The sequence below is a fragment of the Lissotriton helveticus genome, chromosome 4_1 (genome assembly GCF_964261635.1).
Source record: "Lissotriton helveticus chromosome 4_1, aLisHel1.1, whole genome shotgun sequence".
Taxonomy (NCBI): Eukaryota; Metazoa; Chordata; class Amphibia; order Caudata; family Salamandridae; genus Lissotriton; species Lissotriton helveticus.
The window spans coordinates 1,713,754,504-1,714,321,350 of NC_136063.1; the positions used below are offsets into that span (position 1 = coordinate 1,713,754,504).

Sequence of the window (566,847 nt, forward strand, 5' to 3'; positions counted from 1 at the left end):
ATAAAGTGCCCCTTTCGAGGGAGCCTGTTGGGTATTGCACCGCCGACCCAACGAGGAGCAGCCCATATGATGAAGCATGACACCTGAAAGGGTGTGTGAGGGCATTACAATCCAACAAATGGATTTCCCACTATAAACCCAAAAGGGCGTAGTGGGACGCAGCCTCTTGCTGAACTTGTGACTCCAACACGAGAGGAACGGCATAAACAACCTTTTCGGACATCGTTAATGTACAGGGCCTGTAAGGTTGTTAAAATAGATGCTGCAAACCTTAGAGGTCTTCCCTGGTCACAGTGCCCATGGTACCTTTTACAAGGAGCTTACCTGTGGCCAGGGATATGCCAATTGTGGGTACAAATGCACAGCTTTGGGAAAAACACAATTCCTTGTAACCTGATTGCCAGAGACAAAGGGTACACATATACAAGTGCATCAAGTGTCAGGCAAAAAGTGCGGGGTAACCATGCAAAAAGGGTCACTTCCCTACACCAGGCACTATACACCGAGCATGTGTAGCACACACTGTGCAGCACTAACCCAAACTGATGTAGGCCAAAGGTGAGTTAAGCAGACAGCAGCAGAAATGCAAATGAGTAAGCCTGTAGGCCTCACTCCAGTGACATGAGTAAAAGGGACCTGTTCACTCCTGCTGATCATTCACAGTATGCTATTACCATCAAGCTTGTGTTGCTTAACTCCTGATAAAGGCAGTAGCCTTTCACCATTAGGAGCGTAGCACTTTGGGTGCTCCTCCCAGTCTAAACAGACTGCTAATTGTGAGAGAGGCTTATGTGATGGCACCCACGCATGTTCTGTCTTAACCAATACCAAAAAACATCATTAGGGACCCATACATCCTTACAGTCCTGGGACACTCGGGTAGTCCAATGTGAGGAATTTTTATGGACCAGCAGTAATGTGTAGTAAATGACTCTTTTATGAGACTATTTAAATTGAATTTTAATGCAAGTCCAACAGAAATCAAGTAAGCTAAGACACTCTTAGTTCGGCCCATTATAGATTTTTTTGCATCTACGCAATAAGCGGTCTAACCATTCATATGTATTTCTTCTAGAGTCTACACATGTTTTAATGTAGAAGTTTCAGTCCTTATCATCAGTTTCGCCCGCAAAATTCTGGCTTAGCAGATAAGTTAGTATCCCCATACTATCACACTTCTGTATCTTAGTTGAGTTTTCTGGCTGGATTCCCATAGCACTTAAGGCCACACATACCTAGGTGTTCTTTTGCGATTTACTACAAGTGAATTTTTGCAATTCACTATTAAGCAATCACAAACACCTATGTACTAGTGTCTTTGACACATTTAGCGATTCCTAATAGGGTCGCAATTGACCCACCTCACTAATATTCATGAGGTAGGCCACAATTTGCGACCCATTGGGTATCGCTGAAATCAAAGGGATGGTGGCCTGCTGGGGACAGTAGGCCACCATGTCTGTGTTTGCTTTTCAATAAAGCAACATTTCTTATTTAATGTAGGCTATTTTCCTTAAAGGAAAACAGGATTTATTTCCAAAAGAAAAATCAAACTTTCAGTTAAAAATTTTTAAGTGTAGTCAGTGGTCCGTGGGACAACTGCCTGCACATTAAAAATATTTCCGCAATCATTCACGAAGGGGAAGGGGTCCCTTAAGGACCCTTTCCTGATTGCGAATGGATTAGCACCTACTTGGAGTAGGCGGTAAAATGCAAATTTTTTGCAACCGCATTCCTGTTGAAAAACGTTTGTACATAGCACTGCAAGTCGCTATTAAGAAGGGACACCCTTAGCATGCACCTTCCTAATACTGAATCGCTAACCCATTTTGCGATTCAGCAATAGGTTACCGAATCACAAAATGGGTTTGCTACATAGGAAAATACATTTTTCCGGTTGCAAAAAACGTACATACATGTAGCCCTCAGTTCCTATGCTTGGAAAGCCTCAGCATTGGATAAGGCTGTTACAAGCCATTACAAAGACTATGGCTTGTCCTTATGCTAGATAAGGATTAAGGGGATACATTTGTCATTTGATTGTACAGAAAATCTCTTCTCCCTATTCTGTCGGCTCATGTTGACCCTCAAATTTGGCCAGAAATCCCTGCATACTTTGTACTAGTTCCCCAAATAGACCTAAATGCAACGTAGCAGTTAGCAATTTCAAGTTTGGGTTCCTCACCACATGATGGTTCCAAAAGTACGGGGTAATGTTCTTCGAGAGTCTCTGTAGCTTTAATGCCCCATTTTTAAAGCAGCATTTCGCCAGGAGGGAATACGTCTTTTGACAAACTTGATGAGGAACAGAGTTTCTGTGATTTCTTCTCCAGACCTAACATTTTGTTTCAAGAATTTTATAGATAAAATATCTTGTGAAGAGATATTTTACAAACATATTAAGGATTTGATTATTTTCAAAAGGTTTCCCATTTAGAATATCATGAGGACCTTTTCAGATATGAAGGGGAGTGCAGAGAATAATCTGTTTTTTAATCGGTTGGTCAAAAGCTCCTTTCGTCCAAACAGTGGGCAAGCTGGCTCTTTGGGAGATGCTTTTGATCACTTCTAAACCAGGGCCTTATCGTTTGAAGTGCCCATAACCATATCAGATTAAAACATTCTACTGCGATTTGCCTCATCTTTATCCATCTTGTGTCCCTTGCTTTATTAGTACTTTTTGCATCACAGAGTATAGAACCACCTTTCATGGAAGATAATATGACCCCCCCCCCCCCTCCACCCAAATTGCAACTGATTTAAACTAATAGGTTCAAATCCCTCTGCATCCAAGTTTGGATAAGGTAGGGCCCAGTTCTTTATTTGAACAGGTTTGTGTGAGGCCTGTAGTCGTTTTAAGGAGAGCCTCTCATGGTTACAAGTGGTCTAAGAGGTTTTGCCATTCTCTTGTTTTACAAGAAATCTTAACTTGTACGAGTTGATTAATAAGTTCCTCAGACGTTATTTTAGTAATCAATAATTTAGAAATAGAACCATTTTTTGGTCAGAATCCGTATGAGTATGGAACTGACAGTTCTGGTCACAAAGTAAGCTAGCATAGTCAATCTCTGCGGGGCTTGACAGTTAATTCTGCATGAAATGTTATGGTAGTAGATAGTACAGGATACTCATCTTTTTGTATCCTCTGTGGTAAACATCCCATATTTAATAAATTTTTATAAGAGCACCTTTTTTCTTGATATTATTTCATATGCAATTAAGAAACGGGGGCTGCCCATTTAACCACCTGGAACAAGCGGGCATCAAGAGAACAGAGGAGTTATACAATCAACAAATATCTCAAAGTAGAAACACTAAATGAATGTAGCTTGTCAATTATACCATTTCCAGCCATAATACTGACAAAATGAACAGCCACAAATTCAACTGACGTAATGTCAGACAAATTATATAATTGATTGAGAAGTTACAAAATAGATTTTATGGGCTTGATTTCCTATTGCATTTGCAACCAATTCCTCAATTAAGCTCATTTTATATCCATTGTCTTCAATTAAAACACCATATCCTTTAAGGCCACTGCTGTTTGAGAATTAATTTTTGATACCGGGTGTTGAGAGCCTCGGGGAACGCGTCTAGAGTTCTACACATTGTTCTTGGATTCTCGTAAGTAAGAGCACCGGCTCGCGGGGGGGGTGTTGCTGCTATTCCATCTGCCTGAACTGTAGATTTCAGAGTGTCTTCCTTATTAGAGGTGTTAATAGTGAAATCCATATAATTTGGCATAAGATGGAAAAGGGAGCACAAGTATACATAAACTCCACATTCTCCGCATCGAGGTTAAGCAAATCATCCACTGAATTTTCTCCTTAACAGTGGTCACCAAAATAATCCTTCAAACAGTAAAGACCTGCAAACTGGAGAATTGATTTCAAACCACGAGTTCCAGAATGAGAAGAACAAGTTACTTAATTTATGTAACAATGTTTCTGGTGGATCCTCTAACCCCAAAATCCTAACTTGGAGAATATCCCCAGGCGCCAGATTGGATCCGGAAGATTTAACAGCCCTGCTCCACTGTGCCAGTAGTTGGCCTTCTGTGGCTCCATCCTGACTTTGTTATGCACCCGAGGTAACAAACAGAACTCTATATATGCGCCACATGAAGCTCGGTGACAACAGTTTTTTTCTTGGCTCTGTCCATGTTCTCTGTTTTTTTTTGTTAACTGGACAGAAGACCATTCTGCAAACCGAGGAAGAAGCAGTGTGTCTGTTCTCTGTCCATGCTGTCGGATGTGGAGCCTTTTAAATTACAGAATGGCAGTTTTCTGACCAGATTTGGAATCTTTTTAATCGGCTGAATGAGGCCATTCCACAGAAAGGGGAGGGTTAGTGACTAATCTGCGGTTAGAGTCTCTAACAGAAAAGGCATACCGAAGACAAGTAAGTAACTTGTTCTTCTGATTCAGATTCATCCCCTTCAGAATAGATACCAAAGCAATACCTCCCCAAGTTGGTGGTTGTGTGAAATGGCTCCGATCAAAAAGCTCTGCAGGATCAAGCGAGCGAAATGCTCCCCAACTGAACCTGGCTGTCAAGGCAGTAGTGCTTCATGAACGTGTTTACTGATACTCATGTTGTGGCCTGCCAGATGTGAAGGACAGGCAGTCCGCATGCTAGCATATTGGTAGCAGCCCTGGCTTTGATGGGATGGGCCCTAAACCCACCCAGAGGTTTCTTCTTGGTAGGTGCATAGCAGATCTTAATGCAACAGACTATGCATGTTGGCAAAGTCCTTGTCTGCACTGCCTTGCCTTTCTTCACCCCAGAGAACATCACAAAGAGCTGATCATCCACTAGATATTCTTTGGTGCGATCAATGTAAAAGCTTAAATCTCTTTTAGAGTGCAGCAGATGTAGTCTCCCCTCAAAGAGGTGAGGTGGTAAGAGAGGGTTAAGGTTGGAAGAGTGATGATTTGTCAATGTGACAGACAGAACAACTTTGGGCAAAAAATCTGCCTTGGTCTGCAGCACCACTGTTTCTGCAAAAAAGAGGGTGTAAAATGGTTGCACTGAAAGACTTTTGAGGTTGCATACACAAACTGAGGTCCCGGAGACCAGGAACATAGACTTCAAAGTCAGGAGATGTAATGAAATACTGTGCATAGGTTTAAATGGCGGGTGGATAAGGAAAATGAGAACCAGATTAGATCCCACTGTGGCACCACAAAGGGTTCGAAGAAAAAATCATGCAAACCTTCCAAATATCTCATGACAAAGGGTGATTCGAATAGGGTAGGATGGTCCGGCAAATGTGAAAAGGCTGAAAGGGCCACATTTAACCTTTAACAATTCAATTTCTGGAGCATTCTGCACAGTTGGAGCTACAAGCCCACAACAATCTGAAATGTTGTAATGGCCCCCATTGGCTAGTTTACAGGCTTTCATTCTCGATGTCCCTATGATGACTAGATGTAAGAATATGAGAATAGAATAAGTTACTTAACTGTGGTAATTATGTATCTGTTAGAGACCTATATTAGTTGCAGATTCCTTACCTTAGAATTTCCCTCAGTCGCAGTCTGGATCCGGAACATTTTCAACAGCAGTACCCCTGCGCATTGGTAGGTGGTGTCGGTCAGCTTCGCGTCTGTCGTAGACGCCGCCCATGTACGCTGCCATCAGTTCTGAACACGACTTTCCACACCAGAAGCGCAGAGTCATGAAAGACACTGACCACTGGTGCGTCATTACTAGGGCCCTTTAGGGGAGTCCTTATCGCTAGAAATCAGAGCGGGGAGGACGGGTGGGATGGAAAGGAATATACAACTAATATATGTCTCTACCAGCCACAACATAACCCAAGGTAAGCAACTTGTTCCCCGAAGGAGGGTCTGCGAACCAACATCACACTAGGAAGTCCTGGAGGACCGAACGGGCAAAGTACCCATCCCTCCGGACTTGCCTGTTCAGGCAGCAGTGTCTTGTAAATGTGTGCAGGGATGCCCACGTTGCCGCCTGACAGATATCAAGGACTGGGACTCCGCGTGGTAAAGCAGTGGTTTCTACTGTTGCTCTAGTGGAGTGAGCACACAACTCCACAAGAGGTTCCTTCTTCGCCAATGCATAGCATATTTTAATGAAGAAGACAACCCATTGTGGAGTGGTGTGGCTCACTGGTTAGAGGCGGCAGACCCGAGAGCAGAGAACGGCTGGGACCAGGGTTCGATCCCCGACGTGGCTGGGTCTTGGACCAGGATCAGCGGACTCAATAATTCTCGCCTCGGTGCCTACTCTATCCAGGGACCACACTCGGTAACTCTGGGCATTAAGCTTGCCTCATCTCCACAACGGCCCCTCACAAACGTCAGGGATGCCTGGCTTCACCTTGGAGACTCCCAGGAGGAACTATCTCACAGGGAAAGCCAGGACGGGTTCCCCAGCGGTCTATAGCGCTATGAGGCCTGCGGTGCGGGTAGCAGTGCTCTTTACAAGACACACTTTCTTTCATTGAGAGATGGTCCGTTTTAGCACATCCCGACCTTTTTTGGCATCCCCATAGCCAATGAAGAGTTAATCATCCACGAGGAAGTCTTTGGTGTAATAAAGATAAAAAGACAATGCACGTTTTGGGTCCAGACAGTGGAGTCTCTCCTCTTCCTTGGAGGGATGCGGGGGTGGGTAAAAAGTTGACAGAGTGATGGATTGTCCAACATGAAAGGGCATGACCACTTTAAGGAAGGAACAAAGCTTTCATTTGGAGTGACACTTTATCCAGCTGGACCAACAGAAAAGGAGCCTTGGAAGATAGAAGCTGAAGCTCGCTAACTCTGCTAGCAGAGGTTTTGGCAATAAGGAAAGCAGTTTTAAGGTTGAGAAATCTGAGAGGGCAATTATGAAGAGGCTCGAAGAGAGCATACATAAGAAACATCAAGGCTAAACTCAAATCCCACTGGGGAACTATGAAAGGGGGCAAAGGAAAAAAAGTGAGTAAGACCCTTAAAGAATCTATTTACAATGGGAGACTTGAACAAGGAAGGCTGAGCTGGAAGTCTCAGAAAGGCAGAGATAGCTGTAATATAAACCTTAAGGTTGCCCAAAGCAACTAGGCCAAAGAAATGATGTACAAGAGAACCTCTGAAATAGGGGCAGAAATGGGATCAACAGCCTTTGCTATGCACCATGCCACAAACGTTTTCCTTCCACAGGCGTATACCGATTTAGTAGAGGGATGCCTGGCTGCCAAGATGACATCACAGTCTTCGAGCGGAAGGTCGAAAGCTGTCAACCGCCGCCACTGAATCTACACGCAAGGAGGTGGAGGCTGAACAGGTTTGGGTGAAGGAACGTCTCCTGCTGTTGAAGATCCTCCAGAAGGGGCAGTCAGATAGGCGGATCGATGGCCATGCTCAGAAGGTCAAAATACTAGACTCTTCGTGCCCCGTACAGAGCCACAAGAATTACTCGTGCCCGGTTGTGCTTGATCTTCTTGAGCACTCAGGGAAGAAGTGGTATAGGCGGAAAGGAGTCCGTAGCTCCACTCGCTACGAAGTGTTGCAGAGCAACCGCCACCTTAGAAACTCCAACACAATTATGCTGACATTGTGCATTCTCTTTGGAGGCAAACAGTTCTAACCACGCCTCTCCCCAATGCTGAAAAAGACCTTGAGCCACCGCAGGATCGAGACGTCATTCGTGATCGACAAGGCACCGACAGCTTTAGTTAGTTCTCTCTGGCGTTCAGAGAATCTGCCAGGTGTTCAACCACCAGTTATGCCCTGATGTTCCAGTCATGTCAAGAGGTGGAGAGCCTCTTGACAAAAGGTGCACGACCCCACCCACCCTGTTTGTTGCAGTACCACATGGCAGTGGTGTTGTCCGTGAACACCTGCACCACTTTCCCTTTGAGAGAGGGAAGGAATGCCTTCAGTGCCAGTCTGTTCTCCCAGAGCTCCAGAAGGTTGATATGGAGACAGGACACTGCTGGAGACCAGACGCCTCTGATCGCCTCTCCCAGGTGGTCAACCCATTCGAGGAGCAACGGATCAGTCACCACCATTAGATCTGGTTGGGGAAGGGAGAAGGATCTGCCTCAGACCCAATCTTGGATCGCTAGCCACCACTGCAGTTGTTGTGCAGTTCCCTACAAGATCTGGATGTAGACGGAAAGATTCCCTGGATGCTGCACTCACTGGAACTTCAAATCCCACTACAGAGCCTGCATACGCCACCTGGCCTGCTCCACCAGCAGGATGCAGGAGGCCATGAGGCCCAGCAGCCTCAGAGTCATTATCGCCGAAACAAGGGATAGAGGCTGAAACATTGGTATCATAGCTCAAATATCCCAGACTCGCTGTTCAGGGGGATAGGCCTAAAACTAGAGGGTCTAGAATCGCCTATATGAATGGGAGCATCTGAGAGGGAGTCAGGTATGACTTCGGCATGTTGATAATGAACCCCAGCGAGTGCAGGAGGTCCCTTGTAGTCTGGAGGTCGGAGATGACAGCCAGGGGCAAGATTGCATTTAACAACCAATAATCGAGATACGGGAATACTGGTACCCCTGAACTGCGCAGATGAGCTGTGATCACCGCCATCACGTCTGTGAACACCTGTGGGGAACTGGTAAGGCCAAAGGGTAGCACGGTAAACTGAAAGTACTCATGGCCCTCCATGAACCGTAAATAACATCTGTGGGCAGGCAGGACGGGGATATGGAAATAAGCATTCTGCAAGTCCAACGCTACCATCCAGTCCCCTGGGTCGAGGGCTGAAAGGACCTGGGCCAAAGTGTGCAGCTTGAACTTCTCCTTCCCGAGGAAGATGTTGAGGTTCCTGAGGTCTAAGATACGACACAGGCCTTTGTCCTTCTTGGGCAACAGAAAGTAGTGGGAATAACAGCCACGTCCTACTTCTGGCACAGGAACCCTCTCTGTAGCCCCTTGGCCAAGAGAGCCGAAACTTCCTCACGGAGAAGCGCCAAATGATACTCCGACATTCGGTCACAGGAGGGTGGCATGGTGGGAGTAGTTTTGAAGGGGAGTAGCCCCTTCTGACGATCTGCTAACCCACCTGTCCGATGTGATGGATGGCCAGCGGAGGAAGTGATGGCGAATCTTGCCTCCGACTGGCCTTTAAAGGGCCTGAAATGTCAGACTAGGAAGGTTTGGAGGCAATGGTAGGGGGAGGGTGGACAGGCCCGCCTGCTGGCTCCCTGACCCACGAGAACACTGGGTCCCATGCCTGCGCCACAGTGAGGCTGGGCAGCTTGCATGACTCGGTGGCTGGGCTGGACAAGACGTGGTTGGGCGTCCCTTCCATAGCCACCGAAAGGTAGACTGAGATGGACTGGAGGAAGCCATTAGGCCCAAGGATCTGGCCGCAGCTCAAGAATCCTTGAAGCGCTCAATCGCGGAGTCTGCATTGTCACCGAAAAGGCGAGCTCCATTAAAGGGCATGTCCTTTAAAGTAGATTGGACATCCCCTGCAAAGCCTAAAGTCCTCAACCAGGCATGGCATAGCGTTTGAGTACTACCGACGAGGCAACCTTTGTCCTGCGAGTCAGTTTTGTCCAGACCACAATGTATGGTGAATTTGGCTGCATCTTTCCCATCCACAACTGCCTGGGTCGACTCCGGGCACAGAGGCAGTGTAGGAATCTGGCCTTGTATATACTACACTAAAGTAAGTTATGGTGTACACAGAGTCCAGAGATGTATAGCAGAGGTTAAATTAGGTAAGTACTAACAGCTCTCTTTGTGGTAGTGTGGGCGTGCAGTTAGGCTTATCCAGAGGGTGTGATAAGCATGTATTGTATTCACTCACTCAAGAACTGATTACACACACTCAAAGACAGAACCAAGACCAATTGGGTAAGTATAAAAAAAATACTTTTATTTTATTTCTAGAACAAAGCAGGACTCGGTACAGGTAGGCAAAATGTACTTTCAATTGTAAACCTTAATATAGAAATGCAATTGGGAATGGTTTTGCAATTGTTACAGGTTGGTATGGTTTCAAACAGCAATTTAAATTACACTAATTACTTTTGGAATACTTTTTGATTACTTTCAGATTACATCGACTAATTGGGGTGGTATGCCTAGATACCACACATGGGGATCTCAATACAATGTAAGCAAGACTTTTCTTGGTTTAAGATATAGTGACTTTTTCCTCCATACAAAACAGCAGTTCAACACTAAGAACATTTAAGTCACAAAAACTAATAAAAAGGGTTTGTAGGGGAGACAAATCGTTATCGGTTTCATAGGTAAGTAAAAGTTTTCCGAGTGGGAGTTTTAGGGGTTAGGACCAAGATTTCTTAAGGTCTAGGTAGGCCCAATGTAAGCAAATGGGGCTAAGGGTGCCACCAGTTAGGGACTGTTTCCAAGCAGGCCACTCAAGCGTGGGAGCAAAGGTCCTGGGGATAAGGTCAACACTGCAGGGGCCAACGATAAGCATAAAAGCTGCACTACCAGCGGCGTCCGGGCGTAGGGTGCCAAGACGACAACGGGGGCCCTGTGATTTCCAATGTAGACCTTTGGTTTAGCAAAGTTGCTGCAGGCTCGGGCAGGGAGACATACTGAAGGCGAACACCGGCTTGAGAGGTAAGTTGGGTTCTTGGCGGATTCCTGGACACTGTCGGTTGGGCCACTCAAGGCCGTGGGCGTTGGGTGCAGGGGTGTCTTCTGGCGTCTGGTTTCTTCACCAGCTGTGGTCGGGGACGGGTTGAGACGGTAGGCATTTTCTGGAGGCTCGAGGGAGGTCTGAGATCACCAGATCCCAGGTCAGGATCGCTGGAAGACCTACTCGTGGTGTTGGGCCACTTGAACTCAGTCCGTGGGCATCGGTGCAGAATTGCGGAGATGCCTGAATCTGGATTCTGTGTGAGAGTCTTGGCTTGAGCAAATCTGGTGGTCAAGGGAGACAGAGTTGGTTAGATGTGTACAGGCATGTCCTTTGGGCTCCGGGGGGCTGTTGGACACAACTGTTTCCTTGCTGTAGGCAGGTCGCAGTCATTACAGGCAGGTAGGGCTGGGGCCAAAGCAGTGGGTGTCCTCTTCTTCCTGGGTCAGAATGGCCCTTTGGTCCTTCTTTCTTCCTCAAATCTGAGGAGGCAAGGTTCAGGGTAGCCACTAAATACTATATTTAGGGGCGCTAAAGGGGTGTGTAGGTCTGGACATATGTTTCCCTTTCTTTAGGTGGGTACACCCCCTATCATGCCACTCTCCAGTGGGAGGGGGCATGAGCCTCTTAGTTACTCCATCTTTAAGACGGAAGATGGAGTGGACTAAGATGTGTGCTTCACCTCGCCTCCCCCACCTGAGGGATGGGGTTGGCAAAGGTGGGCACACCTCTCCTAGCTTGGTTTTCCAGCTGAGTCTCCAAAGTGGGGCAGAACCGTTGGGATCCAGTTGCTGGAGGCAGCAAAAGGCTGGGACAGGTTACAAAGGCGACATGTCTTTATAGCTTCCTCTTTGTGGAACCAGCCAATCCTGAGGGAGGATGCATGACACCTCTGCACAGGATGAGCTTTATTACTGGACCCAGAGTGGAGGCTCTCTACCCAGGGGTCCAGAGACCTGTCTGGTGGTGGCAAATGGCAGGCAGCCATTCAGGAACCACACCACGGCTGGTTGCTTTTTCAGGGGGCATCTCTAAGATGCCCTCTGAGTTTATTTTACATTAAGTCCCACACTAGCATCAGTGTGGGTTTAATGTGCTGAGAGGTTTGCTACCAAACTTCCCAGGTTTTAGTAAAGCGGCTATGGAGCTGTGGAGTTCGTAATGACCAACTCCCAGACCATATACTCGTTATGGCTTAACTAAACTTACAATGTCTAAGAATGTACTTAAGAAACTGTAGGGTTAGACGGCTCATGCTGCTGTACACTCACCTGAGGGCTGGTGCAGAGGGTTGTGGGCATGGCACACAGGGATGTGTGCCATGTCGACTCTTCACTTTTCTCAGTACCAAAACATGCAGCCTGCAATGGCAGTGTGTGGGTGTTAAGGGACAGGGCTCTACAGGTGGCACAATAGGTGCTGCAGCACTTAGAGGCATTCCCTGGTCACAGTGCTCTTGGTACCTTTTACAAGGGGCTTAACTGTGGGCAGAGATGTGCCAATTGTGGATACAGAAGTACAGCTTTGGTACAGAACACACGGCCTGGGAACCTGATTGGCAGGGACCCAAGGCAGACCGAGTCAAAAGTGCATCATGTGGCAGGCAACAAGTGGAGGGGCCTGGGGGGGGGGGGGGGGGGTAACCATGCAAAAAGTGGCACTTACCTACAGCCAGCACCTGCGCAACAGTGTCCCAGATGGTATGGGAATATCGGCCAAAGTAGAGACCTGAATGACAAACTGGAGGAAGGACCTTGGCCGCCCTTCTCACCACCACAGAGTAGGAAGCTCCCTCCACAGTCGGGGGAAGAAAGCAAGCCAGTGTCAGAGGAAGTGTCCAAACACTGTCCTCACCCTGGTCCATCCGCCAGTCCATAGGTCCTTCAAGCTGGTCAGTTAAAGGGTCCAGCTGCCCCTCCTATTCCTCTTCCCCACGTTCTGGCACAAAAACCACACCAGTGATGGACACTGGGACAAAATTCCCTTCCGGTGTGTGCATCAATATCAGTCCGGCTCCGTTTCCACGTCAGGGACGCGGATGGGGTCGATACCTACAAGGGACACGGTCGACGTTGGGGAAGGTAGAATAAGATCGACTGGCACCGGTCTGGATCAGAGAAGGGATCCACAGGGGCCCTCCGGTTGGGTTTGAAGCCGCCAGCGTGAAGGTCTAGGGTCCCTTACAGGCACCGCGGGCCCCAAAGGCGCACCAGTGAAGCTGGGCTGCCCAAAAATGAGTTACAAGGCCTCATAAAACTTCTGGGTCGGGGCAGGAGACACTCCTGTTGCCAGAAAAGCAGGGAGGCACGGCACCGCCCCGGACGGATGCTCCGGGAAAGGAGCTTTCGACCAACAATGCTCAGTCACTCGTTGTGTTGGTCGACTGGGTGAAATTTAAGAACGCCTGTGCTTCTTCGACTTCTTCTTGTGCTTACCTGACCCCCCCAACAACTTGGAATGCGATGAGGAATGACGGATCTACAACCGTTTTCGGGACCTTCCTCTTGAACAGGAGCGACGCAAAGCAGAGTGCTGTGCCTCCAACAGCTTTCGGAACCGCTCCAGGTAAGTCTTTGGATTCATAGCCCGGCACTCGGAGCATGACTTTGGGTCATGGTCGCGCTCCAGGCGTCAGAAGCTCATGAGGGGCGGATGCATCATGGACATTATTCGGTGGCAGGCACCGCAGCGCTTGAGCCAAGTCCTACGCTGGGACATCATCAACTCACCAGGAGTCTAAGACTCGAAAAAGAAGTTGATGAAAAAGTCTAGCCAAAAAATGGCTAAGGGGTAGCTCTCTGGATTTGCGCTTAGGCTGGCATGAAAAAAGGAAGAATGGACGTCAGCGCGCATTGGCAGCGTCTAGATAGGTCTGCGACGTCATTCCAGCCCCCGCGACGACGGATGCAGAGCCGACTGACACCAACTACTGACACGCAGGGGTACTACTGTTGAAAAATATCTGGATCCAGACTGACGCCTGGGGGGAATTCTAAGGTAAGGTATCTGCAACTAATAGTCTCCATCGGATTAAATTGTTTAAATTGAAGGAAATAGATCAAAATCGGACCATCAAAGATAAATCAGGCTATGCCTAATATCAGTAGCAGTCGAGAACAGACCCCCACCCCCTTGGACAGCGATAGATGCTCAACAGTTTGGGCAAGAAAGCTATTTCTTTCTCATGAGGCACAAACGGCACTCCTGCGGCTTTACGTTGGAGAGACTTTCCACACCCCCATTTTCCACTTACAGTGGTTTAAAGCACACTAGGCTGGGTAATAAATTATTATTATTGGTATTAATATGCCACCACTGTTGGGCTGCCTCTACCTCAGCCATTCCTCAAATCTTAAACACTACCACCACCACCACCACCACTCTCAGTCCAGAATCTCCTCATTATAACATCAGACCACTGGTATATAGAAAGATTTAGAAGGTAATGTCTTGAGCTGGAGGAAGCTTAGAGTCTTGGTGGTATCATATGAATGTCTCTGACTCCAGTGCTCATGTGTCCAGCTCGTACATGTCAATCATTGTCAGGGGCAATAAGCAGCACTGGCCTTTGTCTCTAGGTCTTTTCCCGCACCTGCACCAGTTCACTGCCTACATATCAGTTTCAAAACGCCTTTCAAAGGCTCTCCAACAGGAGCCAGCAGGGTAGTAGGTAGGCTCAAGATCCGAAGAAAGGCGGACAACCACGATTCAATGCCTGGGATTCAGAACCCAGAGGGTACAAGCAATTTGGCCGCTTCTGGGATCATCGTGGATGCTGGTGTTGACATACAGGCATTAATCTCCAATGGCCAGAACAGTGAGTGCCCCGCAGACATGTCATGCTAATGCACACACATACACAGTTGACCTGCAGGGCCTTATAGGACCACCTATCTCTACTAGGACACTTGCAAAGTCACACAGGACCCCACTCTGTCAGTAACACTATGTGTGAACACTGTGCCACGAAACAAGAGGGCTAGCAGCAGCCTGAGTGAAGTCACACAAGATTTTCGGAATACAGGCAGTAGAGTGAAAGTCTGTAAGCTTGGTGCATGAGTAGCTGAGGAGAGCAGGGCTTGTGTCCAGAGAGAAGACAGAGAAGAGTTTCATTTTGTATGGAAAAGGGTGTGCATGTAGGTATGTGTATGTCGTTCTCTCGCACTGTGTCCTTTCCTTGAAACCATGACTGGTGTCAGGTACTAAAAGGTGTCACAAAATGTATCTGATACCCCCTATCCTAAAGGATTTATCAAATCAAATGCTACTCGTACTTGACATGTATCTGTCCTTCTAGATGTAAGCATGGAATAATAGCAGTCACTCTTGACATCACTGACCTAATTAATTGTGGCCTTCCTTGCCACAATGTTGACTACTAGTGTCATAATAATGTTCATGATGGACACTGTGGGAAACCTTGGCTTTATAGTGTCCAGCCCTGGCACCATGGTGGCCCAGGCATAATGTTGGAAGTTACTGGCATATTATAGGCATTGTTGGGAATAGGGTGGTGATTCCAGACATGTGATCGCAATACATGGACAAATGACACAGAATAGCAGTGGCGGCTGGTGACATTTGAAAGTGGTGAGGCGCAAAAGTTGCGTTAAGTGCACTGTGGTGAGTGAGCGTAGCGAGTGAGCCTGATCGGCATAAGAGAGGTTCTGGTTGGTGCAGTGGAGAATAGTGACTTGTAAATGTTCAGTAGTACAAGGTTCCAGTCTGCGACAGGATGCACTGTGAACATGTAAGTTGTTATTTTAAACTTGCATTACACACAGTATAAAATAGACAGCTACAGAACGCACAAAAATGTTTAAGATAAAAAGTGTTACTAAAATATAGAATTTCTTTGCAGACTATGTAGTGCCGTTTTTTTTAATAACTGTCTTTTAGCACACACTTCACAGTTTAGCGGGTAGCGCCTTACAATACCCCTCAAAAAGAATGAAGGTGTATTAGCAAGCTTTAACTTATTCCATCAATTGAAGTCAATACCTTCCAGGCACCTTTTACATTTGCAGACAGACCAGTTGGGCACATTTACAATTCTTTCTGGGAAGAAGGCAAATTGGCAAGAAGACTTGCTTTATTTGTCTGCCTTCCCTCGGTTTCACAGCAGAGGGAGACTCCCTGCCTTACACTGCAGCTAAAGCATTTCAAATGGGACTGACGTGCCCTTCAGATTCCGCCTGCCTTCCGCAGTTTGCACCGTTGTGCAAACAACGCTTGGCGGCCATTATGCGCACAAAGAAGGGAGTGGGAAGACGAGACTGCTGTGATATATTGCTCCCACTGTCCCTCACTCGGTCTGCGCAAAATATAATGCTATGAAGCAAAATTACTAATGTGGATATCTGTGCGCAAATTACAGCTGAATTTTCACTTCTCTCATTAACATATAGTTTTGAACATGCTTTCAACACTGCATAACAACCAATCCGGGCATGACATTGATATTAATTTACATCACATGGGTGCCGAAATCTAATAAAATACACTATTGTCTAATTAACAATAAAATGGCACCGCAGTATAAATACCGTTTTGAAAATGATTGTATTGTTGCAAGACAACCATAAGATGTTACTTTTACCTTGCAGTCTTGCTTTGTTTTTGGCTACTCAACTGTTTCTGCACGGTGACGTGTTAAATGGTGGAGCTGAAACCCTGCACCTGTGACCCACAGAAACCTGCACATCGAATAAACTCAAATGTATATGCACCGTGATGGCCTTAAACTCACATAAAAAGACACACTTAACCTGATAGCAAATCCCACTACATATATATATATATATATATATATATATATATAAACATGAAGCTTTTTTTGCACTCATTAAAAACACATTGCATACTCGCATACCAAGTTCAAAATACTTGTGAGTAAGCTGCAAATCTGTACTGGACAGGTCGTACACACCTAAATCGCGACACTACCTCACAGACTAGTTGTAGTAGATGGACTCCAGTTCAGTGACCATGGACACGACGAGTTTTGAACCTCAGCCACTTACTTATGCTTCTTATTATACAATACACACACCAAGTGCTTGCATATGTTTATTTAAATATGGGGTTCCTATTTCCTTTGATTTTAAAATAATTATGCATTTCTTTTTCGCGCTGACCAGGCCGATTTATTTATTTTAATTAGCCCATTTTACTTCTCTTTATTATGCTTTGACCTCTGCTGGAGGAAGCAGCGGCCATAGCAGAGACTAAACACCTGGGAAAAGGCTGGCAAGACAGGAGAGGCGACTTACCCTTGAAAGGAAGCTTGGCGTCCACCAGGCTTCTCGAACTTAGGTTCTCCGAAAAAGGAGCAAGTGAAAGTAAACAGACACAATGTGACGCAACTCACAACGCCCGAGGATACCTTAAAAAGTGACGCTTGCAGTGCGTCATAATGGGTGTTCACAGGAGACCCTGAAGATCGGCAAACCAGAGCTGGAACACGGCAGGGCTGGAACACGGTAGGCCCTAGTTTAATCGAACATTAGAGGTTGGGACATGCGTACTTAGTGCATATGTCAGTGAAAAGTGCCTGGCTTTCGGACCCACACTGGCAAGTGCGTCACATAAAGAAAGCAAGCCAGGCAGAACTAATTTTTTAATTACTACTGTAATCATTACAATAGTAATTATAAAATCTACATGTTAATTCTGAAGCAAATTAGGTGGGCACAGCCTCTTTGCCCAAAGCAAGAAACGGTCACTGCAGAATAGGCCCGATTCACATAGGTAACTTCCACTTTTCATTAAATGTACTACTTTTTTGGTATTCATTAACTCCAAATATAAGTTAGTACTACTAAAAAAACAACAGTAGGAAGTCCAGCACTAGACATGGCCAATCATTGGTACTGCAACATCTAAACATCACTTTTAATAATTATTAATGCACATTGACAACTTGTTTTTTTAGGTTGGATTTATTTTTCAATTTAAACTTCAGAAATTCTTTTTTTAGTAGTAACTTACTCTGTGCCCTCTGAATTTGTGAATACCGAAAAGTAGTAAACTAACACACCAGTGTTAACTTACTCAAAAGTCTAAGTTACCTTTCGCCCAATATGTCCATGAGAGATGTTTTGTACAAATAAGCATTTGATGAAAAATACAAGCTGATTCTTCAACCACTTATTTACTAAAATTTATAACTGGTATTTGAGGGTAAAATTCGTTTATTTATCAGAAAGACAAGTTTTTATTGGGGAGATGTGTTTACCCAAATGGAAAGTAGTAAACACAGAAGTGTGTTTTTAGAATCTGATTCACCGACGTTTAAAGACAAAATAGTTGCATGTCCAAAATATATTTGAAGCTGATATTTGAATGCTAATTCAAGCTGAGTTGAGCAGTGTTTTGCTGTAGTTATGCCCTTTTTGCAAGTATGCACTTGTTGCTAGGGCTGTTATATCATTAGTTAGAAGAGTTTTCATATTATTAAAGCTTTTATGGCATTATTATTGGAGTAGTTACTACTGGTAAAATACATGGGGCAGTCACTATAGTAACGAATGCATAACGGACTATTTTAATAGTGTTAAATTTAATAACATTTTTAGTAGCTCAGGATGATTTTCCTTGACCAGAAGAAGTAGCTGTCATCATGTAAACGGTAAGAGGTTCCTGATTCAAAGTATTTAGAGTATAATTTAAAAGCGGCTTAGCTGACAAGATGATCATTTCTAGAAAACGTGAAAACTGCTTAACACGCTTCTCCAGACGAGTGACTATTTTAAAAGTATACTTCAAATGGGGCATGCAAGGCAATAAAACGGTGTAAAATGGGTTCTCTAGATTCCTCTTCGTGTTATACTTTTTGCTTTTAATTCTTCATATACTGTGTTAGCAAATTAACAGAGTACAAAAGCAAGAAGCCCTGAATTGTGGGGGACGTATAAAAACATCAATGTGCATAGTACAGTTTTTCATGTGAAATGCAAGCAAAAAGAAACATATTGAATGCAAAAAAACACTTTATTATTGAAAAGAAAAAAAAGTGGCTACACTTAAACTGAATGCCCCTGTTTCGAATTTTCCCAAAAATGTCTTGACGTGAATTATTAAACATAACTTCAAAAGAAAGGTAATAAGAACTAATCAAATGCAATTCGAAAGCTGCGCTCCTGGTCTTTGCGCCTGTTGTCGCAGACTTTTGTTACTTCCTCCACCTTTCTTTGCAACAGTGCTGTAGGGTAGAAAAAAACAGTTTATAGAGGGACCATAAATAACCTAAAATCTTAGTTTCATTTTATCTTTTTGTTTACTAGTCAAAAAGACAAAAAAGAATAACAGCAATCTGGCAATCGATGCAAATCTTACAAATAGATTTTAAAGGGAGGACTGAGAAAATATATTCCCAAGCATTTTGCACCTTAACAAATTTGCAAACATAATCTTAACTGTGCTCTATTTGTGTGAGTAAACTATATTGTGAGCACACATCTTCCTTCGACACAATTTGCAGACAAATTGCATCGAGTTCCTTATTCTGAGAGGGATGCATGGAAATCAGTGACAGGCACACCTCCTGTCCCCACTAACAGCAGTTCAGATCTACTGCAGTGATGCAGCTTGGGGAGCTGCATCTCAGGTGGGACAGAAATATCTACTTTTATTCCATACTCCGCCAAGGACAGAAATCACAACGGAAGTAAATCGCATTTCTATGCCTAACCTTTTAGGTTGAAACATGAGTATTTCTATTGAGAAATATGGCCCTTTTGTACCGTACATGTTAAAGAAATCCAGTGTGTGATCTATTTAAAGAGAAAGTCGTCTGCACACATCAGCAAAACCCATCAGTACGACACCTGCCTACATACTAGGGCATAGGTTGTTTGACAGAGGTGCATGACTAAGCCATGAGTACCTCTACAACGCTGCCCAAACTACTAATGCGTCTTAACAACACAGCCCCCCCACTCTGAGCTCTAAAACCATCTACCTCCACCTGAGCCTTAAACACAATCCAAATTCTTCCCAAGCCTACAAACAACCCCAACCCCACCTGAGCCCTAAAAACAACCTCAACCCCCCGAGCCTTAGAAACAACCCCGACATCCCCCCAGCCTTAAAAACAACCCCGACTCCCCTGAGCCCTGAAAATAACACAGACCATCCTAAGCCCTAAAAACTACCTCCACCCCTAAAAACGTCCCCAGCCCCACTTAGCAGCTCCTTCCATCTCCAGATCCATCCTCTTCCTATGCCCGCCCATCCGCGCTTCTAGACAGTGCACTGCCTTAACCACGCATATGTGTGGTTCTGCTTACAGGGAAATGGCCCGCGTGGCTCAGCCCGCGTTGCAAAGGCCGTTTCCCAGGGCAGATACTAGTAAGGATGTCATAGTTGACAGTATCGAATGCGGAGCTCAGGTCGAGGAGGATAATAGCAACTGTTCCTCCTTGGTCGAGGATTTTCTTAGACTCTTTGACTACCGCAGGAAGTGCAGTTTCCATACCATGTTGTGGCCGGAATCCTGTTTGGGAACAGTGCAATAAATTATGAGTTTCTAAAAACTCGGGAGAGAATCCTATTGACATATTTTTCTAAAGTCTTACTTATCCCAGGGAGAAGAGAAATGGGACGGTAATTACCCAGAACTTCAGGATTTAAGTTTGGCTTTCTAAGCAGTGCCCTCACCATAGCATGTTCCCAGGATGGAGGGACTTGGCCGATGGAAATGGATAGATGATCACTTCCAGTATGACTGGGAGTACTACTTTCTCGGCCTTACGTAGAAAATGGGGAGATGCCGGGTCAAGAGGGGAGCCATATTTTACTTGGGAGAAGATTTCTGATAAAGTGTCCCGGTTCATGATTGGAAGTTCCTCTAGTAGGTGTTCAATGTGGGGAGGGGAATTGTCTCTTGCAAGAAGGTCACTGGGGCAGGAGGACCGAGGAAATATATTGTAAACACCTTGGATCTTTTTGTGTAAGAATTCTGCGAGTTCATCTTAACGGGCTGGGGAGACATGGGGTGATATATCTGGAAGGGGGAGCTCCAGAAGATTCTTCGCAATGCAAAAGATTTCCTGAGGAGCATTAGCTGCTAGATTAATTTTTTCGGCGTAATAGAGTGCTTGTACTCTTTTACTTCAGTTTGGTAGAGTTTTATAGACTCTCTATATTTCTGTTTACTTGATTCATTGTTGTCTTTCCTCCATTTCCTTTCCAGTCTTTTGCAGGTTTGTTTATATTCCCAAAGCTTAGGTGAGCCATTTTATAGCTAGGTTTAATACGGATGACTGCATCCAAGGAAGACTATCCACTGAGGGAATTTTTCTGTGGCTGAGATAGGGTTGGAGTCTAACGTAGGTCTGGTATCTTTAAGGGCCGAGATCCAAGGTTCTAGAGGTAATTCGGCCATGGACGTTCCTAGCTACAGATGGATTTAACAGCAGCAGATTGTGTCATTGTGTTCCAGGAGATAGGGATCAAAAAGTGATCCGACCAGGGCACTGGGATAGGGTCACCCACAAAGTGCTTATTTTCATTGTAAAAAAACAGGGTCTAGAATGTGGCTTTTACTATGAGTAGGGCCATTGACTCTTTGTATTAGGTGAATAGCTAGCAGGTCTTGGGCAATTTCGTAAGCTTCGGATTTTGAGGGGTCATCAAAATGCAGGTTGAGATCCCCTCAGAGAGTGAAGTTAGGGGAGGTCTGCAAGCTAACTGTTTAGGACAGGCAAGAAGGGCAGAACGGCCACACACAGTTGTAATGAAGGAGCAGTGCCACGGACTAGGACAATGCATGGCAAGCAGGAGGGGGGTCAGGAGCAGGAAGCTTGGGTGGGGCAGCACAATGAAAGGGCCAGCCCTGCGATCAACCACCCCTCACTGTGTATTGCGATGGGCATCTTACTTAATGGTTAAAAATGCCTTAGAGATTCACTGAAAAAAAACAAAGGCTACAGGGATGTTCTAGTTAGGCTCAGATTTCATTCATACAAACCAGTGAAATTCTGCAGTCATAGTTATGTGAGATAACTATAACTTCAGCCCCTGCAATGCACTGCTAAGGACCTCATATTACATCACTCATGACATGGTCAGATACATCACTGATGACATCATCCAGTGATTGGGTTTTCTAAAAGTTTATGAGTGTTAAACATATATATTAAACTCCTACAGAAATTAGATTAGTATACTAGTTGTACTACTGAGTGATACTATTTCGAACATATGCTATATGTCTGGCTGTATCAGTGTGTGAGTGCGTGCATGAGTGGCTGTATGGGTGAGTGGGTATCTGACTAGCTCTGTGGGTGCGTGAGTGGGCATCTCGGTGGTTGTAGGAGTGGTTTTGTGGATGTATGAGTGGCTATATGGATGTGTGAGTGGCTGTATGGGTGTATATGTAGGTGTGTGAGTAGCTATGTGGGTAAATGAGTGGCTGCGTGAATAGCGGTGTGGGAGTGGTAGGATGGGTGTTTCAGTGGCTGTATGGGTGAGTGGCTGTTTAGATGGGTGAGTGGGTGTGTGCGTGCCTGTAGGGGTGAGTGGGTGTCTGAATGGCTGTATGAGTGAGTTACTGGATGTGTAAGTGGGTGTATGGGTAAGTGAGTGGCCGAGTGATTAAGTGAGTTGGTGTGTGAGTGGCTGTATTGGAGAGTGAGTGTGTGTGAATGGCTGTATGGGTGAGTGAATGGATATGGGAGTACTTGTATGAATGTGGGAATGGGTAAGTAAGTGGTTATGTGGGTGTGTGAGTGAGTGCTTGTATGGTTGAGTGAGTGGCTGTAAGGGTGGGTGTATAGGTGGATATGTGGGTGTGTGAGTAGCTGTATGGGTGAGTGACTGGTTTAATGAGTAGCTGAGTGAGTGGGTGTGTGAATGGCTCTATTGATTAATGAGTGCTCATGTGAGTACTTGTATGGGTCTGTGAATGGGTATGTGAGTGGTTGTGTGGGTGTATAAGAGGTTGCATAGGGGTGTGAGTGGTTCTGTGGATGATGTCATCAGTGGGTAAGTGAGTAATTCTGTGGATGATGTCATCAGTGATGTCATTTGAGAGGTCACCAATGATGTCATTTGAGATGTCATCAGTTATGTCATTTGAGATGTATTCAGTGATGCCACTGGCCATGTCATTAGTGATGTAATATGTGAGATTATAAGCAGTGTATTGTGGAGGCTTACAATTTAGTTAGCTCAGGTAACTAGAACTGCTGAATTTCACCGGGCTGTACAACTGAAATCTGAGCCCAGCTATTCAGTGAATTTGTAAGTTTCTTCAAAAATTATATTTGCCAACTATAATGTCCCTGTAGCCTTTTTTTTCAGTGAATTTGTACCGGTATTTAAATATTTCCTAACTAACAGTAGATCTGAAGAAATAAATAGGAGGGTGCACATTCTCACAGACATATTCATGTGTTTATAAGGCATAAGAAATATACAACATTTCCATAGGCATTCTAATTTCTTTCTCTGGGTCTATTCAATGCAGGACTACATGGCAAGCAATAATGCACTCATGGGTTCAGGGTGAATCCAGCCCTGATTTTGCAGCACTCAGTGTGTAGAATCCCACCACCTGTTTAACAACAAAGCTGTCAACAAAAGCAACAAAATCTACCCTTTTGCCAATTCATTCCCCCGATGATATGGGTTAGAGGTAAAGTGAGAGAAGGAGGCACATCAAGCGAATCAGAAAGAGGGACGAGATTGAAAAATATAGCATCTTTGGGCATGGGTAGTTTGCAGATGAGTGTATGTGTATATTGGAAAGGATGGTTACCAGTGGGAATCGCGTTACAACTTTTTGAGTTGAAGAGTAGATACTGTGCATTCTACTGCCATTTAGTATTGAGTTCGGAACATTACAGGTTGTTTTTCTTTGAAGGAGTAATTTCGTTGTCAGGATGACTCATGATACCTTCATTGAAACCCATAGTGCACTTGAACTAAGACTTTACCTCATATTGCATTTACCCATCCCCCCTTAACCCCAATACTGCTGGCCCCTCCGTCCAATTTCCCTGAGGCAAAGCATTACATGGCCTGGGAAAAATTATTAAAGTGATCTAAATGGTTTCCTGTCACCCCAGGGAGGTGGGCATGGTGCATGTGAATCAACTGTACTAAAGGCTGAAAGAAAAAAGGTACTAACCTTTGGTAATGATATTTCTGGTGGAACAATCTTCCTGGAAATCCCTCACCTTATGAATACTCCTATCAAGCCTAAGGCTAGTCTGGAAAACTTTCCCCAGTATTGACTTTCCAATACCGCTATTCAGGACATCACCGAAGTGTATAAGATGACAGCATCCTGGTATCAATTTAGATATTCATTCTGCTCTCCTTGAAGGCATACGAAGAGGAACAGAGAGTGTGACAGTGACAAATACTGCTCATTACATGGTTGTATACCATGGGAGCTTATTACACCTTGCACTAGCTCACTAGGGAGGAAAGAGAGATCGGAGCAAATATGTGGGATGATCATGTATCAACCATCAGAAATATGGTTACAAAAGTAATTGTTTTTTCTAATGGATACATCTTCCCGTAGATTCCTCAACTTATGAATAAGTCCCAAAGCACTTACTCTCTGGGAGGTGGGACTGCGTAGTGGTGTTTAACCAATAAAATCATGCAGCACTGCTTGGGCAATGTACCCTTCAATGCTTGCTTGAGATATGAAGTAGAGCTTGACAAATTTATACGAAGATGGCCAAGTAGCCGCCTAACAGATGTCAGAAACAGGGGTGCTCCAGGAGAGATAGGTGCACAGAGCTATGGCTCAAGTGCATTGGGAGAGTCTTTCTTGGTTAGGACATAGCAAATTTTGAAACCGAGGATGATGCAACGTAAAATTGTGCACTTGATCACCGTCAAGCCCTTTAAAGCTCCAGCGGAGCCCATAAGAGGTGATCATCCATCCTGTTCTGACAAGTGCGGTCGATATCACAAAACTCCATATGTCCAGCAGATTCCAAACATCATGAATGAAGCCAAATGCAGTACCAATTAGTAAGGTAAGAGGGAAGAAAGATGGAAACGTAATAGAGTGTGCCATTTGGAATGCAGAGACCAAGATGGGTAAAAATCATGAAGAACACATTTATGCAGGCAGAAACTGTTAAGGGTGAGTGAAATGTAAGGGACAGCGCAAATCAGAAAATGTTGCAATGGCAAAATTTGTAAGAGTTGATGCCCTCAAACTCACACAAATAACGAAACTTAGTGCAATGTCCTGATTTTGTAGCAGGCTTCCTCGATGCCAAGCCAATGTCTGCAAAGACACTGGGAAAACTAAAGGACCCTAACTGGAACCGATTAATCTCCATGCATGCAGCATCTGGAGACTGGGTTGGACGACCTGACCAAGGTTAAAACTTTCACCTCCAGGGTTGAGGTATGAGATGATGAGCACTCTCTGAAGGGAAGAGGGCGTGTCTGGAGTGAGGATAGGATGGGAAAGGCATAGCCTGGGTGGATTAGCTGAAAAAGCCAGACATCTGTCATGATCAGCTCCCACAGAATGATATAATGGTAGACCAGCCCCCACTCTACCCCATCAGAAAATAATGCAGAGGGTTGGGGGCAAATTAGAGTAGTTTTGGTGGTGGCCTGGCCCGCAAAGGATAGTGGGGACTGGATCTGTTGCTGCTAATGCCTCCTAGATCCACACCTGCCTAGAAAGGAATGTACATTTGAGGTGGCATTTGGATGGGTTGCGACGGTTACTATTGATGGGTAGGCACAGCCCTAGAATAACCAAAGAAAGTCTGAAAGAATTTGTGGAATTGCTACGTTGGGGAGGCCTTGCTTGGGGAATGGGCTAAAGCCAAGCTGTTCATGGAATGTTCCACGGAGTGAGTTGCCTTCTTCGTAAAGAGCTGAAAACCATCAAAGGGGATGTTCATGAGTGTAGCCAAGAAACCACCTGAACAGCCGGTGAAATGCATCCAAGGATATCAACAGCCATATCCATAAATTAAGCAACAGTTCATGGCCTATTTTGATGCACCTAGACCATCATTCACTTTGTCAGAAATTAGTAAATTACTTCTACATATATTCTGGCATATTGTAGTATGGTTTAGGGCCTATTTTTGCGTGCATGTTATGTTAGCATGGCTTATTAGAAGTTTAAACACCATTTTACCTTTTGCTTCTTTTGCACACAACACTGCATAGCTGTTTTTGTACGTTAACCTTCACAAAGGTCTACACATGAGAAAAGGTTTGTTTTTCGACATCTCTAGACATACAATTGTGCCCCTAGTCTGCACAGTGAGTGCTGAGCCATCAGGGTTATCATAACATGTGAGCCTGTTTATCGGCATGTCCGTGTAACACATTCTAGACACAACATTTTGGCAGCTGCAAGCCAAGTAGGATTCTGGCGCCTTTATCATAGCACACTTGCCATGATTTCACACACTTGGAAGATTCCAGGGATGCAGAGAGCCTTGCTGATCCAGATGTAATTTACTCTTACTGAGCGGAAAGGTAATGGGGTCCCCCAAAACAAGCCCAAGAGACCTTCTTTAGTTTATAATACATAGTTCCTATATAGGGAGGGTGTTAAAACTAGGCGCTATATAACCTGTTTGCACTATCACTGTAATATGATTCCTCCTTTTGTATTTTATGGCATTGTAACCATGCTGACCATATTATTCTTAATCATATGTCTGCTTATGTTACCTAAAATACTGCGCATGAGATCACGTCGTTAAAATAAATATTTTAACCTTACAGTGTCTCTTTTTACTCCTGTTGTGGACTGGTATGAGAGTATAACAAAAGAATGTTCTCACTTCCCACCATTCCTGAGATGGTCGTAAGTCGCATGTTCTAGGTTTTCTAATCATTTGTTATTTTGCTATAGGATGAAGAGCTAATGTGACACTGATGCTAGCTGGTTGGGGTTCTTCTAGGTACTGAGGTGAGTTTCTGGTACACCAAAATTCACTAATGTCCTAGGTCTCTGTGCACAGTTCTGTGTATGAGCAGAAATCCTTGCAACAATATAAGCTGTACATTTTGTCTCTTCTGATAATTCATGTATATATATCGGCCCAAATGGCAAGTGGCATTAGCCATACAGAGAGCCAAAGTGGCTGAGGGAAAAAACAGGTTAAGACTACCAGTGTAGCGGGAGAAGCTAAAACGCAAAGACACAGCCCGATGAAAGTAAATGGAAGGAAAGACAATACAGGACTATGTGCCATTTCACAGGTTAAGTCTGGAGAAAAAATACAAGTGCTTCCCATCAACACCTAACTGCCACAGTGTGGATAGAGATTCTCTAAATGTTTTTGCATTATCTATCCAAAACATCTAACAAGGTTTTAAAACAGCTCATACCTGAATTTTGATCAATCCACTGCAGCGAGTCCATATGTGCATTTAAAATCTTGCAGATCTGTTGAAGCTTAAAAAAGAAAAACAACTGTTTATCTTTTGACAGAATGGATGTCTGAAACCATCAATTCCATACGCATGTATTCAATTACAATCACATTTTCCTAATTTACAGAATCATTCTCAAAAAAGACAAACTGGAGGAAAACTTACCTAATGCCAAAATTTGTCTAAATTCAAATAACAATTAAATAAATATATATTTTACTTGCAAGCGTGATTCATTATTTATCAACACTGGATAGTACAACGTATGTTTGGGATCCTAAAACATTTTGTAATAGAAAACTCTTTTCTAACATATGCCTAACAAAAAACACATTTTGCTAAATATTTTAAGTTAAACATTGGTCAAGCCAATAATTGAACCCAATAAATCTATCAGCTTTACTAATACTTAATTGTTTTTAAATGTTCTGTGGTGCCTGTCTGCTATCTCAGAACTGTAAAGTGAGAATAGACAAAAAAAGTGTTAACAAAAAAAACCTAACATATGTGTGCACTCAACAGCTACTATGGAATGTTTTATTTTTGAAGCAAATCAGTTCATTCCAATATATACACCGTGTTCCAATATATATGCTATGCCTGCACATTAGCAGTTTCCCTCTTGGAATGGTTATTCTAATGTTTTTAGAAAAATCATTCAAAGATTGTTGTAGTATCTGTGCACAAAAAACGCAGATGCTAGCGTGTAACTTGTTTTTTGTTTATTCTTAAATTACCGTTTAAGATGGTGATCTACCATCTTTGAATGGTAAATAAAAAATAAAAAAAACATGCGAGCATGTTGCCACAAGGTGGAAATTTGAGGCCAAGTAGCAGAGAACATCTGCGAAAAGCAGGGCAAGGGCAGGGTGGGGGAAATGAAGAAAAGCTGACATGCACATGGGCGCAAACGAGAGTAGCAGTGTAAGGCTGCCAGGCCCTCTGAAAAATATATTTTTGAAAACAAACGAAATCAAATGAAAAAAAATGTGGGTCTGGGAGGCGGGTGAAGATGTGATAAAGGGGGGGCCAAAGAGAGATGCCAGTAGCAGTATGTACAACTGCAGCACCCTAGCATAAGCATTAAAAAACACAATTCATTAATAGGTAAAATTGAGCGAGGGACAAGGAATAGAGAGCGGAAAGTGATGCCCTATGAAGAAGAACAGCAAACAACATAAAAAAATTAGTCCTGTTTTGGTCATCAATGGAAGTCTAATCATCCAATCAAAATAATGATAAAGAAGCTATAAAAAAACAAAAGAATATGGAGGAAATCTTTGAATAAGATGCAGGGAACTGAGGCGAACAAGAAAACTATCCAAATATGAGCAGTGGTCTGGCTCAAAGCGGACTATGTGGATCGTGATCTAAAAAGGGTGACTAAAGTCCCTCTTTAGAGACAGTAGCCAAAAACTAATTTGAGGCGGTCTATAAAAAAAACAAAAAAAACAACAAAATTAACGCAAACAAGCAACATCGCTTTGCTAAGTGAACATCTGCTCTCTCTCTTTAAGTCAACGAGGCTGACCTCTCCGGGCACTACCGATTTGGTTACAGAAAAGTAATTTAGTGTATAGCTTGAAATAGGAATTTAAATCTAAAACCTAGAGACGCAAGGCCAACTTGCACGTTGGACACCTGCAATTCCAATTATACACCTCTGTGCAAAGCCTTATAAAAAATACCTTTAATTGAACATGACAAATCGTATTTTACAACCTCTCAATAAATAGTATGCATATTCCGATCCACGGTCTAGTCTTTAAAACTCTTGTCATTATTTTTATGAGATCTCTGCTAAACTTCATGACTTTTTGACAATCCAGCAAAAATGGAAAGGAGTGTGCATTCCTGAAGAGGAGCAAATCAGACTGAAACAAGGCATGAAATCTGAGTAAATCAAAAAATATGCTGAAATATCACACCTGTGGATTATTTCACATACACATGTAGTGTAATTCCTATATTCCCAATAGGCTCTGCGCATTGGAATAATATACCCTGTAGACATGACATAGGACTGAGGTCAGTATGTCTATCGAATATAGTAAACTAAATAGTGAGTGCCAGCTAGCTCAGAGATCACTAGAAACTTCCTCGAATACACAAGAAGGGATTCGTTTCTGACAACTGCATAAACATGACAACTTTGTTTCCCAAGAATAAAACGTATCTTCAGAGTCGTCGAAACAATAGATAACTATTTTACTCAGTCAATCGTGCATGCTTCGTTTCTACAGAGTTGCAGAGAAAATAGAGAAACGGGCGTTTCAATAAAAAGGGTTTATTGAACAGTGTTCTTTCTCATTTAAGAGAGGTGAACTGCTACAATCATTAGACAGAATGCAAAGTATAATGGGCGCAGAGTAAACAGTAATATAAAATAATACTGTAATAGCATTGTAAGGTGCTATGACATATAAAAATACATACATAAATAACACAGGCTAAAATGCTGAACCGGTGCTTCTAAAATACGCCTACCCCAATGTGCCTAACCTAGGTCTAGTACGAGGGAAGAAGTGTGGTCTTTAGCATGGGTTTAGTTTTGCTAAGAGTTGCCTAAGATTTCTCTAGGTTCTAATCAGCTCCATAGCTTAGAATGAGAGAGGTTGGTATCTCTTTCACTGACTCGATTTCCCAAGGCCCCGCAAGGGGAGTCAGAAACACTGGAGCTGGATTCTCGGCAGAGGAGGACAGCTTCAGATCAGTGCGTCACCTGGAGAGTTTGCTTCCTTCGGCATTTGCTGTAGCTAGCTGCGTTGTGCAAGTAGTAGTCGAACTGCACCGAACCACACTGTGCTTTGCCATAGCAAGTGGAGGTATATTTATACCTTGAAGGTGTTTTAGGAATGCCAGCTTTAACATAAAGTCAGGCATATGAACGTCATGAATGAACCCCTAAGGAATAGATGTTCATTGTATAATAACTGAGTTCTTGAAGAAATCAATATTCAAGCAAGGGGAAGTCCCTATCGGCTTAAGAGTCTGGTTTTCCAAGAAATCACTGTGACGTAGATGACGGATGGAAGTAGCCATGCCTGTATTTGGGCTGCATGGGCTATGCCCAAATAAGGACTGGATTTCTATGCCTATATAAGGGCAACGCGAATTGTACCTATATTAGGGCATGAATCGGGAAATTCAATAGGAATCTAAAATCGCACACAACACAGGTATGACATGATGTGTGTGAAATATGCTTATTTTTTAATTAAAGAAGCTCTTCTTGTACAATGAAAGAAGCCGAAATTCAATATGCAGAATATATGCTGATGGGTTAAGTGTAATATGCTATTTATTACTGTTATTGATTGTAGGTAGGGAACAAAAATTCTCAAAGGCAAAGCACTGAGTGTGCCATTATGCCGTTCCATCCCTAAACAATGGTAATACCACATGTATTACTCTCAGCTGATCTACAGATATTGTTCATACTATGATATCTTTGCATGTGTATAAGTCATAAACAAACATTTCTAACTAGAGCACAGGGTATACATACCATGCAAAGTCTAATAGCAACAACAGCACAATCCCTGAAGGACTGTTAAGCAACCACTGTAAGTGAATGTGATTTGCCCTATGCTGTACAGTTAAGTATCATGTGCGAGGTGAGAAATTGAAGTGCATTAAAGATTGCAACCTCCCACACATCACAACATTTTAAGGGCCCAAATGTCACCAACTCCTACTGGTTTGAAAGGGATAATTACCCTAAGTCCCACTCATACTCCCAACGGCTCTCAATGGCGCATGCCCTAGTCCATTCAGTAATATGAATTACAGGATACGTGTATTTTTCACTTGCTGGGAAGATATATGCATCTATATTACAGCGCTGTAGATAGTGGTCTAAATTATGATATTTCATAATACTCATCTCTCTGTAAGCTTTGTGGAGGAAGGTGTGTTGCATTTCCTCTTTAATAGCTCCCTACTAAGACACAGGGCGGGGAAGGGAACCACTGTATTTCATATCTTTCCTATCTTGCCAAAGGGGCAGGGGCATTGTCCATGCCCACCCCTTTGCATGGCAAGGGGGGGGGGACACGACGACTCTGCCTTACCAATAATTATACTAATACTACTAATAATATTAAATACTAAGGCAGCTAGTAGTCACCCTGGTTCCCTGTTCGGAATTTCGAGGCAACACATCAAGGATCAGCCAAGAATTTAAGAATAAAATTAAACAGTGACAGATTTATGTGGCGATATCCAACAAGGGAATAAGGACCTTCCCAACAGATCCACTTTTGGCCAAGTGTCCAAAAACACAGATAGGTCATAGCTTGTTGTTTAACAGTGTTTTGATACTAAGGAACAATGCAAGATTCTCTTCTCCCATACCCTTTTGAATAATTATCAGAAAGAGGATGGAGGCGATGCCTAAGAGAAATACTTTTCCTACGATTTTAATGAGCCCCTCTCCCCTTCTGTATAAAAAAAGGAACACTCTAAACTGCATGTTCAGTGAAATCAGGCTCTTCTGAAATAGTGAGAAATATAGGAGAACTTTTGAATTAACAATTATCTCTATCAGACCAAATTAAAGGTATCACATAAGCTTGGGTTTTCATTTGAAAAACTGGCACAATTTTCAAAGGTTAATTGAAGGGAACGCTCTTGTCCACTCACATTTAGACATCTAGCGGTCTGGTTTGGCTTACCAGACAATGCTATAACCAAGCTGAGTTATAATCAAAATGAGTCCTCTTCCATCTTAAAAAAGTTTTATTATGTCTCATCAGTATGCAGAATTACTATTACCACTAGCCTATATCCACACAACTCACATACCTCGTCACTCTACCTTCTCCTTCCTGAGGCATCAATTACAGAAATCATCCTAGCCTCAAATCATCCAACCTCCTTAGATCTATGTCAAACACTACAACAAACCTCCCTTAATCTAAGGAACATTCACTCAATATGCAATAAATCTAATTAGATTACTGAACACATTAATACTCATATTAACCCCTATGCACATTACAGCAAATACTAAAACCGTGAATGATTAAATACCATACCAGAGACTCTTCATACTGAATGTTATACTTTTTCAGATCTGCATAAGCAACTCAAAATGTGAAAAGGATAGTACTTCCACTTTAACAGTACTCACACTTAACAATTCATTCACAACCATACTAAACCCTTCCAACTATTCTATCTCTAACACCCTCTTTTTAAATACCATTTCATCACAATTATCCCTCAGTTGTAATACTCTGCTAGTCACCATTTATCACCTACCTGGAGACATTGGGGTATTCCTTGACAACCTTGTGTATACAAGAGTCACTATCGCTCAGCAAACTCTCTCATCACTGTTGTAACGAACTATAATCTTAAAAAGCCAAGAAAATCCAGTTGTCTTACAATCATAGAAATGAGGATAACTTAACATAGACGTGTAGTAAGATCCCACATGTAAGGTTTATCTTACCACAAATATGTTTAAAGCATCACAACCAATGCCTTAATGAATAACTTACTTACCTTCGGCAACAACTTATATGGTAAAGACTCTATCTAGCCCCAGATTAGTTATCTCACAATATTGCTCAGGAATCAGACTGGATGTGGAAAATCTAGAGCAGTACCTCTGTAAGGCGGTAGGTGCCGTTGATCGGCTCCGAATCATTGTCGTCCGTGTAAGATGTGACATGCACAGTTTTCGCCCTGGTGGAATGAGCCTCTAAACCTTCAGGGAGTTGCTTCTAGGCCAATGTGTAGCAGATCGTAATACAGAGCACAATCCGACTGGAGATTGGACGTTTCTGGACAGCTTTTCCTTTTCTTGCTCCGGCGAACCTAACGAAGAGTTGATCGGCTACCGGATGTTCTTTGATGTGATCAATGTAGAACGAGAACACTCTTTTTGGAGCCTGTCGATGGAGTCTCTCCTATTCTTTAGATGGGTGAGGCGGAGCAAAGAAGGTCAGCAGTGTGATGTTGTAGCCGATGTGGAGAGGTGTCACCACCTATAGTAGGGCAAAGGCATAGGTGCGAAGAACCAGTTGGGGAAGGAGCTGGTATATGGAGGGTGCACAGAGAGCCTGAAGCTCACCAACCTTCTTAGCCTATGTAATGGGAACTAAGAAGACTTTTCTTAACGGAAATCTATGGGATCTTAAGTTAAGGTACTTAATATTTATTCATCAGAAAGGAGGGAAGAGGAGTTGAAGTCCATTCAGTTCCCCATACTAGATACTACGGTAATCAAAAATGGAATGGACACTGGTATCTACTATAACCATTGGTTATATTTGAAAACCCTCATAGACGCTCAGGTCTTTTTGATGCGGTGTATATTTTTTTATCCGCCCCTTATCTAGCGTCATGGCATAGTCATTGGGTTTATCAAAAAGTGCTGTATGCCTGCCTCACCCGAGGCAACCTCTGGTAAAAGTAGAAGTGTCCAGAAATATCCGGAACATCAGAGGGATGATGTGTAGAGCAAACAGAAAAATAGTTAAAAAGCAGTGTCACACCAAAATCAGAAACAATAAACAATAAGTGGTACTTACACAACTTGTGTAGTTTCCATTGTTAAGTATGAGAAATTCCTTAGTTAAGGGTTAGTTCTTCCTCGTCAGGGTGCAGACGGTCGCTTTTAAGTGGTCCGTGCCGCGTGTAGGGGATCCTTTTCTCCTTGTGCTGACTCTGCCCCTGGTTGAAACTACACAAGTTGTGTAAGTACCACTTATTGTTTGTATTGTCCTGACGAAAGCTCCACAGACCCTGTTGGGCCAAAGGGAGCTGAAACATGTCGACCTTCTTCTAGATAGATCAGGTAATCCAGTAACTCGGTTACCATACATATCGTAGTATTTTTTAACTAGCAGTGCCCACCTCTTTAAATAAATTCAGATTTTGGTGTGACACTGCTTTTTAACTATTTTTCTGTTTGCTCTACACATCATCCCTCTGTTGATGTTCCGGATATTTCTGGACACTTCTACTTTTACCAGAGGTTGCCTCGGGTGAGGCAGGCATACAGGACTTTTTGATAAACCCGATGACTATGCCATGACGCTAGATAAGGGGCGGATAAAAAAATATACACCGCATCAAAAAGACCTGAGCGTCTATGAGGGTTTTCAAATATAACCAATGGTTATAGTAGATACCAGTGTCCATTCCATTTTTGATTACCGTACTTAATATTTAGGCTAAGATAATATTGGCTTTTTAGGCGTCAAAATCAAAGTTGTCAATCAGCGTCTTTTGGTACTCTTTTATCAGAAGGAAACTGCAGTACTGTGGGCTTAAAAGTCATCATGCACATAGCACTCTCAATGCAATTTCTTATGGTAAGTTTATCAGAGCAAAAACCAAAATGCAATGATGAGCCTAAATATAAGTAATAGGCTGAGAAGATGACAGCAAGGTTTTCAAACCAATGATATTCTAGCAATAAACTGGCAAAAGCTAGATGTCTGGTAACTAAACAAGTAAAGTCAGATATGGAGATCCGATTGTTTACAAGATATTTGCATCAAAGTGGGAAATTGTGCGATATTATAAATATGCACTGGTATCTCTTACAAGCTGACAATACATAAACAACCCTGTACCATAGAGCCTGGTATCATATTTTTGAGCAGAACATATTAGAGATATAGTGACTAGTAGCCAATTAATAACAATTGATTTAGAGAAAATGCATTGATTGATTAATTTATGTTTTTATTGTTGTGGAGATTGCAGTTTTTGTGAGTTGTCTATGAAGAAATGTAAGCAGGTTAAGAGTAACAATAGGAAGGAATTTAGTATAAGATCATTATTCAAGTGAAGGAACAATTATGTTGAGGATATGATTAGTTGCCCGGTCACATGTAATATATAGGTAGCACAATCAGACTGGTGAAACAATGGAAAATGGAAGATGTTTGGGCCTGCTGTGTAGTTCCTATAAATCTATATAGAATCTGCACGTTTAGACAACATAAACTAAGGGATTGGTGTCCAGACACCCCCAGGGACTATGTTAGTCTGTAAACCAGCTAGCTCACAGTGCCACTAAGAGCTCCCCAACCATTTCCAAGGAGTTAATAGTTTCTGGCAACTATTGAACATGACAACCCTGATGCCTCAGGGACTGTGGAAACAGAACAGTACTTTTTGCTAAGTCACTCGTGCTTACTCGCTGTCAGAGAGATACACAGAATAAACGGTGGGGACGTTTTCAATAGGCATTTATTGAACCAGCGTCATTCGACTATAAAATAAGTGCGCTGCAACAACCATTAGGCAGAAACAGATATATACGATTACAAGCATCAACAGAGTAAATGAAAGGTAGAATTCTACCTTAGTGCTAAAACAGTTAATATATGCAGGCATATAGATACATGGCAGTAATCATGAGTACTCCTACGATGCAAACCCTAACTAGATGTACCTAGGTGTACCTAACATGTTTGTTGGTGTATATCCAAGAATCCTCCTAGAAAATAACCAACCCTATTAGCTGATATGAGAGAACATAGGATCCCGTCTTGGTCTCGATGTGGACACCCTGTGAGGGATGTCAGACCACTGCGTGCTGGAGTGTCTGCGTGCAGCGACTTTAGCGTCTTGCATCAGCATGGAAGCTTTTTCTCCTTTGATTTTCCCAGCAAAGATGTGGAAGTTACATACCCAAAAGGTACCTCCAGGGGTTCTACCTAGATGTGTCATGGTACTGTGGGCATGTCGGCCAAGGATGACGATTGTGGTGACCCTTATACAGAGTTATTATGCAGAAGATGGTAATCCTGCTGTGATACTAAGAATCCTAATGCATAATAAATGAAGCTAGTTTTCTGAGAAAACTACACAACATTTATTCGGCACCTTACTGGGTAAAAGGTCAGCACCAGTACCGTTATGTAGAGCAAGGTCGGACAAATGTAGATAAAAGTTTGTGCATCTACCTAGGCCTATATTGGGGTACATTAGGGTTCATAACAGGCCATTAGGAAAGGTGATAAAAATACTCTTTATCTACACACAATTTGAATTCAAAGTGCCACCAGAAGGTGTAGGAATCAAGAGTTAAACCCACGTCAAATGGAACCAAGAGTGTTACTTTATGCACTTTAATGCCTGGTGGCTTAAATTAAGATGAAAGGTGGTGCTGCTTGCCTATTCCACGATTACCGCTTAAAAAATACCTGACTTTTCTTCATGAATATATGTATTTATTTATTTTTAACTGTAATTTCTTTTATGATTGATTAGGTCCATGGGTTTTTTACTCTTTTTTTTTATATGTACCCTCATTTCAGTCTTGTAGCTTTGTAAATATTGTTTATTTATTAGTATTTTAATTGTAATCATATAAGCCACAATATACATCTTTGCAGTGCTCTTTACCATTGACACACAGACACACACACATTTTCACAAAAACTAAAAACAAAAGTTAAAGTGGTGTTATAGTTGGGTAGCCAAATTACACCGGAATGTATGTTAAAAAAAAAACAAAAAACAAAAATAAAACACTGAACTATGCCAGTTACCGGTTTGGAACCAACTATAACTTCCGTGCACCTGATGCACTGCTTATGACCTTGCATCACTGAAGCGATGTTAAGTGATATTACTTCAAGTTATAGCTACTTCACTAAACTAGAACTGGTGAATTTCAATGTTTTTTTTGTTTTTATATATAGGTTCTGGTGTCATTTCAACACCGAACTATAACTTTAGTTTTTTTCAGTGAATTGTGGTTTTGTTACGATATACCAAGTTATGCACATGAAATACAATGATCCAGCACTCCACCCAAAAAAGTCAACAATAATCAAATTTAGCAGAAATCTGAATCCATTCAGCAGGTCTGTATATAAATGTTCCTTTTTAGGTTTCAACTGCAAAAAGCTGCACAAGCAGCTTTTGCGCAGGAGAAATCTAATGAGAACTGTAGTGTGGGTTTGGGTCGGCCCTCGTCATTCATTGGCTGGCTCCATAAATGGAGCATAGCCATTGGACGAGGGGCCTGTCCGTCAATGCCGGACCAGATTCGGGGGCGTTCCCGAGATTCTTTGGCTTTTGCCGACGTCAGCCGAAAGCCGGGAACGCCCCCGAATCTGGTCCGGCATTGCCGGCACCTGATTTTCGAGTATTTTGTCCGCTGGCAGGTGCCCACCCTGCCAGGGACCTTGCCGCTGTTGTGGTACCCCGAGCGAGTGCCCACCTCGCTTAATATTTAGATTTAAGGCCGGTGCCCACCCGGCATTGCTCCGTGTATTCACCGCCGCGGCCCAGAGTGAGAGGAGGAAGCAGCGCCCGCCTTCAAGCCCGGGCCGCGCTGGGATTGGCCCAGCCGGTCGAGCCCCCTTCTGCGTCATCGCAGGAGGAGGAGGAGAGAGCCGGAAGGAGGAAGCAGCCTGCATCGACCGTCCCGAGGCTCCCGAGCACAGGAGGAGCCCCGGGGAAAGAGAACGTCCCTCCGCGGCCCCGGAGAGTCCCGAGGAGCGGGAGCTCTCCTCCAGCAGCCGCCGGACCCGGTGAGTGCCTGCAAGGGGAGAGGGGCGTCGGGACACATTGTCGGTGTCCGCCCCTCCCCCCGTAGTGCGATCTCGCACCCAGAGAGCAGAGAGCTCAAACCAGAGACCCGGATGTACGCGTCGCTTCGCTTTTAATGCACCACTTCACTTCTGATGCACCGAGTCGCTTCTCCTGCACCACTGCCTCCCCGAGCACCACTTAATTTCTCATGCTCCCCTTCCGGGCACCCTTTCGCTTGTTTAAATAGCAGCCTAATAATGCTCCTTGAACAATTAACACCCGTCTGCCACGTTTCATGATATTCAAATGTGTGGTCCGCTCTTACCACCTCTGTGCCCAGCGTGTGTCATCGTCAGCACATACACACGCGTGTTAGACACCTGCTAGTGACACGGATCCTCAGAGGCACGTGAACGCCTATGAGACCTATAACTCCCCCCCCCCCCCCCCCCACACTTCGGCCATAGTTTCTTACAGATCTGTCGAGGTAAATACGTAAATCCTCAAGAACAACAAATCGCCGACACTAGGGACATGTTTGGGAGGAAGGCACACTCTAAACACGTCAGCTGCGGTCACTGTCAGTTAATTCATGTGACATTCCTACGTGTGACTGCATTCGGGGATCTCCTTTCCCAAAGCCAGCCTCTGGGTAATTGGTTAATTAGAGGTCATAACGGTGAGGAAATGGCCTCCAGAGGGCATCTGATTGAATCTACGAGTTAATGAGCAGCTAATAACCCAGGAACAGCGAAGCAAAGAAAAGAAGGAAAACGGCCACCACAGTGGTGACGCGAGGCGTTTAAAGAGAGAGTGCACTGGCAGCCGGGACAGGAACTTGGGGAGTAGCTTGGCTTAGTAACGGCATCTCAAGTTGGTGATGGTGGGCTGGGGGTGGGCTGGGGGCGGGTTGGGGGGGGCAGGGGGGGTTAGCCCATTCTGCTGCCTCACCGCAGTCATTCCGCTGTGAAATAAAATGCCTGCAACCCGTGGGCATACTCCTGACTAGCTACACAGGTGCCTAGATCGTGCAGGGCAGGTGGGGTACACATTGCCATGCGCATCACTATTCCATGGTAAACGCTTCTTGCAAACTTTTTGTACCTCAATACAAAAAAGCATTTACAATGCAACGGTTTCGACTTTGGAAAAGTTAGAGCTATTGGCAATGTAAAGGACAATGCCATTTATTTATCTGTTTTCAAAACCAACACATAAATACAAATGTTGTCATTTACCATGCCAATAGCTCAAACTTTTCCAAAGGCGAAACCGTTGCATTGTAAATGCTTGTTCTGCCTGCATTCAGGGAGGACAATATTGGAGATTAATGAGGTGGCTGCCTAAAAAGAAAATTATATACGATCAGAAGTGGTTGAAGAACCAGCTAGAAAAACGTCACACTATTATTATTGCCCTGAAGAAGTCCTTAGGGACGAAAAGAGTTGGCTACGGTCGTGTGATTCTCAAGAATAATATGAATAAAGAACATTTATATAAAGACCTGCTGAATGGATTCTGATTTCTGCTAAATTTGATTATTGTTGACTTTTTTGAGTGCAGTGTTGGATCATTGTATTTCATTGTAAATTGTGGGAATTTCCCTTGGAAGCTTAGGAGTATTGAGCTTCAGGCCCTTAGCACCCTGAGTTTAGGATTACTCAAACCGGACTATTGATAGGTGCAGTCATTATTGCCTTACACCCTGTGCTCCTCTTTGCTGTTTAAGTACCAAGTTATGCATATGCTCAACTCCCTTGGACAGCATGAGGCCAACCAGGCCCTGCACCTATACCCTAACCGGCCTCCAAACCCTGTGCAAGACACTTGGCCCTGCATAAGGAGGGTTGGCAAACCGAAGCCCTGCAGGTGCCCAACTGTCCTGCTGCACACGGCTGGACAGGCCCTGAATCAACCCCCAGCAGATGGCCTTCAGCTGTGTGTATGGATTGATCCTGCACCCAGACCTGACCAGACCCTTTTATTTAAAAAATATATATTTTCGCCTGCTGTAGCACAAAGAAGGGGAAAACTCTTGCAACCCATCAGAATTGACTATTTTTTTTGATACTGCAGAAGTAACCCGTTCATACCCATTCCAAGCCCCTCTTTAAATACTAGTGTCCGATTTAGAGTTTGGTGGACAGATTATTCCATTACAAACATGATGGATATCCTATATGACAAATACATGTGCCAAAGAATATAATACACTTGAAATAAGTCAGATGGGATAACAATCACGTTTGAGATGAAGTAACCTGCTGCCACACTTTAAAGGACTTGTTACGACTTTGGCGGTCCTACTGCGGATGGTGCCACGTGCTGTCCGCTGTAGGACCGCCAAAGCCGTGGTGGTGCCGCCCTCCAAAGTAGGACTTTGATTTTGGTCTGGCGGGCGATCTGTTAGGCTCATAGAAGAGCCTAACATGCAGACCGCCGCTCTCAGAGCGCAGACTGCACCTTCCTGCATGGTGTGACATACATGCCACACCGTGCAGGAACTGGGGGTCCAAATCCAGGGATACATGTGCACGTAAACACTCATGTATCCCTAGGACCAGAGGCAGCAGGGGGCCCTTTAAAGTTCCCTTTGTTGCCTCTCCGCCATCCTTTTCATGGGAGGCTCACCGCCATTAAAAGGGCAGTGTGGAGAGGCAATTCGACTATGCTCGGCGGTGCCACTGCGGCACTACCATCATATTTCAGCCTGGATCTCTAGCAATTGCAGCAGTCTTGTGGCGGTCCGACCACCCTAGTCGAGGGCGGGCCGGCAGTGTGGCTGTGTTTCTCAAAAATGGCAAACATATTTACAACAAATTACAAAAAGAACTTGGTGTAATTCCATACAGCCAATCAGTCATTTTTCAGTATCAGAGAGAAAGCTTGTGAAATCAAACTTTGGGAATCCCCGCCCCCTCTTTTTATGGACCATAACGGACAGATCAGCTATAAACATTTCATGAAGGAGCCAATGTGTATTAACATTTTATTTTGGAAAGTTTCATGCAGATTCATCAAATGATGCCAAAGCTATTAAAGAAATAAAAAATGTATTTCCTATGGAACGTTTGACCCAACTATAACTACACTGGCTCTAAGACTATTAAGTGTAATATACATGTCACCATTTGTGGATGATATATTTATTATGAATTGTTATTTTATTAGGTATGGTTCCATGTCTAATGTGTTTTGTTTAGAGTACACTCAATTTCTTTTATTAATGACTTTGCAATATATACATTAACTGGTGAAGGTCAGTGTTTTGTTTAAAATGTATTAATGACTATATACATATATTTGTTTAAAGAGCAACATTCATCCAGTAGCTTGATGCTCCCATTGCACTACAAACGTTTCCCAATATACAAAGTGATGCAAAAAAAAAAAAGGATAACTTTAGGGGTAGAAGAGAGCCACGTTTTGAAAGACTTGGGCAATGATCATGAAGTGATTTAGGGACCAAAGAGACAACTTGAACTTTATTCTTTTTTTTTTAACTTGAAGCCAGTAGAGTTTTGCTAGTGCTGGAGATATTGAGTCACATTTTCTGTGCCTAAACACATGCAACATTTTGGACAAGCTATAATTCATTCAATAATTTCTTAGGAAGATATCGATCTACTGCATGACCATAGTCCACTATGGCAGAGATGAAGGCATTCATAATTTGGATTTTATAAAAAATTGAAAATAGAAGAATGATCCTTAATTGAAAAGACACCGGTCTTTGCTGTGGACTTGGTTGCTCTTTCAACTTAAAACCTCTGCCAAATTTGACACCTACATTTCTCACAATTTCAACTGCTACTCGTTTTGTAGCCAGCAATGATGACCAAAATGAACAGTTCCATATTGTGGTGGAATAGAAAGGAGTTAAGTTTTACTCCATTATATTTTAGTTGATTTTGAGTCATTGATAAATAAACACTAATCAAACAGCTGCATAGACTTTCATCTTGGCACTGATGTCTTAATCAGTTGTAACGAGGATCGCAATATCATTGACATACATGAATAGTGAGACTCCGTTTGACTGAATTAACTGAGACAATGGGACCACGTATAAAGTGAAAATCAGGGGGCATAATACTAACCCCCATTGGCACCCCACAGATCAAAACTTTTGCTTCAGATAAATAGGCGTGTACTGCAACTTGGATTATATAACAACACCATCCAAGTCATCTAAAATCACTTGGTTAACGGTGTTAATAGCCGCTGATAGATCCAGTAGGATCAAAGCTGCTTGAATGTCTTGGTAAACACAATGCTGTAGATTATCCATAAATGCCGTCACAACCCATCAGTGGTACAACCCACTCAGAATCCAGTTTGGAGAAAATTATGTGACTCCACAAACTAATGGCTGCTGGAAGAGCGGTCTAAAATTCTCTACACGGTCAGGGTTTAATGTATGGAATAATCCATACTCTTTAATTTATCTGGAGCACGGTCTGAGATCAAGGGTTAATTAAATTCAATGTGGACAGGGGCATAGGATTTTAAGAGAAAATCTTGATGAAGTCTGGTGGGTAGAATGTCTGAACCTTATTCTGAATGCCTGCTTTTTTTTAGGTCATGTGTTAACCAAGACCTTTTGATTAAATTATATATCTGTCACTTGGTTGTTTTAGCATTTTGGAGTAAAATTATTCTTGAAATAAATCATACATTTAGCTTTTTTCACTAGGAGCACATCTGCACAATACAAAGTAGGTCCCTTCTATTATGAGAGCAAAACTAGAGAGGTGCTCTAGCTCCACCCACATGTAGTGTGCCAGGAGAACATGTTTTAATTGGGTAGACGTGTGCTTCCACAAAAAAAGTGCTTGACCTCCATGCAGCTATGATCATTTTGTTTATTCATCCAGCTACCTAATTTTTACTTTCAGGGGCACGCAAAACATTGAATTGCTATTTAAGTGTCTTGGATAACTAGATCATTTATTCTGTTTTTCCCTGACAGCAGCACAGATGGGTGGCGGGCCGTCATTGACCTACATGGATTGTTAGGTCTGCCTTGACAGTGCAAATGTCACCTGATATTTTAAACTACACTATTATCATTCTACAGTTCTTTGCCACCAAACAAACAAATATCGATTCCCATGCTATTTAGTTGTAATGCTTCACATTACCATAAAACAATCCCTTAACACCAGACACATTGGCATTGCCAAAGCTCGTTGTTTTTACTTTATTATTACTTTAGTGTTGCCTATGTGTGTAGAGCCTAATGTGAAAGAAGAAACTTTCTACTAAATGTGAGCACAGTGTACATTTCAGGTTTATCAATTCCTGCCAAAGCTGTTGTAAATTCCTTTTGGAGTGGGCTTTGTTTGTCTGACTGGTGTTAATTTACAAAAGGGGGTGGTGGTGGACGGACCACCCCCTTTTGTACCGCTTTGGCCGCCCTAAGTGTGGCAGGGTATGCTCAGACGTGAGTCCCTTGCTCACTTTGCCACTGGATTCAAGCAAGCCGGGCTGAAGACGGCTGTAATGTCAGAAACCGGTCCTCGGAAGCTTGTTTCCGGTCCAGGGAAGGCATGGCTTGGCAGTTCGGGCTGGACTGTTCCCATGAGGCACAGGGTCAGACTGATTTGCATATAGCCATGTCTGAACTGGGGTGGCAGAGTGGGCTAAAGAACGGTGATAGATCAAACCCAGATATTTTGACTGGGTGTGAGTGTTTGATTGGTTCAGATGCTCCGTCCATCACCACCCCCTTTTGTACCGGTGTTAATTTACAGCATAACAGATTTAATTCTTTTTTCCCTTCTTTCTCTCTATTCTTAGCCTCATTTTTCTTTCCTTCTTTTTTTCATTCGTTCATGCTTTCTTTCATTTTTTTCTATCTTTCTTGTCATATTTCTGTCTTGCATTGTTTCTTTCCTTCTTTCCCTTTTGTTGTTTCAGTACTCCTTTCTTGCCTATTTCTTTTGTTCTTTCTTTACAGCCTTCTTCCTTTCATTCTTTCTTGAATTTTCACCATTACATGCTTTCTTTCCTTTCTTTCATGCTCTCGTTCTGTCCTCCTTTAATTAATTTTCTTTTAGTTCTTTCTATTTGTTTCTTTACTCTATATTTCTGGCTTTCTATCTTTCCTCCTTTTACTGTTTCTTTCCTTTTTCTCCTGCCTTCTAGTCTTCTTTTACCTTTAGTTCCTTATTTTTCTTTCTGCCTTCTTTGTGTTCATCCATCTCTTTCCTTTCTTGTCGCTTTCCTTCTTTTTCAAAGGCAAGAGGCTGGCAGCTGAAGTCAGAGCGATTGGCTTTTTCTTTAGGTCTGTGTTACCCAAGACCTATTGATTTTGATTTAACTAAACATACGTGTACAACATGGTTACAGTTACTCATAGGAGTTTTCAGCCAGACTTCATCCATTAGTCTGTGGTTGTCATTCAATTGTTTCTTCCACCCAGAACAGCATACATCAAGGGGCAAAGCAAAAGCCAACTTCTAGCCATTGGCTGATTTCCCAACGAATTACAGCATGCTGCCCTTTCACAAAGAGACCATCCACACACAAAGTAACTCCCATCACTGCCAGGGAGTACTGTGGTAATGTGCGATTTCTGAGCCCAAACAACATTTTTGCCTTTAAGTAAGTTTTTATTTTTTGGGGAATGATGAGGGTTCTTTTTTAGAATGATAAGGGCCTGGCAACTTTTCAAATAAAGTTCTACAAAAACTATGACAAAACAAAAATTGCCAAAAGGCTGATGGCCAACACCAGACCTACTGGCTTTCCCAATACTTATGATATAATGGAATGCGTAGAGTCCAAATGAGATTTTATTGCGACTGTCAAAAAATTGATAATTGATTGGATTTTAAAGCTGAACTCATTAATAACTGTGAACACTTCTTTTGAAGCATTTGATGCGGTCGAAACTTCTCTGGGTGTTATATGCCTGGGTTAGGCCCATGTAGCAACGTTGCACATTTTCTTATATTGCCCTCTTTCTTCACAATACCATTTTACAATAACCTTTTGCACATATTCGCATGATTGACAACGTTGGATTAGCTTCTCTGAAACAGCTTTGCTTACACATTTCTCTTTGTGCAACATTATCATGATGAGTTGAACAAAGAGACAGTCAAACTCTAGTAAGTAGAGCAAACTAACAAACACTTGCGCGGTCAAAAAGAGATCACTGTAGCTACAGATTATGTCATGCATGTGCCCTTGTTTGTGAATTGGAAAAGCATTAGTGTCATTAAAATCAAACAAGACTAATGGTTCTAAACTTCAGCTGAGTGGCATTCAGGGGAACATCAAATGTAAGTTAAAATCCCCGAATAGCAATTTATCAATGATTAAGGTGGAAAATGTTCTAAGGTGGGAAATCAGTCATAGACCCGACCGCCCACGCAACTACCAGTTGGTGTGTTAAATAAAAACAGATGCCAGTTCTGTTTTTTGTTTTTAGTCTTCAATTTTAATTTGGAGCATTTCAAGAGCAGGGTGAAAATCTTCTACAATTTTCTCACATTTTATTGATTGGTTAAAAATCATAGCTTGACCTCCACCTTGTTTCTCCTCCCGGAACCAGACGTTATACGATTCCTCCAGCATGCAAAGCCGGTCATCCTTTCCTTCATCTAAGCCTCAGTTAAGCATCAAAAGTCCAACCCTTTCTCTAAAATCAGGTCAGTGATATTAGAACGCTTTTTAACTGCTGAAAGGCATCAACTTGGATGCCATACATAACTGTTTGGCAGGAGGGCAATAGGTGGTTGAAGTATGCCGTTGGTGTACAATTACCCCTTCTTGCATACAAGTCACCAACAGAAGCTAATTTACATAGTTCTCTGGATAAGTACTGTATTAGGGACTTATTCAATGATGTCATCTGCGAGTGGCAGCATTCTGGGAAGAGAAACCCGAAATGATATTCAGCAGGAGTTCCACATTTATATATATATTAGAAATATAAATGTTGGACTGGGAGTGCCTTCACCATCTTTTCACCTTTTTATACAGGAACTCTAGCACTTTTATTAATGCAGTTTGAAACAAAGTCTTTTTTTGAAAGCAAATATGACGCTTCGGACTGCTCATTCTTGATCTAGTGAGACATGATTTAAGGAGTTACTTCACAAAAAGGCAGCAACGCGCTTTGTGGTTATTTAATGATAGTTTTTCTAGGCCCTCAGTCTGTTTTATGGCCTTTAGAACTCCACACCTACAATTAACCATTGTCCATTCTATCGCACATGCCAAAGATTCCTTACTTCCTTCACTTGAAGCCATAAAAACACTGTACTGATAAAAGTAAACCAATCTTACTAGCATCCTTTGGCCAAATCTATAATTTGCTTTTGCCACTCCATCATTGCAATGATGCACTGCGATTTGTTGGAATGAGCAGGAAGGAGAACTAGAGTAGGAGTTGAGCCCTTTTATTTATTCCAATTCCAATGAACACAACACCCCTGCCACTACTGAGCTCCATAAGCCTCAGGGCTTAACTGTCACCACCGTGTACTGTAGCAACACCAGGAGCGGCTGGGGGAAACCGTTAGAGGAAACAAGGACATAGAGGGGAGCCAAGGTGAGGGGAAAGGTACAACCTAAGAATCTGAATGTAACAAACTACATGTGTAATAATTCAATCAAGTTGAAAATGGAAACCGATTACAACACATCCCCATCCCATAAATTGTAGGACAATATAGTGTGTGGGCCAGGAGGGCACTCCCCATCAAAACACAACATGCATTCTCTTCACATAAGCGACGGAAAGATGCAGTCTTTATTCCACGAGAGCACATCTGCATTCCTCGACGAGTGAAAGGTACCTCTGGAATCAGCTTCTAATGTAGAAACATTTTGTGAACCTGGTACTCCCACTAGAGATTTATTGCAGTTAGGTATTCTGTCCATGCTCCATACTCTTCCATCTTCCAAGATCACAATATTTGTACTGACTTTAATTACTATCAATCATTTGGAAATACTGACATTTTCCTTCTGTTGGAATCGAGTAGTTTAACCACTACCCAGTCACCTACTTCCCATTTACCGCTTTTAGTACTGTGCTTCAAGTCATACCTCCATTTATATTTATTTTGACGATGACCAACTTGCTCACACACCCCTTCTTTATGTACCCATCTCAGTTTCCTCCCACTCAACCAACTAGAGGTTAACTTTGTTCATGGGTGTCTATCTTTAAGTGAACAGAACGGAGATATGCCTGTGATTGAGTTGGGAAGAGTGAGATCGGACAACATTTTTGGGAGGGCCTTTTCTGCAGGTTCACATAAACATGAGCAAGCTGAACATGTTCCTTTATCATTCTATTTACTCACTCCACTAACCCATTTGACCTGGGGTATGCCTTCCTCTATATATGCGTCAATCAGGAATTCAATAAGATCACGTGTGGTGATGTGACTCACCACTTTGGTAACAATTTAATGGGAGTGATGATACCCAAGTACTAGCATAACATTTTTCTGCCCACATGAAGTGTTTGAATGGACGAATAATATCTACGCCAAATCTGTCCAAAGGTTTAAGAGGTACTTCGACTTAGTGCAATGGTGCCCTTACGGTACTGTCAATTTTATCACTCATAGTACACTTAAGACACTCCTTGACATTGTTTTCCACAACATTGTCCATACCTGGGAACCAGTAAGTAGCTCTGACCTTTGACTTGCAGATGCCGCTATCCTGGGCTAACTCTGCTGTGTTAAACTATAAACCCTTGGGCGGTATTCTTCTATCACTTCTCATGAATGTCACTGTGTAAGCTCAATCCATGCCATAACCTCCCAGTTTTTGATTTCTCCTTCCATATTGTTCGGACTCGTAGGCCAACCGTTGACACATTTTTCTATCACCAGATTCAGTGTTTGATCCTTTTCTTTGCTTTCTTCCCACACTTCCTTCAGGACGCCTGAAATGCAGAGTTATAAAAAGGGATGCTTTGTACTGCCTCTTCCCCCTCTTCAGGGGAGTCTGGACAAGCAGTCCTCAGCTATGTTTTTGCTTCCTGGTACATATTAAATTTAAAAATGATATTTTTCTAAAGCTAGGATTTGGTTACGCAAGGGGTGGTCCTATCCCTATACTTGGAGATAAACATGAATGTGAGAAGTTTGTTGTGGTGCGTTATGTGAAAGGGAGAGGAATATCTATAATATGATATGGCCCAGTAACAGGCAAATGCCTCTCTTTCAATGGTGGAATAGTTATACTCCAAATCTTTCAGAGTCCTGGAAGCAAAAGCCACAATCTTTTCCTTACCATCAACCACCTGCGCTAATATGACCTCAAATCCTTTTCCACAGGCATTGACCAGATATGTCTTTGCCTGGCACCAAAGTTTCCTAAAGATGGTGCACTTATGATGGCTTGCTTAACAGTCATAAGATTTTTGACAAGTTTGACCCAGTCAAAAGGAGCTTCCTTCTTAGCATATTTCTCACAGGTGCAGAATGGTCTGAAAAATGTTTACAAACTTTGCCATGCACTCTAACAAGCACATGAAGGACTTCAATTATTACTTGGTCGCGGGTGGTGGTACTTCCTTGACAGCTATCACTAGGTCAATCTTGGGTATGACGCCATTGTCATGGAAAATGTTAAATGAGAAAATAAGGTGCAACAACAGTGGAAAGCGCTACACCGCTATACATGGTGAAAGAACAGTACTGGCCAAAACTTTGTGCTGATTAGAGAGAGGTAAAGAGTTCACTTGAAGACAGAACAGAATGAATACCTTGAAAGGTTACAGTTAAAGGCTAACTCGTGTTTAGCAACTTTGAAGGAATTTATGGCTTTAGCACATGGGCTTACTGGTACGTATTTTATGTCTCCAAATAAATTGAAACTTGATTAGACAATGCAAGCTTGAGATTGAATTAGTCAATAAAACACGAAATCTGATAAGAGGTCTTTGAAGCACAATGATAAAGCCCACATGTAAATAAAAATGCATTTACCATAAATACACATGCATTCATGAATGAAGAATAGTTAGTTTGTTAATTATTGTAAAACTGCAATAAAGGATGTGCAGAGGATTAGGCCAAAGTTTGGGGTTAAGGGGTCAAAGGCATTTTAGTGTTCTACTTTCAATCTGTCAATTATTATTTGCTGTTTTGTAATAAAGTATCGTCTAGTTTTGCATATAAGAAGCTGCAGATTGAGACAGGCTGCTTACTTGTGTGGACTTGCCCTCCACCTGTCGTGACAATAAAGAGCTGTTTTCGCATTGCCGAAGGGGAGTCTGTCTTCTTTTTTATTTTAAAGTCACCCTCCAACAATTGGCGAGCCAGATAGGAGTGCCTCATGCCCCCAGCTGACTGTGCACACTGGAATACCACTCAGTCCACGCTGCATAGATTATCTGCGCATCTTTGATGAGATAAGCAGACACAGTGTTTTTCAAAGTTCTGCCTATTCACAGAGACGGGCAGGATCCGCGGACTGTTGTATTTTAAAGGTGAGGACAATGCGGCCTACGTTCCGTATTTTTTTTGTATATATCATTTGACTTGTCTCTTTTGGCAATGGTAAACACAGATGTACATAAGAGATATAAGGTTATATAAGACATAAGGGTATCACATGCAAGATTGTGTACATGCGTTGCACAATATCAGGAAAGGCGCTGCATAACCAATTAACTTGTTTTTCACAAGAAATGGACAATGTGGGTAATTTGAAGTTGGAAGGTGTCAATATGTGTTTCAATGTTTGACATAGAGGGACAGCTCAAAGACACTAAACTTTACCTAAAAATACAATCTGAACACTCAAATTACTATTTTGGATCTAATGTCAAAAGTCATTCCATGATCTGAGAGACGTATGGTTTGAAAAATGGTGAATAACATTTAGAAGAAGTTGAAGTGTTCATATTTTTAATGCTGACTGTGAATGAGTGTGTGCATGTAAGTCGTTGGAAATGTGGCCATAGTGTGATATTGATTTGTAATGTTGTTGCATAGTGTTATTGTAATGTAAAATCTTTAATTTATGATTGACAAGATACAACTGTTGAATTGTTTTGTCAATAAGAACAAATATAACGTTTTAAAGGAGTATTATTTGACCAGATAGATAAAAATTAAATTGTAGAAGTTGGTTTAAACATGAGTGATCATGGAGACTTCCTTAGAGCATATGCAAAAGACCTTTCCACAAGATCAGAGAACATTTCATTTCGTAAATACTGTCTAGAGTGGTTTAAAGCCACTCAGAAACACATGTAACCCTGGCCAAAGAAAGGGACATTTGACAATAAAATAGTAGAGCATTGATTAAGTATCTTAAGAGTAAATATGCAGGAGGCAAACTGCAGATGTGAGAAGCCACTTTAGCTTTCTGGCGAGTTTTCTGTGAGAAGTCTAAGGACTCTCCAAAGGCTGATAGCCCTAGTACCCCATCTGCCTCCCCCTTCCATATGATCCTATGAGTACTTCCCCCAAGGTACCTGGCATTTATCAACGGACACAGCTACAGGAAGCCGCAATAAGATTTGAGAACCATGAAGTTGAGACTCCTTCAAAATCCTCCAAAGTAATCCCTAATATTGCTCCACAGATGTCTAAACCAAAGCACACAAGTGCTCCTAGACAGCAAGTTAGGATGGGAGATTCCCAGTTTTCAGGACAACTAGAAGTGCAGTTTACAATGCATGTAGATCCAGCCTCGCCCCAAGAGGGTAGAGATGAAGAGCAAAGTTAAGGAGATAGTGATGACCAGTCCCACATCTCATCAACAACACTGCATGTGCTGCAGAGAACAGACATGACAGGAAGGGTAGGTAGGGAGCGAATGTCTACCCCACAGCGGAGAGATGTAGAAGATGTTAGATGCAGTGACTATATGGCTAGGGCTGATAATATGACACAATGGCCAGTATCCCAAGAGAATGGACTGAAGGTAGTCTATCACCTTGGCAGAAGGAGAAAGGGAACCTAATGGTTTCACCAGAAAGTGTTCAAGAATGAAGGTTGGAGAGATGCAAGAGACGGAAGGAGAGAAGGCTATTGTGATAACCTTTCAGGACAGATTCAGGAAAGTTTGGGGAGAGTGGCAAATAGAATAGAATCTATACATAGGCGTGTAGATAACATGGGTGAAATACTTCAAACCCCAAAGGCTAGGCACTCCACTCATGAAATGAGCAACCAAGAAAGACCCCTTATTGATTTCGACTACACAAAGGGTGCAAAGGGTTTGCCTAGGTGTACTAATACTAGCGAAAGAGAGCAGGATATGTTCTCTAGAGATAGGAAACCCCGAGCGACACAGCTTGAGCGGTTGCGGATTCAGGGAACTCATGGCCAGCCATACCCCAGGATGGGATCTTGTGAGGCTAGGGGAGGATTGACACTACATTATAGACCGGTGCAGCAGATGACTGTACCCTAGTGAGAAAGTTGCTGAAGGAGAAAATTGTTGGTGCAGTGTTGTACCTTAAGTGGATAATTTGGAAGAATGGACTGAAAGGGTAACTCCGGATAGGAGTCCATCTATTATGTGCACGTTAAACATTGGTGTATATACACGTAGTTCCAATGCAGCAGCAGAATGCAGTACTCGACTCGAAAGAGTTACCCAATCATTGATAGTAAACGTGACGAGGCCAGTCAATCACGTTTCACACGCGCGCATAGACAACAGGCACAGGTCAAATAGCACGACCGAACTCTTGTTAGCATTCACGATGAAGAATCTGAAGGAGACGGTCGCTCCTTTTTTTACGCTCGAGTAAGTTGGAATCCTCGATATTTCTAGAGGCTTAGGTGCTGCGCATTCACTGTTTTTAACTCGCATTGAGGATCGGCACCACACTTGATGCACTCACATCGTTTTAGTTTCAATGAAGATTTTCTTCCCCTTTGTTTTAAAAAAAAAATAGGCACGCCGCTCGAGAAAATACATCCTGTTTCCTTTAAGTATCACTGTGTTATATATTCACGCTCGTAAACCCATAATCGGTGGGTTCACAAGTTCACCCTGCTCCTCTCGCTTTTTTTTTTATAATACTCATGCCCACGGATAGATATTTGGCTCTTTACGGAACTCGGCCCTGTTTTGTAATTTCACTTAGTCAACCCGCTATCAGTGCTTCCACATTGAGCTTATCACGAGTTCAATCACCACCCTAATTTTTGTTTTTAGGAGCCGGCACTGTCACTAGTATAGATACACACTCTGGCCTTTGAATACCACGTAATTGGTGCATTCACATTGAGCCATATAAGTAGTTTAATCGCCACGTTAATTTTCACATTAGGAGACGGTATAGTAACAAAGTGTAGATACACAGTCTGGTCCTCAAAACCAGGTTAATCCCCGAAATTTGTTTTCAATAAAACGGATTTCCTCATGTAAAATTTCGCACGGGTTCACCGTTATTAACAGCGCCACTGTACATCATGCACACTCGAGTTATGATCCCAGATAATCTTTAAATATGTCGAGCCTATGACCCAGCCTATTATTATTTCAGGCAGCAGCCGAGGCGTCCGTTGACCAGTAATTTTCAAAACGGTTGGTTTTGAAGAAACTCTCAAGGTATGTGGATAATGTAAACTATGATAGCACTACCACATTACCACCGACCGGATAGATACTAAGGTTCACTGTACATCATTTCTTAGAAGCAGTGACCCAACCGCATCCAGCGTGCCTAGTCCGCTGACAGACACCTGAAGAAACTTAGAATACATATTATCAAGGTGAGCACACCTTAAGGTGCCCCATACACTAACCAGATTCCTCACTGACCCTTGGAAAGCCCTGAAACTCTGTTATTCTTATCCATAGGCTGTCCAACCCTTGTCCCAGTCCTGATGAAGACCCGCCTCCGATGCACGTAGTCAGCGCATCACCACTAGGGTCAAAACGTCGACTCACCATGTTATAGATCTAACTGTACAAAGTCGGATAGGAACAAAAGAAATCATTTTGCCTAATGACTATTGTGTTTACAGTTGATAACCTTGAATAATTGCAACCTTCATGTATTTATGTTTTGTAACCTGTATTAGTCCTTCACAAATCACGTTGTTTTGCACAGTATATGTCTTCTTGTATTTTGGACAGCACAACTAATGCGTGATATAAGTCAAAAATATTGAGAAAGCTGAATACTAAAGATTTACTTTCTCAGCCATTAGGGTCAGTGTTTACTGATTTGAGCTACTACGTCTGTACCCCACCAGGGACACACTATTGAGATTACAGGTTGAAATGCCTTGTTGAATGGTATTTTCCACCCGACAGAACCATTATTGTTTGTTCAATTACCCGCCCAGGTTCTGAGGGTTACAGGGTCACCCCATTATACTTAATGGTCTTCTAGCGCAGGTGCACACCTATGAGGGACTTTCCCCTCATTTATAGCCACATCTGACCGAGAGGTAACATGTCAGAAAAAGAAACACTATCCTACACAGAGGATTATATTAGAAAATTGATTCAAGAACAAACTGAATTCGATTATCTAGGCACAGGACTAACACCCATTGATACTACACTCAACGACAAACAAACTCACCTAGAACGATTGGAGAAGAAATTAATACGCACACGCCTCCCTGGTCATATCTTAACTAAACACTTACAGGAGAACATCATACCCAAGGGCTTGCAAGTATGTAAGAGCCTGGAATATTTAGAACTACCGAAATTCCGTGCAGGATTCAGCTTCATGGCGAACAATTGCAGTAGGCATTGGATGGTGCTAGGTGTTTAGACTGCCCTTGAATATGTGAAGAAGCTAACACAGGAAATCGCCGACCTAAAAAAAGAGATCTTGGATGACAAATCTCTAAGAAACACTAGAGAAGCATTGGATAAAGCAGAAAAAGACACTGCAGAATTCAACACCGTCACCCTACAAAAAAAATTGGCAAAAGACATCAAGACATATGACAAAAAACTGACTTACCCAAACATCAGTGAAGAGTACTATATCCAAGACTCCCAGGGATACTATACACATCCCAACAAACAGTCAAATAGAAGATTTGCTACATTCTCAAACTCTTCATTTGGTAGTGGGCAAGAAAGTGATTCCGAAGGGGCAAGCACCAGCTCAGACACCAGGGGGCACCAACCAGGTTCAATCTACCAACAGCCAAGAGGCTACCTCACTGGGGCACCACCGCGTGGTGGTCAATAATACCAGGATTCATTTGGACCTCAACAGAATTCCACGTCTTTTTTAGGGGATCCTACATGGAACAACCAAGACCCCAATTGGAGCAGCCCACAGAGATGGAACAGAGGAACTGGCAACCGCCAAGGCAACACCAGAGTCAGATTCCAAGCACAACCACCACAGAACCACGGGGAAATCAGCACCAGGCAACAGACTTACCGCTGGTAACTCTGTACACGACAGAGAGGAAACCCAATCACGACAGAACCACTACAAAATCCGTGCCAGACTCGAGACCCGCTGCCAATATTCTCGGACACCATCCCACACGCAAACAATATGGACGGAACTAACACCACTACAGACAAGGATCCTATATTAAACATTTCAGACCACATCTTCAGGCAAGCAGAACAGGACTTCCTAGCTAAAGGGTTATCATTTGTCCCCACGGTTCCCCCCCAATTCCATTAACATCAAACTAGAGCTCCAAAAGTTCATCAGGAAGATAAGGTTGAAATATTTCTTTACTAAAAAAGATGAATATACAAGAAAAGCTGCAGCCACTCAATTTCGTCCCCCATCTACCTTTAACCCGGGTAGCTATTTAATTAATGAAAGGATACTAGCCTATGAAAAAGTGGTGATGAGAGAAGTCATGAACAACCTACAAAAAACAAAATACATCAATCACAACATCACGAAAGAAGAGAGAGAGGCGTTACTTTCACTAAATAAACAATAAAGCAATCGTTATAAAGAACGCGGACAAGGGAGGAGCAGTGGTCATCCAGAATAGAGAAGATTATATCTCAGAAATCACACAGCAACTTACGTGTGAGAATAGCTATGTCCGCATACCAGGGGACCCCACGAAGGAAATTGCCAAACTCATAAAAGATCTAACAAGGCAAGGATTGGAAGAAGGATTCCTCTCAGAGCTGGAATCTAAATTCCTGAACAACGAAACACCAAGGATTCCCACAATATATACGATCCCAAAGGTACATAAGAATCTGCAAAGACCACCCGGGAGACCCATAGCTTCGGGGTGCGGTTCTGTCCTAGAACCGGTCAATCAATTCCTAGACAACTTCCTACAACCGTTTGTATGGGAAACTATATCATTTTTACGGGACACAATGCACACAATTAACATCTTAGAAAATCAACCTTTTGATAAAACCAATCAACTATTTGTGACGTTGGATGTGTGTTCATTGTACACAAGCATACCTCAAGAAGAGGCTAGCACAGTGATAAAGGAAGTCTTGGATACCCGCCCGACACCACAGTGGATCCCTACTGAATTCCTAATTCAATTACTCAGGATAGCCATGACGAAAAATTACTTTATATTTCAAAATGTCTTCTACTACCAGTGCAAGGGAGTGGCCATGGGGGCGGGCTTTGCTCGTAGCCTGGCAAACTTATACATGAACAACTTTGAACACCGATACATGTACCCTGACCACAACCCGTACAAAGAGAATGTCACATCTTGGAACCGATATATAGATGACGTCATAATCATTCTGGACAGGAACGGAAGAAAAACTCCAACAATTCCTTACATGGCTGAACACTCGCTCTACTGACATTCAGTAAACCATGGCACATAGCAATGAGTCCATCCCTTTCCTAGATCTCACATTGGAAACAGAAGATGGAAAAATCATAATGAATCTATTAAAAAAAACAACGGATCGAAATACACTTTTAAAATACAACTCACACCACCCCAGAAACCTGAAAGACAACTTGCCATATGGGCAATTTTTGCAAGTGCGAAGAAACTGCACAAGAAGAAAGGATTATTTCAATGAGAGTGACTGGCTTATCATCAAGTTAAGAGACAGGGGATATCCCAAAGGACTCCTCAACAGAGCCAGAAAAAGAGCCTGGTACAGACCAAGAGAAACGCTACTGGAAATACAACCAAGAGACAACAAAACAGACAGGTTGATATGTGTGACCACGTTTAATACCAAAAGCCATGAAATCTACAATATCATGAAGAAATACTGGGATCTGGTAGGCCCAGAGATTGGAATAACAGAGGCACCTATGTCTGCTTTTAAAAGGGCAAAAAACGTCAAGGATTACGTTGTCTCCTCATTTCTGGACATGCTGCCTGCTCCAGACACACGGTCACAGCTGGGTCTCCCACCGATTACAGGACATCAAAGATGTGGCAATTGCAAAGCCTGTAAATATGCAATCACGGGAAACAAAATCACCCACCGAGGAAAGACCTACACCTTGAATCATTTAACAAATTGCAACAGCCAAAACGTTATTTATGCAATAAGGTGCCCATGTCAACTCATCTATATAGGCTAAACTACCCAGAAGGTAAAAAGTAGAGTCCTGCAGCACCAAAGCAGAATCAAGTGTAAAGTGCAAGGTGCGCCACTGGTGGAAGATTATACCACACTTGGGCACACGCCAGATGAAATTGAATGGACAGTGTTGGAAAAGGTTATCCTTCACCAAAGAGGAGGAAACATCCTGAGCCAGCTGAATTTCAAAGAATGCCGGTGGATACATACTACGGAAGCCACAACTCATGGTCTCAATGAGCAGTAAGAGACATATGTTCAAATGAGCAGATTATAACACAGATAATATCAAACACCACAATACATCTACAGACCTGGGGGACACATTCCATGAGCCATGACAGTAGAGGCCATACTCATTTACATCACCCAGTTGTCATACGCAGAAGCGCTCAATATGGTGTCTACTCCAGTTAGTCTCTGAGTGATGACACCGTGTTACACTCAGATGCACTTAAATATAAAGATGCAGGAATGAAATTCCTTCACAAACTCGTGACAATATGTATAAATAAAGAGTTATCAAAAGAAATACCTAATAGGCACAGAATTAAACCAACTATGTATGTGAGTGAAAATACCAGGTGCATGCCAATGTACTTGTAACTAGAATTTGGGACAGTGAATTGAAACTGTAAGGGATCCAGTCCTCAACTGTTTTTGTGAAGAATTATAAACCAGACTCATTCCTCCACAACTGTTCACGTTAGGAATTATAAATAACACATCCTTTCAACTGTATAAATTACTTTGATATGGAAGCACATGGCTTCAATGTTACAGCTGAATTCTATGTTCCATGCTCTCAATATTATCATAGTCGTCTTGATGAGTGAGTGGGAACACCATGTACATGCTAATGTATTTAACACAAGGACAATTTGTGATAGCTTAACATTAACGCACCAATGTAATTAATCTGTTGAAACTAAAATGGATCCCTTCCACATCCTCTTTTCGTCAATAAGTGGAACAGAGATTTTATAACACTTTTTAGCTAGGCGGATCTATTATGTGCACGTTAAACCATACATGCCAACATTTTAGGTCAGGGGCGTGGGAGATTTGAAATAAGAAATCGGGAGAATGAAAATTCCCCATTGACTTCTACTGTAGAAAATGCAATTTCAGGCGGGAGACAGCTAAAATAAAGCCATTTTTGGCTTGAAAAATCGGTAGTCTCCCGCCTGAATCGGGTCTATTGGCATGTATGCGCTAAACATTGGTGTATATACACGTAGTTCCAATGCAGCAGCAGAATGCAGTACTCACTCGAAAGAGTTACCCAATCATTGATAGTAAACGTGATGAGGCCCGTCAATCACGTTTCACACGCGCGCATAGACAACCGGCGCAGGTCAAATAGCACGACCGGAGACACTCTTGTTGGCATTCACGATGAAGAATCTGAAGGAGACGGTCGCTCCTTTTTTCACGCTCGAGTAAGTTGGAATCCTCCATATTTCTAGAGGCTTAGGTGCTGCGCATTCACTGTTTTTAACTCCCATTGAGGATCGGCACCACACTTGATGTACTCACATCGTTTTAGTTTCAATGAAGATTTTCTTCCACTTTGTTTTTTTTTAAAAAAGGCACGCCACTCGAAAAAATACATTCTGTTTCCTTTAAGTATCACTGTGTTATATATTCACGCTCGTAAATCCATTTAATCGGTGGGTTCACAAGTTCACCCTGCTCCTCTCTTTTTTTTTATAATACTCACGCCACCCGCGGAGAGATATTTGGCTCTTTAAGGAACTAGGCCCTGTTTTGTAATTTCACTTAGTCAACCCGCTATCAGTGCTTCCACATTGAGCTTATCACGAGTTCAATCGCCACCCTAATTTTTGTTGTAAGGAGCCTGCACTGTCACAAGTATAGATACACACTCTGGCCTTTGAATACCATGTAATCGGTGCATTCACATTGAGCCATATAAGTAGTTTAATCGCCACGTTAATTTTCACATTAGGAGACGGTATAGTAACAAAGCGTAGATGCACACTCTGGTCCTCAAAACCAGGTTAATCCCCGAAATTTGTTTTTAATAAAACGGATTTCCTCATGTCAAATTTTGCACAGGTTCACCGTTATTAACAGCGCCACTGTACATCATGCACACTCGAGTTATGATCCCAGATAATCTTTAAATATGTCGAGCCTATGACCCAGCCTATTATTATTTCAGGCAGCAGCCGAGGCGTCCGTTGACCAGTAATTTTCGAAACAGTTGGTTATGAAGAAACTCGCAAGGTATGTGGATAATGTTAACCATGATAGCACTACCACATTACCACCGACCGGATTGATACTAAGGTTCACTGTACATCATTTCTTAGGAGCAGTGACCCAACCGCATCCAGCGTGCCTGGTCGGCTGACAGACACCTGAAGAAACTTAGAAGAAGAAATATTATCAAGGTGAGCACATCTTAAGGTGCCCCATACACTAACCAAAATCCTCACTGACCCTTGGAAAGCCCTGAAACTCTGTTATTCTTATCCATAGGCTGTCCAACCCTTGTCCCAGTCCTGATGAAGACCCGCCCCAGATGCACGTAGTCAGCGCATCACCACTAGGGTCGAAACGTCGACACACCATGTTATAGATCTAACTGTACAAAGTCGGATAGGAACAAAAGAAATCATTTTGCCTAATGACTATTGTGTTTACAATTGATAACCTTGAATAATTGCAACCTTCATGTATTTATGTGTTGTAACCTGTATTAGTCCTTCACAAATCACGTTGTATTGCACAGTATATGTCTTCTTGTATTTTGGACAGCACGACTAATGCGTGATATAAGTAAAAAATATTGAGACAGCTGAATACTAAAGATTTACTTTCTCAGCCACTTGGGTCAGTGTTTATTGATTTGTGCTACTACGTCTGTACCCCACCAGGGACACACTATTGAGATTACAGGTTGAAATGCCTTGTTGAATGGTATTTTCCACCCGACAGAACCATTACTGTTTGTTCAAAATATGCCAGGCAGCACAGTTCCCAGCATTCTGCCATTCCAGTGTTTCAGATACCCCTGATACGCAAGGGACCTGGGCCACAGAAGGACAAGGAGCATCTTAAGAAATTGTTACTGCCGCTCAAAGAGGGGGCAGGGAAATGAATCAGAGCTTTTGAAAAGCCAACTGCAGGCATCACTTTGGCAGTAGGAGACAAAGTATTCGCTTAGCTGTCTTATAGGAGACGATACAGATACTGTTTTCCAGAAAGCTGGAGTGAGAATTGTTACCCCCACTTAGACTAAATATAATGGATCTCCATTTATCTTGGTCAGGACAGTAGTTTGGGATCAGCGGAGGAAACTGTTCTCTGACAGGGTGGACATTGAGTCCCTCATGGCTCAATCAATGTAGCCAAATGAGGACCCCGCTCAGCTTCTTAGCAGGATGAAGGAAAAATGGGCCCAAGAAGTAGGTCAGGGTTGGGAAGTGACAGGAGGAAGTCCCATATATATTTAATAATGTAGTGAAGAAAGGGTTACCCTCTGATGTGCTGGATAATCTAGTGGCATTGGAGGCCAACACCTGGACAGAGATACATGCACACATAATACATTTTTGTAAGGAAAAACAGGAGAAATAACGACACAAGCAGGAAGTGACAGAAAAAGCAGCAGCTAAGCTAGTGCAGCAAAAGCTAGCAAAGAAAGGAGCAATGTAAAGAGCTATAGTAGCACCACCTCTTCGATGACTGCAATGTCTGTGGGATCGCTCTCAGGGACCGAACAACATCAGTACCCACAATAACAAGATAATGTAAGGGCACAGGTATGTAGCAGAGGAGGACGAGGAGAAATGAGAAGAGGTTGGACAAGTCTCCTAAGGATGGACTTGGTATGTCATTATTGCAAAAGATATAGACATTTTATTAGATACGGTAGAACTAAGAAATGGGATGAGCAAAACAGAAGAATAGGAGTTTATAATCCGCCAGGAAACACAGCAGTACAGCTACAGTCAAACCCACTAATATATGTGCTTTAGATTCCACCACAAAATGTGCAGCAATTGGTAATACCTCAAGCAAAAGTGCCGCCACAGCAAAACTATCAAGCACCCCCAATAGCGAATCCGCCCCAAAGTAGACAGGGAGGTGTAGTTGTGAGAGGAGGAAATCCTTTCCAGATGAATTCTGTGGGTGAATATATGCAATGAGTGTGCGCACAGAGTATTGATTTGTCCAGTATTGCCAGTGACACACAGGTCAAATGAGGAACCTACTGTGACAGTAACTATAAATAATAAGTAAGCATTCCTCATAGATACAGGAGCAACTCGATCTTGTATTAGAGAGTGAGGCCTTCCAATCTCTAATAGATCAATGGATACACAAGGATTCTCTGGGGAAGTATTGAGAGCTCTGTTTACTAAACCAGTGAAGATGGATGTATGCAGGAGGTACACGGATAGCTGTGTACTGTTTTCTCCAGCTTCCGCAGCCAATTTATTTGGAATAGATCTTATGAACAAGTTAAATATGACCTTTCATTTTGAGTCTCATGGTATCATGAATTGGTCAACCCCTGGAGTTTCACCTTTCAGGATCTTGACAGTAAAAGAAGGTTCCTTCACTCAACATCATGTCAGAGTTCAACCTGTTAATATGGAGGAATTTACCACTGCAGTATTCACAATTATAGCGGAGACACCAGAGTTACTGAAAAGGGATGTTCAATTACCTAGAGAATTCATTTTCTGGCAAAAAACACAGGATTCTTGGATGCCTGATATGGAGTTAATATTGCAGATAGAAGCATAAGAGTAAAATCAATTTATGCCGCTCTGATAGCCCGTAACTATAACCATGTTTTATGGGCATGTGTTCTATTCATTGAGCCTAGAAAAACGGTTAGGGAGATATTGAACGACGAGGGTTCCAAGGAAACAGTTTTAGTCTTTCAGGATCATATAATGTTGAGGACAGTAATGGAAGTAAGGAAACCTACACGAGATAGAGCTTTTGATTCTGCTAGGTAAGAAGATTTGTCCCAAGTACCGGACACTCATAGGGGCACCTTTGACACTGAGCAGAGCACGCAGTGTTTGCGATCATTCAGAAGGCTAAGACTACTCTGACTACACAGAGCATCAGGATATGAGGTGATACTGCCATTACTATCCTTGAGGGTTGTTAAGTGTCATATGGTAAATCCTGCAACATTCTTTGGTCATCCAATGTTAAACTCTGAGCATGATGTGCATGATCGTGCAACTTACAATTCTAATGAATATAGTCAAGCAACAGAGGATCCTATTCCAGGTAGCATTGTCTATTTTGTTGATGGTTCTTCTACTACTGACCAGGATACAGGAGTATGACACACAGGTACAGCAGTACTCAGAGCACAACAGCATGTTTCTTCTGGCACACTCCACATAGTAGATCAGTTAACATAACCATCACATTATTCTGCACAAGCAGCAGAATTGATAGCTGTGATAGCGGCTTTAACAAGGAGCAGGAAAAGTCATTACCATTTATTCAGATGTAGCTTATGTGACTACCACTGTACATTCCAGTCTTACGAGATGGAGTAGGAGAAGTTTCCTAAAATCAGACGAAAGTCCTGATATGCAAAGGAATCTCCCAGAGGCTTTAATAGAGGCACTTATGTTACCACAGGCAGTGGCAGTTTTGAAATGTGCAGCACATTCACATAGACAGGATTTTGTATTTTGGGGTTAGGCACAAGCAGATTTGGGAGGTAAAGATGCCTTTGCCATCTGGTTCACATGTCCCTGTTTTGGTGGCTCAGACTGCCTCGCCATCTGAATCTGACACTGCCACAGACAACGTCACGCTTCATTATTCTGAGACAGCACGTTTACATCTGCGAGAATTGTAAAAAGCTGCACCTCCGCAAAAGAAAGAGTTATACGAGGATAGGGATTGTTCCCAGTTAGGGGATGACCTAATATATAGGTAACTATCTATAGGTAACCCAGTAATGCCTCAGACTTTACTTTTGATAGCTCTTGATCAGTTGCATTTAATTGCTCACGTTTCAAGAGATCACTTGTCCATGCAAATACAAGATTGGTTTGTTTCGAACTTGCATAACATGCTCACTATGTACCCTCAGAACTGTATTGTGCAACAACAAATCTCTCTCAATCCCACACTGAAAGTGATAAATTATCCATTCCGCGACCACAAGGTCCTTTTAAAGCCCTCCATATTGACTCTCTGGACAGGATTGATAGGTGCAATAACTATCGGTCCCTCATAGTTTGTCATTTTTATCAGTGGATTGAAGCAGGACCATGCGTCCATTGTAATGCTAAGTCAACTGCTACATTTATTTTTTTCCAATAATCTTTTTATAGTAGATGAACAGTATAACATCAGTACATTATCGTTATTAAGTTTACAACCAAGTATTATAACATCATGTCACAGATCTACATTTTTAATCATTGCTAGGGCCCCCGCCTTCTTGGCGTGCACACATTGGACGTTACCTTCAGCTAGACGATGCGTGAATCACTGAAAGAACTGTTTCACCCACTGGAGGCTTGCATAGGTTCCCCCTAATCTCATTCCATTTGTTATCGATTTCCCCCACTTTTTATGGCATCCTCTTTTTACACAGACTGCTTTCTCTGTCGCTGGGGAACACTCTGCTCTGTATGGTGTTGATCTGGGCGCCTAGGAAGATCTTCACTTGCTCTGGTTCCATTGAGGATTTCCTCCAGTGTATTGAGAACCCCAGTTCCGTTAGCGTTTTTGTGACCCGTTGTGCATGTTCCTTGCATTGTGTGTCGGAACTTGCCTTTATGAGCCAGTCGTCGAGGTAGGGGTATACATGGATCCCCTCCCTCCTTAGGTGCGCTGCCACAGCAGCGAGGTACTTGGTGAAGACCCTTGGTGCGGATTTTAGACCGAAGGCCAGGGCGGTGAACTGGTAGTGTGCTTTGTTGATGGCAAATCTCAGTAGATGTTTGTGCTGTCTGTTCATGGGAATGTGTAGGTAGGCGTCCTTTAGGTCTATGGTGGACATAAAGTCTCCGTCCCTTATCTGAGGAATGACTTCTTGAAGAGATGTCATCTTGAATTTTTGTGGTCTTATGTATTGATTTAGGAACCGTAGGTCCAGGATGGGCCTTAGTGTTTCGTCCACCTTTGGTACGAGGAAGTAGTCAGAGTACACTCCCTTGTTTCTTTCTTTGAATGGTACTGTTTCTATGGCTTCTTTGTGTAGGAGTTCTTGAACTTCCTCTTTGAGTGGCACTAGTTCTATTGCCGAGTGCGTTTTTCTTTTCGGTTTCCTGTTTGGTGGTATCTTTTACAGTTCTATGCAGTATCCAAACTGTATGATGTTCAGTATCCATTTGTCTGTTGTTATTTTCTTCCATTCCTGGAAGAAGTGTTTTAGTTTGCCTCCTACTGGTATTACATGTTCGTTGATCTTTTGTCAGTGTGACCCTCTTTTGTTGACTTTGCTGTGGCCCTTCCCTAGAGGTGTCGTTTTGGAGGGCACGGTTGGTGGTGCGGAGTCACTTTGAAGTGGGTTGCTGGCCCCCCCTTCTCGTTTGCCCTCGTCCGTTCGGCTTTCCGCGAAAGGACTGGCCCGAGGCTGGTATTGCCAGGTTTGTTTTTGCTGGCCCTGTTGTACTTGGTTGTCGCCCTGGTAGCCCTGCTGGGATGTCTGATGTGACGTTCCCGGCTGGTGTCCCCCTCTTCCGTTTGGCCTCCGTGTCGGTGTGCCTCTTCTCAATCCTCTGAATTGCAAGGCCCCCGTGGACCTTGCAGTTTCATTTTCCTTTTTGAGTTGGGGGAGTTTCTCATCCACTGGTGCTCCGAACGGGGTTACACCATTGAAGGAGGTGCTCAAGATGTTATTCTATACTTCCGGCTTGAAGCCTGATATTCTCAGCCAGGCATGTCTTCTCTCTGTGACCCCGATCATCATGAGCCTGCTGGACGTGTCTGCCGCATCCAGGGTTGATTGTAGGCATGAGTTGGCTATATTCTTGCCTTCCTCCACCAGGTGTGTTGCCCTCTGTTGGTATTGCTCAGGGAGGTGTTTGAGCAGTTGTCCGACCTCGTCCCAATGCTGGTACGTATGCCTGTTTAGTAGGGCATTCCAGTTGGCAATGCGCCAGTGTACTGCTGCATTCCTCTCTATCTTCCTTCCAGTGAGGTCTATCCTCTTACTCTCCTTGTCAGGTGATGGGCCTGGGTTTGTGGGAACGTTGGCCCTTTTTCTGGCTGTTGCTGCTATGATGGAGTCAGCTGTGACGGATCCTAGCATGTAGCAAGCATCCTTAGAGGAGTGTTTGTATTTTTTCCCTGTCCTGGGTGTGACAGACCTGCAGCTTGCTGGTTCTTTGAATGCCGCTCTCCCCTGGTCCAGGACACTTGGTAGCATGGGGAGGAATTGACTCCTAGTTTGAGTGGGGAGCAGGGTCTCTAGGAGGAAGCAGGCTTTTGGTTTTTCTTCCTCCAGTTTCACTCCATAAGCTGTTGCAGCGTTCCTGATGACCTTGTTGTAGATCCCAATGTCATCTGGCGGCGGAGGCCTCGAAGGATACGTCTCCACAGCCTCTTCTGGGCTTTCGGCGTCGAAGTCCTGCCAATCCAGGTCCTGCGCCACCGATGATGCAGAGTCCAAACTTGTGCGCTGGTCTTCTTTGCCTTCCTCAAATAGTATAGGCCCTCTTCCTCTTGGTGTTCCTGGGGCTCGGGAGTTTTTGGTGGTTCTTCGGCGTCTAACTCCTCCTCGACTTCGACGATAGTCGTTGCCGGCTTCGACAGGATGGTGTACCTCTTCATCCGCTCATCGAATTCTCTTTTCCTCTGCAGAATGTTATCCATTTCGGCCTCGAGCCTTCTCTTTTTCCTTTCCATATCGGCGGCCTGTTCGGCGTTGAGTGTTTCGGACGATCTCTTCGATGTCGACTTCGAAGGAGCCTTCGGGTCCTTTTCCTTTGGCGTTGAGTGCTCCTTTTGGGGGGCGTGCTTCGACGACCTAGGCTTTTCGTGTGTTTTCGCCGCCTGGGAGTCCTTTTTGAAGGATCCGCTGGGCTGTTTGTCCCTGGGTGCAGCTGCGGTCGTCAAAATTTTCGGCGCCAGTGCTTCCTTCGTGGACTTAGACTCTGTTTTTTCGAGAGTCTGATTCAGGCTTTCGAGAGTCTGGCAGGGCTTTAGGGGTCGACGTCTCTCCTACCTCTTATCGGTCTCTACGACCGTGAAGTCATCAGGTCCCTCGGCGATGTTGTCCTCTTCGTCACTGGAGAGGCCCAAGTACCGAAGCGACGGAGGTTGGCCTTTTCCTTGCATGCTGTGGTTGGCTCTCCTCGGCCTCTCTCTAATCCTGAGAGTCTTCTGCGTGAAGACGGAGCAGGCGTTGCAATCCTTGCTTTCGTTTTCGACTGGCAGGCAGAGGTTTCAAACCGGGTGCTGGTCCTTCTGCGCGTACTTGTGGTGGCAATTGCGGCAGAATTAGAACGGGGTCTTTTCCATTCCTGCGCTCAGGGAGTCCCCTGTGTGCGCATTCTCCTTTGGACGACAAAGTATTCAAAGTTCTCCTTCTTCGTCGTCCCGGCGGTCTTGTTCCTGGATGTATTCTCCAACTTTTTCGGTAGATTTCAGCTTTTTCCTTCTTTTTTTCTCCAAAAACTTTGGAACCTCTCGGTGACGATCCAGCCCCAACGGCGGAAAAAAGAATCTGAAGATGGCACCCAAAGCGTGCTGACGTCACAGGAAGTACACCAGAAGGTGGGACGTGGACGCCCACCTGGGCTACATAAAAAAAAAAAAGAAAGAAAAGACTACGATTCCGGAACCAACCACTAGACCGTGGAATAATGCACAGCATAGTGAATCCAGAAAGATTCACGATGCAAAACTATTTTACGTTTTGCCTACATAAGACCCAGTGTTACCCAGGTTTGGATCGGTCGTCTAAGGATGGTATCCTCCCATACATTTAAAAGGCACCATTTAGGCGAAAATGTAAGCTCTTCTCCCACCACTCCCGACATGCATGACACTATTGCTTGCCAGTAGTTCTCAATCACCTGACATGTCCAAGTATTGTGCATTAGATGTAGACTGTGTAGTATTTTAAGCTGGACTAGCCTGAAACATGTCCTAATGGCTACCTCCCTCGGGGAAGCTAAAGCTTCGGGCAAGTCTTCTTTCTGTAAGTCAGTTATGTCTTAGCCCCAGCGGTTTTTCAGGGCAGCCAGGGTGTCGGATAGGTTTTTAATCAATTTTTGGTAGGTGAGCGAAACTGCCGTTCGGGGCAAATGTTCCTCAAGGAGTCTACATTCCAGCAGTGACTACTTCTGGACCTCAGCTCCCCAGGGCACTGCTGCCTGTATAACATGTCAGATCTGCAGGTAATGGAAGTGCTCTGTATGTGCCAGTTTCTGTGTTTTTGTAGTTGTTCAAACGTGATCATCTCTGCTCCCACATGTAGGTCCCCCTGCCTCGAGATTCCGATCAAGTCCCATTTGGTGAATCCCTTTCTAATTTCTGAGGTACCCAGCTGCTGGGAATCCCACGGTGGCGTGGCTTTGGCGAGCCTATTCTTCCACTCCAATTTAGATAAAGCAAAATGCCATTGGCGAACCGTCACCGCCGTGGGACCCTCCAATTGGAGGCGTCGTGCTTCAGTGTACAGCGTGTGGAAATAGCCTCTCAGCTGCAGTACCAGCCGATCCATTTGGCTCTGTTAGTGGTTGGTGGACCCATTGGTTAACAGTGGCAAGTTGGGCAGCCCTGTAGCATGGTTGAATGTGTGGCAACGAGATACCTCTGTCGTACCAACTACGAGTCAATTTACTGAGCGCGATCCTAGGGGGAGGGAGGGTGGGGGGGCACTGTCCCACAGGTGGGAGCACACCATACCATCTATTGTGTTAAAATTGGAGTCTGGAACCAGAAAAGGCGTATTTTGTAATACATAAACAATCGCTGCAGGGCCATCATTTTAACAGTGCCGCTCTACCAAGGAGCGTGAGAGGAAGAGCCCACCAGTGGCGGACATCGCTTTTGAGGCGTTCCAGTGGAGATTGTAGGTTCCGGGCTGAAAGCATGCCTGATCTGCTGTTATGAAAATGCCTAGATGCCGGAATCCTTCTGTGGCCACCTGCACCTCACAGTCTATTGGCAGTTTAGGTCTCTGTCCACTGAGTACAAATACCACTGACTTGGCCCAGTTGATGATATATCATTAGTACCTTCTGAACGTTGCAGAGATTATTCTTGCAATAGAACCTCGGGGGGACGCAACATATAGAAGGATGTCGCTAGCGTACAGCGAGATTCTGTCCTCCCAGTCTTCCGACCAACGTAAGCCACGTATTATTGGATCTCTCCGGATCCATGCCGCTACTGGCTCAAGTAACAGCGCGAAGATCAGGGGGAACAGGGGGCATCCCTATCTCGTGCCGTGCTGTAACGAAACCACTCTACATTATTCACCATCAACCACCACCTGTGTTTGAGGTTCTGTGTAGAGGAGGCGGAGTCAAGATAGAAATCGCGGTCCAAACCCCTTTCGTTTGAGAACCGCCACCATGAATGTCCACTCAACCGAATCCAAGGCCATCCGCACATCTAGGGATAAGACCGCAGCGTTCTCTCTGATTCTGTGAGTACGTCCCATTTATTTTATTTATTTATTTATTTATTCAAAGTTTTATATAGCGCGAACAAGATCCTTACAGATATCAGAGCGCTTCACAATGAAAGGGTAGGGGCAATAGGAATGAACAGAGGTAATGGGAGCAATGTAGTAGTCACTAACATGAAAGGAAAATAAAAACATACATAAAACATATCAATATACAGTACGGTAAACAAGTATTATAAGACGGCACAAGTCTTTGATCCCAATACAGAGGTGTTCAGATACACCTTGGGTGAATGGAAGGCTTATACCAGTGTTTTAATATAGAGAGAGCACTGAGTGGGGGCATCGGGAGGGTGAATCAGTGACCCAGCGTGTATCATATATTGGTCGGTAGTGAGAAGAAAGTAGCGCAGTAGTGTCTCCTTCAAGTAGAGGTATAGTGCCAAAGGACAAGGTGAGCATTGACACAAGGCAATGCAGAGTCTCTGATCCAGCACCTATGAAGTTCAGGAGATCTTGGCCAGAAGGATGGTTTTCACCTCTTTCTTGAAGAGTGCAGTGGAGGAGATACGCCTGGTTTCAGGAGGGAGTGCATTCCAGATCCTGGGTGCCATACCTGAGAAGGAGCGCTTGTAAGTTTTCTCTTTCCGGAATCTGCGGGGTTTCAGGAGTAGATTTTTTGAGCTTCTATTGGATCTCGAACCTCCTGATATAGACAACTTTTGAGCGAGGTAGTTGGGTGCATTGTGGTGCACGGCCGCGTGTGTCATAACTGCAATTTTTAGTTGTATTCTGGCTTAAAAAGGCAGCCATTTTAGGGACTTTAAGTCTGGGGAAATATGCAAATGTTTTCTTGAGCCAGTAATGAGTCTTGCGGCAGCGTTCAGAGAGGCTCTTAAGGGTGCTGTTGTGGATAGCGGGAGGCCGCTGAGGGCCACAATTCCGTAGTCTATTCGAGGGATGACTAACGCTTGTACAGCTGTTTGGAAGTCTTCAGCAGGGAGGAAGGGTTTAATTTTCCTCAGTGTGTTGATTTGGAAGTTAGCTGCTTTTGTGGCTTTGCTGACGTGCTGCTGCATGTTGAGCTTGGCGTCCAGTGTGATGCCTAGGGATTTCGCTGAGTCCACGATGGTGGGTTGGACATTGAATGCTGTTAGGTTGTTGAGCCATGTTTGGGTGGTGGAGATTTTCGCCGGGGGTGAGATGAGAAGGAACTCAGTTTTCAGAGCATTTAGTTTGAGGTGATTATCGGCTAGCCAAGATTGAGTGTTGATAAGCGTGGAATTCAGATGTTTGATATCATCCGGAGATTGAAGCTTTAGGTACAGTTGTGTGTCATCGGCGTACATATGGAATTGGACATTGGAAGCTTGGAGCAAGGTGGCGAGCGGTTCCATGACGAGGTTGAACAATGTGGGGGAGAGGGAGGATCCTTGTGGAACACCTAGATCTGCAGGCACAGGTGAAGATAGCACATTGTCGATCTTGAACTTCTGGGACCGGTTGTGAAGGAAGGACGAAAACCATTTGAGAACAGTTCCTGATAGACCCATTCTAGTGCTTAGCAGCTCCAGCAAGTTCTCATGTTTGACCGTGTCAAATGCTGACGAGAGGTCAAGAAGGATGAGGAGGCAGGACTCATTGCGATCAAGAATTTGGAGGGCGTCATCAATTATGTGTGTCATAGCTGTTTCCGTGCTATGTTTCGCTCGGAAGCCTGATTGATGAGAGTTGAGGAGGTCAAATTGGTCAATGTGTCTTGTTAGTTGGAGTTGGACACATTTCTCCAGCAGTTTGGCCAGGGTGGGGATATTGGTGATGGGCCGGTAATTGTTTAGGTCAGACGGATCAGCTGTAGGTTTCTTGAGTATAGGCGTGACTTGTCCCACCTTGAGGGAGTCTGGAATGAGACCTTGTTGCAGGGAGCTGTTGATGATTTTGGTCCAGAGAGGGAGGAGCAAGGGGATGAAGTCTTTTACAGCATTCGCAGGTAGTGGGTCTGTGAGGTGATTAGAGGGCTTCAAGGTGCAGAGCAGTTTGTGTATTGTTTCTTCCGAGTAGGTATCGAAGTACAGCCAAGATGCCATGTTTTTAGGTTGAGTGTCAGCCATTCTGGTGTGGTTGGGGAATCGGCTTACATCCAAGATGAGGTCATTTCTTATGTTGTCAGTCTTTAGCTTAAAGAAAGCAGAGAAGTCCTCACAGTGTGGGGTGTCGCTTGTTGTGCTATTTGATTGTAAGGGTTGTGCCTTTGTTTGGGTCTTGATTAGTTCGAACAGTTTTCTTGGCCTGTTTTTTGCTTGGTCCAACTGGCGGCTGAAGAAGTCCAACTTTGTGCGCTTTATTTTCCTGAAGTAGGCATTTCTCTTGTTTTTAAGCCTTTTGAGGTGCAGTGCTGAAGGGTCCGATCTCCAGGTGCGCTCTGCCATTCGCATCGAACGCCTGTCGTCATTGAGTCTGTCGTCATACCAGGGGTTAGAAGTTTTGGTGGAGACTCTCTTCAGTTGCAGTGGGGCGACTTCATTGACTAATGTATTCATAGATTCAAGGTAGTGGTCAGTCAGTGATTGGACATCCGAGGCACCTGAAGGGGGAAGGAGGAGATTGCCGATGTGGGGAGGCAGAGTGGAGGGGTTGAGATTCTTCATGTCCTTTTCCATGTTTTGGATTTGATTGGTTGAGCCGGGTTAGGTTTAACTTTTTCATTGATAAAGAAGGTGATAATGTGGTGATCTGACCAGTCGCAGGGTAGAATCGTCTCTAGTTGTGTAGAGTTCTCTTTGGCAATGATGAGATCAAGTATCGAGCCTTTGTCGTGTGTTGGTCTATCGCATATTTGGGTAAGGTCGAGCGCATTAAGGAAAGTTTTGAGACTATTCACCACTGTGTCTTTCTGATCGTTCCAGTGGAGATTGAAGTCACCCAGGTAGATTTGGGTGGTCTGCCGACCGGCATTGGAAGTGATCATGTCCATGAGTTGTTGGGTGAATATGAGATTGTCACCAGGCGGGTGATAAATGAGATGTAAAGCACAAACTTGTTTGCCCTCGCTGGTGATGTCGAGGCAGAGGAGTTCACAGGAGGAGAGGGAGGGGGAGGTGACTTTAGTAACGGAGAGGTTGCTCCTAAAAATGCATGCAATTCCCCCGCCCGTCTTGTCTGAAGACCTGTCTAGCCTAATGATGTGATAGTTGGGGGGGACTAGTATGTCCATTATCGGGGTAGAGGCTTCAGTGAGCCAAGTTTCTGTTAGAATGGCTAGGTCCAGATCCCTAGCTGAGACGAGATCAGCGATGTCGGAGGAGTGTCTCTGGGCCGATCTGCAGTTGAGGAGGATGCATTTGAGTTTGGGAGAGAGAAGGGTGGTCGAGCTTTCTAGAGTGAGGGGAACTTTTCTGAGGTTGTTAGGGACGGAACCTCTGTTGTTGAGTGTTGGGAGCCTCAGAGGGTTTGTAAGAATTGTGGGTATGGGGATGTGTGTGCTGGATATTTGTTTTACCGGACCTGGGCCATAAGAGCGTAGGAGAGAGCATAGGTCGCGGTCTGACAATGGGTTGAGGACACGGCGGGGGCGGTGGGAGTTGTTGCGAACGGGGATAGTCGGCCAGCGCGGATGTCGTTGGAGGTGAGGGTATGAAGGGCGGGTGCGTCCTTTGTAGGGTAGAGGGATGATGGGAGGTAGACTGGGCTGTGCTGAGAGAAGGTCTTTGATTGCGTGGACATCTTTTTTGATTTGTAGAATCTCCTCTTTGACTTGTTGGAGGGTGGGTGAAGTCAGGTCAGTAGGTGTATTGGGGATGGCGTAGGTGGTGAGAGCCATTGGTGAAAGGTTGTGTAGTGAGCTGGAAAGCGGGCAGGGTATCGAAGGGGGGGATATACTAGCGTTGTTGGAATGTTCTGCGGTGTAAGTGGGTGGGATGGCATTCAAAGAGTGGGCGTGTTTGTGGGCGGGGGGTGTGGGTGAAGTAGGAGGTGAAGGCGGTGGGTGGGAGGCATAGGTGGTGCAGTCAGTGGGAGCCGGTGCCGGTGAGTGGAAGAGTGAGTGAAGGCTGAAGACAGTGGGGGAGACCGGAGGGTAGTGAGGGCTGAGAATAGGGGGTGGGAGAGAAGGGGATGCTAAGGTAGGTGGTATGTTTTGTGTGTTTTGTTGGGAGAGTGTGAGTGTCGTGGGCGGGAGTGGGGAGGGAGCTGGGGGGGGAGAGGTGTCCGCCGTGGGGGGTTTGGGAGGGGGGGGTGGATAAACTCCGAATGGTGATGTTATCAGTTGGTGGCGTGTTGTGGGTGAGAGTTGTTCTGTCAGGTGTGAGGGTGTCGTGTGTGAGAGTGGGGAGGGAGCTGGGGAGGGAGAGTCGTCTGTCGTGGGGGGGATGGGAGGGGGTGGATAAACTCCGAGCGGTGGTGTATTCAGGTGGCGTGTTGCGGGTGGGTGTTGTTATGTCAGGGAGGAGAGGGATAGGGGGGATATAAGTGGGGGTGAAAGGGGACATGTTAGAGGGGCGGTTAGTATAAGAGGTGGCGACATTTGTGTCTGTCCTTGGGGAGAGTGGGGCGTTGACAGCAGGTGGGCCATTTACTGGGGTGCTGGGGGTGTCTGTCCTTGGGGAGTGAGGGGTGTTAACAGCAGGTGGGCCATTTACTGGGGTGCTGGGGGTAGAGGTGTTGTAGGTGGGGGCTGCGACGTCAGGGGTGATAGTGTTGGTGGAGATCTGGGTGGGGGTCCGCAGCTTGGAGAGGTGCTCTTTGAACTTGGGGAACAGGTTGTCTAGTAGTTCCAGGTTCTTGTCCGTGGATTGAATTAGGACAATCCCGTTATTATAGATAGTAATGGTAGTCCTGCCAGGGAAGAGGTGGGAAGGTGTGATAGAGAGAGTTAGGCCATGAGTAGTTTTCCTGGTGGAGGAGACCGTGAGTAGGGTTAGGAAAATTTTTCTCCATTGGGCTCTGCGTGAGGTGTGGAAGATGATATCGGTATTCAGGGCTCCGTTGCCCGGTGAGAAGTAGGTGTCGGCAAAGGGTGTTTCAGGGTGCGACCTCAAGAAGTTATGTTTAAAACGTTTAGTGGCTTTTTTGGTGAGAGTGGGAGGGTAGTTAATTCTAAAAGTGTGCCCATGACACCATGAAGGTGTCTGAGGTGTTGCGCCCTGGAATAAATCCAAATTGGCCCGGATAGACCAGAGCCAGGAGCAGGGGAAGAAGCTGCTGGGCCAAACGAATAGTTTCTTACCTGTCGGTGTAGTTTTGCAGCTTGAAGATCTTTCTGGATTCACTAGCGAACCCACCCGCCTCCGCCAGAAAGATGAGGCTGGAGAAGAAGGTGGAAACACATAGAAAGGAAAGCAAGTTGAAGCTTACAAGGTATGTGAAAGAATTACGTTGAAAAAAGGATTAACAAACATAGCCATGGATTCACTACAAACACAGAAAAAAGAGACAGAAAAAAGAATCCGAAGATGGCGCCCAAGGGTGGGAGCTTCCGCCGGAAGCATGCCGACATCACCGAAGGTACACCAAATGGTGGGACGTGGACACCCACCTGTGCTACGGAAAAAAAAAAAGAGAAAAAAAGACTACGATTCCGGACCCAACCACCAGATTGCGGAATATGCACAGCATAGTGAATCCAGAAAGATTCACGCTGCAAAACCAGTGGTTACCGACGAGACCCACCTCTGCGCCCTCTGGCGCTGATCCAGCCAGGCTAGTAGTTTACCAGCTTTATCACCAGTCTCAAAATCCAATATTGTGTATCGTTAATTTTAATCCTGGCCTCCTCTGTCACGTAATCTTGTTGTGTTGCAACTCATCATTGTGGTTCCTAACGATTTGGAGTTCTAAGTCAAATATTTCCGGCTCGAGCTTCACTATTGTCGACCTTTTCTCTTTTTTGTGTCCGGAGATGAGGGAAAGGGCCTGGCACCTCAACACTGTTTTATATGCTTTCCACAATGCCTGAGGCAATGTGACTAAGTTAACTTTTTCCTGGAAGTAAAAGTTTGTGGCATCTTCCAAACCTTTCCTTATTTTAGGTATCTTAATGTACCAGTGGTTTACTGTCACTGAGCCCCAACGTCGCGCTACACCCACCTTATATTGTGCCCATATAGGGAGTGATCTGAGAATCCTCTCGCTAAGTGTCTAACATCAGCAAAGTGAGGGAGGAGCGTGGAGAGAGAAATCGAAGTCAATTTGTGATCGACTGCCATGTACTCCCGAGTGGAACGTGTATTCTGGTGTGGTGGGGTTGGGAGACCTCCATACGTCAATCAGGCCCAAAGCTGAGAGAAACGCCGTCAGTCGCGTTTGCATGGGGCTTGGTGCCATAGGCGGCACACAGTCCAGAAAGTCACATCATGTCATATTGAAGTCTCCTCCCATATACAGACGACCAGCTGGAAGGTCCAGTATTTGTGCTCCTAGTGTCTGTCAAGGTTGAGTCCCTGAACGTGGGGGGGGGGGGTCAAAGAAGGGGGACACGTTTACGGACAGGATGTTTTTACTTCGCTTGCAGATACCCCGGAAAATGGCCACGTACCTACACAGTCTGTCCGTCCATATTTTGCCAATGATAGGGGCAGGCACTTCTTGACAAGAATTCCCACCCATTCGACCCAGATGTGTAACCTGTGTGAACCTTCATTACGTATCCCCAGTGATTCAAGGCCTTACAGCTATTTCCCAAAATATGTGTCTCTTGCAAGAGGACCACAACCGGGGAGTGTCTCTTTATAAACTAAGTGCTACGCACACAAATGATAGACGGAATCCTGAATAAATCATACATTCACCCCCCAATCAAGAGATCTGGGTTAAATCCATTGTTCTTTTGCTCACCATGCCACACCAGTTGAGACTCAGCCATATGCAAATCAGTCTTGACCTTGTGCCTCATGGGAACAGTCCAGACCGAACTGCCAAGCCTGGTCCTTCCTGGACCGGAAACAAGCATCCTGGGACCGGTTTTTGGGTATTACCCTTCATCAGCCAGGCTAGCTTGTATCAAGTGGCACATTGAGCAAGGGACCCACGTCTGGGCAAACCCATCCCACTTAGTGTGAAAAGTGCTACGCAATCAAATGATGGACGGAATGCTGAATAAATCATACAATCACCCCTAGTCAAGAGATCTGGGTTAAATCCATCGTTCTTTTCCTCACCATGCCACCCCAGTTGAGACCCAGCCATATGCAAATCAGTCTTGACCCTGTGCCTCATGGGAACACTGTGCCACTGGAATCAAGCTACACTGGCTGATGAGAGGTGAAACCCCTAATTCATATGGCATGGGGTTTCACCTCTCATGGGGAGGCATGGTGAGCAAAAGAATCATGGATTTAACCCAGATCTCTAGACTGGGGGTGAATGTTTTGATTTGTTCTGCATTCCGTCCATCAATTGTGTGTCTTTTGCTCTTTATAAACTGAAGCATGATGCCTTGCTTAACTTTACTTCCTAGCCTGTTTACGTTCCAGTAAAGTGATCTCATTAAAGCCTGCACTTGTCGTGTCATGTGATTGCTGTTCTCTTGCCCTTATTAGGAAGGCTAGAAGCCTCCCCACACGTCCTTGGATCTCCTATATAGCAATTTTCAGCATGACCAAGACACAGTGTTCTATCTGCTTGTTTCTTATAACCCAAAAAACTGCACAACAAAGTATCTGGAGAACAGGTAACAAGCCCCTTCCCAGTCCCTTCCCCTACCACCCCCCACCCTGCTAGGCGATGCCCCAATTGCCCGCCCCCGCCAACTCAGCAGAGAGCCTGTTGACCCCACCCAACAGACTACACATCGGGAACGTACACTAGCCCTTCGACTCCCCCCCACCTTGATCTTACATTTACTGAGTCCGCCATTAATATAGAGTTTCCATTGCTATCAGTGTTAATGTAGCTCGATGGCACGTCCATTTCTGCCCATGCAGCAGGGTGAGATCTATACTACATTATAACCCCCAACCCCCGGCTTCTCTGCTGGGCGGAAGGATGTTTTGACCAAAGTCACTTTGAAAGCTTCCGAGCCCACCGGTCACCGAAGACACCCCACTCCTAATCACTGTCCATTGGCAGCAGTTAGTCTGGATCTCTCTCTGTGTTCATGGCACACCACCGGTACATGTCTATTCAGCTGGTCGCTCGCCCAGGCTCATCATTGTTTTCCTGGTTTTTCCATGACGGGCATCGCTGCTTACTCCTCCAACTGTCCTCCAGCCCTCTAATCATTCCCACACCTCCTCTGGCATAGCGAAGAACCAAACCTTCCCCTCAGATTCCACTTGGAGGCGCACTAGGAAGAGCATGGACTATTTCACCTCTTTATCCCAGAGTGCCTTTTTTGCCTCAATGAAACTGTGCCTTAGTCTCTGAGTCTTTAAGGTTAAGACTGGAAAGAAGGTTATCTGCAATTTTTCAAATTTGACTTGGGGGGAGGGGGCACCCACTCGGGCGGTTTGTAGTATGATGTCACGATCTCTATTTTGGTAGAGGCGGGCTATGAGCGGTCTCGGTGGGGCACCAGGTGTGGGGCGACCCCCGGGTACAAGGTGAGCTCTCTCCACTGAAAAAAACTTTGAGAGACCCTTTGGCTGGAGCGGTTTCTGAATCAATTCCTCCACGAATAGGTCAGCTGTTGAGCCCTCTGCCTTTTTAGGAACCACCAGGTTTTAACCGTTGTTGAGTCTTGATCTCCATTCTTGATCCTCGATTCTTGCCTCCAGTTGGTCATTACGCAGTTGCATTTATTTCATTTGGGCTTTGAGCATTAAAGTATCTTGGAGCAATGTTTTGGTGAAGTCGTCTACTGTTTACACTCTTGTCCCCATATTACGTAGGTCTGCAGGGAGTAAGGAAACTTCCATACTGACCGAGTATAGTCGGGATTCTAGCGCTGTTTGTACCGCTCGTATAGCCACCATAATGTCATGGAATGACGGCGTACCTTCATTCGGTTCTGACTGGGCCCCCGGGGAGGCGTTCGTGTGGAGAATCTTGGGGTTCAGCTCTTTTCGGGAGGGTGAACTTGTTCAACATTATTTGGTGGGACTGCTTGGTATTCTTTACCCCAGACATTTTATCCGTCTGGGTCGCGCCTAGCTTGTGCTTCTTCTTTTGGGGATGCTGGGTGAGCTGCTGCCACCTGCCAGTGGATGTTTGGGCTGCCTCTGCGGCCTGTCAGGTTTTCACCATGCTCCCCGGGCGGACTATCTTCTCCCACTCTCCGGATGGCGAGTGGCATGCCTACTAATTTGCACCCCATCACACTTGTTGGTTCCTGTTTTGTTGCACCCTCCCAGTGTCTCCAGCCACAGCTTCCGCTTCTTTTCTACTCCTGCGTCACGTTGTTTCTCTGCAGGTTCCCACAAGGTCGTCAGGCATCCACGCCACTTTTATTGATCAGACTGCGTGACCTCCCCTGGGCCGGGGCAACCAGTTAGAACCGTGGCTGAGTTCTCGCTGCCTCTGTGGTTCCTATGCGGCCTCCCACCTCCACCGCTTCAGACACCGTCGGTCTGCTGTTGTGCCGCTCTGCTTGTTTTATACACTGAAACCCGACCTCAGGCTCCCCGGGTCTCTCGATCTGCTGGTCTTCGCTCCTCCGGCATCTCTTCCACTCTCCTCCGCCTGTCTAAGGTCCCCTGCAGTTGATGGGAAGGGTGGCTCCGAGATCTGGGAGGTCCTGGCTACGCACAGACCGAGACACGACAACACCAGCACCAGCACATGGCGCCCAGTGTACACGGATCAACAGGAGTCTGGTCTTAGATCACCTACGGTAAGCTGAACAGAATTTCTCGCCCCTCCTTGGCTCTCACCTCTGCACCCCTGCGGCCGTCACTCGAGGTCGGCATTCCATTGCTTCCAGTAGGACCTGGAATGGGAATGCCTGCGGTCTGAACTCGGATCTTCAAAGTGGCCACTTCTGTGCTTGCTCCATATTTAAGCCATTAGTTCCGTGACCACACGCAGTGATCGGGTCGGATTCACAGGGGTTTATGGGTAAAGGGTTGCGGGCTGCTCTACGAGGCGGCCATCTTCATTCACGGCAAGCCACGCCCTACAACTGCTACATTTCTGATTCGGGAGATGATTCTACCTTAGGGAATTCCAGAAGGGATAAGATCTGACAACGGTACACACTTAATCAATGTAATCTTCACACAACTTACAACGTTAGGGATAAAACAAATTATCGTCTGTTTATCATCCCTGAAGTAATGGAATTATTTAGCGCCTAAACAGCCAGCTGAAAAGTAAGATCAGCAAGCTATGCGCCACATTGCACAAAAAGTGGTTGTATTGTCAACATTGCCACTATTTTCCCTTAGAAATATGTCACTTTCTGACCATCACCGGACACCCCATCAAATAGTGACAGGGATGACAACATGCAAATGCCTGTTACTAAAAGTAACGCACAGGGAGAAAGCTCAGCAGAGATCCTACATGATGAAATGCATGTTTGGTTTTGTGAATTAATCAAGGCTGTAAAGTATATTTCTGAACAGGTAACCAACAGAAGGAGAAGCGAGTTACCGTTGAGGTCGACCTCCTAGTCGTGCACATAGGTGACGCTGTCTTCATACAAAATTTTGTCCGAAAATGGAAGCAACCTTGATTTGAGGGACTGTTTACAGTGACAATGGTGACCCCACTGCCCTCAAGCTGGATGGTAGAAAGCCCTGGTTTCACCCTACAGACATTGGTCTACATTCAGCTTCACACCAAGCATCATCAGCAACTTAAATGAAGCAAGGGGGGGGGATTGTCATCGTACAAATACCCTCCACCATCTCTGCCCATGGACAATTTTTGGGACTAGTCTAAAGAAAGCTCTGTATTTTTGTTTTTCTTTTCCGTCTGCTGATGCTATATTTTCTACTGTTGCTCTTCGATATTAATGCTTCTCCTAATTATAATATTATATACATGCAAAGAGAACGCTTTATTCATGCTTATGCATCGCTTAATGTTCCTACCAGATTATCAGATATAAGGTATCAGCATATGTCAGACTAAGGTTCAGGATATACCAACGAATCATGTTTGGTTTGCTTTCAAATTCCCCATGCTACAGGATCAGTTAGGCTACGTTCAACTAAAGAAGTACCGCAAGCACAGCTCTATGTCTTCTGCATCTCTACGTGTGTAGGATTAAGACACAAATGCAATTAACACGTTTTTTACTCAATGAATGCTACAAACTATGACTCAGTAGCAGAAGTGTTATATATCCTCACAGATAGACAGGTCATCAAGGATGAAATAGCATGAATGAAGACAAGCCATCCTATAACTGCAGATTGAATCCAGATGGTTTTAGATTTTAGTAGTAACATGCCCACCCACTGAGTGTAGGACTTAATTAGTGAATCCTTTGCCCCCAGTGTGCTCGTAGGCCGGGATTTAGAGTCACTGGCATTCTGATATTGAATTGTCCTGTAGGGTTATGTCTTTATGGAATGGCACTGATATTAGTCAGGATGCAGCAAAAAAAGTGTAAACAAATATTTGGGACGGAAATATTGAGCATTATACTTGGATAGATAGAACAATAAGTCCTCAGACAGTCATGAAACTAACTTCTGTTTCTTTAGGTTTCAGACCAAAAGGCACCGGTAATGTAGGTTGGAACATTAATTGTAGGACTGCAATATATAACACCAACATGCAGGGGGGAACCTTTGGCCTCATTGACTACTATTGGCAGTGTGGAGAACTACTGTATGCCCAGTTACCACTGAACTGGGGCGGCATCTGTTCACTCGTCACCTTGCACGCCCATGTTTTAGTAATTCCTCGAATTAATATATCCAGTTTACATGAACACTCCATGAGCCAAATCAACAACTTTTTTTACATCATCATTTAAGGAAGACAACTGTAGAGTATTATGGCACTGCCACACAGATTGATATTTCTCAAGAGAATCGATTGTTCAACGATGCACAGCTGTTCTTTGGGAGAAATCTACAGTTTGTTCTGGCTAAGGCAAAAGCTCGATGGTTGTAGATAACTCGGTGGGAGCTCCTTAAAGGCATTAACAGAACAAAACATGGTTTCAATGCTACAAAGTAAGAGCTGTGTGCTAAGAGAATGATGACAATGCAGCACCGCTATGTACTTGACCTTATAATAGCCATGTATGTGCGAGGACTGGAACTGCCTGTTGTACTTTTATCCCAGCAAATGATGCAGACTATATAACTGTCAGAGGCTATACAGACACTACATAATCTACAGAAGAAAATAGTAGATGAAGGATGTGCCCCAGATAATTGGTTTAGCTAATGGTTGTCATTACTGCCATCCTGGATGTTGGGACTGCTAGAATGAATATCTCCAAATGTTGCACTTAAAGGCTAACTTGTGTTTAGCAAGCTTGGAGGAATGTTTGGCTTTGGTACATGGGCTCACTGACACATATTTTGTGTCTCCAGTTAGACTGAAACTTGATTAGACAATAGGAGCAAGAGATTGAATTATCCAAGAGCACAACATCTAATAAGAGTAAGCACAATGATAAAGCCCATATGTGAAAAAATATGAGTTTACCATAAATACACATGCATTCAAGAGTGAAGAATGGTTAGCTTGTTAAGCATTGTTAGAACTGAGACAAAGAACATGTAGAGGATTAGGTCAGAGTTTGGGGTTAAGGGATCACAGGTATTTTAGTGTTTTTCTACTTTCAATCTGTAACTATCAAGTCAATTATTATGTGTTGTTTTGTAATAAATTATTGCCCTGAGGCAGCAGATTGAGACTGGCTGTTTAATTATGTGGACTTACCCTCTCTCTGCTGTGACAGTAAGGAAAATGCTACTTACCAGTATGCATCTGTTCTTGGCATGTAGAGCTGCAGATTCTTACACTGTGCATTAGATCGCCACCTGGTGTTGGGCTCGGATGATTGCATGTTGTTCTCGTCTTGGAAGAAGTCTTTGTAGTCACGAGATAGGTGACTCCTTCCTTGGACGATAGTGCGCATGGGCATCGGCTCCATCCTTAGATTGTTTTTTGCCATGATGGGAAATGATGGAGTTTGTAGAAAGAAGAACGGATGTCCATGCGTGTATATCTAATTAAGATAGAACTGGAACAGATACAGGCCCCGGGGAGGTGGCAGGGCGTGTAAGACTCTGCAGCTCTACATGCCAAGAACAGATGATACTGGTAAGTAGCATTTTCCGTTCGAGGCATATGAGCTGCAGATCTTACAATGTGCATAGATTGTACAGCAGTGTCTCCCCTTAGCGGTGGTCACCTGTATCTGTTGCAGTAGTTTGAAAGAGGGTTTTGAGGACAGCTTGGCATACTACAGCTTGCTGCTTAGCTTGTACATCAACACAATAGTGTTTAGTGAAGGTGTGTGTTGTAGATCATGTTGCTGCCTTGCAAATGTCTTCTAGGGGAATGTTCCCTAAGAAAGCCATGGAGGCTCCTAGTTTGCGTGTGGAGTGCGCCCTAGAAGGAACTGTTAATGTACGTTTTGCTTTTTGATAGCATATTTGTATACATTTTACAATCCACCTTGCAATTCCAGCTTTAGAGATGGGGTTGCCTTTATGTGGTGGAGAGAAAGCTACGAACAATTGCTTTGTTTTGCGAAAGGATTTGGTCCTAGCTATATAATAGAGGAGAGCTCTTTTAACGTCTAGTGTGTGTAGAGCTCTTTCTGCTACAGAGTCTGGGTTTGGAAAAAAAACTGGTAACTCTACAGATTGGTTTAAATGAAACGGAGTAATGACTTTTGGAAGGAATTTGTCCTCAGAACCACTTTATTATGGTGTAATTGTAAAAATGGTTCTTGTATAGTGAAAGCGTGAATTTCACTTACTCTCCCAAGAGAGGGATAATAGCTACTAGAAAAGCTGTTTTCTATGTGAGGAACTGCAGTTCACATTTGTGTAGAGGTTCAAAAGGTGGTCCCATGAACCTTGTAATGTTTAGGTTCCACACTGGAGAGGGTGGTAACCTGGGAGGAATGATTCTTTTTAATCCTTCCATAAATGCTTTAATAGCAGGCACTCTAAATAGAGACAGATGTTGTCTATTTTGTAAATATGCTGCAATTGCTGCCAGATGTAGGCGTATAGATGAATATGCCAAATTACATCTTTGTAAATGTAGAAGGTAACAAATGATATTTTGGATGGAAGCATCTAGGGGATCAATTTGGTTATTGTTGCAGTAAATGGCAAATCTTTTCCATTTAGCAGCATAGCAAGCTCTAGTAGTAGGTCTCCTGGCTTATTTAATGATATTCATACAGTCTGGTACTAGGTTAAGATAACCAAACTCTAAGACCGCAGGAGCCAGATCGCCAGACTCAGTTGACTTGGGTCTGGATGTCGGATGTCTCCATGATTCTGCGTTAGCAGGGATGGTGTCAGGCGAAGCTTTTGGTGTGGAACTAGGGATAGTTCTAGCAGAGTTGTATACCACGGTTGGCGTGCCCATGTGGGAACTACTAAAATCAGTTTTAGCGACTGTTGTCGTAGCTTGCACACTATTAGTGGTATTAGTGGTAGTGGCGGAAAAGCGTACGCAAATCTGCCTGACCAGTTCATCCACATCGCATTGCCCTTGGACAGCGGGTGTGGAAACTTGGCGGCGAAGGTTGGGCATTTTGCGTTTTCATGTGTGGCGAACAGATCTATGTCTGGATGACCCCACTAGTGAAAGAATGGTTGAAGAACTTGAGGATGTAGTTCCCATTCGTGAATCTGTTGTGTCTGTCGACTTAACAGATCTGCTATTTGATTGTGAATTCCTGGAAGGTGTTCTGCTAACAGATATATGTTTTGTGGAATGGCCCATCTCCAAATGTTCTGTGCAAGCTGAAACAGCTGTAGAGAGTGTGTTCCCCCGTTTTTGTATATAGTACATATCTGTCATGTTGTCCGTCCGGATTAAGACAGCTTTGTTTTGTACTTGTACTTGGAATGTTTTGAGTGCTAAGACTATTGCTAGCAGCTCTAGGTGATTGATATGGAACAATTTTTGTTGATTGGTCCATTGCCCTTGAGTTGTATGATGTAGAAGATGGGCTCCCCATCCTTTGAGAGATGAGTCTGCTGTAAGTACTATTTGTGGAACAGGTTCGAGGAACGGCCACCCTTTTGTCAAGTTTTTAGTGTTCCACCACTGCAGAGAGCGATGTGTGCGGCTGTCTACCAACACCAGGTCTGTTAGTTGTCCTTGTGCCGGATTCCACTGTTGTGCAAGACATTCCTGTAACAGACGCATTTGCAGTCTTGCATATGGTACAATGAAGATGCAAGATTCCATTATGCCTATTAGTCTCATGAACACTCTGGCTGGGAGAGAGTGTTGATGTTGGAACTTTGTGACTAAGGCTTGAATGCTCTGTATCCTTGCTGGACTGGGATACGCTATAGCTGTAGACGTGTTTATTGTAGCCCCTAAATATTGATGTACATGAGAGAGCTGTAGGTGCGACTTGATGTAGTTGATTGTGAACCCTAAGTCGTGCAATGTTTGAATTGTCTGATGTGTGTGTTGGACACACTGATTGAATGACTTGGCTTTTATGAGCCAATCATCTAGATAAGGGAAGACATGTATCTGTTGTCTTCTGAGATGTGCTGCTACTACTGCTAGGCACTTTGTGAACACTCGTGGTGCAGTTGTTACCCCGAATGGAAGGACTTTGAATTGATAATGCTGTCCTTCCAGTACAAACCTTAGATACTTCTTGTGAGAAGGATGTATAGGAATGTGGAAGTAGGCGTCTTTTAGGTCTAGTGTTGTAAGGAAGTCGCCTTGTTCCAGCAATGGGAGCACTTGTTGTAAAGTGATCATATGAAAATGATCTGAGTGTATATAGTGATTGAGGGGCCTGAGGTCGAGAATTGGTCCTAGTGTCCCGTCCTTTTTGGGTATTAAAAAATACAGCGAGTAAACCCCTGTTCCTTGATGTTTGAAAGGAACTATTTCTATTGCGTTCTTTTGAAGAAGTGATAGGACTTCTTGTTTGAGCAGCGTAAGATGTTCTGCAGACATTGGACGCTGCCTGGGTGGTATGTGTGGAGGGGTAGCTGTAAGTTCGAGCAGTAGCCATACTGGATAATTTGTCTTACCCACCTGTCTGTTGTGATGGAATTCCAGACAGGAAGGAACTGTGTTAGTCTTCCCCCCACATGAGTGGAGTGCTGTTGGGGGAGCAGAGGGAAGTCACTGTTTTGTGGTGGAAGAGGTTCGATTATTGTTGTTACCTCGACCTCTTCCTTTATTGTTGTTGCCTCTATAGCCTCCTCTAAAATATCCTTTACTGGAGGATGACTGTGTATTGGATTTGAAGGAAGCTGTATTGTCTGCTCCAGTTTGTTAGGGGCCTCTTCTATAGAAGGAGCGACAAAAGGAGCCTCTAGCTTGTGTGGATTGCAAAGCTTCCATGGATTTGGCTGTATCTTTTTTCATTTTCTCAAGTGCTGTGTCTACCTCTGGTCCAAACAATTGATGTTGGTTGAATGGCTGATTTAAGATGGTAGTTTGCACTTCCTGCTTAAATCCTGAAATGCGTAGCCATGCATGACGTCTAAGTAGGACACTAGTGTTTACAGCTCTAGATGCAGTGTCTGCTACATCAAGTGCACACTTGATTGAGGCATTTGAAATTAACTTGCCTTCTTGTACAAGGTCATTTGCCTGCGCCTTCTATTGGTCAGGTAGATGTTGCATTCATTTTTCTAACTGATCATAATGAGCCCTGTCATATCTTGCAAGGAGGGCTTGCGTGTTAGCTATACACCATGTATTAGTAGCTTGTGCAGCTATTCTTTTGCCTGAAGCATCTATCAGCTTACTTAGATTCTTTATCAGGGGGTGGTGCTTCACCTGATGTTTGTGAGTTTGCTCTTTTTCTAGCATTTGAGACAACTGGGGAATCTAAGGGTAGCTGTCCTTTAATGTAGGCTGGATCACCAGGAGCAGGCCTGTACTTTTTCTCAATTCTAGGATTTAGGATCCTAGCACGTACAGGATCTTTAAATACTTCTGGAGCATGTTTGATGACCTCTTTGGTCTTAGGAAGAATTTGAACAGACCTTTGTGATTGTTCAAAAGTATCTAATAAAAAATCTTCCTCTGCTTGATCCGAATGCATGGTGACCCATGATAAATGGCGGCCCTATTCATTAAGTGCCCAAAACCAATATTGTCTTTTGGGGGAGAAGGTTTTGATGGATATGCCTGTGGGTCAGGAATATCTGGCACATTCTGTGGGTTTGGGTACTCCCAATCTGGATCATCAACATGGTAGGGAAAAGGCTCATCTGGGTCTACCCCTCCCCCTATGCAATACTCATCATCATTATGATGTGTATGTGGTGAAGAATGAGGAGGAGTGTGTTCAGGAGAATTCTGAGGTGAATTATTAGGAGGAACAGGAGATGAAGGAGAAGGAAGTATAGGAGAAGGGTACATAGGAGATGTGGCAGAGTCCTCCTTCTTGACTGGCACTGCAGGTGTAGGTGTTGTGTCTAATTTTCTTTTCCTGTGTGGTGTAGTGGATACATGACCTGTCTTTGGGTCAATGCAGATCTTCTTTTGTAGAGGATCAGGTTGGAAAATTTCCTCTCCTTGCGGAACCTTTGCTGGTGCCGATTATTTCGGTTCCGGGCGTGGTTGCTTCTTGTCTTTAGCCTTAGGAGTTGTAACTGTGTCCTTTGGAGTAGATTTCGGCACCGAAGGTGTTGTTTTCTGAGTTGTAGGCTGTTTCGAGGGCTTGAGAGCATCGGAATCAGGCCTTGTAGGTTTCGGTACCGAAGATACTGGCTTCGGGGTGGAAGCTGGTCTCGTCGGCTTCGAGGCGTCAGACGCTGGCTTCATAGTTTTGTCTTTAGAAGTCGACGGTTTCGGAGCGGAGACTTCTTTCGGTTCCGAAGGAGTTGGTGGGATTGGCACTTGCGGCTTGCTCGGCAAGGAGCTACCGGAAGGCTTGAGTATTTTCTTTAGAGCCGGGCTCGATGACGGGGCTTTGAAGTGTGTTTTCGGTCGCGACTGGGCCCGGAGGCGGAGTGTTGACCTTTGCCTTCGATTTGGGTGGTGGGTATGGGTCCGGGGCAGTAGTACTTACGCGCTGACCCGATGGTATAGAGTCATCTGCCTCTGATACGATTTGGAGATCGTCTGAAACTTATTCGGGAACGAGCGGAACTTCTTCGTCGAAGATATCCACCGGTTCCGGGGCCAATCTCTGCATGTCGTGTCGACGGACCCTCTGATCTCGAATGGTTTCCTTGGATCGAAAGGACGCACAGGCTGTGCAGCTGGATTCGTCATGTTCTGGCGATAAAAACAGGTTAGACACCTCGTGATGGTCACTGTGTGGGAACTTTGCTCCACAGTTGGGGCATTTTTTGAATGGCGTCCTTTACATGAGGTGTAGGCCTCACGGCGTGGATAGGCTCAACGGCCCCCGCTACGACCGGAATCGAGCTGATTGAGTCGAGACGATGTTTGTCGATATCGAAAGTAGTTTGGTGAAGTTTGAATAAGTTTTTTCGCGTCAAAGTACTTGAAAAGTAGATTTCAAACCGGAGCGGAAAATTTTCATCCAAACCCAGTAGCGGAAAAAAACAATCTAAGGATGGAGCAGATGCCCAAGCGCACTATCGTCCAAGGGAGGAGTCAGCTATCTCGTGACTACAAAGACTTCTTCCAAGACGACAACAACATGCAATCATCCGAGCCCAACACCAGGTAGCGATTTAATGCACAGTGTAAGATCTGCAGCTCATATGCCTCGAACAGAGCTATTTTTACATTGCCAAAGAGGAGTCTGTCTTTTCCTTTATTTTTAAGTCACCATTCAACACCATCCCTAGAGATAGTGACCCAAGTATTATACAGACCCCGCCCCCATTTGACACTTCTCAAGGTTGATTTCTAAACCAGCTTCCTTAAGGCAAATAAAAACTTTTTTTTAGCAAGATGTGCTTTGTGCTCATGCTTAGATTCTTCGTACACCAGGATGTCGCCCTGGAAGCACAACACGTTTTCTATACCTTCCAAAACTTTCTCCATCACTTACAAAAGGGCAGCTGCAGATGCTTGGCTGAACGGCATCCTGCAGAATCTGAATGAGCCAAAGGGGTACTGAAGGAAGTGAGGGATTTAGAATCTGGATGTAACTCAATCTGGTGGTACACAGATGAAAGGTTAATAGCACCGAAACAGTAGGCCTCCCCTAGAGACTTAAACCTGTCCACCCAAATGTTGCAAATTTAGTCTCTTTGGTCAACACAAACAATTGCCTCTCCCTACGGATTTTTGGGTAAAAATAATAGGAGCAAGCCATAATGACCTCTCAATGGGTTCTATCACCACTTGTCTTACCAGTTAAGTGAGTTCTTCCCTCAAGGGTACAGGCACTGCTTTGTCTTTTAATTTAATTTTCTGCTGGAAATCTTTTAAGTTACCCAACCAAACTACAAACAATTCAGGAAATTTCTTACATACGTCCGTGCCAACGAAAGACTCCTTCACCACTGTAACCTACTCAACACTGTTCGGATGCAATTTCCTTCCCAAGTTTTTTCTGACACCTCCAGCCCAACAGACTCTCCTTTACATACACCTTCCCTACGGTTGAACGATCTCTGAAGGAAATATGCCTGTAAACATGTCCACCAAGGGAATTGGTTCTCTTTTATACCAACCAGTTTTGACGCCTGCCGACTGTAGAACATAGCCTTTAATCCTGAATCTTTTTTGGAATATTTTATGGCCTAGAAATGTATATGGAAAGCAAGAGTCCACACACAGTGCTTCTTTTACTTCACCTAGAGATAAATCACAAGTAGGATAATTACTCTCACCGTCCTTAGTTTTGACTTGAAATACAAACTTATACATAATGTCTTTCATACTTTCCACCACATGCACTTGCTTATACTCAATTTTAGTATTTCTGCACTTCAGCAGTGACCCCTTTTATTACACTTCCTACACATGCGCAAACACACACACACCAAAACACCTGTGTGCAGGAAAACTTGGTCTGTCCTCCAGATGGTTGTTGTTTTCACATCGATAACACTTGCTCTCATCAGTTTCCTTCTCATTGTTCAATTTCTTTCTAGTACTTCACATACTTTTTGTTCAACTCTTTGTTCTTTTTCCGGTTCTTCAGGAGAAGGTTGATTCTTTACCACGCCTACTGTTTCACAAGTAGAATTCAGCTTAATTTCCGTAATGCAGAATGCAGTATGTTCCATGCTTTTTGCTATATCAATAGCCTCTTTTAAATCCGGATAACGTACCAACAACCTCTCTTGGATTCTAGATTATTGGACCAATTGGTCCCTAATTAATGAGTCACACAGGGTCCAAATTCACAATTGTCAGACGTGCCTCTCAAACAAGGTTCTTATCTTATACCCTGCAAGAGAACACAGCTTTCTAGGACTACGTTCATTTTGTGACCAAAATGCTCTTCCAATTTGCAAAAGTCATTTGATAGACATTTATTTGAGAATCCTCATCATCTTTGTAGTTTAGTTCTCGATCTGTCAAGTTTCACACAACTTCCTTCCATTAATTCTTAAGTTGTGTCACAAAAAGTGCTGTTTCCGCAACAGGGAAGTTTTTTCCCCTCCATTCGCTATAAGGTAGGATTCAAATAATTGTACCTACTCCTTACAAGGTAGAAGAGGGGCACCTACTTCATTCAAGAAGGGTAGGGGTTAGGTCATACTTGCTGCTGCCATTCTAAATAAAGAGGGATGTAAGTAATTTAGACAACTCTACTGATACACCTGATAGCCGAGGATGTCTTCACAGATTTATCAATTGCACCCTAAAGCCTAGACCTGTGAGTAAATTGGTCAATGGGTCAGGAGGTTAGAAATTCTTAGCTTTTCTTCCTTCGTTTACATTTTCTTATACTTGCCAGTCCTGTTTTACTTTCCACTTCAGTAGTAACAGGCGGGGCCAGTCTCAGTCTCAGCCAAGAGGCGAATGGACCGTCTGTCTCGCCCCAGAAAGTGGACAAAACAAGGGAATAGGCAGACACAAAAGCTCAGACCTCCAGAGCAGCATGTCCTTCAATGATCGGTCCAAACTGCTGCTCCGTCACATGGTATGGCAGTACCAGAAGGAATCAAGGAGGAGGGCAGTTCATCAACAACGGTTGTCATCCCACCTGCCCCACTCGCTTACAGACTGTTCCTACTAAATGGTTTATCAACGCTGTGAGGCAGTGGGCAAGAGGTAGTCTGACGGGTGGCACGGTCACTGGGCTCTGAGGTAAACTCACACAGGATAATGGCTAAGATAGCTCCTCCAAGCGTCGCCATATCCGTGTCCGGGGAATAACCTCGCCGGAAGAGCCACTCCTATGGCAAAAGAGACACAATCTAATAATGTATCAGGACTGTGGTTATGGCCCTCAATCTCACCACTGCCACACCCAGGCAAGACACAACTACTGAATTTGCTGAAAGTCTGTGGTAAAAATGTCTGATTAACAAGTACGTAATGAACACTGCTACTCACATCAGGATTACCTTCATTCTCCAATATCATCCGTATGGGCATACGCTAGCTAGAGTCACCATCCACAACAAGAGGAACAGTATGAATCACAAGAGCATAGCTTCTTACTTCTTTCATAGTGGATCCCCTAAGTACATGCCAGGGAAGGGGTTGTCGCTGGCTGCCCCCAGCACAGCCTAACATCCAATCCTTGTCGCCAGGGTGGGAATGGGTAGCAAAGAGAACTGAGTATGAGTTTAGTCCTTTTATTTATTCTAATTTCAGTGAACAGGGCACCCCTTTCACTACAGAGCTCCATAATCCTCGGGGCTCAACTATCACCAACCTGGAATGTACCAACACTGGGGAAGGATAGGGAAAACGGGGAGAGGAAACAAGGACATAGAGGGGAACCTGGGTGAGGGAGAATATAACAAACTGCATGCGTAATAGCTTATCATATCAAGTAGAAAATGGAAACCGATTACAACAGAACTACCATCAACAAAGGCTTCTCTCTGAGAACTTTAACCAAAAGCATTCTCACTCCACATCCCTAGATTTCTCCCAGTATTCAATAACAAGCATTTGCTATGCAATAGGTCTTGCATGTGAGCGAGTTTGAGCTACTGGCCTTGTAAATGACAATGTCCATAGCGTAAACAAATGCAAGACCTATTGCATAGCAAATGCTTGTTTTGTCCAGGAGTTGGGAGAGTAACTTTTTTTGTGAAAAGCTGGCATGGGTTCAGGCTTATTCCCCTCGCAACGCAAAATCCTGCAGCACATGCGCGGTCAAGCAGGCCGTTGATTGAGTATCTTGTTGCTACTCACCTCGCTATGCTTCATCTCTGCAGTCGACGCTGCACGGAAACTACGTCACAGCCGTCTACCTTTCTAACGCCCTCGCGAACACTACAAACAGTTGAGGAACACCGTGCAGATAGTACAGGCAAAAAGCTGCCTGCACCCAAAGACATGAACGAAGGTGGGCAAGTCGCATAATGTCCCCGTGCCTGAAAGGAATGTGTCCGGCTGAAATGCAATTGGGGCTCGTGTAAAACACTCTGATACCCTCAGGTTGGGATTGCACTAAATAATCCCCTTACCCCCCCAAAAAATAGAGGTTGTGAACATGGACAACGGGAGGGTACAGAGCAGGGGCAACATGAGCAGCGCTCAGAGGCAGGAGCAGATTACAAGCACATGCAACATGAACGAAAGGCCACAGTGAAGCATGAAACGTCGCAGGACCTCTGAATGTAAAAACATAAAATGGTGCGCCGAACAAACGATTCCTAATCCCAAATATGGCCACATGTAAATGGGCCAGTCACCAGGAAATGTTAAAACACACCCACAAGTGGGAAAAAGGGAAGCGTTTCACCTAAAAAATGAAAGCAATTTAGAATAGCATATGAAACAACAAATTGAAAGCAGAGGGTGTGGTCTAATCCCACAGCAGGATTACAATGTGCCTCGTAGAGCAGCGAATGCACGCTGCCTCTAAACTCGACCTAAAAACAAGCAAACTAAAATGGGAGTTCTCCTCCCCAAACTGGCGGAAATGTAAAATCAAAGGACTTGTATATTAATCATAACTAACCTTACACCCCCTTACCACTACTCTGAACGCCACCTAATCAATCTACTTCTTTATGCTGTCACAACAGCTTGCTCACTTTTTGAACAAAAGGTCCCAGGCCCTACTCATGCTCCTCACCTCCATCTGCTTCTCATGGTTTGCAAGTATTCATTTTGTCATCACCAACAGCCACAACTAAGATACTGTCCATACTCCCGAATGGTAACCCCTTCAGATCCTTTAATTCCTCAAGGTTCCATTCTTCAATCAGTCCCTAAGCAATGCAACCTACCGTGAATGATTTAAATAAAAAAAGGTAGAATCTTCACCAAAGAAAAGTACTGCTGGCCCTCAAAACCAGTCAATTACCACCCCAACTCAAAAATGCCCGTCTTATCAAAGGCCTGGAACATCATATATGTAGCCTTCTCACTTCATTACTCAACAATCACAATTTTATTAAAACCCTTCAACCTAATTTCCAAACAATACACAGAAGTGCAATATATCATACAGCTAACTTTATCACATCCTGCTAAATACAATCAATTATCTGTCTAGAAGAGGAAAGAAACCACGAAGTGGCTGTTATGTGAACACTGAAGGACCAATGTCTGAATCCTGACTGAGCCAGTTCCTAGAGATACATCAGCAGCTTCAGACGGGTGAATGTCTTGATCCACATCATATCCAAAATCTTTTCTATTTCAAGTTGTAGGAGATTGTGGGCTTTCCTGGGGCAACAGTTTAGATGGATGCCTAGATGTGAGAAGTATTTCTGTTCAGGAGCATGGCTAATAATTTCAGCAATCTGTGATTGTGATGGACGATCTAGCTGTTGCATCTGTACAATACATCCTGTTGGGCCCTCAGAGACCAGGGCAGGGTCTCCAATAGTATGAGAAAGTCTGTGTGCCAGTATTTGTGGGGTCAGGCAGAGGAAGAGACAAGTTGCAAGGTTCCCTTGTTGTGTTCACAATGACCATCCAAAAAAGAGAAGCATTGGGAGAGCATATGCAAAGGTCCTTGACCCTGCTAACAAGTATGCATTTCCCCCATTACCATTGCTGGACATTTCTGCTTGAGGAGAATTGGGATTTTTTGTTAGAATGAGCGGCAAAGAGCTGGGGTTTACCCCAAGCCTTGAATACTCTCTTCAGTATTATGTAATTGAGTTCCATTGTGCGGCACACCATTATTGGACTGAGCGAGTCTGTTTTTTTAATGTGGGCTCCAAGTACATATTCTGCCTTCGAGAATTTGCTGTGTAAGATTGCCCATTTCTATAACTGGACTTTGTTGGACAGGCCGCATGTTCGAGCTGTCCCCCCTCCCCGCAATGGGACCAGGACCCTGGCTCTCCCTGCATCCCCAGCCAGAGTCCACAAACGACCACCCGAAGTACCCTGCAATCCCTCCACTACAAGACACCAGCTCCGGACCCAGCTGGCCCGGGTCACCATCTACCCCACGACATCGACCCGGCCGCCATCTTGGGGCACTGCAGCACGAGGCCGCGTGGCCTCAACTCGACCCTAACCCCGGGCCCGGCCGGTCCCGACATCGAGGCCCCACCATCCTCCCAGGAGGCAGAGTGATCACTTGGCGAGTCAATGGGAGAAGGAATCGTCAACGGCTCTCCTCCGCCAGGTGTCGATCACCCCAGGCCGCCTGGGCGCTGGCTCCACCCCCCTGCTGGGTGTCTGGACTCCCTCATCCCGGACCTCCCGGCCCCCAGGCGCGAGGGTCCGGACATCAAAGGGGACCAGACCTATAACTGGGGCAGGGCCAGACCAGGAAGGCAGTTGTATCCTGGAGTCGAGAGACCCGAGAAGAACTCATCCGTGACTTGGCCTGCTGGCGCTGCCGCGGCCCTCTGCCTCGTGAAACCATCGTCTTGGCCTGCTGGCGCTGCCGCGGCCCTCTGCCTCGTGAAACCATCGTCTTGGCCTGCTGGCGCTGCCGCGGCCCTCTGCCTAGTGAAACCATCTTGGCCTGCTGGCGCTGCCGCGGCCCTCTGCCTCGTGAAACCATCGTCTTGGCCTGCTGGCGCTGCCGCGGCCCTCTGCCTCGTGAAACCATCGTCTTGGCCTGCTGGCGCTGCCGCGGCCCTCTGCTTTATGAGACTATCACCTTGGCCTGCTGGCGCTGCCACGGCCCGATCCACAGACCCTCCAGCTCGAGGATTGTGAGCTCGCCTTTTACCACAACCTGTACCGATCCGGTACCAAGACTGTCCCGCTACCCCTTTCCCTACAGAGACTAGAAGTGAGAGGACCCCCGGGTCCAAGTTATCCTGTATCGCTGATATCCTTGCCTTAAGAACCTTATATAAAGCCTTGAACTCGACTTGGTGTGGTGCCTGTTTGTGGGGAGGGAGGGTACTTGTCTGTACGATCGCCGGAGACGGTCCCCCTCGGGGATCTCTCCCTCGGTATCCGGCCGACCCTCAGGGTCCCCGTCTAACATTGGTGGCCAGCGACGGGATCCGAACCTACGCATAATCGTACAGAAAGTCACTCGCCCCACCACACACAACAACCATGTCAATAGAGAGCGGAACAACGGAAAAATTTCAGATGGAAAAATTGGAAGACTACAACCACCGGGAACTGAAGCAATATTGCATAGAACTTGGACTTCCAACCACAGGTCTTAGCACAAAGGAAGACTTCAAACGAGCCCTAGAAGCTTGGGCAGACACGGGTACGGCCGTACCCCGAACACAAACAACCGAAACGAGCCCCGCACCAACTAAAGAAAGAGCGGATCTCTCCCTGGGAGAGATCCGAGAAAGGGAAAAAACCAGACTCCACGAATTAGAACTTGCCCGACTTCGCTTGGATGGGGAACTCAAGCTGGCAGAACAAAAAATAACCCTGGAACACTTACGTCTCAGGGAAGAGCGGGAAGACAAGCAAAGACAGAGGGAGCTAGAAGAAAAGAGACTAGAGTACGAACATGAGCGCAATCTCAAAGCACTGGAGATTCAGAAACAGAATAAAGACCTCGGGCTCCCCGAACGACCGACCCCGTCTGCCTCGACCGAGCCCAAGGTTCACATCCCCAAAGATGTCATCCGGGAATACCACAAGAACGATGATATCCAGCAGTGGTTTAAAGCCTATGAGGTGGCCATGACCTCCCACCGGATTCCCCGAAGCGATTGGGGAGCCGGATTATGGGGGAGGTTTGTCAACGAAGGGCGGGACGCCCTGCTGCAACTCCCGGACCAGCTAATGACCTCCTACGACCACATGAAGGCCGCCCTCCTCACTCGATACGGGCTCACACCTGAGATGTACCGCCAACGGTTCCGCGACTGCAAACGGATTCCGGGTACAACTTGGGTGGAGTACGTGAACTTTTTTAGCCGAGCCTTCGAGGGGTGGATCAAGGGCAACAAAGTAACCACCTACGAACAACTCTTTGACCTTATCGTATGGGAACACCTGTCGAACAACTGCTTCGTGGAGCTCCGGCAACACCTCCTGGACAGCAAGCTAACCGACCCTCGACAACTCGCCGCCGAAGCCGACCGGTGGGAAAGCACCCGAGTTGGCCGGAGCGCACCCAGCGAAGTATCCAGATCGTATCGCCCCCGAGGGGGAGGAGGAAGTCAGGGTCGGGGGAGAGACCCCGGCCCCTCGTCACCCCCCAGAAACCCCTCGACCCCGGTTGGCCGGGGAAGCCCTGCCGTCCGGGCCGGTTTCCGGGCCAACATTACGTGCCACAGGTGCCAGCGACCCGGCCACTACGCCAGTGATCCCAACTGCCCAAAGAATCCGAACACGACTCCCCGCCAAGTTGCAGCGGCGGCCCTAGGGGAAGAAATAATCCCGGAAGACCAAGAGGAGTACGAGACCGATCCCTCGGAATGGGCACCCGCCGCCATGGCACTGGTCTGCTTAGGGGAGAGAGACATGATTCCGCGGGCCCCCCTTCCCGCCAACACACAGAAGTACGGTCAATGGGTTAACATCAATGGTCGCCGGGCGGAAGCCCTCCGCGATACCGGGGCCAGTGTAACGGCGGTCCGACGCCACCTCGTCACTCCAGACCAAATCTTGCCGAACATTCTTTGCCCTGTTCGATCAGCCGACAACTCCGAAAGCCTATGCCACATGGCCTGCGTCCCCTTCGAGTGGGGAGGAGTAACAGGGATGTTAAAAGTAACTGTCCGCGATGATGCCCCCGTGGACTGCCTCCTAGGAAACGACCTTGAAAGCTCTCCCTGGGCAGCTGTCGAACGGAGGGAGCACCTGGGGATGCTTGGCCTCCCCGAATGGGTCTGCGTCACGACCCGGTCCATGACCGCCCGCGCGGTCCCCAGCCCAGAAGAGCCCGAGTGGCCAGAACCTCCTCCCGCGCTCCTCCCAGAGGAGGCCGCCCCAGAAGCCATTCCCTTGACCCAAACCGAAGAAGGACCCGACCAGCTTCGGGACGTCCCTGACCTGGCACAATGGCGGCAGGAGGGAGGCCCCACGCAGGAACAATTCCGGGCCGAGCAAAAAACCTGTCCTTCTCTCGAAGGACTCCGGCAGCAAGCCCTGGCCCAGAGCACCGGGGATACCTCGGGGGCCCACTGGATCTACTGGGACCAAGACCTGCTCTACAGCGAGCAGAAAATTGCAGAACTAGGGGCCAGTCGGGTGCTGGTGGTGCCCCTTCGCTTCCGAGACTTCCTCCTGAACTTAGCCCACGATGTCCCCCTTGCCGGACACCTGGGGCAGGATAAAACCTACGACCGCCTGGTGACCCATTTTTTCTGGCCCCACATGCGGAAGGATGTCACCAACCACTGCAAGGCCTGCCCCACCTGCCAGGCCAGCGGAAAAAGTGGCCGAAAAATCAAAGCACCATTACAACCCTTTCCTGTCGTCACCACCCCGTTTGAACGAGTGGGAATAGACATTGTGGGGCCCCTCGACCCTCGAACAGCCCAAGGACACCGGTTCATCCTGGTCCTCGTAGACCACGCCACCCGCTATCCCGAGGCCATCCCTCTTCGGACTGTGACGGCCCCCGTGGTGGGCCGGGCCCTGATGGGGATCTTCTCCCGGGTGGGGTTCCCCCGGGAGGTCGTCAGTGACAGGGGCACGAACTTTATCTCCAGATATATGAAGTCCCTCTGGCAGCAATGCGGGGTCACCTACAAATTCACGACCCCCTATCACCCGCAAGGAAACGGACTGGTCGAGAGATTCAACCGCACCCTCAAGGGGATGATTATGGGTCTAGAAGAACCCCTTCGACGCCAGTGGGACGTACTGCTTCCATGCCTCCTGTTTGCCTATCGGGAGGTCCCGCAGAAGTCCCTCGGCTTCAGCCCCTTTGAACTACTGTACGGGCACCCCGTCCGGGGCCCCCTCAGCCTAGTCAAGGAAGGTTGGGAGCAGCCTCCCCAGAAAACTCCCCCGGACATCTACCGGTATCTCCTGGCTCTCCGCAACCAGACCCGGCGGTTCCGAGACACCGCCAAAGCCAACCTCGAGGCCAGTCAGGAGGACATGAAGAGGTGGTACGATCAGCACACGTCCTCCATTGAGTTCGAACCTGGACAACAGGTCTGGGTGATGTCCCCGGTTGAGCCCTGTGCCCTCCAAGACAGATGGTCCGGGCCCTTCAAGGTAATCGAACGCAAGGGGCCCGTCACCTATTTAATCGACATGGAGACTGCCCGGAACCCCCTACGGGTCCTCCATGCCAACAGGCTCAAACCCCATTTTGTGCGATCCGAACTCAGCCTCCTGATGGCTACCGATACTGGGACAGAAGAAGACTCCGAACCCCTTCCGGACTTACTGAGGGCCCTCGAGCAGGATGGCTCAGTGGAAGGGGTCCAGCTCTCCGAGGCCCTGTCCCCGGAGCAACGCCAAGACTGCCAAACGCTCCTGAGGCAGTTCGCCTCCCTGTTCTCCCTCACCCCCGGAGTCACCCCCTGGTGCCTCCACGATGTGGACACCGGGGACAGCCCTCCTATTCGACACCGAGCATACCGCGTACCAGACCGGGTACGAGCCTGCATCCAGACCGAGGTGTCCAAGATGCTGACCCTAGGAGTGATCGAACCCTCAGACAGTCCCTGGGCGAGCCCAGTCGTCCTGGTTCCCAAGGCAGCTGCCCCGGGCGTTGCCCCTGAGCTCCGGTTCTGCGTGGACTATCGAGGACTGAATGCAGTTACCCGGACCGACGCTCATCCCATCCCCCGGGCAGACGAGCTAATTGACCGGATGGGGGCCGCCCGCTACCTGAGCATCTTCGACCTAACAGCGGGCTACTGGCAGATCGGCCTCACCCCTAGGGCCCAAGAACGATCCGCCTTCTCTACCCCAGACGGGCACTACCACTTTAAAGTCATGCCCTTCGGCATGAAAAACGCCCCGGCAACGTTCCAACGGCTGGTAAACCAGGTACTGGCGGGCCTGGAAGACTTCAGCGCCGCCTACCTGGACGACATTGCTGTGTACAGCCACCAGTGGACCGACCACCTCCGCCACCTGCGGGAGGTTCTACACGCCCTCCAACAAGCCGGGCTCACCATCAAGGCCAGCAAGTGCCAAGTTGGCCAAGGGTCCGTGACCTACCTGGGACACCAAGTGGGAAGCGGGCTGGTGGCCCCTCTCCAACTCAAGATTGCTGCCATCCAGGCCTGGCAACCCCCTACGAGCCAAACGGAGGTTCGGGCCTTCCTGGGGCTCACCGGATACTACCGGCGGTTCGTGAAGGACTATGGCAGCATCGTGGGGCCCCTCACAGAGCTCACCTCCAAAAAGAGCCCCAAAACCGTCAACTGGACCCCGGACTGCCAATCAGCCTTCGAGAAGCTAAAGACCGCCATGTGCACAGCCCCCGTGCTCCAGGCTCCCGACTACAGCCGGGAATTCCTTGTGCAGACGGACGCCTCCGATCATGGTGTGGGGGCCGTCCTCTCCCAACTCAACACCGAAGGGGTCGACCATCCGGTGGTCTTCATCAGCAGACGCCTCTTGCCCCGAGAACAGCGCTGGAGCACCATTGAGAGGGAGGCCTTCGCCGTAGTCTGGGCACTCAAGAAGCTCCGGCCATACCTCTTCGGCACCCACTTCCGGGTGCAAACAGACCACCGACCCCTGCAATGGCTGATGCAAATGCGGGGGGAGAACCCGAAGCTGTTGCGCTGGTCCATCTCCCTGCAGGGGATGGACTTCACGGTGGAACATCGTCCAGGCCAGGACCACGCCAACGCCGACGGCCTGTCACGCTTTTTCCGCCTCAGCGAGGAGAGTCCCCAGGAAGATGGCTGACTCTCCCCGCCTTCAGCTGGGGGGGACGCATGTTGGACAGGCCGCATGTTCGAGCTGTCCCCCCTCCCCGCAATGGGACCAGGACCCTGGCTCTCCCTGCATCCCCAGCCAGAGTCCACAAACGACCACCCGAAGTACCCTGCAATCCCTCCACTACAAGACACCAGCTCCGGACCCAGCTGGCCCGGGTCACCATCTACCCCACGACATCGACCCGGCCGCCATCTTGGGGCACTGCAGCACGAGGCCGCGTGGCCTCAACTCGACCCTAACCCCGGGCCCGGCCGGTCCCGACATCGAGGCCCCACCATCCTCCCAGGAGGCAGAGTGATCACTTGGCGAGTCAATGGGAGAAGGAATCGTCAACGGCTCTCCTCCGCCAGGTGTCGATCACCCCAGGCCGCCTGGGCGCTGGCTCCACCCCCCTGCTGGGTGTCTGGACTCCCTCATCCCGGACCTCCCGGCCCCCAGGCGCGAGGGTCCGGACATCAAAGGGGACCAGACCTATAACTGGGGCAGGGCCAGACCAGGAAGGCAGTTGTATCCTGGAGTCGAGAGACCCGAGAAGAACTCATCCGTGACTTGGCCTGCTGGCGCTGCCGCGGCCCTCTGCCTCGTGAAACCATCGTCTTGGCCTGCTGGCGCTGCCGCGGCCCTCTGCCTCGTGAAACCATCGTCTTGGCCTGCTGGCGCTGCCGCGGCCCTCTGCCTAGTGAAACCATCTTGGCCTGCTGGCGCTGCCGCGGCCCTCTGCCTCGTGAAACCATCGTCTTGGCCTGCTGGCGCTGCCGCGGCCCTCTGCCTCGTGAAACCATCGTCTTGGCCTGCTGGCGCTGCCGCGGCCCGATCCACAGACCCTCCAGCTCGAGGATTGTGAGCTCGCCTTTTACCACAACCTGTACCGATCCGGTACCAAGACTGTCCCGCTACCCCTTTCCCTACAGAGACTAGAAGTGAGAGGACCCCCGGGTCCAAGTTATCCTGTATCGCTGATATCCTTGCCTTAAGAACCTTATATAAAGCCTTGAACTCGACTTGGTGTGGTGCCTGTTTGTGGGGAGGGAGGGTACTTGTCTGTACGATCGCCGGAGACGGTCCCCCTCGGGGATCTCTCCCTCGGTATCCGGCCGACCCTCAGGGTCCCCGTCTAACAGACTTCTATTAACAGTCATTGCTAATTTGTTCCTCCCTGCTTTTTTAAATAAAACATCAAGGTCATATTGCTCACACAGATGAGAATGTCTACGCTTCCGATCACTGACAGGAAGGACTGAAAGCCTTGTCGTATAGCCCAGAGTTTCAGTACACAGATATGCAATAGGAATTCTGTTGGAGACCTTCAACTTTGGGTGATCACTTCTAGTATATATGCTCCCCAAAGAGCCACAGATGCACCTGCAGTAATTACAAAGTGCATTCTGCTGACCAGGAATGAGAGACCAATTGTGGTACTTTGTCTTAGGGTCCACCATGGCAGTTCCTGCCACATTGTAGCTGTAACAATGATGTGGCCACCCTTTAACTAGGACTTATTGTGGGCCCAGTACCTCAGGCAGTGGATGCATGTTAACATAGAAAAAAGCATCAAAGGGACAGCTGTGACATTAACCCGAACAGTGAATTAAAAACGGCAGACTGGTTGTGAATGTGAGTAATTTCAGAATATTGACAGTTAATATTACTAGAATGAAAGATAAAGTCTTAGTGGCCCTTGTATCCAGTAGTAAAACTATAATCTAAATGTGTCAGGATGGCATGACTAAGGAATTTAGTACATTTTGGGTAAGGCCCAAGTCCATTAATCCTCTGCTGGCTCCTAAAAAGGGTCCCTTGATCAGTCAATAGCGCAGACAGAGCACACATGGCAGCTTCATTTTTACAGACAAACTGCTACCAGGGCTAGGTATTTGGCGAATTCTTTTGGAGCCCATTTCAGACCAAAGGAAAGCACTTTGGATCAGATGAGTTTGCAAGGCTTAAAAACGGAAAATTAAAATAAGCCTCAAGAAGGTCAAGTTATGGCATATACGACTCGCACATACTCAGCTGAAAAAAGTCACTAGACAGAAAAATTTATTTTGCAGATAGATTCTGAGATTCCAAAGACCTAACGCACAAGTTACTACTTGTGTAACGATATATCTGTAAGAGACATTAGTTAGGGATAGATTCCTTACCTTAGAATATCCCCAGGCGTCAGACTGGATCTGGAAATTATTTGCGTAGCAGTACCCTTGCGCGTCGGTAGGCGTCGTCTGCGGCTCCGCGTCCGTCGTCGGTGTCGTGGGCGCCGTGATGACGTCGTCGGAGTACTTAGACGTCACCTCCGCGTGCTGACGTCAGTTCTTATACACAGCTTTTCCGCGCCAGAAGCGCTGAGCCATGTTAAAAAACAACACTGGTGCCATTGAAACTAGGGCCCTGAAAGGGGGGGGGTAACCCTAACCCTAGATATCGGTTCGCAGAACGGGGAGGTTGGGTGGGTCGGTAAGGAATCTATCACTAACTAATGTCTCTTACAGATATATCGTTACACAAGATAGGCGTATAACAGACCGCAACTCCACACGCGACGAAAAGCGTCGCCGAGCGAGTGCCGCCTTGGAAATTCCAACGCGCAGAACTGATGACATTGCGCGTTCTCTTCGGTGGCGAATAGATCTAACCAAGGCTCTCCCCATTGCTGAAAGAGGCCTTGCGCCACGTCCGAGTTCAGACGCCATTTGTGATCCATCATGCACCGACGGCTGAGTTTGTCCGCCCTGGCGTTCCGAGAACCTGCCAGGTGTTGAACCACCAGGGTCACGCCCTGCTGTTCCAGCCACTGCCAGAGGCGCAGAGCCTCCTGGCAAAGGGTCCACGACCCCACCCCGCCCTGTTTGTTGCAGTACCACATGGCGGTGGTGTTGCCCGTGAACACCTGCACTACACTCCCCCGGACAGAGGGGAGGAATGCCTTCAGTGCTAGACGAATCGCCCGCAGCTCCAAAAGGTTGATATGGAGCTGGGACTCCGCCAGAGACCAGAGGCCTCTGATCTCCGCCTCTCCCATGTGGCCTCCACAGCCCTGGAGGTACGCGTCCGTCACAACTATGTGCTCCGGCTGGGGAAGGGAGAGGGATCTGCCACTGACCCAATCGCGGTCCGTGAGCCACCACTGCAGCTGTCTCGCAGTGCCCTCCGAGATCAGGACGTGGTCGGACAGGTTGCCCTGATGCTGGGCCCACTGAAAGTCCAGGTCCCACTGCAGAGCCCGCATCCGCCACCTGGCGTGATGCACCAGTAGGATGCAAGAGGCCATCAGCCCCAGAAGCCACAGCGTCAACCTGACCGAGACCCGGGATGAAGGCTGAAATATCGGAATCAGAGCCTGAATATCCCAGACCCGCTGTTCGGGTGGATAAACCCGAAACCGCGCCGAGTCGAGAACCGCTCCGATGAAGAGGAGCTTCTGAGAGGGGCACAGGTGTGACTTTGGCACATTGATGGAGAACCCCAGCTGGTGCAGCAGATCTGCCGTAGTCTGGAGGTGGCTGACGACTGTCTGGGGCGAGCCCGCCTTCAACAACCAGTCGTCGAGGTAGGGGAAGACTGAAACCCCTAACCTGCGCAGATGAGCTGCGACCACCGCCATCACCTTTGTGAAAACCCGTGGGGCGCTGGTAAGGCCGAAGGGGAGCACGGTATACTGAAAGTGCTCGTGGCCAACCGTGAACCGCAGGTAGCGCCGGTGGGCCGGCAGGACGGGGATGTGGAAATAAGCGTCCTGCAAGTCCAACGCTACCATCCAGTCTCCTGGGTCCAGGGCAGCTAAGACTTGAGCCAGAGTCAGCATTTTGAACTTCTCCTTCCGGAGGAAGCCGTAGGCCCCCTTTGCCCTTCTTGGGTACCAGAAAGTAGTGGGAGTAGCAACCACACCCTACTTCTGGCCCAGGAACGCGCTCGATGGGCCCCCTTGGCCAAGAGGGCCGTAACTTCCTCCTGCAGAAGTCGCAAAGGATCCCCCGATACACGGTGGTTCTGCGGTGGCATGGCTGGAGGAGTCGCCTCGAAGGGGAGGGAGTAGCCCCTTCGGACGATCTGCAGCACCCACCTGTCCGACGTGACAGTACGCCAGTGGAGGTGGTGATGGCGAACCCTGACCCCCACTGGCGTCACATGGGCCTGAAAGCACGGACTAGGAGGGTTTTGAGGTGGATGCTGCGGGGGAAGGTGTGGACTGACCTCGCCGTTGACCCCGACCGCCGCCACGGCGGTTTCCACGGCCGCCACCGCGTTGGGTATTACCCTGCGGCGAGTGGCTGGCAGCACGTGTGGGTACACCCCTTCCGTGGCCACGAAAGGAGTGAAAGGCAGCCGATTGCTGCAAGAGGCCCAAGGACTTGGCTGTAGCCCTGGAGTCCTTAAAGCGCTCAAGCGCATGGTCTGCCTAGTCGCCAAAAAGGCGACGGCCATCAAACGGCATGTCCATCAGTGTGTTTTGGACATCGGCCGAAAAGTTGGCAGACCTCAACCAGGCGTGGCGTCTGACCGCCACTGTCGTTGCCATCGCTCTACCTAGTGAGTCGGTGGTATCCAGCCCACACCGGATAGAATATCTAGCTGCATCCCGGCTCTCCACAAGGGCTTGGCCGAGTTTGGCCCGTACCTCCAACGGGCACTCTGGCAGCACTTCCGCAACCGTATCCCACAGAGAGTGGGTGTAGCGGCCCAAGAGGCATGCGGTGTTGGAAGACCGCAGTCCCAGACTAAGGGAGGAGAAGATCTTTTTACCGTACTGCTCGTACCTCTTGGATTCCCTGTCCGGCGGAGCCGACGGGAATGCGGTCTGGGAATTGGAGGCCTGGATGACCAGGCTCTCGGGAGTGAGGTGGGTGGACAGGAAATATGGGTCGCCCGGACCCGGGCGGTGGCGTCTGGCCACGTTCCTATCTACGGGCGAACCTGTAGCGGGCTTGGACCAAGTGCCCAAAAGAACGTCGGTTAAGGCCTCGTTAAACGGCAGCAGAGGCTCGGCTGAGCATGACTGCGGCTTAAGGACCTCAGTGAGGAGGTTAGTCCTCACGGCCGCGACGGGGAGCTCAAGGCCCAAGGCCTTGGCCGCCCTCATCAACACCACACTATAGGTTGCCCCCTCCTCCGTAGCCACGGTAGGAGGTGAGACAAAGCCAGTGTCCAGCGAAGTGTCCAGACCACTGGCATCCCCCAAGTCACCTGTCCAGTCCACCTGTCCAGTCCTCCTCACGTGTCAGAGGGTCCTCAGACCCCTCCCAATACTCCTCATCACCCATCTCCTGGTACTCCGGGTTAGAAAATGATGGGTCCAGTTCATGGAAAGTAAACTCTCCGAACGGCGTCTGAAGCGGCGCCCAACCGGCGCCGGAACCGGGTCGAGGGAGGCATCGGGGACGGCGCCGCCCGAGGACAGCGCCGGGGGTGACACCTGGGTGGTCGGCGCCGGGGAGGTCGTCAAGTCCACCGGCGGCGACCCAGATCCGGAACCGGATCCATGGGGCCGGGCCCGAAGGCGCCGGCGGCGGCGGAGCCGAAGCACCCGACCGCATCGGGGCCGAAGCCCCCGACCCGCTAGGACCCCCAGATGGGTCCGCTGGGCCCGAAGGCGCCGCGGAGCCCGTCGGAGGAGAGAGGGACCTCATGGCCATGAGGAACCACTCGATCTCCCCCGGCGTCGCGTTAGGCCCAGGGACCGGAGGGTATGAGGCCGGACGCGGCGCCTGCGACTCCGACCGAGCCGCGTGGGCGGTGCCACCTGAACCCCCCGGCCGCGTCGCGCGAGCGTCCGGGGGAGTCGGAAGAGCGATGACGTCTCTTCGACTTCTTGTGCTTACCTGACTACTTCGACCCTGAGGAGTGATGTCGACTCCCGGAGCTATGATGGCTCCGCTCCCGCGACCTGTCCCTCAACCTCCGTCCAGAACGGGACCTCTCTTGGACCGGGGCCGACTGCTGGAGTTCGGGCCGCTTACGCGACCGCTCCCGTCTAGCCTTCGAAGTCAGGGCCCGGCAGTCGGAACAGGTCTCGTCGTCGTGATCGACGCCGAGGCAGTGGAGACACCGACGGTGAGGGTCGGTGACCGACATCAGCCGGTCGCAATCCTCACAGGGCTTAAAACCTGGCATCCCTACTGGCACCGTTCGGAGTCGAAGACTCAAAAAAGAATGATCCAAAGATCGAAAAAGATTTAGTCAAAAAGTGACTGAGGTACCACTTTTTCCGGATCTGCGCTGCTGGCGTGGAAAAAAGAAGAACTGACGTCAGCACGCAGAGGCGGTGTCTAAGTACTCCGACGACGTCATCACGGCGCCCACGACGCCGACGACGGATGCGGAGCCGCAGACGACGCCTACCGACGCGCAAGGGTACTGCTACGCAAAAAAATTCCGGATCCAGTCTGACGTCTGGGGATATTCTAAGGTAAGGAATCTATCACTAACGTGTCTCTTTCAGATATTGATGTATAGTAACCAGTCTATTTTCTCACCAGGAATTCCATGTTGCCTGAGACATGGGAATTACTTCTATCCCCCCTTTATGCAGTATGGTTGAAATCTTTAGCAGTTGGATACAGATGTTTGGATCTGGGTGGTGGTGTTAGAGGTGGTCCTTGGATACATTTGAGGGTATGGCCAAATAGCAACAGGTTAGAGATCCATTGATATGGTGTCTTTTCTGACCATGTTTGATGGAATGTAGAAACCATGGCACCCAACTGGAATTAAGGTTGTTGGAAAAGATAAGACAGATCAGAGCCAAGCAGGAGTCTGTTCTTCGTCCTGATTCCTGAGACTTGGTCTGGGCTCTACCTACTTTTTGTGATTAAGATTTGGTCTATATTAACAAATGGTTCTGTCGAGAAGTGTACTTTCGTTAGGAAGTCTAAATTTTACTATTCAACCAGACGAACCAATCAATGGTATAGGCATCAACAATGATGCCCACATTGACAGTCAAAAAAAGTGAGACACATTGAAAATTTCAATTATGCACAAGATATTAATGTTCTTACTTTGTGCAGGACAATACCTAAACTTAAAGGACACAGAACGGTTATATACTAACCACATACACAAATACCATATACAAAGTACATCTCACAGAAGAATATTTAAAAAAACATAGGACACAAGACATTCTTAATAGACATAAAAGCGGTAATTCAAAAGGGCATCCGTATATCCTTCATTTATACGTTCAAATACAGGTCAATATTGCTTGGACGTAAGTATGTTGGACACTAGGACGGATCACCTATGAATGCCATCTCTCTTGCCCTGCTCATCTGCTGTTTGGCCAATTCCGCCTTCCTGCTGCACTATGACCTCGCCTCTGCTGTTCCTCCGCCATGGGGACCCCAAACCGTATAAACTGACATTTGATTGGCCCAAATCGTCAGCCGGCCAGGACCCCCCATTACACATGGATGACTACCAGGACTCAGCGGCCTGCTCGTACCCTCCGGAGGGAGTGACATTAATCCTCACCGGCTGCACGTGGGTTTCCATGCCATAGATGTGCACATTGACTCTATTACCTCCTGACTGGATCGCATGGGAGAACGCCTAGAGAGACCCGCCTTGACTCTGTTGAGGAGCACGTTTCCATTCTTGAGGACACCACTGCCTCCTTGACCCGTAGACTGGAAAAGACCGAACGGCTCCTGAAGGCTGTTGCCATTAAAAATGAGGACTTGGAAGAAGGCTCTCGGCGCAACAATTTCCAAATCACACGTCTGGCAGAGACCACCGACATGGGATGGCCAGAACAATTTGTGGAAACCTTGCTTGTTGAATTATTTGATGCCCAACACTACTCCTCTATATTCATAGTGGCAAGGGCACACAGATCCTTAGGCTCTAGACCACCTCTTGGAGCAACACCGCGGCCGATCATCGCATGCCTTCTGAATTATAGGGACACTGTACCCAGTCAAGCTAGGGAGCACTCTCTTCTACTCTACCAGGGCACCATCTTCATTTACCCAGACTTTACCTTGGCTGTGAAGGCGAGGCAGAAATTCGTGGAGGCGAAGGCACAGCTCAGGATACATGGGATCACCTACGGCATGCTCTACCCCACCAGACTCCAAGTGGTTTCAGGCAGCAAGAAACACTTTGACAATCCGGCTGAAGTACTTGCATTCTGCAAACGATTGGTCCAGAGTGTCTCCTCCTTGCACCCGTACAACCCCAGACAGCTCGCCTCAGGAAGATAATGTTTCTGCCAGTGCCGACCTCTTCAATCCAGGCTGAACAGCCCTGTCCTGATTACTGAACCCCCAGACCATTTGATGTTTACTCCTGTTATAGGTTATATTTGCTGGCCTAGCCTTTCTCTGTACGTTGACTGTCTCAACCCTTACAGAACACCCATAAGAACTCTTGCTTAGAATGGGCGCCTAGTTCTGACGCGTTGCTCGTACCCCCAAGGATGATTCCGTATTCTAAAATGTTGTTGGATTATTGTGATTTGCTGGGACCTCTACTCCTAGTGTGGGTGGGGGATGTTACCGAGGGATTGTATTCTGATTTTTCTTGCTCATTCTATCTATCCTTCCCTTTTCTTTTCTTGACTAGACAGGACTTTGCAGTGGCACCCCTCAACTAGAACTGACTGGGGAGACCCTTTTTATCCTCTTCTCTTTCCAATGGGTACTTCTAAGCAGACAGCGGATATGACCCTCCATACCTGGAATGTCAGAGGTTTGAATAACTCTCGTAAATGTTAGCTGGTATTATCCTACCTCAGTCGGCATGGCACCAAGATTGCATTCCTACCGGAAACACACTTGCGACCCCACGACCCCGAGACATCGCCTGTTTTTGCTGTGTTGTGGTTTTTCTGTCAACTGCAGCTCTTTTTCCAGTCTGCATACTTATACACAAGTCCCTTCCCTGTATACACCACTTGACTGCTGCAGATGCTCAGGGCCGCTACATCATGGTGACGGGAAGTATGCTGGGGAGGCAAATTGTTCTCCTGAACCTAGATGCTCCCCTCTTTTACCAGTCCTTGGTCGCCCTCCTGGATGGTTCAGACGTGGACACTCATTTAGTGGGTGGTATTTGAATATCCTTCTAGAACCTGCAATGGACATCTCCAGTGCCATTTCTTGTACTAAGCTGTGTTCTCTGCATGCTTGTTAGGGTATGACACACACACCCTCAGGCACATCTGGGGTACACACCATGCCGCGACTCCAGGTTACACTTTTTACTCTGCTCCAAACTCAGTGTGTATTTACAACAAGGGGTGGTGATGGACAGAGTCTCTGAATTAAGCAGAATACTCTCACCCAGTCAAGAGATCAGGGCTAAATCCAACACAGTTTTTTAGCTCATTGCACCATCCCAGTTTCAGAACCTGGCTGTATGCAAATTAGTCTGTCCCTGGCCCAGTGCATCATGGGAACAGGGCAGACCAGACTACAAAAGCCAATTCTTACACTGGGAAGGAAACAAGCTTCCGGGGACCGGTTTCTGGCATTTCAGCCGTCTTCGGCCCGGCTTGCTTGAATCCTGATGGTGCAATGAGCAAGGGACTCACATCTGAGTATACCCTTCCACGCTTAGGGTGGACAAAAATATTTACAACAAGGGGTGGTGATGGACAGAGTCTCTGAATTAAGCAGAATACTCTCACCCAGTCAAGAGATCAGGGCTAAATCCAACACCGTTTTTTAGCTCATTGCACCATCCCAGTTTCAGAACCTGGCTGTATGCAAATTAGTCTGTCCCTGGCCCAGTGCATCATGGGAACAGGGCAGACCAGACTACAAAAGCCAATTCTTACACTGGGAAGGAAACAAGCTTCCGGGGACCGGTTTCTGGCATTTCAGCCGTCTTCGGCCCGGCTTGCTTGAATCCTGATGGTGCAATGAGCAAGGGACTCACATCTGAGTATACCCTTCCACGCTTAGGGTGGACAAAAATATTTACAACAAGGGGTGGTGATGGACAGAGTCTCTGAATTAAGCAGAATACTCTCACCCAGTCAAGAGATCAGGGCTAAATCCAACACCGTTTTTTAGCTCATTGCACCATCCCAGTTTCAGAACCTGGCTGTATGCAAATTAGTCTGTCCCTGGCCCAGTGCATCATGGGGACAGGGCAGACCAGACTACAAAAGCCAGTTCTTACACTGGGAAGGAAACAAGCTTCCGGGGACCGGTTTCTGGCATTTCAGCCGTCTTCGGCCCGGCTTGCTTGAATCCTGATGGTGCAATGAGCAAGGGACTCACATCTGAGTATACCCTTCCACGCTTAGGGTGGACAAAAATATTTACAACAAGGGGTGGTGATGGACAGAGTCTCTGAATTAAGAAGAATACTCTCACCCAGTCAAGAGATCAGGGCTAAATCCAACACCGTTTTTTGGCTCATTGCACCATCCCAGTTTCAGAACCTGGCTGTATGCAAATTAGTCTGTCCCTGGCCCAGTGCATCATGGGAACAGGGCAGACCAGACTACAAAAGCCAATTCTTACACTGGGAAGGAAACAAGCTTCCGGGGACCGGTTTCTGGCATTTCAGCCGTCTTCGGCCCGGCTTGCTTGAATCCTGATGGTGCAATGAGCAAGGGACTCACATCTGAGTATACCCTTCCACGCTTAGGGTGGACAAAAATATTTACAACAAGGGGTGGTGATGGACAGAGTCTCTGAATTAAGCAGAATACTCTCACCCAGTCAAGAGATCAGGGCTAAATCCAACACCGTTTTTTAGCTCATTGCACCATCCCAGTTTCAGAACCTGGCTGTATGCAAATTAGTCTGTCCCTGGCCCAGTGCATCATGGGAACAGGGCAGACCAGACTACAAAAGCCAATTCTTACACTGGGAAGGAAACAAGCTTCCGGGGACCGGTTTCTGGCATTTCAGCCGTCTTCGGCCCGGCTTGCTTGAATCCTGATGGTGCAATGAGTAAGGGACTCACATCTGAGTATACCCTTCCACGCTTAGGGTGGACAAAAATATTTACAACAAGGGGTGGTGATGGACAGAGTCTCTGAATTAAGCAGAATACTCTCACCCAGTCAAGAGATCAGGGCTAAATCCAACACCGTTTTTTAGCTCATTGCACCATCCCAGTTTCAGGACCTGGCTGTATGCAAATTAGTCTGTCCCTGGCCCAGTGCATCATGGGAACAGGGCAGACCAGACTACAAAAGCCAATTCTTACACTGGGAAGTAAACAAGCTTCCCTTGCTCACTGCTCCATCAGGATTCAAGCATGCCGGGCCGACGACGCCTGAAATGGCAGAAACCGGTCCCCGGAAGCTTGTCTCCTTTCTGGTGAAGAATTGGCTTGGTAGTTTGGTCTGCCCTGTTCCCATGAGACACTGGGCCAGGGACAGACTAATTTGCATATAGCCAGGTTCTGAGCTGGGATGGGGCAGTGAGCTAAATAACGGTGATGGATCAAGCCCTGATCTTTGGACTGGGTAAGAGTGGTCTGCTTAATTCAGACACTCTGTTCATCACCACCCCCTTTTCTGAACCAAACTCAGTGTGGACACGATTGGATCACGGGCTCCTGTTGGCAGCAGTCTTTCCATGGTTTCAAGACATACAGGTGGTGCCACACATTTTGTCTGATCATGCTCCGGTGCGGATGGCGCTCACTCTTCCTTACGGCTGCGAGCACCACTGGTCCTTCCCCTCGACAGCGCTGTTGGACTTGGTATTCCGCTTCGAGCTCCACAACGCTGTTGCTGAATATTTTCGGTTGAATGTAGGGTCTGTTCATCTATATGATATCCACTGGGATGCACTCAAGGCAAACATTTGCGGAATTTGCATTTCTAAACAGGCGGGATTGCTGCACCATATCTGTACTAGTTTGGTGTGAGTAGAAACTACTCTCAAACACCGACGAGGACACTCCTTTACCCACAGCTCTTCATAAACGCTCCGGTTTGCTGGAGGAATTTCATGACGTGGCTGGAGGGAAGTTAACCTAAAAAATATGGTGTGGTGCAGAAATCCAGTGAAGGCGAGAGCCCCGGTCGGATGCTTGCTCGCCACCTAGGCCCCCCTCAAGGATCCGGACACATCACAGCACTGGAACCAGATGAAGGTACCCCCGTCACAACCACTGCAGGCATTTTCACTGAAGTAGTTTCCTACTATAAGTCACTAGACCGCTCTCTCTCCTTAACTACAATAATAAAATACTGGCCAAAGCATTGACTAATAGGCTGTTATTATTAGATATGATATAATCACCTTTGCAGACAGGATTCATACCACATCGGTTCACTTTCCAATATTTGCACGCTTTCTTCTCAGTCTTGAATAGGATACCTCGGGGCATCCCAGCATTGTTCGACCTTCTCATCGCAGAGAAGGCGTTTGACTGTTTGGAGTGGCCGTTTCTGCACGACACCCTACGGAAGCTAGGAATTCCGGGAAGGTTCACAGCCCTTGTCTCATACTCTAATTAGAGAGCTCGTATCCCCATTAACGGTTACCTTACTGACCCTTAAAATATCTCAAGTGGCACTAAACAGGGATACCCACTCTCTCCTTTATTATTTATTATAGCAATGGACCCATTGGTATGCCACCTTCAAGAATGTCCTATGCATCACGGTTTACAGTTTAAGGGACCACTCCTTATGTCAATGTACACCGATGATATCATTTTTTTTTTCATTCAACAACCCTCAATTAATCTTACCCCAATAGAGCAAGAGGTAATCTGGTTTGGCGAACTTTCTGGTCTATGCATTAATTGGGAGAAATCAGAGATGTTCCTCCTTACTGACAAGACTACACCCCCTGCCTGTTAATACCCTTTTAAATGGTCTGCTAACACCATTAAATACCTGGGTGGATTTACACAGGAGAAAGGAGCAAGTCATTTGGCTGAATTACGGCCCTGTGATAGACAAACTCTCCAACCAAACTGATCACTGGATACAACTTCCCTTTTTATGGCCAGCCACATAGCCATTATAACAAGCATTTGCAATGCAATAGGTCTCGCATTTGCTAGCGTTTGATCTATTGGTATTGTAAATAACAATGCCTTTTATTTATATGTTTTGAAAACCTGCAAGGGGTGCGTAAACATCCACATTTCCTACTAGTCCTTGCTTAAAAGAATCATTGCTGGCAGTAAAAGAGGAGCAGTTACTGCCAACTTTGCTTCTCGTAAGCACGGACCATAAGTAGATAGTGCGAATTTACGCACTGCTTATAGGTTTTCAAACACATAAATAATAAGCATTTCCAGTTACAATGCCAATAGCTGAAAATCTTGCAAATGTGAGACCCATTGCATTGGAAATGCTTGTTTAAAAAGCACTTCACGCCACAGTGGCGGCCAGGCCTTTGTTTTATTTGTGGTCCGAACAAAGCGGCATGTTTTTCCCCCTTTTCTTGTTTTGTTTAGAAGCGCTCAAAGCCACGCCGAGCTGCATCGAAAGAAATGTCCGCAGCAGCTATTAAAGTGAAACTATGGCATGGGGCGCTTTTCCCAAAAAAGAATTTGTCTGTCAACTTTTTTTAGTAAAAGCGCCCCATGCCGAGGTTTCACTTTAATAGTTGCAGAAGACCTTTCTTTAATCGGCTTGTCTAAAGAAAGGGGCGTGGCCTCTATTGACATGAAACCGCTGCATGGGCACTTTTACCAAAAACGTATTTGCAATGCAATAGGTCTTGCATTTGCGAGAGTTTAAGCTATTGTCATTTACAATGCCAATAGCTCAAACTCTCGTAAATGCGAGACCTATTGCATTGCAAATGCTTGTGTTAACACTGTTGCTAAGTCATAACAGTGAGCTACTGGATTTCTAGTGCCTCTCTACCAGAGCCATACATAACAAACCAATGGGCACTGGCACTGGTTTTCTTAACCTCAGAAGGGTGCAAATCTGCGTTGGGCCTACCATATTTTTTTAAAATTTTATTTTGAGAGTTTTATATAGCGCAGGCTAGACCCAGAGGTATCAGAGCGCTTTACATAAGGTTCCACAGAAATTACAAAATTACATCAGTTACACGTTACATCAGTTACTAGAAAAACATTTCAAGAGAGTAGAAGACTAAATAAATGGAGCTTAGAAGGACTTTAGGAGCTACAGACAACACTCATTAAATTTAAGAAATTGTCCTCCCAGACACGGTAATGTTTACTAGATTATTTGGCAATTTAACAGTATGACATCCCCACCTCGCCCCCCCATCGCCTCCCTACTGTTGGCAACCTATGCAGCCATCTCGTATAGTCTTGTCACTGATCAGCTGATGCATTCCTGCCAATAGTATTGACTTGTACCATGAACACTTGGAAACATACTTTTATTTCTTGTTTTTAATATTAAGCGCAACTCACCCCAGTAGGTGTCAGCGCGCTGTACAACAGAACAACAGGACTAGAGGGGATGGGTTCACTCCTCAAATAGTACCACATCGTAACCAATGAAGACGTACATTCAAAAGTATAATAAAAGATGTTCAAACTAGTCTAGTATGTGATCAACGCCCCACATTACATAAATCAGTCAGCACCGCACATTGCTTCAGCCACATCCGGTGCCTGTGGACAGAGCAGGTGCTTCGACAGATCAAAGTAAGCCTTAGGCCGCCGTATAGTGACGGGGACCCGTCACTGCACCCGGTCAAAATTCAGGCGAGCGCTCCAGGGTGTAAAATTCTATTTAGCTGGTGTTAACCCTTCCTGTCCTTAGGGGATTTGGAGGAGGCAGTCCTCCGTCTTGTTCAGGGACAGGAGCAGGGGTACACGCCCGCAGATAATTGACGCTGAAGGCGTGGATACGGAAGGGATTTCCATGCATTAGTAATAGCCGAGAATGTGCTGCAAGGGATTTTGTGGCTACCCTCTCGCTGGGTAAGGCTGTTATCTCCCTAAGGTTTTTATTTGTCTGAACACAAGCTGAGGCGATCATCCTCCTGCGCAGCAATAATCTCCTTTGTTTAAATGGCTCTCTGTGGAAACACTTCCGCCTTAAAAATGCAAGGGATGAGCCATTAAAACAAATGGCATGCAGCAAACGTCTGCCCTCCAGTTGCTCTTTCCGTTTGCCATTACGCAGCTTTTAATTGAGAACACTAAACGTAGTGCGTACCTTTTGGGTATGATGCTGATGGGGCATCGGGAAAGTGCCGATTGCAGCATTTCCATGTGTATGCAAAGGAGCGGAGGTTTAAGTGCATGTAAACGTCACCTACGGCACAGAAGCGCCTTTTGTAAATCTCAAACTGGAACAAGCACGCAAATGGTGCGCGCGCGCGCGCCACAGCGAGACATCTGTTTTGCATTATCGGGCACGATAATGCATAACAGATGTCGGCCGGGCGCGTAACAGACACCAATAGGCCATGGGCGGGGCAAATGAGGGACATGCGCCCGCATTTGCCCAATTCCGTGCTGTCTTTGTTAGAAAGACGCCGGCAACGATAACAAAACCACAAGCACGAGCGTGCGGTCAGATTAAAAAAGCCCCTATATTAAGTGCACTGCAACGCTAGGCCTAAAAACTTAGCTAAGGCCTTTTTTTTCCACTTTCAGAAGCCTACTTTTGAAATTGGTTTGGGCGGGTCGTCGACCCTGGGTTGCCTGGGACCGCCCATCTCTCCCATACGATCGCAGTGGCTACTCAGTCCCTGATTTTCAGCTAGATTTCTTGGTAGCCCATGCACATTTTGGTACCATTGTTTTCACCATGACGCATGGCTACCCTACGCCAGACCGGAGCATGCAGTGTACTCTACATAAATATGACCTCCACTTCTTTGGAGATGTATTCCCGGATGGACATGCACTATCACACCACATCAACGCCGCACACTCTGACAAACCCCCTTCTTGGACAGATTTATTCTGAGACTCAACAGTGCGCTACGATCCCACACCCCTTCCTACCCACTCGCCCCGACGAATTCACTCCGCTCACCCTCTTGATACAGGATCCGGGCGGGTCACATCTCATCACCAAGCTCTACTGTGCCTGTACAGCTTATAAACGCACCAACGTAGATGGGGTTCGGGAACAGTGGGAGAGGGACCTGGGCTATCCCCTCACTGACCAGGAAAGGGTCGTCTGCTGCACACAGACTAAAGTGATCTCCCCAATCACCGACACAGACTCATACATTTCTGTTTCCTACATAGAGCCTATGTGACCCCCCCAACCCCCCCCTCTCCCCCCCCCCCAGCGGGCTAGGCTGTGGTAACCCCTCCAAATCTACCCAGTGCCCTAAATGCAGAGTCCCTGATGAACATTCTCCACATCTGGCCTGGACTTGCCCACTGGTAGCTACATAATGGACGGAGGTATTCCAGGTCCTCTCTTAGATGATCACCATGCCAGTAGCCCCATCTTCGTTCATGGTCCTCCTGGGCAATGTCTCCTCTATCCCCATAACAAGGCACCGATTTACTGGCATTGCACTTCTTCTGGACAAACGGGAGATAGCGCTGCACTGGGGCAGCTGTGTACGTCCCCCCCTAAGGCCTGTACTCTTCTCTACAAACTCCCACAGCCCTCCATAAAGATATCTGGCAGCCTCTTAAGACTATACTTCCTCAAAGTGAATCCAGACTCTCCCTCTCCCACCTTTCAGGCGCCTAATATTAGGCCATCCTCGGACAGTTCCAGTCAGGACACGGACCGGCTCCTTCACACACCATCCCATCTTCCCTGTCCGCAGTGACTCTTTTTCTGCCTTCTTAACAACTGATTTCTTACCAGCCTCTATCTCACATTGGAATGTTCTTTACTCATGCACAAAGTCATGCAATGTTTTTTTCTACAAAGTGACACCCGTACCTCGTCATCAGTATCTTCTCTTTCCGTACTGTTAATCTGATAATCTTTGAATAAAGGTTTTTTTTTTAAAAACCTCAGAGGTCAGCTCCTCCAGCTGATCTAGCCAACAACCGCTTCTCCCAATTACAGCAACCAGATATTCACCGGGCCACATAGTGCATATGGGCCTCAAAATAATAATAATATTCCAGCTGTGGCACCTCCAGCCTACCTACTCATCAAAGAGCCCTGGCCTACCACTGCTACGTTTAACTGCTCAAAGAAGTGAGTAATTAATCCAGTTACCTGAACACACTAGATTGCATAGGGCATTCTGTACTGTTTAGAGACAACGCTGGAAAAGCACCATCTTAGAGACTGTGATTCTGCCCATAAGCAACAGCTGCAAGGTGTTCCAGAACTTCACCGAAGATAGCAATAAATTCAGTACCCTGCCAGTATTGTACCGCAACTGATTTTCTTTCAGTGACCATCAAGCCCAAGAAAGCGGTCCCGTTCCCACATTGGCATCAGATCCGGAAGGCGATCCTCTGCGAGTCCCACCAATCCCGCCGGTGGATACAGTAACTTCTCTAGATTAAGGTGTAGCAAGGACACCTAAGCAAATTCATCCAATAGGCGGACAAAACCACAAGAGACTCCCTTGGAGCCCTGAGCTAAAATGAGCGTCATCCGGGGACAGCAACAAAATGTGCTGCGCCGCTCCCAGTTCTATGCCCCGAACATGCAATTCCTGAAGGACCCAAAGTGCCTTCGGATTTAACGGCTATGCAAACAATAGGTGCAACAATGGACAACCCTGCTGGGTGCATCTCATCTCCAATTTCCAGCTATCCGATTGATGACGGTCAACCCGGACCCTGACGCTGGGACATGTATAAAGTAACTGGATCCACGCCCGAAAGTGTGGCCCCCAAACCCATGACCCTCAAAACCTTGAGCAGGTACCCCTAGTCCACAGTATATGAAGCTTTTTCAATGCCAATGGAGACCAATGCCATTTCCTCACCCACAGCTTCCACTTCATGTACTATGAGTGAATCTCCTCCGGTTCCTCCCCGTGTTACGACCCAGGATAAACCTGCATAGGTCCTCATGCAACAAGTCCCTCATGAATGGGTTCAGGCTGTTAGCCAATATTTTGAAAAGAATTTTCACATCCGAGTTAATCACTGTGAGAGAAATGCTGCTGGATCCATCATATACCCACCTTGCTTTGACAACATGCAGAAATCCCCCTCTCTCTTGGTCGGCGGTAGTATCCCTGTCTCCTTTGGTTCCAAAAAGACCTCAAGAAGCCCCTGCTTGAGGGCAGCAAAGTCCTGATAAAATTTTGACAGGAAACAATCCTCCCCGGGAACCTTATTCTTAGGAAGCATCTGCAGTGCCACCCTCAACTCATCAAGAATAAGGTAAGAGTCCAAGTCAGTCACCACCTCCCCACCCACCAGCGGGATCTTGAGTCGCCCTAGGAAAGCCTGGATGCTGTCATCCGTAATATTCAGATTCCCCATGTACACTCCTTCAAAATGTTGCCAAAAGGTGGCCACAACAGCCTTGTGGCGTCAAGCAGGGTAAGCAGCATCAGAGCCTTGTGCGCCCGTTCAACCACAAATAAATCTGAGAGGTCCTGCGGTCGAAGCTGAGGCCTCACCCATCGTTCCAGAAACACCTCCACAGAGACGGCCTCAACTCTCTCCAGGAACCGCAGTACTTTAAAGCTATTGCAGCATGAGTGGCCCTCCGCAACCTCCACCTTAAATTCAAGGTCCCAGGTAACAGTAGTTGTTTTAGACATTCGTTGTTTTAATGCAGAAACATCCTCCTATACACTCTCAAATGTTACTCTTTGCCGCCATCACCTTGTCAATCACCTTCAGTAGGCCAGCCCTTATCAAATTGACATCAATAGAAACTGCCTCAATCCTATTTTCCAGTGTCGCCTTGGATCCCTGCCAGCACTTCGTACACAAAGGTCCCCCCTTTCGCTTCGCGGCCCAAGCACAGTGCATCCAGGTGTCCCCTTCCTGCTCAAGGGCCCAGCGACTGTCAGGAGCTTCAATTCCGAGGACTCACCTGGGCCAACACCCTCTGCTCCTTTATACTTGTGGCCAGGGTCCCCTGTCAACCTCTGGGCACCGGACCTGCAGAGTCATAGGCGCTCCGTCCCCCAATACAGGACAGCTTGCCCCAAAGCTCTATGCAGGCTCTCATCCTCGTCTGGATGCATGAGCCCTCCAGGCTGCCGTCTGCTCCAGTACTCTCCCTGCCTCTGCATAATGCAGCTTCCGGTCCTACTTCTCCGCCTCCGTAAGCCATAGGCAGGCGGGACCCAGAAGCTTTGCCCTTGGGCCAATCAAGCCCACAGCACACCTCAGGCGTCGACCACCGCTCTCCACTCAGGTCCCGACAAAAGCCCTGGGTTCAGGAAGTGCCTCAGGCACCACGGCGCACTCCTGCTTCCATGTGGCTCGACAAGGATGCACCGGCCTAAGCAAGTCCGCACCAGCGACAGTCACGGCCTCAGCTCTTCTCCGTGCACAATACCAGGTGCCGACCACCAGCCAGGGTCCCAGAGCACAAGAGACTTCGACCCACTGCTGACTAGCAGCAGCAAGGCAGCAGGATTTCATAGAATTAGATAGGACAAGTAGGGGGCTGAAGTCGACTACGTCCGGTCAGTCATCTTGCCAGATAACATCCCGGGTTCTTTATCCTTAGTATCCTAAGTCCCCAGATGAAATTAACTGCTCAAAGTGACAGCATGCAACATGGAAAATTTAGAAGAATTGTACTGGCATCTAGACAAGCTATACTGAGTTTCTGCTCTGCAAAAAACACCATGTTCTATCTCAGACTTGTATTCCTGAAGTTATGCGGCCCCCTAATAACCAGGCAAAAAATTATTACTCATGCTCAGTCTCTTTATTAATAACTATAGTTCAGTCCAGCATTTCATTCCATATAAGCAGCAGCATAGTAAATTATCTTGCCATCACCCTTTATACATCTCACTACCGTCCCTTTTTAATCTTCATGAAAAATGTGTGGTCTACATTTTCTTACAAGTTATTTTAATATCTTTTGTTAAGAGGGACCCAGTTCAAATTAATTCAAATTAACATTATACTTACTGGGTCACTTGTATCAGCAGGACCGCCAGACGTGTTAAGATGTTCAATGATGTCTTTAAGATCCTGGGCCATACGCTTTAGCTGAGCATCAATGTTTTCTGCTAATTTATAGCTGTATAAGAGAGTATTTTGTTAAAATGGCTTCAGTACCAATAATGATATCACAGTTTACTCCCTAATGGCTTCTCTAAATGCAGGGGATTAGCATTTTGTCAGCTACCACGGTGGACTCAAAATGTCATACATTACACAACCACTAAAGAGACCTTTAAGAAGCACAAACTATGAAGGGCATGAATGGTATATATAAAAATAATCTTTAGATCATTTAAATATCCAAGATCTTTAAATATTTTTTTTAAGTATTTGATTAGAGTGTGGATATAAGGGCATCTCATTCTTGGAGATGTCATAATGTGGAGCTTCAGCGATACACATAATGCACATTTTGAACTGGTGACAAGCACTGAAACTCATGGGGAAAACAAATTCTACAATGTGGAATATTAATCTAAACGTGACAAGGTATAAGAATATTCATTTTTGCCTAAAATTTACCACATTTAATAATAAATCAGTTTTAATGTAATCGGAGGCACCAGTTTATGGTAGGGATAATTTCTATGAATCTCTAGTTCTAAAATAGGTAACCAAAATTACATCTAGCTTTTAGTTTGGAACCAAGGAGACAAAAGTTGAGTAGAGAGGGTTACAGAGGGTATAAGGACGGTAACTTTGTTTCTGCTATCAAAAGAGTAACTAAATTGCTCCTTGGACACAATATCACAGTTTAAACCTTATGTAACACATGAGTGGTTTAGAGGTGCTTGAGAGCAAGTTGCTTCTATTTCAGAGGGAGCTCTTTAATGATTTAATTTGAGGTCTACCGTGCATATCATTTTAATCAAGGATGGCTGAGAAGATGAAAGGTAACGGTTTCATCCCTTGAAGTGAATTTACCGATTTCACGGCACCAATGAATTTCAGGATCTTTGCTTACGTTTTCTCGCGCTCCTCATCAGCATGCTGTAGGTAGATTGTCCCACTTTGCTCTTTAACGGACTCCTCTAGGGGTGTTAGAAGGTCCTCCAGCTCTTTCTGCTGTGAAAGAATAAAGTCTAGTTCCTGGTCCAACCTACAAATAAAATCACCAATGGAACACAAATGAACTGTGTTTTTGGAGAAACTGCATAACACCACAGTGATTGAAAATATCAAAATGTTTTGTGTAATCAAAATGAAAGCAGCAGTATTACAATTCATTGCTGAAGAAATGCTGCTTAGGAAGAGATAGTAATAAGACAAAAGAGGCAATAGCTTGAGCAGCTTTCTTCAAGCTCTGCTAGGAGAGTTAATTCACTGTCTTCATTAGATAAAATGAAGTTCATTTGCTAACTTGATCAGCAGTCACAGGTTTCCATACACTCGTTAATGTCCACTCTATTTAAAAGTAAATTACAGAAGACCACACTAGCTCATATCATGCAGGTGTAGAATTGTGGTCAGCAGTGACATCTGAGACCACAACATTGAAAAAAGTTGGATATAGACATGCTCAATACACTTGTCAAAGTAATCTCAATGACCTACTTCAAAAATTACAAATACCAGACATGTGAGAAATATGGACCACTTACTTCTTTTGTTGGTCTCCTTGAAGAAAGGATGGACTAAAAGGTCTATCTATCTCATTATCTGACATTACTGAATCTACACCAAAATCATGACAGTACACAAATTTATAAGAACTTTATTTACACCCTTAGAGTCATATGATAACAAGGCAGAACCCAGTTCACATACACTAAGAAGAAAAACTGCAAACAACCCGCTTTTAACTGTACCTCTTTTGATCAAGCTTCACCTTTTCAACCTCCCTGTGTAAAGTGGTAATCTGAAAAGGTATGAAGGTTTAAAAGTCAGTGGCTTAGAAAAGTGTTAGAGAGTACATTTTGTTCTTTGACTCTAAACAGTTTCAAAGTCAAGCAAGTTGCTTAACAAAACTTGTGCAAGTCAGAATATGATAGAGCCATCAATAGATCACACAACAAGGAGCCTTTAACCTGGCCCCTAACCAAAATTTAAAAACTCTTGCCAGTGGCACTTATTCACCTTTTCTCCGTTCTCGATTAGCGTCCTGTCCCAAGCATTGACCTGGGTGGCCTGGTGCAGAAAATGTTTCTCCTGGTCCTCCAGTTCCAAGCTCCACTTATTAATAAGACTTTCAAGCTGGGCATATGTCATCACAGGAGGAGTGCTAGATAACAAAGAAGTAACCTGTCACAATGCTAAAAGTACTAACATCAAGGCACAACTTTACAACCTCTTGGCGCTGATCAACTCTTTTATACCCAGCAAATGCATATACCACAAATTCATTTAAAAATTGTTAGCACAAAAATAAGTCACTTTAACACATACTTTAAAGATTTGTCGTTCTGGGATATACATGAAGCTTTGAAAAATAACCGACATGGTAATTATGTTTTCTTCCTGATTGTAATTAGTTAGGATCCGACATACCAGGTTGCAAACTAAAAGTAATATCAAACTATCTAACTGTGTCCAAAATAGGGTGACAATCCTGCCGTTTAATAGAGAAAGAAGTAGGTACTAGAGGACAATATGGCAAAACATTCTGAATTCTTTGTCAGGAACAGAAGCACAGATTATGCTTTCTCTTTCTATCTTACTTAACACACCCTAGCCAAGACAGTCATGTTCAGATAACAACCCACAATCCTTGTGGAAATGGTCTACAAAACATGCTACCAATGCCAGAAATCTAGAATTATCCACCCCAAAATGTCTAAAGCGTTCTCCATTTTGTTAATCAAAAATAGTGAAAAATAAGAATGGAAATCAGGAACTAGAAGGAAATAAATATGGACTTGTATCTCCCACAGCAAAATAACGTCCCCTCCCTCCTTCTATTCAATTCTTGACGACTCAATGTGGGTCCACAAAATTGTGTGCTTTTTAATCAGTGTCTGCAAATACTTTGAGTCCTTCAAATGAAAATGGCAGCACTCAATATTCAGCCAGGATGACGCCTGTCGGTCCCCAGTGGCAAAAAGCCTCAATTCACCTCCTGGTGCATGAAGGCATCTGCAACATGCAGCTTCATACCCCAGCTACGTGACTTTTCTCTCAGATTAACTATTTTAAGCTTAGTTGCTTTGTCATCACTAATCAGATCATTCAGCCTTTATGGAGTTGCCGGTCTGTGGTGGCGGACTGGATGAATAAGTACTCCCTAAAGTAAAACTCTGATATAAATTGGGTCCCGATTGTGGATGATAGCCCCTCCACCTTGTAAGTCAGTTGGGGATTCTAATCCTAGCACAGTCCAAAACTAAGGCTTCCTTTTTCAGCAAAGCTTGATTCTCTGCCCTCATATCAGGCCAGTCTCTTCAAATACTTTCTATTGTGTTAAAAAAATCAGTTTGTTCCTACAGATGTCATGTTCATAATGACACAGTCAGTTTAGTGTTGTCATGTGGCTGAGTTAGGCATGGTAGGAAATAGTACCATTTTACATGTACACAGTTCTTTCCTAAAGTTGCCTTCACTTTGCCACATCGACTTTTGACACACATGTGCATTTGTGACATTTGGGTTTGTTTCTTGGAAACACCCACCTTGCTAACACAGAGAACTTCATGAGAACACTATTCCATTGCCTTGGCATTGTGTGCAAGGCACTCACATGTGTTGTACAAATGTGTTTGTATTCCACAGATAGCTGTGTCGCCACATGGAGGTAATAAACAATGGCCAGCCTAATCACAATTTCGGCCCAAGGCAAGGATGCCTTTTTCTGTATAGAACCTTTTGTTTTTATGTATAATCAGAGGAGAGACTTCTGATGACTGCGAGGGGTCCCTACTGACTGACATCTCTGCGAGGGGTGTCCAGTTTGTGACCAAGATGGGGGTCCTAAACACTTACCAGGTAATGGGGTTAGATCATCCAGAAGGGTGTTTTTTGGCCGAACATACATTTACACCGTATACACTTAGGTTAGGGCTTGCAAAGCTTATGTCCATTGATCATTGCAGCACATATTTTCTATACAAATATCACTTTGCTTTATTAAATATTGAAAAAGTCCCTTGTGTATTCTTTGTATAGGTCTCTGAGTGAGAAAGAGTTTGAGTGGCTGAGCGAAAGGTTCTAGGTCGGTCACCACGGTTCCAGAGGGAACAGAGTTGTCTTTTTCAGTAGTGTCAAAACTGTTTGCTCCCCGTCTAGGATTAGGGGGGCTAATGGTGGCACTGTAAGTTAGCTGGTCCAATGGTAAACATACCCTGTGGGATGCATGACATCAGTCTGGCTCCATCTTAAGTTTATGACGTCCACGAACACACAGTTCCCACTGATTAGTGGAAACTACACAACTGTTTCCCATCTCAATTACTAGGACACTTTATATGCAAGGATTTATCTCTATCTAATAGATTACCTCAAACTGCTTCAGAACTCTGCTGTCAGACCACTACTTGGTCCGACATTGTGGGTTTCTATTTTTGAACATCTAACAAATCCTACACGTAGCTAAGTGGACTTCCTTTAAGAGGCTAAATAGAGTCTCCAACAGATAAGGCATAACCGAAAGTAAGTACCTAGTTCACCTTAGTGGTAGTATTTTGTGAACATGTGCACGCAAGCCCACGTTGCTGCCTGGAAGATGTCCTGGCAGATGTACAGGACCCGGACTCAGTGTACTAATGCAGTCTTGGCTCTGGAGGAATGAGCATGCAAGTCCTCAGGGGGGTGCTTCTTGGCCAATGCGTAGCAGATTTTAATGTAGAGCACTATCCATAGAGAGATGGTCCGCTTCTGCACGATCTTTCCCTTATTTGCTCAAAAATACCCCATGAAGAGTTGATAGTCCACTCAGAACTCTCTTGTGCGATCAAGGTAGAATGACCATGCTTTTTCTGGGTCGAGCCGGTGAAGTTGCTCCTCTTCCTTAGAGTGATATGGCAGAGCTTTAAAAGTAGGCAGAGTGATGGACTGGCCTACATGAAAGGGAGTGACAATTTCGGCAGAAAGGAAGCTCTATGCTGGGATGAGAAAGGCTGAAGATTACTGACCCTCCTGGCAAATGGTATTGCCACCAGGAAAGATGCGTTGATGGTAAGGAGCCTGAAAGGACACGTGTGCAAGAGCTCAAAGGGAGTGCTCATCAGGAACGTCAGGACAAGATTAAGATCCCACTGAGGCAACATATGTTGCAAACCTTTCAAGAACCTATGTACAATAGGGATTTGAAGGGGAATGGCTAGTCAGGCAGATATAGCAGAAACATAACTCTTTAAGGAGCCGAGAGCAGAGTCCAGCTGGGTAAGGGAAAGGATAATGAGAAGAACCTGAAAACTGAAAAAGGGAAGCAGAAAGGGGGGTCAACCTGTTCGTCTGTACACCATGCCACAAACGTGCCCCAACGGCGGGCATATACCGTCTTTGTGGAGGGACGCCTGGCTGCACGAATAACATTGTACATTTTGGGCTGAAGATCAAAAGTTGTCAACTGTCACTGCTCTATCTCCATGTAAGAAGGCAGAGCATTGACAGGTTTGGGTGGAGAGCCCTCCTCTGCTGCTATGACAGAAGACCCCCCCCCCCCTCCAAAGGGGCAGCTTGATCACTGCTCAGGACACCAGCTCGGGATACCAAACTCTCAAAGCCCAGTCCAGAGCCAAAAGGATGACTTGGGCCCGGTCGTTCCTGATCTTCTTGTCACTCCGAGCATAAGTGGTGTGTGCGGAAAGTCATACAGGAGGCCTTAGCTCCACTCAAGAAAAGAGAGAGAGAGAGAGATGGTTTGGGAACTCCAGCATGCAGAACTGCGGAGATTGCGTGTTCTTGCTGGTGATGAACATATCTAACCATGGCTCTCCTCACTGCTGAAAGAGACCTTGCATCACCTCCTGATGGAGATGCCATTCATGATCCGCTACAAAAGGGGGTGGTGATGGACGGAGCATCTGAACCAATCAAACACTCACACCCAGTCAACAGATCTGGGTTGAATCCATCACCGTTCTTTAGCCCACTCTGCCACCCCAGTTCAGACATGGCCATATGCAAATCAGTCTGACCCTGTGCCTCATGGGAACAGTCCAGCCCGATCTGCCAAGCCATGCCTTCCCTGGACCGGATTCAAGCTTCCTAGGACCAGTTTCTGGCATTACAGCCGGCTTCAGCCAGGCTTGCTTGAATCCAGTGGCAAAGTGAGCAAGGGACTCACGTCTGAGCATACCCTGCCAACTTATGGCGAATAAAGCGGTACAAAAGGGGGTGGTGATGGATCATGATCCGCTAGGCATTTTCAGCTGAGTTAGTCTGACTGGCATTCAGATAGCCCGCCAGGTGTTGAAACACCAGGGAAATGACTGAACGTTACAGCCATGTCCATTGAAGCAGGTACTCGACAAAGGGAGCCACGACTCCACCCCACCCGGTTTGTTGCAGTACCACATGGCAGTGGTGTTGTTCCTGAACACCTGCAGTAGTTTTCCCTTGATGGAGGCTAGAAAGGCTTTTAATGCCAGCCAGATTGCCCAAAGCTCCAGACAGCGGATGTGGAGTCTGGATTCCGCCACAGACCAGAGGGCTCTGATTTCCACCTCAATCAGATGGCCGCCCATCCCAGGAGTAACGCATCTGCTACCACTGTCAGATCTGATTGAGGAAGCGGAAGGGGTCTGCGATTCATTAACCACCACTCCAGATCTTTTGCAGTTTCCTCTGAGATCTGGACCATGTCAGAGAGATATCTCTGATACTGCGCCCACTGGAATGAATATGCTACTTACCAGTATGCATCTGTTCTTGGCATGTAGGGCTGCTAACATTCATATCTGATGCATAGATCGCCGCCTAGTGTTGGGTCCGGATGATTGCACATTGTTGTCCTGGAAGAGTCTTCGAAGTATCACGAGATAGGTGGCTCCTCCCCTGGACTACAGTGCGCATGGGCATCGGCTCCATCCCCAGATTGTTTTTAGCCATTGTGGCAGTGATGGAGTTAAATAGTGTAAATGATGTCCATGCTAATGATGAATGCAAGAGAGTGTCTGCAGCCGCTACGGGCACCGGGGAGGAGGGCGGGCGATATGAATGTTAGCAGCCCTACATGCCAAGAACAGATGCATACTGGTAAGTAGCATATTCAGTTCGAGGCATGTGGGCTGCTAAATTCATATCTGATGCATAGAATACATAGCAGTCCCTCCATTAACGGCGGTTGCCCCTGCCAGCTGCAGAAGCTTGAAAAAGTGTTTTGAGAACAGCCTGTCCTACAGCTGCTTGCTGTTTGGAATGCACATCCACACAGTAATGTTTGGTGAACGTGTGTGGTGTAGCCCAAGTGGCTGCTCTACAAATGTCTTCTAAGGGAATGTTCCCTAGGAACGCCATGGATGCCCCCAATTTGCGTGTGGAGTGCGCCTTTGGGGGTATTGATAAAGTGCGCTTAGCTTTTTGGTAACAGATTTGAATGCACTTAACTATCCATCTGGCAATCCCTCCTTTGGAGATGGGGTTGCCTTTGTGCTGTGGTGAGAAGGCAACAAAAAGTTGTGTTTTTCGAAAGTGTTGAGTCCTGTCAATGTAGTACATCAACGCCCTCCTAACGTCTAGTGTATGAAGCATTCTTTCCGCCACGGTTTGTGGGTTTTGAAAGAATGCAGGCAGGTCAATAGTTTGGTTGATATGAAACTGTGACACCACCTTGGGAAGGAATTTGGGGTTAGTGCGGAGCACTACCCTGTTAGAATGTATTTGGATGAAGGACTCTTGGATTGTGAGCGCTTGCAGCTCGCTAACACGTCTGAGCGACGTGATAGCAATGAGAAAAGCCACTTTCCACGTCAGAAATTGAATTTCGCAGGAGTGCAGTGGCACGAAAGGTGGGCCCATCAGCCTAGTGAGGACTACATTGAGGTTCCACACTGGAGCTGGTGGAGTTCTTGGAGGAATGACTCGCTTCAGTCCCTCCAGGAAGGCTTTAATGGCAGGCACCCTGAAAACAGAGAGGTGCTGCCTATTCTGGAGATAAGCCGCTATGGCGGATAGATGTATCCGAATGAAAGCGTACGCTAGATTGCATTTGTAAAGATGTAACAAATAGCAAATGATGTTAGGGATGGATGCATCTAGCGGGTTGATATTGTTGTTAGTACAGTAAATGACAAACCTCTTCCATTTTGCTGCATAGCAAGCTCTGGTTGTGGGCTTTCTTGCCTCACGGATAATGTCCATGCATTCCGGAGGCAGGTTGAGGTAGCCAAATTCTAAGACCTCAGGAGCCAGATCGCCAGATTGAGCTGTTGCGGATCTGGATGCTGAATGTCGCCATGGTTCTGCGTCAAGAGCCTGGGTGTGAGATGCAGCTTTTGATGCGGTACCACGGAAAGTTCTAGAAACGTGGTGTACCATGGTTGGCGTGCCCATGTTGGAGCAACCAGGATGAGAGTCATCGAGTGTTGCTTTAGCTTTCTTGCCACCAGCGGAATGAGAGGCGCTGGGGGAGAAGCGTACGCAAATTTGCCTGACCAGTTCATCCATTTCGCATTCCCTTGCGATTCTGGGTGAGGGAACCTGGCGGCAAAGCTTTGGCATTTTGCGTTTTCCCTTGTGGCAAACAGGTCTATCTCTGGATGACCCCACTGCTGGAAGTACGGTTGGAGTACTGATGGATGAATCTCCCACTCGTGCATTTGATGGCTGTATCTGCTGAGCAGATCCGCCATCTGATTGTCCTTGCCCGGGAGGTGTTCTGCCATGAGGAAGATGTTCCTCTGAATGGCCCACTTCCACATGCTCTGAGCCAGATGAGACAGCTGTGGTGAGTGAGTACCGCCCTGCTTTTGGATGTAGTACATGGCTGTCATGTTGTCCGTCCGGATCAACACGACCTTGTTGCACAAATGCACTTTGAAGGACTTGAGCGCCATGAAGATTGCAATCAATTCCAGGTAGTTGATGTGCAACCTTTGTTGATGGGTTGACCATAGTCCCTGCACTGTGTAGTGGAGCACATGCGCTCCCCACCCTTGGAGAGATGCGTCCGTTGTTAGGACAATCTGTGGCACCGGCTCCTGGAACGGTCGTCCCTTGCAAAGGTTGTGTGGATTCCACCAATGCAGAGAGTTGTATGCCCGACCGGTCACCAACACTAGGTCTGTCAGTTGTCCTTGAGCCTGTGTCCATTGATTTGCCAAGCATTCTTGGAGGGGAAGCATGTGCAACCTTGCGTGCGGGACTATGAAGATGCAGGAGGCCATCATGCCTATCAACTGCATGAACACTCTCGCTGGCAGGGAGAGTTGCGGTCTGAACCTCTGGATCAGCGACTGAATGTTGTTGATTCTGACTGTGTTTGGTTGAGCTATAGCAGTCAGGGTGTTTATGGTCGCGCCCAGGTACTGCTGCACATGGGCTGGCTGAAGGTGCGACTTTGGGTAGTTTAGCGAGAACCCCAGGCTGTGAAGGAGGTGAATAGTGTGGGACATGTGTGAGGCGCACTGTCTTTCCGACTTTGCCTGAACGAGCCAGTCGTCGAGGTACGGATAGACATGTATGTTTTGTCTCCTGAGGTGCGCCGCCACTGTCGCTAGACACTTCGTAAACACTCTGGGGGCAGTAGTCACCCCGAAGGGTAGGACTTTGAACTGATAGTGCTTGTTGAGAATGGTGAACCTGAGGTATTTTCTGTGGGATGGGTGGAGTGGGATGTGGAAGTAAGCATCCTTGAGGTCCAAGGTTGCCAGGAAATCCCCTTGGTTTAGAAGGGGAAGGATTTGTTGCAGTGTCAGCATGTGAAAATGTTCTGACAGTATGTACATGTTGAGGGGGCACAGATCTAGAATGGGTCTGAGCGATCCGTCCTTCTTTGGGATGAGGAAGTACAGGGAGTAGACCCCTGTTTCTTCCTCCTCCACTGGCACGAGTTCGATTGCTCCTTTTTGCAGCATTACTAGCACTTCCTGCTGCAATAAGTGCAAGTGCTCTGCCGACATAGGACGTTGTCTTGGGAGGAGTGGATGTTAACTCCAAGCAATAACCGTACTGGATTAGTTTTCTCACCCACCTGTCTGTGGTGATGGACGACCAGACTGGCAGGAACTGCTGTAGTCTTCCCCCGACAGGTGTTGGATGGTCGGGGGGCAGCGACAGGGAGTCACTGTTTGGTGGTGGCAGAGGAACGTGAGTTGTTGTTTCCTCTGCCTCTGCCCTTGGCATTGTTACCTCGGTAACCCCCTCTACCTTGCTTGGGGTACGAGGATTGCGCACCACCTTTTGCGAATTGTGTTTGTTGTCCCAAGTGTCCTCTGGTACCACTACGCGCACCTGAGCGACGAAAAGTGTTGCCTCTGAACTGTTGTGATTGGAGAGCCCCCATGGACTTAGCAGTCTCGTTGTCTTTCTTAATCTTTTCAAGTGTGGTGTCTACATCAGGGCCAAACAGTCTGTCGGGATTGACTGGCTGGTTGAGGATTGTAGTCTGGATGTCCTGCTTAAACCCAGATATACGAAGCCAGGCTTGGCGCCTTAGCATGACTCTAGTGTTAATACCCCTAGCCGCTGTGTCCGCGACATCAAGTGCACACTTAATGGCAGCATTTGATATAAGCTTCCCCTCCTGAATGAGCATTTCGCCTGCTTCTTTATACTCATCAGGTAGATGTTGAAGGAGCTGTTCTAGGGTGTCGTAATGCGCCCTATCGTAACGCGCCAGTAGTGCTTGTGTATTTGCTATACGCCATACATTGGCAGCCTGCGCAGCCACCCGCTTGCCAGAAGCCTCAAGCACTTTCGACTCTTTGTCTGGGGGAGGAGCTTCACCCGTTGTTTGGGAGTTGGCCCGTTTGCGGGCGTTCGCGACCACCAATGAGTCCAAAGGCAACTGTCCCCGAATATAAGCAGGGTCTCCAGGGGCTGGCCTGTATTTTTTCTCAATACGTGGGTTTACCACTCTTGCTCTTGTTGGTTCTTTAAAGATCTCTGGTGCATGTTTAAGGACACCTTTCAGCATGGGGAGTGTTTTGACTGTTCTTTCGGAGACAGAGAAAGTGTCAAATAGGAAATCTTCCTCCACCGGGTCAGAGTGCATGTCCACATTATGAGTTGCAGCTGCCCGTTCTATTAAAGCAGTGAATGCTGCTGAGTCCTCAGTAGGTGATGTACGTGTTCCAAAAACCTGAGGGTCATGTACTACTTGATGGCTGTCCTGGTCCCCAGCGTCATCATATGGGTCCTGGTGTACATCAGGGTCAGTGTCAGTAGGGAAATTATATTGGTCATCCTGTTCTTCATCCTCACCCCCTGAGTGGTGGGGGGAAGGTGTTGGACTCCTCCTTGGTGGAGGCTGAAGAGGTTCAGCAAGTGGAGGTATGTCCAGTGCTTGTTTTTTCTTTTTCAGGGGAATAACAAATGCTTCTAAAGGTTGGGAAGTGATCTTTCTTTTATAAAGTGTCAATTTCCCTGTGTTGGCATCGATGTAATGCTCTAAATCGTCCCCTGACGCCTTTGGCCGCTGCAAATTGGGACTGGGCGTCGAATATTCCGACGCGTCGGTGTTCTTCGACACCGTCTTGGCCACAAACGCTTTGGGCGCCACCTTTGGTGGCAGGACGTAGAGAAGCTTGGAGGACGACTTCGCTGGTATGTTCACCGGTGTCGGATCCGATGATGCGGTAGACGTTGACGTCTGTGCCTTCTCCCGAATCCTCTTGAGGGAGTCGGTGACCTGTTTTGTAAAAGAAGCCGAGGGTTTGGTAACCGATGCTTCATGTCTGTCTGCCTCGGAGGACTTCGGCGTAGCAGAAGTGGCCACCGATGATTCTTGGCCTCCCACGGGACGCTGCTTTGCGGTCGGTGTAGGCGCCGACGCCGACGCCGACGCCGGGGATGCCGACCCGGCATCCTTGTGCTGATGAGTAGCGGCTCCGGTCATCGGAGCTTGGGCCTTAGGCGCCGAGGCGGGATGGACGACCTTCTTTGAGGACTTGTCCTTAGCCACCGTTTGTGGCGCCGATGTGTCGACAGTCTTCTTGGACTTCGTGTGGCTCGAAGCTGACGGAGTTGAAGACGGAGTCGGCTTTGCTGGCTTGGACGGGACGTCGGCCATTTTAGATGTTGTGGAAGCCGTAAGTTTCGGTTTCGCTTTTGCTGAGTCGGCGGCCATTTCCGGAGCCGTGGAGACCGAAGGTTTCGGTTTCGTTTTCGGCGCGATGTCGGCCATTTTAGGCGCCGTCGACAGCAATAGTTGCGGTTACGGTTTCGATACGCGCAACGGTGGCTCCTCCGGTGTATCCGTAGCCGGGCCCGAAGGCGGGGCTGGGGATATCGGTGCAGGGTCGAGGGTAAGGCCGAGTGGCGATCCAGTGACCGGAGCCTGAGTCGAGTAACTTTCGGGGCATAGCTCGTCCTCTGAGCTATCTTCCGCGGCCCCATAGACTTCTTCGTCGTCCCCTACCTCCTCGACGTATTCAAGGTCTTGGCTCTGTCCTTCGATGTATTCCTCTGGATCCGCCTCGACCTCCGTCGATGGTGGTGAGATCTGAAGTTGATGGCCGTGGCCTTCTTCTGCGGGGTCGTCGAATATGTCGTCGGGTGCCGGGGCTGCGTGGAAGGCCTCAAGTCGCGCCGCGCGCCGATGCTTGAGCGTCTTCTTTGACCTGAATTTGGAGCAGGCCATGCAGTTGTCTTCGTCGTGGTCCGGCGAAAGACATCTATTACAAACTGGATGCACGTCGATGTGTGGGTATTTGGACCCACACACGGGGCAGCGCTTGAACGGGCTCCGTTCCATGATGAAGCCGTCGGGGTCTTGCTGCGAGTACAGGGCCTCGATGCGCGAAGGGTAAACCACTCCGCTGAAATCTGACTGGAAGAGTCAGACGATGCTCGGGACCGTTCGCATACAATACCGATGCGAATACCGAAGGCCTTTTGGCCTTGAGAAGGAAGGTTTTTCGATTCCGACAGGGAGCCGTCGAAATCACATCCGAACCCAATGGCGGAAAAAAACAATCTGGGGATGGAGCCGATGCCCATGCGCACTGTAGTCCAGGGGAGGAGCCACCTATCTCGTGATACTTCGAAGACTCTTCCAGGACAACAATGTGCAATCATCCGGACCCAACACTAGGCGGCGATCTATGCATCAGATATGAATTTAGCAGCCCACATGCCTCGAACCTTCAGACCCCACTGCAGAGCCCGCAAATGCCAGCAGGCATGTGTCACAAGCAGGATGCAGGAGACCATGAGGCCGAGCATCCTCAGAGTCAGTCTCCCAGAAATCCAGGATACCTTGAATATCCTGGACTCGCCATTCGGGAGAACAGGCCCGAAACTGCCCCGTGTCCAGAACAGCTCTGAAGAAAGTGAGCATTTGAGAGGGAGTAAGGTATGATTTTGGCATGTTGATAGTGAACCTAAGCAAATGCAGAAGGTCGAAGTCTGTAGGTGGGAGAGCACAGCCTGGGGCTAGTCAGCCTTCAACAATAATCATCGAGCTAAGGGAAGATGTCCATAGATGAGCTGCAACCGCTGCCATTCCCTTAGTGAGCACCCGAGGGGAGCTGGTGAGATCAAAAGGAAGCACAGGGAACGGAAAGTGCTTGTGGCCCACCATTAAACACAGGTAATGCCTGTGGGCTCGCAGTATGGGATTGTGGAAGTATGTCTACTGCAAGTTCAATGCCACCCTCCAGTCTCTCGGCTCCATGGCAGACAGGAGTTGAGTGAGTGTGAACACTTTGAACTTCTCCTTCTTTAAGAAGAACTTGAGAGTGTGCAGCTCGAGGAGATGACCAAGGCTTACGTCCTTCTTGGGCCCCAAAAAGTAGAGGGAATAGCAACCATGACCTACTTCTGGCATTGGCGCTCTCTATATGGCTCCCTTAGTCAAGAGAGCGTCACTTTCTGAAGGACCAAAGAAAGTGGTCCTACGCCAGCCTGTCACAAGCAGGTGGCTGGGTGAGGGGTCGTCTCAAAGAGGAGGGAGTAGCCCCTCCGGACAATCTGCATAACCCATTAGTCAAATGTTATAGACCGCTTGTTGGATGGGTGATGGCGGATCCCGTTGGATGCCCACGATGGTAAGGGGGAGACTATAGGGGTTTGGGGGCTGTGGCTGCCAGGTGGGGGTGGTTAACTGACCCTATCTCCAGCTGCCTGACCCACAGGGTCTGTGGATACCACGTCCTTGGCCACAAAGAGGCTGTGAAGCTTGCATACCGCAGCGGCTGGTTGGGTAGAGACGGAAGCGAAAGACAGATTGGGGATGACAAGGGGCCATAGAAAGGCCAAAGGACCTGGCCATAGCCCTGCTTTCCTTAAAGCGCTCAAGTGCTGAATTCACCTTGTCAGAAGAAACAGGATCCATCAAAGGGCATGTCCATAAGTGATGCTTAGATATCCCCAGAAAAGCCAGTTGTCCTCAGCCAGGCGTGGAGCCCTGAGGCCACAGATGAAACTGCTCTTCCCAGCTTGTCGGTGGTATCCAGTCCACATCGGATGACAAACTGTGCTACATCCCTTCTGTCAGCCACAGCCTGGAATAGGATTGCCCAGGCCTCCTCTGGGACCGTCAGCTGTGCAAACAGAGTGTGGGAGTAGTGCCCCAAAAGACACGCAGTGCCAGACGATGAAAGAAAATATGTTCTCACTCAATATGTCCAGCCTTTTGGATACTCTATCCGTGGGTGCGGTAGTGAATATGCCATGGGAGGTAGAAGCTTGTACTACCAAGCTCTCTGGGGTAGGGTGTTGTGTCAGGAAGTTGGGGTCCCTGGAGAGGGACAGTGGGCAAATCGTCCTGTTCACAGGAGCCCCATGTGCTTGGCTTGGACCAAGTCCCATACAGGATGTCTGTGAGGGCTTCATTAAACGGGAGAAGCAGCTGGGAAGTGGACACTCCCAGCTGAAGCACCGCCGTCAAGACGTTCGTCTTGACTGCCACTGAGGGCAGGCTAAGGTCCAGCCCCTCAGCCGATCACCTCCCCACCACCACTGCAAATCACGCTCCCTCCTCCGTAGCAATGATAGAGGGAGAAAACAAGCCAGTATCTGGAGAAGTGTCAGGCACACTGGCCTCTGCCAAGCCGTCACACCAGTCTATCTGGGGATCTAAGGCTGGTATTTCTGAGAGTCCAGCGACCCCTCCCAATCCTCCCAGAGTCCTAGCCCATAAAAAATAGATCTTAGGATCCGGCCAGGAAGGCATGGCTCCAGTCAGTGTTTCGTACGACACCCCTTCTGCTCCGTGCCAGGGAACAGAATGGGGACTGTGCTGGGAGCGTCAATATCGGGACTGGCGCCAGGGAAGGTCTAGGTGGTGCAAGCAGTGCCGGCCTGGATCCATCTGTGGACCCACGGGGCACGACTGGTGCCAGGGATGGAGCCCCAGGCATGAAACCCCTAGAGGCCCCTCCGAAACCCGCGGGGCCCAAAGGCAGGCCAGTGGGTGTGGGCCACTCAAATATGAGGCACATGGCCTCATAAAATTTGTGGAGTTGAGCAGGGGTCGCTCCGGCTCCCAGAAACTCAGGAAAGCGCTGAGCCGACCCAGGCGCTGGCTTAAACCCGGAGCCAGGGTTGAATGTTGATGCTCCCTCATCTCGTTGGCTGAAGGACAAGGTGAAGTTAAAGATCTCTTCAACTTCTTGCTTTTTTCCTTTTGTGGGATTTACCAGAGTGGCCCAACGTCTTGGAGTGTGACGAGGATGGTGGACTTCGTAACCAATCTCAAGAACTCTCAAGTGAGCTAGAAAGTGTTGCTGCATTGCTCATCAGGGGGCAAAGAGCTTGAGGGATCGCATACTCAAGACTTTGGGGTACATGGCGCGGCAATCAGCACTGGTCTTTGTCGTGTTCCAAGCATCAGAGGCATACAAGATGTGGGTCCGTTGCCAACATCTGTCGGTGACCGGTGCCACAAGACAGTCTTCCTAGTGGACATACCTGCCAAACCAGGAGAAGATACTCTCAAGCAAGCATTGGCAAAGCCAATAGGTTTCGCCTCAGAGTGATATTAGTTTTGTAAACAAAACTATTTTTAGACATGTTGAATAGCGGCGCGGACTGCCGAACAACACGGCTGAAAGTAACTAAAGTAATAGCGCTATTAGATGGTCATCGTTGGAAACAGGAATAGATAAGCGATGTGTTGGCAAAAACACACAAGAAAATGGTTTATGTGAGATTGGTTCAGATTACAAAACTGCTAATGCAAAAAAGTAGGTTGCAGAACTTCAATAGGGTGCTGATTCACAGTGGTGACAGATATACCAGGAGTACCTCTGCATGTGTACAAAATTAGCTGAAATCAATTCACCTGTCAAGAGCTTTAGATTGTTTTCTACCTCCTGCGCTATTTGTTGAAGAACATCATACTCTAGTAGTGATGCAGTTTTGAAAATGCTTTTAAGTCGGCGATATTGGAATAGAAACTACAAGTCCTTCTGCAATTTCAACATAAAAAAGCCCTCTGTGGAGCATGACAAAGTGATTGATTCACAACTGATTTGCGCGCCAGTCATTTTATTACAGGACTAGCTTACCCGTTGCGCGTTGCTGCGATCTCAGAAGAAAGGAAATTTAAGGAAACTTGTTATGATAACATTCAATTTACAATGTGTCCTTTTTATTGAAACTTATTCATTTTAATATGGAAAACATTTCAAAGTGTTGTTTTAATTCTGTTTTTTTATTCGAGTGCTTGTGGATACACAATATTTTTTGTTTTTCCGTCTGGTGCGTAGATGAATAAATCAGAAGGTTTTCCGACGCGTGAGCTGGCCACATACAGTTGTCCATGTGAGAAGCACGGATTCTCCAAATCTAGTCCACACACTTGCAGCGATTGTCCTTCTGCTTTGTTAATGGTCATTGCAAAAGCGAGTCGCACCGGAAAGTGTAAACGTTCAGTATTGGAAAGATTATGAGGGCCCTGGGTGGCCGCGGGGGCCGATATTTAACAATTTTTATTTTTTTTGACAGAAACCTTCGCGGGAGTGTACTCAAAAACTTCCCAAAGTTTCATGCCGATCGGATGAATGGTGTAGTAATGCATAAAGGACAAACGGACATACTTTGGTTTTTATATATATATATAGAATAAAATATGCACTTGGTTACAACGAACACCAAAATTCAGGAACGGATCCTTAGAAAATCACAAGCATTTATCAGACAAAAGCAAATCATGGGAAAAAATAAAATGCACTTCTTGTTGAACACAACCCCAACGGCCAACGGACAATTGAACTTTCCCTGAGTGGATGATTTTCAGAGTAAGCAACTACACAGAAGCGGTCCCTTGGGGAACTAGGTGCAGAGACAACTGAGACAAAAGGGAGATAAGCAGACAAGAGGTAGCAGCATATACAAGGTTTACAAAGGAGCTAATGCAGAACTGACAAATGAGAGTATGAATAGATAAGAATTAGTTGCAGGAAGTGACTATCGGAAACAGTAATTCCTCTTCAGAATTTTACACTACAGGAATGAAAGAATCCAAAAACGTTTCCATCCCTTTTAACCCTTTCCTTAGTACTCTAACCAGCATAAAATCAGCATCAGCCAAACATTACTGCAGAAAGCCTATCAAAATACATGTTCCCCTTTATGAGGAAAACTCAAAACACCAGAGAGGCACTGGACTCGAGCAAATGTCTTCATTCAGTCTTCTTTCTCCCACGTTTAATCACAGTTCAGGGGAGGAGGGCAAGAGGGTGAAGGAGCAGCAACAACAAGCTGAAAGGAGAGAAGATGGCCTGCTGATGCACTCGCATAGGGTGTTTGATAGAAAATGTAAAACAAGCATTGGAAATACAATAGGTCTCGTATTTGCTTGAGTTAGAGCTATTGGCTTGTAAATGGCAATGTCTTTTACCCATGTGTTATGAAGTGTATGTATGTGGTGTGCAGTGGAACTATATGGGTTGGATTGGAATTGTTGGTTGTATAATTGTGTGGTATGGAGTGGATTTGTGTAGTGGAATTATTTAGCATGGTATGCAGTGGAAATATGTGATAGAAATGATGTGGTGTACTGGCATTATGTGAAGTGGCAGGGGCATCCTTAGGCATGTGCAAGCTGTGCACCTGCACAGGGCCGCCAATCCCCAGGGGCCACCACGCCAATATATATCCATACTAATATTATAAAGAGAGAATCCAAACCTTTGAGGCGGGTAATCTCAGTAACCACAGCACCAATCTCAACACCCAATACAGCGTTAGAAAGGGCAGTTGCAGCAGAAGGACATAGGCTATGCAGACGGCCACCTTATACATTTTTTTTATTGTTTTATTAAATTTTCAAGAAACAGTGGTGTTCATCACAATCATACAGTGCAAGACATACAATTGTGGCGTAGGACACCATATACATTTAAAAGGTAAAAGAACCGTGCCAGCAAAGTAGTCCCTTGTGGTTGTGTCTGCGTTGTGCTGTGGGCGTGGGCTGGGGGCGTGACTAACGCTGGGGGCGTGTGGTACGGCCATCACATCGTGGGCTGTGGGCGAGTGCTGGGGGCGTGACAAACGTTGGGGGCTTGACAAACGTTGGGGGCGTGTGTCCGCCCTTCATGCCATGTGAGTCGTACATACAAGCGCCAATTCAGTTGCTGCACAGCATCAAGGGGCACGCTGGGGGCATGAGAAACGCTGGGGGCGTGTGTCCGGCCTTCATGCCATGTGAACGCAATTGCGCCGCATCAAGGGGCACGCTGGGGGCGTGTGCTACGTTCCGCCCTTCATGCCATGTGGGTCGTACATTAATCAGAAGATCGTCTGCTGTGGCCGTGTGCTGGGGGCGTGACAAACGCGTTCACCTGGAGGCCTGGTAAGTAACGTTACTGCAGCCTCTCCTGCACGCTGTTACTGAACTCTCTCATTCAACAAAATTACACGCGCCTGCTACCATCAACCGGGGCTCTAGCCTGGCTCAGGCGGCGGATCAGTACACTAATTACACGCGCCTGATAACATCAACCAGGGCTGCAGCTGGGCCTCAAGCGGGGGAACACGCGCCTGCTAACATCAAACAGGCCTGCACCTGGGCCTCAAGCGGGGAACACGCAAATGAGCGTGTCTGCGGGGACAATTGCTGCAGCCTCTCCTACTCGCTGTTACTGAACTCTCTCATTAAACGGATTTACACGCGGCTGATAACTCTCTCATTCAACGACATTGCTCGCACCTGCTAACATCAACCAGGGCTGTAGCCGGGCTCAGGCGGCGAATCACTACACCAATTACACGCGCCTGCTAACATCAACCAGGGCTGCAGCTGGCCCTTCTCCGTCCCTATTCTAATGAAACAAAGAATGTTGTCTACCGCGAGATTTTAAAATAAATTGCCCATGCCAAATACACACATTACACACATTCCATTTCATACCCGGACAACGTCGGGACGGGCTGCTAGTGTTTTATATAGCGCAAACTTGACCCGAACTGAATCAGGTATCAGAGCGCTTTACATAGCACCAGTTACGTTACATGAGGACACACATTCATTTTTGTTAGGCACGTGGAGATTAAGTGATTTTCCCAGAATCACAGGATGTTTGGCGTCGTTACCAAGACTCGAACCCAGATCCCCAGGTCGAGCGCCTTAGCCTTTAGGCCAACTCCTCTATACATTTAAAAGATAAAAGAACCGTGCCAGCAAAGTAGTCCCTTATGGGCATGTCTGCGCTGTGCTGGGGGTGTGACTAACGCTGGGGCGTGTGGTACGATCATCCCATCGTGGGCTGTGGGCGTGTGCTGGGGGCGTGACAAACGCTGGGGGCGTGTGTCCGCCCTTCATGCCATGTGAGTCGTACATACAAGCGCCAATTACGTTGCTGCGCAGCATCAAGGGGCACGCTGGGGGCGTGACATGCTGGGGGCATGAGAAACGCTGGGGGTGTGTGTCCGGCCTTCATGCCATGTGAACGCTATTGCGCCGCATCAAGGGGCACGCTGGGGGCGTGAGAAACGCTGGGGGCGTGTGCTACATTCCGCCCTTCATGCCATGTGGGTCGTACATTAACCAGAAGATCGTCTGCTGTGGCCGTGTGCTGGGGGCGTGACAAACGCGTTCACCTGGAGGCCTGGTAAGTAACGTTACTGCAGCCTCTCCTGCACGCTGTTACTGAACTCTCTCATTCAACGAAATTACACGCGCCTGCTACCATCAACCAGGGCTCTAGCCGGGCTCAGGCGGCGGATCAGTACACTAATTACACACGCCTGATAACATCAACCAGGGCTGCAGCTGGGCCTCAAGCGGGGGAACACGCGCCTGCTAACATCAAACAGGCCTGCACCTGGGCCTCAAGCGGGGGAACACGCAAATGAGCGTGTCTGCGGGGACAATTGCTGTAGCCTCTCCTACTCGCTGTCACTCAACTCTCTCATTAAACGGATTTACCCGCCGCTGATAACTCTCTCATTCAACGACATTACACGCGCCTGCTAACATCAACCAGGGCTGTAGCCGGGCTCAGGCGGCGGATCACTACACCAATTACACGCGCCTGCTAACATCAACCAGGGCTGCAGCTGGGCCTTCTCTGTCCCTATTCTAATGAAACAAAAAATGTTGTCTACTGCGAGATTTTAAAATAAATTGCCCTTGCCAAATACACACATTCTATTTCATACCCGGACAACGTCGGGACGGGCTGCTAGTCCTTAACATAATAATCCTCTGAGTATGGATACATATTTGCATGGCGGCCCCTGGCAGGGCTTTGGCGGTCTCCGGCTCTGTAACACCTTCCTGAGCTCCGGGGGGCTCCGCCCCGCCCGGACCCCCTCTTCCGGGGCCCCTACCTACGCTCCCTGCCAAAGGCCGCCATGAGCCTAGAGACGCCCCTGGAAGTGGGTTTGTGTGTATGGAGTGTAATTATGTGGAATGGCTTTTTGTGTAATGGGGTGGTATGTAGTAGAGTTTATGTGGTGTGCTGTTGAATTTTGTGGCTTGATGTGGAATCTGGTGGTGTAAACTGGATGTATGTGGTATGTTGCGCAACTGTGTTGTTCAGTTGAATTATGTGGTTTGGTGTCAAATTGTGTGGGGGTTGAATTGTGTGGCGTGGGACTGTGTGGATAGCTTTGCCTTTTTGGTGACTAAAAAAGAAATAGGCAGGAGCTAAGCTGCAGATCTGGGACTTTGGGTGTTAAAAAAATAAAGAAAAACTTATGTCAGGACACATAACTTGAGCCTTCATGGGGCTCATTGTCTTCATGTTCGTAGGCAGGATGGAGTAGCAACAGAGGCAGATGGTCCCACCTACCAGAGGAGAGAAGCTATAGCAAAAGTTACCTCAGAAAGAGCGAGGCAGATGGTGGGACCTACCAGAGGATAAAGGATATTGCAAGAAGGCTGCCACAGAAAGAAAGGCAGATGGTGCCATCTACCAGAGAAGAGAAGCTATTGCAAAAGGCTCCACCAGAAAGAAAGAGGCAGATGGTCCCACCTGCTAGAGAAGAGCAGCTATTGCAAGAAGGCCGCCACAGAAAGAAAGAGTTAGATGGTCCCACCTACCATAGGAGAGAAGCCATTGCAAGGCGGCTGCCACAGAAAGAAAGAGGCAGATGGTGGTACCTACCAGAGGATAAAAGCTATTGCAAGAAGGCTGCCACAGAAAAAAAGAGGCAGCTGGTCCCACCCCCAGAGGAAAGCAGCTATTGCAAGAAGGCTGCACCAGAAAGAAAGGGGCAGATGGTCCCACCTGCTAGAGTAGAGAAGCTATTGCAAGAAGGCTGCCACAGAAAGAAAGAGGCAGCTGGTCCCACCCCCAGAGGAAAGCAGCTATTGCAAGAAGGCTGCACCAGAAAGAAAGGGGCAGATGGTCCCACCTGCTAGAGTAGAGAAGCTATTGCAAGAAGGCTGTCACAGAAAGAAAGAGGCAGATGGTCCCATCTACCATAGGAGAGAAGCCATTGCAAGGTGGCTGCCACAGAAAGAAAGAGGCAGGTGGTGGGACCTACCAGAGGATAAAAGCTATTGCAAGAAGGCTGCCACAGAAAGAAAGAGGCAGATGGTGCCATCTACCAGAGAAGAGAAGCTATTGCAAGAAGGCTGCCACATAAAGAAAGAGGCAGATAGTACCATATACCATAGGAGAGAAGTCATTGCAAGACGGCTGCCACAGAAAGAAAGATGCAGATGGTGGGACCTACAAGAGTATAAAAGCTACTGCAAGAAGGCTGACACAGAAAGAAAGAGTCAGATGGTGCCACCTACCAGAGAAGAGAAGCTATTGCAAGAAGGCTGCCACAGAAAGAAAGAGACAGCTGGTCCCACCCACTAGAGGAGAGAAGCTATTGCAAGAAGGCTGCACTAGAAAGAGGCAGATGGCCCCACGTACCAGAGGAGAGAAGCTATTGAAAGGCTGCCACAGAAAGAAAGAGGCAGATGGTCCCATCTACCATAGGAGAGAAGCCATTGCAAGGCAGCTGCCACAGAAAGAAAGAGGCAGATGGTGGGACCTACCAGAGGATAAAAGCTATTGCAAGAAGGCTGCCACAGAAAGAAAGAGGCAGATGGTGCCATCTACCAGAGAAGAGAAGCTATTGCAAGAAGGCTGCCACAGAAAGAAAGAGTCAGATGGTACCACCTACCAGAGAAGAGAAGCTATTGCAAGAAGGCTGCCACAGAAAGAAAGAGGCAGCTGGTCCCACCCACCAGAGAAAAGAAGCTATTGCAAGAAGGCTGCACCAGAAAGAAAGGGGCAGATGGTCCCACCTGCTAGAGTAGAGAAGCTATTGCAAGAAGGCTGCCACAGAAAGAAAGAGGCAGATGGTCCCATCTACCATAGGAGAGAAGCCATTGCAAGGTGGCTGCCACAGAAAGAAAGAGGCAGGTGGTGGGACCTACCAGAGGATAAAAGCTATTGCAAGAAGGCTGCCACAGAAAGAAAGAGGCAGATGGTGCCATCTACCAGAGAAGAGAAGCTATTGCAAGAAGGCTGCCACAGAAAGAAAGAGGCAGCTGGTCCCACCTACCAGATGAGAGAAACTAATGCAAGAAGGCTGCACCACAAAGAAAGAGGCAGATGGTCCCACCTGCTAGAGGAGAGAAGCTATTGCAAGAAGGCTGCCACATAAAGCAAGAGGCAGATAGTACCATATACCATAGGAGAGAAGTCATTGCAAGACAGCTGCCACAGAAAGAAAGATGCAGATGTTGGGACCTACAAGAGGATAAAAGCTACTGCAAGAAGGCTGACACAAAGAAAGACAGCTGGTCCCACCCACTAGAGGAGAGAAGCTATTGCAAGAAGGCTGCATTAGAAAGAGGCAGATGGCCCCACGTACCAGAGGAGAGAAGCTATTGAAAGGCTGCCACAGAAAGAAAGAGGCAGATGGTGCCATCTACCAGAGAAGAGAAGCTATTGCAAGAAGGCTGCCACAGAAAGAAAGAGGCAGCTGGTCCCACCTACCAGATGAGAGAAACTAATGCAAGAAGGCTGCACCAGAAAGAAAGAGGCAGATGGTCCCACCTGCTAGAGGAGAGAAGCTATTGCAAGAAGACTGCCACAGAAAGAAAGAGGCAGATGGTGGGACCTACCAGAGGATAAAAGGTATTGCAAGAAGGCTGCCACAGAAAGAAAGAGGCAGATGGTGCCATCTACCAGAGAAGAGAAGCTATTGCAAGAAGGCTGCCACAGAAAGAAAGAGGCAGCTGGTCCCACCTACCAGAGGAGAGAAGCTATTGCAAGAAGGCTGCACCACAAAGAAAGAGGCAGATGGTCCCACCTGCTAGAGGAGAGAAGCTATTGCAAGAAGGCTGCCACATAAAGAAAGAGGCAGGTGAGGCCACCAACCAGAGGAGAAAAGTTATAGTAAGAATGCAGCCACAGAAAGAAAGGCAGATGGTTCCACTTACCAGAGGAGAGAAGCTATTGCAAGAAGGATGCACCAGAAAAAAATAGGCAGATGGTGCCACCTACGAGAGGAGCGAAGTTATTGCAAGGCGGCTGCCACAGAAAGAAAGAGGCGGATGGTGCCACCTATCAGAGGAGAGAAGCTTTTGCAAGAAGGCTGCCACAGAAAGAGGCAGATGGCCCCATCTACCAGAGGAGAGAAGCTATTGCAATAGGCTGCCACAGAAAGGCTGGTGCCTGCAGAGATTCACAGCAATATCACCAAAACCCAGAACTAAAGATTGTATCAAAATGGTATCACATGAAAATCAAATAGCATTTACATGGCTGCCCTCTGTACACCAAATTACACACTAAAGGTTCGTGGAGGGTGGGGGCCTGAGGTACAACATGTGTCAAAGGGGTAGAAACAAGGAACCTCTGATACCATTGTTGAAAAATAACAGTGCATTAAAAGGGCCAGTTCTGTGACAGAAAATTAGTGATAGGGGACAGTGGGAAGAGGCACTTGTAGATATCACTGCAGCCACTAAACGAGAACTTGTCAGGATGCCCGGTCATTGAGTGATTAATATGAAAAAACTGTGCGTCACACCCATGGACTGAAACTAAAGTCAGGAAAGCGGGACAACAGAAACGTAATAACAAGCGCATTCCTTGACATATCAGTGGCAAGTGCTTATCTTAATGGCTATTGTGCATAATGGCAAATCCTTAATGATATGAAACTGTGTAGTGGTCCCATCTGTAACCCAGAAGGCGCTAGAACATATGTCCTTGGTTTTCCTTATATTAACTGCTTTGCCTTTCATGTATGGAAATAAAGACTCCCAGCTCTTTAAAACTAATAGCTGAGTGGATACTGACCTTATTGTGTACGATTACTCTAGTTACATAGTGTATCCGACTTCCAAACCCATTACTGTGCCTCACTTATTTGAGAGTAACTTGTTTTGGCGATTTGAGTGTAATAGTACCTGCGATCCTTGTACAATGAAAGATGGCACTACTCACACCCAACATTACCCTATGACCGAGAATAAGAGTTGCACAAAATAAATTAATAAAAACATTATCACAAATGATGACAGCTTCCAGCGTACACTACACATTGTGAGGTGTGCCTTTCTAGTTTTAATAGTCAGTGTTACCATCCAACTAAGAGTAATCAGTTGATCGACCAGGGAAGGATAAACAGCTGAGTTTACACAATCTGATGGAACGTGAATTAAGTAAACCTAAATCTCTACAGAAAATGCATTAAAATGTTGGACTACATGATCTGGGAAAAACCCAGATTGGCCGAAAATGAGCAGTGTACATATTTCAATCCCAACATGTGAATTATCGAAGCTGTTTATTCATGAAACAGACTGTAAAAACAGAAAACTTTGGTGATCTCAGCTTTCCCACTGGACCAATATTGTGTGATCTTAGGCACATATTTCACTGAGCCACATTTTACTACATTATCACATATGAGAGCTTAGTGATTGCGCCGCACCAAAATGTATTGTGTTTTAAGTGTAATATGATGCTCTATGTATAATAGGAATCCAGGCCAGGTATTGGGTGTACATGAAAACTGACGCACCTCTTAGTTTACTAATAGACTTATTAAGGGGGAATGCTTGAATGTTTCCAAAGAGCGCATGTTTAAAAACTAGCATTTTTAATAAAAGTCACTGAATGCAATGCAAGAAACTGATTTACTATGGTGAAACGCGTCGGTATGTTAAAAAAATACATCAAGACACTTTTTGCAAGATGCACTGAATTTTCTTTGGAATTATACAGTTGTTACTACCCCTGACTAAGGGCCTCATTAGGATGGCGTTTTTTCCGCATCCTCCGGGCCGGCGGAAGTGTCCGCCGGCCTGGAGGATGCGGAAAAACCGCGGCGGAGACTCCAAAGACCCACCGCCAAATTAGGATGGCTGGTGGGTCTGGAATTCCGTCCGCCGCTTTTCCGCCGCGGTCGGCTTCCGACCGCGGCAGAAAAGCTATAACATGGCAGGCGGTGTCTATGAGACACCGTCCGCCATATTATGATGTTGGTGTAAATATGCTTTTCCACGGCGGCTTTTCCGCCATGGAAAAGCATACGGACATTCATTTTGGGGGCCCGTTGCGGGCCCCCTGGGTGAATGGGGGGTGCACATGGGGGGTACCTATGGTACCCCCCTGCATTTGCGTACACAAAGCAGCAGGCACCGTGCGGTGCCTGCCGCTTTGTGCATGTAAATGTAACACATGCATTTTTAACATTGCGGCGGGTGCAGCTTGAAGCTTGAAGCTGCACCCGCCGCAATGTTAAAAATAGAGGATGTGACCGCCACCCTGGCGGTCACATCTTAATCAGCACGGAGGGAACGCCGCAGCCCCTGCGGACGTTCCCTCCTCCTCAAGGGTGGCGGACGGACGCAAGTCCGTCCGCCATCCTAATGAGCCCCTAAGAGTTGAATGGCTTTAGAGATTCACAAAGAATAAATATGCGCGCATAGACTTTTGTCTCAAGACTGCCTGAATTCCAGGGGAAGATAAACTGCCCATCAACTGCTCAAGTAGTATCCTCGGTTACTGCTGGGTTAGCCAGAGAGACGAAAGGCGCATTCAACTCTTGCTAAGGATGTACTGACCATGGTCATTACGAAGGTTGAAAGGCAGCCGCCTCTTCAGTCAGTATTATTTTATTTTAATCGGCTATCTAAAAAGAAGGAAATGTGCTTCGAGACAGGCAGATATTTTATTTTGTTTAAAATGATACTCTCTGGTTGGGTATTCTGTGATATCACACATACGCTGAGTGATTCAGTTTTCGTGAAAATTATTGACCATCGCACACTGGAGAAGGTGCAGCAGCTTAAGCACCTAAAACAAATCCCAAATTGCAACATCATACAATACATCTCACCCACATCCATGCAGGTGCAGTAGAAGCTTGTGATAAGAAAGCAGGAATTATACTTTTGCGTCATCTGAGGCCTTACCCATCCAGTTTTAGCATTAATCACATCAATTTTAATTACATTTACACTTTAAAAAACCATTACCAATTGGTACGTTGCTTAGCCAAATATATGTTACCTAAATTGCTTACTTAATACATTTAAAATGAAAGTGATATTTTTGTGTCCCCAAACTTAACACCATGTCTCACCACTAAGTATTTATATTTTAATTTAAATCACTTTTAGTTTCATTGATTTAAATTAATGGAACCTTGTTCTAACCGTAAAGGTAACCCTAAAACGTACCATAAAAAATGTCATTTAAATAAAAAAATGCATTAATTTAATTGGAATACATGAAATGTTATTGCATTCATAAGGTCTACAGAACCTTTGATCTAATGATATACTTAACAGTCTCCTAGTACCCCAAACCCACCAAAGTGATTTTATTCTTAATTCCTTTCCAAGAGTTTCTTGTAGGGTAGACATAGAAGAGTGCCATTACATTGGCTATTTCTGTGATTAAAATATAGACTTTCTTTCTGGAAACACCTTCACAGAGCCAGCAGTGGTGAAAGACGTTGCGCACTGCGCGAGTCCTAGCTCACTGCGGTGATGTGTGCACCATACACAGGACCGAAGTGCAAGAAGGAGACTTCGACATATACAAGCACGTCAGATAGGCATGGCTGGGTGGTGTGAAGATATTATAGAGACAGTACATTAAAGCAGGACATTACAGTGTGCAGACACTGAAACACTATCAGGGAGGGATGGCGGAGTTATAGGAAGACACTGTACTGTTTTCAAACACAGGATTTAGAAACCATCTTTCCTAAAAGATGTGTTATTAAATTCTGAGTTCAGGGATACCAAACTTTTATGTCCCATCTTGCTCCTATGGGAAGATATGCAGGTAACGACTATAAACAGCATTCCCCATTATAGCCTATGGGCAAGATAGCCTTACAATAGTGAAAAACGAAAATGGCTGTAATTCACTACCAGAGCATGTCACCCACACTAGTACATGCTCTACCTTTCACATAAACTGCACCCTGCCCAGGGGGGTACCTTGGGCCTTCCATAGGGGTGTCCAATGTGTACAGAAAGGGAAGGGTTAGGCCTGGTCAGTGGGGACACTGGCCAGGTTGACATGGCAGTCCACAGACTGCACACAGGTGGTGGCAAGCCTGAGACACCATTTTAGGGCTACTCGTGTGGGTGGCACAATCAGTGCTGCAGGCCCACTAGTAGCATTTGAATTACCTGCCCTGGCACACTCAGTGCACTTTACTAGGGACTTCCTGGTAACACAAATATGCCAATCTTGGATAACCAATCACAATTATATTTACTTCAGGTGCACTTGCACTTTGACACTGATCAGCAGTGGCAAAGTGCCCAAAGCATCTAAACCAGCAAAAACGAAATCCAGCACAGCGTCAAAAATACAGGAGGTAGAGGTAAAAAGACAAGGGAAACCACGCCAAAGATGCCAGGTCTAACAACTGTCAGTCCTCCCTAAATGAGGACTTAACTTACATCTGTGTGAGCAAGGATAAAAAGGGACTCGCATACCGAGTGCATCGTACAAGAACAAGGTGAAGCACAGCTGGATCACCTCATGATAAGTAGTGCTACACCTGCTGAAAGATGGAAGGCACTCGAAGGAAAGGAGCCTGTTTCGAAGTAGATCAACAACCCACCTTTCTGAAAGCCTTAGTAGGTGGAAGGTGTGAGATCTGCATCACTCAAGGACAAGAGGTTGCCCAGCTGCTGTGGAGGAGGAAGATGAGGTTTGTGAGGTCCAAGGGGAAGTGATTTTTGGTGAGATGTCTTTTGTTCCACGACATAGCCAATACCTGAAAGACTGCCTTAATCTCATCCCTAGGCCTCAAGAAGTTGAAGCAGTAACTGGGTGAGGCTTCACTGATTCCAACATCGTAAAGAGTGTTAAAATCCATTACACAGTTGCAGATTCACCATCAACTGAATCCCCAGTGGGATCTACCACCTCTCACGCTGGGAACGTACAGCTGCAACCAGGGGTTTATGAGGTAGGACACTTTTTCCTGACAATTGATCAAAAGCTCCGAGGTAATCTTGGGTCCTCTTAAATTGTGTACTTTACTAGGCTGTGCCGTCCACGGCACTGGGCAATGGACATTTGTCCCTACACTACAAACTTCAATTTTTTTAAGTCCAAGCAGCACTGTCAAGTCGGGGCTAACTCTTTCCGTCATTTTGGCAGGAGGGCATTGGTTCAGGCATGAGTGAATTGAAGTGGTGTGCAATCTCTCAATTCAATGTATCTCCTGGATATTTTTTCCCTGAAAAGTATCAACTGGAGCAGGTAGCCACTGAACTTTCTCTGATGAGGACTGAGCTTGCGTAATCCACTTTTAGCTGCTGGGTCCTACTCATCATCTGGAGCAGCAACTACTCATCTCCTTCTTTGTCAACATGCACACAAAAGCCATTATCACAACGTGACCAAGATTTCCTACAGCCAATGGATGCAACAGGCTCAAACTAATCACGCTAGATTTGAACAGAACAGAGATCTGAACAGAGGGAGAGCAATTCCATATCGAGATTTCCAAAGTCTTTAACGGATTAATACACCTCAAAATGCCCACGAACCTGAAACATTGACCAGAGACTTCATGGTGGTTCAATGAAAAAAAGAAGAGACTGCGGACAGAAATGGAGCTGCCGCCCTACTACTGCTGGACCTAACTGAGGCTAAAGGAACGTAGCATGCACAGATCCATCCATGGATCTCCTCCTAACTTCTCATCACAGATCACCTTATAAACCTCATTTTTATCAGTTACTTTCCATACAGATTCTTGCTGACTACAAGACATGCAATTAATGTCACACCACTAATACAACTACTCATGATGGGACACAGATCATCCTGAAGCTGGAAACTCAAACAACGTAAGAGCACTCAGGCCTAGACCACTGCCTACCAGTGGTAGTCCGGTGGATGCAGATAAGCCACCGAACACTTAGCTCATCCAAAACAGAGATCCTAAACTGGAGAGAATGTAAGAATGACTAGCTCACAATTATCACTCACCCCCCAGGTAAACAAAGTGACAATCAGAGTCTACATTATGTGAACTCTTTTTCACGTTTTCCCACATATAGGCTTTGTGTAGATAGTTTTGGTCTACCTAACATATGTAAACAGACATATGCTTAGAAAGACCTCTCCTCCTACTAGAAAGACTTAATGAAATTCAAAATGCTGTAGCCAGTTATGTATGTGTGACCGTATCATCCAACTCTCTGAGCAGGGCATTGAATACCCAGAATCAGGCGGTCCTCTTATCAACCCAGTCCCTATTTTCCACAGGACCATCTAGAAGACTGGTCCATACTTCATGCACATAAAACTCCAAACAAAACTTGCACATGCACATAAAACTCCAAACGAAGATTGCATAAAAGAACCCACTATTCTGCAATGGCAGTGCTATGGAATATACAGGCATTCAAGAAGTCATATCGGTGGAGTCTCCTGCTCCAGACAGACCGAAAAACTACAAAGCTTTCTTGCAGCAAGGACAAGAAAAGCCCAAGGCTAACTGGAAATCAGGAAAGCGGTAAAGACGTAGCTCTTACTGAAATGATGATGAAAGTTCATATTTTCTCAAAAACCAGTCTTCCACGCAAGAATGGTAGGTATAACTATGTTTGTAGCATTCTCCTATTTCCCTTCGCTCCAGTCTTATGGTGTTGCTGAAGTTGTGTGGCTGCAATTATGATAAGACAAAACTTCTGCTCATTATGTAGAGCAACAAAACACTTTAAAAAAGGCCAAACGAGCAAATTATACATATCATACCCTTTCAACTATTCACTATTTATGCTTAACCATTCTGTTCCACCTCTCTTCTTTGCTTTAGTACACTACACCCACCTCAAATATAGCTGCCTGTGACACAGTAAGAGCACCAAAGTGGTCATGCAAGACACCAAAACACTTAGCACAAAAGCCACAATACAAAACCACACCCCTCCAACAGGGAACATGCTGTGGTGCTGTATGCTATCCATCCCATGGATGTGGTTTGGTACTCATGATCAGTATACAAACTCTATAAAGAGAACGACAATAATTGATATATTTTAAACAGATCAACAACAGAATTTCAAATTTGTGTAGAATGGTTTAATATCCATGTAGTTTTCCATACAACCTCAAAAGAATTTTCAGGAAAGGATCTGATCCCCAGAATAAATACTCTTTTCAATAATTCGATACACTGAGAGGCAATAACACTTTCACTTACCTAGCTACATTTGATATTGTGGTGGTAGTAGTAGTAGCACCAACCGTGCTAGACGTGCCCATTGAGGTTAGTGGTTTAATTCCCAAAGTGAAGCCAGTACTGGGGAGACCGCTGGTGTCTGTGAGAAAAAATATTACATTTTTGCACAGGTCTCTCCACTGTATTCGGTCTCTCCACTGTATTCTGCATATTTACTTACTACATCCCTCTCAATGCAGATATAACCAAGCCAGGGCCTAAGTTCTTTCCTTTGCATGAAGAATCTATGACTTGCCATTCAACAGCTCCTCCATGACATGCTTTTCATCAAGCAATAAAGCCAAGTGAAACCAATGTGTGTTTTCATCAGCACAGTAGTATCTGAAATTCCCCAACTAAACCAATCAGGAATAAGTCAAGTTCTTAGCCAGTTAATAATCAATGGCAATAAGAGTATCGGTTGTGTATCATTTTACTTTTTTCCTGGTTCTTGCTACTGCCGTCCATAGCGTAGAGATACTCCTTTGGGAGTTTATTCTAGCGCTTTACAAACCCATAAATAAATAAATAAATAAATAAGTGACTTACAAGATTTGGGTAAGTGAAGAGCAGTGAAATTTTGCTAGGATTTACTCAGCTTAAACCCAAAAAACAGACATCAAAATATTATGAAGACGTTTGTTAGTCAAATCCACGTATTCATTGTTATACTCATTTCCAAAAACGTTACAACACAATCTCACTTGTGCTCGTCAACATACGTAAAATGTCAGAACGTTACTTCATCAAACGTACTTGAGAAAAGTGTTCTAACATAAAAAAAATTGTTTACAAACATTTGAAATGTTTGCTTACCCCCCCATAAGTGCATTGTACATGTACAGAAAAAACACCTCACTGTGAAGACCTTGCAATACAGAAGTGCAAACCCAATTTAATGCAGGACTACAAGAGAAGCATATCCTACAGATAATGCAAAACTATTGTTTCGCTACTCACTGGTAGTGTTGACAGCAGCAGCAGCAGTCGTAGTTGTTCCCAGAGGCTTATAGCCAAAGCCAATTCCAGTTGATGCAATTCCAAGTCCAGTAGAGGTTGTACCAACTGCATAAATACAAAACATGTAAGCATTTTATTTCCTGCATGACATGGCAGTTCAATTCAGAATTACCTACCGGCCAACGAAAGTTGTAATGAATTTTACATGTAATTAATGTATAAACGCAGTCACAGTTCAATGGCTTGCTAACTTCGGTCGAAAGCATGGCGCTGTGCTTGTACTGCCTCTTTCTTGGAATCCCTGTCTCTTGAGCTACAGAGCCTTGAGTGAGTGAATTATACAGCAAACTGAGTCAGAGAAGAGTTGTAGGGAAAGAGTTGGGAGAAGTATAGCAGAGGAAGATACTAGTTTGTCAGGTAGGAGTGAACAGTGAGTGAGGAAGATAGTGTTAAAATCTAGATTGCGACGTAAACATTATTGGCGCCATCTTGTCCCCTTTTAGGCTCATATGTGCGCGTCAGTAGCAGCCATTTTGAATGGCATGGCCTCTCTGCCCACTGCCGATAGCCAGCGTCTCTCTCTCTCCCTCTCTCTCTCTCTCTCCCTGACCCCGCAAGCATCCCCCCGCGCGCTGACAGCCCGCGCTCTCACATGCTTGGGCCATAAACCACCCCTGCCTCGGAGCCACATCCTGTACCCGGCTAACACCTCCCTCCGTCCCTTTGATGATCTAACATCCTTTGATGAACCCGCTTCCTCTGTGCCCGATTGTCCGGCCCGATCCCAGGCCATCACCTAGCCCTGCGGATGCAGTTTATTGCCCCTTACAGTAGGAAGCTGTCCCTCTTCAAAGAATCTATGACTGATCAAAGCCCCCACCCCATGAGATCCGATCAGCCGCACACATTCCGGGAACCGGCGGAATATCCAGCTGCGCGATAGTCATCACCTACTGAGATCGGGGTGGGGACTTTTACTGTAAATATGTGTGGGAACGGGTTTGAAGCGGGGATTCCGAGGATGTCTTTCCGTACTTCAAAGTATTGACAAGAACATGTTTCATACAATAAAGCCATAAACCTGTGTATAAGAGGCCAGGCCTCAGAGATGCAGTTAGAGCACCTCGAGAAGATACCCTGTTGTCTGATTTGACGTGTTCTGCTCCGTCGGAATAAACTCCTGTTTCCTGCCTTCCTGTCTCCAGCGCCTGCCTCTTTGTTTGGTAATATTGAATGGTATGAGAGGCGGCTAACGCCGGGCAAACACTGAAGGTTCTTGGTCGACATCGGCCCTACCTTTCAACAATTGGCGTCCCAAACGTGGGGCCCATCAGCGACGCGTGGATCCAGTGGGAGAGGTCCCAACGACAGAGTGAACGACTGCAACGATCGGGAAGAGCTCCTGCCCGATAGACCCTCGTCTGGCAGCCGATCATCCGAACTTCACCGGTTCCGAGCAGACCTCTCTCGAGTGATCTACGGTCCTGACTGGGAACCATCAGGAGTGCCACAGCAATTACGGAGAATAGAGGACGATCGGGCGCTGGAAGCGGAAGATGAGAAACCGTCCATGCGGTCCGGGTAAGGTCGTGTAACACGACGAATTGCGAATTGATTGTTTGATTGTTTGAAAATACTAGTGTTACTCATTTGATTGTTTCTGAGAGATTCTCTATTTGCAAACAAGCACAGAGTCGCAATACTCTGTTTAGTCTTTGCAGATAGTGAAGGGTAGGTAACGCAGGGTTTTGCCCCCCGTTGTAATCCGTCGTGCCTACTTCCCTCTCCATTTGATTGATTGTTATCCAAGCATTTGCTGTTTTGGAATTGGTTCTCTTTGGATCATTCTCTATTTACAAATAAGCACAGAGTCGCAATACTCTGTTTAGTCCTTGTGAATAGTGAAGGATAGGTAACGCAGGCTTTTGCCCCCGTTGTAATCCATCGTGCCTATTTTTATCCCTCATTTGATTGATTGTTTGTCCGAACATTGATCGTTCGGGATTGGTTCTCTTTGGGTATTCTCTATTTACAAATAAGCACAGAGTCGCAATACTCTGTTTAGTCCTTGTGAATAGTGAAGGATAGGTAGTGCAGACTTTTGTCCCCTTTGTAACCCGTCATGCCTATTTTTGCCCCGTTTGTTGGTAGTTGGTTCAGCCCGGACCGCTTATTAGAGGTGAACCATCCGGCTCCACTGGAGGGCACCCCTAATAAGGACATGTTTACTAAATATGGACTAGTCACCGTGGCTTATAGTAAGCTGTGGCATAAATACACGAGAAAGGATCGAGAAAGTCAGTGGCCACTGATAGGGTCCTTTGATAACGACAAAATAAACGCGCTGGAAACAGCCCTTTATAACAATAAGACAACACCCACTATGCTCGATAGCTTCGGCATGTGGCGCAAAGAAACAGAACAGCGGAAGAAGAGAAATGAGGTCAGGTTAGAAAAGGAATTACGCAAAGCAGCTCACCTGGCCGCTACCAAATTAAAGGAAGAAATAAAAGAAAGAGAGGAAACCAAGCTAAAACAAGATTCCGAATCATCAGGCCAGTGTCCCGTCAGGACACCCTCTACACTTTACCCCGAGCTACCTTCGAAACAGCGAACGAACGATGATTTACTATTAGGTCCCCCGATCATCTACATGCCCCCTCCATACGCCCCTTCCCAACCCTTAGCGCAGCACCCGCAACCCCCACCGACAGGCGAGAGTAGTGCCAGAGCCTCGTTCCTCATGGCCTCTGCGCCGACCGAACCCCTCGTACCCAGCGCAGCACGAGCAGCGACTTCAGATGATCCCGAAGCTGGGAGGAAAGACCCTGCGAGATCGAATGGATTAAGTAAGGATGAACGAGCTGGGATCGATAAGATTGTAAAGACACTGGTGGTGCGAAAGGAAAGTGAGGATTATATAACAGATATGTACAATACATATGCCAATAGCCACAGGCGACACTTTGTCGTACGCCTTTGTTACCATACCCTTAATGCCTATGAAGACCGCTACCAAGGAAAAGGCCCTGAAAACCTAACGACTCTGTACAGAAAAGTTGATGTCGGAGATGGGGACGAGTGTGATGTGACGAACCTCTTCACGCGTACGCTTGAAGTTTTCCCCCACCTCACGGAACAGAAACCAGAGACTAACACCACGACTCCTGCAGCAACTGAAGCCGGAGTAGAAAAAATTGACACGATGATGCCCATAAAGGAGGCCGCTCCCTATTGGGTTCCCCCACGAGGACAGGGAACACACGACGATATTAACCACCAAGATGCGAGAGGGAGGGTAGTTTACAACTGGGTTTACCAACCATGGGATCGGCAAGACATCCTGACTTTCCGAAAGTCCTTGCCTGATCTGCGAAAGAACCCCACAGCCTTCTATACAGAATTAGCCACCGCTTTGGGTTCAACGATTATGACCCTAGCGGATATCGATTTGTTTTTCGGGCTATGTCTGCCAGCTGATGTGTGGAAGCAAATCCGGAAAGTCGACCACCTTGAGCTGTTCGGACATACCTGGATACAACTCGGTAATGTTGACAAACAACGGGAACCGGGACAGAAACCTTTGAAGGCCATTCTAGACCTATCAGATAAGATTGTGCAGAAATTAAAAACCCTAGTTCCAGAAAGGAAGGTGGACTGGTCGATAGTAACGGCCTGTCACCAGAAACCCCAGGAAGACGTATCAGAATACTTCTCCCAGTTTGAACCGGTGTTCTCCGATTACAGCGGCCAGGACATGACCACTGCGACCGGACATCACTTGTTTGTCCAGAACTATGTGAAAGGCCTGACACCAGAAGTCTCGCAGAAACTACAGACTAGCGAGAGTAGTTGGGCGGCCTCCAAGCCCGCAGCTATCCTTCAGATGGCTCAATACTATGTGCGACAAAAGAACGAGAACGATCAAGCGACTGAGAAGAAGAATAAGGACTTGAAAGAGAGGGTGATGATTGCTCAGTTGCAAGGGGTGACTATAGGAAGGGAACAGTATAGAGGAAACTACCAGTCGAATGCTCCTAGAAATCCACCCCCTAGAGACCGCACACCCGCACCCGGCGCTCCACGAACAGACCTCGATGAGGACCAGTGTGCGTTTTGCAAAGGATTTGGCCACTGGAAGTCTCAATGTCCAGTTCTGCAAGAAGCACTCAGAAATAAAGACACGAGAGACGTAGCGGGCGGGCCGAGAAATAGAGGACAGGGACGAGGGCACACAAACGACACCAACAATGACAGGCTTGGCAGACCGAACACGTTTGACCGTCCCCGACAGAATCAGTGCCAACAGTCTGACTACGACAATGCCCACGACTTTGCATAGGACTGCCAAGGGCAAGGAAGGGATCCAGTCGAGCTCTATGTTGACCAGCAAGGTCCTTATGTCACCGCTAAGGTCCTAGGTACGAAGTCTCCATTTCTGGTAGATACTGGTGCAACACGTAGTGCGTTGTCTAAACGATTGATTCCCAGGGCACCCTTGTCTGGCGCACATGTGACATCAATAGGTTTTGATGGAACGCTCTCCACTAATCCCTTGTCCACACCGATCTCTTAACTTGGACAATAACACCACTGACACGACGTTTTTGCTCTCCTCCAACACCCCCGACGCCATTATGGGACTTGACTTATTGAAACATTTTCGAGCTACTATTAGGTGTTCACAAGACGGAGTTCGAGTCATTCTGTACAACCCAATACTGCTCAGATCTTGTCGCACTCCACGCATGTTTTCCATCACTGACGCTGACTTGTCCCTACTCAACACTCTACCTCTGTACCAATGGGCAAAGACTGACTCAGACGTGGGACGCATGATGATAGACCCTGTACACATAACTGTTCGACAGGACGCAGTGCTCCCAAAACTCCCACAGTACCGGATATTGCCCGAAGGCGAGAAGGCATTGGTAAAAATCATCCAGTCCCTGATAGACGCAGGAGTGGTAGAAGAAGTAGTTAGCAATGTTTGCAACAGCCCTATCCTACCCATTGTGAAGAAGCAGGGTGAGGGAGATGAAAAAGCGTACCGCTTCATCATCGACCTACGAGAAGTCAACAAAGTGGTTGTACCCCAGTACCCTGTAGTCTCAGACATCACCACCATTCTGACCCTGATTCCTTCCACTGCCACCACCTTCACGGTAATCGACCTCAAGAACGCATTCTTCTCCATCCCCATTCACTCAGACAGCCGCTACCTTTTCGGCTTCACTTTAAAATCCCGCTCATATAGATTTTGCAGAGCACCCCAGGGCTACACTGAAAGTCCAAGCATCTACAGCCAGGCCCTCAAGAGACAGCTGGATGCAGTCCAGTTGCCGGATGGAGTGGTGTTGATACAGTACGTCGATGATATCCTTTTGGCGGCCCACACCACTCCACTTGCAGTCACAGCCACCATCCAACTCCTGCACTTCCTCGCGGAAAATGGCCACAAGGTCTCCAAGAAGAATTTGCAATTCTGCCAACCTCAAGTCACTCACCTAGGCCACCTCTTGTCCAAAGACGGGAGAAAACTCACACCCGATCGAATTCAGGCTATTCTGGAGACCCCTATCCCTAAAACCCCGAAGCAAGTCCGCTCTTTGGTAGGCCTCACCTCCTTCTGTCGGCAATGGTTGCCAAATTTCAGCCTCATTGTGAAACCACTACTTTCCCTACTGGCTAAAGATGTCCCCTTCCCGCTCCCTTGGACCCCTGAATGTCAATCCTCCTTCAAGGAACTACGAGACGCCCTTTGTTCAGAAACCGTCCTAGGAACCCCTGATTATACAAAGCCCTTCTCTCTCTACACTCACGAAAGGGAGGGATGCGCTTTGTCTGTCCGGACTCAGACCATTGGCCCCAAACAACGACCATGTGCCTATTTCTTTGCCACTCTTGACCCCGTAGCAAGAGCTTTGCCTGCCTGCCTTCGAGCAGTAGCCGCTGCTGCTGTCTCTATCCGACAAAGTGAGGGAATCGTACTCTCGAATTCCCTCACGGTACTAGTGCCTCATGCTGTTGACACCCTCCTAAACCAGACCAAGACACAACACCTGACCAGCGCACGACTGACTGGGTACGAACTGACACTGCTCGCACCTCACATCACGTTGAAACGATGCACCACACTGAACCCAGCCACCTTGCTGCCTCTGCCTGAAAACGATCCCGATGTGCCCCCAATACATGACTGTGTGACCCTCACGGACGAACAGACTAGGAGTAGAGTTGACCTCCGAGACAATGCCTTCCCAAACCCTGACGGAGAGCTATGGGTAGACGGCTCTTGCATTAAACTCCCCGACGGCACCACCTCTGCTGCCTATGCAGTTACCACAGCCCGAACTGTACTTGAAACCGCCCGCATCACGCAACGATCCGCCCAGGCGGCAGAACTGATTGCCCTCACACAAGCATGTATCCAAGCAAAGGGGACGACAGCAAACATTTACACGGACAGCCAGTATGCCTTTGGGGTTGTTCATCATTTTGGGCTCTTATGGAAGGGGAGGGGATTTCTGACATCTCATGGCACACCCATCCTGCACGGAGATCTAGTCTCCGCTCTGACTGAAGCGGTTCTCCTCCCCAAACGACTTGCCGTAATCAAATGCCGAGCACACAAAAAGGTGACAGACATCATTGGACAGGGAAATGCACTGGCCGACATCACTGCCCGAACCACAGCTGAGAACAGGACGACGACTCGCATGTACGTGACTAGGTCACAAGCAGAAAAATGGACGGACGCTAGGGAAACTATTAGGGACATCCAAATGGCCAGCTCACCACAAGAATTGACTGAATGGGCACGGGTGGGATTAAAGGACAATGAAGGCTGCTGGCGGACAAAAGACACGAACAAATGGTTGCTACCCAACTCGTACCTGATCCCCATACTGACGATGGCCCATTCCCCTGCACACATAGGATCTGCCCCTATGGCCGAACTTGTCTCCCGAGTTTAGCATAACGATAGAATTGCAGACTCAGCCAAACGATTAGTCCAGCAATGTCTAGTCTGCCTGCAACACAACCCTGGGAAAGGAACTGTCGTACCCCGGGGAGGGTTTGGGGTCCCCAACCATCCATTTGAAGTCCTACAGATGGACTATATCCAGTTAGAGAGATGTCAAGGACTGAAGTATGTACTTGTTGTTGTGTGCGCTTTTAGCAAATGGGTGGAAGCCTACCCGACGCGTGACAACACTGCTATTGCCACTGCAAAAGTACTACTGAAAGAGTTCTTCCCTCGCTACGGCCTTTGCCGTATTTTATGGAGTGACAATGGCCCCCATTTTGTAGCCGAGGTTATCCAGCTCATCCTGAAAGGACTGGGGGTACGACAGAAATTTCACGCAGTTTTTCACCCCCAATCTGCTGGACTGGTAGAGCGGCACAATGCCACATTGAAACTAAAACTGGCGAAAATAGTGGCTACCACAGGACTAAAATGGCCAGACGCTCTTCCCCTAGCATTGCTGTCAATGCATTCCACCCCCACCAAACACCACTTGACCCCTTACGAGGTCGTTTTCGGCCGGCCCATGAGTATCTGGTCCGCACCCAAACCGACATCTATTCACGACGTCCCGGACGTCCTAATGTCTGACTATCTGTATAACCTAACTAAAACACTGTCTGTTATTCATCATCAGGTGCTGCAGGCCATCCCTGATGCTTCCAGGGGCCCCGGACATACCATCCAGCCTGGAGATTTCGTCCTGATTCGGAACTTCCAGCGGGAGAAGAGTCTGGAACCCCGCTGGACGGGCCCCTGGCAAGTCTTGATCACCACCCGAACAGCTCTTCGAGTGGAGGGGAAACGAAATTGGCTGCATGCACATCACTGCAAGAAAATCTCTCCGACCCTGACGTCGACCGAAGATGTAACCACCCAAGAAGAGCTCCTGCACAAAGACCGACCATCCCTGAGCTGCTACCCTGAAACAGAGACACTCGAATTGGCGAAATTCCCTGATCCCACTGTGCCATCCAGAGAAGGGTATAACCTGCGACGAAAGGAGGGAGTTTCGGCTAAGTAGACCACTGACTAAAGTTACCATTCTCAGAGTGGCGGCCTGACACTACAAAGGTTGCCAGGAGAGAAACCAAACAAAGTCTGTGGTTCTGCCCACTACCGAGCACCTTGAAGATGATGGAAGCGTCCGATACGAAGATGATGGAAGCAACCGGACATCCAAAGACCCACTACAGAAACCCGAAAACTGACAGGTTGCACAGCTCAAAGACTATTGCTCTTCTTATCACTCTTCTCTTTTGCCTCCTCCTCATGACTACCTTCTGGATCGTGGAAGAGAACGCACCGGCTCATAAGACCTTTCTAACGACTGTACGGCCTACCACCATGAAAGAACATTACCTGGTCTCTCTTTCACCTCAAATCCAAGAAAGGCGTAAGGAGTTCTGGAACAACTCCTTCGTACAGTTGCTGCACCAACACAACCTTGCTGCCAATGCCACGAATTGCTGGGTCTGTGGGTTGATACCACATGCCACCGGACATTCCATCCCCTTCATCCCTTCACCTTTCTCTGTTCATGGCTCCTGCCTTGCTTGGCTGATCCTCTTGCAAGAGAGCTACAGAGACAATGCCACTTCCAGCGAAACTATGTCACACTTTTATCATGGAGTCTGGCTGAACAAAACCGGAAGGACTGCTGCTCCCTTTTGCCCTCTATCCTCCAATGCCTCTGTTCACATGGACATCCCCGCCAAAGAAATGGTGGAGATGCAAATATTCAACAATCCAGCCAGACCCACCTTCTCCTACCTCCGGAAACGAACAGCTGCCACCCTGACTGTGGCCCTATCTGTCGTCAATGTCTCGGGCCTTGTATGCATCACAGGCCATGGGACACAAATGGTGGGCCACAGCACTTGCCGCATCACCAGAACTTTGGACTCAACCGACCCACCCTCTTTTGTCACCTCTCCAAACATGTACTTCGTCTGTGGTACAAAAGCCTACACCTGGCTCCCAAAGGGCTGGGGAGGTACCTGCTACATTGCCTTCATCCTTCCTCCAACCTATGTGGCTACGGCAAACCATCACCGACAGAGACGAGCAAAGGACATTGAGCAGGCCGACTCCACTGGAGCACAATTCTTGGATGCAATGAAAGGACTTGTTCCACTTTGGGGTCCGATGGCAAACAGTTGTGCCATCCGACATTTATCCCAGGCAGTCGAGACAACGATGAACATTACAGCTGGTATCCTCACAAACAATACAGCCGAGCTTCAGGCGGTCCGTCTGGTGGCTCTTCAAAACCGCCTTGTTCTAGATGTGGTTCTGGCAGACCGTGGAGGAGCATGTCGTATCATCGGGTCCAGCTGTTGTACCTACATACCAGACAATTCACCCTCCGTCTTCAAGGCCATTGAACACCTCCACAGACTCTCCTCGGAAGTTCATCAGGAACAAGAAGGATGGTCGCTTGGGAGTTGGTTCTGGAGTGCTGTAAAGGACTGGGGATTGAGGTTGCTCATGATTGTACTGATACCAATCGTCGTAATATGTGGACTCTGCATGGGTATTCAATGCTTGCCACCTCTGTGTTCACTATTTGCTAACTGTGTTTGCCCTAAGACTCCGAACTTTGAAGCTGAACGCATGAAAGCTTTGTATGATGTAGAAATCCGTAATATGATGGGGATAGACATAGATTGACAAGCTGGCTAGATATGTTGAAAAGGGAGGACTGTTAAAATCTAGATTGCGACGTAAACATTATCGGCGCCATCTTGTCCCCTTTTAGGCTCATATGTGCGCGTCAGTAGCAGCCATTTTGAATGCCATGGCCTCTCTGCCCACTGCCGATAGCCAGCGTCTCTCTGTCTCCCTCTCTCTCTCTCTCTCTCTCCCTGACCCCGCAAGCATCCCCCGCGCGCTGAGAGTCCGCGCTCTCACATGCTTGGGCCATAAACCACCCCTTCAGCATGGCCCTGCCTCGGATCCACATCCCGTACCCGGCTAACACCTCCCTCCGTCCCTTTGATGATCTCACATCCTTTGATGAACCCCCTTCCTCTGTGCCCGATTGTCCGGCCCGATCCCAGGCCATCACCTAGCCCTGCGGATGCAGTTTATTGCCCCTTACAGTAGGAAGCTGTCCCTCTTCAAAGAATCTATGACTGATCAAAGCCCCCACCCCATGAGATCCGATCAGCCGCACACATTCCGGGAACCGGCGGAATATCCAGCTGCGCGATAGTCATCACCTACTGAGATCGGGGTGGGGACTTTTACTGTAAATATGTGTGGGAACGGGTTTGAAGCGGGGATTCCGAGGATGTCTTTCCGTACTTCAAAGTATTGACAAGAACATGTTTCATACAATAAAGCCATAAACCTGTGTATAAGAGGCCAGGCCTCAGAGATGCGGTTAGAGCACCTCGAGAAGATACCCTGTTGTCTGATTTGACGTGTTCTGCTCCGTCGGAATAAACTCCTGTTTCCTGCCTTCCTGTCTCCAGCGCCTGCCTCTTTGTTTGGTAATATTGAATGGTATGAGAGGCGGCTAACGCCGGGCAAACACTGAAGGTTCTTGGTCGACATCGGCCCTACCTTTCAACAATAGGACGCTCGGGGAGACACAGATGTTGCAGAGAAAAACAGACGGGGCATGACAAAAATAAATATGATACAGCAATAGCAGAGACTGGAGACAGGGAAGAACAAAGAGCAGGACAGAGGAAGAGAGATGGACAGAAAAAGACAGACACGGCGGCACCTGAGCACTCTTAGGTAAAGGTGGTGAGTAAATGAAGATATACGTTTTCTTCATTTTAAAGAGGTTGGCAGATGGCTGCATTTAATAGCACACCTATTTTGCCTCGAAAAAATGCTGGTTTCAAAGAAATGGTTATTTTTTTTAAAATTAATGAGCAGGCCCCCAGCCTAACAACCCACCTTGCCAAAAGGTTGAATTCTTTGAGTCCCTAAACCCCCTCCTCCCATCATTTAGTTACAAGAAAGGGGACGGAGTCTATACATCATAACCACCACTCTGCCCAAGGACGCAGGAGTGTTTTCCACTCTCAAGGTTTGACAACATTCAGAAAAAAACGAAGGGGAAAAAGTTAGGCTTAATCATACTAACCAGTCTTACTAAAGAGAGGAAACATTATATACCTTGCACCAGGGCAAGCCAGGTTATTTTTGGGCTAACATCAACTTTGTCAAAGGCTGAGGTAGTATGTGTAATGTTCCTTATACTTCTACCCCAGTCTATCCCAAGGGAATACCTTTCACTTTTGGACTAGGCACACCTCAACTAAGCGTGGGGGTAGTGTATGGCGCAACTACCCCACCACCCTCACCTTTTTGGCTGTGGGCAAAGGGATTATACCTATTTCCAAACATCTCTATAGCTGGGATATGTTATTGCACCCCTTCACCTTGCCCAAACAGCTTCATTTTTGGACTGCTTTTGCCTTGCGAAAGGGTAGACTATTGTGTGCAGCTACTGCTCCACCTTGGTTCTAAGGCTAGATTTATCCTTCTCCTCCTGCCTTCTCTATGGGTCAAGAGGCAAGCAAAACTAACTCTGTGTGAGCAAACAAATTATCTCTGTTTAACTTTCAAGATTCATTATTGTAGCATTAATGTCAATATTAAAAGAAACATTCAATTGCAACACTTTGTCACTGCAGACGTTCTCTGCAATTCCTCGTTGTCCAACAGCCTTGGGCATGTATTTTCCCTCACACCCATTTTCTTACCCCATGCATCTTGGCATAGAAAGGGAATTATTTTCTAAATCCTCAGTCTCCCTAGTGCAAAGCTATGCAACAGAGGTCAATAATTACCCCCCCCCCCACACCCATAGGCAAGGAAGAGTGAGCGCAAGGATTAATCCCTTCTCACCCCCACCCCAATGGAGACAGCAGGGTAAAATGCCAGAGCAGCTGTGAGCAGCCAAATCTTTTGCATATTTTATCCACCTTGTCCAGGGGCCTTAGGTAAGGGTGGGAATGCAGGAAAATCAGCTAATGTCCTTTAATAAGGAGGGGTCCTACATCCATAAACAACAGGGTCAAGTGTGCCTCCCTGGTTGGCCACCAAGGCATGGGAATTCCTATTTTGTTCACCTGCTTGCGAAGGTCTAGGACCGGAGTTCAAGGCCTTATCTTTAATGCCTCGGGCACAATATGCTGGCTAACCGTACTGCTTTCATTTTTTTCTCTCCTCCCAATACGTGTGCACAATATGTGGGTGAGGGATCCCACTTTAAGAATGATGGTCCTTTTGGCCAATCCGCACCAAATCTGGCATGTTCAATGTTTGTTTAGTGAAAGCTGCTACCCATGTTGCAAGTAGTGCACCAGTGTACTGAGAGTTTTTGCACCTGGCATTATTCCAGATACTCACACATATATTATATATATTATTATAATTTTTTAAAAATATAAGTTTAAACATGAATTTCCTTAAATTTTGCTAATAGAAAAGTTTCTTAAGTCAGCCCACTTTTATACAGCAAATTTAAAAAGAAGGGTACTGAAAAAGTAAATGAATGATGAAATTAGAATAAGCAGTGGCAAATGCAATAGGTCTCACTGTCTGGGACGGTAATTATTATTTTAAAAACGTTCATGCAAACAGGTCACAAAAATAAAAAATGCTGCCTTAATGCGACAGCCAAATGCTTGCACTATCATTTTTTTTATTAAAAAGTTTTAAAAAGGGGCGTGGCCAAGATGGCGACCTAGTCGGTTGCAGTTCCCACAGGCTTCCTGAGACGTACCCTCCCCAGGGGCTAAAACTCACTGCATTCCTCCCTCAGAAGAGCGAGGTGGAAAGGGGAAGCCTGAGACATTGCTTCAGCGCAAAGGGGTCACACAGCAAATACAAAAAAGCATCTCGAATTACTTGAGTCTTAACGACACCGCAGAGGTCCCAGAGGGGGGCGGTTTGGGGGGGCGCTTAAGGCGGTGGTACGCGGGGATCTCATCGCAATTGCTACAGCAGAGGCTAAAGAGTGCAAGGACAGGAGACAGGCTCAGACGGCGCAGGTGTTAGAACTGGAACGGGTACATAGCTGAACCGGGTCCCCTAGGATCTGGCGACAGCTAAAGGCGGCCAGGGCGCAGCTCGCGGGCCTTGACATTGATCGCGCAGAATACGCAGCCCTACGCTTAAAACATACATATTATGTGGGGGGATAAGACGGGGCGACTGCCTGCCAGTAAACTTAGGGCGCGGGTCCAAAGATCTAAAATATCCAGCATACAGAGCCAAGGGGGGCAATTGCTCACTGAAGCTGATCAGATAGCGGATAGCAGATTTGGGCGTTCAATGCCTCACTTTATGATGCGGACCCCACCTCAGTTCCCGAGGAGGGAACTGAGGTGGGGTCCTCATTAGCTTCCATACTTGCTTCAATTAAGGAGTTCCATGAAGAGGTTCTGGCCGATAACCATGCAGCAAAAAACGCTGCCAAGAAACTGCAGGGTGGGTTAAGGCGCCTGAACAAAACCTGCTCTGATATCAGCGATCGTGTAACCATGGTTGAGGCACGAACAGAGCACCTAAAGACAGAAAGCCTGGCCGCCAAACAATTTGGGGAGTCCAACACAGCCTGCATGGTCGACCTAATGGCAAAGATGGAGGATCAGGATAATCGCCAGCGTCGAAACAACTTACGCTTACTTGGGAAGACCCAAGGCGCTTCATTGTCAAGCTGCTTCAAGAGTCCTTCCCTGACGAGTCTGGTTGGGAGGCTGCACCTCCTTCCTCCTGGTCTAATGCCAGGATAGCAATCTTCCCTAAAAAAGATAAATCCCCGCTGGATATGAGCTCATATAGGCTAATAACTCATTAATTGTGACTCCAAGATCTTCTCTAAAGTGTTGGCAAGTCGAATCTCCTCAGTGGTGGAATCCCTCGTATCTGAATGGCAGCATGGGTTTATCCCGAAAAAGGGCACAACAGAGCATGTTAGGAGAGCCATCACCTTGTTTGATGCCGCACAGACAGCAGGAGACCCCATGTCTTTAACACTACTGGACGCCGAAAAGGCCTTTGACTGGGTCTCCTGGAGATATCTGTGGGCGGTCATGAAGAGGATGAGCTTTGGGCCAAAGCTGATACAAGCCGTACAGACGCTCTATTTAAAACCTTCTGCCTGTGTCTCTATAAATGGACAATTAACCGGGCAACTTGAAATCTCCCGTGGCACCAGGCAGGGCTGTCCATGCTCCCCTCTGTTGTTTGCCCTGTATCTGGACCCTTTTATTAAACAGATCGAAAGCAACCATAACATCTTACAGGTTAGCTATCAGGGCTGCAGTACCAAAATTTTAGCCTACGCAGATGATTTGGCCATCACTTCACCAGATCCCATAAGTGCCATAGTGGGCTTGGAAAGGGAGGCAAGTAAATTTGGAAAGTTCTCTGGGTATGCTCTTAATAAAAATAAGACCCAGATAATACCAAACAGTCAAATCTCCTGGGCCGACAGTAGGGTAGTGCCTAAAGTCAAGTATTTAGGAGTCCTTATTTCCTCTAATTTGGACAAAGTTGTTTCCAACAATCTACTACCGCTCGCCACACAAACTAGGAAAGCATTTAAGCAAATAAATAACCTACACCTCACGTTAGTTGGCAGATGTAATGTCATAAAAATTACCTATTTCCCCAAACGTTTATATTTTTTTCGCACAATCTCACTAGAATTTATTAAGGTCAGCCTTTTGAAATTCCAACAAATATATACACAATTTATTTGGGCATACTCACAACCCAGGAGGGCACTCAGACAACTATGCCTGCCAAAAGACCGAGGAGGCTGGGCCTTCCCTAACATCACTTTGTATTATTGGGCCGCCATGCAGTATAGCTCTGAGCTAATTAAAGAACAACCCGATACCTACACTACAGGATTGCCCTTTCCCTTTCAATTACTGGTTGGGGAGCACCACTGGGGGTGCCTGTTACGAGAAACATCCTTTGGATACTTTAAACGGGTTAGATTCAAGACTTTGCTTAACTCATTTAGGGTTTTTCAAAACATTCGTAGATATTTCGGTATAGGTAGGCATAACTACTATTCCCCCATTTTAAATAATAGCAACCTTCCTGATATCTTTGGAAGAGCCTACTTCTCTGATTGGTATAGGGCAGGCATCAGAAAACTAGGTGACCTAATTACCAACGAGGGAGTTATTCCCTTTCCCGATCTTTTGGCCAAATTCAGCATCAAGAGAGAGGACGCTTTTAAATAACTGTCTATCTACGATTTTTTCTCTAGAAAGGTTGGGGGCGCCTCTGGATTCACGGAGGTGGAATTTCTTAATGTCTTGAGGAAACCTCTGACCCCTCGAATTGGCCTCCTATACACCATTATAAATAGACAGACGCCGGATGACCTACAACTATTGCTGGCAAATGGCATATTAAACTTGATTCCCCTAAAAATGTTTTCTTTAATTCACTCACTCTTTCTCAAAACATTTTACTATCAGCGAAACTACAAGCTCAACATTTTAAAACAATTTTTTTTGTACATCACTCCTAGCAAAATCGCAAAGTGGGGAAACGGTCAAGGTACTCTTTGTCCTAGATGCGCTGAATTTGGGGCCAACTCCGTACCTATCTTTAATTCCTGTATAAAGCTTTCACCCACCCTGAACCGAATACAGGGGGTTTTTAGGAGAAGTCACCTCTCAGCCGTTAACCTTGAACCCCACCATCATTATGCTTGGAACTCAAACAGAAACATCACAATTAAAAAAGGAGGGCCTAATCTTCATAGCAATGGCTGTATGGAGAATTTGTGTTGCTTCAGCATGGCTAGACCCAGAGCCCCCTTCATTTTTTCAATGGCTTGCTAGATTCATAGCAACATATCACTTGGAAATAGCAGTATACTCCAAAAAGGGATGTAGGGGTCGTAAGAAGGGCCTGGAGGTGTGGGATAAACTCACTGACTGACTCACTCCGTCGGATTAGCCTGTGTACTATTGCCACTGCATACTCAGCACCTGTTTGATTGAGCAGTGTTTACTTCCCTACAGTGGTAACATATATGAATGTATTTCCATGCTCTGTTATTCCATGTATTTTTTCCCCTTGTCCTTGATTTTCTTTTTATTGCTCATTCACGCCTTTTTTTTCAATTACACTACGTACTTTTTCTGTTGGGGGGGTGGGGGGTAGTCAGATCTCTGATCTGAATTTGTATCTGAACGTGCTTTGCAATTTGAAACGAAAAATAAATAAATAAATAAATAAAAAATAAAAAAACAATTTGAAAAAAAAAAAATAGAGGTCCCTAGTGAACAAGGCACCAGCACTGCATGTCTAGGTGCAGTACGCAAGCTGCTCCTAGAGGTCCCTAGCGAGCAAGGCACCAGCACTGCGGACCTCTTTTGGTCACATATAGTACTGCACCCTGCAGAAGATGTGGTAAATCCACCTTGCCCATAATGCATTGCATGCAAGACAGTACTACGGGTACATTCAAACAGCTATGTCCATATATACAATTCATAGCTATGCAATCTGACAAAAGAATTATCACATCAATTTCGGATTAGGAGGGTGCGGATGAAGGGAAATTTATAGATTGTCTCATAAATGTGAGAGGTTCTAGTGAGCGAAGTAACTATTGCCAGCCTAGCTTAGGACCAAGTGTGTCTTGCCTGAAGCCATTTAAGAAAATAGTGCCTTGAGGCTGTAATTAAAACCTAGGGAGTAACAACACATAACAGGGGGTGTCCTCATGGGAGGTTACAAGAAGTGACAAGGCGGTACTAAAGAAGGACTACTAAGCCTATTGACTAATGAAAAGCCACCATTTACAAGGGACAGGGACAAGATCAACTTAAAAAGATGGGCAGAAAGTGGGCGGAGCTTTATGCACATATCCTGAATACAGCATGTCTGGAAGAGAAAGCGCAAGAACTGCCTAGGCGAGATCTAAAAAGAAATCGGAAACTCGCTATGGGAAAAGCAGGGCAGGGGTGCACATTTCCCAAGCTATTCAAGTGAGCTTTTCCATACCAACTATAACAAAAAAAACAAGGATAAAAAATAAAATAAAAAGCACTGTCAAAATAAAGTATTAGGTCAACAGCCCTACCATAAAAACACATTACATTTTAGGCGATATGCACGTAATCAGGCAAGGTACTATCAGGCACAGTGCAAGAGAGACAACAGGTGAAGTGGATTAACTTGGCTTCCCTCAGATTAATTTAGGCAGGCGAGGCCCTAAAGCCAGAGCTAAAAATAAAAATAATAAATAAATATCCAGACACTATCTCTTTTGAGGGGTCAAGCGTCCCATTAGGTACAAAGTTATTAATTTTAGACATAGGATCTAACTGCAAACAGTTTCGCACCCCTCTAAATATCTACTTCAACATGACAGTCGAAGGTAGAAAAGGCCTTTGATTGGCAGCATCTTGCACTAAATATAAAACATTTTTATCTGATAAACCCAGCATGGAAAATGGCATCTTGGCAACATTCCTAATAATTGTGAAAAATAAAAACAAGATACAAAATTATAAAAGGAAGAGGGACTTACGTGACAACCCAGTAGAGGTACTGGAAGGTCCTACTGTGGCAGTAGGTGCGGCTGTGGAGCTAGCGATTGAGGAGAACAGAGATGGCCCTGAAGATGCAAGGAGGGATGATAGTGCTGTGGCTGGTGCAGCCGTTGATGCAGCTGCCATTGTAGATGCAGGTGTTGCAGCTGAAGAGAGCAGAAACAAAATACACAACATGATTTATTCCACTGATGGGCAGCTGAGGTGGCAGGTTTTATTAAAAAATGAAGGTCTACAGGAAAGGAAAGACCTATAGATCTGTTGTAATTTCAGGATCCAGAGTTAAGGGAAGTAGGCTGTGAAACTCAGAGTGATCAGTTCAAACATCTTGAATTCTACAGTACATACTTGTAATTACATTCAAACAGGATATATTAACTTTACAGACTAGTATAAAACTAAAGCTTTTGGCTTTCTCAGTAGACAACTATACAAAGTGACACATTGGAAATCTGGAGAATACTTTAAAAGAACTCAAATGCGTTTTCTTTTTCTAGGAATACGATATAGCCAACAATGACGTTTAACAACCTATGTCCACAAAGAACTCATCTACGACATTATTTTTACAATCTAGAGCAGCGGTTCTGAAGATGTGGTCCCCAGACACCTGGGGGGCTGTGACGCGCACTCAGGGAGTCTGCGACTGTTTACAATATTAAATAGTATTTGTAGATTTAAAAGGAATATATACCTAGAAAGCTAAATTGAAAAAAAAACATTTTATAATGCTCTGTAAAAGTGAAGAAATTTGATGCTAAAAGTTAAGTTGGTACCCTTATTTTGATTTGTGAAACCTGCACAAGTACTCCCAACAGAATCTCGTATGGATGATGGTTGGCCTCAGCTGAAGCAGTCCTATGCACTGACAAAAACAAAGCATGCATTTGGAGCAAAAAAGATAAAATGATAAGCTAGCATCTAGAATATAGCTTTTTAATCAAAAATAAAAAAACTACACTGGTGTGGCTTGGCACCCGCCGAAGAAAAGCTGCGGTGGCTGAAAGGGGCTGCACAGTATAACAGGACTAATGATACGCAACTTGTAATAAAACGATGGGGGAATTACTGCAGAAAATTCCGCTTACGTTTGGAGGATATTTCCTGCCATCGAAGGATGTTTTCTTTCACTTCAATGGTAGTCGCACAGAGAAAATTTGTTACGGCCCCCATTTTGAATCATCTCTCACAGAGTTATTTACAGGCTTCTCACACCAGTATAGTGGCAATGTTTCTTCTTACCATTCTTCAAAATCCAGAAAGCTTTTTTCCTCAAAAAAATATTTGTTTGTGTCGAGAAGCATGGCAAGCATTATACTTCATATCCTCTTTATTTATCCTTTAGACATTACCTACAGCTGTGTGGAGGGCATCGCATTCCTTATGCTTTTTCACTATTAATTTTCTCTACAAGGTGATTTTACATCAGTCTTCCTGTCATTACCCGCTATGTAAAATATTATATACATATTCCTAGTTCTCTCTCCTGTATTTGACCTGTACTTACTATTTTTGGTATATGGGATGGACAAAGAGTTCACGATTAAAGTACAATAGCCGTGCTTCCTTGCAAGTACTTCCCCGTATCCCTAATTGGATGGAGCCCTTTGTGGACTTAAAACCAAAACACCATGGCGCTACCAATTTGTCGACTACTTTCAGAGGTCTGTCTAGCACTTCGACTGGCGCAAAAGCCGTGGGGGGGTCAGATGTTACTTCATCTCTCACTTCAGAGCAAAAGAGGGGTCTCCATGGAGCTCTTACTGGATGTAATAAGAAAATGTAAACCATTTATGGAGAAAACAAAGCATTGTCTTCAAAACCTTGATGACAAATGGTCACAATGGACAAACAAGTCACTGAGGTGGAATGCAGAGTTGTGAATTGGAAGATAATACTCAGGAGTTGAAGCAACTTTAAGCTGAAGTCACTCAACTTGAAGAACATGCCGAAGATCTTGAAAATCTCAATCGCAGAAACAACCTTCATATTTATGGGTTGGCAGAGAATGTGGAGGCTTAATCCTATTGTGTTTTTTCAATCCTTTCTTCTTAAAATTCTGGATATACCTCCTACTCCTTCCCTCAATAAACAAAGAGCTCATCGACTAGGTTGTAGTACTCATGCTTCCTCACAGAAACCCAGAGAAGTTATAATTTATTCCCTAGCATATAGAGATTTATTGAAAGTCATCAAAGTGGCTGAAGCTCAAACTACTTGGCCTGGTTACAACTTATATTTTTCTCACGATCTGGCCAAATCCATAGCGGGTCGCTGGAAACTATTTCTGGCAATGAGGCAAGTTTTGAGATCAATAAAAGCTCGCTTTGGACTGTTTCATTCTTGCTTATTTAAAGTAACATAAAATAATACTTCCATCAATGAAGATCCAGATGTATTGCAGAAATGTTTAGATAATTGTAGAGATGTACAAATGGATACATCGAGAGTTTCTGCACCTTAAAATCTCACCTTTCATATGTGGTTCTGGATAGGTTTTATTTACACAATATTCTCCATTATTAGTTTGTTCTTTAACCAATGAGTTGTCATAACTTTTAAATTTGTTTCAAGAATTTGTTTTTCTGGTCTTTCTTTATATATCATCTTCCATGTCTTATCCATACCCATTCCTTGTTGTTTTTTTTTTTTTTTTTTTTTTTTCAGAGTTTTATATAGCGCAAACTAGACCCGAACTGAATCGGGTATCAGAGCGCTTTACATAGCACCAGTTACGTTACAGGAGGACACGCATTCATTTTGGGAGATTAAGTTATTTGCCCAGAATCACAGGAGGTTTTTGGCGTCGTTACCGAGACTCGAACCCAGATCCCCAGGTCCGAGGTCGAGCGCCCTAGCCGTTAGGCCAGCTCCTCTCCCCCAATCTGATGCCTCCCTGGACCCCGATGGTGGGGACCTCTTCGGGTGGTTTCACCATCCCTATTTATTTTTCTGTTTGTAGGTATGTTTCATTTGTTGTTCTGTTTTTTACTGGTCTTTTCTGATCTGTATTTATTTTAATCTATTTTTTAATTCTACTCAGTTACTCCTACTGGTTCTCTTTCTACTTTCCTTCTTCTCCAAGATGTTTTTTCATATTCATATTCTTCTATCGTTATTTAAAAGCAATCTACTTTTTTTTTTTTTTAGTGTTGGCCTTTACAGTTCTTTATCGATTATTCATGTAGAATAATTATGATATTCAGCAACATATTTACAGACTTTGGTCTTACGTGTATCGTCTTGGAATGTTAGGGGGTGGTGGGTTCTCCTAATAAAAGACAAAAGGTTTTAACAAACTGATGTGGCATTATAACAGAAAACTCATCTGGTACAAACTGAAGCTAATGAACTTGCTCGGGATTGGGTGGAACAAGTGTTCTCATGTCCTGGCTTGGGAAAGAAGAATGGAGTGGTTATTTTATGTAAAATATCTCTTGATATTTATTTAGTAACTCAGGAATGTGTTGGGGACGGAAGATGGCTTTTAGTTAAATTGATCAATGATAAAATCCCTTCCTTTAACCTTAATGTATATGATCCTACACAGCCAGGCAAAAGGTTTGGGCCTGAAATTACTTGTAAAGGAATGTCTATCTCTGATTATTCCTTTTTTTTGGGTGGCGAGTGCAACTTGGCTGTGCATCCTTTTATTTGTCGCCCTTCTAATGTTACATTTGTTCCCCCTTTATTCACAAACAATACCGCTCTACGATCACTCCACGGTCTTTGGTGGATGACTGGAGATTATGTCATCCAACATTATGGTAATATGCACAAGTTACTACTTGTGTAACGATATATCTGTAAGAGACATTAGTTAGTATTAGATTCCTTACCTTAGAATATCCCCAGGCGTCAGACTGGATCCGGAAACTTTTGCGTAGCAGTACCCTTGCACGTCGGTAGGCGTCGTCTGCGGCTCCGCGTCCGTCGTCGGCGCCGTGATGACGTCGTCGGAGTACTTAGACGCCGCCTCCGCGTGCTGACGTCAGTTCTTAGACACAGCTTTTCGCGCCAGAAACGCAGAGCCATGTTAAAAACCAACACTAGTGCCATTGAAACTAGGGCCCTGAAAGGGGACAACCCTAACCCTAGATATTGGTTCGCAGAACGGGGAGGATGGGTGGGTCGGTAAGGAATCTAATACTAACTAATGTCTCTTACAGATATATCGTTACACAAGTAGTAACTTGTGCATCTGAAAGAGACACGTTAGTATTAGATTCCTTACCTTAGAATAGATACCGCAGCAATACCAACCCCGGTGGTGGGTCTGCGAACCAATAATCACACCAGAAAGTCCTGGAGGACGGAACGGCCAAAGAAGCCATCCCTCCGGACTTGGCTGTCCAGGCAGTAGTGTCTCGCAAACGTGTGCAGCGATGCCCACGTAGCCGCCTGACAGATGTCTTGTAAGGGTACACCCCTGCCCAGGGCAGTGGTAGTCGCCGTGGCTCGGGTAGAATGGGCCCGCAATCCAGCAGGAGGCTCCTTCCGAGCCAAGGAGTAGCATGCCTGGATACACAGGATGATCCACCGGGAGATGGTCCTCTTGTGCACCGCTCTCCCCTTCTTCGCGCCCACGTAACCAACAAAGAGTTGGTCATCCACCCGGAACTGGCGTGTGCGATCCAAGTAGAATGAGAGCGCACGTTTTGGGTCCAGACGGTGGAGCCGCTCTTCCTCTTTAGAGGGATGCGGTGGCGGGAAGAAGGTTGGCAAGGTGATAGACTGCCCGATGTGGAAGGCCGTGACAACCTTGGGCAGGAAAGAAGGTTTGGTACGCAGCACCACTTTGTCCGGATGGACAGAAAGGAAAGGTGGAGTACAAGAAAGGGCCTGGAGCTCACTCACTCTCCTGGCAGAGGTGATGGCAACCAGGAAAGCAGTCTTCAAAGTCAGAAGGCGAAGAGGACAGTTGTGAAGTGGCTCAAAGGGAACGCACATCAGAAATGTAAGAACCAGGTTCAAGTCCCACTGAGGCATCACAAACGGAACAGGAGAAAACGTGTGTGAGATGCCCTTAAGAAATCTATTAACAATAGGGGACTTGAACAAGGAAGGTTGATCAGGCAGCCTGAGAAAGGCTGAAAGGGCAGAAAGGTAGCCCTTGATAGTGCCCAGAGCAGAGCCCTGCTGGGCAAGAGAAAGAAGGAAGAGAAGGACTTCAGAAAGAGGGGCATTCAGGGGATCCACAGCCTTTGCTGTGCACCATGCCACAAATCTGTTCCACCTGCAGGCGTATACCGACTTTGTGGAGGGACGCCTGGCTGCCAGAATGATGTTACAAACTTCAGGAGGCAAGTCAAATGGCCTCAACTGTCGCCGCTCAATCTCCAAGCATGGAGGTGGAGACTGGACAGGTTCGGGTGGAGGACCGTCCCCTGCTGCTGCGACAGAAGGTCCTCCTGAAGAGGCAGACGAACCGGGGGATCGACTGACATTCTGAGTAGCTCTGGATACCAGTACCTTCTCGCCCAGTCCGGAGCCACAAGGATGACTTGGGCCCGGTCGCGCTTGATCTTCTTCAGCACTCTGGGCAGAAGTGGTATAGGCGGAAAGGCGTACAACAGACCGCAACTCCACTCGCGACGAAAAGCGTCTCCGAGCGAGTGCCGCCTTGGAAAATCCAACGCGCAGAACTGATGACATTGCGCGTTCTCATCGGTGGCGAATAGATCTAACCAAGGTTCTCCCCATCGCTGAAAGAGGCCTTGCGCCACGTCCGAGTTCAGACGCCATTCGTGATCCATCATGCACCGACGGCTGAGCTCGTCCGCCCTGGCGTTCAGAGAACCTGCCAGGTGTTGAGCCACCAGGGTCACGCCCTGGCGTTCCAGCCACTGCCAGAGGCGAAGAGCCTCTTGACAAAGGATCCACGACCCCACCCCGCCTTGTTTGTTGCAGTACCACATGGCGGTGGTGTTGTCCGTGAACACCTGCACTACACTCCCCCGGACAGAGGGGAGGAATGCCTTCAGTGCCAGACGAATCGCCCTGAGCTCCAACAGGTTGATGTGGAGCCAGGTCTCCGCCGGAGACCAGAGGCCTCTGATCTCCGCCTCTCCCATGTGGCCACCCCAGCCCTGGAGGGACGCGTCCGTCACCACTACGTGCTCAGGTTGGGGAAGGGAGAGGGATCTGCCGCTGACCCAATCGCGGTCCGTAAGCCACCACTGCAGCTGTCTCGCAGTGCCCTCCGAGATCAGGACGTGGTCGGATAGGTTGCCCTGATGCTGGGCCCACTGAAACTTCAGGTCCCACTGCAGAGCCCGCATCCGCCACCTGGCGTGATGCACCAGTAGGATGCAGGAGGCCATCAGCCCCAGAAGCCGCAGCGTCAACCTGACCGAAACCCGGGATAACAGCTGAAAGATGGGAATCAGAGCCTGAATATCCCGGACCCGCTGTTCGGGCGGATAAACCCGAAACCGCGCCGAGTCCAGAACCGCTCCGATGAAGAGGAGCTTCTGAGAGGGGCACAGGTGTGACTTCGGCACATTGATGGAGAATCCCAGCTGGTGCAGGAGGTCTGCCATCGTCTGGAGGTGGCTGACTACTGTCTGGGGCGAGCCCGCCTTCAACAACCAGTCGTCGAGGTAGGAGAAGACTGAAACCCCTAACCTGCGCAGATGAGCTGCGACCACCGCCATCACCTTTGTGAACACCCGTGGGGCGCTGGTAAGGCCGAAGGGGAGCACGGTAAATTGAAAGTGCTCGTGGCCAACCATGAACCGCAGGTAGCGCCGGTGGGCAGGCAGGACGGGGATATGAAAGTAAGCGTCCTGCAAGTCCAACGCTACCATCCAGTCTCCTGGGTCCAGGGCAGCCAGGACCTGAGCCAGTGTCAGCATCTTGAACTTCTCCTTCCGGAGGAAGCCGTTGACGTTCCTCAGGTCCAAGATAGGGCGTAGGCCCCCTTTGCCCTTCCAGAAAGTAGTGGGAGTAGCAACCACACCCTACTTCTGGCCCAGGAACGCGCTCAATGGCCCCCTTGGCCAAGAGGGCCGTAACTTCCTCCTGCAGAAGTCGCAAATGATCCCCCGATACACGGTGGTTCTGCGGTGGCATGGCTGGAGGAGTCGCCTCGAAGGGGAGGGAGTAGCCCCTTCGGACGATCTGCAGCACCCACCTGTCCGAAGTGACGGTGCGCCAGTGGAGGTGGTGATGGCGAACCCTGCCCCCCACTGGCGTCACATGGGCCTGAAAGCACGGACTAGGAGGGTTTTGAGGCGGATGCTGCGGGGGAAGGTGTGGACTGGCCGCGCCGCTGCCCCCGACCGCCCGGACGGCGGTTCTCACGGCCGCCACCACGTTGGGTATTGCCCTGCGGTGCGTGGCTGGCGGCGCGTGTGGGCGCACCCCTTCCGTGGGCACGAAAGGAGTGAAAGGCAGCTGATTGCTGGTGCTGGCCCGAGAGGCCCAAGGACTTGGCCGTAGCCCTGGAGTCCTTAAAGCGCTCAAGCGCATGGTCTGCCTTGTCGCCAAAGAGGCGACGGCCATCGAACGGCATGTCCATGAGCGTGCTCTGGACATCCGCCGAGAAGTTGGCGGACCTCAGCCAGGCGTGGCGTCTGACTGCCACCGTCGTTGCCATCGCTCTACCTAGCGAGTCGGTGGTATCCAGCCCACACCTGATTGAATACTTGGCTGCATCCCGGCCCTCCACAAGGGCTTGGCAGAGTTTGGCCCGTACCTCCCACGGACACTCTGGCAGCACTTCCGCGACCTTATCCCACACAGAGTGGGTGTAACGTCCCAAGAGGCAGGCGGTGTTGGAAGACCGCAGGCCTAGACTAAGGGATGAGAAGATCTTCTTCCCATACTTGTTATACCTCTTTGATTCCCTGTCCGGCGGGGCCGACGGGAATGCGGTCTGGGAATTGGGGGCCTGGATGATCAGGCTCTCGGGGGTAGGGTGGGAGGACAGGAAACCTGGGTCGCCCGGGGCTGGGCGGTGGCGTCTGGCCACGTTCCTATCTACGGGCGAACCCGTAGCGGGCTTGGACCAAGTGCCCAGAAGAACGTCGGTCAAGGCCTCATTAAAGGGCAGCAGAGGCTCGGCCAAGCTTGACTGCGGTGTAAGGACCTCAGTGAGGAGGTTAGTCCTCACGGCCGCGTCGGGGAGCTCAAGGCCCAAGTCCTTGGCAGCCCTCATCAGCACCACACTATATGTTGCCCCCTCCTCCGAAGCCACGGTAGGAGGGGAGACAAAACCAGTGTCTGGAGAGGTGTCCAGGCCACTGGCCTCCCCCAGGTCTCCTGTCCAGTCCGCATGAGACTGACACTCTCTGGTCAGAGGGTCTTCAGACCCCTCCCAGTCCTCTTCATCACCCATCTCCTGAAATTCTCCACCAATGGGGCCTGTTCATAAAAGTGAAATTCACCAAACGACGTCTGGAGCGGCGCCCATCGGGGCCGTTCCGACGGCTGAACAGGAACGAAGGCAGGACCGGGGCCGGCGCCGCCCGAGGACGGCGCCGGAGGCGACACCTGAGGGTCCGGCGCCGGGGAGGTCGTCAGATCCCGAGGGAGGACCAGCGGCATCCTGCGGCGCCGGGCCCGAAGGCGCCGGCGGCGTCGGAACAACTGGACCCCTCGGCGCCGGGCCCGAAGGCGCCGGCGGCGTCAGGATAATGGGGGCCTGCGGCGCCGGGCCCGAAGGCGTCGGCGGCGTCGGGGCCGAAGCACCCGACGGCGTCGGGGCCGGAGCCGCCGACCCGCTAGGGCCCCCAGACGGGTCCGCAGGGCCCGGAGGCGCCGCGGAGCCCGTCGGAGGAGAGAGTTTCCTCATGGCCATGAGGAAGCGCTCGATCTCCTCCGGCGTCGCGTTCAGCCCAGGGACCGGAGGGTGTGGAGCTGCACGCGGCGCCCGCAACTCCGACGGAGCCGCGTGGGCGGTGTCACCCGAACCCCCGGCCGCATCGCGCGAGCGTCGGGGGGAGTCCGAGGAGCGATGACGCCGCTTGGACTTCTTGAGCCTCTTACCCGACGACGACTTCGACCCGGAGGAGTGCGGCCTACTCTCGGAGCTGTGGTGGCTCCGAGCCCGCGACCTGTCCCTCGACCTCCCATGGGATCGGGACCTCTCACGGCGCGGGACCGACTGCCGGAGTTCGAGTCGCCTACGGGACCGCTCCCACCTGGCTTTCGAGGAGAGGGCCCGGCAGTCGGAGCAGGCCTTGTCGTCGTTGTCGACGCCCAAACAAGATAAACACACGCGGTGAGGCTCCGTGACCGACATCAGACGGTTGCAATCGTCACAGTGCTTGAAGCCGGGCATCCCTACGGCACCGTTCTGAGTCGAGAGACTTCGAAAAGCAATCAAAATTGATCAAAAAAGTTAGTCAGAAAATGACTAGGGTTACTGCTTTTTCCAGATCTGCGCTTGCTGGCGCGGAAAAAAGAAGAACTGACGTCAGCACGCGGAGGCGGCGTCTAAGTACTCCGACAACGTCATCACGGCGCCCACGACGGACGCGGAGCCGCAGACGACGCCTACCGACGCGCAAGGGTACTGCTACGCAAAAGTTTACGGATCCAGTCTGACGCCTGGGGATATTCTAAGGTAAGAAATCTAATACTAACGTGTCTCTTTCAGATACCTTCTTTTCCCCTGTATGTGATTGCTTCCCAATCCAGATTAGACCACATACTTCTTTCTAAATCTTTTTCCTCATATCTTTTACACTCAGAAATTGGTTCAATCCTAATATCTGTTCATGTACCCATTAATGTGGATTTAGAATCAGTACCCGTCCCTCAAGGTAATAAATTATGGCGTTTTTATAATTTACTCTTATTGGATATCCAATTTACGCAAGGTTTTAAGGCCTTCTCACAAGAATTCTTTCAATTTAACAATACATCGGATCTCTCCCTAAATTGTATGAGATTCATCCAAAGTTTTGGGCAAGGGACTTTATAATTTTTAAATTAAATCCTCAAAAATCAACTGAAATTGTACATAATAAAAAAAATTGGAACATACCTATTTTACTAATAAATCTACAACTTGTCTTGATGAATGATTAAAGCTAAATTCCAATGTATTAAATATTCTACTGAAGATTCAAAATCTTATTTACAGTGACGGCTGGTGACATACCAAAATGATGGGGCATAAGACTTGTGGGTGAGTTTGACGCACAAGTGAGCCTGATTGACATGCATACTGAAGATACACCTCAAATAATGTGACTTGGGCTTTGTGACAATACCACAGAACTGCAGTAGTATGAGGTGATAGGAAACATTTGAATGTTCCCATGATTTTTAGCAATAGTTCTGTTCCTTTCTGGTGCACAAACATTCAAAGAGCTCTTATTCTTTTTGTTGTACAATTGGGAGTCCTTGATATTTGATGGAACATGGCATTGCAAGTACCATAAAATGGGTCAGAAATACCAGGGGTGTGTTAATGCGGCCATCCACAAACTGGAAATACAAAAAACAAGAACTAAAGCAGCTAGTCATAAAGCTCTTCATCCAGGATTGCCCAAGATGCGAGGCAATTTAATATCTGAGCTAACAATTCAATGATATAAACCATGAAGTGCACTCGCAAGTGTTGCTGAAAAGCTCACGGGATCGGAGAAGAGTCAGTCATGTGGCAAGTTGTTGCTTGACATGTGCCAGCCTGTGTTCCCCATCCTACTCAACTTTTAGAGACCACAGGACAGACGCTTAGCAGAGGTCCTGGACAGGTGAGCATTCTGCAGATTTCGTTAAAGCCCAGTAGTTGAATTGCAAAAAAAGGTACGGTTTTCCTGAGTACAATATAGGTGGGGTTAGAGATGCAGCTAATAAACTATTCTAATACTATTTTCTTTACCTTTCATCTGAAAGGTAAATGTATATAAATGATAGGTACACACTTTAAATGAAAATTAAAGTAATCAATTGGAAATGCACTCATTTACATGCACTTGGTTAATGAGATCACTGCGGATACCTGTGTATAACTAGAGAGTCGTAGAGCTGGTTGGGGCAGAGGGGAATAGTGACATGAGCCCAGCCAGCAACTGCAAGTACTGCTGTTATGCAAGTCATTATTTTAAAACAATTATGACAATGATAGTTTGCCAAAATGTGCAAAAATATTTAGCATGCAAGATAAAACAAGTGCTTTCAAAACATATTTTAATGTAAAAAATCCAACCAGATTTTTTTTTATATAACTTTCATGAGAATGACACCCTTCAAAACTCAGAAGGCAACATGCTTTTGGTCTAAAAAATACACCTTTGTTACCATGAAGACTTAAATGACAATCGATTCAAACATATACTGGCTCCAGATCTAGATAGAATATAGAATTGGTAACTTACCAATTGTACACATTTACATTTATTTCAGGTAGCAGGCAGATTTTCTGCGTACCACTACCTTGGTACAGTAGAGGAGCCCCCACAGTCCTGTCCCTTTCAGCCAAGGACACTTTATGTTCCAAATTAACCATTCATAAACAGTTGTTTATTTAACAACAATATGGAAAAGACCAGGCAGAAGCTGGCGAGTGATTCTTCCCTGGCCCTACTATCCTTTTCAGGTGGCAATGTGACTCACCCCCCTACTTTCCTGCTGCCGAGTATATTGCAATAGAATACATAAATTCATTTGTGGCTTTCTTTTTAAAAACAAAACGGTGAAACATTCTTATATTTAAATATAAATGCATTGCACCAGGGCCGTTAGGAATTTTGTTAGTGAAACTAAAAGAATGCAGCCTGGTGAGGCATTTCAAGGCTTATCCAGAGAACAAATCGTATCATGCATTTATTTTGACTTTACTGATAATAAATGGGGCAAATCGGTTTGCCTCACACTGAACTCACAGTAACTTATTTTACAGATGGTTGAAAACAAGCCGGGCTGCGCCGCTTTCTTTTTTTTGTTTTATGATTTTTTTCTCATCGGCTGCTCTGCTTGTTCTGGCTCCACCAGGAGAGACACACAGGGGGAGCACCATTTGGGCAAAAAGGTACAACCAGGCTGCTTTGGTGAGATTATCACCGACCTACAGCATTGATGTACGTGACGTCTCGGATTAAAAGCAGTTCAGAAAGCAAATCTTTCGAGTCTGCGAAGTTAGTCTTTAAAATGTGTAATCTGCTGCGCAGACTCAAATTCTCTGCTTCCGGTCTAAGGTCTCTACTCTACCCTTTTCTAAATCGTCCGAGAATTGGGGTCAGTGACGATTTACTGACTCTAGCCAACACTGTGATGAGTAGGGAAAGGGTGGTGTCACAGTGCTCTCCATCCCTGACTGACATGAAGCCCTGACACTATAGAGATGGAGTCTGAAGCACCCCGTGCTTGCTTCACCAGAATGTCATCAGGGGGAGGAGAATGCTCGTCAAGGCTATAGCTTTGCCGATCTGATTACCTCACAGGCCTCAGGGCTGTAAGTTTGTCAGCCTGGCAAATTTATTTATTTATTTTTGCGATTTTATATAGCGCGAACTTTACCCTAAGGTGTCAGAGCGCTGTACATAAGGACCAGTTGAAAAACATAAGGATTTAGGATTACATGCGTTACATAAAGGATACAAACAGAAAAAAATTGCAAATTTACAAGAGGTAAAGTCACACAAGGAGATACAAATGGATATACTCGAAGAGTCACATAGGAATGGTAGATGGTACAAAGGTCTACTGCATATACTAGTGATTAGAGTTATCTCTATATACATAGGGAAGGGATACAAATGGATATACTCTAAGAGTCACATAGGAATGGTAGATGGTACAAAGGTCTACTGCATATACTAATGATTAGAGTTATCTCTATATACAGAAAAGCAGAGTTCCATAAGTGGGGTCGGAGGGGGGATGCAGTCACAGCACAAAGGGAGGGTGGGAGGGATGCAAGGGTATGGAGAAAAAAGCAAGGCAGAAACATTTGAGGATCATCAACGGGGAAAAGGGTTAGAGGACGAGGGAAAGGGTGGAGGGTCAGAGTCCATAGAAAAGTGCAAATGGTTTTGCTGGCAGATGTCAACAGTCTGCGCATGAGCCATCTTTCACAAAACACATGATTTAAATGCAACATTATTTAATTTTAAAGAAGCCTCAGCCATGGGAGTGGGGGAGGCTGGAATCAAAAGTGGGCAGAGCACCGACGCCTATGACTGAACACCGCCCCTGGTTATCTCCATAGATCCCGTGCTAAATATTTTTGAGGGACGAACCAAGCAGGTAAACTCCCAGCTAATTATTTGAAAATCAAAAAAGAGACTAGAATTGAATCAATGATAACAGTTGATATTGTCTCACCTTTTAAAGATTCTGAAATCTTGGAGGCATTCAAAAATTATTATTCTACACTATACACCTGATACAACCTCTTATTCTCAATATTTGCTATCTACTTCAAAAGAAGTTCAGTTGTCCATTGACTTCACCTCTCTGGAGGGGAGCATTACCACGACAAATTCCTAAAGCCATGAACTTGATTAAAAAAAGGAAAGGCTCCTGGTCCAGATGAGTTTCAGGTGAGTAGGAAAACGGAGCAAATGTGACAAAACAACAAGATTTCAAGGCATTTTTATTGCTTTCTGAGACGGGGGTCAAGTAGGTTGCTGTTAGGTCGAGGACATTTTTCTAGGTACTGGACCTGAAGGACTAGTACAATTTTTCAGATTTTTCGAGCCCTGCAATTGATTTTCATCTTTATTTCTATAAACTATAAACTTCTTATACCAAGAATATTTCAATTATACTCTTTCTTCATCATTAATAATGCTTCAAATGGCTCCATTTCAAGATGCACTGATCTGTTTAATACCTAGAGGGTAGGTATATAAAAAAATTATAGACCAATCTCTCTAGTCAATCCAGATCATAACATCTTTGCTAAATTCATTACTCTTCTTACTTAAAACTTGACATAAACCAGATATTATAAGATTTCATTACGGTAAAGAGCAGCTTCAATAGGCAGTGTATGCTGATGGCATTTTGCTGTTCCTTTCTAATCTATCCTCTTCTCTACCAGCTCTCCTCACTGAGGTAAACACATTTGCTATGGTTTTAGGATCTAAACTAAACTCAAGTGTGAAATTCTTCCCCTTAATAAATGTTGTTTTAAACAGGACTTTACACAAAGTTGCACAAATTTTGCCTGGTCTACCACGAAAATGAAATGTTTAGGATTATGGATTACAAATACTGTTATAGACACGGTTTCCGTTAATCTCACTTCTGTTATTATAAAACTTTAGCCTTTTACATCTATATGAAACCCATTAGCCCTATCTTGGTGGGGTAGACTGGATGCTCATTTACATTGTTCAATTTACTTAAGCGATTCCAGTATTGAGGCTGGTGTTGATTTTTTTATAACCATGCATAGCATTTTATCTAAATTATTGTGGCAAAACAAACCAAGCTCTAGGGGTAGTGTGTTGGGAGAGGAAAATGGGGTCGCCCGGGCCGGTTCCTATCCACAGGAGCCCCTGTGTTGGGCCTGGACCAGGTGCCCATAAGAACGTCCGAAAGTGCATCATTGAAGGGCAGCAGCGACTCCGCAGAGGAAGCCGCCGGCCGAAGCATTTCTGTCAGGAGGTTAGTTCTGATGGCCACTGTAGGGAGTTTGAGGTGGAGAGCCTCGGCTGCCCTATGCAACACCACTGAATAAGTACCACCCTCCTCCGTAGCCAAGGTAGAAGGAGACAGTGCGCCATGTTCAGGAGAGAAATCCAGATCACCAGCTTCCTCCAAATCCTCTGCCCATTCCGGGTCTAACTCGCATTGGGCTTCAAACCCCTCCCAGTCCTCCCTGTCCTCCATAACTTGCTGGGCAGGTGGGAAAGGAGGAGGAGGATGGAGAAAGGGATAAAAATTCCCCGTCGGAATCGGCGTCGATTGACACCGTCTCCATGTCGGGGTGGAAGCCAGGGGCGCCATCGATGTCGGTTGAGGTAGTACGAGGTCAACAGACATCGGCTGGGATCCTTGCATGGATACATGGGGGTCTTGCGGCGCCGATGACGTCGGTGGCTCAGACCGCAGAAGAAAGGCGAGGACCCCCAATCGGACCCGCAGGGCCAAAAGGCACGCTGGCGGGGCCCGACGGGACATGGCTGGCAGGAATTCCTACAGCTGGGCTGGAGTCGCCGATGGATCCGGGAAAGGCGGGTAGCCCGTCGGCAACTGTGTAGGCTCCGCTGGAGCCGTGGGGGTGGCACCACCCGCACCCTCAGCCATGTCGCGTGGCTAGGGGAAGGCGAAGATCGACAGCGCTTCTTCGACTTCTAGTGCTTCGTCTTAACTGACCCAGAGTGCAAAGACTTCCGGGACCCAGAGTTGGCATGTTAGGCTCCCTTCACTGAATATATCTCAGGCACCAACAGCTGGATCCCTGGAGCAGTGAACCTTCTGCGCCCTCTCACATGGTGCATAGAACTCTTGAACCGACCAGCTATAGGGTTGTAAGAAAGGGATGTGGAATTCCTATAGCCTGATGCTCAGGACATATTGTTTGGGGTCAGGGGCAACAAGTTTTCATGTGCCCTTGGTGTTCAGAGGCCACGCCCCTTTTTTACAAAACTCTGCAACGCAGCTCCATGGTGCTTAGTGGAGGTACCTGGTGACATAGTTGGCCCCCATGTCATCAGTGATGTCATCAGTGATGTCACTGACCATGTCATGAATGATGTAATATGTGACATCATCAGCAGTGGATTGCGGGTGCGCGAAATATAGTTAGTACAACTAACTATATAGGAGCAATTTCAATGGTTTTTCTAAATGCTAATTCCTAACTATATAAGGCCTGAAACCCATGGTTTTTTAAATGAATTTGCAAGGTTTTTAAAATGCTAATTCCTAACTATATAAGGCCTGAAACCTATGGTTTTTTAAGTGAATTTGCAAGGTTTTTTAAATGCTAATTCCTAACTATATAAGGCCTGAAACCTATGGTTTTTTAAGTGAATTGGCAAGGTTTTTTAAATGCTAATTCCCAACTATATCAGGTGTGAAACCTATTTTTTTTCCCAATACATTTCAAAGGTTTTGTAAATGCTAATTCTATTAGCAGATAACGTTTATATATATATATATATATATATATATATATATATATATATATATATATATATATATATATATATATATATATGTTATTATCCTTCTGGAACCACCTGAGCAGCCATCTTGTTTCTCAGGAGAAGTGAGGCACAAGAGAGCACTAAATAAGAGTGGAAAACGCGAAAAGGGGGCAGGGTTGAGACCCCCTGACCCCTGAGCCCCTAGCCCTTCTCAGGGGGTCCCAAGTGCCAAAAATATTTATTTATTTTTAAAATCGTGGGGTACCGGCACGGTACGCGTACGGTGCGCGTACCCCGCGATTTTTTTGAATTTTTCTTTTTTTTGTTGCTCTTGGGGGTCCTTTTGGGACCCCCTGAGAAGGGCTAGAGGGTTGGGGGGTCTCTACCCTGCCCCCTTTTCGTGTTTTCCACTCTTGTTTTGGGCTCTCTTGTGCCTCAGTTCTCCTGAAAAACAAGATGGTGGCCAACACTTCCTGGTTTGAACAGTTTGGAATGTTGACAGTCGACTGCCAGCCAATCAGAAACTCGCTCGCGCACGTAAGGGTACGCGCACGTACGCGGACGGTACGCGGACAGTGAGCGCATATAGATATATAATTTGCTCAAATTCAATTTTCTCAACAACTACTGGAGGGATTTTCACCAAATATAGAAAAGGCACTACTGCATACCTGTCCCTACCATTTTGCCAAGTTTGGTGTAATTCCGTTCAGCCGTTCGGGCTGTAGCCGTGTCTAAAGGTCCCATAGAAAATGCCATTTGAAAAATTTCAAATCCAATTTTCTCAAGAACTACTGGAGGGATTTTCACCAAACATAGCAAAGGCACATCAGCATGCCAGGCCCTACCATTTTGCCACGTTTGGTGTAATTCCATTCAGCCGTTCAGGCTGTAGCCGTGTCTAAAGGTCCCTATGGAAATTAACATGGGGAAAACACGTTTTGGGACCCCCCTTTCGGCCCCGCTTGACGAATCCCCCCGAAACTTTCAGGGGAGGAGTGGAGCGGAGCTGGCCAAAACTCTGGAAAATTACACACAGATTCCTCAATCGGCGCCAAAGTTATTCCCAATAGAATGTTGAGCGCATATAGATATATAATTTGCTCAAATTCAAATTCTCAACAACTACTGGAGGGATTTTCACCAAATATAGAAAAGGCACTACTGCATACCTGTCCCTACCATTTTGCCAAGTTTGGTGTAATTCCGTTCAGCCGTTCGGGCTGTAGCCGTGTCTTTAGGTTCCATAGAAAATGCCATTTGAAAAATTTCAAATTCCATTTTCTCAAGAACTACTGGAGGGTTTTAGACCAAACATACAAAAGGCACTGCTGTATACCAGTCCCTACCATTTTGCCAAATATGGTGTAATTCCGTTCAGCCGTTCGAGCTGTAGCCTTGTCAGAATGTCCCTATGGAAATTAACATGGGGAAAACACGTTTTGGGACCCCCCTTTTTTCTCGGCCCCCGCTTGATGAATCCCCCCGAAACTGTCAGGGTAGGAGCGGAGCGAGGCAAATTTAAGGAAAATTACAGGCAGATCCATCAATCGGCGCCAAAGTTATTCACAATAGAATGTTCGGAATTTCCTATGGTAGCTAGGTCCTAACTATATATACCTCCTGGCGACCACCAGTAGGATGGATATATATATATATATATCTCTCTCTTCACATAGCACCAGTTGCATTACATGATGACATTCATTTTTGTTAGGCACAGGGAGATTACGTGATTTGCCAAGAATCACAGGATGTTCATTGTCATTGCCGAGACTCGAACACAGTTCCCCAGATTCGAGGTCGACCGCCCAAGCCGTTAGGCCAACTCCTCTCTCCAATATAATATATGTTATACAGAAGTGTGGCTCAATGGTTAGAGCGGCAGACCTTGATGCAGAGCTCTGGCCCGGGACCAGGGTTCGATTCCCACCTCGGCGGGTCTCGGGCTCAAATTCCTCTGACCGGATATTCTCGCCTCAGTGCCTATTCTAATCATGGGTCCCACGCTGCAACTCTGGGCAATAGCTTGTTTAATCTCCACAACGGCCCCAACAGCACGAGGATGCCTGGTTTCACTATGGGGGTGCCCAGGAGTGGACACTTCACAAGGAAAACCAGGAAGGGTTCCTTAGCAGTATGAGTACAAGCGCCGGGAGACCCGGTCCGGGTAGCTGCACGCTATACAAGTACAAAAACATTTACATTTACATATATATGTTATAATATTGAAAATGCTTTAGTGATTGTGCAAGAGATTGTGGCGTAATGGCTAGAGCTGCCAATTTTGGAGCTGAGGAAGCAGGCATGAGTCTCAGCATTGGCTCAACATCCTGTGTGTCAGGGCAAATCACGTAATCGCTGGTGCCTACCAAAAATTAAATGAAGATGTCCTTGTTCGTGCTCATGTAAAGCACTAAGTGCCAGCCAGTGTTCATTCAAAGGGGTTAATTATCCTATTCCTCGCGGCAGCTTACACTCTGCAGGAGCAAACGCAACAGCGGAGGTTCGACCTAATGAAGCACTCTGGCCACTGACAGCACAGCACCACGCACCATGCTGGAACACTCACTTGCCCGAACCAGGGTAACACGGGGAGTCGAGACCAGACCAATGCAGTATAAGCACCACATGGGGAGTTTTTACAACAACAACAAAAATAATTTGATTGTGAAATTCACAAACCAGTGTTTTTTTTGGTAAAGTGTCCCATGTGGTGCTTACACTTTAATGGCAACCATGCCCCTTTCTTTAGACCAGCTCGTTGTAAACTGAATACAATGAGCAGCATTTAAAGAAAAGGACGTGGCCACCATTAAAGTGAAAGCACCTTGGGGGGCGCTTTCACCCAACTTTATAATAATAAAAAAAAAGGTTTCATAGTGCGGCGGTCGCTAAAATTAAAGCAGACCTGGCTGCTAAATTAAATAAATAAATAAGCGGGCTGCTAAAATTAAAGCAGACCGGCCAGGCAGCGTGCTGCTTGTAGGGAAAGCATGTCCTGGATGGAATAGGGGGAAATCAATAAACAAAACAGTGCTCACAGCCAAGATAAAGCAGACCGTGTAGCAAGACAAGTAAAAGGTCCAGTTATTATGGGAGGTAACAAATGCAGACAAAGCGGTACCAAGGAGGGACTATGAAGCCTAATACCGTATCGGAAGCCAGCCTTTACGAAGGACAATGATACAAGCCAATACAAATATGGGTGGAGAGTGGGCGGGGCTTCAAAGCCATATTCCACTACTGCATGACTCGCAGCAGCGCTTGCGCTGCCCAGGCTCGACCTAATAACAACAACTCCAGTAGCTGGCAACCAGTGGAAGGACACTGGCCGTGACAGAATGTAATGTTCCATGGAAGGGACATACACACGAAGGGAAAGTGAAACCGGTCTGTGCTGACCAATGAGAAACAAGAAAACAATAGTGAAGATGATGCCAACAAATGGTAAGTTATTAGCGGGGTCCAAGCCCCTTGTTTGCAAACAAAATGTTTCTCAAGCGACAGTGCATGCACGGTCTCCGAGGAGACCTAAAAACCATGACTCGATCAGCCCACCAACCGCTTCACAATACATGGGTTATGAAAACAGAGTAGGCAAATGAGAGTAAGCAGGTTTAGGTTGGTGGAATGGGTTTTAGTTCCAGTCAGCAATTAATTGGTAATTAAGAGTAACAAAAGAAAAACATCAAATCAATATCCGAACAAGAATACTGGCATTTATAGATTTGTTGTTTCACCCCATCTTCAGACTAAAGAAAATATATACACCTGCAGAGGATCACTTGAGACATTCTGGCCCAGCAATAAAAGTCTTTAAAAGTGTCTTAGAACCGCTATCTGATCGTATCCTCCATCATTTCAAGATATATACACTTCAAACCATCTATTTCAACCAAGCTTTCATTGCTCTTCCACCTCCCCGCTTACAGCTTTTCACAGAAGCCATCATACAATTTTCTTTCAGACATAAATTGGAGATATTTAAGCAGACTAAACTGCTGCTAGGGTCAACAGTCCTACAAAAACACTACTGTACCTGAAGGTTTTGCACCAAACGTCAAGCCTGGTCCTTGGCCGGGGTAGGCTGGCAGTGCTCCTGAAGGAGCTGCAGCACCTTGTAATACTGCTGAGGGCTGCATGCCAAATCCTAACCCTAAGAAAATAAAGTATTAAGGGTAATTTTAGTGTTACATACAACAGAAAAACAGCAATATATCCCAACAACAAGACTTTCAAAAGTGAAAAAAATGCATGAATAGGTTGGAGTGTGTCAGGGAACTTTGCATGTCACGAGGGACATATTAAAATTTAACTGGTGTATTTTACAAACAAATATTTAATATGCACATGTCCGTCGGCCTGTCTGAACTCTTAATGAAGTTATAATATCAAAACTCAATAGGTCTATGGATACCACTTAGCTGGTCTTCAAAATCCATGTAGACATTTACAATGCCAAGATAGACAAACAAATTCTGAAATAGCTTCAGGTCGAAGCCGGAAATAAACTAATGTCCAGTTATCAAGGTAACAAAATTGTTTCATTGATGTAGGCTATGCAGGAAGCTATATCGGACCAGTTAGCAATACACAATTACACCAGAATAATGCTTACCCTAACGTAGCTTAGTTACATATTTTCAATTTTGCGACTTGCACATTAAACACATACGCTTTGCATTTCATCAGGTCACAAGGAACTTTCTGAGCTTCTATGGAGTCCAGAACTTACCGCCAGTGAGTTTCATTTTGAAATGTATCAACTGAAGCAAATCTTTGTGCATAATGTTTTAAAGCGTTTAGGACCAGAAGTACATGCCTTTGTGTTTGCGAATGCCTAATAGCGAGTCTTTGTGATCCACTGTTAGGTATTCGCTAACAGTGATGTACTAGAGCGTGTTTTACAAGGTTTACGATTTCCAGTGGACTGCAAAAAGACCTACCTCATTAATCTTGAGGTAGGTCGCAATTTGCGACCCCTTGGGGACAGCTAAAATCACAGGGATGGTAGCCAGCTAGGGTCAGCAGACCACCATGTGTCTGTGATTGCTTTTAAATAAAGTAATGTTTTTATTTCTTTTAATGGAGTAAGGATTCCCTAAAGGAAAACAGGATGTATTTCAAAAACAAAATTGAAATTTTTCTTTTAATTTTTTTAAGAGTAGCTAGTGTCCGTTAGACCACTGCCTTCTGTTAAAAAACATTTTTACAATCATTCACAAAATGAATGGGTGAATGGGTTATGACCTACTTGAAGTAGGCAGTAAAATGTGAATGGTCTAAGACCACATTTCAGTTGCAAAACATTCCCGCATAGCACTGCGCGCCACTATTAGCAAGGGAAGCCCTTAACATGCCCCTTTCTAATGCCGAACCGCTAGCCCATTTTGCGATTCAGTAATAAGTTACCGAATTGCAATGTAGGGTTTTTACATACGACAATCCTTTTTAGCGGGAAAGATCAGCTCGATTCTGCTAATCGGGTCGTTTATGAGCTGGGAAAAAAAACATACATGTGGCCCTTAGTTAGACCAATGGTAAGAACATCAAAATTGGAAAAATACACTTCCGGACCGTGTAACCTGGAAATCAGAGCTCATATACTCGCATTTGGCCAACTAAATGTGCTTTGCAGCCCAGGACAAATCACTTAATACCTCTTTTTAGGGAGTTATAAATATGTAAAACGGGTACATATTGTGCTGACCTGTACTGCATCAATTACACAGCTATTTTTAGGTCTGGCCTAAAAACAGCTTTAGCGATTTTGACAGAGAGGTTCTTGAAAGACTCTCTCTTCTCCGGTTGCGCTGCTGCGCACACTTTTACGACAAGAACTGCTACAGCAAGCCCCTTTCAACTGCACTCGAAATGCATGGACAAAGAGAAAATACAAAGAGAAACGATGGACCTTCTTCATTCCAAGATGGCCGCTAATCATGCGAAGGAAAGGAAATCCTTCTCTAAAGCATAGGGTGGGCTCCTGCTTTACCAGTGGAGCACGGGGGAACCTTACTCGGTGCAGCTTTGCACTGCAGGCCCCCAACAACCCTACTGGGGCAGCAGCATAGCGCTCCTCAGTACAACAAAGCGCTTTCTTTAGGAATCAAAAATGAAAGGGTTCCTCAAGCAATCCAGATATAGTGCCTCCCAGGCACTGGAGCGCAATGTCCAAGGAAAGTCTTTAGCATATAGGGGGGCAAAGGCTGGGCCCAGGGGCCAGCTCACAGGGCCCTCCAGCAGGGAGGCAGTCCCCAGTGGCAGTTCCTCCTGGCGCCCAGCAGCAGCAGCAGCAGCAGGCCCCCCTTTTGTCAGGATCAAGAGAGCACATTTTGCATGGGGTCACAGCCCTTTTTTATACACACATTTCCTTTGTCTGGAGCTGTAGGGAAAGGGGAGAACCAGTGACAACTGGTTCTTGAGCACTGTTTTGCTCAGCCCCTCTCCCCATTCACAGGACAGGCTAGGGACATCAGACGCACCACAGGGGGCGGAGCCAGCATTGTGGAAGGAAGGCCCAGCCCTATTCAGGTCCCAGGTGCACTCCTCCCTCCCATCAACATGCAGATCTCCCCATTCACCACCGGGCAGACCCATCCTGACTCCCGGAGCCAGGCACACCAGCCAGCTCCAGCCAATCACAAGCCAGACAGTCAATTCACATTCACTGCACAGACATTCCAACTTCTAAAAGCGGCACTTCCACACCAGGCACATTAAATCTGCGCACACCATCGCACAGCATTTAATCTCACGAGTTCGCACATACCAAACTCGCCCCTGCACTCCCCACACATCAGGAACTACCATGGACACACACATTCCCCATGCATTCCTATGGGAGGGCAGGCCAATCTCACCACACGCACTCAGACTGCACATGTACTTTACACTGGGACACAGTATTAAAGTGCGCAGAAGCCAAAAACAACTAACACCAGGTCACATTTAAAAGCAAAATGTTTAGGGGTGAACCTGCCAAAAGGGCCAAGTCCAACACAACCCCCTTCCAGCCAAAACGCAGGGCAGACCAATCACCACTGTGATGGGCTCCCCTGCTTTGGGCGATAGAACACGGACGCGGGCCCGCAACTGCAGGGACACCCTCCTGTTCTACGCCACGGTGAACCCGTATGGGCTGGGCTACCCCACTGGTACTCCCTAGCTGTCCGCGGCCCGGACCAGGCCCTAGGCCACCCAGGTGCCACTGGCCCTTGCCTATTCACAGAGTGAGGGGTAGTAACCCCTGGTACATAGTAGCCATTCTCCACTCTTCCTCTCCTCAGGACAGTTCTAGCCTGCCACTGATCATCCAGCCTAGTGTCTGCACCCTCAGGCTGACCAGAAGTCACGGGTGAGGCTCTCCTCCCCTACCTCTCCTTCTAGGGTCCCGCCCTCTCCTCCTTTGAGAGGTACCCGGAGAACACCACTCTCCAAACCTAGGGATTAACCCCTCAGGTTGCACCGGGGTCAGAGGCGGGGACTCCCACCCTCTGCACCCCTTTCCAGAGTTCTGCGCCCTCCCAACTGGAGTGGTACCTCTGGAAGATGAACAGGTCAGGGCCCTGGTTACAGACTTCCTTCCCTCCAGGTTATGCAGATCCTGAACCTGGCCTCCCAACCTTGGGTCTAAAACCTTTGGTGGAATACTTGCCTGGCACTCCAGGACTTCTGGGGACTGACACATGATCCCCCTGAGGGCGACACATGAGGCATGTGTTGTGTGACCGTCTGTCTGGCGCAGATCTCCCGTCCCCTGCCCACCTGACAGTGCGGGAAGATCCCCCAGAACAGAAGTGGTGTCTCCATGGTCACTCCAAGGGAACGTAGCCCAACTGGCTCTTCCCTGACCCACTGGTTCTTCCACTGGGAACACATCCCCCATTCACTCCTCACTTCGGACTTCTGTGCCATCCCAACTGGAGTGGCACTGCCGGATACTAGAACCACAGGAGCACTATTTACAGACGCTCCAGGTTCTCTGGACACTAGGAGATCCTCCTTAAATGGACTAACAGGACAGCATAGGTCCCCAAAATGGTGTTCCCCAAAATAAACCATCCAGGTTCTGAGACTGGGTTTCGGGCACCTGGGAACTCTCAGTCCCACACTCACTCCTACTCCACTGAGACAGGACGTGAGCCCCTACACCCCTCTCGCTACCCTGGGGCCTAGCTGGGTTACTCTGAACCTCTTCCACCACTCTGGGCAGGACAATAACTGAACCACTACTTTTGGGATCACTCATCAATGACTCTTCAGAACCACGGGCCCTTTCCCAGCGGTCTGCTTCCCTTGCAAGGTCCCATGGATTAGGAAACCCACACTCCAACACAGGTGTTGGCGCAACCCCGGAAAACAACAACTGAGGAGCTGCTCTTTGAAAACCAGATCAAACAGTTTATCAAAATCAGATTCCGTGTGAACCTCTACCCAATCAGTCAGTGTCTCATGACATTCCTACACAAAATCCCCCCAATCCTTGTGAGACAGCTTCTTACTGTCCCTGAACTTCAACCTGTACTCCTCCACTCGGGAACAAGGTACCATTCTTTGGGAACTGGGAATGGGGCTTCCTGCACTGGACTCTATATTGCTGCCACCACTGGACTCAACCCTCCCTGGGGAATCCAGAAATTATAACTGTGCTCAGGGGATAATCTACCCTCCAGAGCTAATTTCTCTCTGGCAAAGGCCCTCTCAGCCTCCGCCATCCTCTCCTGCACACCCAGATGCGCTATTTCCTTGGCATGCTCTAACCTGAGCTTCTCCAAAGCCAGCTGATGCTCCCTTTCTTCCCTCCTATCTACCCACTCCTCTGGGGACAGGGAAAGGGATGGGGCGCTGCCCCCGACACTGGACCCAGAAAGGGACTCCCTATCTATGGGGTCTTCACTATCTACTGGCGTCCATGCACTGTCATTTTCTTCCTCCTCTTCAGGGCTCCCCTCAGACCCACCATCCTCATGGCGTGCGGCCCGGGCCCTATCCTCCTCACTGCGCTCACGTTCCCAGTCATCCTTCTGCCATTGGATTAGTTTGTCCCTCAGTTTAGACTGGGTGTCTGACTCATTCACTGCTATGTCTCTTTCGTCACAAAACTCTACCAACTCATACATACTGTATCTAAACAGACCAGAAGTTAAAAGCAGACTCCATCTTGGCAGGACGCTCAGAGACACGTGCAACACGGGGACCTAACTGACTGAGCTGAAGCAAGAGTACACAATCTAAAAATGACACTCTTAGGAGAAACAATAAAATAAAACTCAAAAACAATAATCCCCAAACACGTGATTATCTAAATGCAGAGATAATAGTGCAACCAGTTGTCGCTGTGGTATTGCGCAAACGCAAGTCCTATCCTCACCGCTGCAACTAATGTTAGAACTGGGATTTCTGGTTGGCCAAGGCTTGCGCCAAAGCCAGGCAGAAACCACCACTCTAGTCAGGGCAAGGGAGTTACAAGCCAAGATAACCCCTGCTCACCCCCTTGGTAGCTTGGCACGAGCAGTCAGGTTTATCCCGGAGGCAATGTGTAAAGCGTTTGCGCAACACACAGCAGCAACACACTAGGCACACCACAAAAAGGAACTCCACACAAAGTTGTAAATCAAAATAGCCTTTGTATTACCATAAACACATTAGATCATAATCACACAATTACACTGTGCCAACTGGCACTGGGCAGTATTTACAGGGGATTATATACACATGACAGGGCCACGTGAGCCACTGTCAGAATCAGCACTTAGTAGAAGTAGCACTTCTAGAACATAGAATAATTTTAGCACCAAATAACAATTGTAAAACACGACCAGTAACCACTGGTAAAAGGTAGGTACACACTACGCAATACTAATCACCATAGGCATAGATCACGCAGGGACACAAACTCACTAGTATAAACTATACTAGGCAAAACAACCTCCTAAGCATGAAAACACATTTAGAGGAATCACAGGCATAAAGGCATTGCACATTACGCATAAATCACATTAATTAGAGGTATCACAGGCATAAAGGCATTGCACATTACGCATAAATCACATTAGGCATAACCAGTATAAATACAGTAGGCAATCACCTGGCGCCAAAATCACATATGATACTGACCCCAGGCCAACTGGCCTTCAATGGGGCTCAAACGCCCTTTGTCCCAAAAGTCAGGGCGCGCTGCCTAGGCTGCCAAAGTAGAGTGCGCAAAAGGTCAGGCCTAAACGATGCAGCTGCCCACTACTTGCTGGGCAGCTGTAAGATCCCCAAGATGCGCACAGCCTAAACGTTGGAGCTGCCCACTAATTGCTGGGCAGCTGTGGCAGGGGGGCATGGGCACCAGTGTGCCTCCTGAGTCCCTCACTGGGACTCTAAATTACTTTCAGCAGAAACGGTGCAGCTGCCCGCGCTGGTGCGGTGCAGCTGTGGCTATACAATGGGCCATGGCACTACTGTGCCCCTGACCCCTCACGGGGGCCCTCTGAATAAATTAGGGGCACCATTGCAGCTGCATGCTGCTAAGTGGGGCAGCTGGAAAGAAGAATGGCCCACATGCACTGTGGGGCACATGGGGCAAGGTCACGGGCTTCTCTGGCCCTCTAAACAACTATGGCATCGTGGGAGCCCCGCTTCGCCTCCTGCTTCGCCTGTGACCCCGGGCACAGATTCCTCTCGGCCGGGCTCGGCTTCCGGTTTTACTTCTCTTCACCGGAGCGCGGGGTAGGCTCCCGTCCGCTTCCAGTCTCTGCTGGCAGCCCCGCCTCAGTCCTCTGCGGGGCTGCCTGACTTCCTGGATCGCGGGCTGCGGAGGTGATGCCTTATTAAGGCGGCAATTAGGGGTAGGCACCCTCGAGGTTACAAATGTACAGCGGGGTGGGCACCCGCTGTAATTCAGAGCAATGTCTCGGGGTAGGCACCCGCGCAATTTAAATCACAGTCCACACGGCGCCCATAACGCGGGGTGGGCACCCGCGATGCCTTAAAAAGCGGCGGCCAGTCCAACAGCGATGCGCTCTCCCCCACAAAGCGCAGGGTGGGCTCCTGCTTTACCAGTGGAACACGGGGGAATCCTACTCTGTGCAGCTTTGCACTGCAGGTCCCCAGCAGCCCTCTTGGGGCAGCAGCACAGCGCTCCTCAGGACAGCAAAGCGCTTTCTTTAGGAATCAAAAATAAAAGGGATCCTCAGGCAATCCAGATATAGTGCCTCCCAGGCACTGAAGCGCAATGTCCAAGGAAAGTCTTTAGCATGTAGGGGGGCAAAGGCTGGGCCCAGGGGCCAGCTCACAGGGCCCGCCAGCAAGGAGGCAGTCCCCAGTGGCGGTTCCTCCTGGCGCCCAGCAGCAGCAGCAGGCCCCCCTTTTGTCAGGATCAAGAGAGCACATTTTGCATGGGGTCACAGCCCTTTTTTATACACACATTTCCTTTGTCTGGAGCTGTAGGGCAAGGGGAGAACCAGTGACAACTGGTTCTTGAGCACTTTGTTTTGCTCAGCCCCTCTCCCCATTCACAGGACAGGCTAGGGACATCAGACGCACCACGGGGGGTGGAGCCAGCATTGTGGAGGGAAAGCCTAGCACTATTCAGGTGCCAGGTACACTCCTACCTCCCATCAACATGCAGATCTCCCCATTCACCACCGGGCAGACCCATCCTGACTCCTGGAGCCAGACACACCAGCCAATCACAAGCCAGACAATCAATTCACATTCACTGCACAGACATGCCAACTTCTAAAAGTCAATATAGTAAGGTGCCAGCAAGGGGATTTATTTACTGATACCTAAGTAGCAGGCAATTGGTCAATCAATATTCAAACAACTTTAGACCAACTTAAATCAATTGAAATTAACTCGGGAGTAACTACGCCACGCCGGACGAAGTTTTGCTTCATACGAAAACATTTAATGTTGACGTGGACTGGGCACGTTGTATCGGTCCTGTTCGCATATCCAAACCTCAACATAAGAAGGTTTTTTACAAGTATCTGTCCCACACGAATCGCGTGATTGGTGACGACAATTGGACATACAGGGGGTCACAATTCTGAAAAGATTGAAGGTCCTGAAGATAGCCTTAAGGATTTTTAACAAATATAAGGCTGAAACGTCGACTTTCTTGTTCACATCTCTCGATTCAGATTTGTTCTGCACAGTGATATCTTTGTGTACAGTCAGCAAGATAAGCTGTCATTTATTTATATAGAGTGGAACACAATGCAAGTGGATCTAAAGAATAATTCATGTATTTCTTGTCCATTTGTTCATTGTGGATTTATTTTCATTGTTTTTAGTAAAACTGTACCCTTCATGATGAAAACTTTATATAAAATGATATTTCTATAATATCCATTTCCCGTGTAGCTCATTTTTCGTTGAGTATTTACCACTCTGTCAAAGTTGAAAGTGACATAACCAGTTGAACAACAGGTTTTAATTGATTTAAGTTGGTCTAAAGTTGTTTAAATATTGATTGACCAATTGCCTGCTACTTAGGTATCACTAAATAAATCCCATTGCTGGCACCTTACTATATTGAATTCAAGCCCAAGCTCGCAAGGGTATATTGGGTCACCCACCTTTATATAACTCTAACTTCTAAAAGTGGCACTTCCACACCAGACACATTAAATCTGCGCACACCATTGTGCAGCATTTAATCCCACGAGTTCGCACATACCAAAGTTGCCCCTGCACTCCCCACACATCAGGAACTACCATGGACACACACATTCTCTATGCATTCCTATGGGAGGGCAGGCCAATCTCACCACACGCACTTCACACTGGGACACAGTGTTAAAGTGCGCACATCCCCTCCCCCCACAGGCCAGTGGGAGGGAATGACCATTAACCTCTGCTCGGCATACGCCCCGCCGAGACTGCAAACCCCCTCATTGGATACGTTGGGCCTGCTGCTTCTGGAACTCCCACAGGGAAGGTTGATTATGGGGAATGACATGAACGATGTACTTTTGGTGGAACAGGACGTTCTGGGAGGGGGGGGTCCTCGGGGAGGAGTGACGGGGGCCTAAGTGATTTTCTCTCCTCTGTGGAATTAGGCGATATTTGGCGTGGTCACAACCCTAATGTTAGACAATATACTCACATGTCCGCAGCACATGGGGGCCTCGCGTGGCTAGACTATTTGATCACACAGACTCAGTTTGTGAGACACTTCAAGGAAGCATATAGCCCGTAGGATATCAGATGACTCCCCCATAGAGCCCACACTAGAGGGGCCCCTGAGGTAACATGTTTTGCCCCCAAGGATTGACACATGGTACCTTAGAAACCCACACTTTGGGTCCAGTATTCAGGACTGCACTGATCACTTCTTCACAGAAAACACGGGATTGGTGAACTCAGGATTGATACTCTGAGAGGCTTTCAAGACAGTACTTAGGGGTCATGTTCAGGCCTTGATAGGGGCCCCCAAAAAAGAATGAGCATTGAAATGCATGGCTATGGAGAGAGAAGGATTCTAGAGCTGGAAGCCCAGACTGGAGGGGAAGAATAAATACCCAGGGAGGTAACCCGTCACCATCGCCTACGAGAACAAGAGCACATAGAGCTTTTGGAGGATGGAGCCAGGGCACCAGCAAAGGCAACTAGGTATAGAATATCTGAGATAGGGGGAAAGGCCAGCAAACATCTGGCATGGCTGGATAAGCAGGAGGCCTCAAGAGGATGGGTCCGGAGACACTAGATGACCTAGGAATGGGACGTATGACGGGGCATGAGATTGCAGAGGCCTTCGCTTCCCACTATGAAAGGCAGTATACATCCACCTTCGGGTATGCCAAGCCACACTGTATCAAATTTCATAGAGGCATTAACCTACCAGATTTGACTGCTGAGGAAAGAGATGGATTGGAAGGCGATCTGATGGTGGAGGAGATTAGCACGGCGGCCCTAGCTAAACAATCAGGGAAAGCAGCAGGGCCGAATGGTCCCTCCCCCCCTGAAACTGTTTATATGCTTACTGGATAAAATGACCCCACACCTTCTCACTATGTTTCAAGAGGCAAATCAGGAGGTGGTTTTACCAAACGACTAGCGCTTGGGATTGATCTAGTGATACCCAAGGAAGGTAAGTCTCTGTTGAGCTGTGGGTCGTACAGACCAATATCTCTCCTGAATTCCGAGGTCAAGGTCCTGACGGAGATACTTGCCATGTGCCTGAGGACGGTGATTCGCTCACTGGTACACCCGGATCAATCGGGCTTCATACCGCACAGGATCAATCTGCGCAGGTTGTTTGGGGTCCTGCATGTCTTCGGCTCTCCTGTCCCTGAATGCCAGGATGGCTTTTGATAGTGTGGAATGCAACTACTAGTAGACAGTCATGGCGCACAAGGGGATTGGACCGAAATGTATTGGTTGGGTAAAGTTGTTGTATAAAGCCGCTGGCGAGAGTGTGTGCAAATGCAACGGTGTCCCGCAAGTTCACCCTGCACAAGACAAGAGTGCCCGCTATCCCCGATTCTGTTTGCTCGGGTGCTGGAGCCTCTGGTGGCACGGGTTCATCGGGACCCGCTGATATGGGGACTCTCAGTGGGTGACGAGTGGGATGAGCGCATTTCCATATATGCCAACGACATTCTATTACATATTCAACGCTCCAGAAAGTCCATTGACAGAATATTGCAAATCTTCTGTATATTTGGGGACTAATCGTATTAACTGAGAAAAGTCCCTGTTGTTTCCATTTGCGTGGGAATCCCTAACCTGATATCGAAGTGCATGGTTGCACTGGATTTGAAAGGGAACTAGAAAAACTTACCTGACAGACGCCGCAGCACGCCAGGCCCGCCAGGCACTTTGAATCCACGCCGCCACCGCCGAGAGTCACCTTCTTGCAGAGTGAACGCGCCGCCGCTCCGGGACCACGAATCCCGGCAGCCTACGCGGCGGCGCGCTTGTGACACCGCGAGGGCGCCAGGGAGGCGCACAAAAGCGCCACAGGACCGGCGGAGCGGGGGGAACTAGAAAAACTTACCTGACAGACGCCGCAGCACGCCAGGCCCTTTGAATCCACGCCGCCACCGCCGAGAGTCACCTTCTTGCAGAGTGAACGCGCCGCCGCTCCGGGACCACGAATCCCGGCAGCCTCGCGGCGGCGCGCTTGTGACACCGCGAGGGCGCCAGGGAGGCGCACAAAAGCGCCACAGGACCAGCTCCGCGGGACGCGTGCGGGACGCCCGGGGCTAAGCCTGGGCAAAGGGCGGGCCCTCTACGGCCCTCATCGGCAGGAGGAGGCAGGGGCAGGGCCAGAAACGCTGCAGGAATCATCACTGCAAGTAAGACTCAAAGTTTACTGAGTTTCCTATTAGTTTTTTGTTTTATTTAAAAAATTCCAGACTGTGAGTATACTGCAAATATGTCTACGAAATCGAAGGAAGCCCCACAAAACACTCTTGACAACTACCTTGTTCAGACAGTGAAGAAAATAAACACGCAGAGGAGAAATTCTCTTGGGTTAAGTCAATCTCCAGACCTTTGCTGTCTGTCCCCGACTGCATCTATCCTGATTGATGACACTATTTTGCAGGAAACCAATCAGGACAGCATAACCAGTGGCCCTATTCTTCAAGGATTAAGTAGTGCACTTGACTTTGTCCTCCCAGCCTCTGAGGCCTCCAATGCACAGCCCGAAAGTGACTCTGATAATGACTCTGGCCAGGAGAGACATGCTCGAGTTACATCTGATGAGCAGACACCTAAAGGGAGCACAACAAGGCCAAGGCGATTATGTACTAAAAATCCACCCAAGCAGGGCGGATTACGTTCAGGGACAAGAAGGAAGAAGGCTACTACCCCAAAGAAAAAGCAAGTTAACATAGCGGAGGATACACAAAACCATACTTTTGAGGACGCACTTTATGAAAGGATTGCTGACTTATTTGAGCAAAAAATTAATACCATTGTAAAGCCTCTAATATCTAAAATTGATAAATTGCAAGTGGAGATCAAAAGATTGGGTGGTCTCCACACTACGATCGCAGGAGGGGTAGAAAACATCACCACGATAATTACTAATTTTAGTAATAATACAGGGGATAATGTGGTTACTGAGACTGTAAGTGATGGTGTAGGGATTCAACCGTCTGCTGAAAACTTACTGCCCCAACCTTCAACAACATCGACCACTACTAATGAGGGCCCTCTTCTAACTAACATCCCAACAGACAATAGTCCCCCTGTCAGCTTATCCCCAGTAATTGCTCATCCCACGGACCCCCTACAATTTTTAGTTGAGGCCACACCAGTGGTTCTTGTGTTAGCAAATGTCCCGCCCTTGGAAGGGGGGACAGTGGAAAGTTCTACCTCCCTTACAAGTAAGGCTTTGCATTGGCTAACTAGTAATATGCGGTTTGCCCCAGGGGGAAAACACCAATTGGCAAACGTAATTAAGTCAGCAACCAGGGTCCCCTGGCTGGGAAATCGGCCGAAAAAGTTTAAAGGGGATTGTGTGACAGTGAGCCTCTCAAATCAAGATGCCCTGCCTAATATACTTGCTAACTTATTACCTCCTCAACGCAGACAGGGTACTGTTGTTCCCCTAACCCTGAAGTTCTTCTATGGGGAGCAACAGAACGTCACTCATCCAAGGACTCCTGCGCCAGGGTGGGATAGATCTTGGGACTTTGACTCTAGAAGGGTGCAAGACACAAGACATAATGTAATGGCTCATTATCCCCTTCTACCACAGCAACATTCTTTCGTAGAACCCCTTCAATTATTCAATCGCTATGCCCCATTGTCCTTCATGGATCAAAACGATTGACTCTCTCCTAGAAAAGATACAAATGATGTGAGTCTTTTGCACATTTCTGGGCATTTAGATCCAAAACCCATAGCTGCCAGGGCCTGCAGAATTATGAGCTGGAACGTCGCTGGAATCAGATCTAAATTCGATGATAAGAACTGGTTGGAAATGGTCAGATCCAATGACGTTCTTGCCTTCCAGGAAACTTGGGAGGGGTCAGATAGACTTGTTCTAGACGGCTTTTCTCATTTTTTTGTACCTGCAGTACCTAGCAGCTCTGGAAGGGCAAAGGGGGGCTTGGCTATATATATTTCCTTAGATATTCTAGGGAAACCAAGACAGATTAAAACAAATTCAATAAATATCTTAGCGGTTGAATTAACTATACAAAACTCACAGCCTATATTATTTGTAAATTTTTATAATTCTCCTGTCAGTCAAATCTTGAACGAGCATTTGGTAGCTTTAGAGGATTTCCTGTCCACCCACAGTGAGAATAGTGTTCATGGTTTTGACGTAATTCTCATGGGAGACTATAATATTCACCCTTGTAACATGGATTGTCGCGAGGAATATGAGGATTTTCCCCACCCCGCATTTTGAACACTCATCACGTGGAGAGGCTTTGGAATCACTCTTAGCAACTTTTAATCTTTATGAATTTCATAGTAGTAACACATGTCTGAAGCTACCAACATATGTGGGTAACAATACCGGCACAATTGTGGACTATATTTTTTTATCATCCGGTATTTTGCCTGAAGTGTTTAATTACAAGGTAGAAATTTCAGTTTTTAGTGATCATAACCCAGTAATTTTAGAGATTGTATCTCAAGGAGTTCTAGGGAAAAGAGAATTTGAAGTTTTATGTGTGACCGATCTAGTGCTGGGAGATCAGAACCGCAGACTGAAATGGGATCAAGTAACCCCAATTACCTTTATACAGGATTCCCTGGCTAAAGTAGAGGAGGAGGTTGCAATCTGTTTGGATAATAACAACTCTGTTACCACTTTGATAGAAGCTTTTAACGTTATTTGCCATCAGGTCAATTTAGACCTCACTGTAAAGAATAAGCCCAATACAAACAGGGGACCAAGGTGGTTCGACTCAAATTGTTCCAAGGCTCACTCAATCCTCCTAAAGGCTCTAAAAAATAAACCAAGAGAAAAAGAACTGATAGCATCACTGAGAAAAAAATATAATAATGCCATCAGGATGAGGAAATCTGAGATCAAAAATGAGGCCTGGAACGATCTATTGTCGCCCGACATACAGAGGGATAGCTCTAGATTTTGGGCGATAATAAACCATCCTTTTTTTGTGGGAATAGAAAAAAAGAGAGCAGATTGCACCATACCCGATGAACAGTGGGTTACACATTTCAGTAACATCTATAGCTGCCCTGATAATACTCCAGGTTGTGAAATACAATCTATGCAAGCAGCAGCCATTATCCCACCTTTTAGCACTGAGGAGGTAAAAAAAGCTATTAGTGACACACACTCTAAAAAGGCACCGGGCCCCGATGGGGTTCCCGCAGATTTTTTTAAGAGTGCCCCGGAACTTAGCACCAAAATTCTTACTAATATTTTTAATGCTACAAGAAATTTTTGTTTCCCTACTAGCTGGTCTAAGTCTACCATAATACCGATTTTTAAAAAGGGACAAAGGACAGATCCTGCCTGTTATAGGCCAATCTCCCTCATTGATTCTAGTGTTAAAATCTTGGGGAGAGTCCTTCTAGGAAGACTGAATCAGCTTTTAGAAGGGAAGGGTGCCCTGTCAAATGCACAATATGGTTTTAGAGCCAAAAGAGGAACTCTAGATCAGTGTTTAAACCTAGAACTGATCACAAATAAATATGTAGTTGCCAAGGGGGGTTCTCTGTACATGGCCTTTATGGACCTCTCCTCAGCTTTTGACCTGGTTAACAGGGCTAAGCTGTGGGGGGTTCTTCTGTCCATGGGCATTGATGCCCCTTTGGTGAGGTATCTGGCGGAGCTACACAGAGACCTTAAAACCTCGGTCAGGGTGACCAGTGAAGGAAGATGCACCTGTCACTTTAAGTCAGAGAGGGGGGTTAGGCAAGGATGTATCCTTGCCCCCCTCCTCTTTACTCTTTATATAAATGAGCTCGAGGCAGTTCTGGCAGATTCCCATACTGACATTCCGCGTGCAGGTGAGATAAAGATACCTGTCCTCCTGTACGCGGATGATGCTGTCCTCTTAGCACGCTCTGGAGTGGCATTAAATAAACTCCTTTCATCCTTTGGGGAGTTTATGTCCTCTCTGGACATGAAAACTAATGTAGAAAAATCCCACGTAATGATAGTAGGAGCTGCAGGCAGGAAAAGAAAGACTAAAACTTTTTTCTGTGCTGGGAAAGAGGTTAGGAGAGTCCCGTCCTTTCCCTACTTAGGAGTGATATTTGATGAAAAGGGCACGTGGGGTCCACAGCTTTTGGCTAAAAGCAACGCTGTAGCAAGAGCGGCTGCTGGGTTGCTTGGTTTTGCCAGAAAACTTGGAACCCGTCCCATGGAAAGCATTATAAAGGTCTACAAAGCTAAATGTTTGTCGGTTGCTCAATATGGCTCTGTCATTTGGGGGTACACAAATCATGAGTCTGATAAAATCCAGAAAGTAGAAAATAAATTTGAGAACTCTGCTTTCTGTCCCTCAATCAACCTCCACATACATAATACATTCAGAGCTTGGATTAGGCTATATTACCGACCTTTTAAAATCAGCCCCAGTTATTGGATGGTTGAAAGTCTGGTTAAACCAGGAGCTTACTTTAAATCATTCAATCCTCAAAGATTGTTTAGCCCTGGACAGAGCACGTAATATCCCATGGCTAAAATACGTTCAGACGCAGTTGACTTTAATTGGCCGGCCTGAACTTTTCTCTTCTCCTCATTTGATAAATCAGGAAGACATAAAAATAGTTAAAAATCTCCTGATAAATAATTATGTTTTGGAGAGGGAAGCCACAGACTTAAATAAACCTACGGTCAGGAAACATTGTATGTTAATAACAGTTCCAGGAATGGAACCATACCTTTTATTGGTAAACAAATCATACCATCGTTTCCTTTTAACGAGATTTCGTCTGGACTTGATCCATTTTATTCTGGGTAATTTTAAAAAGTTGACTAGACCTGAAAATGCTGAACCATGCGATTGCGATAATTTTTCCATCCAGGACACGACTCACTTTATTTTCTTCTGCGGCCACTATCAAGACATTAGGAAAAAATATTTGCTGCCAATACTGTGCAATTTGGGTTTTACACAGGTAAAACCAGCTCTGATGTTCCTGCAACTTCTTCCGAACTTAAAAGTAGTATTTCATGTTGCTAGCTTTCTGGTTGCAGGTGTACGCACAAATAAGCATCGTTTTAGAACTAGGCACCTTGTCCCAGGTTAATGTTTACCTTTTATATTTTATTGATTTTACTCTTTTTAATATTAATGTATAAATTATTCTGTATAATGTGATTTTAGGTTTTTTTTTTAAATATATTGCTCTATATTAATACGTGTCTTGATGAAATGAAATGTTGTTATGTATCATCTCTCGCTCTTTTATGATTTTTAATAATCGAATAAAGATAATTGACTGACTGACTGAAAGGGTTCAAATATTTAGAGATCAATATTATAAGGCACCCTCAGAGGTTTAACAAAAGAAACCTACTGCCCTAACTGGACATATTTAAAGGGGACGCCCAGCGTTGGAGGACGTTGCCTTTAACGTTACAGGCCCTATTTAAAACGATGACACTTTCTCGCCTACTCTATGTCCTGCAAAATACTCCATATGCTATTTCGTCATCGTTCTTCCAGATGAATGAGGGAGAGCTGTGATGCCTCCTATGGACGCAGAAGCAGCACTTATAGCCTTGCAAAAATTGCAGAGGGGTTTTTATGACGCGGACTGGAGGTTCTAGAGGTAAGGTTGTAATACTGGGCTGCTCAGTTGGTTATGGTGAATGACTGGGTTTTTGGGGACAGGAAGGAACCAGACTGTAGAGTGGACAGGGCACACATGGGAGCTTGTGGTTATGCACACATAATGTATGATAGGAGAGGGAGTGTGTCTGGCTCCCTCTCCCTCTCCCCCCAAACCTGGCACGAGGCATCAAAATACTTGGGTTGGGAAAGCAGACTGAAAGCAATGACACCCCCCCACCCCCCCGGGGAGAGGGAACTGCTGAAAATTGGGGTTGTTTGGAGGAACCAGGCATCGGTGAACTTTGAGACCCTTCAACAAGAGCACGAACTTGGTCCGGGGGAATGGCTGTTATACCTGCAACTAGGTTATCCCATCCAGGGCCACATTTGCGAGGCCCAAGATCTGGCCCAGGCCTCTCTATTGGAGGATAGACTCCTGACAGACCCCTTGGAGGAGAAGGCAATATCATTAATATATAAAACACTACTAAATAATGTGCCAGACCCTTTGGGACCATTGAGAGCCGCGTGGGTGGGAGACGTCGGTCCGATAGAAGTTAAGATTGCCTGCTATGTGCCATAGCTACCAGGGCTTGAGCTCAGAGTTAAATTACCGAAGCTTTTAACTGGACCTAACAAGATATTGACCTTATTACTTGGGACGGACCACGATCTACCTCCATCATTAATTCACTTTCTCACAGTAACAATAATGTAAAAGCAAAAAACACTGGCAATGAAGGGAACCACCTTGTGAGTGGATATGAAAGAGCAAGATGCAGTTACTCAAAGGCTGCCCCACTGCACCATGCTGCATGCTGTATTGGGAAGCAGTAAAAAGCAAATGACACAACAACACACCAATGGATGAAGAGGGATGGCTGAAAGCCCCTTGAACTACGTATATTATACATATTTTTATTGTAGTAAAATCAAAAAGGTATTGGCCAACGTAGATCCAAAAGAATAAAACTCTGCCACAAAACCATCCAAGTGTAAATTAAAATGAATTTTAATTGCACTACTGCCTAAGTCAAGGTAACTGAATGTCAATCAGAGCAGCTTACTCTCTAATCTCCATTTCTCTAATGGAAATATTACCAACAGTTAAAACCCAGGTTAAACACATATGGAAATATATAGTCTTGTTTTTTCGGTTGACATAGGGCAGTTACAACTCTGGTTTAAAAAGAGGATGTCCAGTCCTATTCTCGGATCACAACTACTGGGTCTCACACATAAAAGTGTACCTTTCAACAAACTTGATCACAGACTATTGTAACCTCGGGCGCTCCCAAACCATGCAAGATATAATTTTGCTTCAATATTTTGAGAAGCATCAGCCATATTTAGTAACTAGAATGCCTGACTAAATTACTTGTGAGAAATATAATTTAAGTCCTATACATGCGTTGCTTCCTTTTCTACCTGGCCCTATGAAACTGTGAAAACGATTTATCAAAGCTCAGTGTTGGAGCTGCCCTATAGCAATACTAGTTATCACCAAAACTCTTGCTACAGGGCTTAATACACACAGTAGGTTAGAAGAAACAGAAGCTATATATCTTACTACAAAATGTTTGTGGAGCTTAACCTGTGATAGCGGCTTTTCACCTGTTTCCTAATGCATTTTCATGCCGCGGGACATTATGACACATGCAAGGTGGTTTTTGAAAGCCACAGGGCAAAAAGGCAGAACTATTTCTGGAAAACCAGCGGCGAGTACGTGTTTTATTGAAAGGGACTACGTCAATTCCCTGGGGCTTAGTATTTAACACAGCGAGAGAAATGGCCATGCTTCCTCTGGTATACAATTCAGGTATAATTTCCAGAGCACTCTAAAGGATAGTTTTCTGGCAAGAAGAACTTAAATAAAATAATGCAAATAAACCCGACGCTATCCGCGCATGGCAAGGATGTTTACACGAAAGCTTTTTTAACTCCCACTGCCCAGTCTTTATGCATGTCAGCTGGCGCTAAATTCTAGCATCGTCATTTTGACGTAAATATACACAGGGGGTGCATTGAGAAATATAATGTTAGCTTCTATTTTTAGGCTAAGGTAAGCAAACATGTCAGAAACCGAACAGTATTCTATTTTAAATGCAAGCTTGGACTGTTCTGACATTTCTAATGACATTTGTAACGGCAAAGAAAACCCTGCCAGATTTAAACGACTGCACAGTATTCTGATAAACGATAATTATAGACTGGTTGATTGTAAAAAATTATATTTTAAGTGCTTTTTGACTTTTTCGACCCGGATATAAATTTGAGATTTATTTACACATGTTACAAATATATTGGGAAGAGTAGTCCTGGCAGATTTTCAAAAAAAAATTACAAAATATTTCAGTCATTTGCTACAGTACATCCACAATGTTATGTAGCGAAGTGGGGTACACTTTTCTTTGATGGTAAAGCAAGCATGTAGAAGGATTAGAATATACCCTGAATGTGATTTTCTGTGTTGTAGTCTAGACCTGTTGTAGACTACTGTAGAATCAGTACAAAATGCAAAGGCCAAGGTCTGGCTTTTCGTTCGGAGAAGTGTGTGGTAACAAGTTAGCAACTTGTATTTGTTGCCACCAGTTCAAGGAAGAACATCCAATGATGAACACGTTTGGCTACAAACATATGGAAGAAGTGATTACGGCCCCTTTACTAAACGCTAAACTGTCTTCCCAGAGTGGGTCATGAAAAGGAGTCACACGATCAAGTTTGCATTGCAAGTGAGGAACTTAAAAAGGCATACAGAGCGACGTACTGTGCAGTAGATACTTGATAGTGCTTCTTTGAAAAAACGCCTCTGCGTATGCATTTCTTAATTTTGTGATCCAAGAAAAGCTATAAACCAAACAACATATTTTTATGGCATAGTAAAAAAAAAGAATGCACCCGGGAGATCAGCGAATTGCATTGTATCCTTGAAAGTAAAGGAATCCAAAAGCACACAAAAAAAACTATAAATCAGAAATAAAACATGTTGGCATGTCAGCAAAGTAAATCTTGTAATGAAAACAGACTGGGTTTAACCTCACATCTGAAGTCTAACAATAGGACTACTTAATGCCCTTAGGTAGAAAGTAACGCCCCTCGAATCGAGAGAGCATTAATGGGCAGCTCATGACATATGACAAAGCAAGAAAAACACATAAAAGCAAGTGACTGGGCAGGGCTGACCTAAAACCCGCTCCCACTGTGTACTTGTTCAAATTGTACTGTTCAAAAGAACGTATAATATAGGATACGAGGTTTAAAAACAGTTTATTAAAAAGGAGGTAGTAAACCTGTTATTTAGGGTGCTTAGGAATAGTGGAATAAGCGTGATGCGTGAAATACATTTTCTTAAGTGGCGACAGCAGCAGTGCAGTTATTGTTAGGTAGAACTTTCCATTGAAAAGTCGTTTATTAGGTCGAGCCTACCAGACAGCGAAAGCTGGCTAGCTACAAAAGACCTACTGTCAGATTACAAGAACTGACAGTGGGCTTAAAGCCGGTCCATTGCTTACCATTTGCTTGCTTCATATATAAAGACTTGTCTTGTCCACATTGTGTTTGTCCCTCAATTGGGGCACAGTGTCTGCCCCGTTGTTAACAAACATTCCAGTGTCCAATAGTCGTATCATTGACAGAAAAAGGCCAAACCAGCCGTAGCTCACATTTCATGGACTGTTATAAGGGTCTTTCCAGGACCTCTGAATCAAACCAGTAAAATTACTGCCCCTACCAAAGACGTTAAATCCTGTACCTGCCACTGCAGCTGCTTCTAATAAGCATTCTCTATAAATCCAACTGTGACTGGGGCCCTTGAGAACTTCATTTGCCTAAGACCTTGTAAATTGCTAGAGATCATGGGCAGCAATAAGAGTTTTTCTTTATTGGCTATCCAATATTAAATATGATTTTACTATCAAAGTTAAAATAAATCTTAAATAATACAATGCAGACTCCTTGCTGCAAATATATTTTGACCACCTTGAATACTAAGCAAGTTTGCGATTCTAAAATAATCAAGTCGACAAAATTGATATATGCAGACAAAATGGGCACATGAGGCAAGTTCTTAGGAGAATCTTTATGAAATCTTCTATGCTGATTAGTACAATGAATAATAAACATACAGGAGATCAAAATAGGCCATACAAGCTCAAAGAAAGTTCACAGATTTTCTTATACTTATTTTCATTGTCCTGAAATAAACTTCTCATTCATAGTAACAGGTAAAAGTTGCCATATTAAATCTTAGACTTCCAAATACTGGAAGTGTTGAACAGTCATATAGAGGGTACAGAAGGATAGCTCAAATATAGCAGAATTCAACAGAGAAGAATGCATTACGCAGCAGTAAACTAAACTGCAAAAACATTAAACAACGAACAATATAGAACTGCAAAAACAAACTACTAACAATATAGAGGAAGGGTCAGAAATGGTGGTATTATTTTGGTTGGGGAGCACCAGTGCCTACTCAATAAACCCTCCCTGGTTCGGTAAAAACACTGTTCAGAGAAAAATCTCTACTCAACCCTTGGTATCTATGGCACAAGCAGCATGCAGTCCTCAGGGAAATATGTGCTATGGTCAAGGAGTACCAACTAGGTTAAAGAACACAACACAATAATATTCCCAAACCAATTTAGACAAATAAAGAATTTAATTTACAAAAAGACAATAAGGTCATGAAACATGGGTTTAAGGAGGAAAGGAGATATTACATTTAAAGTTAAGACAAAAGGAGCCAAGAAAAGGTCAAGCACCATGGAAAAACAACAGGTCATAGTGGAGAGAGAACTAGGTGAATTTTGGGCAAACCGCAATGAAGAGCAGGACCGATACACTAAAGTAGATAGCCCAGGTCATAGGTGTTACCTTTAGACTTAGTCTCAAACTGCTGGGAAGGCTTACTCGGGTCAGTCCTGCAGCTACTAGCTCCCCAGAACAGGCTTCTGGGCACCAGATCTCTCTCCAGCCAGGTCTCCAGCGGGATCTAGTACTCTTTAATCACTTGGGCCGTTTTGGAGTCAGGAATCCTTCAGATGTTTTGATGTATAGCGTTTTAGGACCCTAGTGTAATTTTCCCGATTCCTGCCCTAATATAGGTATAAAGTACTGTATCCTTATATAGGCATAGAAATCATAACCATATTAAGACATAGCTCATGCAGTCCTAATACGGCATGGCTACTTCCACTAGTTCTGAAAATCTACAACGATTTCTTGGAAAAACCCACCTTCAGCAGTCAGGAACTTCCCCCTGCTTGAATATGGATTTATCCAAGAAGTCATGGAGTTTTCAAAGAACTGAGACACTTTGATGATGTTTTATGTCCAACTTTACGTCAAACTCGGCACCTTCAAGTTATAAATATGCCCACACTTGCCCAAGCAAACACACAGTGGTTTGGAGCAGTTCGACTATATACCTGCCCGATGCATCTCGCTGCAGCATGTGCCGAAGGAAGCCGACCCTCCAGCAGACGCACTGAGAGAGACGCTGTCTTTTCTACTGCCGAGAAATCCAGCTCCAGTGTTTCCAAGCTACCCTTGCGGGTTGTTGGGAAATCGAGTCCTGTGAGAGAGATACCAGACCTCCTTCATTATAAAACCAAGGTACAGAGCTGATTAGACCCTAAGAGAAATCTTGGATAGATTCTTGGCAGAAAGAATACTAAAACTTAAGCTACACCTTACTTACTCCTCCCTCGTACTAGACCTAGGTTAGGTACACCGGGTTAGGCGTATTTTAGAAGCACCAGTTGAGTACTTTTAGAATTTATTATTTATGTATGTATTATATGTATTTTATGGCTTAGAAACCATATCATGCTTTTACAGTATTATTTTCTAATACTCTTCATACTGTACGCACTATACTTTGCAACCAGTTTAACGATTGTAGCAGGTAATTTCTTCTGTATGAGAAAGAAGACTGTTCAATAAATACCTTTTATTGAAAACGCCCATCTTTCTATTTCTCTACACTTCTGGTGAAACGAAACATGCACGATTGACTGAGTAAAATAACTATCTATTGTTTCCGCGACTCTAGAGATACATTTCTTATTCTTGGGAAACAAAGTTGTCATGTTTATGCGGTTGTCAGAAACGAATCCCTTCTTGTTCATTCGAGAAAGTTTCTAGTGGCCTCTGAGCTAGCTGGCACTCACAATTAAGTCTAATATGTTCGATAGAGACCTAGTCGACCTCAGTCCTACGACTAATCTATAGGATATATTATTCCAATGCGCAGAGCCTATTGGGAATATAGGAACTACACTACATGGCGCCCAACGTTTGGTAAGGCACTAATTTAACGCTAGATACTAGAGTAACTCAGTCGTGCTTTTCACACAGACCCCTTTTTTCACGTAAAATACTCAAATAGACGTCTGGGGTGGGTAAAAGGATATAATATCCGCCATAACTGAGTAGGAAGAAAATCCTATGTATTAGTTTTGGTTTGTTCAACGTTGAAGAATACAGTGTTCCACAATATTGTGCACCTTATCTTTGTTTCCTTGAAACTTGCTCTGCAAAACCTTCATAAAACAAAATGACGGATAGTGACGAGGAAAGAGCGGCTGCAGCAGCAGCAATCGAACAAAACCTAGACACTACAGGTTTTAAAGAAAATGACCCAGGTGCTAAACACATCTCGGCAAATGTAAGAAACATTATTACTTACAAACTTATAAATAATGGAGTAACATCGAGAGGTGGTAAAGTAATATTTGTTATAGAGGCACATGAATATCGGCAGACAGAGGTATTCTATTCATGGATTTTGTTTCCTACAGCTAATCCAGTGACACACTAGTTCCACTACTACAAAGTAGAGGAACCTCCAGCGGAATACGTTCCTTTCGAAGACGTTGAAATTCCACTAACTTACCAAGAGCATCAGCTCTGGTTTAAAGGCGCCCTAAACATCATAATCACACTACCAGGCTCGGTCCACTAGGTAGACCAGGAGCAACATGGCCGGTACTAGCCACCTATACACCACATCCTGACATTGAAAGAATGACAGGTCCAGAACTGTTAGCTCAGCTGAAACGGTTCATTAAAATATATAGACAGTTGGTTCAATATGTCATGCGGACTTTAACAGTCCAACCCGCTGTAAGAATTCCACAGCACACCCCTCACCAGGTGAACAGAAACAAAATTACACCAAAGACTATACAATCAGTCATTGGTAAATTACCCGCAAAACTGGAACAAATTCCGTTCTGGTTAGCTCAAAAAATTACTCAAATAGAGGCAGTATTACCAGATTGTTAAAAACACAGGATTTTAACAATCTGTTTACCAATGGGGATTGCACCACATGTGGAGGACTGTGACACTTGGGGGTACAGACTTTGCTTCTATGTACACAAAAACACATGGTGTTTTTGTCTATGGCGGTGATACCAGACGTCCTAAGACAGATTCAAAATTAATATGGACCAGAACCTGCATTAAATCTCGGTATGAAATTACTAAAGGATTTCAAACAGGTCTCGGCTATACTATTAGCTAACATTAAAGGTGAAGCAGCATCTGTGGCAATCCGCCAAAAGCTGAAAGAAATAGATGTAACTGAGCAACCGTATGAACTTGCAAGAAAAATCCTATGAAGAACTAGGTAGAGATAGTTTGGGAGGGACACCAGTAAAACCCGAACTAACAGAAAATCCTGAAAAGGTTTTTATTAAAAATAATCTCACTACTCCTAAAAAGAAGTGGGAAAATACTAAACAGACGCTTCCTAAAGAGAAGCGCTCTCAGTCCAGAGGTAGGTCTCCTCAAAAGGAGCCCTCTGAAAAAAGGTATAACCTCAGAAATAGGGATAATTTGAGAAAACCTGATAGATATCAAGATACTGATACACGTTCCTCTCGTACCTTTCAGACTTCCTCTCAGAAATCAGAAAGAAGAGGACGGTCAGAACAAAATGAAGAACGCGTGAAGTCCAAAGACGAACAGCACGTTCAGAAAAAAAGGAAAACAATTCACCAAAAAGAAGGTAGCAAGTCTAACAAGCATTTACAATGCAACGGTTTCGCCTTTGGAAATGTTAAAGCTATTTGCAATGTAAATGACAATGCCATTTATTTATCTGTTTTCAAAACCAACACATAAATACAAATGTTGTCATTTACAATGCCAATAGCTCAAACTTTTCCAAAGGCGAAACCGTTGCATTGTAAATGCTTGTTATACCGATTGCGATCGATGTGTGTGAGGCGGTGCGGGGGTTTAAAGAGTCCATTTAGAAAAGAATGACGTTTGAGGAAGTGAATGAGGGTAGAAACACGTGTATGAAATTAGTAGAAAACACATTAAATGATGATTTTAATATTTTAATGATGATTTTAATATTTTAATGATGATTTTAATATTTGTTTCGAAGTGAATGATGTATTAATGTGTCTGTAGGATATTTTAGAGCGTATAAGGGTCAGTAAAGGGTAGATGAAATAGGGTGAAACAATGTGCGTCAGGCATTAATCTGCGGGGATGTGCCCGTGCGTGTGTGAATACATATATTCACCATGCCAGTCACATGAACTGTGAATCAATAAACACATGATTTGGAGTTGGCGCACTAATGACAATACATTCCCATGTGTATTGCTGCAGTTCAAAAGGCAAAGGGGATGTTACCACAGTAGTACTCGACATGTTTTCACATTTTTACTATTATTCGCATTCTAAAATGTTTTCCTTTATTTTGTGGCGTTTATAGATTAACTGAAATTTTAAGGACAGGGTTGAATTGTATATACTTATATATTCTCTTTTCTATATTACGTGACTTATGTCGAATCAGCAAAATATATTTGACAATGCCTACCGTGAAAATCTGCAGCTTTTATTGCTTCACGTGTAGTCTCAAGGCATGTTAAAGTCATAATATGTTTTTTTGCCATGCTGTCGTTTCCTGTGTGGGTTTTGTGGAGCAGCCACATACAAGGGTTGCATTCATGCAGTGGGATAAAATATCACCAATTGTATCTGTGAGGGCGGAGGTAAGCGTCATGATACACACGAGGCGCCTCCTCCCATGGGTCTTCGCCCGTCCCACTCAGAGCAATGGTAATAAAAGAATACATGGTTTAGTGTATGTTATTTTTGTTACCTGTATTCGTAGAAAACGTAGGTATTTAGGCCAAACCGAAAACCGAAGAAATACACGTGGCTCAACCCAGCGGGCACTGTGGTTGTAACGCAGAAATCTCCCTCGTAAATATGCACACTTGCTTCACGTTTATTTTCCATGGGGTATGACATTTATTTGTACACCTGGCAATGTCATGTACTGTTCAGACGGTGAATTATTTTTCTCGTCTGGCTGAACTCTGGCCTCGTGCTCTGTTTTCTGCAAGTTCACGGTTCCCATCATTGTGTTATCGTCAATAGAAAGGTATGAAACGCACGTTTTCTCTCGCAGTCTACACGTAGAATAACCGGAGGGACTTTCTGCACCCGGGGTGAGCGCAGAGGCAGGGGTGGACACATTTTATTACCCTATGAAGGCTGAGAGCGATTAATCAAATGTGTATTTAAATGACGCGGCCTGCGCCTAGTGGGAAGAGACGTCCACGGGGACGGGGCCTTCAGATGTGCCGCCCCAGGCGGGGCTTGTTAAGCCCCCCCCCCCCCATGCCTGTGCATTAATAGGAAGACGCACGAATGCGAGCAGGGAGCTGCAGCCCGGGGCTGCAGGCTGTCCTGTGCAGCCCTCATACAAGGCAGCCGGCAGCACCATCTGGAGTCCGGAAAGGGGGGTGGAGGGGGCTTCAGAACTGGTGGGCACTGTGGGGTTAGCACCGACCCTGGCAGGGTGGGTGCTCGGGAGCGAGGCGCCAGCTGTGTGAGGGCACAAGTGCTGGTGCGACAGAGAGTGTGAAGTGGAAGAAGCGCAGACGTGTCTGTGTGCCAAGGGCAGACGTCAAGAAAGCGTATTGTACGAACGAAAGATCATGTAAATGGTCTGAGTGGCATTTTTGTATGTGTGCACGAGCTTATGTGTAAGCAGGAAGCGCCGAGGGAGTCAAATGGGATGTAGGACTCAGGAGAGTTGTGGGAAAGAAGGGAAGTGGCGACTTGGTGGGGGTGTCATTAAAGAAGGGACCAAGTAAGGAAATAAAATGTAGAAAGAGAAGAATGAAAAGAGGATGGAATAAAAGAAAAAAGAACCCGAAGATAACGAAGGAAGAGTTTGGCCGTCCGCCGCAAGGGAGGAAAATGGCGGGTGTTTGTAATCTCGACAACTCCAAATGTGATACATCATGCATTTATTGAAATATGACCTGTGCTATAATCTTACCCTTGAGCCTGAGCATTACTCTAAAAAACAACTTAATTCCCGACAGCAATTAAATACCACAGCATGCAACAGCACCCCACCTAACGCCCCGCCCACTTCTCTTCAGGCCGGGGGTGTCCAATAGCATGCGCGGGTACAAGGGAGTGGAGGGAGAGAGAGTGTAGCTAAAATAGGCCTACTTACGAGCAGATGGTCTTGAGGTTCCGGTCATCGTCCAGGTCCTGTGGATAGTTGGCCATTTTGTCGCCCAGTGTGAGCAGCAACGTCATATGGAGACTTTTCAGGAACAAGCACCTACGAGGACACAGGGGGCGGGAGAGGACACGGACGGCGGGAGGGGGCGGGAGAGGACAAGGACGGCGGGAGGGGGCGGGAGAGGACAAGGACGGCGGGAGGGGGCGGGAGTGGACACGGACGGCGGGAGGGGGCGGGAGTGGACACGGACGGCGGGAGGGGGCGGGAGAGGACACGGACGGCGGGAAACGTGCACAGGACAGCGAGGGGGGGGCGGAAAGGCACTCGGAGGGGGCGGGAATGGACAGACTTTCAGTGAAAGGGGAGGGAACGGGAAAAAACGTAACTCCGCCCTGGGAAAAAATCTCGGGAACGCCCCCGAATCTGGTCCGGCCTTGACGGACAGATCTCTGTTCCAATGGCTAGCCTCCATTTATGGAGCTAGCCAATGGGACAGGGGGGCGTATTCCAGAATCAAGAGATCTCTGGAGGCGGAGCTAAGAGCTCCGCCCTCCAGCGAAACCTAAAAATCAGACATGCCGAGGATCTTGAGGACACAACTCAAGAACGGGGAGTTGGCCCAGACAATGATGGACAGCGCAGCAGAAGTTACCATAGCTCACAAGATCCTGAACGATTATCTGGAGACAGTGGGCTTACATGAATGCATTCAAGTTGAAACTGCCAACACCAGGGTTAGTGTACCCCATCCGAAGTAACGCTCCGGATGGAGGGGGACATACCAAGAAAAATAAAATCTCTCTTTTGGGAGAAGCTATCTAAGGGTTATGACATTCTTTTAGCTGAAAAAGACTGGCCACCTGAATTTGTCAGGGAGTGCCCACATGGCGAAGAGATCATTATGCCAGCCTTCTCTAATCATAAAAAACACACCTATGCCAGAAAATGGGCTGTGGCCCAGGCTCCATCATTATATAAAAATCATGTAGGATGGGATGAGGACTCTCCTCACCATAAATTCCAGTTAAAAAATCAACCTACTGCACAAAGGCAATATCCAGTTAAGCAAGAAGGAGAAGTTTCTTACCTGTAACTCCAGTTCTGTAATAGGGGTATCTCTGTTCTAGTCATAATCTAGTGAATAGTCCCGCCCATGTGCGTGGACCCCAGAGCAATCAAAAATAATCTCTTAAGTCGTCTTCTTTGCAATCCTGCATTGACACTTAGAGAAAATAAAAGACAATAATGCAGCCTGTACCTACAAGGCTACACTGTCCAGTACTTCAACTAGAAATGCCAAGGATATTTTACCAACATCGGCCCGCAGGGTGAGTGAAATTCAGGCATTGTGTTGCCAGGAACCTTATACTTGTTGTTATGCGTACTCACCCTGAGTTCCTTCCTAAAGTGATCTCTGATTTTCATGTTAATAAGACTATAACTTTACCAATGTTTTTTCAGAACCCTTCCACTCCAGCAGAGCGTTCTCTCCATTACCGGGATGTCAGGAGGGTGTTGAAATTCTATCTGGATAAGACCAAGGATATTCGTAGGTCTGACCAATTGTTTATCAACTATGGGTCGGTCAGGACTGGTCTGGCTACACCTAAACAATCCATCTCCAGGTGGATTGTGTCATGTATCCGGCTATGTTATCAGAAAGCGAACAAGACCTTAGCGGGTAAGCCTAAGGCTCATGCTACTAGGGGCAAAGCAGCTACAAGAGCTTTGCTCCGCAATATTCCCATTGCAGAGATCTGCAGGGCGGCCACTTGGAAGTCAGTCCACACCTTTGCTAAGCATTACTGTCTAGACTCTGATGCCAGGGCAGATGCTCAGGTTGGGCAGGCTTCGTTGCGAAATCTGTTTGCACAGTAGTGGTGTTGACTGTCTTTTCTCCACCGCAGGGTTGGTGTTTGGGATGGGCTTGACATTCTATTCACTAGATTATGACTATACACAGAGATCCCCTACTACAGAAGGAGTAGTTTCTTACCTGTAACTCCAGTTCTGTAGTAGGGGTATCTCTGTTATAGTCATAAGTGCCCACCCTCTTCCCCGGTGGAGAAAATGGTACTGTAATGTATGCTCTAGGCCTTGCTTTATGCACCTTCAAAAAGAACTGAAAGTAAAAGGACTTGGCTGTGCATGCTGGAATACCGAGGGTCTCTGGAGAGTTCCTTAAAGGCACGGTATCACTTTTCCAGACACATAATGGCAGCCTATGGAGTTCGTCAAGAAACACCTGTCTACAATGATATAGCCTCTGAATATACAAACATGACACAGGTTGAAGCAGCCCCAGCGATTTCAAAAAATCCGGATGCAATCCCAACAATTGACAGAACGGCTTCTGGCTATTTTATCAACTTTGATACATTTTCTGAGGATCCCAGTGAGCCCGAAACTACGCCAGCTAATAAAACTTTCAAAGAAAAAATAACAGATCTCTTTCATCAACTTGACAAAACATACCTGGTTTCACCATGGGTTGAATTTTGGATTGTGTTGGGTGTACTTTTTCTCCTACTCTGGCTCATTCTTGTTTTAAGTTTGGGAAGGATGATAGATGGAAAATACAGTACAATGGACACAGCAAGTAAGAATGTCAACTTGCTCCTGAAGCCACACAAACCATCTCATCGTGAAAAAAGAGACTCGTCACCAGTGAACATCACAGCTGTTTCTAGAACAGGTGGTATAGCATGGGACAGAACTGATTATGACATCTACGGCCCTGTAGATCTGTTGAAGATTCCACATCAATTTAAGGTTTCTTTAAGTGACTTTGTTTTACCCAGTACCCTTTTCTGATGATTGGGACTTTGAGACCGTTAATAACATGATGGCGGACTTAGAAATGTCAGCAAAATTCACAAAACATGAATACTTAGAAGGTTCATCAAATTATGAACAAATGTATTGTTTTAATCATTATGGTCATCATTATTTGCATAGATCTACAAATCCTAGAAATGTTTATACTTGTAATCAATGGAAACATTGTCCAACGCCACCGAAGGGCAGCTCAAAAACATTTTATGCAAAATGTCTTTACTTTTCAGGCTTCAATGTCCCAAATCCAGAAACGTTTTACTTTAAAAATGTTAATAAGACAGGAATGAAAAGTATGTTGACCAATACTAAGCAAATTTATTCTGCAGCTTTTTATGCTCAGCGGTCTACATTAGGTTTTGACTTTTGGAAAGACAACATTGAGACAAAAACAGTCTGGGGCACAAAAGACTGGCAGGTGAAAGTTTTAGAAGCCTTATTCAGGGCCTGCATAATCCCAGAGCAAATAATGTTTTTGAATGACACTGTTCAACAGACATCTTGTCTTGGCCTAGGTAAGATAAAAGATTTAAACAAACCGTCCATACCTAAACCCTCAACTGACAGTAATAGAACTACAGATGAGGAGGTAGACGTAATCTATATTTTACAACAGAACAGAACTTATCCTGATTGGAAAAAATGGTTAATCTGGCCCACAGACACGAATAACTGTCAAGATAGATTCCTGAACAAAACACAAGGGTTTACAGTAACCAGGCCAGACCCAAGATATATCCAGAGACAACATCCAGGGATAGTAACAACATACAGTGTAGGAAAACTGTGTCTAGAATGGCTACAAAAATCCACACTTCCGGAAATTAGGCAACACTTATCTTCACTTAAAGATGGCATTGATTAAAGAGAATTCCTTTTGGGACCTGTTAAACAACGTCAAACGTTTCATATACGCCGGTATATATGCTGCTTATAATGAAGCTTGGAAAAATTCGAAAATAGAAACTGCAGAAAGAATACGAGAAATTGATCGTATTAATTTAGAGAAAGCTCTCTCTGTAGTGGACAATGGGTGAACGACTGTCCTCCGGAATTTATTCTTTGGACAGCATAGTATCCTCTGCCACAGACATAATGGAACGAGACTTGCTAATGTTACAACATGGTCAGTCTCAAATACATTCTATAATGCTGCTAGGCTGGACGTTACAAAATCTCCGTTCAGGCTACGTGCCATGGCGTCTAATCAACACCACGTCATTGTTTACCGCATTTAACCTTACAGATAAACAAATCTCTTTGGCACAGAGAGGAGTAGACTATACGGTGCTGAGCATTGAAAAACTGGAAAGATTAGCAATAACAGTTTCTGAGAAACCAGCCATAGAATGGATAATACATGGCACCATCACGATACCAGTGACGATTTTCCAGTTTCAGTATTGCTTGAAACACATACCAGCAGGCCTGTATGAAAGGTTGGGTAAAGAACTGGGATTTACCATATACTCACACATGTTGGAGTGGGGGAAAGGAAATATTTCTTAGTGGTAACAATTGCAAACATTTACTAAGCGGTACACTTTTGTGTCAAGGTATTAATTTACATGGAGCCTGCGAGGGTTCTTCAAATAACCTTTCTTGCCACATGCACGGTTCACCGGCAGCAGTGATAACTCCAGTTTTTAGGCAGCTATCTAATGGTAGCTACATAATGTTGAATGATCACAGCTGTTATGGAATGGTGCCAGGTATAGCCTTTCTAGTTAGTGTCTCAGCCAGGGTCACTTGCTGTATGCAAGTATTGTTTCCTAAAAGCAAGACAAACGGGGAGTTGCCGCTCTGGCCTTCACTGAACATCTCTTCTATTCGAATGGATACTTTAAGCAGAATGAAAGCCATTCTTTTACAGAAAACTGTGCCACTGACCTCGTCCAGAAAGATGTATGATCTGCAAGTTGCAAGGTCCTCTGCGGAGATACATGCCTTATTATCAATAAACTGCCGAATACATTTCACAGAAATGTTAGGTCGTATCTTAAACAGGTCTGATACCAGTGGTATAGCACATGTATTTAACACGATTTTTTCAGGACTGTTAGCACCCTTTGAAGCAGTCCTAGGCATTTTTCCAAATTTCATGCACTCTGTGTTCGGCGGCCTGCCTCTCGTCTTGGGACTCGTAGCAGGGATACTATTTTTATTCCTTCTGCTCTGATATGGCAAGTCCAGTCACCAGCGATACCCAGATTACCATGGAAAATGCACTTCTGGCGATGCGGTATCGTGAACGAATAACACAGATTCTTGGCTTGGCCCGTTTGAGAGATCTGAATACCACATGGTTCCTTTCATTCGGACCAATCTGGCAAGATTGCATCTTTCCTGTTCAACAATGCCTACTTTGTGGAGAGCAATGCGTGTTAGAAGTTTGTTTGACACTTCCATCAGCACTGCCAACGGATGTTGACGCTTTGCTGGGTCCGGTAACAGCTCATGCATTGTGTTGTCCCCAGCGGCTACCAATCCTGATGACGGCATTCATTGAAGACTCACAGACGCAAGTTCCTGCAATTGAGATTCATGGACCAACAGGCACACAGGTACCATCTATTTTTGGGTGGGATTATGAACACATGCTTTAGTTATGTTTTAGATGCTTACTGATTTAGTAATATCAGACATAATACGTGGAGTGGGTGTTGTATAGCGTTTTAGGACCCTAGTGTAATTTTCCCGATTCCTGCCCTTATAGGAGAAGTGTGGCTCAGGGGTTAGAGGCGGCAGACTCGGAAGCTGAGATCGGTCCTGGACCAGGGTTCAATTCCCCGCCTCGGCGGGTCTTGGACTAAAAATTCCACGGACTCGATAATTCTCGCCCCGGTGCCTCCTCGACTCATGGGTTCACACTCTGCGACTCTGGGCAATAGCTTGCTTAATCTCCACAACGGCCCCTTGCGGCGGGATGCCTGACTTTCACCTTGTGGATACCCTGCTATCTCACAGGGGAATATCAGGACGGGTTCCCTAAGCAAGCGCCGGGACACCCACTGCGGGTAGCCGTGCGCTATATAAGCACAATCTACATATAGGTATAAAGTACTGTATCCTTATATAGGCATAGAAATCATAACCATATTAAGACATAGCTCATGCAGTCCTAATACGGCATGGCTACTTCCACTAGTTCCAAAAATCTACAACGATTTCTTGGAAAAACCCGCCTTCAGCAGTCATGAACTTCCCCCTGCTTGAATATTGATTTATCCAAGAAGTCTTGGAGTTTTCAAAGAACTGAGACTCTTTTATGACGTTTTATGTCCAACCTTACGTCAAACTCGGCACCTTCAAGGTATAAATTTGCCCAAGCAATCACAGGGTGGTTTGGAGCAGTTAGACTATCTATTTGCCCGACGGATCTCGCTGCAGCAAGTGCCGAAGGAAGCGGACCCTCCAGCAGACGCACTGAGAGAGACGCTGTCTTTTCTCTCGCCGAGAAATCCAGCTCCAGTGTTTCCAAGCTACCCTTGCAGATTGTTGGGTAATCGAGTCCTGCGAGAGAGATACCAGACCTCCTACATTCTAAAACCAAGGTATGGAGCTGATTAGACCCTAAGAGAAATCTTGGATAGATTCTTGGCAGAAAGAATACTAAAATTTAAGCTACACCTTACTTACTCCTTCCCTCGTACTAGACCTAGGTTAGGTACACCGGGGTAGGCGTATTTTAGAAGCACCAGTTGAGTACTTTTAGTATTTATTATTTATGTATGTATTATATGTATTTTATGGCTTAGAAACCATATCATGCTTTTACAGTATTATTTTAGAATACTCTTCATACTGTACGCACTATACTTTGCAACCAGTATAACGATTGTAGCAGTTAATTTCTTCTGTATGAGAAAGAAGACTGTTCAATAAATACCTTTTATTGAAAACGCCCGTCTTTCTATTTCTCTACACTTCTGGTGAAACAAAGTATGTACGATTGACTGAGTAAAATAACTATCTATTGTTTCCGCGACTCTAGAGATACATTTCTTATTCTTGGGAAACAAAGTTGTCATGTTTATGCGGTTGTCAGAAATGAATCCCTTCTTGTTCATTCGAGAAAGTTTCTAGTGACCTCTGAGCTAGCTGGCACTCACAATTAAGTCTAATATGTTCGATAGAGACCTAGTCGACCTCACTCCTAAGTCTAATCTATTGGATATATTATGCCAATGCGCAGAGCCTATTGGGAATATAGGAACTACACTACAGTTTGTGTCCCTGAAGAAGGTAGATAGTACGCCAACCCAATTACCTTTGCAAACCCGTTCCAGTACATAAGTGGCAGGAGAATTCAGGGGCTCTTCTTCTAGTATAATGGGGGGAGTCCCAGGGCTCGAAAAATCCACTCGCAATAGCAAGCCAGATTTAATCAGGACGAGCTATCTTTAGGGCCTACTCGCCTGTTCTGCCAAGCTGACAACAGGTGTCCTGCAACAACAGGTGTCCTGCTTGCTCACAAAGTGAATGAGCAATAAAGGTGCCTTTATTTCTTGTTATCTTGTCACATTTCTCTGCTTTCAGAGACAGAGGTCAAAAGTAAGTTTGTTTTCCTACATTTACTTTTCTTTCTGAGACTGAAGTTAGAGGAACAACATACATTAGAAATAATGTGTCCTTAAATAATTTTGGCCACAAAAAGCGTTGACGGCGTTTCGACCGCTGTGTTACTACACGGTCATCTTCAGGAGCATTACGGGTGCAAGTTCTTCTGACTTCCGCGGGCATTTGGATACAGCCGCCGATTAAATGGGCGAGAACTAAGTGGACTTTTGACACTATAGACAGACTGAATTAAGTGTCTATGATACAGTGTGTCCCATTTGAATTACGTTTGTGGCATATACCTTTAGAATTCTTGTGGACGACCATCAATCAGTGATTGGTCCGAATGTTTTTATACAGACTGCTAACGCTCAAGTAAATTGTGAGTCCTGAAGATGACCGTGTAGTAACACAGCGGTCGAAAGGCCATCGACGCTTTTTGTGGCCAAAATTATTTAAGGACACATTATTTCTATGTATGTTGTTCCTTCATTGTAACATGTAATGTTTTTGTTTGCCACTTGTCTGGTTTGTGATGTTTTTTGGTATACCAGCACTTTGTTTTGAGCGTAACTGTTTTAAAGGGTTTTTACTATGTGTAATAAATAATAAGCTTTGATAATGAAAATATTGCTTTTGGATTGAAAGGCTTCCTTACTTTTTTCTTTCTTCCTTCATTCATTTAATGTTTACCTATTATTGTTTCTTATTCTAAAATGGATGTGTAGAGTTGCACATTTTAAGTGACCGTTCTCCTGGACCTACTGTTAGGTGTATCGACTGATTATCCCTGGTTCAGGGTTGCCGGACAGCCCCTGTGGTTGCTAATGATTGCTTCAGCTTCATGGCCACTCCTTTAGCCAACAGGGTCAAAACAGAGGTTTTCCCTCCTACTGTGACTGGAGCATAACTGTCTACGAGGGTCCTGGGGAAGAACAGAAGAAGCCCATTTTGACATCACCGAGTCAAAAGAGGTACGCTACAGCTGCCTATAGTTCTGCCAACTGTTCCTGCCCACTCACAGACAGCTAATTCCAGCTAAGTTGTCAGAAGTTAACATCCATTATTCTTTTCCAAGCACAAAGGCTAGGCATCATCCTCTGGGTCAGGGTAGTTAAATATTGCTGCCAAGGATGTGTATTGAGGCTCAGGAGGGGTGATTACTGGCACAACTAGCTTTGAGCCGGTTCTGACTTAGGCAGACTAAAGTGCATTTTTACAAAGTCACTTTTCTGCTTCATTTATAAAAAAAATACACAGCTAAGTCAGATTTTAAAAACTAAGCAGAGCATAACTTTGAAGCACTTTTCTAGCCCTTTCCTATTCATAGGTGGAAAACACAGATTTAAGTCCACCTAGGCCTATTAGAGAAATGTCTACTCAGGCCTACAATATGAAATAGGTTTTGGCTTTTATTTTACTGTGAGGACACATTAACCACAATATGTAATGTGTCTATTTTTATAGATCAGCGCCCTGACAGTGAGCTTATATAAGGGTGACTTATGGGGGGGCGTGGCTTACGCGCCGGCGAAGAATGGCGCTGCCTGGGTGAGCTCCGGACCAGCGCGGGACACCTGAAGGATTTTCTGCAGTTTTGCTGCTACGCGGAGACTCGTGGCAACCCTTCCCGAGCGGCGGAACATTGTCCCCGCGCACAGAGAGCGGCGGCGGAGGTGGTAACTGCCGCTTTCCCATCATTTTGACGCTGCTTCTTTCCCTCTTCTTGCGGGACGCGGGCGGCCGCCATTTTGTGCCGCCGCGCTCGCGTCCCGTTTTTCGGCTCGGAAGGTGCCGTTTCAGCCCGTCTGCTGCAATTAAACCCTTACTGCACCAAAGTATGTGTCGGACCCTGCTCACTATGCCCCATGTGCTTTTTCTTGACTTCTGGCGCCGAAGTTCTTCACAGCACCTCTTCTTACATTAAGACTGCTTCTCGGCGGCCATTTTGTGATGCACTTTGCGTAATGCTCCATATCTCCCTTTCCTGTCATATCAATCTTTTCAGGATTATCTACTGACTCCAGTGAGTTTCATATTTTATGGACGCTCTGCTGTTTGTTACAGATCATATTCCTGGATGATACTTCTTTGGTTACGTACCTACTGATTCCTGCTGTTGCTTGACGCCTGAATTGTCGGTTTGAGGTAGCTTCTCCCCAGTGCTTCTTGGCGCCTCATACTGGTCATCTCTCTCTCAGTACTACTTCTACTCGGCTTGTAGGGTCTCATCCCTTCTCCCATTCTGGTGTGGCTCCCAGTCTTGTGGTCTTCTCAGTTTGCCCATCTGTGGACATCATGTCTCAAGACGCCGGCCATGCAAGAACGTCTGTCACCGGAACCAAGCCTAAACGTCTTAAGAATGACCCTCCATCGCCAATTCGCTCCTCTCAGAATCCAGTATTGGACTCCATATTAGAAGAGGTACGCGGCCTACAACCCTTCATGGTGGCGACTAATGAGAAACTCAAGCAGATAGAAGATAGATGGGTAGTCATGGAAAACAAAGTCCTGCAACTGGAGCAACGCATCAGCGACGTCCAGGATGTCTCTACAAAAATTCCTCTACTTGAAAAGGAAATTCAACAGTTGAAGCTCCACACAGAGGACCTTGAAAATCGTAACAGGCGGAACAACCTCCGTATTTACGGTGTTCCGGAGTCCCTTGGGGAAGGTGACATGGTGTCCTTCATCCGCAAATTCCTCTATGAACTTCTGGAACTTACACCGGATTCTACTCCTCTGAACATACAGCGTGCTCACCGTCTGGGACGTCCGACATCTAATCCGGTCAAACCCAGAGGCATTATCCTACTTTTTCTGGAATTCACTGAATTGATGACTGTTCTTAAGGCTGCAAGAGCAAAACGTCGCCTCATTTGGTCGGGCCACACCATCTTCATAGCCCAGGATCTCTCCAATGCTACTAATGCACGTCGCAAAGAGTTCCTCAATCTGCGTCCCCGTATGAGAGACTTAAACATTCAATATGGAATTCTTCATCCTTGTCTCTGCAAAATAACACACAATGGACGTTCCCGTACCTTTGATGATCTGCAGAAGCTTCGAGAATACCTGCACACCGTCTCTGCTCCTACCATGGACACTAATGACTGAAATCAATTCTTTTCTATTTTCTACACTTACTTCTCTTCTGTCTTGACGACTGTTGTGGCCTTGTCTGGTCTCTGTCGTGTCGTTATTTGCTACGACTTCTCTTCTTGTTGATCATACTCTATCAATGTTCCCGCGCTGTCCTTGCTCTGTGAGGTAGGCGCCCGCGCTGGCGTCTCCATGCTCCTTTTATCTAGACATTCTCTTTCTTCTCAGATCTGGCGCCTTTGCCTTGATCTGTTCCTTATCTATTTCCTTCTTTTTCTTTCCTTTCTCTTTCTTTCTCTTTTCACAGGCCATTTTTGTTTCTCCCTTGCTCATTTATGTTCCGTTCTATTCTTTATGTCACTTGTTTCCTTTCTTTTTGCTAACTCCAGTACTCCTCATTGCTACTCCTTGCTTCTTCTAATGATCGTGATGCTTCCTCGTCTATTGTTTCTCTATATTTACCCGATTTGTCTTACCTTTGTTCATATTGCATATCTGACTCTCGGTGCTAACATGTTTGCCTCCATTGTCTCTCCTTGTAGTTCCCTTCCTGCAGTGTCTTGGACCCAGCTGTTCCCTTCCTCCCTTGCCTTCCAACATGTGTAACTTTGTGACGTGGAATGTTCGTGGTCTTGGCAACCCTGTTAAACGTCAAAAGGTACTGTCCCATTTATCCAAGTTGAACGCTCAGATTGCTTTTCTCCAAGAAACGCATTGTACTGATGTGGAATCGTTAAAACTTAAGAGGGCATGGGTGGGTCAAGTTGTATTCTCTCCTGCTGTTGATAAAAAAGGTGGTGTTGCTATATTATTTCGTAAAGGTCTAGATGTTCAAATTCTATCTTCTCAATCTGATGCTGAAGGTCGTTGGGTTATGTCAAAGGTGACTATACAAAACAAAACAATGGTGCTCCTCAATATTTATGGCCCTGTCCGACCAGACCCTAAATTTTGGACTGATGTAAAAATCCTCATTTCCTCCATTGACTGCCCTAACATTGTCATAGCTGGTGACCTTAATCAATGGCTAGACCCCTTTTCGGATAGACTATCTTCCTCAAAATTCCAGCCTGATAAGACACATAAATCTTTCCAATCAGCTATTGCCTCCCGTCCCCTCTTCGATGTGTGGAAAACTTGTAATCCTGATTTACTCGAATACACATTCTATTCTAATGTTCACCACACCAGGTCCAGAATTGATTATATTCTAGTCAGTAAGTCCCTTCTCCCTGCGATTCAGAAATCTGAAATTGGTTCTATATTTCTTTCGGATCATGCACCTGTTTATGCCACTTTTGACCTGGCCCAAACCTCCTCCTCTTTCAACCGTTGGAAATTTAACACTTTCCTACTTTCTGACCCTGTCTTTATGCCCAAAGTTAAAGATTTTATCTCTGAATACTTTACCCTCAATATACCCCAAGACACGTCAGTTTCAAACAATTGGGATGCTTTTAAAGCTGCTTTGCGAGGTTTCACAATCTCTTATGTATCCCGGAAAAAGAAACTCAACCGTGACAAATACATCGCCCAACTTTCCACCATTAAGACCCTAGAACACTCTTACTTCTCGTCCAAGAACCCAGATGCCCTCCACCAACTTATCAAAGCTAAATCTGAACTCAATCAAATTGCCACAGTTGAAGCTTGCAACACCCTCCTGAAGGTTAAATCTAAATTTCATGGAGGTCAGAATAAAGCGGGGAAAATGTTAGCAAATTACCTTAAAATTAAATCTGAGCGTAAATCCATTGGCTCTATGCTCAATGAAGTAACCAATACAAAGGTTTCCTCTGATGAGGATATTGCTCAAGTTTTTCATAACTATTACAAACTCCTTTATACTGATGATACACACCCTGACGATGATGATCTCTCCCGCTTCTTCAAAGATCTTCCCCTTCCCCCATCTCTACCTACCGAATTCCATCAACTGGAGTCTGCAATTACCCCTCAGGAAATTCTCAAGGCAATTACCTCCCTCAAGAAAGCGAAAGCTCCGGGCCCAGATGGTCTCCCAATTGAATTCTACTCCAACATGCACGCTATTTTCGTCCCCCATCTCCTGCAACTATTTAACTACTTTATAGCAAATGCCAAAGCCTCAGGATCCTTTTTGGATGCCCTAATAATCGTAATCCCCAAACCTGACAAAGACCACTCCCTTTGTAAAAATTATCGTCCCATCTCCCTTATTAATTATGATTGTAAAATCTTTGCCAAAATTTTAGCGGCCCGCCTCGAATCCCTTATTCCCCTACTAATCACAACCGATCAAGTTGGCTTTGTAAAAGGTCGACTTGCAGCTGACAATGCCCGTGTTTTTGCCAATATTATTTCCCACAGTAAACACTTTAAAGCCCCTCTAGCTGCTCTATCCCTTGACGCAGAGAAAGCGTTTGATCGAATTAATTGGAAATTCATGTTTAAAGCTTTACAATGGTTTGGGTTTGGTCCCCACTTCACTTCCTTAGTCAAACTTCTCTATTCTGCTCCCCGTGCCAGTGTTTTTGTTAATAATCAATTCTCCAAATTTTTCCCCCTATCCAGGGGGACGAGACAAGGTTGTCCCCTTTCCCCTTTACTTTTTATTCTATGTCTTGAACCTTTCCTCATTAAAATCCGCTCCAATCCCCTGATTCAAGGGTTCAAACAGTCTTCGATTGAGATGAAAATTTCGGCCTATGCCGATGATGTCCTAGTATACATGGCTAACCCGGTCTCTTCCCTTCCTCCATTCTTAGAAGAAGTCCGCCTATACTCCTCTGTTTCTGGTTATAAACTTAATCTCTCTAAAACGGAGGTCCTGCCCCTTAACTCGTCCTGTTATCAATATATGTTTGCATCGACTGATTTTGCATGGTGTCCCTCTAAGATTAAATACCTGGGTATTTGGTTCTCCTCTACCTTACGGGACACACTCAAACTGACCTTTACTTCCCTTACTCAAAAAATTCAGTCGCTCCTTCTACTATGGTCTCCCCTTTTCCTTTCCTGGTGGGGTCGTTTAGACACCATCAAAATGATGATTTCCCCACACATTTTATACACTGTATCCATGCTTCCTGTGAAAATCCCTAAACTGTATTTCAATCGGCTAAACTCCATCTGCTCCAAATTTCTATGGAATAATAAAAGACCTCGTCTTGCCCTCCATAAACTTATACGCCCAAAATCTGAAGGTGGGGTTCGCTTTCCCGATTTCCAATCATACCATTCTGCCTTTTTAGTAAAACAAGCCTTCTCTCTGGCATTCGATTTTAATGTTACCCCCTTACCCAGATGGATTGTTATTGAACGGTCCTTGTTGAACGACTTTTCTTTCCAACACTCCCTTTTCATGTCAAATTGTTCATTCTTGTCTACACACCCTGTACTAAAATACTCCCATACCCTATTGCACAACATCTTCTCGAAAGACTCTTCCCCCCTACAAACATTTCTTTCCTCTAGTGTATGGTATAACAAGTATCTTAAGTACAAGGGTAAATCTTTCTATTTCAAATATTGGAAAGAAAAGGACATTATGTTTGTGCACCAATTTTTTTCTGATTCCTCCATCGTTTCATTTGATGTAATGCAAACTATGTTTGATTTACCTGCACATTATCACAAAGAATTTGACATTATTACTTCTGCCATTTTATCTCACCTGTCTACCCTTCCTACCTTTGATCTCCTTCCCTCCCTTACTCCTTCCACTCCTTTATATCCTATCTTTACTAAACAAATACCCAAAGCTGCTCTGATTTATAAAATGTTACAAGAGAATGTTGGTCTTAGACCTAAAACCGTTACTGAAAATGTTTGGGAAAATGATTTATCTTTCTCGTTATCTGTTGATGTTTGGGATCGCTTATGGACTAAACTGTTTAAGACTTCGATTTCAGCTCGTATTACTCAGTCACTTTTTTTTCTTTACCATAGAGCTCTTATTACCCCCGTAAGCATAACTAAATTCTCCCCTTCCTCCTCACCCCTTTGTTGGTCCTGTTCCTCCCACCGAGGCACGCTCAAACACCTCCTATTTGATTGCTCTCCTGTTCTTACTTTTTGGAACTCAGTTTGGAAATATTGTTTGCGTATTTTTCATTTCTCTGAACCGTTTTCATCATTGCATATTTTTCTAGGCTCCTTATCTGATGTTTTGGACCTGCACTCGTATAATGCTAAATTGTTTGATCTTCTCATTGCAACTGCGTTCAAAGTAATTTTGTCTTGCTGGAAGGACAACTCTAAATTGTCTGTGCATACATGGTGGAATTTTGTATGTGATGAGCACAGAATTGCACTTGCTTCTGCTTCTTCTGTCGCCTTAAAAATTAAAACTGATCTTACCTGGCTGCCTTTCTCTACTTTTCTATCCTCTTCTTCCTCTCCATGACTATTCCTTTCTCTTCTATCTCTTCCTCTTTCTCTCTTCTCCTTTCTTCTCTCTCTTTCCCATTACTATTATCTTCCTTTGCATTTTTTCTCTGAACCTTTTTCATCTCCACTTTTATTTCATGATTATCGTATATTGGTTCTGTTCCCTGACTTGTTGTTATATTATGCTGTACTATTTTTCTTAAACAAAATAAAACCTTATTAAACTGAAAAAAAAAAAAGGGTGACTTATGAATTTATAAAATAGTTTCCCCTGCCATGTGTCACTTAAGTGCATTTAAACTACAGACTAGCCAGAGAACAGTAGCGCACCTGACAGAAATACATTTTGTCATGTATATGAGTGGTATAAATCTACACTGTAGCCCACATATAATATTTAACTTTCCATACAACAGGTGCCTTTTAGGGACGATTTTCAACGGATATTGAGGGAAGTTACACAGGCCAGATATGGAGTTTCAATGTACTACACGTGTTTTATAGGGGAATCACGGGCACTTTACTACTGTTTAGCAGTGTTAAAATGCACAGAATCATAAAGCCAGCCAAAATGGGGTCCAGTAAAAACAAGAATCTGCAATGCAATTGGCCTCGCATTTGCTAGAGTGTGAGCTATTGGCATTGTAAATTACAATGCTTTTTATTTATGTGTGGGTTTTGAAAACAAATAAATAAAAGGCATTGTCATTACAATGCCAATAGCTTAAACACTGGCAAATGCGAGACCTATTGCATTGCAAATGCTTATTCACTAATGCACCTTCAGAATCACCCTGGGAAGGTGGGGGGGAGGCTGCAGAAAAACACAAGTCCATATTATGATGTGCATTAAATCAAAAGATAGAATGTCGCTTCTACCGATAAGATGGAGGCACTTCTCAGCTTGAAAAGCACTGCTAAATGCAGCACAATGTCTTCTACATATTTATGTGTTGGTTTATGCACGGAGTGAAATCAGGTGTGAACGTGTGCGGTATGAGATGCCCCCTCACATCCTCCCTCAAGCCTCCTCGCGACGTCATACAATGAAACCCACCTAGCATGTCAGACCTGGGAAAGAAATGTTCTCTAATGTCTCTAGCACAGGCGCATAGAAGGACGCTCATTATTCATCTCTAAGCCATGTTTAATCATTGTCCAATTAAGCATCCATTTCGTTCAGAAATGTACTGTGTCTTTCCTTAAACATTGTTTGTATTCAGATCCGCAGAATCCATTGTGATTAGTTCAGTGCTTTTTCTTCCCCAATGTACTTCGTTGGGAGCAATTTGTTTCTATTTAAACATTTGAAATTATTTTAGTAGCCAAAGAAAAATCACTCCCTACCACCCCAGATGGAAATGTAATCATCAGGGATTAAGTTACCCAAACTCACAGATGTTCGTCACCAGTGGATAGTGTGTGGTAGGTGTCGTATAGGAGGTCCTCCAGCTTCAAATACTAAATAAAGCAATAGCAGGCAGGTGGGCTCTGCTGTACTTCTGGGGTCTGATGGCAGCGCCTGCATGAAGCTCCATTAAGGCATTTCTGCAATTTCAGCACAGCTAATTCCAAACATCACAAGCACAACTTATTTTTAAAGCCATACCTTCCATATGCAACCTCTTCTAGCTCACCTACCAATCCCAAACATGAACTGCTATACAACCCCCCCCCCACTCACTAGTGACAGAACCCAACTTCTATAACTTATTCTACCACATTCCTTGCGTTAAGGCATGACATGGTTTGCTAAGTGCCCAAGACTACTTCCTATAACACTGGACTGAGCCCTAATCTTAGGGTCCTGAATAGTGTGCTGCCCATCATAAGGTGCCTCAATCCCTTGCCAGGGGAAGTAAGAGCTACAGAAATGAATGGCACACCACAATATTGCAGGAACACCACTGGGACATGCTTGATAAAACTCAGACAGCTGTACCACTGCCCAGAGTATGGATTCTGGAAGTAGATTAGAACCAAAAAAGTCAATACCCAAATTAAATAGTAAGGAAGTCAACCCCTGCCATAGATCACCTGCAAGTGAATGAACTCGCAATAGTTACACAGCAAGGAGTGCAAACATGCATAACAATTGGTTTAAAGTAGTCTTCAGTAATGTGCCTTCGGGAGAAGCGTTCGGCTCTCATCTGCAATCTTAACACTCACTGAACCGAGCCAATGACTCTTGAAAACTACATTCCTACGCCCTTTCCACATGCGGATGAGTAGAACGCAAGCTTGACAGTTTTTTTAATAAACACTTTATAGATTATATGGTTTACAATAACCAGAAACTACAAGAGTAGCTCAAATTGGAGATAAGACGTGGTACTAAGATACAGGTTGACACAACGAGCTGCAAGTTATGGCTTTGTGCAAAAAGCCTCAGACGTCATGATGTTTAGGCCATCCAAGTCAAAATGCTCCACCATGGGCCCAAACTCTTCTGGTGTCTATTCAGACAACCCTTTGCCTGCATGTATTATTTTCCTTATTTGCAGGGCTTTAAGTGGGCCGGGTCCAGCCAGTGCTCAGCACCAGAAGTTTTAAAAAGCACGTGCCGAGTCATGTTCCTATCGGGCTCTCCATTTTTACCCTCTCCTGCACCTTACCAAATAATCTTAACTCAGCGGCTGTAGCACTCATCAATGGCCTTATATGAAACTGGGAAGACACTCCTTTCTGCCACAATCCGAGCTATTCGGAAAGGAGGATCATCTGACTGATCTGAATCCGCAGAGTGGTAGGAGGGGTGAAGGGCAGATATTAGGCTCTAAATGTAACAGGACTACCGCGTTAGAGCCGCTGCATGGACTCCTGCTGTCCCATGTAAGCAACTTCTAGACATTTTTTAAGCACACAGTTAATAAAAGAAATTTTTTAAGGAGTTTCATTCAACATTCTTAATTGAGCGTTAGTTATTTCACAGGCTCTGTACTGAAGCATTATTTACACCATACACCAGTCGTTGTTATGCAGGTAACAACCATTGACAAAGCCAATAGTCCTAGCTTGTTTCCGGTATTAATGTCAGTTGTATTGTATATGGGTGCAATAGCGAAAAGAGGAATCAAAATACCAATAATTCTGGTAAGCACAATTTTTTAGGTGGTGTTTAAGCCACACCTCAGTGTCCTATAACTGAAGAGTTTTTCCAGGGGAGCTCCAAGAGATGACCCAGTGCACGTGCCAAGATCAAGGCTACGGACTGACTTTTGCGACCAACCTCTGGACTGCTCCATATGCATGCATATAATATTATGCATGTCTCCCTCCATCTCAAACTTGCTGCTTTTTGGGTCCTCCCCTGTTCATCCAGTGGGTAGGCACAATATAGTGCCTTTGCAGATAGGTAAGGTGTGTGAGGTGGAGGTGAGCCGAAGTGGAGAGTTCTGGTGGTTTTTACCCAGCCTAGTATCACCGACAATCTCGAAGGTTCATTTGCTTGGGGACCTCTTCTTGGGCCTTGAGACCAGGGGTGTTTAACCTCGGTGCAAGTAGGCGCTCCTTCACAGGCTCGGGCTTAGATCTGGCTCCCGTTAGAGAACAAACGCCGGGCCACCGTCCTTTCCCCTCCTTTGGGCAATGTTCTAAATGAAACTCCATGCAGAGAAAACGTTAAAATAATGTTACATAGTGTGCACCGGTCATACATGCCAACATTCCAGATTTAAACTGCAAATGCCCGGTTTTAAAGGCAGAATACATGTCATTTTGGCTTCCTCGAATGTATACCTGCCTCTACTCAAAGGAAATTGGATAGAACTACACAGCGCTATATAAAACTAAAAAAAAGCTGATGACGTTCAGAGTCAAGACTGATTCGTTATAACATCCGGTTTGTTACAAAGTGCTGTATACATAGTGCTTTATACGTATCAGTGCTGTTTCTAAGCACTGTGAAACACGGGTGCTATTCTTACACAGATTAAGGGTATTTAATTAACCGACTTCGTAAAGATGGACAGCAGAGGTGGCCTTGTGAGGATTGTCACTTCGGACTCCGAGAAGACTAGATGCCAGCGGAGGAGCCCGGGCTGCTTCAACATAGAGCCCCTGAGAGACACCCCGACTGCAGGAGCGAGCTTTGTGGGGGGGTGGAGAGGGGAACAAAAACTAATCATTGTCTGTAAATTTGCGATTCCTCCTTTGTGGGATGGTGATTAAAGGAACGTTCAGAGGCCCGACTTGTGACATTATCGGGATATGCTGGTATTCTAAAAGAGACTTGTAAAAAGGGCGCCCCTGCTGCAGAAACCAGTAGCTGTGTTTAAGTAATACACCATACAGTATACACATCCTTCATATCCTGGTTGTAATGTTATTTAATAAAAAATCCATGATTCTGTCTTGGATTGCGTCATTTGTAGCACTGCCCTTTCCAGCAGAACAGTTTGTGTAAAACCTGTGCAGTGTCACTTAGCAAGGAAGCCCCGCCCTCTTCTCAATCAATCAATCATAGCATTTGTATAGCGCACTACTCACCCGGGGGGGTCTCAATGCGCTTGGGGGAAGGGGACTGCAATTGCTCTAACAGCCAGGTCTTGAGTTGTCTCCTGAAGGCGAGATGGTCAGCCGAAGGTGGGGAGGAAGTTCCATGTCTTGGCCGCCAGGTAGGAGAAGGATCTTCCTCCGGCGGTGGCTCTTCGGATGCGTGGTACGGCGGGTGGGCGTGTAGAAGGTCAGGCGGTCGTTGAGGTACTTGGGGCCCAGGTCGTGGAGGGACTTGTGTGTGTGGGTTAGGAGTCTTAACGTGATTCTCTTGTTGACGGGGAGCCAGTGCAGGTCCCTCAGGTGGCCGGAGTTGTGGCTGCGTCGGGGGATGTCCAGGATGAGTCGGGCGGAGGCATTCTGGATGCGTTGGAGTCTTTTCTGTAGCTTGGCTGTGGTTCCGGCGTAGAGGGTGTTTTCGTAGTCCGCACTTCTTGTAATAAAAGAATAAAGCATCATGTGTCTGTTTCTTTCCGTGTGTCACGCTTCTGTGTTGAGACGTGTATTCGGGCACAGTTTCATCCCGTGTTCACACGATGGTGTTCACCGCCCCCCATTCCCGCGTTATATAATTACTATACAATTGTACTAATGTACATAAACAAGGCTGTCGGCACACGGCGCAGCGAGTACCTTTTAATGTGCTCTTGCGTCGACAATTAACCCTCTTTTTTCATCTGCCTCTTTCAGCTCTTGTTGATGTGGCCAGGGCTGCAGACGGCGGTATAAATGTTAATGCTTGAATTTACAAGCTTCTTGGGAAACCGGGCAAGACGCGCTGCGCGTGTGGAGGGTTAAGTGGGAGAAAAGCGAGCAGGAGCGTGGGTGGACAGCAGGGGCCTGCTAACATTATGTCACTGGATAACATTCCCAATTCTCCAGATTATGAAAATATGACTAAGTCACAATAATTACTTAATACTACAAAACGTCTAGAAAAAATCCAAACACAATCTTCTCCTTGGAGGGGTGCACACACAGAGCTCATGGACCAAGAAGAATTGTGAGAAGGAGCTGTCCACAACAAAAGAAGAAATGTGCCATATCCCCCATCTATTGGTTCATTTCTCTTATTTTAGGTGTGGGAGGACAGATGCGAGCAGAGCTGCACCTCTCAGTCTGCTCTCCCAACCTCCATACAAACTGAATTGGCCTGTGAGGATTGAAATGAAAGACAAAAGGCAGATGTAGTTGCCCTTTTCCTCAGTCATAACCCTGCCTACCAGATGGATTCTGGAGAGGGACCTGGGAAAACAAAGGAATCCTAATCTCTTATGGCAGTCTGGGACTGAAACTGATCAACAAGGGGCATGTGGCTGTCTAATGTTTACTGCTACAGGGCCAGAAAATGCAGAAGGGGTCCATCCTGACAGATTATCCAGCAGACCAGTTGAAAGTGGTCTTCGCTGGACCTTATAGGAGTAGTGGATGAAAACAGTCCCTTTGTTAAGGATTACATTTTTATAACAAACTAATTTTTTTTATATCTGGACAAAAAGGGAATCACTCCTGCTTCTTCTGCAGTGCCTGTGATGAAACATGTGACATCACATGCATATCAATAAGGCAGCCTTGAAGTTAGCAGCGGGTCACTTTACCCAGATGGGATCAGGCACAATCTAACGCCTTTCCCCTAACCGCAGCACCATAGACGACAGAAAGAAATGTAAAAATTCTAGGTCCCGGCGCAAATAACTTCATAACGAATATTTAGGCCAAGAGGGATTGCAGGGACACCTTTTCATTAGATACATAGACATCATAGGGGCAGTTAAGAGGTTAACTAAATCTTCACTTGGTAGTTAATACACAGTAAAGGGTCCTAAAGGTACAAGCAGTAATTTAAAAAAACATAAATCTAGGGCACATTCTCCTTCAATGTTATCTCTGTAATGTTTTGCAACAATAAAAGCTACAATTTTAAACAAAAAGCTTCTCGTCAACAGCTAGAAAGCTTGTAACTTGTTTGCTCTATTTTCCTTTATGCATGCAAGTTCTCTTCTTTTAGATTCTGGCAACAGTGTGTGAAGTTCTGATCCCGGGCGTTTCCTGAAACTGCAACTCTACTGCTTTGCAGAGACACTCTTGGGGCCTCAAGGGGATCTATCCACCCTCGACTCCAGCTCCACAGGCCTGGCATGCAGTAACAATTATAGGTTTTGGGTCGCTCCCAAACGTAGGGGTGGTTCCTAAAGTCCTCCCCATATCAATGAGCCTGCAGACAGTTCGTAATCATTAGTGGTGCACATGTAGATGAAGTTAACCTCAGCGAACCAGGATTATCTTTGCAAGACTGAGATTAAATGCTGCTAGAAGGCCTTGAGACGAAACCAATGAACCTTGGAAGCACACCATAACACAAATGAGAAAAAGGCACTGTGGATACTTACCCGTGGACTGCCCGCCGAGACTGAACGTAGCTGCTGGCTGTGCACTCGATACTCCTGTAGAAGCTGGGGTAGGGACGCCAAAGGGTAAGCCTGTTGCAGTTGCTGGCTGAGCTGCAGTACTAGTGGCGTTCATTCCAAAACCGGAGGGGTTCCCCGACATCGCATTTGAGAAAGAAAAGCCTCCTGTTGCAGCTGGCGGGGCAGCAGGCTGGGTGGTGGCAGCTGGGGCACCAAATGAAAAGCCAGTGGGGGCAGTCGTCTGACTGGCTTGCATTGAGCTGGGTGCTGCATTAGTGGAGAGTCCAAAACCACCCAGCTGTGCAGTGGGCTGCGAGGCATTAGTACCTCCCAAATTCAATTTCGGTGTATTTGTCCTAAACAAATAAAAAATAAAAAAATGCATATGTGGAGATCCATACTTTTGTTCCACTTATAGCCATTCAAAAAGGTTTCAAATCTGCTTCTACATTGTGCACACTTTAGCTACAAATTATCCGAATCATATACAATATATGTTTCAACTCAAGGTACACATTAGGGAGTACTGAGTTAGCTCAAACTAAATTAGTATGCAGGTACACCAACGCGTTTTTATTTCCAGTTCTCACATATCACATTCAGCAGAGTTCTATATAGAACAGCTCTACAACACATAGCAGAGATCCTTCAAGGAATCACATTTAAATAATTCTGCTCAAGCGACAACCTGGGTGTTACCAAATTTATGCCCTAGCTCCAGATCCAACAGGAACACTAGAATTAACAAAGTTCAGATTATTTATGTTATTTATGCAAGCGAGAAACCAGATGATTTTCGTGTTTCAACAAACTGTATGTTTTGTCAGCCAAAAGGCTTGCAAGTGTGTTGGTGAAACCCACCTTAATTGCATGTAGTTGTCCCTTTATTTTAGAACTTCTGCGATGGGTTAGAGAGGGAGCAGGACAATGGCGCTCAAGCAGAAAATGTGTGATTTGGTAGAGAATGAGGCCTGGGCAAATTGTTAATGGTTCTACCAGTGCAGAGGAGGACCCGGAACCTCTGAATGAGTCAAGGGCACGAACCTTTAACACAGCAATATGTACAACAAATACTGGGCACACGTTTTTGAATAAACAATTAGATACTAATGTACTCATAAGAAAGGGGACATCGGTAGTACAAAGTTAGCTGTTTATGTGGATGATATTCTTCAGAAGTACAAAACAACGCCAGCCGACACGTGTTTCGTCATCAGGACAAAGCCTCTGACTCTTCAGGGCTGTAAATTACATAATGAAAATAAGAAAACGAAATATGTACATATCTGCAAAGACATGATCATTAACATGAGCATGTGGTGTCATGGAAGACAGACAGGGTGAATATACATAACACCTTTTGTTAAACCCTATTCGAATGTGGAAACCCTAGTGGTATGGAAAAACGACATAGTGATAATTCACAAATGTGGTTGGAAACCGAGATATAACCCAAGATCTGTTGTAAGTGAAAAAGGGGGAGAAGAAAAGGAGAAATAATCGCCGACATAATAGTCGAAAAACCGGAATTAGCACAAGAGTATGGGAAAAATGTAATACTAAAACATGCACGCAATATTCATGCAAAAGGTCTGTATCTAAGGAATCATTACTATCTTAATCAATGAGTCTAGTGATCGAGCACATAGTTGTTCACATCCATAGTAGTTGTAGCTAGTTTGGGCAAATAGGAAACCAAATATTCAAGTTAAAACTCTCTAGAGCAGTATATACTCATGGGAAACCTTTTGTTATTTTGGGAGAAAAAAAACACAGGAGTTCACCTAGCGAACGTGCATGTTACTCGCGAAGTCTTAATTGTACATACAGTAGTTACAGGAAGAGTTTCATCAATGTCGAGCGAACATGACTTAAATGATCGACTAAACAGAATAGCAACGTGATAATACTGTAAGATGAGAGCAAGGTGGAATAACCTTGTGCACAAAAGAAGTACATAAGTTTTGAACAGTCATTAAACGCGGTTAATGACACTCACTAAAACATGATCCTGTGAGGTGCGGAGAAAAAGAGTGAGGGCAAGAGTGTGTGGGGAAAAATAGTGATTCAAAACATGCACTCCAAAGTGGTGCATATACATACATCATAGCATAGTCACAAAATATAATACCTGAAATTGCCTGGTAGTGGCGCGGATCTGCAAAAAGGGGGAGAAAGAGGAAAGGGTGGCCAAGATAAGTGTATTGCTAAAAGGGGTAGACCAACCTCACATTTCTTTTCTCCTCACACTTGAGGAAAACAAACCAAAATTACTATATAGTTTGTTCGGTATATCCACTTCATACCTTTTTAATTTTTATTTAATTATTTTTAGGTATTTCTTGTATGAAAAAAACACAAAACATGAACACATTTGACACTTTCTACATAAATACAAATACATCAAAATTCAACACTATTCAACAATACATATATATATACACTATACATTTCACAAAGACTTTTATCAACAATAAATTTGTTTTCACAAAATGCTCTCTGGTTAAATTTTTACCCAACGGACAAAGTCAACACGAAAACATTTCTCATTCAATAAACAGCAACTTAATGCATTTCTGTTTTAAATGCAGACGCGTTTCAAACCCAATTTTATCACTTTCTGGGTTCTCATCAGGGCTCTGTCTCTTTTGTTTATCTATATTCCAGCGTTTCGCCGGTCCACAGTTGTACGTTTTATTCACTACTTCGTCTGTGTCTTTATCTCATCAGATCTTTGTCATCGTGTTGGCACCCTTATCACTTATCTATCTCACTCACGGTCTGTCCATTAGCTGCTCTCAAATGGGCGCGTTCATGCGCGGGGTGCTACACGTCTCCAGATGAAGTAGTAGACTGTATTCTGCCTGCTTTGTTTCATACGCGATCCAGCGCTGAGTGCTTTTTGCATCTACAGCTTGCTCATTTGGCTTACTCACTTTGGGGTCATCGTATCTGGCAGTTTCCTGTCTCTCCTGTGTGCCGTTTGTTAATGTTCAGCCATGGAAATCTGAACATTAACGACTGGCACACAGGAGAGACAGGAAACTGCCAGATACGATGACCCCGAAGTGAGTAAGCCAAATGAGCAAGCTGTAGACGCGAAAAGCACTCAGCGCTGGATCGCGTATGAAACAAAGCAGGCAGAATACAGTCTACTACTTCAACTGGAGACGTGTAGCACCCCCTGCATGAACGCGCCCATTTGAGAGCAGCTAATGGACAGACAGCGAGTGAGATAGATAAGTGATAAGGGTGCCAACACGATGACAAAGAGCTGATGAGATAAAGACACAGACGAAGTAGTGAATAAAACGTACAACTGTGGACCGGCGAAACGCTGGAATACAGATAAACAAAAGAGACAGAGCCCTGATGAGGACCCAGAAAGTGATGAAATTGGGTTTGAAACGTGTCGGCATTTAAAACAAAAATGCATTAAGTTGCTGTTTATTGAATGAGAAATGTTTTCGTGTTGACTTTGTCCGTTGGGTAAAAATTTAACCAGAGAGCATTTTGTGAAAACGAATTTATTGTTGATAAAAGTCTTTGTGAAATGTATAGTGTATATATATATGTATTGTTGAATAGTGTTGAATTTTGATTTATTTGTATTTATGTAGAAAGTGTCAAATGTGTTAATGTTTTGTGTTTTTTTCATACAAGAAATACCTAAAAATAATGAAATAAAAATTAAAAAAGGTATGAAGTGGATATACCGAACAAACTATATAGTAATTTTGGTTTGTTTTCCTCAATTGTGAGGAGAAAAGAAATGTGAGGTTGGCAATCTCTTTTTTGTACAAGTATAGATGGTCCAGCCAACTTCGCGCCCCAGGACCTAACTCCCCCTTTTTCAGAAAAAAAAAAGGGGGTAGACCGGCACACGGTAGAATAGGCGACACTAATAACAAGCATTTGCAATGCAATAGGTTTCGCAGTTACCCAAGTTTGAGCTATTGACTTTGCAAATAATGATGCCTTTTATTTTTATTTTTGTTTTAAAAACAAAATAAAAGGCATTGTTATTTACAATGCCAATAGCTGAAACGTGTGTAACTGCAAGACCTATTGCATTGCAAATGGTTGTTATCAGTATCTAATCGGACATTGGCTTGGACATAGGGAAAAAAGATGATTCCGGGGTGAGATGGAAATAAATGTGTGGAGGGCGTTGACTCAACCATGGCCCACTACATCGGACTTATTTTGCGTGGGAATAACAAATCTTAAAGAGTAGTCAACTGATCTGGGCAGACAGAGGTTTGAGCAGCGTTTCCTCCACGGTATAAACACCAGACATGAAAGGCTCAGCGAGCCTCTTTCAGACCAGGTGAAAGACGCACATTCCGTCCGGGGCTTCCTCTGGTTTCTTCTGCTCCGTGTAGTTTATACTTGCCAACAATTTGGAACAAGAAAGTGGGAACTTTTGGAGAAAAAAAATATCGGGGGAAAGGATTCACCATTGGCTTCTACTGAAGCTGGAGCTATTTCAGACGGGAGACAGCTAAAATCAAGACATTTTTTACGTATAAAATCGGGAGTCTCCTGCTGGTATTCAGTCTATTTGTATGTGTGGCAGTTGACAGTTGTCTTTAATCTCACTAATAAACTGTTACTACAAGTACCACAATGCAGCGTTAAGCCATGCCTGGGTGAACTGCTTACACTTACTAATTAATGGAGGATTCAGAGTATTACATCTCGTTGGTGCCACGTCCCATGCTGTTCGTGGCATGAAGCCAATTGTCGCAGAGAATAATTGGAACCGATTCATGTGAGTTTAAACTGGAACGCTTCATTCATGCGCCCGAATCACACAGAGCGACGTCCAGAATTCAGTTCAACTTTCACTGTGGAACGTTCCAGAACCAAAATATAGGGACGGGCAGAAGAGAACAGGACCGCATCATCTAGTATGCTTAATATAGATAATACAGCACCAGCAGTGGCACGTGTGGACATATACACACGGTGAACTTGTTTAGCTAATAGAAAGTGTCAAAGGTAAAAGTGCGAATTTTTGCAGCCTGCTGTTGGCTAAATATCTGAGCTGGCGGTACGGCAGATGACACTAGGCTGGTCTGGTTCGAAGCCCACAGTCCAACCCCGCACCTTCCTATCTTGCTGAGTTGCTTATGTTTGCACATCGCTCACAAATAAAGACCGCTTCTTTGTGTTTTCTGAAGGAGGTGTGTGTGTGCCTGTGTGTGTCTACACAGTGAGTAGAAGGGGTTGTGTTCATCTGAGAGATGGAACCCCGTCCTTTCCTCTTGGCTCCTCCTCCCGCTCTCCCTTCCAGGGATGAACAAAGGCTTCCCGGGTTAGAGGGGCTTGAAGGCGCGCGCTGGGGTCGGAAAGAAAGAAGGGGCTTGTAGAGCGTCCACAGCACTTACAATCTTCCCGAGCCCTCGATATGCGGCTGCCACAGTCTGCACCTTCAGAAAGCGCGCTGTGTACCCTTACTGCCCAGCACACCCCAGTGATGACTTCACAGGTAGGAAAGACGCGTCGGCTCTTTTGCACGTTCCGGGGGTTGGGGGTCAGACGGGCGGAGGGTGAACTCTTAAAGCAGGCCAGTCCAGGTGAGAAGAACACAAGCAGGTCGAGGGCGCATTTGAACACTTATTTTTACAGCACTGAAATTACCTCGTATCCATGTGTCATGATAGACTTCAAGACCGGGGGGGGGGGGGTTCTGTATGTGTGTGTGTGTGTGTGTTTGCGTGTGTGCATGCGCGGCGGGGGGGGTTCTCTATGTCTGTGTGTGAGTGTGTGTATGCGCGGCGGGCGGGGGGGTCTGTATGTGTGTGTGTGTGTGCGTGCTTCCAAGGAGCCATGGGAGACAGGAAGCGCGCGTGACCTGATCAGTTGACGCGCACGTGCACATCACTTGTCTCCTGTCTCCCTTGACTCCTTGAAAGCAGAAACGATTACAATAGAGTTTCGCAGCGACGATCGCTTTGCGATCGGTTCGCAGTGCGAAACCTAAAAAAGAATTGGAGGAGAGACTTGAAAAGAAGCCAGCGATGTATAGAATAATTGAACAAAAAAAAGTAATACATCAATAAATGCACTTTTTATTTGAGCATCTCTGGAACTTGTCATCACACGAACTTCACAAAAACAGTAGGTTTGTGTAAGTTCAGGCATTACCTGGATACATTTGTGTGGACAAGCTCACACCTCAAGCACACCCTGACACACTATTGTCTCATTGTCAAGGTGACTAGCATTATAACGCTTGTTGGATTATGACACATTCAGAGTCAATATCCAATTTTTTTAAAATTCACAAGTAGTTTAAAGGAAACTCTTGTAAAGACAGTCGCAGATAGTCGGGAGTTCTCTCTTGTATCAGTGTTTACACGGGTGTAGTGGTGCACGTGGTGTACATCGGTGCACAGGTAAATCAGTGTTTACACAGGTGTAGTGTGTTTTTCTTTTCATGTAGGAAGCCGTTTCTGTTCTCTTCCCACTCTTACCTACACAGAAGTAAATATTTGACATTACCCAAGGCTGGAATTCACAGAAGAACACACACAAGAAACCAGCAACTTATGGGCGTTTGCCTACTTTCAAGGCATCACATCACCTACTCCTTTCCACTGTGTGTAGATATTCACACACTTCAAATGACAGCATGCTCTCATAAGTGTACTATTGAGTAAATCCATTTGTCTGTGTAAAGTCACATCTTTTAAATAACAAAATACATTTTATACTTGTACGAAGAAAAGCTGTGCATCTAAATTCAATTTAAGTGCGTTCACATGGTACCAGGAAGAGGCCTAATGTACATAATCCCAAATTAATTACGATATAGTAATGTACTTTTACAAATATGAGATGTGCAATGAGATGTGCAATTCAAAAGAAATCTGACGGAAATTAAGGAAGGGAGCACAGTTTGGAAGCGTCCTGACCTGTACCCTCTGGAAGTGTCCCTGCAAAGGTGGTTCACTGAATCTAAAGAAACATCCATAACAATTAATGTTGATTTGACTCATACTTTTCAATTAAACGTACTATTATACATGAACGCAGATGTTACATTTTGTTTGCACCGGACTCGTTTTTTTTTATGGAAGATACAGTTCATTTTCCGAGTGTCTCCCCAGCCCTCTGTCCTGCAGCCAGGCCAGGGTCTGTTCACACAGGCAGCAACGGGGAGGAGGGGAGGGGGCGGAGAAGAAAACGAGTTACTTACCTGTAACTACGGTTATCCAGTATTGGTATCTTTCATAGATTCACATGCCTGAATCATTCCCCGTCGTCGAGGCGGGAGTCCCACGGTAAATAAAATATATAATAGCAGTGCCTAAAATTTCTTGTAGTAGGCTGGAAAAGCCTAAAGGCCTAACTAGGCCTCAAAACTTAGCAGCCTATCTACATCATTATGTAAAAAGACCTGAAATATTAGCCTCAGCCAATCAGCTGTCCTCACCCTCTAGAACCTTCCCTGCTCAGGCAGTTCTCCTCAGATTTTCCCAGCACAAGTGAGAAGTAGTATCCATAGCCAGAACTGCCCTACCGGGGAGGAGGGTGGGTGCATGTGAATCTATGAAAGATACCAATACTGGATAACCGTAGTTACAGGTAAGTAACTCGTTTTCTTATCCAGTATTAGGGTATCTTTCATAGATTCACATGCCTGAATCAGAATAGCAAGCAGTAACATCATGTCTGTCGATAGAGGAAGGTGGGAGACAAAGAAAATATAAATCAATTCCCACACAACCAGGAAGGTAATAGAGTACAAAACATGTCAACATAACATATGCATCAAAACCTTTGAATATAACAGATAGGACAGCATTATAAATATGTAAAGTTTAAAATATATAATCTTTCCAACCTTAGTGAAGAAGATGCTGCAGCACTGCATCACCAACAGCTGTGTCATCTTGAACTGCCGACTGCAGACAGTAATGTTCGGTAAAAGTGTGCACACTTTTCCAAGTAGCAGCTCGGCAAATGTTCTCTAGAGTCACTCCAGCGAAAAGGGCCGTAGAGGTCGACACTGTTCTCGTGGAATGAGCTTTGACCTTCCTTGAGAAAGGTCTATTGGCCTTGTCGTGACAGAAGGTAATTGTGGAGGACAACCACCTGGCAATAGTTGCTTTTGTGACAGCTTGACCGAAGGTGGGTCTTCCATAGGCAACAAACAGTTGTGTAGATTTACGCATGTCTTTTGTCTTTTGCAGATAGAATTTCAGACATCTTTTGACATCTAGAGAATGTAAAACCCTTTCTGCAGGAGTTTTCGGATCCGGGAAAAAGGTTCTAAGTTTGACCGGTTGATTAATGTGGAATTGAGTTGGTACTTTAGGAATGAATTTAGGGTTGGTCCTAAGTGTAACAAAGTCCTTAGAGAACTGCAGAAAAGGGGGAGTAATAGTGAACGCCTGTATTTCACTAACTCTGCGGGCAGAAGTAAGAGCCAACAGAATTGCAACTTTCCAAGTCAGAAATTTCAGTTCCGCTTTATGGATTGGTTCAAAGGGCCTTTTAAGAAGTTGGGAAAGGACTACATTAAGATCCCATTCCGGAGGAGGAGGACGAACTGGAGGAAAAACTCTGAAGAGACCTTTAAGGAATTGTTTGATCAAGGAGGAAGAACATAAGGATGGTTTGTTGGAGTGCTTCCTGAATCTGGAGATTGCTGCCAGATGTACTTTAATGGAAGAAAAAGCTAGACCTGATTTAGCCAGAGAAAGCAGGTATGGAAGGATGGCTTCAGGAGGAGCCTGCAGCGGATGAACATCATTATCTCCACACCATGAACAAAACCTCTTCCACTTGAAACGGTATGTTTTGATGGTACTTTGTGCACGTGCTTGCGACAAGATTTTCCTGCATTCCGAGGGAATGTTTAGGTCTTTGAACTCTAGGAAATCAGGAGCCAAGCGTGCAAGTGCAGCGATTGAGGATCTGGATGTTGAATCTGACCGTCCTCTCTTGTCAGCATCGATATAGTCGGTTTGAGACGAAACGGAGGCTGTTGAGACAGCAGGAGAAGCTCTTGAAACCAATATTGTCTCGGCCAACGTGGAGCAATGAGAATGAGAGTGCAGTGTTCCCTCTTCATCTTTTGCAGGACTTTCGGAATGAGCGGAATCGGGGGATAAGCGTACGCAAACATTCCGGTCCATCTCATGAGGAGGGCGTTTCCTCTTGACCCCCGTCCTGGGAACCTGCTGGCATAAAACAGGCACTTGCTGTTTTGCTGCGTGGCAAACAAGTCCAGCGTTGGTCTCCCCCAAAGGCGAAAGACTGTGTCTACTTGATGTTGTTCGAGTTCCCATTCGTGACAGTCCACAAAAGTTCTGCTGAGACTGTCTGCTAGAGAGTTTCGAATCCCTTGAACATGCTCTGCTTTGAGGGGTATGTTGTGCTGTAAGGCCCATTCCCACATTTCCTGAGCTTGCAGTGACAGGGTAAGAGATTTCGTTCCTCCCTGTTTGTTTATGTAGAACATGCTGGTGGTATTGTCCGTGCGCACCAGGACGGACGAATTCACGATCCTCGGTAGGAAAGCTTGCAGGGAAAGAAAAATGGCTCTGAGTTCCAATATGTTGATGTGCATCTGTTGGTACTGATGAGACCATCTTCCCTGGATTTGAAGGTCCTGAAGGTGACCTCCCCAACCTTCCATGGACGCATCCGTAGTCAGAGTGTAGTCCGGAATCTCTTGGAGGAAGGTGAGGCCCTGCGACAAGTTGTGTGTCTTCGACCACCAGAGAAGAGCCTGTTTCATTTTGACAGTGACTTTGATGCGGTCGTCGAATGATCCTTCGACCTGCTTCCACTGACGAAGCAACTCTTCCTGCAACGGTCTCATTCTGAGTCTTGCCATAGGAATGAGATTGATCGCAGCTGAACACATCCCCAGAAGGGAAGCATACATCCGAACTGAAAGTGACTTTTTTTGCGGATATTTGTTCTGCCAGTTTGACGAGCTTGTTTTGACGCTCCTGTGTCAAGTATGCCTTGCACTGGCATGTGTCCAAGACTGCACCCAGAAAAGTCAGTCGTTGATGAGGGTGGAGCTGAGATTTTTGAGAATTGAGGGTCAATCCTAGGTTCGAGAACAGTGAAAGTGTTTTGTTGACTGCCTCCATGGTCGAATGACTGGTGGGACCCTTTAACAGCCAGTCGTCGAGGTATGGGAACACCTGGAGTCCCAGGGACCTCAACATTGCAGCCACTGGAGCTAGGCATTTCGTGAAGATTCTGGGGGCCGATTTGAGGCCGAATGGGAGGACTTTGAATTGGAAATGGACGCCGGCCACTTGAAATCTTAGGAATTTGCGGTGGTTGGGGTGAATAGGGATGTGAAAATATGCGTCTTGCATATCCAGAGAAGCCAGAAAGTCTCCTTTGTTTAGACAATTCAGAATGTCCTTCAACGTTACCATGCGGAAACTCTGTTTCTTTAGATATTTGTTGAGTTTGCGCAGGTCCAATATTGGACGCCACTCTTCTGAATTTTTCTCCACAAGGAAGAAACGTGAATAAAAGCCCAGCCCTTTCTGAGAAGGATGGACTAGTTCTATTGCGTTCTTGTGTAGCATCTTTAAGGCTTCTTTGAAGAGTAAGCGCAGGCGAGGGGGAGGGGGACCCCTGGGCGGCGTTGTTGGAGGCTTCTGCAAAAACTCCAAAGTGTGTCCCTTGCTGACCAAATCCAGGACCCACTGATCTGAAGTTATCTTCCTCCATTGATGGTAAAAGGCGGAAATCTTGGCGCCCACGGGAAGGGAAAGAGGAGTGGCCGACATCCGGCAAAGCTCATTGGCGCTTGTTAGAATCTCTCCTTTGATTGCCTGAGCGCCGTTGTCCTCCTTGCCGAGAGAAAGAACCAGAAGCAGGCTGCCGGTTAGAAGATTGGTAGTATGGTTTGTTGTAGGAAGATTGATACTGTCGATTTTGTTGGTTTGAATAATTTCCTCTGGAGGAGTAACCACGACCTCTTGCACCTCTAAAGGACCCCCTCTTGTATTGCAGGGTTCCCAGAGATTTCGCTGTATCGGTATCGGTTTTAATAGCCAATAAAGCGTCATCAATGTGCTTTCCAAACAAGGACTCGCCATCGAAAGACATGTCCAAGATCTTGGTTTGGACCTCAGGTCTAAAGGTGGTAGCCTTGAGCCAACCTTGACGTCTAAGGACAATTGCTCCAGCCAGTTGTCGAAAGTTGGTATTAGAAATGTCTAGGGCGCAATCAATAATTTCTGAGGCCGCCCTTTCACCTTCCTGCACAATTCTGCGTACATCCATCTGTTGATCCTCCGGGATCAGCTCAAGATATTCCGAGAGCTCAGACCACATTTGCCTGTCATATCGAGCCAGGATAGCTAAGGAATTAGCTGCTTTAATGGATGCTGCTGCGTTTGCAGAAAATTTCTTCCCAATGGCGTCAAGCCTTCTTCCCTCCTTGTCAGGTGGCGTTGAGATGGGAGCAGAAGGATTCTTGGACTTTTGCTGCGCCGCCTGAGAAATGACCGAATCCGGTCGAGGATGGCCGATCAAACAAGCAGGTGTATCGGATGGTGCTCGATACTTTTTATCAATCCTTTGTAAAACTGCTGGAATGGAGGCTGGTGTTTTCATTATATTGAGGCCTTCCTTCCATATATAGTCAATAATAGGTATGGCTCTGATCACTCTCCGATACCCTTCCTTAAAGTCATGTAAAAAGCAGTCCGACTGCTCAACTGTGACAACCAATTGAAATCTATTAGCAGCTCTCTGCATAATATTGTGAAAACCCCCAATATCTTCAGGCGGAGAGTCTGAAGGACGGGGAGGAGGCGGAGAAGGTGTAGGGATGACATAATCCTCCCAAGGGTCCACTGGAGTGTTATCCGGTAATTCTCCCTCCTCTCTACTTTCGTCACCATCAGAGGACGAACTGTCCACAACCTGAGGAATTGGTGAAGTACGTGGCTGCGGAGACAAAGGAGCTCTTGGCGACGGAGGTCGTGGCACAGTAGCCGGAGCAGATGACCCAGCGGGCGCACCCTCAGTGGGTGGAAATCTCTGTCGATAATCTGCCAACATAGCTTGCAAGTCCTGTATTAAGGAAGTAGGCAAATGTGTTGTGTCCTCAGACCGAGGAAGTCTAGAACGAGGTGACTGATATGGAGTGGAGTAGACGTCATGCGTATATTGCTCCTGAAACTCCTCTTCATCATCCTCTTGAAGTTTAATATGCAATTGAGAAGGGTGACAGGCAATCCCAAAGGGGTCATCATCCTCTTCTCCTTCTTCTGACTCTCCTTGCAGGTATGTCTCCAAAATGTGCGATGGCAAGAGCGGAGATATATGTGAATAATCCTGCCTTTTGTAAGTTTTCATTTGGAAATGAGTGAATTGTATCTTTGCTGGCGGGGAACCGTGCAGCCGATGAGCAGAAGCCCCAGTAAACGGATTCTCCGTCGACGGCGCTGTCAATGCTAAAGATTTTGCCGTCGACGAGGCCGTCAAAGGTATTGTCATTGACGAGTCCTTCGATGCTGAGAGTGTCGATAACGCCGTCATCGACGAGGCCGTCATCGGCGGGTCCCTCGTCGTCGAGACCGTCGCCGGCGTCTTCGTCGACGGGTCCCTCGTCGACGGGACCGTCGATGGTATCTTCGTCGACGGGTCCCTCGTCGACGGGCCCCTCGTCGACGGGGCCGTCGATGGTATCTTCGTCGACGAGTCCCTCGTCGACGGGGCCGTCGATGGTGTCTTCGTCGACGAGTCCCTCGTCGACGGGGCCGTCGATGGTGTCTTCGTCGACGATCCCTTCGTCGTCGGGGTCGTCGATGGTGCTCTCGTCGACGACGCCGTCGTCGACGTGTCCGATGTTGGCGTCTTCGTCGACGAGATCTTCGTCGACGAGGTCGTCGATGATGTCTTTGACGACGAATCTTTTGGAGACAATGTTTTCGTCGACGACGGCCGTGCGGTCGTCGACGGAGCAGACGTTTTAGACGATGGAGCCTTCGTAGAGAAGGATTTCAAAGACTGTGACTTGGTTTTTGATATCAAAGGTGGAACAGACATCAAAGGTGAAGTGATAGCTGAAGTGGTAACCACAGAAGTAGAAGAGGAGGTAGAAGTCCAAGTAGTGGTAGGTACAGACACCAGAGTTAAAGTTTTGGTCTGGGTAGTACTCACATGTGAAGAAGCCGATGCACTCTTAGAGGGTTCTGAAGCTTTCTGAGAGGATTTCAACATTTTCTTTCTCTCAGGAGAAGCATTGTCCGTGGATCTAGCTCTCTTGCTAGAAGTTGAGGCTTTGTCCTCCTCATCAGTGGATGAAGACTTCAGCCTCAAAAGAACCCTTGCCTCCCTATCCCTGATGGTTTTCTGAGGGAAGGTACGGCAAATTCTACATTCCTTCACCACATGTGAAGGGTGTAGACAATAAATACAATCCGAGTGCTTGTCATCCACATGGACTCTCTTCTTGAAGCAGGTTCCACAGGGTTTGAAAAGAGCTTTCCTTTCAGACATTTTAAGCTTGAAAATCCAAAAAACTGAGTAGGCACTCAGGGAGACTCCCTTACACATGAAGTGCGGTGAAAATCTGAGGAGAACTGCCTGAGCAGGGAAGGTTCTAGAGGGTGAGGACAGCTGATTGGCTGAGGCTAATATTTCAGGTCTTTTTACATAATGATGTAGATAGGCTGCTAAGTTTTGAGGCCTAGTTAGGCCTTTAGGCTTTTCCAGCCTACTACAAGAAATTTTAGGCACTGCTATTATATATTTTATTTACCGTGGGACTCCCGCCTCGACGACGGGGAATGATTCAGGCATGTGAATCTATGAAAGATACCCTAATACTGGATAAGGGGAATGGTCACATCAAGGCGTGCTGCTTAAGTAACTAGAACTGAGCACTTGCCTTTGCGCAATAATTTAATGTTTTCATACGAGTGCAGTCCGGTGGGAAAAACAGCTTGTTATTGTGCTGAAAACTGTCAGGAATCATAAGTGGGTGCACATTTAACACTAAATAGGAATCGAAATAATCTAGTAGAAACTTAATGTTTTCACCGAATACAAAATAAATAATACTGAAAACTAAAAAGACGTACATTAAACTTAATGTAGACAGATACGGACAGCATTGTTTAAAAATAAGAAAGTTCCATTAAACCGAGCGCAAATGCCCTTCTCAGTTATATAGCGCTCTGAATCTCCTTTAGGCGCTGATATGAATAGAATACATCACTGCAGAGTCTGCCGTCAGCCACAGATCTACCGAACAGTCCGGAGAGCACAATCTATAGACCTGCTACTTTAGTGATGACTTTGTCAGAGACTGCGACTCTCGAGGACATCTTGCTATCTTGCTCCTCATGCTATTGAATGTAGGGAGCAGTTAACATAGACAGTAGCGATCTACGGGCTGGGGAGGGTTATGAGATATTCAGAACGTAATGAGCGTGCAGACATAGAGGCATGATGGCTCAAGTCAAGCCTTGGACTCGGAGTCATCACTCCTAGCTTACATCACATTCACAGTTTACTGTTTACTTCATGCGAGTCCATGGCCTGCCCTGAGCAAACTTTGCCTCCGGCTCGGGCACAGGGCATCTGACTGCGTGCAAGTAAGTACAATGCCACTGCGCGGCCCCGGCTAGAAGAAGGCTGCAAGAAAGGCAGGGGCCGGTGCAGGGCCTTTAACTTAACCCCGGAGGCCGGAGCTTATCTACCGCCGGTGACCATCACGCACTGTCACGCTAGCCACCACTCTCAAGAAGAAAAAAAACAGCATTGGTAATGGCTGCTGTTACAGTACTTACGGTTGGTGGTGGTAGTAGGCAGCCGGGGGCAGCACTAGTACTGCCTGCCTTTATTCGATAGGCCGGGTGGCCTAGGCCTGCTGCTGCCTGCACTCAAAGTCGTCTGCCTGAACCACTGATGACGCGAGGTGCGTGCGGGTGGGCCGGGCGTTTTGGAAAAAAACTCTACGCACGAGAATGATTTTAAATGCTTTTTAGCATGCACGATTTCTTTACAAATGAAACTAAATGTATCGCCATTGAAAGAGCGACTAGCTTCTGCCTGAGATTCTAACCTGTGTGACCAGAACACTACACAGGCCTGGGCAGATGTTCAGTCTACAACTGCGATCTAATTTCCGAAGCTCCCATTGGTGGACTTTCCTCGCTCGCCCCCACCCAACCGGCTCGTCGGATGTCTGCGTGTAATCTCGGGCGCGCATGCGCAGAGAGGCTTGGCTGTCACGACACTGCACATGAAGCCGCGGAGCAACAGAATACACGTATCATTCTGATGGTAGGGGGGGCGGCGGTGTGTGTGTGTGTGTGTGTGTGCACGTGGGGAGGGGCGGCGGCTGTGTGTGTGTGTGTGTGTGTGTGTGTGTGTGTGTATATGAGTCTGTGTGTGTATGCGCGTGCCTTTGGCCGGCCTCAGTAACGCTGTGTGTGGTGTTTGCGCTCGGGTTCTCTGTGTGTGTGTGTGTGTGTGTATGTGCGGGGGCGGGGGTGGGGGGGGATCTGCATGTGTGTGTGTGTGTGTGTGTGTGTGTGTGTGTGTGTGAGTGTGTGTATGCGCGGCGGCGGGGGGGTCTGTATGTGTGTGTGCGTGCTTCCAAGGAACCATGGGAGAGAGGAAGCGAGCGTGACCTGATCCGTTTACGCGCGCGTGCACATCACTTGTCTCCTGTCTCCCTTGGCTCCTTGAAAGCAAAAACGATTACAATAGAGTTTTGCAGCGACGATCGCTTTGCGATCAGTTCGCAGTGTGAAACCTAAAAAGGACTCGAGACACTCACCGGTGATAATTCTGACCCAGTTACAGGGTAAAAGGAAGGCCACGGGTGGGGCAGCTTCAGGGTAATGGTGGCAAACAAACTGGTAAGTCCGTGTTCTTCAGGTTGGTGAAATTGTGGAACACGAGCGGGTTAGTCCGTGTTCGTCAGAACCTACGAGGAGAGGTATCAAGGGTCAGAATGTGGATGGGCCCCGGTCTAGGATTCATAGAAAGAGTTGGAAGAAAAGAAAATACCTTAAGTGCCGGGTTCTGATCGTGCTCTTCTGCAAATTGAGAGGCCAAATGAATGGCCGAAGACTGGTTATAAGGAAGTGAGTCGGACGCTGAGGAGGGGGTATAACCAGAAGACTAGAGCGGTGACTCTCCATGATACCGGAAGTGTGGAATGGGAGTATCCATGGCTGGGCGGGGTGAACAAGTGAGTCACTGCGACATGGTGAAGTGAAAAGAGTGATCAGAGATAAAAACACAGGATCATATTTGTACATTAGCAGAGTCTCCTAAGCGTGATTATCCAGCTGATTAAAACGCTATAATGGTTACAGTACAACATAGTTTTTGACACATAGAAAAACAGTCAGTGAAAACCTTAGTATTGAGTATAATGTTGTTTGCGAACAGGTGAGTAAATTGCAAATTGAGACAATGCGTAAAAGGAGGGGGCAGGTCGAATGACCAGAAGCAATCATTTTAAAACGAAATTGTTCATGACACATGGAGAATTAGACAGTAGAATCATGGTATTGGATGTTATGTTGATGGGAAACAGGTGAGTAAATCCATATAAAGACAATGCGTGATATGGTGAAACAAAGGGGGCAGGTTGAGTGAACATTTCATAGACAATGGACAGACCATCGAGATTTGGTAGTGGGATTAAAATTAGGAATGGAGGCAAACAGGCAATACCTACATATCAGGAGATTAGGGGCAGGAAAACGAAAACAATGTGCACTCGAAGTGCGTTCTGTTTGGCGTGACCTGAGCAGCTCAAGTGCCCAGGAAGTATTGCAGTTCGTGGTCGATGTTCTGACCATACTTGACAGTATGTAAGCGCATGATCCAGGTTGCTTCGAGACATCCGAGTCTAAGCTCACGGTTGCCCCTCCTCACATTGGGTTTGGCAATGTCAATTCCGAAAAAGGAAAATCTTTTGAGGTTACCTTGAGTTGGACATGTTCCCATGTGTAGAGCCATGGGATAGCGGGGGTCTTGTCGGTGCATGGCTCTTGCGTGTTCGCTAATGCGATCCTTGAGGGCCCTAATGGTGATGCCCACATATTGGCTGTGGCAAGTGCATTCGAGCACATACACTACAAATTTAGTGTTGCAGTTTATGTTGACTTGGATCTCGTAGTTGCGTTTGTGGTGACTGGTAAATGTTCTGACGACGTTCCGTGCCCATTTGCAAACACCACAGCATCCACATTTGTGGAAGCCCTTGGTGTGTGGAGTGAGCCAGGAAGTGGTGTTGGGAGAGTGTGGTACAGTGGGACTCAATCTGGAGCATAGTGTTCTTCCACGTCTGTAAGTAATGAGCGGTCTGGGACTAATGTTGGTGTTGAGGATTTTGTCTGCCAGTAAGATGTTCCAATGTTTGTTGATACTCTTTCTAACAACTGTGCTCAGGTCTGTGTAGTCAATTATTAGTCTTGTTTACGTGGCACTGGGTTCTGTTCTAGGTTTGGCTCGCAGGGTGCTTTCTCGATCAATCTTGCATGATCACTATGTCATTTTTCCATACCACTTGTGTTTCCACATTCGAATAGGGTTTAACAGAAGGTGTTATGTATATTCACCTTGTCCGTCTTCCATGACACCACATGCACATGTTAATTATCATGTCTTTACAGATATGTCCCTTTATTTTAGTCACTAAGTAGGATACTACTTAATTGAAATGCAAAAAGAACAATTGATGGACAGAATGCAGAACAATGTCATTCATTCACCCCAGTACAGAGATCTGGGACTAATTCCATAGTTTGTTTTGCTCACCATGCCATTCCAGTTTGGACCCGGCCATATGCAAATCAGTCTTGACCCTGCGCCCAATGGGAACAGTCCAGCTCGAAATGCCAGACTAGGTCCTCCCTGGACTGGAAACAAGCATCCTAGGACCGGTTTCGGGCTCATACATTCACCCCAGTACAGAGATCTGGGACGTGGGTCCCTTGCTCACTGTGCCACTGGATTCAAGCTAGCCTGGCTTAAGAAGTGTGGCGCCGCGGCCAGGGCGACTGACGCTGGAATCTGGGGATCACGGTTCGATCCCCTGCTCCGGCGGCAGATTAGCCCAGCACCATGTGACTCTGGGCAATAGCTCGCTTAATCTTCCCGACGGCCCCCAGCGCCTAGAGACCCTTACGGGTGATTGTGCGCTTTACAAATGTGGACTTTTACTTACATACCCTGAAACCGCTCCCAGGATGCTGGTTTCTGGTCCAGGGAGGGCCTGGCCTAGCAGTTCGGTCTGGACTGTTCCCATGGGGCACAGGTTCAGGACTGATTTGCATACGGATGGGTCCAAACTGGGGTGGCGAAGTGGGCAAAAGAACGATGGATTTAACCCAGATCTTTTGACTGGGGAAGAATGTTTGCATTGTCAGCATTCCGTCCATTATTTGTTTGCTGCAACACTTTTCACCCTAAGTGGGATGGGTATGCCCAAACAGGGTCCCTTGCTCACTGTGCCACGGATTCAAGGTAGCCTGGCTGAAGAAGGGTGACATACCCTGAAACCGGTCCCAGGATGCTTATCACTGGTCCAGGGAGGACCTGGCCTAGCAGTTCGGTCTGGACTGTTCCCATGGGGCACAGGGTCAAGACTGATTTGTATATGGCAGGGTCAAAACTAGGGGTGGCGTAGTGGGCAAAAGAACAATGGATTTAACCCTGATCTTTTGACTGGGGGAGAATGTTTGCATTGTCAGCATCCAGTCCATCATTTCTTTGATGTAACACTACTTAATTGAAAGCACCAAATGAATTAAGAAAGTGTCTTTGAAACTGTTCTCATTATTCAGGTCATCCGCAGGACCCCGATAACCAACAGTTCTCGTTATTCAGGTCATCCGCAGGACCCCAATGACCCAAACAGAGAAAGCCATACTCATCAACCAATACAATGACAAGAAACTGCAAGGGGTAAATCTCCAGTACTTGATATATTTAAAAGAATGAATAGTGTGTTGCTGAATATGGTGGTTCTTTCACACTGGCCAACATGTAGAGTTGACTAGATCCCATGTCGTGGCATACCTAGGCTACTGGATCATCATTCATACTGGTCTACAATACGTGTTTCTTGCCATATTTGTTGTTTTGGTGCATTTAAATATGATATGCAATTTTCCTCAAGTAATCAAGTCCGCTTACCCCAAACTGGCAAGGATAAGCCTAAAATCCCTTACAGAAACCTGCTTCTAATTTTTGGAGCTAGACTTTTTAACTTTGACAAGACTGAAGCCTCCTCAATGCCCTGAATTACATTATTAATTATCAAAAACACAATCATAATACCATTGACACAAATAGGAGAGGATCTTCCATTCACTAGAAAAGGGTAGTTACGCTTTATTCAACAGTCTTCACACACTCTCTCCTTGGCTTTTGAACAAAATGCAAAAACAGTTAAAGATGAGCTGTAAATGATGGGAAATAAACTTGTCACATACAGCTCAGCAATATGAATAAGTGAAGTGCAACAAACTAATTGTAGAACACTTTACTGACAAAGCACGGTCCAACGCAGTGCTTTAAAGAAGAGTCTGAAAAGCATGGTGTCTAAGGCACCAAACATTTTGGCAGAGTATGATGTATCCACTAGTACAGAGCGTTGTAATATATAAATAAGATTATGTTACTTACCCTGTAAGCATCTGTTCTTGGCATGTAGAGCTGTAGATTCACATGCATTGCATACTCCTGCTAGCTAGTATTGGGTCCAGATGTTTGCAAGTTGTTTTTCTTTGAAGAAGTCTTATCCAGTCACGAAGTAGGGGGGACATCTCCTTTTAGTGATATTGTGCATGGGCATCGACTCCACAGATAGATTGTTTTCCCGCAAGAGGGTGAGAATGGAGTAAGTAAGTGAAAATAGACATGTCCATGCAAGATCGCTGACGGCACCAAGGCGCCCAGAGGTGCTTCAAGAGGTAGGAGCGCTGAACGCTCCTGGGGGCATATACTGCGGTATCCAGCGTGCCATGAGGGGAACGACCAGCACACTGCAAACTACGCTGTGAGGGGAACGGCAGAGGTCCCAGCAGCCCCAGCACACGCCGGTCCCATCAGCAGTGGGACACTACAACTCCCAGCTGCCCCGGGGACCGGCGCAAGATCGCTGACGGCACCAAGGCGCCCAGAGGTGCTTCAAGAGGTAGGGGCGCTGAACGCTCCTGGGGGCATATACTGCGGTATCCAGCGCGCCGTGAGGGGAACGGCCAGCACACTGCAAACTACGCTGTGAGGGGAACGGCAGAGGTCCCAGCTATTCCAGCAGTCCCAGCACACACCGGTCTCATCAGCAGTGGGACACTACAACTCCCAGCTGCCCCGGGGACTGGCGCAAAATCGCTGACGGCACCAAGGCGCCCAGAAGTTCTTCAAGAGGAAGGAACGCCTCTCGCCCCGCGAGTCGCGCGCGGGAGAAGCCCGGGACAAGGGCGGGCCAGCAGAGGTCGGGTCGGGCCACCCCCCTTGGCCCACAGGATGGGGAAACGTAAACTGAATCAAAACATGGATGAAGGTAAGAAGGCTAAAGTCCCTAGGAAAAATGAAACCATCATATCCTATCTGACATCTGCTGTGGGGGCCTTAAACATCCAAATTGCTAATGCGGAAAAGGAACTGGGGCTTGATTCATCCCCCACCATACCAGCCAATTCTTTTTTTTTTTTTTTTTTTTTTTTTTTGAAAAACCTTTATTTGAGTAAGCAAAAAAGTACAAGGATGGGCCTACAACCACACGGGCCGGCCGCTAAAAGAGGAGTGGACACATATCATATATGCCCGCAGAGGTAAAAGTCAATCAACAATGCAATACTCAGCTCTATTTACAGGACAAAAAACAGATTTTATTTATATGAAAGAACAAACACACACAAAAGGCGAAAGTATAGTACCGAAGGTCAGCTCAATGGATGTAAGGGGGGGGACAGCAACAGAAGTACAGTAGCAAAACACTAAGCACTGAGGAGCTCGGAGGGAGGGGGGGGGAAGGGACCCAGAAGTCAGTACAAAAAAGGGGAGGGGGAGGGCCGGAGACACCAGCACAACCCCTATATGAAAGGTTCCAAGAACGCCTGCCTATGGAGACAGGGCAAGCCCAACAGTGCCCACAAGGGGAGGAGTACAAATGTCGCCACGGTAGTCGTTCCAGTGACCCCACATCTTCACCCATGCCCTGGGTCTGCCCCTGGCCACATAGACAGTTTTCTCACGGAACATGGACCAATCCATGTTATCCGCCCATTTCGAGAGGTCAGGGGGCCTGGAGGCCCCCCAGAGTTGTGCAATGTCTCGCTTCGCAACCATATATCCCAGGGTGGCCCATCTAGTCTGTGCCACCGAATAGTCCGTGGGCTCCCAAACATTCAAAAGACATCGACGAGGTTCCGGACACAAGGACACACCTGTCACCACAGCCATCACTTCAAGCACGGCCGCCCAATAAGCAGCTACCATCGGGCACTCCCAGAGAATATGTAGGAAAGTAGCACGCAATCCACACCCACGCTTACACAGTCCATCGGAGGAAAAGCCCATCACCACCAGTCGCGGTCCCGTCACGTACACCCGATGAAGGATCTTCAATTGAACCAGACGGAGACGAGCCGGAATAGCCACCTCCTTCGGGGAGGAGAGGGCTGATTGCCAATCCTCATCATCAAGTTCCAACCCATCTCCCATCCACAATTCCCGAAGTCGGGCCAATAAGTCGGACCGATTGTTAATCAACTTTTTATAGATCAGGGAAATAGTGCTATCAGGAAGATGTCCATCAAGGATACGGTCCTCAAGGGGGGGAAGAGTCAGGTGGAATCTCACCAGGAGCAAACACCGAAGCCAGGGCGTGCCTGAGCTGTAAATAACGAAAGAATTCCCGACCACTCAGGCCATAGTCAGCCTGGAGGGCCTGAAACGAACGCACAGAACCCTTAGAGTACACATCCCCCACCTTGGAAATCCCAATCATGTCCCAACGGTCGAAACCCTTGGAAGACCAAAGACCGCCCAGACGTTCGGAAGCATAAAGCGGCGTCGCCAACGTCAAGCGATCCTCCCAGCCCAAGCTCACATTCGCGGCACGCCACACCGTCAAAGCAGTCAATGTAGGTCCCACAAGATGGCGCCCAGCGGAGCGAGAATAAAGCACTCTGTTAAAGTCACCTCCCGGAAGCTGAAGTTTATCCATTTCAAACGCCGGATTACGACCTGGCGAAAACATAGCGTGATTGATAGCGGACAGATGGGAAGCCCAGTAATATCTCTTAATATCGGGGAGCGCCATGCCCCCATCATACCACGGGATGGAAAGTTTCGCGAGAGCAATGCGCGGACGCCCATCCCAAATAAGCTGCCTCTGAAGGCTCTCAATCTCCCGAAAATAGGACTTAGGGATAGAATCAAAATAATTCTGGAGAGCATAGAGAAACCGCGGCAATGACATCATCTTAAACAGGGCCGCCCGACCCAGGGGAGACAGGGGAAGTCTGCGCCAACGGGCAACGTCCAAACGTAGCCTAAGTAACGGGGGAAGGAGATTACGATCAAAACGAAGGGACGAGTCCAAGGTAACAAAAACCCCCAAGTATTTGAAGCCATCCCTGGCCACCTGAAGAGGAAGTCTGCTCGGCAACGGAGGCAAGACACCAGACAAAACATACACACAGGATTTAGTCCAATTGATGACGAGGCCTGAGTTAGCGCCAAAGGACACAAGAACGTCAAATAAAACAGTTAAAGACTTGCGAGGGGAAGTAAGGTACAAAAGGATGTCGTCCGCATAAAGCGAGACGCGGTCTTCGAAGTCCGGGGCCCAGCGAATCCCTTTAAGGGACGGTTCCCACCGGAGCCAGGCCGCCAATGGTTCAAGAGCGAGCGCAAACAACAACGGGGACAGGGGGCAACCCTGACGGGTACCCCTGCCCAAGGAGAAGGGAGCCGACACTCTACCGTTTACCACAACTTGTGCCAGAGGTTCCGCATACAACAACTGAATCCAGCTAATAAACTCGCACCCGAATCCGAATTTCTCAAGAGTCGCCCATAGATAGGGCCACTCCACAGTATCAAAGGCCATAGAGGCATCCAGGGACGCCAAAATGGCCGGCTCAGTCAGAAGCCCCGCCCTCGCCATCACGCCGTGAAGGCGTCGCAGATTCAAAGCAGTGTTGCGATGCGGGATAAAGCCAGACTGATCCGGATGGACCAAATCCCCGAGAACCGAAAGGAGACGAGTCGCCAAAAGTTTTGCCAAAACCTTGGGTTCAACATTTAACAGGGATATGGGTCTATATGAGGAACAGAGGTCACGTGGTTTACCATCTTTAGGGATGACGACAATTGTCGCCAGGCGCTGATCATAGGGAAGGATGTGACGTTCACGAGATTCTAGAAACATGGCGCGAAGATACGGCGCCATCTTATCGGGGCGTAGCTTGTACAACTCAATGGGCAACCCGTTCGGGCCCAACGCTTTGCCCGAACGGAGCGAACGGATAGCAGTCGCTATCTCATCATTCGTAAAAGGGGAGTCCAAAGCAATACGGTCCAGGTCGGTGACACAGGGCAAAGTGATATCGCGCAAGAGTAAGCGGGAGTCAGCTACGTCCCTCTCAGACACGGGAGCATACACAACACGGAAATATTCCGCAAAACGATCAACAATGGCAATCGGATCAGTCACATTCTCACCACTCGCAGACTGAATCACAGGCACCACACGATTAACTCTTTCCTTCTTGTCCAACCACGCTAGGAGTTTGCCCGCCTTATCACCCACATCGTACAATCTGCCTTGTTGCTCACGAAACATCACCTTAGCAGCGTCTGTGACCAGGGATTTATATGCAAACTGTTTTAGACCCAGGGCATGGAGCTTCTCAGGCGTGACACCAGATTCCAACTCATCCTCCAAAGCAGAGATCTCCCCCTCAAGGTCCACCACCTCCCTCCTCCCGGCTTTCTTGGCTTCAACAATCAAGGAGAGGGCCTGTCCACGAATCACAGTTTTAAAGGCTTCCCACAGGGACACAGCCGAAGGGACCGACCCCTCGTTCTCCAGGAAATATGCATCTATGGACTTGAGCAAGAGGGTACGAGTCTCAGGAGAGGAAAGATACCATGGGTTAATTGGAGCCACTCGGCCCGCTGTCTCCACCCCAACCTCGAAACGAAGCCAAAGCGGCGAGTGGTCAGAAATACCCCTTGGCAAATGCAAAATCTCGCGAACCGCTGACGACTGGGCCGCGGGCATCAGGAAATAATCCAGCCGAGACAGACTGCCATGAGCCCCAGAATGGAAAGTGTATTGGAGCTGAGTGGGGTGCAAAAGTCGCCAGCAGTCCACAAGGCCAAAGGTGTCTAGAAACCCACCCAACCACTGCTGAGCCTGCGGAGTATCCCTAGGGGGATGGCGATCGTGAAGGCCGGAAAGCACCGAATTAAAATCTCCGGCCAGGAAGAGAGTACTTTCAGGGAGATCTAACAAAACACGGCCCAAATCAGTGAAAGTAGAAGTCTGTAAACCCGGGGGAACATAAACATTAAAGAGAGATAGGGTGCGGCCCTCATATCTACCCACCAAGACAATATACCTCCCACGGTCATCCTGAATCACCTCGTCAATCGCCAGGGGAAGGGAGGTTCGAACAAGGATACCCACACCCCTAGATCCGGAGGTAAACCCCGAGTGCGCATACCAGCCAATTCTGACTCCATACTGCCCCTGGACACGGTTCCTACCATCCCATTAGAACCAGACATCATGATTGTGAACGTACCACAGGTTCCCCCTAGTGATGTGTGCAACCTGGACATCATAAATAGGAGTAGTGTTGAGCAGCTGAAGGACCGGGACTCTATGCACCATAGAGGAAAACGCAACCACAAAAAGGGATCCCGCACACAACCCAAAGTAATATCTGTTGTTAAGCCTACCCCTAGCAGCCCTGCGCACCTGGTGGAACAATTAGAGGAACTATTTGAATCTCGACTGGAGTCTGCTCTTGTGAACATTGCAAAGGATATAGTAGGTACCTTGAATTCATGTGTGGCCAATATTCTAAAAAAATGAGAACACATTGACGAGTTTATAAAGGATTTTAGCATACAACAAAGTGCCCACAAACATGGCAGGGAAGGTCAGGGAGGTCGGGTATCAACAGAAAGTAAGATCCCGATCATGGACACTGATCTACATACTATCCCTGCCACTGTGCACATAAATAACACCTCACAGGGAAACAGGGCTGAGACATCATGTGGGGGTAAACAAAACGATTCCCCCAATGGGATCCCAAAAATATCCATTGGAGCTGAGAGGTCCAATCATAGATCTGGCTCGAGTAACCTGGGCACTTTAAACCTACCTCCACACGCGGCACCCTCAGTGGTAATTTTAACAGGTGTACCTTGTTTAACTAATGGATCAGTGGAAACTGAGTCTGATCTCATGAATAGAACCAAAAGGTGGTGCTCCCAGTTTAGTAGCGGGAGTGTTGAGGTCGCTGCAAATATTAACATGGTTAGACGTGTAGACTGGGTAGGCAAGAAAAAGAAATGTATACCAGGGGATTGTGTGGTGGTTAATTTTAATACGGTTAGTATTGCCGACAGCTTGCTGTGGGATGGATCAGAGATCGATGGGACTGGCATTAGGCCGCTCCTATTTGGGTTCTTCTATCCTCCTCACATTTACCCCTCTTCCACTTATTGTCAGCTTAATTCTCATGCCCAAAGTGCACCACTCTTTTTGCGCCCTGTTTCGAGAGATTCAGGCAGGGAGAATATCTCCTATCAAACTCGTCAGTCTAGGATGAGGGAAGAGGCTCAGGGATCAATTCCTCCACGTTTACCCAGTTTACAGACCCAAGGGAGTCAGCTTACATTAAATCTGACAAACAGATTTTCTCCTCTCTCTAGTTTGGATGCTAATGACTGACTAACCCATACACAGCAGAATGGAATAGTACTGGAGAGGGAGAAAGACTGTCGTGTCACCCATAGTCTATTGAGCTGGAACGTGGCTGGGTTGAGTAAGAAAGCTGGAGATGACCGTTGGTCCCATTTGAGTCCCGATACAATATTATTGCCCTACAGGAGACCTGGGACACTGAGGATAATTTTTATATGGATGGGTATAGCAGCCATTGTATGAAAGCGACCCCTGGTTTAGCCGGGAGACCCAAAGGTGGGCTGTATATGCTTATCTCACTCAAACTAATGGGCACATTTAGAAAGCTGGAGACAAGCTCAGTTAATATCCTATGTTTAGAGTGGATAAGACCTAAGTACCCAACCATTCTATTGATCAATTTTTATAATGCTCCAGACAAGAACATGCAGAACTTGCATTTAGATTCTTTGTCTAGTTTTTTTAGATGATTATAAGTCAAAACACAAAGCTTTATTCGATGTAATATTAATGGGTGATTTTAATATACATCCCTGCAGGTGGGACTGTATGGCAGAACAGCAACTGGGTCCTCCCGGCTCGATCAGTACCCATGTAGAACATACACCACAAGGGGAAGCTCTGGAAAATATACTTGCCAACACGAACCTGTTTGAGGTAGACGGGGCTAGGGGAGAGGGCAGTGCCCCGACCTTCAAAGGCAGAGATGCGGATACAGTGATTGACTTTATTTTTGTAACAACTGACATAGCAAAAATGACCATTTCTTACAAAGTCGTAATATCTGCTTTTAGTGATCATAACCCCCTGGAATTGTTAGTGATCCTAGGGGAACATAGGACTAGACGGGAGGATGGACAGACTGGTCCTACTAATGAACTTGTTCCCAGGGATCAAGGGAGGAGACTCAATTGGGCCAAGATAGTTCCAGACACGTTTATGCAGGATCTTAATATTAAGGTACATGCAGACTTGGTAATTTGTACAGATGACAAGGCAGCTGATAAAGACATCATCGGCTCCTTTGTTGCCATCTGTACTCAAAACAAGGAGGATCTGAGATGTAAAAGCAAGCGGGAGGCTTCAACAAAACCCAGGTGGTTTGACGCTAACTGTGCTAAAACTCATAAAGATCTAATGTCAGCCTTAAAGCAAATCCCTAGGGATCGTACACTCGTAGCTGAGCGAAGAAAAAGTTACAAGATGGCGATGACAAATCGTAGAAAGGCCATAAAGAGGGAGGCCTGGGAAAATCTTATGTCAACCGATGTCATCAAAAATAGCAGTACATTCTGGGCTACAATTAATCACTCATATTTTACGGGAACTGATAATTTGCCCATGGATTGTGTGATTACTGACGAGGCCTGGGTCTCCCATTTTAGTAAAATATATGATAGTGAAGGGAGTGTCATGGTAGAGCTAGGCCTGGAAACCACGTTTGCGCCATTATGTTTTAATGAGATGGAGGTCCTAAAAGCCATAGAGAAAATGAAAAATAAAAAGGCACCCGGCCCTGACTGTGTGCCTGCGGATCTATACAGATCTCTGCCTAAATTGTGGGCCAGAATATTAACTAATGTTTTCAACTCTACATTGACAGCAGGGCTTCCTTTATCATGGGCGACTTCCATGATAATACCCATATTTAAAAAAGGATCAAGGAGTGACCCCGCCTGCTACAGGCCGATCTCTCTGATTGACTCTGACGTTAAGATCTTGGGCAGAGTCATTCTACAGAGACTTGATGATTGTCTGAAGGAGAAGGGGGTCCTCTCTGAACTACAGTATGGGTTTAGGGCCAAGCGAGGCACACTTGACCAGTGCCTAAATCTTTATATGCTAATCAGCAAATATACCCAAGCCAAGGAGGGACTGCTATACTTGGCCTTTATGGACCGGACTTCGGCCTTCGACTTCGTCAACCGTGCCAAGCTGTGGTCTATTTTGTTTAACTTAGGGATAGACCAACCACTGGTGAATTTTTTGGCTGTACTTCACCAAGGACTCTCAACTGTCATCAGAGTAACTAAGGAAGGGGGATGTACTAAGCCTTTTAGTTCCAAACGCGGTGTCAGACAGAGGTGCATTCTTGCACCCCTTCTGTTCACGCTATATATAAACTCTCTAGAAAAATCCCTAGAAGGGGTCACACCAGACATACCACATGCTGGGAACTATGCGTTACCAGCCCTTCTTTATGCTGAAGACGCGGTGCTTCTAGCCCGCACAGGCCTGGGGCTGAAGAGACTCCTTCATGCTTTCGGGAAGTTCATGCAATCCCTTGACCTTCAGGTAAATAACAAAAAATCTCACATCATGGTGGTGGGTAAACGTCCAAAGGCTGTGAAAATAAGACGCTTTACATGTAATGGTGAGGAGGTATCCAGGGTACCGGTATTCTCATACCTGGGAGTAATTTTTTATGAAAAGTGTACCTGGGCCCCCCAACTTCAATCCAAAGGTATAGCTGTTTCTAGATCAGTTGCAGCCCTAAGGAGCCTTGCCAAACACTTGGGGTCTCGACCCACTGAGGCTCTCCTAACAGTCTACAACTCTAAATGTCTTTCTATAGCTTTATATGGTGCATCACTATGGGGCATTTTACCACAAAACAAATTGCAGACTATAGAGAATACATTTTTGAGATCTCTTTTAGCAGTCCTCCAATCGACCCCAGTTTTTTCAATACACTCAGAGTTAGGACTTGGATATATTTCTGATAAGTTACAAATAGCTCCACTAATCTGCTGGGCTAAAACATGGTTGAATGACGAAATTACCCTTAACCACACCATCCTTGAGGATTGTATGGCTTTGGATAGAGTAAATAAAATCCCTTGGATAGTATACATTAGGAATACTTTATGTAGACTGGGCCGGCCGGATTTATACACCTCACCAAGATCGATACATAAAGGTGATGTTAATTGGATTAAGGAGAGCTTTCTGGGACTAGCCATGCAAGAATGGGAAGCAGTGGAGGTCTTAAAACCTAACATCAGAGCAAATTATATGCTCCTGACCACTCCAGAAATTGAACCCTATCTACGGATTGTTACCATCCCGTTCCATCGACATCTGCTGGTTAGATTCAGATTCAATATTATACAGTTCTCCCTTGGTAACTATCCAGTATGGGGAAAACCTGAACATTCTATTCCCTGCAGCTGTGACAATTTTTCGGACCAATCGCTAATGCATTTTGTTATGTTTTGTGATTATTTTGCTGATATCAGAAAACAGTTTTTACTACCTTTACTGAAAGAGGCGGGGTTTACACAAGTGCGTCCTGCCCTACTATACCTACAACTACTGGGTAGTATTAAGGTGATTTTTGGGGTTGCAAGTTTTCTGGTTGCTGCTATTCGTAACAAGGCAAAAAGGACGACTGATGGAGAATGTCGAGGCATGATTGCACTTTAATTGATCTTTTACTAATTTGTATGTGGCGTTTTGTTTTTATATTTTAATCACTTTTATAGTGTATATAAGAATTTGAAATGAATTTTTATACATGAATTGTCTGATTTTATCTAAACTGTTATGTGATTGCTTTTATGATTTTAATTAATCGAATAAAGCTGATTTGACTGACTGACAGACATGTCCATGTGTTTGTAATGTAAATTATGAGAACTGCAACAACTACAGGTGCCCGGGGAGGTGGGAGGAGGCATGTAAATCTATGGCTCTACATGCCAAGAACAGAAGCTTACAGGGTAACATAATCCGTTCGAGGCATGTGTGCTGTAGGTACACATGCTTTGCATAGATTATATAGCAGTAGTCTCCCAAAGCGGTGACTAACCAGTAGGTGTTGAAGTTGTTTGAAAAAGTGTCTTTATCACTGCTTGCCACACATTGGCTTGCTGACGTGCTAACACATCCACACAATACGTTTGCTTCAAGAGATTTTAAAATTTTCATTTGTAGTAAATAGTACTAACATAAAAGCAAAAACACATTATTTATTTTGAAATGGTTTTTAAACAAACTTCATTGAAATGAAATTAGTTGTTTTGATGTGCTTTATAATGGTGCTTTCTTCTGTATTCTTAGCTCAATTGCAAAGATTTTTATCAATCACGCAATAGAGAATCTTCTACTTATTTTACTACCACACAATAGTGTTTAGTAAATGTGTGTGGTGTGGACCATGTTGCTGACTTACAAATGTCAGCCATAGGAATGTTACCTCAAAAGGCCATGCATGCTCCTATTTTACGAGTGGAATGTGCTCTAGGCGGTATAGATAAAGTTCTTTTAGCATAGCAAGTTTGAGTGCATTTAACAATCCATCTTAAAAGTACCTGATTTAGAGATAGGATTGTCTTTGTGAGGCACTATTGCAATGCATGATGCCATCATTGCTAGCAGTTGCATGAAAGTCCTGACTGCTAAGTATTGGTTAGAGTGAAATTGTAGTAACAGAGTTTAAGTATTTTGAATTCTGGCTGCATTGGCAGAGACTAGAGCTGTGTGAGTGTTTAGAGTCGCTCCCAGATAGGATTGCATTTGTGAAGGTTGAAGATGAGACTTTTGCGTATTGAGCATAAAGCCCAATTGGTGGAGTAGGTCTAATGTAGTATGATGCAAACACTTTTAGGTCTTGGCTGGGTGTGGCAGGGCAGAGCCCTGCTCTGCCTCTCCGAGAGATCTTGTGAATACAAGATGTCTTAAAGGGATTCTAAGCCCGGCCCCTCTTTTTCATTGGGTAGCGTCAGCGTTTATGGTAAACTCTGGCTTCCCATTGGAAAAGAGGGTTTTTGGTTGCCACCCTTTCCGCTTTTTGTACTGCCTCTCTGGACACGATAGCCTGCTTTATGGCTATCGTAAAGATTTTTCTTATCTGCTTGTTTAGTTAACAAGCAGATAAGAAAATCCTTTACCACTGCTGTGAAGCAGGCACGGATACCGGTGGCTCAGGGGGTCAAGGGGAGTTCAGCTCTCCCCCAGTCACCCAGGCCAGGCTCTCCCTTCCAGCGTCTGCCAGCAGCCACTGTAACCACCTAATCACCCTGCAGTAAGTGTCCGACCTGAATAATTTTTCCTAAATCCAATTGTCCTTTGAATGGACTCTTAAGGACAATCCCTTATGTCCCATTCCTTCCCCTGATGAACTCTTTGAACTGATACATATTTCCGATCTACTCAAGACTCTTTGAATGAGCTACCAAAATCTTTCTGTTGGTGTAACTCGAACTCTTCCAATCTACTGAAGAATCTTTGAATGAGCTACCGAAATCTTTCTGTTGGTGTAACTCGAACTCTTCCAATCTACTGAAGACTCTTTGAACGAGCTTCCGAAATGTTTTTGTTAGTGTAACTTGAACTCTTGGCCCGATCCCTCTCGTTTTATTGCTCATTATTCCAACCTGTCTTTGTTGCCTTTCCTACGGAGCAGACCCCTCCCACCTCACCATGGCCGTGCGCCTTTATTTATTTAATAACCGCACCGGTTTCTCTTAAGGCACATCTGCTTGGAGTGTTTTTTGTGGGATTTCCTACAAAACAAAGCTCTCCCACCTACCGACACCTTTATTTATTTAATAACAGCTCCGCTTTCCGACCCCTCCCACCTCCCGACACAGCATGGACATGCGCCTTTATTTATTTATTAATGGTGCCAGTGTGCTTCGAAAAATGTTCTTGGCTTGCCTCCAAAACAGATCCATTGCATCTCTGACAAAGCATGCCCAGGCACCTTTAGTTATTTAATAACTGTTAAAATTATAAATACTCAATGACAAGGACACCAGTGGAAGTAAGTCCGTTTATTAACCATCCACTCTCCTCACTGGAGAGTGTCCCAACATTCTATTGTAAGCTTCAGGGCAGGGGAATCCGACTGGGTAAAAGGGAAGGGGTGGACGGGACATACCATTTGGGAGGTAAAAGTTACAACACATCTCCCTTCCATAAGGGTGACGCGGAACGATGGATAGGACCCACGGAGGTGGGACAGTAAATGTACAATGTCAAAATTGACCGAAAAACAGAATACTGAACATTACTCATGCGCCTTTACAATTTTATCAAAGCTCCACCATTGACCATTCTTAAGTTGAACCACATTAAGTACTTTAGCAATTTTACAGGGCATGTAGTATTTGCTTTGGGTGGCTCCCACTTTGGTGTTTTTCCTGGCTTGTACCCTGTCACCTATCTCCCACTGGGAATCCTTCACCCCATGTTTAGCATCATACCACCGTTTGTAATTGTCTTGGTGGAGTTGGACCTTTTCTGCCATTGTCTCCTGATCCACTACTCTGGGCTCACCACCACACAACCAACTAGGATTCAACTTGGTGCAGGGTTCTCTCCCACGCAATGCTACAAAGGGTGAAATGCCTGTGACCTTATTAGGGGAGGTGTGGTATGCCCACAGACACCTTCTAAGGGACCCTTCAATATCGTGACCGTTGGTGGCAGCTAACTGGATATGTTCCTTTATGATTCTGTTTGCCCGCTCGACTAAACCATTGGCTTTAGGGCAATACAAAGCTGTGGTCTCATGTTTGATGTCCAATCCCTTGAGAAATTCACGCATTTCTTCTGAGCTAAACTGCACTCCGTTATCTGTCACCAAAGTCACTGGAATGCTTTCTTCGACAAACACTCCATTCAAGAACTCGATCACCGCCCTAGTGGTGACAGTGTGGACAAACTTCTGCTTGATCCAATGGGTTGTGTAATCAATTAGAACCAGCATGAATCTCCTCCTTTCACCTAATTCCTGCATGGGTCCAATAATGTCCATGGCCAGCTTGCTCCATGGTTTGGTTGGCACTTTTACTGGAGACAAATGTGCCTTCTGCACCGCCTTAGATTTGTCGCTTTTGGCGCAAGCCCCACAATCCTTAACAGCTTGTTCAGTCATGGCGTCCATTCGAGGGAACCAGAAACTGGATCTGACTCTGGCTTTAGTAAGGCTACGCCCTAGGTGGCCTTCATGTGCCAAGTCGATGACCTTCTTCCTAAGGCTTTTAGGTGGAACTACTCTATGATTGCGATGGATTCTGCCTTTTATGAAACTTAATTCATTTCTCACTTCCCAATACTCTTCTAAGCCAGCTTCAAGTTCATTCTTCTTGCTCGGCCATCCTTTACCCATGTATTCTTTCAGGGCGTTTAACTCCTTGTCCTCTTTCATCTCTTCCTCCCATTCCCTCTCCGTGATCGCAGGCATCTCCGTCATTAGTATGGGACTGTCAAGGGCTTCTTCTGTTTCCCCCACTTCTGGTAACGGGGACCTTGACAGGAAATCCGCGATTTTATTCTCCTTTCCTGTCACATATTCCACGTTGAAGTTATAGTGCTCCAGCCCCAGGATCCATCTGCTGATGCGAGGTGTACAATTCTCTAATCCTTTCACGGAGAAGATGAAGGTGAGGGGTTTATGATCGGTCCGGATGGAGAACCTTACACCCCACAAGAAGAATTTGAAATGCCTAACGGCCCAGAAACAGGCCAAGGCCTCCCTTTCAATTACGGAATAGTTCCGTTCGGGGTTTGTGAGGCTCCGGGATGCAAATGCAATGATCTTCTCCTCTTTTCCATCTTTCTGAATCAGGGTCGCTCAGAGGCCCTTGTTAGAAGCATCTGTGGCCAGGATCATGCTCCTTGTTCCATAAGAACTCTTTGTTTTTCTTCATTAACTCCCTCATGGGCTCACACTTGGCAGCAAAATGGTCCACGTACTTGGACATATACTCTAAAAGTCCCAGGAAGGACTTTAGTTCTTCCTTGTTCTTGGGGCTGGGTGCTTCCTTCACTGCCTGGATTAAACTGCCCTTCGGTCTGAACCCGTCTTCTGTAATCTTGTGGCCTAAATACTCAACCTCCTTCACTTTTATTTTGCATTTTTCTTTCTTCACAGTCAGACCGGCCTCCATGAGTCTGCTGAACACCTGTCTTACAACCCCATCATGTTCTTCCTCCGTTTGTCCATAGACTAAGATGTCGTCCTGGAAACACATGGTGCGTTCTACTCCTTCTAATATCTTCTGCATGGCTTTCTGGAATATGGCAGCTGCGGACGCCAAGCCAAAAGGCATCCGTTTAAACATGTATGCTCCGAATGGGGTGATGACCGCCGTGAGGGGTCTCGATTCTGGATGGAGTTCAATTTGGTGATATGCCATGGACAGGTCAATCATGCTGAAGTATTTAGCAGGGCCCATGGTGCTCAGCATTTCGTTAATTATGGGCAAGGGATGTCTTTCCACCCATATATTGTCGTTGAGACTACGCAAGTCCACACAAAGACAAATTCCTTCCCCGCTGGCTTTGGCTGCGATAACAATCGGAGCCAACCACTCTGAGCAGGTTATGGGTTGAATTATATCTAATTCACATAGCTTGCGCAATTCCTCTTCTAAGGGTATTTTCAACTTGTGTGGCACTGGGCGTAGTTTATGTACGACTGGCCTAGCATTATACTTCAACTTGATTCTGTGTTGGAACTTGTGAAGACAGCCCAGCTCTTCTTTGAATAGCTGCCCAAACTCATCGCAAATGTTATCACTTCTCTGGGACCTGTCTGTGAGCAAAATTTGTTCAGTAGTATTGGGATCTAGGAGGATACCCAGCCCTTTTTGGTGAACCCATCCCAGTAAATTAGATCCTGATTACACTACATACACTGTACCATACGTTTCCCTGTCCTTAAAGCGTAGTTGTACATTTTTCATGCCTACCAATGGTATTTTCCCTTTGTTATACCCTGTGGGAGAAATGTCAGGCATTTTCAACTGTTTCACATTACAATTTTCCATGGATACAAAGTCATCTTTGTTCAGTAAGGTGTACGGAGAGCATGAGTCTGAGTACATTTCTACACATTGGTCATCGAGGAAGACATCACATTTTGGGTAAATCGAGTTTACGGTACTATCTATGTCTTTTACTTGCAAAATTATCTTCCCGCTTCTTTGTTCTATACACTTTACTTCCCTGGCTGCACTCTTCTCTATATTCCTACCTTCATTTCTTGTGTGCTGTTCACCATCTCTACATACTCTCGCGAAATGCCCTCTCCTATTACATTTTTTACACGTGTCAAACCTGGCAGGGCACTGGTAAAACGTCGCAAAATAGTTATTGCTGCCACACCTGTAGCATTTAGGACCCTTCTCCTTAGGCTCTCCTCTCCCACTGTAATTTTCTTTAGACCTAATCTTACACACCTCATTACATCTTTTACAGAAGCTACTTCCTCCCCATTAGTTTTCATTTCTTTAATGCATCTTGCCGTATATTCTACGGACTTGGCTATTTCAATAGCTTCTCTTAACCCTCGGTTTTTGCTAGCAACTTCTCCTGGATACGTGGGTTATTGGTGCATCTCACAAGTTGGTCCCTTATGAGGGAATCAGTTAGGCTACCAAACTCACATAGCTGTGTCAGACCCCACAATGCAGCGATGAAATTTTGCACAGACTCTTGATTACCTTGACATCTTTTGAAAAACTTATGGCGTTCCAAAACAACATTTATCCTGTCCCCAAAATGTTTCTCTAACCTTCCCATAGTTTGCTCATACACATCAACATCAGTTTCCTCCGCCCCCTCCTGTTCTAACATGGTTAGTGACTCGTAAACCTTGCGCCCTTGCCTACCCAAATTGTGTAACAATATGTGTTTTTTCCTTTCTGCCTTGCATTTTTCGCCTCCAACAGCTATTAAATATGATTCAAATAGTTTCACCCACTCCTTCCAACTGATTTCCGGTTCGCCTATCTCATTCAAGAAGGGTGGGGGTTGGCTCATGCTTGCTGCTGCCATGGTTACACCAAACTAACTTAGAGACAGGAAAATTTAACCTAGGTTTTGCACCACCACCACCGGACTATTGATTACAAGGAGTGAACACCCGCTTGAGTATCACTTCCCCAACAAGTATTACATATAGAGTCCAGTTACAACTACTAAAAGGGTCTCAAATCCAGTTAATGGTGGAGAACTACTGATTGTCTCTCCAGTTCCACACTGCCCGTAGGATGATCGCACTCACCACCACGACCTGGAGCTTGTCCATAAACCCCTAAAATCCTCCGCTCGCCTTAGCTGGGAAAGAGGGATGCACTTCGGAAATCGCCCACAAAGCAGCCTCCCAGGGCAGCAGGCACGATGATCACTGTCACCAGAAGGGGTTAACTTATAGCCAAGACCAGCGGCCCTTAGCTGCTGGTGCGCCGGGTGCGTCCTGGATATCCGGCTTAGTCAGGAGATGCTTAGACGTCCTGACAGGAAATTCGATCTTCCAAGCACCGGCTCCGGACGGCTCACCCAACTCCTCTCGAGCTGCTCGATCGCTGCGGACCCTGTCAACCACTCTCCGTTTCGACGACGACGCCTGGGCTCACCAGCGCCTCATACACTCGCCTAGTTGTTCACAGGCACCCGGAGTTATTTGGACTCAGCACGGCTCCTCACTTCTGCATGCCTAGGCTCAGCTGTCGCACTTGGCACCACACACTCTCCCGGTCCGAGGCCAAGACTCTTCAAAGGATCAGGTACGAGTTCTTATTCTGATGATACTTAACTCGAATGCGAGGCGCGCTTAAGTGATCTGGTATGCGCTAACCACCCCTTCACAACGTGGGCAGTATTTCACACAGTCTCGTCATAACCTCTAAGCGCGGCTAACCCAGACCACAATCAGCCTCAGTCAACACAACATTTACGATGTCCACGGAAGCGGGGAGACTTAGCTAGGATCCTTGTACGCCACCAATGTCTCACAGAATGCCTGCAGACGGCAGGTTGGCACTCACCCTCCTGACCTTATTTTCTTTGGCAGTCCTTCCAGTCCACTTCTTACTGATCTTTAATAGTCTCTTTTCCAATCAGGCATCAAATCCATAGGTGGCTGACCTTGTGCTCCAAGTTCTTCTTTCTTCTCCGATTTCTTCCCACACAAGTTACTTCCTTATCCTCTTGTGTGTGTGTGGAGAGAGTAGTCAAAGGGGAGATGGTTAACTACTGCCCCCTGCGCAGTTCCGTCGCCAGTGTTGAAATTATAAATACTCAATGACAAGGACACCAGTGGAAGTAAGTCCATTTATTAACCATCCACTCTCCTCACTGGAGAGTGTCCCAACATTCTATTGTAAGCTTCAGGGCAGGGGAATCCAACTGGGTAAAAGGGAAGGGGTGGACGGGACGTACCATTTGGGAGGTAAAAGTTACAACAATAACATTGCTGCTTTCACTTTGGGCTCATCTGCTTGGAGTGTTATTTGTGGGATTTCCTCCAAAGCAGACCCCTCCCACCCCCCGACACAGCATGGCTGCACACGTTTATATATTTAATGACAGCGCCTGTGTGCTTCAACATTGTTTCTTGTCTTTCCTCCAAAGCAGACTCTTCCTACCTCTGACACAGCATCGCTGCACCCCTTTATTTATTTATTTATTAACAGCTCCGCATTCAGACCCCTCCCGCCTCTTACACAGCATGGGCGTGCACCTTTATTTATTTATTAACTGCGCCCACGTGCTTCATAATTATTTCTTGCCTTTACTCAAAAGCAGACCTCTCACACTTCCGACACAGCATGCCAGTGCTCCATGATTTATTTAGTAACAGTGCCGCATCCAGACCCCCCCCCCACCTCTGACACAGCATGCCCTTACGCCTTTATTTATTAAATAACAGTGCCGCTGTTACTTGTACTCATCTGCTTGGTGTGTTGATTGCGGGATTTCCTCAAAAGAACATCTCTTCCACCTCCGACACAGAATGGCAGTGCACCTTGATTTATTTATCAACAACACTGCTTTTATTTTACATTTAAGGGCTAGAGCTGAGAGCTGCGCTTCAAAACTCAAAGCTCTATTTCTCTGCAGTGCCATGCAAATCTGCCCCTGTTGGTTGCTTTCCCTGCAGCTCTCACTTCAGAGGGGCTGTGGTTGCGGACTTCGATACCCTCCTTAATTATTGCCGTTAATACACTCTTAGGATTCAGATGGTAATGTCCCAACCACCAGCATCCTGTGCAAAGAAGCTGCAGCCTGGGGCTCAACCTGCTACTGCTCTGTGCCCAGTACATAGGGACTGAAGCTGGCCTGCTACTGCCTTCCACAGTTATCAGTAAGTGCAGGACATATTAACTTCCATGCATCCCACAGCCCTGGGCTGCCGTGCCATAAAGTGTGCATCCCGGCAGTGCTGTGTGCTGCCTCACACCGCTCACCCCATCAGCCCCTGTGTGGTGTCCCCAGTATTAACACAGTACTCAGCCCAGCACATCCAACACTATAAAATATTGCCATTCAGGGCAGCGCCAATAGCTCTAACTCTCGTTGTATTTCATCTAGACCGCCAGCCGTGACGCTTTACATAGAGCACATACAATCATGGCAGCAATCTGTCTATGCCGCCTGTTGCCTGGTTTTAAACCATGTTTCCTATACGTTTTCATTAAATTTACAAACTATTATTATCTTGTGTGTATACACCATAGCTGTCGTCCCCAGGGCTCAGTCATTATCAGACCAGTCTCGTTTTACACAGCTTTTAATCCCCCAGAGGCTGCTTATCTCACTGCCATGTAAATACTTAAGCTTTGCCAGAGGAAAACTCAATGTTTATAAGCTCAAAAACACTGGTTTAAAAACATCTCAACTGCAGAGCCAAGGCATGCTCTCAGTTAGTATTTCAATTCAATTGCAAAGTCAGCTGCTTTACCTGTTACGTTTCTGCACTGCAAACAAAATAACATAAGTTAAAAACATGATCATTTACAATGCCAATAGCTCGAACTTTCACAAATGCGAGACCTATTGCATTGCAAATGCTTGTTAGTGTGTGCTGGCTGTGAAGAGCCAATCGTCTAGGTACGGGAAAACATGAATCTGTTGTCTTCTGAGATGAGCTTCTCTACTGCTAGACATTTTGTGAATACTCTGGAAGGAGTAGTTACTCCGAATGGGAGTACTTTGAACTGATAGTGTTTTCTAGACCAAAATTGGTCTTAAGGAGCCGTCCTTTTTGGGGATTAGAAAGTACAGAGAGTAAACCCCTGAACCTTGGTACTGTAATGGAACTGGTTCTATGGCTCCCTTTGTTAAAAGACCTTGTACCTCTTGTTTGAGGAGCTGTAGGTGTTCTGGAGAGAGTTTGAGTGTGAGGTGGAATATTGGGAGGATTGCTGGTAAGCTTCGGCCAACAACCATGTCAGATAAAGTCTAGCACCCATTTGTCTGATGTGATAGACTGCCAAATGGGGAGAAAAAGGTGAAGTCTTCCCCCCGACATGTGTGAAACGATCGGGGAGAAATGTAGGCGAGTCACTGTTTATTAGTGGAAGGGGAGTTAGGCGTTGGCATACTTTTACCCCTACCTTTGAAATTGTTTCCTCTGTATCCTCCTCTATAGAAACCTCTAGAGTGAGAGGGTTGTGTGTTTGAATTATAGGAGGAAGTATTAGGGTCCGAGAACGCACTTTTGGACCTTCTATAAAATGAGCAGCGAAATGAGCATATGTTTGATGGGGACTGAAGCGCTCCCATATACTTCGCCACATTGTGTATGTTTTGATTTTTCTAGGGCATCATCTACTTGAGGCCCAAAAAGATATTGTTTGTTAAAAGGGGTGTTCAGAATAGACTGCTGAGCTTCTGGGTTAAAATCTGAAATTTTAAGTCATGCATGTCGTCGTAAGAGAATGCTGGTGTTAATTCCCCTTGCTGCAGAGTTAGCAACATCTAAAGCACATCTAATGGATGAATTAGATAGGAGTTTACCTTCTTGTACCAATTCCTGTGCTCTTTTCTTATGTTCCTCTAGGAGGTGTTGAATTAGGTCTTCCATTTCAGCCCAGTGGGCTCTATCATACCTGGCTAGTAGGTCTTGGGTCTTGGCACTACACCATTGGTTAGCGGCTTGAGCAGCTACTCGCTTACCGGATGCATCTATCAATTTAGACTCTTTATGGGGAGGTGCCTCTGCAGAAGTTTGTGAATTTGCTCACTTACGAGCATTAGAGACTACTAGAGAGTCTAAAGGCAACTGTTCCTTAAAAAATGGGATCAGATGGTGGAGGTTTATATTTGTCAACCCTGGTTGTTAATATGCTGGCACGAACAGGGTCTTTAAAGATAGCATCGGCATGTCTCATCATGCCTTTTAACATAGGTATACTCTGACTTGTCCTATGTGTAGAACCTAGTGTCTCAAATAAAATTTATTTTTCTTAAGACTCTTCATATAATGTAACCCCATGGTAAGCTGCTGCACTTGAAATCAGCTCTTGATAAGCTATATTATCATCTGGGGGTGATGGCTTTGCAGGATATAAATCTGGATTATTTACATGGGTGCATCAACATTATAGTCATTCCATGGGTCTGCTGGTAAAAGACTATTGTCAGCGTTATCATCATCACTGTGTATGTGAAGACCCCTGAGGTGTTATGTGTAAAGGATCGGAGCCTGGTAATGGTGGTAGTGGTGAAGATGGTGGAGGGGTTTGAGGATTAGGGTAAATTGAACTTGTAGCCATGCCCTTTTTTTTCTTGAGAGGAATTTTATAGCTAGGGTCTTCTAAGCTAACTTTCCTTTTGGAAAGTGTTTTTGCCAAAATATGTCCAGCATCGGGATTGATGTAAAGTTTCTTCGGCTTAGGGTCTAGCTTTTCTTTCATAAATTCTAGGATCGGTTCTGGAGACTTTGGAAGGGCATCTTTAGATTTCAGCACCAAAGGTTTTGGTGGCAAACCGGACTGGTCTTTTTTGTCCTTCAAAGTGGAAGGTTGTGATATCGAAACGGACTAGTCTTCCGGAGCAGAAGGTTTTGGCTCCGAAGACGGCTTTCCTTGACTCAGTCCCAAGCCGGAAGGTTTGACTGGTTGGATCGGTGCCGGGCCCGAGGGTGGGGCGTTGGAAACATTGTCTCGGTTCCAACTATGGCCCGAAGGCAGAGGTGGTCCCGAAGCCTTTTGTTTGGTCGAATAGAGTTTGGGGTGTAAAGGGGCTTTAGTACTCACGGTATCCTGTCCCGGTGGAACGTCTTCGGACTCCAACTCGATTTCCAGCTCGGAATCCAATTCTGGGATAGAGAATACTTCCTCCTCTTCCGCTACCGACACTTCGACCTCTTCATTTTTGGATTCTTCTCCAAAGATATCCAAAGTATGTTGTATGTTTTGTTGCTGAATGGCTCTTTGTTGGACGATCTCGCTGAGTCTTTTTCGATCGAAATGACCAACAAGCCTCACAATCATCTTCTTTGTGCTCCAGTGAGAGGCACAAGTTGCAGACTTTATGCAGGTCGGTGCAAGGGGACTTGGAGTGGCACCAAGGACAAAATTGAAACAAAGTCTGTTCCATCGGCAGAAGGCTGGCTAGTACGGACAGAGTAGAAGTCAACCGACGCGGCTAGGCCCGAAGGCCACCCACGGAGTCTTCAACAGCAGATGGAGTTTCCCCGATAGATTAGATACACAGAAAATAGTGAAAACAATACCGTTGAGCGTACAGTGGATTGTGCACTGAGGGGAACCCGAAGGATGGTTTCAAAACAGAGCGCTGCAAACCAAGTCCAAAACTGACAGACAGCACTCTTTCAATGGAGTCGATGCCCTGCGCAATATCACGTAAAGGAGGAGTCACCTTACCTTGTGGCTGGAAAAGACTTCGTCCGAAGAAAAACGACTTGTGAAAATCCGAAACCAACACTAGATAGCATGAGTATGCAAAGCATGTGTATCAACAGCACACATGCTTCGAACATATACATTCTATAACTGAAGCAGATAAGGTGTCAAATTTTGCTCCAGTGTATACAAGCTGTTAATTATGGTTTAAATCTTTCATTGAGTTTTCACAAAGAACAAGACAATAGGGCCGTATTCTGTTAAACAAGTTTAGCAAGGCAAGTGTTATTGTGAAGGCGATAAGTACATCCAGTGCCTGCCAGAGCGGGCAGCAATGTAGGCCGTCTATATCTGTAAACACAAAACAGTGGGTCCCACCACCCTCCCTTCCTCCCTCCCTCCCTCCCTGTCCACCCATCTAAAGGAAAAAGTCCATTGTGGCCAAAAAATAGGAAGTATGATAGAAGCATCAGTGTTTGTGGTGTCGCGCGCCCTTGGTTGCCCTTGATTCCGGGATTGGAGTGTCGGCCAGCCTGAGAAGGCGTAAGTATCTGGGGCAGCTCAGTTCACGGAACTCCCCTGTGAGCAGTGTTAGGAAGGGACGCCACAACTCTGGGAATTCGTCTCCCCGGCCGGCCCGTACCAGGGACAGCTTCTCCATGCCAAGCACCATCCATAAACTGTGTAACCAGCCTGTGTGTGGGGAAGCCTGCGGGGTCCTCCAATGTGCTAGGATGTTTTGTGTGGCTGCTCCCAATGCAAATCGCTATGAGGCGACCCCTCCGGGAATTCAGGGGATACATCAGGGTGTTGGGCAGCCCCAGTAGGATGTAAGCAGGAAATCGGGGAAGTTGAGTATCCAGGTGGGAATCAATTTCATCTATTATCGTGTCCCAATACCCTTGTATGCGATCGCAGCTCCAGAGCAGGTGTTCCAATGTGCCCAGTTCTCCGCACCCTCTCCAACAGCGGTCGCTAATGTGTGGGTCAGCTTGATGAAGGCGTGCAGGTGTAAGGTACCAGTAGGTGGCCACCTTGGTTAGGGTTTCGGTCAATCCGGTGTGGTATGCAGAGTGTCGTGCCCTGTGGTATATACCACTCCATTCCTTGTGTGTGAGGGTTCTGCCTAGTTCCCGCTCCCATCGGCATCTGCCTGCGTTATATGTATGTATGTTCATGAGGAGGAGGTGTTGGTATAGGCCAGAGATCAACTTTTTCTCGGAGGTGCGAGTAAGAAGCCACTTCTCATAGGGGGTAAGAAGCCGTTGCGCTCCGGGTTTAACATCAGGGTGGAGTGCCCAGTGTCGAACCTGCAGGTAGGCTAGTCGGTCGTCCTCTGAGATGCCGTAGCCTCTTTCAGCTGCGAGAAGGAAAGGATTCCTTCCAAATTGAAGAGGTGCCCCAGTTCTCTGCAGGGGGAACGGCGCCAATTCGTAAATGCTTTCGGATCTAGGCCCGGGGTGAAGTCGGGATTGTCAAAGAGCAGCATTAGAGGGGAGGGGAAGGAAGACAGGTCATGCTTGGACGCAACGCGGTCCCACACTTTCATGACCGTGCCTGTGATGTGGGAGGCATAAAGATTAGGCGGCCAATGGCGCCTAGGGAGAAAGGGGATCCCCTGTAGGGGCTTACCTGCCACTGCCTGGTCTTGAAAAAGCCAGTGCTTGCCCGACTCCGGCTGATACCACTCCACCAGGCTCCGGAGTTGTGCCGCGTAGAAGTAGAGTTGGAGCACTGGGTCTGGTATCCCTACCCCGCCGTGACCCAGTGGGAGGACTGCAATGGCTTGCTTAAAGCGTGGCCGACGGCCCTGCCATATATAGCGTGTCAGCTCGGACTGCATCTGTTGGATCCAGCCGTGAGGCGGTCGCAGGGGGGAGGGTTTGGAACAGATAAAGAATCTGTGGGAGCAGGGTCATTTTGGTGGCGCTATCCTCCCCAACCAGGAGAGGGAGTGAAGTTTCCATCTCCGGAGTTCTTCACGGAGCTGCATGCGGAGTCTGGTATAGTTCGCTTCTACCGTAGTGGGGATGGTGGGACCCAGGAGGACTCCCAGATAGGGGACTGTAGAGTCGGACCACTGCACATCGTGTTCTGCTCGTACTTCGGAGAGGGTGTCAGGTGATAAGGAGATATTAAGGGCAATCGATTTCTCCGTGTTGATTTTAAACCCGGAGGCGAGCGCAAAGCTATGGAGTTCAATACAAAGCGCCCGAAGCGATTGAACCGGCTCGGTAAGGGAGAGTAAGATGTCGTCTGCGTAGAGACTCATTTTGTGGATATCACCTCCAAATTTAATGCCCTTGATGAGGCCGCGTTGCCTAACCCTTTGCGCCAGCGGCTCCATGTCGAAGGCAAACAAGATGGGGGAAAGGGGGCAACCCTGCCTGGTCCCTCTTCCAATCGGGAAGCGGGAGGAGGTATGCCCATTGACGCGTACCCTGGCGTTAGGTTGTCTATAGCAGTTCAGAATGTGGGTGCAGAGGACCTCCCCGAAGCCAAAATGATGCAGGACCTGTTCCAGGTAGGGCCAGTGCACCCTATTGAACGCTTTTTCAGCGTCCATCGTGAGAAGCATACAGTATGGACGTGCGCGAGATCCAGCCTCGATGAGGTGGAGGACACGTCTGGTATTGCCACTGGTCTGTCGCTGGGGTATAAAACCTGCCTGGTCTGGCTCCACTAGTTGTTGCATGTAGGGGGGTAGTCTGCCCGCTAGAATACCCGTGTCGAGTTTGAAGTCGAAATTCAATAGCGAGATCGGACGATACGATCCGCAACGGGTCGTGTCCCTGCCCGGTTTTGGGATGACTGAGATCGACGCCTCCAGGAGTTCTGCTGGGATCGCGCCAAGCTGGTCGAAGGAATTGAAAAGGTCCCGCAGGAGGGGGGCTACCTGGTGGCAAAATGTTTTGTAAAAACTTGCGGGGTAGCCATCTAGGCCAGGGGATTTCCCAAGCTTCAGGCGGGAAATCGCGGAGATCAACTCTTCCAGGCCAATTGGCCTGTCCAGGAGATCCGCCTGTGCCAAATTCAGAGACGGGAGACATGCCTCCTGCAGGTAAGTCTGGCCTGCTTGCAAGTCAAGGAAGTCCCCAGTGTAGAGGGATTCGTAGAATTTCCCGAAAGCTTCGGCCATCGCCGCATCGTCTGTGACAAGGCCTCCCCCCTCTGCCCGTACGGCCCTCACCCCCTGCTTTTAGGCGCTGTTCCCGTAGCTTGCTCGCCAAGAGCCGGCCGCATCGGTCACCCCCTGAGTAGTACGCCTGCTTGAGGCGTAGAGCTGCATACTCCGCGGCGTCTTGATCTAGCGCAGCTAGCATTTTCCTCTCGGTGCATAGTTGCCCCCATGCGCTGGTGAATTTGCTCCAGTTCTGACACTCATTGCGTGATTTCGGCCCTCTTCTGCGCCCTGTCTTTGATATTGGCCACGGCTATAGATATAAACTCGCCGCGCAGGACCGCCTTCAGGGTTGCCCACTGAGTGGCTCTCGAGGTGTCGGTATTGTGATTGTGGGTCAAGAATTGTGCGATAGCGGTTTTGATCCGCTCCACTGTTGAGGGAGTATGAAGGAGGGCCTCTCGGAGGCTCCAATGTCGGCGCGGGGGTCGGTGTTGCTGGCATGAGGAACGTGGTCACTATTGGGGAGTGGTCTGAGAGCGAGGCCAGTAAGATGTCCATCTCCAGCGCCTGCGCTACCAGTGGTGAGGAGCATAGGAAGTAGTCCAGCCTGGCGTATGATTTGTGGGCCCCGGAATGATAGGTGTAGGCGGTGCTGCGTGGGTGGATATGCCTCCAGAGGTCAGTCAGGTCAAGATCATACAAGTAAGCTTGGCTGGCGCTGGAGAGGGCCCCAACCTGACCCCACCGTTGGCATGAGCGATCATGTGTGTTAGGAAAGACTAAGTTAAGGTCTCCCCCTAGTAGGAGCCGGCGCTCCGTGTTTGCTGTGGCCGCTGCTAGTGCTGTTTTGAGAAATGTTTCCTGCCCCTCGTTAGGTGCATATATTGAACCCTCTATTAACGTCTGCCCTGCTAGGAGGAAGCGGTGTACCAACAATCTCCCCTTGATTTCTGCCTCTCGCTGCAGAACCTTGCCTGTAAATGACTTAGACACCAAGATTGCCACCCCTGCTGCTTTCTTGGAGGATGATGAAACAAGCTGTGTAGGGAAGGCCCAGGATTTAAGACTATGCTGGTCTTTGGGAAGGAGGTGTGTCTCCTGTAGGAGGCAAATGTCAGCTGATGTGTGCTCTAAGAGGGACATGACCGCCCGACGCTTAATGGGATTATTAAGGCCCCTCACATTCAGGGAGAGAACTTTAAGCTTGGTGTGTGGCATTGGTCAACCGGGTGATTCTGGAGCTGTGAATGATGTGCAAGGAACAAAAACAAAAGAGCTCCTCTGGGAAGCGCCTGAAATAGATGGACAAGGAGTACCCCCCCACAGCAACCAACCCCGACCCCCAAAAAACCCAACCTCAACGTCCCCCTCCTCCCCAATTCCCCCGCCCCTTCCCCCCTTTCCTCCCCCTCGCCCCTCCCCTCCCCCCAGCAACCCCCGACTGACCCGCCCCTCCCACCCCCACCCCCAACTGAGAAGCCCAAACTTGGAACCATAGTCCCGGGCGAAGTCAATTCGGGCCCGTAGAGTCTCAAAATGGAGGAGTGTGTGGCGACCCCCGTGGCCCCCCGCCCTCGAGATTGCATAGCTATGAAGGCAAATCCCCACACAGTGGTACTTCAGGGTGGAGCCGTTATATCCCTGACCACCTCTTGAATGGCCGCCGTGTGCTCCAAGGCTACAGTCAACGGGGCCGGACTCAGGTTCTTTTTGGGAGAGCGTCGCCTCCGAACTTGGTGCCAACCCTCCCGGGAACTCGGTGATGCTCCCTCTCGCGTGGGTCGCGGGGAGGTGTCCCCCACTCGCTCATCTTCTGGCAGATCAAGCCCCAGCAGGTCACACGTGTCCCGGAGCGAGCGAAGCTGGTGGAGGGACCCTTCCCATTTGAAAATCAGTCGGAATGGGTGACCCGAGGAGTAGGGCACCCCTTTCTCTCACAGAAATGTTGTGGCCACCCGGAAGTTCCGTCGTTTCTGAAGCGTAATCGCAGAGAGGTCCTTAAATAACGCTACAGGGTTATCTCGGAAACGGAGAGGTTGTTTCCGACGGGCTTCACTCAGAAACCTTTCTTTGAGAGGGAAGTCCGGGAGATAGGCCAGGATGTCCGGAGGGGGGCCGACGCGCGCCGTGCCAGACCCACTCTGTGTGCTCTGTCTATGCGAATGGTGAAGTCGGCAGGTTCACCAAGGATCTCCCTGAACAGGTCCTGTAGGTAGCTGGTAACGCTGTTCCCCTCCGCTTTCAAAGGCACTCCCCGGACTCGTATGTTGTTCCGCCGGGAGCGGTTTTCGAGATCCTCCGCGTGTGCTTGAAGGTCCACCTGTTGGTCTCGGAGGCGGAGGACCTCCTGCTGCAGTGATTCCAGCTCTTCGCAACGGACCTGGCCCGATTCTTCCATCACTGCCACCCGTTCCCCCAGGCCGTCCATGTCACGGCGGAGTTCTCGCTGCTCGCCTGCCAAGTCCTGTTTCAACGCCTGGAAGTCCTCCCGCAAGGTGTTGAATAGCGCCTCCAGGAAGGCTTTTGTGATAGGGGCCTCCCTGCTCCCTTTCTCCGGAGTGGCCGCCGACACGGATGACGACGGGGACGTCTGGGTCTTCTCCCCTTTCGTCGCGCTTTTCGCCAACATGTCATTGATGGTACGAACTCCCCTGCGGCTCGTGTTGGCCATGGTGCCACCGCCAGGTGTCCTCGACCAGGGGGGGGGGGGGCATCTCCAGGTGGCAGGGCGGCCAGGTAGGAGTGGGGTTGAGGCCGAGTCTATAGGGTGGGCGGCTCCCAGGGGGGGCCCCGCCGTGGGGAACGTGCTGGAAATGCCTTTGTGGAGTCCCGGGTGCGATCAGCCACGTCGTCCGGTGTTGCTTGGTGGGACGCTTCGGCTCCCAGTCGAATAGGGACACTCACAGGTGGCTGCTCACTCCTCACTTGCTTGGCGGGTATAGTCCCCCCGGGTTTGCAGTCAGTCAGGCCCAGTCGAGTCCGTGCCCGGGGCCCCGGGTCCAGTGGAGGCGGGTGGCGCGAGGTCGGGCGCGGGGTCCCCCAGGCAAAGCTGCGGCAGAGTCCACTCACTGCGCCGCACGGCTCACCGCGATGGTTCCCGGCTGGCCAGGGTCGCTGCTGATTCCCGCCTCTCCGTCTCGCCTAGGCCCGAAGCCGGGGCCTCGAGTCCCGTGTGGTCGGGCGGCACGTGGTCGGGCGTGGGGTCCCCGGGTGGGTCAGTGCTGTGGCAGGGACCGCTCGCTAAATGTCCGGCGATAGCTATGTTGCAAGGCTCACTGCAATGGCTCCTGATGAGGCAGGGTTCCTGCTGGTCTCCATTCCTCCGCGTTGTGTAGGCCCGAAGCCGGGGCCTTGAGTTTCGCGGCAGCCACCAGGCTGTTCCAGGGCCGGCTGTCCCCGGCTCCCGCAGGGCAGGTACTCCGCTGGGGCTGTGTGTGTGCGGCAGATCTCTGGTGGCGCCGGTTGTCGCGGGCAGCACTCTGCCCGTGTGTGGGCGGCGGCAGACCCCCCGGGGCTCCCACGGGAGTCCTATCAGGCAGTGCAGGTCTGCGGCCGCCGCTTTCTTCTCCCCGAGGCGTTGCAGCCGTGGTAGGCAGAGCATGATTTCGGCGGTCGTTGCAGTCGCCAGAGACCTCTCGTTGGACGCCGCTGGTCAGTGCTGCTCAGCAGGGTAAAGCGCCGATGATTTGGGGGGTTTGCAGGCTAGTGGTAGGGCAGATCGGGGTTCAGGGCCGGGGAGCCGAGCGGGACACGTCCTAGCAGGTCGCCATCTTGGCCACGCCCCACACAAGCTGTTAATTAGAACATGCTGCAAAAGAAGATTGACTTGTGGGTCGTCGTCTGCTCTGGGCCCACGCGCACCTCCCTATCCTTCAATAACACCACTCCTACTTTGTCGTGATCCTGCCCTGCCTCCTGGAAGTACCTGACTGCCCTTGTTGGTGTTAAGCAAACATACGGGCACTTCACATCGCTGGGCTGCTCCTTTTGCTCCGCTCCCCTGAGATATAGTGGTGTATGTAAGAAGGCCCACCAATTAAGGTCTTGCAGCACATATAGCACTCCCTCGACGATGCACAACATCAAGCATTGGGCCTATGATACCATGCAACTATCTGTAATAGTTACCGCCCTTGTGTCCTTACTGATGGTACCTGTGCAGATGCCTGCTGCTCGCTTTTATAGATGCTAGGCAGCAAACTCACAACTGACGACTGACTCATGCGTGGGGCGACTTAACTAATGAGCCACCGACCCACTTAGAAGTACAATATCTGCAAGCTTTGGGACTGGGTAGGCATCATTGCACACCCACACTGCACCTTCACAAGCAAACCTGTATGTTCACTTGGAAACGACCTAACCAGACCATGCGGAGATGGGGAATGGGCTGTTATACTGGGGAGCCCCACTAATGTACTGTGCAATACAAGGTTCCGCCTGATAGAGTTTTATATTGTAAGGGCCTACCTCGCCTCTGCCAAAATCAACCGCTAATTCCACCAAGTAGATGCTGCCTGTCCCCGTAGTGCCCTGGTAGATGAAGATCTGCTCCATATGCTGTTGTTTTGCCCCTCTTGTCATACTTACTGGCAGGGTGCCACAACCCAGATATCGTCTTGCACAGAGCGCCCCGCATTACATAAATGGGAAACATGCACACTGGGTTTGATCCCCAGGGCCAAACAGATATGGGTATCCTCCAGGTTTCTCAATTTGGGCTTCCGGATGGCACAATACCTCATCACTCATAGGTGGAAGTCACCCGAGCCCCCTTCACTTGAGGCATGGATGCAGTCCTTCCTTGTTTTGGCACGAGCAGTAAATGTAGCGTTGCACAGGTTGGATGCCCCATGGTTACACAAATAACCCATAGCCTCCAACTCGGACATCATTCTGTCATATCTCCAGACTCTTGCAGAGGAGAATGATGGGAGCAACTCCGGCCCATAGGAAAAAAGAGGTGGCGCAATGGCTGGCTGCTACACATACTAACAATCGGTATCAGTTTTGATTCAGGGTTCAAGTCATATACAGTGGCTGGAACTAATTGGGTGATACAAGTATTTCGAAACAAAATAGAGTCTATCGGTCATAAATCCATGTTCAAGTCCATGCTCGGGTCCATACAAAATCAATCTCACATCAAACCGATCTCAAATATGAAAGTCGATCCTCAAATCATAGTTGAGCTGCTACAACCAGCCACAGTATTAAGGAAATGTTGAGGAAATCTGTGGTAAGATCCCTCGTCGATATTCCCGTCAAAGTAACCCGAAACACAAATCCATATAGGGCACCCTGATAGATTTTACTTATTCTGAAAGACTTGGAGCAGCAACATTATTCCAGCCATTATACATGGCGTTTCATGGTGTTTTACAACAACTACTGAAAGATAATGAAGATCAGAATTATAATACTGCCTTGAAAAAGTCTCTTACGATGAAACACGTGTTGGCTGATTTCTGTTGGAAGTGTCAATATACAGATTAAACCAACAGTGAAAACTTTGGAGTAACGATTGGATACTGTGTTTTTTCCGTTTTCGAGAGAAAACATACTTTTTGTATATTCTTCTACAAGGATTAACAACGTGTGTTGAATATTATATTTTTGTTTACAAATATCCATGACTTTTATGGTTAGAGTTAGTTATATTAGATGATCCCCATGTTGGGAAGACACCATGGCTTGTATATATAAAAACTTGGTAATTTAAGTTGGGCTTGGAAGGTTTTTGGCTGCAGCTCTTTGCATTACCGCAAGGCGCCCGGGATAAATTAAAAATTTCCTTTTCGGACTTTGTTATTGGAAGTAAGCTTTCTGCAGCATCCAGACGTTCCGTGGTAGTCTCCTTCTTGTTTTTCAAGTGTGTATTCGAGTATGATAATATGGTGATAAATCCCCCTGCACGTCCCCTCTACGTAAAATTTAGAATTCGTATTTTACCAATGCCCTACATTTACTTGCTCCTGGATGAAAAAGGCCTATGCCAAACCCTGATCGTGCTGGATCATTCCTCTTTGTAAAACTAATTAGGTTTTAGTGACCGCCACACAGCTCTTCGGGTATGTAAAGCCAACACTAAAGACCGTGCTGTGTACTCAATTTCGAGATATCTGTCGGCAGTATGGCATATTAGGTCGAAGGTACATTCTAAATAGTCAGGTTTACTTATTGCACATTCACCGTCTTGTGAGTCTATTTTATTTGTGATAGTCTATGATCTGATTACGTCTGTTACAATTTTAATCTTTGTAAATGATTTTATTTGTTTTTGTGGAGGTCTCTTTTTAGCTACGATGTTCCTTTGACTTTCATTATATATAACATTTATTGTTTGGGAAATATGATGAGACATGGTTTTGTGGATTGTATTTGTTATACCAGCCTGCTTTTTAATGAGTAATGCTATTCTTTAAAAATGAATTTGTATTGATATTAAATGTTTTCCAGTGTACATTTTATGGTTCTATGGAACCCAAATAAAGGAAACATGATGATGATGATAGCGTGACCTTAAAATGATCAACTGTTAGGAAATGTGAATTGTGAAATACATCCCATATACAAAACATTACTGCAAACTTTGATGTGGAAAACCGCAGCTAAACTGACATCTCTCCTACCTTCAGTTTTTGATTATGAGTTGGAAACCTCGATCAGTCATACTAGCTAACACTATTGTATCTACCAAAACTTCGCTTTTTTAAAATATTGATTAAGAACAGCAAGTTTCTCTTTAGAGAACAACAATACGCTTAGGACGAGAGAAAGCTAACTGTATCATCACTGTGCCAGACCGAAGATAAAAAGGGTCCATTTTTAAAGTTCTAATATAGTCATCTGTTTAGAATGTCAAACTTTGTGCCTGGAAAACATTTAAAACGTATTTCAGTGGTTACAGCATAATGAAGGAAAAAAAATTCTCTAAACGTAACCATTCTGATGGATAGAGAACAGACTAGAGAATATCGCCAAAGTATTCACTTCAAGGGTTTGGGTGAGCACATTCATATTCTCTCTCAGTGGATCAAAATGCCAATGAAAACATTTAGTTCTTCACCTGCAACATTTGCAGTTCTTACCCAAAAGAAAATCCTCCTCCTGTTGAAGCTGGTGTAGACGTCGCTGGAGTGCTGAAACTGAAACCAGGGTTTGGTGCGGCTGCAGCAGGAGCAGCCATAGAGAAAAGACTCGCTGGTTGAGATGTGGTAGCATTCTGTGTCGGTGTTCCAAAACTGATCCCCCCAGAGGTACCAGATGGAGCAAAGGAAAAGCCCCCTGTAGCAGCAGGGGCCGTTGTCTTTGGAGTACCAAAACTAAAGCCTCCACCTGTGCCCCCTGTACCACCAAAATTGAATCCACTCATGTTGCACGACTCTGGGGAAAGAAAGTAACAGTTAAGAAACATCTGAAATAAAAATCCGAAAAATTATTCAATCTGATATTTTCCTTAAGATTTCACCAGATCGTAAACAGCTCCGCTACTTTTTCTGTGTGGAACAATGAAATGCTGTGCATCAAGAGAGCCTTCAAGCATGAACTACCTTCCTCAATGTCCGTAATTGCATACTCCGGGAAATCTAGATTGGACCATCATCTTCTCGCCTTATCAAGGTTGTACACCAACAGAAATTGCAATACACTGATAATACTTCACAGTCATGCTCTGTAAATATAATTCCGTACCATGTTTCATTCAAATGGATGTTACTTTTATACAATTGAGACATTAGCACCATTTCAGGTTCTTCTCCTTCTTTAATATGTAGGACTAGTAAGAGACGTTTTTTCCTGCCAATGTTTCATTGATACAGTGGTTGTAGATCAAAGGTAGAGTCTCTCAATGCTGAGACATCAATAAGCCTCTGTTCAATTAAGTCAGTTGCAAGGGAGTAGAACTTCCCTTCTATTCCATCAGCAAGGCTTCCATTGATACACTTAATATGGTATGAAAATATATCATAGGTGAAAAATTACACTAATGCACTTAAAATACAATACAGACAGAATTGCTTCTTGGGGCTTAATAACGTGTGTCAATTTCTACGCCACTGAATGGGACGCAATTTACTGCACAAAATAAATTTAAAATATGCCATTTAGGAATTCAAATTTACGTTCATGACACTCTTTGCAGCGGATGGATGCATTAGGCATTAAGAGAAATCATCTTGATTAGGATTTTCTGCCCTAAAGAGTACACAGAGTTTACTACAAGAGATACCAATAGGAAGCTCTTAAAAATGGATCCCATATATCTTTTTTATTTTAAAACAATTCTTTATTGAGGTATTTTTACAACAACAAAACGTCCCTCCCCCTCGACCCCACCCCCCTAGCCCCCCACCCATCCGGTCACATTTTTCAAATTATATATGAGAAAAAAGAAAAAGAGAATACATCTTCTAGATATATAGTCAGGTATCACCAACATATTACCTCATATTGCAGTCACATTAATATCATTTCAGAGATAAGACATTATACTTTATGATTCATGGTGTTGCATCCACTGTATAAGGGGATCCCAATTTTCAAAGCCCTTTTTTTTCCTTTTTAATCCCTTCCTCCTATATATAGCTTTCTCTAAGCTAAATGTGGCTAGGAGTCTTGCCCGCCATTGCTGGAAGGTCGGAGGGTTTGCGTCCAACCACCTAGATGCTAAACAAATTCTGTAAACATCCATGGAAATGAAGAGGAGTTCCTGAATTCCCTTTGGCCTGATACCCCCGTCAACTCCTAGCATTCTTTCCCCTATTGAGATTTAAATTCTTGAATTCCAGATTCCTGATAGAAAGGTAGAGATTTCACGTCTAATGAGACTTAGCGTGTCACATGTGGCGAATATATGTATTATATCAGCCTCCTGTAGTGAACATCTAGAGCACTGGGTACCTTTGCCAGTACTCCATTTAGCTATTTGATATGGTGTATAATATCATTGAAAAAAGGTTTTATAATATTGTTATTGTAGTTTGGGTGACATTAGTAGCGATTGTGAGAGCAGGAATGCCCGCTGAATTCTATCCTCATTTATATTTAATTTTCCATTTTATGGTGTGTTTATCCATATCATATGGCAGTGTGGAAACTAAATTATTATAGATTTCCCCAATTTTACTGTATTGTTTCGGTTGATTGCATCGATTGTCTGAATTTTCTGAAATTCTGCTCCCCCCCCCCTTTTTTTCATTAAAAAGTCTCTAATTTACAGATATTTGAAGAAATCTCTGTGTTCTAACCCATACTAATTTTTTAATTCTTCGAATGACTTCAAGCCTGTAGGCGAAAAGAAGGCACCACATCGGGTGATCCCTGTGTTAGCCCATCTTTTCAAACATATGTCATTGAATATCTCTGGTAGGTTGTTGTTTCTGCAGAGGCTCGTGTAATAGGAATACCTTCCAATTCCAAGCAGTTTGCGAATATGTTTCCAGGAGCTGTAGATGTCGGCTAGTGTTTTGAAACTGACTTTTTTGAAGTGACTATCGTAGGTCAGTCGCCACAAATGTTCGCCTGCTTTGGTTCCAAGAATAAGTTCTTGTGGAGTTGGAACCACCCCTCTTGTGCCAGATTCCTATTTGGGGCCAGTAGGACCTTACTATATTTCAGAAGTGGTCAGAAGATCTTATATATCCCCAAATAAAGCAAGAGAATATATTATCAACTTCCTTGAATATTTGTTGGTCAAAATTTAGGCATATAGTTCTAAAAAAATATAAAAATTTCGGAAAAAATATCATTTTAATAACATTACATCTACCTATTAAGGTTAGATGTAAATTATGGAATTTACTAAGATTCCTCGTTGTTTGTTTCAAGAGTGGGTCTATATTAATTTTCACTAGTTGGTCTAAATTGGAGGTAATGTTGACACCCAGATATACAGCGTTTTCAACTATCCTTTCATCTTTGTAGTTTGTTTTATTATTTATAATTATCTGGGTTTTGCACTGATTTAATTTGTACCTAGAGATCTCTCCAAAGCTCCTAGCCTCTTCTTCCATCATTCTGACGGCTTCGTTGGGGTTACTTGTGGCAATCGCGATGTCATCCACGTATGACAAAGTCTTGGTAATTCCATTTGGGGTTTTAATGGGTGCTATATTCTGATTGGTCTCAAGCTTGCGAATAAATGTATCGATAAATATCGCAAACAATAAGGGGGAGCACGGACACCCCTGCCTCGTCCCTCTGGTCACATCAATCTTACCCGACATACCGCCGTTTATCATGACAACAGCTTCTGGGATATGGTAAGCTGCATATATCGTTTATGAATTGTTCCCCTATTCCACTCTTTGACATAGGGTCTCCTGGCAATATCTATGGACAGCTATCGAAGGCCTTTTCCGCATCCAAGTGTATAAGCGCCATAGGGTCTCCTGTTACTTCTGCTATGTCAAAGAGTGTAATTACCCTTTGTACATGAACTGGCGTGGATCTGCCGGGAACAAATTCATGTTGTCGGACTGATATGATCTTGTGTATAATTGGAGCTAATCGACTAGCTAATAGTTTATCGTAGATTTTAGAGTCGCAATTGATTAATGTAATCGGGCGATAGGATCCCAATTCTCTTGGGTCCTTGTTTTTCTTTGGAAAGACCACGATTTTGGCTCGTGCTCATGATTTTGGTGGTTTGCCCCCTAGGAAGATTTGTATCATTAGGTCCGATAAAATTTCTTTTAGTGATTTGTGGAATTTAACATGGAATTCTGCAGGTATTCCATCCATCCCAGCTGCTTTCCCAGGGGCTAAACTGTTAATGGATAATAGGATTTCTACCCATCGAGGTGTTGCCGCTAGATTATCCTGGTCTAATTGTGGAAGTTGGGTCGTTATAACTTGATCTAGATATTCCTTGATTAATTCTTGATCCTTAATGGTCTCTTTATACAAATCTTGATAGTATTTCGGAAATTCTAACCTAATCTCTTCTGGGTCTTGCTAAGAATATTATGATCTTTAATCTCTTTGATTGTATTTACAGTGTTTTGTTGTCTGGTGCGGATAGCAATATGATGCCCTATTTGCTTGCTTAATTCGTATGATTTCTCTATATACATTGTGGCTTTACATATTGCTTTTTCCGCAAATATTTCTGTTAATCTATTTCCAAATGATTTTAGACCCCCTGCTTCCCTCTCCATTGCTCAATCACAATTCCAATAGTGCTTCTCAATTCACTATTAAAGAAATCATGACAACAACCACTCACTTTCACCCTCCCGAACATGCAAGATTGTATCAAGGCTGCAAAGTCATGTACTCTAGCATGATCACTGGCAGACTTGTGTCATGCTCATCTATGCAAGAACACACACGTATTAATAGCTCTGCAGAATTTCCAGCTAGAGGTAGCAACAACTCCTTCGATAATGGTCTCTTCTCAAAATAACTACCTTAAACAAAGAGGCCTTCAAACAAGGGCTCCTTCGAGCTTCCAGCCAATAACCAACTGTTTTTAGACAAAAGATTGAAAGATACATGTTGTAAACGATGTTGGGTGCTTGTAATCAAGTAGTCCAGTAGCCAGTAAAATAGGCTCCAGAAGTAGGTTTATTAAGTCTTAGCTACAGGTTGGTAAGTAGCCAGTAAGCAGAATATAGCCCCACCAGGAGCAGCATCCTTGCTGCTCCGCCCACACACTCCAACTGACACTCAACCACACCAGACACTCAAGCATTCCATTACATCACGGAGCACTCCAGCATTTCACTGCACCACATTCATTCTGGCTGAGCAGCAGGGAACAGGGAACTAGGGAAAAGGACATACTGTACCAATTCAAGTCACAACAATCAGCATCAAGACAACTAGCTACAGTCCGTTATTAATGTGATAGGGGCATTTTTCTGGATTTGCAAAGATAAATATTTCGCAAGCAAATTGTCCTGTCACAGAAGGGATCAATGATTTGACAAAAAAGGTGCGGTCTTGAAATAACTGCGAAAACGTGTCTTATGCGCTTTGGATTACAATTTGTAGGTGTCAATGCACTCAATCTACTTTTTAAAGATGACTGTGAGAAGCCTAAGAACAGTGTCAAATCTACAAAAACATGCTTGTTACAATGCCAGGTTTGTCAATAAGTTTAAATTGCATAGTTTGTCATTTCTTTTTCTCTCATTGGCTATGAGGGTAGCTCCAACCACACTTCTGGAAATTCTTGTCCTGACCTATTGCTGGGAGTGATATGCTTTCGAGGTTTTGCTTCTGTGGAGGGTATAAGTTATTACTCCTAACACCCCCTACTTTTCTACTGTTTTATTTCCATTCTCTTTCCTTCCGATCTTTTTAAAGATGTCAAATAATCACGTCACTGCAAACAAAACAAAAAATGTACTAAAAAAAATTACTAAAAAAAAAAAATAACTATAAAACATTTTCATTTCCAACACCAATAGCACTAACTTTCACTACTGCGTGACCTATTGCACTGCAAATGCTTGTTGTTTTTTGTTAATCTTTGAGAGGGATGTAGTAGAGTCCTGCTGGACTGGTAGCATTATCCAGCCACTAACAGAGGACAGGCCTCACCCCCATCCAACACAGGCATCACAAGTGACATGAAGCCAGCTAATAAAAGGGACGGGCACAAGTGCCGGGCCCCTGGGCCAGTTTAGTACCCTTTAGGAGTGCTTGCGTTGCCCTTTATTTCTCATGTGGCCCTAGGGCCCAGAACTTTACAATATCCACAGTTGCAACTGCTCTTCCATCCATAATTATCTTTGAAACGCATTCTGCCACTCCACAATCTAAATAGATATTTATTGTGAACAGAGCTGCGTCAGGTACGCTCCATCGAATCCCAGGAAGCATTCTCCCTTTAAAAAAGATCTTTATGCAGACATGTCAACCCTCCCGTTTCAGGCGTGAGACTACCGATTTCAAGGCTAGGCTCCAGCCTCCCGATTCCTGCAAGCAAAAACCCGATTCCTCAGGGGATTCAGCTGACAGGGCTTGGTATTGTGTAATGTGCTAATTCTTCCAGCAATAGTCAGAGTTGCAATGCAGGGGCTCTAGAAGGGGTGAAAAACCAACAAAGTGTCATTAACAAGGGAATGGTCTTTTAAAGACCTGTGAAGTACTGAGGGGGGGAGGGCAGCTGTGTGTGTGCAGGGGAAGCTTTTTCAGTCCGGGCTGCCACAGGGGGGTATGTGGGTATGGGGGTGGGGTGAGGGGGAGTTGGGTGTGGTGCATGCACTGCCAGCAACCTGCCAGGCCAGTGCACAACACTTGCATCCCCCTCTCTCTGCCTGCCATTGCGCTCCATGCTTCTAAAAGGTAAGAAAAGAACGTGTGTTTGCGTTTCAAATGTCCGATCATGCAGCAGCACACTTCCAAAGCCCATACATGACAGTAACCCGATTCATGGCCCCATTCTCCTGATTTTTTTTTTTTTTAAATCTCCCACTTTGCTCTTCTGAAATGTTGGCATGTATGCTTTATGTGCAATGATCTTCGAGATTGATATTTCAGGGTCTATGCCATGCTTTACAGTTAAATGAAAGTAAACATGATTGTCTAGAGTTACAAGACCCTACATGAGAGAAAACGTGACGTTACCAGAAGCAATACGTCACCACCTATTCCACTAAAATGTGGAAATTAGGCAAATGAACACGGTTAATCAGCACTAGAGCAAATCGGTAAGTTGCAGGAGCAGACAGAATACCGGTACAGTATGCAAGAAGGCAATAACAGCCAACAATTTGTTAATTCAATCACCGCCAACTAAACAAACACACGGAAACAACTCTAAAATCATCACTTACCTGCTGCACCTCAGTTTAGACACTTGACAAGCCTGCTCTATATCCTATACCCGGTATGATTGCGCGCGCCGTACGAAGAGGAGACTGTGCGCAGTCTCCTAACACCACGCATGCGCATACGCAAACCGAAGTGCAGGCTGTGAGTCACGGCGAAGTCGTCTTCGCAATGCCTAACCTTATGTTTCAAACAGAGCACCTCGTGCTATAGAGACACTTTGCGCTCTTCTGACAGAATGCATTTAACTGAAAATTTAGTGGCAGAGACAATCGTTAACGTAAAAAGAAATATATTTTAGACGCGGAAAACTCTGATGCCTGTTCCTAAAATGGTTGAATTTAGTAGCCCAGACATGGCCTTTCGCGCTCTTGTGCAAGGGCGATGTATTGATATGTGGCAGCCATTTCTACACGTAGTGTTCTAACCCTCTCACTCCTTGAGTTTCTATTCCGAGGCACTTACTCCCGAACATATTTTACTTTCTTAAGAGAAATATTTTGCGTTAACTGTTCCATATTCCCGCCTTCTATCCACCAATGGAATATTGTAAAAATAAAATGAAATACGTTACCAAGTATACATAACTAGTATAATAATGTGATTGCAGCTGATAGTTATGTATATCCGGATTACATTATTTTCCTGTCGATTTGTTTTTCCTCTTCCCAATGTAAATACAGATTACTGAAGAAACTTTCTAAGATGTCAGCCATGTCTGTTCTGTGGGCGGAGCATGAATCTGCAGGACGGCAGTCTTGCCTTTATGATGACATCAATGGTTGGTGCTTCCGCTGGTACCATGGAGACGGATAAACGCGCTCGAAGTTTATGTTAGGCAAGCAGTTGCTGCGCCTGCATGCAAAGCGGATAGCATTTTCACCGGAGAAGCGAAACGTAGGAGAACTCGGCAAAGGACAGGAGGGTTGCTACAGTCAACCGTCAGCTCTTGTAAGGTTACACAACGGAAAAGAATTTCAGGTGAATATAGATAAAAAGTCGAAGAACACCGTGTGTTTTTCCCCCATTATTCTCTGGATAGCTTTTCAGACTCACAGAGGTGAGGTAAATACACCGAATCGTACAGTGGGAACGCTACTTCCTCGAGTGGTTTTGGGAGGAGGGAATAGGGTCTTTATTGCCCTTTGCCACAGCAAAGTTTGAAAACCCAACTTTGAAAACCACCAAACCGTTCGTTACTCTTCCCCACTCTTCACCTCGATTGTATAATAGGGATGGTTTTCCATACATATGTTTTGGGATTGTTCATGAAGCCCCCCCCCCCCGAAAAATAGTGGCCTAACGGTACAATTGTCATCATTTTTCACATTGTGCATTGTACCAGGGTTTTTAATGGACAAACATACACACTGATAGCACATACACTCAACATTTGCTAGCTGCACACCACTTCACCCTTTATGTATTGTACTTCATGCAAGCACACATGCACCAAGCACATACTTTTATTGCACACGCTCTGCAGAGCACTACATATGTCATGTATGGCATTCCTCTCTGGCATACATGCACCCAACCCAGTACATGTGCCAACCAATTGAAGACAGTACAAGCTTGATTGAAGCTGAAGTGCAGGTTTATTGAAATACAGCAAAGCACCCACAACCGGAGCCGTCCAGTCGTGAAGAAGCCAACGTCCAGGATGGCGTTGCTTAGGAATCTTCACGACTGGAAGGCATGGAGAAAGACCACATGAAGCAGTAAAATTTCCCTCAAAACAGGTTGAGAAGAAAGATGTGGGCAAACACCACACGTAATAAAGTAAGGTGCGTGAAAAGTATGTATGGAGCATAGGTACCACACAGTAGAGTGTACAATTAATACATGAAGAACACGACAAGGTGCAATGGACAATACCGCACAGTACAGTAAATGTAAGGTGGTGAATTCCACACAGTGCAGCGTAAAACGAGGAAGCTTTAGAGCTTGGTGTGGCTGAAAGTGCAACACAGAAGCATGCTTTTTTAGTTTTTTTAAACGAGGAAGCATCAAAGCTTGGTGTTGCTGAAAGTGCAATACAGTTCTTCTCTATCCCTGTACCTTACCCTTCCTAGACACGCATACATCCAGCGCACAGTCATTGAGCTGTGCAGCACACCTCATCTACCTGATGTAGGCCGAGGGTGAGTTAAGTGAGTTAAGCACACAGCAGCAGAACTTTTAAAAAGGTGAATGAGCCTGTAGTTCTCAATCCTTTGATACATGGTAAAAAGAATATCTTAATTGCTGATGATGACTACAGAGTATGCTGCTACCACCGCTTGTGCTGCTTAACTCTTGGTGAAGGCATGGGGGGCCTTCCAGCCCAATAAGACCTTAATCAGTCAGACAGGCCTATATTGTGGCGTACCCCCATGATCTGAATTTACCTATGACAAAAAATCAGCATTAGGGATCCGTACAACAGATAACTGGGGCACTCAGGCAGGGGTACACTTTTTAACCATGCAGAGGACTGTTCCATCCTAACGGATACACCTCCAAGATCAGAACACTCCTAACCTGGAGAGGTTGGGTGGTCAGTGCAGTAAATCCAGCTGTAAAGTCTGCCAGCATTCCTTTGGCTAAATCCAGCTCTGTGTTCCACTGCAAAGTCTAACCCTTGCAAAGAAAAAGACCATCTCAACTTATTGGGATTCTCTGCGTTCATAGCCTTCAACCATTTCAGTGGCTTATGAAACTTAGTGCTAAACAAATATGGGTGGAACTTACCCAAGCCCCACACTATGGCAAAGCACTCCTTCTCAATAGCCACCCAGGTCTGCTCCCTGGGTCATAATCTCCTACTAATAAAATTTACTGGGCGCTCTCTACCTTTGTCATCCAGTCGCGCTAACACCACTTCAACTCCTTTGTCAGAGGCATCCGTCTGTACAACAAAAGCCTGGCTGTAGTCAGGTGCTTTCAGAACTGGTGCAGTGCATACTTCCTTCTTCAGTTCCTCAAATGCCGTTTGACACTCTGCAGTCTATATTCCCTTCTTGGGCTGCTTTGTAGAGGCCAAAGTAGTCAATGGGGCAACTGTACATCATAGTTGGCAACAAAGTTCCTGTAATAACTGATGAGTCCTCAAAAGGCCCTCACTTCAGTCTGGGTAGTAGGTACCTCCCACTCCATCACAGACTGAATCTTGACACCCAATGGAGGAATCTTCCTGTTCCACACCTTATGTCCACGATACAATACAGAGGACTGCCCCACCTGACACTTGCTGTGATGATCAGTTTCCTCTCCTGGTACAATTTCATCTCTTGTATCCTAGTCAACACCTGTCCAAGGTGCCTCAGATGATGGCTTTATGAATTGCTGACACTGCAATATCATCCAAGCAGGCCACACAGAATTTTTTCAACCCTGCAAGAACATGGTTCGCCAAGTGCTGAGAAGTGGCAGGATCATTCTTCAACCCAAAGGGCATCATTTTAAACTGAAAGAGCCACTCTGGCATAGAAAGTGCAGTCTTTTCCTTAGCATTTGGTGCCAAAGCAATCTGCCAATATCTACTGGTCAGATCCAAGGTGCTCAAGACCTTTGCAGCACTTAAAGGATCCACATGATCATCCGTTCTTGGGATTGGAATAGGCATTCGTTTAGGGTACCTCACTGAGGGCCCTGTAGTCCACACTGAACTGCAAGTCAGTAGACCCTTTCCTTGGTACTAGAACCAGAGGACTAGATCTAGGACTACAAGATCTCTCAATGACTCCCAGGTCCAACATTTTGTCAACTTCCACTTTAAATGCATCCCTGAATCTTGTCAGACATTCTGTTCATTCTGCCCTTCACTCGAAAACTGCCACATTATCTGTCTTGCAAGCAGATAGTTGTCAACCCTGGAGTCAGTGAGAAGAGGTTGGCAAACCATCCCCAAACCGCTCTACACTCTGTTTTGCTCGGGCGTTATCTCTGGGTCTAACTGAACCGCTTACATAGTGCCATTCTTCATGTCACTATGCAACAAGTCACAAAGAGGCTCACTGTCTTCCTCAACTTCCTCTGCCATAGCCATGACATTCACTTTATAGTCTCTCCGCAGGTAAGACTTCAGCCTGTTCACATGGAACACCTTCTTGGGTTCCCCTGTGGCACCTATGTCCACCAAGTAGTTTACCTCAGACATTTTCTGACCTAATTTGTAAGGCCCATTCCATTTGTCCACTAAAGCCCTGGGACAAAGGCTGTGGCACACCATCTGACCTTCCTGATACCCAGTGAGCATAGTTTCGGGTCATACCATTCCTTAATCAGTGCTTTGCTAGCCTGAAGGTTTTCCTTTGTTTGACTCATGTATTGCACCACCAGCGTCCTTAGTCCAATCACATAGACCCCCACATTCTTCTATGGAGACTCTGGGGTTCCTTCCCAACCTTCTCTTCCTAAGGCTAGTGGACCCTTCCTTGTGTGTCAATACAGAAATGCAAATGGACTGAACCCTACTCACTTCTGTGGAATCCATCGATAGGCAAACGAGACATGGCAGGAGAAGATCCCACTTCATCCTGAGGTCCTCTGACAGAGTTCCCATCAACCCTTTGGTTTGTGGGTGGCATGCAATGGAGAAGTGGTATGTTCTATTAGCGTTCACATCTCTCTCATTGCCCGGTCAGAAATTACCGTCCATGGAAATCAGACCCTAGGAGAGCCTCCACAGACTATATACTACTCGAAGACCTGAACGTCCACCTGGACAACCACAGCGATCCCAACACCACCGCCCTCTTAGAGAATCTTACCAACATAGGGCTGAAGCAACATGTCTCCCCTCCCACTCACTCAGCGGAGGACACACTCGACCCCATCTTGGCAGGAGGAAACAACTTCTTCAGCCACACCACAGACCTGCTCTGGACTGATCACCACTCATCCATTTCTCCTTTACTAAACCCACCGCACACAAGCACATGCGCCGCCGTCCACGCAGAATCTGGAACAAAGTCTCCAAAGAACACATCACCTCCGTCCTCACCTGCACTCCACCCCAACTACGACAGACGCCAACACTGCGGCAAGCAACCTCCACCAATGGATTGCCAACAGGGCCAACACACTTGCTCCCCTCCAGAACACCATGAGGCGGCATAACAAGAAAGCTAACTGGTTCACCACAGCACTCCAAGAATCCAAACGCTCCTGCTGACGACGGGAAAAGACATGGAGAAACAGCAAAACTCCTGAAGCATTTTCTGCCTACAAAACAGCCACTACAGCACACCACCACCTCATCAAATCCACAAAGAAAAACGTACTCCAAGACAGAATCCTCTCCAACGCCCATAACTGCAAGGAACTCTTCACCATCATTCAGGAATTTGCCAAGCCCAACAGCGAAACAACTGACTTCCCTCCCTCCCAAGACCTCTGCAACAAATGCTACTCCTTCTTTCACCTCAAGATCAAGACGCTCTACGACAACTTCAACGACAAAGACCTCTGCACCGCCCAAACCCCAACGACACCACCCTACAGACCCTTCTTACCTGGACTCCACTCATGATAGAAGACACCCTAAAGGCCGTTAAGAGTACCTTTTGACCCCTGCCCCCGCACATCTTCCACAGGGACGCCAAAGCCATCACACCGAGCTACGGCGAACCTTTAACTTCTCCTTCGTGACCTCCACATTCCCTGACCACTGAAAACACGTCAAAGTCAACCCCCTCCTAAAGAAGCCCTCCGCAGACTCAACGGACCTCGAGAACTTCAGGCCCATCTCAATGCTCCCTTTGTAGCCAAGATCATCGAAAAGCCGTCAACACCCAGCTAGTACACTTCATCGAAACCAGCAACATCACAGACACCTCTTATTCTGGATTCCGCAGCAACCACAGCACGGAGACCGCCCTCCTCGCCACTACTGACATCTGCGCCCTCCTCGACTAAGGCCAAATGGCAGCCCTCATCTTCTTGGACCTATCAGCAGCCTTCGACACCACACATTAGCTGCCGGACTTCACTACACCGGCATTTAAGGAAAGGCCCTAGACTGGTTTTGATCATTCCTTACAGGCAGAACACAGAGAATATGCTCCCGCCATTCCTCTCAGAACTGACAGAGATCAGATGCAGAGTACTCCAAGAATCCTTCCTCAGCCCCACCCCCTTCAACATCTAAATGGCCCCCCTCGCAACCTTCGTTAGAAACCACACGCTCAACATAGTCTCCTACGCTGATGACACCCAACTCATCCTCTTCCTTCACTAAGGAACCCGGCATCACCAGGTACAACTTCCCAGAAGGGATGAAAGCTGTGGCAACCTGGATTAGGAACAGTGGCCTGAAACTCAACTTGGAGAAAACAGAAGTCCTCAGGTACAACTTCCCAGAAGGGATGAAAGCTGTGGCAACCTGGATTAGGAACAGTGGCCTGAAACTCAACTTGGAGAAAACAGAAGTCCTCATACTCTGCTCCACCCCTTTTGCATGAGACCCCACCTCGTGGCCCCCTGCCCTCAGAAACATACCCACCACAACAGACCATGTACGTAACCTCTGCATCATACTAGACTCAACACTCACCATGAATCGCCAGATCAACGCCGTCTCCTTCGTATGCTTCAACACCCTCCACACACTACGCAAGACATTCAAGTGGAACCCCCCCCCCCACTCCAGGAAAACGGTCACTCACGCACTCTTCACCAGCAGACTGAACTACGGCAATGTCCTCTACACCGGAATCAACAACAAAAATCCTCCACAAACAACGCAGCGATGTACACTGGCTCCCCGTCGAAAGAAAAATAGCTTTCATGTTGCTCATGCATGCCTACAAGGCCCTCCACAAGACGGACCCCAATACCTCAATGACTGCATCTCCTTCCATACCCTCAAGAGAAACCTCAGCTCAGGCTACCTCTCCCTAGTCACAGTCCCATGCTTCTACAGGACCAGAGCAGGTGGAAGGTCCTTCTCCTACCTCGCAGCCAAGACCTGGAACAATCTCCCCTTCACCTCCGTCGAAGCCCGACACTGCACCAATTCAGGAAGGACCTCAAGAACTGGCTCTTCGAATGACCCCAATGAAGCTGCGCACACCCACCCCTCAGTGCCTTGAGACCCTAACAGGTGAGGAGTGCACTCTCCAAATCCCTTATTGATTGATTGATTGAGAGCTCTCGCTACCACCTTTGCAGTCATGCTCCTCAGAGATACAGCTTCTTAGTAACTGGTGGCGTGATCCACCACAACTCAGATATAACTGTTGCCTGACTGTGTGTGTGTGTGGGGGGGAGGGTCAAATGAACCAACTATATCTGTTCTCACCTGCAAAAATGGAACACCTAAAAATGGTAGTGGCACTATCTGTGCCTTAGTGTTCCTTTCTGTCTTACTACTCAACAAGCAAGCTGGACAGGTTCTACAGAACCCCTGTGTTTCTCAGCACATTCCTGGTCAGTAGTACATAGGAGGGTCTAACCTAGCCTGTATTTTTCTAATCCCCAAGTGTCGTGCTACGGGGAATTTATGAACTAGTGACCACCGGAAGTTCCTGTCCACTAATGTACCCACTGGTCTCCTGCTGGTTCCGGGATCAGGATTCACGGTTCACTATAAAGTAGACCATCTTCCCAGCCAACATAGTGTTTTCCGACCAAGCCTTTGCTGACGTGTTCATGGGCTTCATTCTGAAGTCCTAAATCTGTCAGGCATTCTTCCTGTGCCTTGCATAAATCTTCCTGGGCAGGCTCTGCAGCAACTAACAAACCCTGCAGCTCTGAAAGCGACCCAGACTACAGTAAATGGTTTGCTTCATAAGCCTCCTTCTCCCCTTCCTCAGGAGAAGAAGTGATGACCACCACGGCCACTAACATCCCGGAGTTTGCCTGTTGCATGAATAAGAAATACCTTGAAAAAACAAGAGACAAGAGGCATTTGGCAAAACAGGAATAGTTGGTTTAATTAAAGAATGCAGCCGGGAGAGCAATCACAGGCATAGGGTCTGAGGACTGTCTCAATTTACAATCGGTCTAACATAAACGTTTATGCATTCCTAGTATCGATATTCTCACATGGAATGTGAATAGTCTTAGGGCTAAACCCAGACAGAGGAAGGTGATGGAATATTTAAAAAATAGACAAGTGCAAATTATAATTTTACAGGAGATGCACTTAGTAGCAAATGAAAGTAAGGAGCTCTTTGGTAGTTGGGGTTGGGTCCAAAATGTTATTGTTTCAGATCAAACGCAATGTTGCAAAGGTGTAGCAATCCTAGTTAGGGGTGGATGCGGGATAGAATTTAAAGAGGCAAGTACGGACAGTTCGGGCAGATTGGCTTTATCTCGTTTAAAGTGGACTGATAGGGACTTTGTATGTGTAGGGTTTTACGGGCCAAATGAAGATAATCCACAGCATATTGTAGATTTAGAACTGAGGTTGGCGGGAATTCCAGCTCCTGCAACTATAGGCGGGGATTTCAATGTACTAATGGATCCTGTATTGGATCGCTCAACAAGTAGGGAGAGTGCATATGTCCCAAGAATGAGGAACATCTTGAAAAGTCTGGTATGGGATCTGGAGCTACTGGATGTGTGGAGACATTTGAAAGGGAGGAAGAGGGGGTATACATACCATGGTAAAAAGCACCATCACTTTTTTAGATTCTAGATTAGATTATTTTTTAATTGACATATGTTTAGCAATGAATATTAAAAAGATCGAACACCTTCCAGTGCACATTTCAGACCACTCAGCCTGGACGCCTCAGGGCAATTGCAGCGCTTTACAAATCCAATTTTCATTTAATTTCATTTCATTGTAGTAACATTACAAGCATTTGGCCCACAGCCACCTAAGAGATGGACACTAAAGCGTGCCCTGCTTTTAGAAGAGGGGGTAGAGGTAGATGTGAAGAAAGAAATAATAGATTCCTTACCTTAGAATATACCCAGGCGTCAGACTGGATCCGGAAAGTTTTTTCGTCAGCAGTACCTCTGCGCGTTTGTAGGCGTCGTCTGCGGCTCCGTGTCCGTAGTCGGCGTCGTGATAGCCAGAATGACGTTGCTGGAATATTTGGACGCTGCCCTCGCACGCTGGCATCAGTTCTTCTTTTTTCCGTGCCAGCAAGTGCAGATTCGAGAAGAGCACGTACCCTTAGTCATTCATTTTTTGACAAACTTTTTGGACATTTTTATCTACCTTTCGAGTCAACTCGACTCCTGGTGCCAGTAGGAATGCCCGGTTTCAAACCGTGTGACGCCTGTCACCGACTGATGTCGGTTACCGACCCCCACCGCCGGTGTCTCTACTGCTTGGGGGCCGACCATGATGACAAGTTGTGCCCCGACTGCCGGGCCTTGACGTTGAAGGCTAGGCGGGAGCATTCCCGTAAGCTCCTCGAGCTCCAGCAGTCAGCTCCGTGCCGCTCGAAGTCCCGGTCGAAGAGAAGGTCGAGGGACCGGTCGCGTAGCCACAGTCATCATCGATCGTCTGGATCCAAGTCCTCGTACTCCGGTAAGTCGAGGCATGGCAAAAAAAGCAGTCGAAGAAGCATCGTTGCTCTTCTACTTCCCCTCGCCGGTCTCGCAACTCGGCTGAGGGTTCGGGTGGTGCCTCCCACACGGCTCCGGTGGGGCCCGTACAGTCTCATCCGGCCCCACACTCTCCGGTCCCTGGACTCGATGCGATTCCGGCACAGATCAGGGCCTTCCTCCTGGCCATGAGGAGTCTCGACCCGCCCGTGCGCCTTCGGGCCCCGAGGGTCCGACTGGGGGTCCTAGCCCTGTGTTGCCGACGGCCTTGGCGCCGGCAGCGACTAAGGTCCCGGCGTGCATGACCCCGTGGGATCCAGGCCTGGATCCCGGTCGCCGCCAGTTGACCTTACGACTCATCCACTGGCGCCGCCCCCTGCGGTGCTGCCTACGGTGCTGTTGTGGGACGACGCCGTCCCCGGTTTCAGCCCGGGCTCGGCATCGGAGTGGTGCCGCCCGGCGCTGTCTCTGACGCTGACTGGTTAGCTTTTCACCTGTGCCCCGGCTCTGTCATTTTTGCCTGTTTATCATGACACGGATGAAGGGGAGGACTGGGAGGGGTCTGACGACCCTTTGGCACAGCAATGCCAGTTAAGTCAGGACTGGGCAGATGAGCTGGGGGATGCCAGTGGTCTAAACACTTAGCCTGACACTGGTTTTCTCTCTCCTCCCTCCGTGGCTACAGTGGAGGGGGCAACTTATGCTGTGCTGCTGCACAGGGCAACCACGGCCCTGGGCCTTGAGCTCCCTGCAGTGGCCGTGAGGACTAACCTCCTCACCGAGGTGCTTCAACCGCCGGTAAACTCTTCGGAGCCTATGCTGCCGCTTAATGAGGCCCTCACCGACGTTCTGATGGGCACTTGTCCAGGCCCACCACAGTTCCCCCTGTGGATCGAAACGTGGCCGGGTGCCACCGCCCGGCTCCGGGCGACCCCTGCTTTCTGTCCACCCATCCCACCCCTGAGAGCCTAGTTATTCAGGCCTCCACGTCCCAAACCGCATTCCCTACCGCACCCCCGGATTGGGAATCCAAAAGGCTGGAATAGATTGGTAAGAAACTGTTTTCCTCTGTCAGTCTAGGGTTGCAGTCCATTAATACGGCATGCCTTTTGGGCCGTTACACCCACTCTCTGTGGGATACGGTGGTAGACGTGCTGCCCCCGTGTCCGGAGGAGGCCAAGACACGGCTCGCCCAAGCACTTGCTGAGGGGAGGGATGCAGCACAATACTCCATTCGATGTGGACTTCACACCACAGACTTGCTGGGCAGTGCGATTTCAACGACGGCGGTGATTCGTCGTCACACCTGCCTGAGGTCCACCAACTTTTCAGGGGATGTCCAGGCCACTCTCATGGACATGACTGCCGGTTTAAAGACTCTAGGGCTTCGGCCCAGCGCCAGCAAACTTCTGCTCTTCGTCCCTTTCATGGCCACAGAAGGGGCGCTCCCACACATTTGTCCAGCCACAGGCCACAGAACCAACCTCAACGCGGCTGAGGACTTGCAGCCCGCCGTGGCAGAGCAGGGGGTCAGAGAACCGGTCAGTCCACATCCACTCCCGCAGTATCCGCCTCAAAGCCTTCCCAGTCCGAGCTTTCAGGCCCATTCCACGCCAGTGGGAGGCAGGATTCACCATCACCTACTCCACTGGCGTACCATCACTTCGGACAGGTGCAAATCGTCTGAAGGGGTTACTCCCTCCCCTTCGGGGCGACCACTCCAGCCATACCACCACAGTACCACCGCATGTCGGGGGATCACTTGCAACTTCGGCAGGAGGAAGTTACGGCCCTCTTGGCCAAGGGGGCCATTGATCGCGTTCCTGGGCCAGAAGTAGGACGTGGTTGTTATTCCCACTACTTTCTGGTTCCCAAGAAGGGCAAAGGGGGCCTGCGCCCTATGTTGGACCTCAGGAGCGGCAACATCTTCCTCCGGAAGGAGAAGTTCAAGATGCTGACTTTAGCTCAGGTTCTGGCTGCCCTGGATGGTAGCATTGGACTTGCAGGACGCTTATTTCCATATTCCCGTCCTAGTGGCCCACCGGCGCTACCTGCGGTTCACAGCAGGCCACGAGCACTTTCAGTTTACCGTGCTCCCCTTTGGCCTCACCAGTGGCCCTCGGGTGTTCACGAAAGTGATGGCGGTGGTCGCAGCTCATGTGCGCAGATCAGGGGTTCCAGTCTTCCCCTATTTTGACGACTGGTTGTTGAAGGCGGGCTCGCCCATGACAGTCGTCTCCCACCTCCTGCCGACCTCCTGCATTTGCTGGGGTTCTCCATCAACGTGCCGAAGTCACACCTGATTCCCTCTCAGAAGCTCCTCTTCATCGGAGCGGTTCACAGTTTCAGGTTTATCCTCCCGAACAGCGGGTTCGGGATATTCAGGCTCTGATTCTGATCTTTCAGCCTTTATCCCGAGTTTCGGTCAGGATGACCCTACGGCTTCTGGGACTGATAGCCTCCTGCATCCTGCTGGTGCATCACGCCAGGTGGCGGATGCGGGCTCTGCAGTGGGACCTGAAGTTCCAGTGGGCACAGCATCAGGGCAACCTGTCCGACCACGTCCTGATCTCGGAGGGCACTGCGAGAAAGTTGCAGTTGTGGCTCACAAATCGCAATTGGGTCCATGGCAGATCTCTCTTCCTCCCCCCAACTGGAGCACACAGTGGTGACAGATGGCATCCCTCCTGGGGTGGGGTGGCCACATGGGAGAGGCGGAGCTCAGAAGCCTCTGGTCTCCGGCGGAGTCCCGGCTCCACATCAACCTGTTGGAGCTCCGGGCGATTCGGCTTTCACTGAAAGCATTCCTTCCCTCTGTCCGGGGAAGTGTAGTGCAGGTGTTCACAGACAACACCACCGCCATGTGGTACTGCAACAAGCAAGGTGGGGCGGGGTCATGAACTTTGTCAGGAGGCTCTGTGCCTCTGGACATGGCTGGAACATCAGGGCATCACCCTGGTGGTTCAACACCTGGCAGGTTCCCTGAACGCCAGGGTGGACAAACTTAGCCGTCGGTGCATGATGGATCACGAGTGGCGTCTGAACTCGGACATGGTGCAAGGTCTCTTTCAGCAGTGGGGAGAGCCTTGGTTAGATCTATTCGCCACCGAAGAGAACGTGCAATGTCCTCAGTTCTGCATGTTGGAATTTTCAAGGTGGCACTCGCTCGGCGACGCTTTTCGTCGCGAGTGGAGCTGCGTTCTGTTGTACTCCTTTCCGCCTGTACCACTTCTGCCCAGAGTGCTGAAGAAGATTCGGAGCGACCGGACCCAAGTCATCCTTGTGGCTCCGGATTGGGCACGATGATACTGGTATCCCGAGCTCCTCAGTATGTCAATCGATCCCCCGATTCGACTGCCTCTTCAGGAGGACCTTCTGTTGCAGCAACAGGGGACGGTCCTCCACCCGAACCTGCCCAACCTCAACCTACATGCTTGGAGATTGAGTGGTGATAGTTGATCCCATTTGACTTGCCTCCTGAAGTCTGTAATGTCATTCTGGCAGCCATGCGTCCCTGCACAAAATCTGTATACGCCTGCAGGTGGAACAAATTTGTGGCATGGTGCACAGCAAAGGCTGTGGATCCTCTCTCTGCCCTTCTTTCAGAGGTTCTCCTCTTTCTTCTTTCCCTGGCCCAGCAGGGCTTTGCTCTGGGCGCTATCAAGGGCTATCTTTCCGCCATTTCAGCCTTCTTGAGGCTTCCTGATCAGCCTTCTCTTTTCAAGTCCCCTGTTGTAAATAGATTCTTGAAATGCATTACTCGCATGTTTCCTCCTGTTCCCTTTGTAATGCCTCAATGGGACTTGAATCTGGTGTTAACCTATCTGATGTGTGCTCCCTTTGAGCCACTCCATAACTGTCCCTTACGTCTTCTAACTCTAAAGACTGCTTTCCTGGTTGCCATCACCTCTGCCAGAAGAGTGAGTGAGCTCCAGGCTTTTTCCTCTAAGCCTCCTTTCTTCTCTATCCATCCGGACAAGGTTGTTATGAGGACTCATCTTTCTTTTCTACCCAAGATGATTACTGCCTTTCACATCGGGCAGACCATTAACTTACCCACCGTCTTTCCGCCTCCGCATCTCTCAAAAGAGGAAGATAGGCTCCACCGTCTGGACCCAAAACGTGGGCTCTCTTTTTACCTGGACCGCACACAACAGTTCCGGGTGGACGACCAACTCTTTGTTGGCTACGTGGGTGCTAAGAAAGGATGGGCGGTCCACAAGCGAACCATCTCTCGGTGGGTTGTTTTGTGCATTAAGATCTGTTATTCCTTTGCTAAAAACGAACCTCCTGTGGGGCTGCACGCCCATTTCACTCGGGCCACGGCGGATACTACTGCCTTGGGACGGGGAGTCCCTTTGCAGGACATTTGTCAGGCAGCTACGTGGGACTCGCTGCACACGTTTACCAAGCACTACTGCCTAGACAGCCAAGTCCGGAGAGATGGCTTCTTTTGCCATTCAGTTCTCCAGGACTTCCTGGTGTGATCTTGGTTCGCAGACCCACCACCGGGGTTGGTATTGCTGGGGTTTCTATTCTAAGGTAAGAAATCTAACACTAATATGTTTCTTTCAGATGCACAAGTTACTTACCTTCGGTAACAATATATCTGTAAGAAACATTAGTTAGTGTTAGATTCCTTACCGCCCCACCCATCCTTTCTTATTGCTTTATAGTAATGTAGCCCGGTCCGTAGGAACTCTCTAAGCTACTCCTGCCTCACTTTTGTACGAAACCAGGTGGTGTTAACCCCTCTCCCAGTTCTTCCACTGTTGCCATATGCTTTGCTCTCCTCTTTCTTGTTTATTTTCTATGTGGGAATGCCATTTCTGTATGATTACCTTCTGTGAGGGGCATGTATTCTGCTCATAGATGGATCTGTATTTACAACTAAAACTCGGTTCAATATCTACGTTCCGGTTTCACCTCAGAGCACCTGGTGGATTCCAGACAGCTCCATACCCATCTCAATACCCATAGGCTAGTGTCTCTGGCATGCCGTACCGCTCGGTGTTTAAAAAGTGGGATTTGCATGAACGCCCCTTCATTGAGCCTCTGATTTCCTGGTAGGAGTACAACGCACTCCTTGTTGGTTTTTCATTACTTGCTTCATTTAGTAAAGTTAAACCTTAAAATTATTACTGTTGGTCTTTTGATTTGCAAGTTAACACAGCCTCTAATTAAATATCAGAGTAAGCTCCTGTTTAATCTTTTAGAAGAATCTCATGACCGTTTGAAAGGTTGCTCCTGTAATGATTTTATCCCTCTTAAATTGTGCTTTAGAAGGCCACAGACCTAAATCTAGATAGTTGTTGCTTAGTCCAACGATTCACTAACTCATTTCAAATTCTGGATGAATTATTAACATGTATATTTCTTTGTGGTTATGGGTAAGTGGTGTTTAATTTTTTTCTGTTCAATTGTTTTCTCATTATATAAGGTTCCTTAACACTTTGGTTGCTGATTGAAGAATACATGCAAATGCCTTCATTAAAACAGCATTGTTAGTGTCAGTCAGTCAAGGTAACGTTTATTTAGACCACAGCAATATTGTTAGTGGAAACACAGTATGGGTTTCACAGGTGTACTTTTCATAGTGTCAGAATGCCACGCTTGCCCAATAACACAGATTGTTTCTTATAGTTATGTACTTTAATAATGCCAAAGAAATATCTTGGGGTTTCAGGTTTCATCACCTTTAGCCTCTAGAAAGAACAACAATCTAGGCTGAAGACACCCCTCTCCAACAAAAGAGATGACACAAGGGAAATTATATTCACTTCTACCCTGCTACATTTCTGTTACTTGCTTCTGGTAAAGCAATAATTTACCACACAAACCTTGCATGTTTACAAATTTACCATTTTAGAATCATTTTCTTTGGTACATTTATGGTATTGTGCAAAAGTGAAGTAATTCACGCAATGCAAATTAGTCTTTCTTAAACCCTGTGGAAAATGTTAAATAAAGTTTACATTCTGATAAGGTTGTCTTTTAAAATGCATTGCACTGATACTAAGAATGTCTTCCTTTATCTAACCAGAGAAGAAGTCACTCATGAACACCTGAGGCTTCGGACGAGTTAGAGAATCCTGTTCTAGCTATTTTCAGAAACGAAACCAAACATGAAATAAAAGCAGTTTTTGTAAAATCAGTATTCTGAATGGAAAATTCACGTCCTCTACAGTGTCATATCCAGGATTAAATAAGGTTAGGTTTTGTTTAATAATAATCTTTTAAATATGGACTGCAGCGTATCCAAGGTATGTAAAATAATAAACTAAAAACATGTCTTTTTCACTTCAATAGTTAGGAAGATCTACAACAAAAATAGTGTATATCAACTAAACTTAATTTTCTTTTGAACACTTTTTACTATGTATATTGTATTTACACGAAAGTAGTTTCCAGGTGTGATCATGTCTTCTTTAAAACTAGTTATTTAAATTTTCCATTACCCAAAATTATCTTTTCCCTTTGGCGTTGCAACTTTGCCTGTATGTGTGGATTTTGCTTGCCAATGCTGTATCTAATAACCAATTTTCCTGGATTAATTTTTTTTTTCAATTAAGAAAAACAGCTTTTTTTGACGAAATAGTCTTGTATTGCCTTCACTGTTTCCTTTCTCATCTGTGCCTCTGAATCACAAAGTTAAAGTCACTGCCTGCTACCGCTATTCACAAATTCACTCCTCCCCTTTCCTCTGTTGGACTTAATATTGAAAATTTGATAAGCGTTTAAGTTTAGTAACTTTATTTCAGTGACTTCTTTAGATCTATATTGATATCACTTAACATTTTTGTAGTAGATATTTTGATACAATAACCTTTAAAACGTCTAATCCACAAAACTCTCTCTGGCGGCCAATATCCATTCTATTGCTGCTAAAGATATTCAAAACTTATCTACAGTTCTTTTTTCCAAATAAATCCATTAATTTCTTTAGATTGTCCCTTGCTTCTATATTAATCAATCTGTAATTGTCACAGGTTCTTTTTCTCCATAACGCAGGCATATATTTAGTTAGATATTTTGAATAATCCTGTTCACTGTTTATGATGTTTGAGCAAAGCTGCAAAAGAGATTGTGTGAACGCTTCATGCTGGGGTAACCAATTGCATTGTATGTATGAGTTTGCAAATAAACCCCCATGAAGGTTAAAGGGTAAAGCACCTAGATCTAAGGTAATTTCATCTGTGTTTTTCAAACATATGCCTGCTCAACATCTGCGTTACTAGTAGATTTTTGATTTTCCTACAATATAGATGTATTGTTTCACAGAGCAGTCCTTCAGAATCTTTATTCATAATTGATATGTCTTTACCACATGCGGGTGCTTAAAAAGTTAAATTACTAAAAAATAAAGTTAAGTAATTCTATAAAAATGGCCTACAAGCATATTTTGTCAAACTTGTTGTAACTAATTCTTCTGTTCAGATACTTAATACAGTTTAACTGGTTCTTTATTTTGTTTGTAGTTTACATTGTCATGAAATTTAGCAAAAGTGCATTTGAGTAAAATTGAATTAGAAATCCAAATAAATAAACACTGAGCTGTAAATTTAGGTCAACATTATTCATGTTGTGTGTCCGCATGCTTGCTCCCTCTACTCAACATAATTAATAGTGTTCTCATGGTATTGCCTCTTGGGAGCAGAACTGAAGAAAATGGTTGTTAGAGACCTTTACTACTGGTCACAAACGTTTTTGGCTAAGCTCCACCTCTTATATGTGGTAAACTCGAAGTGTTCAAACCTTAAACTAGGATCTATTTGAGAGCCCAATTCATAAATCTACTCCTGTAGGTTTCCTCCACCACGTAAAGTAAATGTTCTGGAACTCTGAAGGTTATAGGCTTCCAGGAGTACTCCTATTTCCAAAAGCCAGTTATATCACTAGATGGAAAATCTCCATGAGTAAGTCTGGAGGATATTGTTTCCGCACTGAAGCATTTGTTTTTCTTTCTCAGCTGTGAAAATATTTATTCTTGTAGAAAAATTAACCCGCCTACAGCCTCAATCTATTGGAGTGTGTTCTCTTTCCTTTGCCAACCTGAAAAGCCAATTATGCCTTTTTGATAAAAGTAGTTTCAAGTGTGTTTCCATTGTAGGAAATGACCTTGAATTTTTTTCAGAATACTCCCAAACAAGAACGTTTTACAAATGTCAATTGCATTTTGCATTGGCACCCATCCTGCAATGCTTTCTTTTCTACTCCTCATCCATGCCTGCAATTATAGTGGTGAAAAATCCGCCATTCTTTTGAACTTTACTTAAGTGCAATTTTCGCTTTTGAAATTCCACTAATCCTGATGCTATAAATTAAGATGAAGAATTTTGAATCCTAAGTGGGTTTTTTTTTGCTTTTCAAATTACACTTCGAAGAAATGTTTGCCATGATCTACAGTTTGTATTCAAAGGTTTACAAAATGCACTAGGCTTTTATTAAGCTTATATAGCCAGTTTTGTTGCTTCTACAGGTTGTGCACAGGTAAAAGACCAGAATGGACATCGAGGGCATAAACTCATTCTCTTCACTGCAAGCTCTCTCCAAATTGCTGACTCTCGAGCAGGAAGACGAGGATGAATACTTTGATAGTAAGGTAAATATGCTTACCTAAGAAGTTTGCCTCAACATGAGCAGAATCGCTTCAAATGTATGTGTACAGTAGATTGTCATTATGTTTCAATTTAGTGACTTATAGAGCCACACAACCTAGACAGTGAAATTGAAGCCCATGTTTTGATGTATCATGTTATGTAGCTTGAAGGACTTAAGTAGGTTGCAAATGCAGATTTGTAATCACATTTGATCCCCCTAGTGATGTCCTGTTCTGAAGATTTTTTGAGGGCCTGTAGATGTCAAGGTACAACTCAAATCATTATTCTGAACCTCACATTGGACTTGGATCACTCCTCAAAACGTCTCAGACTCGCCCTAGAAACTCAGGACCTCACTAAAAGGCACTGGCAGCACTTCATGAATTTTTCCAGTTATTATTAGTAGACTGTGCCCTCGGCTATTTTCCAGTTTCACTTGGGTAGTGATGCCAGAAAAAAAACTGTCTTCTGCCTCGTGCTGCACTGATGAATTGCACACATGTACCTTTACAAATTTGTTAGTATGTGTTGGACCTGGTGAAACCAGTCCACATAGGGTAGCCTGGCACAGAGTGGGAATGGCTTTTCTCGAAGGCTTTCGTGTTGTACTTACATCACTCACTTACAGTAACCCCGTGTCCAACCACCAAAAATAAATGACACTACACCGGTTTAGAAAAATACAGGTACCTTTTATAAAAGTTCTTTGAATTATCTTCTACCTCTAGCAGTGTTTAAATTCAGTACAGTACATTTTACTACATGCAAATATTGGATTTCATAAGCTTTTCAGTACATTACTTGATACATCTTGTCCTCCCCTACTGAAAGAGTCACAGCAATAACATCTGCACCTTATCTCTTCCCCAATATTTCCACAGTGTAATCAGGGTTCCAGCAAGAACAAATTCCTTTTAGGTTGAAATCAATTGGTACCTTACCCTTAGGGTCACAGTCTCATCATTAGCTATAGGAAACAGCTGCTCAGCACATATCTCCACGAGTTTTATACTGGTAACTCATTCTACACAGCTGAATTTCTAAATAGAAACAGGCAGTTTTAGTTGATTATTACATTTAGCCATATAGCTTACTCTACAGCCACCTCAAATTGTTAGGTTTTCACAATAACTCTCCTGGGCCTAGAATGATCGGTATAAACATAGGCCCCTCAACCCACTAGGCCTTATCCTAGAATAAGCCTTACTACTCTGTCTTCTCATTAGTTGGGATTAATAAACTGCATACAGAATTCTCACTCTCTCCCAGGATGGTCTTTACTCGGTAAGAAAGAAACTAGAATAAATGAGTTCAGTCAGTAGGTATGTTGTTCGTTGCACAGTTCAGCAGGCTTGAGGAAATTAAAGCCGGTGCTTCACTTTCTAGGCCCTGATAGCTCCCGTCACTGTAGGCCTGTTAACGATCTTCCCCGCCCAAAGGACTCGATTCCCAGCTTACTTCAATTGCTAGGCTGACAGGCAGTTCTTACTCGGGTCCGATCTGTTCTCACTGACAAGAGAAGGCCCCGCTCTGGGCTGGTTCCGCTTGCCTTCTCGTTTTGCTGCTCTTCGACCTGCCAGCCTCGGTGGACACCTGTCAGTGCTTCCGTATTCCTTCCCTCATCGGCTTCTCTCAGGCAAGTCTCCGCCCAGGCCGGCCTCCACCAGCGCGTCTCCTCCCCTTTCCGACGTCGCAACACACTCGCCAGACAGAGGTCGTTTCGCTCCCTCCAGCTCCCGCTGCACTTCCACAGCGGTGAGCTCGCGTCTAAGGCACTCGCATGCAGGAGAGGATGACGGCGAGCCACCAGGCACTTCACCCCACTCTCGGTGAGTTTCGTCTTCCGTCTGATGGGATATATCTCCGCTTTTCCCTCTCAATGGTCCCGCCCTAAACTAAACTTTGGGCAGGTAATGTAAGGCTTCACGGCCCGCGGTGCAGAGCTCTTCACACGGTGATTAGGTTTCATCTGACATTGCCACAGTTTTTGGACGCCTCTACTTCCTAGATCCAGACGGGCTACTCACAGCTTATGAGGGGTAGCACAGGGACATCTGACCAGAGGCACTCCACAGGCCAAAGGAGTTAACCGGGACAAATGTGGCAGGGTTCAGTCAACAGGCAGGGGGTCACGTCAGAAGAAAAGAGCAGCCGGCCCACAGGATGATCTAACCCCAATCAATGCGCCTTCCTCCCCACACTATTGCCTCACTCCACACCAGACTCTACCCACGTCTCCTGGTCACTCTAAAATGGCCGCCCTAGTCCTGACCTTTTATAGGCTGGGCTCTGGCTACCAGAATTGGCTAGAAGGTTCTAGAACTTCCCTATTAAGTCCTATGGGTCAGAACTCCTGAGGTAAAAGATTTGGCAGTTACAAGCCACCATTTTGTGTCTCTGTTTTCACCACTTCTTAAAAGTGCGTCAAGGCCTCAAAAAGTTATAGGGACAAGGAAGCACCTAACCCCCAGGACAACACCAAAAATCCCAGTGGACATAAAAAGGCGAAAGGAGTTAGGAGGCAAAAAGGGGACAAAAATAAATAAATAAATAGGAGGGACCACCCAAAGGGCTGACGGGTCTAACAGTATGCTTATCACCTCATACAGTTCAGTTCGGATTCAAGGCCTATAAAAATGTAGATGCTCTCTGACATGCTTCAGAACTCTGCCCTGTGCGTTCTTGAAGTTACTGAAGAATTCCCGAACTTCAGTTGTTTCATCTTTCAGCTCTCGGCCATGTTCTGCCTTTTCTTTGCTTCCAATATTCCATATGTGTAAGTCAACTGTTCTGCGGGTGTCACAAAAGGAATTTCCATTTACTTGAATATATTTGCAATTAAAGTACTTTTTTCCCTTTTCTAAGAAACGGCATTGACTCAAAATGTTTTTTTTAATGTTGTTTGTCATTGTTGAGGACCAGTGAGCTAGGGGTACTAGCCCACACCATTTCTCTGGACTAGGCCTTGGACTGCTCTGCTTCCCTACACTGAGAGAATCAACTGCCACAATGTTGTACTTGATGTCCAGTCAAAAGAAAGGTGCGGACTTATATCTTGTGAAGAAATCAAATCCTTTACAACCACTAACCTCGTTTACGCCTCACTCTCTCCCCCTCTCTCTTCCTCTCCCTTCCATCACAAAGGAGCCTAAGGCCTGATAGTTGCTTCCAGACTGATCCGTTTTGATTTCTTTTCCTCTGTACTAGTTGGTTAGGCCTTATGTTACTGGAGCTTCCTGAAACCGCTACAGCCAACCTTCTCACGACACCACAGAAGCAAAAGTGATTAGCTGTTGGGAAATGGGTGGGAGAGGTAGTTATCCGGACATAAAACCCCCTCCTCTGCCATAGCCATAATAGTATTTCCTTTACCAGGAGGGAGTCAGGGGTAAATTGGGAGAAGGGCTACTTCAGAATTTTCTCAGACATGGTAGTGTTGAAGTGCTCCCTGAACCAGGCCAACCGACATACCATTTCCTTTTTATTTTAATAATAAAGCTTTTCCTGGTCTTTGGCAAACTTCTCAATCTCTGAGAGAGACTGATTTTGCCATTGAGATACGAAGCTGTGGCCCCATATCAGGAGGACCTACCCTTTGCTCACTATTTAAACTTCTCCTTGGTGTCAAATTATTTCTGCGCCACTGAGTTGGGTAGATTGAGAGTGGATAGTTTTGTTTGCCTCGATCATAGGCAGAAATGCTGTCATGGCCCAAATACTGAGGTAAGTAATTGCCCACGCTGGAGGAGGGAGCTCTCGCTGCCAAAGTAATTTGTTGCTGTCAAGTGTGTAGATGCCTGCTCTGGGCAGCAATGAACCTCCTGCAGCTAGCCCTGAGCAGAAATCCGGTAGGAAGATGTGCCACTGAAACAAATTGAGTATTGACTTTCTAACATTACTTTTTCCTGTAAATTGTTGCTTATAGTTTTAAACTGTGCTCCAAAAACCAGCTGACTCTGAAAGCAGCAGAAGCCAGAAGCCAGATTTAAACTTTGCTTTTTAGACATAGGCATGCATATACTGAAAACAAAACAAAATTTACTCAAGGCTGTAAAATAAACTTTTCCTCAGCAGCTCGAGGTAGAGGCTTGAAATGGGAAGCCTACTGGTGTATACACTGGAGAATTGTCTAGCCACTGGTGATAGGTGTCCAACACATTATTTGATTATAAATTGTTAAATTAAATGTGTTGTATATGGTATTCTATAATGCTAACCTAGCCAGAAGGCAGCAAAACAGTGTTAAGGGTTAAAGACGAGCATAAAGTCAAAAAGTGATTTTAGTGATTACTGAGTAGTGGACGATTAATGCGTTGTGATGTAGTGTTCTTTAAAGTGGTGAGTCTTCAACTCTTTCCTAAATTGGAGCAGCGTTGGGTGGTTGTGATGGATAGGGGGATGTTATACCAGATACTGGGTACCGGGATTCAAAATGTCTGCTGCTTGTTTTTTGTTTTCTTTGTCACACATCATAGTCTGCACTCTGATGGTGTCCTGGCTGCAGTTATACCAAGAACCACTACCGATGATGAGCTTGTCTGCAAGATCAGCAGGGGTGTTTAAATAATTGAATTAACATTATAAACTGAACAGAATTTTTTTACAGCTGAGGCAACAGCTATCAAGAAGCAGGTCACTAGTCCATTATAAACCCAGTAGAAGCTTTACAAACCTATGGTTCAAGAGACATAAACATGTTAAGTTGCTTCTAGGATAACCTCTTCCTCCAATATAACCAAGTACATTCTTTAACTGTGTCCATGAAAATAGTATACCTCTCAGTAAAGCCAGAATCATAGACCCAACTTGAATTGGAATTCCCCGTCCGCCCTTAGTGATATTAAAATACAAGTTGTTAGACCCGTCTGCTTCTGAGAGTCCCCTCACCACTATGATTTCTTTTGTTCCCCCGTACCTCCCAAACTTTGTTGTTTTTCTATGTCTGTCAGGACTTTTTATGTGCTGTTTCATGGGGCTAGATGTTCCTTGACGCCCAGTTGCTCACAAGGTTTTTGGCACCTATTTACAAGGTGCCTGGTGGAACCTGTGGCATTACAAACTGGGGTTGTCAACCTGTATGAGTGGCCCTAAAATGGTGGACACCCTTTTCCTTCATGTGAGTGACTCCCATTGGAGCCTCCCTGAACTCTGTCCTTTTGAGGTTTTGGCGCCCTTTGTTTGACGCACATTCCTGATAGGAATCCCTTTGTTTTCCTCAGATACACAAAATGGCTGCTTTAGAGCCACAGTAAGGTGGCTGCTAGTGACCTGGATATACCTCAAAAGTGCCAAGGCATTGTCACAGCCAGAGAAGGTTCTAGAACCTTCTGGCTCGTGCCAGCACCCCAGGGCACTGGCTATAAAAGGCCCAGTCCCTGGCGGCCATTTTAGAAAGAAGAAAAGAAGAAGGAGATTCCAGACTTGACACCAGATTGACACCTGCCCTGTTGACCCCCTGAGGTGGCTGGTAGCGTAGGCAGTAGAGTAGCAAAGGTTGCTGGCGTTGTTTCCGACTAGCGTTCCAGTCAGCTGCGTGAGTGGTGACCTTGCGCCTACAGCGCCTGCCCAGCAAGTGCCTCATTGCCCCAAAGACTGTGGCCATACTTGTAGTGCCTCCCCGCCCCCCCCCCCCCCCCAGTGGTGATATCGTGACTGATACTGCGTGTCGCGAGGCGAGAGCAAGTTCGCCGCGACCGCGATCTTCAGAAGTGCCCCCTTCGCGACAGGCGCCTCCAGGGGGGAGCTCGGACGTCTCCGAGCCCCACCGCCGTAGAGCGCTTCCTGTGCGGACTGAAGGTGAGGTGGTGCGCCGGGGCGGGGAAAGGCCGGCCTTCATTGGGCGAGACTAGCGTCTCTGCCCTTTCCCCAGTGAGCCGGAAGCTGTAGCTGTGGGCGGGATCCACCCCGTATGAGGCAGTCAGAGGGAGGACCGTGGAGCCCCTGAAAACCCTGTCGCTGGCGTGAGAAGTGCTGTGCCCTGACTGAATCGCTTTCCGATTGCAGCCGATGCGAGGTGGGCCCGTTTCTTCAGGTGGGGTGCAGCGTTGTGAAGGAACTGTGAACCGGCATTCATTTGACTGAGCGCGAAGGTTGTGTGACCCCTCCGGCAGCCCGTTCGTCAGTCTAAAGACTTTGAACTGGTGCCGCCTGTGTGCTAGCGGTGTCAAAGCCTGTAGGCGCGCATAGACTCCACCGGCAAGCAGAGATCTCATCCCGGTGGCAGCGGAGTGCAAATGCTGTATTCACTGTGTTTCCTTGCCTTCTAGATACACGCGCATTACTCCCTGAGTGAACCCTAAAGAGTCTAAAGCTTATTTTGTGCCTAGGGAAGCCCGTACTCGTTATCCTTGAAACCAACGTGAACTGTAAGAGTTATCTTTCCAAGCTGAAAAGTATTGCAAGTGTAATCTTCCTAAAGCATTTAATTGGTGGCAGCGATACCAGAATGAACATGTGGTTATTGAGTTAAATGAACCAGTATTTATTCTGTTATATAAAAGTGATATTTCTTTGTGATATTTATTCCTGATATTTATTCTATTTATCTTGCTATTTATTCCTGAAGATCTATTTACAGTATTTAATTCAGCAACTGAATCCCAGAGGTTTGTGACTAAAGAAATGCGAATGTGCTTTCCCAACTGAACCCTATTTACAACAGAGAACTTTTACATAAAGGAATCGTATTTTTCTACAGCAGTGGTGTGGTGTCCTTCTTTTTGGTGTGACTGCGCAGGGAGTTATTATTGGGTCAGAGCCGGCTTAACACTAAAGCCTTCACTTGCCTTGTCACTTGAGCCAAGCTACCCCCCTTTGTGCTGGGCTTGCCCATCGCAGGTCCAACATAAAATTGGTGGCAGCAGTGGGATTACGAGCCGTGCTTGTTTTGTACCCCATAATAATTCAGTGTGCACCACAGGTACACACCCGGAGTTTTCTCCCAGCGGCCCTCTAATCCAACATTTTGCTTTTTCTAAATTCTTTTCTGGAGGTGGGTGGAGGTGACCCTCAGAGTTTCCTATCCTTGTAACCTACTTCGGGGTGGTTGTCCACACTTTTCACTGACAAGATGGAATTCGAAATGTCAGAGCTGGAGACCTATACTGTGGCACAGCTCAAGGATTTCTGTCAGGAAAGGGGAGTGTTCGTTAGGCGAGGGGCCAAAAGAGAGGAGCTCCGTACTAGTCTGCGAGCCTGGGTGGAAGCGCACACGGAGGGAACGGTGGAGGAGTCGGAGTCAGATAGAGGTACTGTCATTGAGGGGACTGCGGAATGTCCCCCGGGGGTGGGTGAAATGTCAATCAGCCCCAAGGTAGCCTCACGGGAGGGCAGCAGCGTGTCATCGAGAGGGTTGTCAGAGACCGAGTTAGCCGACAGGAGAGAGGAAAGACAGTTAAGGTGGGAGTTGGCCAAGCTGGAGATGGGAGGGAGGAGGATGGAACACTAGTTCAAGCTACGAGAACTCTATCTCAAGGCCCATAACATCACTCCGGAGGGTGTCGAGTCAAAGGAATTTGCCAGGGAGCCCAGGCCCCATTTACCAAAGGACGCGGTCGCCAGTTATACCGCTGGAGACGACATAGCCAAGGGGCTGGCAGCCTATGAGGTCTCCTTAAGAGCCCATGGGATCCATGAGAAGCATTGGGGTGGTGGAATGTACCGGTACATGCCTCCGACAGGTAGGGATGCCCTATTGGCCCTAGACCGGGAGGAGCAGGTAGATTACCCCGCTATGAAGGTGGCGCTCATCGGGAAGTTTGGGTTGACCCCAGAGAAATACCGGCAAAGGTTTAGGGGCAGCCACAAACTGAGCTCACAGAATTGGGTTGACTTCCTGGATTATGCCAAGAAAGCCCTGGATGGGTGGGTCCAAGGTAGCGAGGTGGAGGACTATCGAGGGTTGTACGACCTAATACTCAAGGAACATCTACTCGAGAAATATCTTCCCGAGCTGAGGCAACACCTGGTAGACAGCAAACTTACTTGCCCCCGTAAGCTTGCTGAGGAGGCGGACATTTGGGCAAGTACCCGAGTGTCCACGAAGGGGACGGGAGGAGATTCTGAGAAGTCCGGACAGGGCGCTCCCCAGAAGAAAGAGGGGGGAGATAACAAGAAACAGGAGTTCTCCAAAGGCCCCCAAAATAACTTTAAGGGGAAAAGTTTCTTTTCTAATTCTAAGGCTAACCCGCAGAAGAACCCTAATCCTGACCAGAGTCAGCAGCCAAGGGTTATCCATTGCTTTGAGTGCGGTGGTGTTGGACATTATAAGGGAGACGTGAAATGCCCAAAGAGACCACCCCCTCCCACTGGAGAAAAGGCCCCGGGAGTCGCTAGTGTAGCGCTCGGGGAGGAGATGCCCTTAGTTAAAGGAAGGGAGTGGGTGGGTGTCACCTTAGTGTCCTTGGGTGATCGGGAGATGGTTCCAAAGATCCAGGTCCCCTCAAATACTACCAAGTATGGGCAATGGGTCACCATCAATCGCCATAGAGGGGAAGCTCTGAGAGATACAGGAGCCAGTATGACTATGGTAAGGAGTCATCTGGTGTCCTCAGAGCAGGTGATTCCAGGCGTACTTCATCCAGCCGCAATGGCTGACGGCAGAATGGGCCACTATCCTGTGGCCGAGGTTCTCTTTGAGTGGGGAGGGGTTGCAGGTTCACTTCGAGTTGCCGTAAGCCCCGCCGTGCCAGTCGATTGTCTGCTGGGTAATGACATGGAGCACAATGCTTGGAAGGAGGTGGAATACCGGACTCATTATGAGATGCTGGGTACACCTGATTGGGCCTGTGTGAGTACCAGGTCTGTGGCTGCTCGGGAGGAGAAGTCGCGTGGGTTGGAGCCTGGAACAATGGCCCACCCAGCTGCTGATGAGGGAGCATCTCGAGGACAGGAAGAGCCTGCCTCGATGTCCGTGCCCCATGAGACGAATAGGCCACCTGCAGAGGTGGACCCAGAGTCCGCGGAGGAGGACATGGTTCCGTTGGAGGATTTGCCTGTCCCCGCTGAGTGGCGAGTGGAGGGAGGACCATCCAGGGAGGAACTGAGCAAGGGACAGAGGGAATGTCCCACCCTGGAGGGTCTGAAGCAACAGGCTGAAGCCCAGGCAGCAGGTAACGAGTCTGGGAACTATCGTGTTTACTGGGAGGATGGTCTCCTCTACAGTGAGCCCAGGGCGCCAGTGCACGGGTTGTCACGGGCCCTGGTAGTCCCACAGTGTTACCGAGCCTTCCTATTAGAGTTGGCTCACGAGATTCCCTTGGCAGGACACTTGGGTCAGGACAAGACCTTTGCCCGGCTTGTCCCCCACTTTTATTGGCCTCGAATGAGGGTGGCGTCCGACACATACTGTCGGTCGTGCGTGTCATGCCAAGCCAGTGGGAAAACAGGGATGAAGCTGAAGGCTCCCCTGGAACCACTTCCCGTCGTTGGCACCCCCATTGAAAGGGTGGGCACCGACATTGCTGGGCCCCTAGATCCACCGACATCATCCGGTCACAGGTTTATCCTGGTACTGGTGGATCACGCCACAAGGTATCCAGAGGCAGTTCCTCTGAGAACCATTACTGCACCAGTAGTGGCAAAGGCCCTGATGGGGATCTTTACCCGAGTGGGATTCCCCAAAGAAGTTGTGTCTGACAGGGGACCAACTTCATGTCAGCATATATGCGGGCAATGTGGAAGGAGTGTGGAGTGACCTACCGGTTCACCACTCCTTATCACCCACAGACCAATGGTCTCGTGGATAGGTTCAACCAAACCTTGAAGGGTATGATCAGAAGTCTACCCGAAAGCCTGCGGAGGAAATGGGACGTCCTCCTACCCTGTTTGCTCTTTTCCTACAGGGAAGTGCCACAGAAGGGAGTGGGCTTCAGCCCCTTCGAGCTTTTGTACGGGCACCCTGTACGCGGACCTCTCAGCCTGGTGAGGGACTCCTGGGAAAAGTCTCCCCAGAAAGTTCCCCCGGATGTGGTGAGCTACATGCTGGCCTTCCGGAGCCAAATGGCTAAGTTGTGGAAGCAAGCTTCTGACAACTTGGAAGCCAGTCAGGCAGTCATGAAAACGTGGTATGACCACAATGCTCACCCAGTGGAGTTGGAGCCTGGCCAGAAGGTGTGGGCGATGGAGCCTGGAGAGCTGAGTGCCCTCCAGGACCGTTGGACAGGCCCCTATGAGGTGTTGGAGAAGATGGGCAAGACTACCTATCTGGTGGACGTAAAGACCCCTCGGCATCCGCATCGGGTGTTACATGCCAATCGCCTCAAGCCCCACTACGAGAGGCCTGAAGTCATGCTGGTTATGGTGACTGACGGATCGGAGGAAGAGGACACTGAGCCTCTCCCCGACCTCTTCGCGTCTCAAGAAAAGGATGGGTCAGTGGAGGGAGTGAAACTCTCGCCATCCCTGACTCCTGAGAAGCAGGGGGAATGTCGCCAGGTCTTGGGGTCATTCGCTCCTCTGTTCTCCCTTGTCCCGGGTAAGACCCACCTGTGTACCCATGACGTGGACACAGGGGACAGCCCACCTGTGAAGTCAGTCTTACCGGCTGTCTGACAAGGTGAAGGCCAGCATCCGAAGCGAAGTAGCTAAAATGCAGGAGCTAGGAGTCATCGAACCTTCAAGTAGCCCTTGGTCTAGCCCGGTGGTTTTGGTTCCCAAAGCTGCCCCACCTGGCGCCACACCAGAATTGCGATTCTGTGTGGACTACCGAGGACTAAATTCGGTAACCAAGACGGATGCTCATCCGATCCCTCGGGCGGATGAACTGATTGACCTGTTGGGAGCTGCCCAATATCTCAGTACCATTGACCTCACTGCAGGGTACTGGCAGATTCCCATGACTGATGGAGCCAAGGAAAGGTCAGCCTTCTCCACGCCTGATGGACACTACCAGTTCTGCGTCATGCCCTTCGGGCTAAAGAACGCTCCTGCCACTTTTCAGCGGCTGGTGAACACGATCCTCACCGGGATGGAGTCATTCTCTGCTGCTTACTTGGATGACATAGCTGTCTTCAGTAGCAGTTGGGAGGATCACTTGCAGCACTTGCAAGCCGTTCTCCAGGCCATGGAACGGGCTGGCTTGACGATCAAGGCCAGCAAATGTCAGATTGGACAGGGGTCGGTAGGGTACTTAGGCCACTTGGTGGGCAGGGGAACGGTGCAGCCCCTTCAGGCGAAGATTGAGGCAATCATGGCCTGGAACCCCCCCAAGACCCAGACTGAGGTCCGAGCCTTCCTGGGCCTCACAGGCTAGTACAGACGGTTCGTGAAGGGGTATGGCACTATCGTGGCACCCCTTACAGAACTCACGGCCAAGAAGCAACCCAGGAGAGTCATCTGGACGGAGGCTTGTCAGCGAGCCTTCGACACTCTGAAACAAGCATTGTGTAAAGCTCCAGTCCTGAAGACTCCAGATTTCACGAAGGAATTCATTGTCCAGACAGATGCATCCGACATTGGCATTGGGGCGGTGCTATCGCAACTCAATGAAGAGGGTCTGGATTAACCCGTGGTCTTTCTGTCACGGAGACTGCTTCCCTGGGAACAGAGGTGGAGTACCATCGAGCGGGAAGCCTTTGCGGTGGTCTGGGCACTGAAGAAGCTGCGACCATACTTGTTTGGTTCACACTTCCTTGTTCAGACAGACCACCGACCCCTTAGTTGGCTTATGCAAATGAAGGGGGGAAACCCCAAACTGTTGAGGTGGTCTATCTCCCTACAGGGAATGGACTTCCGGGTGGAACACCGGCCCGGAGTTGACCACGCCAATGCAGACGGTCTCTCCAGGTATTTCCGCCTTAGTGTTGAGAACTCCCAAGGGGTTGGGTAGCTCTCCCCACTTTCAGCTGGGGGGGGACGCGTGTTAGACCCGTCTGCTTCTGAGAGTCCCCTCACCACTATGATTTCTTTTGTTCCCCCGTACCTCCCAAAATTTGTCGTTTTTCTTTGTCTGCCAGGACTTTTTATGTGCTGTTTCATGGGGCTAGATGTTCCTTGACGCCCAGTTGCTCACAAGGGTTTTGGCACCTATTTACAAGGTGCCTGGTGGAACCTGTGGCATTACAAACTGGGGTTGTCAACCTGTATGAGTGGCCCTAAAATGATGGACACCCTTTTCCCTCATGTGAGTGACTCCCATTGGAGCCTCCCTGAACCCTGGCCTTTTGAGGTTTTGGCGCCCTTTGTTTGACGCACATTCCTGATAGGAATCCCTTTGTTTTCCTCAGATACACAAAATGGCTGCTCTAGAGCTACAGTACGGTGGCTGCTAGTGATCTAGATATACCTCAAAAGTGCCAAGCGACCGCGATCTTCAGAAGTGCCCCCTTCGCGACAGGCGCCTCCAGGGGGGAGCTCGGACTTCTCCGAGCCCCACCGCCGTAGAGCGCTTCCTGTGCGGACTGAAGGTGAGGTGGTGCACCGGGGCGGGGAAAGGCCGGCCTTCATTGGGCGAGACTAGCGTCTCTGCCCCTTCCCCAGTGAGCCGGAAGCTGTAGCTGTGGGCGGGATCCACCCCGTATGAGGAAGTCGGAGGGAGGACCGTGGAGCCCCTGAAAACCCTGTCGCTGGCGTGAGAAGTGCTGTGCCCTGACTGAATCGCTTTCCGATTGCAGCCGATGCGAGGTGGGCCCGTTTCTTCAGGTGGGGTGCAGCGTTGTGAAGGAGCTGTGAACCGGCATTCATTTGACTGAGCGCGAAGGTTGTGTGACCGCTCCGGCAGCCCGTTCGTCAGTCTAAAGACTTTGAACTGGTGCCGCCTGTGTGCTAGCGGTGTCAAAGCCTGTAGGCGTGCATAGACTCCACCGGCAAGCAGAGATCTCATCCCGGTGGCAGCGGAGTGCAAATGCTGTATTCACTGTGTTTCCTTGCCTTCTAGATACACGCGCATTACTCCCTGAGTGAACCCTAAAGAGTCTAAAGCTTATTTTGTGCCTAGGGAAGCCCGTACTCGTTATCCTTGAAACCAACGTGAACTGTAAGAGTTATCTTTCCAAGCTGAAAAGTATTGCAAGTGTAATCTTCCTAAAGCATTTAATTGGTGGCAGCGATACCAGAATGAACATGTGGTTATTGAGTTAAATGAACCAGTATTTATTCTGCTATATAAAAGCGATATATCTTTGTGATATTTATTCCTGATATTTATTCTGTTTATCTTGCTATTTATTCCTGAAGATCTATTTACAGTATTTATTTCAGCACTGAATCCCAGAGGTTTGTGACTAAAGAAATGCGAATGTGCTTTCCCAACTGAACCCTATTTACAACAGAGAACTTTTACATAAAGGAATCGTCTTTTTCTACAGCAGTGGTGTGGTGTCCTTCTTTTTGGTGTGACTGCGCAGGGAGTTATTATTGGGTCAGATCTGGCTTAACACTAAAGCCTTCACTTGCCTTGTCACTTGAGCCAAGCTACCCCCCTTTGTGCTGGGCTTGCCCATCGCAGGTCCAACATAAAATATTAGGGAAAACATTGTGTGGGTAGACAGTGGCACTAAGAATTTTCTGTTTTGCACCCCTCCAGACATACACAGTCTGGAAATCCCCAAACTGTTTGTGCCTGGAAGAAGAGATAATAAAGTTAATTCCAAACAGCAAAGGTCTGGTACTTCACTTGACAGCTGCCTTGACAATCTATTAACAGAAGTGGCACACAAGATCTGTGTAGCCGAAGCAACATGCCAAAACCAGCAGATCTCATCCTTACCATTCTGCCTCATTCAGGCAGATTGTTTGAAAACGCTGTTATAAGGCAGCAACCACTATTCACTGAAAGCAACATACTACACCAGGTATGTTTCAAGCTACATTGAAGAACTGATATTATTTTACAGGCAACAGTAGATGATCTTCAGTTAACCACCAATGCCTTCAATAGCTCTACCTGGTACACTGCAACAGGTTTGCATCATTGACACTGTTGACCATAAAAGCTAATTGCAGCACCTGAAAAAAGGCCCTTGATAGCGTGGCCTTGCCTTGAATCATTTCGTTCTGAAAAAAGAACATTAATGCAGCTATCTCTTTATATTCCTCTCCCAAATGTGTGCCTAATTGTAAAGACCGTTAAGGCTGTTATTCGGGCTCTCTCCTATTTAAGTACTCCATGGCACCTTTTCCCGGTCTTATTAATTCCTGGAGTTGCACCTTTTCACTTACGCCTATGGCACAGAAATGCTGTTTGGAGTGATGCCATTGGCCAGGAAATAGTTCTGCTTTTAAACAATGTCGGCCTTCTGCAGTCTATTCAGAACTGGATGGCAGCTAACAAATGGTGGTAAAACGAAATACTTCGGGTGAAGAGAGACAAAACAATCTGGGCACCAGGTTTATGGCCAGAATGTCTTAGTATGTTTCCAATAAGAACGTTAGGGATGTGCATTGAAAAGGGATTAACCTTGGGTCTCTTGATCAATACTTTAGTGAAGACCAGAAATGTACATCTAAAGATGGTGCTTTAAGTCTTTTCATAACTGCCAAATCAACAAAGGAGGTTGGTGGCAGCAGCTGTTACATTGAGTTTTACAATGTGCTCCATGCAGGTGCTGAAAAATGGCAAATATGAAAGTTTCAGAGACCTTAAAATATGGTGGTGGCATGTCTGCCAATGAACACAATTCTCGTGGGGAAAACTTTGGTGAGTTTTAAAATCTTCATCTCTGCCCGTTGGGCTTATTATGATGAAGCAGGCCATTTGTTCAATGATACATTACATTGTCAGCCATGGAGAAAACTTAAATAAACTAATGGTTGTTTTTAAAAGCTGAGGAAATCATAAATAATTTTGGAGATTGAAGCTCCTTGACAAAGAAAAAGTTGTTTATTTTTCGACAATTGCACATTAGATTTAAGACTGATTTTGCATGGTAGCTGCATAGTCTGGAGGTTATGGTTGGGTCTATGTGCTCCCATATAGTCGTTCTATCTTTGGAAAGGAGTGTCTAAAATCGATGCTGCAAAATTTTAATTTGATTCTTGCCAGGAAGGTCTGCTGCAGGTATTCTGGCATTGAGGCCTGACATACGAATTAATCACAGTCCACAAATGTGAGTGCTTGCTAAGTACTTGTCAATAAAAGAGATGTTTTGGCAATTTTTTTCTCCCCTTTTCTGGCTTATTTTATCACTTCTGGCTTATTTTATCATCCCAAAGTTCTTTTAATATCAAATATTTTAGAGAGGTTGTAAGTAAATCATGCCGTAAGGTTTTGGTGTATAAATTGTTGTAAGATGTTTCTGTCCAGATGTGATGGCTCAATGTGTGGTTACTCAAATTATTTATTTTGTGCATTAGCTCCACAGAAGATAGCTGTCTTAATATCAACGGGCTTCGGACTCCAACTCTGAAACAAGATTAAGAAGCATTTGAGGGTAGACGAAAAATGGCCTTGTAGATTTTGCATACAAAAGTAGAGCAAAGTATCCTCTCAGGGCTATCAAACCATTATTTTTCCATGATTCTAGCTTGCTTTTGTTACTTTCAAAAGTGGCTCAAGAAAGGGGCCCTGTATTTTGAAATGCACTAAATTAAAGGCATAGCCCAAGGTATTTTAATTTATAAAACGATCTCATAATTATGAAAGGAACAACAATGATTGAATATAATGCACAAGTATTTGTGAGATTTTACAATTTCGACCTTTCTTTGATTAATTTACCAAGAGCTCTCCTTTTTAGCTTTCCATCCTATTAGGATTATCTTTATTTTGTCAAGGTTTATTTCTAGCTTGTTTCTAATACAGTATATACCCAACTTGTTAAGAAGTGTTTGGCAGCTCAGTAGCGTCCGTATATAGCAACACAGGCAAATTAAGCAGCCCTCGTTTTAGAGGATCAGATCAAACTTTGCCTAGAACGTCCTTGAGATCTGTTATGAAATAGTTGGGGACAAGATTGGGGCAAGGACACATCCCTGCTAAAGACCTTACATATATCGAAGTTTCTTACATATTGTTGCAAAACTCTGGAACGATATTCCCTTGTTGCTGGTAAACTGAAAAGCATGTGGGTTTGTAAATGGGGGAAAAAAATTGAAAACTTAAGTTGTCCGTAACAATAACCATGTTTACCTTATGGCAATATGAATTGTCAAGATGACATGTATACTGTTAATGTGTTCTACAAGATAACATTAATATAACTGTGCCTTCTAACATAACAGTGTATGCAACTCTTTACGTAGCCTGTTTCCATCGTTCCTACTCTGCTGATAATCTGTCAGATTCAATATTGAGTAGATTAACTTGGACGAACATTTTCGTAAATGATGTGGTTATTTAAAGCAACTATAATCAATCAAATAGAACTGAAATTATTATGTTCAGGAAAAGTGGAAGGTAAAGCATTCCGGAGAAAGACGTAAAATCCGCCCATGAGAGATATGCAGTAGGCCTGGGCAGTGAACTCCGCTCCGTTTGCAGAATTTTCCGCACTCCGCAGAGCACTTGGAGTTCCGAAAAACTCAGCGTAGCAAAGCAGAGTTTTTTTCCCTTGCTCACGCTTGCCAGCGTCAAGTTGGTGAGCGAAGAAAATCCACCTCCGAGCAAGATTTCTCAACAAGGGAGGTCAGATTTCTCAATGCGGACGGTTGCAGATGCTCGCGTTGAGAAACCTTCCGTTCACATTGAGAAAGTTGCTGCTCGGGTAGAGAATTTACTTGAGCAGCAAGAAAAGAAGCAGCACTCTCTTGCGCTGCTCATAGTGCTGTTTGCTTTGATTTTACAGCGCGGAAAAGCACTTAAAATCAGTGCAAACGGCATGACCAAACGCACTCCGCTGCTTGCTTAACTCTGCATATCGTGACTAGTTTTTGGGTCACTTCGCAAGATCCGTATAGAGGAACTCCACGAAATCAACCCAGGCTTAATATCTAGTGTGCAGAACAGAATCAACACTTTTTAAAAAGTGTGCTTCGCTAGGAGGGATTTGGCAGAATTTCTTAGTTTATCCTGTTTTTTTGTGCTTTCCGGCCACCTCATCCTTCAGTGATCTGGCAACCACAGTGAAAACCCCATATGAGGAAAAAATAGTTCAGTGCATTTTTTCCCCATTACATTCATGACGATGGCTCTGGAGAATAGAACTACAAAAGAAAATCAGTCTAATGTGTTAAATAAGCTTATTTTTTGTTTTTCCGACAGGCGACTTTATGAAACCAATCCTGCATATTAGGACCGACTCCAATAGCAAAATCAGCTGGGAATATTTTGGTCAATGTAAGATGAGTGTCTCGGTTGCTTAATGTACCAGTTGCACTCCCTGCATCTCCGAATTTTGCAGTTACTGATTCCAGATGTACTCTTTTTTTGCAAACACAAATTGATTAATTGAAATGTCAGTTGTACTACTGCTTGTAAAACAGTTGGTACAATAGATGCACATCTCTCAATCCGTTTAGAGGGCAGAAAGACCAACGTAACTGTCTGTATGAACCCAGCTGCTGAGACATTTAAAAAAGTTATACGATTTCCAATTAATTTCTAAGATGTATTTATCCTTTAACCGGTATGTTTTTGAACTATTTATTATATACTTCAATGCTTTTCCTTCCAAAGTATTTTCGTGTTTAATATACGCTTCCATTTAGGTGTTAATTCTTGTTTTTACTCACTGTTATTACAACACCAAGGTGGTCGTAGAGCTGTGGCGTCAGCAAACATTACTAGTGAAACATTTTATACATTGTCTTGAGAGCTCGAGCTAAAGACTTTAGCTGCAAGCCTGACATTTTGTGTTACTATATTTGTCGGTGCCTTAAATACTTATGTTATGCGCACCTTTGTTAGGAATGTTAACTACTGCAGCCTTTGAATCCCCCTTTTAGTAGGCTAAAAAATAAAATACTTAAAAGCGTTCTACTAGACATTCCTGAATGCAAGGAAACATTCCTTATAAGTATGAAGAGAATATTATTCTGAAAACCTTTCAGAAAAGCATTGGCAATGTCAGTAGGTCTGGCATATAAATGAAAGTGCCTCTTCTCTTACTGATGGGGGTTGGCACTCATTAAGTCACGACACAATGATACATAATGAGCAATACTATTCCATGATGGTCTACTGACTTAGAGGGAGTGGCCACATGCAATGCAGCACACTGTAGAGCAAATAAGACACAAGCAAGCAGCCCGTTGGCACTGTCTGGGGAGATGTGGTATCTAAAGGTGAAACTAAAAAGAAGAGAAGGAAATAAATGAAAGGGAACCTATGAAAGTCAAACGTGAAAACTAAAGTTCTGGTTGACCATCCCTGGCAATGAAGAGCACTATTTTCAGGTGGATGTACACTTGTGATAAGACAAATGCCATTACTCACAGAGCGATGGAGCTAATGGCTAAAGTGGAATGACCCGTTGCACCCAGTTGTAACCTGTCATTGATGCTAGACGAGTGTAAATTACACTCTTACATACTAATAGCAGTCGAGGGCTGATCCAAAGCATGTGTGTATATATATATATATGTGTATATGTATATATGTGTATATATATGTATATATCAACGCTCCAAGATACGCCGAAAACAAGTCACTGCAGCGAACGGGTGCCGTCTACACGGTGGTGTGAGTCCGTGAAATGGATACAAGCTCCAAAGTTTTCTCTCTTTTCTGAGAAACACACACAGCACTCGCGGGCACAGTAGCCAAAAAGTGTATTTATTTACACCTTAGACAGACGCGTTTCGGGAGAAACTCCCTTCTTCCGTGTGGGAAAGTACTAAGGAATCAGCAGAACTGTTTGTTGTGAAACTCAATGATAACTCGTTGAATCTTAGATTTAATGATACAGAACACGAGTCTGTTTCCTGGAAGTGTACGTAAAGGACAACACATCACCCACTTGTACATACAGAAAACCCATGGCAGGTAACTCCATACTGCATGCCAGAAGTTTCCATCCCCCGAAACTAAAAAACAGCATCCCCTATGCTGACTACCTCAAAATAAAAAGAAATTGTAGTGAGGCATCAACTTTGAAGGAAGCCCAGATGGATCTTACCAAAAGATTTACTCAGTGAGGTTACAGCACACAAGTACTAGATCAAGCTTTGACCAAAGTGAACACGATCGAGAGGGAACACTACTTCATCCTAACGAGTCAACAAGAGTAGACAACAGGAGTAGCAAGAATGAAATATGTATCATCGCCAGGTATAATGCCCACCATGCCAGGGTGAGAGACTGCTTGTGTACACACTGGTACCTAGTGAAAAGGGACCCCATACTAAACACCACAATCCCTCGTAGACCACTAATCACCATTAAAAAAGCACTGTCCGGGTGACGTGTCTACACATCGACGAAAATGGCCGTCCAGTAGAAGAGCTCCACAGATTCTATCCTCGACCGTCACGAAATCCGTCCACCTAATCTGACCTTGACAGCAAGAATGCAGTCCCGATGACCGCACGATCCACAGGAGGTATGAGAGAACAATTAGGCAGCCTCTACCATTGAAGCGGAGCCGCGTGAAGAAACGGGGCCTAGCCTTTGCAGAAAGCCGCAAGCTCGTGTGAGTGACAGAGCAGCGTGAAAGTGAAACTACGGCATTCCCTGAAGGCCAAAAGAAGATAGCAGGCCCCCAAAATCTTGATGCAGGCAGACCTTTGAGACACAGGCTAGCGGCAGGGAGGCGGTGAAAGTGTGGAGCGCCTCCCCACATGGAGACCAGTATCGCGCAGAGAAAATTCACATCGCCTTCCCCAGAGGAGCTCGACTGAGAGACGTAGTGTGGCTGGGGCCCGGCTGGTGGCTGTGATCGGAACAAGGGCGAAGCCGCGAGGGAGGCCATCAGAGCAGGTGAGAAGCATGACCTCCCTCCCAGAAACTCAACGTCCTAGTGAGCGCTGCCTCGGCCCCAGGAGTTACATCGCAGCAAGCATACTGGGAATGAGCAGGGAGCAGCGGACACTCTAGGCCATAAAGAGATCCAGAAGTGAAGCCACCTTCTTAATTGTGCCGGGCAAGTAAGGTCCCCAGCAGTTCAATCAATCACCACACTGGCTTACAGTCGTCGACCACGGATAGGGGGCATTAAATGTCACACTTTAGCAGATCAGGCGGAGCTGAGAGTCCACAGCGTAATAGAGGGTAACGTCTGTCTTTGCCCATATTGAGAGAGACAGTGACACAGTTGGTCACTGAAGGCCACAGTAGAAACACCGCTGGTGTCAGGCTGGATTGTCAACGGAAGGGAGAGTCCTAGGCGAATACAGAGCACATACCGACGAACCACTGGGATCAGCATCCATTACAGACTGCGGGAGGCCTTTTGATCTTGCTGATCCGGTTTGGCTCCCTGGGGGGAACGCCAACAGGCCGAAAGACATTATGTATGCCATTACCCGAGTGTGTGCGTCACTCAAAAGTAGGATGGACGCCATAACAACTGAGGTAACGTTAATAAGGGCTAACTTGCATAAGATGAGCGATTAAGGTAAAGGCGATGGAAACAGCCACCAAAAAGAGCTCAGCCAAGATTCTAAGAAGATGCAGCAACAAATCAAAGACGTTCAAGTAGCGTGCAAAGGGACTGATAAACAAACTGGACGATTATATGGGGCGATCGTGCTGAAATAATGTTCACATTCTGGGAGTGACAGAGCAAGCGGAAGGTCGCATGCCGGACCTCTTCGTAGAAGGCCTTATCTCTAAACACTTACAACACAAAAATGTGTCTAATTTTTTCTCGGTGGAGAGGGCACATCGTGTGCCAGGTGGAAGGGCGAAACCTGGGACCCCACCGAGACCTCTGCTTGCGCGCCTCCTTTCATTTTAGAGACCGTAACATAGTGTTGCAAACCGCCTGCATGGCCCCCTCTGATTGACAACAGTGTGGTAACTTTCTTCCCCAACTTCACAGTCAATGTGCAGAACAGAGAGAATCTTACCAGGGGACCAAAAGTAAGCTTCAAGAAAAAGGACTAAAATATTCAGTGATGTTCCCTGCAAGACTGCGGGTGGAGGTGGAGGGGAGGGCATGGTTTTTGATACTCCAGTGGCGGCACGGGAATGGCTGGACGGGTAAAGGCCTGTCAATGGAAACAACTCCAGGCAAATTAGGGATCACCCTTTTACTGAGCAACCAGAACTTGATGCGCATCCTCGGGGGAATACAGAATGGACAAACCTTAGAAGAGTGAGACACGCGAACCAAACAAGTAACTGCAAATCGACTCAAACGCAAGGTACAATATTAAACTTCTGTATGGTAGGCACCACCTAAAGAAGTTCTACTGCATTTTGGATAAGTAACTATTAGAACTATAACTGCAGCAACTATATAGTGGAACTTGACCTTAAAACAATGGCGGTGGTTGATGATACAGAGTACGCACCCCCCACTTTCTTTAAATAGAGTTTCTATATGGGGCAACAGGCACTCTGCATAGTTGGAGATAGGGGCGGTTTCAGCACAGATTGCAGGGATGCAGGGAGGGATTTTGGGGTCTCAGTTTTGTTTGTTAGATAGCTCAGATGACACTAATTCTCAGCGTAACAGGGCATTAAGTAATTCATGTTTAATATGTGTGGTAACGCACATGAAATACTATCTCGGGGTTTTGATCATATTTGAAAGGGGAGGTCATATGCAAGCATGACAGATTAGCCAACATGGCAGAACGGGCACCAATAAGAATGAGTTCATCCACTCATAGTCATTAGACTTTTGTCCTAGAATGTGAACGGGCTGGGAGATGAGCTCAAGAGGGGAATAGTGCTCCAATATATAAAGGGCATTCACCTGATGTGGTTCTCCTGCAAGAGACACATCTGATGGGAAATACATGCGGGGCTTTGACCAAGTTGGGGTATAAATTTGTGGCACATTCAGCATTTATAGCGGGATCCAGAGGGGCGGGAATAATGTTCAGGAAAAACTTCTCAATGATCATTGAACACACATGGACTGATAAACAGGGCAGGTATGCAGCAACCTCAGGAAGATGAGAAGGGAAAACTATTACACTTAAATCCATGTATGTCCCGCCAGACCTCCACACCTCAGCTTTCAAGGACCACAAGGACCTGTTACTTACCCTTGCCGTGGGGTGGCTCTTTAAGGGTGGAGACTTAAATTCCATCACATCAGGACAGCTGGACCAATACCCCCAAGGGAGGTACCACCCGCACGAACGCAACTTTATAGGTGCCGTTGGCCTAGTTGACGCATGGCGTGTTCTGCACCCCATTGAAACCCATTTTACTTTCCAGTCTGGAGCCCATAAGAGTCTTTCCAGGATAGATTACATCATAGTACAGGCACACCAGATTGGACAAATCAAAGAGGTTTGGCACTTGGCGAGGGTTATTTCGGACCATTCCCCAGGTGGGAGAGCCGCAGTCCGGTCGAGTGGGCCCGATAAATCCCTGGTTCCTGAAAATCCAGTCAGTTTAAAGGACAATTTCATGAGAAATAAAGCTATATTTCCTAGAAGATGAGGGATCGGTGGTGTCAACGTGATCGCTCTGGGAAGCTTTTAAGACTCTGATTAGGGGCCATGCAGTCTCCCTGATTGCCGGGGTCCATAAAGAGAAAGCCGCCAACCGTGCCAGGTTAGAAACTGAGATCTTGCACTTGGAGGGGAGGGTTGGGGAAAGGACTCGGAAAACACCAAACATATGCTAGAGATCAAACTAAGAGTACAGGGACCTCACCATAACCGCTGCATGAACACAACATAGGGCCACACTCTGTATGATCTATGAAGCGGGGGATAAAGCAGGAAAACTTTTGGCTTGGCTAGACAGAAGAGAACAAGCCAACAGATTGGTGGCTGAATTGAGGGATGAGTCTGAGTCACAGTTGCTAGACCTACAAGAAATAGCGAATAGATTTGCTGATCACTTTCAGCGAATATATACATCCCGAACAGTCTCATCAGAGGAGGATATAAACTCCCTTTTGTCAGACATGTCCCTTCCCACCCTCTCACTAGACAATCTCTCCAGTTTAGACAGCGACATCACACACACTGAGGTGGAGTGAACAATTGGGGAATTGCGGTCTAGGAAGGCCATAGAACCATATGATTTACCCATCGAACTTTATAAATTAGCCCCCAACAAGATAGCGCCACCCCTCACCAAGATGTTTTTGGAGAGTCGGGAAAAAGGGTATCTACCAACAGACCAAAGACTAGCCACCATAGTAGTGATCAACAAGAGTGGCAAACCCAGAAATAAGTGCTCTTCCTATTGACCGATATCCCTGCTCAATGCCGAGGTTAAAATCTTGGGTAAATTACTGGCCACTCGGGTGCTCGTGTCATCACAAAATTAGTGCACCCTGACCAATCAGGCTTTATGCCAGCAAGAAACACCTCACTCAACCTTCGCCGCCTACACTGGGTAATGGTTAGGATAGAAACACTGAGGGAGGATGCAGTGGTGGTGACCCTTGATGCCACCATGGCATTTGATACGATTGAATGGCCATATATGTTTGCGGTGCTTTGGAAGATGGTATTTGGTCCAAACTTTATCAGTGGGATGGAGCTTTTATATAATGAACCCATGGCGCACGTAGTGGTAAATAACAGGAGATCCAGAGGGTTTCATTTGGAGAGGGGGAACCAGACAGGGCTGCCCCCTTTCCCCGTTACTCTTTGCTCTGATGCTGGAGCCACTGGCATTATGGATAAGAAGAGACCCAATCATGAGGGGGTTACGGTGGGCAGAAGGCTGGGAGGATCGCATTTCCCTGTATGCCGATTACTTTTTGTTATATCTGGCGTCACCAAGAGCCTCAATAAATAGAGCACTGCACATTTTCACACATTTTGGGAAATATTCCAGCTACTATATAAATTGGTCTAAATCAGTTATTTATATACTGGGGGGTGATTTCCCTTCGCTGCCCAGGGGCTTTGTAATTGCGGTAGGCAAAAGAGGGATTCAAATATTTGGGAATATATGTCACCAAAGACCCAATACGATACAATAAACACAACCTCTTGCCACCATTGCAGAGACTCAAGAGTGACGTTAAGCACTGGAAGTCTCTCCCACTGTCCCTTATGGGTCGCGCAGCGCTGTTTAAGATGATGGCCCTGCCTCAATTTTTGTATATACTACAAAACTCACAGAGTCCAGTACATGCAGACTATTGTAAGTCCATTGAAAGTGAACAGGGGGAACTATTCTGGGGAGGAAAATCACCACGTATAGCGACAAAAAAACTGGTACGGGATGGTATTGATCCAATACCAATAATTGATCAAAGAACAATACTCAACAACATCACTACAATGGCCCATACACATTCACCCAGTATCCCTGATGCGCTGGGGTCAATTTGTTTGTTTCATCAAATAATTATTTTTATTGATCCCTTTGGGACATCCGTTAAATAACTGATCTTGATATCAGCTTTCCTTCTATTTGGTCGATGGACCAATTAGTTGAATAGTAGATGGCAATGAGAAATACTAACTTACCAACCATTTGGTCAAAAGTTAATTACAGACTCTGGGTAAGGTTAATAATGACATTTTATCTCAATTTAAAAGTAAATCATCTGCATTAGGTCACAATTACAAACATTGAACCTCATGACAGGAGAAATTATGCGTTTTATACAGACTCGTTATGCAATGACATTATGCAATGAAGGAGTGGATAGAGTCAGAGACAAAAGATTTAACAAATCATTATGCCAAACAATAATATAACTAACGGAGGGATAGATGAAGAGACAATAGGTTCATCTAAAACAATGCATATCAATATAGTGTTGACGTAGTGGATAGATGGAGAGACCAAAGATTCAGAGACAAATACATGAAAGCTGAGATTCTGAGAACGATATAGGCTAAATACAAACCTATTGGTCTGTAGGAAAAACCACACCCTGAACCCAGGAGATGATGGAGGTTCCCCAAAAAGGAATCAGGTGACAAAGTTATAAGAACAGGGACAGGACAGCTAGGCCTCACTGTAAACCTACGGACAGCGACGCACCCCCCCTCTTCTCTCCTGTCAGCCTAAGCTTCTCCAAACCACACCCCTAAAGGCACCCTAATTATAGTCTAAATTGACATGTCCATCCCTCAAATGTTGCATTTTACCCTCAAACTCGCACAGGGATTGGTGGGCTAGGGAGGTGGGCGTTGTCAGGCCACTATGATTTCACCTTTATTCAATAACTTTTTTGTGGAAGACAGTTCCCATGGTCTGAATCTCAGCTTATTCACATGTTCCCCACAAAAGTTGCAAATTTACATTCATCTTCTTATGAATTAAAGTTATTCGAAGAGAACATCTCCGGTCCCACCATCGGGTACAGTAGTTGGCAAGCGACTGACCCCCTGGCTCTCACTCCTTCATGTCATCGGCAGTGCACAGCACATCTTTCTCTCCTCATGGCAGAACGATTTCGCTCCTAACATTTCCCCCCTCCCACCAAAGGCAAGTTAAATAAAATGGCGTCTTCCTCCAGCACACTAAAGTGAATAGAAATGAACATTTATTAATTATGTGATAATTAAACCATCACTGTTTACCTCCCACCATTCACTACTTCCCATTAATGTTACCTAGCATAAGCTTAGTGCGAAAAGCGGCATAAATCCTTACTTTATAGCATGATGCAATAGGCAAAATACTGGAACATATTCGGCCTATTCATGCAGTTTCTTTTAAACCACAAAGTTATTACATTATTATTCATTTACGTGTTAGTTCAGGCATGCGCAATGCAGTATCTCCATGTTCATGTTGGGTGCACCTTAATTTTACTATATCTACTTTTTGTTAGTACGTATTATGGGGTAACTCAATTCGAGCAGGTTTCCTTTTTGCGAAACCCTGCTCCATCAGTATGATGGTGGTATAGGACTCCCAGATGTTAGCAGATACTATTGGGTGGCTCAACTAGCAGCTATTAACCAATGCATATTTAGGCCCCAGGATGATCCCGGGTATACAATGGATAGAAGGCTTCTTCTGGGTGGGAACTCCTCAAGGGCTCTGTACTCCAGTCCTCCAAGAGCAAAATTAACAGGCCCAATTAAACATTCGGTCAGGTATGGCACACAGTTATTAGGAGCATGGGATGGGTTGGGAAAATCACGCAGGCCTCCCCCTTATGGTATGAGGAAATATTAGGCACCCTGAGAAACACGCTGGGACTCGATTGGGCTTTCTAGGGTCGGGGACCTTTGGAATGCGGGTGGGGTGATCCCCTTCACACAGTTATGGAAGGAATATGAGATGGCTGAGACAGAAACTTACTGTTATCCACAAATCAAACTCGCTCTTATACTTCCAAGATCTTTATCAAATTAGCAGTAGAAAGTGTTTCTGCCTAGGACATTCAGCGAAAATACAATTTTCATGATGGTATATTGGTGAAAATGAGCAATATTGCCAGAAACTGGTGGAAATAATGTAATCTGACCCCAGAATGTCTAGATACGACCCTGGTTAAATTTACCCTTGTGTGAAATATGACAGTTCGTACATACAAGATTCTCAAACCTTATTTTAGAAGTGCATTTTACCCAGAGTTTGCCAAATAGGAAGTGAGTAAATATAGAACTGTGGAAATATTTCATGTTGATTTGTGAAGAAGACTTATAATGTGACAATTAGAAGAGGAAAAAAATCATCACTTGTGACACTGATATATTATTTTGCGTGAAGTATCCTTATCTCACACCAAGTAAAGGTTGTTATACTGTTGTTCTCATAGCTATGCAAACATTTAATTTTGAGTCTTTTTTTGTTTAAGCCGAATTGTTCTTCTGTTGCCTCGGTGGGTCCTGGAGATATTGGGACATCAAAGACCACCCAGACGAAAGGTATGATCTTTGAGCCAAGATTCAATTTCTTTTTATCTACATGTGGGAAAACTACTGCATTCAAAACTTCGGAGTACCTCGCTCCTCAGCTTCTCCAGAGCTATATCTTTCATACTTGTAACAAAACTTAAATGAGCATTTTATCAAACAATATTGTTCTGGGATGTTCCCTCTCCCAGTAACGCAGATATCTCAAATGAACTGTGTCACTCCTGATTTTTAGGCCTATCTTGACAGCGCAGCATTCTCCAGATCTAAGGTGATCAACCAAAAAAAGAGCTTTCATGAGTACTACAGAGTTAGCCAGAGTACATTTTGGGATAACTGTTGTGTGCTTCTCTGGCATATGGAAGGAGTGCAGTCATGAGGAATGTATTACAGTCTTTTGTGTTTGAGAGCAGTATAGAATGCCCAGGGCTACACTATTCTACAGTGCATCTGTCACCTGACCGTATGCGATTAAGATTGCTAATATGAGTGTTGTCTTGTCGAGCTACTAAAACAGTTGTGGAATGATATTTGCCAAACTTCAATCAATCAAGCAGTATTTCTATAGCGTGGCTTCTCATCCGAGAGGGTATCCAAGCCCTGGCTGCAGGTATAATTCAAAGATCCAGCTCCTGAGTCCCTCCTGTAGTGGGTCAAATAGTGTGCAGTGCATAGGAGGAGGGCATTATAGGACTTGGCAGTGAGGTGGGAGAAGGAGCATTCTCAGGGGCGACAGATGCGTGGAATTTGAGGGAGGGTGAGGTCTGTGGAGCGGAGGTTCGTGAGAGGTTGGTGGAAAAGCAGGCGATGGTTTATGTAGGAAGGTCCTTGGTCTTGGTGGGCTTTGTCGGTATGGGTAAGATGCTTGATTGGCATCTCTTCTCGACGGGAAGCCAGTGTAGGTCCTTCAGGTGCTGTGTGATGTGGGTCCTCTTGGGTATGTTGAGGATCAGTCTGGCTGCTGCTTTCTAGATCGTCTGAGTCTTTTCATGAGCTTGGTGGTGGTTCCTGCATAGAGTGCGCTACCGTAGTTCAGCTGAATGGTGATTAGGGCCTGCATTATCATTCTCCTAGTGCTGATGGGGATCCTTTTGAAGACTTGGCCGAGCGTGTGGAAGCAGCTTGAGAAGACAGCATTGACCCGACATTTCATGGAGAGTTCGCTGTCCAAGATGATGCTGGGGTTGCAGGTGTGGTCTTTCGCATTGGGAGTGGATCTGAGTTTTGATGGCCACCAGGAATCATTCCAGAGGCCGGCATTCCTGCCAAAGATCAGTACTTCAGTTTTATCCGTGTTGAACTTTGGGCCGTTGTTCTTCATCCAGGCTGAGATGTTCTTCATACAGTTGTGGAAGTTGGTCTTTGTCGTGGTGGGGGTCTGTTGAGAGTGAGAGGATGAGCTGGGTATCGTCAGTGTAGGAGATGATGTTGATGTTGTGCGATCTGACGATGTCTGCGAATGGGGTCATGTAGATGGTGAAGAAGGTAGGACTGAGGGATGAGCCTTGAGGGACGTTACAGATTGTGTGCTTGGGTTGTTAGGTGAAGGGAAGGAGGCGGACTTTCTGGGTGCGCCCCGTGAGAAAGGATGCCATCCATCAGAGCGCCTCATATGTGATTCCGATCTGGAGCAGTCAATCGATGAGGTTGTAGTGGGAGACTGTTTTGAAGGCAGCAGAGAGGTCGAGCAGATTCAGGGTGGCTGATTCTCCTCTGTCGAGTAGGTTAGGGTGACGATATATCCTGTTGCAGTGATCAGGACTGTTTCGGTCCTATGGCTGACTCAGAAACCTGATTGGGAAGGATCAAGCAGGTTGTTTCTCTCCAGGTGTTCGGTGAGTTATAGGTTGATGGCTTTCTCCAGGACTTTGTCGGGAAGCAGGATCATTGAGATGGAACTGTAGTTGTGGAGCTCGCTGGGGTCTGCAGAGTGTTTCTTGGGGAGCGGTGGTACCTCTGCTTTTTTCCAGGCGTTGGGAAAGGTGGCTGTGGGGATGGAGGCATTGAGAATGGTGGTGGGCTGGTGGCTGATTTTTTTTCTTCTTTTCTTCTGAGGTTGAAAAAGTCGGTGGGGACATGGGTCTGTGGGTGCTCCAGAGTGGATGGAGTTCATTCCAGTGATTGTGTTCGGTGTGTTGAATTGTTCCTATGTGATGAGCAGGTGGTAGGCGGTGGTGGTCGATGGGATGCTGAGGAGGTCAGTGGAATTGGGATCGAAGTTTCTGTAGATGGTTTCTATCTTGTTGTGGAAGTGGTTGACGAGGGCTTTGCATAATTCCTTTGAGGAGGGGATCAAGATTTTGATGGGCGCCTTTGCCTTTTTTACAGGTTTGAGGTGGCGGTGGTAATCGTTGAGGGCTGATTTGAATGTGGCCCGGTCGCTGTGGTTCCTGCTGGTGCTTCATTTTCATTCCAATTGTTTCCATCTGTGCTTTGATGTGCGAGGTTCTGGGGTGTACCAGCTGGCTTGTTTGGTAGATCTTTGCGTTTTGGCAGATTTGGTGGGAGTGACTAGGTCGGCGGCGCTGGTGACACGTGTTGAAGTTCTCCACTGCCTGTCCATGTTGGTGGTTACATTGGGCTGTGTGATGCTGAGGGCGTTGGTGCTGAGTGACCTTGGTCCAGCTGCGGAAGGGAGCACTGTGGTGTTTGGGGTGGTGTGGGGAGGTCTGGCGAGGGTGTAGTCTACAATGGAGTGGTCTGACCAATGTGAGTTTCGAGGTGTGGCTGTATCTGAATCTGCTGCTGGACGTGAAGATGGGGTCCCAGCAAGTTTCCTGCTTTGTGGGTGGGATCTGTGACTAGTTGCTTGACACTGATGTTGTCCAATCTTTCCAGGAGGTCAGTAGAGTTGGTGTCAGTGGGGTCAACCCGTCCAAGTGTAAGTTAAGGTCTCCCAAGAAGATCCGGATTCGATTGAAAGCGGGGCTATGAATTCAACATTGGCTTCACTGAGGCCAGTTCACGGTCTGTATTGGAGGGTGCCTTTGATGGTGGTTTTTTCATCAGTGTGGAGCTGAAGTTTAGGTGTTCCATGATGGGCGTGGTTTTGTCATTCTTGATGGTGCAGGTGATAGATTCCTTGTGTACCACGGTGATGCCATATCCGTGTCTGTTGGTACAGTTTCAGTGTTACATCTTGTAGCCGATCGGTGTTGCCGTGGTGATGTCCTGGGCCGATGCTGAGGTGAGGCAGGTCTCTGTAATGAAGGTCACGTCTAGGGGGGGGTTGGATATGGTGTCCCAATCACGATGGATGGTCACTAAGTGTGGTCAAGTGAAGATATCCAACTGACCTACTTGTTGGTAATTGAGTTTCAATTCATTCTTAGGTTGTCTGGATTAACACAGACCCTCTTAAATGATGCGAGCATAGCCCTGAAATGGTTGATACACAATTCTAATACTCCTCATTGGTGAGTGTTGTGTCAATCCTTTGATGGTGGTGGGACTTGAGAGTGATAACAGTGGCGATGTTTATTGACTGATGAGGGATCTGGGTGTCTGTCTCCTTATGAATGCAGGTTCCCTAGCCAGGTGACTTTGTCCTGAAGAGACCCTTTTACCCACCCATGGCCGAAACATCAATGTTAATTCTCCCTTGTTTCTTGAATTGAGTGTGATTTACAGGATTGTGCAAGTCTTCAAGTACATGTATACCAAAAACAGTCCATTGAGCAAGGGATATTACAATTTGTCTTATGCATATGTTGGGAGACAGCCATGACAACGCGGGCTTTACACCGCGCTGCCATTACGACGCTGCCATCACAACGCATGTCATTACAACGACTTGCGCTAGTTGGCGCTAGATACTAAGGAATAGTAGATTTACTATTCCAACACCTTCCCTACTGTTGTGTAGGCTGGAGTTGTTATTGTAAATCATACTATTCCAAAATCCAGCGCCTACAGTGCAAGTCGTTGTAACGACTTGCGTTGTAATGGATGCGTCGTAATGGCAGCGTGGTGTAAAAGCCCGCGTTGTCATGACGTACATCCCATATGTTTTATGTATTCATGCACTCACTTGAGCACTGCGTTGTCTTTTTTTTATATTAAGTTGTACTGAATACTGCATAGAAATATTAGATAATATATTATGGCAACAGAACCCATCTCAGTCTGATTGTTGTCCTTTATGTGCAATTCAAGTGAGACCAGACTACTAAATTGTTAAATTAATACATGGAATAATGATCTCCCTAAATATTTTGAAGGTGTTTCCCAAATGCTAAAAGTGACCCACAAAGCACTTTGTATATATAGCTAATATTGACCCTGGTCCCCATGGGTGTATAGGGTTGTCCTTGTGACACGTCACACACTAGTGGGTCTGCTGCACTGATTGTACCACCCACTTAAATAGCCCTTTAAACATGTCTCGGGCCTGTCATTGCAGCTTGTGCATGTAGTTTTTAAACTGCCATTTTCACCTGGTAAAATAAACCTTTTGCCAGGCCCAAACCTTCCTTTATAATACACATAGGTCACCCCTAGTGTAGGCCCTGGACAGCCCAGATGTCAGGGTGCACTGTATTTAAAAGGTTGGGAATGTGAATTTAAGTTTTACATGTCCTGATAGTGAAAAACTCTTAAATCCATTTTTTACTACTGCAAGGTCTACCTTTCCCATAGGATATCATTGGAGTTGCCTTACTATGTTATTTCTGTAATTTACAAATGGTAATCGGTGACCCATTCATGTTTGATGTCTTCGGAATCACAATTTAAGATCCTAACTTATGGTGAAGTCGGATTTAAAATTGTTATTTTGACAATGCCACTTCTATAAAGTTCAAAAAGAACAATTGATGGAAGGAATGCAGAACAATGTCATACATTCACCCCAGTACAGACATGTGGGCCAAAATCCATTGTTTTTTTGCTCACCATGCCATTCCAGTTTGGACCCAGCCATATGCAAATCAGTCTTGACCCTGTGTCCAATGAGAACAGTCCAACCCAATCTGCCAGGCCAGGTCCTCCCTGAACTGGAAACCAGCATCTTAGGACCGGTTTGGGGATTTCAGCCCTCATCAGCCAGAATAGCGTGACTCCAGTGGCTTGGAGAACACTGGACCCACGTCTGGGAATACCCGTCCCACTCGGGGTGACCAATGCAAAAAGAACAATTGATGGATAGAATGTAGAACAATGTCATACATTTACCCCAGTACAGAGATCTGGGCCTAAATCCATCCTTGTGTTCACTTTTATAAAGTTGGCATTTTCCTGCCTTAGCCATTCAGTGCCTGTACCTTGGTCACATGATTTGCTGTAGCTGACAGTTGGGCTTTGTGTATTCCTCCTAGACAGCCACACACAAGAGGGAGCTTGGGTGGGCTTGGATGGGCTGTCACTGGTAGTATGGGATGGAAGGGCTGGGCACAGCCCCACTTACACTTGAATAGGCTGTGTCCTGACTCCACACAAAGGGATGTATACCCTCGGTAGTTCATCTGCGACCAGGACAGGGAAGGCAGTATATCTGGGGACTTCAAAGGGAAACCTCTGGAAGCTTCTCCCCCAATTCAAAGGCACAATTGGGTGTAAATACTGGACCTCAGACACCACCACTTCAGTACACTTCTGGACCTGTGGATACTCTGCCACAAAAAAGGACTGCTGTGCTTCTACATGGACTGCCACTCTCCTGGACAACTGCTCTAAAGGAACTGCTGACCTGCTGCCTGCCACCCTCTTGACTGGAAAGGAAGAACAGGACCTGCGACCCCATCTTGAACCCAGGACCCCGAGTGACTCCAAGAGCTAGTTTCCTGGCCTCCTGTTTCGAGCCTCAGTTCCATAAAAGTCTCCCCAAATAACTCTTGGACCCAGCTGCAGTGCGTTCCTGACCCACAGATGGTGCCTCTCAGGTCCTGTACCCTTGGTGTGACTTAAGGGCACCACTAAAATCAAGCTTTTGAGCTCTTCACTGTGGCAAATGGGCCCGTTCGCACTGAGACTGCTCCACCTGCACCGAAAACCGGCGTGAAGCGTTGTCAGGCCATCTCGTCGCACTGCAGCATCGACTGCTCGCTGAGAACTCCCAACGCGAAGCTCCTGCCCACCCGTCCGTGACTCCCAGTCTGCTCTTCTCGCCACACCAGTAGCTTCCTGGGGCGCTCTCCTTGCTCCTCACATCCCTTTCTGGAGCAAATGGGACTCTTGGCACAAAAGTGAGGAGGTAAATCTTCAGTGGGACTAATCTGGGAGTGCAGCCAACCTGCTACTTGAACTTTTGACTTTGACCCGGTCCAGCATGACCAGATGGCTGCAGTTGATGATTTGTGCTTTTAGGCGCTAATTTACTCTTTAATCTTTAAAAATTAATAACTCTGGTTCAGCTTATTGGTTTTTTTTTGTTGTCGTTTTGATCTTGTTTTATTTATCAAATTCTGCTCTATTTTTCTAATGTGGTTTAGGATCTTTTCATTGTGGTGTTTACACTATATTAGTGTTTGAAGTGTTGCACAAATGCTTTACACATTGCCTCTAAGTTAAGCCTGACTGCTATGTGCCAAGCTACCAGGGGGTTGAGCAAAGGGTAATTTGGGGCTTGTATGGGCCTTGCCCTGACAAGGATTGTGGTTGTTGCTTGACCAGTGCTCATACCCCAGTCAACCAGTCACCCAACTTCTCACAACTCCTCACCAAGGTAAGCTCTCCTCCACCGGAAAAATCATTGCTCTAACCCACGGGTACTCATAGTACGGCCCAGCCTTCCTTGGCTGGCCGTGGACCTTCGCAGACATCCTACATGTGTTTTTAAAAAAAATAAAAATTTAAAGAGTGTCCTGTGTCCGCAAACACTGCCGGTTGGAGCAGCGCTCAATGGGGGCCGAGCGATTCCAGCGAAGGTCAGAGTGGAGATGCAGGGGCACCAAGAAGAGGTGAAATACAACAATACCTCATTAACAATTAAGTGGTCTTTTAAAGACATGTGAAGTACTCAGGTGCAGCCTGGAAGCTGTCTCAGCCCCGGCTGACACACACGCACGCCAGGTGAGGTGACAGAGGGAGGGAGACAAAGGGAGGGGGGGAAGAGGGGGAGAGAGAGGCAGGGTGACAGAGGCAGGGTGACAGAGGCAGGGTGACAGAGGCAGGGTGACAGAGGCAGGGTGACAGAGGCAGGGTGACAGAGGCAGGGTGACAGAGGCAGGGTGACAGAGGCAGGGTGACAGAGGCAGGGTGACAGAGTCCAAGAGGGATGGAGTCCAAGAGGGATGGAGTCCAAGAGGGAGGGTAGACGGAGAGAGGGTAGACAGAGGGAGGGTAGACAGAGGGAGGGTAGACAGAGGGAGGGTAGACAGAGGGAGGGGGACGGAGGGAGGGAGACAGGGAGAGAGACGGAGGGCGAGAGGGAGGGAGGGGAAGAGGGAGGGAGGGGAAGAGGGAGGGAGGGGGGAGACAGAGGGAGGGGAAGACAGAGGGAGGGAGACAGAGGGTGACAGACAGAGGGAGACAGAGGAGACAGAGAGAGGGAGGGAGACAGGGGAGGAAACGCACGCAAAAGCCAATTGCAGCCGACGAAAAACAAACAAACACGCATGAGCGTGATTAGCTTTCAGAAGCCCCTACATGAAGCCTCACTGCACACCAACACTAGGCATGAGACCTAAACCACAACAAAGCACGTTATAAATATTGAGAACAAAATGAACATTTCCAGCATTGCTAGAATGTCATTTAAAATGCGCTATACTACGAGAGCATAAAAGGCAGAGCAACTTGCAATCTTGAGTTTCTTAGGGGTGCAGAAACTCACTGCGTAACTTGTTGACAACAAGGGCTGTCTTTTTCAGCGGAGGCATGAAGACAGTGTTCCTGCAAAGGGGCTCAGTCAGTCGGTCTTCCTCCAGGACTTGGCTTTATCAGCTTCTGACAAGATGTAACACCTGCGAAGTGTGCTGGCAGCAGGTGAGACCATCTCTGGCGATAATCTGGGCAAAAGACCTCTAGTGACAAGTGGTCAAGTGGCAGTCCTAAATTACTAAATCATGTCAGAAATTGGAATTTCTGACATAAGTTTAGGAATGTCTGAATTAGATTATTTGCATCAAGGTATGCGTCGCAGACATTTCCTTATGATCATGTAAGGCAAAAGGACATCAATTCAGACTGTTATTTTGGTTATATGTCTGTTAGTGTTCATATTTAACCTTGACATGGTGAGGAGTAGATGTTGTATCTATGTCATGAATCGAAGAACCTGACACTATCGCAGTTCCTAGAAAGAGAAGGGCTGGCGACATCTGTGTTTAACAGTAGACATGACAATGATTCTACATAAATCAGGGAATATGGTGACTTCCATTAAGGAAGATGGTGGCCTCCGTGAATGAAGATGGAGTCGGAACATAGAGTCTTTACGTCAGAGGGAGCTTCATCACGTGTCATCCATTTCAGATACATAGATCATAGACTACATTTGCAACCCTGAGCAGTCCGATTTCCTGGTCAAAACTGAAACATTTCAGTTTCTGCTGTCATTATAGTACCCAAAACTTTTCAAAAACACAGAGTGCATGGACATAAACGGGAGTTCATAAATTCTTCATGTCCCGCAACAAAGTTTGGACTGTCTCTAAAGTCCACGGACTTCTGCTGAAATCTGTGGTCGTTTTGGCATCTTTTGAAAATATGATGATATCCTTGACTGAAAAATGAAATGTCTGTTCGAGGCATGTGAGCTGCTGAATTCATATCTGTGCATAGATCGCCGCCTAGTGTTGGGTCCAGATGATTGCATATTGTTGTCCTGGAAGAGTCTTCGAAGTATCACGAGATAGGTGGCTCCTCCCTTGGACTACAGTGCGCATGGGCATCCTCTCCATCCCCAGATTGTTTTTTTCCACCATTGGGTTCGGATGTACTTTCCAGCACTCCAAGTTCGGAATCGAAATAAACTTTCCAAAAAGGCCAAAAGGCCTTCGGATTCGTCGGTATTGTTTTCGATCGGTACCGACAGGCTTTCTTCACCATTTGCTTGCACTCCGGTCGTCGATTCGGGCCGTTAGGCCTTCTCGACGCCACGTGAACCGACGGTCGATGGAACGAAGTCCATTCAAATATTGCCCGCAGTGCAACTCCAAGTTCCCGCACACAGATAAGCATCCCGTGTGCAACAAATGTTTATCACCAGATCATAATGAAGATAATTGCCTAGCTTGTGCCCAGTTCCGGTCCAAAAAGACGATCCGGAATCGGCGGGCGGCAAGGCAAGAAATAAGGAGGTCGGCACCGGAGCCCGAGAATATCTTCGACGATGAGGAAGAACTAGTTGACGCCGAAGACTCGGATCAAGAGGAAGATCAATAATCCGAGCACGACTCTGAATATTATATCGACGAGGAAAACAAATCGTCGATGTCGAAAAATACTATCAAGGCATCGTAGCTGTCGAAGACGACTCCGATGACAACGGGGGGCGAACCGTGAGTACACCGCCCCATACAGACACTACACCAATATCAGAGACTCAGGTCGAGGCATCGCCAACAGGCCTTAGCCAAGATCTAAATACTGGTTCTATAGCCCCGCCATACCGCCCGGCTAAGAACATACAAAAAGAGCCTTCTGAGACACGTAATCCAAGGCCGGTTCAATCGAAACCGAAACTCATCGACACGACAGTCTTTGGACCGAACGTCGTCGAACCGAAGGTGATAAACCCAAAGGGTGCCGAGCCGAAGGGCAGCGTTCCATATAAACCTTCGAAGCCAAAGGCCGTCGAATCGACCAAATCAAGTTTGACTGCCGAAAAAGTGAAGAAGCCGGTCGACGAAGGCAAAAGGGCTACGCCCAAGGCGGTCGTCGAACCGAAAGCGAAACCTAAGGTAGACCAACCGAAAGCGGCCGAGCCGAAGCCCATCGATCCGAAGAAGGGCATCGAGCCAAAGCCGCAGGCTCCGAGGACACCTCTACATACGAAAAAAGTTGCCGAACTGACGAAACCGATCGGTCCGAAAAAATTGTGCAACCTGTAAAAGACGTCGGACCGACAAAACCTGTCGGAAAGCCTCAAAAACCGAACCAGGCACCAAAAGCGGTCGAACCAATTAAAGGCATCGAACCGAAAAAGGTCAAACCTATAACTACGGCGCCAAGGCAAAAGACTGTGGAAGAGGAGATCATCCATCCAGACCCCTCCACAGAAGATCAGTCCAAGCTATATATTGACCCAAATACTGGGAAAGTGACTGTTTATACAAAAAAGAAAAGACCAGTGCCTGCTGAAGACTTTTCTAGAATTCCACTCAAAAAGAAGAGATGCTGTCTAACCTCTCCTATTCTTTTCCAACCTATCTCTCCAGCTATGCCTACTACTCCATATGCACCATACTCACCTGCACGCTCCGACTACAACCCAGATGAAGATCAGGACGCAGATATGGGTTTTGGATATCCACAAAATCCATATGTAGACCCCAATTCACAGCCATGGGGGTGGGGGGTGAGCCAGACACTGAGGGGGCTCTACCCATTACAGACCCAACTGTATACCCAGCTAAGCCATCACCCACAGAAGGCACAGTGGCTTTTAATACTTTAATAGATAGAGCAGCACTCTACCATAATGTAGACATGCATTCAGATGCTATAGAAGAAGATGTTCTATTTGATACGCTGGCAACATCAGAAAGAAGTGTCAAAACACTCCCCATGTTAAAGGGCGTCTAAAGCACGCAAACGACATATTCAAAGACACTGCTAGGGCACGTGTCATCAACCCTAGAATAGAGAAGAAGTATAGGGCTGCACCAGTAGACCCTACTTACATCAGGGGACAACTGCCTTTAGACTCATTGGTGGTATCCAACGCACAAAAGCGTGCAAATTCACAAACTACTGGAGAGGCTCCTCCTCCTGACAAGGAGTCAAAGATTTTAGAAGCATCAGGCAAGAGAGTGGCAGCTCAAGCAGCAAACTCATGGAGAATAGCCAATACTCAGGCCTTGCTGGCCAGATATGACAGGGCGCACTATGACAGTTTAGAAGGACTTCTCCAACACTTACCTGAGCCTTTCAAAGAGCAGGCGGATGAACTTATACAGGAGGGAAAGCTCATCACCAATGCCTCCATTAAGTGTGCTCTAGACGCGGCAGATACAGCTGCCAGATCTATCAACACAAGCGTACTGCTTAGGAGGCACGCATGGCTTCGCATATCTGGATTTAAGAGTGAAGTACAGGCCACAATTCTTAACCAGCCTATAAATCCAGATTTTTGGTTTGGTCCAGCAATTGACTCAATTCTGGACAAAATGAAAAAGGACACGGAGACTGCAAAGTGCATGGGAGCTCTGCAGTCCCAACAACACAGAGGCTTCTTTCGTCGCTTCAACTATAGAGGAGGAGCGCGAGGTAACACATTGCAGCAATCCTCCACATACAAAAGTAATACGCAATCCACATACAATAAGAACACAAACAGGGGTGGATACAGAGGAAATAATAACAAGGGCAGAGGTCGTGGAGGCAATGCCAATAGATCCTCCAATAACACCAAACAGTGACTTCTTGGCACTACCCCCAGACCATATAACACCGGTCGGGGGAAGACTACAACAGTTCCTGCCAGTCTGGTTAAACATCACTACAGACAAGTGGGTCAGGCAAATTATCCAACATGGCTATTGCCTAGAACTCACATCAACACCACCCAACATACCACCCGTACACCGTCCAATGTCAAAGGAACATATAACATTACTGCAGCAAGAGGTCATCAGTATGCTGCAAAAGGGGGCCATAGAACCAGTCCCACTAGAACATCAAGGAACAGGAGTATACTCACTATACTTCCTCATTCCAAAAAAGGACGGTTCTCTCAGACCAATATTGGACCTCAGGCCCCTCAACCTATACATTTTATCAGAGCATTTTCACATGCTCACTCTGCAACAAGTCTTACCACTGCTGCGCCAGGGAGACTTCCTAGCAACTCTAGACCTCAAAGACGCATACTTTCATATACCAATACACTCTGCTCACAGAAAGTATCTGAGGTTTACTATTCAAGGACAGCACTACCAGTTCAAAGTCCTACCATTCGGAGTAACAACAGCTCCACGGGTGTTCACCAAATGCCTAGCAACAGTGGCGACACATCTCAGGAGACAACACATTCATGTGTACCCATATCTGGACGATTGGCTAATACACGCGCCATCGGCCCAGCAATGTGCCAGCCACATGTCAAAGACCATTCATCTCCTGCACAGTCTAGGCTTCTCGCTAAACTACCCAAAGTCACACCTACAACCCTCCCACGTCCAACGGTACCTGGGAGCAACAATAGATATACTAGCAGCAAAGGCATACCCAAACGCAGCACGGATCAACGGAATGCAAATGTTAATCCAAAGGTTCAAACCACAACACTCATTGCCAGCTCGAGTGTTTATGCAACTAATAGGCATGATGGCCTCATGCATATTCATAGTCCCTCATGCCAGACTACACATGCGTCCGCTACAGGAGTGCCTAGCACAGCAGTGGAACCAGGTTCAGGGACAATTAAAAGACCTAGTGTTGGTGACCAGTCGGGCATACAGCTCTCTGCATTGGTGGAATCCACAAAACCTTTGCAAAGGACGACTGTTCCAGGAGCCTATCCCACAAATCGTAATGACGGCGGACGCATCCCTGCTAGGATGGGGAGCCCATGTCCTGCATTACCCAGTCCAGGGTCTATGGACAATACAACAAAAGAAGATGCACATCAATCTACTCGAGCTGATGGCGATCTTTCTAGCACTAAAGGCGTTCAAAAAACACTTATGCAACAAGACTGTGTTGATCCGGATGGACAACATGACAGCTATGTATTACATTCAGAAACAGGGAGGAACACATTCCCCACAGCTATCGCATCTAGCTCAAAGTGTGTGGAAATGGGCCATTCAAAGCAACAAGTTCCTCATGGCGGAACACCTCCCAGGCAAACACAATCAAATAGCCGACCTGCTCAGATGCACGAATGGGAGCTTCACCCCAATGTGCTCCAACCATTCTTCCGGAAGTGGGGACACCCGGAGATAGATCTATTTGCCACAAGCGAAATCGCAAAATGCCAGTACTTTGCCGCCAGGTTCCCACATCCGCAGTCGCAGGGCAATGCGATATGGATGAACTGGTCAGGCAGATTTGCGTACGCTTTTCCCCCAGCTCCACTAATACCGCTAGTGGCACGCAAAATGCGCCAACATTCGCTGACGCTAATCCTAGTTGCTCCCACATGGGCAAGCCAACCATGGTACACAACGTTCCTAGAACTGTCAGTGGTGCCTCATCAAAGACTGCGACTCACACCCAGTCTTCTAACTCAGAGCCATAGAGAAATCCAACACCCAGATCCACAACAGATGAACCTGGCGATCTGGCTCCTGAAATCCTAGAATTTGGATACATAAACTTGCCTCCAGACTGCATGAATATTATCAAAGAGGCAAGAAACCCCACTACAAGGGCATGTTATGCAGCAAAGTGGAAACGTTTCGTCATTTACTGCAGAAACAATGACATAAACCCATTAGATGCGTCTACACAAAACATCATTTGCTATCTCTTGTACCTACAACGCTGCAATTTAGCCTTCTCATCCATCAGGATACATTTAGCGGCACTAGCAGCTTATCTCCAAAACAGGCAACACCTTTCACTGTTTAGAGTGCCAGCAATTAAAGCATTTATGGAAGGACTTAAACGAGTAATTCCTCCAACGCACTCACCTTCACCAGTCTGGAATCTAAACATCGTTTTAACCAGACTTATGGGACCACCTTTTGAGCCACTACATTAATGCGAAATACAGTTTCTTACTTGGAAGGTAGCTTTCCTCATTGCCATTACTTCACTTAGAAGAGTTAGTGAGCTGCAAGCCCTAACTATTCAAGAACCATACATTCAAGTACATACAAATAGAGTAGTTCTCAAAACAAACCCTAAATTCATGCCAAAAGTGGTATCCCATTTTCATATAAATCAGACAATAGAACTGCCAGTGTTCTTTCAAAATCCACAAAGAGAAGCAGAAAGGGCCTTGCATACGCTAGATGTCAAGAGAGCTCTGCTATACTATATAGATAGAACTAAGGCATTTCGAAAAACAAAACAGTTGTTTGTTGCTTTCTCACCGCAACACAAGGGTAACCCTATTTCAAAATCAGGTATTACCAGATGGATCGTTAAGTGCATTCAGATATGTTATTTAAAAGCAAAACGCACATTAACAGTTCCCCCTAGGGCGCATTCTACACGCAAACTAGGGGCATCCATGGCTTTCCTAGGAAATATTCCTTTACACGAAATCTGTAGAGCAGCCACATGGTCAACCATACATACATTTACCAAACACTATTGTGTAGATGTACATTCCAAACAGCAAGCTGCTCTAGGACAGGCTGTTCTCAAGACTCTTTTTCAGACTGCTGCAGCTGGCACAGGCAACCATCGCTAGGGGAGATACTGCTATACATTCTATGCACAGATATGAATTCAGCAACCCACATGCCTCAAACGGAATATGCTACTTACCAGTATGCATCTGTTCTTGGCATGTAGGGCTGCTGACATTCATATCGCCCATCCGCCTCCCCGGTGCCTGTCGCAGCTGTAGCATTCACTCTTTGCATGGACATCTCTTACTGTACTATACTCAATCTCTGCCACAATGGCGAAAAACAATCTGGGGATGGAGAGGATGCCCATGCGCACTGTAGTCCAAGGGAGGAGCCACCTATCTCGTGATACTTCGAAGACTCTTCCAGGACAACAATATGCAATCATCCGGACCCAACACTAGGCGGCGATCTATGCACAGATATGAATGTCAGCAGCCCTACATGCCAAGAACAGATGCATACTGGTAAGTAGCATATTCCTTCTAACACAATTCAAGTGCTTGTTTCTCCGCAACAAGAGCAATGCTGATTTTTAGAGAGCAAATGTTTTGCTCTCGGGAGTCCGTGCTATATTCCACTTCTAAGTAATGCCTGACATAGCGGAGAAGCTTCTAGGACCTTGATCAGCTTCTCAACCTCAGTCAGAGGAAGAAAAGGTTATACGTGCAGCAGGACACTGTCAACACAGAGAACACCAAAGCGCAATACTTTGGGGATTTTACCCATTTCCTCAAAGAGAGAAAACTTAATGCCTGAAGGTAAACACTTTGACCAGGAGATGAGGGGTGGGTGGGATGGGTGAAAGTGGACAGAGAGGTATAGCGTGAACTTTAAATGGATTTTAAGAGTGTGCAGGCAAAGGAGGAATTAAAAAAAATTCCTGCGTGGCCAATGTGAAAGTAAGGCACTAGACTCGGGAATCAGGAATCCAAGCAAATATCCTTGCAAAGGTTCTGCAGCAGTTTGATAAGGTGAACAACCCTCGCCTCAGCATCTTTTCATTCTCTTGCAGGCATGCATAACTATGTGTGATGCAGCAAACAAAATCCTATGGTTGAAAAAAAGAATTCATTAGAAGACTACCACAAATACCACCTTTAAAAAAAATATTGCTTCTAGTTTTAAAGTAGCAGTCTTCCCCTAATAATGCGCCAAACATAATTAATTTAAACACAGCAAAAAAATACACAAAACTGGCCCCAAAAAAACACCAGCTAAAAATAGTTTTTTCTGAGACCTAGCCACAAAATTTAGTTTAAAAAAGCTGAGGGCCTAGTCACAAAGTCATTTTGGAGCATGTAAACTAGTACTCCTCTGGTAGTCTTTTACGTACCCTTGAATGCCTTTGCAAATTCCCCATAAAACATGTAAATTGTGAATATTCAGGGAATATACATACATACTTTACACAAATAGAAAGGACTGTGCCCTTTAATAATACTGATTTGGACACTCCAGAGAAGAGTCACAAAGGTGTGTAAGTGTACATAATAGCGTACACCTGTAGTACTACTTCCCATACTCATAAATGGATTCATGAAATGCTCACCATGTGTCTATTTAGTCTTAGGTCATGCAAAACCACCTGCCATGGGTTTGGAGCAGGGCCTGGCCGAAGACTGCATGCAGTGGGTGTTGGCCACCCCAGAGGGTTGGTTGATGGGCCTGCTTGTATGCCTCGTCATATGGCCAACTCCTGAAGTTAATGTTTGAAGGCAAGCTGCAGTGGGAGCTAAGTCCTGCAGTGAACGCCGTTTTATAATACTAAAAGTTTTGCATAGCAGGACAGGTCGTGCTTTCTGGTGTGGGTGTAGGCCATCAGGCATTGACGCACTTGGCCGCCCATGCACGTTGCATGTAATACATCATCAAAAAAACCAGAATTTATATTGAAGTAAGCACATCTAAAGTACTTGATGGTAACAACTTAAAATCGGAAAAAACATTGAAATTCTTCAGTTATGCTTAGCTTCTAAATCCTTACCCCACTCGGCAGCCATACAGACTATAACTTGCTCACCAATGTAATGCTTATGACCTCCCAAAATGGATATCAGTAAGATCAGTTCAATATAATTGCATACAACACATACCTAAATCATACTGTATACATAGCTGTTTCATTGTTGATCTTGATGGTAACACCATCTGACCTGTCACCGGGGGTTCATTTATGTCATTTGTGATGGGACCTTTTTACACAGTGGGTGAGGTCACAAGAATTGCATTTGGTGTGATAGTTATAATTAGCATGAAATTTGTGTGAGTTAATGATTGTGAATTTAACAATAACGGTGAATTTTAGTGGGTTTTAGTTCAGCTGCAGATAGAGAAGAGAGAGATTTGGTATTTTGTTTAGGTGCTTTTGGTTCTCTTGGCTGGTGATCAGCTGTTCAAGAGCCCTGCGTGGTTCAACGGCCTGGCCTCCTTCATATTTAGGGTTTATTGCCAATTGCCTAATTTGTGAATGCATTAATTTTTACTGCTTCCAGACTTTGAATTACTTCTGTCATGTGTTAAAGGATGTGAAGGAACTCTGGTAGAACATATTAGTCCATCTGGACATACTCTCTTTTTCCATATACCGAAGAAGGATCTATCTGTCCAGTCAAGCGTGAAATCCAGATTGTACTGTCAAGGGGCAGTGGAGAAGGGAACATACTGAAATGTCTCTCAGTTGCTCCTGTATTAGATAGGGAAACGCAATGGAGGAGTCAGTCGGGGTAACTTACTATATGAGCAAGGATATTTTGTATGGTCTTCCAACTGTTATACCATTAATATCTCTGTTATCTTTTATGGGGCAGTGTTTCTAAAGATAAGGCGAATGCAAGCAGTGACAGCAGGCACCCTGTCTAGATCACACCGGCACAAAGAAAATGCTTAAGATCGATATTTATTTACTTTAACTCTAGCTTCCGAGGTTTTTTTTGTAGCCTATATCAACTGTATGTTGATACTGGCTTAATATAGTATGTTACTGCTGATCGTTCTTGTTACCTCGCCAAGATATTGCAAGCAACATCTGAGATAGGGGTTATTGGCAGAGCTCTTTCTGTAGGTGATGACATCTACTTATGTTTCTAGATATATGGTCTTTTTGCTTCTCCATCAGGGTCGGAGTGCAAAACATTCTAAATATTTCCTGTTTCTGATGTTTCTTCGAACCGCACCATTTGCTGGGCAGAGCTGATAAAAGTCCTTGAATGCTCAATGTAGCTTACTCTGGTTAGCTTTGAGGCACCAGGTTTATTTAAAACATTTGTATCGTATTCACAATCAAATATATAAAACAAACACCACTCACTTCATGACGCTTTCATGAATGGTATCCGTGTATACAACGGAGCTGTAGTAACAATATTTTGCACCTTTATTTATCCTATCATGGCAGTATGTGTTGTATGGCTCCAGACTTTATTCCAAGGCACACTGAGCCAAAGGGAACCTTTCAGAACCCTTGGATATGTCGAAGGTGTTGGCCATGCTGCTTACTGGTTAATGGAATAATAACTGTAAGAATGAATGAAATCCTCATAATTATTTGATGAAGAGTGAGTCCCGGGTTGGGATTCAGCTAATCCTTAGACAACAAGATTGTTATAAAAGAATGCATTATGCTTGAGCCTGACCTGTGAATGCTCTCCCAGATGAGGGCTAGTGTGGTACACATCTATTTATGCCAAAGAATGGTGCCATATCTTCCAGTTATATTTCACACAGTGGTGGTCCAAATTACAGCACACTTTGTTAACTGTATCGAGAAATGGAAACCAGGCATACTGGAATCACAGTGAGGGTTTGATGTTAATTTAAAAGCGCCTGGAAGGACTTGCAATGATGAGTTTAACCAGTAGATGTGTCATTAATAATCAGGCTTTCTATTCTGCATAATCTTGTGATTCCAAAATGTAAGTATTTAGTGAGACACTTCAGAGGCATTTTCAGCAGAGAAACTCTGGGATCGTCTTAATGTCCCACTCCCACTCTAAAGACCTACCTGTTTTTTTCGAATCTGGAGCATCTTTCAGGACCTCTGGAGTATATGGTTTTTGCCACCTCCTTGATTACCTAAATAAATTAAGTTTGCAGTCAGCGCTACTTAGGAGCACAGCCTAAGATAATCGGTAACATTACAGATTCCTGAATCTCTCTCTTGATGAAGCCAGTCATTTATCATGTTTTTTACCGACTGATTTTGTCCCTCTTATCAACAACTTATAGAACATTAATGAAACAACTGAAGTTGGCCTCTTTACCCAACCATAAAATTGGGTCAAGTTATTATTAGTGAGAAGATTTGTCAGTTTACAGTTGCTCGTCACCATGACAAGATCAATATCTTCAATACAAATCCATTCTAGTTTAACTCTTGGCATCCAACTAAATCAAATCTCTTTTCAACACGAAAGAGGATATTCAGGTCAGAAAAGAATTGGGTGGTTGATGGAGCAGGGGTATTTGAACCTCAGTCTCTTGGTGAAATCGTCAAACAGAATCCCACACTGGTTGTATGGACTTATAGCTGTCGACTTGAAGCTTTGAGAGGGAGCCAACATCGGAAATGCATTTAATTCGCAGTGAATCCACAAGGCTTTACAATGACAACAGAGAAGATGATGTTCTAACCATAATGATTTATTTATCAAATTATTAGTCAATCACTAATCAACAAATTTGGCAATTGTTCAGAACGTATATTAATGCACCCATAATATTCAGGTGCTGAAGTATCAAAATTTAAGTATTATAAAGTACAGAATAGAAACAAACAATATGTAAAGAATGCAAAATATCTAAATAATGTGTTCCACAAAGAAACCCACACCGTCTATGTTAGAATAAATAGAGAGTCAGGGATTTCTAAATAGGAAGGAAAGAAGGTGCCAGCATTCTGTGAATCGTGGTAGAAGTTCAGAGGAAATGAAAGAGTGTCTAGCATAAAGCTTTCCACTCTGGTGGGGGGGGACAACGACCCTTCATAAAGGTCGTCTTTCTCCTAAATCAGGGGAAAGTCTGCCTGAAACTAACTATGGAGTACTAATTAAAAGCGCAATTAAAGTTCTCAGAACATTCACATCTCGCTCCCACAGTTCAAGACCAATCCTGTGGCAGCATTTGCAGAGAACTGGTAGACTCCCCAAAATTTCCACTGTCACACAAAAAAGTACACAACTGCCTTTGCTTGAGAATTGCCTCTTCCTAGCACGCCGTTTACAGGAGGCTCCTTTTACCATTGTTGGACTTGGCCCTTTTTGCAGGGTTAGCCCCAAACTTTTTTGTTCTTCCTCCTATTTTTTCCTGACCTGTTGTTTTTGGTTATAGGACTCTGGGCACTTTGCCACTGTTAATCAGTGCTAAAGTGCATATGCTCTCTGTGTAACTTGTTATCATGATTTTGTATCCATGATTGGCATATTTGATTTACTGGTAAACCCCTAGTAAAGTGCACCTAGTGTGCCAGGGCCTGTAAATCAAAAGGACCTGCAGCACTGGTTGTGACAGCTACATGAGTAATCCTGAAAAGGTATCTCAGACCTGCCCCTGCAGTGTTTGTGCACAGTTTTTAACTGCCATGTTGATCTGGCAAGTGCACCCACATGCCAGGCCCAAACGTTTCCTTTTCTTACATGTAAGACACCCCTATGAAAGGCCCAAGGTACCCCCCTGGATATGGTGCAGTGTATGTGAAAGGTATGGCATGCACTGGTGTGTGTGACATATCCTGATTGTGAAATACTGCCAATTTTGTTATTCACTATTGAAAGGCTATCTGTCCCATAGGATAGACTGCAAGGTACTTTGTAACATCTTACAAGTATAAATTCCCATTGGGACAAGATAGAGAAATAATGTTTAGGCTCTCTGAACTCAGTTATTTATAACACATCTTTTAACAAAGATGGTTTATTAATTAAGTGTTTGAAAATGCCACTTTTAAAAAAAGTAGGCATTTTCTTGTTTAACCATTCTGTGTGCCTCTGCCTGTTTCTGGATTAACTATCTGGTTTGGGAGTGACGGGGCTGGAGATGTGCATTCACTGTGTAGATAGCCACTGGGAATGGAGGTTGCAGGTGTGCCTGTCATTTCCTGGGTGACTCAGAGCTGAGCTGAATGGGGCTTGGCTGCATTTACTGTAGTGGGAGGAGATTTCCTTGCACCGGAATAGGACCGGTCTCCCTTGCACAATGCTGTCTCCACCTCCTGTGGTCATTTAGCACCAGTTAGGACAGAACTGGTTTGGACTGGGCTCACCTTGCACAAAGAAAACAAAGACAAAATGGGGTATAAGTAGTAGACCTTAAGCCCCAGAACTTTAGATCACTTCTTGACTCCAGAGGAACCTTTGCCAAAAAGAGCTAAAGCGCTGTGAGGAGTACTGCCCCTTTTCTGTGTGTAGTGCAGGGTTGGCCTGAAGTTGCTGTTTCTGCCTAGGAAAGGACAAAGACTAAAACATTGCTGTGAAACTGCTTGAAGAAGAATCTCCAAGGGCCTGTGTGTGCAAACACTTCACCCCCAGCTCCCTTTAACTCTGCTGCTGAGAGTTCTGGCCTGGCAGGAAGTGCCTGTTCCAGTTCTGGGCCTCTGGAGGTTGTTCCTGCTGTTGGGAGCTCGAACAAACCTGAAGAACTGAGAATAATAGACTCATTGCTCTTGCTGCAGCCGTTTTATCTTTTCCCAACGCAGCACCGCCGTGCGAGAAGAATCTCCACGCATCCCCGCGCCACTGACGAGACAATACAGTGCCTCTTGCGGCTGCAAGAGCCGACGCATCATGGGATTGCGGCTGAAGTAACTGACACAGTGCCGCTTGTCGCCACCACATCGATCACCGACGCATCCCGGATTTCCACGCATCGCACCTATGCAGCCACATCACTTCCCCCCTACAGTCCGGATTTGATGCATCACCTCTCTTGTGTGCAGCAGAACTGTTGCATCGCCTCCGAAGGACTCGGGAACTGACACATCTCTTTGTTTCTCAATGCTACTAATCTCTGCGCTGTTTGGCCTTGTGAATTTTGACTCATCCACAGGTACTTTGCGTAGAATCCCGCATATATAGTTTTCAATGGTCCCAGGTGCGTGAAAAACCTTTTAAAGTCCTATTCTTATTACATGTATGTTGGAATTTTGTCGTTTTTCTCTTGTTGAGTTTAGATAAAGATACTTTATATTTCTAAACTGGTGTGGTGTCCATTTGTGATGTTATCACTATATTACTGTGTGTTTTGAGTACAAATACTTTACACATTGCCTTTGGGATAAGTCTGTCTGCTCATGCCAAGCTACCCAATGAGTGAGCAGGGGTTATCTAAAGTGTGTATCCCCCTTACCCTGACTAGTCCCTATTTGGACAAAGGTACCTACCTCTGCCAACTAGAGACCCCCATTTCTAACAACCATCATCTCTTCATGTCTGCTGCCAGTTTACTCCTCCCAGGCCTTACTATCAGTCTAATATAGAACAATAAACCTTTCTCTAGCTTACGAGGAACCTAAAAAACACACCTGCAGAAGAAAGAGAAACGGAACACTGGCAAGCCTAAAATGTGAAATATTCACCTAAAGTCCAAAGTCAGGCTAAGTTAACTAGAGAATCAAAAATGAACGCACATTACAGTCTCATTAATCATTAGCAATAAAACTAATATTATTATTATTAAGTGTAAATACATTCCGAAAAAACAATTAACTTGAGTATCATTCAGTTTAGTACAGTTACATATCATCTTCTCAATGGCTAAAGTGATGAACTACTGCAAGTCTTAAAACTAATACTGATTAGTGAATGTTAAACACACATTTGAACATATATGGAACATGTAAATGCATTTAAATTATATATAGGAGGTGGAGCCTAAATTTACACTGCTCCAGGGTGGAAGTGCTCATTGTTCATGTCCTGTTAGTTACCTTTGAAGAAGTGGACCCCATCACTTTACTAAAACTGTAAGGAAACATGTTGTCTGCAGGTTTACCTCCCACTTCCTTCCTCCGTTTTGAATACTAGGTACTGGTGTAATGTCTCTGAAATGCCCTGAGGCTTGCTAAACTGGACTCAGTGCATGTGTTCTGACCCTTAAAATGGTGCATGATTAATTGGCTTGTACTCAATGGGGATGGTATGACTTACTGGAACGTCCCTAGTATATGGTACCAGGGGTACCTAGGGCCTCTAGGTTTAGGTGTCTCTTGTGGACTGCAACATTAGTTGTGCCTCCACAAGTACGACAAGGTAAAACATGGCTCTCAGTCTGCCACTGCGTACTGGAGGGGCAGTTTCAACCTTGTAACTCGAGTTTGCCATTTAAAGTAATGACAAAGCTGAAACCTCCATTTTTTATGTAGGTAAGCACCCCTATGGCAGGTCTAATGGTGCTACATGTTAAAAAGGGTAACCTGTACTTTTACATGTTTCAGTAGTAAAACCCTAAACTGTTGTTTTTACTGAGAAACGGCTAGTAGCCCGAGTGCCTGGCCAGCGAAGATGGCGGTCGCAGTTTACTTGCGCTCCGACCAGCCCCGCAATATCCGGACTAAAATATCCTGCCTACTACCATCTGTGTCGGCGTGCTTAACGGCAGTGAGCCCTTGTGATCGCGGGCATCTCTCTGACGCGAACTGGGGAGCGGGAGAGGACGCGGAGGCGGCATCTGAAACGCCACGGGCAGCAGCGGCCTGGAGCCGGGGACTCCACTGATTGATCCGGCCGGGCAGAGGGCCTGGGAGGCGAGGCTGCTGACGGGCGCACTGCAGGCGGGTTCGCGCCCGGATACATCTTCCAGCCTTGATACCCCCTGCGAACACAGCGCTGGGAGAGGCCGGAGCGGGGCAGCCGGTGGTGCCCCCCACGCAGAGGAGAGAGGCAGCTGGCATCTGTGGCAGACTCGGGTAATGGCGGTAGAGCCTCCTAGTGGAAGAGTCAGGGGGGAGTCGGCGGCCTTCTTGTGAAGCCCCGGGGCGGCCGTGTGTGGCCTGCTGATTTTTGGGGTGTGACGGTGGTGCGGGGGGTGCCCGCAAAGACCAGTTATTATTATTATTATTATTATTATTATTATTATTATTATTAGGGTTTTGTAAAGCGCATAGTAACCCGTAAGCATCCCAGCGCTAAGATCATGGCAGTCGAGAGGGTGACAGGGGGAGATCAAGGGAACAGGTGGTTTTTCAGAAGTTTTCTGAACCGGAGGTAGTCAGGTTCCATCCTTAAAGTGCGGGGGAGAGCATTCCACAGGAGGGCTGCGTTCACAGAAAAACGCCGTCCGCCAGTGCGTGCCCTCTTCACTCTGACCGAGGTGATAAGGTGTTCGTGGTCAGAGCGCAGGGATCTCGTGGCTTTGTAGGGCCTAATGAATTTTTTGAGGATGGGGGGGCCTTTATCCTGCAGAAGTTTATGGGACAGGCAGAGGGCCTTAAATTTGACTCGCTCTCTCACTGGAAGCCAGTGGAGGTGCTTCAAAGCTGGTTTGGCCGAGGATCTGGCCGGAGTGTTGGTAAGAATCCGGGCCGCGGCGTTCTGGATCCTTTGCAGTTTGTTGAGGGTTGCTTCAGGGGCACCCAGATAGATGGCATTGCTATAATCCAGCCTGGACAGGATGAGGCCTTGGATGAGCAATTTCTGGGAAACAGGGGGGAGAAGGGGCAGAATTTTCCTAGTAGATTTAAGGAGCCCGAAGCAAGTCCCAGCGATTTTATTGGCTTGGGTCTTGAAGGATAGATCTTTTTCTAGCCAGATTCCCAGGCTCTTGACCTCGGTCTTGGAGACTGGAGGTTCACCCAAACAGGGGGGCCAGATGTTAGGGGGAAGGAAAGGCCCCTTTTGGCCAAGAAGTAGGATGTCTGTTTTAGATCCGTTGAGTTACTGAACTGATTGGCTGCCCCCCCCCCGTGCTGCTTGCTCCCCTCCCGGGCCGGCTGGCTCTGACTTCTCGGCGGCCTCATCGGACCGCGGCGGTGGTGGTGGGGCGGTGCCCCGGAGCTCACTATTTGAAAGACACCCACCCTGGGAACGCTGGTGCCCCGGAGCCGCCTGAAATTGTACAGGGATCAAGATGCCGTGCGATCCAGGCTGCAACGACAAGCGGAGCCCCGTGAATACCTAAGGACTGTGGCGAATATTGGTGACCGGATCGGGCCATAGAGGTGAGGCCTTCAGTGGTGGGGCGAAGGAGACCGACGGCCATCTTGTGTGGCCTCTGGGTGATCACAATTTGCCGGGCGGCTCGGAAGGGGAGACCATTGTACTGGGAGTACGCTCCCTGGCTGTTGAACTGTTTCGGTGCTCGCTCCCCTGCGAGGCCGCCCCTGGGCGACGGAAGAGAGCGCCTGGTGCCCAACCATGACGCGCGACAAGGGCGGATGGGGCCACACCAAGCAAGGCACAATCGATAAATTTACTGGAGCAGGTGCTGCGGCCGGGACAGCAGGCCCTCCGGGGCAGATGCCAGATAACACGCCGCTCATGGCCTCCATCACCCAGTCCAGGGACATGCTTGATGCTAAGATCGGGGCAGTGGGCTCCGATGTCATGCTGTTGAGGTAGGACCTGCGCAAAGCGGTGGAGCGCATCACGGTGACTGAGAACCGCATATCGGATGTGGAAGATGATGTCACGACCCTGAAGAAGAAAGTGGCGACCATGGAAAAGATTCAGAAGGGTCTGGCGATGCGGGCTGAAGAAGCCGAAGGGCGCGCTCGGCGCAACAACCTTCTCTTCGTGGGATTCCCAGAGGGATGCGAGGGAGACAGTGTGGAGCGTTTCTTAAGTAGATGACTGGAGGGTTGGCTCCCCCCGGATGTACTCTTCCCCCCGCTTCCTGGTGGAGCGGGCCCACAGGGCGCTTATGCAGAAGCCCCCGCAAGGGGCCCGCTTGCGGTCGATCATCGCAAAATTTCTGAACTACATGGACCGGGATGCTATCCTGAAACAGGCCAGAGCTAAGGAATCCCTCACATGTGATAACACGCGTATCCTCATATTCCCGGATTACACGCGACTGGTGCAGCAGCAGCAGCAGTCCTCTCTGGTGGCAAAGGCTTGCCTCCTAGAACTCAAGCTCCCATACGCATTGCTGTATCTGGCCCACCTGAGAGTTGTGTACCGCTCCTATACGCATTTCTTCGACTCCCCTGAGGAAGTCTTCAAATGGACTGATGAGACTATGCGGGTGCGAGTCCACACGCCCCCCGGTAGGGAATCTGACTCGTCTTTGAGTGAGATGGCCAGTAGGGGTCCTTGAGGCCAGCGGAGAGGCAACAGGAGATCGAGGTCTGTCCGGCTCTGCCCTGCTGCGGGGGGGATCGACTCCGGAGAGACAGTTTTCGGCCGACTGATCAGTGGCCCTGGCGAGTGCTGGGAGGCTTGAGATAGCGATCAGATGTTCAGATAGGCACGTTTATGGGGCTGGGATTCCGCCCACACAGTGGTGGGTGGGGACGGGTAAGGGCAGAGGGCTATGGGTGTCCAGTTGGGGATCCATTGGAATGTATGGTTCCTGTCCCCCGGTTGGGGACTCGGCGCCTATCCGACTGCAACTGATACTTCCATGTTTGAGAGGTATGGAGTGGGGGGGTTGTTGGGGGGTGGGGGTTTGTTTTGGTTGTTAGATTGCGCGTCCATACTGGTTGATTTTAGCTCACGGTCTATACTGGGTAACGCATACACTGGCCACGATGGCTTGACTCATTTGACATGCCCAGCACGCAGAAGGAAATGCAGATAACCCCTGGTTCATTGCGCATAGTTATTTGGAATGTCCGTGGGGCCCTAGACAAGGTGAAACGAGGGGCCATCTTTCATTATTCCAAACTGGCAGGGGCTGATGTGCTCCTGCTACAGGAAACACAACTGATGAGTACCAAAGCCCTGTGCCTGCAAAGGTACGGGTATCAACACATTTTCCACTCAGGCTTCACACGGGGGTCGAGGGGCGTGGCGATACAGATCCATCGCAGGGTCCCATACACGCATGAGAAACTTTGGTCGGACACGCCGGGACGATACGTCTTTATACAAGGCAGGATTGGGGGGGATGTCTTAACACTGGGCAGTGTGTATGCTCCACCGCGACTACAATGGACTTTAGTGGAACGACTTCTACATATCTGGGGGGACATGCCAGACACGCTCTCAGTCGTGGGTGGAGATTGGAACGACGTGATGGAGCTGGGTCTGGATAGATGGAGGAGCGGGGACACGGCTGGGGTGGGTGGATCCCCTACCAAGAAATGATTAGGCACTTGTATAGCGCACAACTACCCGTAGGCATCTCGGCGCTTGTACGAATACCGCCGAGGAACCCTTCCTGGCCTTTCCCTGTGAGGAGCCCACTCCTGGGCACCCCCAAGGTGAAGTCTCAGCGTTGTTGGGGCCGTTGTAGAGATTAAGCAAGCTATTGCCCAGAGGTGCAGAGTGGGACTCATGATTAGAATAGGCACCGAGGCGAGAATGATCAGGTCCGAGGAAATTGAGCCCGAGACCCGCCGAGGCGGGAATTGAACCTTGGTCCCGGCCAGACTACTGCATCAGGGTCTGCCGCTCTAACTATTGACAACAAAGAATGGAGGGAAATTACACTCCGAACCAGGCGCACAGCTTGCGTAATTATCTCACATTGTTTTTTAATTACTTTTCACATTTAGTTTCAAAAGATTACTCCAAGTGATCCAAGATGTTTTGCTTCTTTGCATTTTATTGTCATAATACATTCCACACGTGGTTTGCTCATGTTTTCACAACTTCTCATGACGCGGATATGCCCATCCAGGCCTTTTTCCGTGCACGTTTTAAAACATAAAATATCCTCGGTTCAGTGTGCTTGAATTAACCCAATGCATTTCGAACTTTGAGAAGTCCTTCGTCAGGGGTACACTACAAAGTGAAAGAACAATGCTGTTAAAATCTGACTTAGAAAAACTGTTATTAACGTTATACATTTGTGTTACAAGACACCATGCTGTGTTTAAAATTACCATATGAACAGCGCTTTCCCACTAAACATGAAGCAAATGCTCCCGTATCTCAACCTGGGGATTCCTTCGCCTAACCTCGTCAACCCATCATATAAAACCTTGACTACCAGTGTGTGACACCCCCAAGATTTCAACCCTCCTTGGCGATTCCCTGAATATTAATTACCTACTTTACGTTTCCCATATTCTGCCCACTACTGAACGTACCTTCAAAATATTCGGTTGGCATTCTGAATCTCTCTAACCGTTCCCTCGTTCCGGCGGCGTCTCACAAGACGCCATGATGGTATGCTGCTAAGATGCCTGGGAAACTACCCCACCTTATAAACGCGACTGATTGTCACCTGGCAGTTAACCCCGTAGTTGTTACCCCTGCCTACAACTCCCATGAGTCACCTCATCACAAATCTCTCTACCTCCGTATTAACATAGATCGTATCCCGTGTCACTTGTGTGATTAACCATCCCGCAGGTAAAGCAATACTGTACCCCGCCCTCCCTCACGCTGTTATCTATTACGCCGTAATTCAAATATAGAAATACACTTCATGATATTTATGCAGCGTGTAACTTTAGCATATAGACTATTTCAAACAATCAAAAGTTCATGCAAATACAAAATGTATCGAACGTTAACTTATGTCCATGTGATAATTGAAGCCAAATCGTCACTAGCAATGACTTCTACTCCTTGGATATGCATCTCACGTGTGTGCTCAAGTCCATTACATGAATTATTATGCGTTGTTTTTTTCTTCTTCTGTGGGTGCTACTTGCGAAAGGGCAGTTGAATCAAATTACACATGCGGAAGTTGCAGTGCACACCTTTATATTCCATTAATGCTCCTTTTATTACTCAACGATGTTGCAGTCTCAAAACTTTATGCGTGCGCCATGGTATACGTGATCTGCCCCTTGTCACGTCGAAAGTACCAACAACAAAGAATGGAGTGAAATTACACTCCGAACCAGGCGCACAGCTTGCGTAATTATCTCACATTGTTTTTTAATTACTCTTCACATTTAGTTTCAAATGATTACTCCAAGTGATCCAAGATGTTTTGCTTCTTTGCATTTTATTGTCATAATACATTCCACACGTGGTTTGCTCATGTTTTCACAACTTCTCATGACGCGGATATGCCCATCCAGGCCTTTTTCCGTGCACGTTTTAAAACATAAAATATCCTCGGTTCAGTGTGATTGAATTAACCCAATGCATTTCGGACTTTGAGAAGTCCTTCGTCAGGGGTACACTACAAAGTGAAAGAACAATGCTGTTAAAATCTGACTTAGAAAAACTGTTATTAACGTTATACATTTGTGTTACAAGACACCATGCTGTGTTTAAAATTACCATCATGGCGTCTTGTGAGACGCCGCCGGAACCAGGGAACGGTTAGAGAGATTCAGAATGCCAACCGAATATTTTGAAGGTACATTCAGTAGTGGGCAGAATATGGGAAACGGTAAGTAGGTAATTAATAATCAGGGAATCGCCAAGGAGGGTTGAAATCTTGGGGGTGTCACACACTGGTAGTAAAGGTTTTATATCATGGGTTGACGAGGTTAGGCGAAGGAATCCCCAGGTTGAGATACGGGAGCATTTGCTTCATGTTTAGTGGGAAAGCGCTGTTCATATGGTAATTTTAAACACAGCACGGTGTCTTGTAACACAAATGTATAACGTTAATAACAGTTTTTCTAAGTCAGATTTTAACAGCATTGTTCTTTCACTTTGTAGTGTACCCCTGACGAAGGACTTCTCAAAGTCCGAAATGCATTGGGTTAATTCAAGCACACTGAACCGAGGATATTTTATGTTTTAAAACGTGCACGGAAAAAGGCCTGGATGGGCATATCCACGTCATGAGAAGTTGTGAAAACATGAGCAAACCACGTGTGGAATGTATTATGACAATAAAATGCAAAGAAGCAAAACATCTTGGATCACTTGGAGTAATCATTTGAAACTAAATGTGAAGAGTAATTAAAAAACAATGTGAGATAATTACGCAAGCTGTGCGCCTGGTTCGGAGTGTAATTTCACTCCATTCTTTGTTGTTGGTACTTTCGACGTGACAAGGGGCAGATCACGTATACCATGGCGCACGCATACAGTTTTGAGACTGCAACATCGTTGAGTAATAAAAGGAGCATTAATGGAATATAAAGGTGTGCACTGCAACTTCCGCATGTGTAATTTGCTCTAACTATTGAGCCACACTTCTCTACTACTTCGCTACATGCTTTGGTGACGGGACTGGACTGGACTGGGCAGATGCCTAGAGACCCTTACATGGTCTCCGTCAGGAGTATACCTACTTCTCCACAACACATGATTCTTTCTCGAGGATCGACTATATATTTGTTCCTAGGGGACTAATACACAGAGTATTGTCGGCTGACATTATGAGGCTTGTCAGATCATTCACCAGTTGCTCTCACATTCCGGATCGGCCCGGGGAGGCAGTCACTTAGATGGCATATGTCGGGGTGGCAGCTGCAAAAGGAGGAATACAGGGAACACTTGACCAAAGAGATCGATAATTATCTGGTAGCCAATGTGGGGTCGGTCAAGTCCCCAGCCGTCCTTTGGGAGGCATTGAAACCCACGCTGCGCGGTGTAGATATCTCGTGGTGTGTGGCAGCGCGGAGGGAGCGGCAGAGGGCTTTGGTGCGTCGGGAGGCGGAGGTGGAGGCGTTGGAATGTAGGGGTCGGGAGGCGGGCGGCAGCCCGGCCAGGCGACAATTAGTATTGGTTCAACAACAATATGCAGCCCTGCTGCTGGACGAGGCCCGTCAGGCTTGGCTGGCAGCACGTAGTAGGGTATATTAGTGGAGGGACAAGTCCAGCAAGATGCTCCATCGCTTATGTAGGGGCGCCTTATATGCCCAGCCTCTGCCGCGAGTCCTAGACCCCGCGGGGGCGCTGCTTCTTGAGCCCCCAGCTATCGCGGAGAGTTTTGCAGCATACTATGTGGACCTCTACGTGCCAAAAGAATGTCTCTCAGCTGCTGTCATTGCAAAATTTATAGATGACCTCCTCCCTAAGACTATCACGGATGAGGTGAGGGACCGCCTAGATAGGCCACTGTCGGACGAAGAGTTGGGTACGGCCCTGGGGTAATTGAACCCCGGGAAGGCTCCGGGACCAAACGGTTGCCCCAGTGAGTTTTTAAAGAAATTCTTTGTCCATCTGGCCCCACACTTTCGACCTGTGGTGGAAGAGGCGCAGGAACAGAGTTCGCTCCCTCCGGATTGGAGACACACGGAGGTGGTAGTGTTCCTCAAACCGGGCAGACCTCCGGAGCAACATGCATCATATCACCTCATCTCCCTTCTTAATGTGGAGGCAAAGGTTTTGGCCAAGGCACTGGCCAACCGGCTTCTGCCACATATCACTGCACTAGTGCACCCGGACCAGGCTGGGTTCATGCCCCAGAGGGCAACCCGACATAATATCAGGCGCGCACACGTTGCTGTGGCAGCCAGTGGGCGGCTTAGGGAGCCAGCAGCGCTATTACTGGCCGACATGGATAGGGCATTTGATTCCCTGAGCTGGGTATACCTATTTGCCCTTCTGCAGAAACTTAATCTCGCCCCGTGATTTTTGGCATATCTGCAGCTGCTTTACACTGGTTTAACAGTGTCGGTGCTGGTGGGGGGGGGGGGCGATCTCTCGTTCCTTACCCATTCGGCGGGGCACGCGACAGGGCTGCCCCCTCTCCCGCTATCTCTTTGCACTCACCATGGCGCCGCTGGCGGCCTGGGTGCGCATTGATGCCCAGCTTCGGGGGTTTGAATGGGTGTCGGGTCTCACTGACAAAATAGCACTATACGCGGATGATGTCCTGTTCTATCTCACCGCCCTGGATAAGTCTGGGCCGCGGCTGCTGCGCATAATGCAGATCTTCGGGGAGACCTCTGAATTGTATATGAATCACTGCAAATCCATGCTGTGGGTCCTGGGGGGTCGACCGAGTGTGGGAGCAAGTGCCTCTTCCCTCCAATTGGCAAAAGGGGGGGCTGAAATATCTGGGGGACTTTTTATCCGACGTGCCGGCGGTGTCTTGGGAATGCAATCTGATCCCGGTGTGGGAGCGAACCCGGGAGACCTGAAGGTATGGTCCCGTATGCCCCTAACTATTTACGGTAGGCCGGCCATCTTCAAGATGGTGGCGCCCCCCGTCTCCTCTATCAATTGCAGATTCACTCCTATCAGGTTTCACCCCGATGGTTCCGGCAGGTATACTCAGCGCCGGGAGGGTTCTGTGGGAAGGGGGCATGGTGACGGTGGCCCTACGCACCTGTTTCCTATCTATTCCGGGGGCCTCGCCTCTTTGGACGTCCTCTCCTACTATAAAGCCATTCACTTGCTGGTCCTCAACGAGTGGTGGTATGGGGACAGGGGGGACCCAGCCTATACGGTTGAGCGGCAGCTTATGGGCAGTAATTCTCTAAATACGCTATTGCACTCTGCACCGCTTCGGAGGCCCCTGCCCGCGGTCACGCGGGTGGTATTTCACGTCTGGAGGCAAGCTCAGGGCAGGATGGGGTGGTGGAATGTCTTGACCAGGGAGATACCTCTCTGGGGTAATGGGCGGCTGCCACAGTTGGCAGCACTGCGAAGCTTCCGGGGTTAGGATTCCATAGGCATCTCGGTTCGGGGACGTTATGAAGGATCTGACACTTAAATCGTTTCAATAATTGCAGGACGAATATGAGATGCCACAATCCCAGTTCTATAGGTACCTGCAGTTTAGACACGCCCTTGCCCCTAGTTTGGAGGGTCTGGAGTCTCTCCCAAACTTCAGTCCCATAGAGGCGAAGATCTTTATGGGGGAGCTGCCGGACCACAAGATCTCCAGCATATTCCAAAAACTGGTTATCACTGTTCCACTAATCTGCAGAAACTTAAGCAATAGCTACACACCTGCGATTGGTACAATTTAAATACCTGCACATAGTTTCCTTCACTAGAGTGCGCTTGAGGAGGGCAGGAATGATCGGATCCCCCAAGTGTCTCCGCTGTCAGCGGGAGGAGGGCACGCTTTTGCACACAGTTTGGAGTTGCCTTTCACTGCACAGATTGTGGTGGGGGTTGTACTCCTGCTTGTCGGAGGTATTGGGTTGGGAGCACCCCTGCACACCGCGCCTGGCCCCGGTACATGTCATGGAGGGAGTGGGGGTCAATCGCTATAAGCGACACCTCTTGTTCTTAGGTCTCACATTGGCTAAAAGAGGTATTACCAGGGCCTGGAAGGCACCTCGGGCTCCGTCACTGGCTGCGTGGAGAAACGGGATGGATTTTTGTATGGGGCTCGAACAGCCAGTCTTCACCGCCAGAGGGTGCCCACGCAAACACTATAAGATTTGAAAGAGGTGGGCAGATTACCGGGGACTGGAACTGGATCCGCCTCAAGAAAGAGATGTGCTTTTGCTGGACTGATGCATATGCTGGCTCTATGTTGGTTGGTTGGTCGATGGGTATGCAGTTACACTCTTGATGTATCCTTTTTTTCCTTAGGACATGGGTGCAATCAGGGTGGGGGTTGGTAGTTTGGGAGAGATTCATTGAAATGCGGTTGTCCATCTTTATAAAAGTAAACGTCATTATTATGATGTAATTGATGTGTGCAGAAGCCTCTGGAGTGCAGAGCTATGCAGCTTATGTGAAACGTGACGAATACAATTTGTTTTCAAAAACAAAAAGGCTAGTAGCCCCATTGGCAAGTACAGAGTTACAGGCTGGCACCCCAGTCCTGCTAATTTCTGAATGGGACTTCTAAGGTTGGAATTAATTGGTATCAAAATAATCAGTGCATTACATCAGATTTTATGGTTAAATCAAATTTTATGTCACTGGTGAGCAAAGTGCAACTTTAGAAGTTGCCTCTGGTTGCCTATGGTTTCCATTGCCTGTTTACTGATGCATTTACCACCAACAGGGGCAGCCCTATTACCTGAACCAGGGGCAAGGTAAAGACCAGAATCCAAACAGCAGTTTAAGTCATACATTACATACAACATGAGTTTAAATAACACAACAAAATGCTACAAGAAATACACCACATAACACAAACTATACGGAACAGCAAAGTAATATTACAAAACGATACCCATACACAAATTACAATATATACAAAATTTAATAAAACAATAATAAAAAACAGTACAGTCATTAGACAGTGGGGCTCTTTTAGTTACACACCGGACAATATAAAGACAATTGACAGTGTAAACATAAAAAATTGCTGAGGAAAAGGTATAATACACAAACTGTTTAGATAAAACAAAAAAACATAAATATCAAGGATTTCATCCTCTTCAGTCAAGGCCACACATAGGCGTTAACTGTGTTTCAACCAAGCTAAACAGACAGTGCATTTTGGCACAGCATGCAACAATTAAATCTAGAATACATGTGTACACAGAGGGGTATTAAAATTAATGTCAAAGGTTCACTAGACTACAACTAGCAGAGCACAAGGTCAGAGATCAGTGTCATGCATATGGACCTTAGTGATATACAACTAGACCAAATAAGACTAAAAAGGTCCAAAATACCAAGAAAAAAGAGAGAAGATCAAACCAAGTTCATATTAACATATAGTGCCAAAATAAAAGAAGACATTTAAAAAGAAGGAAAAAGTTAAGAAAAAATGTGATAGTCTAGCTTTGGTGTATTTAATAACACAACGTGACAAAAGAGCCCATAGATCCTAGAATTCAAAAACCGACCTACTTGTTCACTTTGTCAATGAGAGTCAAAACTAATTTGACATTAATTACTCCTGAGGTCATAGAAAGAGGCATTCAGTCCATACGATAAGAATCAATCCAAAATACTGCAGGATAAGAGAAAAACAATCAAAAACAGGGCCCAACCCAATGGAGGGAGAAGTTAAGAAAAAGAAAAATATACCCACAGGCCATATATATATATCTTCTTGAGGGATATCAGAGAAAATCACATCCGTCTCTTAACGGCCGATGCGGCACAATCACTGCTCACGAAAAAAATCTTAACTACAACAAAGGGAGGAAAGGTAAACCATAAATTCCACTGCAGGCAATTTAAACCCCCTAGTATCGAATTTGAGTGGGTATAAAGAGTGAAATCACACTTACCAGCTCAGAGCTATGAGCATGTGTTCCATTCGGTAGCCGCACAAACCATGACAGAGTCTCAGGAGAAATGCAGAAGTAACCGGTGTGGAGAGAACAGCGTATATTTGAATGCTGTTCCCATATATGGGGACCGAAAAGGGACTATCGGTTCTCCATTGTGTGTCAGGTCTGTAAATATAAATACCAAAAAAACTAGATACTAAAAATGACAACCAAAGGTATCTTTCAAGGGTTTCAGTCACTGGCCTGTCAATTGCCATTTTTTAACAGAAGTAATCTAAAAGGTATAAGACCCATAGCGACTGTACCAGTATGCAGAGAGCAGCGTCTACTCAAATGCTCCTCACATGTATTGGATCCAAAAAGAGAGTAATTGGTTCTCTATAGAAAAACAAACCTGTTCAATGCACGGTAGTAATATCGGAAAAAATGCAATAGAAAAAATCAAGCTGGAAAAATAAAATAAGGCTAAGAAATGTACATGCACCAAATGTAAAAGTTGAAGAAACAGTTTAGACATTGTGCTATGCTAAGTAGTTTGCCCCAGAGGACAAATAAGGGAGACCCTAATCCAAGCAATGTCATGTGTTCAATTAAAAACTGAGCACAGTAAAAGGATTCTTCAGACACAATACTACTGTATCAATATAAAAATAGTAGAACAAAGAATGTATGAGATGGTAATACAGAATTATGTCATCCAAGGCAAAATACAGTAAAGTCAACAGTCAAATCCGTATAGAGACTCATTCCATTGATGTAAAAGCAGTGTTAAGCATGTGAAAGTTAAAAGTTGAAGAAACAGTTTAGATATTATGCTATGCTAAGTAGTATGCCCCCTGAGGACAGATACGGGAGACCCTAAACAAAGCAATGTCATGTATTCAATTCAAAACTAAGCACAGTGAAAGGATTCTTCAGACCCAATAATACCCTTTCTGTAGAAAAATACTAGAACAAAGGATCTATGAGGTGTTCATACAGAATTTTATCATCCAATATACAGTAAAGTCAACAGTCAAATCCTTATAATGACTCATGCCATTTATGTAAAAACAGTGATAAAGCAACAAATAGATCAACCGGAAATTACATAGTTGCATTCCTCCAATGTATTTAGCCCCTTATGGATGCCAGCGCATTTCAAAATCCAGCGACATTCACTCCTGTTAAGTATATTTTTAATATTACCGCCATGTGGCGGTTTCTGTACAAGTTCAATGACCTGCCATCTTATGTCAGCTGGAGAATGATTACATTTAAGGAAATGGGACACTAGTGGAGCATGTTTATTTCGACATCTAATGCAACTTTTGTGTAGGGAAAGTAGAGTCTTGATTTTCTGGGTGGTTTGCCCCACATAGATGAATTTGCAAGGGCACCATATGGCATAGACTACATTTTTTTAATTGCAGTTCGTATGATCATGAAGAATATACACTATATCATCATGAACAAACTGCTTCGTGTTAGATGTGGAGTCACACATTAGGCAATTACCACAGGATAGTGGCCCATGATCTTATTAAGGCCACATATTGTGGTATGGTCAGGGGAATTAAATAGTGGTAAAGAAGCTCGTACCAAGTATTCACCAATATTCTGGACTCTCTTAAAAGAGAACAGTTGTTGCTCTTTGGTGATACCTATTGATTGAATCAGGGGACAGTGTATTCTAATGATTTTAGTGAGTCGATTGCTCAGTGTACTAAATGTCATTGCACAAGGAATCCTGTCCATTTTTTTAGAGGGTTTAGATGAAAATAAAAACTTGCGGTGATTGTACCAGTGTTTACTGATGTAGACCGTTTTCCGCCCTCGTAGGGATATATGCTAACGACTCCTAGGAGAGGACACAATTCAGGCCTGCATGATAGAGAGCTGGTACCTCACTCCTGCAGAAAGCCAAATAGGTTTTAGCCCAAAAGGCGAACTTCAAAGGAATAGCCTCCTTTGAAGCAGAGATGATTAACATTTAGGAGAGGGGTGCACTATTGCATAGGCAGGCATGCTTGCACTGGGGACAGGAGAGGAGAAGCCATTTGTCAAACCGGTTGTTCCAGATGGTGGGCTAATGAGCTCAGAGTCGAGCAAAGAGAGGCTGCACCAACAAGTACTGCACCTGGTGGCTAGCGAAGGAAGGGACTGATCCTTCCATGTCCTGATCCTTCCATGTCCTGCTCAAGGAGAAGTCTTCTCCAGAGCCCAGCAAAGCCAAAATACTCCAAAGGCCAGCTGACTGCAGCACAGGGACACAAGAGCTAAAGAAGCCTGCTGTGGCAAGTTGATAGCGCAAAGTCTTCAAGTCACTACCACTGCCACTCTGCAGCACCTAGGACCAAGACACGGCACACAGAGTTACACCCGCTGAGCCCGGGAGTGCCACCAAAGAGCTCCTGGGACCCTCGGAAGGCGGGTTATCAACCCAGGAAGGATTGGCCTGTGACCGCGACACCGGGTGACTGGTGGTCCAGTGGTGACTGGACTTCAACCAGACCAAAGTCTACCCAGCAATCAGTGACCACATACTATCTTCGCGGACTGAGTAGTGTCTGCAGGAGGACCCCCGTCGACGTCGTCACATCCACAGCATCCTTGGATCATCTTCAGCATCATTCATCCCTTGTATCAGCATTCAATTCATGGCAGCATGCAAAAAAATGCCTGGAACTGCTAGAAAACATTTTTTTTCTGTGAAGGTAACTGTTTCTGAGGACCTTGCTGGTCCCCCTGACTTTCTCCCTCCTGGAGTTGGTCTCCGCAAGTACTTCTACCCGACCACATTGACACTTTCTCAAGTTTTCCTTGAAAATCTAATTTCTTGAATTTGCCATGCTGATAGGCATGGCTACCACAGTCCCCTGTGTACATAGAGAGGTGAAAGGAACAGCTTGTATACTTGCTCATTGTTGCATAAACGCATCACTTATGTAAACGGTAGGACACTGACAACATGCAAACAGCGTTCAGGGTATCAGGAAAGATGCCTTTAGTGCCAATAGTCATGAAGTATTCCACAGAACCTTATGTTTTTCACTAGCATGTTGTAGGATGTATGCATAGTTTGTGCTATCCAATATCTAAGTTTGGAGATTCAGTCATATTTTGGTGATGCATATATTTCAGTTTGTCAGTTGTAATATTGTTAAAAGGAGACCCTCACTTTACCATTTCACCTTCTCTGCTTTCACCGTATCACCTTTCCTGGGCTCATTCGTTCACCCACCCATGTCCCTTCTCTCCTTCCACCTCCTTGATTCTCTCCATCGTCGCCATCCCATTGCTCCTTCTTGCTTATTTTCCTTTGTCAATTTTCTTTTGCTCCTTGTCTCCTAATCAAACTTCCCCTCATTGATTGCTATTATTGGTGTAATTACTGATGTCATGATACCGTGTGTAAGGTCATCGCCAAAATCAAGTACTAGGGAGGGCGTTCTAAGCACCTATTTCCTAGATTTTTGTAATCAAAAGTTTAAGATATATCGCAGAAGTGTAGTGGGCAGAGGTAGAGCTTGTGCCATGTGTAGGATACTGTGGACCAAGAACTGCAGATATATTGTAGTGTGATGACTTGCATCAAACTGCTCTAAAAGCCAATTCAGTTTACTTGCTCATAGTGTGACTCAGTGGACACTAAGAAAGCTTTATAATATAATCTTATATCACAAAATAAATGTGAGGAACAATGTTTCCATCTTTACTAAGGAGAGAAAACTGAGATGCACTTTTACTGTAGCGCAAGCGGGACTAATATCGCACAAGGATCTTGTGAACTTTGATAGCTTGCAAGCCAAATGGAAGATTAGGTTTCTTCTTGATGAGTGCATGGATTAGGTCGGCAAAATGCATATGGTCAGGGATACATTGGGCTGTTACTTGAGAGTACAAGTCATGAAAAGGAGCTGAGAGTACTCGAGATGATTCACGTAATATGCAAACATATTGATAAACAACTGAACTAGTGCTCTTTTCCTTACTTTGGACCTGTTCTGGGAAACAAGTGACTATGGGTTTTATTATTCTACTGTAAAAGTCAAGATAGTAACGCTAAATTGGGGTGGAATCGTTGTTCCACAGTAGGAAAGTCCTGGTCTGTTCGCATTCTGCTTGGGGTCTATAAACTGGAAAAGATTAAAAGTCGGGGGACTAAATTAATTAAAGTAATGGGACACCTATTACGACGAGAGGCTAAACCTGTGGCGGATATCCTCTGGAAACGAGTGCTTGGGATTGTTTTAACAGCAAGTGGAAGGATGTAGATGAGGCATCAAGGAGAAGCAGACCTACTCACCCACCGATTTATGGAGAGTTGATGTTGTATTCGAACTATAAGATTAAATAAAAACCGATTTAAGGATTGTGAAAGTGGATTCTCTTTATATTGTTATGAATTACGCCATGTAACAAGCATTCGTTACTGGTGGCTCTAACAATCTGCATGATTGTTTTCACTGTATGTTGGGCAAGCTTTATAGAGCTATGGTGAATACTGGGATATGGTGAAACAATATTACAATGGGCAGGAAAGTTATTCATCCAGTATTTAAACAAGGAAGCTTTTTTCAAATGTAGCAGCTTTATTTACCATTGGAAGGTTAACTCCCTCAGTAACTGCCAAGATGCTACAAATTTTGCGACTGACTCAAACAAGTTATGTAAGGAATGTTAAGGAAGACACCTTTCTCTTTTCCATTTTTTCCAGCCACACCCAAAGAAGAGTGTGCAAGTGGAAATGACATTTGGGACCCTGAAGAGGTTCAAGAAGGCTCTGAATTCGATGATATTTTGGACCACAGAGAACAGCCAGAGTAAGTATGGAGAAGGGTAGCTCAAAGGCTAGAAGTGACTTGTAGATTTGCTAGACATTGAACGCTACTTCATCCGCTAGCGGAATCGACCAAGAACAGTAGTATACTACGAAATAGGAGAGGACTTAATTTCCGAAACGGCAGCTTTAAAATTTTATATAATACATAATTGGCATGGCAGTGATGAGGCGTTGTTGCCTTTTTGAACATTTTACGATAGATTTGACAGGACATTGACAACTATCATCTTCATGTAACTGTTTGCACTTGACCACATGCTTTCAAGTATTCACAGTATGTTTGCTGATAATCGGCTAAATATTATTTCCCTGTTGGCTGGAGGAGTCTTAACTCACTTAGACTCATAAAGAACCTTTGGTTTGTTCCATGTATAAATCCAATGCAGAAAACCCTACAAGGAGTCGCAGCTGCCCTGCTCCATTGGTCTCTTTGAGTGATCGAAGTGAAAATACCAGCATAAGGACACCTAACATTCTATGTTTCTCATTCAGAGTGTTCCAACTTCTGATTCTGTTACCAGCTCCATCAGAATTACAGGAGGACTCATAGCAGGTGTTCTGTGACCTTACCAAATGTGATTGAGGTGAAAGGTGCCCAGGCTCTATATACACATTCTCACTCGCTCCCCTCCATTACCGACTTTAAGCAGAACATTAAAAGATGTTCAAACGGCTCTTCAGCCACGTTCAAACTGTAGTCCACAGCATTTTTTCATTAAACGCTGTCATACACATAAATATACCAATTTCACTTATATGGGTACAGCAAACAACATCACTATGAACACTAACTCCACTGCACTTCGTCCCCAGAACCAGCAAAGCAAAAACATTCACCCACGCAACCCACAGGCTTATCTACCCAAAACACATCCACCAGTGCTCATAAAAGCACATCCTCATGAAAAGATTAAGCCACCTATGCCGCAAATCCCCGGAACCTGTCCAACCACATCAGTTCCCTGTGGTTAGGTCCCAGACCCCTTCCTCTTGAAGCTAGCCACACACTCCAACTACGGATCACCAAACCCAAGCTACACAAACATTTATACACGCACTTGTATTGTAATTTAGACGAGATTCCAGCCTGGTGATGGGCAACAATTTATGCATGTGGATCAATGAAAAATACCAATGTTGGAAAACTCTGGTAACTTGCCCCACCGTACTCATGTAGTAGGTTCCCTCTTAGCTGTGGTGTCCCCCAGGGCTCTGCCCTCAGCCCTACGCTGTTTAATGTGTACGTCCGCCCCCTGGCTCGGTTGGCCAGGGAACGGAAGATTAAATTAATCTCGTACGCAGACGACACGCAGCTTATCTTCACCTTCTCCAATAATTCCATGGTGGACCGAGCTAAATTTCAAGAAGGCGTCCCGGCCATCTCAAGTTGGATGACAGAAAACTGTCTCCAACTTAACTCTTCTACAACAGAGGTGCTCACAGAAGTGGGATGACCAGTGGTGGCCCCCGACGATGGGCTCACCCCCGATCCCGAAGAAGGAAGTCAAAAATCTGGGGTCCTTATGGACAACTCGCTCTCCTTTGAATCCCACGCAAAAAAGGTGGCTGGCACCTGCTTCGGCCATCTTCACTCCCTTAAGCCCATTCTGGGCTTTTCCGAGCCTCCTACCCGCCAGGTAATAGTTCAGTCCCTGGTTCGATCCCCTCTGAACTATTGCAATGGCCTTATGCTTGGCACAAACCTGACTGTTACTAAAAGACTTCAAAGGGCCCAAAATGCAACTGCTCTTTGCTCTGCCGAAACACTGTCACACCTCACACATTTTACGACGATTACACTGGCTGCCCGTAATACAAAGAATCCAATTTAAAACACTCTGTTTAACTCACAACATTCTACATGGCCAAGGCCCCCAAATACTGCAGGGACTCTGTACCTTCTACATCCCCACACGTGCATTACGCTCTGCAGACCTCCACCTCGCTTGCACCATTAGGGTACGCAAGAGCACAGCAGGTGGTCGATCCTTTAAATCCATGGCCCGATGCTCTGGAACTCCATCCCCCCAGAGGTACGTGCCACACAGGACCATCGGCTCTCCTGGAAACAAATTAAAACCTTGCTGTTCTCCTCCATTTAGGACGACCAGCACTCCGTGTGCCGGTTAAATTGTCACTTCATTTCCCCTGCTGTGCTCTGCCATCTGGCCTGTCTGCAAGCGCTGGGACGCCCTGTTGCTGGGGTAGCCATGCGCTATATAAACATACTTAACATAACATATGTTGTTATTGCATGTTTTTAGGTCGGCAAAAGATAACTGTAGCTATACAGAATCCGGTCCCATAGTAATTATTAATTTTTTTTTAGAAAGGACAGAGAGAGATTAGGCTGCGGGTCAGCTCCCTTCAGCCAATGACTTTTATATGATTTCATACCTTTCCATTGCTTGGAAAGACTGCCCGTCAAGGCTGTGACATTTTGCTGATGATTACATCTTCCCAGGTGTGTTCTTATTAGGTTTTAGTAATCGGACATCAAGTAGTCATTTTGTTTGACTGCATATGCCATGTGACATGGAGTTTGCAATTAGAGCCAGTGCGTGTATTTCAATGTGTGTACTTTGGTGACATAACAACTGTTGAACTGATTTGGGACCTTTGTTCAGGAAATGCTGCAGATTAGATGCTTTAGATTGTCATAAAGGCACATTTCTTTCCACTGCTGACTCCTGCACTTTGGTTTGTTTTACCTTGTTGTCATGATCACGTCATTAGATTTACATCTTTTTTTTGTTCACAAAGCAAAGGCATGGACACACATAGACTTTCTGAAATATGCAACGAAAATAGTGGCGCTTTATCAGTAGCTGCTGCTGTACAATCCTTTCGTTTGTATTCCTTCTAAGTTCACCATTTACACACAGCACTGGGCATAGAGGTGTTGGGGGCTGCATTCTGAAATTTGTAATGGCCTGAGAAGCACATGCTTCAGAGTTCTTGGTGTGCCCAGAAATTTTCAGGCCATAATCAACTGTCAAGATAACTCGGGTGTTTAATTCACCTGCAAGAGAAATTTGAATATTGACTAGTAGCAGTTTTAATTCATCACAAAGTTGTGCGGAGGGTTAATGCATGTAACACGGTGATCATAGAATTGTATTTTATGTAGATAGCACAGTGGGTTAATTCTTTTGTCTCAGAGATCCCTTTTGTTACTTGACATTCATAAATGACAATTTTTCCATTATAGCACAATGAGCCATACTCTGGCATTACAATGCTGCATGCAAAATGCATGGCATAGGTTTACCACATCACGTTTTTCCCAAGTTATTCAGTATCCTAAGGTTGCTAAAAGGATGCGTTTGGGTAGGAATACATAAATAAAACCAATGATATCCTCTGTGTTATGTTTTAAATCCTGAGTTTGTGCTTCTCCAGACCATCCCCTCTTTAAATATGCTGCCTATCGGATGAGGGGCACCCTTGGAGAGTGTTAGTGAGGGAAGCAGTGGAGAAGGAGGTCATCGTAGTAGGGCACCAAAAAGATTGTTTCACCAGGTGGCACCAGTGCTAAAGCCGGCCCTGCACTTACAAAACCAACTTCACCTTCGGATTCCTTTCATATCACTCTTATTTAAGGATGCAACACAACTCTTTTTTATAAAGTCTATTCGGCTAAAGGGCCAACATTACCACCTATATTATCATCATCTTTACCATAACACCACTACCACCACCACAATTACCATTGCAACCATCAATTCCAACACTATAGAAAACACCATTAACACCCCCACCACTATTATACCACCATTACCAGTCCTATTACAACCACCACCACCATTACCACCACTACGGTCATTACCACTACCAACATTAACATCACAGCAATTACCACCACCACCACCACCATTACACCCCAATAGTAATTATCATCACCACCACCATTACACCATGCCATCATTAGCACTACAACAATAACACCACTACCATCACCACCATTACACCACAACAAGAATGATCATAGCTATAAGTAATACTGTATAACCACCAACAAAGTTTCTACCATTAACACCAAAAATACTACCTTCACAGCCACCACCATAATTACTGCCATCATCACCAACATTACACAATTATTGCAAACATTACTACATCATCCTTGTCACCACCACTATTGCTGCTGCCTCCAACATCTTCACCAACACTACTCTATCGCCATCACTATCACCAGCGTCTCAACTCTCTCCTCCACTACTGCTACAGTTATTTATTTATTTAATATGTTTATTGAGATTTTATACAGAGAAAAAAGAAGGAAACAAAAAAGTAAAGACAATGACATATTCAAAGGGATATTATCTGCATTTGATAGTCAAATGGACATACATCGTAGAACCATTCCAAAAAAAAAAGACCGTACAGCAAACATTTGTGAGGTCCTGCCCCCAGAATGACAAAGAGCTCTCTATCGTCCATGCCTTTAACTTGGAGGGCAGTAACATGGGAGACTAATTGGTCAGCATCAAACAGGGTGAAACGCTACAAAGTAGAATCATGGCCAACAGGGCAAGCTGTCACAGGAGGTGGGGCGGCGTCCGATTCGGCAGCTGTCTGGGTCGTCCGTCTCGTCATATATAGCCCAAATGTTTTTTGGTCTATTACGTGGTGGTAGTAGCTCACTATGGTTTTCTGTTTGGGTGCAACAGTACATCATGTCTCTGGACCACTGTGCTATTGTAGGTTTCGGGCCACAAAGCCAACAAAGCGCAACACATCTCTTTGCCAAGAGGAATGCCACGTCAACTAGACGTCTGTGTGCTTTAGGAAGAGGCTTTGAATCGCCCAGCAAGGCTAGGACCGGGTCCGGGGTTAGCGCCATATCCATGATACGATTAATTTCAGTAAAAACATCTCCCCAGAAGCGAGCAGCCCCCGAGCACACCCAGGCTATGTGAAAGAAATCAGCAATTTGCTCCCCACATCTTTCACACTGAGGTCCCTCGCATAGCCCATAATGATATAATTGTTCTGTGTGTAGTAAACCCTGTTTAGGAATTTAAACAAGTCTATGGCGTCCATTGAGCGAGATTCGTTTAGTGCTCGAACAGCAGTAGAGCCACTTATCATCCGCCAGGCCCACCTGCAAGTCTCACTGCCATGCCAATCGCAGTTTGGTGTAGTCGCCTCCTCTAGCAGACAATGTGATGTGATATGTTGTGGACACTAGTTTAGCGGGTGATTGTGCTTTAACAACAGCAGTTAGTGCCAAAACCTTGGGCGGCTCCGCCATATCCTTCCCCAGTAAATCCCTGAGAGCATGTCTAAGTCTGTGAAATTGGAAATGCGCAAGGGACGTCAGTACTACATCCCCCACTTAAACATCCTCCCAGGAGCGGGCAGTGCTGTCCGCAAAGAGGTGTCCCACGGTATGTACGTTTAGTGTCTGTAATGCGGTTATGACCCCCCTGTCCTTACACCGAGCAAGCCAGTGGCACCAATCAAGACCGGCTATTGGAGCATACAGTATATTACCGGCCGAAGCATCCAGTATAGAATGCCAAGCGTGTGTGACCGAGTTTATAGAATCCATTATACCTGTGCGTCTATCCCGGGGCGCGAAGAGCAAGGCTGGAAGAGGCCTGGGGGCGGCAACTATAGTTTTAATCCATATGTGAGGAATGTCTGGGGGTCCGTGTATCCAGTAATATGCGTGAGAGCATTGAGCAGCTCTATAATATAAATCCAAGTCGGGAGCTCCAAGGCCCCCCATCGCATATGGCAATGTCAGTATCTTCCAAAGCAAAGCGTGGCTGCTTACCCGCCCGAGCGAGGCCCACCTTTAGGGAGTGAAGGCGCTGAAAGAATATCCTGGACAGAACAATGGGTATGTTCGTAAAGAAAAAGAGGAAGCGCGGTAGTACAATCATTTTCATAAGGGAAACTCTGCCCATCAGTGATAAAGGGAGACGCACCCATCTAGCAACATCCTCCTCCAGCTTGGAGATAGCAACACCATAGTTCTCCCTGAGGACAACCTCTGAGTCAGTATGCAACCTGATCCCCAAGTATCGCACCGCTTCTGTGGTCCACTGCAGGGGGTATTCTGGCACAAAGCGAACCGTGGCTGAGGTAAGGGGGAACATGATGGATTTGTTCCAGTTGACTTTTATACCAGATAGGGAGCCGAAGAGGACCACTTCATGCAAAACCGGGGAGAGGTTGGTCTCAGGGTCTCTGACATAGATAAGCGTGTCATCCGCATATGTAGAGACAAATAAACGGTAGTTTGGCAAACGTATGCCCCTCTGCCCGTGATACTCCCATAGGGCGCAAGCCAAGGGCTCTGCCGTCAGGGCGTATAGTATTGGTGATAGGGGGCAGCCCTGTCTCGTGCCCCTTCAAACTCGTATGGAGTCAGTGACCAGAGAGCCAATCCGGATACGCGCCGTGGGAGAGGAGTACAGTGCTACAAGGAGCTGCAGAAAAAACGCCCCAACGCCCATGCGGCCAAGGACCTGTCTCATGAAGAGTAACTCGACCGAGTTGAAGGCCTTTTCCATGTCCAAAAAGACTGCAGCAGCCTGAACTTCCGGTCGCGTGTGCTGTAGGGCAGCAAAAACGGTACGCAGATTATCTGTTAGCTTTCTGCTTGGCACAAAGCTAGCCTGCTCCGGTGCTACCAAGGTAGTAACAAGTGGGTCTAAACGATTGGCGAGCAGCTTCACGAAGATTTTTGCAACCACGTTCATGAGGGACAGAGGTCGATACGAGGTACACTCACCGGAGGCTTCCCCGGCTTGAGTATAGCCAAGAGAATCTCCTCCTGCATAGTCGGGTGCATCGTTCCCAAGGTGCAAATGTCTTCAAACAATGTAAGTAAGTGTGGTGGTAGTAGGTCCATGAACGCCGTATAGAAGGCGATAGTGAGACCGTCACTCCGCGGTGCACTCCCCGCTCTCATATCAGAGAGGGCTAAGACTATTTCTTCCCGCTCGATCGGTCGCATCAGGAACTCACGGTGCAAGTTGGACAGCCACAGCAGCTCAACGTGAGTTAGGTAGTCCAGTATGTGGTCGTCAGGGCAGCCGCGGGAGGAGTAGAGTTCTGCATAGTACTTTCAAAATTGCTCCGCCACTTGGGCCTCCATTAGCGGGGTGTCCCCAGTTTGCGGTCTGATGTCTGGTATCGTAGTTCTGTCCCTGCATTGCCTAAGGAGTTGTGCAAGAAGAACCGTCCCCGGTCCTTCGCCCTTGCCGTATGTTCGGGCAATGGCGTATTTACCAAGGTGTTTTATTTCTGCATCGGCCTCCTCATGATATTCCAGGAGTGTCTGCTCTAGTTCTAGGGTAAGTTTGTCGCTCTGGTTCGCCACACGGGAAGCTTCCAGGTCTTTCAGTTTACGTTCCAGAGCCGCCAACCTATTTCGAATCAACTTAAGAACTCCTGCGTGTTCAGAAATTGTTAACCCCCTGATATACACCTTAAAAGCCTCCCAAACAGTTTGGAAGGAGTCGACTGACCCCATGTTAACCTCAAAAAACGTCTCGATGGACGAAGCAAGTTCTTCCTTAAAAACAGTATCAAGGAGGGAGTAAGGCAGGAAGCGCCATGGGAATGGGGGAATTCGCTTCTTGGGGGAAGAGAGTGTCTATAGCAATGGCGATTGGTCAGAGTAGGTGCGCGGTATGATCTTGCATGTACGAATGTGCTGAGATAAGTGCCGCGAAGCAAACCAGTAGTCAATCCTGGTGTGGACATTATGATACGCAGAATAATGTGTATACCCACCCTGGCCCGTATGTCTGTGCTGCCACACATCATGCATGTCGAACCTTATCAACAACGTCTCCACCACTCTGGCTGAGGGGCGTCTTTCTGGGCCGTATTGCCAGCCGGTCCCTCAGCAGTAGGACTCCCACAGCAGCTACTCCGCAAGGGCTAGACCTCCCCCCCCCCCCCCCCCCCCCCCCCAGGCCAGAGGGAGGGGGAAATCGTCGCATTACGTCAGGCTCAGCGCAGCTCTGGAGTCCAGTCAGCCCGGCACCAACGATGGGCTGTGTCTCGCAGAGGGGGCAATTGGAAGAGTCGTGCCTCTCTCCTCCGACGCTGTGCAAACCCAGGGAGCCGCAGATTACCTTTTCACGGTAAGGATGGGTCCCAGATGCAAGATACTTAACAAATATAGCGGCGGGATATCAGAGCTCTCAGCTCAAGGGGACTTCTTGGTAGTGAGCTAGCTCTGCCCCCCCATACTGCTACAGTTATTGCCACTATCAGAGCTATAACCACTATTGCTGCTGCCTCCAACATTATCATCACCAACGCTACTCTATCACCATCCCTATCACCAGCGTCTCAACTCTCTCCACCACTACTGCTACAGTTATCGCCACTATCAGAGCTATTACTACTATTGCTGCTGCCTCCAACATCATCACGAGTACTACCCTATCGCCATCACTATCACCAGCATCTCAACTCTATCCTCCACTACTGCTACAGTCATCATCGCCACTATCGGAGCTATCACAACCGTCAATAGTACTACCTCAACAGCCACTACTACCAAAATCACCACTAGTTCTCAGCACTACCACCTCCATGGTATTCTTGTGTATTTTTTATAAGAGCACTGTCTGTTTTACAGTGGTACTTGTGTCTGTTAGAGAAAAGGTCACGTGGGCATATATGTGATAGACGTGTTTTGCTTTCAGAACTACTGGTTCTCTTCCAGGGGATCCTCATCAATAGTCATTAGCACTGAATATTCCCGCCCATGTGCGGGACCCCGGAAACAATATAAAAATATATATGTAAAAAACACGTACATACATATATCTAACTCCACATATATGTATGTACATATATTATTTTTCTCATACCAATGCAGCCCTAAAAGAGACTAACACAATGTAAAACCTTGTACATGTACTGCAATTATAAAGTAAACAAAGAACACATTAAATCAAATATCCTTTGAATTTTGTGTTTTAATGAGTAAAACCACTCATAACTCCTGAAAATTGCTCATAAAAAGACATTGTTACCCTCAGGCTGCATTGAAAAGCAATAACATAGAAAATAAAAGCATTTTCAACCAAAAAACTGGCACTGTGCCTTTAAGGCAGCCATGTACCCAGTCTTCCCATCATGCCTCAGGGGTGACAGTTAGGTCAGTTGTTCTTTTCGGCTCCTTCTGTCAGGACCCTGGTTAACAGCTCCCACCTTTTTTTGACTTTGTCAGAATTACTTGGTGTTTTCTTCAAATTGTTGATCTCACTCGACGGTTTTTTACCTTGGAGAGATAGTTATACCTTTTTTGGGCTCAAAAAAGGTTAATTTTTTGTCAGAAATGCCTACGGCTCTTTTTGACACCTGCCCTGCCTGTGGGCATAAGAAGGCTTGGTCTGATACACATCCTGTGTGTATTCGCTGTCTACCTGACTCTCATGACGTAGCATCTTGTGTCCACTGCCAGTCCTTGTCATCCAGAACTATCAAGGACAGAGAAAGAAGCAGGATTTATGGACTTTCTGAGAGAGGTAGGTCTCCAAAGAGACTTATGAAGCGGTCGACGTTGAAGAAAGTTCCGACCTGCTCTCCTTCGGCGTCGGGATCGGCGTTGAGGTCTCCAACGACGAAGAAGGTGAAGTCTTCAGCTTCAAAAGTCAAGACTCCGCTGCCGTCAACCTGGCGATGTGCAGCGTCGAGTGCAACGTCTAGGTCTCCGTTGAAGCAGGGCGGCTCAACGTCGAGACTTCCGTTGTCGAAGGCTCAGGTAGAGTTTTCGACGTCGAAGCCTCCGCCGTCGCCTAGTCATGGGCGCTCGGCGTCGAGGCAGCCTCCGTCGTCGTCTGGCTATAGACGCTCGACGTCGAGGCATTCTCCGTCGTCGCCAGGTCATCGGCCATCGGCGTCGAGGCATCCCCCGTCGGCGTCAGGTCATCGGACGTCGAGGAAGAGATCGACCTCGAAGCATCCTTCGTCGTCGCCAGGTCATCGGCGTTCGACGTTGAGAGATTCTCCGTCGACGACCCATCGACATTCGACGTCGAGGCATTCATCGTCGTCAAAGGACCATGGTAGTTCGACGTCGAAGCTTCCTCCGTCGGCGTCCCACCATCGACGCTCGACGTCGAGGCATTCACAAACGTCGGCAGGGCACTCGCCGTCGAAAGTTGAGCAAAGTTCGACGTTGGAGAAGCCTGTATGGTCTTCACCTCCTCGGAGATCGACGTCGAGACATGGAACTCCAGTGGTCCAACCTCAGACAGTGGCACAGCAGTCTATAAGGTCGTCTGGGTCTGCCTCCGCTGCGGAGGATGACCAGGGCTCGCAAGTGAGTGACAGTCACGCTGCCAAGCGGAAGAAGTCTCCGGAACAGAGGGACTCTCGCGGTCGCTCCAGGTCTGCGACTCTGGCCCGGATGTGATTATTTATCAGTCGGGCAGCGAGGAATCCAGGCATTCGCAAAGGGATGCAGCGCCTCCATCACACTCTCCAGTGAAGGATTTAACACGTTAAATCGCCTACTGTCAGACTTTCACCGAGATGGTGAAAGCCACTGCATCACTGGGCTCCGGACAAGGAGACAGCGTATCGATTGCAGCAACCGCTCTCTAGGCCTAGAGAACGGTCACGCTCTCCGGTGAGGCAAAGAGAAAGATCACGCTCTCCAGTTCGCCGGAAGGAAAGATCACGTTCCCCAATTCACCAGAGAGAAAGATCACGCTCTGCAGTTCGCCAGAGGGAAAGATCACGTTCTCCAGTTCGCCAGAGGAAAAGATCGCGCTCCCCAGTTCGTCAAAGGGAACGATCGTGCTCCAGGGTGCGAACCGGCAGGCGTAGATCACGCTCAAAAAGCGCAAGGAGAGATCGAAGAACTCCTTCTACTTCTTCCTCGACCCGCTCTCACAGAGACTACTCTCCTACCCTGACAGATTCTCCTTCAACGAGGGTATCGCCGATAGATGATATCTTCACTTTTCAGGACGTTCTGGGTAGGGGAGCTCTTAAGCTGGGAATTGCCTTAAAAGCTCCGCAGGTCAAGACCTCGATAATATTTGAAACATTACAACATAGGTCTGCACCCAAACCTCTTCTGCCTTTGGTGCCGGGGATTATAGAGCCAGTCATGGATGTCTTTTTAACCCCAGCGACGGTCAAAGCGGCTGCGGCAAGGATTCTTAAAAAGTACAAATCTCCAGAGGATGATCCGCTATTCCTCAGAGCTGATCCTCCCCCGGACTCAGTGATTATTGCGGCGGCGAGGAAGTCCAATGCAGTTGCCTCATCCTCCACTGTTCCTCCGGATAAGGACAGTAAGATGCAAGACTCGTGGGGAAGGCGGGTCTGCAATACATCAGCGTCTTTCTTCAAGGTTTCCAATGCGGAAGCCCTCTTGGGGCGTTATGACCGCTCCCTGTGGGATTCTCTGCAACGTTTTGTGGAGAAACTTCCAGTAGAGGATCGTAAGGACTTTGAGGAAATCCTCCTGGAAGGCAGTCAAGTCTCCAACGAGGTGATAAGCGCCGCAGCGGATGGAGCTACCCTAGCAGCTCATGGGTATGCTTAGGGGGTAACAGCACGAAGGTCATCATGGTTGCGACTAACGGCTTTAAAACCAGAAGCTCAAGCACGTATATTGAACTTACCTTTTTCAGGTGCTTCATTGTTTGGCACAAGCGCAGACGAGGAAATGCAGCGCATGAAAGCAGAGCTGGAAACTCTCAAGGCGGTGGGTCTTGAGAAGAAGGAGTTCAAGAAGAAATTTCGCTCCTTCAACAAGGGCTCTACAAAGCAGCGGGTTCAAACCCCGAACTGGCAGAAGAGCCAAGATCAGCAGGGGCAGCAAAAGTCCCAGTATAAAGGCAAGTGTAATTACAAGGGAAATAATCAGCGCCAAGGCAACAAAACCGGCAAGGCTCAAGCCAAGCAATGAGTCGTCTCTTCCCCCAGCGCCGTGGACCACTCCAGTGGGGGGAAGCCTGTCAAAGCATTTGAAAGAGTGGCAAAGCATCACAAAAGACAGATGGGTTTTGTCTACGCTTCAGAATGGGTACTGTCTTCGGTTCAGTCGTCTGCCTTCACCAGTTCCCCCAATGTCTACATCAAATCATCAGCTTCACCTGCTGCAAAAAGAAGTCACCACTCTGCTCGAAAAGTCAGCTATCGAGAGAGTTCCGGTCTCTCAGAGGGGAAAAGGAGTGTACTCCCGTAATTTTCTGGTCAAGAAAAAAGGACAGAAGGCAGAATACAGACCCATCCTGGACTTGCTAACGCTAAATCTGCATGTCAAAAAGGAAAGATTCCTCATGTTGGCGCTTCACCAAATATATCCACATCTCAGGAAGGGAGATTGGACCTTCAAGATGCTTATTTCCATGTCCCAATACATCCCAGTCACAGAAGATTTCTTCGGGTCAGGGTGGGGACCTCTCACTATCTGTTCAAAGTCCTGCCGTTTGGGTTGAAGTCGGACCCTTGGGTGTTCACGAAGTGTGTTGCGGTGGTAGCAGCTGCACTACGTCGCAGAGGGGTCTTCGTGTATCCATACTTGGACGATTGGCTGGTGAAAGGTCCTTCCCCAGTCAGCGTAAGAAATCAGTTCTAAACTTGTATACAGCTCTGCCAGAGACTAGGGCTACATGTCAACTTCGGAAAATCAGTCATTCAGCCCACCCAGAGGATTCACTTCCTTGGAGCTCTGTTAGACTCCGAAGCAGGAAAAGTGTTTCCTTCGGAGGAGAGACAATCATCAATCGCCCAGAAATGTCAGCTGATTCTTCGCGGCAATACTCAGAAAGTGCCCAGGATTGCCTCCCTGCTAGGGTCGATGGCGTCTTGCATCTTCCTGGTTCCGAATGCCAGACTCCGCATGCGTCCTCTTCAGCAGGATCTAGAGGACAAGTGGGATCAGCAATCGGATCGCTGGGACGATATTTGATATTTTGATATTTATTGACATTTGTAAAGCGCTAACTTTCGCTCCGGAGGGAGCATCTTGGCGCTGAGCACATGGAAGGTCGCCTAGGGGGGCATGGTTCAAATGGCTGCGAGGACTGAGGAGTCAGACTGAGAATAAATCCAGGTTTTCAGAAATTTCCTGAATAGGCTTTCCGAGGGAGCGTGCCTAAGGCTGGGGGGAAGACGATTCCATGCCTTGGCCGCCAGAAGGGAGAAGGTCTTTCCACCTTTGGATTTTAATTTTATGCGAGGTTCCGAGATGAAATTGGCGCCAGAAGACCTCAAGCAACGAATAGGAGTGTAGTGCTGGAAGCGCTTAATCAAATAGGATGGACCCAAGCCCCTGTTTGCTTTAAATACAGTGACTAGGAGCTTGAATAAGATTCTCTTGTGGAGGGGCAGCCAATGAAGGGTGTTAAGAGCTGAAGAGGCTGAGGACCTACGAGGGAGTTTCAAGACAAGCCTGGCTGCTGCATGTTGGACACTCTGCAGCTTTTTCAAAGAGGACTTCTTGATGCCTGCTAGGAGGCCGTTACAATAATCCAGCCGGGAGAGGATAAGCGCCACCGCGACTGATTTCCTGGCTGTGATAGGCAGAAAATTAAAAAACTTCTTTAATTGTCTGATCAGACTGAAACAGCGCCCAGCGGTGATGCGCACATGTTCATCGAAGCTGAGGGAAGCGTCAAATTGAACGCCCAAGTTGCGGGCTGAGGCAACCGCACTTGGTGGTGCTTCGGAGTTATGAGGCCACCAGTCTTTGGGGGAAAAGAATGTGCCTTTACCTAGGGGAATTATTTCTGTTTTGGCGCTGTTGCATTTTAAATGATGTAGGTTAAGCCAAGAAAAGACTTCTGACAGACAGTTTTGGAATCTGGTGGCAGCATCCGGAAGTTTTTTATCGATAGTGACAACAAGCTGGGTGTCATCAGCGTAGGATGTCACAAGAATCCCATGTGACTCGATCAGCGTGAGCAGGGGGGCCATATATACATTGAAAAAAAAGGGGGCTCAGGATGGAACCCTGGGGTACCCCCGAGATGATGGGTCGTTCATCGGAGAGGAAGGGGCCCAAGGAGACTGTTTGTGAGCGATTGGACAAAAATGAGGTTATCCAGGCAAGTGCGGAGCCCGAGACACCAATCTCACGCATCCCATTAATTAGTACAACATGTGAGATGGTGTCAAAAGCCGCGGTTAGATCGAGCAGGATGAGGACGGCCTGCCTGCCCTCATCCTGCAAGAACTTGATGGTATCTGACAACTCAATCAAGGCAGTCTCTGTGGAGTGGCCAGAGCGAAAGCCAGATTGCTGTGGGTGCAGGATGCAATGATTTTCCACAAAATTCTTTAATTCCTCATGAACTAATTGCTCAGTGATTTTGCCTAGCGCAGGGAGGAGTGAAATTGGGCGCATATTAGACAAATCAGTAGGGGATTTATTTTGCTTTTTCAAGAGGGGCTTGACTGTGGCCTTCTTCCACTCAGAAGGAACTATGCCGGAGTCGAGGGATTTGTTCACAATTGCATTAATTAGAGGGTTAACGGCCTCTACAAGATGGTGCAAGATGACTGGGGGGCAAGAATCCGTGGGTGCACCTGATTTGCAGGCTAGTATGGCTTTGTGCGTTTGCATTAAGGAAACTGCTTTGAATTGGTTTAATAAGGGAATAATTGTGTCAGGCTCTTGGGTAAGAATAGGTGCAGGGGGGAAGTCCTTGTGGATATTGTTAATTTTCTCCTCGAAGAAATCAGCAATTTGATCGCAGAAAGACTGCGAGGGGGGGATTTCACATGCCAATGCTTTGGGATGGGTAAAAGACTTTACAATATTGAAGATTGTTTGTTGTTTCTGTTTGGCAAGGTCTATTGCTTGAGTGAAGTATGCCTTTTTTGTTTTTTTTATATTTGAGAGATATTGTTTTCTCTGGAGAATGTAAATGGATCTAGACGTTGGATCATAGGTTTTTCTCCATTCTCTCTCCAAAAGCCTACACTTAAGGTGGCAGTCAGCAAGGGCCGGAGTGTACCAGGGGGCATTAGGTTTCTTTTTCCCTCGGACAAGTTTTTGGTTTGTAGGTTTTACATTGGCAGAGATTACTCTCTCCATCCACAGATGGAAGTTTGTGGAGTCTAGAGACACGTCACCCGTGATGGAGGGGGGTGGTACCCCTGGTTGTGGGTTGAGTTTGGTGTACTCCGCTACCTTTTTCCAATTGATAGGAAAGGGGGTGTGAGGGAGTTTAATAGGAAGGGGGGGCGAAGTGTTGTTATTGATGGAGAAAGGGATAAGACAGTGGTCTGTCCAGATTTGTGGCAAGGGGGTGGAAGCGACTAGGGAAATCAAGTTTGTGCAAATGCCGTCCAAGGTGTGACCGGCACAATGGGTAGGGAGGGAGACTAATTGGGATAGACCAAAAATCTCAAGAGAGTGGCGGAAATTAAGAACGCGGGGATCAGTATCAGATTCCAAATGAAGATTAAAGTCTCCAAAAAGAGTGAAGGTAGAGTAATGGGTAAGGAAAGCTGCCAAAGTTTCATCAAGAGAGTCCAGGAAAATAGTGGCATTTCCGGGAGGGCGATAGACGAGTGCTCCAGAAAAGGCAGAGGAGGAACTAATTTGGATTACAAATCCCAGGGATTCACAGTCCTTGAGGGAAGCCAGATCAAATGTGTGACACTTAAGTGTATTTTTTAAAATGATGGCCAATCCGCCTCCCCGACCAATGGGTCTGTCTCGCCTGAGGATGGTGTAATCCGGGGGGAGAGCGGTGGCAAGGTCGGGATTAGAAGCATCGTGCAGCCAAGATTCGGTAATGAACAAGGCGTCAATATTGGCTGTTGTTATAAGATCATGGATATCTTGTCCATGTCGAGCTAAAGATCTAGCATTGATTAGGCCACCATTAAAGGAAGTTGCATTATGCTGAGGACGAGGGGGAGGGGGGGTAGTGGGGCTAGCGAGACTGGAGGATGACCAACCACATGAGCGACAGGTGTAAGGGCCATGCAGGTGGTCAGAAAAGGAGTGTACACAGCAAGGAGGACTAGGGGAGGAAGGGCGCATGGACAGCAGCTCAGAGAGGTCGTACCTGAGCACTGGAGAAGCGGTAGCAGCATGTCCTGCGCCTGGCGCGGTCTTGGCGCGGACGGGCGCAGACGGGCTTGGCTTAGGCGCGGCTTCGGCGCGTATCCGGCGCGCCCGCTGCGCCAGCCCGCTGCGCCGTCTGGTTGCAATGCACATTATGTAGGGAGGTAGGAGGGTGGGAGTAGGGCGCGACTAGAGCGCTCTCCCCGACTGCCTCACTCAAGATGGCGCCCACCGCCGCCGAGTGTCGGCTAAGGAGCGGTAGGGCGGATTTGAAAGAGGAGTAAAGGTGTTTAGGGTGTCAGAGTGCACGATCACATCACTATCTCAGACGCAGCTCGAGCGTCTATTCCGTAGTGGACAAAAGCTCAGAATATGCAGGTGGGAGTCCTGTTCCATCAACCTCCTCCTGCACAAACGCTGTTTACGGACGCCTCCCTTCTGGGCTGGGGGGCGCACATGGGTCCCCTGTAGGTTCAAGGTCAGTGGTCACACAAGGAAAGCACTTACCATATCAACATGCTGGAGCTTAGAGCAGTACACCTAGCTCTCAAAGCGTTCCTCCCTTCAATCCAAGAGTCATCGGTGCTAGTACAGACGGACAACACCGCCACGATGTACTACTTGAACAAGCAGGGGGGGACGCGCTCTCGGACGTTGTCATTGGAAGCGCAGAGGATCTGGCATTGGCTTCTGGCTCGAGGGCTATCTGTCACGGCGGTTCACCTTCCAGGAGAACAAAACGTGAGGGCAGACGCTCTAAGCCGTCATTTCGACAACAAAGAAGACTGGGTTCTTCACGACGAAGTGGTGGAGGAACTTTTTCAATTCTGGGGTCGTCCCTCCATAGACTTGTTCGCAGACGACAAAAACGCCAAATGCTGAAGCTTGGCCTCCAGGTTCCACCAGCCAGGCTCGAGAGGGAATGCTCTTTTGATCGACTGGTCAAACGAATTTGTGTACGCCTTTCCACCTCTCCCGTTGATTCCGAAGGTGGTGAGCAAGCTAACACACTCGTGCACAACAATGATTCTGATTGCTCCCGATTGGCCGAGGCATTGGTGGTACACAGACCTGCTTCATCTGTCAGTGACACCTCACAAGAGGCTGCCATGCAGGCCGGAACTGTTGTCCAAGATGGACGGGAGGATCTTCCATCCCAACTTTCCATCACTGAGCTTGACAGCATGGCTCCTGAGGTCATCCAATATGGCCATCTAGGATTGCCAGAGAACTGCATGTTCATTCTGAAAGAGGCAAGACGTCCTTCCACCAGACATTCGTATGCATGCAAGTGGAAGAGATTTTATATGTGGTGTATACAGAATAGTCATGATCCGATCAAATGTCAAGAAGAAGCAGTTCTTCCTTATTTGTTGTATTTGGCTAAAGCAGGTTTGAAGTTTAATTCCATCAAGGTGCACCTAGCGGCCATAACGGCTTATAGGCGGTCACCTTCTCAAACCTCTTTTTTTTCAGCTAGCATCTGTCAAGGACTTCCTGCAAGGGTTAAAAAAAGTATACCCTCCAGTGCGTCCTCCTTCTCCACCCTGGGAGTTGAACTTGGTGCTATCAAAGTTAATGGGTCCTCCCTTTGAACCCATTCACAAAGCTACTTTACAACATCTTTCATGGAAAGCGGCTTTTTTGGTGACTATCACGTCAGCTCGCAGAGTGAGCGAGATCCTAGCCCTCTGTGCATCAGAACCCTATACGGTGTTCCATTTGAATAGGGTGGTGCTACGGACGCATCCATCTTTTCTGCCTAAAGTAGAGTCAGATTTTCATGTAAATCAGATCATTTCTCTGCCCACTTTTTTTCCCAACCCCTCTACTCTAGCTGAGAGGGCTCTGCATTCTTTAGACCTGAGAAGGGTTTTAAAATTCTATCTTGACAGGTCTAAAGTGATTCGTCATTCTGATCATCTTTTCGTTAACTATGGATCGATCAGGACAGGCCATGCTGCCTCGAAGCGTTCCATTTCCAGATGGATCGTTTCATGTATTAAACTTGCTTACCAGCTAGCGCAAAAACCCCTGGGGTTTTCTCCCAAGGCGCATTCCACCAGGGGAAGAGCTGCGACTGCGGCTTTTCTCAATAATGTGCCCATGTCTGAGATCTGTAAGGCGACGACCTGGCGGTCCGTCCATACATTTACCAGAAATTATTGTCTTGATTCTGACACGAGAGCAGATACCCAAGTAGGCCAAGCCTCCTTGCGGAATCTGTTTAGCAGCCGTCTGGGCTGTGATGTTGGGTCTTTTAAGGTAGAAGGTGGTTGTTGGGCTTGCTATTCTATTCAGTGCTTATGACTATTGATGAGGATCCCCTGGAAGAGAAGGATAAGTTACTTACCTGTAATCCTAGTTCTCTTCCAAGGGTATCCTCATCAAAGTCATAAGCAACCCACCCGCCTCCCCAGGTAAATGAGAGCTGTACGTTTTCATATGTGTATTTAGCCCTGACATCAGGGTTATGCGAAGAACAACTGACCTAACTGTCACCCCTGAGGCATGATGGGAAGCCTGGGTTCATGGCTGCCTTAAAGGCACAGTGCCAGTTTTTTGGTTGAAAATGCTTTCATTTTCTATGTTATTGCTTTTCAATGCAGCCTGAGGCTAACAATGTCTTTTTATGAGCAATTTTCAGGAGTTATGAGTGGTTTTACTCATTAAAACACAAAATTCAAAGGATATTTGATTTAATGTGTTCTTTGTTTCCTTTATAATTGCAGTACATGTACAAGGTTTTACATTGTGTTAGCCTCTTTTTGGGGCTGCATTGGTATGAGAAAAATAATATATGTACATACATATATGTGGAGTTAGATATATGTGTTTTTTACATATATATTTTTTTATTTTTCCCGGGGTCCCGCACATGGACGGGAATATTCAGTGCGTATGACTTTGATGAGGATACCCCTGGAAGAGAACCAGGATTACAGGTAAGTAACTTATCCCTTTCTAATGCTCGTTATTAATTATTGTTCAGCAGTCTGATACTTGTGCCAATATATGCAGTTTGTAAACAATTACAAAAATAATAATCATGATTGCTTTTATGTTGATTAGGTATGAGATTATTTTCAAACAACATGTGGCATCCGAGGACGTATTTCTGGGAATGTCTCGAAAAGATCCATCAACAGCATGCTGTGAAGACATGCTGGTGAGCTTAGAAACCTTTCTTTATCCTGGTAAAAATGCCATTACTACCATCTGCAGATACCACTACATTTCATTTCAATTACACCTAGAGAATTACTTGTCTCTGGAAGAATAGAATTCAACAGGATACAAGTGCATTGGAAACCAGCTGAAAGCAGAAAAGATTGAGTTAAATCTTAAATAGGAAATGTGCTTTTTTGGGCTCACAGTTCGCTTTCATTGTCTGTTAGCAACAGACCTTGTATTCCATATAGACGCAGAGTGTACTTTGTTCATCCCTTGCTAATGATTCAGTGGCTTTTGTGTCTGAGTCAATGGTTACCCTCCATATTCTTGTGTTTGTCCTGCCCAAGGAGCATTTCGATTTCAATGTGTTTTGAGGGACTCTCCCCCTCTCTCCTTACCTCTACCTTTCCTGCGTTCACTCTTTCTTCACAGTATTAATAAAGGCCCCTCTTCACCCACTTGACCTTCAGCCCCCTTGCCCTCTCACTCCCACCAGCAACAGGAACAACCTCAGAGGCCCACAACTGGAACAGGCACCTCCGTGCAGGTCATAGCTCCCAGCAGTGGAGTTCAAGGAAGTTGGTGGTGAACTCTTTGTGTCTCTGAGACTTCAGAACAGCAGGCAAGCACACACAAGCCCTTGGAGATTCTTCACAAGCAGGTTCATAGTAAAATTCCTTTCTTTGTCCTGTCCTTGGCAGAAGTCTTTTTCTGTTGTATGCGAGGATGTCTTCGAGGAAGACAGAGTTTAAACCATGCGATACCTGTCACCGCATGATGTCAGAAACCGACCCCCATCTCATCTGTCTTCGGTGTCTCGAGCGCGACCACAACTCAAAGTCATTCTTGGACTGTCAGGCCATAGCTAGAAGTCCTTGCGGGAGTGGGCTATGAAGCTCCTTGCAGCCAACAGACGACACCATCCAGCGAGATTTCATGGAGGTCCCATTATCGTTCGAAGAAGAGGTCGTAAGACCACTCCCAAAGCCCCAAGTACTCTTTGTCCCACTCAAAGTCATCAGGACACTCGGGGAAAAGACACAGGAAGATGAAGTCCAAGCGGACTTTGTCTTTGCCTTGACTGATGTCCGTCTAAGAACGAGTTAAGGAGCACAGATGCTCTAGGCACTGTTTTGTGGAGCGGGAGCCAGGGTCGACTTTGTGCCTCCCTCTCTTTCCGCGAGCCGGTGCAGCTAATATATAGTTAGACATCTCGTAATTAACTTGATGTCCACTATATGTATAAAATGGCCATGCGCACTTACAAAGCTGGGAGAATCGACTCCTAGGTTTCTAGGGAGTGTCGTGCTCATGCAAGGCACCCCCACACTTATAACCAAGCACCCTGCCTTTAGGATTGAAAGGCCTACCTTAGTAATGACTTGTAGGTTTTAAGTGCAGTGATCTCCGATATTAGGAATCTTATCTGTTATGAGTGGTGCTAGCACCAGCTCACATAGACTGCAATGGCAGGCCTGTAGTCACAGTTTGAGTGGTCGCTTATGGGTGGCATAATACATGCTGCAGCCAATGGGAGACCCATGGTGCACTTATATCCTGGGTACCTTAGTACCATAACCTAGGGACTTAGAAGGGTACACAGTATCCAATTAGGAAGGGTCAAAAGTACTTGCCATAGTCCAATTTAGGGAGAGAGCACAGTGACTGGGGTCCCAATTAGCAGGATCCCAGTCAGACTAATCAGAAAACAGAATGACACCAGAAAAAATGTGGGAGGTAACCATGAAAGCAGACCCTACATTCCTACAATCCTTCTGCTCTATCCAGTTTGTTGAGGCTGCCAGACCATACCCTCACTCTTCAGGTCTCCAATTGTACATAGGTTTCTGAAAGGGCTGGCTCAATTGTTTCCGCCCACGCCCTTTGTTATGCCACAGTGGGACCTTAATTTCGCTCTCACTTTTCTTATGTGTGTTCCCTTTGACCCTTTGCACAACTGTCCCCTCTGGCTGCTTTCCATGAAGACAGCCTTTCTGGTGCTAATACCATCTGCCTGGAGGGTGAGTGAGTTCCAATCACTATCTTGCACGTCTCCCTGCATGATGTCTTTCTTAGAAAAAGGGGTGCTTCATTTTAGCCAAAGGTTATGACACCATTCCATCTGAGTCAATCCATCACGCTGCCCACCTTCTTTGCTCCCCCGCATCTCTCTAAAAAAGAGTGGCATCTCCACCGCCGGACCCAAAAAGAGAGTAGTTGTTCTACCTTGACCACACCAGAGAGTTCCAGATGGACGACCAAATCTTTGTGGGGTACGTGGGAGCTATGAAGGTGCGAGCAGTGAAGAAAAGAACCATCTCTCGCAGGGTTGTTCTCTGCATTAAGATCTGCGATGCCCTGGCTAAGAAGCAGTTTACTGAGGGATTAGGGGCCCATTTCGCCAGGGTAATGGCTGCGAGTACGGCCTTGGCTCAGGGTGTCCCAGTCCTGGGCATCTGTCAGGCAGCAACGTGGACTTCCTTGCACACGTTTGCCAGGCACTACTGCCTGGACAGACAAGATTTCTAATTTACCAGCCCTGAGGAAGCCCAATTTGGGCGAAACGCGTTGGCTGTGTGTCCGATCATCTTGTACAAAGAATATGTCCACGGATGAAATAAGTGGATTGTGTACAATACTGAAGGACTTTTACTCATTTCGTGAAAGAGTGTACAAACACTCTTCCTTTTTTGTTGCCTCTCTATTCCCTTATTGCAGATTCCTTACAACCCCACCCATGCCTCCTGCTTTGCAGACTGATTTTGTTAGGACTAGGGTTGCTCCACCTTTCATGCCCTAGTTTTGCATATGTTTTTGTCAGTTACTTCATGGCTCTGCACTTCTGGTGTGAAACAAATGAAAAGTACAGAAGTCAGCGCACCTGGTTGATGCCTATATAGGTGACTGCGATGTCATAACCAACGCTTACGATACCGATGACATTACACGCACCGAATGGAGCTACCCGATGCCGCGTGCAAGGGTCCCTGCTCGCTTAAAAGTTTCCAAATCCAGCCTGGGAAATTCAAAGGTAAGGAATCTGCAGCTAGAGTCTCTACCAGATAAGTAACTTGTTCTTCACACAGTTCTAGTACTGATATCTCTTCTAACCAATAGTTCCTGGTGTATGAAAAGCTGCGTTTCCCAGCCCCGTAGCACCATTTTCATTATTTTTTGCTAATGATGATGTGGGTCCCACCCACATTATCACTAAGCAAATGTGAACAAAATTACTTTTTACTTTGTGACTTCTTTACAATGTAGAGTGAGCAGGGCGACAAAGTTAGATGCTGTGATGAAAGCATTGTAATGTGGCATGTGTACAGTTCTGTGATTATAAAAAGTTTGCTTCATTATCATACTTTATAATATCGTTGTTTCAATGCTCTAATGACATTTTTGATCACTTTGTGGACAGAACAGAAACCATGTGATGTAATTAGTGTTAGGTCTGAAGATAGTAAATTAAAGAAAAATTGTTTGTGCATTTAATAAATAAACACGGTAGGGCAGATTGAAAGCGAAAAGGAAAGAGATTTGAGCTATAAAGAAGGAAGACATACCAGTAAGCAAAGAGTCATGAAAGTTTAGCTAAAAATAATGTTTTTTTTTTTTTACACCAACTCAAAAGTGAGTAGTAGTCGAAAACGTGCCATTGTGTACAAAACAGACATGCATGCAAACAGTGATGTACCAGTTTGTCCTGTATGAAATGAAACGGAACTAAGCCTTGCAAAACAATAATTCAATACCTCACTGTGTTTTTTCTCAGGTCAGAATTAAGTTGCCCGGGGTAAAGTCAGGAGACATTGTGCTCGATGTCCGTGATAAGTTTCTTGATCTGCGAACCCCAAAATAGTAAGTAATCCTTTCATAAAATATATTAAATATCATCTTGACAATATCAGGCATATTCTAATGCTCATGTCTTCTGTATGCAATATTACTTTTACTTGTTATTTGTAATATTTTTTACAAATCTGCAGATTTATACTGCAACACTGCTACCAGTTATTTGCTGTTAACTACGTTTCACATTTGCAAAAGTGAAACGACATTGATAAAGAAAATACAGTGCATTAGTGCCAACATTTTGGGAGCAGTGCCTGCTGCTGTACCGGTTTGAAAAGTTGCTGGTTTCGCTCAACACAAGTGCCTTTCTGATTCTTGCTTGTGTGCCGCAACTTTTCATGTATAGGGTATGCCCACTTTCAGATGTGTTTGGTAGATCAAAATGGATGCCATTGTTGTGCCATCCTTGGCCAGTGTTCCATTGCGGTAGCCTAACGGCAGCATGTCTCTTTGTCAAATCCCCCTGATGTTTGCCAATCATTGCATTTGTTTTTGGTACCAGGGACACTGGTGGCTGACTAAAACTTCGCGCAGGCCGTCTCTTTTCCTGTCCTGCAAAGTGGTTTCTTTCGGGCCAGGTGAAGTTGCACACATCCACACTCTAGCCCCAGGCACAAATAAACCTGCCCTCCAGACAAGAGACCATTCCATCCAGAGTGGCCACTGGATTGGGAGTTAGTTGTGGGGACGAAGATGACCCCTGAAACTCATGTTCCAGGATCTCAGGCTATGGTGGTGAATGGTGATAAATGTCAATTCCAGTGCACTCCTCAGCATCGCATACATCGCCGTGTCGCTGCAGACACAGCCCTTTGAGGTCTTGACTATTCTATCCCGCAGAGATAGATAGGCGAGTATATAGTAGGCAGTTCAAAATCTCTACCAACTGCGGATCGCGTACAGTTCATGTGGATACAATAACGCGCATTGTCAACTTCGTGCGCGAGCCGCGCTCTCCCTCTGTTGCCACATGCATTAAACTCACCAGGCAGCACACCCCCTCCCTCTCCATGTGGTCGCTCACATTCACGTCGGAGTGCTTTCCCCGACATGCTCTGCCCCACTGCCCCATTTGTCTGTGCCTCGAATCAGACTGCAAAGGCTGCCGCTCCCCCGCCCACCCCCCGCCACAGCAATGCGGAGAGCTTGTTTCCTCCAGTTTCCTCCTTTTCAGTTTTATTTCTTCCTTTGCCCCTCTAACCTTCGTTCTTGTTCCTCCTTTTTCCTTATATCTCCTGCCCCTTTTCCACCTCGCGTTCTTTTACTTATTTATTTAATGCGCTTTTATATAACGCAAGATTACCCGAAGGTGTCCTTCCCCTCCCTTGTTCATTCCCTCCTTCCTGCGTGCACCATGCAGTCCTTCCGCGGCTCACTTCTTTCCCCACATTTCCACCTGGGCCGCCTCTAATCCTGTAACCACCCTCTCCATGTCGCTGTCTCTTACTCCACGTGGCCTGCCTCTTTTCACTCGTTCTCTGGCTGCCTTTGTCCCAGTGCCTCCTGATGCACACCACCACACACGTCACTCTCTTGACCTCTCTGCGCAGTCTCTCATGTTCCTTCTTTTTTTTCCGCTACGCCACTCCCCCTCACTATACCATTCCATTGCACCTCCTCCTCTACCCCCCCATCTCTGGCTACGTCTCACTTCTTCCACATCATTACTTCCCCAGTCCGCCCTTTGCTCCCTCTCACCACCTGTAAGCATCTTCAGGTGCACTCTCTTAAGTGTCCACACACCCTTTTCATGCCCTGTCCTCCCTCTCCTTGTGTACCCTCTAGAGCAGCACTCTCTTTTATAATGTTCTCTCATCCACTTTCTTCACATCACTTCTCTTTTACCTCCCATTTCTTACAATATTCCACCTTAGAGTCCTCACCCGTCACTCTTTCTTTCCTTCCCATCCACATTTCATTCTTTTCTCTCTTCCCTCTGCTTCTCCTTTCTCTTTTCCCCTCCACTATTCCCTCAGAGCTTTTGCCTCCTTCTTCCTATGCTCGCTCCCTCACCCTTCTCCCGCCCTCCGTCCCATCCTCTCATCCTTATCCCATTGTTTTTGCCCCCCGCCATCGTCTCTTCTGTATCTCGTTATCTTCTCCACTCTTGCCTCATTTTCTTTATTTTCTCTCCCTATGCTTATCCGTCCTCATCTCCTTCTGTTCTCCCCACCCCTCTTTCTCATCTTCCGATGTTCTTTCCTCTCCTTGCAGCGACCTTCTTCCCCTCTTCCTGCGTAAACCCCATCTCTTCTCCACATCGGTTTTATTCTCTCCCTGCTCGTCATTTCTAGCATGTGTTCCGCCCCCACCGCCATATGTTCACCTCCTCTCTCCCCTCTCCATCCTTCCATCTCATCTCTTTCTGGCCTCACCCCTACCTCGCACTTTATTTTCTTCAGGACAGTCTGGATGCTTCACAGCTCCTCTGGCCTCCCTGCCCCCTCCCCCTGATCTCTTTCTTGCTCCTCTCCTCTCCAGCCTCCTTTTCCTCTAGTCTCTTTCCACTCCAATCTCTTTTGAGTCTCTCTCTTCCACCTACATCCTCGCCCTTATCTCATCCACCCTCTTCTCTTCACCTTCTATCCTTTTCTCCTGGTCCTTCTATCCCACTCTTTATCCTCTCACCCCCATCTCTATCCTGCCCGCTCCCCATGCTTCTCCATTTCTTCTATTTTCTTTTCTCTCTCCTTACCCAGCTTCTGCTCTTTCTGTACTCTCCCCTCATGATCCTGCCTCATCTTATCACCTTTTAGTTCTCCTCCATCAATCTTCCACATTTTCCATCGATGTTCACTCATCTCCCCACCTCCTTCTCTCATCTTTAGATCCCATGCCATCTCCCACTCTCCTCCCCCCTATCTAGTCTTGTGTTTCCTAAAACTCGCAGGTATTCAGAGGGTAGGAGGCTTCTGAGTTTCTAAAAGCACTTTGCACTTCAGGAGGTCTAGCCCACACAAGAACAGTCATCCCCCTTGAAAATCATCCTTCATGTGCTGAATCGCGACTCTGCAGTGCAGGCGTGTGTGCTCTCTAGGGCCCAAGCATGATTAATTGTTGCCACATAATTACACGCCAAATAATTACACAGCACTCAATGCAACATGCACTCCAAACAATACCACTCAGTGCCATATAACTATATGCTACATAATTACACTGCACTCAATGCAACATACACTCCAAATACCACTCAGTACCACATAATTACACGCCACAAAATTACACTCTACTGAATACAACATACACTCCCCATATTACCACTCAGTGCCACATAATTACACGCCACATAATTACTCTTCTCAATGCAACGTAAATACACTGTACATAATATCACTCAGTGTCATATAATTACACACCTCATACTTACACTCCACTTATTGCAACATAGATACACTTTATCTATCTATGGCCCTCACTCTATCTGTCTATCTATCGCCCTCACTCTATATATCTATCGCACTCTATCTATCGCATCACTCAGCACCACCACAACATCACTCAGGGGCACCACAACAACACTATGCGCTACCACAGCATCCCCTCGTGATCCTGCCTCATCTTATCACCTCTTAGTTCTCCTCCTTCCATCTTCCACTTTTTCCATCGATGTTCACTCATCTCCCCGCACCCTTCTCTCATCTTTAGATCCCATGCCATCTCCCACTCTCCTTCCCCCTATCTAGTCTTGTGTTTCCTAGAACTCGCAGGTATTCAGAGGGTAGGAGGCTTTTGAGTTTCGAAAAGCACTTTGCACTTCAGGAGGTCTAGCCCACACAAGAACAGTCAGCCCCCTTGAAAATCATCATTCATGTGCTGAATCGCGACTCTCCAGTTCAGGCGTGTGTGCTCTCTAGGGCCCAAGCATGATTAACTGTTGGCAAACTGGCCTGACCCCTACCTAGGCTAGTGACCTCTCTGTGACAAAAAGCCATGCCTTGTGAACTACCAGATCCTGTACACCTGTGCTTGCATACATTCAGTTCATAGTGGGCACTTCTCACACACACACACACACACACACACACACACACTGCACCCTCACACACAATGCACACACTGCACCCTCACACACACTGCACACACTGCACTCTCACACACACTGCACCCTCACACACACTGCACCCTCACACACACTGCACCCTCACACACTGCACCCTCACACACTGCCCACACTTCACCCTCACACACACTGCCCACACTTCACCCTCACACACACTGCACACACTGCACCCTCACACACACTGCACACTCGCACACACTGCACCCTCACACACACTGCACCCTCACACACACTGCACCCACACACACTGCACCCTCACAAACTCTGCACCCTCACACACACTGCGCACACCTCACCCTCACACACACTGCACACTGCACCCTCACACACACTGCACCCTCACACACACTGCCCACACTGCACCCTCACACACACTGCCCACACTGCACCCTTACACACTGCACACACTGCACCCTCACACTGCACACACTGCACTCGCACTCACACACAGTGCACACACTGCACCCTCACACGCTCTGCACCCTCACACACTGCACACACTGCCCCCTCACACACACTGCACACACTGCACCCTCACACACACTGCACCCTCACACACTCTGCACACCCTCACACACTCTGCGCACCCTCACACACTCTGCGCACCCTCACACACTCTGCGCACCCTCACACACTCTGCGCACCCTCCCACACTCTGCGCACCCTCACACTCTGCGCACCCTCACACTCTGCGCACCCTCACACCCTGCGCACCCTCACACCCTGCGCACCCTCACACCATGTGCACCCTCACACCCTGCGCACCCTCACTCCCTGCGCACCCTCACTCCCTGCGCACCCTCACTCCCTGCGCACCCTCACTCCCTGCGCACCCTCACTCCCTGCGCACCCTCACTCCCTGCGCACCCCCACTCCCTGTGCACTCTTACTCCCTGCGCACCCTCACTCCCTGCGCACCCTCACACCCTGCGCACCCTCACACCCTGCGCACCCTCACACCCTGCGCACCCTCACACCCTGCGCACCCTCACACCCTGCGCACCCGCACCCTCACACCCTGCGCACCCACACACACTGCGCACACCTCACCCTCACACACACTGCACCCTCACACACACTGCCCACACTGCACCCTCACACACACTGCCCACACTGCACCCTTACACACTGCACACACTGCACCCTCACACTGCACTCGCACACACTGCACTCGCACACACTGCACTCACACACACTGCACTCACACACACTGCACACACTGCACCCTCACACGCTCTGCACCCTCACACACTGCACACACTGCCCCCTCACACACACTGCACACACTGCACCCTCACACATACTGCACCCTCACACACTCTGCACACCTTCACACACTCTGCGCACCCTCACACACTGCACCCTCACACACACTGCACCCTCACACACTCTGCACACCTTCACACACTCTGCGCACCCTCACACACTCTGCGCACCCTCACAAAGTCTGCGCACCCTCACACCCTGCGCACCCTCACACCCTGCGCACCCTCACTCCCTGCGTACCCTCACTCCCTGCGTACCCTCACTCCCTGCGTACCCTCACACCCTGCGCACCCTCACACCCTGCGCACCCTCACACCCTGCGCACCCTCACACCCTGCGCACCCTCACACCCTGCGCACCTGCGCACCCTCACACCCTGCGCACCCTCACACCCTGCGCACCCACACACTCTGCGCACCCACACACTCTGCGCACCCACACACTCTGCACCCTCACACACTTTACAATGGAACATACACTCCAAATACCACTCGGTGCCACATATTTACTCTGCAATCAATGCAACATACACTCCAAATAACACTCAGTGCCACATAATTGCACTCCCATAATTACACTGCACTCAATGTAAAATACACTCCAAATACCACTCAGTGCCACATAATTACACGCCACATAATTACACTGCACTCAATGCAAAGTACACTCCAAATCCCACTCAGTGCCACATAATTACACGCCACATAATTACACTGCACTCAATGCAACTGTTAGACGGGGACCCTGAGGGTCGGCCGGGTACTGAGGGAGAGATCCCCGAGGGGGACCGTCTCCGGTGATCGTACAGACAAGTTACCTCCCTCCCCACAAACAGGCACCACACCAAGTCGAGTTCAATGCTTTATATAAGGTTCTTAAGGCAAGGATATCAGCGATACAGGATATCTCGGACCCGGGGGTCCTCTCACTTCTAGTCTCTGTAGGGAAAGGGGGTAGCGGGACAGTCTTGGTACCGGATCGGTACAGGTAGTGGTAAGGGGCGAGCTCACAATCCTCGAGCTGGAGGGTCTGTGGATCGGGCCGCGGCAGCGCCAGCAGGCCAAGATGGTAGTCTCACAAGGCAGAGGGCCGCGGCAGCGCCAGCAGGCCAAGTCGATGGTTTCACGAGGCAGAGGGCCGCGGCAGCGCCAGCAGGCCAAGATGGTAGTCTCACAAGGCAGAGGGCCGCGGCAGCGCCAGCAGGCCAAGTCGATGGTTTCACGAGGCAGAGGGCCGCGGCAGCGCCAGCAGGCCAAGATGGTTTCACTAGGCAGAGGGCCGCGGCAGCGCCAGCAGGCCAGTCACGGATGAGTTCTTCTCGGGTCTCTCGACTCCAGGATACAACTGCCTTCCTGGTCTGGCACTGCCCCAGTTATAGGTCTGGTCCCCTTTGATGTCCGGACCCTCGCGCCTGGGGGCCGGGAGGTCCGGGATGAGGGAGTCCAGACACCCAGCAGGGGTGTGGAGCCACCGCCCAGGGCGGCCGGGGGTGATCGACACCTGGCGGAGGGGAGCCGTTGACGATTCCTTCTCCCATTGACTTGCCAAGTGGTCACTCTGCCTCCTGGGGGGAGGTTGGTGCCCCGATGTCGGGGCCGGCCGGGCCCAGGGTTAGGGTCGAGTTGAGGCCACGCGGCCTCGTGCTGCAGTGCCCCAAGATGGCGGCCGGTTCGATGTCGTGGTGTGGATGGTGACCCAGGCCAGCTGGGTCCGGGGCTGGTGTCTTGTAGTGGAGGGATTGCAGGGTACTTCGGGTGGTCGTTTAGGGACTTTGGCTGGGGATGCAGGGAGAGCCAGGGTCCAGGTCCTACTGCGGGGAGGGGGGGCAGCCCGACCATGCGGCCTGTCCAACATGCGTCCCCCCCAGCTGAAGGCGGGGAGAGTCAGCCATCTTCCTGGGGACTCTCCTCGCTGAGGCGGAAAAAGCGTGACAGGCCGTCGGCGTTGGCGTGGTCCTGGCCTGGACGATGTTCCACCGTGAAGTCCATCCCCTGCAGGGAGATGGACCAGCGCAACAGCTTCGGGTTTTCCCCCCGCATTTGCATCAGCCATTGCAGGGGTCGGTGGTCTGTTTGCACCCGGAAGTGGGTGCCGAAGAGGTATGGCCGGAGCTTCTTGAGTGCCCAGACTACGGCGAAGGCCTCTCTCTCAATGGTGCTCCAGCGCTGTTCTCGGGGCAAGAGGCGTCTGCTGATGAAGACCACCGGATGGTCGACCCCTTCGGCGTTGAGTTGGGAGAGGACGGCCCCCACACCATGATCGGAGGCGTCCGTCTGCACAATGAATTCCCGGCTGTAGTCGGGAGCCTGGAGCACGGGGGCCGTGCACATGGCGGTCTTTAGTTTCTCGAAGGCCGATTGGCAGTCCAGGGTCCAGTTGACGGTTTTGGGGCCCTTTTTGGAGGTGAGCTCTGTGAGGGGCCCCACGATGCTGCCATAGTCCTTCACGAACCGCCGGTAGTATCCGGTGAGCCCCAGGAAGGCCCGGACCTCCGTTTGGGTCGTAGGGGGTTGCCAGGCCTGGATGGCAGCAATCTTGAGTTGGAGAGGAGCCACTAGCCCGCTTCCCACTTGGTGTCCCAGGTAGGTCACGGACCCTTGACCAACCTGGCACTTGCTGGCCTTGATGGTGAGCCCGGCTTGCTGGAGGGCGTGTAGAACCTCCCGCAGGTGGCGGAGGTGGTCGGTCCACTGGTGGCTGTACACAGCAATGTCGTCCAGGTAGGCGGCGCTGAAGTCTTCCAGGCCCGCCAGTACCTGGTTTACCAGCCGTTGGAACGTGGCCGGGGCGTTTTTCATGCCGAAGGGCATGACTTTAAAGTGGTAGTGCCCGTCTGGGGTAGAGAAGGCGGATCGTTCTTGGGCCCGAGGGGTGAGGCCGATCTGCCAGTAGCCCGCTGTTAGGTCGAAGATGCTCAGGTAGCGGGCGGCCCCCATCCGGTCAATTAGCTCGTCGGCCCGGGGGATGGGATGAGCGTCGGTCCGGGTAACTGCATTCAGCCCCCGATAGTCCACGCAGAACCGGAGCTCCGGGGCAACGCCCGGGGCGGCCGCCTTGGGAACCAGGACGACTGGGCTTGCCCAGGGGCTGTCTGAGGGTTCGATCACTCCCAGGGTCAGCATTTTGGACACCTCGGTCTGGATGCAGGCTCGTACCCGGTCTGGTACGCGGTATGCCCGGTGTCGGATAGGAGGGCTGTCCCCGGTGTCCACATCGTGGAGGCACCAGGGGGTGACTCCGGGGGTGAGGGAGAACAGGGAGGCGAACCGCCTCAGGAGCGTTTGGCAGTCTTGGCGTTGCTCCGGGGACAGGGCCTCGGAGAGCTGGACCCCTTCCACTGAGCCATCCTGCTCGAAGGCCCTCAGTAAGTCCGGAAGGGGTTCGGAGTCTTCTTCTGTCCCATTATCGGTAGCCATCAGGAGGCTGAGCTCGGATCGCACAAAATGGGGTTTTAGCCTGTTGGCATGGAGGACCCGTAGGGGGTTCCGGGCAGTCTCCATGTCGATTAAATAGGTGACGGGCCCTTTGCGTTTGATTACCTTGAAGGGCCCGGACCATCGGTCTTGGAGTGCACAGGGTTCAACCGGGGACATCACCCAGACCTGTTGTCCCGGTTCGAACTCAATGGAGGACGCGTGCTGATCGTACCACCTCTTCATGTCCTCCTGACTGGCCTCGAGATTGGCTTTGGCGGTGTCTCGGAACTGCCGGGTCTGGTTGCGGAGAGCCAGGAGGTACCTGTAGATGTCCGGGGGAGTTTTCTGGGGAGGCTGCTCCCAACCTTCCTTGACTAGGCTGAGGGGACCCCGGACGGGGTGCCCGTACAGGAGTTCAAATGGGCTGAAGCCGAGGGACTTCTGAGGGACCTCCCGATAGGCAAACAGGAGGCAGGGAAGTAGCACGTCCCACTGGCGTCGAAGGGGTTCTTCTAGGCCCATAATCATCCCCTTGAGGGTGCGGTTGAACCTCTCGACCAGTCCGTTTCCTTGCGGGTGATAGGGGGTCGTGAATTTGTAGGTGACCCCGCATTGTTGCCAAAGAGACTTCATATATCTGGAGATAAAGTTCGTGCCCCTGTCACTGACGACCTCCCGGGGGAACCCCACCCGGGAGAAGATCCCCATCAGGGCCCGGCCCACCACGGGGGCCGTCACCGTCCGAAGAGGGATGGCCTCGGGATAGCGAGTGGCGTGGTCTACGAGGACCAGGATGAACCGGTGTCCTTGGGCTGTTCGAGGGTCGAGGGGCCCCACAATGTCTATTCCCACTCGTTCAAACGGGGTGGTGACGACAGGAAAGGGTTGCAATGGTGCTTTGATTTTTCGGCCACTTTTTCCGCTGGCCTGGCAGGTGGGGCAGGCCTTGCAGTGGTTGGTGACATCCTTTCGCATGTGGGGCCAGAAAAAATGGGTCACCAGGCGGTCGTAGGTTTTATCCTGCCCCAGGTGTCCGGCAAGGGGGACATCGTGGGCTAAGTTCAGGAGGAAGTCTCGGAAGCGAAGGGGTACCACCAGCACCCGACTGGCCCCTAGTTCCGCCACTTTCTGCTCGCTGTAGAGCAGGTCTTGGTCCCAGTAGATCCAGTGGGCCCCCGAGGTATCCCCGGTGCTCTGGGCCAGGGCTTGCTGCCGGAGTCCTTCGAGAGAGGGACAGGTTTTCTGTTCGGCCCGGAATTGTTCCTGCGTGGGGCCTCCCTCCTGCCGCCATTGTGCCAGGTCAGGGACGTCCCGAAGCTGGTCGGATCCTTCTTCGGTTTGGGTCAATGGACTGGCTCCTGGGGCGGCCTCCTCTGGGATGAGCGCGGGAGGAGGTTCTGGCCACTCGGGCTCTTCTGGGCTGGGGACCGCGCGGGCGGTCATGGACCGGGTCGTGACGCAGACCCATTCGGGGAGGCCAAGCATTCCCAGGTGCTCCCTCCGTTCGACAGCTGCCCATGGAGAGCTTTCAAGGTCGTTTCCTAGGAGGCAGTCCACGGGGGCATCATCGCGGACAGTTACTTTTAACATCCCTGTTACTCCCCCCCACTCGAAGGGGACGCAGGCCATGTGGCATAGGCTTTCGGAGTTGTCGGCTGATCGGACAGGGCAAAGAATGTTCGGCAAGATTTGGTCGGGAGTGACGAGGTGGCGTCGGACCGCCGTTACACTGGCCCCGGTGTCGCGGAGGGCTTCCGCCCGGCGGCCATTAATGTTGACCCATTGACCGTACTTCTGGGTGTTGGCGGGAAGGGGGGCCCGCGGAATCATGTCTCTCTCCCCTAAGCAGACCAGTGCCATGGCGGCGGGCGCCCATTCAGAGGGATCGGTCTCGTACTCTTCTTGGTCTTCCGGGATTAGTTCTTCCCCTAGGGCCGCCGCTGCAACTTGGCGGGGGGTAGTGTTCGGATTCTTTGGGCAGTTGGGATCACTGGCGTAGTGGCCGGGTCGCTGGCACCTGTGGCACGTAATGTTGGCCCGGAAACCGGCCCGGACGGCCGGGCTTCCTCGGCCAACCGGGGTCGAGGGGTTTCTGGGGGGTGACGAGGGGCCGGGGTCTCTCCCCCGACCCTGACTCCCTCCTCCCCCTCGGGGGCGATACGGTCTGGATAATTCGCTGGGTGCGTTCCGGCCAACTCGGGTGCTTTCCCACCGGTCGGCTTCGACGGCGAGTTGTCGAGGGTCGGTTAGCTTACTGTCCAGGAGGTGTTGCCGGAGCTCCACGAAGCAGTTGTTCGACAGGTGTTCCCATACGATAAGGTCAAAGAGTTGTTCGTAGGTGGTTACTTTGTTGCCCTTGATCCACCCCTCGAAGGCTCGGCTAAAAAAGTTCACGTACTCCACCCAAGTTGTACCCGGAATCCGTTTGCAGTCGCGGAACCGTTGGCGGTACATCTCAGGTGTGAGCCCGTATCGAGTGAGGAGGGCGGCCTTCATGTGGTCGTAGGAGGTCATCAGCTGGTCCGGGAGTTGCAGCAGGGCGTCCCGCCCTTCGTTGACAAACCTCCTCCATAATCCGGCTCCCCAATCGCTTCGGGGAATCCGGTGGGAGGTCATTGCCACCTCATAGGCTTTAAACCACTGCTGTATATCATCGTTCTTGTGGTATTCCCGGATGACATCTTTGGGGATGTGAACCTTGGGTTCGGTCGAGGCAGACGGGGTCGGTCGTTCGGGGAGCCCGAGGTCTTTATTCTGTTTCTGGATCTCCAGTGCTTTGAGATCGCGCTCATGTTCGTACTCTAGTTTCTTTTCCTCTAGCTCTCTCTGTCTTTGCTTGTCTTCTCGCTCTTCCTTGAGCCGTAAGTGTTCCAGGGTTATTTTTTGTTCGGCCAGCTTGAGTTCTCCATCCAAGCGAAGTCGGGCTAGTTCTAATTCGTGGAGTCTGGTTTTTTCTCTTTCTCGGATCTCTTCCAGGGAGAGACCCGCTCTTTCTTTAGTTGGTGCGGGGCTCGTTTCGGTCGTTTGTGTTCGGGGTACGGCCGTACCCGTTTCCGCCCAGGCTTCTAGGGCTCGTTTGAAGTCTTCCTTCGTACTCAGACCCGTGGTTGGGAGACCAAGTTCCATGCAATATTGCTTCAGTTCTCGGTGGTTGTAGTCTTCCAATTTTTCCATCTGGAATTTCTCCGTTGTTCCGCTCTCTGTTGTCATGGTGGTCGTGTGTCGTGGGTCGGGTGACTTTCTGTACGATTATGCGTAGGTTCGGATCCCGTCGCTGGCCACCAATGTTAGACGGGGACCCTGAGGGTCGGCCGGGTACTGAGGGAGAGATCCCCGAGGGGGACCGTCTCCGGTGATCGTACAGACAAGTTACCTCCCTCCCCACAAACAGGCACCACACCAAGTCGAGTTCAATGCTTTATATAAGGTTCTTAAGGCAAGGATATCAGCGATACAGGATATCTCGGACCCGGGGGTCCTCTCACTTCTAGTCTCTGTAGGGAAAGGGGGTAGCGGGACAGTCTTGGTACCGGATCGGTACAGGTAGTGGTAAGGGGCGAGCTCACAATCCTCGAGCTGGAGGGTCTGTGGATCGGGCCGCGGCAGCGCCAGCAGGCCAAGATGGTAGTCTCACAAGGCAGAGGGCCGCGGCAGCGCCAGCAGGCCAAGTCGATGGTTTCACGAGGCAGAGGGCCGCGGCAGCGCCAGCAGGCCAAGATGGTAGTCTCACAAGGCAGAGGGCCGCGGCAGCGCCAGCAGGCCAAGTCGATGGTTTCACGAGGCAGAGGGCCGCGGCAGCGCCAGCAGGCCAAGATGGTTTCACTAGGCAGAGGGCCGCGGCAGCGCCAGCAGGCCAGTCACGGATGAGTTCTTCTCGGGTCTCTCGACTCCAGGATACAACTGCCTTCCTGGTCTGGCACTGCCCCAGTTATAGGTCTGGTCCCCTTTGATGTCCGGACCCTCGCGCCTGGGGGCCGGGAGGTCCGGGATGAGGGAGTCCAGACACCCAGCAGGGGGGTGGAGCCAGCGCCCAGGGCGGCCGGGGGTGATCGACACCTGGCGGAGGGGAGCCGTTGGCGATTCCTTCTCCCATTGACTTGCCAAGTGGTCACTCTGCCTCCTGGGGGGAGGTTGGTGCCCCGATGTCGGGGCCGGCCGGGCCCAGGGTTAGGGTCGAGTTGAGGCCACGCGGCCTCGTGCTGCAGTGCCCCAAGATGGCGGCCGGTTCGATGTCGTGGTGTGGATGGTGACCCGGGCCAGCTGGGTCCGGGGCTGGTGTCTTGTAGTGGAGGGATTGCAGGGTACTTCGGGTGGTCGTTTAGGGACTTTGGCTGGGGATGCAGGGAGAGCCAGGGTCCAGGTCCTACTGCGGGGAGGGGGGGCAGCCCGACCATGCGGCCTGTCCAACAGCAACATACACTCCAAATACCACTCAGTGCCACAGAATTACACGCCACATAATTACACTGCACTCAATGCAACGTACACTCCAAATCCCACTCAGTGCCACATAATTGCACGCCACATAATTACACTGCACTCAATGCAACGTACACTCCAAATACCACTCAGTGCCACATAATTATACGCCACATAATTACACTGCACTCAATGCAACATACACTCCAAGTACCACTCAGTGCCACAGAATTACACACCACATAATTACACTGCACTCAATGAAACATACACTCCAAATACCACAAGTGCCACATAATTACACGCCACATAATTACACTGCACTATATGCAACATATACACCACATCCCACTCAGTGGCACATAATTACACGCCAAATAATTACACTGCACTCAATGCAACATACACTCCAAACAAGACCACTCAGTGCCATATAATTATATGCTACATAATTACACTGCTCTCAATGCAACATACACTCCAAATACCACTCAGTACCACATAATTACATGCCACAAAATTACACTCTACTGAATACAACATACACTCCCCATATAACCACTCAGTGCCACATAATTACATGCCACATAATTACACTCTTCTCAATGAAACGTAAATACACTCCACATAATACAACTCAGTGCCATATAATTACACACCTCATACTTACACTCTACTCAATGCAACATAGATACACTTTATCTGTCTATCTATCTCTGGCCCTCATTCTATCTGTCTATCTATCGCACTCACTCTATCTTTCGCCATCACTCTATCTGTCTATCTATCCATCGCCCTCACTCTATCTATCTATCGCACTCACTCTATCTATCCATCGCATCACCGTAGCATCACCCTGCACCACCACAGCATCACTCAGGGGCACCACAACATCACTATGCGCTACCACAGCATCAATCTGTGCAACCACAGCATAACTCGGCGCCACCCCAGCATCAATCTGTGCAACCATTCAACAACAACTGGTTCAAATATGTTCTCTCAATGTTTCAGCTTTATTACAAATGTCACAAAAAGATGTTAATATTTCACTTCTGTTCTTGGATTTTCATCACAATAAAATACAATGAACATAATCTTCACAAAAGTTATTTACAAAAGCTATTGCCATTATAAATTACAATACCTTTTATTTAAGTAATAATTATTAAAAAAAATAAGTCATTTTTATTTGTAATATCAATACATCTAAGGTACGTAAATACAACACATATTGCATTACAAATGCTATAGGTGTCACATTTACGAAAGTCAAAACTATTGGCATTGTAAATGACAAAGCTATTAATTTAGCTATTTTCAAAACCAACACATAAATAAAAAATTTGCCATTTACGATACCAATAGCTCAAACTTTCCTAATGCAAAACCTATTGCATTGCAAATGCTTGTTGTACGGATGCCTCCCACCGCAGGGCTGTCTCCAGCAGTCAGCAACACCCACAACAGAGGCACAGAGAGGTAGGTGTGAGGGCTCTGCACTGAAGTGTGATTAAGGTAGACAAATGCGTGGCCTCACCAAACCGGTCCCCTTAAACCTGCAGCTCCACCCATTTTCACCCATAGCATCTACAAAAGGGCCGAGCTTTGGGCAGTCTAATCAGCAGCCATTTGCTAACAAAAGTGTGAATTACATTTGTAAGGAGAGCCTTTTCACCACAAACTCGCCATCAGTTGCCCTTTCGTGAAGGTCATTAGGTTGCTCTCTTCACTTTACTAGCACCTGTGCCCAATGCACTGAAGGCAGAAAGTGAGCAGGAGAGAAAAGGAAATAAAAATGTAAGGAGGACTACAGGAACAAGGATGAGGATAAAAGTGAAAAATAAGCATTTTAAAGAGACATTGGGAGGGCAAACATGAAAAAACAAAGGAAAAGAGCTGAGTAAAAAAGAAGAGGAGAAAAGGAGAGGAGAGAAGAATGAAAAGAAATAACAGAGCAGATAAAACATACGGAGTGTGGTGTGATAAAGAGTTAATGTGGACAGTGCTAAACGGTAGGAAAAGAATATATCGCAGTATAAGGGAAGGAATGAGAGAAATCAGCAAAATATAGCAAACAAGGGGAAAGGTGAAAGAAAGGAGAGACTCAGACTAAAGGAAGCAGCTTGAAATGAAGGACAGAAAAGAAGAGAAAAGTGAAAGTAATGAAAATAAAAGGAAAGCAGAAGCCTTGTGTGCTACAGGTAAAATTGGGGGTGATGCACCTGATGCAGAGCTGTGTTTGCAATATACCGCCCTTTGACTCTAACCCTGATGAAATGGTTTAGTGGTTAATATACTGGCTGCAACCATAAATGTGGAGGCTGCAGGTCACCGGCCCTCTTGCCAACTCCCCCTACGACCTGTTCTAGCTTTACTTTACTTATAAATATAACACTTACTACAACATTTCAGTTGAAACATATATTGTTGTGTTAGTCAAAGGAGGCACAAAGCGACACCTGCCCCTGTATATTTTTGTTGGGTGTCTCTTACGCCATCTTATATTTGCCAGTCATTGTATGTTGTGCTTTGTCTGAGACTGGTGCATTTGTTGCAGCCTGCAGCATCTTCTTTGCAGTCTGTGCTAATAGATGTGTATCGCGCAGGGGCTGCAGTTGTGTTTTATTTGTTTGCATGTTGCAGTTCTGCGGTGTGGTATTGTGTGTGTGTGTGTGTGTGTTTGAACTATGCCCACTTCTAATTGATGTTGGTGTTACCAGAGCGTGTGCCCTGCTGCCCCTTTGCTTATACACGAGGCATGCACATATGCAAAGAAAAAAGAAAAAACCTTTAACTTTCCGCAATACACTACTCTTTCTCACCCCATACTTCTCTCTCTTCCAGGGGATCCTCATCAATAGTCATAAGCACTAGAATATTCCCGCCCATGCGCGAGACCCCGGAAACACATGTGCCCCACATATATGTATCTCTATATATATATATATATATATATATATATATATATATATATATATATATATATATATATATATATATATATATATATATATATATATATATATAAAAATAAGCAACTGCAGCCTCATATATACCAGAGCTGAATAATGCTGTAAGGACTTCCCATTATATCATAAAAAACGCATATTAGAAACAGGGAAAAACAACAGCAAAACATGTTTTGAAACTGTTTTAATGCTCAACAGTCAGCAGAAAACTCACATAGGACTGAAAGCATATACAGCTCCCAGGCTGCATTGCAAAAACACAGTCTAAAAAAACTGGAAAGCTAACTCATAGCAACGCAGAAATAAACTGGCACCGTGCCTTTAAGGCAGTCATGACCCCCAGCTTCCCATCATGCCTCAGGGGTGACAGTTAGGTCAGTTGTTCTTTCCGGCTCCTTCAGGAAGGATCCTGGTAACACAGCTCCACTTCTTTCTGATTTTAGTCAGAAATAATCTTTATTTTTCTCCATTTTTTCACCTTTCTTAGACGTCTTCTACCTTCTGAAGTAAGAGGCTGTCTTTTTTTGACAGTTTTGGGCATTTTTTCACCTCACAAAATGCCATCCCTTTTTGACACCTGTCCTTCTTGTAGTAAAAAGAAGGCCAAGACAGACTTACATGAAGTCTGTATCCTTTGTTTACCTGATGACCATGACGCCAAGACCTGTTCTTACTGCCAATCTCTGTCTAGGAGAACTTTGAAAGACAGAGAAAGGATCCGCCTCTATGGCCTGGCAGAGAAGTCTTCAAGAGGAAGGTCTACGCTGAGGAAGGGTTCCAAGAGGTCTAGAACACCATCTAGAACCAAGGCCTCTCATCCTTCTACATCTGCGTCGGGCTCGGCGCTGAAAAAACAACCACCGGTGGGTCATTTGTCTAAAAAACGACTTGCGACAGCGGGCTCGCCGTCAAGAGGACATAGTCTATCAGGTACGTCGTCGACGTCAAAGTTTCGTGACCATCCGCCGACGTCAACCCGGCGACGATCGGCGTCGAGAAGCCCTCCGCCATCGTCAACCCGGCGACGATCGGCGTCGAGATGTACCAGCCCTCCACTGTCCTCAACCTGGCGACGATCGGCGTCGAGATGTCCCATCCCTCCGCCGTCGTCAACCAGGCTACGATCGGCGTTGAGGAGCAGAGGCACTTCGTCGACATCAGTGCGACGTTCGGCATCGAGAGCAGGTTCCTTTCTGTCGTCACTAGTCCAGCAGATGACGTCGAGGAGCGAGAAGCCTCCGCCGCCGTCAACCCAGCGATGATCGGCGTCGAGGCCCCCGTCGTCGGCAGCACGACGTTTGGCGTCGAGGATAAACACCCCTCTGCCGTCGTCACCGAGGATTTCGACGTTGAGGATGGACACTACTCCGCCGTCATCTTGACGACACTCGACGTCGAGTAAGAGGAGTCCTCCGCCAACGTCTTCACACCGGCGTCTAGGCACAGGCATCCATCTGGTCTGGAGCGGAGTCGCTCGCCGTCGAGTAGAAGAGAGTTTCAGACAGCTTCAAGAAGTGAGGTCCTTTCGAGACCAGTCACTTCGGACCGGAGATCGGCGTCTAGGGGACGTTCAGGTTCGAGGGGCTCACCCCAGGCATCGAGACCTGCCTCAGTGAGGTCTAGAGAAGGATCGGTGGTATTGGTGACGGAGTCTGCATCACGCCATTCGTCTTCTCACTCCTCCAGACAGCTGTCTTCAAGACCAGCTTCTCCAACAGCCAGCAGTCCTGTCCATCAGTCTCCTTCTCGAAGGGAGACTTCCCCTGCTGTGCAATTGTCCCAGAGTTGGCTTCGTCCCTTGTACCACTGGAAGGATTCTGGTGCTACAAGATGTATGCAGCACTATGCCAGTCCTATCCACAGGTCACCTCTTCAGAGACTGGTGCAAGAAGTGGACAGGGCGAATTCCCCTAGGTGGGGAGAGCGCGCGGAGGAATCCCGTGGCAGACAGCGGGACAAATCCCGTTCTCCCAGAACTGACAGATCGAGGGGAAGAAGGCACAGTGCCCATCGCAGAAGTAGGAGAACACCATCTACTTCTTCTACCCACTTGTCAAGGAGGGATTATTCCCCTACTTTGACAGACAGTCCTATTTCTAGGATCTCTCCGGTAGATGACATCAATACCTACCAGGAGGTACTTCAGAGAGGGGCCCAGAAACTCAACATAGAGAAGTAGCAACGACAGTGATCTTCGAGACTCTGCACCAAAAAGCGGCATCCCGTCCATTAATACCCTTGGTTCCAGGGATTCTTGACCCTGTGATGGACACTATCCTGTCTCCGGCTACTGTCAAAGCTGTTCCAGCTCGAATACAGAAGAAGTATAAGCCGGCTTCTTCAGATCCTGTCTTCGTGAAGATGGATCCGCCTGCAGACTCTGTGATCGTGGCTGCAGCACAGAAGACACATGCTGTTACTGCCTCTTCCTCGGTTCCCCCCGATAAGGGGAGCAGGTCCCAGGACTCTTGGGGACTCAAAGTCTGCAATTCGGCGGCCTCTACCTTGAAGGTTTCCAGCACAGCTGCGTTGTTAGGCCGACACGATAGGGCGTTATGGGATTCTTTGGATCGCTTCAAAGAAAAGTTACCAAAGGAAGACCAGAAGGACTTAGCTGAGATACTTACCGAAGGATCGCTGGTAGCAAATCAGATGATCAGCACGGCAGCGGACGGCACTACATTATCAACACATACCTACACTCATGGGATCTGCGCCAGAAGATCATCTTGGTTGAGGCTCACAGGCCTCAAGCCTGATGCGCAACAGAGAATCTTAAACCTCCCATTCTCTAGCTCCTCTCTCTTTGGCACCCACGCAGATGAGGAGATGAGCAGAATGAAGTCTGAGCTTGACACCCTCAAAGCCGTCGGCCCAACAAAGGCAAGGGTTCCCAAAGAGGGTTCAAACCCCTCAGTGGTCCGAGGGCAAGAACCAGGGCAAGTCTCAATATCAGGGCCGTAAGTCCAACAGAGGTCGAGGTGGAAATCAACAGCAATCCACCACCACGGCCAGAACAGGAGGAAAGTCTTGAGCAGTGGCTTCCTCCAGCACCGTTGCCCACTCCAGTGGGAGGAAGTGCTTCACAACATCTGGTAGTGTGGTGCAATATCACAAAAGATCGTTGGGTGCTCAATATACTACGCAATGGGTACTCTACTTTCTGTGCGCCTCCAAAGGACATTCCTCCGAAAAAATCTTGTCCTCATCAGCTAAAGTTACTCTGACAGGAGGTGAAAGTTCTTCTTCAAAAACAGGCTATGGAAGAAGTTCCACCCTCTCAGCGAGGAAAGGGAGTCTACTCCAGGTACTTTCTTGTGCCCAAAAAAGATCAGGAGCACAAATTCAGACCGATCCTGGATCTTCGCCTTCTGAACAGAGTCATCATCAGGGAGAAGTTTCGCATGTTGGCCCTTCATCAAATATGTCCACATCTCTAAGTCGGAGACTGGATGTGTTCGATGGACCTCCAAGATGCGTACTTCCACATTCCCATTGATCCACGACATCGCAAGTACCTTTGGTTTGTGGTCGGACTCAAGTACTACCAATACAAAGTCTTGCCCTTCGGGCTCAAGTCTGCCCCACGAGTCTCCACCAAATGCATGACAGTGGTGACAGCCGCACTTCACAGAAGAGGTCTGTTCGTCTACCCTTACTTAAACGATTGGCTTCTCAAAGGCCCATATCCTCAACAAGTAAGGAGCGATTTTCAAGTTTGCCTTCAGCAGTTGCACGACCTGGGCCTCCATGTCAACAGGGAGAAGTCTGTGCAGCAACCCACCCAGACAATCCAGTCCATGGGATCAGTTCTGGATACAAGCACAGGAAAAGCGTTTCCTTCGGAGGAGAGACTTTCTTCGATGCAGCAGAAGTGCAGGACTCTGCTCCAGATGAAACACCCAACTGTCCGGCAGGTGGCATCCCTGCTGGGGTCAATGGCTTCCTGCATATTTCTCATACCCAACGCCTGGCTAAGAATGCGACCGTTGCAGCAAGATTTCGAAGACAAGTGGGATCAAGCAACGGGTCGCTGCGAGGATCGCATCTTGCTCTCTCAAGCAGCGAAATCCTCTATCAAGTGGTGGACTCGGCCTCGAAATCAGTTGGTGGGAGTTCCTTTTCACCAGCCGCTTCCAGTACAATCGCTGGTGACGGATGCCTCTCTGCAAGGATGGGGGGCACACATGGGGTCTCTTCAGATGCAGGGACGGTGGTCCAGGAAGGAGCAGTCTTATCACATCAACATGCTGGAACTGCGAGCAGTCCACCTGGCTCTAAAAGCTTTTCTTCCTGCGAACAAGTCCAGCTCGGTCCTGATCCAAACGGACAACACGACCACCATGTTTTATTTAAACAAACAGGGAGGTACAAGATCACGCCCTCTCTCTCTCTGGAGTTTCAGGCGATCTGGCACTGACTGTTAGCCCGAAACCTCTCGGTGGTGGCAGTGCACCTTCCAGGAGAGCAAAACATCAAAGCGGACGCTCTCAGTCGGCACTTCGAAGATCAGCCAGACTGGTTGCTGCACGACGAGGTGGTGGCAGATCTTTTTCATCGTTGGGGTCGCGACCACCATGTTTTATTTAAACAAACAGGGAGGTACAAAATCATGCCCTCTCTCTCTGGAGTCTCTGGCGATCTGGCACTGGCTGTTAGCCCGAAACCTCCCGGTGGTGGCAGTGCACCTTCCAGGAGAGCAAAAGATCAAAGCGGACGCTCTCAGTCGGCACTTCGAAGATCAGCCAGACTGGGTGCTGCACGACAAGGTAGTGGCAGATCTTTTTCATCGTTGGGGTCATCCATCAATCGATTTGTTTGCAGACGACAAGAACAAAAAATGCCACGACTTCGCATCCAGATTCCACCGTCCAGGGACAAGGGGGAATGCACTTTTGATGGATTGGTCAGGGACATTTGCCTACTCCTTTCCTCTCCTACCTCTGATTCCGAAGGTGGTGTCGAAGCTTATCAGATCCAACATGGAGATGATTCTGATAGCTCCAGACTGGCCGCGACTGTGGTGGTACCCGGACCTTCTTCAGTTGTCAGTACTTCCACACAGGAGACTGCCTTGCAGAGCGGACCTGCTGACCAAGATGGACGGGAAGATTCTCCGTCCCAATCTTCCCTCGCTGAACTTGGCAGCATGGCTCCTGAAGTCCTCCAATATGGACAGTTGAGGCTGCCGCAAGATTGCATGACCATTTTGAAGGAGGACAAAAGACCTTCCACAAGAGCGTCATATGCGTTCAAGTGGAAAAGGTTCTTCCTTTGGTTTGTAGAACATCACTTTGATCCTACGAAGGGTCAGGAGGATGTCATTCTTCCTTACCTCCTATGCCTAGCTAAGTCAGGGTTAAAGTATTCCTAGATTAGAGTTCCCTTGGCCTCCATTACGGCATATAGGAAGTCACACAACCAGCCTTCTTTTTTCCAAATGCAGGTGGTCAAGGACTTCTTACAGGGGTTGAAAAAGTATAGCCCCCTGTTCGAAACCCTTCTCCTCCATGGGAGTTGAACCTGGTCCTATCCAAATTAATGGGCCCTCCTTTTGAGCCAATTCACAAGGCCTCTTTGCAGCACTTATCTTGGAAGGCTGCTTTTCTAGTAGCGATAACATCAGCGTGCAGAGTAAGTGAAATCCAGGCGCTGTGTGCGAAAGAGCCTTACACTGTATTTCACCAGAACAGGGTTGTCTTAAGGGCTCAACCTTCTTTTTTGCCTAAGGTTGTGTCTGATTTTCATATTAATCAGTCAATCTCCCTGCCATCCTTCTTTCCAAACCCCACGACCCCTGCGGAGAGGTCATTACACTCCTTGGACCTCAAAAGGATTCTTAAATTCTATCTAGAGGGAACCAAGGGTATAAGAAAGACGGATCAGTTATTCCTGAATTATGGTGCCATGGGCACAGGCTTCCCAGCTTCTAAAGGATCCATTTCCAGGTGGATAGTGTCCTGCATAAAATTGGCTTACCAGCTGGCTAGAGGATCCTTGTTGTTGTCGCCTAAAGCACACTTCACTAGGGGGAAAGCGGCCACAGTGGCTTTCTTGCATGATGTCCCAATGTCAGAAATATGCAAGGCTGCGACCTGGAGATCGGTTCACACCTTCACCAGGCATTATTGCCTATAATCCGATTCCAGAGCGGATACTCAAGTAGGCCAAGCCTCCTTGAGTAACCTGTTCGGATAGTTATCTGGCTATCCTGGCTTAGTTTTCTGAGCTTATTGTTAAATGTACCTTTATTTTCCTTTGCCCGCAGGTGGATGAGGTGAGGCTCGCTATTCTATTCTAGTGCTTATGACTATTGATGAGGATCCCCTGGAAGAGAAATATATATAAGCCCTGACGAAGTTCCCGTGGCACTAGGGAGACGAAACGCGTTGGCTGTGCCCCTTTTTTTAAGAAAATGAAAGAACCTAAATAAAGAAGAAATTTTCAAAATATCTGTCTGCGCAATTGACTTCATTGGAGTGCACCTTCCATTTTCTATGAACAACTCCAGGAACTGATTAGTTTCCTGAATAGATCCTGGCATCTGAATTGCTAGCAATAATAAGGACACAGAGCGAACTATTCGGGATTCTGCAAAACGAAATGCCAGGGATGATGGGACTCAAGGGTGAAATAAGTATTGAGACACAGACATGAATGACCAACACAGTCTTGAACTCGACAAGTACTAACATCAATATTATGCATCCACTGTTTGCTAGTAAGGAAACCAGCACTGACTTACTAGCCCTGCGTGCAGTAAACCCTATCTGATCATCGTACTAGTTCACGCCACCCAGACAGATTCAAGGGAGATACAAAAACATGGAAAGCAAAGTTATGAAGAACCACAACTGTGCTCTCACCTGCCATTCAACAAATGCTGGTGTTGAGGTGGAAAATGCCTGGCAGTGCTCTCCCAGCCTCTAGCCAAGCCGCAAGAATCGAACATGAAGTTCAAGTCTGAACTATCATTGATAGTGAACAGTAGAGTGCATGCCCCAGTAGGGCATGAAAGAAACTTACTAATCATAAAAGTCCTAAAAACCTCAAAGAGATGCTTTACTAAATAAGAGTCTGTCATGTCTTAGGGACTAAGCAAAAGGAACAAATAATGGACGGAATGCTGGACAAAGCAAACATTCAACCCCAGTCACAAAGATCTGGGTTTAATCCATTGTTCTTTTGCTCACCATGCCACCCAAGTTTGGACCCAGCTACATGCAAATCAGTCTTGAACCTGTGCCTTATGTGAATAGTCCAGCCCGTACTGCCAAGCCAGGTCCTCCCTAGACCGGAAACAGTATCCTGGGACCGGTTTCTGGGCATCACCCCTCATCAGCTTGAATCCAGTGGTGAATTGAGCACGGGACCCACTTTTTGGCATACCCTTCCCACTTAGGGCGACAAAAGGAACAAATGATGGACAGCATGCAGGGACTAAGCAGGCAATTGTCATGTGTGGTCACAGAACCTTGAATATGTGAGGAGGTTGAATATCCCCGAATGGAGCCACGACATAGACTGAATTATTTTTGAGTGCGTCTATAGAATATTCTGCGAATATTTGTTTTAAAAAGAAAAGCTTGCTTTAGACAGACTCCAAACTGAAACTTCTGATCCAACTCGACTCCTTTCACTGGCTGAATCTGATGTGGCCTCTCAGTTTTCAGAAGACATGAAGACCTAAACATTACCAGCCCTTTTAGCACAATGGCTCAGGCCATCAGGGAAGAGCCAGTATAAGGGTATAAAATTCATGCTATTTTTCCTTATAGTATACTAGTACTGCTTTTATTAGCTCATTTGTTCCTGGTGGGGTCACTGTATTATTTCCATAGTCAAATGACCAGACCTCTTTTTTTCTTTACTCACTTTTTCAATTTTGAGTGTGATTCTATGGCTGAATTCATATCACGTTAATCTTAGGGAATCACCAGCATATATATATATTATTGGTTTCAATATTTTAGTTTCTACAGTGACGCTGACAATAAGTATTTATTGATGTACATTTTATTTATTCAAATTTCTAAGCGTATAAAACGTATTATATTTTTCACTAGAATATGCTAACACTGCACAGTTGAGCCAATTTGTTCCTTATGTTGTGACTTTAAAACTATCCGCAGTCAAATTGCCGACCCCCTTTATTCCCCTCACTCAATTCTGAAATTTATTTTATGGCTAATATCAATCATATTAACAAAAAGAACTCCGCAATATCCATTTTATTGGCTTTAAAGTTTTAATTAAAATTTTTGCTGTCAATAAGTATTTATTGATATACATCTTTTTTTATTCCAATTTTTTGTATCGTATGTTGTATATTTCGTTGCGCCAAGGTCCATTTGACCACAGTGTCCTAAATGAAATTGGGTTCTAGTGTGCACACATGTATACATACAGGATAACTGTAGAGTACAGTTTTAAAACCCCAAAAATTGATATTGCGGTCTTCTTGATGCAAATGATTGATATTTAGCCTTAAAATACACACACATTTGTGCGTAATATAAGCACTAAATGCAGAAGACTGAACAGACCATTTTAACAGGCAAGGCCAGTAGGCCAACCATCCCTTGCAGGGGACAGAAAAAGGCCTTTCCTGCTCATCCTACATCAAACATATAGCCCATATTTGTGCCTAACCTTCGACACTCAATGCAGCCAAGGACTATGTAGCAGAGAACTTGACAGATCGCATTACCATGGAAGGCCTGCAGACCAGGCGTACCATGAAGGGCACAAAAAAAGGCCTGCCATGCCACTGTGTGTTATTACGGTGCCGCCTCCGTCCATGTAGGACAATCTGTGTAAGTAGACAGTAGTCCCACTCACTGTGGAGGTCACCCATAATGCACCCCTCCAGACTGCGGAGGTTCAGTGTGCGTCTCAATCCACAACTCTGTGATTTTCTGCGTCAAATCAAATTAATATTTGTACATTGCCAAAACTCCAGGTGTCTATGTGCAGTAAAGGTCATGAGGGCCAATAAATTATTCAAATAGATGGAATACCACCTTTCTCTTGAGCAAGAACTGCTTTGTCTCAAGCCAACCGGAAGTGAGCTCCAAGATGTGCAGACATGCCCATAAATAATTTCACCCTACGTTTTGCTTTACACTCTTTATAAGTGATCTTTGTGATCGATACTTCTAACTGCAGATTCCGTGCCTTGTGAATATTACCCGGAACTTTAGACCGAATCAAAAACTCAACAGCAGTACTCCTACATGCCATTAGGTGGTGTTGCATGGCTGAGCACCGATGTTGTTCTGCCCCAGAAGTGATGAGCAGGTTGCAAATAAGCGCCATCCAAACGTGCTTATGTGGGTTCCTTATTTTCCTGATTTCAGTTCCTTACTTTCTGCACCTTCAGAGATGGTAACCCGAGCTCAATTCCTCTCATCTTTGACCAGTCTTTCTCTACACGTTTTTCTTGTGTTTTAACTTACATGTGTGCAGGAGGTGTGCAGGAGAAATGTCACCTGAGGCCAAAATGGCAGGGATTAAGCTTTTTAGATACTGTTGCAAATAAATGTCTGATAGACAACCCAAGAAGGATGCCTCTGGTGCCTGGTGTCGGAACAAGGCTTCAGTGCCTGTGAGGACAGTGGCCAGATAAACCTCAAGGCCAAACAGGGTCGTGAAGTGAAATTCTACATCCCCAAATATCTGGAGACTGCACTGTGACATGTAGAAGTCAAGAGGATGGTCCCACTTCCACAGCTGATCCTCATTGCAGTCAAAATCTTCAGGTAAGTCGAAAAAGAAACCCAAAACGTCTAATTCCAAATCAACACCATCCCGCCCTTTTTAACTCCAGTATCGCGCAAGAGTACAAGCATGCCTCTAAATCTCACTTCCGAAATCCTGAAAAGCAGATTGAGTTTGATATCGATGTAGCCTGAATTTCCTGGTCCATCGGCAGCATCACAGCAGATGGAGGCCATTAGAAAGGCAATTCTATGCATATTTGGCACCCATCTATTCTCTGTAGTGCACGTTTGGGCCCCAAAGATCTGCAGAGGCCCTCTAGCTGTGCCTCTTGATCCTGAAGCAGGATCTGCACTGGCTTCAGTGCTGACTTCGGTTCTGGCACTTCTTCCTATGCCAGTTGATCCCACATAGATGTTCTGACATAGCACACTGGAACAGGATCCACTACCTATAGTGTTTTTTAGGTCTCGCCTGAGCCAGCGCATGTCCTGCTCTGGCGAGACTTTTAGTAAGTGGGCTTCAAAAAGCTGACCACATGCTTTTTGTGTGGCCTAAAGCGTGCGGTTACGTGCAAGGTTACGTGCACAGGCGCCATCTGGCTTTCCTCTCTCATCATGGCTCATTAAGCCCATCGCTCGCGGGCACCCTTACAGCGCGCGCATATCGCACACCACTCGTGCCTCCTTGTTTTGAATGCTTCCTGGACATTTTAAACACGCACACAAAGCAACTGCCTCATAACGTTATTTACTGGAACAGTACCTGCGCTCTTGTTAGTGATGCTATGCTTGCCAGTGCTGCTCTGTTTTCACTGGAAGTGTACCTACAATTCTCAATAGTGCTCCTATTTTCACTGGAACTCTACCTGCATTTCTCATTAGTGATACTAGATTTCACTAGAACATGACATACACTTCTTATTAGTGCTGCTACGGGTTCACTGGAACAGTACCTGTTCTTCTCATTAGTGCTGCTTTTTTTCACTGGAACAGTACTTGCGCTTCTCTTTAGTGATGCTATATTTTCCACAGAACTGGGCCTGCACTTCTCAATAGTGCCCCAGTTTTCACTGGAACCGTACCTGCACCTCTCATTAGTCATGCTATGATTGCCACAAAACCGATCCTGCACTTCTCAATAGTATTCCTGTTTTCACTGATACAACACCTGCACTTCTCAATAGTGCTGCTGCTTTACCTTGAGCAGTACCTGCACTTCTGGTTGGTGTTGATATGTTTGAGTAGAATATCTACACTTCTCATTAGTAATTCTATATTTTCATTGGAAAAGTGAATTTCTCATTTGTGCTCCTACGTTTCAGGAAGAATAATTATCCAGTATTATGGGTATCTTTCATAGATTCACATGCCTAAATCATTCCCCGTCGTCGGGGTGTGAGTCCCCGGTACATAAATAACGTAATGACATATATACTTAGTAATGGGCCAGAGGCCTCTCATTAGTAACATATTCATGTCCTTTTGTAAAAAGCACTAAACTTTGGCCAAGAGCCAATCAGCTATCACCACCCTCTAGAACCTTCCTGGAAGGAGCTCTGGTCCCTCAGATTTTCCACCGCACGTCGTGCTAAGGGAGTCTCCACTGAGCTCTGCTCAGTTTTCCTTACTTCTCTGGATTTTCCAGTTCTTTTCTCACATAATTTCTTCAGTTGTGTGGGGTTTTCAGTTTACCATGGCTGATACTCCTAAAAAAGGACTTTTTAGACCTTGTGCCTCTTGTAACAAGAAGAGGCTTCATGTAGGATTGCCTTTATTGTCTCTACACAGACCACTCTGCTAAGGATTGTAAGTTCTGTCTGACCTTTTCAACAAAGACCCTCAAGGACAGAGAGGGGCGCCTGTTGTTATGGCTACAGAGACTGAAGGATAAAGACCAGGCAGTCTCTTCAGGTGAGAGTGAGTGTTCCTTCAGGAGTCCACATTCCTCTCCTAAAAGACCTAGAGTGACATCCCCAGGACCTTCTTCAGAGCCATCTCAAAATAAGACGCTGAAGTCTTCAGAGGTTCATTCTAAGGTCTTGCCTGTGAAGGTTTCTCCTCAGGGCTCTGCTTCCACCTTTAAGAAACCCTTCACGACCTCTTCAGCGCTGCCTGTGACCACGTTGACAGCGACCATCTCCACTACTGTGGCGTCCTCTTCATTATCCACGTCGACGTCTACAACATCTTCATCGTCGACGGGTAGGTCTGTTTCATCTATTATCAAGACATCATAGTCTACGCCGTCGTCAACGAGCGCTTCCACGTCGCCGAAGTCCACATCGCCGTCGACGAAAGCTCCATTGTCGTCGACGAAGACATCATCAACGTCGACGAAGGCTCCATCGACGTCGACGCCGTCGACGAGATCATCGTCGACGAAGAAATCACCGTTGACGCCGCAAACGTCGACGACATCGTCGTCGTCGATGATACCTTCTGGATCAGTCGTCGACGTCCCTCCGTCGACGACCACCCCATCGATGGGCTCGACGACGACACAGGAACCTACCTTGAAAAGTGCATATGTTCACTTAAAAATTACTAAGCGCATTCTGACACCGGAACTAACATCTCCGAGCAGAGTCCAGGCTTTACTACCTGCACATCTTCTGGATAACGAGACTCGGATGAGGATTCTATGTTCCAGACAGCTACTAGCCCATCTGAACTGCACGTAAAATTTCATGAGAGTTCAGATTATGAAGAACAAGAGCAGGACGAACGAGTGGATTACCAGGAGGAATTCCAGCCTCCTCCTCCTCCTCCTCAACTTATGGTGTGTCTTCCTGCGTCCATAGTCACGGATCTACAGTTCTTGATTGCGGACTACAAACAGAGGTTTCCCTCTACTCCTCCACCACCTTCAGTGGTTACGCCTCCGCCTAGACCTCGGCCTCCACCTCTAGTGCTTCACCCGGATCCTGCTCCTGCACAGCATCCTCCATCCTCAGATGATGAAGAAGAAGAGCAACAGCAGGAGGAAGGGGAACTCAAGGACTCACATGACGAGTGGGATGATTACGTCATTCCGTGTCCAGCATCTCCTGTGCCAACGCAAGCCGATTCGCCCCTGGAGGACATTGGGGGATTCCATAATATCCTAGAAAGGGCGACTTCACGTTTCAAGATTCCAATAACTACCCAACAACAAGACTGCTTCCTTTATGATTTCAAGGAACCGTTCAAAAAGACTGTTAGGTCCATACCTCTCATAGAATACATTTGGACCCAAGGGGTTAAAATCATGCAAAACCCTTCTTCCTTGCCCCTGGTTCTGCCCAGGCTGGACAAGAAATATAGGGCTCCAGACACGGCTCCAGCTTGCCTTACTGGCCATCCCAAGCCGGACTCTGTCATTACCCAAGCAGCGCAGCGCAAATTAAAAAATCCTTCGGCTGCTCTAACTGCGCCACCGGATAAGGAGTGACGAAAACTGGACAATATTAGGAAGCGGTTTTCTTCGATCTCCGCACTGACAGTGCGAGCTGCAAACTCCATGGCACTGTTAGAACGTTACAATCGTCAAATGTGGGCTGATATCGCCCCATATTTGGGATCATTGTCGGAGGAAGAGAAAGAAGAGGCAAAAAAGATTCTCTTAGAAAGCGAACCTTACAAGATTGGAGGAAGAATCTCGTCTTTCCTACAAAATTGGAAACGGATTACTACGGATCGATGGGTCCTTCAGCTAGTTCAATTCGGTCACTCTCTGGAGTTCATAGAAACCCCGCCACAAACTCCTCCTCGCCCAATGCTCCACAAGAATTTACATCGGCTGCAATTGAAATTATCACTTATGCTCCAAAAAGGTGCTATAGAAAGAGTCCCTCGCGATCAGAGAGGCAAGGGGTTCTACTCCCGATTCTTCTTAATTCGGAAAAAAGAGAAAAAATGGAGACCTATATTGGACTTAAGAAACCTAAAAAAGTATCTCAAGAAACAGTCATTCCGTATGGTGTCCATTCAGGAGGTGCTTCAACTCCTCAATGCGAACGACTTCATGGTGTCTCTAGACCTTCAAGACGCTTATTTTCACATGCCTAGCCACAGAAATCACAAGCAATACCTTAGATTCTCTGTGGCAGGCAAGCACTACCAGTTTCGGGTGTTGCCCTTCGGCCTGAAGTCGGCACCACTCATTTTTACAAAATGCCTGTCTCCAGTAGCAGCGTACCTCCGGCAACATCACCAAGTCTTCCCATACTTGGACGACTGGCTTGTCAAGGCTCCTTCTTTTGCAGGCGTGACCAGGTCCTCCAACGCCTGTCTTCAACTTTTCAACGACTTGGGCCTTACTCTCAATCGAGACAAATCCGTCCTGCAGCTTTCCCAGCGTCTCACTTTCCTAGGCACTGTCCTAGATACGGCTCAGAAGAAAGCATTCCCTTCAAAAGAGCGTCAATCCAAGCTGGCATCCTTGGCGGCCCGTGTACGAATCAGAAGAACACTCACGGTGCGCCTTTACAAGTCCCTGCTAGAGATGATGTCTTCTTGCATCCTGTTAGTTCCACACTGCCGTCTTCATATGCGTCCTCTTCAGGAGGCGCTATCCAGTCAATGGATTCGGTGTACAGGATCATTCGAAGATGTAATCCGAGTGACGCCTCCCATGGTAAAAGCTCTACAGTGGTGGATTCATCCACAGAACCTTACGCGAGGTATGCCGTTTCTGCTTCCAGTCTCACCGCATATTATAACAACAGATGCGTCCCTGGAAGGTTGGGGGGGGGGGGTTCCTCCAAGGACGCAGAATCAACGGACAGTGGTCCCCTGCCGAAAAACAACTGCATATAAACCTTCTCGAGTTAAGAGCGGTTTACCTGGCGCTTCGAGCGTTCCTGCCTCGGATCAAAAACTCCCCAGTGCTTGTGAGGACAGACAACACCACCACAATGCACTATATCAACAAACAAGGGGGGACTCTGTCTCTGACGTTGTCTCGCAAATCTTAAAAGATCTGGAGCTGGCTACTTCTTCACAACATTTCTCTTCGGGTGGAATAAGTCCCTGGAACGGACATTGTCCTTGCAGACTCACTGAGCAGACTGCGCTCTGTGTGCCACGAGTGGGAGCTGGACCACCAAATTCTCAGTCACATCTTCTCTCGATGGATCTGTTTGCAACCAGACACAACGCGAAATGCCAACATTAAGCAAGCTGGCGTCCCCAGAAGGGGTCTCTATGGAATGCATTTTCGATTGCATGGTTCAACGCCTCTGTGTACTCATTTCCTCCATTTCCCCTGATTCCCAGGGTCCTCAGGAAGCTGAAGGGGGAACATTGTACCCTGATCTTGATAGCTCCAGCGTGGCCGCACCAACACTGGTTCACGGAGCTTCATCTCCGAACGCTGGAACCGCCGATCCCATTGAAGCTGTGCCCCAATCTCCTCACAATGAACCACGGACAAGTCCAACATCCAGATCCAGCATCTCTCAGATTATCGGCTTGCCTCCTGAGTTCAGAGAATTCCAGAACTTAAACATCCCGCCAGACTGCAGAGCAGTTCTAGGCCGGGCTCGGGCCGACAGTACCAACAAGACGTATTCCCTAAAATGGAAAAGGTTCTGCATGTGGTGTAAATCGGTGAAAATACATCCCTTTTCTTCATCACCGGCAGAGATCTCACCTTACCTTCTTCATTTGGCAAACTCAGGTCTGGCTCATGCTTCAATAAAAGTTCACCTGGCTGCCATATCTCGTTTCAGACGTTCCACAGCTGGTACTTCTCTCTGGTCCAGCAGACTCATAAAACACTTCCTTAAAGGTTTGTTCAGGACATTTCCTCCGGTGAAGTCTTTACCACCTGCCTGGCAGCTGAACGTTGTGCATGCTCAATTAATGAAGCATCCCTTTGAGCCAATACACAAAGCGGATATCAAATATCTTTCCTGGAAAACGGCTCTTGTATTGGCGCTTACCTCAGCGAAAAGAGTAAGCGAACTCCAAGCCTTTTCAATTTAAGACTCTTTCCTCCAATTCAGGCAGGACAGAGTGATTCTGAGGACTAATCCTAAATTCATTCCAAAAGTCCCATCTGACTTTCACCTTAATGAGCCTATTGTACTGCGGTCTTTCTTCCCGAATCCACATTCCGCAGCAGAGAGGTCTCTCCACTCTCTGGATCTCAAACGCGGTCTGAAGTTCTACATACACAGAACAGAGACATTTCGAAAATCTAACCAACTTTTCGTTGCCTTTAGCAGACCTAGGAAAGGTCTTCCATTGACTAAGCAGAGCATTTCACATTGGATCTCTGAAGCTATTGCTTTCTGTCATCAGCAAGCATGACATCCTCTGCATTCCAAGGTTCGTGCTCATTCCACTAGAGCAGTCTCAACCTCCATGGCGCTCTTTGCAGGAGTGCACAACATTGACATCTGCAGAGCGGCGACATTGAAGATGCCTCATAGGTTCACCACGCACTACTGCTTGGATACTGAACTTATGAAAGATGCAGCAGTGGGACAAGCTGTGCTCCGTCATCTATTTCACAAGAGGTGAGCCTTCTCTTTCATCCCACCTTCCTACTGTCTACTTGCATATTTCTCTCTACTATTGCATTTTGGTACCTTTTGTATTTCACAATTGATATGTTATTGTCTAGAGAGATTTACTGTTGTACCATTCGAAATGTGCTGGTTATTGCTCGCTACTCTGATTCAGGCATGTGAATCTATGAAAGATACCCATAATACTGGATAAGGAATGCGTTACTTACCTGTAACTGCAGTTATCCAGTATTGGTATCTTTCATAGATTCACATGCAACCCACCCACCTTCCCTGGAAGGGCTCACCTTGGTTCTCTCAGTAATATACTACTTAGCACTGTGCTTACGAAAATCTGAGGGACCAGAGCTCCTTCCAGGAAGGTTCTAGAGGGGGGTGATAGCTGATTGGCTCTTGGTCAAAGTTCAGTCCTTTTTACAAAAGGACATGGATATGTTACTAATGAGAGGCCTCTGGCCCATTACTAAGTATATATGTCTATATGACATTACTTTATTTATGTACCGGGGACTCCCACCCCGACGACTGGGAATGATTCAGGCATGTGAATCTATGAAAGATACCAATACTGGATAACTGCAGTTACAGGTAAGTAACGCATTCCTACCTGCACTTCTCACTGGTGCTGCCATATGTTCAGTGGAATAGTACACGCACTGCACTGCCAGGTCGTGCTGTGTGTTTGCAGTCACACAGTGGCTGCGTTCCTCATTTGGACTGCTTATTCTATTACAGCACAGAACCAGCCCTTCTCGTCTAATACACGTTACTTTTAATAGGACAGGGCAGTGAAGAGCACTTCTTGGCAGGCCTGCATCTAGCAGCCCACAGCACCGGCAGTTGTGAGTAGGGCAGTGTCAGTACTTCTCGTCGGTGCTGCATTTACTGGGCCAGTGTCAGCACTTCTCAGCAGGAGGCCGGTTCTCTGGACCCCAGCACCTGTACTTTTCTGTTTTTCCTTTCCTTCGCAGCGGTGGGCTATTAAAACATTAAACTTAACCCCTGAAGCCACACACGCGAACGCAAGGGCAGTCACTACGCGGGGACAGGGGAATAAATCTCTGCTGTTTGTCTCGGCCAAGGTGTGTTATTTGTTCAAGGCTGTCCAAACATTTGCAGAGTGCTGGCATCCCAGGAATGCACTGGGAGAGATCAGGCAGCGTGTCCGAGGTGTGGGAAAGCGCTGCTCTCTGCAACCTTTGCAGGCTCCTTCCCCTCAGGCCGAAATTCAACAAGCACGCGTGTGGCGTGTGCTTTAAAATATCTGCATTGCTTTAAAATATCAGGATTAGTGAATGTGCTTTAAAATATCCGCATTGCTTTAAAATATCATTCTGTAGTAGGGGATCTCTGTGTATAGTCATAATCTAGTGAATAGTCCCGCCCATGTGCGTGGACCCCGGCAATCAAAAATAATCTCTTAAGTTGTCAAAAAATTGCAGAACTGCAAAGACACTTAAGAGAAAATTTAAAGACAAATAATGCAGCCTATATCCACAGGCTACACTGTCCAGTACTTCAACTAGAAATTCCACCAAAAATCCACAAACAGCAAAGCCTGTCCAGATTTCCCTTGCTTTTACTGCAAAAACCCCTCAGAAATGATAGAGAGGAAGGCCTGGACAGACGAGCCCCATAGGCTGCCATTATGTGGCTTAAACAGGATACTGTGCCTTTAAGGAAACCTTCCAGAACCTTCTCCCAGTATCCCAGAATGCATAGCAGGTCCCACTGACTTCAGTTCTTTTTTCCGGCTCCTGCTTACAGGACCCTGGCATTGAGCTCTCCCTTGTTTCAAGGGGTTATTGCATGTTTTGGCACTTTTGTATACTAAAAGTGTTGCAGTTTACTTTCTTGGCTTTCTCTTCTCTTCTGTGTGCTGCTTCAGGTGTTTTAGGGCTCTAAAATGCCTGGACTCTTTGTGAAGTGTCCAGCATGTGAGAGGAAGAAGGCCAGAGGTGATCCCCATGATGTCTGCATCGTCTGCCTCCCTGAAGATCATGTCCCTGAGGAGTGTGTCATCTGCCAGCAGTTTACAACTCGCACTCTGAAGGAAAGGGCGAAGATCAGGCTGTCTGGCCTTGAGGAGAGGCGCCTGCAGGCTGCAGGTGGGTCTGGGCAGTCAGGGAAGGTTCCCTCTGCCTCTGCTGAGGCCTCTGGGGGGCTCCCCAGAGGCAGGAAGCCCAGCAAGCGATCCCGGTCTCCGTCGACGTCGATAGCCTCGACGACGACGTCGAGAGGGATGACGGCGGTGTGCTCCCCTTCTCCCCGGGGCTCCGGGACGAGACATCGGGACGACTCGACGTCGAAGCCACCGCGGACGAAGCCGCCGTCGACGTCGTCTTCGGCGTCGACGTCGAGGGCTTCTTACCGACGTCGTAGACATCGGCGCTCGCCGTCGAGGCGACACCGCCGGTCGACGTCGAGGGGATCCTCGACGTCGAGAACATCCAGACGACGTCGGCGACGCTCATCGTCGAGGAAGGACCGTTCGGCGTCGAGGAGACGTGCGACGTCGAGGAGAGAGAGGTCGACGTCGAGAAGAAAGAGGTCGACGTCGAGAAGAAGGAGGTCGACGTCGAGGGATCGGCGCTTGACGTCGAGGGATCGGCGTTCGACGCCGAGGAAGGAGAGGTCGACGTCGCGGAGGCGGCGTTCGACGCCGGAGTCAAGGAAACGCCCTTTGACGCCGGAAAAGCGACGCTCAACGTCGAGCAGACGGAGGTCGACGTCTAGGAGTCGGTCAGGCTCTCCGAAGCGTCGCAAGAGGGATTCTAGTCCCAGGAGTCACACTGCTTCCAGCGGGGGACGCAAGAGGAAGCGGTCTCCGGCTGAAGGGGCGGGCTCTCAGCCCTCTTCGCCTCAAGGATCACAGGGCACGGTGTACTCTGCGGTGTACACTCCTTCTCGGCCTCGGTCGACGCATACACCTGGTCCGAAGGCGGTCACTCCTCCTCCTCCTCCTCTGCCTCGAGAGGACCCGCCGACGCTGCCTCCACTTCCAGCGGACGACCCGCCTCCACCGGTTCCTCCGCGTGGGCCGGCACCGCAGCCGGAGGTTCCTCCTCCGAGGTCCACTTCGCTGCCGTTTTTGCCTGTACCTCCTAAGGGGACCCCGAAACCTGCGCCCAAGGAGGCTCCGAGGAAGACTCCACCACGGAAACCGGTGGGGAGGCCACGGACTGGCAGGTCTCGCTCTCGCTCTCGCTCTGGGAGACGGGACAGGTCGCGGCACAGATCGTCCTCGCGGTCGAGACGCCGCCATAGGAGGCGCGAGTCTCGTTCCCGCACGGGATCCTCTGGCTCCAGGGATCGTTCTCCTACCCTGTCGGGATCACCGGATACGAGGGTGTCCCCAATTGATGACCTGGTGGCGTTCCAGGATGTCCTCTTGAGGGGCGCTGCGAAGCTGGGCATTCCCCTGACAGTGCCCACGCCGAAGACGTCCGTAATCTTTGAGACGTTGCACCAAAAACACTCGTCTCGCCCTCTCCTCCCTCTGGTACCGGGCCTGGAGGAACCAGCTATGGACCTTTTCCTCACCCCAGCGGTGACAAAGGCGGCACCATCTAGGTTGCTGAGGAAGTCCCGGGCCCCGGACTCGGACCCGGCTTTTCTGAGAGCGGAACCACCTCCGGACTCCGTCATTGTGACGGCGGCACGCAAACAACATGCCTCCGCTCCGTCATCCACGGTTCCCCCAGATAAGGAGTCCAGGTGGATGGATTCGGCAGGGAGAAAGGTCTGTGGAACTGCCGCCACCTCCATGAAGGCTGCGAGTGCCACGGCTCTGCTGGGTCGGTACGCCCGCTCCCTCTGGGACTCCCTGGAGCGGTTTGCGGAGCACTTGCCTCGTGAACAGCGTGAGGATTTTCAGGAAGTGCTGAGTGAAGGGATGCTGGTGGCCAACCAGATCATCAGTGCGGCAGCGGATTCTTCCCTGTTGGCTGCTCATGGTTTTTGCCATGGGGTCAACCAGAGGCGCCACGCCTGGCTCCGTCTTACGTCCCTGAAACCGGACGCACAGCAGAGGGTGGCCAACCTGCCGTTCTCCGGCAAGTCTCTTTTTGGGCAGCATGCGGACGACGAGATGGCCCGCATGAAGGCGGAGGCCGAGACGCTCACGGCGGTGGGCCTCGAGAAGCCTAAGGAGACGAAGAAGCCGTACCGCTCATTCCAACGGCGGTCCGGTGGACAGGGCCGTGGACGTGGCCAGGCTTCGGGACATTCGCAACAGCAACAACAGTTCCGTAAGCCGTTCCAGAAACGCCAGAGGGGCAGGGGAGGCCAGCAGTCGGCTCCAACGCCCAAGGGCCAGGCTGGGTCTAGGCCCTAGGAACTTACTTCCCCCGGATCCGTTACCCACTCCGGTAGGGGGAAGCATCCAATTTTTTCCGGCAGAGTGGAGAAAAATTACTCGGGACAAGTGGGTGCTGAATATTGTTTGCAATGGATACAGTCTTCGGTTCACCAGCCCGCCTCCATCGATTCCTCCGGTCAGCTCGCGGTTTCAGCTGCTCGAGCTCCAGGTGGAGGCCGATACCCTGTTAAGGAAAAGGGCGATAGAAGACGTGCCTCTGTCCCAGAGGGGACGAGGCCTGTACTCCCGGTTCTTCCTGGTTCGCAAGAAGGACAAGAACGAGTTCAGGCCCATTCTGGACTTGCGACAGGCAAACAAGTGGATTCGCAGGGAAAAGTTTCGCATGCTGTCGTTGCATCAGATTTATCCTCAGTTGCAACAAGGGGACTGGCTCTGTGCCATAGACCTACAGGATGCATACTTCCATGTGCCCATTGCGCGCAAACACAGGAAGTTCCTGCGGTTCCAAGTCGGCACCAATCATTATCAGTACACAGTACTCCCATTCGGACTGAAGTCTGCGCCGAGAACATTCTCGAAGTGCATGGCGGTGGTGGCGGCGCACCTGCGGAAGAACAAGGTGTTTGTCTACCCGTACCTGGACGATTGGTTGATCAAGGCATCCTCCTTCTCGGAAGCGCGAGCACACTTCCAGAAGACGTGCGTTCTCTTGGACAAGCTGGGGTTGCACATCAACATGGCCAAGTCGGTCCCGACTCCGGTCCAATGCATACAGTACTTGGGAGCCTCCATCGATACGCTGTCAGCAAGCGTGTCTCCTTCGGAAGAGCGACGATTATCTCTCCTTCGGAAGGCTCAGGCTCTTATGTCGACTCCATCTACAACAGTGAGGACGGTGTCTTCTCTACTGGGTTCGATGGCCTCTTGTATCTTCCTGACGCCGCACGCACGACTGCACATGAGACCGCTGCAGGAGTGCTTGGAGGACCAGTGGGATCAGAGGACAGGATCCTGGGACGACAGGATACGACTGTCTCTGCATGCTCTTCAGTCTCTGAAGTGGTGGTGTTCAGCGGAGAATCTCCTCAGAGGGGTTCCTTTTCACAAGGACATTCCCACGCAGACTGTCGTGACGGATGCTTCTCTCCTGGGATGGGGAGCGCACTCCGGGACTCTACAGATTCAGGGAACGTGGTCACCAGTGGAGGCCACGTATCACATCAACTTCCTGGAACTCAGAGCTGTTCACTTGGCGCTGAAGGCCTTTCTTCCGTCCTTCCAGACCAGCTCCCTGCTTGTGCAAACGGACAACACTACCACGATGTACTACCTCAACAAGCAGGGGGGCTCGAGATCCCGCACTCTGTCACAGGAGACGCAGGCGATCTGGCACTGGCTCCTGGCCAGAGGACTGACGGTCACGGCTACCCATCTGCCAGGTGTGCAGAATGTTCAGGCGGACGAACTCAGCAGACTCATTCAGGAAAACCACGAATGGGTCATAAACGACGAAGTGCTGGGAGAAGTCTTCGCAAGGTGGGGAACTCCAGACGTAGATCTGTTCGCCACCGCCGAAAACAGCAAATGCCGAGACTTCGCCTCCAGGTACTACCATCCGGGGTCGCTGGGGAATGCGCTATGGATCAGCTGGTCGAACAGCTTTCTGTACGCTTTTCCTCCCATTCCCCTGATTCCGGCGGTACTCATCAAGCTGGCCCGGTCCAGGGCTCGGATGATTCTCATTGCCCCGGAGTGGCCCAGGCAGTGGTGGTTCACGGACCTGCTTCACCGTTCTCTCCTTCCTCACATTCGGTTGCCGTGCAGGCCGGACCTTCTCACGAAGTTCGGGGGGCGGATGTTGCACCCCAGCCTCTCGTCTTTGAGTTTGGCGGCATGGCTCCTGAGATAGTGCAGTATGGACATCTGAATCTGCCCGCGGATTGCATGGACATACTGAAGGAGTCTAAGAGACCTTCCACTAGGACTTCATATGCTTACAAGTGAAAGAGGTTTTGTATCTGGTGCCAGTCTAGGAACCATGACCCTACGACCTGCAAGGAAGATGTCATCCTTCCTTACCTTTTACATTTGGCGCAGTCTGGCCTTAATGTTCATTCCATTAGGGTTCATCTTGCTGCATTGACTGCCTACAGGAAATGTCCTTCACAGACTTCTTTTTTCCAGATCCCTGTGATCAAAGACTTTCTGGAAGGATTGAAGAAGGTGTTCCCTCCTGTCAGGCTTCCCTCGCCTTCATGGGAATTGAATGTGGTGCTGTCCAGATTGATGAAGGAGCCTTTTGAACCCATTCACAAGGCTTCGTTGCAGCACCTGTCCTGGAAGGCGGCGTTCCTCGTGGCCATTACATCGGCCCGCAGGGTGAGTGAAATTCAGGCGTTGTGTTGTACTGAACCTTATACTGTATTTCATGCTGCTAAGGTTGTGATGCGTACTCACCCTAAATTTCTTCCCAAGGTTATTTCTGATTTTCATGTCAACCAGACCATAACTTTACCTACGTTTTTTCAGAATCCTTCCTCTCCGGCGGAACGTTCTTTGCATTCCCTGGATGTTAGGAGGGTGTTGAAATTTTATCTGGATAAGACCAAAGATATTCGTAGGTCAGACCAATTGTTTGTCAATTATGGATCAGTCAGGACGGGTCTTGCTACCTCTAAGCAGTCCATTTCTAGGTGGATTGTGTCCTGCATTCAATTGTGTTACCTAAAAGCTAATAAGACCTTAGGAGGTAAGCCTAAGGCTCATTCCACCAGGGGCAAAGCTGCCACGACAGCCTTGCTCCGTAATGTGCCGATTGCGGAAATCTGCAAGGCCGCCACTTGGAAGTCGGTTCATACCTTTGCTAAGCATTACTGCCTGGACTCTGATGCCAGGGCAGACGCTCAGGTTGGGCAGGCTTCGCTGCGGAATTTGTTCGCACAGTAGTGGCATCATGTTTTTTCTCCACCGCCGCTTTGGTGTGGGGATGGGCTTGCCATTCTATTCACTAGATTATGACTATACACAGAGATCCCCTACTACAGAAGGAGTAGTTTCTGTTCTGTAACTCCAGTTCTGTAGTAGGGGTATCTCTGTTATAGTCATAAGCGCCCGCCCTCCTCCCCGGTGGAGAATTGTTCATGTACTTAATGCTACAGGTCTGGCGTTTTTACGCCTTCAAAAAGAACTGAAGTCAGTGGGACCTGCTATGCATTCTGGGATACTGGGAGAAGGTTCTGGAAGGTTTCCTTAAAGGCACAGTATCCTGTTTAAGCCACATAATGGCAGCCTATGGGGCTTGTCTGTCCAGGCCTTCCTCTCTATCATTTCTGAGGGGTTTTTGCAGTAAAAGCAAGGGAAATCTGGACAGGCTTTGCTGTTTGTGGATTTTTGGTGGAATTTCTAGTTGAAGTACTGGACAGTGTAGCCTGTGGATATAGGCTGCATTATTTGTCTTTAAATTTTCTCTTAAGTGTCTTTGCAGTTCTGCAATTTTTTGACAACTTAAGAGATTATTTTTGATTGCCGGGGTCCACGCACATGGGCGGGACTATTCACTAGATTATGACTATAACAGAGATACCCCTACTACAGAACTGGAGTTACAGAACAGAAACTACTCCATATTCGTTAATCACTTGTGCACGGCTCTCTTTTTTTTTTTAATGAACTATTCACTCTGTGGTTTGCGCACTCTGTTATCATTTTTATTTTTTTTAATTATCCCACAGGGCAAGGCAACATTAGCTGTGTGCTTCAAAATATCAGCATTAGTTATTCACTCGTGCACATTTGGAGGGAGTTCTTTACCACTGTAACTAGCAAAGACACTGTCACAGCAGCATCACTCAGCACTACCACAGCATCACTCAGCGCAAAAGCAGCATCACTCAGCGCCAACACAGCATCACTCAGCGCCAACACAGCATCACTCAGCGCCAACACAGCATCACTCAGCGCCAACACTGCATCACTCAGCGCCACCACAGCATCACTCAGTGCCACCATAGCATCACTCAGTGCCACCATAACATCACCCGGCGCCTCCACAGCATTACTCAGCGCCTCCACAGCATTACTCAGCGCCTCCACAGCATTACTCAGCGCCACCACAGCATCACTCAGCGCCACCACAGCATCACTCAGTGCCACCACCACAGCATCACTCAGCGCCACCACCACAGCATCACTCAGCGCCACCACCACAGCATCACTCAGCGACACCACCACAGCATCACTCAGCGACACCACCACAGCATCACTCAGCGACACCACCACAGCATCACTCAGCGACACCACCACAGCATCACTCAGCGACACCACAGCATCACTCAGAAGCACGACAGTATCACTCAGCACCTCCACAGCATTACTCAGGGCAACGACAGCACCACTCAGCATCACCACAGCATCACTCAGCATCACCACAGCATCACTCAGCACCACCACAGCATCACTCAGCACCACCACAGCATCACTCAGCACCACCACAGCAGGACCACAGCATCACTTAGCACCATTACAGCATCACTTAGCACCATTACAGCATCACTTAGCACCATTACAGCATCACTTAGCACCATCACAGCACCACTCAGTGTCACCACAGCATCACTTAGTGCCACAACAATATCACTCAGCACCACCACAGCATCACTCCGCGCCCCCACAGCATCACTCAGCGCCCCCACAGCATCACTCAGCGCCCCCACAGCATCACTCAGCGCCCCCACAGCATCACTCAGCGCCCCCACAGCATCACTCAGCGCCCCCACAGCATCACTCGGCGCCCCCACAGCATCACACAGCATCACTCGGCGCCCCCACAGCATCACTCTGCGCCCCCACAGCATCACTCTGCGCCCCCACAGCATCACTCGGCGCCCCCACAGCATCACTCGGCGCCCCCACAGCATCACTCGGCGCCCCCACAGCATCACTCGGCGCCCCCACAGCATCACTCGGCGCCCCCACAGCATCACTCGGCGCCCCCACAGCATCACTCGGCGCCCCCACAGCATCACTCCGGGCCCCCACAGCATCACTCCGGGCCCCCACAGCATCACTCAGCGCCCCCACAGCATCACTCGGCGCCCCCACAGCATCACTCGGCGCCCCCACAGCATCACTCGGCGCCCCCACAGCATCACTCGGCGCCCCCACAGCATCACTCGGCGCCCCCACAGCATCACTCGGCGCCCCCACAGCATCACTCGGCGCCCCCACAGCATCACTCGGCGCCCCCACAGCATCACTCGGCGCCCCCACAGCATCACTCGGCGCCCCCACAGCATCACTCGGCGCCCCCACAGCATCACTCGGCGCCCCCACAGCATCACTCGGCGCCCCCACAGCATCACTCGGCGCCCCCACAGCATCACTCGGCGCCCCCACAGCATCACTCGGCGCCCCCACAGCATCACTCGGCGCCCCCACAGCATCACTCGGCGCCCCCACAGCATCACTCGGCGCCACCAAAGTATCACTAAGCGACACCACAGCATCACTCCGGGCCACCAAAGTATCACTAAGCGACACCACAGCATCACTCCGGGCCACCACAGCATCACTCCGGGTCACCACAGCATCACTCAGCGCCCCCACAGCATCACTCCGCGCCCCCACAGCATCACTCAGCGCCACCACAGTATCACTAAGCGACACCACAGCATCACTAAGCGACACCACAGCATCACTCCGGGCCACCACAGCATCACTCCGCACCACCACAGCATCACTCCGCACCACCACAGCATCACTCCGCACCACCACAGCATCACTCCGCACCACCACAGCATCACTCCGCACCACCACAGCATCACTCCGCGACACCACCACAGCATCACTCAGCGACACCACCACAGCATCACTCAGCGACACCACCACAGCATCACTCAGCGACACCACCACAGCATCACTCAGCGACACCACCACAGCATCACTCAGCGACACCACAGCATCACTCAGCAGCACGACAGTATCACTCAGCACCTCCACAGCATTACTCAGGGCAACCACAGCACCACTCAGCATCACCACAGCATCACTCAGCACCACCACAGCATCACTCAGCACCACCACAGCAGGACCACAGCATCACTTAGCACCATTACAGCATCACTTAGCACCATTACAGCATCACTTAGCACCATTACAGCATCACTTAGCACCATTACAGCATCACTTAGCACCATCACAGCACCACTCAGTGTCACCACAGCATCACTTAGTGCCACAACAATATCACTCAGCACCACCACAGCATCACTTAGTGCCACAACAATATCACTCAGCACCACCACAGCATCACTCCGCGCCCCCACAGCATCACTCCGCGCCCCCACAGCATCACTCAGCGCCCCCACAGCATCACTCAGCGCCCCCACAGCATCACTCGGTGCCCCCACAGCATCACACAGCATCACTCAGCGCCCCCACAGCATCGCTCCGCACCACCACAGCATCACTCCGCGCCCCCACAGCATCACTCCGCGCCCCCACAGCATCACTCAGCGCCACCACAGCATCACTCCGCGCCCCCACAGCATCACTCCGCGCCACCACAGTATCACTCCGGGCCACCACAGCATCACTCCGGGCCACCACAGCATCACTCCGGGCCACCACAGCATCACTCCGGGCCACCACAGCATCACTCCGGGCCACCACAGCATCACTCCGGGCCACCACAGCATCACTCCGGGCCACCACAGCATCACTCCGCACCACCACAGCATCACTCCGCACCACCACAGCATCACTCCGCACCACCACAGCATCACTCCGCACCACCACAGCATCACTCAGCGCCACAACAATATCACTCAGCACCACCACAGCATCACTCGGCGCCCCCACAGCATCACACAGCATCACTCAGCGCCCCCACAGCATCATTCGGCGCCCCCACAGCATCACTCGGCGCCTCCACAGCATCACTCGGCGCCCCCACAGCATCACTCGGCGCCCCCACAGCATCACTCGGCGCCCCCACAGCATCACTCGGCGCCCCCACAGCATCACTCGGCGCCCCCACAGCATCACTCGGCGCCCCCACAGCATCACTCGGCGCCCCCACAGCATCACTCGGCGCCCCCACAGCATCACTCGGCGCCCCCACAGCATCACTCGGCGCCCCCACAGCATCACTCAGCGACACCACAGCATCACTAAGCGACACCACAGCATCACTCCGGGCCACCAAAGTATCACTAAGCTACACCACAGCATCACTCCGGGCCCCCACAGCATCACTCAGCGCCCCCACAGCATCACTCAGCGCCCCCACAGCATCACTCAGCGCCCCCACAGCATCACTCAGCGCCCCCACAGCATCACTCAGCGCCCCCACAGCATCACTCGGCGCCCCCACAGCATCACTCGGCGCCCCCACAGCATCACTCGGCGCCCCCACAGCATCACTCGGCGCCCCCACAGCATCACTCGGCGCACCCACAGCATCACTCGGTGCCCCCACAGCATCACTCGGCGCCCCCACAGCATCACTCGGCCTCGGCGCCCCCACAGCATCACTCGGTGCCCCCACAGCATCACTCGGTGCCCCCACAGCATCACTCGGCGCCCCAACAGCATCACTCGGCGCCCCCACAGCATCACTCGGCGCCCCCACAGCATCACTCGGCGCCCCCACAGCATCACTCGGCGCCCCCACAGCATCACTCGGCGCCCCCACAGCATCACTCGGCGCCCCCACAGCATCACTCGGCGCCCCCACAGTATCACTCGGCGCCCCCACAGCATCACTCGGCGCCCCCACAGCATCACTCGGCGCCCCCACAGCATCACTCGGCGCCACCACAGTATCACTAAGCGACACCACAGCATCACTCCGGGCCACCACAGCATCACTCCGGGTCACCACAGCATCACTCCGGGTCACCACAGCATCACTCAGCGCCCCCACAGCATCACTCCGCACCACCACAGCATCACTCCGCGCCCCCACAGCATCACTCAGCGCCACCACAGTATCACTAAGCGCCACCACAGCATCACTCCGGGCCACCACAGCATCACTCCGGGCCACCACAGCATCACTCCGGGCCACCACAGCATCACTCCGGGCCACCACAGCATCACTCCGGGCCACCACAGCATCACTCCGGGCCACCACAGCATCACTCCGGGCCACCACAGCATCACTCCGCATCACCACAGCATCACTCCGCACCACCACAGCATCACTCCGCACCACCACAGCATCACTCCGCACCACCACAGCATCACTCCGCGCCACCACAGCATCACTCCGCGCCACCACAGCATCACTCCGCGCCACCACAGCATCACTCAGCGCCACCACAGCATCACTCAGGGCCACAACAACATCACTCAGCGCCACCACAGCATCACTCAGCACCACATCAGTATCACTCCGCATCGCCTTTGCACTAGTACACCACCACATCATCATCACTCAGCAAGACCTGAGTATCATTCAGCATCACCTCAGCATCTCCTCCTCACCAGTCACCAGTCACCACTACCACCTCAGCATCACTCAGCACCACCTCAGCCTGCTCTCAGATTCTGGCATCTGTTAATTCTCCCCTAGCATCTGGCCGCTGCTAGTGTTAAAATACAGGTACTAGTTCCCAACCTTCACCCTCAGATTGTTTATGCCCCCTCAAAAAAAAGCTTTAACAAACAACCATTGGAATAGGCAGAAACAAGTTGCCAGCATTGCAAAACCAAAAGAAAACTGAGGAAATGTTTTATTGTAAATACTTTTTTAAATATTGTTGTTCAGTTGTACATAATGCCTTCTTGGTAATATATAAGGTAACAAAAATGCTTCTGACACTTTTTAATTAAAACTTTTCAGCATGCTGCACAGCAGCCACACTTCTCTACAGCACAGCTTAAAGACATTGGCAAAGTCAATAGCTCTGGCTAACACTTATAATGCCCAAAAGGCGAGACTTATTTGCTATGCCAATGCTTGTTTTATATAAGCAGCCCTCTTACTGACCTTGGCTGAGGCCACCCTCCTGTCCCACTGGAGCACAGCGTGTAGCCAGTCGTTCTTACGTAGAAATCTTGCCTTTACCAAGCAGCAAAGCTCAACTTTAATTGCATTAGCTCTTTGGCTAAGATTGTGAAATAACAACTATGATGTGGGGGCAAATTTGTTCCACAATAGAGTAAGGACCACTGTTAGAGGAGAGTGCCTCGTTTGCTGTGGTAATGCTATTGGCTGCGGAGGTCCATGACCTGCTGTTACCTACATTGGAGGTCAATACAAATGTTCTGAAGGAGATTTTTCAGCCAGACCAGGCCAGGCACCTACTGCACGTCTCTTGCCATTTAAGGAATGCCTTAACAAATACCAGCTCGGGGATTTGAGCAAAGACATTCTCTGGACTCTCAATCAACAGGTAGGTAGCTTGTCGCCACAGACCGGCACTGGGCAATCCTGATTACTTGACTATTCTTTGGAAAGTCTCTTGGTCGAGACATCCACCACAAAAGTCAACTGAAATTTCTTTCCTCCGACAACTCCTAAAGGTGAGTCTAAACCATGGAGGCCTTTGGCAAGCGTTTGTTCTCTTCTGCCTGTCTTACGTCAGTCAATGCCAGATGCCTCCTGGGCCACTACAAGCACTCTTAATGGGATACGGTTAGCCAAACCGGCAGTTTCAGAAGACTTACGGTGTCTTTAGCACAAACCATACAGAATGGCTGAGATGTGGCAAACTTTGTTACTCTGTCTGTCCTCGACAGAAATGATTGCTTGGGCCAGACAATTGACACAAGTGTCATGCCTTAGTGCCTCACCTAGATGAGGTCTACGGACTTCACCAAGGATATCCAGGCATCTTTAAGGGACATGACATTTGACAGCTCAACGCTTTAAGGAACGTTGTACCACAGAGTATTCGCTGGAGCTGTCTTCCCATACCAGTCAATTTTCTCAACATTTTTTTCCTTTCAATGGCTATGCCAGGGGCTTTCAATATTGCCAACCCCAGACTCTGCCACCACAACAACTTTCTCAGCCATTTCGTGGCTGAGGCAGCAGCTTCTGGAGACCACATTCAGGGAATGAGGGACAACATCAAACTCAGTAGCCCACCTCTCCGGCACCCCAAAACCACTTTAGTGTGTCCTTTTCAACGCACACCTACCCTGTAGGAGTCATGATAGAAAATGTCCTCCAAGCGTGGCAAGCAATTACTTCAGACATAAGGGCCTCCAACTTGTCAAATTGGACTATGCCTTTTCAATTCTTGCAACCCCACCACACTGTCCACCCCTATCACCGAGACTGACAGAGAAACTCCTATTCCATTTTGTAGCAGAAAGTGCATTCTCTTTTGACCAAAGGAAGCCATACAGAGTGTTCGGGCCTCAATAGCAGGAACTGGGTGTAATTCCTTGTGCCGAAGAAGGAAGGTGGCCTCATCCTATTTTAGATCTCCTCTCTCTCAAGCTTTCCTGTGAAAGGGCAAATTCAAAATGCTCACGCTGGCCCAAGTTTTATCTGCCCTGTATCCTGGAGACTGGGGGCAATGGGCTTACATGGGCCATTTTTCCATATTCCTGCCTGCTGCCCATAAGCATTTTGTGGTTTATAGAGGACTCAGATCAATTTCAATTTGTGGTTCTCCTCTTTGACTTACTTATGCCACCAGGGTGGTCATGAAAGTGAGGGCAGGGGTTGCAGTGCACCTTCGACGGTTGGGTGTACCAGTCTTCTCATAACTCGATGACTGGCTGTTGAAGGTGGGTTCACACTAGGCAGCCGTAGAAAACCTCCAGATGACCGCTAACCTTCTAACATGATTGTGGTTCACTATGAACATGCCGAAGTAACACCTCACTGCTTCGTAGACGCTCAAGTTTATCTGAGCCATCCTATATACAGTGCAGTTGTGTGCCTTCACCACCAGAGTGGAGAGTTCATGACATTTAGCCTATGATCTGGAGGTTTCAGCCTGTGTCCTGGATCTCAGAGAGGATGGCATAGAGGCTGCTGGGACTCTTGGGCTCATGCATACTGCTGATCAACTACATCAGATGACACAAGCAGGCTCTGCAGTAGGACCTGAAGTCCCAGTGAGCCCAGCACCAGAGGAGCTTATCTGACTCCATCCACGTTTTTGGAGGATATAGCAAAACAACTGTGGTGCTGGCTGCTAGATCACAATTGGGCCAGTGGCAGACTCCTTTCTTTGCACTACTGAGTTGACAGTGATGACTGATCCCTAGCTACTGAGTTGGGGAGGCCAAAGGGGAAAGGTGAACACGAAGGGCTCTGGTCCCTGGCAGAAACCTGCCTCCACATCAATCTGTTAGAATTGCTGGCAATCCGCTTGGTGCTGAAGGCCTTCCTAGCCTCATCAAAGGAAGATTATTACAGGTTCTCAAAGACAACACTCACCATGTATTACTTCAACAAGCAGGGTGGAGAGAGTTGTTGGATCCTCTGCCAGAAGGCTATACCCCTCTGGAAGTGGCTATCTTGCCACCCTATTTCTCTGGTTGTGAACCATCTGGCAGGATCTCTAAATGCCAGACAGACCAAGTCAGTTGCCAACGTCTCGTTGATCATGAATGGTAGTACACCTAAAGGTGGCTTAGGACGTTTTCCAGCAATGGACAGAACCCTGGCTTGATCTTTTTGCCACCACTGAGAATCCTCAATGGCAGCGGTTTTGTGCGCTAGAGTTCCCAGGAAAGCTCTCTCTCTCTCTGAAATGCATTCAACATAGACTAGAGCCCAGAACTCCTGTATTCCTTTCTGCCTTTACCCGTCTTGACTCGAGTTCTGAAAAAGATCAAGACTGGTCAGACTTAAGTCATCCCAGTATCTCCAGATTGAACCAGAAGGGTATGTGTCCAAAACCTCTTGGCATGAGCATCTGTACTGTAATCAAGCTTCTGTTTTAGGAGGATCTACAGTTGCAACTACTGAGTATGGTCTTACTCCCGAACGTCAACACTTGCACCTGCAAGCGTGGAGATTGAGAGGCAGCAGGTGGGTTCCTTTGATCTTCCTCCCGAAGTCATTAATGCTATTCTGGCAGCCAGGTACCCATCTACAAAATCTGTGTATGCTGTTCGCTGGTAAAAGTTTGTAGCTTGGTGCAGCACTTGTCAGATTGTCCTGCTTAAGCTAAGCTGTATGAAGTATTTTTTTCTTTTTTTGGTATTGACCTAACAAGAACTTTCATTGGGCACTGTTAAGGGATATTTGTCAGCTCTTTTTGAGGGAGCCGGATCAGCCCAATTTGTTTAAATCAAAAGTTGTGATGAGATTTCTTAAGTTTACAACACGTTTCTGCTGAAGCCCCTTGTGATGCTAGGGTGGGACTTGATGTTGGTTTTCACTTTTCTAATATACCTTCAATGTTAGCTAATGCACAACTATCCATTTTGTCGCTTGACCCTGAGAACAGTCTTTCTGGTCGTGATAACGAGAGCTTGTCACAAGAGTGAGATGTAGACACTTTTGGGCCAGCCAATTTAGATAACATCCTTTCCAGACAGGCTGGCGTTGAGAATTCAAGCTGTATTTCTCCGGAAGGTAGTAGCACCTTTTCATGTCTGGTAGGCTATCACCCATCCAACTTTATTCGACCCGACATCCTTCATAAGTGGATGAGAGAACCATCATTTAGACCGCAGGAAAGCCCTCACTTTCTACATTGACCATACCAAGGACCATAGGGTGGACTATCAACTCTTTGTGGTATTCTTGGGAGCAAAGAAGGGAGGACAGAGAAGAAAATAATTATTTCTAAGGGAATTGTACTCTGCACAAAAAAATGTCATATGCTTGCCAGAAAGCAGTCCTCTGAAGGATTAAGGGTTCATTCCACTTGAACCAAGGCCCCTACTACTGTATTGGCATGTGGAGTGCCCGTCTTGGATATAAAAAAAAATAAGTGATAGGTGGAATGCTTGAATTAATCTCAGGCAGTGGTAATTACTCAGGCTTGGTGATTACTCGGGCCGCATCCCAGTCCAACCTCAGTTTGTACCCAGCTATATGCCAATAAGTCGTAACCCTGCTCCAATAGGAGCAGTGCATCTAAAACTGTAAGGCCAGGTCCTCTCTAAACCAGACATAAGCAACCCAAGATCGGTTTTGCTCTAATTGGGACTCTTCAGTTAGTTATCCTGGACATTGGTTATACTGTTACATGGGCATCAGTACATCATTCACCAAGCACTTCTCCCTTGACAGTCGTATCTAACTGGAAGGGCATTTCTCTCTTTCGGTCCTGTGGGACTTTTTTGTCTTAGCCATTACAGAGAGTAACTACCAGGGGAGGTTCACATTTGGTGTCGATTCACAGGCTGCAGTTAGAAGTATGCAAAAGAAACAATTTATGGACGTAACGCTGGACAATGCAAACATTCACCCCCAGTCACAAGGATCTGGGTTGAATCCATCATTCTTTTGCTCAGAACACCACCCCAGTTTGGACTCAGCCATATGCAAATCAGTCTTGACCTGTTCCTTATGGGAACAGTCCAGGCTGAATAGTCCATCAATTTTACTTTTTGCATTTGTCACCCCAAGTGGGACTGGTATGCTCCGACAGGGATCCGGTACTCTCCATGTCACTGAAGTCAAACTATCCTGACTGATGAGGGGTGAAACCCCGAAACCGGTCCTAGGATGCTTGTTTCCAGTCCAGGTAGGACCTGACCTGGCAGTTCGCGTTGGACTGTTCCCATTGGCCAAAGGGTCAAGGCTGATTTGCATATTGCTGTGTTTCAACTGAAATGGCATGGGGAGCAAACAAACGATGGATTTAGGCCAAGATCTATGTACTGGGTAAATGTAAGACATTGTTCTGAATTTTGTACATCAATTGTTCATTTTGCATTTGTCACCCCAAGTGGGACGGGTATGCCCAGACGTGGGTCCTGTGCTCTCCATAAGACTGGAGTCAAGCCATCCTGGATGATGAGGGGTGAAACACCGAAACCGGTCCTAGGATGGTTGTTTCCAGTCCAGGGAGGACCTGGCCTGACAATTCGGTCTGGACTGTTCCTATTAGGTGCAGGGTTAAGACTTATTTGCATATGGCTGGGTTCTAACTGGAATGGCTTGAGGGGGCAAAAAAGCAATGGATTTAGGCCCAGATCTCTGTACTGGGGTGAATGTATGACATTGTTCTGCATTCTGTCCATAGATTTTTCTTTTTGCAGTTAAAAGTATCCATCAAAAAAATAAGTTACTTACCTTTGGTGAAGCTCGTTCTATGGGATACTAAAACGAATCGCAGATTCCTTGCCAATCCTCTCTGCTCCCTATTCTGTGAAATTGACTCTTTTCCCATCTAACAATTGTACAACCTAGAGATCTCCACATTGGTGAAATTAATTTGCCAATAGGTTCTGCATATGAGAGCGCAGACATGCCTTCAAAAGCAACTGACATCAGCCAGACTGGGTGGCAATTATATACGTCCCGCTCGTCCATATCAGAGCAGAACAACATTGGTGGGGAACCACACGATGCCACCTGCCGACACGCAGGAGTTTCTAGATCAAGTCTGACACCTGGGGGAATATTTATAAGATGATGAATCTGCAGTTGGTCGAAGTATCCACCAGGAAGAGTGTTAACGAAGGTAAGTAACTTGTTCTTTAGGACAGAATTTTATGAGTTCATACTGATATTTTTTATCATAATCCTAGATTCTACTAGGAGCCAATGGAGGCTCTAGCAAGCATCTGAAACATGAGTATTGTAGGGAAGAGTAAATATAGCTTGCACCCCAGGCTTTTGCAATACCTATAATGTTTCAGTATTTTTGATAAACGTGCTTGCTAACAGAGCATTGCCTTAATCCATTTTGGAACCAATGACTGCTCTAGAAATGATTGCCTGGTTTACAAAAGAGGATATGTATTTAATTTTTAGTATGATATTTAGGTGGTAAGTTTTGCCAAGCACAATATCTGATTGACTTGGTCCCCCATGGACATACTTTAAAAAAAGTAATCCTCTAGTGCTTTGATCTTGACTTTTACATCCACTTCAGCTGAGCTACCAATAATGGATTGATATTCCACTGTAGGGAGCGCCCACCACCAAGAATTCTGTCTTGTCCACATTGAGGGCTAGCCAATCCTCATTCATCCACACTCTGATTGTTTAAAAAAACCAAGGCTACTTCCTTTCTGTTCCAGCGGTACCCCCTGGTCAAACAAAGTATCATCCCCGATTCAGCAAACTAGTGATAATATTTTCATGAGTGATTGTCATAAGAGCTGAGGCTAACAGAAAAGAAGGATTAGACAAGCCAGTAGGTCTCACCTTTACAATGCAATTGCGGAGCTGTTGGTTTGCCAATGTTTGTTTGCGAAGTATTGTTTAAAAAAGGTAAAAGAAAACACATTTCAAGGCACTGGAGAAAACACAAACACTTATTGTATGTTGTCTCAAAACTGTACATTTAACTTAATGTTTTCAATCTTTATGAGATAATGTACTTCCCCAAATATTTTTCACTCAGGAAACTGAAAAGAATTAAAAAAAATAAGGTGTCAGAATGTCATAAGAAACATTTTGCAAAGTCCAATGTTCTTTCCACAAAATTCAATCATTTGTTCCTCTGCAGTAGCCCAGGCAGCAAGTTCATGGGTCTCCTGGAGAAGTGTCATACTAAGTGCACTTTCTGCCTCAGACACCAGTGGAATGAGTGCAACAGGTGGCCCTTCCCCCAGCATTAAGACATCCCTTTTGTGCCAAAGATTTTGCTTTCATGCAATGTGTGGAATGCAGGAAGTAAAACAAAAACTAATCTTAAAGTTTGCTTTTCAGTCATACGCCAGCAAATACATCCCCATTACTGTGTTTCCAAGGAACCTTTATTTGGTTGTCGAAAACCATCAAAGGAGTACAAAAGAAAAATACATGTATTGCATCATGAGATTAGTGTATAAAATATCTTTGCCAGAGAATATGCAATAGAATCAGTCATTGGTACCGACAATTGAAAGGGCCTAATTATGAGTCTCCGTTTTAGTGATACAGTTTGAATACAATAGGTTACAGCATGTATGCAATCATTAAAAATACTATAAAAATATGAAAATTAAAAGTTCAATAAAAAGAATATGACTTAAAACTTGCAAAAAATACAACAAGGGATTGAAGTCTTCAAATTTATACTCCTGGCATTACCATCATGAAACTTTTTTGAGCAAACCATAGCAATATATAGGTATCAGGAGTTCTAATCAGACCCATCATATAAGAATCTCCAAGAAAAAAAACTTTTGACGTTTAAACCAAACATTTGTCAAAAATTGACTGATGAAAAACACAATTATGGGTGAATTATCACTCTTCATAATCCTAAATGCTGTTAAAAAATTAATCCCCCCAATGTTTAAGCATAACTAGTGCAGCCATTTCCTATGGTATCCTTTGTATACGGGCCACACAAGCAGAATGTGTTTAATCGTTTCAGGAGCAGAACCACAGGTGGGATACAGATTGGTAGACAGGGTCTTGCTCCATTTACTTGTAGTGGATCTTAGGGATAAGCAATTGAACGCACAAGTAAAGGCTCTTTTATAAGGGGGAGAGTTAAAGTGTCTAGGAAGGACTCCAAGCAGGGACCAGACCTAAATTCAAGAAACCAGTTGGTTAGTGACCCATTAGAGCCACCAATAACATAACGCTTGTGAACATAAGCCCAATATCATGATTTTAAAATGCTAATTTCAGCTTTGGAAAGGGATGCACAATCGTCCCAGAGTTTTAAGAGCACCTGTCTATTACCAAGCAAGTCTCTGTAATCTCTTAGTTCTGATGTAGACCAGAGACGGACCCAATAATCCAGGGGTTTCCCAATAATCCAGGGGTTTCAATGAGGCAGAGTCAGAGATTCTGCGCATGTCAAAGAAGAGTGGAATTAGAGGGATGCTAACTGGAACTGGGATCAATGTTCTGGCAAAATCATTCTCATCAATGTCTAGCTGACAGGTGACATCATAGCCCCACAATTCCATGCCATATATTGCAGCGCATTGTGCCTTTGTGCGGTAAACATCTAGGGCAGGGTAAACCGAGCAGCAATGTGTTCTCCTATGCAGCCGCCAGATAACACTTAACCTATACTGGACCAGCAACATGCTTTTTGTGAGTTGGAGGTCCCCATTTGAATTAATATGAAATCCTAACCCCCAACTAGTCAAATCTGTTGACAATTTCCAGCTGTTCATTTCTAACTTGGATTGTACAATTCTTCGCAGCACTATTCCCCAACGCCAAATACTTTGTTTTGATGGCATTTATTTCAAGCCCTCTAGTGCTGCAAAAACCTGTCAACCTGTGGATCAAAATCTGGAGCCCCATTGGAGTTTTGGAAATGAGGAGCGAGTCGTCCGCAAACAGAAGTTTGTGCACCTTATTGCCACTTCATGGGGGTGAGTCGTTCCTGTAGTCCAACGTTTTTTTCACCTCATTGTTGACATATAGGGAGAATAATGTCAGGGCGTGGACACACCCCTGGTGTACTCCTCTCAATATTGAGATTCACTTGGTCAGCTCCCCATCTCTGCGCCAGCGAACTTCGTCATAGTTTTTGTTGTGCAGTCTTTCAGTAAATTGGATCAAATTAACAGGGGCGCCCACATCAACAAGGACTCTCCACATTTTCTCCTGAGGAACAAGGTTGAACGTGGCTCGAAGATCAACAAAGGCCAAGTATAATTCCAGATTCAGCAATGAAATGTACTTCCAATGTAGGATGGCAAATTTAAGGACCTCGTCGTAGGTAATGATCGTAGAACGAAACCCAGCTTGAAGGGGGGACAGAATGTGCCTATCCACTGCCCATTGTAAAAGTTTATCTAAAACTTGTTTGGCAAAGAGTTTCTGTAGGTTATCAATGAGGCTTTTATTGGCCTGTAGTTGGATGGAATACAGGTGTCACCCTTTGTGTAGACGAGGATTATTTCCGCCTCCCTCTATGAATCTGTAATACTCCTGCCCCCCAGCAGAGATCGAATTAGTTAGAAGATTAATTTACAATGCCCCTTCTATTGGCTCCGTTTCATACAGATCAACCGGTACTTTGTCTGGACCGGGGGTATTTGATAATTTTTCAAATAGAACAAACCATCAGGGAGTGAATGCCAAAGGCCCGCATGTGCAGGTCATAATGTGCCATGATGTCAATATAGAACACTACAATACCCCAAACATAAAACAAATCACAAAGGAGCAATTCTCAAGCAAATACTCAAAAAACAATCACAGTACAACATATCCACTACATTATCATGACATTGTCCACAGTCTCGAATAGTCCATTACAATTTTAGTGATTGCTTGTCTTTAAACCTCCCAGTCTGTGCCTACACCAAACATATTTACCTGGTGTGTCATATCATTGTCTATGTTTGCCTATCTCAGCCATTATCAACGGAGTAGGTCTGTAAATAGCATTTCAGCGGTTGCCAGATATCACAAGAGCATGAAGTGATGGGAAATATTGTGGCATAGACAACACTAATGGTTTCACATTATATAAGGTCACAAAGCCAAGCCTGTACCTATGGTGTTTGTGCTCCTCCCCAATGCAAAGAGACTTGGCGTTTTGCTATGAATATAGCTATCGCAGAATACCTTCTAATACTTCTCTTAAGTGGCTTGACATATCCCAATAATGACATCAGTGGTGTGGGTTTTATAATATGTTCCACCATGATGGACAAGTGACGAAAAATGTCTTCCCAATATGCCCTTACAGGTGCACAATGCAATGCAAAGTGAGAAAAATCTACCTCTGGTTCCATACATCTAGCACATGCATTTGATATGGTGGGGTTTATTTTGGATAATAATTTCATCGTTACATACACTCTATGGAGGTATTTAAAATGTAATAATTTATGCCTATTATAATTTTTTGATGAATCGTGTTTGCTCACAATAGTACCATACGCTGTCAGTAATAGTATTGCCAAGATCACGTTTCTAGGATGCCCGGGCTACCGTGCTCACTGCAGGACAAAGGGATAGTGATAAGTGGTATAGACGTGAACCTAAATGAGTGCCGTCTGGTGAGCTTATAACAAGTGGAAGTGGGGGAAAATCATCTGGTACCGTTGATGAATCTGGTATAGCGTCCAATAGGCCAACAGATTCTATAGAGCAGGAATCTATCCATATATGTAGCGGTTCCCCGGGAGGCGAGTTCAACAGTCGTACATGGTCTGCAGTCTATAAACAAAACTCCCACCTTTTGAAGTCTATGCTTGACAAAAACGTCTTTTTAGTAAGAGTCTCAGTGGTAGGTGGTAGCCACGAATTATCCGATAATGGTATATGTGGATAGTATTGGGACTTGTATTGTAAGTAACTCCTTAACTTGGTGGATGCCCAGCATGTCGTGGGTAAGGTTAGGATTTCTGTGGGTCAGGCCCTGGGGTAAAATCGTCAAAAGCGAGTTAGGGTATATCTGAGAACTGTCGGGTTTGAGGTATTGAAGTCGGGCATCTGGGTGATACCAGTAGTATGTGAAGTGAACTTGAGCAACCAGGTAGTACAAGTAAAAATCAGGGACTCCAAACCCCCCGTTCGTATGGCATAGTCAGGGTGGTCCAGCTTATACATGGTTGCTTACCTGCCCAGACCAGTCGAATCAACAGCGACCGGAGTGTATTGAAAAATGTCGCAGTCAAGGCAATGGGAATGTTTAAAAAGAGATATAAAAATCGTGGCAGTACCACCATCTTTAGGATCGCAGTCCTGCCAGCCATGGAGAGGGGAAGCTTCGTCCATTTGTCTATCTGTGTCCCAAATTGGTCTGTCGCGAGACCATAGTGTAGACAGATGACTTCGGGGGCGCTGTAGTGTAAATAAATATCCAGGTATTTAGGCGGGTCAGTGCATCACCGTAGGGGCAACTCGAGGTCCACTGGGGTAGTAGCTGGGGTCAACAGAAAGATTTCCGACTTGGCCCAGTTTATAACTAAGCCCGAGTACACCCCAAATCTGACCACCTCTCTCAAAAGAGGGGACAAGTTCTCAGCCGGTTTACATACAAACAGCATTACATCATCTGCATAAAATGAAGCGTCAAGTGGGCCCGAATGTAACTTTGTCCACGATGAAGATGTTGTTCTTGGCTGTGATGGGCATGTGGGTTCATAGCTATAATGAATAATAGTTGTGAGAAAGGGTACCCATGTCTGGGGCCACGTGATAAGGGGAACTGAGTTATTACCCCATTAACCTTCAGCCGAGCCACCGGGTTTGAGTACAACAGGCGAACTAAGTTTAGAAAGCCAATAGGTATACCAAATTTCTGCATTACAGCATATAGAAAGGATAAGCATAAGGCATCAAAGGCCTTTTCTGCAAGTAGTAAAACAACTGCTGCCGGTAGAGTAGGTTCCATTTGATTCATTACTGAGAAAAACGCTCGTAAGTCGAGTGCCGTGGATCTGCCGGGAACGAATCCAGCCTGAAAGGGGCATAGTGCGGTGTCTACTGAGAGTGACAGGTGAGTGGCCAATATCTTGGCAAGAATTTTATAATCGCCGTGTGTAATTATAGCGGCCTATAGGACTGACATTTACGTGGTAACTTGCCTGGCTTAAGCAATAGTGTAACTATGGCTTCATGCTTTGTTGGGGAGAGGGGTCCTCTCTCTAGTGCCTCATCGTATACATCCAGGAGACATGGAGCCAATTCCTGTTGATATGCTTTATAAAAGTCCCCAGAAAGGCCATCAGAGCCAGGGGCATGGCTGCTGGCCAGATCTTTTATCTCTTGTTTGATTTCTTTCACATCTATCGGGGAAGGCAAAAACTCATGCTGCCCCTCCTCAAGGCCACACCATAGCTATCTCCTGCAAATAGTCCATAAGGGCCTGCCCCGCCGGGGGGATCATACGTCTTGTACAGCTGGGTATAGTAATCAAGAAAGGTAGCAGAGATGTCTTCACCTCTTGTCAATGAGTCACTTACGTCGTTATCTGAATGTGTCACAAAAGTTGCTTGGTATTGTGGTCGGAGAAGGCGGGCAAGCATCCTACCGGGCCTCTCACCCTCCCCGTACACCCGGGCCATAGCATATTTGCTGAGATATTTAACTTCTCGGAGAGCTGCATCGGTGAATTCGGTCATTAATGCGGATCGGTCATGGAGCAGTTCCGATGAAGAGGCACTTAGCATGGCTGTGTCTGTCCTTTAATTTCTGTTCTAATTTCTCTAATTGTCCCCGGTATGGAGCGCAGCACACCAGCATGTTTCGAGATACAGACCCCACAAATAAATGCCTTAAAAGTGACCCAGAGCACCAGTTGTGAATCTACAGTTCCATCGTTCAACTCAAAATACTCCCGGATAGGGTCTCCTATTTCACTGCGAAGTACCAGATCAAGCAAAGCAGCTGCAGGGAATCTCCATAGTGGTCGCTGTTTGGGATGGAAGGGAAATCCACCACAAGTAAGACCAGGGCATGGTCGGATATAGTACTGGGCAAATATTCAATCTTTCGTACCTACAAAAGTAGTTGCGGTGTAAGATACCAATGATCTATTCGGGACCGTGAACCATGTGCAGCAGAGTAAAATGAGTAGTTACGGGTTCCCGGGTGGTTATCACGCCAGGGATCATCCAGCAGTGCTGCTTGTAATAGATTAAGCAGGCCCTTTGTGGCTTGTGGTCAATATGTGTAGCAAGTTTAGGAAAAAATTCAGAGGTGTCAGTATTTGGATCATATATGTTAATAAAAAGAACTGGCACATTCCCCAGTCATCCCTGCACAAGGACATATCTGCCTTCAGGGTCTGTCACAACTTCCGTGGCCTGAAAAAGGAAGGAGCAGTGCACCAATATACACACTCCATGCAAATATGTACTATAGCAAGAGAAAAAACGGTTCCCACCCCATGATGCGGCAAAACCATGTGTAGGGAGTGGCGAATAATGTGTCTCCTGGTGAAAGGCGACCTGAATGGAATGTCTTGACAGGTATGCTAAAACCTGTCTACTCTTTTTAGGACCAGATAGCCCTCTTACATTCCAAGATATGCACCGATGGGGCAAACCAGGGTTGTTTACATCGTCTAGAATCATTTAACCACCAATGGTCCCATTATTACAAGCTGGGGATATGGAATAGTGGCATACCGTACTATGCCAGAATAATGTGCTCTAAACCAACAAATAGCCAAACAATAACCATATTACCAAGAAAATCCCATCCCAACCCCTCTCCCCGACCCCCATCAGATACACAGAAATAAGGCACCCGGTGAATCCCAATTGAGGAACAGCAAACTGGAAAAAAGTGAAGGAAAAAGCAGGAGATCATCCTGAGGGGGTGGCAACGCTCTGGTGGAGCCATCATATTGAAGGATAGTCAACACTTGGGATGTGTCCCCCCAACCTGTGCCCGCATCTCGTACATAAGTCTGTATCGCCGAATGGAGAAATGGAGGGACGCTTCCGCTCCCCCAGTTTGCGAACCACCCGCCGACCCTTCCGTACAATAGTCCATGATTGCGCCAACGTCTTGTCATTGCAAGAAGTGCTCCATTTATATGGTGTCACAGTGGGTATCCATGGGCCATCAAGAGTCAGGACCATATTCGCCATCTCTTCTCTGCTGCTGAGGCATGGGCTGCTGTTTTTTCCAAAATGTGACCGCTGCATGGGGGGGGGGGGGGGAGAGAGTAAAAAATGTGGGTTTTATTGCCGATCTGGATACGAAGTCTGGTCAGTAACAACATGGCGTATTTGACATTCGCCTTCCTAAGAGATCGCTTCACGTCTACATATTTGCGGTGTGCATCTTGCACTAAGGGCATGAAGTCTGGAAAGAGAGAGATGTTTGATCCCTGGTAAGTGGGCAAGCCTCTTTTTCTGGAAGTTTGGCAATGTATCCTAGGGGATGTTTCTGGCGTCGGGGCGGGCCCCAATGTCCGATGTGCCCGTTCAACACCAAATGTAGGAGAGAAGGCCTCCCTGCCAAACGTCTCCACAAGGATGGAGTCAATTAATCTGGTCATGGGGTCATTGTTTGTGGTCTCAGCAATACCAGCGACGCAAATTTTGTTTTTGCGCTTCTAAATCTTCGGCCTGAGTAGCGAGTTGTTTGATTTGGCCCTCCGTCCTCTCCAGTCTTCTCTGAACAGAGGGCTGTGCATCTTCAAGATCTGAGATTAGCTATTCCGCAATGTCAATCTGGGTATTTTGCGCTTCCAGTCAGCCGTGGAGGTCTCCAGTCGACTGGTAAGAGTTTCTAAGCGGGAATCTATAACCCGGCCCGGACTTCAGCCATTATGGCAGCCATGCCCTCTAGTTGGCTCGGTTCTGGTTCCGTGGCGCTTTTGGCTTCATCACTTCTGGGGGTCTTCCCGCCCTCAAAATTAAGCTGACTCTGTTTGGGGTCGTTACGGCCCCTTGTGTATTATAGGGGGTGGGAAAGGAGCCCACCGGGGATGATTTGCACTTTAAACTGGTGATGCTCGAAAATGAAAGCAACTTGGCTCCAGTACCCAGCAGTTGGGCTCTCACCAATGTGCTGCCCATATCTAGCAAAAAATATGTAGTGAGCAGCTGCTGATTCTTGTGAAATGTGAAGAGGAATATTGTACTTCACATAATGTTGAATAGCCAAATGTGAAGTGATTATGGCAGTCACAAACTTGGATTTAGCTCTGCATCAGGGCAGAGTATAGTGTAATTCCACTGTAGCCCGGTGCTAAAGCATACATGCCAACCCTCCCGATTCAGGCGTGAGACTACCGATTTCAGGACTAGTCTCCCGCCTCCCGATTCCTGCAAGCAAAAACCCGATTCCTCAGGGGTTTCAGCTGACAGGGCTTGGTATGGTGTAACAAGCTAATTCTTCCAGAAAAAGTCAGAGGGGCGATGCATGGGCTAGGAGGGGTGAAAAACCAATTAAGCCTCATTAACAAGCGGATGGTCTTTTAAAGACCTGTGAAGTACTCGGGGCGGCTGTGTGTGTGTCCTTTTCAGGGGCGGGGGAGGAGGGGGGGATGAATGCACTGCCAGGCCAGGCAGTGTTCAATACTTGCATCACCCTTTCTCTGCCTGCCATTGCGCTCCATGCTTCTGAAAGGTCAGAAAAAGAACTTAAGAACCTGCATGTGCGTTTGAAATGTCCGATCCGGCAGCAGCACACTTCCAAAGCCCACACATGACAGTAACCCGATTCAAGGCCCCATTCTCCCGATTTGATTTTTTTTAAAAATCTCCCACTTTGCTCTTCTGAAATGTTGGCATGTATGGCTAAAGTGCAGTCAGCTGTGCGTTTGCTCCGTCCCACTCAAGGGCCACATGGAATATGCCCGTGACGCCTGTAAATCGGAGTGTGCGGATCCTACCGTCGCATGGCACAGCTTCCGCTCCCGCCGGCGTCGGGATCCATCTTGGCTCATCAGTCATTGAGGCGGGGCTCCAGCGTCAGTCTCAGGGCACGCTGGGTCGCTCCGCAGCCGGCTCGACATGCCGTGGATACGCTCACCGGGCCCCTCCCTCAGGCTCACTGAGACCCCTGTCGACTCGGGCCTGCGAGGGCAGCGTCAGGCCCGGGAGCTCAGCGGGTCAGGTCTCGGCACAGCGGTCGTCCGCAGGAGCGGTTCTCGGGTCGTCCGGTCACCCACCACATAGATGCCTCCACAGCATCGCGTAGGCAGGATCCATGCCATGAGTTTGCAGGTAGGCCAATATCCGATGGCGATGGCTCAGGAGCTTCCGAGTCAGGCAGCCATCTTGGTCGCTGGCTTGGCCACGCCCACCCCTCTCTCCCATCCCGGCTTGTGATGATTGTAAATAACCAATTGTGCTTTTAGTGTTCATCAGGAGTGAACATTACAATGCCATCTGCCTTGATTTGTCTCCCTACAGATATAGCAGTGTCTGAGTTAACTGAGAAACAGAACATAAGAGGGGGTCAGTAGGGCACTCTCTTGTGTACAAGGAGGAGAAATATATAACCTAATTGTCAGGCTGTGGTAGTTAAAAGATCTTGCAGGCTAAGTGTTGCTGTCCGACGCTAGGCGCCAAAAAGCCCTATTGTCATTGGTCTTAGCCAAATGTAGCAAATCGTGCCATAGTTTATCTTCCTAAGTTGCCCGCTTACAACTCTTAATAGCTGTTCTTAGTACCAGTCTAGTTTGCTTGCATTCAGAATTGTACCATTTGACCTCCTTCCTGTGCTTTGGTTGCTTAAGAGAAGCATCCCTACAAAAAAATATCTTGCAATCTGTGGAAGAATTGATTATGTATGTTTAAAAAAGGAATCTCAGAACAGGGGAGGTCTTCATTTTTTTTTGTTGTTGTGTTTTTTTTAAATATATTTTATTGGTTTATGCATTCAAACAGTCAATACACAGATATTCAGTGTCGAAAACAGGGGAGGTCTTCATACTGTGACAAGAAACCCACATACAAACCGTACATTTCAGCATACAGCTCTTGACTTGCCAAGACATAAGGCCAAGAGACTCGTCTGCTATTGTTGAAAATACATGGTCCAGGTACTGTAGTCTGACAGCCTGTTGGATCTCTGCTTAAAGAATCACCAGAAAAAGTAGCCATCAGCGAATCGTGATTGCTGCACTTTTGGGGGTTAACTCTCATGTCCACTAATAGCTGCCACAGTCGTATGTCTACAAGGATGTCGTCTATGGTGCTTGAGTAGGGACCTCGTTTAAAAGTGGGTGCCATGCTCGTATCTGAAGTAGTGCGTCCATTGCAAGCAAGAGCGGAGACCGAGAAATTGTGCTGGTATTTCCCTGTTAAACTGTGGTAAATAAATAAATAATACCCTATTTTTGACTAGACATATATCATAACAGATAGCTCAATAAAATAAGAGTCAAGATTCGAGGTAGTAGGAGTTTTGCAGGTTTAATACAGCATAAGGACAGGAACAGGACAACCTGCATAGGAATAGGATGACAGGGCCCAGCAGGGCGACAGGGGCCCAGCAGCTGCTGGGGCTGGGTCTGGGATGAGCGCGCTAGCTTTTAATAACAAATACACGAGCATATATACATAGCGCAAACACATAGCATTACATTGCAGTAGGCGTAGCAGTGGGTGGAACAGAAGGCGTGACGCGTAGCAGTCGCGAAAGATAACAGTAAAAGTAGGTGTAACTGGGCGTATACATAGACATGTGGTGCAGACGTAACAGAATATGTCATGAATGGGCGGAAACATAGGAGGGGGCTACCTAAGGAGCCGGGACCTCTAACCTGATGGTGCGCGCAAACTGGCAATGACGTATTACTAGGAGAAGCTGGGGGCTATGAACTCTGTGCTAGGAGCAGAGACTAAAGTCTGGAGGGTCGGAGCGACATGTACCTAAACTCTATCTAGTATCTGATGTTTAGAGAACATGTTGATATAAACTAAGAGTCAAGAGGGGAAAGGCTAACTGACTCTAAGACTGGACCATGCATTATTCTACATGTAGTGCGTGATGAAGAGTATTAAATGACCATTAAATACAATATTCTCTAACATGGAGCCCTGAAGGCTAGACAATGACGGAAACTATTGATGCAGTTCAGTAGCTTAGGAATGCAGAGAAGGAGGACTGAACTGATAACTGGAATCATAACATAGTCTTGGCAGACTCAGAGGCAGAGCCAAGCTGCACCGGGCACTGCGAGGCAGGAAGTAAGTGAAAGGTCGAGGATACAGGTGGGGGCTGCTTCGCTCCTCAGCGAGGCTTCAGGAGACAGGAGCTGAATCTGATGTCCAGGTCCTTTTGAGGCCTAGAAACGGGGACTTTATAATGGAATAACGTGCACACTGAGAAACGTGGCAACGTAGCTTTACATAGGCCTGATATTCGTAGTATTCACGAGGCCTGGAAACCGGCATATTAGAGGTGGACACAACTATAATTGCGTCATTAATCAGACATGGGAAATGCATATGCATATTGGTCATGCACACATAACATATGATGGATGACACGTAGGGACACAGAACATGACAAAATTTACTTTTCCACATTCCCTCCTTGTCACTACGTTTTCATCAGGAAACATCAATATTCATGATACCATCTATCATTTCATATAGTACCATTTGTTCATCTCGAATTGTCTTGGAACGGGATTTAGAACGGGGCTTGGGACTAGGAATACAAGAGGTAGCACACATGCCACAAATCGCAGGGCCACATTGTATACAGAGGCAGCAGCTGAATATGATCGCTACTGCGATACCTAGAAAGGACAGGACTTTCCATCCCCAGGCGGAAATTATATTCCAGAACCAACCGGACCATGTCCAGGTGCCTGGATCTTGGTGTAACAGATGGGCAATTTTATGGAGTCTGGTTATAGCTGAATAAACAGACGGTGCGTTATTTGGAATGAAAATGCAGCAACTAGATCCGAGGACTCTACAGGCCCCGCCCCTATCGGCCAGTATGACGTCAAGGACGAGACGATTCTGTAAAACGACAATTCTCATAAAGGATTGCTCTTCGGTTAAGTTACCTAGAGCGGAGGCAGTTTCATCTACTACAGCTTCAAGGGTTCTTGTTAATCTACGAATTAGCTTACTATTTACAACTGTACCTAAATAAGGGAACACACCTTTATCAATATCAATGAATTGTTCTGCAGCAGTTTCAGTATAATCGACAATCGGGAGATTTCTCTTGTGTCTAGTATGTACTAGGAAGGAATTCCTATGGTAGTCAGGTGGGGCTAGAAAAACAGGTGGCAGTAGGAAAGCAATGTAACAGGTTCCCTCCCAATCGAGGGGCAGACGAACATATGCGGTTTGACCACAAACAAAATAAGAATGACGTGAAGCTTTAAAAATAGATTTCCCACTGTCACTATACTTGATAATAGTAGTACAATCACTATGTCCTACGTGTACGGAACCCTTATTTCGGACACATAATTCGCCTTTGACTGGTAATACTGAAATAGCAGGTGAGTCTGGAGTAGTATCAGACTGAACATTCAGGACCATGAAATTCGACGAATAATTACCTAATTTATATACTTCATTTTCTAGATCTAAACCTGTTCGGTGGGGGAAACCTTGCTTGTCTGGGAAACATGTGCTGTTAAGAAAAGACATATCTGTTAAGGATGACATTAACGTGGACCATGCTCCACACGAACCATTATGTGAGAATGGATAAGGAAAAAGTGGCAGAACTCCCTTCGACGTCTGGAAAGGGGGGAGTCGACCACACACCCAACAATTAGTGGCATTGCTGGTCTGGTGTGAATAATGTAACATGCGGATAAATGAGTTATTACGCATAGCGAGGCGGTATGAATATTCGTGAGGAGGCAGATCACTAAACGTGTGCTCTGCTGTAGCATTAGCAGGCTTATTTACATGAAGAACTGGGAAATATAGGAAAAAGGCATAACTGGTGCAGGAAATCAAAAGGCTGATGAATAATATGAAACTTAGAAAAACGATACATCGGTTTGAGTTTTTACTAACTCTCTCACTATGGGGGTCTATTTTATACATGTCAGAAACAGTCTAACCGTTTCACCTAGGGGAGGACTTATACAATCAAACTGACTGACTTATTTTACTAGACCGGAGTTTTTGCTTATACTCCTGCTGCGGAGTTTTCTCTACCAAGGGAGGGGTTGTATCAATGTCTTTTGCGGGACAGTCCTTAGGAACAATGTTTTGACAAGTCTTGATATCCTGGAAAATGTTTTTAGAGACCGGTTTCAGTCCTTTTAAAAGTTTAACGTGAGAAAGGTGTATCCATCCTTTTCGGCCTTCCAACTTCACGGCTGTACGGGTGGTGAGGAGGACCTGACGGGGCTCTTTCCATCGAGGCTCCAGCGGACTTGATCTGTCAAAGTTACGGACCATCACCATGGAACCTGGAACGATTTCATGCGGTGCCACCTCGGTATTGTCTGGAAATGCGGCAGCAACCTGTGAACGACATGAGTTGAGGGCAGACATCAAGGAAGCTAGGTAATCTGTCAGCATATTACATGAAACATCAGTAATACTTCGGGGTCTAGGAGTACCCCACATGTTAGGGGGGCGGCCGAATACGACCTCATACGGGGACAGACCTGATCTGGAATGTGCGACCATGCGCATATAAAACAAAGCGACTGGCAGAGCTACTAGACAGTCCACACCCTTATCTTTACATATTTTTGCAATTCGAATTTTCAGAGTCTGATTATGTCTCTCGACTAGACCGGCTGCTTCGGGATGGCGTACACAATGGAACTTCCACTGGTACCCTAACAACAGGGAAACGTGCTTCATCAACTCAGATGAGAATGGCTGACCGTTATCAGAATATACGACTCTAGGGAGTCCATATCGAGGGAAGAACTCACGAACCAACTGCTTGGCAGTGGTCGCGGCTGTATAATCTGGGACTGGATATGCTTCTGTCCATCTGGACAAAGCGCATACAACTACAAGGACATACTTGAAACCTCGACATCGCTCCATCTGAATATAATCCATCTGGAGGACTTCAAAAGGGTGGTCAGGAGGCTGGAAACCACCTTGTTCCACCGGGACACTTTTACCTGGATTAAACTGACAACATATCATACAGGTACGGACTTTCTGCTTGGCTGCAGCTCGTAAATGCTTGTTGAACCAAATGTTCTGGATACTGTCTAACATAGCTTTTTCTCCTAAATGTGCTGGACTATGTGCGGTATTAATGATGACTTGAACCATAGAGTCGGGGAGAAACCATGTGGCTCTACCCTTCGTTAACCATCCTTGATCTGTCTGGACCCCTCCTTGTTCAGACCACTTCTTGATTTCTTCGGGAGTAGCATGTAACTGGATATCTATGACATCTTGTGTAGGGTCCTTAACTGTCATACATGTAATCAGATCTGGAGTATGTGTCTGTGTCGGATTAGCTTGAGTGTCTGGAGTCTGTGCTGTAAGCTTGGCTGTGCGATCTGCTAGATCATTACCTTGGGAAATAATGTCAGTAACTTTCGTATGTGCTTTGCATTTCATGATAGCAATGGATGTCGGTAAATGTATGGCATCTAACAGAGCTTGAATAAGGAGACCATGCTGAATCTTGGTTCCATGAGAAGTCATGAAACCTCTCTCCTGCCAGAGCACTCCAAAGTCGTGTACAACTCCAAATGCGTAACGTGAATCTGTGTAAACATTAACTTTCAGGTTCTTGGCGTGTATGCAGGCTTGTGTCAGAGCAACTAGCTCTGCTGCTTGAGCGGACAGAGTATCAATGCGGTGTGTTTTAATAACTTCGGTGTCAGTAGTCACTGCGTACGCGGCGACTAGTTCTCCTGTACTAGTTCTCATACATGAACCATCCACATAAAGTGTCAGGTCAGGATCTGGTAACGGAATGTCTGTCAGGTCTTGTCTTGGCTTTGTCGTAATGTTAACTACTTCCACGCAATCGTGTGTGGCAGAATTTGAACTAACTGATGGTAACAGTGTAGCAGGATTCAGAACGTTGCAGCGTCTAATATCTATGTGTGGCTGAAACAGTGTCAATTCATAACCTGTTAAACGTGCAATTGTCAAGTGCTGAGTTTGTGTTCGGTTTAAAAGAACTTCCACGGAATGTGGAACTTGTACTGTCAAGGTATGTCCTAAAACTATGGAATCACTTTGTCTAATAGCTAGTGCTGTGGCTGCAACTGACTTGAGGCACGCAGGCAACGCCTGGGCGACTGGATCTAGTGTGCTCGAAAAATAAGCACAGGGCTTGTATTGTCCTGCTTGATCTTGTGTGAGAACAGATAATGCTGTACCTTCACGTTCAGTAACGAAAAGTGTAAAAGGCTTACTGTAGTTCGGTGTAGCTAGAACTGGGGCTTGACATAAAGCTTTCTTTAACTCGTTGAAACTAAGTGTATGTTCAGATGTCCAAGGGAGAACAGTCGATACGGCTGCCTCCTGTGTTGTTAACTGTATCAGTGGCTTGGCTAGAAATGCATACTGAGGAATCCATTGTCTGCAGTAAGAAGTGAGGCCAATAAAGGCACGTACCTCCTTCTGGGTTCTGGGCTGGGGAAGACTCGCTATTAACTGGATACGGTCTGGTGTCAACTGCCTACCCCTCTTGGACAGTAAGTGTCCTAAGTATACCACTTGCTGGACACAGAATTGAAGCTTCGAAGGTGACACCTTGTGCCCCATCTCGGCTAGGAAATACAGAACCGTCAGTGACGCACGCTCGCAGTCACGTTCAGAACGGGCTGTGATCAGTAGATCATCGACATACTGGAGCAGGGCAGTGTCAGTTGGCATGTGAATGTTGTCTAGTTGTCTCTTGAGTGCTTGACTATAAATACTAGGGCTTTCTGTGAAACCTTGAGGAGCGCGTGTGAACATATAGCTCCTTCCATTTAAACAAAATCCGAAAAGAAACTGGCTGTCTGGATGAATTGGAACACTAAAAAATGCATTCTTGAGGTCGATTACAGTGAAGAACGTGGCTTCGGAATCAATGGCTGTCAATAGGGAAGAGATATCTGGGACAACTGGGTACTGAGGAATAATACATTTGTTAAGTTCTCGTAGGTCAATCACTAATCGATATACTGGGGGTGCATTTGGATCAGTACGTTTCATGACTGGAATGATCGGAGAGTTACATACATTGGAGTCAGTTTCTACAACTACTCCTTGAGCGATGAGCTCGTCAATAATTTTGGATAAGGCTGCTACAGCCTCAGGTGGCAATCTATACTGCTTGATTCGTGGTAACACTACACCTGGTTTGAGAGTCACACGATAGGGTGTGATTTGCATGTAACCTACATCAGTTGGACCTTGCGCCCATAAATGCTGCGGAACTTTAGACAGTCTGGAATCAAAATCTCGTAATACATAGTGACCCTTAAAGTCACGTAGGAACAGACGTATTCCCTCTGGGGAACAACATATAACGGCACCTAACTCTTTCAGTGTTTTAATGCCTAATAGATTTTCTGGACATGACTTAGTAAGTAACAGATCAGTAGTGCGGGACAATGGACCTACTTCTAGAGTAACTGGCTTAGATATCTCATTAACGATAGGCTTTCCTGAAAATCCAAGGGAAACATTTCTTGAGCCTGAGAGCGGAGCCCCTGGAACTTCGGCGTGACTAATTGTGGTCCTACTTGCCCCTGTATCAATCAAAAACTTTCTGTCTTTCCCTAATACTTGACTGTGAACATAGGGACCTTCTTGATCTACAGGTATCTCGATGAGAGGCAAGCCTACCTCCCTCTCTAGGCTGTTTCATGAATATGGCTGGTACTCTGGATACTCAGACTGTGCATACTGGTACATCTGCGATGTAACGTGCTGTGTTGCAGCAATAGGCTGCGGTGCTGTAACTGTCTGTGGTGCATTCTGTGGCTGAGGAATCTGTGAAACTTGCTCTTGTCTAGGCGGACGTGGTCTTTCTTTAGTCTTACCGGTAGCTATGTTATGTTTCAGAACTGCACACTCATTTATAAAATGACCTGGCTGTTTACAATAATTGCAGTTCCCTTTAACGGGAGCTGCAGGATGACTGGCTTGATTCGGACCCCTCTTCTGACTGTCTTGAGGAACAGATTGTGCAACTAGTACTTTCATTTTCGTGTCTTTCATACGTTTTCTTTCGTGTTCTTGCTCTTCCCTGATTCTATTCTGGTGATACTGGAGCATCTGGAGCATCTGGGACGGAGTATTTGCTTGCCAGGTGCTTTCGACTTTCAGAACTCGGTTTTTAATTGGTGGACTTGAATTCTCGACTAATTTAGTAACAAAAAGGTGAGGGTATGACTCACTACTTGTCTTGAGACCACTGTTGATACTGAAACATTTTTCAAATCTAGAATAAAAATCACTAATATCTTCATCTTGTTTCTGTTTACAGGCTGAGATTGCATCCCAGTCTTCTTTTCTCGTTGTTAATAATCTGGGTAGAACTTGAATTAATAATTCTGGTAATTCTTTACATTTCTCTCCTAGACCAGTACCTGGTACACGTATCTTATCTTCTGCTTCTAGGACTGCCCAATCTATCTTTTTCTCTCCCACCTCCCATTCTTTCTCTTTGAGCTTTTCATACACCCCTGCGGGTAGCAGAACCTTTAACATTTTAATGATATCTGGGTATGTGTATTCTCCCATACGGAGCATGTCTTTTAATTCTCGATGGAACCCTGCTGGATCTTTGTCATGACAGGGAATTAATTTCTTCATTTCAAGGAGTTCCATCTTTGTGATCGGAGTGTATACAAACACTCGCTGCATTTCGCCACCCGTTCCTTTAACTGGGTGGACTTCTCGTAACGGATTCTGTCTGTCTATGTAGAATGATTTACTTTCTGGGGGTGAGACATGAACAAAATGCGGGTTCAAGAATGTTCTATATTTGTGACGCTGTTCTAGAATGACACTAATTAAATCGGTACCTAGACCTCTCCATTTATACTGGAGTAACTCGTTCAGGATATCATGTAACGGACCTGGATCAGAGTGCTGACCCTCATACAGAGTAATGAGGTACTGAATCATATACATACCCACCAGTCGCTGCTCGGCTGGGGGCAATTTCAGAAACATTTGTGCCACTATTTCGTCTGGAAAAGTGGTAGAATCAGTAATCCATCGGACTGCTGATCGGACTAGTTCTTGTTCATGCATAGTACTTAACTCACTATAACCGATTCGTGATTTCAGAATGTGATCGGTAGCTTGAAATACTTGTTCTAGGGAACCTTGTTCTGGTGCTGGATGATGGAAAGTTGACTTGTGTTCTAGACGTAAATGGCGATCTGGAAATCTAGGTTTCCCTACATACGCTATTCTGGCAGTATTCTCATCGTCTTCCTCTTCAGGATCAGAGGTACTTTCTTTCTCGCTTACTTGTGCTGCTTTACGCTGTTCGTGTATCTTTATTATCTCTCTACGGATTTTCTTGTACATACTTTCCATGGCACTAATGGTATTGTGCTTTCCTTCGGCTATATTATCACTCCACTTTGTCAGAGTTTTCATTTCTTCTGGATCTTTAGACGGGTAATCTTGTTCTCTTATTAGACAGTTAATTAAGAACTTTAATATCATGCGCTGAATCTCGGCTTTCCTTTGAGACATGGCATTACTAATACTTTCTGGGTCATCCCCTGTACGGATGAAACGATATATTCTGTCTAGATCTTCTTTCATATTCGGCAAGGTGACTAGATACTCGGTCACCCTCCTTATGCGTACGGAATATAAAACCATATTAAATTCGCCTGGAACTGGGTCATAGACACATTCGCCAAGGGTTTGCCTGATTTCTGCAACAGACTTATTACTTTTAGGAGTACGCTGTGATGCTTGAGCATGTAATTCGAGTGCTGATAAACGCTTGTATGGCGGCGGGGTTTGAGGAAGACCTCCCCCTGCGGCCCCTAAACTAGAATCATCAACTGATGCTTTTCGTCCTGGCAGGGTGGGTAATTGTAACGTGGGCTGGACTTGTATGGCGGGCTGACCCGGGGGAGCTGTTAAGGGCACCCCGGTGTCTGGAGGAGCAGGAATTACCTGATTTACAGGGACTGGCGGAGCGCGAACAGGATTTGCATATTCTGGGACTGTGTCGTCCAGATAGGACGAAATAAAAATATCAGCTGCGGTCGGTTTGTGACGTAGCTTGGTCGGAACTAATGGTGGCGGGTAATTACTGGATGCCTCTGGGGTCGCTTTTGGCAAGCCCTCAGCAAGAAGAGGATACATACCCTTAATGAGGGCATGCCTCTGTCTGTCTGACTGTTCGGCTTTGACTCGTTCACCTATCTCGATTAATTCTCTTTCTTGGGCTCGTTCTTGGGATTCTCTACTTAGTTCTGTCTTTCTGATTTCTTTTTCAGTTCTTTTATGAGCTTCTTTGCGCCATAACTCGATGGCATCTTTCTGTGACTGTCTGGCTTTCTTTTTCCATAATGCTTCTTCTACTCGCATGATGCATTCGGCATCCCATGTACCCGATACGGGCCATCTATACTTTTCTTCTAACTGTTTGGTATACTCTACCCATAAATCTAGATACAATATGGCACTTATGCCATGTTTCTGATACATAAAGTGACCTGGACTGTCCCTGGGCGGAACAGGAACTGCTTCTTCTAACAAACCCTTTCTAGTTTTTAACTGACGTAATCTCGAAAAGAGAGACATTGTAAACTTGAATCGGAACACAATACAATAGACGAGGAACAATAACAATTGGGAAAACAATTCAGGCATACCACGATATTGGAAATACATTGAACAACATCATAACATTACAGTTGGGACAGGAATATTACCTGGAATACTGAGAACAGAAACACAAGAATTTCTCGAGAACGGAACAGACTAGAGTTACTGGATGCACTGCTGGAACAGTACGGAACATACCGGTCCCATAAAGGGACGCATCAAGACCCGTATCCACCTAGGTGAACACTTCGTTAGTGGGCCTGGGTACCACCAACCCACGGACCAGAGTCAATTTAGATTGACCCTGTCTAGATACTACCCCAGCAATGGTACTCACCGGGCAGCAAGAACGGAAAGGCCTTGGACTGGACTGGACTGACGACGAACTTCGGACTTCAGTTACGGGTGGGCCTCCGGATACCTCGGACCTTGGACTCTTGGCTTGGGCTCTGGTCGGGACTCGCCGCGTTCCTCCACCGTCTCGTTTGGATGCTGGACCGCCTCCTCCGTCTCCTCCGTGGGCCTGAGGGATACTTGAAGCAGAAATATCTGCACGTGGCCGGTATGGTTCCGTCACGGCTGCAGAGGGTCAGGGGGTCGGCGTGGCTTCACCGACGCGTGGGGAAAGGGCAAGTCCCTATTCGGGCGCCATTATGTGGTAAATAAATAAATAATACCCTATTTTTGACTAGACATATATCATAACAGATAGCTCAATAAAATAAGAGTCAAGATTCGAGGTAGTAGGAGTTTTGCAGGTTTAATACAGCATAAGGACAGGAACAGGACAACCTGCATAGGAATAGGATGACAGGGCCCAGCAGGGCGACAGGGGCCCAGCAGCTGCTGGGGCTGGGTCTGGGATGAGCGCGCTAGCTTTTAATAACAAATACACGAGCATATATACATAGCGCAAACACATAGCATTACATTGCAGTAGGCGTAGCAGTGGGTGGAACAGAAGGCGTGACGCGTAGCAGTCGCGAAAGATAACAGTAAAAGTAGGTGTAACTGGGCGTATACATAGACATGTGGTGCAGACGTAACAGAATATGTCATGAATGGGCGGAAACATAGGAGGGGGCTACCTAAGGAGCCGGGACCTCTAACCTGATGGTGCGCGCAAACTGGCAATGACGTATTACTAGGAGAAGCTGGGGGCTATGAACTCTGTGCTAGGAGCAGAGACTAAAGTCTGGAGGGTCGGAGCGACATGTACCTAAACTCTATCTAGTATCTGATGTTTAGAGAACATGTTGATATAAACTAAGAGTCAAGAGGGGAAAGGCTAACTGACTCTAAGACTGGACCATGCATTATTCTACATGTAGTGCGTGATGAAGAGTATTAAATGACCATTAAATACAATATTCTCTAACATGGAGCCCTGAAGGCTAGACAATGACGGAAACTATTGATGCAGTTCAGTAGCTTAGGAATGCAGAGAAGGAGGACTGAACTGATAACTGGAATCATAACATAGTCTTGGCAGACTCAGAGGCAGAGCCAAGCTGCACCGGGCACTGCGAGGCAGGAAGTAAGTGAAAGGTCGAGGATACAGGTGGGGGCTGCTTCGCTCCTCAGCGAGGCTTCAGGAGACAGGAGCTGAATCTGATGTCCAGGTCCTTTTGAGGCCTAGAAACGGGGACTTTATAATGGAATAACGTGCACACTGAGAAACGTGGCAACGTAGCTTTACATAGGCCTGATATTCGTAGTATTCACGAGGCCTGGAAACCGGCATATTAGAGGTGGACACAACTATAATTGCGTCATTAATCAGACATGGGAAATGCATATGCATATTGGTCATGCACACATAACATATGATGGATGACACGTAGGGACACAGAACATGACAAAATTTACTTTTCCACAAAACGAGGGATGTTCCAATACTCGTCTTTAGGTTTAGTCAATGCATTGATATATGGCGATGGCTCGAATGAAGTGTTAAAGTCTTCTTCGACTATTATCTTAGCATCATGCTGACAGGAATTAATTACATTGTAAAGGAGAAAAAGCACAAGCTGCTCATTCCCAGCAGGGGCTAATCTCACGCAAACATTAATTATTGGTAGATTCAATCCAAGGGAGAATTTGAGTGTAACCCCTTTAATGTCATGTGAATCGACTGTCAAGGCATTGTGAACGCATAAAAGGTAATTTTTTTATTAAAGTTAGCCACTCACCTATGGTTCTCCCATAATACCTAGGTTGCTTGGCTGCTGCACTATAGAAAACAAGACGAAATACACACACACACACACACACACACACACACTTTAGAGGTAGCCCAAGTGTCCTGAAACATGCAAACATCAAAGTTACTGATATACAATATCCAGGTTGGGTCATCCAGTTTGACATAATACCGACCAGATTCCAAGAAATAACACTATCAGTTTGAGGGTCACAGCCATTACCGGAGCACTCAGCAGTAGATAAGTAGGAGTTATCAGCGAAATTCCCGACAAATGAGCTGTCACCATCGCTCCCCTTCTGTGAATCAAGAATTGTGGCCATAGCGTTATAATCAATATTGACATTTCAACAATGGTCATAAATGGCAACTTTTGGGAAGATTCTTGGCACAGAACACTCTCTCCACATGGAATACTCATCTTGATGTAACCGTCAATCACTAACACTCAGGTTGGACTCCTCGAGCAGGGACATGTAGGATGTATTCTGTTGGTGTGAGTTGCAAGAGTTCTTCGAGATGACCAATGAGGGTTCCACAGCAGGAGGAGATGTCTTCAGCTTAATATTGGTCTTGGGCATATTATCTAAGTGGCTTGTATGTAATTCGAAATAAATCAGGTTTTCAACCAGCCAGCCGTTACTCAAAGTGAGTAAAGTGGGTGAGAAAATTGAAAATATAACACCTAGCAGAGACAATGTCAGACCTGATTATCGAAAAACAATTGCGTTTTAACCTAAACCAATAAGTGACTTTATTAATAAGTCAATATCCTCAAATGAACCTGGGGAAAGTTTGGGTATGTAAGTAACATAAATAATATTCCTATGATTATCCACTTAATCAGTCTGTGAAGAGAGTTCTTGAGAACGTAAATACTGTTGCTAGAGATGCCTCCTACGAGCCGAGCGACCCATCTCCAATGCAGAAATAGATGAAGATTGGTCGTTTGGAAGAGGTGGATAACTATAAGGATGGATAGAAGGCCATTACTCTACTTTTATAGACAAGCCTTTTGCTCACCATCCCACCCCGGTTTAAACCCAGCCATATGCAAAACAGTCTTGATCTTGTTCCTCATGGGAACAATCCAGTCTGAACTGCCAAGCCAAGCCCTCCCTTGCCCAGAAACAAGCATCCTGGGACCAGTTTCGGGGAATCGCCTCATCAGCCTGGCTGGCTTAACTCCAGTGGCATGGTGAGCACGGGACTTGTGTCTGGGCATAAAAAGTAAACAAATGTGTGACAATAAATCCAATCAATGATTAGGAATGAGTGAGATGTAATCCCCCCGTAAGTTCACTAGAGGTCTTTTGCAACCAGATACCTTGCTCCGTCTGGCAGGCTCAACATAAACAGGGTCATCATGCAAGAGACTTAGGGACAGATGTACAAAGATACTGGTTGCAATTTGTGACCAGTCTTTAATTTTAATGTAATTTTATCTAATTTTGCAAACTGACCTATTTACTAAAAGGTCAGTGTGGAGTGAATCACAGACAGACGTACTTAGCTCATATTTATTAGGTAGGTCGCAGATTGTAACCAGTCACAGTGAGCTGCAGTCACGGAGAAGGTGGCCTGCAAGGGTCAGCAAACCGCCATGCCTGTGATTGCTTTTAAGTAAAGAAAGCTTCCCTTTTTCAACTTTTTTTTTTAAATAAAGTTTCTTTGAAAGTGCTCTGTGGTCCCCTGGACCGCTGCCTAAACCTCCCGAAATGTTAAAGTTAGGAACTCCACTTGGAAATCAGTAACTTTACTATGGTTTGCGACCGGAATTCCGGCGGCAATCCATCGATACATCTGATATAATTTGCAAGGGACAACATTTGGAAGGGAACACTGACAAAGCACCCCTCCAAATTTCTATTCGGTACCCAGTCACAAATCCTACTCAAGCACTGAATCGGAGTGTTTGCCACTGGGAGAAAAGTTTCTCACATCTGGTCGTATCTTCATGGGTTACTCGGAGCAGGTGTGCATGCTCAAAAAGCATGGCGTGGGGTAGATGAGGTTTCGGCCCCAGCGCATTTTGCCGGTCTTTTTCATTATGTGGCTTTGAGGGGAAAAACGGAGCCAAAGTGAATCGTCCAGGTGAATAAACGAATGACTTTGGATTTTTAAGCAGTAGCCAATAGGATACAAAAAACACCCTGAAGTAAAACGAATATTGTTCTAAATCTGAAATATATTGTAAGTGTAATATTGTATAAGGAAATATGCGACGGCATATCAGAGACTAATATGGAGTTTAGAAGATTTAAAAAATCCATACAGAATGCAGTTAAAACTAAGTAGCCGTATCTGCGGTCCTTGAAGGGAACACTGTACTCCACACCAATTGCCTTTTATCTTTCCTGTTGCAGGCGGTGGTACACACGTCCTCTTTAAATCCAGACGTGCATGAGCCTCTCCTTATTATGCAGATTTATGCCATGCTGACAGCAATATGGATGTGCGGCGCGCTTGTCTTTGCATCTGCAATGTGCTGCTGTGCATCAGTAGAGCCTTAAATCAAAAAATGCAACTCGGCAATCGATTGCAGGAAACCCATTTCCAAACGCGATTGAATGAATAAACCAGGCAGACAGCTCAAGAAGTGAGCGAAATCCTCTAGATTTGAATCTCGTTATTTGTTAATAAACCTGCACCCGGCTAATCAGTGACAGTGCCTCAAATTATGTACGCTTTTCTTTTCCAGCAAACTGGGCCTGCATCTTCCCCATCCAGTGGACGGCAAGATCGGCAAAGCGCATTTCATCTCCGAGAAGGAGACTCTGGAAGTCACGCTTACCATGAGAAGAGAGTTCGACTTTATCAACTTTGCCTGAGAGCGTCTGCCATAGAGGGAAGGTGGGCATGGCATCAAGGACAATGGCTGTATCATCACAGATTATTCGAATGAAGGAGTTATCAAAGGCTTTATCAACGTCCTCGCTGGCCAACTGTACAGTGCCAGGACTGAAAGTTCAGGGATGAAACAGACTAGGGGTTGTCTGTTTCACATGCCTCTCTTGATCGTTTCTAAATCCCCTGGTAAAGACTGTTTTTTCAAAAACTAGAAACCAAAATTCCTAAATTCAGGAATTTTCCCCAGGATGCTGACTATTTTTCTCGTGGCTCCATAATGTAAAAAAGGCAACTGGGGAGCCATTCTTTCTTTGGGGGCCAAGGTTGTCTTTTATGGACGGTTTGTCTAAGTGAAGGTGAAACCATACCCAACCAAAAAGTCCTTGCATTTTCTGTTCAGCACAAGTAAGTGTGTGTGTGTTCAATCTAAAGAGCCATTTGAAATACAAAAAATACACACGACATATAAAAGATATCTAAAAAGAAATGCTAGCCCTTGATGTTAGTTGGGTTTCATGAATACTCATCATCCGTGTTTTTTTCGTTTCTCAATATAAGGCTTGTGATTGTTTATAAAAGTAACATTTCCGTAAATCCACAAAGGGTTAGGAATACTTGAGATTTTATATCTGGGTATTTTTATTAACAACCACGTGTGACCTTCATTTTTCCGTATCTTGAACAGATCACAATTTTAACCATAAAGTTGCCTAGCTAAGGAATTCCAATTCCCCTGATTGTCTTATACTGGCCCTTCACTACTTTCTCCGTAGCTACTTTCTGGATGTGGGGAACGAGCATCACGTTTGGGACGCATGGAAGGAGACATGGTACTGTACTTGGGCTTCAGAACCCTCGTACATGTAATTTCATCCCATTTTAGCAGAACATTGTTGTTACATTTCAAAGGTGGTTTATAGAAATGCTTTCACTAACACATATTTTCCAAAAACTGTTTAATACTAATCTTGTGCCCTTTAAATCGCTTGAAGGGCATTTTGTAAGCTTTTATTGCAATTGTAGAAAATGAAATAAAAGCATTTTTGAATCAATGCCACGGTGCGTGTAGTTCCCAATTCCTCTTTATAAAGCTAATGTGGCTATCTGCCCAGAACTTCATTCAGAATATACTCAAGTTAATGTTGTTAGGCTTTCAAAGGACCTTTTCACATACTGCGGGACACCAATTGTTGCAGCGTGGTGACTGGGTCTAAGATGTAGGCAGTTAAGCCCTGAACCTGCTATATTAAAAATGCACAGGTGACTATATGGTCTGCAAAAAGAAGTGCTTTTTAGGTCTCGCTGAGCCAACGCGCATGCGTTGCTCTGCGAGAGTTAAGTAAGGGCTTTCAAAACTGCTCCCAAAGTCTGCAGGCGGATCGGGCACAGTGCATGTGCGCGCGCACCATTTGTCCGCCTGCAGCCTTTGGGAGGACTTTCGCGGCCGCTTTGATGTTCTCAGTGAGCCTGGTGGCCACTGAGAGCATCAAAGCGGCCGCGAAAGGGCTCACCATTTGCCACCCCCTCCCTTATCCCACTTCCTGCTTGTTCCTGCTGCTGCTACTTTCCACTCTTTGCTCTTTCCTTAATTCTCTACTTCTTCGTTTTTCTAGCGCTCTTCTCTCCTTTCCTCTTTTCTTAGTCATTCATCTTGCCTTGTCCTTTTCTCGCTCTTCCTTTATTCTCCTTTTGCTTTTCTCCCCCCTTTTAAGTTGCCTCTTACTCTCCTTTCTCTCACGTTTTGTTTTTCATTTTCTTAGACTCCTTTTTTTTCTTCTCTCGCTCACACCCTCCCGCTCAGCCCTCCACAGGGCTTGGTCGCCCCACTCACTGCTGCCGCTCCTGCCTGCCTTTGCCGCCTCCTGCCTGCAGATTCCTTCGCTCGCTGCCCGCTGCTCCTGGGAATTGCCCGCTGCTTCTTGGGATTTCCCGCCGCTGCCTCCCTGCGGCCCCGCCCCCCTGTGATTCCATTCGCCGCCCCGCTCCCGCCACCCAGCTGCTCCTCCCGGCTCCTTACTTATGACGCCCCCAGAGCGACCGCGCAGCGGACGCGCGCAGCGGGATCGCCGATTGAGCGCCGAATGTGCGCCAAAGGTAAGCCCGTCCGCGCCTGGCCCGCGCCCAGCGCCAGGACCCCTGGCCCTCCCCGCCGAGGCAAGACGACCCGACTGACCTACGACGCCGCCACTCTCAACGCACTCAATGCCGGCCAGACCCACGCCTGCTGCCGAGCCACCCCGAGACGCACCCACGGACCCTTCACCTGCTGCACCTGCAAGTTCACCTGCCTCCGAACCTTCCCCGCACCCGCCAAGACAAACACCAGCAGCAACCACCTCAAGTGCATCCTGATCAACACCCGCTCCGTCCACAGACACGCCGTGGAACTCTGGAACCTCCTCGACGCTACATCACCGGACGTCGCCTTCCTCACGGAAACCTGGATGAATGCCTCCTCTGCACCCGACATCACCATCGCCATCCCGGACGGGTACAAGATCATCAGGAGGGACCGCATCAACCAGACCGGAGGTGGCATCGCCATCGTCCACAGGAACACCATCCGCATCACGACCGACGCCAACGACTCCTTCGCCGCAGCCGAACATCTCCACTTCCAGATTCACACCGACCCTAAGACGACCCTCAGAGGCACCCTCGTCTACAGACCCCCGGGACCACGCACACAATTCAGCGAAGACATCACAGACTTCATCAGCCCGCACGCCCTCCCCTCCACTGACTACATCCTCCTCGGGGACCTGAACTTCCACCTGGAGAACAACAAGGACCGCAACACCACCGCCCTGCTGGAAAACCTCGCCAACCTCGGACTCAAGCAACTGGTCAACACCCCCACCCACTACGCCGGCCACACGCTTGATCCCGTCTTCTCTTCCAGCAAGTACATCACCTTCAGCCACGCCACCGGACTCCACTGGACCGACCACAGCTGCATCCACTTCAGCTTCAAAAGATCCACGACCCACCACCACCCGCAACAGGTACCTCACAGGAATTGGAGCAAGATCACCGCAGACCAGCTCACCACCTCCCTCAGCCAGAGCCCACCCGCCAACACAACGGACCCCAACGAAGCAGCCCGCAACTTCACACAGTGGCTGAACGCCTGCGCCGACGACCTCGCGCCACTAAAGAACCCTCCCAGCAGATCCAGAAGCAAGAAGGCATCCTGGTTCACCGACGACCTCAAGGACTCCAAGAAGACCTGCCGCACCCTCGAGAAAGCCTGGCTCCTCGACCGGACCACCGACAACATGACCGCCCTCAAACACGCTACCCGCAAGCACCACCAGCTCATCCGCACCACCAAGAAGAAATCCCTGAAGGAACGACTGGACAGCAATGCCCACGACAGCAAAGAGCTCTTCACTATCGTCAAGGAGTTCTCCAACCCCAGCACCGGCACCAACGACATCACTCCGTCACAAGACCTCTGCGACTCCCTCGCCTCGTTCTTCCACAGCAAGATCGCCGACATCCACAACAGCTTCGGCGCCCCACCCACGCACCCAACCGTCGAACCAACGCCCCCCACCGCCACCCTTCGCACCTGGACCACGGTGACCACCGAAGACACAGCCCGCATGATGAACACCATCCACTCCGGATCACCGACCGACCCCTGCCCACACCACGTCTTCAACAAGGCCGACTCCACCATCGCACCCCAACTCCGGAACATCATCAACGCCTCCTTCAACACCGCCACCTTCCCGGAGAGCTGGAAGCACGCCGAGATCATCGCCCTCCTGAAGAAACCTACAGCGGACCCCACCGATCTCAAAAACTTCCGCCCCATCTCGCTCCTCCCTTTTCCTGCTAAAGTCATCGAGAAGATCGTCAACAGACAGCTGACCGCCTTCCTCGAGACGAACGGATCCCTCGACCCCTCGCAGTCCGGCTTCAGAGCCAACCACAGCACCGAGACCGCCCTCATCGCAGCCACCGACGACATCCGGACCCTGCTCGACAAGGGGGAAACAGTGGCCCTCATCCTCATGGACCTCTCCGCTGCATTCGACACGGTCTGCCACTGCACCCTAGTCCAGCGCCTCAGCAATATCGGTATCCAAGAGAAGGCACTGGAGTGGATCATCTCGTTCCTCGCCGGAAGAACACAAAGAGTCCGCCTCCCCCCGTTTCGCTCCGAGGCCACCGAAGTCATCTGCGGCGTCCCGCAAGGATCTTCACTCAGCCCCACCCTCTTCAACATCTACATGAAACCTCTCGCAGCCATCGCACGCCAGCACAACCTCAACATCATCTCTTACGCCGACGACACCCAGCTGATCCTCTCCCTCACCAGAGACCCCGACACCGCCAGAACCTGCCTACACGAAGGGATGAAAGACGTCGCCGAGTGGATGAAGGACAGCCGCCTGAAACTGAACTCGGACAAGACCGAAGTCCTCATCCTGGGATCTTCGCCCTCCGCCTGGGACGACTCCTGGTGGCCCCCAGCCCTGGGCACCGCACCCAAGCCAACCGACCACGCACGCAACCTGGGCTTCATCCTGGACCCCTCCCTCTCGATGACCAGACAAGTCAACGCCGTCTCCTCATCGTGCTTCAACACCCTGCGTATGCTTCGCAAGATCTTCCGCTGGATCCCGACCGAGACCAGGAAGACTGTCACCCAGGCACTCGTCACCAGCCGACTGGACTACGGAAAACGCCCTCTACGCCGGAACCACAGCCAAGCTACAGAAAAGACTCCAGCGCATCCAGAACGCCTCCGCCTGACTCATCCTGGATGTCCCCCGACGCAGCCACATCTCCAGCCACCTGAGGAACCTGCACTGGCTCCCCGTCGACAAGAGGATCACGTTCCGGCTCCTCACCCACGCACACAAGTCTCTCCACGACCTGGGCCCCAAGTACCTCAACGACCGCCTGACCTTCTACACGCCCACCCGCCAGCTACGGTCCACCAGCCTCGCCCTCGCAGCCGTACCACACATCCGAAGAGCCACCGCCGGAGGAAGATCCTTCTCTTACCTGGCTGCCAAGACTTGGAACTCCCTCCCCATCCACCTTCGGCTGACCCAGGACCATCTCGCCTTCAGGAAACAACTCAAGACCTGGCTGTTCGAGCAGTAGCATACCCCTCCCCCCAAGCGCCTTGAGACCCTCCCGGGTGAGTAGTGCGCTATACAAATCGCATGATTGATTGATTGATTGACACACTTGTCTGAACCTGTCTTCTCAGCTTCTCTTCCCCATTTTGCTTATTACCCCCTTTATACTCCTCCCCTTCCCCCCCCACCCCCCGTTCGACGGGAATGCTTGGTACAGTTTTTTCAGTAGCGCGTTGCAAAAACAGAAGTGCTTCTAGGCTCTTCTTTTCTTTTTCTCTCTTTCCCTTTTTTGCTCCTTGTTTTCTTGCTCCCTTTTTTTCTCTTTTGTTCTCATGTTCTCTTCCCCCTTCAGTGGTTCCACCACCTTCCCTCGGGTTGTCTTTTGTTTCCGCCTCCGTTTTCTCTTCTCCCCCATCACAATCACTCTCCTGGCTCCTCTCCCCGCCTCACCTACTGCCCACTTCTCCCTCTGATCTCTGTGTCTGGCTTTCCCTTTCCTCTTCCCCCCTTCCCTCGGGGAAGCTCAGAACTACCAGTTGCTTCCCTTTCCTGCCACAATGACTCTTCCACATGTTGTGGTTAATGAAGATGCGTTGTGAACCCGGTCAATGACACTTCAAGAGGGCTTGCTCCCCTCCCCTCTCCTGTCCCTCCTGGAGAGGAGACCTACCTAGAGCCGGCTGACCATCTTCACCAAAATGTGTGATATTCGGCAAATCGCTTGTTTTAAATGCCACATTTGTAATATAGTTCTCATAAGTATCAGCGTTAATCATTAACTAAGCTGCAAGGACACATGGCGACATAAAGAAGAAACACATTAGCTATTAGCTTTTCTAATTTGTTCATTGCTTATTTTGGAACATATTTCACATAATTAAACAAATAGGGATAGGAACATAAGACCTTAGCTTTACGAACATCAGTCTACCAAAATGGTTGCAAATCCCCAGGTTCTAAATGCTGGCTGCTGGGAGTTTCCCTGGAAGGCCACTTATTTCTTCTTTCCATCTGGTTCACATCAAGGGATCATCTCGTTTTTAATAAGTGGTTCTAGTTACTTTAGGGAGGATGGATGTGCCTGGTTACACAACATTCCCCAGTTACACACAACCCCCCAGTTACACACAACCCCCCACATACACAACCCCTCACATACACACACACCCACACACACTTCCACCCCCACCCCCACACACAACCCCCCACACAGCCCCCCCACACACACAATCCAACACACAACCCCACACACACAACCCCCCCACACCCCCACACACACAACCCCTCATACACAACCCCACACACACACAACCCCACACACACACACCCACACAACCCCCACACACAACCCCATACACACACAACCCCATACACACACAACCCCCCACACAACCCCCCACACACACAACTCCACACACACACCTACACACACCCCACACACACACACCCCACACACACACTCCAAACACAACCCCCCACACACAACCCCCCACACACAACCCCCACACACAACCCCCCCACACACAACCCCCCCCACACACAACCCCCCACACACACAACCCCACACACACACAACCCCACACACACACACAACCCCCCCACACACACAACCCCCCCACACACACACCACCTCACACCACCCCATACACACACAACCCCACCCACATAGAACCCCCCACACACAACCCCCCACACACAACCCCCCCCCACACACACAACCTCACACACACACACAACCCCAACACACAAACCCTCACACACTTAACCCCACACACATACAACCCCTACACACACAACCCTACACACAACCCCACACATACACACACAACTCCCCCCACACACACACAACCCCAAACACACAACCCCCCACACACAACCCCACACACACACAACCCCACACACACACCACCCCACACACACACCACCCCACATCACCCCATACACACACAACCCCACCCACACACATAGAACCCCCCACACACACAACCCCCCACACACAACCCCCCCCACACACAACCCCCCCACACACACAACCCCCCCACACACACAACCTCACACACACACTACCCCAACACACAAACCCTCACACACTTAACTCCACACACATACAACCCCTACACACACAACCCCACAACCAAAAGCACACACACAACCACACACAGAACCCCAAACACAACACACAACCACACACACAACCCCAAAGACAACACACAACCACACAAACAACCACACACACACAACCCCCCCACACACACAACCCCACACACACACAACTGCCCCCACACACATCCCTACACACACACACCACACACACACCCAGACCCCCACACACACACACACAACCCCCCACACACAACCCCCCACACACAACTCCACACACACACCTACACACACCTCACACACACTCCACACAACCCCCCCCCACATACACAACCCTACACACAACCCCCCCACACACACACAACCTCACACACACAACCCCCCACACACACATTACCCCAATCACACAACCCCCCACACACACCACCCCACATACACACACCACCCCACACACACACAACCCCCACACATACAACCCCCCCCACACACACAACCCCCCACACGTAGAACCCCCCACACACAACCCCCCACACACACAACCCCCAACAAACAACAACCCCCAACAAACAACAAGCACACACACAACCACACACACACACACAAACCCCCACACACTTAATCCCACACACATACAACCCCCACACACACAACCCCAGCACACACAGCCACACACACAACCCCACAACCAAAAGCACACACACAACCACACACACAACCCCAAATACAACACATACAATCACACACACAACCCCACACACACAACCACACAAAAAACCACACACACAACTACAACCACACACACAACCACAAACACAACTACACACAACCACACACAACCATCTATCTATCTATTGCCCTATCTATCTATCGCCCTCACTCTATATATATCTATCGTCCTCGCTCTATCGATCTATCTATCTATTCTAACCATCTATCGCCCTCACTCTATCTATCTATCGGACTCACTCTATCTATCGCCCTCACTCTATCTATCGCCCTCACTATATCTATCGCCCTCACTCTATCTCTCTATCGCCCCCACTCTATCTGTCCATCGCCCTCACTCTATCTGTCTATCGCCCTCTGTCTATCTTTCTATCTATTGCCCTCACTCTATCTCTCTATCACCCTCACTCTATCTATCGCCCTCACTCTATCTATCTATCTATCTATCTATCTATATCTATCTATCTATCTATCTATCTATCTATCTCTCTATCTAGCTAGCTAGCTATCTCTCTATCGCCCTCACTCTATCTGTCGCCCTCACTCTATCTCTCTATCGCCCTCACTCTATCTCCCTCTATCTATCTTTCTATCTCCCTCTATCTATCTATCTATCTATCTATCGCCATCTATCTATCGCCCTCACTCTATCGCCCTCACTATATCGATCTATCTATCGCCCTCACTCTATCTATCGCCCTCACTCTATTTATCTATCTATCGCCCTCACTCTGAATACCTGTCTGTCTATCGCCCTCACTCACTCACTATCTATCCATCAATCTATCTATCTCCCTCACTCTATCTGTCTGTCTATCTATTGCCCTCACTCTATCTATCTATCTATCTATCTATCTATCTATCTATCTATCTATCTATCTATCTATCTATCTCTCTATCTATCTAGCTAGCTATCCCTCTATGGCCCTCACTCTATCACCCTCTATCCATCTATCGCCCTCACTCTATCCATCTATCGCCCTCACTCTATCCATCTATCGCCCTCACTCTATCCATCTATCGCCCTCACTCTATCCATCTATCGCCCTCACTCTATCCATCTATCGCCCTCACTCTATCCATCTATCGCCCTCACTCTATCCATCTATCGCCCTCACTCTATCTATCGCCCTCACTCTCTGTCTATGGCCCTCAGTCTATCTATCGCCCTCACTCTATCCATCTATCGCCCTCACTCTATCCATCTATCGCCCTCACTCTATCTATCGCCCTCACTCTATCTATCGCCCTCACTCTATCTATCGCCCTCACTCTATCTGTCACCCTCACTCTATCTATCACCCTCACTCTATCTATCTATCGTACTCACTCTATCGCCCTCACTCTAGATATCTATCTATCGCCCTCACTCACTATCCATCAATCTATCTATCTGTCGCCCTCACTCTATCTCCCTCTATCTATCTTTCTATCTCCCTCTATCTATCTATCGACCTCACTCTATCTATCGACCTCACTCTATCTATCTATCTATCTGTCTATCGCCCTCACTCTATCCATCTATCACCCTCACTCTATCCATCTATCGCCCTCACTCTATCCATCTATCGCCCTCACTCTATCCATCTATCGCCCTCACTCTATCCATCTATCGCCCTCACTCTATCTATCGCCCTCACTCTCTGTCTATGGCCCTCAGTCTATCTGTCACCCTCACTCTATCTATCGCCCCCACTCTAGCTATCTATCGCCCCCACTCTATAGCCCTCACTCTATCTATAGCCCTCACTCTATCTATCGCCCTCTATCCATCTATCGCCCTCTATCCATCTATCGCCCTCTATCCATCTATCGCCCTCTATCCATCTATCGCCCTCACTCTATCTATCGCCCTCACTCTATCTATCGCCCTCACTCTATCTATCGCCCTCTATCCATCTATCGCCCTCTATCCATCTATCACCCTCACTCTATCTGTCTATCGCCCTCAGTCACTCTAGCTATCTATAGCCCTCACTCTATTTATCTGTCGCCCTCACTCTATCTATCTGTTTCCCTCAATCTATCTATCTGTTTCCCTCACTCTATCTGTTGCCCTCACTCTATCTATCTGTTCCCCTCACTCAATCTATCTGTTCCCCTCACTCAATCTATCTGTCGCCCTCACTCTATCTATGTATCGCCCTCACTCTATCTATCTATCGCCCTCACTCTATCTATCTATCGCCCTCACTCTATCGCCCTCACTCTATCTATCGCCCTCACTCTATCTATCGCCCTCTATCTATCTATCGCCCTCACTCTATCTATCTATCGCCCTCACTCTATCTATCTATCGCCCTCACTCTATCTATCTATCGCCCTCACTCTATCTATCTATCGCCCTCACTCTATCTATCTATCGCCCTCACTCTATCTATCACCCTCACTCTATCTCTCTATCGCCCTCTGTCTATCTTTCTATCTATAGCCCTCACTCTATTTATCTGTCGCCCTCACTCTATCTATCTGTTTCCCTCAATCTATCTATCTGTTTCCCTCAATCTATCTATCTGTTTCCCTCACTCTATCTGTTTCCCTCACTCTATCTGTTGCCCTCACTCTATCTATCTGTTCCCCTCACTCAATCTATCTGTTCCCCTCACTCAATCTATCTGTTTCCCTCACTCTATCTATCTGTTTCCCTCACTCTATCTATCTGTTTCCCTCACTCTATCTATCTGTTTCCCTCACTCTATCTGTTGCCCTCTCTCTATCTATCTATCGCCCTCACTCTATCCATCTATCGCCCTCACTCTATCTATCGCCCTCTCTATCTGTCTATCACCCTCAGTCTATCTATCTATCGCCCTCACTCTATCGCCCTCACTCTATCTATCGCCCTCTATCTATCTATCGCCCTCACTCTATCTATCGCCCTCACTCTATCTATCTATCGCCCTCACTCTATCTATCTATCGCCCTCACTCTATCTATCGCCCTCACTCTATCTATCTATCGCCCTCACTCTATCTATCTATCGCCCTCACTCTATCTATCACCCTCACTATATCTATCGCCCTCACTCTATCTCTCTATCGCCCTCTGTCTATCTTTCTATCTATTGCCCTCACTCTATCTATCTATCGCCCTCACTCTATCTATCTATCGCCCTCACTCTATCTATCTATCGCCCTCACTCTATCTATCTATCGCCCTCACTCTATCCATCTATCGCCCTCTATCCATCTATCGCCCTCTATCCATCTATCGCCCTCACTCTATCTATCTATCGCCCTCACTCTATCTATCTATCGCCCTCACTCTATCTATCGCCCTCACTCTATCTATCGCCCTCACTCTATCCATCTATCGCCCTCTATCCATCTATCGCCCTCTATCCATCTATCGCCCTCTATCCATCTATCGCCCTCTATCCATCTATCGCCCTCTATCCATCTATCGCCCTCTATCCATCTATCGCCCTCTATCCATCTATCGCCCTCTATCCATCTATCGCCCTCTATCCATCTATCGCCCTCTATCCATCTATCGCCCTCTATCCATCTATCGCCCTCTATCCATCTATCGCCCTCTATCCATCTATCGCCCTCACTCTATCTATCGCCCTCTATCCATCTATCGCCCTCACTCTATCTGTCTATCGCCCTCAGTCACTCTAGCTATCTATAGCCCTCACTCTATTTATCTGTCGCCCTCACTCTATCTATCTGTTTCCCTCACTCTATCTATCTGTTTCCCTCACTCTATCTGTTGCCCTCTCTCTATCTATCTATCGCCCTCACTCTATCCATCTATCGCCCTCACTCTATCTATCTATCGCCCTCACTCTATCTATCCATCGTCCCCACTCTAGCTATCTATCACCCTCACTCTATTGCCCTCACTCTATTGCCCTCACTCTATCGCTCTCACTCTATCTATCTAACTATCGCCCTCACTCTAAATATCTATCTATCTATCGCCCTCACTCACTATTTATCCATCACTCTATAACTCTATCGCCCTCACTCTATCTATCTATCGCCCTCACTCTATCCATCAATCTATTGCCCTCTATCCATCTATCGCCCTCTATCCATCTATCGCCCTCTATCCATCTATCGCCCTCACTCTATCGCCCTCACTCTATCGCCCTCACTCTATCGCCCTCAGTCTATCTATCTGTCTAGCTCCCTCACTCTATCATCTGTCTATCTATCTTATCTATCGCCATCTATCTATCGCCCTCACTCTGTCTATCTATCACCCTCACTCTATCTATCGCCTTCACTCTATCTGTCTATCTATCACCCTCACTCTATCTATGTCTATCTATCGATCGCCCTCACTCTACCTATCTATCGCCCTCACTCTATCTATCGCCTTCACTCTATCTATCGCCCTCACTCTATCGCCCTCACTCTATCTATCTATCGCCCTCACTCTATCTATCTATCGCCCTCACTCTATCTATCTATCGCCCTCACTCTATCTATCTATCGCCCTCACTCTATCTATCTATCGCCCTCACTCTATCTATCTATCGCCCTCACTCTATCTATCTATCGCCCTCACTCTATCTATCGCCCTCACTCTATCTATCGCCCTCACTCTATCTATCGCCCTCACTCTATCTATCGCCCTCACTCTATCTATCGCCCTCACTCTATCTATCGCCCTCACTCTATCTATCGCCCTCACTCTATCTATCGCCCTCACTCTATCTATCGCCCTCTATCCATCTATCGCCCTCACTCTATCGCCCTCACTCTATCTATCTATCGCCCTCACTCTATCTATCGCCCTCACTCTATCTATCTATCGCCCTCACTCTATCTATCTATCGCCCTCACTCTATCCATCTATCGCCCTCACTCTATCTATCTATCGCCCTCACTCTATCTATCCATCGTCCCCACTCTAGCTATCTATCACCCTCACTCTATTGCCCTCACTCTATTGCCCTCACTCTATCGCTCTCACTCTATCTATCTAACTATCGCCCTCACTCTAAATATCTATCTATCTATCGCCCTCACTCACTATTTATCCATCACTCTATAACTCTATCGCCCTCACTCTATCTATCTATCGCCCTCACTCTATCTATCTATCGCCCTCACTCTATCTATCTATCGCCCTCACTCTATCTATCTATCGCCCTCACTCTATCTATCTATCGCCCTCACTCTATCTATCTATCGCCCTCACTCTATCTATCTATCGCCCTCACTCTATCTATCTATCGCCCTCACTCTATCTATCTATCGCCCTCACTCTATCTATCTATCGCCCTCACTCTATCTATCTATCGCCCTCACTCTATCTATCTATCGCCCTCACTCTATCTATCTATCGCCCTCACTCTATCTATCGCCCTCACTCTATCTATCTATCGCCCTCACTCTATCTATCGCCCTCACTCTATCGCCCTCACTCTATCTATCGCCCTCTATCCATCTATCGCCCTCTATCCATCTATCGCCCTCTATCCATCTATCGCCCTCTATCCATCTATCGCCCTCTATCCATCTATCGCCCTCACTCTATCTGTCTATCGCCCTCAGTCACTCTAGCTATCTATAGCCCTCACTCTATTTATCTGTCGCCCTCACTCTATCTATCTGTTTCCCTCACTCTATCTATCTGTTTCCCTCACTCTATCTATCTGTTTCCCTCACTCTATCTATCTGTTTCCCTCACTCTATCTGTTGCCCTCTCTCTATCTATCTATCGCCCTCACTCTATCCATCTATCGCCCTCACTCTATCTATCGCCCTCTCTATCTGTCTATCACCCTCAGTCTATTGCCCTCACTCTATTGCCCTCACTCTATCGCTCTCACTCTATCTATCTATCGCCCTCACTCTTTCTATCGCCCTCCCTCTATCTGTCGCCCTCACTCTATCTGTCGCCCTCACTCTATCTATCGCCCTCCCTCTATCTATCTATCGCCCTCCCTCTATCTATCTATCGCCCTCCCTCTATCTATCTATCGCCCTCCCTCTATCTATCGCCCTCCCTCTATCTATCTATCGCCCTCCCTCTATCTATCTATCGCCCTCCCTCTATCTATCGCCCTCCCTCTATCTATCTATCGCCCTCCCTCTATCTATCGCCCTCCCTCTATCTATCTATCGCCCTCCCTCCCTCTATCTATCTATCGCCCTCCCTCTATCTATCTATCGCCCTCCCTCTATCTATCTATCGCCCTCCCTCTATCTATCTATCGCCCTCCCTCTATCTATCGCCCTCCCTCTATCTATCTATCGCCCTCCCTCTATCTATCGCCCTCCCTCTATCTATCGCCCTCCCTCTATCTATGTATCGCCCTCCCTCTATCTATCGCCCTCCCTCTATCTATCTATCGCCCTCCCTCTATCTATCGCCCTCCCTCTATCTATCGCCCTCCCTCTATCTATCGCCCTCCCTCTATCTATCTATCGCCCTCCCTCTATCTATCGCCCTCCCTCTATCTATCTATCGCCCTCCCTCTATCTATCTATCGCCCTCCCTCTATCTATCTATCGCCCTCCCTCTATCTATCCACGACCTCACTCTATCTATCTATCGCTTCACCACAGCATCACTCAGCACCACCACAGCATCACTCAGGGGCACCACAGTATCACTATGCGCTACCACCGCATCACTGAACGCCACAGCATCACTCGTCGCCACCACAACATCACTCAGCGCCACCACAGCATCAATCTGTGCAACCATTCAACAACAACTGGTTCAAATTTGTTCTCTCAATGTTTCAAGTTTTATTACTAAGGTCACAAAAAGATGGTAATATTTCACTTCTGTTCTTGGATTTTCATCACAATAAAATACACTGAACATAATCTTCACAAAAGTTATTTACAAAAGTTTAAGCTATTGCCATTATAAATGACAATACATTTTATTTAAGTATTAATTATTTAAAAAAATGAAAAGCCTATGGTAATTGTAATATCAATACATCTAATTCACGTAAATACAACACATATTGCATTACAAATGCTATAGGTGTCACATTTGCGAAAGTTATAACTATTGGCATTGTAAATGACAAAGCTATTAATTTTGCTATTTTCAAAACCAACACATAAATAAAAAATGTGTCATTTACAATTCCAATAGCTCAAACTTTCCTAATGCCAGACCTATTGCATTGCAAATGCTTGTTTATCTAAGGATTTATTTGTGACGGGAACAGGGTGATTTTCATACATTCGATCATATCGTCTGGCCTTACTGAGCAACAGAATCTAGATGGCACATGTCCATGAAGGACCTCAAGACCTGACTCTTTGACTGACCAGGAGCCGCGCGCCCCCGCGCCTTGAGACCCTCATGGGTGAGTAGCGCGCTATATAAACCCCTGATTAATTGGTTGATTGATGGCATGCGTCCTTGCCTCTCAGAAGACATCGTTTCAGTAGCAATGATATTTATATGCGTGTTCATGGTCTCATAGGTGAGATGGCCCTGCACCCTTGAGTAAAACTGTAAATAAAGCAGGTCCTATAGTCTGTTATATATCACTTTTAAGGCTGCATGGACAGCAGAGCAGTATTACTGAAAGGGTTAGCGGTCAGGAGAGAACAACGTTTCAAGAGACATGTAGCATTTTTGCAAAGGGTTTCTTTAGTAAAAAAAAAAAGTTTTTGTGTCTTAACCTTTTATGTCATCCTTGACCATCTGCTGATGACGGATTGCATGAGTGTAGGTAATATATCATGAGGCCTGTCCTTTTCACTGTGATTGTTGTTTGTTAAATTGGTTTCTTCTTGTGCCTGTCAGAGCGACTACATACTTGCCTCGTTACTTCTCTGGGTTATGTGCAACTAATAAATGGTGGACCTATATTTGATTGCAATTATTAATTAAAAAACATGACCCAGACACAACTCTAGAGTTAGAGTCCAAAAGAACATTACATTTTTTGAGATTACATACTTCCTTTGCACATGCATATGATGCTGAGGGCATCCCGAAAATGATATATGTTCGACCTGTCAGCCTTACAGTGGTCTTCCCCAAAACGTTTTGCCTTATCCCAGTTTTTTCTGACTTCATTTTTGTTGGCCTTAGGACTCTGCACACTTTACCACTGCTAACCAGTGCTACAGTACTTGTGCTCTCTCTTTTAGGCATGGTAAGATTAGCTTACACCCGATTCACACATTTAGTTTACTTATAAGTCCCTAGTAACATGGACTACATGTACCCAGGCCCTGTAAATTAAATGCAACTTGTGGGCCTGTTGCACTCATTATGCCACCCACTTAAGCAGCCTTTTAAACCTGTCTCGTGCCTGCCAGTGTAGCCTATGTGTGTAGTTCTAAACTGCTATTTCCACCTGGCAAAATAAACTTTTCTTTTTAATGCATAAAAATCACACCGAGGTTAGGCCCTACACAGGCCATAGGGCAGGGTGCAGAATATATACAAAGTTGGACATGTATTTTAACTTTCACTTCCTTGGTAGCGAAAAACTCTTGAAATAGTTTTTCACTTCTGCAAGGCCTGCCTTTCTCATAGGATAACATTGGGTTACCTCAATACATCTAATAAGTGAATGAAAACGTTCAACTGGGAGCAGGTAGGGAAGTAAAACAATGTGTGTAAGAATTGTAATTTAAAACCTTCTTTAATACTATACTTGTATTTTAAGTCACAATTCCAAAAATGCTGCTCTTAGGAAGTTGACATTTTTTGTCATAACCATTCTGGGCCAGATGATCTAGGTGTAGCTGTTAGTTAGTCTTGTATATTGCTATCAGGCAGTGAGACTAAGGGGTGTTAGTGTTGTTGGGATGAGCCATATCTATCAGGATGAGGGGAGGAGCTGTGACCTATAACACTTGCACATCACAAAGACTGCCTCAGCACACTCGCCAAGGTTTTCACACTAGTCTTTTGTCTCTCCAAACAAGCTGGGGCCTGAACCGGAGGCAGAAATTCCCAACACCTAGGGACGTACTCTAGAAGCTTGTCCCACTTCAAAGTGGACACCAGGTATAAATAGAGGACCCTCAGGTCCAACTCCTAAATACACTTCTGGATCTCTGAAAGACAAATAATAATAATAATGTGATTAATAGATCACAACGCTACTTCTTGCGAAGTTTCCCAGTGCTAGGATACTGACTCCGTAGAATAGTGTTGCCCAACCAACAGTATATATCTCAACCAGATCCAAAAAAGCCAGGCTTTTACTTTTATTCTGAAAAGGGTTTCAGATGAGGCTTGTCAACATATCACAGGAAGAAAGTTCCAGATTTGTGGCACGAGAAGGCCAAAGCAGCTGTCTCCTATTCTGGCTCTTTTGAACTTGAACTCTTTTGGATTTGAGTTAACATCGTACGCAGACGATACTCAGATCGTGGTATCCCTGCTCCCGGGTAGAGAAGAAGGCATAGCTGCCAGGTTCCAGGACTGCATGACTGCGGTTAGTACGTGGATGGCAGGTATTTGCCTAAAACTGAACTCCTCTAAAACCGAGGTTCTACTCTTTGGTGCTGATGTTAGTTTCTGGAGCCCTAAATGGTGGCCCGACGATATGGGAGCTCCACCCATTCCGGCAACGTAGGTAAAGAACCTGGGAGTTCTCATTGACAGTCAACTATCCTTCAAACCGCAAGTCAATGCATTAACCTCTTCCATTTTCTGGATTATGAAAACTATTAGGAAGGTTCTCCCTCTCCTACCGGACAGTAGCAGGAAAACGGTGGTGACAGCACTTGTGCTCTCCCGCCTTGACTACTGCAACAGTCTCTTCCTGGAAGCCCAGCAGGGGTTGCTTAATAAACTACAGGTGATGCAAAATGCGGCCGTACGTCTAATTACTGGTCTGGCCAAGTTTGCGCCGGTGGCACAGGAGCTGAGGAAACTGCACTGGCTTCCGGTGCGCAAACGGATAATGTTTAAATCATTGTGTATTGTGTACAAGGCTGTTCATGGACTGGGTCCATCTTTCCTCCAACAGCACTTCCAACTGTACATGCCAGGCAGACAGCTGAGGTCGGCCAACAAAGGGCTAGTGAAGACAACTCGGATCAGGAAAGCACGATGGGGAGGCAGAAGCTTCATATCTGGAGCTTCCACCGCCTGGAATGCCCTGCCCTTGGCCTTGAAGCAAAGTACGAACCTCATGGCCTTCAGGAAAAATATTAAAACCTGGCTTTTTGGCCTTTAGAACCGGACTGTCACCTTGGGGAGATATCATTTCAGCGCCAGGACACCGCTCGGTAACCGCGCGCTTTACAAATGGTATAAATAAATAAACTTTGGGATAACAGCCCGTTTTGCTTTTGCTGATGTTAGGTTCTGAGACGGTGCATAAGGTTTCACCATCAACTGAAAATAGTGTAGGCCTTGAGATGAAAGAGCCTTATAGCAGTAACAGAGAGTTTTAAAGGTAACTCTATGCCTCACCGGCAGCCAGTGCAGCTTTCTTAGCGCAGGACTGATAGAGGCCCGCATGGGTAGCTTGAGCAGTGCCTGAGCAGCAGTTTTCTGGACCCACTGAAGCCTATTCAAACAGGATTGGGAAACACCCAAGAACACCCAAGTAGAGGACATTGCAGTAGTCCAGCCTGGATATCACCAGAGCTTGGACTACTGGTTTCTGGGCGGATTCAGTTAGGAGATGAAGTATTTTCTTCAAGGATCTCAACATCCCCAAACATTTCCCTGCGAGGGCCGAAACCTGGACATCTAAGGAGAGTTTTTCGTCAAACCAAATGGCCACATTTTTAACCTTACACTTGGAAGGGGGTAGAGGACTGAGACTGACTATCAGGCCGCCAAGCATTGGACCAGATGTTGAGGTGCCTGCCCATAACTAAAACCAATGTTTTCCTGACATCCAGCTTAAAGCCGTTTAAGTCCATCCAGCGTATAAGATCATGGTAAAACCCAAGAGCTCAATGACCTCTGCCAGAGGGCGGACATATACATTAAATAGAGTTGGACTTGTGAGGAGCCCTGTGGCACTCTCTGCTGCAGGTTAATCACTGTTGAGTTGAATGGTTTTTGGGAGACCTGAAAGGTACATCCCTGCAGAAATGAGGTCAGCCAGAGCAGCGTATTGCCTCAGTTCCAGAGCCTCTTGATCAAGATATTATGTTGTACTGTGTCGAAGGCAGCACTGAGATCCAGCATACGTATAGCAGCATTGTCACCCTCGTCCATGATCCAACAGGCCGACTCAGAGGCAGATTTGGTGCTGTAAGACAGGCGGAAGCCAGAGTGAGTCCTGTGCAGGAGATTGTTGTCCGGCAGATAGCTGAAGAGCGGTCTGTTCATGTTGTTCTCTGCAATCTTAGAGAATAGAGATAACAGTGATATAGGTCGATGGTTTTTGAGGCTTAGAGAGGTTGAGTAGGGTTTTATTTAGGAGAGGTACCACCATGGCATGTTTCAACTGATGGAGAAGTGTGGCTCACTGGTTAGAGGAGGCAGACCTGAAAGCAGAGGTCAGCCCAGGATCAGGGTTCAATTCCCGGCTCGGCGGGGTCTTGAGTCCTAAAAGAAAATGTCCATGGACTCGACAATTCTCGCTCCGGTGCCTACTCGATTCACGGGTTCACACCCTGCGACTCTGGGCAATAGCTTGCTTAATCTCCACAACAGCCCCTCGCGGCGGGATGCCTGGCTTTCACCTTGCGGATACCCTGCCGGGGTTATCTCACAGGGGAATACCAGGACGGGTTCCCTAAGCAAGCGCTTAGAAGCCGCTTGGTGATTTGCGCTATATGAATTCCTGTACATTTACATTTTACATTTAACTGATGGGGAACACATCTGGAGGACAGAGAGGTTGGATTATTTTGCAGCCCTGCTCCAGAATTGAGGGGGAGATTAGGTCTGCTGGAAAGACAGATTTAATGGAGGAGCATAGGGATGTAAGTTCATTGAGTTGAACAGGACAGAAATTCCGAAGATTGACACAGTCCACTTAGGGGTCAAACCATGCCTTCTGCTATGGGTAGTTTCTGGCTTCCTCCGGGAAGGAGACGTTTAAATGTTTTCCACTTTTTTGGAGAAAAAGGAGGCCAGAGCTTTACAGCTCTCTTCAGAAGGAAGAGATGAGGGTGAGACTGAAGACAGCAATGTGAAAGATTTAACAATCTGAAAGGTTTCGCTAGAGATGTTATCTCTGGCTAGTATATTCTTAGAGGAATAATCCTGGTGCAACTGGTTGATGAGAAGGTGATATGCTTTTGATGTCAACTTGTAGTCATTACTGCATCCTGGATCGTAGGCTCTGAACCAGAGGAACTGCTGAAGGTTTATTTCTCCATGTGACTTGTTTTATGAGAGGAGTAATAAAATCTAGTGATCCGCTGATGCAGCCATCAAATTGAGTGCTGTCTTTATCAACACAGTTGTCTAGTGTCAGACAGTGATATTCAAGGGCTTGATTGAGTCTCTTTGGGGTCACTTAGACCATTGTCATGTCCATGCAGGGGCAGGAGCATGGTTCATCGGTGTCTTATCGTGGGATATACATATGGGGATCGCCAGATGATTTAACTATGCCAGTGGGAGAGGAGACAGATTTTCATTATGTGCCATAATGGTGAACACAGGGTCAAGAATATGCCCAAATCTTGTGTAGGCGTGAAAACAAATTGGAGAAGTCAAGTCAAGGACATTTGTATCGCGCACAAATCACATCCGAGGAGTCTCATGGCGCTTGCAGACGGCTCTGATGAGATAAACAGAATGGTCTAGTATGCAAATAGCCACGTCTTTAGCTTTTTGCGAAAACAGCTGTGTTCAGGAATACTACGGAGATACAGAGGCATTTTATTCCATGAGGCAGGGGCAAGGAAAGAGAACGCGCGCCCCTCGTTTCTGGAGGTCGATATTTTCCCAGGCGTCAGTTGTGACTCGTTGCTAGAGCTCATTTCTCTTTGGGGCACATACCATGTTAGCTTTTGAGACCAGTATTTGGGCCCGTTTCCATACATGTGTTTGTGGACCAAACATAAGGTTTTAAAGAGAATTTGCTTTTTCACCGGTAGCCAGTAAGGGCTTTTTAAACAGGGGGCCGATGGGGTTCTTTGCGGGAGATTGAGAGTCAGCCGGGCTGCAGTATTCTGAAGGACCTGAAGTCTGTTCAAAAGATGTTCATTTATGGATAAAAGAAATGCATTCCCATAATCCATTCTGTTTATGATTAGACCCTGGACTAGGGGCTTCCAGGCCTCAACGGGGATCCAATTAAAAACTTTCCTCAAACTACGCGTCAGTCCAAAACAGGTGCCCACAATGTGATTGATTTGGTCTTTCATGGATAATTTATTATCCATGTAAACACCCAGATTCCGGACTGATTCCTTGGGCGTTGGACAATTTCCCAGGTTATCTGGCCACCAGTCTTTGGTCCAGTGTTCTGCAGCTTTACCAAAAAGCATAATTTCTGATTTGCTGCCATGTAACTGAAGATGGTTGGTGTTCATCCATTTCTCAACATGGATCAGGCAATTTTTGAAACGTTGTTTGGTTTCATTTGGGTTTGAGCCCAGTGTGACTAAAATCTGGGTGTCATCAGCATAGGACAGAACATCAAAGCCATAGGCTTTGATCACTCTGGCCAAAGGTGTCATATAGACATTGAAAAGCGTTGGGCTCAAAATTGAACCCTGAGGTACACCCATCTTTACAGGTCTTTCATGTGCAACATTCCTTTCGATCTGGACAGCTGTTGTACGTACTGATAGGTAGCTAGAGAACCATCTTAAAGCGGCACCTCTCACACCAATCTCCCATAGTCGTTGAATTAAAATGCGATGGGAGATGGTGTCAAAGGCTGCTGACAGGTCGAGCAGGACAAGAATGGCTGATTGGCGCTGATCTAGAGCCAATCTGATATTGTCCGCAGCCTCGACCAGTACTGTCTCTGTGCTGTGAGATGCCCTAAAGCCCGATTGCGAAGGGTCTAGGAGTCCTTGATTTTCGAGGTGACTCACAAGCTGTTTGTTAATGAGGAATTCCAGCATTTTTCCGAAATAAGGGAGTAGTGAGATGGGCCGATAGTTTAATCAGATGTTCGGATCGGCCAAGTGCTTTTTTAGGATTGGTCTAATTCTAGCTGCATTCCATATGGTAGGAAAGTCTGCTTCCAAAAGTGATTTGTTGAAAAGACCGGTCAGGTGTTCTACCAATACAGGAGCGAGTATAGAAAAGAGTTTAGGAGTGACTTGATGAGTGGGGGACCCATATTTTATTTTCAGCCCAGCCAACATGATCACATCACTATCTAGTCTTTCAAACTCATTTAGAACATATAGCGGGTCTGGAAGCAAGTTTGTCAGAGCTTCAGGCTGTGTTGTGTTAGAAAGAGGAGGAAAGGAGAGATGAATGGCAGTTGTTTTATCCTCAAAAAATTTCGAAAGAGCGTCTGTCCACTCTTGTGAATTCGGTATTTCTAACGAGTTTCTGGAAGTGGTGAATTCTTTCAGAATTTGGTAAAGTTCTCTGGAAGAATTTCCAGCTTTGTTTATCCGTTCCGTAAGGAAAGCCCTCTTTGTCGGCTTTATATCACTCATATATCTAGAGTGCAATACTTTATATGCTTTTCGGCCGGCCTGATCTTTACTTCTTCGCCACTTTTTGTCAGCAGTTCTGCACAGAGACTTACTGGTTTTTAACTGCTCTGAGAACCAAGGGGCAATTCTAGTCTTACACGTGACTTTACTCAGCGGGGCAATTTTGTCGAGTGCTATCTCTATAGCCTTTTCAAAATTTCGTGCTGCTACACTTGCACTCATGGACGGGGATGCCAAATCAAAATGGAAATGTTTAAGAAACGTGAGTGATGTGATTTTTTTCAAAGGCCTGCGTAATATGAGTTCGCTTTTCGGTGCTACTTTGGTTTGGGCCATGGAAAAAGTACATTTCAATAAATAGTGATCCGTCCAAAGTAATGGAATAGGGGAGGCCACCATAATGTCAGGGGAGTTTGAGAAGAGAAGGTCCAGCGTGTGGCCGGCCTGATGTGTAGGGCCTATGACCTTTTGAACTAGAACCAGGGTGTGCATGTTAGAGATTAATTATTCAGTATCCAGATTAGATTGTATTTCCGCATGGTAATTAAAGTCACCATTCTGATAGATACATCTGCCAGTGGATTCCTCACCTTGTGAATATCCCCCTTGCGTCAGCAACATTCGGAAATTCTCTTGTAGCTTGACGTGGACGACGTCATAGAGGCACGGCATCGCACCCGACTCCGCTGACGTCACCGACACTACAATAGGCCCACGCCGGCATGATGACGTCAGTTCCCTTTTTTCCGCGTCGTCGACGCTAACGGTTTCGCGGAATCTCTGTAGCCTCTTAGTAACTTTGTTGCTATTTTCTTCACTTTTCTGTTTCTTTGTTTCCTTCACGATGTCGTAAAAAAAGACAGGTTTTAAGCCTTGCAGAGAGTGTGGGAAAATGGTGTTCATCACGGACCCGCACGAAGATTGCATCTGGTGTCTTAGCTCGGATCATGATGTGGATGGATGTTCATCATGTCACGAGATGAACCCAAAGGCTCTGCGGGAGAGAGAGACCAAACTTCTGGTGGCGAAGCTGAGAGGTGACAAGGGTAAAAGGTCTTCGAAGTCTCGTTCGAGAAGGGCGAGGTCGAGGTCGGCGTCGAGATCAAAGGCTCGAGCGGAGTCGACTTCGAGATCATCATCAGATCATGCTTCGAAGTCGAGGAAGAAGCATAAGAAGAGAAGGCATGAGTCCCGACGTCAGTCCGGTAGGGATTCAGACTCGAGGTCGAAGTCACCCAAGAAGGTACGTTCGAAAGTGGTTCCACAAGAGGAGGACTTGGATCCGGAAGGTGAGGCTTCGCCTTCGGAGTCGCAGGTCCCGGCTCCGTCTCCGGTTCAATCTCCGGCACCGTCCCCGGCCCGTGAGGATGAGGAAGAAGTTCCGGAAGGTGAGAATTCTGCACCTGTGGAAGAGCCGACTTCGGAAACTCCTCAAGGCCAGCCTGAAGGTCTTCAGCCACCTTTTGCAGCCCCAGGCCAAGACCCATCAGCGTTTTTGAACGCTATGTATGGTGTGTTTTCAAGGGCCTGGTACCCCTCTGGTGCGCCTTCGGGTCCTATGGGTCCACTATCCTTCAATTTAGGAGTTCCACACTCCTATGCTCCGGCTCCATTTATGCCATTCATGCCGGCTCAGACACCGCCATGGCAATACCAGGCTCCGCCGAGGTCGTCGACGCCGATACCGACGTCGTCTGCTCCAAGTCGATCTCGAGACCAAGCCACTATGCCATCAGATTCGATACCGACGTCGGTTCCGGCTCCATCGGAGTCGTTGATGGATCCGGTGGCATTGCGTGTGAAGGAAAGGTCCAGGAGGGAGGCTCAGCGCCTCATAGAAGAACAAAGGTATACAGAAGCTCAAGCTGAAGTGGAAGAAGGAGAGGTTGAGGATGACTGTTTTGATAGTCTGGCAGAGGGTAGTGGCCTGGAATTTTCTCACGAGTGGGAGTTACCTTCCGTGTCTGATGCCCCTTCGAAAGATGTTCAGCCTTATCATTTGGTTATGAGGAAGGCGGCGGAACTTTTGAATTTGACCCTTCCAACAGTAGAGTTTAAGTCCAATCTACTGACTGAGGTTCTGCATTCACCCAGTTCTGTGGTGGAACCGTTGCTCCCCTTTAATGAAGCTTTAACGGAGCCAATTATGGAAGTTTGGAAAAAGCCGCTTTCGGCACCAGCTGTTTCCAAGAGTGTGGCAAGAAGGTACAGGGTTGCTCCTGAAGACCCTGCTTTTCTGACTTCTCATCCTTTACCTGAAAGCTTGGTAATCCAGGCAGCTTGTTCCAAAAAGACTGTGAGTGCATTTCCTCAAGTGCCTGGGGATAAGGATGCTAAGAAACAAGATCAAGTTGCAAAAAAGACCTTTTCTTCTGCAAGCATGGCATTAAAGTCAACTAATGCCACTTGCCTTATGGGGAGATATGTACATGCTCTCATGGATTCACTCCGTCTTGTGGCACCTAAGATCCCTGGTGGTACGCATCATGGGTACTGCGGTTGCTTCAAGAAGGTCAGCATGGCTGAAATCTTCGGACTTTTCAGCAGATGTTCAGGCCGCTTTGATAGATCTGCCGTTTGATGGTGCTGGACTCTTTGGTAAAAAGGCTGACACTGCCTTAGAAAGATTTAAGGACAGTAGGGATACTGCCAAATCTTTAGGGCTTCAGACCAGGGGTTCTTCTACCAGAAAGTTCAGAGGATTCGGACGCTCTTCCTTTCGCTCCTATCTGCAAGGTCAGCAGCAGCAGCAGAATCCTTTGTACAAGTCGTACAGGGGAAGACAAAGAGCTTGTCCTAGAGGGCGTCAAGCCTCTTCCACCTCCTCCAACCCCCCAGCCACAGAAAATCAGCCCTAGATCCGCCATTCAGGATCATGTGGGTCCGGTGGGGGGTCGGCTTACCCTCTTTCTACGGGATTGGGAATCGGTTACATCAGATCTTTGGGTTCTCAATCTCGTAGACAATGGGTATGCTCTTCCCTTTCGGGAGTTTCCTCCAAATTACCCTCCTTGCCAAGGTTTTTGCACGGAGGAACACCTCTTACTTCTGCAGGAGGAAGTGCAGACTCTTTTAAGAAAGGGTGCGATAGAGGTGGTTCCAGAGCAGGAAAGGGGTCAGGGATGCTACTCCCGGTAATTTCCTGATTCCCAAGAAGGATGGCAGACTTCGTCCAATCCTGGATCTCAGGATCTTGAATCTTTATCTGAAACAAGAGAAGTTCAAGATGCTCACCCTTGCGCAGGTTCTTCAGGCGCTGTTGGAAGAAGACTGGATGGTGTCGCTCGACTTGCAGGATGCGTATTTTCACATCCCCATCCTGAAGTCGCACAGCAAGTATCTCCGTTTTACGGTGGGATCGCAACATTATCAGTTTGCGGTCCTTCCTTTTGGAATTACTACTGCGCCTCGAGTCTTCACCAAGGTGATGGCGGTGGTGGCAGCACATCTCAGAAGATCGGGGGTTCCAGTATTCCCCTATTTGGACGACTGGCTCATCAAGGCAGAGTCTTCAGAGAAGGTGCTCCAGCATCTGCAGGAGACAACTCGTTGTTGTTCCGCTTGGGTTTTTCAATAAATGTACCCAAGTCTCACCTGGTGCCCTCCCAGCGCATCCTGTTCATAGGTGCTGTACTGGACACAACTGTATGTCGTGCATTCCCTCCTCCACAAAGGATTCGCGACATACAGGAAATGATTCCTTTATTTTACAATGGAGCGGTCGTTCCAGTCCTGAAGTTCCTTCGCCTGCTCGGTCTGATGGCTTCTTGCATTCTGTTGGTCAACCATGCACACTGGCACATGAGGGCGCTCCAGTGGTGCCTCCGCTGGCAGTGGTATCAGCACAGCGGAGATCTCAGGGGGTCAGTGAGGATCTCGAGAGAAACTGCAGCGGATCTGTCTTGGTGGGGCGTGGAAGGCAATCTGTCACAAGGAAAGCCTTTTCAACTACCTCCATCGGTTGCCACAGTGATAACGGATGCATCCACTCTAGGGTGGGGTGCTCATCTGGGGGATCTGGAGGTCCTGTGTCTTTGGTCTCCAGAGGAAGGGTTGCTTCACATTAACCTCTTAGAGTTGCGGGCCATACGTTTGGCACTCAAGGCCTTCCTCCCTTCGTGGTCGGTCGGTTCAGGTCCTGACGGACAACACCACCGCGATGTGGTATGTCAACAAGCAGGGAGGAGTGGGGTTGCAGTATCTCTACAGAGAGGCTCTGCGCCTCTGGTCCTGGGTTCAGGACCACCAGATTTGTCTGTTGGCAAATCATCTGGCCGGAGTTCTGTTCGTGCGTGCAGACAGTCTCAGTCGGCAGTGCTCGGCCAACCACGAGTGGAGGCTTCACCCGGAGGTGGTCCGGCACGTCTTTCAGATGTGGAGGACTCCTCGTGTGGACCTGTTTGCTACTCGCGAGAATGCTCACTGCCCGTCATTCTGCAGTCTCCAGTATCCGATGCAAAGAGCCTTGGGGGACGCGTTTCAGTTGAGTTGGGAAACTCAACTCCTTTACGCGTTTCCTACCATACCTTAATTCCTCTGGTTCCTCAGAAGATTCGCCAAGACCGGGCCCAAGTTATTCTGGTCGCCCCGGATTGGCCAAGAAGGGTGTGGTACACGGATCTTCTCCACATCTCCTCTCGCCCGCCGCTCCGTCTCCCGTTCAGGGCAGATCTCCTCACCCAGATGGAGGGACAGGTTCTACACCCCCACCTCCAGTCATTACACCTTCATGCCTGGAGATTGATCGGGGCAACCTGAGCTCCTTTTCTCTCCCACACGATATGGTGGATGTCATTCTTTCGGCTAGGCGTGACTCCACTAAATCCATTTATTCAGACAGATGGTCTAAATGTGTCTCTTGGTGCGAAGAGAAATCTTTTGACCCTTAGAGGGCTCGTTTGTCCGATATTTTACAATTTGCTCTTTCTTTGGCACAACAGGGATTTGCTGTTGCCACCATCAAGGGCTATCTTTCGGCATTGTCGGCATTTATCTGTTTGCCGGATCAGCCATCTCTTTTCAAGTCTCCTGTGGTTTTAAGGTTTTTGAAGCGCCTCACAAATAAGTTCCCTCCTACTTCCTTTATTGTACCTCAATGGGATTTAAATCTTGTTTTAACCTTCTTGATGGGTTCTCCCTTCGAACCCTTACACAAGTGTCCCATGAGGCTTTTATCTTTTAAGACGGTCTTCCTCGTTGCGATCACCTCGGCAAGGAGGGTAAGTGAGCTTCAAGCTCTTAGTTCCAAGCCCCCATTCTTGACCATTCATGCTGATCGAATGGTTCTTAGGACCAGGGCTGCTTTTCTCCCTAAGGTGGTAACTCCTTTCCATCTAGGACAATCTATTACCCTTCCTACCTTTTATCCTCCCCCTCACCCTTCCAAGGAGGAGGAGAGACTACACCGTCTGGACCCTAAGAGGGCGGTGAGCTTTTACCTTGATAGGACTAGAGACTATCGAATGGATGACCAGCTCTTCATTGGTTTTGCTGGCTGCAAGAAAGGAAGAGCGGTGCACAAGCGCACTCTTTCAAGATGGATCATCCTCTGTATAAAGATCTGCTACTCTTTGGCCAGTAAGGAACCTCCAGAGGGTATAAGAGCCCACTCTACTAGAGCTAAGTCGTCAACTACTGCTCTGTCTAGGGGTGAACCTGTAGAGGATATTTGTAGGGCCGCGACTTCGACCTCCCTCCACACTTTCGCGAAGCATTACTGCTTGGATGCCGAGGTGAGGAGGGAAGATCACTTTGCGCGCTCTGTCCTTCAGGATTTTTTGGTATAGATGAGTGGACACCCTCCTCTGGGAGTGGGGACTGCTGTGGGACTCTATTCACAAGGTGAGGAATCCACTGGCAGATGTATCTATCAGAAGAACAAGTTACTTACCTTCGGTAACGCTTTTTCTGGTATATACAGTATCTGCCTGTGGATTCCTCACTGACCCACCCGCCTCCCCGTTGTCCACTCGTCTATAACGAAGTTGTTGTAATTCATTTACTTTATTGTCAAAGAGTTGTTTATTTCAAATGTTTTATTGCATTTGCTTCACACTATGAGTGTTATCTTGACATTTGTGTACTGTGTATACTATGTATATTTCTACTGTCGTTGGTCCGTCCGTGTGCTTCGAAGGCACGGAAAAAAGGGCGGAACTGACATCATCACGCCGGCGTGGGCCAATTGTAGTGTCGGTGACGTCAGCGGAGTCGCGTGCGATGCCGTGCCTCTATGACGTCGTCCATGTCGGCGTGAAGCTACAAAAGAATTTCCAAATGTTGCTGACGCAAGGGGGATTTTCACAAGGTGAGGAATCCACAGGCAGATTCTGTATCTACCAGAAAAAGCGTTACCGAAGGTAAGTAACTTGTTCATTAGAAGGAATTTATCGGAGGCCAGGACGTGTGGTGCGAGGATCTCAAGTAATTTATTTGCAAAATCACCTTTGGCGCCAGGAGGTCGGTATATTAAGGCTCCTTTCCAGACGTTGTTTGGAGATCCCTCAATTTTGAATACAATGATTTCTAAATTGTTGGAGACAAAGTTTTCTAGACTAACAATGTTAATCTTGTGGGAGGAAGCAATTAGTAGTCCGCCCCCTCTACTCTCAGTCCTATCGAGTCGTGTTATTTTGTACATAGGAGGGAAAGCAGTGTGTACATCGGGAGAGGTATTTTCGTGTAGCCAGGTTTCGGAGACCAGGCAGATATCCGGAGCTTCAGAATCAAGAAGACTCCAGATTTCAAGCGCATGTTTTGAAATAGATCGGGCATTAAAATATGTAGCGTTAAGTTGTTTGGCGGATTTGCAAGTGCTAGACAAGTTTATGCTGAGGGGTACAAAGGTCTTAGTCTGGTTAGGAGGGTGAGCAAGACGAGCGATTTCAGGTCACCTAACTATTTCTGCTATTAGGGTCTCGGAGAGTTTAATCAGGGTTGTATTTATTTTATTTATTTCTTCGCAGGAATATCGAAAATCAGTCATGATTTTGAGGGTATGAAAAAAGCGACACTACATTACCAGATATCTATCTTATTTTCTGGAGCGTTAAATTATGCTTCTGTTAATGTAACCGGAAGTGTGGTGCCAAAGAGTAGACCCTCCGTACAACGGCACAAGCCGTGACGGACCGGGGTCTATGGCAGATGGAACAGGCAAAAGAAATAGAGGGATGGTCTTTGAAGGATGCAGGATTAAATCTATGTCCTCAACTAAAGCTTTCACTGCTTGGTGATTGGTGTCATCAAAGTGGATGTTAAAATCGCCTACTACCAACAGATTGGAATGGCGCATATGGAAAGCAGCTAGAATTAGACCAATCCTAAAAAAGCCCTCGGCCGATCCTAACATCGCCTACTAGCTGAATGGACAACATTTCAGCTAGTAGGGTGGAAAAGTTCAGCAGAGGCCCTGGGGGTTGGTAGATCAGACCTCCTGACAGCAACTTTTTTAGAAAGAGCCAGTGAGAGGAAGGACACTCTGCAACCCTCAATAGAGAGTTCAGAGAAGGAGCATTGGAGGTCTTTTTTATTTTTTTTAATTATTCCAATCCCACTGCCTCATTGTAGCTGCCTGTCCAGCCTAACAATAGAGAAACCTTGCAGGTTGGCCTGCAATATATCGGGGGAGGAGTCCTCGTTGAGCCAAGTTTCGGTCAAAAAGATTGCATCTGGTAAATGCTCCTCAGGAAAGTCATGCATTTCAGTTTTGTGCTTTGCCAGTGATCTGAAATTTAATGAGAAAAGTTGTAAAAAGTGATGAGGTCATGATATAAGGCTTGTTCTGGGAGCCAGCAATATCGGAGTCAGTAGCAAGAAACCCAGTGATCACAGTGTGAGTCTCTGTTACAGAGGTTTGAATATTCACTGCACGCTTTGGGCGGAGTGGGGGATAAATCCAATAGTTTGTGTTTTGTTTATGGGATGGGGGCTGACTTGAAAAGACCAGTGGTCCTGGCACCATGGGCTTGCCTTTGGCGTGTCAGCAGTGCGGCCGTGCAGCACCCTCGCTAAAGTAAATGAGTGGCATAACAACTAGCCTCTAGCCCAGAAGTCCGTCTGCGCACTTCCTGGTCTTGTAGTTTAACACACTACTGCAGACCAGTTTGAATATCTCGAAGTGTTTATAAAATGCCCCCCTAATGTATTTTTAACATGCCCCAATGACAACAAAAATATAAGTTAAAGTGCAACAGATAGTTTTTAAAATCAGTTAATAGCAGCCTGGGAAGATTATAAAGTGCTTAGTGCCAAAAGGATCCAGCTGTCACTGCGCAGCGCCCTCGCTTAAGTAGCTGAGTGGCATAACTAGACCTGCTAATCCAGAAGTTGGTCTGCGCACTTCCTGGTCACTGGGTTTAACACACCTCTGTCAACCAGTTAAAATGTCTCCAAGTGTTTACAAAATGCCCCCCAATGTATTTTTAATATGTCCCAATAACAGCAGATTTCAGTACTAGTGCAATGTTTAGTTTTTCAAATCAGTTATTACCAGCCTGAAAAGTTTATAAAGTGCCTATTGCAACAAAGATTCGCCATGTGACAGCAACGCAGCCATCACAGCGGAGCGCCCTCGCTTAAGTACCTGAGTGGCACTATAACTAGACCGCTAAACCAGAAGTCAGTCTGCTACTTGCAGGTCACGCGGTTTAACACATCACTGCCAACCAGTTTAAATGTCTCTGAGTGTTTAAAAAAATCCCCCACTATATCTTTAACATGCCTCAATAACAACTGATTGAAGTAAAAAGTGCAAAGGATAGTTTTTAAAACCACAATTATCAGCAGTCTGGAAAGATTGTAAAGTGCCTAGTGCAACAAAGATTCACTGTGTGGCAGCAATCCAGCCGTCACAGTGTAGCACCCCTGCTTAAGTAGGTGAGTGGGATAACAACGTGAACGCTAACCCAGAAGTCAGTTGCTCACTTCCTGGTCACGTAGTTTAACACACACCTGCCGACCAGAAGACTCAAAAGGACTGCTCTGCTGCAAGCAGGGGTGCTCAACTACCCTACTACCTGAGTGAGAAGGACTGGGCCTGCACCTTGAACCCAGGGCCACCAGAGTGACTCCAAGGGCTAGTTGGCTGGCCTCCTGATCTTCGCCTCGGGACAGAAAAGGCTCCAACCATCTTGAACCCAGCACCTTGGCTTTGCCTGCTGTGTGTACTCACCCTCCAAGTGGTGCCGCTCCAGTGCTGGATCCTTGGAAGTAGGGCTATATATGCTCTGTGAGCCCAGCTGTGGTCTAATCAGAACCATAGCAGCGCAACGCAAACCTGACACCGCTCTGCAGTGCGACACAGCCTCAACGCAAGCCTGCATTGCAGCCTGCATAGTTCATCAGAACCACCTCTGCGCAACGCATCCTCGCACGAACATCCCAGCCTCTCATTGGAACCGATGCAGCCTCGATGCAACCCCACATCGCAGCCCTTTCAGCTCATCTGAACCACTGTTGCATAACGCATCCGCGATGCAAGCATGCATCGCAGCTCATCAGAACCACCACTGCGCAATTCATCGTTGATGCTGATTTTGCATTGCTTTTTGGGACGGCTGCAATGCGGTGCAACAATCTGCAACTAGGATTTAGAGTACATTTCTCACTGGACCTAATTTGGTAACTGTATCCGGCCCACACTTTATCGCAGTCGGCCTGAACATGTGACTTTGACCCAGCCCAGCTCAACCAGATAGCCAGACTGGGTGCTTTGTGCTTTTAAGCATTATTTTCACATAAACCTTTATAAATGTGTATCTCTGGCTCTACTAAGTGGATTTTTGTTGTTTTGGTGCCAAATAATTTATTACAATTCGCGCTATTTGTATAAGTTGGTGTGGGATTTTTTTGTGTTTATTTCATTTTATTACTGTGTGTTTGCTGCATAAATACTTACCCATTGCCTCTAAAATAAGCCTGACAGCTTTTGTGCCAAGCTACCAGAGGGTTAAACACAGGTTAATTTGGGGTTTGCTTGTGTTTCACGCTGACAAGAATTTTGTTTGCCGTTTGAGTAGGATTCTAACCCCATCTAACAGTAACCCAATTTCCCACAATATAAATGTCCTGCATAGTGCTTTCTTGGTGGCACCGGATAGTGCAAAGTCATCGCCAAAAATTAGTTGCTGCAATTTCTAAAGCAAACCTGAAAAGTTACAACCAGGTTAACCATTCAATAAAGAATATTAAAACTGGGTTTACCCAACTGTTTGAAGAGCAGATTACAAATTAAAAACCGAACTAAAAACATGAATGTATATATTTTTTTACAGATACCTTATATTTTACTGCTTCCTCGATGAATTGTGTAGCGTTTCTTCCTGAGTACACATCTTAGCTTCTTGAATGTTGTCGAATACTGCACTTCTCCTTTAATTTAAACATTGAACGAAGCCAAAATATTCCTTCCTCTATAACATCTGTACAACCGCAAATTACATGTGTCAGAGATTCAATTTTATATTTACAGAATGAGCAACCCTCTTTAGCAGCATTCTATGTCCCCCACATTTTAGGCTAGGACTACGCATACAACGTATTATTGAAAACCTGTCTAATCATTTGGCACTGCTGATTCCACAGGACGTCATGTGGCGCCATGGTTTTAGTACATATTTACTTAATATTTTCACTACCAATTGCTACTCTTCAAGTTATAGTTTTTTATTTTAAAGTCGCTTTCAATTTTCTGTAACTTGGATCTGGTGACCAAAACATTGACACCATATTTGTGCAATAATGCAACTAAACGAACATACCACACATCAGACGATAATTTAACTTGGGCTTCTGTCCATGTAGCACCCTTTAACAAAGGGGCATCTGCCTTATGTGCGTGTAATACTGCATACTGGACCTTGTCAAGTTAAAAACAAATGCTCTATGCATCCAAGTGATAGAACCATTTTGAAAGACTATTGATCCTTAATGTATAAAAGGAATAAACTTGGCCTTTCCTACTGTAAGAACTGATTCTGTAGTTGGGGTTGGTGTTGGCAGCTGCCAATAAACGCGACACTTATCAAAGTTGAAAGATTCTGCTTCTGATTTTAGTTTGTGCAAATGATCTCACTGTATCTTCCATCGACGACAACACCTAAATACCGTTTGACACACTGACATTTACATAAGACAAAACTTCTATAGGGCATGACCATCACCCAGTAATGTATCAATTCACAGCAATACACCTCTCATCACCAGCTGAGCCAACATGGAATACCTCAAGAGATCTGCCACAAATGACGCTGGCCAACGGAGGACTTTAATTTAGTTCACAACTGTAGGTCCGAACAAGCTATATACTATGACCACTTCATACAATACGGTATGACAGTACCGTAGCCCATCCCAGCAGGTCGCTTCACTGTTTCTCGCTTCAACATTGCATGCTCAGCCATAAAGATTAAACGAAATATCTCAGAATGGATAATCCATTTCAGTAACCAGTTAAGTGGACTATGCTCATAAGAAATACCATAAAGTATTCTGCAAAGGTGTTTAAAGCTGGCAGCTTACTAAAAACTGTGTGCCCATCCCTGACACATCTTCATTCTTCACTCTGCACAGCTCTGCACCCAATAACACAATAGTGCCTCAATCGTTCTCCTGCACGACATGGAATCTTCCCACATTAGTACAAAACAAAGACCATACCCTTCCAGCCGCGCACCCTACATTGTGTAGGTAGCATGCTTCCCATATAGGCAAGCACCACATAAATAATACAATGCAGTTTTGTTTTTGTAGAGTGTACCAGTTATCTTTTATGTCGAATGTAAACACTTCTATGGCTTTCAAATCATATACAATGATAGGGTCCATAACAACTGTCATCAGCATATTTCCCCATTATCTGCAGCGTAAAACCTATTAGGCAGGGCTGCTAATACGCTCTGCTCCCTAAGTCTCACATTAGTCGAAAACGTTTTTGGCACATTTTCTCCAATTCAGATTTTTACTACAACCCAGCCCATTTTATAAAGGAATTGAATCTCTCTTAATTTTTCAGATGGGATATCTCTCTTGTTCAGTTTGTACTGAAGCATCTCTGTCTTAGCACAGTCGAAAGACTAAGGGTAGTCACAAAGCAAACTCATACACTGTCTCATCTTGTTCAAGCATAACAGCCTGTGCAACTGTTGATAACCCTCACATGCTATATATCCATCATATCTGATAGAGACTTCTAGCTGCAGATTCCATACCTTATACTAATCCATAGGCTTCAGGCTGGCTCTAGAAGGTTTACAGTAAGCAGTACCCCTGTGCGCTGGTCAGTGGCATTGTTCAGCTCCTATTACTGTCCTAATACTATGACAGGCCTTGATTAGGTGATGAGTGGGAGGGGTCTGCAGACCCCTATGCTCATCAAACATTAAAAGATCCCAAAGACTCCTGGTCTGAGGATATGGAGGGTGCCAGTGAACTGGACCCCTGCCCAGACACTCGCCTGTTCTCTCCCCTTACTGTGGCTATGGAGGAGGGTACCTCATTTGCAATGGTGGTGCGGAGGGTTTCTGATATCCTGGACCGTACACAACCCTTGGTGGCAGTCAGTACAACTGTCTTGACAAAGGTGCTTCACCTGGGAGTTTCCCCCACAGAATCCTTGCTCCCATTCAATTAAGCCATTAGCTACAACCTACTCCGGGCCTGGTCCAATCCCTGCACAGCGTCTACTGTGCATAGGACAATTGCCAGCTGCCGTTGTCCACCCCAGGGGGCTCCAGTTTGCTCACCCAGCACCCCAGCCCAGAGAGCTTGGTGGTCCAGACATCCACTTCCAAAATTAACAACGCCGCATTCCCTTCCACTCCACCATATAGTTTCAAGTTTATTATTATTAAATTATTAAATAATCGCTCGGTTTGCACTTTACAGAGCTGTTTGCACTTTAGCTGTGCATGATGATTTTAATGTATTAATTTAAATTTGTTGAAAGCTGCTAAAATAACCCGATGTAATATGTTATATCCTTTTAAATTTGTGTTTGTTTTGTTTTTTATTGTCTACTCAAGTTTTGCAAAGGTTTTAAGTAATTGAGCAAATGTAATGGACTCAAAACTATCCCTCCACTGGAAAGGGAATCCAAAAGGCTGGATACATTTGGGAAGAGCATGTTCTCTTCTGCCAGCCTTGGACTGCAGTCGGTGAACATTGTGTGCCTCTTGGGCCGATACTCCCAAGCGATCTGGGACCCAGTTGTCCAGGTGCTGCCCATGGTCTTGGAGGAGGCCCAAGCCATACTCTCTCAAGCAATTGCTGATGGTAGAGATGCAGCCAAGTTCACAATAAGATGTGAACTGAACTCAACAGATTTGCTGGGCAGAGCGAGTTCGTCAGTGGCCCTTAGACGTCACCCCTGGTTGAGAACCACTGGCTTTTAAGGGGATGTCCAGGCTTCACTCATGGACATGGTTTTTGCTAGCTCCCGTCTATTCAATGAGAAGATGGAGTCAGCGCTGGAGCGCTTTAAGGACAGCAGGGCTACGGCCAGGTCATTCTGCCTTTCTATGGCCCTTGCCGACCCTAGTCCACCTTCCCCAACCCCATTGTGGCCACGGAAGGGGTTTCCAACTGTGTCTCTACACTTCCAGCCAACCACAGCCAGCAAGTTTTACAATCTTTCGTGGCTGAGGATGCAGTTCCCTCAGACCACATGGTACAGTCATCCAAAAATCTGGCCAGTTCACCACCCCCTAGCAGTCGCAACTTCCACACCCCTTTATTTTGCCCCCAGACCATCATGGGCATCAAGTAGGGGGCATCATATGCAATTACCTGCTCCACTGGAGGTCAATAACCTTTGACTATTGGGCTTTACAGCTTGTCCAAAGGTCCCTTTGTGACCTCACCTCTTCTTGCTTTGTCAGGAAGTGTTGGCTCTCTTGGCCGAGGTAGCTATAGATAGAGTGCCCGTATCAGAAGTAGGTTGTGGTTGCTGTTCCCACCACCTTCTGGTCTAATAGAAGGACACATGCCTCAATCCTATTCTAGACCCACGCCTTCTCAACCTCTTCCTGAAAAAGGAGAAATTCAAAATGCAAATGTTTGCACAAGTCCTGTCTGCCCTGAACCCGGGAGACTGCATGGTAACATTGGACTTGCAGGATGTCTATTTCACACTTCCCCATCCTGCCTACCCACAGATGATACCTGCAGTTCACAGTATACCAAGAGCACTTTCAGTTATTGTGCTTCTCTTCGGTCCTACCAGCGCCCCTTGGGTGTTCACCAAGGTGATGGCGTTGGTTACAGAACACCTCCGGAGTGCAATGGTTCCAGTCTTCGCCTACCTCATCAATTGGCTGATGAAGGTGGGCTTGTCACAGGCAGTCCTCTGCCCCTCTCCATACTGCGGCAAACCTTCGGCACTCTCTGGGGTTCACTATCAATGTGCCAAAGTCACACATGACTCCCTTTCAGATGCTCCCTTTTATCGGAGCTGATCTGGACACAGTACAGTTTCAGGCCTATCCTTCTGAGCAGCAAGTCCAGGATATTCAGCCTATGATACTGATGTATCAGCCTCCATCTTGGATTTCGGTGAGAGTGACCCTGACGTTGTTGGGTCTCATGGCTTCCTTCATCCTGCTTTAAACACATGCCTGTTGGCATATGCAGGCTATGCAGTGGGACCTGATGTCCCAGTGGGCACAACATCAGGGGAATCTCTGACATGGTCCAGATATCGGAGGGAATCTACAGAAACCTGGATGAACGCTTCATCAGCGCCGACATCGCCATAGCCATCCCGGACGCTTACAAGATCATCCGAAAAGACCGCACCAACAAAACAGGAGGAGGCATCGCCATCGTCCATGAGAACACCATCCGAATCACGACCAGCTCCGACGATAACCTCGCGACCGCCGAACACCTTCATTTCCAGATCCACACGACCCCAGGACCACACTTAGAGGCACCCTCATCTACAGACCACCAGGAACCCGCACACAATTCAACGAAGACATCACCGACTTCATCAGCCCACATGCCCTCACCTCCGAGAACTACATTTTACTGGGAGACCTCAACTTCCACCTGGAAAAGATAAACGACAGCAACACCACCACCCTTCTGGACAACCTGGCCATTCTCGGACTCAAACAACTTGTTGACACCCCCACCCACCTCGCAGGACACACGCTCGACCCTATCTTCACCTCCAGCAAACACATCTCCTTCGATCACACCACAGCTCTCCATTGGACAGACCACAACTGCGTTCACTTCAGCTACAAAAAGACCACGACCCACAACCCCCCTCAACCCATTCCTCGAAGAAACTGGAACAAAATCACCACCGACCAACTCTTCACATCACTAAACCAAAACCCTCCTGCCACATCATCGGACCCAAACCAAGCTGCCACCAAACTCACACAATGGATCACCCACAGCGCTGACGCATTAGCACCCTTGAAAAACCATCAGATCAAACAAGGTAGCAAAAAGGCCCCCTGGTTCAACGATGACCTTAAGAAATCCAAAAAGTTATGTCGTACCCTCGAGAAAACCTGGAGAAAAAACCCAACCTCTGACAACCTGACCACCTTCAAGAATGCCACCCGCAAACACCACCAATTGATCAGATCCACCAAGAAATCAGCATTCAAAGATCGACTCGACAACAACGCCCACAACAGCAAGGAACTATTCAACATCGTCAAAGAATTTACCAACCCCACCGCCGGCACCAACGACATCACTCCCTCCCAAGACCTCTGCGACTCTTTATCCTCTTTCTTCCACAACAAAATCACCGACATACATAACAGCTTTGAAAACCAGCCCGATGAACAGCCCACTCCACCCACCTCCGAACCAAAACAGCAATCTCACAAGCTATCCGCCTGGAACCCAATCACCACTGAAGACACCATCCGCCTGATGAACTCCATTCACTCAGGATCGCCAACCGACCCATGTCCCCACCACATCTTCAACAAAGCAGACTCCATCATCGCACCCCATCTCCGCGATGTCATCAACTGTTCCTTCAACTCCGCTACCTTCCCGGAAAGCTGGAAACATGCTGAACTCAGCGCCCTTCTGAAGAAACCCACAGCTGACCCCTCTGAACTTAAGAACTACCGCCCCATCTCACTCCTCCCATTCTCTGCCAAAGTAATTGAGAAAGCCGTTAACAGTCAGCTCGCCGCCTTCCTGGAATCCAACAATTCCCTCGACCCTTCACAGTCCGGCTTCCGAGCCAAACACAGCACCGAAACCGCCCTCATCGCAGCTACAGACGACATCCGAACACTACTGGACAATGGAGAAACAGTTGCCCTCATCCTACTTGACCTCTCCGCCGCCTTCGACACAGTATGGCCCAGCACTCTCATACAACGCCTCTACAACGTCGGAATACAAGGAAAAGCTTTGGATTGGATCATCTCGTTCCTCACCGGAAGAACCCAGAGAGTCCGCCTCCCCCCATTCAAATCAGTGGCCACCGAAGTCATCTGTGGTGTACCACAAGGATCTTCACTCAGCCCCACCCTCTTCAACGTATATATGAGTCCCCTCGCATCCATCGCGCGCCAACACAACCTCAACATCATCTCCTACGCAGACGACACCCAGCTGATCCTCTCCCTCACCAAAGACCCAAACACCACCAAAACCAATCTACACGAAGGAATGAAAGAAGTAGCCGAATGGATGAAGAACAGCCGTTTAAAACTAAACTCGGACAAAACGGAAGTCCTCATCTTAGGATCATCCCCCTCTGCCTGGGACGACTCATGGTGGCCACTGGCCCTGGGTACAGCACCTATACCTACAGGTCACGCACGTAACCTGGGCTTCATCCTAGACTCTTCCCTCTCGATGACCAGACAAGTCAACGCCATCTCATCTTCATGCTTCAACATCCTACGCATGCTCAAAAAAATCTTCCGCTGGATCCCCACCGAAACAAGAAAGACAGTCACCCACGCACTGGTCACCAGCCGACTGGATTATGGAAATACCCTTTACGCCGGGACCACAGCCAAACTACAGAAAAAAGTCCAACACATCCAAAACGCCTCAGCCAGACTCATACTGGACATTCCCCGTCACGCTCACATTTCCGGTCACCTGAAGGATCTCCACTGCCTCCCCATCAACAAGAGAATAACGTTCCGTCTCCTCACCCACGCACACAAGGCTCTCTACGACCTAGGACCCGAATGCCTCAACACACGACTGTCCTTCTACACACCCACCCGCCAACTACGATCATCCAATCAAGCCCTTGCCGCAATTCCGCGCATCCAAAGATCCACCATGGGAGGAAGATCCTTCTCCTACTTAGCTGCCAAAACCTGGAATTCTCTCCCCACTCACCTCCGTCTTACACAAAACCACCTCTCATTCAGAAAGCAACTAAAAACCTGGCTATTCGATAAGTAATGCACCCACCCTCCCTCTAGCGCCTTGAGACCCTCTGGGTGAGTAGTGCGCTATATAAATTCCTGAACTTGAACTTGAACTTGGTGGTTAATGAATCACGCTTGGGTCAGTGGCAGACCCCTTTCTCTTCCCCACCAGAGCCGACGGTAATGATAGATGCATCACTTTACCTTCATGCGTGAAGATTGAGCAGTAACAGTTGACAGATTTCGACTTTCTGCCCGAAGTCTGCAATGTTATCTTTGCATGTAAACATACCTCCTCCAAGACGGTATACGACTGCTGTTGGACCAAGTTCGTGGCGTTGTGTGCAATTGAGAATGTTGACCCTCTATCTGCACCCTAATCCCAGTTTTTTTTTGTTTACTCTTTCTAACTCCGAGACATTAAAAGGTTACCTTTCAGCATTTCTGCAGTTGCCAGATCAGCTATTCTGTTTCACATCCCCTATTTACATAGGTTCCTGATAGGTTTCTGTTAGACATGGGCATCTCTAGTTGGCAATGGTTTGCACCTTTGTATAAGTATGAACCCTTCTTCCTAGTCAGGGGAAGGGGAATACACTTTTAAAATAACCCCCTGCTAACCCCCTTGGTAGCTTGTCACGAGCAGACAGGCTTATCTCAGAGGCAAGGTATAAAGCATTTGTGCACACATACAGTAATACAGTGAAAACACTGCAAATGGACACCACAACAGTTTAGAAAAATAAGTAATATTTATCTAAACCAAACAAGACCAAAACTACAAAAATCCAACATACAATAATCAAAATTTTACTTTTAGAAGGTAAAAATAGTTCTATCCATAGCAAACTATAGATGCAACACCTTCCACACAAAGTACCTTGGATGCGTCAAAATCATAAAACAAAAACAGTGGCAGGGAAGGTGATATATTGGTTCTTTACTCCAGGGGAGGTGATGCGTTGGTTCCTTAATGCCACGCAAGGGAGGAGATGCGTCTGTTCTTTACTGAAGGGGAAGTGATGTGTCGGTTTCTTACTGTGTGGGGAGGTGATGCGTCGGTATCTTACTTTGTGGGGAGGTGATACTCCGGTTTCGTACTGCAGCCCCGGTGTTCTTGTAGACTTGGTGCGATGCGTGAGGTTCAGAGATTCATCGGTTCTCGATGCTGCGGCAAGGGCGCTGCGTTGGTCTCTCCAGCCATGGTCCCATTAGGCGTTGGTTCTTGAAACCGCCCAGCAGGGCCTGTGTCAGAATCGGTGCTGTGGTCTTGGACTTCAAAGATCTGTGCACAGGATTCAACATGCGGTGATTTCTCCAGCCGCGGGCAGGCACTGCGTCAGTTTGTTCAGCGACACAGCAGTGATGCCTCAGAAACGGGTGAAGATGAATCGCGCTTCTCGTAGTTGCATCTCTTCTCCAGCTCCCAACAGCAGGAATAACCTCCAGAGGCCCAACTCAGCAACAGGCACCACTTGGCAGGGCAGAACTACCAGCAAGGAAGTTCAAGGGAGCTGGTGGTGAAGTCTTTGAGTCCCTGAGACTTCAGAACAGGAGGCAAGCTATACTTCAGTCCCTTGGAGATCTTCTTCAAGCAGGAGACACAGCACACAGCAAAGTCTTTATCCTCTCCTTGGCAGAAACAGCCTGGCCATATATCCGATTAGCTCTTCAGTGTGCCCCATGTGATTTTTGTTGATTGTGCCGACTTAGGGCCCCTGTCTCCCTCACCAGTAATAGATCCCTAGAATGAAAAGCGGCGACTTGAAGTGAGCTTCAAAATTATCTAAACTCCAATTTGTAAACAGTAATACATTTTAAAATGGCTTCTGCTCTATCAGTTTTGGTGTATCACTTTTGTGAGATCATGCAAATCTACCCATATATTTAGGCAAGACCATAAACCTGTAGGTACTTTGCGATTAACCACCTTCCTCTGCAAGAAATTATCAAGTATTAGATATTGTTAAATTGTTGTCTTTCCTTGCTGGAGGTTCCTGTGCCAGAACCTGCTCTACCCTGGTTTACTATTGTAACAGTGCATTAGGGATGACCAACACTTTTCTATCCCAGATTCCTTCTCTCTTAGGGCAAGGCTTACAACCCTATCTTAAAACTCCTAGTCACAACAAAACATCACCATGAACAAATACAAGGTCCTCTGGGCAGGATATTCTCATTCATCAACCTTGTCCTGCAGTGTTGTCTGAGGATGGACCACTACATATACAATTGAACCTCGAGTAGCCACAGGCCACTGGAGCAATCTCGTCAATATAAATTAAGCAGCCAAGGGTACACTGACATGGTGGGTGGATGCAATACATGTCTTTGTAAAACAGGACCTATACATGCAAAAAACTCGCTGTCACATCTCCGAGGTTGAATCTGAAAAGAAGGAATGACTTCTTTCATAGCCTCCTGGCAAGTGACCTTTCTACAACTCTTCAAAACAGGGCTTTTTAACAGGGTGTTGATGAATGGTCAGGCTCACTCTTACCTTGTTCATCAGAAGATGTTGCTCAGGATGGAAGCATGACTACGCTTCACTGCATTAAAAAAAAAAGGCAGCATGAAGTTTCCATTGCGGTCCAAAAAAGCACAGCACCTTTTGGTATTACATATTTAAGTACAGCTTTACTCTGACTGTTGAGCACGTGCCATATCTGCACAAGCCATGGCAGATGCCCTAAGCAAATGGGACATGCATTGCTGTGGATGGGAACTTGACAAAAGTTAACTTGTACTGGTGCAACGAAGGTCAGGTATCCAAATCCTCTAACATACCTTTTTGTGACAGTGGAGAAAACAAAATTCTGACTGTTCTACTGCAGAATGTGGTGCCCTGACACACAGATGATATCACTATTAATACCATGGGCGTAGATCCTTGACTACACCTTTTGCTGATTTTACTCTCATCCCAATGTCTCTCTCTACAAGATGAAACGAGCTGTGGGAACGCATTCTGATACTGATGGCGTGAGTTAGACACCTCTTGTTTATGGACATGTTGGATGTCGGTGGGCAATCTGATCCAGTTCAAATACCCATTCCGGGTAGGCAGGGGTTACTGTGCTACAACCCCGGGGTTATACCCTTTTATCACTGATTTCCTGGGGGCTGACCTACACTGGCACAACAAAATTGGTAGGAAATACACCCTTTCCAATTTTACTTAGAGTAGTGATGGCGAGCAAAGGCTTTTCAAGCATTTAGCAAGGGAGTAGAGAATCGGAAATCAGTGGCAAACAAAAACTCATTAGGTACTGTCCAGCTCTGTGCTTTTCTTTATAAAACCTGACCACATTGAATAACAAAGGCAGGCCTGTCGGCATCTTATCACACTTCATTGTCTTGTGCTACACTCTCTACCTCTGGAAAGAAAGCAAACCACTTCCACTTTTTGGAAGGGTACACCTCAGCCTTCATTATGTGCTATGTTTTACCAGTGGTATCCAAAGTGGAACCCACTGGTTTCTGCAGTCATATACTAACAAACAATATGGAGTCGAGTTACACACACGTAGGGATGTCAATGCAGGGTCTATAAATTACAATGAAGCAAAACCTTACGTGCCTGTGCCACCACTCTTATGCCTGAACAGAAGAAGGTCTCCTCAGTACTATCAATCAGAGAGATGGTACACTGCTACCACCACTTAATTTAGATGACCCAGGATTTCAACAGTAGTCGCTTGTCAACTACAGAGCACGCTTGTTGCACCCCTCTGGAGCACAGAATTATGATTTTCATGTGTGCTGGGCCAAACAGATATCAGGATATCAGACAACCAACAGCTGGGAACATCCAGGGAAGCTATGCAGGCATGTAATACTTTGCAGTGGACATCCCAAGAATATATATTTCCTAAAGAAGTGTCCCAAGAGAGTGCTTCTCTACAATAAGGTATCACTCCACTTAACAACTTGGCTACTTCAGACCTATAATTTGACACCCTTGGCATGTCTCTGCATAAAGGGACAATACTCAATGGCGGGAATGTAGAGTAATGCTGACACCCGAGCTGACTTAGCCCTTCTGTCTCAGAGCCTCATTGTCACCAGGTCCTGGCAATTTTTGGCCCCCCAGCTACACTAGATGTGGCAGCTGGTCTTAGGCGACTCCCCCTTACCCATCCTTGACTTATGTTGTCCTCATTTTGTTGTGCCCTATGTCCCCAGTTGGCTTCGTACTGCACTATACCCGACTCATTAACATGCTACCCAGTGCCGTGACTCACTAGCACTGCTCTGGCCTCCCTGGGATACTGACTCATGGTTTGAAGTACTCGCCATAACTTACATCTCTGATTTTCCTCTTGCTTCTGGGTATTGTGCATCGTGCTACCAACAATCACTTTTCTTTCTTTTTCAACTTGATGCATTAGCGCTGCTCTGACTATAGGTTTTCTTAATAATGTGAAAAATTTTAATAAAAACTATTTAAACAAAAAAAGGGACGATACTCTAAGTGGCTGGAGGAGACTTAGCTATTAAGAATTAGACCTCAAATGAAAAAGGTTCTGCATTTGGCTAAAAACGTGCAACATCAATCTTCTACGTATGCAGCCAAACTGTATTCTTCCCAGCTTGTTACAGATGGGCTTGGTTGACATATTTTTCTAGATACCTTTGCAGCTCCAGCCTGTTGTCACTGTTCTAACTTGTATTGTTGGAGAAATCATGAAAGGACAAACAGCTTTCTGCATGGGAATGTAGTGTAGTTCCTATATTCCCAATAGGCTCTGCGCATTGGAATAATATCTTCAGTAGTGTAGACGTAGGACTGAGGTAACTAGGTCTTTTACTGATGATATTAGACTTAAGTTTTGTGTGCCAGCTAGCTCAGAGTTCACTAGAAACTTTCTCGAATAGGCGAGGAGGAGTTTAACCTCCCTGGATAGACAAGAAGGGATTTAGTTTCTGACAACCATAGAACATGACAACTTTGCTCTCCCTGATCAAGAGTATATCTCTAGAGTCGTGTGAAAACAAAAGACAGCTATTTTACTCAGTCAATACGTGCATACTTAGTTTCACCAGATTGCAGAGAAAAGGAGAGATGGGCGTTTTCAATAAAAGGTGTTATTTATTGATCAGTCTCTTTTCTCATACAAGAGAAATGAATTGCTACAATTGTAATACTGATGGTTAAGTAAAATGCATACAGTAAAATCAGGATTATAAAATAATACTGTAAAAGCATTGATATGGTTTCTTAGCAATATGTTACTTTAAAATGGATAAAAGATATACATACATATATACATTGACTAATCGTACTCAACTGGTGCTTCTAACTACGCCTACCCCTGTGTACCTGACCTAAGCCTAATACATGGGAGGGAGTAAGTAGCAGTTTAAGTTTAGTTTGTTTTGCCAAGAGTCTGACTCAAGAATTCTCTGTAAGGGGTTAGTCAGTTCAGTACCTGGGATTTAGAAGGCAGGAGGGCTGGTATCTCTTTCTCAGGACTCTGTATCCCAGTTACCCGCGATGGCAAGCTGGAAACGCTGGAGGCTGGATTCCTCGGCAAGAGGAAAGGCAGCGTTTTTCCTCAGCGCGTCAAAAGGGGAGGGGCAGCGTCCGTGGGCTCTCGCATCAGCTGGGCTCTCCGGCAAGTAGTCGCTGCTCCTAGCTCATCACCACTGGGTCCTTACTTAGGGCAGTGTCGGTATATTTATACCTGAGAGGTGCCGGGTTTGACGTAAGGATGGACATAAGACGTAAATTAAGAACTGGTCGTTCTTACATTCTTTACAGGAGTTCTCGAACGAAATCAAAACAATAGCAGCAGGGATTTCCCAGGTTTGCTGGAGGCTTGGTTTGTTTAGAGAACTCGGTGTGCTTTCTAGGGGGCTGGAGGAATAGTGCTTGCTTAATGTGACAGCATGCGCTATGACTAATTTATGAAACTGGTTTCTGTGCCGTTGTATGGATATTAGTGATTTATAACCGGACAAGGGTCAGAAATTGGAGTATCGATACAGGTCCCTATATAAACACACTACACCCACTCCACGAATTCATGTCCATATTTACTAACCTAATCAATAGTAAACATAACTAATAGTGCATATGTATACCGAACCACCCAAAATAAATTTTTTGCATTTGAAAATAGGCATATTCGAAAGACACGAAAATGAGTATAGGTACTGTATGCATTCAAGCAGTGTAACCAAAAAAAAGTATGCGCATTTTATCTCAGCATGAGTGATTTGCGAAAATAACACATGAAATGGCTCTTAATACAGAAGAAAAAGTGCGAGACCACTTCATCACATATAAATACATTTACTCGTAAATATGCTAGAGGCTGAGGTAAATTATTGTCTCTAGAGTTCCTAAAAATAGAAGCTCTGTTCTCTAAGAATAGTTCTACTTTAAGCAGAAGATAAGTGCCAAAAGGTAAATATTTTGGATTTGGGAAAAAATGTTTTCGTTTTCAGGAAAGAAGGAAAAAATTGTCAGTAGCTTTGTTTTTAAAACCGAAGGCCAAATTCAGTGTTCAGGGAACGCTGTGTGCACGTTTGCTTATAGTCACTCTCTCTGTTCTGGTGAAAACATCATTTCAGACAGATTTTCAAAAAAACAGTTTACTGCCTCAGGTGAAAGTTCGACCAAGTTGGAAAATGTCGCTACCATGCAGTCGTGCGCATGTTCGCTTTCAGTGATGTTTTGATCAGCATTGCTTACAAAAGGCCGTACCTGGTTGATGCTGCTTTCATCCTGTACTTCACTACCCTTCAATCGTAGTGGTGAAGTCTCCACGAATGCCGTCATCAGGATAGGTAGCCGCTGGGGACAGCACAATGCATGAGCCTTTACTGGACCCAACAAAGTATCTGCATCCAATGGTACTTGTGATTGTAGTGTAAGACATGTGTCCAACACGCATTCCTCGCCGCATAGCATGCATCTCAATACAGGTAAGACACAATTCTGCCATATGGGTCTGAACGAAAGAAACCAGGTCATATTCAGATCTCTTAGCCGGGCTAATCCAAGGACTTTAGTTATGCGGTCCCGACAGCGTATAGCTAGGATCGTTTCTTCCATTGTTGCTGGAGTCTTGTCTGGGACATGGCTTGCCATAACGAAGCAGGAGTAGCATAAATAAGATGCCTGCTACGAGTCCCAACAGGAGTGGAAGTCCGCCAAAGACAGAATGGACGAAATCTGGAAATATTCCCAGGACTGCTTTGAATGGAGTCAACAGTCCCGAAAAAACGGACTTAAATACACTCGCGATACCATTTGTATCAGAAATATTTAAGATTTCGCTTAGTATTTCTGCGAAGTGTAGGGGGCAATTTGTTGATAACAATGCATGTATCTCTCCCGTTGTCCTTGCAACTTGGAGATCATACGTTTCTTTTGATGACGTCAAGTGAACTGGCGTCTGTAGGAGCACAGTCTTCATTCTGCTTAAAGTATCAATTCGAATAGAAGAGATTTTCAAACTGGGTCAAATTTTTCCCTCCCTGTCTGGAGTGTCATTCGGAAACAATACTCGCTCACAGCAAGTGACCATGGAGCTCACGCTTACTAGATAAGGTTTTCCTGGCAGTAAGCCAAAACATCTGTGATCTACAATTAGAATGTAACTCCCGTTAGAAAGTCTTCTAAAGAATGGTTCTATTTTTGTTGCAGGTGTGCCGAGCTGGTGACATGAAAGGTTATTTGAAGTCCCCTCACAGGCCCCATGTAAATGTATACCCTGACACAGAAGTATACCACTTATTGATTTTTCACAACTGTTACCACTAAGAAATACACTCTGTCCTTTTTCACTATAACATGTGTGTGTATATGGTAGGTTCATGTTGACTTAATGTATCCTTTACCCAACCTTTCATACTGGCCTGCCTGTATATATTTCTGGCAGTATCGAAATTGGAAAGTCGTTATCGGAATAGTTATGATTCCATGTATTATCCATTCAATGACAGGTCGTTCTGACATTGTCAATGGTAATATCTCAAGTTTTTCAATGCTCAGAATTGTATACTCTGCACCCTTTTGTGCCAAGCTGATTTGTGTATCAGTAAGGTTAAATATACCGAATAATGACGTTGTGTTGATTAAACGCCAAGGCACGTAGCCTGAACGCAGATTTTGTAACGTCCAGCCAAGCTGTACAATAGAATGCAATTGGGACTGACAGTGTTGTAACATCAGTAAGTCTTGCTCTATTATATCGATATCAGATGATACAATACTGTCCAGTGAATATATTCTGGAAGACAGAGTCATTAACCCATTGTCCACAACAGAAAGTGATTTTTCCAAATTAACACGGTCAATTTCCCGTATTTTCTCTGCTGTTTCAATTTGAGTTACTTTCCAAGCTTCGTTGTAAGCTGCATATATAGAGGCCGCTATGAAACGTTTTTGACGCTGTTTGCGTGGTCCCATAATGAAATCACGCAAGTCAGCACCTTCTTTAAGTAAAGTTAAGTGTTGCTTAATTTCTGCCAGTGTGGATGTTCGTAGCCATTCGAGGCAGAGTTTCCCTAAACTGCATGTAGTTACAATCCCTGGATGTTGTCTCTGGGAGTATCTAGGGTCTGGCCTGGTTATTGTGAACCCCTGTTTTTTGTTCAGGAATCTATCTTGACAGTTATTCGTGTCTGTGGGCCAGATCAACCATTTTTTCCAATCAGGATGTGTTCTGTTTTGGTTTAAAATATGGGATACGTCTGTCTCATCATCTGTAGTGTTATTACTGTCAGGTGTTGGTTTTGGAATAGACGGTTTGTTTAAGTCTTTAATTTTGGCTAGGCCAAAACAGGTTGTCTGTTGAATTGTGTCATTCAAGAATATAATTTGTTCTGGGATCATGCAGGCTCTAAACAATGATTCTATACCTTTGACCTGCCAATCTCTTGTACCCCAGATTGTTTTCGTTTCAATGTTATTGTTCCAGAAATCAAAACCGAATGTATTCATTTTGTCAAAAAATGTCTCTGAATAGATTAATTTTGTATTTGTAAGCATGGTTTTCATTCCTGTCTTATTTAACAGTTTGAAATAAAACGTTTCTGCATTACTTGTGTTAAACCCTGAGAAATATGGAAATTTGTCATAAAATGTTTTCGAACTGCCTTTTGGTGGAGTTGCACAATGTTCCCATTGGTTATAATTAAAAACATTTCTAGGTTGAGCAGATTTATGCAGATAATGGTTACCAAAGTGGTTGTAACAGTACATCTGGTCATAATTAGATGAACCCTGTAAATAATCATGTTCTGTAAATTCTGCTGACATCACTAGATCTGACATCATATCATTAATACTTTCAAAGTCCCAATCATCAGCGAATGTGCTTGATTTTACAAAGTCACTTAATGAAACCTTAAATTGATGAGGATACTTCAAGAGCTCGACCGAGCCATAGATTTCGTAATCAGTTTTGTCCCATGCTACCCCACCGGGTATAGGATTGGCTGTGAAGTTTACTGAAGAAAGTTCTCTTTTCTCGATGTGTGAAGACTTGTGTGGTTTCAGGACCAAGTTGATTTTCTGACTTGCTGTGTCCATTGTAACATATTTTCCCTCAATGAAATGTCCCAAGTATAGTACCAGGATGAGCCAAAGTATGAGGACAAATACACCTTGTGCCACCCAAAATTCAATCCATGGAGAAATCAGATAGGTTTCTTGTAGTTGATGAAAGAGTTCTTTTGCTTTATCTTTAAAAGTCTTTGACGTTGTCGGCTGTTCCTCAGGCTCGCTCGGATCCTCAGAAAAGTCATCGAAGTTGATGAAATAGCCTGATGCAGTTCTGTCAATTGTTTCAATTGCTTCTGGATTTCTTTTTGTTTTTGGAATTTTCTTTGTTGCATTAGCATAGTCAGTGGTTACATCATTGTAGACTTGTGTTTCTTGATGTAAGATTTGGATTTGGGTTTCAAGAGGTTTAAGTTCCATGGCTTTGTTGCATAGTCCTTGTTGATTCACTGTAGGTTTATCAAATGTGATTAGTCTCTCAGTTTGAACCTCTGTGTTTGTAGCAAACTTTGGTGTTCTGCTATTTCTTGGGAGTCCACTCGGCCTACTACTTATTATCGGCCACATGATTGTGGTTTAACCAGGTCGATGGATACAACTCGGTTCTCCTTTTTACCAGCAAGGGGCGGTAGTACAACTGATCTTGTTCTGTTGATACCTAAGACAGGTACTGCCTTTCGTGTAAGAAGGCCCAAATTCCTTCTTCACCGTTATTTTCTCTCTGACCAGATCCCCGATTTTTGGAATCCAGACAGGCCTTGCTGGGACAGGTGGTTTCTCTTCAGTGGTTGTTGGCTGTTGTTTAAATTTTATGTTGCTCAGGTCTTTTCTTGTTTCATTTAGGTCCTGTAAAATAGCCAAACGATCTTTGATATCAAAGCATTTCTCTTTAACCACTGAAGTTTGACTATCGAGGTCCTGGATTAACATTCTAGTCCCAAACAATAATTCGTACGGACTGAAACCTCTCAGAGAATTTCTTGGCAGATTATTAAGACTACGTTGGACACTTATTAAATGTTTGACCCACCCAGCTCCCGAACCTAATACCTTTGCCGTTATAGATTGCTCTATGCCTTGTTTTTTTCTTTACACCATCCCGTTTCCCTCAGGAAGGAAGTGATAAGAGTCCCGCAATGCAATGCCCATGCTGGCCATGCCCCCCCCACAAGCTCGAGAGCTAAAAGCAGGGCAATGGTCAGAATGTAGCATGCCAATTGCATATATGCCATTATAGACTCGCAATTTTTTTTATAACAGTTCAGACGTCAGCCGAGAGCTGGGGTCTACATTTTAAGGGATGATAGTCTCTATATGTTAATTTGACGCATTAATCATACTGGGTTTTATATATTTATTGTTTAATCCCATCTTGAGCGAAACGCCATGGCAAAACACCGTCTCGGTCGCCACTGCGATCTCTGTTGCAGTTTGGACAGTTTTTTGCAAATATGTGATGTTGCAGGCTCATTCCTGGCCACCAGTATGTGGATTGCAGTTCTTCCAGAGAATCCTTTAGCTTAAGGTGTCTAAGACCCTCACCCATATGTGCGTCTACTATTAACAATATTCTCCTGTTCGTGTTTGGAATTACTCTATCCCCCACTCCAGGGATTTGAGCAAAAGGAACGGAGTTTGCATCGATTATGTATGTATGTATGTATAATTGAGTGGATAGGTGATGGGTAGCGCTGAGCAGTCGCCATTTGATGACGTTTTCACCGCCAGCATTGTTTCCCCGTCAATGTATTTTCCTGAATGTTTTTTTGTAGCTACGGAAGCCGACTTAGTTGCTTCCGCTGTGGCTGTCTCAGCCAGTAAATTCCCTGGAACGTGAACGCCATCACGTTCATGACTCAATGAATGTATCACGTGAGTCTTTGGTAGTTCTTTCTGCAAAAGAACTACTTGTTCCCAAAGCGATTTTTGCTTTATTGTGGCACCTGTGTCATATTTGTAATCGTTTTGAACCCAGTTCTGCAAATCTTTATTGTATGATTTGACGCAGTAATATGATTCGCACACTATTAGTGTCGGGAATTCGCGATCGGCATTATCTAGCGCCATTTTTAACGCTATTATTTCAGTTTGTTGTTCTGAATTATTTTCCACTGAATGTGTTTTAGTTACCAGAGGTCTCAATTTATCTCCGCGCCACACGTATTTAACAATTTCACATGTGGCGTTATAGGCTTGTTTTCCCCAAACCGAGGGTTGTGCATGTCCGTCTGTATATATTACACAGGCGTACTGTCGTATGGGCAGAATGTCGATTGGCAGAGGGTATTCTCTTTCATATTCTAGATTTTTTAATTTTTTCATTTCCGGGTCAAAATAGTATTTCACTCTGTCTGTAGCAAGAGAATTTTCCCATTGTATCCATTTTGAATTTAATGCCATAGTAGGTAAATTACATGGGCTTGTTAATGCCTCAAAGGCTGATTCTGCTGTCCTGACTGTAATATGTCTGCCGTCAGCTTGGTCTCTTTCTCTTGCTACAGCTGTTTGAACCGCATGAACAATGTTTTCCTTAATGCTGAATGTTTTTTTCAGCTTCTGTGTACAAATGTGATTTGTAAGCTATTGGTACCGTTTCTCCCTCATTAGATGTCAGGTATGTGAATCCGCATCTTCCTGGGATGACTCAGATTACAAGGTTGCGTGTGTTATCGCGTGTTTGCAATTTTGTTTTAGTTAACATGTCTGTTTGCAATGATCTCAAAATGTCTGTGTGTTTTTGAGTCCAATTGATTGTTTTAAAATCTGGTCTTATTAGGTCATAGAGAGGTTTAACTCTCTCTGCATAATTTAGAATGTATGTTCTACCGAAATTCAGGAAACCTAGAATTGATTGTAAGTTTTTCAGCGTTCTTGGTGCTTGCATTACGGCACATTTCTCTAGGAAATTGTCTGCCAGGCTTTTGCCTTCACTTGATAATTCATATCCTAAAAACAGGACAGTCAATGGGCAATTCTTGACTTCTTGAAGTTGAATTTGTAACCCTCTGCTGCGAACCCAAGTATTATGGTGTTCACTCTTTTCAAGTGAGTATCCAAGTCATCATCTGTTAGATAGATGTCATCGACATAAGATAATGCCTCATCATCATATATTTGTAGTAACTCTGTTACTCTCGCTGAGAATAATCCTGGGCTGTTCTTGAACCCCTGTGGTAAACGACAGAAATTTTTCTGCGATCCATTTATTGAGAAAGCGGTTAAATATCTGCTTTCAGGTGCTATATTTTGACAAAAGAATCCATTAGAGATGTCTAATGTTGTTTTGTATTTTTTGCGCACTATGTTATTCATTAGTGCTGCACTGTGTGAGTTTTGTACTGCAAAAGTTTTGCAACATGAGTTAAGGTGTCTGTAGTCCAAAACTAGACGATATGAATCATCTGGTTTGGAGACAGGAAACAAAGGAGTGTTCATTTGTGAGGTGCATGTTTCAATCACCCCCTGGTATTCAAGTTGATCTAAGATCTCCCTGACCTGTTTTTTAGCTTCTTGCTTAATTGGGTACTGCCTCTGTGCAGTTGGTTGTGATTTTAACTGGATTTTGTGAGGAAAAGAGTCCTCATCCCATCCCACATGGTTTTTATATAATGCAGGAGCTTGGGCTACTGCCCACTTTCTTGCAAGTGTATATTTTTTATGAATTGGAATGTGATTTGAGAAGGCAGGCATAATCATTTCTTCGCCATGAGGGCACTCCCTGACAAACTCTGGTGGCCAGTCTTTTTCAGCTAAAAGGATGTCATAGCCTTTGGAGAGATTATCCCAAAATAGACGCCTTATTTTCCTATTCTTATCTCCCTCTATACGTAATGTTATTTCGTATATTTTATGAGGTTTGCTAACTCTGGTGTCTGCAGTTTCCACCTGAATGTATTCATTCGTGTCCACTGTCTCCAGATGATTCATCAGGATCTTGCGAGCTATGCTCACTTCTGCTGCGCTGTCTAGCATTGTCTGAGCCCACTCTCCGTTTTTCAGCTGTGTCCTCAGGATCCTCGGAATGTTTGATTACTTTAATACTGGCTACCTTCTTTTTTGGAAATTGTACTTTTTTACTTTGATGAGCATGTTCCTTGTCTTTGGACTTGAAGTGCACTTCCCTTTGTTCTGACCGTCCTCTTCTTTCCGATTTCTGCGAGGAAGTCTGAAAAGATCGAGAGGGACGTGTATCTATATCTTGATATCTATCAGGTTTCTTCAAATTATCCCTATTTCTAAGGTTGTATTTTTTCTCAGAGGGCTCCCTCTGGGGAGACTTGTGTCCTTGGTCCGGAGATCTCTCTCTCCGCCGAGGAGACCTTCCTCTGGACTGGAATCTTTTTTCTTTGGGAGTGGATTGTTTATTTCCATCCCAGCTCTTTTTTGGAGCGGTTAGATTATTTTTAATAAATACCTTTTCAGGATTTTCAGTTAGTTGGGGTTTCACTGGTTTCCCACCCAAACTATCTCTTCCTAGTTCTTCATAGGATTTTTCTATGATTTTGGCAAGTTCAAATGGTTGTTCTGCTATATCTCATTCTTTCAACTTCTGGCGGATTGCCACAGATGCTGCTTCTCCTTTTATGTTGGATAATAATAAAGCTGAGACCTGCTTGAAGTCTTTCAGTAATTTCATACCCAGAGTTAAAGCAGGTTCTGGACCGTATTCATTTTGAATCTGTTTTAGCACATCTGGTATTACCGCCATGGACAGAACACCATGTGTTTTTGTGTAAATGGAAGCAAAGACTGTGCCCCAAGTGTCACAGTCCTCCACATGTGGTGCGATCCCCATTGGAAGGCAGATAGTCAGAATTCTGTGTTTCTCAGTAGGGGTAGTATCCGGAAATACCGCCTCTATTTGAGGTATTTTTTTGTGCTAACCAGAATGGAATTTGTTCCCGTTTAATGGGTACTTTGCCTAGACAGGACTGTATGTTCTGTGGTGTGATTTTATTTGTGTTCTCCTGATGAGGGGTCTGCTGTGGAATTTTAATAGCTGGTTGGACTGTTGAAGTCCGCATTACATATTGGACTAATTGTCTGTGTATTTTAATCAGTTGTTTTAGCTGTGCTAAAAGTTCTGGTATTGACATTTTTTCAATGTCTGGATGTGGTGTGTAGCTGGCTAGAACCGGCCACGTTGCTCCTGGTCTACCTAGTGGACCGAGCCTGGTGATGTGATCATTATGTTTTAGGGCGCCTTTAAACCAGAGCAGGTGCTCTTGGTATTTTAATGGGATTTCCACCTCCTCGAAAGGAGTGTACTCATCCGGTGGTTCCTCTATTTTGTAATAGTGGAACTCTTTTGTGACAGCGTTTGCTGCTGGAAAGTTTATCCATGAATAGAATACCTCTGTCTGCCGATATTCGTGTGCCTCAATTACGAATATGACTGTACCACCTCTTGGTGTTAGTCCATTTTCTATAAGTTTAAGTGTTATAGTTTTTCTTATGCTGACCGGGATGAGTATTGCATCCGGGTCTTGCTGTAGGAGACTTGTGTCATCCGCTGGGAGTTGAGCTGCTAATCTAGCTGTCTCCCTATCTCCTTCACCATCTGACATTTTACTGACAGGAAGGTTTTTGTTGCAGATCAAGTTTTCAAGGAAACAAAGATTAGGTGCACAATATTTTGGAACACTGTATCCTTCAACGTTGAATAAACCAAAAACCATACATAGGAGTCTCCTCCTACTAAGTTTGGCGGATTTTTAACCTTTGACCCACTCCAGACGTCTTTGGAGTATTTATGGGAGAAAGGGTCTGTGTGAAAAAGCACGACTGAGTTACTCTAATGCCTTGCGTTAGATTTATCGCCTTACCAAACGTTGGGCGCCATGTAGTGTAGTTCCTATATTCCCAATAGGCTCTGCACATTGGAATAATATCTTCAGCAGTGTAGACGTAGGACTGAGGTCAACTAGGTCTCTACTGACTATATTAGACTTAAGTGTTTGCCAGCTAGCTCAGAGTTCACTAGAAACTTTCTCGAGTAAGCGAGGAGGAGTTTAACCTCCCTGGATAGACAAGAAGGGATTTAGTTTCTGACAACCATAGAACATGACAACTTTGCTCTCCCTGATCAAGAGTATATCTCTAGAGTCGTGTGAAAACAAAAGACAGCCATTTTTACTTAGTCAATACGTGCATACTTAGTTTCACCAGATTGCAGAGAAAAGGAGAGACAGGCGTTTTCAATAAAAGGTGTTATTTATTGATCAGTCTCTTTTCTCATACAAGAGAAATGAATTGCTACAATTGTAATACTGATGGTTAAGTAAAACGCATACAGTAAAAGCAGGATTATAAAATAAAACTGTAAAAGCATTGATATGGTTTCTTAGCCATATGTTACTTTAAAATGGATAAAAGATATACATACATATATACATTGACTAATCGTACTCAACTGGTGCTTCTAACTACGCCTACCCCTGTGTACCTGACCTAAGCCTAATACATGGGAGGGAGTAAGTAAGTAGCAGTTTAAGTTTAGTTTGTTTTGCCAAGAACCTGACTCAAGAATTCTCTGTAAGGGGTTACTCAGTTCAGTTCCTGGGATTTAGAAGGCAGGAGGGTTGGTATCTCTTTCTCAGGACTCGGTATCCCAGTTACCCGCGAGGGCAAGCTGGAAACGCTGGAGGCTGGATTCCTCGGCAAGAGGAAAGGCAGCGTTTTTCCTCAGCGTGTCAAAAGGGGAGGGGCAGCGTCCGTGGGCTCTTGCATCAGCTGGGCTCTCCGGCAAGTAGTCGCTGCTCCAAGCTCATCACCACCGTGTCCTTACTTAGGGCAGTGTCGGTATATTTATACCTGAGAGGTGCCGGGTTTGACGTAAGGATGGACATAAGACGTTAATTAAGAACTGGTCGTTCTTACATTCTTTACAGGAGTTCTCGAACGAAATCAAAACAATAGCAGCAGGGATTTCCCAGGTTTGCTGGAGGCTTGGTTTGTTTAGAGAACTCGGTGTGCTTTCTAGGGGGCTGGAGGAATAGTGCTTGCTTAATGTGACAGCATGCGCTATGACTAATTTATGAAACTGGTTTCTGTGCCGTTGTATGGATATTAGTGATTTATAACCGGACAAGGGTCAGAAATTGGAGTATCGATACAGGTCCCTATATAAACACACTACAGGAATTGAAAACTGTTCTCGGTGTTCTTATCAGACGCCACTTTGAGGCTGATCCATAAAGCTTACTAAAAGAGGGTTCCCTTGGAAGCGGGCTTCCTCTTCAAAGTGAATTTGCATGCTGATTCGGGGGTAATTGCAGCATTTTCTGTCCGGATACCCTCCATGAAATACAGCAAAGACAAGGAGACATTTGCTGCCAACCCTCGATTCGTTCCAAAAGTGCCTTTATTCTTTCACTTCATTGAGACGATAAACTTACCAAACGTTTTTACTTCATCCTCTTCTCCCGCAGAGAGGACTTTGCACTCACTATAAGTCAAGCTATGCTTAACAGAACAAAAGGTTTCCGTGAATCAGATCAGAATTTGGTGTTCTTTACCACCACTAACAAATGCTTCCCAATTTCCAAGCAAGATATTTCCTACTGAATTACATCTTGATTTGCTTTCTGCTACATAAAGGCAAACAGCCTTTGAGACATAGAGCTGGGGGGCACTTCAAGTAGGGAAAGGCAGCTACTCAACATTGTTCACTGTAATGCTCTTCAAAGACATTTGCAGAGCTGTGACGTGGGCTTCCACCCCCACCTTCACAAAGTATTACTGCTCCAATATCCAGTCAAGGAATTGCAGTTGTACTGGGTAAACCTCTTCTACAGATTCCACATTTTGTGCTTCGGCTTTGCAGTTCTTTGGTAAGCATGGGAATCTACGTAAGATCCAATGCTAGAGCAGGAAAAGTTACTTACCTGCAGCTAGCTCCTCAGCTTTGGGGAACTAGTTAGCGGTAACTAGTTACAGGTAAGTAGCTTTGGTATTTAGCATAATGTCACCAGCATCCGCCCTTTTCCTCTTTCATGATGAGGTTACATCATGTTATCTTAGTGGGCTCTAAACATCTTACCTATTGAGCCTCTAAGGAAAGTTGGAGCTCTGTGACTCCAATTATTTGGCTGTAGCTTACTTCACAAAATGAAGGGGATAGACAACATATAGTCTATGACTGTTTCCAATGTTAATTGATAATATATGTGTACCGCCAGGGAGATAGTGACTACTGAAGGTTCCCAGCTTGATAACTGGAAACAACTGAAGCATGTGAAACTATGAAAGACACCAACGCTGGAGCCTGTAGTTACAGGCCAATAGCTTTTTCTTATGCATGGACCTAGTTGGAAGCAACTGGGTCTCTTCAACTGCAGACACGGTGTCTAATTTGGGGCATAGCTGTAAGGGTGTGTGACTAACACTGGCAGTGTATTAGAGAGATGCATGTCTTGCTCCTCTGTGCGTGCACTCCTGCACACTGTATTCAGGTGCATGTGTGTACATCTGCTGTTTGAAATTGCAGCAGATGCAAATTTTTTTTCAAAAAAAACCCCATTAACTCAACGGTTAGAACAAGCATTGGTACCAATTCTGAAAGGGTGTGTACTCCTTGTAGCAGTATCAGGTAAATGAAAGAACATGAATCAAGGCTCTGTTGCAGATTCCGATAGAAGTACATTAGTAGGTGGGTACTTGGTGAAGCTTCCCTACCTCCTCTGGTAGCATGGCATTTGGTAGATGGAATGTGTATACTGATGCCTACTGTAAACAACAGGGTACATGATAACATAGCTCAATAAGTGCTGCTCTCCCACAGGTTTGGGGGAACGTCGGTTGGGTGTAATGTCAGAAAGCAATTTGAGAAGGTCCAGGGGGCATATGTATCAACTTCCGTGTTTGCGATTCTCAAATAGCGATTTTTTGGGAATCGCTATTTGAGAATTGCAAAATGGGATGTATTAAAAAAATTACAAATGGTTCGTGATTTTTTTAGTATTCCTTAATTGCGATTAGCAAATTGCGAAATCGCAATTAAGGAATACCTTCCCATTCATTCCTAGGGGCCAGCAGGCCCCTAGGAATGAATAGAAAATCATTCTCAATTTGCAATTCGCAATTTGAGAATCGCAAATTGAGAATAATTTCAAGGGTGCAAGAGTGTCATAAGGACACCATGATGCCCCCCTGAAATGAGCATGTGTGCACATATGGCGCACATACATGCCCCATGTGGCACTTTGAAACATGCCAAAAAGTGCATTATTGATAGAAATCGCAAATTACCACGAACTTGAAGTTGGTGGTAATTTGCGATTTCTTAGGGAGAAATCGCACAACTTGGGTGCTTGATACATAGCATTTAAGGAATCCCAATTTGCGATTCCTTGAATGCCTACGCAAAATTAAGGAATCGCAAATTTTGTGATTCCTTAATTTTGCAATGCGATTTTCCTTATACATCACGTTTGGCAAATTTTTAGTCACAAACGCTGCTTTTTTGCGAATCTCAGCGTTTGCGACTAAAAATCTGTTTTATACATATGCCCCCAGGTTAGCACCTGGAGTATCCTTGAAGTATCCATAGAAGAGGGTTAGGCTGTTGCTGATAGAGATTGGGAAATCTATAAGTTTCCCAAAAAACGTAGGTGAGGCAGAGTGAAATAAAACTGCCACAGTAATAGGCAGTAACAGAAATTGTAATCAAACTAGGAAAACCAACCATTAGTGCAGCTCCATCATATGCATTTGCAGCATCCAGCTAACACGTCCTGCTTTCCCAGATCCCACCTTTCCATACCATGTTTCGTATTCTCTCCCAAGTTATTTTAAGTTTTAGGAAATGCTCTGCTGAATAAGGAATTCACAAGTGTTTTATGACCCAGAACGAAGGTTTGAATCACAACCGTCATTACTATTCCCAAATGGACCCCATTTTTATCTGCCTTGAAAAAGCCCCAGGACTGTGCGTCACTAAGGGGGGGAAACGTGTTGGCTGTACACCTATGAACTGCACAACTAAAAATAAAAGAATTCAGCAAGCTGTCCTGTTGCATGAACTCATTATTTCTGAGTTGATTTGAATATTTATTTGTAATATCTAATATAACAATGTGATACATAGTGCACCCTCATCTCAATCTATATGTTATATACATATTTATATGTCTTGCTATGTTGACCTATATACCTAAGGCCGACTCCCAAACTGCTACCAAGCCGCCCCAGGACACACCCATGGACCCTTCACCTGCCACTCCTGCAAGTTCGACTACACCAGAACCCACACCAAATCCACAAACTCCAAACAGAGCTCCGACACTAACCAGCTGAAGTGCATCCTGCTCAACACCCGCTCGGTCCACAGACACGCCATTGAACTTTGGAACCTACTAGACACCACATCGCCAGACATCGCCTTTCTTACAGAAACCTGGATGAACGCCTCATCAACGCCCGACATCGCCATAGCCATCCCGGACGGCTACAAGATCATCCAAAAGGACCGCATCAACCAAACAGGAGGAGGCATCGCCATCGTCCATAAGAACACCATCCGAATCACGACCAGCTCTGACGATGCCCTCGCAGCCGCCGAACACCTTCACTTCCAGATCCACACCGACCCCAAGACCACACTCAGAGGCACCCTCATCTACAGACCACCAGGACCCCGCACACAATTCAGCGAAGACATCACTGACTTCATCAGCCCACACGCCCTCCCCTCCGAGGACTACATTCTACTGGGAGACCTCAACTTCCACCTGGAAAAGAACAACGACAGCAACACCACCACACTTCTGGACAACCTCGCCAATCTCGGACTCAAACAACTTGTTGACACCCCCACCCACTATGCCGGGCACACGCTCGACCCAATCTTCACCTCCAGCAAGCACATCTCCTTCAATCACACCACAGCTCTCCATTGGACTGACCACAGCTGCGTTCACTTCAACTACAAAAAGACTACGACCCACAACCACCCACAACCAATTCCCCGCAGAAACTGGAACAAAATTACCACCGACCAGCTCATCACATCGCTTCACCAAAACCCCCCCGCCAAATCATCGGACCCAAACCAAACAGCCACCAACCTCACACAATGGATCACCCACAGCGCTGACGAATTAGCACCCTTGAAAAACCATCAAATCAAGCAAGGTAGCAAAAAAGCCCCCTGGTTCAATCATGACCTTAAGAAATCCAAGAAGACATGTCGCACCCTCGAGAAAGCCTGGCGAAAATACCCAACCACTGACAACCTGGCCACCTTCAAGAACGCCACCCGCAAACACCACCAACTGATCCGATCCACCAAGAAATCAGCATTCAAGGATCGACTCGACAACAACGCCCACAACAGCAAAGAACTATTCAACATCGTCAAAGAGTTCACCAACCCCACCGCCGGCACCAACGACATCACTCCCTCCCAAGACCTCTGCGACTCTCTAGCCTCGTTCTTCCACAACAAAATCGCTGACATACATAACAGCTTTGGAGACCAGTCCACCCCACCCACCTCCGAACTAAAACCCCCCTCCAACAACCTTTGCGCCTGGAAACCAATCACCACTGAAGACACCATCCGCCTGATGAACTCCATCCACTCAGGATCGCCAACCGACCCATGTCCCCACCACATCTTCAACAAAGCAGACTCCATTATCGCACCCCATCTCCGAGACGTCATCAACTGCTCCCTCAACTCCGCTACCTTCCCGGAAAGCTGGAAACATGCCGAACTCAGCGCCCTCCTGAAGAAACCCACAGCAGACCCCACTTAACTTAAGAACTACCGCCCCATTTCGCTCCTCCCATTCCCTGCCAAAGTCATCGAGAAAGCCGTCAACAGTCAGCTCGCCGCCTTCCTTGAATCCAACAAATCCCTCGACCCTTCACAGTCAGGCTTCCGAGCCAAACACAGCACCAAGACTGCCCTCATCGCAGCAACAGACGACATTCGAACTCTACTGGACAACGGAGAAACAGCTGCCCTCATCCTACTTGACCTCTCCGCAGCCTTCGACACAGTCTGTCATAGCACCCTTATACAATGCCTCAGCAACGTCGGAATACAAGGAAAAGCATTGGACTGGATCATCTCTTTCCTCGCCGGAAGAACCCAGAGAGTCTGCCTCCGCCCTATTAGATCAGAGGCCACCGAAGTCATCTGCGGCGTACCACAAGGATCATCCCTCAGTCCCACTCTCTTCAACGTATACATGAGTCCCCTCGCATCCATCGCGCGCCAACATAACCTCAACATCATCTCCTACGCAGACGACACCCAGCTGATCCTTTCCCTCACCAAAGACCCAAACACCGCCAAAACCAACCTACACAAAGGGATGAAAGAAGTAGCCGAGTGAATGAAGAACAGCCGCTTAAAACTGAACTCGGACAAAACGGAAGTCCTCATCTTAGGATCATCCCCCTCCGCCTGGGACGACTCATGGTGGCCACCGGCCCTGGGAATCGCACCCATACCAACGGACCACGCATGCAACCTGGGCTTCATTCTGGACTCCTCCCTCTCGATGACCAGACAAATCAACGCCGTCTCATCATCATGCTTCAACATCCTACGTATGCTCAAAAAAATCTTCCGTTTGATCCCCACCGAAACAAGAAAGACGGTCACCCATGCACTGGTCACAAGCCGACTGGACTACGGAAACACCCTTTACGCCGGAACCACAGCCAAACTACAGAAAAAACTCCCAACGCATCCAAAACGCCTCAGCCAGACTCATCCTAGACATCCCCCGCCAAGCTCACATCTCCGGGCACCTGAAAGACCTCCACTGGCTCCCCGTCAACAAGAGAATAACATTCTGTCTCCTCACCCACGCACACAAAGCCCTCTACGAACTAGGACCCGAATACCTCAACACGCACCTGTCCTTTTACACCCCCACCCGCCAACTACGATCGACCAATCAAGCCCTCGCCGCAATTCCACGCATCCAAATATCCACTATGGGGGGAAGATCCTTCTCCTACTTAGCGGCCAAGACCTGGAATTCTCTCCCCACCTACCTCCGCCTTACACAGAACCACCTCTCCTTCAGAAAACAACTAAAAACTTGGATATTCGACAAGTAAAGTACCCCCCCTCCCTCAAGCGCCTTGAGACCCTCTGGGTGAATAGTGCGCTATACAAATTTTAAACTTGAACTTGAACTTAAGAAACCAATTTGAGATGCACTTATGAGTGAAGACCAGGTTCAAATTATTTTGGAACAGCAACATCAGATATTGTCAAAGGTCTCCTTACCTTCCACCCCATAATATGAAAAAGGTTATTTGAGTACCTCAGTCACATTATTGCAGTAGGGGACGGAAGCACCCTGACTGTCACAGTGCTCCCAATGAGATCTTTTAGATGGAGTTCTCAGTAGTGTCCACTCTCAGTTACTCCAGGGTTTGCCATCCAGTGTTGACACCTCATGTGCATGATATCCTTGGAAATGTGTTTTTGTGCTCATTAGCACTCACCGTCAAGGAGCAATCTGTGAGTTTGTGGGTGCTTAACAATCCTCTGTAAGTATAGCAGCACTGTACCAAACCAAGCTTGCAGGAGCCTCCCCGGCGTTCATAAGCCTAACATATTTTAGGAAATGTAACCAATGAAGGAAGGCAGCACACTGACTGCTTGCCATCCACAAGTCCTTCCAATTCATCCTGGTAGATCCATTCCGTCATAGTGTTCATGCTCACATTATTATCCTCTCACAATATTTCTCATTATCATTTCACTATATTGCATCTCCCCAACGCCCCAGCAGCCATTTGACAAATTTACTGGCAGTTCCGGACATCTGTTTATACATTTTCTGCAAAACAATAATAATAATGGTTTAGACATATTGAGAACATGTCCAAGCATTTATGCATATTGTAATTACTGTAAAGGCCTTTAAATCAAAAGTGATTTCTGTTCATAGTATGCCAATAGAATGCCGACACATATTTTGCTCGGGGTTAAATGATACAAGACATTCAAAACACTCTAAAACTAACAGATCAAGTCAGATGTGACATTAGAATTGGAATCTTTTAATAAGGAAGAGTGCATGAATCCTGTAGCAGCTCCCATGAAGTGTAAGTGGATTCCCTACAAATGTGAACAAACAGTTAGAGGACTAGCATGTGCTCTTTGTAGTTTGGTGTTCTCTATGAGGAAGCAGTCCTCTTATAACTGCTCAGTGATATTATGAACTAATTCTTTTCATTTGAGTGAATATGAAAGAAAAGTGCTGATTCTTCTCTCCTTCCTAATCATTACATGAGTTTATCAAGAGAGCTAATATAATTTTCTGAACTTGGGTATGCTGGGCTGGCTTGGTGGCCCAGTGACCTGCTCCCACAGCAGAAATCAGCAGGTGAACGCAAATAAATGCAACTCCGGAAAATTACGAGTTTGATACAAAGACATGAATTATAGGGATGCTTATCGTGCAAGGAAATAGCTCCACCGGTCAGAAGTATACTTGACCTAAGACATCCGGGATATAGTTAGGATGGGAAATGGTCGAGTTGAAAGAAGGTAGACATATGTATCAACTTTTTTAACAGTATCTGAGCAGTACAGGAAGGTAATCTTGCTATGGAACATCAGCAGACTGGCAAGTGAACCCAGTGATGATCAATGCGAGATATCAGTGCTCAAACGTCAGGGTGGTGTGCCTGGTCTGCTGAGGGGGTGACAAAGAGGCATTAATGCAGGGTTTTGAGTGGACAGAGTCCCTCTGGGTCTCAGACCTGGTAGTAACTAGAAACAGACATTGAAGCGGTCCCTATCAGCCCCTATAGTTATGTTCTTAACTTTACTGCCAAGCACAATGAATGTAATAAACGTAAAAGTAATCCATGTCAGCTATTTAGTTTAAATTTCACGTTTTACTTAACCTTGCTTTCTCTAGGATTGTTAGCTATTTCCAGGATGTTGTTTCTGGGTTTTTTTCACGTCTCACATTACTTTTTTATGGTGCATGCTTAGTGACTCCTCCAGAAGTTTATAACCGGCCACAACTGAGAGCTAGGAGTTGAGGTTAAACTGTTAGTGGGACAAAAAGGTGTTCAAAAGACATGGTCATCTAACCCTTGGGCTCTCAGTAGAGCGCACAGAGCAATGGTTACATATTTCATTTGCAATTGCGATTCTGTGCAAACGTGAGTGAAGAAGGTACACATTGGTCAAAATATTGACAAAGCGAAAGTAAAAGAAAATACAGCGCTCACAAGTGAATACGTTGTGTGTTGGGGGTGGTGAAGCAAAGGAGATGCGATGAAGTGCATTCAGGAGAGAGTGAAAAGAGGTTGCTGAAGAGGAAAGAGATATGGTGTAAGTTATGGAGATGTGAAGAGAAATGAGCATACATGTAAAATAAATTGAACATACAGGGAGTTATTAAGACTCTCTGAAGACCACTACCCTTTCCATAGGTCACAGTAATGTCGCATAGGCCTCAGTAATGTTTAATTCATAGTCCCAATTTCTAAATTGAAACATTTTCAAAATTCTTTATTTACAATAAAATCGTTGTTACTCATTTATCTTAAACAGGTACAGTGGCAAAGCCAATAATCCTGTATGGTTTTAGGTGCATGTCAGTTTATGTGATCTATATCTGGATGCAATTATAGAAAGCTTACAGAGGAATACAAATACTGGTCGAGTGGCACACCATAGGAATCACAGATATATATTTTATGTATTTAAGCCACACCCTTAGTTACATAAGCCACGTACATTTACAGAGCCCCCCCCCCCAAAAAAAAAGCTTTTTCATCCCACTTAAAGCACGGCATTAAAGGAAAGTGAACAACACTTCCATGATGAGGAGCCGGTTGTAGAGTGCAGGTGAGAGATAGTAGCATGTGAGTGAATCCCCAGTCTGTGGAGGCAGTTGGGACCATGCATCTGATGCAGGTTTAATAATATTTTGTGTCAGCTTTTATACAATACAACTACTAGTAACATACAATTTCAACAGTCGATAATAATTACAGTTAGCAATGAATTTGCATTTGAACAATTAATCCAAGTACTTAAAATTAAATTACAAAACAAATAAGGGATATGCTAAATCTGCAATTTACTTGAAAACATTGCTAATTTACTGAAAATGCTATTTGAAGCACTGAAAATAATTACAGGAAGGCTAGTTAAAAAAAGCGTTTTATTAATGTAAGGGAGTGCGAAGGCTAAGTGGGATCACTCCGACAATAGCTGGTTTAATGTATGCTTCTAAATACATTAGTTATACAGTGAGAACAATAAAGGGTGAGAGAAAGGACTCCCCTCCCCTACCCGCATCCGGGGAAATTGCTTTTTGATGCCCTATTTTGTTTCTTGTGTGGCGGACTTTTGTGTTGCTCTATTTATGGGTCGCAATGACAATTCTTTATCTTAAAAGAACATGAAATTGCTCTACTGCGTAGAATGAAAATGTAATTATACAGCAGAACTGCATCCGGATTCTAGGTATAGAAGTAGGCGTTTTATGCGTTCATTTCTTTTTTGTAATTATAACCGAGGAATCTGAGTTGCTGTGTTTGTTCTCAGTGTTAATAAAGCCTAAAAATGTTAAAATGGAAACACTTTACTTTTGTTCCACCATTTACACAGATATTATTTATAGCCAGGTCAGCCACAATGTGAAGAGTTACATATGTTACAAGGATATTAACAGACACTTTACTGAAACGATTTAGCCGTGATTTCAGTGCCTATATTTCACCACTTGTGGGCCGCAATATTAGGTCAGGTATGTATCTTCTTTCCAAGCAGACAGTGCAGGTCCAAGAAAAGCTACAACTTTATAACTATTGTATATTAGCAAATGTGTTGATTTAGAAATAGTTAAAAAGTCAAACGGGTCCATAATCTCGTGCAGTTGGCTGCACACGTGGCACTGTCGGTCCTTTGCATATTTTCAAGTCCATCACCTCCCCATTGTCAGAACCGGAAGTTGGCCAATGTAAAATTGACTGAAGACATTTCAGTCTAATAAAGGCAAAGGTTCCTCTCTGAAATAACGAGGTCATCCATGCTGACTGATTCTGGTAAGAGAGAGGTAAATCAGTGTCCAAGAAAGATAGTTAAATTCTCTGATGTTTGTAACTAGTTGGTCAAATGTGCTATGTGTTGGTGTCTGATTGAATCACTTCTCCATATTAGCTGCCTTTCCTACACTGATTACTATGGTCCTAATGACACGTTCAAGGAAGGTGAATAAAATTGCACCTGCAGGCACACATTACCTTCTGCCGCCATTTACAACTGAAACATCAGCATATATCCGGGGATTTCCACGATGTTGTTGAGGAATACTGGTGTTCCCTTTTGGCAAATGGCCACGTGGAAGACCGTGAATAAATGCATTTGTACCTTTGCTGTTATTCACAAACCTTCCTAATGCTTTATCGTACTCAATTAGTGCACCTAATTTTGTAGTGCGGTACTGATTATACAAAAACTAGTTGAAGTTTGCTGCTGGTGTAAAGGTAAGTAAGCACACAATTTGTATCTTAATTGATCTATTTTGTAGCTTTTTAAGAAATCTTAGGATCTCATTTGTTCCCCCAGACTCACTTCGCAGATGCACCCACTTTTGTTTCGATGACATACAGCAATGTGTTTAATTAAATATTTAAATTCTCACTTAATTTTCCTCCAGCTACTCTGTGCCACCAGGGTAATCATTGGCAAATCATATTTAATTAAATTATGAAAATAATCATCCTCATGTTTTTTTCTTCTAAGTCACTCACAACAGGAGTTCACACATTAAGCTACTAAGCAAATTATATAAATGTATGTTTGCGATAGCGACTTTGTAGTTAAGGTTCAGCTGCATTTTCTATTCAATCAAAATTATTTATTTGCCTGGCTAACAACTTTGGTGTTGTTTTGATGTATCTGCATGAAATGTGGCACACCGCAAGTAAGTGTGGTAAGCAGTGGCGTAACACATGCCCCTGCAGTGCGGGAGGCCCGAGCTGAAGGGGGTCCCCTATACACAGTACTCTGGCCCGAGTGCTAATTAAGTCTGGAGCAGGGGCTCCTCCATGTACCTTGCAGGGGGTAGACCCTCACAGTTCATTACCCCACTGGTGGTAAGGGTTGGTATACCAAGTTTCATGCAGATCATTGCAAGGAAAAATATTTAAAGGAAGAGGGAGGGATAACAAAAAGATGAATTTCCATTTTAGCACTTGTAGGAAATGTTGGTCTCGTCTACAGCAAGAACGGCAGTATAGATGTCCACCACTCCCTCAGAAAGCATGCTTTTTTGATTTGTTGTAAATTCGTTCAATATATTTTTAAATACCTGCATTTGAAACGTCAGTTGGGCATCAAAGAGTTGAAATTCAGAAATGTATTCACCTTAAAACTTGAGAGCTTGAATCTGTAAAGTGCTGGATACAAGGTCATACCTTTTTCTCTCATCCAGGCTGCCTGAAGTAAGGGTGACTTCCTACTGTAGCCACTGTGCTGCTTAACACTTCCTAATATCATGCTGAAAGCAACATATGTCTCTCTGAAGGAACCACTAACTGTAGTAACAAACATTAGTAAATGCATTAGGTTTTGCCTATGTAATTAATAATACACTTTTTTTGTTTTAAGTTGTAGCTTGTTGAGTAGCTGTACAATGTAGGTTACAGAAAGTCTGTCAAAGTAACATGACTTGTTTATGTACAAAAAGGTCATATATTGTTCTGTTACTAGTGGTATTTTAAAGTGAGGAGATTAGGTAAACGGTGGAGGGCAAAGACAAAAAAAATGTACATAATTAGTAGGCTTAAAAGTGGTGCAGCTAATGGCAGAATAGGTAAAGTGTGGATAAAAAACTGTACAAGCACACCGTAAGTGCTGTTTTTGAAAATCCAAAAAAACAAGATTACGAAAGCTAGATGAAAAGGTGTTGTTTGGTTATAGCCCATTGTTCAGATAAAGAAATGAAAATTAACTTTACATTTTTCAAATGAGCATTTGAGCAGTTGTGCAATATAAGAGAAAGAAACACAGGGAAAGTGAGATTATTGTTTTATTGAGATGGACAAGTTTTTTTTTTTAATCACAGATTTCTTTTACGAAGATTTTTTAGGTCGAGCCTGTAGCGGCAGCGCGCATGCACTGATGACTTTGCTAGGCATGCTGTATTTAGTATGGCGTGGAAGCTCCGTGGAAGTTCCGCCCATCTTTTTCATTGACTTAGGTCCTAAATGCTGCCTACCGATTGGTTTTAGGCTTGTTTGTCCCTCCTTATGACGGCCATGTCGTCAATTGTATCCTTCCATTGCTACTGGCCCCTTTACTCTGGACACTATTTTCTTACCGTGCCTTCCCCCCACTCCCTACTGCAGTCAGTGACTTCCCGGCCCCCTGCCTTCCTCCCCGCACTCCCGTTCGTGCCTTCCCGCCAGCCCTCACTCCCATTTCCAATGCAATAGGTCTTGTGTAAATGCAAGTCCTATTGCATTGTAAATGCTTGTTTTTAAAGTAGTTCATGCTGAGAGCTGGCACATGATGGTAGAGTGTCTGTGCAGAAGCATGCACAGTCATTTACATTTTACATGAGCGCAATGCCTGATCGCTAGTTACATCGTACGTATACGTGTCAGAAGGTCGGAACGCTAATGCTCTGACGAATGTGAGAAGACCATAACCAGGGTACTTGCGTTCTGGTGCTATGGTGAAGTTGATCACCGGAAGTGATGTTGATACATGAGTGAGTGCTAGGCAGCAGCAAAAACACAAGCGCACAATCCTGGGTCTCCTTCAGCTGCCAACATCGGATTAGAAGCAGCAGCAGCACAGTCCGCCCGGCTCTGAGTGGCTGCTCTGGGCTACAGCGGAGGAGTCTGCGGACAAGGATCCGGGGAGGTGGTACGAAAGTGGCGCAGACTGCCGGACAGTAGCTGCAGGCCCTTGGCAGCAGGAGGAGCCGGCGGTCACCCCTGACTCTGGGGGGACGTGCAGAGAGCCTGAGGCGTTAAGGACCTGCCTGCTGCCGTAATTAACCGAAGATGCTCTGTGGGTCGTGCTGTGCCTTGGGGTCAGGTGTCATGGTCTCCCAAGGGGGGCCCGGGGCAGACAGTATGTCACAGCGTGGGGAGTCATTGGGATGCCCGGCAGGCCCTGAGAAGTGAGCCGCATTCTGCAGTACATTCACTGCTCTCCAATGTTTCCCTCTGCAGCCGGTCGCTGGCCAGCAGCTGTGACACCCGCATTTCTTCTGCTTTGTCCCTGCCAAGTTTATTGTATCACAATCCATTTCTAGGGGGTCGTGAAAAACTCTGCACAACACAAGCGCACGTCACCAAATCCACCTTAAAGCAACCTTTTGCACTTTTTCCAACTTGTCAACATATTGAGGTAAGGATTGTTGGGAAAAGGTAGAAGAGATCAGTTCATCTTCCTTTCCTCTGCAAGCGCCAGAGGCAGCAAGAACAATCTTAAAATATGTTGTGTTTTGAATTACAGCTTCCATGGTTAAAACTGCTTTCTAGGCGCTTCTTGAAAAGCAGCTTTTATGTGTTGATGAAAGGGAATTTAACTCTATGTTTATTTTTTATTTTTTTGTAAAACCGTTTTTATTGCAGATTCACATTACATATACATCCTATGTTTACTGGCTTCATGCATGGTCATGTGGCATTGCTTAGCTCCCCCCTGAGTAATTCGTTTACACAGCCTATAAGCCCACAACCCGGGGGTCGGGCGGCGTCACCCACTCAGGTTCTCCTCTTAGCAACTCTAGTGTATCCTCCATGACCCTTGCAAGGCTTCCTTCGATCTGCTTTTACAATTTCCCCCCTCTCTTCTTTTCCCCCCAAACTCCCCCCATCCCCTATACTCCTCAAACATCCCCCCTCCCCTCAGCCCCCTGTGCCTGCTCCTACATCTGGACTCTCTGTTAGTGAGTGTGTGTGAACTCTGTCAGGAGTGATCTGGGGTATTCAAAGAAGGTGTTTATGGGTTCATCAATGCCTGAGGGGGAATGCTCTTCCTCCTCCCCGAGTGTACTATCCCGCAATGCCTGCACTAGTGCTTCCCATGCTGCTGCAGCTTCCAGCGTCCTATCGTCCGTCCTGCGTCGGGCCAGCTGGTATTTTAACGTGCTTTCGCTCGCCGCCCATTAGAGGCATTCGTTGAGGCATCTTCTGTGCGTAGGATCATTTTTGGATTTCCAGTGTCTGGTTATTTCTCTCTTAGCCACTACCAGTCCCATATCGATAAACTTGCTTGTTATCCTATTCTTTGGTGTGTGCGGAAACCAATGCAGCACCCCTACTGCTTTGGTGTATCGTAGCTCCCTGTCCATTACGGTATTTAGGGTCTCGCCAATCTCCTGCCAATAGTCCCTCAAGCACGGGCAGTCCCACAACATATGCCCCAGATCCGCCCCTGCTGTGCTACATCTGGGGCAGGCCGCGTTCTCAGTCCCAAAATACTTCCCAATTTTTCCTGGCGTAAGGTAGGCCCTATGTAGGATGTAAAAATGTATCAGTTGGAAGCGTGCGTTCCTCGTACTCTTCCTCGCCCGCCGTACTAACTGCCCCCATGTGGTGTCAGGAATCTCCGTCGGAAGGTCCTGCTCCCATTTGGCCTTCAGCGTTGCCAGTGGTTTAAGGGGTTCCCGCAACATTCTAGAGTAGAGGCACGTCACTGCCTTGTATGTACCAGCTGCCATCATGGTGTATTGGCATGCCATGGATGTGGTGGGCTCCAGCAGCCCTTCTCCCCAGTGCGCCTGTATAGCCCTGGCCACAGCAGCATGCAGCAGGTAGTCCCCTCTCTGGAGATCGAAGCGGTCCTGCAAGACCCGGAATGGGAGTAAAGTCCCGTCCTCATACAGGTCCCCTAACATTTGCAGCCCTGCGTCTTCCCACCCCTGTAACCGCGACCAGTCCCCGCCGTGAGGTAGTGCTGTCACCATTCCCAGCGGTATTTCGGGCGCGTACATACGTCGCACTCCCGCTCTACGTCGTGCGCGATTTCAGTAGAGCCTGAACGTCTGTTCCTCTTGGGTCAAGTCACTGAGAGTGATCTTCTGCAGTAGAGTAATGTACGCGAGCACATGTCGGGGGGTTCCCTTGTCCCTCACCTGCTCCGGCCCTCGATACACCCTCGCTACCTCCTGTGTGAAAACTTGTAGTTGTGCCGCCAGGTAATAAAACTCAAAGTCTGGAACCGCCATACCCCCCTCATCCTTAGGTCTGATCAATGTGTCTAACGCTATCCTGCGTCTGCCCGTGCCCCACAGGAACGATATCAGCAGTGATCGCAACTGACGAAAAATAGAGCCAGGTATTCACACCGGCAACGTTCGAAAGTAGTAAAGAAGTCGCGGTAGCGCTATCATTTTCACCAGGGAGATGCGGCCAGTCACCGATAGAGGGAGTGTGGCCCAGAAGGACATACTCCCTTTCAATGCTTGGATGCAGCGTCCCACCTTGCCTTCTAGCATATCGGTTGTCGTGTGGTACACATACACTCCCAAATATTTCAGACAAGTAGGCTCCCAGGTGAGTGATGGGCAACCAGCAGGTCGTTCTTCTCCCTGCCTTAAAGGGAATAAGCAGGACTTGGACCAGTTTACTTTTAGGCCCGATAGTTTCCCAAATAAATCAAGAAGCCTCCCTGCTCCTTCCAATGCCTCAGCGGCATCCTCCAGGAACAACAGGAGGTCGTCCGCATACAACGAAATGGCCTGCGGATCTCCTCTGTAGACCAGCCCCTTGTAGTAACGTCCCATCCGTGCTTCCGCCGCAAATGGCTCCATCGCCAAGGCAAATAGCAGGGGGGATAGCGAACACCCCTGCCTAGTACCTCGGCATACCTGGTACTGGTGTGAAATTAGAGACCCTATCCTGACTCGTGCCGTGGCGGATGTGTACAAGACTTTAGTCCAGCCTATATAATTATCGCCAAGACCGAAGTGTTTCATGACATTATAAAGGTAACCCCATTCCAAACTATCAAACGCCTTTTCAATATCTACTGACAATACCAAGGGCACTTGCGCCTCAGGCTGCGGATCACCCATCATGGACAGTGGTCGATAAGAGGCTGGGTTGGTCTCCCCTCTCCCCGGTTTCAGTAATGGAATCATCAGTGCTTCCCGCATGGATTGTGGCAGCTGTCCTCTAGCTTTGGCCTCATTGTAAACTTCCCGAAGCCTCGGAGCTAACTGTGCCAAATATTTACTGTAAAATTCTATGGGCAAGCCGTCCAAGCCCGGTGTTTTGTTCCGAGCCATCTGCTTCACCGCGCTTCCTATCTCCCCCAGTGTAACATCCTTACCCAGGTCCTCCGACTGTTCCTTGTCTAACTGCGGCAATTGTAACCCCTCTAAGAAGGCGTCGATCTCATAGTCTTGGCATTCCAGTCCGCTTTCATCGAGCGTTTCGTAGTATGATCTAAACGTGTCTAAGATCTCCGTCTGGGTGTTACTTATTTGACCCCCCCCTCTCTCAATGGCCAAGATCGGGTGGCTTCGCCTAGTTGGGTTAGCCAGCCAAGCGAGCATTGTCCCCGCCTTGTCCCCCTCTGCGTGCGCCCTCATCAGGTAGTTTTTATGGTCGAAGCTCCGGAGCCTCTCCAGCTCCACCGCTACTGCTTCCTTTACCGCACTAACAGTCTCTTGGAGCTCAGGACGATTCGGGCGTGCCAACTCAGCATTCCGCAATGTTTTTTCTGCCTTTTCCAAGTCATCTAAGAGTGTCTTGCGGACCCCTGCAAATTTCCCAATACAGTGGCCCCTGACAATGACCTTGAAGGCATTCCACTCCATCCCTCTGGTGGTTGTGGTGCCTTCATTCACTTTGAAGTATTGTGTAATTTCCTCCCCTAGCGCTTCTCTGAACAGAGTATCATCCAAGGTGTCCGGGCGCAGTTGCCACATCGGGACCTGCGTGATCTCAGTTACCCAGTCTAGTGTTAACAGGAGCGGATTATGGTCGGACAATGTACCTGTTAAGTACTCAGCTTGTGCCACGGTGGGGATCACCAGCGGTGAACATAAGAATGTGTCTAATCGGACATGGAGATCATGCAGTGCAGAACAATACGAGTAGTTGCGCAGAGTAGGGTGTCGCGCTCTCCAGGCATCCACCATCTCCCAGCTCTTCTGCCATTCAAGTCTGCACTTCGCTAATCTGTGCGCTGGCGACGCTCCTAGTGGTGGGTGAGATCTGTCCAGAGTAGTGTCAGCCACTGAGTTGAAGTCTCCTCCCGCAAATATAGGGCCTGCCAGATAACTCGCTAGCGCCCCCGAAACTTTTGTAAGGAAGGCCGATTGACCAACATTTGGTGCATATACGCTGCAAAGCACTATATCCCTGCCTCTGAGTTTCCCCTCAATTACCACATACCTGCCCTCTGGGTCTACAACCTGTCTAGTCACCTGGAGTCGAACCCCCGCCCTGATCCAAATCAACGCCCCCCTTGCGAATGCTGAATACGTGGTATTGAATAGTTGTCCCCTCCATCTTCCCTGTAGCGCAATGCCCTCTTGCCTCATCAGGTGTGTTTCCTGCAACAGCGCAATCTGAACTCCTCTACGAACTAAATAAGCATGCACTTTGTGTCTCCTAGCCATGGTGTGTAATCCCCGCACATTCCAGGTCACACATTTCGTTACTCCAGAGTTAGCCATTATCCCACAGCAATCTGCATTCGATGACATCAGTCGTCTTCCAGGTATTCGCAGTGGCACCGCCCCCCCCCCCCAAACTGCATTGCAAAACCGTTGATTCCCCGCACCCACAATTTTGGTCGTGAGCCACCCCAACTACTCTCGACTCCCTCCCCCCCAGAACAGGACCCAGCTTCAGAAAAGTAGCTCCCATCCAAACTGTAAACAATGTCTAATTAAGTCCTCGCTACCACCCAACTAATCCGCAGTCTACACTACGGTGGCCTTAAGGGCCAGTGGGGCGCTACTCAACCCCCAAAGGTGGCTACTACGGTCCCATCCCCCCCGCCCCACAACCCCCCCGGATCACTCACATGTGCCCCAACTGTTCTGGTATCGGCTGTTGCATCAGGCTCTTCTGGTTTCCCCGGAAGCCATCCGTAGAAAGAGTGTTCGGCTCACTCATTAGCCCTTTTTAGGCCTCTATTATCACGTCCGAAGTCTGCGGTGTTACCACCGGGCCCTTTGCCCCATCGAGTTCCGATAAGTCTGTTTCAGATCCTGTGCGATGATCCGCCGATTCCGATCTCCTGTGTGAGCTGGTGCTCACCGTCCCCGACAGGGCCACCACCGCTTGCAACGCCGCCCTCCTTTCCCCTTCAGTCTGCGATTCTGTTGGTTTCCTCGACCTCTGTCGGCGCTTTCGAATCTTCTGCGATTTCCGCACCGGCTGCTGTCGTTCCGCCTCCGCAGCTCGATACTTCGCCCCGTCGGTTCCGGCCTTGTAAGTGTCCCACCACGCCCAGGCCTCTACTGATGTCATAAAGAAGAGCGCCTTGCTGTCCACTTCAATTCTGAGTTTGGCCGGGAAAAGAAGTGAGTGTTTTATTCCTTCTACACGGAGTTCCCGCTTAAGAGACAGGAAGGAGGCTCGCAGCTTTTGAGTTTCATATGTAAAGTCAGGGAACAGTGTCACATTACAATTATCCACTTGAAATGGGCCCACATCTCTGGCCCTTTGCAGTAGCCAGTCCCTGTCTTTATAGTGCAGCAGTTTTATCACCACCGGTCGGGGTGGTTGGCCCGGCTTGGGAGGCCTTGCTGGGACCCGGTGAGCTCTTTCCAAAGTGAAGAAGGGCGAAAGGCCCTCCGGCGCTACCTCCGTCCGCAATCAATGGTCGAGGTATCCCACCATATCTTCTCCTTCCGTTTTCTCCGGTAGGCCTACTAGGCGCACATTGTTACGTCTACTGCGATTTTCCGCATCCTCCGCCCTCCGTTCCAAGGCCTGTATCTGGTCAAGTGCATCCACCAATCGCCCCTCCATGGATTTATGTTCCGGCAATATTTCTTGCAGGGTGCCTTCCGCGCTTTTGACTCTGTCCTTCAGTTTGTCATGATCTGCGCGGAGGAGCCCCAGTCCCGACGCCACCTGGGCTATATCATGCCGCAAAGCGTCTTTCGTGGCCGTAATGGCGTCTAGGATACGGGTCTGCAATTGTTGTAAATCCGTCGGGTTCTGCGTAGTGCCATCCGGGACATCCGAGCCGGTCGCACCTTCCACGCGTCCTTTAGGTTTCCCCATCTCGTGCCGTCTCTAAACCCGCAACGCTCTTCCTGCAGCGCTCGTAGGTCCCCGGTAGTCACACATCGCCCCCACGCACCGCACTCTGCTTAGTAGAGGCTCCCTCCTCGCGCCCACTTTTGGGTTCCACCGGTGGTGTATCGCAGCACTGCACCGCCGTCGCCGCCGGAGAGGGCAGCCAGGCCCGGGGGATCACTCCCGCCCGCACTGCACCACGTTCCTTGTCCGGCAGTAGCCACCGCCAGTGATCTATACCACCGTCCTGTGTAATCGCCCCCCGGAACGTCTGCTTCTTCACTCTGTTCGTACTGCAGTGCGCGGCTGTGCTCCAGATCACAGTCCCTCGTGGGGTCTTTAATTCAGAGTCTCGTTGGCTTCCCAGCCCCTTTGTAGCCTGGGGTGATTGATTGATTGATTGATTGTGGGTTTCTAAAGCGCTAGAATCGACTCCCGAAGGAGTATCTCTGCGCTGTAGACCGCTGGGTAACCCGTCCTGGCTTTCCCTGTGAGATAGTCCCTACTGGGTATGTCCAAGGTGAAACCAGGCATCCCCGGCGTATGTGGGGGGCCGTCGTGGAGATGAGGCAAGCTAATGCCCAGAGTTGCCGAGTGTGATCCCTAGTTAGAGTAGGCACTGAGGCGAGAATTATCGAGTCCGTTGACCCTGGTCCAAGTCCCTGCCGCGTCGGGAATTGAACCCTGGTCCCGGGCCGTCCTCTGCTCCCGGGTCTGCCGCCTCTAACCAGTGAGCCACACCACTCCTGTTATTTGTCGTTTCTGTTATGGCCGGCGGTATGGCGCTCTGTCGCGTTGCCGCTAATTAAGCTGCCCCCAGGTCCGCCAGGACAGAGCAGAGACACGTGAGGGGCACTTCAGCAACCTGACACATCCATGCGCCTCGTACAGCGCCGTACTTGCTGGGAAGCCACCCCCACCTTTGCTGGTTGTACAGCGCTACACCGGGGTCCAGTTGCCTTGTTTTGCAGGTCGCAAATTTTAACCCCCTAATGCAGCCAAGTCCCCGATCCCAGCGCCGCATCAAGAACGCTCACCCCGAGCGTGGGATATCTCCCGCTTGCTTCCCCCTGGGCCCGCCGCCCTCCACCGCTGCGCCGCCGGGCGCGCTCAGCTCCCCGTTTCCGAGGTTTACGGTGGTCGGCGCCTCGGCAGAGTACCCACGACGTCTCCTCCGCTGTCTGGTCCACAAGGCAACTCCACCAGCCTGCTCCGGTCACCAGAGGACGCACCCGTCGCCGGGAGCCGCAGGTCCTTTGTTACGGGGACGGAAGACGGACGCCATTTTAGTAGTCCTCTCCTGACCGTGCCCCAGGCGCGGAGTCCGGTGTCACTCGCCGGTGGCAAATTATTCCCCAGCTGCTGTTAGGGAGCCCAAGTAACGGGGCGCCGACGCTCCTCTGCCCCTGTGTTGCTACCAGAAAGTGTCTCTACTCCCCTTTGGGGTCTCCTGGCTTAACTCCGAGCTCCGTCCGCCATCTTGGGCTGTGTCAGCTCGGCAGCCTCCGATCCCGATTTCAAGGCTTATAGCCCTCGGAGCAACGATCCGCTCCGCTCCCGGGGCTCCCGTGGCCCTCCGACAGCTGGTGCTAATAAGGGATCTCCAGGCACAGCTGGTCCCGTGTCGTTATGCAGGATTTTGTTGGGGATCGGGCGCGGAGCTCCGGGCTCACGCAGCCATTACCGTCGGCGTCCAAGCCACGCCCCCTTTAACTCTATGTTTATATGTGAGAGAGTTGGTAAATAATTATTTGCAGTCGAGCACACAGTGTGCTCTATGTTAACGAAGGAAGCCTATGGTAAGCTTTAATAGAAATAATTATTTATACATAGTGCTTGTGCCAGACTCTCCTTATTTAATACCATAAATAGCCTCTGCTACTCAGCTCAGTGCACTACTTGTATCTATACCGAAACTGTGGATTTTGTCCCAGATCTCCAGTCCCCATCACCATGGCTGTGCCATTTCCCACGTCAAAATCCTCGCTGTGGGCGGGAAGGTTGGGGGGTGCACCTCTGGGGGGAGGGGGTCACCACTGCTGGCATTAAATGTAAGCCCAGGGCCTCATATCTGGAAATAAGCACTTTCATCGGCTCGGGTGTGCGGAGGTAGACTCCTTGTCTTGTCCCAGGTAACTGTACATCTATACTGTGCACCTCACATTCACTGCACGTCCCCTCTTTCAATCTTCTCCTCTCCCTTGTATCTTTCTACCTTCTTTATGGAAGAAATCCTAAAACTAAACTAGGTACATCAGGCTCGGATTCCCCAGGCGGCTCATCGGCCTTTGCCCGAGGGCCCTGTGGCAAAGGCCAGCTGGTGGGCCGTTATTTTTCAATTGCAAATAAAAGCCCAACATTGGACCACCTTGCAATAAGTATCACATTTGCGAGAGTTTAAGCTATTAGCATTGTAAATGACAATGCTTTTTATTAATGTTTTCAAAACCGAAACATAAATAAAAGGCATTGCCATTTAAAATACCAACAGCTCAAACTTGCGTAAAAGTAAGACCTATTGCATTGCAAATGCTTGTTTTATCTTCCATTGAACATTTTTTTTATTATTACAAAAAAACCTAAACATGAACATAAACTCTGAAACAATAACAACCAAATAGTAAATATTTGCACTTGTATTGTCATTGGCATTGTGTTACTTATCGTTTACAAATTTTCTTTATTTAACACCTTGAATGCTATGGGGATTTTTCCCCTGTGCTGGAAAAGCAGCAGATGCACTTTACATGACGAGCTGGGCTCGTCATGAGCGTAGCAGGAGGCTACTGCATGACGAGCCCAGCTCGTCATGAGCGTCGAAGGGGTTAAGCAGTACACTGTAACATTTGCAATTATTGTTCTATATAATTTGAAGTTTGTATGCTGTAACAAATACTATTTTTTTCAAGGCATTTCTTATAATGAGTCACTGCACCTGCTGTACCATTTAAATCATGACCCTATGGCCTGCTAGATAACTGCACTTTGCCTTTTTTAAGAATGTGCAATTGATTTTCTTTGTTATATAACAAGGAAAATACAGGAAGCTCTTTAAATTACTTTGAACATCCCAAACCCTTTTTGTTTTAGCAATTATTAAGCTAAAATACCAGATGTAAAGCGAGCTAAATTTGGCAAAGCTTTTGATTGTTTTAAGAATGTGCAGTTGATGTTCTTTATATTATATAACAACAAAAAGACAGGAGGCTGTTTAAATTACATTGGAGAACTCAAACCCTTTTCAGCAATTATGAAACTAAAATATCACTCGTTAAAAATATGCAAATAAATATGAATTCACTTTACATCCATGAAAAGATGTAGGGCAAAATTCTCACTATTAGTAAATAACTGCTGTTTACAGAGTATTGCTCAATTACCACGTTGCTTGTTCATATGGCCAACAGAAAATACATTCAACGATATAACAGGTTTTTGGTGCTAAATCAAAACAATTTGCACAGTAAAGGCCAGCCAGAAACAAAGCCAGTCTTACCAACTATCTGCTCACTAAGCTAAACGCTCAGTGTTAAAAAAAAGTGGAGGACTCACACCAAAGAAGAAAACAAACAGTTTTTAAAAATTTAAATGTATTCAAAAATAATAGATACCTTCAGAAAAAAAGACACGCTTGCTCACAAACAGAAGCTTTGACGCAATGCGACAACAATGCCTTGCAACTGGAATTTTCAATTTTCAAATGAAGTGCTCTTGAAAATATACAGCCTTCTTTCCCCGCCAGTAGAAGGAACAGGCTGCAATCACAAAACTCGAGAAATACTTTTACAACAGGCAGATGACTGTGTTTACTATTCAAAACTTTACAGCACTTGTCTGACATTGTAAGGTTATACAGAAACTGTCCAAAGAGATAAAGGAGGTTAAAACATTCCTTCGGAGAACCACAGAAAGTGCTCATTGATAGCACTACAATCAATTCATTCTGGTTTACGCTACATAATGCGTCAACAAGAAACACATGACACAGGAAAAGAAACAATTTTATTAGCGACAAACTCATGACACAGAAAAAAATTCAATTTTCTTAGCAGAACAATATCATAAAGAATGTGAAAACTAGTTAAAAGTTCTATCCACTAAAGCAGAGTTAAACAAGCGCATTTTAAATGCTTACAGCCATGTGAAGATAAGTATTGGTAAACAGTAAACACTGTGCAGACTTAATGTAAGAAACAAAGTTCCACAACTTATGGGCCTGGTACCACTGCACCTGCTGCACCTTTCAAATCATGACCCTAGTGCCTGCAAGATAACTGCACTTGTGACTGCCTGTTTAGTTTAAAATATAACAATAATCTGTGTTTAGAGGGGAAGCCAGAGCTTTTGATCTTGGTGCCACTGCACTTTCTTCACTATTGAAATTATGGCCATAGTGCCTGCTAGACATTTGCACAGTCGGGCCCTTGACTGCGGGGTATAAACCTCCAACAGGCTATACCGACCCCAACAGGGTGGCGGTCAGAATAGTGATCCTGATCCGCCATGAAAAGGTAGGCAGAAAGGGACTTATGGGGGCTCCAAGCAGGGTCCCCGTGGGCCAGGGTAAAGTGGCCTTGGGGGCACATGTAGTGCCGCACGCACATTCATGCACCATGTGCCACACACGATGCATGAATGTGCACAAAGGGCTGCAGCTCAAGCCGAATTATGTTTAATTAAATCATTATTTTGTAGTTTAATATTTTAAACAAATTACATATAATGTTCTATAATATTATGTTAGATATATTTAAATATACGTTCCTTTTTTGATGATATTTTGTTGTGCAATATTTTTGCAAACTCTGTTGAAAGTTACAAGCAGTAATATGTGAACACTTGAGGACATTGTGAACTTAAAGTCATTTGAGATGTCATCAGTGATGTCATAAATTATGTCATAGAACATGCGATAGGTGATCTGGTAACTTTCTGTGTTTTTTAGATGAAAATGTTAATGTTGTCACCTGTTAGATTGGGCTTGTTAATGCTTGCGCAGTGCCTCATATAAGTTAGCATTCGCTGCACCATTTTATGTTCAGATGCCATTTAAAGACAATCAAAACTAACCTTTGCTATTTCTGAGAAATGCCCTTCGCTGAGTTTCATTTCTGCAATAAAGAATGGTTAACACCAGTGCATAGCTTTCCTACTAGATAGAGGCCCTCTCCCACTTGTCTGGTAGCCTTATCGCAGTACCGAGTGCAACGGCATTGGACTGTGCTGAGTTGTGGAAGCAGAGGTTTTTCTTTTATTTACTGTCCAGCTGTATCTGCCTGGAAAATTCCATTATGAGCATATTTCTAACTAATCCTGAAAATGTACATAATGTATCTTTATGCTTGCTGATCTTCAGTTCCCTCTTTACCAGTCCTGTAGAGACTGTGCAAACCGGGCTCCGCTCTGAGTGTATGCAAATAAACAGTAATTGGTGTATATTCTTCAATGTCCCTCCGACTCTTCATTTGTATGGAACGCTGAGAGGTGGTCTGCAAGTGACTTGGGTGGCCCCAAGCGGGTCACTTCCTACAGTTGGTGCCCGAACAGGGACTCCTTTGGATTATTGACCCATCCCCTTTTCGTGGACAGAGGGGAGGATGAGGACATCATCAGGTCAGACCTAGGGCTCAGGGATCCCTGCACGAAGAGTTTCTGTTAATTGCAGCTGCTGCCCCTATGCCACTGGAGGGTACCTCGCCCAGCAGGCATCATGACTGGGGTCCTGAACAGCAATCCCTGATCTGACTGTTTGGTCCAAAGAGTCGGCAGTGGAGAACTGGCTTCTTCATGCTTTGGATATCAATTGAGTCTGTTTTGGTTCTATGTAAATGTGGTAACACAGTGATCTGGTTTTGTTTTGGTATTTGAAATGTTTTGGTAAAAGGTGTTTGCAAATACTTTGCCAGGTAAAATAACGATTTGTTTTTATTCCTTTGCAATGCCCGGTTTTAGTAAACTTCAGAGTCTGTTTTGGGGTTGTTGTTCTACGGATGCACGGTTAGCTGAATACCAACCTGCACCTCCTGAGGGCAGTCCTAATTATGATATGCATGTGAAACATGGCCTTGGCCCTATTATGTTTAGTATATTGGGGCACAAATATACGTGGGACAATGTCGAGTTACAGTGGCCTTTGACGGGCTCTTTTGATGAGCAAAAGATGGGATTTTTACAGTACCAGTTGTTTAAAAGACTTAGATGACAATCTATGTTTGATTCTCTTCGTACTTGGCAAGCAGAGACGGTTGAAAATGGAAAGAGACGCTAGAAAAGCAAAGTTGCAAACGCTTACACAGAAAGCTGTATCTTATGATAAACCAAAACAAGAGACAGGAATAGAATGTGAGGATAGGAGATTTTGGTTGCATATTGATAGGTCTTATGTGGTTAAGGAGGAAGAGGAAACTTTTGTGGAGGCTTTGTTAGATACTCGGCCCCCACCACCCTATGCCCCGCAAAGAACTTCCCAGTGGTTCCTCCCCAGCAGCAACAGCTTGCCCAAGGGGCCTCTGTTTCCACGGCTGTCATGCCAATGGCTCCAGTTCTCGTACCGTGACTTTTTCTATTTACTCACCACCTTCAACGACAGTGACATCTGTTACATCTACTACTCCGGTTTCCGTGCCATCCGTTTCTTCTCCTCCACTACAGTCTTTGACCACAGTAATACCTACTACTACTGCTCTGGTTGTTCATCCTCTATCGCCATTGACTACTGATACACCTGTACGTGGTTTAGAAGACAGGGATTTGACTAGGTTCAGGGAACGGTTAGGTGCGATCTGAAGTGGGGGAGGATGAGAAGAGGGTAATAATAGCGAGTCAGGCAATGCGGTGGGCTCGCAATTCGATTTATAGTCTTGAGGATGTTTGGCAGGTTGTGCGTGATTTCAAACCTTTTTATACAACAGCATGCCCTTAAAACATGTCTGCCAGGATTGATCTTTGGCGTACACACATTGAAACGGAGGCTCCCCAAATATTATTTGATATTCGGGATCATATCTATGTTACGGACCTAGCCCCGGAACAAGTGTTTGGTAATATTTACACTTTATTTTCTTACAGGGGTAGATTATATGAAAAAAGTCCTATTCAATAGCTCAGTATCCTATACGTGAAGTCCACCCAATTTATCAACCAGAAATACCTGCATTGACAGATCAGCACGGAACGATCACTAGACCGGCCATGGCTGCCCGTTTCCAGGAAAAATGGGTCTATACTCCATGGAAAAGGAGCGAAGTTTTGGCCCTGCCCGATCCTAGGAAAAATCCTACTGCCTATTATAAAGAATTGACTGAGCCTGACTCTTCTACTGTAATGACTCGTGCTGATATTGAAATGTTTTTTGGTCTCCTTGTCCCATTTGATATTTGACAGCAGGTACATACGCATGATCATGTAGCCGAGTTGGGTGGGAAATGAGATGTGATCAGAGGATGGGATCGAGATAGGAAGCCAGGAGACAAACTACGTGCTGGGATACCTGCCTTGCTTGGTTGTATTATTACGTATATGCATATGCTTATTCCACCTAAAAAGGTTATTTGGGACAGATTGAATGCCTGTCGACAGAAGAAGGATGAGAGTGTGTCAGATTTCTTTACTAGGTTTGAAGATACATTTTTGGACTACAGTGGGCAGGATATGTCCACGGAAGGGAGAGTTTGTTTATTTGTTAATTCGTTTTTCACTAACCTCCTTCCCGAAATAATGTTTAGACTGCAAGCATCTGAAAGCACCTGGTCCATGTCTTCTGATATTTTAAATATGCCCAAAGATTATGAACACTGCGATAATGAAGAGAAGGACAAAGATGATAAAAAGCATAAGGATTTGAAGACGAAGGTGTTGTTGTAGCAGGCATATCGGGGTAACACCAGAGGATGGGGAGGTCTTTTGCAACAACTCCCACGTACTAGGCAGCCTCCAACGACACCTTTGGGACATAATCAGTGTGCCTATTGTAAGGAGGAAGGACATTGGCACAGCCAGTGCCCTGTACTTTTGCAGAAGGTTTCGTCCCCTAGAGGTTGGAGTTCTGGCAATAGGGCTGTGGGATTGACCGACATCAGAATAATATGGCTCCTGTGGTCCGTTATGATAATAATTATTTTGACGACCCAAGAGATGGACAGTACTACAATGATAACTATGATTTTGATAATGTGACATGTATGTCTCATAGCTTGGACAGCCAGGAACAGGGTGAGGGAGCAATCCATATACCTGTAGATCAGTGTGGTCCTTATGTCAAAGCGACGTTGCAAGGCTCGACTAAGGAATTTTTGGTGGACACAGGTGCGACAAAAAGTTCTGTTCCCGATATATAGTCCCCTGGGCGACCCAGTCTGGCCATAATATTATTTTGGAGGGTTTTTCAGGAGTACCGGTTGTAAGCCTCATTTCACAGCCCCTAGCACTTACTACTGGTACTTTTACTGTGGAGTCTCCATTTCTATTAACTTCAATTTGCGGTGAGAATTTGATGATTTTGGATTTATTGAAAAATTGCACGCTACTATCTATTGTTCTCCTGATGGTGTTTGTATTACCATGGGTCCGGATATAAGTACTACACAGTGTCTGTCCAAAGATGCACCGCTTCCAGCTGAGTTTAATGAAGTACCGCCCACGTTAATGTGCCACTGGTGATACTGATGTGTGTCTATTGCATATACCACCAGTTTCTATACAGGTCAAGGATAATGCCATGTTACCTTGTATTCCGCAGTATAAAATACCACAGGCCGGGGAACGGACCCTTCTTCAGATTGTTCAGGATTTACTATGCAAGGGAGTGGTCGAAGAGACGACTGGCAACATATGTAATAATCCTATTCTTCCGGTCCTTAAAAGGGCACTTTCGGATTCTTCCGATACAGCTGATGATGTTTATTGTTTTGTGATTGATTTGCAAGAAGTCAACAAAATAGTGGGTTCGCAATTTCTAGTGGTTTGTGATATTAGTACACTCTTAACAATGATCCTATCTACCGTTAAGTTCCTCTCTGTTATTGATTTGAAGAATGCATTTTTTAGTATTCCTATACATCCAGATAGTAGGTACTTGTTTGGATTTACACTGACCGGCAAAGGTTTTCGAGGCTGTCGCACACCTCAAGGTTATACTGAAAGTCCTAGTATTTATAGTCAAGCATTGAAAGGTCAGTTGGATTCACTATCACTTTCTCTAGGAAATGTATTGGTCCAATATGTTGATGATCTGTTAATTGCCTCCGATGCGGAAGACGGTTGGAAAGGATAGTACAGCAAAATTATTGTTACATTTAGCCCATCATGGACACAAGGTATCCATTTTGAAGTTTCAGAATTTGTTTAGGTCACCTACTGTCGAAGGGGGGTAGGAGGTTAACGCCAGAACGCATTAGTACCATCGTTAAAATGCCCCTTCCGAAAACTCAACAAAATGTGTGTGCTTTTCCTACTATCATCATTGTATCCCTAACTATTCCCTATTAATCAAACCTTTGCTTGCATTAACAATGAAAGAGGTGCATGATACTTTGCCTTGGATGCATGGCTCTCAGCATTCTTTTGAGCAACAAAAAATTGCGCTTTGCTCTGCCCCAGTGTTAGGCACGCCTGACTATAAGAAAACGTATGTGCTATGTCCACAAGATGGATGGTTATGCCCTCTCTGTCTTGACTCAAAGATGTGATGATAGACAGAGACCTTGCGCCTATTTTTCTGCTGAGCTTGATCCTGTCACAAGAGCCCTCCGAGCCGTCGGCGAGCGGTCGTGGCTGTGGCTACTTCAATCATACAATTGTCTGGAATCGTACTTGATACAGAACTCACAGTTATGGTACCCAATGCTGTGGATACACTTTTGAATAAAACATGGCCACAGTGCACGTCTTACTGGTTATGAATTGACATTGTTTGCTAAGCATATTACAACTAAACGATGTGCCACTCTGAATCCAGCCATGTTACTGCCCCTCCCTTCTGAGAATAATGCAGTCGACAAGCATGACTGTATTTTTCGGACAGAGGAAGAGACAAAGGGACAGGTAGACCTGACTGATGTTCCCTTATCCGACCCCCAAGGAGAACTATATGTCGATGGGTCTTGTTTTAAATTACCAGATGGCACAACTACTGCATCTTATGCTATTACCACTTTGCTCATGGTGGTGGAAACATCACAAGTCCCTTATTAGTCCACCCAGGCAGCAACACTTGTGGCTCTTATACGAGCCTATGAATTGAGTGAGGGTTTGGTTGTCAATATCTACACAGACAACCAGTACGCATTTGGGGTTGCCCATAATTTTGGTTGATTGTGGGCAGTGAGAGGGTTCCTTACTTCTCATGGCACCAAGATTCAGCTCGGGCATCTCATACTGCGGTTATTATCTGCTTTAATGCTCCCCAAGAAGATGGCGATCATTAAGTATAACGCAGATAGAAAAGTCACAGATGAAGTAAGTAGAGGAAATGCGTTTGCAGATTGGACAGCTAAAGAAACTGCTCGAAGCAAGATGAAGAGAATGTTTGTTGCAGGTCCAGCTAGATAGGTTCCTGAGAACACCATGTTTAAAAATACGGTTGAGAGTGTGAAAGAGATACAAAGTGAGGCAACAGTAGAAGAACTAGCAATATGGCAGGAAAGTACGGCACAATTAAATGATGAAGGGGGTGGATTGATAAATCTGGGGAGCAGAAATGGATGTTAACTGATGCTTCCTGTGGTTACGCTGGCGCATGATCCAGCTCCTATTAGTGCAAAAGGCATTTGTAAATTGTTAGCTCCGGTTTGGCACAATGATAATATTTCTAAAACAGTATGATTTGCATGAAGCATAATCCAGGGAAGAGTACTCCTACACCACCTGGTAACTTTGCACCACCTACTTTCCCATTTGAGGTCCTTCAAATGGATTCTATTGAATTGGAAAGATCAATAATCTCAAGTATGTTCTAGTGGTCATATGTAGGTTCAGTAAATGAGTTGATGCTTACTCCACTAAAGACAATATGGCTATTACAACTGTGAAAGTACTCATTAAAGGGTACTTTCCTCATTTCAGAATGCCCCAAATTATCTGGAGTGACAACGGGTCTCATTTTAATGGGAAAGTGATTAAATTAATTTGTGAAGGGTTGCACATTAAATAGAAATGTCATACTCCCATTCACCTGCAGTCTGCGGGCCTTGTTGAGAAGTACAATGGTACGCTCAAACTGAAATTGGCAAAAATCCAAGAGACAGCAGGGTTGCAGTGGCCAAATGCTCTCCCGTTAGCTCCTTTGTCAACTAGAACTACAGTGCATTCTAGAACTGGTTTACTCCTTTTGAAATAGTCTTCGGGTGCCCGACAAATGTCTGGGGCGTCCCTCGTCTAAAGCAATTTTCTGACATTGAATATCATGTATTGCTTGATTATCTTGGACAATTGACAGAAAGTTTGAGTTCTATTCATCAACAGGTGCACAACTCCTTATCTCCGAAACCTGAGGGACCTGGTCACAACATCTAGCCTGATGACTTTGTTCTCATCAAGAACTTTCAGAGGAACAAAAGCTTGGAGCCCAGGTGGAAAGGTCCTGAACAGGTTCTACTGGTCACCCAGATGACTGTAAAGGTTGCAGGTCGGAAGAATTGGATGCATGCCACCCATTGCAGGAAGATCCTTTTGTCGCTGCCTTACGGCCAGTGGGTCAAGGAGGTAGTAGGGGATTTGGAATGTGAACAAGTTCCCAGGTTTATCCCCTTTAGTGATGCTCAGCTAATTTTGACCCAAACAGATAAGGAGAACGACAATGTTCTGAACAAGGCTGACCCACCAGAAATACGAGCTATGCAGGAGCGTCTGTTCAGTGATCACATAGTGCCTGGTGCTGCTAGGTACAATTTGCGTCCTCGGCTGAGGGCTACAGAATCTAA

The 566,847-nt window shown here is 46.6% G+C and overlaps 2 protein-coding genes across 4 annotated transcripts; one reads left to right on the forward strand and one right to left on the reverse strand.

The window, feature by feature from the left end:
* Nucleotides 1–18,563: 18,563 nt before the first annotated feature.
* LOC144829333 (nuclear pore glycoprotein p62-like) lies at nucleotides 18,564–295,918 on the reverse strand. Of its 2 annotated transcripts, none has more exons than XM_078688386.1 (13): nucleotides 295,742–295,918; nucleotides 288,474–288,768; nucleotides 236,703–237,076; nucleotides 187,751–187,867; nucleotides 167,629–167,796; nucleotides 150,059–150,163; nucleotides 149,081–149,198; nucleotides 120,020–120,164; nucleotides 119,752–119,801; nucleotides 118,908–119,042; nucleotides 117,908–118,019; nucleotides 26,935–27,001; nucleotides 18,564–18,793 (listed from the first exon to the last, which is right to left on the reverse strand). In XM_078688386.1, exons 2-13 carry the CDS (start codon nucleotides 288,755–288,757, stop codon nucleotides 18,702–18,704), a joined length of 1,767 nt encoding a protein of 588 aa, XP_078544512.1. In that variant the 5' UTR covers nucleotides 288,758–288,768; nucleotides 295,742–295,918; the 3' UTR covers nucleotides 18,564–18,701. The 2 variants fall into 2 exon arrangements, with proteins under 2 accessions (XP_078544512.1, XP_078544511.1); XM_078688385.1 differs by lacking the exon at nucleotides 295,742–295,918 and adding an exon at nucleotides 295,173–295,518.
* An 82-nt stretch (nucleotides 295,919–296,000) lies between these two features.
* On the forward strand, nucleotides 296,001–480,439 carry DNAAF6 (dynein axonemal assembly factor 6). Of its 2 annotated transcripts, XM_078688387.1 has the most exons (8): nucleotides 296,001–296,148; nucleotides 310,700–310,866; nucleotides 313,136–313,258; nucleotides 339,983–340,052; nucleotides 379,264–379,369; nucleotides 398,486–398,582; nucleotides 402,360–402,445; nucleotides 479,234–480,439. In XM_078688387.1, the coding sequence occupies exons 3-8, from the start codon at nucleotides 313,160–313,162 to the stop codon at nucleotides 479,361–479,363; spliced, it is 588 nt and encodes a 195-aa protein (XP_078544513.1). In that variant the 5' UTR covers nucleotides 296,001–296,148; nucleotides 310,700–310,866; nucleotides 313,136–313,159; the 3' UTR covers nucleotides 479,364–480,439. The 2 variants fall into 2 exon arrangements, with proteins under 2 accessions (XP_078544513.1, XP_078544514.1); XM_078688388.1 differs by lacking the exon at nucleotides 310,700–310,866 and having other exon boundaries at nucleotides 296,013–296,148; nucleotides 479,234–479,512.
* Nucleotides 480,440–566,847: the final 86,408 nt, after the last annotated feature.

Bases quoted from the DNA above. Each gene is read 5' to 3' on its own strand.
- LOC144829333 (XM_078688386.1), bottom strand. From the start codon at position 288,757: ATGAGTGGATTCAATTTTGGTGGTACAGGGGGCACAGGTGGAGGCTTT. The intron at 187,868-236,702 runs GTAAGTATCCAC...TTATTTTCTTAG, and splicing joins TCTCGGCGGGCAGTCCACGG to GGTTAGGATTTGGCATGCAG. The intron at 120,165-149,080 runs GTAAGTGAAAGT...TTTGTTATCTAG, and splicing joins ACAATATCAAATGTAGCTAG to CACTCCTCCTGTGATGACAT.
- DNAAF6 (XM_078688387.1), top strand. From the start codon at position 313,160: ATGGACATCGAGGGCATAAACTCATTCTCTTCACTGCAAGCTCTCTCC. The intron at 379,370-398,485 runs GTAAGTATGGAG...TATGTTGATTAG, and splicing joins GACCACAGAGAACAGCCAGA to GTATGAGATTATTTTCAAAC. The intron at 398,583-402,359 runs GTGAGCTTAGAA...GTTTTTTCTCAG, and splicing joins CATGCTGTGAAGACATGCTG to GTCAGAATTAAGTTGCCCGG.